The sequence below is a fragment of the Columba livia genome, chromosome 1 (assembly GCF_036013475.1).
Source record: "Columba livia isolate bColLiv1 breed racing homer chromosome 1, bColLiv1.pat.W.v2, whole genome shotgun sequence".
NCBI lineage: Eukaryota > Metazoa > Chordata > Aves > Columbiformes > Columbidae > Columba > Columba livia.
The window spans coordinates 64,943,785-65,398,767 of NC_088602.1; the positions used below are offsets into that span (position 1 = coordinate 64,943,785).

The 454,983-nt window shown below is 42.4% G+C and overlaps 4 protein-coding genes and 4 long non-coding RNA genes across 17 annotated transcripts; 4 read left to right on the plus strand and 4 right to left on the minus strand.

The window, feature by feature from the left end:
- Window positions 1–24,575: 24,575 nt before the first annotated feature.
- Window positions 24,576–25,714, minus strand: SOWAHC (sosondowah ankyrin repeat domain family member C). The gene is made up of 2 exons (XM_065047741.1): window positions 25,578–25,714; window positions 24,576–25,485 (listed from the first exon to the last, which is right to left on the minus strand). The coding sequence occupies exons 1-2, from the start codon at window positions 25,712–25,714 to the stop codon at window positions 24,576–24,578; spliced, it is 1,047 nt and encodes a 348-aa protein (XP_064903813.1).
- A 75-nt stretch (window positions 25,715–25,789) lies between these two features.
- On the plus strand, window positions 25,790–59,055 carry SEPTIN10 (septin 10). 6 transcript variants are annotated; one of them, XM_065059713.1, is made up of 11 exons: window positions 25,790–26,513; window positions 35,550–35,667; window positions 36,626–36,821; window positions 38,691–38,877; window positions 43,364–43,525; window positions 44,999–45,095; window positions 45,657–45,825; window positions 50,582–50,647; window positions 53,410–53,542; window positions 56,367–56,557; window positions 58,194–59,055. In XM_065059713.1, exons 1-11 carry the CDS (start codon window positions 25,989–25,991, stop codon window positions 58,207–58,209), a joined length of 1,860 nt encoding a protein of 619 aa, XP_064915785.1. In that variant the 5' UTR covers window positions 25,790–25,988; the 3' UTR covers window positions 58,210–59,055. The 6 variants fall into 6 exon arrangements, with proteins under 6 accessions (XP_064915785.1, XP_064915792.1, XP_064915802.1 ...); XM_065059720.1 differs by lacking the exon at window positions 56,367–56,557; XM_065059730.1 differs by lacking the exons at window positions 56,367–56,557; window positions 58,194–59,055 and adding an exon at window positions 55,155–56,355.
- Window positions 59,056–80,462: 21,407 nt separating this feature from the next.
- Window positions 80,463–337,979, minus strand: SH3RF3 (SH3 domain containing ring finger 3). 2 transcript variants are annotated; one of them, XM_065059761.1, is made up of 10 exons: window positions 336,727–337,979; window positions 176,282–176,557; window positions 169,051–169,146; window positions 144,836–145,198; window positions 127,748–127,848; window positions 123,964–124,134; window positions 120,433–120,683; window positions 116,288–116,592; window positions 93,581–93,918; window positions 80,463–83,733 (listed from the first exon to the last, which is right to left on the minus strand). In XM_065059761.1, exons 1-10 carry the CDS (start codon window positions 337,120–337,122, stop codon window positions 83,565–83,567), a joined length of 2,466 nt encoding a protein of 821 aa, XP_064915833.1. In that variant the 5' UTR covers window positions 337,123–337,979; the 3' UTR covers window positions 80,463–83,564. The 2 variants fall into 2 exon arrangements, with proteins under 2 accessions (XP_064915833.1, XP_064915841.1); XM_065059769.1 differs by having other exon boundaries at window positions 312,004–336,857.
- Window positions 102,283–125,052, plus strand: LOC135579206 (uncharacterized). Its single transcript, XR_010471886.1, has 4 exons — window positions 102,283–102,420; window positions 122,138–122,262; window positions 123,896–124,358; window positions 124,799–125,052. It is a non-coding gene; the product is annotated as an uncharacterized LOC135579206 (long non-coding RNA).
- LOC135579207 (uncharacterized) lies at window positions 129,142–137,993 on the plus strand. The gene is made up of 3 exons (XR_010471891.1): window positions 129,142–129,247; window positions 136,204–136,280; window positions 137,801–137,993. It is a non-coding gene; the product is annotated as an uncharacterized LOC135579207 (long non-coding RNA).
- A 35,690-nt stretch (window positions 337,980–373,669) lies between the features above and the next one.
- EDAR (ectodysplasin A receptor) lies at window positions 373,670–451,987 on the plus strand. Of its 4 annotated transcripts, none has more exons than XM_005498424.3 (12): window positions 373,670–373,972; window positions 424,082–424,150; window positions 424,851–424,973; window positions 426,047–426,228; window positions 431,071–431,156; window positions 442,027–442,113; window positions 443,343–443,471; window positions 443,560–443,634; window positions 443,944–444,016; window positions 444,775–444,934; window positions 447,952–448,012; window positions 449,415–451,987. In XM_005498424.3, exons 2-12 carry the CDS (start codon window positions 424,100–424,102, stop codon window positions 449,732–449,734), a joined length of 1,347 nt encoding a protein of 448 aa, XP_005498481.1. In that variant the 5' UTR covers window positions 373,670–373,972; window positions 424,082–424,099; the 3' UTR covers window positions 449,735–451,987. The 4 variants fall into 4 exon arrangements, with proteins under 4 accessions (XP_005498481.1, XP_005498482.1, XP_064915994.1 ...); XM_005498425.3 differs by having other exon boundaries at window positions 443,346–443,471; XM_065059922.1 differs by lacking the exon at window positions 373,670–373,972 and adding an exon at window positions 382,980–383,124 and having other exon boundaries at window positions 443,346–443,471.
- Window positions 375,720–383,438, minus strand: LOC135579238 (uncharacterized). Its single transcript, XR_010471956.1, has 3 exons — window positions 383,151–383,438; window positions 379,228–380,866; window positions 375,720–377,806 (listed from the first exon to the last, which is right to left on the minus strand). It is a non-coding gene; the product is annotated as an uncharacterized LOC135579238 (long non-coding RNA).
- On the minus strand, window positions 405,941–418,443 carry LOC135579240 (uncharacterized). The gene is made up of 3 exons (XR_010471964.1): window positions 418,115–418,443; window positions 415,667–415,695; window positions 405,941–407,020 (listed from the first exon to the last, which is right to left on the minus strand). It is a non-coding gene; the product is annotated as an uncharacterized LOC135579240 (long non-coding RNA).
- Window positions 451,988–454,983: the final 2,996 nt, after the last annotated feature.

Sequence of the window (454,983 nt, forward strand, 5' to 3'; positions counted from 1 at the left end):
CTATGTGAGCAAACAATAAAAAGAAGTAGCAGTAAGAGGCAAACCTTCAGACTTTGGCCCCTTTTTTTGTGGTTGTAAATGCAAATCATTGTGGCACCGCTGTACAAATGATCTTCTGTGATTCTTTTCCTAAAAATGTTGAGGAACACTGGAAAGAACACCTCTCGGTTTCTGTCATTTTTTTTCTGTGCAAAGTGTAATTAAACAGTGTTTCATAAGGCATGTGTGTCTCTTCTGCCTTGCAAATGTGACCCTCTGCAGCAGCAAGTGTGATAAACAAGGCAGGGTGGTTGTAGTCCCTGTCTGAGTGGTCCTGCTCATGAAGAGGAACACTGAGACTTCTCCCCTTTCACTGAGAAATCCATTCCCTGCAGGCATTATCAAAGTGGACTCCTGATCCTCCTTACAACCACTCCTCAAAATCACCCTTTGTCATGCCACCTAGCCTCATGTGTACCCACCAGCTGGCACAGTGGGACAATGATGCTATTGCAAATTGCACTAACTAGATTTGTCTCAGTGCTTCATCACTGTCTATCATCTGTTGTACTGCAATCCAACTGCAAAGGTCTGGGGCAGTGACTATCACAGTATCACACATATCACAGTATGTTTGGGATTGGAAGGGACCTCAAAAGATCATCCAGTCCAATCCCCCTGCTGGAGCAGGAATGCCCAGGTGAGGTAGCACAGGAACATGTCCAGGCGGGTTTTGAATGTCTCCAGAGAAGGAGACTCCACAACCTCCCTGGGCAGCCTGTTCCAGTGCTCTGTCACCCTCACTGAGAAGAAGTTTCTTCTCAAATTTAAGCGGAACCTCTTGTGTTCCAGCTTGATCCCATTACCCCTTGTCCTATCGTTGTTTGCCACCGAGAAGAGCCTGGCTCCATCCTCATGGCACTCACCCTTTATATATTTATAAACATTGATAAGGTCCCCCCTTAGTCTCCTCTTCTCCAAACTAAAGAGACCCAGTTCCCTCAGCCTTTCCTCATAAGGGAGGTGCTCCACTCCCTTAATCATCTTCGTTGCCCTACGCTGGACCCTCTCCAGCAGTTCCCTGTCCTTCTTGAACTGAGGGGCCCAGAACTGGACACAATATTCCAGATGTGGTCTCACCAGGGCAGAGTAGAGGGGAAGGAGGACCTCTCTCGATCTACTAACCACCACCCTTCTAATACACCCCAGGATGCCATTGGCCTTCCTGGTCACAAGGGCACAGTGCTGGCTCATGGTCATCCTGTTGTCCACCAGGACCCCCAGGTCCCTTTCCCCTACACTGCTCTCTAATATGTAATTTCCCAACCTATACTGGAACCTGGGGTTGTTCCTGCCCAGATGCAGGACTCTACACTTTCCCTTGTTAAATTTCATTAGGTTATTCCCCGCCCAACTCTCCAGCCTGTCCAGGTCCCGCTGGATGGCAGCACAGCCTTCTGGCGTGTCAGCCACCCCTCCCAGCTTAGTGTCATCAGCAAACTTGCTGATAGTACACTCTATTCCCGTGTCTAAATCGTTAATGAATATATTGAATAATATTGGCCCCAGTACTGACCCCTGAGGCACTCCACTAGATACTGGCCTCCAACTAGACTCCGCACCATTGACTACCACTCTCTGGCTTCTCTCCTTAAGCCAGTTTGCAACCCACCTCACTAGTCTATTGTCTAGACCACACCTCCTCAACTTAGCTGTGAGGATGCTGTGGGAGACTGTGTCAAAGGCTTTAATGAAGTCAAGGTAGACCACATCCACTGCTCTGACATCACATCCATCCATCTTGTTACATTCTCACAAAAGGCTATGAGGTTGGTCAAGCATGACTTACCCTTGGTGAAGCCATGCTGACTGTCCCTAATATCCCTCTTATCCTTGATATGCCTTGAGATGGCACCAAGGATTAGCTGTTCCATTACTTTCCCAGGGACAGAGGTGAGGCTGACCGGTCTATAATTACCCAGGTCCTCCTTCTTGCCCTTTTTGAAGACTGGAGTGACATTTGCTTTCCTCCAATCCTCGGGCACCTCCCCCGTTTCCCAAGACTTGGCAAAGATGATGGAGAGCAGTCCAGCAATGACTTCAGCCAGCTCCCTCAGCACCCGCGGATGCATCCCATCTGGACCCATGGATTTATGGATGTCCAGACTATTTAATTGCTCCCTAACCCAGTCCTCATCGACTAAAGCAAACTCCTCCATTGACCTGGCTTCATCCGGGGTCTCAGGGGTACAGGGCTCCCCAGGACAGCCTCCGGCAGAGTAGACAGAGACAAAGAAGGCATTCAGTAACTATCTCCTCCTTTTCTGTGTATCACTTAACCCAACAGGGTCTAGCTCATGATGAGAATATCAAGGATCTAAAGCTAAAAGAAGTAAAAAAAAATATTGCAAAGAATTGAAATAAGAAAGTTAAACAAAGGAAATAATAACTACCCATATTTAGCATGTTATACATATTTTTAAACAGTTAGTAATGGAAAAGAGCGCCATCGGAATAATAATTGTTACTATTTTTGCCTTGCGTAGATCTTTTCATCTATGAATCTCTGAGCATGCTAATTAAAGACTTAGCACATATCAAAGTACAAATAATACCCATCTGGAAGGGATGGAATGCTGATGGAGAAGCAATCTAATGCCAACAATATCCTCATCTGACATTATCACTGCAGATCTGGGGTTAAGCTTCCATTTTTAATGACCTAGCAATCTTAATATGACACAATTGGATGAAGTAGGTCTTCATCTACCATTTGATAGATGGGTAAGCAGTCACCATCAGATCATGGATGTTTGCGATGGGCATGTACCAACAAATCTGTGACTTCTGAAGAGACTCAGTCATTGGCCAGGAATGCCTGCATGCCAGTCTGCTTAGCACTAGCAGTAAAGCTGGAATTCAGCTTCAGAGCTGAAGATGGCAACTTCCTTCTCGTTCTACCACTCATCATGTGTGGTAAAATATTTCCTTCCTCCAGTTTCCTATTGACAGCATAAAGATTTCAGCTTTCCCTTTGTGGGATGGCAACCGCCTCTTCTCTGCAGTAAACAGCAGAGCAATCAGTGTCAGTACCAACCACACACCTTTTCCTTGGAGTCAGGCAGCCACAGCAGTAGAAGACAGTCTTCTTGGTGGAAAGCAGCAAGCTTTTAAACTTTCACCATACGTTGTCTTACTAAAACTTCTACATGTGCTTAGATGACTTTTCACTTTGCCATGCGCCCACAGAGTCACAGGATGTTAGGGATTGGAAGTGACCTCAAAAGATCATCTAGTCCAGGGAGGGATAAAGGCAGTAATTTCACCCCCCTGCTCCCCACCCCATTTGACAGCAAGGTGAGTGGTTCCCATCTCTGTTTCAGAGGCCAGCTACCCATTTGCCAAATTCCCAGGGTCCAGCTGCTCTTCTCTTTTCACCAATTAACAAACTCCCAGTATTTCTTGGAGCAGCTCTGAGTCAAGTTTGGGTTTGTGCCATGGACCCGTCACAAGGAGCCAGGCAGCCAAGTAGGTGAAAGGTGCCACAGTCACATTGAGCTGTATCCTTCAGTAGCTGTTTCTGTTGTAATTCCCTTTTTGTTCAGCCCGGAGCAGATGGTGGCTCAGAGCATCTTTGGGAGGGGGGAAAAGCTTCCAGCAGTGAAGTCTGGAGCACTGAACCCAGCTCCTCACACATTCTTCCCCCTGCCTAGCTGTGCTGGCCCAGGGGGCTGTCTGCTCAAATGGCTACAGATGGAGTAGAAGGTCGAGGAGGAAAAGTGGCAGATGGTAGCTAAAGCTGGATCAAAACAGGAGACCTCACCTTTGTGATACAAGCACTAACAGGAGCTGGTTTTTTTCTGGCTGTGTTTTGGCTGTCTGTATTTAAAAAGTGTCCCTGTGCAGAGGACTTTGTGGTTTTTTTTTTTTATTATTTAAAAAATCCACAATTTTGTGCAATGGTTTTCCCGTCTTACCTTGGTTGTGGATGTAAAGGGTCAAAACCAGACCATACGTTAAAATATTTGTGAATGTGAAGCTCAGGCCCCTTGATGCTGTTCTGTTGAACAGCTCTAATGCTTCAGCTGTGATGAATTCTTCCAAGAGGTGATCTGTCTTTCTTGCCACGTTTGCTGGGTGAACATGTCTGTGCAAGATGCTTAGTAAAAGCAATACAGCCTTTTCTGTGTCCCTCCTGCATTGACAGAAAGCTGGCAAAGCTGTGTGTAGCCCTTCCCACGTTCACTTTTTGTGGCAATGCCAAGATGTTTTGCAAACACTGAATTGGCCAAGATAGCTGCTTTCATGTGCACTAAAATTCGCCCGTATAAAGTGCTGGGAGTGGATGAGCAAAAGAGTAGCAAGCAGGCCTGTGGGAACTGGTATATGCTCATGCAACACCATTCTTTATGCAGCTCAGGATACAACAATCCTCTTGTGCAAATCTGGTGGGATTTAGCAGAGGTGCTTGGTACCTGTTGCCAGCTGTTACTCTTTGTTTCTGCTTCTCCTGCTTTGACAAAAAAGAGATCTATTGGGCTAGAAGGCTCATGTCAAGTTATTGGATAAGACAATAAAATATCAGACTTTTATAATTCAATTTTGCAGGCTTAGGATGGGGAAAAGCTAAATATGAGACCAATACATGACAGTAAAGCTTGCTAGCAGGACAAGAAAATGTGTCAGAGGTATCAAGCCTAGTTCTAAGACTTACACCTTCCCTACTCAAATTGATTAGGCAGCTCTGTTGAGATCCATAAGCCCCTGTTTACTACTCTACCAGATGTGCCAGTGTCTACATTCTTGGCACAGGACTGAAGTGTCCTATCTGCTCTGCAACAAGATCCCTGAAGAAAAGGAGATCTAGCTATGAAGTTTGCCAGGTGGGGGGAACTGAAACCCAAGCTGATCCAAGTCAAACTTCTACTTAATAGTTAATAGTTGACAGGGGACAATCTGTTTCTCCTGGCTTGCATCCTGATGATTAGGACCACTTCAAACATTTTCTATCTTTTCAATCTATTTTTATCTGGAGGAGGCTTCTCAGAGCATGCAGTATCTTGAGGAGTAATTTGGACTGTATGTCTTGCTCCAAGTAGGAAGTGGTTTTGATAAGCTTTTCTAGCTCTATTTTGACAGCTGAGCTAGGAGCCACCTTTTTATGTGGCCTAGGAGAACTTGTGTTGGGGAAGGTCCCAGGCCCATTGGCAGAAGGCTTGGAGCAGGTAGACTCTACTGGTATACTGTGTCCTGCAGTGCCACATGTCTGGGTGAATGGTTATCTTCTGGGGCTCATATCATAGTAGAAATAAAAGAAACCTGGATGAGACGTTGCGATCTTAAACCATTAGCAAGGTTTTCTGAGGTTGTCTAGAGGAGTATGTAGCCAACATAGGGGATGGGGGTGTCTTTCCTTTGGGTTGGGACTCTGTCCCATTGTCACCTGTAGACAGAAGGAGCTACAGGGAGCCCCCAAGACCTGCCCAGTTGCACAGGGTATGGCTTGCTTCACTGAAGGTAACTCTGCACTGGGGTAGGCACCCTCTGGAATCAGGTCAAGGAGGAGTGCTTTTGTCTTTTATAATGTTTGCACTAATTGCTTTTGTCATTTCATGGCTGGGAGGTGCACGTTCACCAGGTGCCAGCAACTGTAGGGCATTGGCATGCTTGTAACCAAAGAGGAAAACACTTGGGTATCTCAAAGCAGTTTTGTAGGAAAGAAAGCAGTGATCCACCAAAATTTTGCTAAAATGGCAGCAAAATATTAACTCTCAGAGGAAAGTTTAGGGGAGCTACTTCCCCAACAGCATTTTTGAGTGAAAACCAGGGAGAAAGGCCCGGGAGGGGGAACCCTCTTCCATTCACAGTGAGCCCTGCAGATTGGCAGGGGGTCAGCCTGTGGCACCCAGCCCTTGGTGGTGGTGGGGTGCCAGGGAAGGAGCCCACAGGCCCCATGGACAGCTGAAACCTGGCCCAGCCTGCCATGGTGATCCTGGAGGCCCTGCTCACCCCCCAACCAGGACCAGCCCCTGTGTTAAAACTGAAGGGCCTTTAAAGAGGCATAAAACTCTGTGGAAGTGCCCTTGAAAAACTTGGCGGTGCCATTAGGGTTTATTGTAGTTTAGATGGGCAGTTGTGTTATTTTCCACTGCCAGATTCTCCAGCTCATTTGTGGAAACTGAAGAGCCAGAAACAACCTGTCTGAAATCAGCTGTCTCCCAGCATGTGGCTATAGATCTACAGTATGAGATCTTGCATCGCCATGGAAATTCAGAAATCTCTGACAGCTTAAATCTCACTGAGAAGGAAATGAAGTAGTGAAGAGTCACAAGACGGCAGGACGAAATTTATCTCTTCTGGATTTCCAGTGAAACAGACAGCTTCAGGCCAGGGTTAGACAGAGCAATACGGACTGTAAGGGGCTCCTATCAGAGGGCCCTGATGGCAGGGAGAGGTAATGTGTTGAGCAGTTACAGTGCATTGAAAATGTCTATCCTGCCCCTTGGAAAAACATGCCAGTTAAACATTAACACGGTTCCTTTGGCAGTAGCACAGGTCCCAGGATGGGGACAAGCACAGACAGATGATCAAAAACTTGTGTTTCTCTCACCTTTTACAGATCCAGAGTTACGTCCTGGCTCAAGATTTCTTAGTCTGTACTTACCTCATAGTGTGAGAGCCCCTTACTATTTCTAGGAAATAGTATTGCTGGTGGAGCACAGTGAAAGTGTGGTTAGACAGCACAGGCTCAATCTGTTGAGGAAGATGCTGCTGCGCCAGTCCGTTCTTACCCAGCCTGTCAAGTATTTGCTACATGCCCTTCTCTCAGATGACTTATTTCGTTAAGACAGCAGAAAAATAACTCTACAACGAAAAAGTGAATCACTGCTGGGTCTGTGGCGGGGAACTGGGTCCATGCACTGAAGGGTCAGGCAACGATGAGATTGTATGTTGGGGAAGAGCAGGCAAAAGGCAGGTCTCTCTCCTTTGGAAACAAGGAGCTGTTGGATCAGGTAGGCTGTCTTGTCCAGCTGCGCCCTTATTGCTCATAGCTTGCGTACAGCTGCCAAGCCCTGGCAGCACGGCAGGGCTCAGCCACAGCTCCATCCTTCAGGGAGGCAGGGCAGCGTAGCCAGGACAAGTTGCAGAAGCCATTGCAAGGTGGGTTTCACTGGGCTTCTGACTTGGGTGAAGTTATGTGGCAATATAGGACAGCAGAAATATTAAAATAAAGCCAAGGGGAGGGGAAATGAAGAGGGAGGCTTTCCCCGACTCCAGTAACAGTAGCCCCGCATCCTGCTTTGTTTACCGCATTCCCTCCCCAGTGCTGCTGGGATGAAGTGGTTTGCTTCAAAACCTCCTGGGGAAATGAAAATGAAAACCAGAACAGCAAGTTTGTTGCTGAAAGGCACCCAGTCTTGAGCTATACACATGCAGCGGAAAACGTGGTGTGCTAAGCTGGTGTTGAACATACTAGGCCAAAGACACGGTCCCAGCCTCATGGGGTCAGGAAGAGGGTGACATAGGATTTGTGCTGCCTCCAGGCTGCCTGTAGGAGATGACAGATGACGCAGCTTAAAGCTCCAGTGGCACGAACAGATGATACTGGATCTTCTATTAAAAAACCTAAAAACAAAACAAAAAAAAAAACCCAAAGCCAAGGAAAAGCAAACAAACAACACCTACTCCCCTCAAAAGAGACAACCCATTCCCCCAAAAAAAACAACAAAACCAAAAAAACAACCCTGCCAGTACAGCAAATTAGCTGTGAAAACTTGACTTGGCAGCAAAAGTTCACTGTAAGTGAGCACTTTACATTGTGTGGCTGCAGCAATTTTGACACAGGAGCCCTAATGCTGGATTTACTGCACTGTCAAATCATGGGCACAGGAAGGGGAATGCAAATGACCAAGCGAGGCACTTCAAGAACAGTGGCTGATAGAACTAAGTGTGCAGAAAAATACAAGTTCTGCTAGGTCTGGCAGTGCTCAGAGCTCCCAGCTCTATTGTAAGCACTCATCAGAGGAGATTAACAGCTTGTCAAGTCCAGTATCTACATTAAAAGCTGTGAAGAGGGAATATGAGAAATCATCTTTCTATATTCTGATTACATCTGATTTGGTGACTGACCATCTGTCTACTATTTTTAGCTTCTTTTTGAAGTCTGTGGCATACATACTAGCTTTAAAAATCACTTCCAGATGTAAAATTCTTTCAGATAACAATTCCTTTTTTCTTCTTTCATATTAGATATTTAGGTGTAACAGGTATTAGCAAAATATGGGTTTTTTTCAAGTGTGCTGCATTCCATAATAAGAGTGCTGCGTCAGTCCTCTTGAGTCACGAGACCCAGTGCCTACAGTGTACACACTGACATCCAAAGTTTATATTATGTTCCACACACTCCTCTGCACAAAATAATGGCCCCTTAAAAGAGCAGAAAACACAGCCAGCTCCTGGGGTAGTGTGCCCGTGGTGGGGTGTATAGGAATGAACTTTGTAAGAGAGAGGAACTGTGTGAGAAAGATGCTGGTGGTGTTCCTGATTACCAGGTTTTTCTAAATAGCCAGAGTGGTTTGTCCTGGAGTGTCAGACTTGCACAGTGACAAGAACTGAGTTCATGGAAAAATTTGAATAAGCAAACCACTAACTTCACCTGGAATAACATGAGTTTGAATGTCTAAAATTAATCTCCTGAGGATTTCTGGACAGCAAATTCCCACTTCTCTTTAAGTGACAGCAAAAATGCTTTGAAGCTAGCTCTGAAATGAATGCATTCCTAAAGACACCTCATCTCCTCTCACGTCCTTTTACTTTTTGGCTCAACTTTAGATAACATGCTGGAACCATCCTTTCTATAAAACATATCATAAGCAGTATCTGCCTGCTGACATTCAGCTGTTATTGACATGAAGGATCTAAAATATTTCATTTTCTTTTATCAGAAAATGAAATTTCTGCTAAAATGAAATTTCTGCTAATTTTATGCAGAGATTCTTCATTTTCTTTTATCAGAAAATGAAGAATCTCTGCATAAAATTAGCAGAAATGACAAAATCTTATCTGAAAGCAGGTCCTGGTTATTCGTTACCTGGAAGTAGAATAGCAAAGATAATGGATATTTTGAATCACAGATAGTTCAGAAAAAGATGAAAGGAAAAAATAAGTTTAAGCTGCATCAAAGCAGAAACCTTTCAGAAATTACTGGTGAAATCCAAAGGTTTGAGAAAAAGAATTTCAGAATAAGTGAAATACTTGGTTTGACCTAAAATACGTGATTACTTCTGCTTTGAGCAGTGTCATTCATATTTAATTTACTAGAAAGTAAATTTCAAGGAAATACCAAAACAGAAAGCTGAAAAGAAATGCATTTAATTTTGAAAAAAAAGCAGAAGTGAAACAAATTTTCTTCAAAGAGATTTTTTTTTTTCCTGAATAGACAATTAAAACTCAGCACCGATTCACAAAATGTCATATCATCACTGAAGCTCCTCTGAGAATGAATTCCTGCATTTGTGCATGTAAGTTGCTTTGCAGGTGAGCGGGGAGCAGGTGGGGGATGCAAACAGCTGTAAGGAGACAGCACTTGGAGGCCCTGCTGCCCATCTCCTCTGGTGATGGTCCCCAGGGGCTCCAGCCCTGGTTTGCTGGCAGGACTCTTAGAGAAAATGAGTCTGGCTGGGGCTGCCAGCCTACACTGTACACAGATGGAGGTGTCTTGAGCCAGTGGAAGAAAATCAAAACCTCTTGTTCCAAAACAATTTTAATCTTGTGAGGGTGAGACCTCCAGATGGATGTTAAAGCAAGCAGAAATTCATACTGACAGTGTAACCTATTGAGATTTCCTGTATCTATGGATTTAAGGAACCGCTATTAGAACACTGATTTTTTTGTGACCCCCGCCCTATTTGTGAGTGGCATCTGAGATGTGGCCCTGACTCAGGGGAAACTCCAGGGAGCAGGAGCCTCCCTCCTTTTGCGTCACTCCTTGAAGCACCAGCCTCTCTCCACTAAGAGCAGAGGAACTGAGAGTCTCAAGTCCATGCCCAGAGCGATTCTGCTAGGAAAAACACGACTGCTGCCTTGGTATTGCAGCCTGGGTGCAGCTCTGATGCTCACTGTGCAATTTCACCCCCCATTTTCAGACCTCTTTGTGTTTGACTTTGGATCCATGCTTCAGCTTGCTTCTCCTTCTTGATCTTTCTGGAATGCATATTCACTGTCTTTGCAAGACCATTATAAAACAGCTAATACAGAGGAGGGAATAAAAACATTTCTGCCCAAAATATATGAAACATTCCAGCTCTTAAGGGCAGAATATCTGAGCTCTAAAACCTTATATGCACATGAACTGTACTGTCTTGTAATGGGTTAACCATCTTGATGCGGAGATGCTTATTTCTGGAAAGAAGAATCCATCTGCAGAGCCACCTTTGCACTAAAGTGATGGAAGGTGTGACCATAAGGTGTGTGTGGTGGTAAATGGAACAGTAAGGATAAAGCCTCATCTTTATGTATAAGTCAGTGGAATCTTTCCAATCAGAGTGTTTTGGTAGCATGTCATTATTTGAAAGGGTATATTACTGCAATGTGGTGTTTGCTTGCTTTCTGGATATATCATGTACTCTGTGGATTAACAAAAAAAGAAAAAAAAGGAGTTTTGGCATAGGACAAAGCAAAGAAACAATAACTTCAAAACAAATCACAGAAATCCTTCTGGTGGCAATCACTCCACACAGTAGGAGGCTGATATTCAGCTAAAATAGTTTTCTGGTACAGCAGGTTCTGGCTAGCAAGGCTCCATTGTCATTTACAAGCAAGCATACTTAAGCGGTTAGGATGTCTTCATTCCATCTTGTTCTAATTTGGCTGATCTCCTTGTGCTTTTTACTCTCTGAGCATGGTTAAGTGACCAACTGCTTCATTTACATGTTCAGTTACACAATCATTTTTTTTTATCAGGTCACTATTTCATTAGTTGCTATTTGCCAAGTACTGTATTGGAAGCATTTGCTGGTCTCAGGAGAGGCGACGCTTCACTTGTCTTGGGAAGCAGAAGACAGAAGCCCTCACAGGCAGGAAAAGCTGGGCTAGATGGAAAATGCATTAGCATAAAGAAGACACAAATTTAAGGCACACAAATTATACTTGCAAAATACATCTGTGTGAATTCTGGCATTAAGAGAACTCTGGAAACCACAAAGAAAACAACGGCCACGAGCCTGGGAATGACAGTAAAAAAGGTTTAAACTGATCTATACTACATGGTGTTTAAGATGCGCCAAGAGCACGTGTAAGCACTGGGGTACACCTGCACAGTACATCTGAGGAGTACTACCAGTTTGCCACTGCCAGCAGGGACAGTCCAGCCGCTCTCCATCAGCCCCAACACAGTCCCTCCAGCCCTGCTTGCAGCCACATAGCTTTGGCCCTTCTCTTGAACCACCTCTATCTCTTAGACTAGAATTGGTGAGACAATTCTCACCTGGCAGAAAATGCTCACCTGTTTTTTTTTTGGTCAGCACAGCAATTTCAATTGGTGCTTCATCCCATCAGAATAACACTGGAACCAGAGCTCAGAAGAGGTTGAGGGCTTTCACCTGGTGCGAGGGGGCTGGCAAAGGACTGGTACATCGGTGGCAAGGAGCACGTGGGCTGGCAGAGCTCTGTCATGTTGCAGTACCTGGGAGCTAATGTATGTTAGCTGGGCTTTAGAGTTGTGTAACTCAAAGGAGTCTGTTCCTTGGCTGTAAGAGTCTGTAATTCTTCTGCAGGATTCATAATGCTGCATTGTCTTTTTCTCGGTGGAGAGCTTCTGAGTACAGAGGAAAAAACAGTTTAGGGGCCCAGAGTATGTACCCGTTACAGTAAGAACCACAGGGCTTGAGTAGTTGGCAGGAACACTCTAGACAGTGTTAGAGAAAGCTATGCCTTTGGACTGAGAGTTATTCAGAGTTTGCCTTTTTTTGTCTCCCCTCCCAGTTCCTGTGAATTTACAGTACCACCATTTCTCATCATGTCAACAAACCAGCTTCAAACACCCAGGGGTTTGTCCCTTCCGCGAAAGCTCAGAAAGATAAACGATACAAAGACAGTTAAAAGTCTTGCTCAGGTGCCATCACATCAGTGTGGGCTACTGCTGGCATAATGCATTTCTTTCTGCATAAGTGTTGCTCCTTTTGGGTTGGTATCAGCACACAGCCTATTCCTTAGAACACCACAACACCAGCTGCAGTTACTGCCTTGTGTGCTGCTGCTGTTGCAGCTTGACACTCACTGCTGGTAAACTGCAGTGTAACCGAAACGCTGGGGTATTTGCATAGGAAGGGACTTTCTGGAATCTCAGCAAAGCTTGTAAAGAGGACAGCTTAAAATGGCAAATGTATGTGGGAGATCTAGATTCTGTAGAAAAGATCAACTTGAGACTTTCAAAACAGTGAAGGAGATTTAGCCGTGTATCTTTCATTAAATAGCATGAGGAAATCCCCATGTCCAGCTTGGAAAATTTTGATATAAACTGTTTAATTGCAGATGGCAGAGTCTTCTTGAGCAGCACGTGCTCCAGCTCTGACCCTTTTTAAATACTGAATTCATTAGAAAAGAACGAAAGAAAACAAATACAGAAAAACTCTTACACATAAAAAAGTGCTGAAGAATGGAATGCTTTCCATGGTGATTTAAAAAAACAAAACCAACAACAACAATAAACCAAGTTCTTAAATTCAAACCAGCATTTAGGGGCTCTGACTGAAGGTTATCGTTATTGTTCATACTCTGGTAAAGCAGAAGCCAGTTGTACTAGAGTTTATACACATAATTTAAAAGGGAGCTTTTATACACCTTTACTAAGTTCTTTTATTGTTGTCTTAAACGTTTGACTACTTCTGGATTGGTTTGTTTGTTTTGGGTTTGTTTGTTTTGTTGAAGCAACAAAAATTTGGTAAGGAGGACTTAGTTCAACTTAAATTTTCACTGCTTGCTTTCTGACTAGTTTCTTTTAAATCTTTTATGAGCAGAGGTTAGCTTGATGGGTTCTGAGCTTTGTTTCCCATTCTTTGACAATCTGAGCTCGGGAGAAGCTCAATATAACTCTTGGAGTAAAAACTAGGGAGGTGTTAGTTTTCTGCTTAATCATCTGGTTTTTGATCAATGTTCCTTTTCTTTCCCATTAATGACTGCTGAATAGCTTGCAAAGAATGTTGCAGGCGACCAGTCATCTAAGCTGCCAAGTGTTAATATTCCTCTGCAAACTGCCCAGTGTGAACATCAATATCTATTTGTGTAGAGTGCCTAACAGGTTATGCTGCTACATGAAGTGAGGAAACAAAGCTGTAGAATTCCTAGGAGAAGACGAAAAAGGAATAGATTTGAAAAGAGATCCGATGAGAATGACTGCGGAATTTGAAACAAATTTACTTTAGCTTAACTAGTACAAGATCCATTGCCCTGTTACCCCTCCTCAAAGAACAGACTCCATATCCCCATGTGTGATCTTCCCAATACCTTTGGAGAAAACAAGAGCCAAGTCCCTTTGTGGCTTTTGCTTCTTAAATACTTCCTACTGTCCAAGTGCTTTTATAAAATCCCTGATTGGCTGCCCTTGACCCTGAGGTGGAATTAAACTCCTCAGGCACCAAAGTCCTCAGCTGGACCACAATTCATAGAATCATAGAATCATTTTGGTTGGAAGAGACCCTTAAGATCACCAAGTCCAACCATAACTGCACTCTGACACTAAACCATGTCCTTAAGAGCCTCATCCACATGTCTTTTAAACCCCTCAAGGGATGGTGACTCCACCACTTCCCTGGGCAGCCTGTTCCAAATGCCTGACAACCCTTTCTGCAAAGAAATTTTTCCTAATGCCCAGTGTCACCTCACAGGCTGTGGCAGCTTGGCTTTCAGTTGGGTTAGTGGGCTGAAGGGCCTCACCTGGTCGGTCCTGTGTAAGAGGCTGTGGGTGCAGATATTTGGGAGTAGGATGGGGAAGGAACAGAGGGAATCGGTGTCTTTCCTCTGGAAGCCTGGTTTAGCCTGTATAGGTGTGACATCAAATGTGGTGTCAAGAATCGTGCATAAAGCCGCCTCCAGGTGCTGGTTTGCTACTTTAGGGCTTTGCTGACGGCCAGGATCCCAAAATATCAAACTTTCTTCTTGAGTGTTTTAGCGTTTCCAAATCAAGGAAGGTACTTTTTGTCCTGGATTAAGAGCTCTTTAAGTGTTGAGGCATGGAGTACTTGGTGGCAGCTCACGGAGAGGCAGCTGGTTATTGTCACAGAGGTACAGGACTTGTACATTAATATGGCTCTTTTGAAGCTATGTCTGTCTCAGTTTGCAATTATCAGAATATAATGAAAGAAATAAAAGTTGGTTTGAGTACTTTCTTGAAGTGATTCTGTAATCTGTGCACTAACGACTGGTCTGCTCTGCCATAGTTTGCTGTGACATGGTTTGTGGTGTGCCAATGATGGAGAACTCTGGCTCTCTATTGAGTAATTACCATAAAAATTTATGTTGGCTTAAAAGTACTTATGTTCAGAAAGCCCTTGTTGCTTCCTTTGACTAGAAAAAGACTGAAAGGAGTAACTGATAGTGTCATTTAACTTCTTGATGAATGTATTAATCCTGTAGATCCTGCGCAATGAAGATGCTAATACTGCTGCTGATAAAATATGAGTTGGCAAATGCACACCAGCACCAAATGTATTCCTGCTCTTGACATGAAGAACGTGTGGCTAAGGTTAATCATAAGGAAGTTCTAGTTAATCACAGCTCTGGAGTACAGTAGAAGCAATGTACATAAATTAGTGTAATACAGAGCAATTTTCAGGAAAAAAAAACCCTAAAATTTTATTATTAGCTGCCTGTGAGACTGCAATTTGTAATTTGCACTGTAATTCCATCAGCTGTCTTTTTCGCTTCTCTGCACAATCAGATACAGCGTCACTGTGTCATTAAAGAAACAATTATTCTAACAACAGAACTAATAAATGCCTTCTGTTAGATGCAGGATTGAGCCAGCAAACACAAATAGACCTTTAATGTCACCCACTCATTCATGAATTGCCACATTGTCATTGTAAGCCATGGGGTGGAGAAAAAAAAAAAACGAGACAGCTAGCAAATGCGAAGTTATCCTTCATGGGAGTGAAAAAACTGCTGCTATTTAAAGACATTAGTCAAAACCTCTAAAATTAGCAAATATTTGAATCCCACATAAATTCCATATTTAAGATTGTAGGATGGAATATTTAATGAGGATTTGCTTGAATCTTTTAAAATGTTCGTTAAAATGTACATTATATTTCCTACTGATTCACAGTTTTCCTGTGTTAACGTGGACAACTCATACAGCATTTATGTAACTCTTATTTCCTCAGGCTTATGCATTTTGGGTATATTTTTCAGCAGTATTTCCCATTCTTATATGGGAATTGGAAGCAATTTGGTAAGCAACTGTAGGGAATCTAGAGATGCTCTGTATGGGTAGGGGTAACACTGCTGTTATGACGAAACATAGGAACCTAAGTATCTTATAAAAACTATTGCCTTTTTTTTTTCTTCACATTTCCCAAATCAAAAAGCAGATTATAAGGAGCAACAAGCTTAGTGAAATTTTTAACTAGTCCATAGTTAAAATTACACTGAAAAATAAGACTAAATTTCAAATGTATTTTTTTTAACAGAGATTTTTTTCTGCAATTGTTTTGTAAATGTTAGTGTAGGAACACATAAAGTAGAAGCTTTTCTGTAGAACTCATCATTATGGTAGCTAGGTGTCAAACCCAGGATCTAAATGCAAGTTGGCAGCTAAAGCCTTGTGGTCAGCCTTGCAGTACACACTGATGTTCACATATATTCATTGATTAGGTTGGGTTTAAGATCCTTCCTAGGAATGTTAGATCAGATTAGCCTGGATTAAATTGTGTTGTTTAAACAAGGTTTTAAGAATGTAGGTTTGAAGATTTAGGCTAAGAATAGCCCTTTAATGCTATTTGAAATTTCATGAATGCCAAATGTTCTAGAAAATTTTTATATTAGCTGACCGGCTCCTAGGAGAGTCATAGTGAGTTATGAGGGAAAAGTAGGAAAATATCTGGCCAAAAGTGGCATCCCTTTTATTTTTTTGTATGCGTATACATATATTTGACCTATTTTAAATATATGATCCCTGCCTGGCTGCCACTATTTGAGTAGGCTACAAAGAGTGTAGGGACGGTAGGTAAGGAGCTACATCCTTTCTTATTTGGACACTACCTGATATTATGGGATACCGACTGTGATTTAGCAATACCAAGCTACAGCCAGTAGTAGTAGCAATGTTGTCAGCAGAAGTTTTGAGAGCCTAATACGTTTCCTCCACTCCCAATTAATCAAACTCCACTTCCTTGTCGTTTTGTTCAACCTCAAGTCAAAACAGCAGGTGAAACCTTCATGAGGCCATAAAAGACCATAGAAAGTCATCCTGGCAACAACAGCTCCATAGCGTATGGTAATAATTCCTTTCTAAAAAGAAAGGCAATTATTGCTAGGGAAGAAAAGCAATATTCTCCAAGTAGTAATTCTTAATCACCAACTCACTAAAGTAAAATGCGTTTGCTATAGAGGTCAGCGGGATGTAAACCAGGCATTGGAAAAGGACCTCTGAAGAGCACTCATGTGGAAGAGGGAACACTAAAATAATTCAGTGATAAAAAAAAAAGGAGCTGTTTCCATGTACTACTTAGTCATTGTGTGTGCTGGCATGTTTGAGGTGGGTTACTTACTTTTTCCCTTCTCTTTACATCAGACATTCAATTTGAAGGGTGTGTAGGGAAGTGAACTTTCAAAATGATGAGTCATCTGTAAAGTTACAATCTTCTAGTTCTAATAGGATGTGAGGCAAAGTTTTCCAGAATTTGGATTCATCTGCATGGGGATCAAATGGGACTCATCCACAAAAGAGGATGAGGTGAGCATTCAGGTTAGCCAGAACTCCCATTCAGGACCCCTTGTAAAAGGTACTCGTTTTGACACTGATAATGGAATAATCCATGGAATTCCTGTCAACTATGCTTAGCATTTCTTACACAAACTGGTCTGTTATTCACAGCATTGCCTTTAAGATACACATTCCTAAAATAATTCAGGAGAAAGTGTGGTCTTTTTCTACATTTGCCTACCAAATCTAAGTGCTCTTGTCTATGTTATAATTAGAATGCTGTATGTAGAGACCTTTATCATCAACGCAATGTTTGTTCTTCCACTCTTGAAGTTTAAAGTGGAAGAGGAAAGCTTACGCTTAGTTTCTCTATTTAATTCTTAATAAAGAGATCTCTTCACTTGAAGAGTGATGTATAGATCACTCTGAGATGTATAGATCTATTAATCAATATTTGTGCAATTCAAGCTATTGAAAAACAGGAAAAGGAAAAAAAATAGAGGGGAGTGAAGTAGCCAGAAAAGAAGGGGATGGGTGCAGAAGAGGTGAATGAAGATGCACAGCACCACACTTCTGAGATCTCTGTGCTTTGCCAAGCACCATCAGCAAGACATTTTCATAGCAGGTCTTTGCTACCTAGTGGAAAACCAGTTGCTCTCTTTTCGGCCAGGGTGTTCTGGTCTAGAATGAATCCTATTTTAATTTAGAATTCTTCAAGTTTTTATTTGTTCTGAGAGGTTAAATCTTAAACTTTGCTACAATGCAAAAAATAATTACTGTCATTCTGTACAACTGGTAGATCACAGATTAAAAAGCACAGTCTCTCAGTGTGGGTAGCAGAAGCCTCTATTTATCTGCACTAGCCCATTTTCAGACATGACTTCAGACAAATATACTCCAGATCAGGGAAAAGATATGGGTTTTCTCCTCTTGTTTAAGCCCCACAAATATAAACAGTGGAGAAAGTCTACTACCACCTTTCTCTTGCATACACACACACCTTTGAGAGCTGCCCAGCACTTTACAGATGTGGGCACTGTGGAGCGATGCCATTGCTGAAGGTGTACATCTTCCAGGTCAAACACAGATTACCTGTTTATTTGCTGTTTTGCATTTTTGTGATGAATTTAAGGAAGGGATTTGTTTTAAAATATGGAAGACTTTGGACCTTTGTGGACAAGAGTATCTGTGTTTTCAGTTGGACTCTTTTTTTTCTTTTAGTGGTCTCTTCTGAGGATCACTTTGCTTATCCCAGAAACAAAAAATTTGCTAAGAGGAAGTTGAGATTGCTGCAGGAACTTGAAACAAACTTTAGAAGGTGAAAAAATTTCAGGTTAAAACGCAAAAGCCTAATACTTCCATCACTCTGACAGCTATCAGTGACATACTATACAGCCCTAAAAATATATACTTTTTGGGATATAGTATGGTGAGCTATTACCCATTTTGCAATGAAAAAACATCCCTAACAAATGATACATCCTAAGAACAGATAGAATAATTTTGCAGCAACCCCTCTGCAGTAGTTTGCTGCAGCAGCTGTTCAGTGTTGATCCAACTGATTTCTATCAGTGGCTGAAGATTAATAACATACTCTAATTAGCCACATCTGCTATACGAGGTATTTGGCACCACTTAAATGGAAAAGTCTCCTAAGCACTCCAGTTTCATCCATAGCTCAGCTCATGCTGTTTATTCACACATGAAAGTATAACCTGTATAAACACCACAGGCAGATGAAATGATGTAGCATCTCTGCGACATCCCCACGCTGAGGGAAGAACTGCCAGCAGCTTCAAAAGGCTGCGGATTTACCAGTGCTACAGCCCCCACTGTGCAGCTGCAGACTGAACAGGGTGGCAGCTACAGCACCTGCCGTCTGTTCCCCCACAGCCCATCTGCGACTGATGGGGAAGTTTCGAGAGGCAGAAGAGAGAGGTTGGTAGTGAACAGTCCTACTGTGGGAGGCAGCTGAACCAGCAGGAGCTTCCTGCATCCCTTTGATTATAGTCTCTCAAACTGCCACAGAGTTACTTTTGTAAGATATACCCATAGTAAGATAATATGCGATAGGTATCGAGGAAAAGAAATAGCAAATATAAATGCCATTATATATCCAGGTGTTACAAATATATTTCTGGTACTTCGAGGCTTTATGTCATGCAGGTTTATGTCCAGTGAACAGAGAACATCTTCATTGCCCGCATAGTTAATTTTTTCTCTATTTAAACTAGTAACAAGGACAGCATCTCCTTAGTATGAACTGTCCCAAAGGACTTCTGTGCCCCAACAAATGCTGCAGACAACCTTTATCTCTTTAAAAGCAAAACCCACCAGACTCAGCTTCAGAAAGAGGTATCCATTATTTATGTCCACTCTGCCACCAGTTTCTCAGGCCCTCTAAGGAACTGCCAAGTGAAATATCTCACAGAGCTCAACAGCCAGCTTGCAAAAGTGAAAGGCCTCAAGCTTCAGGGGAAAAATGCTGGGGAAATGCCCACTGCTTCAGCTAAAGCTAGCTCTAGATACAGCCCTAGCAACCAAATTATTCTGGAGATTAGAAACATTTAACTTTCCAAAATGTCTCTTAATGGATAAGGACTGATGCAAGGATGCATTCTATAGGCTGGCTGCTTTAGACTGGCAGCAATAAGCTTCAGCAACTTACCTGCATTGATGCACAGACACGTGTGGACACAGATCTGCTGACTTACATCATCACCTCTTGATAGTCCTACCATTGGTTTGCAAAATGCCTTTTAATGAAATAAGGGCATGTTAAAATAGATTAATACAACTTGTTGGCTTCATGTCATGCTTCCAAGTAATCTAGGGGAGGAGCCAGTTCACAGCTATCTGTACTACAATGGTTCATTTGGCATGACTAATCTAGCTGAAAGAACACAAAATGCATTTGCACCTTGACTCAAGTATTACCTGCTTTTAAGGTAACTCTTCCACATGCCACTACCAGCTTAACTCCTTGAGAAAACCCCAGAAGATGGTTTCTTGAGGTTTTACCACAGGAGATGAAATACCTCACCTGTAACAGTTTTATTAAAAACAAACAAAGCTTGGTAGCTTGGCTCATTTTTTCCAATAACGTATGTATATTAGGAATTAGGAATTTTTCCAATAACGTATGTATATTACTTTTTTTTTTTCTTCAACTCCAACAAGGAAACAAAATGCATGACTAAACTACATTTTTTCTGGATGAAGTCTCCACAGTTTAATCCAATGTCTTCAGGTCCATATGCATGCCATACAACTCCAGGCATACTAAGTTAGGATTGTAGTCCCCTTACCCCTGCTTTCTAGCTAATGGAAAAACACATTAGCAACGCAATGCTGAAGGGCTTCTCCCCCAGTGAGAAGCCTAAAGTTAAGTGGGACCAATCTGATACACCAGGACCCTCCTGCAACAGCTGTAGCTACACTCAACACAAGAGTTGTTTATGCTTTTGCAAACAGTACTAGCTACATTAAGAAATGTTGGTAAGAGGACTAACTAAGATACTTAACATCAGACACTGATTTATATTTGAGCCCTCGGCAAGCCATCTCTATAACTGTTGTTCTGTAGGAGAAGGGATATATGTTTAGATACAGTTTTCTAAACAACTAGGCAAGCCACTGCATGACCAGCAAGGCTCATGGAGATCGCTGTCTCCCCCATGACCTCAGCTGCCTCCCCCATGTCCCCACTCTCCCCCAAGCTTCCAGGAACACTTCCCCCTCACTCCTCCTCTCACCCGTGTCCCCAAACTACTGATTTGGGGTTGCCTGGGTTGGAGATGCATGCATCCTGATCCACCAGCACAGTAAAAGCCAAGCCTTTTTTCAGCATAAGCACAGATCTGGATGTCTCTCAGACGAGTTACTGGCAGCATGAGGTTTACCAGTTTTAACACATATTTTGGTAAGGCAACAGCTTCAAAGAACGTTTAGATAGACCAAATCCCACAGCCTGGTAATGAAATGAAACTTGCCTTTAGAGAAGCTGCCAGCTGTAGTTAAGACACATTACAAAAAGCCTTAATCCTAAACCTTTTTTAATTAGGTATTGACCTCTACATAGTGAACAAAACTAGTATTAGTCTTCCCAGAGTCAGAGATATTTAGCTGCACAGAAATAAGGTCAGGATGCTATTTTAAGTTAAGCAATGCCACTCTCCCAGGCCCTTATTTAGACATACTTTTCTACAAAAAGAAAAAAAAAAAGGATGCATCTTCATTTACTTTGACATGAGCTATTAGAGAGTAACTGCCAAAGAAAAATGTTACTGCCTTGCAAACAACTCAACTGTATTTTTTCCGTGTCTCAGAGTGTTACACGATACCAGACATCTTAAAGATTAAAAGAAAAAAAAAAAAGACAAAATGGTGCATAGTTTTAACAGACCATATGCAAGTAGCACCTAAGTATGTAGCATACAGAAGTAAATCCAAGCATAAACAATTCATGGGCTCTTTTTATTTCAGTAAAACTAAAGCTTACAGATGCTTAACTCATAACCATTCAGAAAGACACCCATAGAAAGTTGTATTAATAAAAACTGACAGGCTTACAGGCCTCTAAAATATTTAAAACATAAGATACAATATATCAAATGTTTACATTACAGCCTTGCTGCCTTACATACCATCATAAAAACCAAACACATTCAATAACTTCAAGCGTACCATTAAAAAGACACCAGTAAGTGCTCCAGTTTTCTGTACCATACAACTTTATTTCAAATTCACATCTCTCTAGGCAATGTATCCAAAATATTTGACTCAAGAGTACCTTTAGACTGTAAATAATGTGAAACAGGGCATCGAGCCTTTCCTATCTCCAAACAAAACTCAAGTTTTTGCTCATGTTATAAAAAGTAACCATGTGGAATGTGACAAGTCATAATGTGAAATCAAAGTGCTTTAGTCCCATAGCGCAGACACTAGTGGTTATCTAGCTATTCGTCAGTGTATCTCAAACACTAGAGATGTTTGCTCTGTTGCACATCACCTTGCAAAGACCTTTGGACCATTACAGTGAAATTTCATTAACTGACAGCTAAACAGTATGAGCGGAACAACAGTTTCACTTCGATACTTCAAATAAGGAGTTATAAATGAGGCATCTTTTTACCATTTTTCAAGTTCTCTTAGTAATTACACAAGTTCTACTGCATTATGCAAGATAAAACTATGTTCCAGTTACTCTTTTAAAATCCAAAGTGTGCTATATTCCAAATCCCAAAGCATCGAAACCCTCACGTTATTTACCCAGGCCCCAAGAGCGATCTAAGACTCAGTGTTCTTGTGCAATTCTTTGCTGTTTGCATGTGAAGAGCTAAACGCTTTACCCAACAGTTCATATGAAACAACTATAAACTCCCAAAGCAGAAAGTCACTTTAATAAGGTTTGGACATAGGTAGTTGCATGGAACACATGCTCAACTCAGATGTACCATGCTGAAGAGGGCTCATGTTGCAAGTGTTCAGCCAGAAAACTTCCTTTCTACAGATGCCTAAAAAGCTATTTATCTTCCAGAATGAAGGCAGTTTAAGACTTAAGTATTTAATTATCTTCTCTGTTACAAAATAATTAGCTCTACAGTATAATGTGTATGATTCCCCCCACTCCTTTCAGAAACCCCTTTGTGGTACAAGTTTACATCTTAAACGGGGAGGGCTGAGGGAAAATTTCTGGTCCTGTCCCAGAGATATAAAGACAAGGTGCTTTGCAAGACTGATTTTATCCATCACATTTGTGGCAACCAACCCCAAATGAAGGCACATGAAATCTATAATAATACAGCTTATAAATTATAAACTAAAGCTGAACCTCTGTATAATTTCTAGTCTTTTTGCACAAAAGGAATGACCAGCACCTATGCAGAGATTCAACTTTTTTTCATGTAATGTTTCTCAGAAATAGTTAAACGTTGCTTGCATGTCTATGCAAATACTGTCATTTATTAGGTTTTGACACAAAGAGCAGAAATTGGTAGTTTATCTGCATGGGAAGTCCAAAAGCAATAAATGGCTAGCACTCCCTTCCTCTGTTGCTACATAAACCGTAAGCCGTCAGCAACAGCTACAGACAGCTGTTGCCTTGAAAGTGCGCAACTCCCAGCAGCAGTTTCCCTGTGAGGTGTTCTAGAGCTTGCGGCATGCATTTAATCAGTGTCTCAACTGCGGATTTTAACATGTCAAAGCCTATCTACTTTTGGTTAGTTACTGGCCAGACATGCACACGCATTCTGAGGAAGCCAACTCAAAACATGCTTTGGCAAAAGTTGCACTGAAATTGGTTGTACCTGAACTAAGCACAGATGAGCTTCTACCTTGAGCAGCATTCAGGATCCAGGGGCAGCTCAATACCTCATTCCTAAGGAAAGCCGAGTCTGGATACAAATCTGACTCCTAGATTTCACTGGAATCACTACCTTTAAAGCAGAGAAACAAGATTCAAGGTTTCCGAAAGCTTTAGCAGGCGGATAGGCTCATCAATCAGATTAAGACTTACTTTGTCGTTAAACAACAGTTCAAACGCTTGTTATCACTCCTCTAGAAAAACAAGTTTAAAAGAACTCAAACACCATTGAACACAGACATGTGTCTATTACATTACATTACAGGACCATATTAGAGTTTCATGAAGATTTCATGCAATGGTGTCTGTGCTCTTTTCTAAAGGAGAATGACTTTCACAGGTAACACAGACAACACAATTTTCTTATTATAAATGCAGTGAGTAACACAAACAACATTAACAAGAATTGACCAGACTTAATAACTGGAACTGCACTAGGTCTGGCACTTGAGAATTCACAGTGATTAAAATAAAATTGCTTTGCCTAAGACAAAATATCAGATACCAAATATATAAAAAGACTCTTTGCTTCCATTACCTTGTATTAGTATTCTAACAGCAACACGCAAGCTCTGTAGTACCTCAGACAGCAGAGACTTCTGCGCATGATTCACTTTATTCATTGTTTGCAGTGCAATCGAGTTGTTTTTTTTTTAATGTACATATTCACTATGTCAAATCAGGCAATTTTCAGAGAATAAAGTCAACATAGGCTGAAGTCTTTGCTGGATTGAAACTTGGATTCTAACAGGAAACCGTTATCTACAACATCCCATTTTGGGTACCCAACTCCACACTGTGCCAGGTGGTATTGCTGTTAAAGAGAAACTTAAAAGTATATTTGCATATTACTGAGGAATTATTCTTACACAGCAAGTTGTTTGTAAGTGATTTATAGTACCAGTTGATAACATAAGAGTAGAACATTTGCACTTTTCTTTCCCCCCCTCAACTCGCTAATCCTAGTAGATTCACTAACACGGGTTTCTGATCCCGCAGCCTGCCTTTAGAGAGAAAGGAGCACAGCTTTCAAACACCCCAGCGTTTCTCAACGCACCCGCTGCCTCTCATTTCAGCACCCAGGGCCCAGCTGAAGCAGCTGCTCTTGCGAGCTGTAAGCCTCCAGAGCCCCGTTGACGCACTAGGCTCACTGACCCCACTCAGCTGAGTTAAAGCAACATGCTCAGGACATATCTCCCTGGAGTGCATGAGTCTAGATGAGCATCCACTTGTACCTGCCTCACCTTGCACGCTACACCCTAGGGCACTTTGGTCCGTGCGCCCACCTCCCAAACCTCCCACTCTCTGGCCTTATCCAAAGACATTGGACTTCGGCCTGAGCCTGAATGATGCTTTCAGAGATTTCTCCTCATGCTCTTCTTCCTCAGTGTCACCGCGAAAGGAGGGTGTGTTGTGGATGATCTGAGTCCTGAAGCGGATCTTATTAAGCCGAGGCTTCATCCGCCCACTGCTGGAGGCTTTTCTGGTAATCTCCTTGCCCTTGCCTGGCACCGCTGCCCCCTCGGTACCCTCAGCTTCCTCCCCAGTGCTGTGATGATGATGGTGGAGTCGGTAGCTCATGAGGTTGGAGGGCAACACCTTGGAGAGCCTCCAGCGCCCGCTCCCATTGCCGGCAGCCCCTTCCTCCTCCTCCTCTTCCTCCAGGGCCCCCACCAGGCTCCGCATGTCCCCTGATGTGCCCTGGTGCAGGTACTGTGCAGCCTTGCGCCCGCTGTAGTCGCGGATGTCCACGTCGGCGTCGTAGGCGCCCACCAGCAGCTTCACCACTTCGGCGTGGCCGTGCATGGCTGCGATGTGCAGGGCGGTGTGCCCGCCGCTGGTGCGGGCGTTGATGTCCACGGGCAGCTGGTGCCGCTGGGCAAAGTTGACCAGCGTGGCCAGCAGCTCCTGCCGCCCGTGCTTGGCGGCCCAGTGCAGCACCGTGAAGCCGGTGATGAAGTCCCGCTTGCAGAGCAGCGCCGGCTCACAGCTTAGCAGCCCTTCCAGGCTCTCCCACCGCCCGTCCGAGGCCGATAGCATCCAGGCGTGCTCCAGGGGGTCCAGAGCCACGGCACCGGTGGTGCTCCCCTCCTCCTCGGCGGAGGACGAGGCCACCGAGGCGCTGTCCGAGTCGCCGCCGCCGCCACGGCCGCGGGTTCCCCCCGGGAGGGCTCCGCGCTTCAGCTGGGGCGAGCCGCCCCGCGCCGCCTCCCGCAGGCTCCTGCGGCCGCCGCCCTGCGCCGCGGCCCCGGGGGCGCCCTCCGCCGCCCCCGGCTCCTCCGACGGCGGAGGCCGCCCCGGGCCCGCCGCTACCGCAGCCTCCTCGCCGGCTCCGCCGCGCCCAGGCGGCGGCCCCCGCCGGGAGCCTCTCCGCTGGCCTCCGCCCGCCGCCGGGCTCGGCCGGGGCGGCTCACGCCGGCGCTCCACGAGCTGAGGGCGGCTGCCGGCATCCTCGCCCGGCGGCGGCTCCTCCGCGCTCGCCCGCGGGGAGGGCGGCGGGCTCGGCCGTTCCGCGCTGTCCCCCACCGCCCCCGCCTCCTCTTCGCCGGGGGTCAGGGCGGCGGCAGGGGTCTCCGGGGCGCAGTAACGGCGGCGGAGGTGCACGTACTTGACGCCGGTGCCGGGCTCCTGGCGCACGGTGGCCACGGCGTTGACCACCTCCTTGAAGCGCTGGCGGGCGGCGGTACGGCGATCAGGGTCTGAGGGGTTCAGCCAGTCCCGGAAATGCTCCAGCAACTCCGCGTTGCGCGCCCGCCCGCCCCGCTCCGCCAGGAACCGCACCACCGACTCCTGCTGCAGCTCCGCCATCACCGCCCCTACCCCATCGCGTCGCGCCGCCGCTCCTCCCGCTGCTGCTGCTGCTGCTGCGGGCGCGGCGGAGCCGCTGCCTGCCCGAGCCCCTCCTCCCGGCGGCGGCATGCCCGGCAATCACTGCCGCCCCGGCAATCACTGCCGCGCCGCCGGCCCCGCCGCGCCACCCTCCGGCCGGGAGGGGCCCGCGCGGCCGCCTCGCGCCACGCGCTGCTGTCTCAGCGGCGGCAGCGGGCCGGCCGCCGCACCCCCGCCCCGCTCCTCCCCGCCCCCGTGGGGCCGCCGCGGCCCCGCCCGGCAGTGGCGCCGCCTGTGCCCGGCGGCCGGCAGCGCCCCGTCACGGCCGCGGGTGGGTGCGCGCCCTCTCCCCTCAGCGGCAGCGCCCTCCCCGCCTCGCCAGGCGGGGCTATGGCCGCTTCCCATAGCGGTTGGCAGCCGGTGAGTCCCCTCCGCGGTGCGGGAGCGGGGAACTCCGCCGGCCGTTAGCCGTTAACCGCTGCTGTGCTGGGGGCACCTGGTGGCAGGTGTCACCCCGGCGCGGCGCAGGTGACGATTCCGGCAGCACCTGCACCAGAAGGAGAACGCCGCGGGCGGTTACACCGTGCGGAGAGGTGGCGGTGCCGCTTGTGCCAAGCTGCCTCCGCTAAGGGCGGCCGGGGGTTGTCCCGGGGTCCCTGCGGGAGCGGCCGGCAGGGTGGCGTGGGGGAACGGGGGTGCGGGGCTGCGGCCAGCGGGAGAAGTAAAGTCTCCGCCTGCCATTTAGTTCCTGGAGTTGCCACGCTTTAAAAAAAAAACTTACTGAAAGATTTTGTTTTCAGGCATTGCCCTTCTTAGAGCTCCCATAGTGTATCGTGTTTTGAAGTTGTAAGTTGAATCTTGGCTATTAGGACTACGAAGTTGGTGAAGGGTTTGGAGAGGAAGCCATATGAGGAGCGGCTAAAGTCACTTGGTTTGTTCAGCCTGGAGGAGACTGAGGGGAGACCTCGTGGTGGCTACAGCTTCCTCACAAGGGGAGGAAGAGGGGCAGGTGCTGATCTCTTCTCTTTAGTGACCAATGACAGGACCCAAGGTAATGGCAGGACGATGTGCCAGAGGAGGTTTAGGTTGGACATTAGGAAAAGGTTCTTCCCCCAGAGGGTGGTGGAGCACTGGAACAGGCTCCCCAGGGAGGTGTCACGGCCCCAAGCCTGACAGTGTTCAAGAAGAGACTGGACACCACCCTCAGACACATGGTGTGAACTGTGGGGTTGTCCTGTGCAGGGACAGGAGTTGGACTCGATGATCCTTGTGGGTCCCTTCCAACTGAGCGCATTCTATGACTCTGTGATTCTACTGAAGAAATTCTTATGCATAGCGGCAAAGCTGTCAGCTTTATGCTTTTGAAGACATTGAACCCATCCACATGTTAGTGCTGGAACATTAGTTCCCCTTTTGTACACAAAATAAATCGATTCATTTGTGACTTGAGTTTTCTTCCGTGTTTTACATCTCAGTGATGCAAAGCACAGATGGGTTCTAGAAATAACATGGAGGGAGAGGAATTTTTAGAAAAGTCTTCCACCCTAGCTGTGTAGTTAGCTGCTTTTGCAGGAAGGTAAAGTACGTGTATCTGGTGATTCTTGGCTCATTCCTGCCACCATGCTGTTACTCCTCAGTTATGCTGGTGGAGCTGTGTGTGAAGCTGTCCTGTGAACTGAAAAAATGGAAGATGACTGTTGGTCTTGTGAATTTTCCCTTCCTTGGAGTGATGGTCATCCAGGGCAATGTTTTGCTCTGGTTCTCAATGGGACACCTGAGGGAGCGCATGGGAGTGGGAGCAGAAGCAGGAGGGGCTGCTTTGAGGTTGTGTCTTGAAAGAGTTATCTGTTGGACCATTGCTAGAACCATCACAGGCCAAACTCAGGCCGAGACTGAAAGAACTTCATTTATTGCTTGTATCCACTTGCATATATTGCTTTTCCCCACTTGCTTATGTCTTGACTGCTGAGGACACCTTGATTTCTTCTCGGGGCTTCCACTCAGAGACCTCCGTTTTCACACATACTCTCTTTAAGGCCTGTATGAATCCTTTGCAACTGCAGTATAAGGTAGCGCAATGCATTAACTTTATACCAGCTTTCTCTTTTCATACATGTTTATATGTATGTAGTGAGGTGGAGCGTCAATACTTCACAGGCTGGGTCTTGTGGGAAGCTGGAAAAATGTCAAGAGAAAAAAACTCAAGAGCCAAAGTGTGAGAAACAATACAAAATGATTTTGCTGGTTAATGTTCGTGTGAAGAGTGTGGAAGGATGCAGTAAATCTGCAAAAGTGAGTGAAAGTGGGATTGAGAGTCCACTAAGCAGATAGATATGGTAAGGGAAGAAAGGGAAAGACGTACATGGAAAACTTCACAGAGAATACCATAAAAACAGACGTATAACATAGTTCTGTGATTTTGTATTAGGCTTATATATGTAAAAGGTGAAAATGATGTGAATGTAATGGTGTAAAGTATATTTATAATTACATCAAATAATATTTCCTAGTTTAACACATGCTGTATAGTGTTTCTTACTACGTTCTAAGAAGGAATGTAGTTGTTCAGTTGTTTTGCAAAAGAGATGTAAAATCACTCTCAGAATGCAGTCTGTCCTGTAAATCTGTTTACAATTAGACTGCAGGAAGTCCGAGATGCAAGTACTTCTGCTTTTTGAAAATACAACTTCTGGGGAAGTTCTGGCAGCCATTGCCCCTATACAACAGCTCACAGTGCTCGTAACTGATTAATTAAAAAGGAGGAAAAAAAATTCCTTATTGCAGTGAAAGAGGCCTTGTGATAGCAACCACCATGCTCACATTCAAGACCAAGCATCGCTTTCTCATTTGGACAAGGAACATCAGCAACAAGGGGCTGATGTGGTCAAGGGTGAAGAATGACTTGCTGCTCTTCAGGAAACACAGTGCTAAAGCTGCAACAAGCACAGCTGAGCAAGCAGAGCCAGAGAGGTACAAATCCTCCAAAAGAGACTACGATTGTCGTATCAGTACTGATAACAGTATTTTTCTTTGTCAAGGTCATCTCAGAGCGCTGCACCAGAATTCCATTTCTTTGTTTTTTTCTTCCTTCAAAACACGCAGGTCAAGAGAGGCCTAACGCTTTCTTCTGTGTAGCAGTAGCTGATCAGTCTCATCTGAACCAGTGCTGTTGTCATCCCTTGCCTGGCACGTGGAGTACTGACTGTGAGGAACTGGTTTCTTCTCTGTCATCAAGTCTTGATTGCCCACCTTCTGCCTCTTGCCACATTAATCCATAGGCAGTAATGGAGGAAAAGCACTACATGTGCTAGATTTTCAAGTTACTTAAATGCCTTTTAGTGGAGAGGCCTTAGTGGCATTTACAAATGAATAGGCTGCTGTCTTTGAAATCACCTCATCACAACTGGAGATGTAGCAGTCTCTTGCTTGTGTTTTTGTTCCTAAATACCTCAAAATACAGGAAAAAATGTAACTTTTTATTTTTTTTTTAACTTTCAAGGTGTCTCCATATATATATGTACGAAAGGAATCTTGTGGTGACCTATAGTTTGAGGCAACTTCAGCTGTCTTGTGTGTTGAAGTGGGCTAGAAAAGGAAAATAGTTGGTGCAGCAGAATGCCATGTCATTTGAAAGAGATGAGGGAAGAAACCTGGGCTTCAGCTGTTTGGACCAATCCTGAAAACTTGTCTACTGTTTCTGTCTGAATAAATTACCTGATGACTGTGAGTGAAATTGTCACATAAATTTTCATTGAATTGTCTTTTGGCCAAAACTTTTTCTTTTCTACACACCTTTTGGGCCAAATGTTTTGTTCCATACTTGACTCTTGTGTGTTGCTTTTTATTTTACAGAATAAACGAATGTATTAATTCCATGTAATTTTTGAAAGATTTCCTTTCTTACTCTGCATCTTCATGGACTTATCATTCTTTGTGTTTTTTTCTGCCTCATCCTCCCATATTTTCTGTTCCCTTCTGTGTTATTTTGCTTAAGTTTCCTTTCTCTTCCCTCTACTTATCCCATCTGTTCTCTGTCTCTCACACATATACCAACATCAAGAGGTGTCAATGGTATGCATGCCTACACCACACATCTACATTTTACATTTTGACTACCCAAAAACTGAAAGTGTTTTTCTAGTATCTTCCAAAATCCGTTTAGTTTCCTACTTACCCTGTGTGTGAGGGGGAAATAGCAACATTGATATTTACAGGATTAAGTGTAACTTTGCTTAGTAGGAAAGACCATAAGAGAGTAATGCACTTTGTTATTGTAAGATTAATATAGATTTTCTGGTTTAATGAATGTCCACACCAGTTGGTGACAGTGGATAACTCGAGGCTCTGAAAGAGTCACATTTGGAGCACCCATGGGCACATTAACCTGTTGTTGTCTGTCCTCGTGGCTGACACCTAGGCATCCTCCTGAGGGCCTCTGCGCAGCCACCTGGGCCTAGCAGGACCCTCACCCCCTGCCCTAGCACAGGAGCATCGATTGTTTTTGTTCTTCAGGTTTTGGAGGGAAAATTTCAGTCCTCTCTACAAGCCGAGTGGTGAGCTAGTTATTTGCCTGGACTACAAGTCTGGTTCTGCAGGAGGCTTGTGTAGAGAGATGCATGTAGTCTGACACCCAGCTTTGCTGTGGAAAGGCCACTGTTGTTGTGCGGTTGTAGTCTGCAATAGGTGGCAAATTGAAAAGATAACTGACTTTTTGTTTCTGCAAGAAAAAAACTATTTTTAAATATTACTTCTGTCTCAGGGATGGTTTTTCTTTGCACGCTGTTTTTAATGGGCAAGAGGACTTTATATAAACTAATATTACTGATTAACTGAATTTTCAGGAATCCAGATGCAGTTCTGTGAAAGCTACTCTACCAACCCTTTAAAAAAGTGGGGAGGGAAGTAATGAGATGTGATTTAGACCATCTCAAGCTATCTAAATGTTGTGCTATTTTGATAAAACTATGAGTTCTGAGAAGGCAGTGTGGAACTGGAAGTATTTACAGGAATATTACAGTTCTCGTAGCATTTAGATTATGAGCTTTGAATTATTAACTGAATAAGTTTGGATGAGATGCTGTCTTCAAGAATAGTTTAGCTGCTCCATCTAACGGATACTAATCTGAAAAGACTGTCTAGGGTGGTGACTTAATTGGTTTCAGTATGGTTTATGTTTCTTAATTTTTGAGTTGTCACTATTTTTCTAAACTGGCGATGCAATAGTAACTTGTTTTTCTACTGGATGCTGTATTATTTCTTTGAAAAGTACTAAGAATGCGGGCATCCCGTGGTCAGTTTTGGGGATTTAATTTCTCTGTATTTGATAGACCACAACAGAATGAAGCTGTATGAGGTGCTGGCACTGAGGGAGAGGCACATGATGCCCTTGGAAAAATTCAGAAGGAAAAACACAGGCTATTGCCTTTTCTATTAAGAGAATGTGCCAACTGATGTCAGATGGAACAGGTTCACGAAGTAATTCTTCCGTAAGAAGGTGGAGGGAGACAAGTCTCCAAATGAGAACAAGTAGCTCTGAGTCGCGTAGCATTTGTTGCACGGAGAACAGAAGTATAAACGTGCAAGAATTTTGACTTCTAAATTAGTGAGACTGAAGCTGCCTCACGTTGAGCTGCACGATATTTCTTTAAAGTTTTGTAGTTTAAATTAAGAGCTTTTATTGCAGCATTTTTGGTGAAGCTGATTCCTGAAGACTCCGTTGTGTCTTAGGACAACTGTCTGAACAATTCAATAGCGGTTAAAATCCTTAGACAAAGTATATATGTGTTTTAAATAGAAATAGATTCTGCATTTTTTCTTCCAGAAATCTCATATTTACTGTGATCAAGCCAACTCTGTCCATTTTCTTGAAATATATGGGCTATGTTTCTGTACTGTTTCTCTGTAAAAATATTTTCCGACACTCTGAATTATCCCTATCCTTCCATTTGCCCATCTTCTCTTTAAAACCAGAACTTTAGGACAAGACATTAAAACATGTTCTCATGAATCATATTAATAAATATTATTTCTGCTTGAAATTCTTGTTCTCCCCTATCCTGTGTGTTCTCCTGCTGACATTCTCATTGTTGGGTCACACTCAGCCATGTGAGTTTTTGAGGTTTTGAGGGGTGGTGATTAGTTTTTTTGGTTTACTGTGTTATTACCTCTGACAGAAAGAGTGATCTTGTGGTTAAGGTGACATGTGGGGTCAGTGAGATTCATGTTCCTGCTCTCTTAGTCTTTCCATTTGTTGTCTCAACTAATACCTTTGTGTCATCTCTGCATGCACAAAGTGAAGATGATATATTTCTTCCCTCCCTCAGGACAGCGCTGATGAAAGCTGTGCACAAAACACCATTTCTCTATTTGAGAAGTTCTTCTAAGTACCAAGTTCTGTAATCTGTTTTTACAATTCACCAGGACTTTCCTGTCTTGTGTCAATTTTTTGGCTTGTGTCTGAAATGACTTAGAACTTGCCATGTACTTTTATATGAAAAAATGTTTTAATTTTTACTCATAACTGTGTAGTGTAATTAAATTATTTAATGAAGAAAAATGAAATATGCTGTCTTAAGATAGCAGCAAATTTGAGATGTATCAGAATATCTTGGTGATTGCATAAATATTTAATGCAGAAATTGTCACTCTCTTTCCTGACTGCAGTACATATCCATAAGAAGCATCTTTGGGAGAAACTTAGAAATAAATTAACTGTCTTGGACATCTGATACAATTTTTTAAGTAGTGATACAGCCATATGTCTGTTGAGTTACAAGCATAACCTTAGCTTTCTAAGCAAAGCACAGAGAAGGCATCATGTTTTGCATGGTTATTACTTCTCATTGTCCTCTATTTCACACAGAAATTTGGGCAAATTTTCAGTGATAAACAACTAATATAACAGTGGAAGAACTAATCATTGTTGATTTTAATTTTTAGAAACTGTAAACTCTTGAGTTTAATTGCTGAATAGTAATTAATCTCTTCATTTAGAAAATGAATTAGTGGTATTCGTGTCTCTGAGGGCTGGAGTCGCCTGTGCCTGCCCTTCGTTTTGTACAGCAAATACAGCTGGAATACCAGTTTCCTCAGCTAAATGATTTTTAATCCTAACACAGTTTCTTGTGGGTGACGTGATGGTTAGTCTGATGACCTCTGGAAATGGTCAGTATGGTTGTGGGTATTGGTGGTTTCTCCACTGAAATCCAAGTGGACTGGAAGGAAATAAAGTTGTTTTTGCTACTTTTTTTTTCTTGTAGAGTAACATGGCTGTGCAGGGTAGCCCAGCACAGTTTGGATTGAGGCTGGTGACACAAAGATGAAAAGTCTCCTTTGTGCAGTTATGGTGAGGCTCTTGTGCTGGCTTTTGGTGTGGAGGCTTAATGTTTTGTTTTAGAACTGTCTTACACTGGTGGTGTGAATATCAGACTGTGTAAGTATAGTTGTTAGATGTGCTGCCGCTCTGTCTCAGATACACCTGTCTATAAATGGACAGGATACTGACAGTTTTCAGTGTTATTTAGTGCTTTTTATTAGTAATTTCCATGTGGTATAATAGCTTGAGAAATTTCTTTTTCAGACATGCTTTGAATGAACAATTATTTTTTTATAACCCTAAGATGTCGTATCTTCTCTTTAAACTGTTCACTTTGTTGATGCATTTTGCCGTATTATATTAGTGTAAAATGGAGTTATCTGTTAATAATAGTCTAAAACGAGAGTACAGTTGGTAGTCCAACACAAGAAATACTAATCAAAACAAGAAGAGGATGAGTATTTATTGTCAGGAATGTCCACATCCTTTTAGCTACAAGAATTCCTAAATTGGCCATGCATATCTGTTATAGAAGTTAGCACTTTTATGGGCTTGTAAGTGTTAAATAAAAAATTCCCTGCTGTTTGCTGTATACATGTTCCCGAGAACCAGTAGTGGTTTCCAGTTCCATGTGGATTGGAAACATAAGAAAAAGAGTAGCATGGACCTGTCACTGTTTATAGTTTTGATATTGAATATTTGTTTAAAAATACAGTTCATTTGTATGAACCAACATACTTCCTTTTACGCATTTTTAATGTGCCCATTGTCTCGATGTCACAATGCTAGATTGCTAGCTGACATTTGAAAAGGAATGTGCTCCTCTAGATGTTTCTAATATTATCTCTTAGAGTTCTGGTATGTAGGTAATGTATTATTTTACATAAATGACTTGGATGAGGGGCTAGAGTGCACTGTCAGCAAGTTTGCTGATGACACCAAGCTGGGAGGAGTGGCTGACACTCCAGAAGGCTGTGCTGCCATCCAGCGAGACCTGGACAGGCTGGAGAGTTGGGCGGGGAAAAATGTAATGAAATATGACAAGGGCAAGTGTAGAATCTTGCATCTGGACAGGAGCAACCTCAGGTTCCAGCATAAGTTGGGGAATGACCTATTAGAGAGCAGCGTAGGGGAAAGGGACCTGGGGGTCCTGGTGGACAGCAGGATGACCATGAGGCAGCACTGTGCTATTGTGGCCAGGAAGGCCAATGGCATCCTGGGGTGTATTACAAGGGGGGTGGTTAGTAGGTCGAGAGAGGTTCTCCTTCCCCTCTACTCTGCCCTGGTGAGACCACATCTGGAATATTGTGTCCAGTTCTGGGCTCCTCAGTTCAAGAAGGACAGGGAACTGCTGGAGAGAGTCCAGTGTAGGGCAACAAAGATGATCAAGGGAGGGGAGCACCTCCCTTATGAGGAAAGGCTGAGGGAGCTGGGTCTCTTTAGCTTGGAGAAGAGAAGACTGAGGGGTGACCTCATTAATGTTTATAAATATGTAAAGGGTGAGTGTCACGAGAATGGAGCCAGGCTCTCTCACAACCAGTGGTAAGACAAGGGGCAATGGGTGCAAACTGGAACACATGAGGTTTCACTTAAATTTGAGAAGAAACTTCTTCTCAGTGAGGGTACCAGAGCACTGGAACAGGCTGCCCAGGGGGTTTGTGGAGTCTCCTTCTCTGGAGACATTCAAAACCTGCCTGGACGCATTCCTGTGTAACCCCACCTAGGTCTTCCTGCTCTGGCAGGGGGATTGGACTGGATGATCTTTTGAGGTCCCTTCCAATCCCTAACATTCTGTGATTCTGTGATTTCTAAGAGTAAACGAACTGTGATCTTTTCTGTCTACAGTTTTTGGTTTGCATTTTCAGTGGGACTTATCTGCTTTATTTTGTTGATATTTCATTTGTGTTTGTATTTTTTTTTTCCAAAACATGGACTTCACTTTGATCCTGTAAATAGTCCTGTAAATTTGTATGTTTTCTCAAATAATGGAATAAAGTTGACAGATCTTTATTCAGACTTTTCTTGGTTCAATGTAAATCATAAGGAATGAGTTCTAGCTTACTAGTACAGTTCCTTTGTTACCTTTACTAAATGCTTTGCCACTCACTTCACTAACTTATTTTTAAATAATTTTTCTGTAGCAATATGATGGCTATCGAACTTTATCCTTGTCCGGGCATGTTGGTTTTGCTAGTTTGCCTGATCAACTGGTTAAAAAATCCATCAAGCAGGGCTTCTGCTTCAACATCCTTTGCATTGGTAAGTAGTATCTGGGCTATTTAAGGCTTTAGTAGTATACCTGTCCTTAGGAAGTGACTGAAATTTAAATCTAGTTGCATTATTAAACTCTTTCTTTAATGTTAAGCATGAACTATAATTCTGCCCCTTCCCCCAACTTTACTTATTTGTATCCATTGTTTGTTTTTATATTTACTATTTTCATAAACAATATGAAGACAAAAAATGTTGAAAATGGATGCCATGCATTTATTAATGGCCTCAAGTTGTGCCAGGGGAGGCTTAGATTGGATATTAGGAAAAAATTCTTCTTGGAAAGTGTTGTCAGGTATTGGAACAGGCTGCCCAGGGAAGTGGTGGAGTCACCAGTCCTGGAGGTGTTTAAAAGATGCTTAAACAAGATACTCAGGGACATGGTTTAGTGCTAGAGTTACGTTAGGTTATGGTTGGACTTGATGATCCTGATGGTCTCTTCCAACTGAAACGATTCTATGGTTCTATGATTCTGTTGATTTATGGACAGCTTTCTGGATTCTTTTGAGTAAACTGGGCTACACTCTTGTTTTTACTGCAACAAAGAGCTTCAGATGAAAAATTCCTAAAATTCCAAGGTGGTGTTAATGAAGTATTTCTGTACTTACAAATGTTTGCTCAAGTATTTTACTGTTATTCATGAAGTGCCTGTGTTGGGCCCCATGATTTCACAGCTAGTTGCTTAGCTTTTCAAAATCTGTAGGAAATTAATTCACATCTTTAAAGAAACCAAAGTGTCAAGAGACTGTTTTGCTTATTACTCATTAGTAGGTAACTCTTTCTTATCTGTAGGATGAAAAAATTCACTAAAAGATATTTAGTGCTCTGAGAAATCAGTTGACAAGTTTTTGTGTAAATTCGTTGAGTTGTGATAACACATTCTGTGTTTAGTAGGTATTTATTTGATGTGCAAAATGTCTTCCCCAACCCTTCTGTTTAACTTTAGGGGAAACTGGGAGTGGGAAATCAACCTTGATAAGCAGTTTGTTTAACACCGATTTTGATGACCCTGTGTCAACGCATTTTCTGCCAAGTGTACGACTTAGAGCCCAGACTTACGAACTCCAGGAAAATAATGTTCATTTGAAGCTGACCATTGTAAATACAGTGGGATTTGGTGACCAGATGAACAAAGAAGATAAGTAAGTGTCCTTTTGTTGCCCTGGTATGCAGAAGTTTTGATCACCAATTGCAAGTTGATTTTTCTTTGGGCCTTGTAGTAAATATTTGACTTATATATGCTCCAAAAATTTGTTTAACTGTTTTCTCTGTATGCTGTAGTAAACATGATTTTCTTGGGCAGTGGTGCCCAGCAGTAGGATGAGGGGCAATGGGCACAGACAAACAGAGGAGGTTCCATCTGGATATGAGGAGAAACTTCTTTACTTTGAGGGTGCCAGAGCACTGGAACAGGCTGCCCAGAGAGGTTGTGGAGTCTCCTGTGGAGACATTCAAAACCCACCTGGACACATTTCTGTGATCTGCTCTGGGTGAACCTGCTTTAGCAGGTGGGTTGGACTAGATGATCTCCAGAGGTCCCTTCCAATCCCAACCATTCTGTGATCCCTGAGCAGGGGCAAGCAGCAAAAAGATCCCCAGTGTCCCCAGGGAGGTCTCAGGATGGCATGCTGCCAGGTGATTCTGAGATTCTGTGATTCTTCTCATATAGGAAATGATTTGAAAAATCAGATTAACTCTGCCCCTTTCTTAATAATATAATCTTTTATAAATGTATGTCAATGGAATGTGCAATAGTGACTAGAGTTTCTTTTGGGGCGGAGGAAGGCAGAGAGAAGGGTAATGAAACAACCAAACAGGTTATAAGGTACTGTAGATTATATAGGTTAGATCTATAGAATTTTAAACAATATTATTGGAACATATTTAAGATGTTAAACTGGAAGGCGCAGCATGTGGATTACTGAAAAGCTTTGCTTTTTATGTTGGACAGCTTAATCAGAAGTTGTAGAGGTACCACACTATTGTCTTTCAGAATGTTTTTTGAGTCTTTGCTTTTATGAATTGAAGGTTTTAAAATATTGAACTGCCTCAGCAGATTTTGTATATTTCACCTTAATTGTAAAGAATTTTAGCAATCTTTTGTGCTACATGAGTGGTAATTACAATAATGGTAGTAATTACAAACGAAGGTTAGAGAGTCACATTAAGATTATCATGACAGCTATGCCTTATGACATGACTGGGAAATAGCTACAGCTAGTGACTTGGATGAATGAGATGCAAGTAGATATTAGTATAGATAGCAGAGGATTTGATGTATGGGATAGAATCTGCCTTTTAGTCCCTCTTTTAATTTTGTGCATAGCAATTACTTCTGAATTTTGATAGCATTTGGTCTGGTTTGTAAACTTTGTGTAGCAGCAGAAATATAAGGGCATGCTGCTTGTACATGTGGCAACGCTTTGTGTCAGAAAGCAGATTATAATCTGGTTTTAAGAAGGATAAAGTATACTTAAACAGTATTTGCTGCAAATCAGATTTACTTTATTCTCTAATATTCCTCCTTTTCAATTTTTGTCTATTGTTTAAGAGCTCTCTCATGTACAGTACCGCATCTTCAGAAGATAAAAGAGGTCCTATTTCTTGGTACTGGTAATTGCATGTTCTTTCTTTGCTTGTATTGTCCCTAAGAGTTTCTTGTATCTTCCTTGTATCTAAGAGTTCTGCTGTAACACAGCTTGATTACCAAAATTTATAAAACGTCACTTAGGAGAATCTGTTGTAATCATAACTAACTTTATGTAGCTTTTTTCACTACTAGTAGCTAGGACATATTTTATCTGTATCAGGTGCACAATTAGTTTTTGCGTAGCCTTTCACAAATTAAGATTACTTTGTACATTTAAGTTTCTGCTGTACTGGCTAGACACTTGGGCAGCCTTTTGACATGTAAAGCAAAAATCCACAAACAATACAAGAGGAATTCCTTTTTTACTTTGGCTCTATTTAGGAGTAGCTAATCTCTGGTTGTTAAATTTTATTTCTTACAGCTATCGGCCAATAGTGGATTATATAGATACACAATTTGAAGCCTACCTCCAGGAAGAACTGGAAGTTAAACGTTCTTTATTTTGCTACCATGATACTCGTATCCATGTCTGCCTCTATTTCATTTCACCTACAGGCCATTCCCTAAAAAGCCTAGATTTGTTAACCATGAAAAGACTAGACAGCAAGGTAAGACTTCAGAACAGAGTTCTAAGAATTTGTCTTTAGTTTCTGAAGCATCTTGCAGCTTGTAGATCCTCCACGTCCTTTCAGTTCTATATCAGGTGGTTGGTTTTTGGGGTGTTTTTTTGGTACCGGTGTACTTAAGTTCAGAATAAACTGTTTCCACAAGTAGCTTGCAGTTCATCACCTGTTTATTTACAAATCAAAATGAGAGAGACATCTATCGAGCGGTGCAAAAAGAAGGACAACGAGGTTTCAAAAAAATTAGAACCACACCAAATTTACTTTACTAAACTACTAACATCTTATTGTGATTGGATAGGGTACCTTTCATGAGTGCGGTAATATTTATAATAAAACTTGTTTCTAGTTCATTATCGAGTCTTGGGACTGCTGGAAATTTGGCAAAGAAAGAGCTTCGCAGCAATGTGAAGATTTTGTTACAGATAACGGAAGAGGCAAGGACCACAAAGGGAACACCCTGCCAGCATGGCTTTTTCGAAGATAGGCTGCATTAGTGTTTTGAACTTCACATCTTGATTTGTTTTGAAAGCTTAAAAATAGCAATTTCTTGTGTGATTACTTTCACTTTCTAAATTCTTACATTTCTTCCTGTGTGAACTGGATGAAGCTAAATGTTTAACCCATTTTACGAAACCTTACATCGTTTTGGTTCAATTCATTGCAATTTTGAGAAATTGGAAAACTGAAATGTGTTTGCCGTTCCTGTAGCCCTTTCCTTTGTGCTTTACTAGAGCCTCTCCTGCTAAATTTTCTTTCTGCATTTACTTGTTTGTGAGATGTTTCTTCAAGACAATGAGGATCAAATCAGCTGTCTATTCCACATTTGCGATGGCTGAGTACATTTGGCATTTTTGTAATTTTGTTTGTGAATGTATTTTGAGTTTTCTCAATAGCACAGAGCAAGTGAGGGGGAGGTATGATGGGACAAAGACAGGGGAGAACAGGGTCACTTCTTTCTGCTAGGCTTTTGCTTTATGCCAGATTAAAATGTTAGTGAAATGACTCTGTAATACATACTGATAGCTAAAAGATACCTGATAGCAGAAAACGGGACAGTTTCATGCAGCATATTGTTTCATTCAGAGTTTCAAGCTGGAGATGTTGTGCCCTCTCTTTACTGAACTCCTTTTAAAACACTGTTTCTCCCAAAAGAAAATGAAATGGGAGTCCCAGCATCCTGAGAAAATATTTTTCCATCCAGATGAAAGGAAAGTAATTCTGCTTTGGGGAATTTTAGCTTCTAGCCACCTACTCTAAGTACTTTTGGTTCTGCTTTGGCTCAGAGAGAACATGAATGGCAGGTAACTTTGTTATTTTATCCTTTGCAGTGGCCTCTACTTTCAGATCTTACTACAGAAATACGCATACTCACATACACACACACACACAAAATATACTTAAACTGTAGTTTTATTTCCATCTCATTGTGGAACGTGTTTGTGATGCTTTTAGTACTGAATTCTCCTGGTGGCAGTTCAGAACTTGGGATTTCTCAGGATGTAGGTCTCCCTGGGCATGTTCACTGAGTACATGATTCCATAAAGAAAAGGTGGTAAAGCAATATGCCTACATCTAGTGTGTAAGTTTCTGTCAAAAGTTGTCTTCAGTTTCTTCCTGTATCCACCAGAGTTTACACTGTTATCCTTTTGTTATGGTCTGCTTGGTATACAACAAGAGCAGGTTACACAGCTCAGAGACAAAGAGGATTCTTGGAATAGAATAGGGTCATCCTATGTTGTCTTTTCATTTATGGTAGAAAAAAGCAAGCATATCTGAGGACAATTAATTTTTCTCTACGGCTTATAAATTGGATGACTAGCTAAGAATTTGGCATCTGTCTTTTAGACATTGGAAAATCCTGTGGTTTTGCTTAGGACTGAATCACTACAGACCAGGTTTCTTTCAGAGATTAAGGGAATCTTCTGTATGATTTCTTGCTGGGAACTACTGATTATTCAACTAATGCAACTGCATTTTTAAGTCATTCTTGTTGAATTATATACAGATTACTGTTAAGTCAGGAAATGACATGTACCTTTTGGGGTTTGAGTGGTTTTTTTTTCTTTCTTCAAAAAGAATTTTTGGAAATTTTGGTACTGATTCGTAGAGATACACATTAAATGAGCCTCCAAGATATCAACCAATAATAATTTCAAGTATACGTATTTTTTTCCTTTTTTATAGCATAAAGGGGCAACAGATGTTTTCATGGTGCTATAAGGTGTTACATGAAAATCTTAATTTAGAGTAATGGCGTATTTTCTAATGGGAGGAGAAGTGACACTGCATTTCAGGGAGAAAGCTGATCAAAGGCCTGAATTTGGTGCTGGCAAACATAGAAGTGATGTGGATGGATAAAGATTATCCTGGTGCCTTTGTATGGTCAGTCTGCATTGTTATTGAATGAGACAGTCTCAGCTGCTTCTTCCCATTGTGCATGCTTAAGTGTTTTGGGCAGCCAGTTCCCTGGATGAGGGAGCTGATTTAAACTGAAAGCTGAAGATATTTGCTTGGTTAGGGAACTGATCAAGCTGAAAAGTGATGTGTCTCCTTGGACAGCTGCACAGATTTTAGTTCTACCCAGCAATGAGCAGCTGCAGGCAAGGGGAAGGGCAGGACCGTTGGCTTTATAGCAGGTATAGACATTTACATGGGATTAAATCAATTCTGTATTAATGGCCGATAGCTTTGTAGCAAAAGTCGTTTTTGGAATCGGTGGGAGTTGTAGCTGGGGAAGAGATTGGGAAGGAGTTGGTTTCTGAGGGAGTAGTAGGCAAAGCGGGGAGCAGTGGGACTTGGGGCACATCTGCATGTGATCCAAATCAGCACAATTTAAGTCTCTTGTTAGTACAAATCTGTGATTTCAATTAATGTTATTCTTGGATGAAAGTACTGACATATTAATTTTCAAGTAATCCTTAGGTGCTGCAAGCAGAAACTAATTTTGTTGAAAAGATTAAGCAAAGGGAACTTTATTTTTGGTGGCTTGTATAAAGCCAAAGTAGTATTGCTTTTAAATTTTAATACAATGGTTGTGATTTAACATTAATTTTGATATCTGTAATCACAGTTTCTGGTGATTTTCCTTTTCTTTTGTTACTGGTCTCCTCAGTAGTCTTTCTCTGCTATTCGTTAACTAAGAAATTCTCTCCTGATTAACAAGTGCTTGAAAAACTTTGATGTTGAAAAGACAAAGTAAGGGTTAATGTAATTCTAAGGACTCTGTGTTCCATCCATTTTTAAAGCTGTATGATAGAAAACCTAGATCGATGTCCCTCAGCTGATTTGATTGAAACTGTGTATTACTCCTAGCTGTAATAGATTGTTTATATAATCTTCAATTAACTCAGTTACAAAAAAATTCTAGCATTTTATTTGATTTTAGATATTTTACCCCATATGTGCTTAGATTGTGCATGCTACACAATTAATGACTATCACAAGGTAATCTTAGAAGACGTACTTTGGAGCTGGCATGCTTGTTTTTTCATTTGGAGATTTTGCTTAAGAGAGAAGACTTATTTAACAAAGTAAGTTTTGAATCCATTCTAGAAATTCCATGTGTAGGCATTTCCACTCAGACAGAATATTCAGAAAAATAAGAAGAATGTGTGTGGGTTTTCCCCCTCCCACCCCTTCCTTTTTGCATCTATGATCAAGGAACTGTAAAATCCTTGTCTTCTGAAATTTGGAAGAATTATTTGTATTGTACTTTCAAAATATTTGGACGTTGGCATTAATTCTTTGTATCTAGTTCTGGAAAATGGGAGTGGTGATAGTATTTTTAAGAAAAAATTGGCATCTACTACCTTCCTAAGTTACCGTTGTAACTATTTTAGGAAATATGGCAGTTTACCTTAGTAGAACTAAATTTTGAGTTCTGAATAATTAGTGTGAAGACTGGTAAGCAAGATGTTTCAGTCTTTGTTAGTCCTCTGCTTGCAGCAGATACCTGAGAAACTCTTTGCTGCAGTGCTAAGGTGAACAAAATGTTGTAGCTGAAAGGAACCCAAGGAAGAGGCTTGGGGTAGGTGGGGTTTAGTAGCCAGCTTCCTTTTCTTTGTTTATTTAAACTGACAGCTTTCATTTAACACCTGAACAATGTCTCCCAGTGCTGTAAATTAAAACAATTATTTTTTTAGCAGAGAGGTAAATACTGAATGTAATTTAGTTATAAGTAGGCGTTGCTGTTCTTTTGAGTACTTCACTGCATGAGACCACCTTCCTTGTTCTTTTCTCAGAATCAATTAATTTTAAGGGAGTATATTAAATAATCTGTTCTTATTTTGTTAAGTGATGCCAGTGAATGTATTTTTCATGTTTTGTGAAGCTTGGTTATCAATTGATGGAAAAATTTGGATGGCAGGGGGGAGTTTTAAAGAGCTTATCACCAAACAATATAATTTCTAAAATATGTCAACTCCAAGTTGAAGTCCTACACCTTTCATACAATTTGTATCATTAATAGGTGAACATTATACCAATTATAGGAAAAGCAGACAGCATTTCTAAAACTGAACTACAGAAATTCAAGAACAAAATAATGAATGAATTAATTAATAATGACATCCAGATATACCAGTTTCCAACTGATGATGAAACCGTTTCTGAAATTAATACCATCATGAATGTAAGTAAATGACCAAACCATTGCTATTTCAGTACTAAAGCATCACCCTCTAGTGCTGGTTCATGCCTGTTTATTTTTGTTTATTTATTTTTCTTTTTCCTTAAAAAGCTTTTTTGTTTGTTTTTCCCCTACTCCAAGTCTTCCTGTCCCTCTGTTGTTGGCACCACTTGTTTTAGGAGGCTTTTTCTTTCCTGGCTCAGCAGCAGAATAGAGGTCCTCCCTCATAAATACTTCTTTTAATTTCTGGATGATTAATATATAATTACTAACATAGATGGACAGATTGGCTTTGCTCTTTTCCTCAGCAAACACTACCTTACATCTGTTAAGGAAGACATTCAAGTGCTTGTTTCCCCAGTTTTCTCTGGTCTTTATGACAGCAAGTCTTCCATCTGCTTTTTCCTTTTATTCAATACATTCATTTGAAATGAGGACAATTTTTTCTGGGGACTAAGAGGTCAGATAAAATTCTGGCTTTTTTACTGTTGTCCTTTCATATCCTCCCAGGAGCATCTGCCAGCTTCAACTAAGCTTGTGAAGCTACACATCGTTGCTTTGAGTGCTCTGTCTGTATTTGCTGTTCATGTGTATATATGTTTGTAAATGTACATGAACATATGTTTGCCTGTACTGGGGTGCACCAGAGTGTATGGCTCTGCCCTCCCCACCTCTGTCCCTTGTGCCAGGGAGTGAGGTGCTGCCATTCTGTAACAGGTCCTTCTGCTGGGGGGAAAGGTGCTGGGCTCTTACCTTTTTTGTGCTCTGCTGGTGATTTATTTTCCAGTTAATGATGTATTTTTTTTATTCAATAGTGGGTCAGCACGCAGTCAGTACCAAGGTGGTGTTTCTGGCCATTTGGCCAAGCCCACAGCAATAACCATACCTCAGGTTCAAACCTGTGATTGCCTCATGGCTCTTACTGGGGATATGAACTGGCTGAATGCCCATCAGAGGGATGTGTTTCGGAGCAGCTTTTGATTTACTGCTGATACTCCTCCTAATGCAGCTCGGGATGTAGTCAGCTTCCTTTGCCACTGTGGCAAACCTGCTGAATCAGGCCCAACCTGTTGTCTGCCAGGAACCCCACGTCTTTTTCTGTAAAGTGACTTTCCGGGCAGTTGTCCCCCAGCATGTACTGGACCATGGGGTTATTCCTCCTGTCATGCAGCACGTGACATTGTTCTTGTTTGAACTTCATGAGATTCCTGTTGGCCTGTTTCTATAGCCTGTTGAGGTTCCTCTGAATTGGCAGGTCTATCAGCCACTCCTCCCAGTTTTGCTCTTGTAGCTTGATGTTTTTATCAGTAGTTAGACTAGCTACTGAACTTTTCAAAGTAATTTTTTGTTTGAAACTGCCTGTTGGCTTTTCCTGAAATGGTGTTATTTTCCTGTAATTTGTTTCTGAAGTGTTTGCTTTTCAGTTCTGGCATAAGAACGCTGAGACAGAAGACCGTGTTGGTGTGACTCTTACAGGGGCATTTGCCGTTTGCTGTAGTAGGAAGTATGGAAGAGGTGAAAATTGGAAACAAAATGGTGAGAGCTCGTCAGTATCCTTGGGGCATTGTACAAGGTAAATGAATTCTCGAAGGTATTTTTACAAGATTTTTCTTTTACTATTGAAATATAAAATTCACCAGTACTAAAAGGGGCTGGTATTATCCACTGATGCCATATTGATTGTATTTTGGATCAACAGTTTAAGGAGTATAGCGATTGATACTTGAAGTGTGCACTAACTGGTAGTTTCATCAGCACTGATGCATCTTTGGAATCGAGGAGTATGTAGTTTTTGAGTAGGTAAGTATAATGTCAGTGTCTCCACCAGTGCCAAATTTCAAAGTTTTATGACCGTCAGTAAAGAAGAGGGGAAAAAGAGAGAAATTTATAATTGTTCAACTCGAATGGGCAATCAGGATGTGTTGGAACATGTTCCCCAGTACTTAGAGTTAGTGCTTCAATGTGTATACTAGAAATTATAAGCAAGTATAAAAAGTGTAAGAAACAATGAGATACCTTTTCCTGGAAGTATAATTAGTAGACAAAATAAATAAATCTCGATGCTGTTTAAAATACAATTTGACAATTTTGCTACTTGCACATAATAATAAAATCTTCTCTTTTCATGGATTAGTGGAAAATGAGAACCACTGTGACTTTGTGAAGCTTCGCAAGATGCTTATTTGTACAAATATGGAAGACTTAAGAGAGCAGACTCATGTACGCCATTATGAGTTGTACAGGCGCTGCAGACTGGAGGAGATGGGCTTCAGAGACATTGACACTGAGAACAGAACAGTCAGGTAAAGGACTTTATGTGCAGCACTTGCTTTCAGCATCCATTCACTTCACATTTGACCCAATATAGAGCTGGGTTCATACATAGAATAGGTTTTCTAAGAGGGAAAGATTTTATTTTTTTTTTAATCAGAGTAAGTATGTAGCTGTTCATTCAGTTATCTTCATGGAGAAGTATATGGGATTATATGAGCTTTGCTTTTAAAGGCATACAAGCTAGTTGTATTTCTGAAATGTTTCTCTTTTAGAGTAAACCTGGGGATTTTAATTTTTGTCATGGAGAATGTCAGTTTTCTTTAGGTACATATACTATTATGCTTTTAAAATTATTTTCCTTATTTATGAGTATGCTGGTTTACTTTCTCTCTTAGCAATGTCTGTTTCTGAACAATGGTTTGGTTGGACTCGAAGTTCGCATTGGTTCAACTGTTGGCTTCCCACATTACCTGTCATAATAACAACTGTCTAGCCTTTTCAGGTCAAGAAATCTCTTCCTAGACTGTAGGCAGTTGATAGAAGATTCCAAAGGAAAGTCAAGCAAAGAGTTAGAGACACTTAGTTGTTTCATGTAGTAAACCTGCTTTTTGCAGGAGGTATTTACAATTTCTGTATCCAGTTCATTTAATCTTTTATTTCCAATTCTGTCTTCCTCTTCCAGCTTCCTTTGGTCATGTTATGCGTGGGACTGTATTTTTTTGTAAGTGGTTAGAATCCCAGTGGGGAAGAACTGATGCTTCAGGAGTTGTTCAAGCCTTCATGGTTTAGCCAAGTGCTATTATTGCATAGACATGGTGGGAAATACTGACTTAAACAAGACATGAAAACAAAATATGACTTTGCATTAAAAACAGCTTCTAGTGCTTTGAACTCACTGGTTTGTCTCCTTCTTGTTTTACTTAATGATCAGATTGTCTTTTTATGATGTTTTATGGTGTTTTATGATACCATAAAAAGGGAAGAATATTTAGAGGATCAGTATGTAGTGTAATTAGCAGACTAATATAGCCATATCCATAAGGCATGGGTGTCAAACTTGTTTTCACTGGGTAACTACTCCTACATTTATACAGTCCTAAAATTAAATTGGGCTCTTTGAAAGCAACTGCGAGGCTGATGTGGGCCCCCAGTGAAAATGAGTTTGACACCCCTGACATAAGGTGTTTTATGAACCCACTGAGAAAACAATAAAAAGTGACATCCTTAGTAGTGTAATAGAAAACATCTGTTTCCATAGAGGAAGGTCAGTGCTTCCCATTTTGCAGACTTGTAAAGTTAAATATCTTTCATAATATGGACTCTCCTTTTCTTCTAGGCAAAAATGTGTTACTAAATTGTGATCCTCTTTGTCTGTAAACATCTTTACAATACATACACTTGTGTTGCTTTCCATGCGAGAGACGGAACCTGACACACCAATATGATGTTCACAGAGTTCACTTTATTGTCCAACTGGGCTAGCTTTATACCAAAGCTGCCCTGTCCACGCGCCTTGCAACGATGTGATTGGTTACAACACGTGCTATACAATAACGTGATAGGCTGCATGCACTGTCCACATGCTCTGCACGCGCGTGTCGGCGATTGCTCATTGGTTGTTACTTTTTTATAGGGTTCCTTTTGTTTCTTTTGTCTCTGGCTTTACCTCTCAGCCAGGCTGGTGACAACCCCATCCCCCCAGACGGGGGGCTCTGCCACTACACACTTGGATTCTAAGATCTGTAGTTTTAAAGTACAGTTGATATTGCATAGCAGTATATGACTGATGATTAAAATGTCATGCTACTTGTGTAAATAATGATCAAAGTGCATGTTGAGAAGTCATATTTTGTGCCTGTGATGTAGCTGTCTACATACTAAATTGGGTAATCGGAATTGGGTTATTTTATGTAAATTTAGAAAATTTCTGCTAGACTTGAATAATTGAACATTGACACTAGAGTAGCTAACACACCCTGCCTTTTGGCATGTCGTAAAAAAGCTGCCTGTGAAGTTCCTGTACCACTCTTCTGGATTTAAAAGTACAACAGTAGTTTTTTCATCCAAAATTTTATGCAACTGTAAGGCAAAACCAGTAATTCTTGGATTTTCAGATATCTTGTGAGATAGGTCATGGGCAGACCTAAAGGCTTTTCACTAAAGGCTTTTCAGAACTAAAGGCGTTCACTCTTACATGTGAAAGAACCTTTTGTCAAGCTTTGTTTTTTATGGGAGACTGGAAAGATGTGGGTTCAGCACATAGCAAAAATACATTTTCATCTTTATTATTAGTTGCGAGGATGGAAAATAAAGATAGTAGTAGTCTGAAGTGACTGTCTTATGTACACTTTAAAAAATCCCTATTCCCTAATCCTATATTTTTTGTGACTTTGTGTCATAATAACTTTTTCATTTGTTTACTTGCAATCACATTCTAAAAAATAACTTTTTCATTAACCAGATTTCCAGGGAAAATGAAGTTTACATAATCAATCTGTTAGTCTCTCTCTAATAACTTAGGAACAAACTCTCCATTTTCAAACTGCAGTAAAGGTTTGGATGCTTCCAGGGGTGGGTTTACATGGTTAGTGTTCTCACTGCAGGAAAAGCAGAAGACCACTGCTCCTACCAGTTGTTGGGCAGCCAGTGTGCATTTGTTGTCAGTAAATCGTTACCTCTGGATGAAGTACTGTCTTTTGAAACTCCTGGGAGCTTGGCAGTGCTGCAGTAGGATGAGAAGGTCATGGCTGATTTGGAAGTAGCTAAGGCATCAGTGTACCATGCAAGTACTCACAATAAGTAAATAATATTTAGAAAGTATTAGGGACCCTAACTATATAGTTAAAAAGGTGTAAAAATGCTAGCAGGGCTTTGGGTATTACAGTCATTGAGATAATAGAACATAAAATCATCCATCGGAATTTGGGTTATTCTGCTGCTTTCAGGAGACCTGGTTTATATTGGCATTTTATCAAACCATTATTTATGTAAATTGGATAGCAACAATTAGCATAACATAAATTAATAGGTAATTGGGAACTTAATAATCTCATTCATATACCTTGCAAAAGCAATATACAAAACTTTTTAATGAAGAAATCAGTTTCATAGTGGGATGTCATACCAAAAGGTCATGAGAATTATAGTCATGTATATACCATTTCAGATTAAAACTCAACATGTGGTAAACCACTTTAAAAATGAAGAATCCACCATATAGTGCTTCAGGGAATACGTGGATTACCATCTAAGACCAAACTTAGTCATATGGGTATAATTTGGTTTCCAAGCCATGAAAAGCAGCCTGTCAGGAATGGGCTTGGAAAGTCTGCTATGGCAACATTTGTATAGCAGAGTATTTGAGGGGTAGTTTATGCATTTTATGCAGTATCTGTTGGATGTAAATCCAGGAAGGGCTTTTATTATCATTTTTTTAATACTTCAAATTAGGTTCTGCATTTCTTTGTTGTTGAAAAGATAGACCTTTTTTGTGTGGATTATATAGTCCTGTGCCCATTAGGAACATGAGTTCCTAGTTCCAGGTCTGTCTCAGCAAGAGATAATTGATGGGATGTCCTGAATGGAAGAACTGAGGATTGTTGAAAACAGAAATCTAGGCATGAAGAGTGCTTCCAGCCAAACAGACATATATCTATATCTATATCTATATCTATATCTATATCTATATCTATATCTATATCTATATCTATATCTATATCTATATCTATATCTATATCTATATCTATATCTATATCTATATCTATATCTATATCTATATCTAGTAAGCTTAGATGTTTGCAAGAGAGGAGAGGATTACTACTGTTTTGAAGTTGGACATTTTGTAGATCCATTTTCCAGTCTAAGCTATGTTGTTGCTTAAGGGGACATTATTGTTTTGAAAGAAGAAAACTAATAGGCAAGACTGATATTCAGGCTGTATGCTTGCGTATTTGGATTCTCTGACGTTAATCATTCGCTTGTTTAGTTGTTTTTCTGTGATCGTGTTTACAATTTGTTCTTCATCATAATTGCAGTTAAACATAATTGTAACATAAACATCTCAGTTTCTCAGTATGTGGGCAGTCACATATTCTATGCTTTATTCTTCCCAGAAACGGCTGTTCAGACCTTGCACTTCTTGAGCAAAAACATGTTTATTTTTCAGTCTGTTTTGAGGATGATGACAACAAAACAGGAAGGATTCAATAATGTGAAGAAGTTTACATGTAGAGGCAGGTTGATATGACTGTGGTTGTCTTTACTAAGAAAGGAAACCTGGTATCTGAAAAGCTATATAGGGTTCTTCCTCAAGAAGTCACTTGGGAATGGAGTTTATCTGACTGACTGCAGACCTTTGTATTTGAGCTAAATATTTTAACCTCCTAATAGTAAGACTGACCCACATCCAGAACACCTGTTTTTCATGACTTCACTGGGAAAATGGTAATTATTTAGATCTCCCACATCCTGAATGTTGCATAATATCAATGTAGGTAGTTCACTGAGGCAAGGGACCATGCTAAAAATACCTGCCACTAGTTAACTTTTAAATTCTTTCGGTTTTGTGATATACCTTCATTGATAGTGGAATGTTATGCAAAAAGTTACAAGTGGAGTTTTCAAGTTTGAAAGGCTTTTTAAATTTAAATGAACAAACTGTAAAATATTGAGTAAACATCTGTGTTCAAAGTGCACAAACATTGTGTTCCATTGGCAGTTTAATCCACTTCAGTCAGAATCTTTATTTATGAATATAACATGTTTGATTTGCATCTTTATATTTAGGCTTCCATGTTCTGAGTCTTATGCAGATGGAGAAACTGTATGTCACAGCTGTGCTTCTGAGGAAAGGTAGGTGATAGTGCTGTTATGAAGAATGTAATGAATTAGTAAGATGTAGACTTTCTTCACAATCCTTTCCCTTCCACCAAAACCTCAACAAGAATACATGATTGAAATAATTATCTTTAACATAGCAAGTTTACAAGTGGTTTTGTACAGAGTATAAAATTCTAAAGGTCCAACCCAGGGGAATGAGAGAACCTGTGAGTTTGATTTTCATAATATGCTATATGAGAAGCAGTGAAACCAGTCTTCAGGTAAAAAAAGTGTTTTACTGTGAGCAATGGATGCAGTAATGTTGAAAGGATTTGCTTAAGATCTGTTGAACTATTTTCCCCTCCTCCTCCTCAAACCTCCTAAAGCCAAAGACTGTTTGGATCATTATGTTACTGATATGGCAAATATAGGAGACTTTGTTTCAGTTTTGTCTTTGTGATTTCCAGACCAATTCAGTCTAGGGTGTAGGGGGAATTTAAAAACCATGCTTTTATGCTCTTCCTTATACATGTAATTTGATTACTTGGTAAATCAGTGTCTGCAAAGCTGGTCTTTTACTCGTTTCAAGACAAAATTGCTTTTACCTGATAAACTAGCTTAGGTTGTGTCTAAAGGTGTCCACATAATGAAATGAAGGCACTATTGCCCATGTTAGCTTAGTCTAGCACTTGCTCTAGCGTCTTTTTTTTGCACTCAAAGGCAGCATGTCAGCAAGCAGAACTGACACAGGGCCCGGAGTGGGTGTAGTGAGGTTGCTAGCACTTGAAAAACCTGTGCTGTAGCTTTACTGGTATTACATATGCTGTCTATACTTAAAGATAGTGTGAATTAATATACCTATGTGAAAACCATGCCCTCACGTAAGATAGATAAAATTGTAGGATGATCTAACTTACTTAATAGATGATAAAAAACCACCCCCGCAAAAAACAAACAAACAAACAAAACCAAAACAACAAACAAACAAAACTCACCAAAAGGTGGTTGTTCTGAATTTCTTGCAATGTATTGCTCAAGTAAGAGTGGGAAATGTGCTCTGACCTTGAGATCTTACAAACATTAAGTTTGTATGTGCCATTTCAAGGTAATTCTCACTCTTTAGATTATATTTTCAATACAAATAAGAAATTTTAGTATTGGGAAACTGCGAATTTAAATACAGAAGAGAGGTTTTAAATCTTACTGTTGCTCTAAATAATTTTTAGATATCTTTTTTTCATAAGTCTTTCCATTTATAAACTGTTGAAATAGAATCAGTAAAAGATGAGACGTAGAAACTGGTACAAAACTGTTTATGTGCATTAAAAATATAAAGCAAATTTAAATATTTTATATATTTATTTTACATCGGAGTAGAAGGCATGAGATACCTGCCAAAGGACAGTAACTCATGATAGCTGAGAAGGGCTGACTAGTCAGCCCTTGGGAAGTGTTAGAAGAGATGAATGGTGTAAGAGAATAGTCCCAGAATAAAGAGCTAGATACATTATCCATGTTTTGATCTGCTCATAAGACATGTCCTACAAGATACTGGACAGATACTTTTGTTTCTGTAATAACCATTAGCACAGCTCTGATCCAGCAGTTTTGCCTCTCTGGAATCTTGTGACTTAGGGAATTTGTGTTAAGTGTTTTGTTGGAAGAACTCGTGTTGTTATGCAGGAATGCTTTTCAAAGGTAGAGTGTACTTTGGTGTATGAGATAAATCTGTGTACAAGCTCTGTGCCTTTTTCCCTCAAAAGCAGAACTTCTCCTGCTAGCACTGAGTGATAGCAGTAGTAGTATAAACCCCGAAAATGTCAAACCTCTAGTACTATGTGAAAAAATTACCAGCGTATCTTAATTTGCTATGATATGCTTTGATAAGAAGGAAATTTCTGAATTTCAAGTAGCTCTTGTTTGGAGGGAAAAAATTGCCTTATGTACTGAAATGTCTAGTAGAGTAACCTTTAAAAATCTTTCTAAGCAAGGCATAGATTTAAAAGTAATGTTTTAATTACTTGCTGTTCTGTTTTGTTGCCAGATGTTTGGTCAATGATCTGAACTAATTTACACTTCCAATATAATTTCAAATCTGAGTGTTGTATGTATGCGGTATAGTAGCTTCTGGGGGAGAGGTTTCTGGAAAAAACAAGCAGTATTGAGGTTTTGGCTGATGCATGTTGGAAAGTAACCTTATCTTTTGAATACTGAATTACTTAAGAAATTGTATTTAGTCTGTATTAATGTAACTCTGCCGTATTTAAATTTTGACATTATATAAAGAGAGTGCTATATATTTTGAAAGTTCTGTTGCTTTCCTTTTCACATAGGAATGATCAGTTAGTTTGTTAATGCTCCAGATGCATTGTTTTTGTAATGTCCTATTTTAAGACTGGAGTTTCACAATGCGTAGATTTTAGGGAATTTTTCTAGCAATTTCAGTGTCTTATTAATAAGTAAGTTGAAGAAAAGGGTTATGCATGTTGGAGACAGAAAGTTATAACTCAAGTCTTTCAGTACATGATATTCCTAAAATGCTGTATTTACTTTGAAATGTAAATTGCTCAGGTCCTATTAGCATAAATAATTATACTCAGGGTTGTTTACTTCAATAAAAATTCAGAAAGGTATGATCTTTCTTCTGTTTATGTTTGTGTTTGTTTTTTTTTTTTAATGGGGGGGGGGGGGGGGGTAGAAATTAATATTTCAGATGAGTTAAAGTTCCAGATTCTTGGTTTTCCACGTTGAATAAAGCAGCATTCTGGAGACTTGCTTACATTTTTGGACTTCAGTCTACAGGAAGCCATTGAAGCACAGAGGCATGAGTTCCACCTTGAACTGCAAAGGAAGGAGGAGGAGATAAGACAAGAGCTTGCGCGGAGATTGAAGGAGAAAGACGCAATATTGAAAGAAGCAAAGCAACAGGTAAGCATGCCTGTCTGTCTTGAGTTTGTTTGCTGCCATTTGGAACAGTTAAGTTCTTAGCAAAATCACAGCTAGTTGATATTCATAATTTACTAATATTTTGAGGGCAGTGATGCTTAAAATCAAAAGCAGATTGATTACACAGATTGATTGGATTAGCAGATTCATTAGACACAAGCAAATGAGAACAAGTCTGATGAGGAGCGGCTGAGGGAACTGGAGCTGTTTAGCCTGGAGAAAAGGAGGCTGAAGGGAGACCTTATCCCTCTCTGCAACTACCTGAAAGGAGGTTGTGACATGGAGGGCCTTGGTCTCCCAAGTAACAGGACTAGAGGAAATGGCTTCAACTTGTGCCAGGGTAGGTTTAGGTTGGATATTAGGAAAAAATTATTCACAGAAAAGGTTGTCAGGCATTGGAACAGGCTGCCCAGGGAAGTGGTGGAGTCACCATCTGTGGAGGTGTTTAAAAGACTTCAGGTTGTGACATGGTTTAGTGGTGGACTGAGGAGTGTTAGGGCTATGGTTGCACTCAATGATCTTAAAGGTCTTTTCCAACTAAATGATTCTATAAATGGCAGCCTTTTTTTCTTTTTTTTTTTTTTTTCTTCTTTTGGAAGGAGGGAGCTTGTGGTCTAAAGCAGGGGTGTCAAACTCATTCTCATGGGGGGCCACATCAACCTCATGGTCCTTCAAAGTGCCGAATGTAATTTTAGGACTGTGTAAATGTAGGAGTAGTTACAGTTACAACCGCAAGGCTGATGTGGCCCCCAGTGAAAATAAGTTTGACACCCCTGGTCTAAAGGCTTTTGTGGATAGTTGGGACAAGTCAATAGAGTACGAGGGGATATGGTGAAGTAAGAAAGTGATTAATATAATGGTTGCATGTTTCTTTGTCTTCTCTAGCTGTATGCTGAGAAGCATAGGTATGCCCCAGCAGCACCATAGGTGTTTTTCATGTGTAGGTTCCTCTGTAAAAAACAAGATTTCACGAAAAAAATCCCCTAGGTTGTTTTTCAGCCTAAGAGACTGGGGCATGTGTCTTTGTTTGACCTCCAGGTTCAGTTATTAAATATAAGTTTAGCCTTCATGTTGAGAGGTTTGAAAGTGGGAAGGTGGGATGCTGTTTTTATTTTGTTTTTAAAGTCTCATCTATTTCCAGCTGCCTTAAGAATATTTGGAAATGTGGAACATTTCTTGAATTTGTTATTGAAGATTTAGTCCTATCAAGCTGTACTGGCAAAACAGGTTATTCTCATCTACTTTCTGCACAACTCTATCATGATCATGCGTATTTATTTTCAAACACTGGTCTAATTGAAATTGGAAACCTGTGTATATTTATTAATATTCTCCTCTGTACCTTAGTCTCCCAGCAAAGATGTAGCAGTTTTTTTGCCAGAAGTTCAGGTGCATGTTTTAAATAAGAAGGCACCTTAAGACTTTGTTTTCTAAATCTGTTAAGTCCTCCATGTGAATTAAAAAAAATCAGGTTCAGTCCTTCTCAGTGTGAGGTTATCCAACTGGAAGAATGCTTGGCCTTGTTCAAAGTAGATTCAGCAAGGCCTTACATATTATCTGTGGTACTCCTTGATGTTTTTCTTCTGTGATTTAGATGCGGTTGTTTGTGAGCTCTGCATATTGCAATTGAATTACGGATATTGGTTTTCCCAGTTCCTAATGTGGGAAAGTGATCACGCAGTCACTCCTAAAGAACATTTGTCACATACTATTGCAGCTCGTTCTCTGAGAAGTGTGTGTATCTGGAAACTAAAGACAAACAGGATTTTCTGTTGTACTGAAGATTGCTTTCACATCCTTCATTTAGAAGAAGCTCGCGGGTGCAATGTGCAGCATTATTACTCCCGAGACTTATGGTTGCTTAGGACCTGCCTCTTTCTACCCTGTATGGTTTTATTGACATACCTGGTCTTGCAATGGATCTGGTTCACTGCTGCAATGAAATAAATAAATTGTATACCACATATACAAAACCTGAAGCTTTACTGTGCAGAACAGGCATACTGTTACATTTATAATTGTTGTTATTTCTTAGTTCCTTCTTTGCAAAAGGTGGAAATAAATCTCTCTGATTTCGATACCAGTATAGCTGCACTCAGATTGAGTTACACCAGAACAGATGAATATAGAGGCAGGATTTGAGGAGAGTTTGTGTGTGGGGAGATGGGAGGTGAGGAGAGGTGGAGGGAAGTACCTTTTGGTTATCATGTGCGATTTCACAGTAGGTTTAAACTGGTCAAAATGCATCTGGAGAGTAAAATCCATTAATATGGAAAAAGAACAATCAAATAATAGTTACTGCAGAAAAGCAGTTAACTTTCTGCAGCCCACAAGTAACTCCTCCAACCAGACTTCTTGCGTGTATACATATTAATATGTAAATGCAAAACATGTAACTGTGGTATGTACAATTCCTTGCTCCCTTGGTTTTAGGGAAGTAGATTCTCCTTGGCAGATCCTGATTTAATCTTTCTGTTGGCAAGTGTTTCCTTTCTAAAGGCCTCCTTATTTTTGATCTAATAAAGATCAGTGAAATCTAATATTGTTTTAGTGCCTTCCATGGTTTCCACCTGTACTTTCTGTGTAGTAGCCTGGCTTCTATGAGAACAATCTGATATGAATGATTATTTTACTGGATTGCTGTGTTTTAGTCCTATCTGTTTGGGGAAATAACTGCAATTTCTTATGACTTCTAACACAAGTCGAGGTAGGTTTTGCTGTTCAATTGCAGAGGGTATTTGAATTGTAATACCACCATCTGGTGTTACTAGTTGGAAATACTATTTTTTTATGCCTTTTTAAATAGTTACAGACTGAATTTGAACATCGTATGCTAATGCTTAAAGAAGCAAGACTGAACTTGGAGGAAATGGAAAAAGGCTTAGAAGATGAAATAGCTATGTTTATTCATAAGAAAGCTAATGCTGAATTACTCCAATCACAAGCGACTTTCTCTACCCCTACTCTTAGTTTGAAGAGAGACAAGGACTGCAAAAAGTAAGTGCTGATGCTAGTCGTCAGAGGCAACAATGAAGAAATTCTTTACATATCACTTTTATAATGCGAATTTCAGTAATCTTTTCTAAAAGATACGAACTTGCTTCTATTCTGTTACATGATAAGAAGACAGGAATGTGTAAAATACCCTTAAAATACCCTCTTGCTTGGGTTTACTTTCAGAGTAATTGCAGTATGTTCTATGAGCATTCTTCCTTTTTTTTTTTTTTCGTTTGTTTTTTCCCTGACGGAACCAAGGTTTTCGATTTGGAATCCTGTGCTATGATGTCAGAGATGAAGAAATTGCGAATGTTCACGAACTGAGCGAAAGGGAGAGGGAGAAGTTAGAGAGGGAGAAAAATTCACTCAGAGAATTCCAGCAATAGTATTTGATTGCAGCACTCAGGTTTTGAATGTAGGATATGTTAGTTTTTTGAAGCAGTCTGCTGCTGCCCCATAATACTACATGTGTTTTCCTAGAACAGATTTTTGTGATGAGAGATCGAAAAAATTGTCTGTAAAATTACCCTGAGTGCAGAATATGACCTGATAAACAAACATTTCACTTTCTTCCCTCCCACCCACTTCTTTCTTTCTCCAATCCCAAAATAAAAGCTCGAATAAATTGTGAAATTTCAGAAATGTATTGAAAACTAGTCTCCAGAACAGCATGCCCAACTTCTTTGAATATAAGCATTGAATTAAATGTTCATCTATATACATTAAATTAAATTGAATTAAATTTTTTTCTCCTCCAAAACCAGAAGTCAATTCATTTATTAATTTTATTTCCTGATTGGTTACAGCTTTACTGCAGATAACATTTTGTTGATTGATATCTTAACAGAATCACAGAATGTTGGGGACTGGAAGGGGGCTCGAAAGATCATCCAGTCCAATCCCTCTGCTGGAGCAGGAACACCCAGATGAGGTTACACAGGAATGTGTCCAGGCGGGGTTTGAATGTCTCCAGAGAAGGAGACTCCACAACCCCCCTGGGCAGCCTGTTCCAGTGCTCTGGCACCTTCACTGAGAAGAAGTTTCTTCTCATATTTAAGTGGAACCTCCTGTGTTCCAGTTTGCACCCATTACCCCTTGTTCTATCATTGGTTGTCACCGAGAAGAGCCTGGCTCCATCCTCATGACACTCACCCTTTACATATTTATAAACATTAATAAGGTCACCCCTCAGTCTCCTCCAAACTAAAGAGATCCAGCTCCCTCAGTCTACTGATACAGCACTGTATTGTATCTTACTGCAGTTGAAAGCAGATTTTTGGTACAGAAATGATGCATAATTGCTAGATAATGAAAAACTGTACAATTTGCATGAGTGCATGTATTTCAACAAATATCATCAAGACAGCCTTGACATTTTGGGAATGTATGCTAGCAACATCCTTGTGTTCCCAAAATTCATTGCATTTCTAGTAATGTTACCGAGTTCTTTTTCCTAGACTCCCATTTTTCTGGATTTACGTATGAAAGTGGAATTCTTGGTAGTAGAATTATTGTAATCATCTGCACTACTATGAGTAACTCTAAACTTCAGAAAATGTTTAGACTTGTTTTCTCTTTTTTAGCTTTATTTCTTCAGAGTATGTTAACAGTTTATATGCTTGCTTTTGCTTTTCAGTTTGAACTTTGCATGATGACAGAAGAAACAATACTGATAATTTCTCTTGAGGAAGCAATAATTCACAGTGTGCTTTTGGAGGCATAGGAGTTGCAGTTTCTTATTAAAGCATTTGGAAAATGACACTTGTTGCTGCATGATGCAAAAGGAATTTTGAAGTATGGTCTGTACACATACACTGCGGTGATTACTGCCATTGCCATCACAGACTTTGTGTTATGAGTCTGCTTTAATACACTCTTGCCTTACATACGTGTGGCCAACGTGCCTTTGTTGTAAGTGCATTGTCCCAAAGAAAATGTCCTTGCCACAAACAGCTGCATTCATAAGATGAATGCTGTAGTACGAAAGTATTCAGTGAATATATCCACTATAACCTTTCAAAAGAGTTTTCTTCGTATGGTATGGTATATTAGTCTACTAAATATTATTTAATATAACTGTTGACATAATTCAACTGCTTACTCGTTTTGCTGACAGATTTAGTTTTTGGTTTCTATGTACAAGCACTGTCTCAAATTTCAGAGATGGTCTTTCTAATCAAAATGTCTTGAGATACTGTGGCACTGCTGCACTGTTGGATGATAGTTTATCTGACATTGCTAACTTAATATGGAAAGTACCTATAAGTTTTTGATGCTTGTGACTATGGTGTTTAGTTACAGCAGAGGCTGACCTTTTCAAAAACTATTAACTAAAAGAGCTTCAGATTAAAACAGGATTTAAATGCTATTTGTATTTCAAATAGCCATGATAACTAACAAGAAAATATATGAGATGCAGTTCTCTGAAGCTGTTTTGTGCGACTCTTTAAAAATGAAATATGAAGTTGACAGAAATAAAATACATTGGTTTTGCTTAAGTGTTTCTGTTGTTCTTCCTCTCTCTCCCGTGTTATTAAAAACAAGGAGTAAGATTTCACATTTATCTGAAAAATATGAATGTTTTGCATCCATTTTAAATGTCTTAAGTAATTTATTGATGGGAAAAAATAGGTTATTTATGCATACTGTGCCAGAAAGGCAATACGACTTGCGATATACTTGTCATATATGACTGTACTTATCGTGGAATCAAGTTGGAAGGATCCATGGAGACGAGTCCAACTCCCTGCTCCTTGCAGGACTACCTAAAACTAAACCGTATGACCAAGAGCATCTTCCAGGCACTCCTTAAACTCTGACAGGCTGGTGCTGTAACCACTGCCCTCAGGAACCTGTTCCAGTGACCAACCTCACCTCCTATTTTACTCATCCGGTGATGCATATCATAGAAGATTGTTTTCCACCAATTCTGCAGCAATGGGAAGGAATAGATGTTAAGACATATAAGCCCTTCATTGACCAGGAAAGGGTTGAACTGCTAATTCCATCAGCTCTGCAGGCACAGAGGCTGTTGTAACATGGGAGGGAAGGGTCAAGAGGAGGCACTCATTTAGCCCACAGGCTCAGCCAGCATGTAACTGACTGAGAGAAGGAAATGTGCCAGGGCCAGGGCCCGTGTTTGCTGTCTGATTGCTCCTTCCTGAGCAAAACGTAGCTTGATGGAGGACTGTGGTTTTGGTTTGTACCCTTGATGGGGCTATTTGCATCTTTTTGATCAAAAACAAGGGACATACCCTCCTTGAAGGAAGTAACAACCAAATGAAAAAACAAACACCATTTTTTAAAATTGGCTGATAGATTTGGAAGTGTTACCAAGTGATGATCTTGAGCAGAATGTAACTACAGTTGAGTGATGTGTACTGTCAGCACCCAGTTATCCCTGTCGGGGTTATCCCAGCTGCTGATGTTGGTTAGCACAAGTACAGCTCTTCACGAGCATTACAAAACTGCATCAAAAGACAGATTTAGCTGTCTGTAGTGTGACTGCTTTGCTGAGGACAAATCCTGAGGAGGTTAAGTACTGTGTGACCTACATAGCTCTGTGCCTGGCCAGTCCTAGAGGATGTGCTGTGTTTTGACAGCTGGGAATCATGAATAGTACCGTACAGATAGCACATGTCCTGGTCAGAATGGGTTTATGTTCATTTGCACGTGTTGGCCTTGCAGGACCCAGCAGCAAAACGAAACTGGTGCAGGCGCTGTTGCAGGTCTTTGCAACAGGGGTAACGATCAAAGGGAGTTTGTTCAGTTGTAGCACGAAAAGGGAGAGGAGGTGTGTTTGTTTGTTTGTGTTTGTTTGTTTTCCCTGATATTTATTAAAGCAGTGCAGAGTCATCTGCAAGTATGGGAAATTCCATAGTTATTCTGTTCACCTAAAGATGAGATCTCAGATAAGCACACAAGTGCACATCATAGCCTGACAGTCAAATGGAGTTCAAAGAATTATAAAGGAACAACTAACAATATCTCCTGAAAGCAGAAAATTAATAACAGCAGTAAATAAAAATGTGTATGCCTCACTGTAGCTTTATCTTACCTATGTGCTTTTTAGCTGAACACTTCTGAGAGGTTTATCCTGCAGATGAAATGGTTTCAGTACCATTTATTAAGGTCTCTTTATTCTTATGGTACCTTTTACAGGTGACTACTGCGAGATTATTTATGGTCTTTGTGAGTCTGAAGCCTTTACCCTTTTAGATCCTTTCCTTAGGATACTTTCCACATATTTTTTCTATATTTATTCTTAACTATGTCTTTAAAATTACTTTTCCATGAAAAGACACAGCTAGGATGCATGAGTGGTTTTATCTTAAATCTCCTACTACTAACAGTATAGCATTGCCTACATATTTGGTGTCTGAAACATATTTAGATTTGCATTGTGAAATTAGGTAGAGAATATACTGGACTTCGAAAATTAAGAATGTGTGGACATTGGAAGCATGGACAGGCAACATGGGAGGACTACAGAGATGCTCTTCACCACTGAAAGAAAAGAAAATTCACATGTCCAAAGCTCGATTAGAATTCAGGCTGGCCAGCACTGTGAAGGACAACAAAAAGGGCTTTTAAAAGTATGTTAGCAGCAAATGCAGGCTCAGAGATAACATTGGTCCATTGCTTGATGAGGTTGGTCATCTCACAAAACAGAATTGTATACAAAGCAGAGATGTTTAATGCCTTCTTTGCCCCTGTCTTCTACAGCAGTGATGACCCCCAGAGCCCTGTGTTGACAAACAGTGACTGGGGGGATGATAAACTCCCAGCTGACCCCGAACTTGTTCAAGACTTGCTACTACAACTAGATGTGCGCAAAACTATGGGACCTGATGGGATTCATCCCAGGGTACTGAAAGAGCTGGTTGATGTAATCACAGGACTTCTCTCCATTATTTTTCAACTGTCTTGGGAGTCTGGAGAGGTCCTACTCATCTGGAAGTTGGCAAATGTTATCCCAGTTTTCAAGAAGGGTAAGAAGAAAGACCCTGGTAATTACAGGCCTGTCAGTCTCACTTCAGTGCCTGGTAAAATTGCAGAGTTATTCTGGGAGTTACTGAAAAACACTTGAGAGACAACACAGTCATTGGTCATAGCCAGCACAGGTTCATGAGGGGAAAGTCCTGCTTAACTAACTTAATTTTCTTTTATGACAACATCCCCCATCCAGTTGACAAAGGGAAGCTAGTAGATGCATTTATTTATTAATCTTATCTATCTATCTATCTATTTATTTTTAGCAAAGCCTTTAGTACTGTCTTTCACAGTATCCTTCTGGACACCATGTCCAGCACACAGCTAGACAAGTCCACGATACGTTGGGTGAACAACTGGCTGACAGGTTGGGCTCAAAGAGTTATAGTAAATGGGGTTACATGAGTCTGGCAGACAGTCACCAGTGGGGTTCTCCAGGGCTCAGTTTTAGGGCCAGTTCTCTTCAAGGTTTTTGTAAATGATCTGGAAGCAGGAATTGAATGTACATTAATTAAGTTTGCTGATGATACTAAGTTAGGAGGAGCTGTGGACTCACTCCCTCTAGGGTAGAGAGGCCTTACGGAGAAATCTGGATACTCTAGAGAGCGGGGCAGTCACCAATTATATGACATTTAACAAGACCAAATGCCAGATTCTTCACCAGGGATGGAGTAATCCTGGTTATATGTACAAATTAGGGGATGAGAGTTGGAAAGAGATCTGGGGGGTTAGGGTTGATGACCAGTTGAATATGAGTCAAAAGGGCATCAAGCACAACATCACCAGCCGGGCGAGGGAGGTGATTGTCCCTCTCTCTACACTGCCGTGGTGCGGCCCCACCTGGAGCACTGTGTGCAGTTTTGGGCACCACAGTATAAAAAGGACCTCAAACTATTAGAGTGTGTCCAGAGGAGGGTGACCAAAATGGTGAAAGGCCTCGCAGGACAGACTTATGACGAGTGACTCAGGTCACTTGGCTTATTCAGCTTGGAAAAGAAAAGGCTGAGGAGTCTCCTCATCACAGTCTACAGCTTCCTTACAGGGGGAAGTGAAGAGGGGGTGCTGATCTCCTCTCTGGTGACCAGCGATGGGACTTGAGGAAATGGAGTGAATCTGCCATCAGAGAAAGTTCAGATTAAACATGAGGAAAAGGTTCTTCACTGAGAGGGTGGTTGGTCACTGGAACAGGCTCCCCAGGGCAGTGGTCATGGCACCAACCTGTCAGAGTTCAAGGAATGTCTGGACAATGCTCCTAGTCATATGGTTTAGTTTTAGGTATTTCTGTGAGGAGCAATGAGTTGGACTTGATGTTCTCTATGGGTCCCTTCTAGCTAGAGGTATTCTTTGATTCTATGATTTTAACTCACAGGAACATGAGCCTCTTCTGTAACAGCAACAACATTATCTCTACATAGAAAATACTCAAAAGAAAAATGACTGATTTTTCAACACCTTTGTGAAGATTTGTGTAATCCGCATTCAGTATATCGCTGCAAAAAGTAATTTAGAGTAATTCATGGACAGGTAAATTACCTAACTGTATTTTTATAAAGTACAGCGTCATCTACCTCTCCTTGTTTTCTTTGCTAAGTATATTTTTTAAAATCGAGACCCTAGCATCAAGCCAGCAAAGCACTGATGTAATAGCTGGGTAGATATACTGAAGGGCTTTAAACAAGAAAAAATACTTCATCGGAGTTTCCACTAGAGTGCGCTCGAAGAACACGGCTTTCGCTTTTGGGGACAGGACCGTGGCACGGAGCAGCTGTGACACTGGCCCTAAACAGCCCTCTCCAGCTGAACCTGCTTTTATCAGCGGGTTGGAGGAGGTGGTCTCCAGAAGCCCCTTCCAAAGTCAGCTATTCAATAATTCTGTAGCTCATTTACTGTGAGCATTATTTAAAAAAAAAAATAGAATAGAATATTAACCTATTTTCTGTAGAAGCAAAGCTGTAAGCACAGGAGGCAGTACAAAACTAAGTGCAGTGAGAGCTCCGAGCTCATGTGGTTGGTTGAATCTGCTAATGCATTAAACTGCTGAAACCACTCTTTATAATTTGGAAACTTAAGAATACAAACAAATCTAATTCTGATAAAAAAAGTTTTAAATACTTCCCAGAAATGTCTATGAAAATAACATATTTTTGTTATTGGGAAGTACTAGCAAGATGTGTCAGGGTGGTTTCTGGGTAATGATCCTGTAAACTTCCAGCTTTCTGAAAGAGTATTATGGAGCTGCACAAATGTCTTTTGGAATCAGATCTTTGAGTATCTCTTTATTCTTGGGGTACCTGTACTTGCAGTCCGTAAGTAATCATCTCTCTCAGCCCTTTTATGTATCACTGTTTACAAGCGTAATTTTGACAAACAAGGAACCCGCCAAACTAATGGTTTCAGAATTAAATTCTGTCTTCCAGCAGAAATTTGCCTTTCTCTAATTTTGATATCTAAGTGTGTAGGATTTGGATATATTCCTATTTTTATATATACAAATCTGTATTTTTTTTAACTATATACACAGAGAGATATAAGTCACTGTTACTTGTCTAGATATGTATATATGGATATATAGATCACTTACAAGAAGTGCCACAGTTACCTGGGAGTGGTCCTTAGGCCGTGCAATCCCTGATCAATTCAAGACAGTATTTTAGTGCTTAACACTTGGTCTTGATGCCTGCTGGCAGGTCATGCATTCCCTTAAGATGGGAGTAGGAAATCTTTACTACCCCATCAGCCTGCACCCTTTTGGAGGGGATGATCCTTCCCACTGAGGAGAACCTGCAAGGCAGAGCTCTCAGCACCCGTGAGATTTTACTCCTCTGTCCCCACAGGGTGCAAACATGGAGCTAGTCCTTCCTCCTCAGGAGGATGTTAACTCCTCACCCAAAGCTTAGAATCACAGAATGTTAGGGATTGGAAGGGTCCTCGAAAGATCATCCAGTCCAATCCCCCTGCCAGAGCAGGAACGCCCACATGAGGTTACACAGGAATGTGTCCAGGCGGTTTTGAATGTCTCCAGAGAAGGAAACTCCACAACCCCCCTGGGCAGCCTGTTCCAGTGCTCTGTTACTCTCACTGAGAAGAAGTTTCTTCTCATATTTAAGCGGAACCTCTTGTGTTCCAGTTTGCACCCATTGCCCCTTGTCCTATCACTGGTTGTCACTGAGAAGAGCCTGGCTCCATCCTCCTGACACTCAACCTTTACATATTTATAAACATTAATAAGGTCACCCCTCAGTCTCCTCTTCTCCAAGCTAAAGAGACCCAGCTCCCTCAGCCTTTCCTCATAAGTGAGGTGCTCCACTCCCTTTATCATCTTCATTGCCCTGCGCTGGATTCTCTCCAGCAGTTCCCTGTCCTGCTTGAAATGAGGGGCCCAGAACTGGACACAATATTCCAGCTGTGGTCTCACCAGGGCAGAGTAGAGGGAAAGGAGAACCTCTCTGGACCTACTAACCACCCCCCTTCTAATGCATCCCAGGATGCCATTGGCCTTCCTGGCCACAAGGGCACAGTGCTGGCTCATGGTCATCCTGCTGTCCACCAGGACCCCCAGGTTCCTTTCCCCTACGCTGCTCTCTAATAGGTCATTCCCCAACTTACACTGGAACCTGGGGTTGTTCCTACCCAGATGCAAGACTCTACACTTGCCCTTGTCATATTTCATTAAATTTTTCCCCGCCCAACTCTCCAGCCTGTCCAGGTCTCGCTGGATGGCAGCACAGCCTTCTGGAGTGTCAGCCACTCCTCCCAGCTTGGTGTCATCAGCAAACTTGCTGACAGTGCACTCTAGTCCCTCACCCAAGTCACTGATGAGTATATTGAATAGTACTGGTCCCAGCACCGACCCTTGAGGCACTCCACTAGGTACAGGCCTCCAACTTGACTCTGCCCCATTGACCACAACTCTCTGGCTTCTTTCCTTCAGCCAGTTCACAGTCCACCTCACTAACCAATCGCCCAGACCACACTTCCTCAGTTCAGCAGCGAGGATGCTGTGAAAAAAGTAGAGACTCTGGCAGCCATCACCCCTTTGGAGGGAAAGAGAAGTGGCATGTTCCAAAGGTGGTTAAGGGGTAGATGAGAGGGTGCTGATATTTGCTTAGATTTGACTAGTTTTTTCATGGCTTCTGCTTACAGGAGATTTCTTGAGATAATGGTTATTTGGTTAGTTTTGGGAATGCCAGAAATGGAGCTGCATTCTCCATCTCACTCTTAGAATCATTGAATCGTAGAATCGTAGAATCATAGAATCATGGAATCAGACAATGTCCTGACCTGGAAGGGACCCACAAGGATCATCGAGTCCAACTCCTGTCCCTGCACAGGACAACCCCACAGTTCACACCATGTGTCTGAGGGTGTTATCCAGTCTCTTCTTGAACACTGTCAGGCTTGGGGCCATGACACCTCCCTGGGGAGCCTGTTCCAGTGCTCCACCACCCTCTGGGGGAAGAACCTTTTCCTAATACGTGTGGTAAGCATGGAGCGTGGCTCAGCAATGCCAAATCATGGGTTGGGGAAGGAGGGGGCTTACAGTCTCACAACATTTATAACATTTATTGTGATTTTTTTTTAAGAAGTCTAAGTTCTGCACCTCTGTGGCTGCAAGAGTTTCAACTTGTGGTGGTGCTGTGAGAGGGAATTCTAAATCTCATCAGATAAAACCTTGGCAAGCTGTCAGAAGGCTACCCACATAGCTCAGGAACAGGTATGGAGTTTAAAATAGTGACATTAAGGCAGTCTTCTGCTCTTAAGAAATCAGATACGCAATCTTTGGGCTTGGCAGTGTAAAAATACTTGGTCCTTTTATCCATCTGGGGAAACACGACAATCCCGGTGCATTTTGGTAGAACCATCTGAGCTGTCTGATGAAGTGTGTGAGCAGCCAGAGAGATGAGACGTGCAGAACTCTGTCACAACCTTTCCTCTAAGGTTTGTTAGCCTCCCGTCACGCTGTTAAAGACTCATTTTACTTGCAAGCTCCAGTGAAGCATTCTTACTAGGTGCCATCTAAAAACACAGCAAGCAGTGCTGATGAGCTGTGCTGAGGAATACAAAAATACCAGCGCTGTTTTATGACTGTGTTCACAGTAGATGAATGACATCCAAGCTTTGCCCCAAGGTCAAATCATTCTATAACCTAATAATTTAAAACGTGCAAGTGCACAATGCAAATGCCTGTATGTGAGAAATAATTTCATTGTCTGTCTTGACGGAGTTTCAGATTGGAGCGTGTGTTTTGTCTTTTCCTCATGTTTCTCAAGGGAAAAAAATCTCTCAGGCAAGTCAGAATATCTTCTGACTGCTTCTCAATCTTCAATGTATTTATTCTCACAAAATGCATTAAGAAGTGGAAGATACTGCTTGCATTTACGGTTGGAAAATGAGACCCACAGCGGGTAGTGCTCCAATTTTGAAGCACAATTAGATTTTTCCTGTTTGCACCCACTCAGTGAAAATGAGCCGTGGAAGTAAATCCATCATATCTTTTAATATGTGGTTATGGTCACACAGGAAACCTGTGATGGACTAGGTCCTTGGGCTGACATCCTTCCCTGGTACCATGCACTAGCATGTGCTCCCGAAATTATACATGGTTCTCAAACCTGCTGTTGTTTTGGCTGATTAATGAAACAGGAGATTTTGTGAAGAGTGGTCTATGGAAGGAGGAAGATGATGCAATCTGAATACTGACTACTTTGAATTAGATTTACATTAGACCTTTGTCTCCCTAAACCTATAATTTAAATGCCGTATGATATTGCTTCTGTATTACCCAGCCAATTGGGTTTGTACTCATGTACGTGTTTAATGTCTCCAAAACCGTACTGGGTTTCCTGAAACAACATGGTCCAATGCATGGACCTGAAGTACCTGTGAGTGTATCCTCATCAGAGGAGAGACTTCCCTTGAGTTGTCAGTCCATCTTGCAGACATTTTTCAGCTTTATTTAGATATAAAAATTTGCATTGATCCTGAAAGAAAAAAATTAGCAAGTTCATGTCAAATTTTACTTACTGCTTCAGTATGGATGCCGTTGTTTGTACTAAAATAAACTATTTCAACAGGAGATGAGGAAGTCCTATCTCAGAGAGTCCCTAGCCTGGTGGACTAGATAATTGCTTGAAAGGTGAGAAAGCTCATTTCAAATCCCTTCTCCAAGTCAGGCAGAGCAAGAAGCTGGGTTTAAAACTTCTCACACTCTGGAATGATTTATGAATGTATTTCCTGTAGTTTCTTATGAGGCAGGATGCTGAGAGATGATGCTCTTTGGGAGGGCAGGTGTTTACATGTGATGGTCGGGAGGGGAAAAAGAAGAAGAAAACCCAACCCTCCAACAAACTCCATCCCACACTTCCCTTTCCAGGTAGGTGGCACACTGGCCTTGGGAGCTGGCGCTTGCCAGGGAGCCCTTTGCAGCCTCCTGCTTTAATCCAACCTCAGGCTCATCCCTGACCCCACTGGTCTGGCTTTGGCAGAGGCTGAGCCAGTTTCTAACCAAATGGGCAGGATCTAGGCAGAAACTCCTTTCCGCTTGAGCATGCAGACAAAGACTGAGTGCGTATTTAGGTGGCTGAAGAAAAGGAGACAACCAAGCCATCTGACTGACAGAATCCTGCAACAGAGCGGTGTGGCTTCCCCAGGGCACCGCGGGCAGGTGGGGCGGGAGGAAAGGCTCAAAACCCGTTCATCTCCCTCATAAATCTGTGCTGGGAAGATCTGTGTCTAGCCTGGATTCTCTGCCTGAAAAAATATTTAGGGCAAATGTGAGACGTATCACTTTGGGACACTGCAGTTCAGTAAGCCAAGGTTTAAAGATTACCAGCAACACTGGTACTCCCTTTCAGTGATTTTTGAAGAAAAGAGGAAGATCCTGATTAAACGTTGCATGCCATTTATCTTGGCATCCAAGGAAGTACTAATCCTAATATTCTAGTGGGGCTGGAAGCGGCTTAGTTTATTAATCCAGTTGTTGAAAATACAGTAACAGAAACTACAGATCATAATAACCCGAGGGCACTGTGAAATGTGATTATGGTAGATGGAGAAGCAGATTTTCCCAATAAGGTCTTGCATGCCAATAATATGTTTTGAATACATGGTACTTTGCCTGTGAGGTCAGGAGTGATCCTCAGGAGTTTTACTGAATGATAGAATGGAGTTTGTATATTGCCTGAGTTTATTGGATCGATAAGTAGAGATCCTGCATTGCAAACTGTATATTAACTGTTGCTGCAAACAGCTGGCTGAGGTTGCTGTCACTGTAAGTAGGCAAATAAAGGAATTACAGCCTAGTATGCTCATTGCTAAAGGCCATGTTTCAAAATTTGCCTGGGTAGGGTGTATAAAAAACCCCATACAATCCCATGTGCTTTTAAAAAATGATTTACAGCTTTAAAGTGATTGTAAAATGCACTAAGATAAACGTCACGTCTCCAGACGTAACACCTGAAGCAGTAAATTCCCTGCCTTCTAACAGAAAGACAAAACCTCCATGCAGAAGTATTAACTTCAGTTTCTGGGACCTGCCTTGCACGGCCTGGGGAGGCTGTGGGTGCGCTGGGGAGTTTGAGTGGTTGGGAATAAAAATATTTCCTGTTTGTTCTGAAATGAAGTTAAAAAGTACTAAAAATGGCAAGCAGCCCATCTTCTGTAGAGGAATTTACAGATGTGTGTGCTTTCCAATAAATTCATTTTGCCCTGGCCAGTATTCAGTCAAGTTTTAAACAGAAAGACTATGAAATTATCCCTTATCTCATGGCAATACCAAATGTAAGAGGAACACGGTCAAAGTGTCCTCTGAGTGCATGATTATGGTGTTATCCTTAATTTGCTCAGCTTCAATAGCTGAAACCCACTTATGACTTAAATTTACAAAAAATGTTCTTTAAATAAAATGTTTTGCTGTAGATGCATAGAAAAAAAATATGATGTGAGGCCAGGGACTTAGGTTTTATGAAACACCAGCTCTTTTTGCAGGAAAGAATGTTGCCATTTTCTGGCAAATTTAATTTATTGGAAATTAGGAAGGAAAGGTATATTGTGGTTGCTGTGAATCTGGCTTTCTCTGGATCTTCTCTTTGCTACTTTTTGTTTGGTGTATTTCTTCTCTTTGTATTTTAGAGCCTATTTTAGTCTAGTTTATGGAGGCTGCCAGCGAGAGGTGCTAAATAACCATCTCAGAGTGGCTGCAACTCCTGGAGTTGTGTTCTGCTGCAAGCGAAAAATTACGTTTAAGCACAAAAACAAACACCCAGGCAAAGAAAAGTTGTGAAAGCCTCACTTTATAAAGCCAAAATTAAAGGAGCATCAGGATTTTGCTCCTCAGAAGCGATTGGGCCCGTAAATCCTGGGGCAGCTGGAACCCCGTGCGAGTGCATTTGCAGGAAGGATCGATCCATCAGTGTGAGATGTGAAAGGTCCCCTCGGCTGGTGGGGACGAGGGCTGTGGCGTGAGTAACCCAGGGGACAGACAGCAGAACTGCTGGCATGGAAGCAGTGAAAATCTTGACCTTCCACAAATGGGGAGTTTCATATGTTGTACTTGAAAGTTCAGATGTTGAAAAGGGAAGCTCTGGAGATTTTTCTGTCTTGCCTTAGTTGTCAAATATGTGAGAGGTCTTTTTGATTTAGACCAGTTTAACGGTATGTTTTCTCACTGTGCACATTTTATTTTCTTTTAATTCTAGACATAACAGCATATCCTTCCTCTTTCATGTTAGCCACTTGCTCACTAAATCTTCTGGTGAAGGTTTTCAGCCTCAAAGCTGAAAATGTGCATTACCTAAGTCCAAAAGAATGCTCTTCAGTAATATACTAGGTGGTTTACGTCCCCAAAACACCCTTCAAAGTAAAAACTGCACAGCTGATGTCCCTGCCCTGGTGTGTTGATACTGGAGCTGGACGGCCCGTTGGCTCTACCAGGCATGGTGCAGATGCTTGCTGCTTCCTCGTGTGATGCTCTGTAGCGGTGTCTCAAGATGGGTTTGGAATGAGTTTGAAGTAGAGATTGAAGCTGCAGATATAACCAGGTAAAAGCTGAAAAAGGTGAAAGCTCGCTCTCTTTCACACATGCACATTCATTCTTCCTCTCTCACTTGCAGACTTATTTTAGCTCTTGCTTTCTGAGTATCTCCCTCATGAAGTATCTGTGGGTTCGGTTCTTTTCCCCAGGTACGTTGGCTTGCACCTTCTGCAGGTTAAACTTCATGGTTATTCTTTGTACAGGATTTGTAAACTGTTGTATTATTTTTCTGTCCTCACTTGAGATTGCAGCACTTCCCAGCTCCTTCTTGGCTCCAAAAGCAACATGATATTTTCTATAAAGACTAAGAAGAAGAAATCAGCCTGACATCAACTTGGTTACCTGCCAGGACATGTGCTCCTGACCAGACCACGCTTCTGCTGTACACCCTGAAGCACTGAAGCAGTGACATGTTGGTGGTGTGCCTTGCCTCACAGCCAAGGGTGTGAGGTCATGCCTTGTGCTCCTGTCAATGAGGACAGCACAACTGGCTCAGCTGTGAGCAGATGGGTGGTCATTCAGGCTGGGGCCATCTGCGTGTCACTGGTGTTAAAATCTGGATTAGCCCTGCTGCACCTGCAAAGGACCATGGGGACCCACGACCCTTCCTGACTGAGCCTGAAAGCCTGATGCAATGGGGAGACAGCTCTACTGGAGCTGCTGGTGTCAGAGAGACCTTTTAGTCTTTCAGTGGTGCTTAGAGGTTTTGTACTAGCAGTATGACATTTATTTAGTGGCGTGGCGGTGACCTGGTCAGGGACACTTATCAGGAAGCCGCCATGGTTAAAATGTGAAAAAGTAAGGAGCTGTAGCTTGGGAGGAGAGGGGAGACCCAGTGGTCCTGAACTTTGGACTTGAAACTTCTTCCTTACTCTTCCCTGGCATTCACTCAGGCCCAGAGGTCTCTGCCTGTCCACATTCAGCTCTGAAACAAGGGTGGTATTTCCCTGTGGCCAAGAGTGCTGGAAAATAATCTTTCTGAGCATAATATGAGCAGCTATCGAAGACTCAAATTTTGTCATTGTGTAAGACACAGGATAAGCATGGTAATTACTGTCAGGACTAGCGCTCACTTTAGGCTTGCACAAAAATTGAGTAGGAGATAAGAGCCAGGACTGTGTGCATTTGCATGGCTGAGTCTCTGCATATACATTTGTGCTGAGGCTCTTCATTTCAGAAGTAAAGCACATCTTGCTAGATGCATAAAGTACACTAATTCCCCAAACGGCAGATTAGAGCAGGAAGAGCACTCATTTAGTGTTATTCTACCCTTGTATTTTCACAAGGGCTGTGTAAATGTATTAGCAGCCAGGAGCTCTTTTGCACTTGTTGCTGTCAGACGTGCTTGTCCTCTTTGTGTCTGTACAGCTTTGCAGGTCCTGTGGTGTTAGAAGGATGGACAGCAGATATTTAGCTTCAGGTGCCACAAGGGATGGAGGACAGCAGTGGGCTGGGGTTGGCTGGGAGCTCTCCCAGGAAGGCGAAGAGCTAAGCAGCAAACATCTGCATTACACCTCTGCTCCCCTGGGTGTTAGTGCTGGGGGGATTTCACTGCCAGAGCAGTCGGGCAGCCGTATTGATGACTGCCCCAAGGGAGGGATGGAGAAGTCTCACCACATACCACTGAGGCCACCCATTTCCACTTGCCTTGTCTGGGATTTTTGCTTGCTCTGCCATTTACTTTTCCTTCCTCTTTCCTGCTGCCCCCTCTTACGGCTTTACTGGAGCCTCTCTGTGCTGGCTGGGGTTGTCTCAAGAGATTTAAGGAAGGAATCAGACCAGCTTGGCCAAGAGCAGCTACAGCGAAAGGAGATGAAATAACCCCCAAGTCTTGGTGTCTCAAGAGTGCCCGCAAGGATTGTTGGGTCCAAGCTTGCTTTGTGAAGGACCCCAGCCCCAAGATGCTGCAGTGATGGGGGAAAGCAGAAATGCTCCTGGAGACTGCCCTCCCAGCATTGGTTTGGTTCTCTGGTTATGCAGGTGAGGGGGGATAAATGGTCTGGACGCAGGTGGTGTCAGCCCTTGTTGCAGACTGCAGAAAGCCACACTCACGGCCACAACAAAGGTCTTCCTCACAAGAAAAACTGACCTATCCAGAACTAGGTTGCCTATTGTACTAGGCTAAAAATATGAGAAATACTTTCATAAATGAAAGTCAGTACTGTAGCAGATAACTTCTGAAAACCTGAGGTAAAAAAATGAGTTACACTTATTAGGATGAGATGGAGATTTAAGTGAGACATTAAAGAAGTGTGTTCTGAGTAATATATTGGACTTAATATAATTTTATGAAGTCAGAGGCAGGCCTGGCACCATGCTTTCCTTTACTTTGCTACTACGTCATGTGAACATTTGATATTATCAGTAGAGGGAAAAGAGCGGTCACCAAGGCTCCTTTTTAAAATTCATATTATCACAGTTTGGCCCAAGGAAAGGTGATGGCTTAAAGGGGCCAACATTGAGCCTGAAACCCATCTAAATAGAAAATAGACAGATTTTACATCCACAGACATATTACTGGCACTGCTATCCAGCACCCTAGAAACAGAGTAATGTGTAAATTACAGCACTCTGCTCAGTGAAGATGGTAGTTTTAGTCTCGCTACAAAGGTATTCTGTGTTACACTCCTCTTAAAGACATTATTTTAGGGTCTCCTCAGTTAAGCGTTACCTACTATACAATGACAGAGGGACGCGGTGTGAAAACAAAGAAAAACTCTAATCTGCTTCGAGCCGTAATGAAACTAAATTTTGCCTTAACTGCATTCGGTTCTTCTGCCATCTCCATCTCATGCCAGAGGCCTTTTTTCCTAATTGAAAATGATAGCTCCCTGGGTGCCGTGGAGTCATGTGGCAGCCTTTTATTGCCGGGCGGATTATGTGCCCGCTATATTTCACACACCGCCTGGAGAAATGCGGCAGATTTTGTTGATATGAGGGACAGTCCCTCATCGGGTTTTGTTCTCAGTGCAGCTCATTTTCAACTTTATTAACATCTGGGATGTGGTAGGAAGGCTTCGGTACAAAAATTAGTAGAGAGCTCAGGAAGAAAATTCCCTGTTGCTTGGATTACAGGGATGTGCATGTGTGTGCTTCTACTATTTTAGTAAAGGAAAATCTGGGAGCAAAAAAGGATCCCCTGAATTTGTTTTACGATGAAGAAGTTCAAGAAAGAAAATTCATCTGTCTTCAAAAAGGTTATTTTAGTCTATCAACCCAAGGAGATTAATGAAAGAACAAAAACTAATAGACTTTTGAAACTAAGTCGACTTTAGAAAGCAAGACATGGCTAATGACAAAATAAATCTCTTTGTAAGCATTTACCAAGAGTGGCTTATGACTAATGAGGTAGTGGATGGGTGTCACTTTCTGAGCTGTGGCCGTGCCTGAGCGAGGGTGGGCCAGCAGCTCCCTTGTGCCCTGGTCACCCATCGAGATTGCACCCTGCCATCCCAGCAGGGCTGCACTGAGCACGGGGGATGCAGTGCCAAGCAGGGGGGATAAAGTGCTGAGCAGGGGCAATAAAGTGCTGAGCACCATGGGCAGCAGGGTTGCAGGACAAAGCTGTGCTGTTGCAAGCCTCACTGGCACTGCATTCAGCAGGATGCTGCACTGGGGGGGTTCCAGAGTGCAATTTGCTTTGCCCACTGCTGAAAAGAGTGGTCTTTTCTGCATAATAGAAGTTGCTCTGCATCTGTGTGAATCTCAAGTAATTGGTGAGAAAATAAGGTGAGCTGGGTAGCTCCTCCCTCAAGCTACAGCCACTCTGAGGATGGCTGTCACCTGCATCTCACCCCCTGGCCCAGGGGCGCTTGGACACCGACATTTAGCTGTCCTAATTTTGGACTGAGCTGCCCCTCAGGATCACCTGGATTAGTACCAGCAAGTCTGCAGCAAAAGCTAAGTGTCTGCTCCAAGGCTGCCCAGGGGGGTCTCAAACCCTGACTGCATTGTACCCTGCTGCTGCCCAGGTGGACATGGAGAGGGAAGAGGCCACATATTTAATAGATGAGGCCCATCTAAGTGCTCCTGGGCATGGATTGAAGTACTACAGGCTGCTCCAGCCCTTCCTTCTGGTGCTGACCCTCCGGCATTGCCTGCCAGCGCTGCCGGGGTGGTGGGAGCTGCTGCCCCACCAGCCGCTCAAGTGTCCAGCAATGTCTAATAATTTCAGGCACCAGCCAACATTGAGGTGGTGGTAAGATTCTCCACATCATTGGGATAAACTCCTGGGCTGCTGGCCCCGCTCCTAGCACAGTGGCCGACCCCGGGACCGGGGATGTGGAGCCTGGGAGGTGCCCCAGACACCTGTCGTCTCTGCTTCGTATAAATAACCAAACACTCGCTGGAGCTGCAACTGGCGACCTGATCCTCCCTGCCCCAGTTACCCTCCCTCGCTTTCTCGTGCTCTCTTTCTCTCAGCTAATTAATATTTATTTAGACAAAGTGAAGCAGTGCTTTTAACAAATTGTCTTGGGCAAAATTTAGCATTAATTGGTTATGTGTTTCCAGTGCACTTTGCTGTCCTCTGCTTAGGGTAAATGGATGGAGGTGCAATATTTGCAATGGCTCTTTATATTAAGCTGTGGGAAATGCTCAGGAATACATTCTTCTGCCTTCAAATCTGAATGAACACTGCCCTATTTAATGAGAGCCTCTTCTATGAGGACTGGAGAGTTGAAGGAAGGAGGACTTCATTTTTTGCTTCTTTTGCCTTTTGAAGTGCCTGTTGCGGAGTCCTCTGACATTAATAGGAAGCCTGGGCATTGGATCGTTTCTTAAATGAACCCTAGTGCTGCATCTCCAGACTGGTGGGAGGTCACCAGAGGAAATCTGAGGCTGCCAGAGGACCATGCCCTTCAGACATGGGAGTCATTTGCAGCTCACAGCTCAGGGCGGCTTCCTTAAAGTTCCCAGTGTTGATGTACAGGTGATGTCTGAAACTCTTGCAACGCAACCCCCTCTATCGCAAGCACAGGTAGCCCTGGACCAGCTTAAATAGCATCAAGCAAAATGGCATGCAGTACTGTGGCACGGAAAGGGCTCAGCAAGAATGCCTGGCTACTAAAGTAGTGATAGTGATATGTAAAAATAGATATGTATATACATATATATATATCTGTGTGTTTTATGTGTATATAAAGATATATTTATCACATTAGTGAAGGTGACATCCATCATGTGCAACTTGTGCAGCCACCTGCACTGACGGCTGCCGCTCGCCACTGGTGAAAGCAGTAACCACTGGCTTTCCTCAGCTTACCTCACCAGAGCTCCAGGTTAGCAACCATGTCATCAAAGATCTTTAAAAATCACCTGCTGTATTTTCTAATGACAGTAAATTAAACAGGAGTTCGTTAATGGGCTGAATTTGCAAAATTGTCCTTAGTCCTTCTTCTCCCATGGTGCAGGGGATGCCCTGGCTGGTCACCAAAGGTCTCAGTCACAGCAAGAGAGCTGGTAGGTGAAACCAAAATCCCAGCTGTCCCCTGAACAGCAGGCAGAGCCCTCCTAGTTTGGGCTATAATCTCCAATGGTTGACTTTCCTTCCTAATAGTCTGGATTACCATGGCTGTCCCTGGTGTAATTCACTTACCTTCAAATGTCCTTTTAATCATAGATTTGGATGAGTTATTTGGCCATTCTACACCAAATGGTCTGAGGGCCCTACAATTTATACATACACAGCTTGTGTCGCTTTTACAGATCTGTTGCTTTTTTCCTGCCTGGTAGAGCTTCACTTGCGTTTTTCTGCATGAGACATATTTAAAATGGAATATAAAAATAACACATTAATCCTTTCCTTCCTCTGCCTCCCTGATGAGCAAAGCTGTTGGAGTAAACTCAAACCCATTCCTTAATTTATAGAGAAATGCAGAAGCCTAAATCAAGCTTGGAGAAGATTAGATTACAAACGTCCAGTGGAAAAGCTTCGGGGACACCAATTCTGCGAACTGCTGAAAGCTTTGAGTTGTCGAACCCCCCCTGAGCTGCCGCAGACACCTCTTCCCTCCAGCAAAAGACTCAAGAAAACTATTGCTTGCCCTGTGGGAAGTGCCAGGTGGTACAAACACAAGCGCAGATCTCATGCCCGCATGGGCAGCTGCTGCCGCCACCAACCCCAGTGTGCTGCCCCCACTGCGCAGTGCCCTGGTACCCACCCCAGAACTCGGCACCGCACTGTGGAGCAATGTGCCAGAGCAACGTGCCGAGCAGCTTTGAAGGCTTTGCGCTTTTGCTGTAGCTTTTTTTATAACCAACCAACCAACCAAGTGGCACAAAAGCTTCTCTACATCCAAGCTCAGGCAACCCCCAGCATGTGGTGGCCTCTCGGGAAGCCCCTGGTGTTGGTATTTCATTTTTCAGCTGTGTCCTGTAAATGCTCCCGTGTAAGAGCGTTGGAGACACCTGGGCTGTGCTGCTGTGTGTAAACCTGCTAATCTAACAAGAGAAATAGGCCGGGAGAGCAACAAATGTTTTTCTGCCTCTCCAAGGCACTGCGATGTGTTTCATCAGAGGAGAACAAGCTGGGAGCAATAGACATAACAGGATTAAAATGGTGGCTGCTGCTCTGTCATTTTCCACGCTAGCCCAGGTGCCTGAGAATCGCTGAAATATGGCTGAAATGCTGCTGTGCTACATCTTGTTTAAAAAAGTGATTTGTTAAAAGAAAACCCACGCTGAATAAGTGAGTCTGGCCCATTAAAATAATATGTAAACACTGGCCCCACAGTTTAAGCATCACACATTTTGATAGCCTTTAGGAACTGAAAGGCAATTCTCACCCTTCTCTGCATTATCATATAACCTCATCAGAAGATAAACAGCCTCCTTACCCCCAAACATTTTGCAATTTGCATTTAGATTGTTCGGTGCCAATGTTCAGGATGAGATACTTCCCAGCTCTGTCAAACAAAACCTGACTGTCATTTAGCAGAATGGCAGTCAATTTATGTTTCCATTAATGCAGAATCCCCGGCAATTATCTGGGGAGGGGAGGGGGGAAACTTTAACAAATTGCCCCCTTGTCTGCTAGGCTGATTCTCCAGTGGGCAGCTGGAGGGCAAATTTGACATATCCATGAGGAAGAGCAAGTGAATGCCTTTCTGCTATTGCTGGGGAGAAAGGAGAGGCGTGGGGGGCAGCTCACAGACCCCTGGCTGTGCAGCATCACACAGGGGAGTGGGGGCAGCGGTGAAGTGGGGCAGGTTCCCTACAGCTGGGTCAGGGATGGCGATGGGGCCGTGTCAGACTTAAACTCTCAGCCTGAGAGCCAGAACCCCAGAGGGTTTCCTCAGGGCTGGTATGGTGTGTGTCCCATCAGCACGTGGAGATGCGCTGTCCCTGTGGTCCCCTGGGCCGTGCCTGTGCCCTCTTTGGGGACTCTGTCCCAAGTGCTCATTGTGGTCTTGCTTGGCCAGGTGGGTCGGCAGAGGACATGCCCTCCTGGCAACACGACTGCCTTCCGCTGCTGCCATGCACACCCCAAAACTTCACTCCTGGGAGCTTGCTGGGGGCTTGCAAGCACTGACATGACTGGCATCAGATTTAACAAGTTCTTGTGCAGATGGGAAATGCAAATTTAATAAATTTTCCTTCTCTGACAGTAAGGTGAAGACACTCCTCCTTTCCCTCTTGTCTTAATGGCCTCATTTCTCCTCTGCCTCATCACTTAGTGGTGCTCCCCATCACTGCTGAGCTACCCATAGGGAGCCCATGAGCAGCAGTATCCTTGCCACTGAAGGCAGCTCCCCCATCTCTCACCCCAATCTTGCACTGGGGCACTCCAGTGCTTCCCCCAGCTGCACAGTGCTGACAATACCAGCCAACTCCGAGGTTTCCCCAGCATGGCATTTCCACAAGGATACTCAATCCTAATTAAAAATCCCACCCCCGCTTTCCAATGCCCTCACTGAGAGGGGTGCGCAGGTACCAACAGTGCGGCCCTCAGCTGCCCTCCTTGCTTGTGGGTTTTTCCACACACACACGTACACACACACAGAGGAGGTTGCAAAACCTGTAATCCTGCATGCAAGACTGTTTCTTTTGCCTTTGCAAAAATACCACGTCATGTCTTGACTGGTGCAAAAGAGCCGTTTGTGTTGGAAACATCTTTCAGGGTCTTCCTTGCCAAATCGGCGGGATGCCAACTTTCCCTGGAGCTGCAGGGGTCTCCGTGGGGTGGGAGTAAAGAAGAGAGGCAAGTGGGCATGGGCTCACCTACAACTGAGCTGTACCTATAAACACAGGGGGGATGCTCAGTGTGCTGCTGGGAAGGGTGGAGGGCCAAGAGGACCCCCGCAGTGCAAGCCCCTTGGTGTCCTGGATTGTGGTTCCTCGGCAGCAGCACAGGGCAGGTGGTGCTGCTCGGTGGCTGAGCAAAATCGAGTTGTTTCCTGAAGGGAGGGGAGACACCCGCACCCACCCCAGTAATTGGAAATACATCTGTGACTGCTTGGAAAGTTATTTTTGCCACATGAAAGGCTGGGACGCGAGGACAGGGCCTTCTCCAGACTGTATCACCTCTTGGCTTCTCTGCTCATACAGATCATTTATTTGGTTTGGCACTGACTAGCCAAGCTGTGTAGCTGCCAGGTCCACCATGTTATACGGAGCTGCTGATGTCAGGAAGAGCTTTTGGCCGCAGGAAAGCCCTGCAGATGTTGGCCAGGTGGTTCTGCTCTCCACGAGCATTTAGGAATAGTGAAGCCATGTAACAGTTTTAGGATGATTATTTTGCTTTTGAAACATGACTGAGATTCCTGTCAGGCGCTGGAGCAGGAGCAAAGCGCAGTGTGCGGTGCGAAGGCTGGGCGAGGTGTGCGGTATGTGCTGGCGGCACAGGCTGGAGAGGTGCCAGAGGAGCAGGACCTAATGAATCATGGAGAGGACCAGCACTCCAGACCAGTTTGGAAATACCCGGCAGGCTCCTCTGTGCAGCGTTTTGCACCATGCTACTTGTTCGGCAGGTTAACCAGTGAGGTTGAGCAAAGGGAGAGCTGTTGCATGCCCACGTTCAAACTCTTGTGGTTTCCATATTTCAGAATTTTGACTCAAGATCCAGCTGAGGCAAAGAGGCACTCACATCACCTCGCTGGAGCGGTGGCTGCCTGCAGCAAGCCCATGATGAAGATGCTCTGGTTCCTCCCTGCTCTATGCACTCCCAGGTGGGGCAATGAATCTCCCCCTGCAGGTGCCTCTTCCTCAAAGGCATCTCCGAGCTGGATCAAGACAAACCCATCCAAACCCAGAGCAAACTCCCCCTCCAGATGCTCTGCACAGTGCTGCTGAATGGGAAGCTCAGGCCACATGCAAAAATGGGCGTATGCCCCTCAGGTGGGTTCAGGGGGTGTTTGCACAGGGTGCAACCTGCTCCTTCTTTCATAGTACATAGGAGGGATTCCTCTGCCCAAAAACCTGCTCAACCCACCAGGTGACCTCAGAGCACGCCTGAAGCCTGCTGGCAGGATTAGAGGCTGCTGTTTTCCTTGCAAACGCTTCTGCTGCCCCATCCCCTCTCAGCCTCTCTGCCACAGCCTTCATCTCACCACCTTAGTCCCTTTCCCTGGCCTGTCCTCACCCTCCTTCTCTGGACTCACACACCTTTTCTCCACAGGTAATCTGTTAACTTCTCAAGATTTTGATGAATCCCAGATCTGCCAAAAGAATAACCAGAAAGAGATTCTGACTTCTGCTCAGGCATCTCTTACCTTTAACTGATCTTTATTTATGGGGGAATCACTACTGAATGCAAAGATGTAGCGTCTGCTCAAAAAAAGCAGAGTTTGCAGAGTTGTCCTCACTGTTTTCTTTGTGAACCTCAGAGCTATTTACATTGCTTTTTCGCTTTGCCGTCTAATAGAGAGAGAAACCTCGGTCAAGTTGTCTTAATGTTTATTTTATTTAAAGAATCAGAAACACAGTCATTGTAGTTCATTTGTACTCATATCTGCCAACATTTCCTAAATCACGTTAACATTCATGTATAACAAAAACATTTTCTGAGCTGTGCAAAGTTCAAAGGAATTGTTCAATTACTTGAACTCATTTCTAAAAGAGCAAACCTGCCATTTTACAAACTGAGGCCACCAGAAGGAGTCTTTTCTTTCCCCATCCCCATTACAGGAAATGCAGATGCCCCCTCCTCCCCCTTTCCCTGGTATGACAGATACAAATGAGACCACAGTACGAGTCGAACCTCTCTCAGTCCAGGACCTTCCGAATGGCACTGGGTCACGTTTTCGTGTCACTGAGCTGTATTAAGTTCTGCACTTGTGCTCCTGGCGTGGAAGTGAGTTGTCCAAGAAGATTTACTCCGTAACCCAAACTGTGATGATAAGCAATAAACAGGGGCCAGAAACAGCTGTTATCAAAACAGAAACACACTCTCCCCCAAATATTTTTTCTTGCAGGAGGTATGACTGGAAGCATTGTCATCCATTAAAAAACCCCACCATTCTCCCTGCAATATGTATTTTAAAGCACTGATTTCATAACACGACATCTGCCTGTTTTCCTTGATTTTTCACACACCAATTTTTGTCCTGTTAGAGTTAAGCATGAAAAGGTGGAAATCTGGAACCATTTTAGATCTGGCTAAACACAATAGGCAGCAAGCAAGCCGTCATCCTGTTTCATTTTTCTGAGTGTAGTAAATACACCCAGGGAACAGAATTTTAAGAGAGTTTTAACCACTGTGAGTTGTCAGAAGAAAATCTCCTCATCTCTGACAGATCTAACCCATAATTTTTATTGGGATCGATAACATGCATTGTGGCCTTGCTGACTCGCTAACTGTGCAGTTTACTGTTTGAGGTGCAGTAACACCAGTTCTGATCTGGACCAAATAAGTGGACAGATGTGGCTCTAGTCTCAAGCAAGTCTTTCCAGAAGATGTTTCTTCAGTCTCTTATTGGTTATGAAAAGGCAATTTCCTCTCAACAGTAACTAAACTTTTAGTGGCTGGCTCATTACAATCTGGAATACGAACAAATGCGGCAACGTTAAGTATAAAAAGAAACACCCTGAAAATGATGCTTCCCTGTTTGAAGGTGCTATACTTGGCCACGGACTGTGTTTCTGGAATCGCTTTGTTACATGTGACAGCACGAGAAAACTTATTTTACAGAGAACAAAGTCACGGAGCTGAACTTAAAATGGGAACGCTCACTCACATGGGTTTTGATGTGTACTAGCATACAGGGCTTGAATGAAAACAAAACTTACACCTTCGCCGATGAAATACCGGTAACGCAGTAATGATGTTCACCCACTGGGCCTCTTCCTTTTAATAAGATCATCTCCAGGTTACAGTGCCTCCGACACGCTTTTAAACGACCACCACATGTGGGCTCTGGCAAACAGCCAGCCGCTGGCAAAGGCAAGGTACGGATACAGCTACGAAAAACCTTTCATCACGTTTCATTCCTCAGGAGCCGATGTCTTTTTAAATACTCTCACAATTGCATTGTGGATTTTTTTTTTCTCCTCATTCTGCTTCATATGAATAACTGGCTAAACTCCCTTTACATTTATTGCACCTTTAAGTCCCTGGTAGATGGAAGCTTATATTGCCTGATACGGTTTGTATTGTAGCTTGACCACGTTAAGAAATCAAACAGTCTCCAGAACTATACATTTCTACAGTAAGAAATCACATTTCGATAATGCTAATTACAGCTGTCGCAGATCAGCTCTCGTCTCCGCGATGCAACGGCAGAGGAAAACTCCACGGTCCCTGCACGTGCTAGAACCTGCAGTGTTCTTCTTATTGCCATGAAAAAGTCAATTAAAACGACTCCTCTGGGAATTGCTTCCAATTCTGGAGTAATTATCACTCTCCAGACAGAACGGCGCGCTTCAGCGTGGATCTTCAGCCCCTCTAAATACGCAGGAGAGAGCGAGCACGTGTATGTTGCACAGACACGCTCCTCCAGGTATATTTATCACTGACCAGGCGGCTTTTTCTCTTTTCCTCTATGAAGCACGAACAGGCAGTCTGATCTTGATCTTCAGGTAAGTTTCTAATTTTGTATGTTGAATGCAAATCTTGTTGCAGCCTCTCTGTTTAACCAAACCAAATCTTTACCAATTCAAAAAAATAGCACCAGATGTATGAAAAAGAGGAAATGTCTGATCTAGTAGGAATATATATATAAAGTAGAGCAATTCTTACAGTAAAAAGGTACGTCATACAAAAAAGCAATGGAAAGTGACACTGAAGGACAAAAATCCATGCTGCATATAGTAAGGGCAGAAGACAGGCAAAAGGGATTCTGCTCAAATAACCACAGTTTAATGGTGGAGCTGTACTCCCTCCAGGACCTCCCCGACAGCAGCGCCGGGACACCAGATGGTTTGGGACTCTGAGTACTAACACGCTCACTGACAAACTTGTGCAGCATATCTTTGAGGTATATAGAAAGCATGACATTAACATTTTGGACTCCTCATTCTTTCTTGCATGACGATGCACCAATCTTCAGCTGGGGTTTTCTCTACCCTCCCCTCCCTATTTTTCCCTTGGGAAAAACGAAATCCCAGTTTAAGAGCTTCCTAGCACACCTCCTTGAAATCTCAAATCCATCTTGCATAGGCCAGTAATAAGAACACTGCAGCTCTGACAAATAAGTTACAGCAATATAACAACTTTCCTCTTTTTTTTTTTTAAAGATATCTTCTCTATAATTTACACAAAGGGTTAACAGCCGGAGTTTAGGTTACGTACAGTCCAGACGGGCGTCCTTTCAGTCTGTGATTCCAGGTGGAAGGCACTACTTCAACATACCATGGTATGCACCACACGCAGTCTCAGGAGCACAACGGGGCACTGCGTCCCCAGAGCTGTAGACTGAAGGGCCTGGGGGGAGTCTTTGGAAAATAAAAATGGCAGTGGTTATCGGTCCAGTTTCCCTTTGCTGTCTCTCCTTGTGCTATGCAGTTTCCCCTGAAAGCTCCTCCAGTTGAGAGAGCGGCGAGCCGTCCTCAGAAGCTCTCGACAAAGCTCCCGGGGAACAGGCCCGTCCTGCCGTTCCTCTGCAACGTCCCTTTGTACCAGCCGTCCTCCCGTTTCTTGTGCACAAACACAATGTCACCCTCCTTCAGTTCAATCTCGGCCTCGCTCTGCGGTGGGTATGGGACCACGACGCGGTACCTTTGGAGACAAAAATGCAAAGACCAGGTCAGACAGTGGTTGAGCCTGTGCTGGATGGGAGCAGCCAGGCACCGTGTGTCAAGCAGACTCTACTGGGCAAGACATTCAGCTGGTTTTACATTGTCCTGAGCCCACACCTTCGGGGAAGGGCTGTGTAAGTAGACAGGATGGCTGTCAGGAAGGGAATCACCCCCCCAAAATCCCCTGGAGGGCACCTCAATGGTTCCCCTGCAAGCTGCCATTGACTGCTGAGGTCCTTTCCCTATTTCTGGTGCTGACCTGTAGAGCCAGACCCAGAAGCTGGTGCTGCTTTCAGGCTCCTTTCCCTCGGAGTGCTAATGATGTGTCAGCGCTGGCAGCAGCCTGGAACCCCACATAACATCAGCCTGCTCCGGGAAAGAAAAGGGAGGCAGGTTTCCTCCTCCCTTCCTGCTCCCAGTGCTTGGGCGAGTTCCTCAGGAGTGGCCTCTGAGGCTCCTGCAAGCTCACAGCCTGTACAGGACAAACTTCAGGACATGGGAAACTTTTGTTTATTAAAAAAACTGGCTGGGTGTTGACTCACAAACAATCATCTCATCTCACCTCTCCCTCCCTGCCTTCCTGTGAATCAGAAATCTTGAGGAAAAATACCTCTGGAAACACCAATAAGTGACATTACAAAATGGTTGTATCTGATGCACCTATGTTTTCTACTAAAACTCAGTATGACTGAGACATCTCTGGCCAGCTTGACTGGAGCCTCCGTGGGGACGCACTCTGGAACCAGCCCATGAAAGGTATCGTCAGATACTGGGTCTACTCAAGGTGGTCCCTGCTCCTGGTTGCTTGTTGAGCCAGGGACTCAGCTCCTTTCTCCTGGTGCTTCATCTGCTTCTGCAGTAACATGTTACATTCAGCACTCTACCTGCTGAAAATGAGGTTTGTAATGGTCTCACCAACTGTGATATCTGCAGAGGTCAGCTAAAGCCATTCACATTTTTCTTCTTATTACACACCTTCGGAACACACTTTAGGTCCCTCAAATGTGGGAAAGGGAAGCTAAGCCACAGGGGTTTCAAATGGCTTGGGAAGCACTCTCCACACAAAGAGGGAGCCCTTGTCCTTAACCATTCACAAGGCTCTCCAGGAACTTAGTTTTCGAGTGTCACTTCACTTTAATGAAGTAATGACAGATCTGATCCTGATAGAGCTATTCTGTGCTCAGGCTTATCAGCAGGCATACTCCTGAGAGCACAGACAGGGCCCTTTTACATTGGTGCACTTCTGTCCAGAGCAGGGAATATGTTTCTGCTGCACTGTTGTTTTTCTTCAGCACATGTACTTTCGCAGTCATCTGGCATTTGGTTGACAATCAATAACTGTCTTGCTAATTGCAAAGTAATGAATATATTAAGATAGTTAAAAGATGCCAATTGATTACCTAAAGGCCCTTCTCCTGAGGATTAATATTTCCACAACCACTACATGGCCACTGATGCCTCAGTCATGTTTTTTAAAGGGTAAGTATTTACTTAAAATAATATCCTGTCCTCAAGGACTAAGTTCAATGTTCCCTGAGGCTCTGGAGCACTCCCTGGGGCCATTTCCAGTGAGATGGTACCGAAGCAATGGACCCTCCAGTGACAGTCACTAATTTTCTTTGCAGATGTTGCTCAGCTACCTAGTGACTGCAGTTCTGGAACTAGGGACTTCACCTGGACATGACAGTGAAAATTCTAGCTTTGGCTCCATGTTTGGAAATCTATACAGCCAAACTCCCCGTTACTTGGAAAAGCATTTAACTCCATTTGGAGTGAGATTCTGCTCTAAAACGTGACTACAGCCTTTTTGTCTTGCCACAGCAACACTGTCATTTGGAAAAAATATGTGCTGGTCTTCTTTGTCCATTGGTCAGTAAATCTAGTTGTCTCTTCCTCTGTGGAAAAACAAATAACAGAGGTTGAAATGTGTGCTGCTGGCTGGTTGCAGGAATATGGTCTATCACACTATAATCTGTGCAACTGCTACACTTATATTATGAAGCTTTGCCAATTACAGCCATTATGCAAATGAATGCACACATTATTTCAAACACTTTGCTGCAGTGTTGATTAATTAAATTATCAGAGTGGAACAATTGTAGCTAAGATGATGCCAAGTTTCAGATCTTGTAACGCTATGCACAATCAGAAAGCACTGGAGCTCTACACCAGCATCTCAGGAGGCTTTGAGAAAGATGAGGATCAGACCTCAACAGCAGCCAGGTGGTGCAGAGCTACTCACGGGCCCTTTTGGTAGATCAGGAGACAGAAACAAAGAAAAAAGTGGTGTCTGGGCAGGGTTGCCCCAAAGACCCATCTGGGACTGCCAACACCTCATCCTTTTAAAGTCAGACTACATCCTAAGAGTGAGGAGCTGCTAGTCCCTAAATGGTTCACATGAAGAGAGAGGTGACCACACTCAACAGGAATGTGCCCATCATCATAAAAGGGGTTCAACACAGCATCTCCTTAGAGATTTAGAAAAATAAATCTCAGTCGCTGCATAACTAAATGAAGTACTTTTTTCCCATTTAAGGAAAACCCCAATGCAATGGCTTAAATTTAATTAACTATGGTACCTCATAGGATAGCACCAAAGTGTTTTTGATACAATAATGAAATCTAAGATAAGAAAGACCTTGCAAATTGGTTAAGAAATCTTTCGTGAGAGACAGAAAAAGATGGTCTGCTTTTTCCCTTGAGAGGCTTTTGAAGCAGGGCCTGGGAGAGGCAGCCCGCTTCCAAAACCTCTCCGGGGAAAGCAGAGCATCTTTTTCCATCAGCCGTGCCACCCCTCCAGACCTCCAGGTGGCATCTCAGCCTAGTTTATCCTCTGGAAATGAATTGCAAATACTTATATTAGTCATATTTTTTGGCAGAAAAGATCTCTTCTTTTCCCTCATCCCTCACTCCCAAAAAGGCAGTGCCGTATAGTTCTATTTATATCCCCCCTTTTCATTTCCCCTTTTGTCCATCCCCTCTTTGAGAAGCTACTACGAAACTGCAGATTTTCTTACACCAAACTGCTTCCTGGCATTTTAAATGGATCTCAGAGTGATTTCAATTTTGTCCGTGTCATATAACACCTCTAAATTACCAGCTTCTAAAAATGCTAATCAGCTGGGCAACAATTGTGATGACAAGTGTGGCAACCACCCCTGCCTATTTTTAACAATGTTTGGTATTTTTTGTTGTAAATCCTACTTCTGCATAGTTGTAATTCTGCCAAATGTTAACCATTTTGGCCCAAACTCTCCACAGCGGTTGACTGTGTCAGGCTGAGGGTTCCACATTCAGCCCAAATGGTCTCATCACCTCCAGGAATAATGTGAGGGTTTTTGCAGAAGCAGCAGGATCCAGGTGAGGAGCTTCCACAAACTGTTTTTGGGAGCAAAGACCTGTTCTGTGGCCCCACTGGTCTGTCAAGGATGGTGTTCCTTCAGAAAATGACCCCTTCTCAGCCAGGTGAAAAGCATTCAAACCAGCCCAAAATGGCACATGCTTAGTAGAACCTTATATGAGCACTGAAGGTAAAATTTCTGCTGATTCATGCTCCAAGGTGTCCTAGCTCTGCAGGACCTCAGAGGTTGCATTTTAATTCCTTTCCTAGCAATGGGCTCCTCTCATGTTTTTCTCTCAGGGCACAAACTTGATGTTGGACCTCCCCAGTGCTGGCTGCTGTGGCATCCTTCGGTTGGGCACTTCATCCCTGGAGGGGACCGTCCAGGATGGGCTGTGGCCTGGGGAAGATCCTCGGCCCCCAAGAGAAAATACATGAGGAGAGGCTGTGGGTAGTCTCAGCAAGGACAGGGGACGGCGTTTGCCTGGGCCAGGGAGTTGGAGAGCGGCGTAAGATGAGGGAGAGGCTGGAGGGGGAGGGAGGCTGATGGGAGAAAAACTGGGAGCTGAGGGAGAAATGGGACCCTGATGAAAACTGGAAGCCCTGAGAGAAGGTGTGGGTATGGTAGCTGAGGGGAGCAGCTGTGCTGAGCTGAGTCTGCAAGAATGAAGAGCCTTGGTTGGAGGGAGCCTGGGGCTGGGCCATGACATCCCACAGGGCAGGAGACTGCACAGGTAGAGGCTGGCACTAGGGCTAAGGGTGGGACATGGACCCTGGCAGCAATTCACTCACTGAGAGCTGAGAATGGGCCCACCATCCCTGTCCCTCTGCTGTCAGCAAAGACCTGAGAATCCCACTGTCTTCACAATACTTGTCCTTGAAGTCAAAAGAAACTCCTCTCCCACCCAAGTCTTCCTTTGTTACCACTGCTGAACATCTGCAAGGTGCAGCTGAGACTCCTAACCCCAAACAGATGTTATATGATGGAAGTTCTGTTTTTTTTTTTTTCTCCTTTAAAAAAAAGCACCCTGACTGAAAATGTCATGTATGTAGATACATAAAGAAATCCACTACCTTAATAGAACAGGAATGTTTCACACCCATGAATATGAGATGAAGAAACAGGCAACTAAAACTGCCCATGATTTCACTTTTTCTTGTGTGCAATACAATCTTTCATTACATGATTGCACTATATTTTTCCCATAGGATGCCTGCCTCAGTGCACAAGTTGTCCCACTCTGGATGTGAGTCAAGGCTCTGACGTGGAGGAGATACGTGGCTGCCAAAGCCACCTCATCTTTCACAGAAGCTGGAGGATGTCTAGTGGGTGACCACAGTGAAACTCACTGAGTAGCGCAGGTGTGGGGAAAGTGGCTTCTCTGACTCCTCCAGCTGCAAAGCCTCGTGCCACACTTTCCACAGAGTGAGACTCATCTCACGCAACCCACCTGCGTAAGAGTCAGTTGTCTGGTCTACGTTACTCATGCAAAGCTCTCTGTCAGTGTGCACAGTTTTGATCAGAAATGATCAGTAATTAAGGGCTGGGCTCAGTCCTGGACACAGGAAAGAAAAATCCAATGAAATACTGAATATCTGCTTAATGAGCAAATACATGCACCCAGGACACTGGTGGAGCTACAGAAACTTGAGAAAACAGATGTTACAGGTGTAACCTCCAATACGGTCCTATTTAGAGTGCTTGAGTTTGGATACTTAATGCAGGTTTCGGTTTGTCAAAGTATCACGCGCTCAGCACAGGTTTCAGAAGTCCAGTCCTGTGACTCTAGCAGGTCCCTTGTGTGTTAGCAATAAGCAGTTAGTTCTTTTTGGGGATAGATAATTGGTGACAATGAAGCATTAGCCCAGTTAACCACTGCTCTTGCTTACCAGTGGAGCTTTAGTTCTCCATCCTTTTTCTGGCAGACTGCAGAGACTTGCACAGCACCTCTGCACACTACAAGCCAGGACCTGCTTCATCATGTTCCAGTGTCTGAACCAGCAGCCTTAGAAGGACAAATCTCTGTCAGATCTTTTACCCTCCTGCTGGAAATATTGTGGGAGTCAATTTCTGAAATGGTTAATTTTGCCTTCTTGGTCCTAAGGCAGGTATTCCTAGTCAGAGGAGCACTTAACCATGTGCGTACATGTCACTGTTCAGTCAGAACTTACTCCTGGGTTCATTTTTCTGGTATCACGTTCCAGGAAAGAAAAAAACCCCTTCCTCCGCTTTCCCTCCTGGCAAAGAAGAGATACGTGCACAGCAAAATTGAAGTCAATGGGCATTACGCACATGCTTGAATGCTTCCTTGAATTGGGAGCTCAGTTTCTAATGTGGCAGTGATTTGTAGAAAGGATACATGGAAACACAAAGGGGTCTATTTTAAAGGTCAAACTCGCTGCTCCCTTCTTATTCTGCAGCACGGTTGTGGTTACAGCTTGCTTGAGGGCTCCATGAAAACCACAGAAACATGGCACAGATACACTAGTCGTGACAGTACGTCTGGATACGACCGCTTTATCAGAATATAACATGGCAGAATTAGTGCCGGTTACTATAAAAGACTCAACAACGCGTGACATGTTTTACTCAGGTTTGCATCTGGGAACAGTGCCAGGCAGTGGGGGGAATGTGACTCACACACACACACACACATGCACGCTCAGCTCTCCTGTTTTGCTTCATGTACAGTCATATTTTCTGGAAGCGGGTGGCAAGGGAAGTATTTTGCTTTGGCACAGCTAGGCAGACAGCACACCCCTCTCCCACGTGAACCAACAGCATTGGTGGGATGTGGGCAAGTCTCTGGCCCAGGGCCTGCCTCACGACAGCACATCCCTGAGCTGGTCCTGTTTCTTGCACCAGCAGAAACTGGACAGAGCAGGAGGTGTAAAAGAGTGTGTGGGGCACATGCAGCCTGGTGGGATATTCACTTGACGGTCAATCACTGCAACACGAAGTGACAAGGACACCACCTGGGAAATTTCTCCGCTCTGCTGCTCAGACTGCTGGATGCTTTATGGCAGAGAGCAGCTGAAGAGAGGTGGTTTTATAAACGGATAGTGGGAAACTACACCCAGAAGGCAGAGATGGGTACTAACTATCCCAGAAAGCTGGTTAAATGTCAAGGCTAAATGACAGGATTGCTAGGAAAAATTTCCTTTCCAATCCAGCCATCCACAACTACATTTTGGAAATATCAAGCAGCATAAGAGAAAATAACTGTTTTCCTCACTCTCCACACGTACAAAAAATGAATGAGAGCATAAGCATTAGCAGCATCTCTGAGAGGGCGAACCTCACTTCACCTTCCCATCTGACTGGCTGCAACTCCCATGAAGGGCTGCGCTGCCAGGCAGCGGAACAGGCAATTCTCCCCTTAAATCCTGAGCGTCAAGCTGCCAGCAACCAGAGCCTTTTAATGCACCCCTGATGTGGCTAGTGGCACGACTGCTGGGGTTTGATCAGTAGCCTGGATGTGGCTAGTGCTGGAGCTGCAAGCCAACCTCTGTGGGAGAAGGAACGGTGCTCTGCTGCCTGCGTGAGCCTCATTTCCAATGCCGTAAATATTAAGGAATGTGCTACTTCTTCCAACCTTTCAGTGCTCTGTCTCTGTGCGCGCACAGATGGGCGTTGGGAGACAGAAAGCCAAGTACAGCTAAGTGCACTGAAATGCTTTGCAGCTTTTTAAAATTTCATCCAGCATCTGAATCTGTTTATCTAACCTTTTTTTTTCTTTTCTTTTTTTTCTTTCTCCCCCCCCCCCCGCCTTCTCCTCCCCTTTCTTTCTCAGAGAATTGCTCCTACTGTGGGGATGAAATGCACTAAAATGCAAGCAAGCAAAATATGGAGCTGAGTGATGCTGAATGCAAGTTTCTCCATTGCCAGATGTGAAAAGAACAAGTGGCTTGAAAAACATGATTTGTTCTTTAAAAAAATATAATTTGGGACTTCTGAGCAATTTGGTGATTTAATGAGCACAGATGGAGGTGGGATGAATTTCTAGGAGACAAGTGTTTAATGTATCTGCTCAGATTATTCCAGGACTAAACATTATCCTGCCTAGTGCACGAAGGTAATTAATATTTCCCATTATGGGCATGAAATAACCCATATGATCAGTTAAGGAATGCAGATACACCAGTGATATGAAAGTTAATTCATAAATCAATTAGAGAATTTTGCCTGCTGTGTATAATTAGGGTTACTTCAATTATAGCTTGTTTTCGGATTTAAGACTCAGGAATCAAAATGCTTAAAATCACAGTAAGTTCCTTACCACCATGTACTACAATTGGAAGTACTTACTCAGTTTTTGCAGTCTAAATCTGTTTACTCCTGATTCCAGCACAGCTGAGCAGACACAGCTAACTCATGTCCCTCTGGTTCTATTCTGCCACTTAAAATTGTCACTATTTGGCATATTAAATAATGTGTCTGGACTACTCTACAGTAAAGCTTCGAGAGCATCACCGCAACAGCCAGCTCTGGAGATGTCAGGGGATGTTCTTCCCGGCTTCTTTTCATGGCTACATTTAACTAAAGGTGAAGCATTCTACTGATTTAGTTACACTGGTGCTAAATCTGGTTTATATTGATTTAGCTTTTCTTATAGCATTAATCTAAACCGATGTAGACCAAATTAAGTGTGCCTAAATAGGGATTGGTTTTTCACTCCTTTTACTAAATTGCTTTTTCATGGATTTTAAGGACAAGAGACTACTGTGACAGTCTGCTCTCGCTGCCTTCATTACAATGCTGAAGGACTTGCCTGTATTTATTTCTGCTCCAAGTCTAATAGCTGTGCTTGAACAACAGCATCTCTTTCAGACAAAATGCTTGATCTAGAGTAAAAATATTCCCATGTCTATCCCATCTGCAGCCTCTTACAGACGGTTACCAAGCCTTTTCTAAGCCTGCTATTTAGCAGGTGTACCAGAGCTCCTTGTATCACTCACTACAATTATATTGTTTTAAATCTTTCATTGTCTCTATGACGTGTCTCTGAGGCCATTCCACTTTGCCTCAGATTTGGCTCTTCTGAAATACACTGTTACTCTGTGTTCTCCTTACCAATGTGCTGAATTAGCTCTGTACAAACAGGTCTGCCCTCCTCATGACCTGCCTCCCACTTCAGTCCTCAGTTCTGCAACAGCAAAGACTTCATGTTGCACAGTGCAAGTCCAAGACCCAAATAATCTTCTAGTGATTTCTGATATGCAGTTAGAGTTGATGCTGGTGAATCAGTTTTCAATCCACTTAGGATCTGCTGTGTCACTGTGTGAAGTTTACTCAGCAAGAGATTTTATGGTAACAAACCAGATACCTTAGAGTAGTTTAAATATGTTACAGTGTCATTGTTACCTTCCCAACCAAATTTCAACCCGCATTCAGTAAAACACAGTGTAAGGTATGAACTTTCCTGTAGTACCCCTTATTGTGCGTGCATCATCTGCTCCATGACCCCACCTGTATTCAGGGTCCAGAGGCTTCCCTTCAGCCTCTTTCATACACTCAGACAAAAATAGTTTCTTTCAAATTTCTGGACCTTTACTATTGTCCCAAAATTATTTTAAATACCAACTCCAGAGAGTTCCCTAGACTGTATTTTGAAAACCCTTTGATGCTTTTGTAAAAAGCATGTTCTCCTCAATCACTTTTTGAGTGGCAAGCATTTCAATAGCATCATATCAGTGCATTATCTGTTCCCTTCCCAGTCCTCAAACTGCAGTCTTGTAGAAAATATTTACCTGAAGCCAATATGATTCTGCACATGGAGACCTAGCTCTTTTCTGTACCTGTTTCCAGGCAGTTATCTCTCTCTCCATCTACTTTTGTATTTTGCTGTTCCTACTCTACTCTTTTCGGGTTTGCAATGTCAGTTGCTGTAAAGTACCAAGGTGTGGAGCAGGCTGCTGAAATGAACTCCAGAATCACTGGTACATTCTTCTATAGAAATGAGACACACTTTTGGCAATGGACCACTGAAGATGGCACTACCTGTAAATATCCTAAATTAGGAGAATTTGAAACTGTCTTTTGTATTGCAGAACAGGCCAACAAGGGCCTTGGTGAGCAAATACATCACTCCTGTTGCCCTGAAGCAGGAAGCACCAGATGACAACTCCGTAAGTTTATTAAAACATAGGAATCCCACTTAAAAAGTGGCCTTTGCCAACAGCATTTACACCCTCTGGGCTGAGAAAGTACTACTGTCCTCCATATTTAGAGCAGGGCTGTACAGTGTCATGGACAGATGCTGCTCATCGCTTTTTTTAATCAATGAACATTAAACCTGCACTGTGTGTCAAATGATTTTCAATGGGCAGATGCATGTAAGCCCTGTCTTCCTAAAAGACAGTTGATCCACCTACAGTCAATCCACAGAGCAGCAAAACTGCAACAACCTATGAGTAAGTTAAACTCGCAGCCCTCCTCCAAATGCTCCCTGAGGACGCAGGTGACCTGGGCAGACACACAGCTTACCTTTCCCGGGGCAAAGGCTTGGGCTCTGGCCGAATAGCTGCCATGGAAGAGAGGGGCTGCCTGGCAGGAGAAGGGATGGAAAAATTCAAATCCAAGGAGCCAGTTTTCCTGTGCAGAGGTTCCAGCCCCATGGCTCCCTGCATTTCACTCTCGATAGGGCACGAGCCGGCTCTGCCATGGCTGGAGAGGGAGGAAAGCTCGGGTCCCACAGCCCCTTGCAGGACTCCTTCGATGGCTGCCTGGGGGTCATGGGTCGGGGACACAGACGGTGGGGATCGCGACTTCTTTTTTGTTGATGCACCTGCCAGAAGTTTCAGCAGCCCGCTTTTCTTCTCTTTCTGCAAAGGAACCAAATGAAATATGGGTGGTGAGCAGACATACCAACTCCCTTTGTTTTTCTTTGTGTGGCAAAACTGCCATGACTAGAGGCAGAGCCAAGTAGAGCTTGAGCTTTTGGTAATAAAGATCCTACAAAAATCCCTCCCCATCCAACAGGGTTTCAACTCGTTCAGCAGAGTAAGGACTTAACATACTACAAAGATTATCTCAGTTTTCAAGTCCATCCAGGCAGTGATCATGTGCCTTTTAAAAGAAATAGTGCAGTTACAGTGGGACAGCAAAGGTACAAACTTCTCATGCAGAGAAAGCAGCAACTGAGTGCTGCCCTCTCTCTTCCAGGAGAATCCTGTCCCCCAATAGAGAAACTCCTCAAAAGTAACAAGTCAGGCCCTATGGCTAAAAACCTCTTCTGGGAAGCACAAGGGTCTGAGGAGAGATGTCAGATCCCAGGCTATATCAAGAGAAGCCCTCGTCATCCCTGCGTTGTTTACCACCTGATGCAGATTTACGGTAGGGAGAATGGGCACAGGACATGGGTACAATGGTTTAATATTCCTTTCCATAACATGCTGCCCATCATATCCTGCATCACACACCTGTACCTATTCACATCTCCCTCCCAGAAGTGGGTCGCTTCTCCTTGTGTGTTAAGGTAGAGGTATCACTTTGATGTTTGAAGACAGACCACAAAATCCACAATTGGCAATTGCAGTGGCAGGGCATGGGAGATTTCAAAGTTCTACAAGGGTTTCTGATACAGAGGAATGAAAACAAGAAAACAACATCCTTTCAATTAATGTGAAAAAAAAAGAAAACAGTTCAGCCTGCAATACTGAAGAAACACATCTGACCTTGTGGGTTTTATAGCAGTGTGAGAAATCCTGCTGCACGCTGACCTCAAGTATACACAAATATCGAATATTAGGTCCTTCAGCTATGAAGTTTTTTGGGTAGCAGGATTGTGTGCAGAAACCGGCCATCCTCCCGTGCACGCTGCACAGCACTAAGCTAGAGCTGCAAACAGCAATTTCCTTTTTTTTTCCAATGACACAAGAAGTTTTGCAAAAGGTCTGTTAGATTTCTTCCTCTTCTGTCAGAAGTGTAAGCCATTACCCGAGACTTTCTTCAGAGACTCAGGGCTGTGAAGTTTAGCTATGTTTGATAATTTGTTCTATAATACCATCCCACGGGATTAAAACTAACCCAGCAACTGCAAAATGTAAGGAACAGAGACTATCTCTCTGTCTTTAAGCAGGAATACTCTTTGGAAATACAAGCCAGTAATTTATTTATACTCTGTAGACAAAATGTCCCATGCAAGGTTTAAAATGATGCTCTTTTATGTGCTGACTGCTGAAGCAACTTCTCAAAGCAGCTTTAAAGAATAAAAGGGCTACAATAAAATAAATATAACCTTTTAGAAGATGCTTGGATTTACTACAGTAAATGTACTTGGAGTATCTGATATCTCTGCTCCAAAAATTCTTGTTTGCACTCTTTAGCTGTCACAGAGTGGTAAGAAAACAGAAATACCTTAGATGTTAAGACATGGAAGAGCTAAGATGAAGCATAGTTGTTATTACAAAGTCCATTAACTTTTGAGGAGTAGAGTCTGAACTACTCTTCAAGATCCCAGTATCCTGCATACCATGGGTTCCAACTATATCCTCTGTTTAAAAGGGCATTTGTCACTTACAGGATGAAAGGATCCATCCTGCCAAGATGTTCATTTGGGCAGAATCCATGGAAGCTAAGGGAGGCTGGCCATATGGCACCATCAGGTCAAAAATACTCAATAAATTCCCCTGGAAACAATAAAAAAGCAGACCCAATGCCCCTGATAAATGTCTTCTTTCCCTGATGGGAAAGGACGGTTGTGGGAAGTGTGGCCGGTGTGCATGGTGGAATTCACCTGAAGCATCAGAAAAATAATTCAGTGTTTTCCTCATTCACTAATTAAGAAATATCTCTGTTGTCACCATTATACCAAATTTTAAAGCTCTTCATAAAATCACAAAACTCTTCTTTCCCTGTGGTGCACTGAAACAATAGCTCTAATGATCCCAATATGCGTACTATGTCAATATGCATTTGAAGGTGCCTAAAGGTCAGTGACAGAACACAATGGCCATTGTGGGGCTCTGGAGAAACGGCTATTGTGCAGCAGTGAGCACTTTGAGCCTCTTTAATTGGCGGCTTTGCACATGCAAAGTAACTATGTGAACTAAAGCCCTGTATAATGAACAATTAATATTCCTATGTGGTAGCAGGTTTTCTAATTTTTGCTTCTAATTTAAATACCTTGGCAAATTTTCACTAGAAAAACCTTGTGTGACTTAGACCATTTAAGGCACAGAAGCAAAAATCTTTGGAAGGGAGGAGATGCACATATTCGCACTCATCTGCACATTAAAAACCAGATGAGTCTGACAGTCGTTCCATTTTGTTTACAGGGACGGCTTCCATTCTACATGGTTAGCCCTGGCATAAATTTCTACACTCTAGCTACTACCCCTCAGACCACAGAGAGCTACAATGAACTTGCTGATGTACGCTTTGTTCTACTCTAACAAAGGAAAAACAAAGAATTGATTTTTAACCCTTCTTAGTCTATTGAGCATTTCACTAAACTTTTGAGACTACGATCTGTGTTCTCTAGAGAGAAAAGATGACTTACTCCCATTGTTAAGCCTAGTCCTGCTAGTCAAAGCCCGAGGAGTTCCATCCTCCCCATCATGGCCTTGGGCAAGATGTTTAGAGGTGAACTGATCCTAAACCACTTTGGGTGCCTGGAGATCAGACATTACATCCAGCTCTTGCTCCCTTTGAATCTGGCAAACCTTCTCAGCCTTCTGGTATCACATTGCCAGATCCTCTGCCGACGCTGCTCAGAGCCCTTCCAGCAAAACAAGGACTGTCAGGAGCTGATAATTTACTGTGATGTCTCTCGTGAGAAACAGATTGGGTTTGAACCTCCTATGATCAGCAGTTCAACCTAAACCCCTTCATGCTCCCTCCCCCGATTTGTAAAATGGGAGTAAGTTAAAACTCCTCCTTGTGCCATGGGAATTCATTAATGACTCCAGTGTTACAAAGCTGTACATTTCTTTGAGAGCAACTGGTCCTTTTCCATGGCTTTAACATTAAAACAAAACAACAAAAGATTTGGAATGGGATGTTAGTATGCAGTCCCAGTAGTGATTTATTGCAAATGTCCAAGTATTATGAATTCATTTAATATTTAGTATAATAGCAGCCATCCTTCAGAAGAAATTAATTTAATATTTATATGGCTGTCCAAGACAGTCCTTTCTTCAGCAGTTTCACTGTAAATCAATGGAGCATTGCTGGGTATAAATGCTGTCGAGAAATCCATACCGACTGGTTACAGACTCTGTGGTTTTGAAAAGAGATAAGACGTTTATGGAGGACATATCTGATGACTTTCAGGAATGAAGTTTTTGAATTGAAAAAAAAAGATGGTTTACTTTTTCCATTCACAGATGGCTGTTTTATTGTTTTCTAGGAAATCTGTAATCTACTGAAACAGCTGTGTAATTATTGAGTTTTCTTTGTCTAGCAGCTACATTTCCAATTGAGTGCAAACGGAGTTTGACGTCCCTGCCTCCTGAACCTGCCAAGGTCAGACCTTCCCATCTGTGTTGATGGATGGATTCACAGTATGGACAGCACTTCTCCCACCTCCTGGTTACTGCCCACATGTTTAACTGAATTTAAATCATCAGGAAGTTCAGAGTCAATACTTCCAAACCATAAATTTCACAAGGATAAACACTTTGTTAAAAAAAACCAAACAACAAAAACAAAAACAAAAGTCTGAAATTAGCTCTTTTAAATAAACTCCAAGCTCTTTCTAGTTAAGAAAAAAAGGACTGTAAATACAGACAGTATAGGCAGGTCAGAATTTCTTGCTTCTCTAGCAAAGACTATGCTTGAGACTTCCCTACAGTGCAGCACAAAGGAATCTCAGTGGAAAACAGTCTCTGGCAGCCCAAGGATGGGATGGGCAGTATCCCTGTGACCCTGAAGCAGACACCTGGGGAAGCCAGCACTTGGGCAGGTGTGAGTTTCCCTCAGTATGTCACTGTGGGAACATTTGGAACGGTGAATACAGTCTGATCTTAAGAACTCACAAAGGACTTGATCAAAATTGAAGTCTCAGATATGTAAATGTTGAAATATTTTGCTTCACAGTAATTGGGGATGATTTTTCCCCTCATTAATAACCCCACTTGAAGATAATAACTAGCTCTTCTTTCAGCTTCAGAGATGAGATGAGCACAGAATGAAGCTACTTCATTGATGACTGAGTGATAACGGAGTCCCCTGTCTGCAAAGTAATAATCATGCTATAATCCAAATATCAATTATGGGTACTGGCTATAGTAATACAGTTTTGTTTTTTTTTTTTTTTTTTTTAACCATCCTCATCAACAGAAAATTCTGGTTTAGTTTTCTTCATCTGCAGCTCCTAATGCTTAATTTCCTACCTATCCAGGCTCATTAAACAAATGAGGAAACCTTACTGCAGCTGACAGAAAAACTGGCTCCAGCCATTGAAATGAGGTAATTTCTCATGCGACACCAGTTACATCAACAGATAAGAGATCCAGAGGGAGAAAAAAGGTTTCATTTAAAAATGAAGAAAAGAGCAACAAAACTGATTAAATGCTGCCCTGAGCCCTAGAGAACAAACGAGGAACTCATCCATCAGTCAGTACCCCCAAACCACCACTTTTATTGCTTGTTTAACTTGGTTAGTACTTGTTTCAGTAAACTGAGGTTAGTGTCTGCAGAATAGTGCCTTTTTATTCTAATGCCAACTTGGCTACTGGTGAGTGATGCTCGCATTGAAAGAGTAGGTGGCATTTTGGATTATGTCTTTCATGAAAAAAGCTATTTGGGTTTTTAAAATCTGTACAGTTATTTGACTTGATATTTTGATAATTATTTTAAAAGCACAAGAAACAAACCAGCATGATCTCAGAGGAAAGCTTCAGGTCTGGGGCATCTTTGGAAATGTATTTATCATTTGTAGTTTGCCGCTATTTCTCATGAGGCATAGATGACATAATGAACAAGACAACAGTAATTACTCACTATACATTTACTTCTGATTTTGGGGAAAGACTGGTTTTGTATCACATCTTGTGTGGAAATCCTTGCCAAAGATTTAGTTTTTAGTGGAGACAACTGATTCTGGCCAGAAGTTCATTATTATAATCTCAGTATACAAGTTACATGCCAAGGAACAAAAAGGATTTTAGGATCACAACATCATTAGCTTTAAAATCCTGGTGATAGTAACATGCACACATCCATGAACGAACATATTAGACATACAGTCACTAATTTGAAGATAACTAGTATTAAAGCTGGGAGAATATAAGTAAAATGTTTTGCAGTTAGACCTGACTGGGAATTTCAAATGTTTTGAATACAAAACTGAGAAGAGGAAATTAGTGTTCAAGTCCCAGTACAGCAAAGCACACAGGCACCTCATCATGTGCTTTTGTTGAACTGGGGCGGATGCAAGGCTCTCGAGATTGCTAAAAGAGATAAAGAGGGAATCTAAAGATATATTTGAATATTCAATTTAGATAGAACATTAGATCTTTCAAACACTGGAACAAAGTTAAAGGCTAGCTGGAAGGGCAAAAGAAGTGGAAGAGGAAGCAGAGAGTCTCAGATATCAGGGAGCTTCCTAGAGGCAGCTGAGGTCATAACAGGCAGAAGGTAAAAGGAACCCTAACACGATTAATGGTAAATGAGGGACACCCTGCCCTTACCAGTATCTGCTGCTGGCTGAGACACCTGTTCTACTTGTCAGGTTTTGTGAATTCCATTTTCTAGGCACTGAATTCTAACCCCACATTATATGAGAATGATGAATTCCAGTACAAAGCCAGAGGCTTAGAGATAATAAACCTCCATACTCAGAAAAAGTTACTGCCCACGATAGTGGCCTACAAAATCCCTGCCTGCACAGAGAACATAATTTGGGAACAGATAGGTTATTTCCCACAATATAAGAACTAGGGAGAACCTAGTGAGGTTATCAAGCAAATGGTCAAAACTAAAAAATAAGAAGCACTTTTTCACACAACACATAATTAAACGGAGACTTGCTGCGCACAGTATTGTGGAAGCCAAAAGTATGAACAGGTTCAAAGGGGATTAGACAAGTTAATGGAGAACAGATCTAGCGAGGGCTATTAAAATAGTGGTATGAATCCAACCTCTGCTTCGGGAAGTCCCAACAGGTAAATGAAACAGCACTTACAGCATACACAGGGAGACTCCACCTTGCTACAAAGAGATAATAAAAACATTGAGAATGATTGCTGTGACAAAAAATAAAAAGGCAGCTATCTGGGCAAGAGCATAGGAAACAGGAGAAAGCCAGGAATGAGCCCTCCCATGTGCCCTCCCAGCTTTGGGAAATCAGCTGTTCAGAGACTTCCTCAGCTGCAGGGGTCTGAGAGAGGGCAAAAGGCCGGATGCAGTGTCAGCCAAGTAAGAGACACAAAAGGTTGGGAACTGTAACCCCAGAGCACTTTCACAGCCCTGCAACTGCTATTTGGATTCCTCATCTCCATCTCTGCTGTGCAAAACATTGTGGATCAAGGGCTGCAGCACTCGCCCTGCAACAAGGAGCCACAAAAGTGCTGGTGATGGGGCTGACAAGGCCCTATTGCTTCCCGGAGCCCAGCTTGCTTCCTAACCTGGTGTTGCACTGCCTTGGTACATACCAAGGGCTTCCTCGGAGCTACCATGAGGGTCTCCTACATAATGTTACACCATATCTCGAAGAGCCACCCTAAACTGAAGCCCACCAAATGTTAAGCCTTTATTTTAATACAAATCAAATATGACTAGGTGATTTAGGCAACTGTGATAGATTAAATATACTTTGCCGACAATTAAATTGAAACACCTGGACAGAGAATAAGCAGTCTTCTGAGACTTTAAATTAATTTATTCAAACTAGAGGAGAACCTATCACAGCTTTACTGACAGCACAGGATTCTGAAATGAGAAGAGCTTATATAAATACATTTACTGTTAGACAAACTGCTTAGAATTAGTGTTTTTAAATGAGATGATTTAGACTGACTGCTTAACTTGCTGCACCTTGTTTCTCATAAGGAAGTGAAAAGGATTTATTGGTCCTGGGGAGCACTGGGACCAACACTCACATTCTGCAGAAAGCCAGAGCAAGCTCAGTCATTGAACACCTGAATGAAAAAGAATCAATGACAGAAGTCAGGATGTGCTTTGATACACTCTGTTCTTAGGTGTAGTTAGTTCTGGCTCTCCCCATTCACAAGGGATGGATTTAATTTCAGAAGCAAACATTGGATGGTCTTGCTTTGTAATCTTATTAAATGACAGGCAAATGAGACTTGTATTTTTATGGAAAGCAGGAACATGTAGGTAAAGTTTTGGATTAGTGGACGTCATCTTGTCCCTTGTTGCTGATGTATCTATTCCCACTTGGCTGATATTGTTGCAGCTGCTGTGCCACCTCAGGCTGTAATTTCAGCACTTCCAACAAACTAAATGGCATTGGGCTGGGCTGTGCTCAGAGGGAAGATTACTTGTAAAAATTCAGGCATCATAGGAGGTATATTCTCCTCTCAAAATCAATTTCCCATAGAAGAAAAAAAGAGCTGTCTGTGGACAATGAAAAATTGCCAGGATTTGCGCGTACTAGGCACATTACAGTGAAATCATTCCTACAAACAACTCATCAGTTCATAAAAGATGCTTTTAGCTAGAGACTGAGGAGTCAGTTGAGACTGACAGAACGTAACATACCCTTTTGGACTGTGGCCTAGAGGTGAAAAAAGCAGAAGCTCAGGGAACATATTTCTGAAAATTAGCTGGGCTGTGAGCTGCTGCTGCGGTAGCCTGGACTGATGAGGGGTAGGAATGAGCAGGGCCTTGATGGTTCTCAGATGGTCTGACATTGCAGATGCAGGTCCTTGATACCATCAAAGCCATGGGCGTGAAAACTTCTCTCTCTCTGAAGGCTGCCCTGCAGTTTTGGCAGCTCCCACAGCATCAAATCTGGGCATGCAAAAAATTATTCCTAATATATTTCATGCATTAAAAAAAAATCAGGTCTTGCCCCTGCTCCCCCCTGCCCTCATGAGAGCGTGTCTCAAACAAGGCAAGCCATGCTTTATTAGCAACAAGAAAAGAAATACCAACATGCTCAAGCCATTGGCTTCTTTTCTGGGTGGAAGGGGAGGTTCAGCCTCTCAACATCCATGGAGGTGCAGGGAGTCCCAGGTTCTTTGTGTCCCAGGTGCTCTGTATCCATGGGCAATGCAGGTCTGGCTGCACCCAGCAGCACCTCACTGGGACAGAGCTGTTGCTCAGCGCACTGAGGTGCCATTGATTATTAAGGTCTATAAGCTTTGCAGATAAAGCAGCCGAGGTTTCTACAACATCATCTGTCATCTGTGCTACAGGTATTTTCAGTCCTACTATGTTTCCAAGCGATGCCTTGTTAATTACTTCTGGGGCACACTGTGGTGGCTGAAGTCCTTTCCTCTTATATGGGCCAATTGGTCATGTATGCTCTTTAAAAAATGAAGAGAGAATCCCAGAATGATTTTAAAAGATTGTACAGTAAGTGGCTGTCAGTGTCAGAGGAATGCCCAGGCACGTAAAAGACAATTTCTTTGATAAAATGACCAAGGCACTGTGGCTTTCCAAATGTCACGACACTTGGACTGTAATTACTAGTAAGCTTTTCAATAGCTAAAGGTTTGCTAGAAGCTACTTAAGCCCTGGCAGCATTTGTAACAAAAGCATCCTCTCTTTAGCAAAAATCACATTTCATCTCCTTTCCTTGTTTCATCTTTTTGTTACTTAAAAATTAAAAATGGTTCTATCAAAGACCATTTGCTAAAAAAACCTCCCAATATCCTCAGGTCTTTAGGAGTATAAAATTCCCCCTTCTTAAATTAAAGAGCTGAATAAGAAGGATTGTCAATGAAAAACAGAGCTAACCAAAGGGAACAACCAGGGTATAAAAAGGGAGGGGGAGTCAATAGTACTATGGCTTTTTTTCCTTTTGCACTAAGCCTGGTTTTACATTGCAATCCTATCCCTCTATTCCATCTTCCCTTCCTTTTTCTGTTTTACCCTCTTTTTTTTCCCTGACACATGACCTGCTGGTATGACCATATAATTAAATGCAATTGAGTTGCACTGATTTAACTAATTACCACCTGTCACGTGTGCCACCTAAGCCAATGTTCTCCATTTCCTCATCCTACCCCAACCATGAGACAAAACACGTTACCTCGAAAGTCAGGCTTAAGTTGACTTGGGTAACCCAAGATGTCCAAGGGCAAGCTTTACACCAAAGCTGGTAGTACGATAATTTCAGTGGTGTGACCAGCGAGCACCATCTCATGCGCATTACACACATAGTCACATCTGTAACCTCAAGAGCTCTCCGGACATGAATTTTTTGCTTCTCTGGAGCATGCTAGCAATGAGGCAGTGACATCTGGTCAGTGTTTTCACATGTGACTACTGCAGAAACAATTAGCAATGACAACACACACACAGCATATTCCTCTTTGCCAGCCAGTTGACTGATGCAGAAGAGGCCAGTGTGACCCGAAAGAAGAGGTGAATCCTGCCAACTAACAGCAAGAAATGCTCAGTTTTAACACAGAAGCTCAAAATACCTCTGTGAAGAAGTTGGTCACATACACCTCACATCTAAATATGATGGAAACTATATAAAGATAAAATCACTTCTGCACTGGAGCAGAAATGACATTTTTGTCAAAACAGTCCATCTCTGAGCCCAACTACCATAGACAAATATGAAAAACCAGATATCAGTGCAAGAAGATTTCCCCTTGACCACATTGATTGATTGACTGATGGTCTGTACACACTGATAGTCTTACTTATTTTCATTTTAGAAAAACAGTGTGGGTAAACATGAACTTAGAATTGTCTCATCTTCAATTTGATCATGGTTGATTGGAATGTCTCTGCCTATAAAGATAACAGAATTTTATTCCATTAGTTAAGCAATCATGACTTCTATACAAGCTCATGTGCTATGATTACTCTGCTGTATCTGAAAATCTCCCCACAGTAGAACTTGCAATATCATTAATTTCTTGCCCAAGTTTGTTCTTTCAGCTTCTTCCTGCTAGGATAGCAATGTGTGTGTTTGAGGGGTCCCTTGCAGCCTTGCACTCTCTCTCTTTTTAACCTAGCAGCCTACCTGTAAGAACTCAAACTGCAGATAACCAGATGCTGCCAGTTGCTTTGCAATGTTTTCCAGTTAATGATGTTCTGTCAAACCAAGAGGATGTTTCAAGTAGGTACCAACTGGGCTTGTCTCATTCCCAGTGCTAGTCCATCTTTTCATTAATTCCTTGGTAGGTGAACTAGAGAGGGCACTTCTAAAACCAGCAGTGGGCAGTGGAAGGTGTACTGGTTTTAGCTAGGACACAGTTAATTTTCTTTGTAGTAGCTCATGTGGTGCTATGTTTTGGATTTGTGACAACATAAGGGTAATAACACACCTTGTTTTAGGTATTGCTGAGCAAGGCTTGCACAGCATCAAGGGCTTTTCTGTTTCTCATGCTGCTCCACCAGTGAGTAGCCTGGGGGTGTAGGAGAAGCTGGGAGGGGACACAGCTGGGACAGCTGAGTCCAACTGACCAAAGGGATGTTCCAGACCATATAATGTCATGCTCAGCAATAAAAGGTGGGGGGAAGAAGAAGGAATGGGGGACATTAGGAGTGATGGAGTTTGTCTTCCTAAGTAACCATTACATGTGATGGAGCCTGGCTTTCCTGGAGGTGGCTGAACACCTCCCTGCCCATGGGCAGTAGTGAGTGAATCCCTTGTTTTGCCTTGCTTGCATGCGCAGCTTTTGCTTTACCTGTTAAACTGTCTTTATCCCAGCCTATGAGTTTCCTTACTTTTACCCTTCCTATTCTCTCCCCCTTCCCACTGTGGCAGGGAGCAAGCAAGTGGCTGCATGAGGATAAGCTGCCTGCCAGGGCTAACCCACAACAGAAGGATAAACAGTGTAAGAATTCAGAATAATTTTCCTAAAATGGAGAAATGATCCCAAATCACCATGGTGAAATCTGCAAAGACAAGCATGACATGCTGCTGTTAGGAAGGAGAAATCAAATGCACAGATGCAAAACAAGGAGTGGCTGGCCAGCCAGCAGCTCTACAAAAGGGACGATGAGGGTAACACCGGATCACAAACAGGGCGTGAGTCAAGATGCTGCTGTGAAAAAGGCAAACTTCACCTGGAAACATATTAACAAACATCTTTTATGTAAGCCATGGAAAGTCCTTATTCCATCCTGATTGGCACTAACAATGTCTCAGCAAAACTCTACCCTGGAGTATTGCTCTTTAAGACCCCAGCAAGCTGAAAGCTGGAAGTATAATCAGAGGCCTAGAAAGCATTACCTGTGAAGAAAGACTAGGAATTGGGCTCAGAGAGGCTGAGAGAATTCTTGAGGACTGAACACATTATTAGTTCTCTAATACATGGAAGGCTGTCAGGAGAAAACTGATCAGTTGTTCATCTGGAGCAGGACACGAAGAAGCAAGATTCATTTGTAACCATGAAAGATTCAGGAGGGATAATAAGGAATTTTCTGGCGCTAGCAATATGAATAGATTGCTTAGAGAAGTTGTGGAATGATCTTAACTGAATGATTTTAAGAAAAGCTAGACAGACATCTGTGGCAGGTAGTCGATATATAACTGACTTTCTCACGGCTGATGAAAGGAAACCCATCCCAGGCCTGAGTGGCCACCATCCTTCCTACATTCTCTGTGCCACTTTCTCTGCTGGCCAGCTGTATCTCTCAGCCAGGTTGCATCTAAGCCTGCCAACTAGGAGTATCTGGCTTAGATATAAAATCTGTCCAGAAATATTTTAAAAAGTTGGAAAATCAGTTCTCTCTTTTATGTCCTGATCAAAGCCTGGCTTATGCATTTCCCTTGCCGCAGCAGGCACTGCTGTGTTGATAGGATCTGCCTGCCCGACCTCTCCCCTTTTCTATCTCAAAACTTAAGATATGAAGAATAACATGATGCTGAACAGGAGGGAATAGAAATCTCTGAAGTCATCAAAAAAGCCAGCTAGTTCCATTTTAAAATACACCAGCTCTGAACTGATCGTGAATTGGGATTAAAAACTACAGTACAGGAAATCTACTTTACTGCAAAATAAGTTGGCCATGGACTCACATTAAATTACTTTTCTCCCTGGGGCATCTGGTGATGAAGCCCAATGCCAGTCTGCTGCTAGTGTGGTGAATACAGTGAGCTGTGAGGGAAGGTTAATATTTCAGCTTCTGTAGTCTTAACTTACAGAAACATAACAGTGAATAACAAGCAAACAAAATACATGCAAAAAAGCAAAGCAACAGGTTGAGTTCCACCTTTATAATGAATTGTTTTTTGAAAGGTTGACTGCTTGACACCCTCTATTAATTGATTACAGGCAGCCTGCAGACATAGCGTCTGAAAAGCAACTTTTGCATGGTGTACTTTCTGAATACCTGAGACTGATCTTTTCTCCAGAGGGCATAATCAGAACATTTTTTTTAAGTCCTTCAGAGACCAGTACTGACTCCATGTCTTGACTTGATCTGAAGGGAATTGCTAGATGCTTGAGACATTCAGTGAAAAGAATAACAACCCAGACTGACTTCAAGGTGGCTTAACCATTTGGCAAAAGAAAAGCTGAGGGTTTGTGAATCTTTCTGCTGCTACTGTAAAAGGAAAAATAAACAGAAATGTACAAAATAAAATAAATGTCCCTTTGCTATAAGCTGGTTATGCCGTCGAGTTACATGATAAAACCAGAAACGCCGCAGATATCTGTTGTCTGTTATAATCGTGCTGTTCCTATAGTACCGACGTTTGTCAGAAACTGCAATTTCATTTAGTTTATATAATTCTTCTAACAGAGCTTAGTGAAGTACTTCTACATTGACACTAGGTATTTTAACCCACCTATTATGCTTAAAAATAGAGAAAAGCATGGAAAAATACCGGTACCTGTGTGAACAAAAAAATAACATGGGCACTGAAAGGGTATAGCCAGTTTTCACAGGAGAGTTCAAACTTTGTCTACACAAAACAACTGCATTGGCACTTGAGATACTTGTATCTTGGTGGTTTAAGACTTAATGGCTTGTGAATTCATAGTTGGAAAACCCCTGAGGAAAAAAATTTAGTCCCGGACATGTGGGAAGCCAAGATGCCACCAACTCTGACATATTGCAAGTTGTTTAATCATTTTCAATGCATCCAGTGTCTTCCTGTGTTTTTCTTCTGGAATGGTTTCATTCTGCATGTCTTCCCTCCTGGGAGTGCTGGGGCAGTGGCAGCTCTATGCCAGCTTTGTGTGTTACTGCTCCAAGGCAGAAAGTGGAGGACAGGGACACGCACAGCATTTGCATTCTGATTTTTTTTTCTTTTAACCTTTGCATGGGAATTGGGAGCTCGATGTTATGAGGGATCAAACCACATTCTTCAGGATCAGGGCAGGGAGAGGGCAGAAGCTGTGATGGGATGCTCAGCTGCAGAGTTCTGCTCTCTGGGGGGGGGAATTGGCCCCTACGATCCCTCAACAGCCGGAATGTGTCAATGTCTCCCATCGATACCACAAGGGCGCTTACATTTCACCCGCCTAATCCAAGGAGATGCTTACCATCCCCTCCCACAGCCTGGCCCCATCCAGCCATCTGGTCCTACGTGATTCCTTCTGCAGGGAGGGGAATGCCATGGGAACGCCAGTGCCGGGATGCTCACACGCAGACACGCACACGCGTTCGCGCACACACACGCCTCCAGCCTTCTGCTTCCAGCGCTCCCTTGCATGCTCTTTCTGTTGGCAGTTCCACTGTCTTCCCCAGGCAGCGCTAAGGATTTAGTAAAAGCCCGTGGGTCTCCTGTGTTACAAAATTAGGTCTCTACAGGTGCCAGAAGAATGCTGTGCCTTGGCATCCAAACAGCTTCATCTCTGGTTAGTAGATAAACTGAATTTCCTCTTGAAGCTAAAGCACTCTTCAGCTTCTCTTCCCCTGGATCTGCTTCCCCTTATGGCTGCAGAATACAACACAGAACCACTCGAAACGCTGTTAGAGAAATCCACTGCGGACACTTGAGAAATCCTGTGACAGGCCTATGAGGCAGATAAGCAGAGGCGGGGGGAGAGGAAAGGGAAGAGGAATAGCTTTCGGAGATTGCTTGGCAGCAAAGTCAATGCTTGAAATATCTGTGGGGAGTTTGAAAGCATTTCCTAACATCAAAAATGCGAAGAAGAAAAAGAAATTTTGATCAATGGCTTATTGCCCTTGATCTAAGCAAAAGAATCCTAGCCAGTCAGAAATAACAGAAATCTGTTTTATTGTAAAGCTGAAGTTTTCTATGTTTTGACAGCTGGGGCTCATGCTTTTGGCTGGGTTATTTGCCAGCCTTAAAATATACATCAGCTAGTTGCCAGGTCTTTGTCCTTTCAAATTGAACTCTAATGATGAAGGAGAAGGTGCTGGAGAGATTTTAAGCATGAGTTCTCTGCCTTAAAACACAACTTTGTGGCCTGAATTCACATGACCAGAAAAAGAGATTTCTACTCCGTGGCCAAGTTTCTGGTGAATCACTTGCTGGTCACAGAGCCAAGATTCGCTTTCTGGAGCATGGGAAGCAGTGGATCATTTGTGATGAAGACAGCCCCTTTGCCTTTGTTGAGAGGAAATGGATTAACGGCATGCATTCTGTGCACAAGTCTTGAGTGAACTGTACTAAAGTATTCCAGATTAAAGCATTTATACTGAGGAACAAACTGTAACACATGTTCAGCTGAAAAATCAAATCTGACTCCAAAAAGGATCAGTGAAATATTGGTGTTGGTGGTCCCAGTATCGACACAGATATCTTAGAGAGTACCCAAGCAAATTAGCGTTATCTTTTTCACAGAGTTACAGAATGGTTGGGGTTGGAAGGGACCTCTGGAGACTATCTAGTCCAACCCACCTCCTAAAGCAGGTTCACCTAGAGCAGATTGCACTGGAATGTGTCCAGGGGGGTTTTGAATGTCTCCAAAGAAGGAGACTCCACAGCCTCTCTGGGCAGCCTGTTCCAGTGCTATCAACTTCAAAGTAAGGAAGTTTCTCTTCATATTCAGACAGAAGTTCCTGTGTTTCAGTTTGTGCCCACTGCCCCTTATCCTGTCTGGCCCCATCACCTTGACACTCGCCTCTAAGGTATTTATAAGAAAAAATAAGATTCCCCTCTCAGCCTTCTCCAGGCTAAACAGACCCAGCTGTCTCTGTCTTTCATCGTAAGAAAGATGCCTCTGTCCCTTAATCATCTTTGTAGGCTCCACTGGACTCTCTCCAGTAATTCCTTGTCCTTCTTGAACTGGGGAGCCCAGAAGTGGACACAGTACTCCAGATGTGGCCTCACCAGGGCAGAGTGAAGGGGGACAATAATGTCCCTTGACATAGCCAATCTTCCTAACACCCCAGGATACCACTAGCCTTCTTGGCTGCAAGGACACAGTGCTGGTTCATGATTAACTTGTTGTCCACCAGGACTTCCAGGTCCTTCTCTGCGGGGCTGCTTTTGAGCAGGTCAATCCCCAACCTGTAGTGGTACATGGGGTTATTCCTCCTTAGGTGCAGGACCCTACACTTGCTTTTGTTGAACTTCACTGGGTTCCTCTCCACTCAACTCTCCAACCTGTCCAGGTCTTGCTGAATGGCAGCACAGCTTTCTGGTATATCAGCCACTCCTCCCTGTTTTCTATCATCAGCAAACCTGCTGGGGGTACACTCTGTCACTTCATCCAGGTCACCGATGGACAGGTTGAACAAGACTAGACCCAGTACTGACCCCTGGGAAACACCACCAGCTATAGGCCTCCAACTAGACTCTGCGGCACTGGTCACAACCTTTTGAGCTCAGGTGTTCAGCCAGTTCTCCATTCATCTAACTGTTCACGACTCGAACCCGCACTTCGTGAGGTTATGTATGAGGATGTTATGCGAGACAGTGTCAAAAGCTGTGCTGAAGTCAAGGTAGACAACATCCACTGCTTTCCCCTCATCTACCCGGACAGTCATCATAGAAGGGTATCAGATTGGTCAAGCATGATTTCCCCTTGTTGAATCCACGTTGACTACTCTTGATAATCTTCCTCCACATGCTTAGAGATGACATCCAGAATGAGTTGTTCCATCACCTTTCCAGGGATGAAGGTGAGGCTAACTGACAAGCCTTTCAATTACTATTGCAATGCTGCTTCCTCTTAATGTTTCTAACGCTTTGATACACTTATTATAAGAATTCAAACCAGGCTTCTCTGCTCTTGTGCAATTTGTTTATTCCGATGTCTTGCACTGGTTTCATTTAGTCAGTTGTTACCGTTCAATTTCATATCTGTACAACTTAGGGGCTTCCTTAGGTGAACTAGTTACAAAGTGAAAAATATTAAATCATTTAATATCTGGTAGGAAGACTGAATTCTTTTTCCAAAAATTCAGGATCAGTCACATTGACTTTGTATCTGAAAATTCTACTGTCATCAACTCTGTCCTTAGCTTCCTTTACTTGTCCCAGGGTGGCCACTATTTTTGTCATGTCATTTTCAAAGTCCTTGCAAGCGCTCAACACTTCAGTTTTGAGACTGTTCTTCCATTTTCTGGATAAGGAATTGAACTCCTCTAGTGGATATAAAGTGATAACAAACCCTTTTCACTCAGGGGCAAGTTAATATGAGTAGAAATTGCAACAGAGAGACTAACATTTAGTAAGTGAAAACTGAAGGTGTGCTACTGTGTAGGATTAGGTCCCTCAGGCAGGTCCAGTTCTACCAAGTGACAGCTTAAACAGACAGCTGTAATGTGAACTGAAGACAAAGAGCAACTCAGAGTTTACAAAGCCAAATTTTCAAAGGGCCTTTGAATTAGTCTCCAACCCAATGTAAAGTGAGGGTGGGCGACTAAGCATGCAGGTGGCAGGTCTGCACTGATGGACACTGCCTGGTGGGATCAGGCAGCGGGCTGCAAATTAGGGGAAGGCAGAGGAAGGCACTGGCAGAAAGGAGGAATGGTGGAGAAGGAGGTCTCTTTGGTCATGTCTATACTGGCACACAAAATGAGGCCAGGATTAAGCATCAAACCCTGGTCCACATCCACTAACCATTGTGGGTTTGGCTTATATCAACTAGCAGTCTCCTAGGGCAACATACGGGCACAATTAGGTTCTCAATGAGCAGTCTGGATGCATTCACCCTATTTTGGGTGGAGAAGAAAACTTAGAAGTGTGGATGCAAGTCATGCAGGGTCACTTGCAGGGCCATAAAACAGGCCTTGGCTTGTTCTGTTTTGTAATGTAGTTCTTACACCAGGAGCATGCCAAACATACTATATCATTTGAAGGATGCGGCTATTTTAAGCAGAAGAACTGATATTTGAGAAAGTGAGTGACACTGGTGAGAGACAGATGTTTACTGATTCAGTCTTCACATGCAAAACTGTTGGTGCACTTTCAAAATAATTTTCTGAAGATGCGTCTCTTGTTATCCTAACATCAGTAAACAGCGGCCCAGTGTGTTTTCCCATTTGTTGTGACTTGCTTATTCAGATCCTCTATATATTCCAGGGACATAGTTACTAAATTTAAAGCTGCACACACATTTGCTCTCTCAGCGCACTTGTAAGAAACATTGAATTTTACATTGCCAGCTTTCAAATATTTCTATATAGTGTGGCTAGGTAAAACAGTAAGGAATTGGTGTAGCTCTGTGATGAATTAATGGCTTGCTCACTAGTGCAATCTCCTGTTCTCCTCTTTAGCAGATATTGGGCCAGACATTTTGGAAGAGTTTAATCAAAATCCTCATCAAAAGCCGAATGAGTGAATTTTAAAGAAAGCTTAATTACAGTGGTCAAACCACCCAGCATGATTTTCTTGATTTGATTAACGTAATGAGGAGCACATTTAATGAGAAATGCATTAATTCATTCAAACAAGTGGTTTTATCAGAGGTATTAAGCACAGTCTCAGATTATATACAGCAGAAACTATTATAGCGAAAATTGACTGAGGTCAAAGCAGTAGTCATGCCATAATTACAAGCTCTCAGCTGTAATCTAACAGTTGAACTTGGGCAGTGCTCAGCATGACTGAAAAAGCACAGTTCCCATTTAAAAAAGCCCCCAAAACACGGGGTTTTCTGCCATTCCACAGCTGGGATCTCCATCCCTCTCTTTCAGATGTTCAGAAGATTCAGGAACCGGGATTGAATTCTCTGGGTTTCAGCTGGTTACACATGCAGTCATTATTATCAAATGATGAAGTGAGAGCTCAAAGGACCCCTGATACCACCCTCCACTCCTGAAGGAAACAGAGTGTTGTCCATTTGATCTGTTTTACCTCCCTTCTTTCACTGTGATATCTTTGGGACACTTCCGTGGAACAGAGTGACTTTGGGGAACAATTATTATTTTCCTTCTGTGGATGGAAACTTCCTTCTTGGAAAAGAAGAAAAAATTGCCTCAAGCAGGAAATATTTCAGAAAAAAAAAAAAAAAAGAGAGAGTCTCCTTTTCATCTTGCTCTCTTCAGCTGCCTTCCTTAGATAAATTTCAGTCTGTACTTTCATTTTTATCTGTTTCAGGACCCCTCCCCATAAGTTTTACGCAGCACCCTTCACCTCCACCCTCCCCACTGGCACCCCTTCTGTGGTGTACTCTGCCGTATCTCCTTCCAGCTGCTAATGCTCTTCTCTCTCCTGTACCGCCCTGACCACCGTTACCTCTTTGACTCTGCCATGCTCCTTTGCCTTTATTCAGTTCCCAGCTTGTTATTCCTGTAGTGTCTGCGCTACCTCTGTGTGAGCCACCTTTCCTGCTGCTTTGTGCTGAGTCTCTATAGCACCAAAACAGCTTTGATTTTCAAGCGCTCTGCTCCTTAGCCTGCTCGTCTGCCTGAGCACTTTTCCAGCACAGTTGCATGGTGGACTTAAGCACTATCTATTGCTCAGTCTTTCATCAGCTGCCACGAGCAGCTGGGAAAGGAGAACAGCTTTGAAACTGTTCCCTAAGTGGACAGGAGGCTGGTCAAGGAGCTGAGAATTGGAGCACGAGCCCAGTTGCAGATAGGATCATCTGGGGGCAAACACATGCCAACAACTAAAAACACATGTAAAAAAAAAATTTCTTCACAGAAAGTGTTGTCAGGCATTTGGAACAGGCTGCCCAGGGAAGTGGTGGAGTCAGTATCCCTGGAGGGGTTTAAAAGACATACTGATGAGGTTCTTAGAGACATGGTTTAGTGGCAGTGTTAGGTTGGACTTCATGATCTCGAGGATCTCTTCCAACCAAAATGATTCTATGATTCTGGTATAACTGAAGGCTGGTGTGGTGGTCATATTTTACCTCCTGAGTAAGTCAGCAGGAGTATGAGAGTAAGACACTAGTATTAGGGTGCCTAAATGAATATAGGTGCCAATGTTCACCTTCAGGTTTGGAAGTCTGGATCAAGACCTTCAAGAAATAAGCTGAAGTAGAGAACTAGACATGTCAAAAAATAGACCTAAGGATGTACTTGCTATTTTAATACAAGATGAGCAAGAGAAACATTCCTGCTGAGCTAAAAACCATAATACTTAGGATTATTTCTGTCAATTGCCTTTAAACCAGAAGGAAATAAGAGTAAAGATTGTAATCAGAGTTCCTTGATTTTAGAGGAATCTTGGGATGCGCCTATATCTGACTGCTGCACACCAGCAGGTACCCATGATATTGGCATAAAAAGATTTGCATAGAGGAAAGCATCAACAGTGACAATCTCACTGGTAAACTCAGTAAGGCTGTTCCCAAGGTAAAGACAATTCCACCTTGGAACAAGCAACCCAAATATTAACAGCATATATAGACCCACTACAGCAGCTGCCCCTTGATGTCACATTTGGTATCCTTGAGAGGAATCTAGGTGGGAAATCATAAAACATAAGCTGGTAGAAGATCATATCTGAAAATACTCTTTCCTACTATCTCTCAGCCTAGCCTTCAAGCAGTCAACCAACCTTGCTAAACTTATCATCTGAAGAAAATTTCCTGAGGACCAATATATCTGACTACACCAGTGATAAATGCAAAAATTGCAGTTTATCTCCATGGCCCCAAAAGAAACATGTTCTACAACAGGACTGTGAAAACCAATGGATCCTCAGCACGTCCATCCCCAAATGCAAATTACTTCTTCCTAGATACCATGTGCCCTCTGTACCACAGTGAACTCACACTGACAATCAGTGTGTGAGAGAAAAACTTGATTAATAATGAGAGAATGTTTCTCTAAACAGCCATTCTCCCTCTGATCATTCAGCCTCCATCTTCAAGGGAATTCTGCAAAAGAACCTGGAAAGACTAAAATGGGATTAAAATTAATAATCTGATGGGATACCAAATTGTTGATTCCAACAATAATCTTAATTTTATGGCACATTACAATTTACCTCAGATATGACTTGCTAATCTTAGATTCTCAGGAGATAATTACCTGTGCATTTCTTCCATCCTGTGTTCAGTAGAGCTGAAGATATTATTACTGCTCCTCTTACTAACATCCTCTATGGTCCTTTCATCTCAAAGTACCTGTCTGATTAATATAATGAGACCGATCTCAGATAAATAAGTCCCGATATTTGCTTATCTGCCAGTTTCTACCTATGTCCCTGCTTCTGTATTTTGCCCCTCGGTCTGGTATCTGTACTGATAATAGATATTGTCTCTCTCCACACACACTCTTTCTGAGTGTTATACCTGTTCCCCATTTAGGAAAAAGCCCAACCAACGAGCCTCTGCTTTGGAAATATAACAAATGGTTCCAGATATGGCTCCAGTTCTGACTCACAGATTCCTTTTTGAATAGTTATATGACTTTTAGTCTGGCATTATCCCCGGTCTCAACTGCTCAAGGAAATATTTGGGTTTATGCAAAGACTAGGAGCACAACTTAACTGGCCAAACATTAGTCACTACGTCTAAAAGGAAAGGAAGCATCATTAACTGAGCTCTATCAAAAATGAAAGCAAAATATGACATTGAAAAGATTCAGAAATATATTGTTCAACACAGGGCAGTTGTGCACCACTCAGTCCTGTCAGAGATGAAAATTTTTATTGCCACTTCTCTCTGATACTTCCCAGCTACTGAATTGGTCTTTGGCAATGCTCATTGCAATGATGAAGTAAAATTTATTATTTGCTTCTCCCTTTCAACCCTGGAGCTCAACCCCCCTGTAACTACTTCTGTGCATCCCAATTCAGTAACTTAAAGCTGTAAGAGCTTGGGAAAGGTTAACCAGTATCATAGGAAGGGTCTTGACATAATTTTGCCTAGGAAATGTCATTATGCGGTCCCACATGAATTAAAATATATGGACCTATAGAATTGCATGATATGTTTTAGGAAGTGTTAAATAAGCCACTACACAAAGCTCTGAGGTAATGCGCAGATTTGCCTCCTTCTGTCAAATAACATATACAGTACGGAGATAACCCTCAGCACTGATAAATGGGAACTGCTAGCACAATGTAAACACCTGGTGAAAGCAAAATACCTGCCAAGAACCAAAAAAAGGCTGTGTGCTTAAAGCAGCTCTCCACACTGGCTTTCCTGAGCAAGGTGCCCAAGGGAGGGGCACTCAGCTACTGATCGCACTGCTGGCTCCTAAGAGATCAAACCTACAGCACATCATACCTACATCCCAGCGAGCCATATTTAACTCCCTTCTCCCAGTTTGGCTGTGCCACTGCAACAAAAGTTTCTGCAAGAAAGTGAGATGTTTCTGCAATGGTAAAAGAGCTTCTGCTGCTCATCAGCCAGTGTTTTACTGTGCCTGTGGCACCTGCCCCCAGGGCTGGCACAACCATCAGCTTCTTCCACACAGCAAGGCACAGGGCTTCTGACATGGCCATCTAATTTTGATGGCCAAGAGGTCACTATAATATCTTTCTTCACCACTGCTAATTTGCAAGTCTAGGCCCCGATCACTGGAAGAAACACACAAATTCAGCCCATTAGCCGTTCGGTTTCATCTCCCACATGCAAGCAGGTAACAAGAGAGCAGCATTGGGGATGGTGAGGAAGGAAGGATGAAAAGTGAAAATAATGTGGGATGAGGATGCCCAAGCCGGCAGCTGATGGAAACCAGATTCTGTCCTCCTGTGTGGCCACAGGGTGCCTCATCAACAGCTCCATGGGATGGGGAGCATGGGGCATGGTGGGGATGCAATACCCTTACCTTTTCATTCTTCCTCTCCTCAGCCTTGCCGGCGGGGCCAGGGGTGACAGGGCCACCCAGGGGCCCGCCGCCCGCCTCGCCGTTGAGGTGGGCTGCGCTGACGTTGGGCGGGGTGATGGCGGCGGCGGCGGAAGTGAGGGGAATGAGGGGCCGGGCCCCTGGGGTGGGCGGCTGGTGGCCGTGCTGCGGGGAGATGGCGGGGTGAGGCCGGATGGCTGCTGCTGGCAGGCGGGAGGGTGAGCTGGGAGTCCGCAGGGGCGAGACCGTGGCGGTGGGTCGCTCCGGGGCTGGCACTGGAGGGTGAGCTGTGGAGGGAGGACAAAGCGTGGTTAAGCCCCTCATGCACTGCCAGACCTGGCCCTTCAGTGGCCATCGCTGCCACGAGGTGCCAGGGCGTGACAGAAAACTCAAGTCTTAGCCTTAACCCAGGATATCTCAGCCTGCAAGTGTTTTTTGGTTAAATCCTAGAAATGGCTCTCCAGGCTGTGAAACACCTGTCTGCAGTCACCGAAATGGATGGTCCTCTCTAGTGATGTGACTGGGGAACCTCCTCACCATCCCTGCCCATGCCTGGCAATAAATAAAATGCCTGTTGTGTTTTTAAAACACCATATCTTGTTTCAGCTGAGATGTTTTCTGAATCTCCAGCACGCTCTCCTAACCTGATAGGTTTTGGAGCAATGAAACATGGGACCTAAAGGGTTAGCCCAGATGACCCATGCCAACCTCACAGGCAGCAATTACAAAGGAAGGTCTCTTATTTCAGCCCTAACAAAATGATCAACAGTACATCACTGTGCTGCACAAGATAAATTAAGCAGAAATCCACCGGAGGATTTCTGAGCTCAGCCTTGCCTCTGCCAGCAAAGTCCCTGAGGGGCTATGCAGTACCTTTTAGCCTTGCTGCCCTTGCTGAGCAAACCCTGCTGACAAGCGCTAGGAACCAGGAATTAGTGCTTGTCTATTTAATGGTGACCACGACACACTGCAGGGGTCACATCTCCAGTGATTCGGAAGCCTGTTGCCTGGCCTCATGTTGCAAAAAGTGTGACAAAACTCCAGGTCCATTTCCATAATGATGTTGCCCCTGACTTCCACGCTAGTTGATTGCTTAGCTGTAACCTACCTACAGCTCCCCTTCAAGTACATATAGACCTGAAGCCAAGTCCACACTCAGACATTCCCTCACTTAAATGATTTAATACTAGGACTGCCTGGAAAATGCCCATTTCACAAATGATCTCAAGATTTCATAATCTGGTTTAGTTCTGCCTCTGTGCAAAATCTGAAGCTTTGAACATTTTTCTCAGCACAACCTACTCACCCATCCCACAACAGCCTATGTTCTGGTCAGAGCATTCACCTGGTATGTGAAAACATAGGATCCCATCACTGCACTGTTGTCCTCTATGGAGAACAGCTCTGGGCAGATGCCTGTTTCCTTTGCAACCTGAGCCAGGACAGCTTCATGGCTGAAGTCTGGTTGAATTACATCCAGTCCTCATAAAAGAGCTTTGAGTCCAACAAATCAGCTTTTCTTTGACCAAGAAGCATTTTTCTGGAAAATTTCTGACCCACTCTGATCTGGGGTTTTCTTACAAATTCCTCTGAATGATAGATACGAGCTGGAGTTCATTCAATCTATAACTAAATAACAATCTAGAACAACACAAACAATTTTTTTCTGTTTATGTGGTTAACAGCAGCACCCATTACCAGGGATTGAAATGATGAATGCCATTAATCATACTCACTACCCCAGCTGAGCACTCCTGCCAGGAGAGAATTTCTTCCCCCAGTCTTATGCCCTATTATCCAAAGCATACATTATGGGCCAGTGATCATCAGATTAGCACCTCCAAAGTTTACGTGATTCTCCCTCATGGTAACTCCTTGACTCTATAACAGCTCTTTTTATCAATGTTGCTTATAGCAAATCAATCAAACTATCATTAACTAGTCTTGAACTTGATGTGTTTTTACCACGTAGCATGAGGAAGGGCCTAAAAGTTGTTACAGATGCCTCCAAGACTATATTTGCTGTTAGTTATGATTCCCCCCTCTCTGGATTACCGAGAACATATATTGGAAAGTGCAATTCCTTTCCAGAGAGCCAGACAAGGCACCACTGGTTATCTTGAAGTGATTATCTCTGTCTGATTTCTCCACTTGGAACCGGTGTGATGAGCAACCGCTGCTGCCAGAAATCTCATTTTCTGACATGGTTAAGCTTGTAGGGTCAAATTTTTGAACTATTGGTTGTAGGAAGCAATGTCTTTTCTAAATTTAGAGGAGAAGCACAATAATGGAATTTCACTGCAGGTACCTGGATGTTGAAGACTGATTTGATAATCATATGAGGTACATTACTTCTTTCATATAGGACTTAGTGTTTCCAGACACGAAGGAAACAGAAAACACGAGAAACAGTAAAATAAATAGCCTGAGAAAAATCAACTCTGAGCAGAGCTCTCACTTTATATTCTGTAATTTAATCTGCTTACTGTTACAACGTATGCTTTTGCTCTGAGATCTCTGGATCTGGACTGTGCTTCATCAAACATGCTATTAATTAGCAATGCTCACTGAAGGCTATTTTTGTTCTACACCACTCATATTTCATTTTGGGTGTACTCCTACATTAGTGGCCTTGTGCAAAAATGATTTGTTACTTGTGCATATTGCAAGCCAACAGAAACGTGACTTGAATAGTGTGCCAGCTTGCCTCTCCTGGAAAGCTTTCCCAAAAGTCAGTGTGCCTTGCCCTGTCCTGCAGGACTAAAAAGGCCTTTTGAAGACTCTGGTCCACAGAATACTACTGAGGACATCTATTATGGAGAAAAATACTGACAATCATGAAAAATTTCCTTTATTTATCCTGGTAAAAGCTTACTTAATTAAAACAACAATCTCATGAACCTTCTGGAAGGGCTGGAGAACTCCCCGCTTAGGATGTTTTGGAGCAGCTCTGTGGTTCCTGGATTACCCTGCCTGCCAGCTCCTTGTTACTTTAAGATATCAGAGAGATCTGGAGGAGCAACCTTAAATCAGAGTAGCTGCTGGAGGTGTAGCTCTGCAGTTTTGTGGAAGGAAGGTGTGGGGCACCTTCTGAACTAGACAAAAGGAGGATAAATCCATTATTCCGTGGTGTGACATGGATGCTGTGTGAAGTCCTACCACTGTTTGTTGAGCAGAAGAGCCTGCACTGTTTGAGATTCAGATTCACACGTATTTGATTACAGATTCGCATGTATTTGATTACGTTTTCTTCCCTTGGGTCTGGACTGCATAGGGGGTGAGATTAGACCATCACAATGGTGCCTTCTGGCTTCAAAACATGTAAATCCGTGACTTACACTGAAGTGTATTTCTCATGTGTGCCTGCTCTGTTTGGTATCTAAGACCTCAGTTTTCAGCAGTCACAGTCCTTACTGATCTCCCTTTGTAAACACAATGGCTCATATCCCTCTAAAATATCAGAAACAAAATGTTTTAAATTTTGCTATAAAGTTCCACCACAGGATTTACTTTTACTTTATTCAATATCAGAGCTGTTTAACACCAGGGAAAGGGCAATAAATTGTACTCTAGAAAACTGTGCTGTACATCAGAAAGGGAACCTAGAAAGAACAGAGCCCCCCTGATGTGAGAAGCTCTTATTCTTATTTCAAAAAGGTGGCAGTATTTTTCAGATCTTTTGCTTTATCACTAACACTGGGTCCTGTTCTGCCTAATAAATACCTTTCATCCCTGAAGCCCAATGAAATGCTTCTTAATTTTGAGTCGTGTATTACTCGCCCTGCGATAAGAGCAGTATTTTTCCATCAGCAAGCCAACCGGACTCAGAACCGTTAATCTCCTCAGTATGCAGGGTGCTTGCTTTCACTCAGATAAATTGTATAAATATTTGTAAACACTATAATCTATTTCAGCTGTAGCAACAGAACAATCTGATAACCACAACGTGGTTCCCAGAGATCAATAGAAGTCCATAAATATTACAAGCAAATAAAATATACTCTATTCCACGTTGACTGAGCTGTGACTAAAACGAGAAAGAAAGCTGCGAGGACGGGCAGATTTGAGAGGCTTGTGCTAGAGGGATAGGACATCAATCCTGTTGGCACAGGGCGAGAGGCACCTACCCATCTGCATGGCGTTGCGGGTCTGGCTGCCTGGCTGCTGGGCTGAGTACCTCAAGCAGTTATTCAGCTGCGGAGAGGCCGCCTGTAGCTGGGGATGCGTCTGAGGAGCAGTGATGGGAACAACGGGTCTGACGGCCGTGGTGGCATTGGTGTGACCAGCCCCAATGGGGTGGATGGATCCCGGGGCTCCTTTCATTGCTGGAGCTCCCCCAGCTCCGCTGTTCCTGGGCTGCCCGGCTCCCACTGGCACCCTGCATGGAGACAAGGGACAGCGTGAGTGTGCGGCAGAGACCCCGACACCCCGACACCATGCTGATAAGCACCCCCAGTTACTCAGGGGGTTCAACATGATACCTTCTCAGGTCTTACAGTTAAACCAAGAATATATATTTATCTTTATAGGACACAGACATAGGTATGCTGGATGACATTTTCATCCCTTTAGCCTATGGGAAGAATTACAGGGTAAAAATGGAAAAGAGAGTTTTTCTCATAATTTTTTTGTTTCTTAAGCTACATTTGTGTTTGAATAATTTCTAGCAAAATCACAAGTCTAAATTCAGAAGAAATTAATATCTTCCAAATGCCATTTTGTGTGCCAGAGGCTATTTTACAGGCACTAACGGAGTGATAATTAAAACAGATTCTGAGATATTTTCTCAGGACCAAACCTGCACACAGACCCACAGGGAGAAAAAAAGATGGATAACACTGGATCCATGTGTGGCTGTTGAAGGGGACTGCAAAGGAGCAGACTTGGCAGGGCTTGGCTTGGCTGAGCACTTACCCTACTGATGTAACCAAGCTTAGGCTTGCTAAGGAAATGCAAAGGGAAAGGGAATGCAGCTGACCTTACCGAAAAGGTAAACCAAAAAATAATCAGCCCTTCTTTCACTGCTCAAACTGTGTGCACAGTTTGAATTTCGTCTGAGTGGCTGAGGAGACCTCAGAGAGAAGGAACAAGGTTCTTTCTCCTATGCAAGGACTTCAGCCTAGGGCAGGTCTTGGTCCTTTTACCACAGAGCTAGAAATTCTCTGACCAGGGCACGAGGGCAGTAGGACACCAATGGACAAACTCAGCTGCTGCTCAGCAGCTCTTTCTCTGAGTTTCTTACTCAAGTCCCTGACTAATTTCCTACCCCAGCAGTAGATGCCATGGAACAGAGGGACAATTTTGTGCTGTTCTCTCCTGGGCTGCTCCATGTGCCAAGGTCCTCCTTCAGGAAAGTACATCACAGAGGATATGATGTAGAATAAAGTATGATGGAGGAAATGGAAATCAGGCAGTGCAGGGGGTTAGCAAGCAAGGAGAGGGTGACAGAAAGGGTACAAGACCAACCTGTGGGGGGTGGGATTGGCAGAACTTCAGGGGCTCTAAAATTATTGTGTGGGAACACAAAGAGCAGAAAGAAGGAATATGTTCAACAATGTGACCTGATTCAGAGGACAAGAAAGACAGAAGAACCACCCCTAAGAAAAGAGTGCAAAGGGGAAGAGCCAAAAGAGTGGCATTCTGATAGAACAAAACATAGGCTGGAAGATATGGTCCAAAAGTACCAAAGATAGCTGTCACCTCTGCCCAGTCCTCCCTGCCCCTAAAATCACGGGAGGAAAAACAACACTGTGGTGACATTGATATGATTTGTCACACAAGGTTTGCATGCATTACATTTTGCTAAATGATTTGATTTTTTTTTTCCATCAGCCTCCAGGTAGCAAAAAGCTGGGAATCCCACCAGATGGAATTTTTGACTGTCTGTCATCTGCTGTGAAGAGCTGGCAGAGTAGCAGCAAATTTCAGCTGGAGCTGGCTTGGCCATCTGCACTAGAGTGAGTCTGCCAGAAAAGCACTTCTAATAGTCTACTGAAAGCTGAGTTCAGGCAAACATGCACACTGACAGGTACAGAAACTATCTGTGGCTCCCACAGAGCTGGATAGATGCTGGATGTGGCAAATTTTCTCTGCTGCCATGTGTCTGTCTCTCCATCTAAAAGGTCTTGTTCTTTTTCCACTGTGCTTTGCTCACACATGTGATTTGGCAGCTTATAAATCTATTTCAGTGCTATTAAATTCATGGACAACTTCTCTTTCTTGGGTTTTGTAGGGAGTGGCAGAAAAACATGCATTAATCTAATCCCCTGCTTTGCTGTCAAAAGGGAACAAAGTAAGTTGAAAGTGCAGCAAATAGGAGATTTTGTTGCTATCACATTTTTCTTGCTGTTCTCACTGAGGGTGATTTACACAGGAACTTATTAGCTCACAGGATCGTAAATATAATCATAAAGCTGCTTTTGGGCTTTGTGGAAAGCACTTTTGCCCTTTAGCACTTCTCTCTGTCTTGTTCGAGCTGTGACATGCTGCATGTAATAAAGTCTTGCTGATTCAGATCACCAACACTTCAGCACAAATTTCTTTACTAATTAAGAGCTGAAGAGGCAAGAAGTGAAGGCAGCCAAGGGGCTCTATAAAATCAGGTAAATACATTTAGGTTGATGAACAGTGAAGACCCCAAGAATTAACATGGGAGTTTTTTTTACTGAAATGCAATATTAGGACTGTCAGCAGGCTTAGTTATTGTCTTCTAATCTGCTCTCAACTTTTGGTCTTGCTCAGACCTCATATTACAAAATTGACACAAACTGAAGATGGAACAAACCTGCATCAATTTTTCCAGATCAACACTTTCTGAGTTGCGAGGTGCCCTTCTCTGGGGAGGAGTGAAAGATGGTGGAGACTGTGTGCATGTGGGAGGAGAGACTGAGTGCACATGAGGAGGAGTGAGTTCCATTTGCAAACCCACGGTTGCTTTAAAGGAGTTATGGGTGTACACACGACAACATTCACCTGCAAGGGGCACATAGGGCTAAACAGTCTGGGACACACTGATGAACTTTCTCCTCAGCTTGCAGACTACTTCAGAGTGGGCTATAGATCAGAAACATCCTTTGTCCAATAACAAACTCAGAGAAATGGCATTCCTTCCCCAAAATGCTATTCTTTCCTCTTCTGCTCTTTTGTAACTGAGACAGAGGTAGCTAAAATCCAGCCACTTACTGAACTCTCCTACCGCTTCTGAATTTTAATGGTTCAAACATTGGTTCTGATCCAAATGATCCAAGTCCTTTGATTTAAGAAAAACAAAATCTACAAGATGAGCTACTGAAAAGCAAGACAAGAGAATTCTTTATTTTGTTTATCCCCATTACATGTCCAGTAGTTTTATAACAATAAATAAATAATTAGGCAATAGGTTTTTAATGATTGTAAAACTTTTACAATCGTAAAACCCATCAAACTTTTACAATCGTAAAACCCATCAGACTTTTTAAAGTCAGAGGTTTGTAAGTGCCATCTTCTAACACGGCTAGTGAGGTCTTCTGAGAACATGGATAACTCCAATGCCACAACCATCAAATTTCATTACTCACGTCTGCAATGCCAACAGAAAATTTCTGTTTTTAGCATCCTCCAGGTTCAGAATCCCTCCCAGTCCCAGCTCAGGCATATCCACCTTGGCCAGTGGTCCTCACCTGGAAACAGGAGTCACGTAGTTGCCTGGGAAGACGCCGGACATTCCGCTCCTCAGAGACGTCCCCTTGAACCAGCCGTCCTGGCACTTCTCAATGACCCGGTACATCTCACCTTTGCGGAGCTCCAGCTCGTCATTCTTCTGAGGCTTGTAGGCGTACAGGGCTAGGTAGCTGCAGGAGGAGGTCACACCAGAAGAAAACACACAGCTGAGGTCAACTACTGTCTGTCCCACCTTGACTCCAACCCCGCAGAGCAGAAAGCGAGCAGAAACACTGCTCAGAAATGGTGGTTAAAAAAGGACATCATCACAGCACACCAAACACAGAGCAACAGAGACAAGGTCAACTGGACGCTAAGAAAATACAGGAATAACTAACCAGATTAAAGTCAGGAGGTAATTTAGAAATTATTACGACACCCTTCTTGCCAGGGCATAACCAAAGCAAAACACTGCCACAAAGCAGGACTGACTCTAAGAATTTAGCAGCAGTTTCACAAGGACAAGGCAATTACTGAGCCAGAGTAACCAGGATGTGAATGGGAAGGCTTTTCATAGAGAGATCCTTGTTGAAAAATTAAGAATGATTGCTTGCACTTTGGGCAATAATGGAAACTTGGGATAGGATAGCAAAAATGCACACACAGAACACCACTTTCTTTGTGAATTTTTTTTTGTACTGTCACCTTTCTACAAATGCAAAGAAGGGATCTCTGGTAATTCTAGATCAAGGTTGTACCTTTTTTTTTTTTTGGTGTGTGTGTGTGTGTGTGTGTTTATTTTGTTATTGTTTGTTTGTTTTAAAAATACGTTTATTTTTTATTTGTGCTTTACAGGCAGTGAAAGGATATTAGAACAAATGGCGAAACACTTACAGAAAGCGCATTTACACTACAAAGTGCAGCAGAATGCTCTTTGGCTCAAGGATAGATGAGAAGAGGCTTGCTGCCCACCTTAGAGCAGTGAACTAGAGAAATAATGAAAACTATAACCATTGTGATTGTAGGCTTGTAGCCAATAAAAATGATAGATCGCTTTTTACTTGTGCTCTTCAGGAAATAAAACTGAGGAATAAATCCTGTTAGTTTTTCTGATTCTACTCTTTTATGGTACCAGTAGATTTCTTTATTTTTATTCTGAAGGCAGTAAATAAACAGCAGTAATGAGCAGAATATGAAATATTCGGTAACACGTCCTTGGGGCATGCTTAGGCTGATGTGCACGACCACATTTACCATGTGCATAGGGTACAAAGACCTAATCAGAAACAGTATTTCATAAGTCAACAGATGGGAGAAACCATCCTGCACATCCTTTGCTTAGCTTATATAATCAGGTGATCCTGTGCAGGTCTGTAGCTGTTCTCCTGGTGGGAAACATAAGGCTACTTATGAACTGAATAACATTAAAATGCATCACCCTGACATGAAATAAGGTTGCATGCTTCAGTGCTGATTCTTCAGGACAGTGCTCTGCTAAGCCATAACAAAAAGTGCCAAAATTGTATCACTTGAGGAATCAGAAAGTGTGGCTCTGACTACTTTTTAAGTTACTGCTTACACAGGGCTGATATTCAGAAGCTATATGTAAAGAAGGGAGTCAAGGACAGAGCATTTTAGATAGACTTACTTAGCTCTTTCCCCAAGGGACTACAGGTAATAATGCACTGGAGACACTGGAAGAAGGTGCAAAGAAAATTACCCTGAGTGGATCTTTCCCTTACAGCTATCTCCAGTTCTCCTGCTAGTTTCTTTCTGTTCCCTCCTGCAAATTCCCCCAACTCAGCCTCCAGTATGCCTGAATAAACAATATCACAGAGGCCAGAGCACCTTCCAGAGAGAGTATCAAAACCCTTGAGAAGACTAAACAAAGGTGTACAACAGCCCATCCTGGATTCCATGATAAAACTGAGCGATCTCTTTATTGTTAAACTGATGCAAACTTGTATGTGAGAAACACACAGTGTGACCCTGGGACGATGGAGGTGATCAGTGCTTTCTTCATGGACCGGTGACCTCACCACCAACGTGGGGCAGTGAGGATGCCCGCAGCTGGGGTTTCCTCTATCAGCCTGCAAAGAGACAGGGCTTCTCCAAACCCAGCGACAGGCCCAGCCTGGGCCTGCTGCCTGGCCATGGCTGGCATGCCCACCCCCTGGGGACAGGCGTACGCCCCACGTGCTGGCAGAGATGGGGCTGTAGGAGAGCTGGCAGGATGCCTGCTGTCACATATGGCTGAAAACAATGTGAGTGCAGGCAGCTTCCCTCCTAGAAAGAGTTTCTGGGCTTTTCCTCTGGCAAGAGATCTGGGCTAGTGGTCCCAGTTGCTGAGGATGATTTTGCCTTAAGCCAAAGCCTTCGGTCTCAGACACGTTTCACCATTCTCTAGATTTTCAGCAAACTCTCTACAACTGGGAAGAAAGTGTTAAATCAACAATCTGAAATATTGCAAAATGTAACAGCAAGTTATTCTGGGCTATGTGAAACAGTGAGGCTAAGGGTTAGGGAACAGGACCTAGAAGAAGCCAAAATGTTTATAAAAAGTTCCCTAAAAAAGGCCTAAGGGAGAAGGTAGCTCGTGTTCTTGGCCTTGGGGAGCTGCCTCTCTCTCTACTTATAATGCAGAAGCCCCAGGGCTCTGTCTAGTGTTGTACATGCACAGTTCTGCTACAACTTTCAGATAATGCTTCCTCTTTGACTGGAACTTGGCTCACAAATGCAAAATGACAGGCTGGATTACGAGGCTGCTTCACCGGGGAGACGACAGGCGAAGCATGGGAGGGAGAAGGGGAGGCTTGCTGAGGCATGGAGGCAGAGACATTGCCAGAGAACTGGAAAATGTCCTGATTCAGCAACTAAATATTGGAAATACTGCCAGTTACTTCTTCCTAGCCTGGGCAACGCTTGAAGTAAATTTGTAGCCTGCCATGTGCCACACAGGCTGCACAGGGTGATCACAGGGTGATGATCAGACCTCTCTGTGGGGCAGTGATGTGTGGTACCCCTCAGCTATGAAGATCTCACCTTAGTAGCCAAGAACAAATTTGTTTTGTTTCTGTTCCAACTCCTCTATTTTCCTTAAAGCAGGTTTGCTATGTTATTTTAGGATTTTGTTTGTGTATTCAGATCTTGTTTTACCCATATCACAAACCCCTAAAATAATGGTGTGCATATGTGTGTGTGTCTATACAGTTCTGCTGCTTTCACAAGGTATAGGTGATGAGAGTAAAGGGTTCAGTAGTTTAACTAGACAGGTACCAGATCAACCAACCAGGCTAGAAGAGATTTCTTTTGATGAAGTCTACTCTTTTTCTTCTATATCTAGTCAACCTTCTGTTATTCTACATTCTATTTAATAAGCCCATATGCCCATGATATGAAGTTCATTCATTGCATTTTTATGGCACTGAAAAAATGCAATTGAGTTATTTTTTCTGGTTAATGATGAATGTATCAGATGTTTCATCGCAAGGGACTACACCTTTTTAAGAGCTTTAAATGAAGGAAGAAGATTTTATCTAGCTGAGAGGCATTCTTTTTGTTCCACAGTGATGCGTACAGATGTAATAAATATACCTGGAGTCTAAAAGGGTTCACAGAGAAAGGGGGAAGTCTTGCCTTTCTTTATTCATTTTTCAATTTCAGCAGAGGCTGGGTCATGTATGAAATGGCGATCTCCCTCAGAATGTTCCTGAGGTGAGATTCAGGCTTCCAGATTTCAAACACACACACACACACACACAATTGGAAAGAAAGGGTATGGAGTGACTGAGACGAGCTGCTTACATATTGAGGGGGAGCTGCACCTTCGGTGGTGTTCCCTGATCTCCAATTATTGCACTTGTCCTGGGACCAGCTACTGTGGCTGCTCCAATTGAAGAGGAATCCTGAAAATACACGAAGAAGAACATACAAAGATTAACATGAAGCCTACCGTTTCCTAAAGTGCTATGAGGTGAAGGCACAGAAGAAAAAAATCACATCTTTATTCAATTCCCAGACTTTCTAACTTCACGGTACTGCATTAAAAAAGACATATTTTAGCTTTCCACATTCCAAAAATACATTTCTGATGTAAGGGATATTAGGTTATTAACAGCATTTCCATGTACCTGTCAGAGAAATTCAGTTGTACCTTGCATGCAGATCTTAAAAGCTTTAGAATGCAAAACTACTTGACTGCTTTGTAAAATCAGCTCAACATGTACATCTCCGCAATCGTACTTGCTTTTTTAAAGGTAACCCTTTGCCTTCAAAAGCTTGTTTTAAAATTTTTATTCTTTTGGTTAATGGTTACCAATCTGTGTACAAGATACTATTAAATTCCCAAAATGTAGTCTCATCTCTGTATACTGTTTTTATACTGAATATTCTCCTCCTTAAGAAAAAGGTGACAACACAACCCGAAACAGAGTACCTTTGATTGGAGAAAGTAGGAGTCCACTTCACCCTGACCACAGCAAATAAATCCTTGCTCTCATACAGAGAACAGGGCAGATCTTTTTCAGCTATTAATGTTGAAAGGCCATTCTAAACGTAAGTGTTCGTTTTTCAAAGCCTAGTGCTCAGCAGAAGTATGCAGGGCAAAATCTTTTAAGCTGTCTCACCAAAGTCCCCATTTATCTATGTCAAAAAGGAATCCTGACTGGAAACTTCTCCTGAAGTAATGTGAAGGTCTGTAGCAACAGATTTTGCTGCAAAGACAGGGCAGAGCTGGGCTCATGAGACTTGTAATGGTTGTGCTGGTTTGACTGAAAGAGAGTTAATTTTCTTCATGCAGTTAGAAACATTTCTTTTTCACAGCTAGCACGGTCATTGTTTGGATTTAGTTTGAGAACAAGAAGATAACACCCCGGGAAAAAGTTAAACTTTTAAACTGTTGTCTGGGAGCCAAGGACATTCTTAGTAGTCTGCCCACAGGTGTGAGGCAGCTGGAAATTGGGGCATGGATGGGGCAGAACTTGGCTGACATCCAGACTGAACAATAAGAATATCCCATGCCATTAGCATCATGTTTCATATTTAAGGAGAGTCAGGATCTTCCAGCTACTTGGGAGTTGGGACAGACAGGGATGGAGACCTGTCCTGATTCTGCTCCGTTTCAGTGGAGTCCTGTTTGGGAGTTTCTTTAGTTCGGCCTTTTGCGATCCTGCTGTTTTGCAGAAGCCTCTGGGCCATTCTGCTGTTTTTCACTCTTCTCTCTCTGGGTTCTGCTGTTTGGGACCAGGTACTGCTGCCTGGGACTGGCTGCTCGGTGTGGACGGAGCTCGTGAGGAATTGCACTGAGTATCTTTTATTTTATATTCTATTTCCATTTTATGCATATTACTATCAGTGGCAGTATATTAGTTTTATATTGTTATTTTATTAAAATGTGTTTATTTCAGTCCACAAGTTTATCCCTTCCCTTTTGATTCTCTCCCCTATTTGGGGCTGGGAGCGGGGGAGTGAGTGAGTGGGTATTGTGGTTATATTGCTAGCTCAGGTTAAACCACAACAATGGTTCACTTGAGAAAAAGACTTTATTAGTAAGTCTAACCAAATGCTGTATGCACGTCCATATGCAGAATAGCTCTACAAAGTAGGATCCAAAGTTTATGCAGAACTTGCAGGTTCAGACAGAGCCTGTTACATACAACAAAGATTTTGAGCAGTTCACAGACCTCCAGTGCAGCTTTTCTGTTTCCAAATGCTATCTTAACAAATAGTAAATATTGATTTATTTTGGGAACAGAAACACAGGGACAATTTTTGCACTTACAAATGACACTAAATTAAACCAAGACACATATTGCAACTTAATTAATGGATTTCAAGGTCATCTCATTCCGAAGAAGCCCACATAATTATTACAGTGTCATGTCTTGATATTGCACTGCTAATCTATATTGCTTTGCGGTGTATTAACACAATATCACTGGGAAATCATGCAGCAAAGTATGAAGACACTGCTCTGTGATTCCATCCATAGATTTTGGCAACAAGCAGCAAGCTGCCTCCTCTCTCACCGACATCTACGCTCAATCATGAAGTTGTAGTGACAAGTACATCTCCTTTTTCTCATTATTTCCTCTCACTTTTTGGCTGCTTGCTCAAACAAGGAAGGTTCCCGGCAGCTCTTAGTTCTATGTGTAAAAGTAAGCATTCTCTCCAGTTCTGTGACTAAGGCTTAATTAATCCTGCCTGTCACATCAGCGAGATAATATCAACTTACAGAAAAAAAACACCAGCCCACGCAAAAATGTAGGGATAGTTGGGGAATGCTCCTTCGTTTGTTATTTTGAGCTGGTTAATGGCATTAGGGATTGTAGAAGATGCTGGGCAGGGAGACCTGGCAGCTGCCTCATGCAAAAGGTAAGCGAGAAATCGTCTACTTCAAACTTTTTCATGTTGGGCCACCAGTATATGCCTGCTCTGAGCTAAAGAAAGAGTCTCCAACAAAACAGATTGGTCCCCACCCTTTTCTTGTAGCACAAAACACTTTGTTTTTTACCTCATGAAAAAACAGAGCTGAGTGAACAGCCTCAGGGTTCAACTGTAAAGGCAGGGAAGATGATCACAGTGTAAGACCAGTGCTATCCTTCCTTGGCTCCTACGATCCTCTCTTGGCACACCTGGGTGAAGGCAGAGTTCGCAAGAGGTGCTGCTACCCCAGCCAGGACTGCCCACCGCTGGTACCCTGGGCTAAGCCAGCCCAACTCTGCAGAGAGATGAGCTCAAGCCTGGAAAGCTGCGCAGCTGTATGAGCATCATCTGTTTGTCTGTTTGCTCTGACAGTGGTGGCTTCAGCATCTTCTGTATTACTGGAATCATGAGCCCAAGTACTTTCTATGTCATGTTATGTTTGTGCTAACATAACAGTCCTAGGGATTAAGATGTTATGAAATTGTCATTCAGTGTTGCTGGATGACAATGTTGCTTTCTTCCCTTGAATAATCCCAAAGAAATCTCCATAGTCCAGTATGGTCTCAATCCCCCTGACATTCAGCTTCTTGCCTGCAGCCTGTTACTTTAATATTGCTGCATCTGCTGCCAGCTTGGACCCTACAGACCATTAATTTTTGCCACATTGCACAGCCTGGTATCATATGCATCTGAACTCTAAATCAGTGCCTGCTTCCTGATTGCACTCCAGTTTTTCTTTAGCTGCTCTCCCATGCAGGCTTTAACACGATGGTGTACTTGGCAGTCTGCCCTACTTTTCATCAACAGGTTTTACTCCACAGGACCCACCAGCCTTCCACAGCATTGAATTCAGCTCCTCCGTTCACATCTTGGCATTTACTTTCACACAAGTATTCTGCTCTGCAGCTTCATTCACCTCTGTGCTGCTTGACGAATTCTCTCGGTGGCTGCCTGATTGCTGCTATGCATCTGAATGTTCACCAGCTTTGCATTTAAAGTACAGTCACTGACAGAGTCAATGAAGGCTTTGTAAGCCTTCTCTTTCAAGATTCTGTTCTCTCTCTTATGTATCACTAATTAGCTTACATTATAAGATACAATATTGCTAGATTATTTTGCAAGATAATATTTGCAATAACTTTTTGAAGTGACTGAAATTTTGGGAAAGAATAATATTCTATTTCTTCCTACTTCTGATTACCTTTGTTGGAAGTTTACCTTTCCACTTGTCATTCCTACTATTTTATGTGGGCCTCCCCAGCTACTGGTAATGCTAATAATCCTCCCAGAGAACACAGCAGGCCTTTCTCCATCACAGCTGCTAGCAGGGCTTAGTTTGTTTTCCTACTTTATTTAGCCCTGGAGACAGGTTGTACTTTTGCTATTGTGATCTAAGGAACAAGGTGCTAAACATGTCCTCCTTTCCTCTTCATCTGCTCAAGGGAATGGGAATCGGAGAATCCGAGTTTTTTGTTCTCTGCTTTGATACTGTTCGGGAGGCCTGTGTGTCACTTCTCTCCTTTCTGATGGCATGTCCCTGCGGGATCCACCTTTCTGTGGCACGCAAATACAGCCACACACAGGCGTTACACAGGGAGAGCCCAAATGCTGCAGCATTTGCATCTTAATCCTTCTTCCACCTCTGCTACTCACCATTGCTAAGCCTTACTGAGGAGGGGATGTCTTTGACAGCCAGGTTTTCATGAAGCATGTGGGCACCTAGTAATAAAAACAGGCACCTTGCAGAGTTTTCTCAGGGAGGCCTTGAGAAGTACTTCACAGTCTGACCCCCATAGATTTCTTGCAATCTAAGTAATAAGAGTCACTTCTGAAAATGCCATTTGGTGCCCCTCTGTATCCTTATGAGTTTATAATGCCTTTAAACATTTGGCCATTGAGTTTTCAAATGTGACCTGCTGGGTAATTACACTGTAGCACATCTCCTGACTAGGAGGTCATTTACTCTAATGGTGGTGTGCAGTTTTCTGAACTAGACACTGCCAACTCTCATCCCATTTACTTAGGCCACTAAACAGCCAAATGCGACTTCTTCATGCTCCCACTCCAATCTGGCATCCTCCAAGCACCACTTATCACTGCCGATGTTTTCAGCTCAGCAGCAACAGCTCTTCTTTTCCAAGGAACAATACAGTCCCAGCTGCCAGCCAGCAGGGACAAGCAGCTGCACAAAGGCTTGCTGAAGATCACCTCTGGACACCTCTGCACTAATTCCTGCTTCTTCATGCCCATTAGTAACACAGCAACATCACCTGTACTGTGGAAGGCTAAATCTTGAGTAAAACTCCTGGTCTATACACATGGGCACAACGATGCTGTGTGACAGATCTCTTGCTCGCAGCTCATGTTGTGTTGCTTGTTTTTACGGCCAGCTGTTCTGTAGAAGTAGGTGAGTATGTACCCATGGGCTGGATAATAATATGAAAGGACTGTGTGTCTTTAAACACAACAGCCTCCTTATGACCATTGAAATATAACCTCCCCCTCAGCTCAAGCTAATGTCTTATAGAAACTCATGCCTTGAGTCCTCCTCAGAAATTGTTCTTCTCCCAGTCTCCATGCTGGCTGTTACAAGAAGGCTTTATACAAGGGTCAAGAATGAAGAAAGACTCCGCACAAAGGTGTCATGGCGCTTGGCTAAACTTGCTGTAGTCCTAAAAGCAGTGTGGACTCCTCTGCAGAAAAACAGCAGTGGAGCACAGGGTCTCTGCTCTCAGTCCCCACAGAGCATTTCCAACACTGTTTTTAGATGCTTAAGTAAGTCACAGCACCAGGTACCATTCCAGTGTAATGCAAAACTAGGAAAGCCAAAGCAAGCTAACAAAAATGAACCTTGCAGACAACTGTCCAGCCTGAGAGTCAGCGTCTCCTGGTGAGAACAAACAATCTGATGTCCTCAGAAGTCACCACAACATGTCTAAGCTTAAATGAATCTCATTCCTCCCACAATTGATAAATATTGTTTGCAAGAGAACTCCAGGAGCATCAAAACAAATTGCAGTTCAATGTATACGTAATGTTATATTTCTATTACAGTTTATAGCATGTACTCTTGGGTAAGTAATTCACTGCTGAGATGTTGCTGCCTCTTGTGTCAGCTCTAACATATATTTAAAAGCAACCAGCCTGGCAAAACATTACTGACAAGCCCCCAGAGACCAGGAAATTAAAGGTGATAACTACTCATCTGGGCTGAAACTTCATCTCAAATTCATTCCCTTTCCCTCTTCCCATCTATGCCTCTATGAAAACATAAGAACTGGTAGTCTGAACTTCCAGCATAAACTTTTTCTCTCCCTTTCAGATTTACTTTAGATTTCCAGCAGTACTTTAAGGCTTTGTTTGTGGTTTAATTTGAGAAGGCACGGTGCCTGTAGGGATTAGCGAAGTGCCTTGCAAAAGCACAGGATTCAGTCTTGGAGGGCAATAGAAGTCACAAAGACAGTGATAAAACTAGGAACAGAGTACAGTGATATTGCAGGTTGCAGCAGCCTTCACAGAAAAACACTTGCTGCTGCTATCAGACAAATGTTCTTATCATCTAGAAAATCACCAACCAGAAATCTCTATTTTGACTTCAAAGCAAATCCAGCACTGTCTCACCACAGGGCACTTATCACATTCATTAATTCAGAGGAAAATTTCTTTTAATGTCTTGAATGCATATTTACAGCTTACTTTAAATTTCTCTTTAATATTACTTTAAAATAAGGAAAAAAAAAAACACTCAGACATTCAACTCACATAGTTGATGTATCGTTCTCTGGAAACATCACAAAAAATAGACTAATGGCCTTTAAGATTCCCGTGACTCTTTTCTCTAATTTGCTAACTCCATAAAACAATGACTGTGGCAATCACTCCAGGCCTTAATGTTCCTAGAAATAATGTATTAGCACTTAATGCATGGTAGTGCCACCAAGTATTGATGAGAAGTGTTACACGCAAGATCAAATAGCCTCATCAAATGCTAATTACCAAAGCGGGAGATGAAACGAACTTACCAATTCTAAAGTAAGACTCTTTCTTCCATAATGGTATGTGTGTAAAAACCAAACAAATGCGCATGATAACAGCTGCAGCTGCATAAATAGCTGCATAAGTACTCAGTTCCTTCCTGCAAAAAGTGGAGCTAAATTTATATGATTTAGCATTTACTGAGGGGTTCTTATAATCTGTAAATATCTGCAGCCGTAGATGAAAGTGAGGTAGAATATTATGCCAGAGTGTTCTAACACCATGTTGGCCCTGATTATTTTTTGGCTTATAGGAGACCAAAAACTCCAGACAATGCCTTCTGTGGATAGTTCATGGAGCTATGCAGAGAGCTGGAGAAGTCATGTGAATGCATTTCCTGAGCTTCCGTCTCTACTCTCCTGCAATCTAAGGACGGCCGCAAGTTGGAAGAAAAAGCAAACAAATATTTTTTGCCCTCTTCTTCCAAATGTTCAGCTAACATTATCATCCATAAAGCGCTGTTTATTCTGGTTTGCAGCTTCTCACTTCCCTTAAATGAGGACTAATTAAGCATCATGTGGATGGGCATCATGAGAATTATATTTTATTCAGCCTTGTTTCTCTCTCAGCACTGAGCACCAGTGTCTAGCTCTCCACCATGAGGTTTTAAATGATTTTATAGTAAACAGTTTCTTCAAATTCTGCGATCAAAGAACATGGAAAATCAAACGCAGAGAGACAGGAAAGTTTAAAGTGAAAGCTTGACCTCTACAAGAGGTTAATTTAATCCTATGTTGATAATTACCTTTTTGATAACTGCACAACAAACTCATTGGGATCCTGTGCAATGCCTCCTGTAAGAAGCCCCTCTCCAGTGAGATAAGAGTGGTAAACAAATAAACAACAACAGCAACAACAAACCAGAAAAAAACACTAAAACAACAACAACAACCACCCCCCCAACGAAACAAACAAAAAAGGGGAAAAAAACCTGCAGTGCTTTCTATTCTAATGTCATGCATGTACACACAGCGTGTGTCAGATGGGAAGGATTTTGTGGTATAGTGCAAATATCAAGAGAGTGCCTTGCTTGTTCTTGAGGCTTCCAAATCAGCAGCTGACTGGCAGGTAGTGTAAAGCCTCAGGATTAGCCCTGTGCAAAAATGATTTCAGTGGCAAAATGTTTTCAAGTTGCTACCCTGAGGAGTATCTGGAAAAAAATATTTTGCTTTCATTTTACAGGCTACGGGATTTCACGTAGAGTTGAATAAACCACAACCTTCTCTTCCTAGATCCTATAAAAAATTAGGCTTTTTCTTTCTTGAAAAATTTTTAAAAATGTTTTTATGATGAGGTAGATCATAGGATAAAGAGAAGACACTGTTGCTAAACTGGTAGTTTCTGAAAGGTGATTTTGCTTTGACCTGGATTCTCAGTAGTTTATGTAACCGGTCAGCAGATTGAGTCAGTTCATATGTCTCATTTGCAACAATTTTGGCAAATAATGTAATATATTCCAATTTGCAGAGTATATTCAAAGACCTATTGACAAAAGAAAACCAAAAACCACACAAGCTTACGTGCCTGCCCCAAACTCTCTGCTTAATAAAACTTAACTCCTGCCTGCAAAACCCTCAACAAGCATTCTTTATACAGTTATTTAAAATAGAGATGCAACAAAGAGGCAATGTTTGGAACCAGGTCTAAATAATTTAGAGTAGAACTGGGAATGCACAAATACCATAGAGTAGTTTAGGTTAGACTTCAGTAAAGTCTCTTATGCTGTTTTCATGAAATATTTTGATCTAAATTACAGAAACACAGGTCAGACTAATATTACTTCTCTTTTCCTCCTGAGCTAGCTGCCCCAGGTTTCAGCTGTCCCATCCGCATTGATGGATGTCCAGTCAGATGTCATTCACAGCCAGCAGCAGAGCAGGTTGGATACAATTTGGACTTCAGGCCAAAGCTGAAAAATACCTGAATGTATATTATTTTCTCAGAGCCCGTTTTGCACTTGAAAATTCAAGGTTCATTTTTAGTCTCTGGATTTTATGTATAATCTGCATGCTTCTCATGGTCAGCACATTTAGGTTATCGGCCAAGGCTCAACCAGAGTTCTGCTATTACATTTTCTCAGCGAAAATTCAGCACTTCTAAATAACTGATAAAGAGTCACACTTCCAAGTGATTTATATAGCGAGGCACTTCAAGGAACATTTTTCATTTCAAATACTGTCACCGTTTGGGACTGGGAGCGTGCAAGACATTGTTCTCAGCTTTTCCTGAACATGTGGCCTCTGGTCAGGAGCCTGTACTAACACACGCAAATACAAATGGACTTCTTGTGCATGGTGATGAGTTGTCCAAAACACACATAGACGTTCCTTGTGTGGGGAGCATCCTTTCTTCCTCACCCAGCTGTTATCCTGGTGTGCACAAAGCCAGACTTCATTATTCATGAGATGCATTTTCTGTCAAAAACCGGGGGATTTGGAGCAGTACTGACCTATGACCTTTTTAAATAGCAGGGAAGAATAATTCATAAGGAGTGAAAATGGAAGCAAGATGAGCCATCTGAGGCCTAGGCACGATTACTGTCCAGGGGGATCTCCCCGGCTCCCCAGGGAGTCTCAGTTACAAACTGCTTCTCTGCACCCATATCCTAATTCAGCTTCAGCTCCATCACAGACCTGCAGCACTACTTACATCCTCAATAAAAATCCATTTTGCCAGCATGATAGGACATTCTACATGATGGACAGACACTGTTACCTTTTAGATGGAGGTCTTATGTCTATTGAGTGATAGTCAGCCAGCAACAAAAAGCATACAAGAAGTAAATCTGGCTGCAAGCAAAATGACGATCCCAGCATTGCACCTTTTAAAATAAATGCTTTGTATCCTGGCTGTTGTGGTCTTCCAGTCACTATTTTATTCAGCTGAGGTGTCTTGAAATTGATTCTTCCACCTTTGGACACCCCTAGGCTTGCAGTCAATGAAGATATATTTTAGGCCGTCACTTATTTCAAATGCATCTTGGATTTTGAGAAACACCTGAGTTGGTTCTGCTTAAAGAACAACAAATGTATAATAGCAGGCCTGTAGTCTTCAATTATTAAATTACTAATATGCAGAAGTGCTTTAAAAACATGTGATTTCATAACCTGGTCTGCATGTCAGTGATCAATATGCATAAATCTGTGCCCTCCCGGAGAAGTGGGAGGCTTATAATAGTCTAACAACTCAGAAACCCCAAAAACATGTCAGCTCAGCATGGAAGTCTGGTTTCAATTTGCAAAAATTGACAAAAGCCACAGGAATATATAGTACCATGCATAAAATCAGTTCTAATGGGTGGAATATTTTCCACATTTACTGAAACATCTAAAACTCGCACCTAGATTTTAAGTTCCTACAGTAAGATGCCCTCAATGTCTTTGTTTCTTCTCATGTCAGCAGCGAGAAAACAGGTGTCCCAGATGTAGATGCCCAAAGACCACAAGGAAAATGGATGCTTGCTTTAAGAAGACTATTTGCTGGGCACCAGCTGGTTGCCTGAGGTGGGGGACTGGCTGCCATTCAAGAACTCGTGTAATTGAATTCTGCTTGTTCAAAGGACAGGCTACATGAAAATTGTGTCCAACTTTTTAAAAACATGGAACCTCCCCGCAAGCCAAATACCAATCCTGATATGCACCAGAGGAGCTCATACCTACTAAACCGAACAAAATTCCTTTATTTCTTTGTATGAGGAGATCTGTTAAATAAACAATATCAAAGTGCCTGGAAATTTGAAGGATGTGATACAAAGACACAATAAGCCAAATTTAGATTCTAACGTTGAAACGAAAGGCACGCATTTGCTAAACAGTCAGCGCTGAAACTGTAAATTTGTTGTTTCCCCTATAAGAAATATGCTTTGGCTGAACTTGCTGTTGCAAACTAGCAGGAGCCTGAGATAGTTGCAGAGAGAACCATTCAAGGGTGGTGATGATGATTTGCAGGGCAGAGAGGCTCCTTTTCAAGTGAGGAAGGAAAAGCGGAGACATCTTCCTGCAGCAGAGCCCAGGGGTGAGTTTGGCAGCTACATGCACAGCCTTCCCACCAACCTGCCCGTGCTCTCAGCAAAACCCCTTGAGCGCTTCTGAAGCAGCAGTAAAGTCAGTTTGCAAGACTGTCAAGATATCAAACACTGAACAAGACGTACAAGAGACTTACCGTAAAAATGCCAAACACATTCTAGAACAAAAGAGTCCAAAAGCAAGATTCTTGCTATCCCAAACGCCTTGGTGTAAGAGCTCAGAGGCCCATTGTTGATGCTACTTTGGCTGGCTTTCAGCCACGTGAATGAAAGAAAAATGCTGAACTGATTTTCTGGCTAAGGCTGCAGCATCATTAATTGTTTTAAAGCCGTGTCAGGTCAGACAACTGAATTTCTGACATTTTTTTTTTAAATGTGACCCTTATTATTATGGGATAAATAGTTAAAAATATAGCTGCAAAATTTGGTAAGAGGCAAATTCTGGACTCTTTGTAGACCTAATTAAGAAAACCAAAAGCAGGTGAATTCATGTTGGTAGCTCCTGTGATTTTATTGCTAGCCTTACAACATGAGGCATTTTTCAGAAGGCTACTCCTACAGTCAGAAGAATATAGTGAGAACTTCGGCTCCACTTTAATTTTTTTTCCCCAACAGCAAAATTTGTAAAGGAAAATGTTTAAATCCCTCTAACTAGAAAGCAAACAGTAAGGCTCCCAAAAGCAGAGATGTGTATTCATACATGTAAATGCCACATTTGAGGTGACTGGGTCCTCGAGGCTGCAATAACACTTTTTGACAGAGGAAAACCTCTTTTCACTGAGGCTGATCTGAACCACCAAGACTCTTTCCTCTCCCTGGATTTTGGCCAAGACGGTTTTGGTCAGCAGTGATGCAAGCATATATTCAGATGCCTTGTCTGCAAACAGGCTCTATGCCCTGAGGCAGAACTACTCCCTGAACCCGTTCCCACCATGGGCACACCAGAGTAGCTTCATTATACCCCAGCCCTAGCTGTGCTTCTGACCATGACACCAATTACTTGTCTTCCCATCTGCTGCAAAGGGCACCACCAGCCTTCCCGTGGGCTGGATTTCAATAATCATAACATGTCACAGGGAATATGGGGCCCTTCTGGTCCCCTACCACTTGTACCCAAATACCACAATGGTTTGTGAAATGAGTAGGGTTTTGCATACTAGTTGTTCTGCTAAAGTGGGCAAGAACAGTTAAGGCACTTCCTGCTTAACGGTCTATTTTTTGTGGTTTACTAGCTTAGAATGAGTCTTCACACGACTCGGTGTGCATGGTGTTTCCCTTGACTAGCACAAGAACAGAAAAGCCACAGTCTGTCACATCTCTGTAAAGTCCAAATGTGTCACTCTGAGTGCCAAAAACCTGGGTGTCATTGACTTGACAAGCTTGGGACCCTCACTCACGTCTAGTGCTTGTGCTGCTCCACAGATGTCACAGTGCATCTTGGCACATGCGCTACTTTGTGCGGGGGCTGTATCCTCACCTTCACCCTTCTGCTGAGGGGTGAAAGGAGGGGAAAGACCTTACAGCACAGACACCCTGCCTGGAAAAGGGGTGTGGAAGAAAATGAGCTAAATTACAGCTGGTCTGAGCCTCCTCTCTGGCTCCTACATGTGGATGGGCAGCAGATGGAGGTGAGCAGCTGAAGCAGGACCAGAGGGTGCTGCTCTGCTGTGGCACTGTCCCCTTGGCATGCCATTTTGGCCAGCTCTGTGGCACGCATTAGCATGCACACAGGCACTCTGCCTTTCCCCATGTCCTTGCAAACCTGCCCTGCAGGGACCTGGGGGCCCATGTAATGGGTGGCAGCATGACACAACTGCTGAGAGTGACCCCATGGTCTGGGGCACCACACCAGCCACACAGGGGAGACCCACCAGCAGTGAAAAGGGCATAACCAGCCTTTCCTGCTCAAGGGAGTTCCTGCAGTTTGCTGCTTGTCCCCCTTTCCATGCTGCCCTCTCCCAGCCATTTACTTACATACCAGCATGGACGATGGCTGTAACTTGGATCACTTCTTGCCCTGGGCCACCACAGGGATGGGAAGTGATCCACCATTGTCCCTGTATAGGGATGCAGGTAGTGAGGGGCAGGAAGGCACGTCCAGGGAGCAGAAAAGGGCAAGGGCAGATTTTTTCAGCAGAGAAATGATGGGTGGGAAGATGCTGCCATGCTTAGGTTATCTCAGTACTAGCAAGCTCCACAGGCCAGGAGAAGCTGGTCTGCAGGGGGAACCTGTGGCTGCTCATCTGCACACCAAGTGTGTAGATGACTGAGCAGGGAGGCTGAGGCAGAAGAGGTCAGGACTATTTTTACTCTATTCTCTTCTACACTTTCAAGCTGCAAATTACCATTTGGAGCCACAGAAACAGTGGTCGTTTGCAAGGGATTTCATAGAATCATAGAATAGTTTGGCTTGGAAGGCACCTTCAAAGGTCATCTAGTCCAACCCCCAGTGCATCCTTGGTGAGTTTGGCTCCTGTTTCTGCCAGATCCCCAGAAGCAGCCTCTCAGAAGCTCCTTTTTGGAACCTGTGGGGTTGTCCAGGAGGCTACACGTCCGAACCCTCTTTTGACAGGGGTAGGACAGGGGGCTGCACCCTGAGCACCCTCAGACTACTATCCCCTGTTAGTAGTTCAAGCTGGCAGCGAGGACATCAACAGAAGTAGTACCAAGATAATTAAAAAAGACTTTAAAGCACTGGGTCAGTCAGTTCATGGGACGGGAGCACAAGTGTTATTTGCCTCAGTTCCTGTGCTATCTGGGATGGATGAGGAGCTAAATAAAGAGAGGAGTAGAAAAGCCCATCTCATCAACAGGTGGCTTAAGGATTGGTGTCACCGTCAAAACTTTGGGGTTTTTGACCATGGGCCAAGCTCTGTGGTACCTAGTCTCCTCAAATCAGATGGGCTTCATTCTTCTAGGGAGAGCAAGAGGACTATAGCCCATAAGTTGGCAGGGCTGATCAGGAGGGCTTTAAACTAGGTTTGAAGGGGGAAGGGATTGAAACTGGGCTCTCCAAAGATCAGCCTAAGGATGGAAAGCCTGAATTAAGAATGAAATCAGCAGCCCACTTGAAGTGCATGTACACTAATGCACGCAGTATGGGCAACAAACAAGAGGAGCTGGAAGCCATTGTGCAGCAGGAAAGCTATGACATAGTTGCCATCACAGAAACATGGTGGGATGCCTCATATGACTGGAGTGCTGCTATGTGTGGCTACAAGCTCTTCAGAAAAGATAGGCAGGGTAGGAGCGGTGGAGGGGTGGCTTTATATGTTAGAGAGTCACTCGACTCTGTTAAACTTGAGGTCAGCAGTGACAAGGTTGAGTGCCTGTGGACCAGAATCAGAGGGAAGTTCAACAAGGCTGACATCCTCGTGGGTGTCTGTTACAGACCGCCCAACCAGGACGATGAAGGAGATGAATTATTCTACAAGCAGCTGGCAGATGTCTCAAAATCGACGGCCCTTGTTCTTGTGGGTGAATTTAACCTGCCAGATATCTGCTGGGAGCTCAATACTGCACAGAAGAGGCAGTCTAGGAAGTTCCTAGAGTGTATAGAGGACAATTTCCTTCATCAGCTGGTAAATGAGCCTACCAGGGGCAAGACCCCGCTAGACCTACTGTTTACAAACAGAGAAGGGCTGGTGGGAGATGTAGTGGTTGGAGGCCGCCTGGGGCATAGCGATCATGAAATAATAGAATTTTCAATACTCAGAGATGCAGGGAGAACCATTAACAAAACCTCTACGCTGGACTTCCTGAGGGCAGATTTTTGCCTATTCAGAAGTCTAGTTCAGAGCATACCCGGGGAAACAATGCTTAAAAACAAGGGGGCCCAGGAGGGTTGGACATGCTTCAAGCAGGTGGTTTTGAGTGCACAGGAACAGGCGATACCAGTGTGCCGAAAGGCTAGCCGGCGGGGAAGACAACCGGCTTGGCTAAACAGGGAGATTCTGAATGAAATCAGAAATAAAAAGAGACTTTACCAACTGTGGAAAAAAGGGCTGGCTACTTATGAAGAATTTATGGAAATAGCTAGATCATGCAGAAAAAAAATCAGGGAAACAAAAGTGCAATTTGAAGTTAATTTGGCCAATTCTGCCAGGGATAATAAAAAGTCCTTCTTCAAATATGTTAATAACAAAAGGAGGGGCAAGGAAAACCTCCATTCTCTGTTGGACTCTGAGGGAAATATAGTTAACAAAGATGAGGAGAAAGCTGAGGTACTTAATACCTACTTTGCCTCAGTTTTTACCAGTAAGACAGGTGGCCCTCAGGACAACTCATCTCTGGAGGTGGTTACAGAGATAGGAAGCCAAATAGGCCCCTTGTATTCCAGGAGGAAATAGTTGGTGATTTACTGAGCCATCTGGATCCTCACAAGTCTATGGGACCAGATGGGATCCATCCTAGGCTGATGAGGGAGCTAGCAGAAGAACTTGCCAAGCCGCTCTCCATCATCTTCCAACAGTCCTGGCTCACTGGGGAGGTCCCATATGATTGGAAATTGGCCAATGTTACCCCAGTCCACAAAAAAGGCTGCAGATCTGACCCTGGCAACTACAGGCCTGTCAGCCTGACCTCGGTGCCTGGCAGGGTTATGGAGCAGATCATCCTGAATGGAATCACACAGCACCTTCAGGATGGACAAGGGATCAGACCCAGCCAGCATGGGTTTAGGAGGGGCAGGTCCTGTCTGACCAACCTGATCTCCTTTTATGATCAGGTGACTCACCTGGTGGATGAGGGGAAAGCCGTGGATGTGGTCTATCTGGACTTCAGCAAGGCCTTTGACACTGTCTCCCATAATATACTCTTGCAAAAGCTGGTAGCCCATGGCTTGGACAAGTGTACTCTACGCTGGCTTAAGAACTGGCTGGAGGGCCGGGCCCAGAGAGTGCTGGTGAATGGGGCTGCATCCAGCTGGCGGCCAGTCACTAGTGGTGTTCCCCAGGGGTCAGTGTTGGGTCCAGGCCTGTTTAAACATCTTTATTGACGATTTAGATGAGGGGATTGAGACCATCATCAGCAAATTTGCTGATGACACCAAGTTGGGAGGGAGTGTCGACCTGCTGGAAGGCAGGAGGGCTCTGCAGAGGGATCTGGATAGACTGGAAAAATGGGCTGATTCCAATGGGATGAAGTTCAATAAGGCCAAGTGCTGGGTGCTGCACTTTGGTCACAACAACCCCCTGCAGCGCTACAGGCTGGGCGCAGAGTGGCTGGAGAGCAGTCAGACAAAAAGGGACCTGGGGGTACTAATTGACAGGAAGCTCAACATGAGCCATCAGTGTGCCCAGGTGGCCAAGAAGGCCAACGGTATCCTGTCCTGTATCAAAAATAGCATGGTCAGCAGGACAAGGGAAGTGATCCTTCCCCTGTACTCTGCATTGGTGAGGCCACACCTGGAGTATTGTGTTCAGTTCTGGGCCCCTCAGTTCAGGAAAGACATTGAAGTGCTGGAGCGGGTCCAGAGAAGAGCAACAAGACTGATAAAGGTATTTGAACACAAGACCTATGGGGAGAGGCTGAGGGAGCTGGGGTTGTTTAGTCTGGAGAAGAGGAGGCTTAGAGGTGACCTCATCACTCTCTATAACTACCTGAAGGGAAGTTATAGCCAGGTGGGGATTGGTCTCTTCTCCCAGGCAGTTAGCAATAGGACAAGGGGGCATGGGCTTAAACTCTGCCAGGGGAAATTTAGGCTGGATATTAGAAAGAAATTCTTTACAGAGAGAGTGGTCAGGCATTGGAATGGCCTGCCCAGGGAGCTGGTGGACTCGCCGTCCCTGGAGGTTTTTAAACTGAGATTGGACTTAGTGCCATGATCTAGTAAACGGACTAGAGTTGGACCAAGGCTTGGACTCGATGATCTCTGAGGTCTTTTCCAACCCAGTCGATTCTGTGATTCTGTGATTCTGTGAAAACCTCCTTGGGTGTTTCTGAAGAGCAGCTACTTCCACTTGTCAAAGTACTTCACATTTGCTTATCTTCTGGTGACTTGTAGGGAAATAATTACTCCAAAAATCCTTTTTAATCCCAATGTATGAATTTCAATCTGATATTGCTACCCTGCAGGGTAACAGAAACATTCAGGGTAACAGAATCACTCAAAATTATTCCTTTCTGCATCAGAAAATGATGCAATGTAAGCTGCATTACTTCAAAAAAATTGTAGGATTACTGCTTTTTTTTAATGCGTCTCATTATTGTGATTTAAATTTGGCCTTATCCTCCCGCTCCTCATGAGTGCCCACTAAATTAATGCAAGGGTGGGAATTACAGATGCCAAGCACCGTCACATCAGAATGACAGCAGCATGCTTTGTGCAAGGCTCAGCTATTTTGGAAGAGGTGAGGCAATGAAGCGTCACCCACCAAAGGTGCCCAAAACCCACCTCCAACCCACCTCACCTGGGCCGGGGCGCTGGAGGAGAGATGGGTCAGGTCCCCGATCCTGGCAGCTGCCCGCGGGTCGCTGGAGCTGATGAGGACAGGAGCACTGATCTCCATGGAGTGCCGGTTGCTGGCGGCCTGGGAGGACTTGTGCGTCATGCTGAGGGCGGTGAAGGAATGGCGTTTCTTGGCGTTCTTCTTGCCCTCTGCCTGCCGCTGGGCCGCCCCGGCTGCCCCGGCACCGGCCAGCGTGGAGCACGGAGCCAAGCCCACCGCCGCCGCCACTGCTGCTGTCTCTGTTGGCAGTGTCACATCGCAGCCGGAGGCGGCAGCTGAGCACGTCTTGTCCATCTCAATGAGCTGCTTGGCAGATTCGTTGAGCTGTGTGTGGAGGAAAATGGAAAATAAAAAAAGGATTAAAAAAAGAAAATAAGTGGGTGTCATCAATGGCCCATCACAGCTTGCTGATGGTGCCTGCTGGACCTGCCTGGGCTTTTGTCCTTGAAGCACCACACTCCTTTCCTGGTGGCCTACCCTGGCAAGGGGATGCTGCTGAGTACCAAATGGTGGTGGTTGCCTGCCTGGGGTAGACGACACACAGCAGCACAGCTGCAGGGCTCACCACAGGGAGATTCTGCCCTGGCAAACAGAGCCCCAAACCTAGCCTGGTTTTATCATCTGTCCAACATCTCTCAGCTGGCCAGGAAGATCCCCTGGAAGATTCCCCAGGAAGATTAAAAGTAGGCAGAATAAGCATCCAGAAGAGTTAGGCTAGAACCAGGCACTGCAAATTGGTGCACATCATTGAAACAACATATAAAAAACAGTGATCCCCAAAACAGCTTGCCCCAGGCTGCAGAGGCAGAGTCAGGGGAAGAAGGCAAGAGCCTCTCCATCAGCGACTCACTATTTCCTGGTTCATCAAAGGCCTACGCTTGACATTTGACACATAGGGTTTCAGTCCAGGGGTGCAGCTTCAAAATCCTTCCTATTTTATCTTCCTGCCTCCCTCCCAATGCAGGTTATTGACATGCAGATGCAAACCCATGGCACTTTTTCCAGCTGTATCACTTCAGCTGGGTAGGAGCTTGATGGCCACTGGAAGACTTGCTCAGGGTCCAATTTGAAAACTTGGTCTCACCTGTCCTTCCAAGAGGTTTAAAACTTGCCTACAGTCCACAGAGACAGAAGACAATCTGCACATTCCGTCTTGTGTTCCTCATTCAATCCACATTCACGGATAAGCTCATGCCTATAAATGCCAAAGGCAAACTTGGTGGGACAACCCTGTCATTGATGCTTCTAACCTCTTAGCCACCGCAACTTATACAGGAAAGCTACGCCTTACACAGATAGAGAGATTTTGGGTGCAGAGGGGTGCGACAGTCACTGATGATACATGAAGTGCACTCTGAAGTCAGGAGCACTTTCTGCACAGCGTTCATTGCCAATAGATCTTCCCTTGAGGGGTGCTAACAGCTGAGGGAAAATGCCACAATTTGCCAACAGACCTTCATATTAAACTAGGATGTGCTGCAATATGTTCGCATTTAATGAATAAAAACAACATATGAAAAAGAGAGCCATGGCTGACATGTACATGCTTTTGTGTACACTGCTATTTTGAGACCCACATGAACCAGAGGTGCATGTAATACTGTTCTGGACCAAAACCAGGCTATTTTTGTTTCTATAACCACTGTATGAATTACAGCAGCATCCAAGAAACTCCATTGAGGACAACGTCTTCTCAGGCTCTAAATAAAAAAAAAAAGAATAGTTGCTGCTCTAAGCCAAGCTTATTTAGAAACCAAATATAAGTGAAAATAAAAGAGAAAAAGAGGAGAATGGGAAAGATAACCATAGAAGTGTGCAGTTAAACAAATGTGTAATTGAGTAGCTTTCATGATTCCCAACCAGTGTCCCATTCTCTAAATATAAACAAGAAATAGATATTGCCAGCCTTATGCCAGTCCTCCTAAGTTTGAAAGCACTTCTGAGCACTTTGAATGAGGACTCATTCTGAGTAACAGGCAACAGACCCACTAACACTTCGAAAGTAAACATCAGCTTGCAGGATCTGTCATTCTGTGACAGCTTACACCAAGTCAACCAAGAGCCTCCAATTAACGATGCTCCACTACTGTCAGAGCTGCTGGGAGTCCTGCAACCATTCAATTAGCAGGCCATTTTCCCAGCTGCACTCTCTGACTTAAGACCATGCTTACAGCCGGCATAGTGCACTGCACCTGTCATTTTTGCCAATAACAGCTGATCCCGTTTCAGATTCTTCAAGAATTCCATTATTTCCCACTTCATCATGCTCTAAATTGGTACAACCTCATATTTGCCAGCAGGCTCCAAGTTGCAAGGAAACCAGATGGTTCCCCTGCCTTAAGTAGGTGTTACAGCTCCACTTACCCAATTGATGGAGATAGTCTAGCTGAATTATTTGAAATATTAAGGAGAAAAGGAGAAAGACATCAAATATGTATGATTCTTTTCTGCAGCAGACTGTGAGGAAATACTTTGCTAGTCAACAACAAGCAGGAAAAGAGTGTAATTTAACTCTGACATAAGATAATAGAGTATTAAAAAAAAAGAATTTAGAGCTTCCTGGTTATAAAACAATGCTCCATATGTACAATGAAGTCATCCAGCTCTTAATATCAAAACTCTAATTCCTCTTGTAAGAATTAGATTATAAATCCCACTGGCTGGAATCCAATTTAACACTGAAGCTGTTCTTTATAAAACAACAGAAACCCTTACTTTTTTGTTCAAAGAAAAACCTATCTAAAAAGGTCAATGAGAAAGCTAGCATCTAAACATGGAGTGATAAAAAATAGCCCTGCATTGATATAAACAAAGTAATTCTCAATATCAGTAGAAGATTAAAGGCAAAAATAAAACCTCTCCCTAAAACAGTCAAGCTAATGAACTTTTGGGAATGTCAGAGTCTTCCTGAAATACTGGGGAAAAATGTTTTGGTCTGCCAAGATAAAAAATGCTTTAGAGCTTTAGAACTTTGTTTCTGTAGAGAACTGTTTTTAAACAGCTTTGCCCACAGATGCTGGAAATACTTCCCAAATAGGCTATGAATGCCATAGAAAAGGTTCTGCTTACCACTTTGTAAAAGCAAATAGTGCTGTGTCTTCACAAAGAACTTTTAGAAACCCCTTTTTACACATAAACATGACTGCAAATTTCTTATTTTAAACTGAGTGTGTAAACAAGCATTGCTTTCTGGTGTCTGTCATTGGATCTTCAGGCAGATCTGCTTCCAGAGGAGAAGCTTAATGGAAAGTTCTGACCCACAGTCAGGCTCAGGAATTTGACATTTCTGGAAGGCTGTAGCTCCTACGACAACCCCTAATACTAGAACTCAGCTTTATTGCCCATTTTTTATTCCTCCTCTAGAAAGAACCTACTTTTGAAATTCTGGTCTTGCTAAACGCAAATAGTAAAATGCACTTAAGATCGCAGCAGGACTGATTTTAACCCCAATCCATTCCGCAACAAGGGGATGTCCTAGAAAACTTGACGTATGATTTAGAGAGATAAGGCTTAGATGTGAATGCCAACCAGCCAAACATTCCCAGCTGCCCTGCAATTCTTGATCTGGGAATGCAAAACCTTGGGAGGGCAAGCCTCATAATAGCTGAGGGACTCCACCATGCAAGAGATGTGATGAAACAGTGCAGAAAAACTCTTCACAGGTCCCAGCAACTATGCACTGTGGGTGCTGTGTGCTCAGATAAGGATGCACCGGCCTCAATTCATAGAGCTCCTGTGCCTGTTTCTCAGGAGGGCATTCCCCAGTGGTGAGGAACTGCACTGAAGAAAGCTCCAGTTCATCTGCTTTTGAGAGCAAAGGAGGGCACGTGTAGAATACCTCTGTGCACGGAGCCTTGTTCACCTCCAAACAACCTTCTCCCACAAAGGGAGCCGTAATCAAGCTCCGTTCATTAAAAATTTGCTGACCTTGGTCAGGGAGCCACGCTGCTCTCCCCGCCACAATGCAAGCTGTCATGACTTTGGCCTCCAGCCAGCCAGCCCATGCAATATGAACTAAGGGAGAGATTTTCTTCCCTTCTTCTGGCTTTTAGATATGACTATTTTAGCTATTCTACTTGCAACTTTACCATATGGGCAAGAAAGATACAAATATTAACCTGCCTCAGTTGGGACTTCTCCACTGCCAAAATTATTATTTTATTAGTCTCTAGATAAACCCGATTTTTTTCTGCAGAATGCGTTATGGTGACTTTCTCCCCATGTTGCACATGCTTGCACACACTCACACACACGGACACACACACCCCAGCTCACCCTAGTTCCTGATACCGTGTTTAAAAGGGACTACGTGTAAATTGTTTGAACATATTCCTCTGTTAAGGATGAGGGGATACAGGAGAGAACATGTCATCTGCACTGACTATCGCCATATGGGACTAAATATGCCCTGTGTATCCTAGTGTGATTTAATGAACTATATTTTCAACGGGCAGAGTTATACACCTACTTACACACCCCAGCTAGGATGAAAAGCGAGGTAAAAGCTACTTCTTGTCCAGTGTGGGTCATAATTAATTCTAGTTTTAGTCCAAATAACAAAATATCACTATGGAACTTGTTATTATGGAACAAGATAGAAGCATGAGAAATTTAGGTCACATTTAAATAATTAACCTTCACTGCATCTCGCCTGACAAATAGGCCAGTGCATTTACTGATCCATGGTAGTGGCAAAGTTGTCCTAGCCCTGTTCAGAACTCCAAGAGACACCTTAAGTGGTCACCACAGCAGCTCCTGGGTTGCTGCTGTGATGTGATTGATGGTGATGTCTTCTGTAAGTCTTATTCTGCTATTGAATACTCTTACCTTTCTCCTCATTTAGGTCGGGGTAATGGGTTCATTTCTGACTGATATCTGACATATCAAAGACAGCACCTTGCTCCGTTTCTGGTTTAGCAACATACTTAAGCACATACTTGATACTATGCAGAGATGGAAGTGTCACTAATGGGACTAAACTGCTATTCTTTCCTGAATAAGGAAGGATTGCTTCAATTCTCAGTTTTATACACGTGCCTAAGTATTTTGTTAAACTGGAGCCAGTTTGAACTAGAAAGTACAGTTTATTAACACTTTCAGGAAAATAATACTTCATTTGCTATGTAAGCTTTTTTTCTGTCTTTATGGAAAGTATTAGCTAAAGGATGATGCTGTTCAAATACAGGTATAAGATCGGAAATATGTTAGTTCAGGCCCCTTTTGAAAGTGAAAAGTTGCAAAGCCCCACAAATCAATGCGTACCTAGTGAAAAAGAACAAACTGTTAAGGAAAAATATTATGCTCAAGATTTTGGAAAGGAACCACTGAGCAGAGCAGAAAGGAAAATTAAAATTATTAGTAAGACTGCTTCACAATGTTCCCCTGAAAGACCAAAAACATTTTCACCTAGGGACTGCTAATTCTTTTACTTTACAGTTCATAAATATTGAGAAGATCATGAAACATCCGTATTTCATGCCTTGCAGAAACTTTGGTAACTTGGAGTTCCATAGCTGATTTTGTGATTAGAACAAACAGTCTGAATTTATTACTGTGTTTTCGCTTCAGAGTAGTTACTTTCAGGAAATATTAAGTTCTTATGCCCTCATTAAATTAGTTTCGCTAGTATTATGATTTATGTTCTGAAGCACAGCGAAGTTATTAAGTAAGGGCATAACTATATAAGAGTCTCTTGTCTCTGCTAGGTTCCCTGAGAGGATGGCATCTGTGAAAGCATTTTCATCCCCCAAAAGCAGCATTTCAGAATGCTAAGGCAGCTCTTCTTTACTGTTATATTTACTGGTAAATGCAGGATACAACCTTTCTGCTGCTGTAGCCAAGTAGCAAAATGATCCTTTGACTCAAATGGGCGTTAGGAGAAAGTACATAATACTCTACCTGATACTTTATGTGTTCATTAGGGAAGTTAGTACATTGGATGCACAGCAGTTCCAAGGACTTACTAATGGGATATTAACAGACAAAATTGTTCCAAAGGCTATTCAACCAAGTCATGTTGAATGCATCTATAGATTTAATCTTTCACATGTTTTGTAAATTCAGATTTTGAAATGCTTAAAGAAAGTCTCCCAAGTGCTCCATGGACAGTTTAAATTAATAGGACAGAAGCTACAAAATCCTATCTCAATTATTCATTTAGGCACCATCTTCTAATGAAGAATCATTAATAAAGCACAGTTCAAGAGAAAGTATTATAGCTGAACCAAAACATTATTTAAAGTTTTTGTGTTAATCTCTAACAATCCACTGTTGCCTTTTCTAATTTATTGCCAGAGAGGGACAAGCAAATGTGGAACAGATTTTCTGCAAGTGGTTTATCCATCATGGAAGATAGATTTCTGACAACCCACATTGTGATTGAGAGCAGAGTAAGAAGTGCAGTACATGCACTGGCTCTAACACATTCACACGGCACGATAGCTGCAGAAATAGTTTGTTAGGACACATCTCAAACTTCAAGTGTTCTGTTCCTCCCATCACAGGCTGAGGAATATGTCTCGTTGTCTTTTCCAAAAGCCCACTAAATATGTTTGCATGTTCTCATGGAATGAAGTCCCTAAAACCATACAGCAGACCCCTTCTTAATAAGGGTCATACATGTACACAGTTATGTATAGTCCGGAAAAAGCAAGCCAGTCATTTTGGTCTACAACATGGTTCTTTGAAAGGCAGCAGTACTTAGCACTCAATTTCCCTGTCTTACAAGATCTTTCTCATTTAGCAGCGATGTCACTTACAACACGCTGAGAGGCCAAAGGAATGTAGCATATTAGAACAGCATGTGCTTGGACGAGCATGTCATCATGATCTTGCAGAATGAAAATAAATGATGCGTGCAGCAGAAGTAAACACTAAGCCTTGGGTGGTGATCTGGGAATTTTTTCTTTCCCTTTTTTTCCAAACAGTTTTAAGACGGAAAATGGTTCTCAGTGATGGAGAACAAACACATGGCTTAGTGAATCCCAGGAAAATGTGCAGTCTGCTGCAAAATCTGCTCAGGAACCAAAGTGCAGCAAGTAGCCGTATGGAAACCAATGTTCAAATTGCTGAGAAGAAAGAAAACTAAATGCAATGGCATTAAAAATAGATTAAGTCACAAAAAAAGAAGCATGTTTTTTGCACCCCTCTTCATTTCCTGAAACAATTCTTGCTGTCTAGCCTCCAGCTCCAAGTATGAGGACTATATTATTCTGTTCTGTCGTCTCTGAACCTCAGATCTGCTGTGTGTCTTCAGTGTGCCTGAGGATTTCCTTCTCTTTTCTTCCTATATGTCCTCTGTGGACATCCCTTGTCATAATGATATGCTCATGACTATGCCAAAGCTCCTTTGAAAGCAAGAAATGTAACCAAATACAGCTTTATTCAACATCATAAAGAGTGGGAGAATTCAGCCTATTTTTACTTATAAATTATTCAGAAAGCTAAATAAAAAAGTGCAGTCATGAATTCATGGGCTTGATCCTAATTCCTTTGAAGTCAGTGGCAAAACTCCAGCTGCCTTCAACAGTGGAAGGACTGGTGCCCATCTGGCACCAGTTTCAGTACCAGAAAAGTCCCTGTTGGAACGTGCAAGGAGTTTACTGAAAAACTATTTTTTCGTTAAAAAATTAAACTCATTGGAACTGAAGTACTTCCCAGGAACATGCTGGTTTTGACAAGACATCTGTCAGGAAACTGTTTCTCAGATGATGATTCTCAGATAAGAAACATAGAAATGACCTAGGGTGCAGGGGTTTGGGAGCTCACCTGGGTACCCGGGCTCCTGGCTCAAAGTCCATGCATTGAGAAACAGCCATGGGGGACCCAAAACAACACTGCTCCTTTCCTTGTAGAAAGCCATCAGCTTTCTGGCTACGCTGAGTCTCCGTCACTCTTGTTCTTGTTAAATGGAAAATGTTTGTGACTCTGTCTCTGAGTTCAGGTGCTCACTTGCACAACAGAAGATGCTGGTGCTGACAGGAGAAGTCTAAGCAGCCTTACGCTGGGCAGCTGGACAGGAGACCAAGGTAGACTCAGGAGGCTTTCAAAAGCAGTTCAGATGTTGTCCTCATTCCTCACTGACACCTGGCAGCTGTACGAGCCCTTTACTGCTGCTACCAGTTACTGCAAGGAAGAGAACTTCTTTGAAGCAGCTTTGTTCTGGAATCTAGAAACCCCTTCACTTGCAGAAACTTTTGCTTTGAGCCAGTTGTAGCTCAAAAATTCAGCATGGGTTAGAAAACATAATGCAGTTCCTGGAGCAGAGCTGTGTGGATCACAAGTGATCACTAAGCAAAACCTGCAGAGAATATGTGCCTTAAAAAGAGCCAAGCCTTGTGTTTTCAGAGTTTTCTGGTAACCTTCTACCTCCTTCCTTAATGTTCCACAAGGCTTCCAGTGCTACTGTTTACATGAGTATACCTATAACATTTTGAATTAACTGAAAATTGATAGTCAAATACCACCAACTAAGGCAGAGGATCTCTTCGGAGTCAATGCACACATCACGCCTGGGAGTCTCAAAGCAAACAGCTTCCAAACTACAGTGTGTGACCCCAAGTCATTATAAACGGGATTGTGAACCAGACAATATCATGGTCATGTTCTTGCGCAGATCATTGTCTTTTTGATTATGCCACTGTGCACACATGCTACCAGACATGACTCATGACCTTTTGCTTGTTATCTGAGTTTTGTTCCTGGAGATGTTCTCAAAAATACTGTTTTTGTAATGTCCAGGGTTTTGTGAAGGAAGCAACAATACTTCATCTTTCTTTTCAGGAAAGCACTTGCTTCCAGCTTAATGTGATAAAGGAAAAGGATGAAAGAAACAAAAAAATTATATTTGCTAAAGCCCCTGCTGAATTTGATAACAAAAGTGTTCTGGTGGACAATGAGAAAAAGGCCTACAAACACCTCACATCATCAATGTTATCTGCAGAAAGCGTGAAGTTGGATAAATCTGTGAAGCTCTTTGGAAACTCTTGGCATCACAAAGAGCACATGGGAAAGCCCAAGTCATTTTTCAAGCACTGCAAGGCTTTGCCTACACTGAGCAAGCAAAGAGTCTTTGTTGAAGTGATTTACAACCTTATGTGGAATAAGAAATCTCATGCAATTGGGGAAAATTAAGTTTTATGTGCTGCAACTGAAGTTTACCTGTGGGGAATTGCACACAAATAAATGTACTGCTGTCTCTATCTCTGATAAAGCAGTGAAATGAAGAATGAAAGCAAATGCCAAGAAAATGTTTTGGTTCAATTGCTTGTAAAAGGAATGAAGGTATACACATTTCAAGCAGACATTAGTGCTAAAGGGTTCTGATAAACAGCCTTTGCCCTTTGTGTGCTATATATAGGAGACATTTTTGACTACGTATTCTTCTGGCTGCTGCTTCCCAGATATGAGACAGAGAAGGATTGCTGGATGTGGTGCAGGGAATTTGCAACAGAGTAATGTCCCATAGGGCTGTATAGTTAGATATTGTGTGCTTGGAGCTCCTGCTACAGCTGGTGTCAAAGCAGGGTTGCTGGTTGCGGTGCAGAGTTGCAGCACCAGCTCCAGGGTCAAACTGTGTCATTCACTGGGAGCAGCCAACATAGAAGGATATCAGTCATGGAACCATGAAAGCTGCTGTGTCACTGGAGAGCCATGTCCAGGCTTTGGGTTCACTATATGCCAGTTGGGGTTAAAATATGGGTCAGGACATGATGTGCTGTTGTTTCACCCAAGTGCTGAATGGCTCCCCAGAGGGACAGTTCTGAGATGTTTCTCTGAAATGGGAGATGAACTACATGTGTTTGAGACAGGCAGCTGCACACCAGGACACATGGATTGTCCTTGTGACAAGGAGACAGGCTGCCTCATCTATGCACATGGATGAAAAAAGAAGAGTTGTTCTGAGAAAGACATAACTTGCCAGCCCAAGTTTGTGTCTTGTAGCTGCCCTATCCTGTGGCTACTACAGTGTAAACTCTGCTTTACATGCACATTTAAAGTGCCTCCTTCCCACATGGATGTGCTCATGCGTGATAGAACAGTACAGCTCCTTTCACTCAGTTGGAGCACAACTTTGCATCCTACTTCCCTCTATGCAGTCACCAATTATTTTTAAACAATTTTCACATGAAGGTGTCTTACCTTGGAGACCCTTCCACTTCTGTCATATCTGGTAAAAGGTGGATAACAGATTGGATGGCATTAGGAAGCAGTGGCTGTTGCACACGTCATAATCACACACATCTTATTTGGGTAGGAAGCCTGACCAGTAACTAAAGGCTCTGAAAGCCGGTCTGTTAAGACACAAAAAATGCGTTTTCTGTGGTATATGATGATGTAATTGGGTTCACAACCCTCCCTTCTCGTCTCGTGGAATAAAAATCTGACAAGACTGAACTGTGACGAATTCCCTTGACTCCACAAATTCTTGACTGAAAATGGCAGCATTCAGCCTCGCACTCACGGCGTGACTGAGTGCCCCTCGCCTGAAGGAACCATTTGCAGCCTTGTTTGGAGAATCTGAGATGTTAAAATATGATTGGGTACAAGGCCAAGGTCAGCGTCAGTTGTCTCTCCACTGACTTGCCAACAGCTGCAGCCAAGGGGTTCGTTGAACTTTCTGGCTATCAAACTAGAAAATGCTATTTGTTCAACTTCCTGGGTTTGATTTCTGGTTTAGGGTAAAGGACACGTACCCAACGCTGTTGATTCATCCAGTGAAGCAGCTCGTACTCTTCCCACTTGTATGCTCATCTAAAGCTGGATTCATGATCTGGTTGCTGTCAAAGCCTGCTCTGCCGCGGGTGTCTCTGCTAGATAAGAGGTGTGCCACTTCTTCAGCGCCAATGAGCAGATCTCTTAGGATGCTCAGGCACATGTGTCACATTACTGCAATAAAGTGTGATGATTGCTGGCATTAGTCACTTTTATGACATCCATATGCAAATGCTGTTTATGTTAGTATGCTACAACTGGAAGGAATTTGGAAAACCACTGCTCTAGGCCATGCTGTTTGAGTTCTGAGATGGCAAAATTAATGGGCTAGCAAAAAATCTGCACAGTAGGAAATCTTTCTGAAAGTGCAGAACACAGTTGTTTAGTTTTTGTTTGTTTTTGTTTTTCATTTGTGGAATTACTCAAGCTCAAATATTTTCCTAACACATTGTTTTCTGAAAATGGACTACCCTCAGTTGCACCTACATTCGCCAGGCAGAGAAACAAGTTGTCCCAAGGAAACTGAATTTTTGCAAACTGCGCCTGCACCACACGATGCAGTCATGTGGAGACATTAGTTAATACTTTTATTATTTTTGCCATTAAATGCTGAAGAACTCCCACCATGAACCAGAACTCTATTGTCAGAAGTATTACATAAACGCAGAGCAACAAGACAGCTCTTGGCCCAAAGAAAGTACAATTTAAGATGAGGACAAGAGACAATATATGGATATAAATATATAGTCTTATCAGCAAGATGGACAAAGGATTTTGCAAGCCATAAATCTTTTGCAGGCATCAGAGTCAGAAACAATTTTAGAGAGGGGTCTGAAGGAGCAATGCTAATGCAGCTGTCCAGATGTTTTTGAAGCATTGGTCACAACAGGGAAGAACAGAGCAATATGGAATAAAATTAAAGTTTGAAAAAACTGAAATAGTGATTGGCAGTGTTGTCTGATCAAAAAACAGAGGTTGATCTTTCAACAGTAAATAAAAGATGATAGGTAGAGAGAGAAATGAGTAATCACAGTTTTACAGGTAAAGGCAAGTTTTATGTTCTCTACAGGATAGAAAAGAGCTTCAGAGAAAAAGAAAGAAGTGGCAGCTGATGAGCACTCTGGATGGTTATGAACGAGGCAGGTCTGCATTTGTTAAGGATATGAGATGATGAGAGTTTGATTTTTGTGAATACTCAGCAACCAAGTTGGTCTAGGACTGACAGCCACATGTATCAATGGAACCAGGATGTAACTCCCATCGACAGTATCTTCACTACTTGCCATGCACACTGATCCCTCTTTAACCAAGGTCCAAATGGAAACAGTGACACACACACAGCTCCGACTGTGTGCTGCACCAAAACCTCAGGTTTGTGTTGAGTTAGCGTTGCTCTATGCAAAAGCAGACAGATGTGTTGCTGGGGTGGTGTGGAGCTGCCTTTGCTATGGCCTTGAACTCAGCCCTCAGGAGTGCTCTTGTGCAATCAAGGACCTCAATACAACTAAACCCAGGTTGTAACACCTCTAGGTGGTGCATCTCTATAACCCTCCTTCCACCCCAATAATTCACATATTGAGTGAGAGGAAAAACAGGCCAACAAATCAATACAACTACACTTTTCTCTCCTGAGCAATGCACCTATGGAAGGAAAAGGCTTTGGCTGGGAATGAACAACTATTAGACCTGCATCAGGCAGAGAAGATGTCGGGGCCATTATTTTGGCCCTCAGAGGGAAGCCACACAGTCCTTCCTCCTGTGCTAAGAAAAGAAAAAGGACAAAAGAGGAAAACATGCCTCTAAATTCCTTATGCTGGTGCTGATGTAAAAGCAGATCAGAGAAAAGGAATCAAGGAGATCGCCATCAAGAAACATGCCACTGAGCTTTACTTTCCCCCCACCATGAACAGACGCAGGGCTTGAACCAGGAGCACTCTCTCTTCTTCTGCAGTGTTGTTTTCTTCTTGAGAAACAATAACACAAGGCTCAGTGCTGTCCCCTTAGCCACAGAGTAAGAGGACAATATATCCAGCATGAATCCACCACTGGCGCCTCTCCTGCTTTGTCCCAAGGTTTCCAGAAAAATTCTGTTATGGAAAAATTCTATTATGGAAACCTCTCTCATGAAATTTCCTGTCAATTTTATTCAATTGTGTCTAAACAGATCAGAAGACTTCAAAGTCAGATTTAGAGCAGGATACTCCCTCCAGCCTTACTTAAACTGAGGCTAATATTATTAACCTCATTTATGAAGTACCTAGTGCTGCTTTGTCATAACATTATAACTTAATAAAATAATTGGATAAATTGAGGGACAACCAGGAGGTAGAGGAGGTTGCTTGCACAAAAACCAGTGTTCCTCGCCTCACCAATTTGATGTGATGGCTTAGAGCACAGTTCAATGACAGCCTCACATGGAGAGCATCTGTGGGTGAGGGAGGCTGCCCTGGTCATGTTTTCCTGCAGTGAGTGTGAGATGCCACATGTTCTCCTGTCCCATCTTCCCACTTTCTGCCCTGTATCAGCATGGATGTTCACATGGCTATGCAGTAAATGGTGTGATGGAACAGATATGACTGCAAGGTGAAAGAGCAATGACAAATTAGTATCCTTCAACAGGGTGAGTTCCTTGATCCATCTCAGCATGCAGCCACATGTCTGGTAGTCCTGGAACAGGGAAGGCAGGAGGAAAGTGTTACCACAGATGGGGCAGAAGCAGGACAATCCCTTTGGCATCAGTCCTTGTTCTTGTCAGAATCACACCCGAAAATGGCACAGCAGAACAAAAAATAAACAATGGTTGATCTACTTTGAAAAGAAAGTAAGCAAAATGAGGAACTTGTATTTATTTTCTTCTACAAGGTAGACTAAACACAAAGAAGTGAGTTTCTAAGAATCCTGTGTATTCTAGAGAAAATCTGGAAAAGATAGAGATCCCCAAATTAATTTTAACTATCCCCCTCTGTTTCTGATTTTTGTTTTTAATTTGCTTGTACTGATTCCTCCTCTAGTCTTTTGAACTTGGTTTTCTCAATGTTCAACTCCAACACCTAACTAAATGCTAGGGAATTGGACACTTAAGTCAAACATCTGGTTTGGCATAGCTAATGACATTTTTAGACTAAAAATCAACTTCACATGTTATTTTTTGTTGTTTGAAACATGCATTCAGCACATGCATGCACTCCAGGGTCTCTTTGTGCCTAGAATAAAGACAGTTTGACCCTTCCAGAAGCTGTCACAATAAGTAGAAAAGAGGTAAAACCATTTCATAGCTTCATCCTTTCAGGAAGCTATTATTCTTGAAACTACTACTCTTTGAAAGCTTAAAGGATCAAACTTAACCCCATTTTGTGACTCTTCACCATGGCAGAATAATATTTATGTCACATGCTGTCTTCTGAAAACAGAGACCAGAGGGGGATATAACAGCCAACCCCTTGCAAGCCATTTACAGTGTCACTGATATCAACTACGCGTCCTGTCCCTCTGATGGAAGTCATCCCACCCACCACAGGCACAGCAAAGGGTAATGTGCACTTCCACCTCCTGCAGGTCCTTTCGCAGGCTGGGATTTTAATACCGGACTCACTTTTCTTTGGCACTCCCAGCACCAGTGCCATGGCTGGCAGATGAAAAGATTTTGCCCTCTGCTTGGAGCCTGTGGCCAACAACAAAGGTGCAGAGAAGACAACCAGTTTGGCAGAGGTATCTCCCAAAATTCTTACACCCTCCCTCTGTGCTGTATTGGGATTGAATATCTCCACTCTGAGAGTTTTATGGCACCAGGAAACCTCTCCAGGAAGGAACATAATTAAGACGTGCAACATACACTAAGTAGGAAAAAAAAAGGAAGAATGCCTGTGTGAGAAGTAATGAAATTCTCTAGGATTTTATTTTTAATTAACTGCTAGAAAAATCATGTAACTGTTGACATATACCTTCTTAATATATATTCATGCATTAGCTCTAGGTAAGTGAGACTGAAAGCTACTTTCTTTTCAAAAGGAAAAAGATCCCAGGAATTCAGCACTGCTGAAGCAATCTTTAGAAGCTGTCAGAGGTGATCAATGGCTGGAAAAGACAAAAGCCCTGTTCTTGTGCCTCCTCTAGAGAGAGCCGATTACTGATGATGTGCTCTAGAGCCTCCCCAGGGCCCCAGGATAGCAGGTATGTTCAATGGGGAATGCTAATTTCTAGTCCCTGGAAACCTGTGCTGTTGCTGAGACGTTTCACTGCAATGGTTGTGTGTTATGAGGATGCTGAGCATCGCTGGGAAGTTCAAAACATTTGCTGCCAATTGCAGAGCTAAATGGTAGCCCTAAGTAATGTGCTAACTATTTAGTTGGTCCTTCTGAATAGATACAAGGCCAAATGGAGTGATGCTTTGCCTGAGGTATGTTTCCACTTGAAACATTGCAAGGCTGCATGAACATCTACCTTTTTTGTGTGTGGAAGAGATATCCTTAACACCCGTGGCAGACCTCAGCTATCCCAGGAGCAGAATAAGGAAGCAATAGATAGTGAAGGCTAAACCTACACCTCCCCAAGATTTGCTGTCCATGTGTCTCAGCGCTGTCAAAAGCTTATTAATTCAGGGCACCTTGTTGCTTCTGAAAGACGCAGAAGTTTAAAGATTCCCTAGTAAAAGCAGAACAAACAGTGATAGGTATATGACAGACAGGTACTTTTGGAAATTGATAATTATTGCTTATAGGATCAAGGAACTGACTTCAATGTAAATACTCTTTGCTGGCAAAATGGCAGGTGTTACGAGCAACGAGCACTGTGGGCTCACCCTTTGACAGCATGCAGAGCACAGACTCACAGCCTGAGCAACCACAGAAGAAGAGGAGCAGTTCCCCCTCCCACTGGAGGGGCAGCCCTGCCTTCCCCTCCTAACTGATGGAGAGAAACAAGCTCTTCTATAAGTAGGCTCATCTGAGATGTCTCCATTAAGCAGCAATGCCTATTTCTCTCCCTGTGAACACCTGTTTTTCTCTGTCAACTGTAAAGGGGAATCCAGACAATTAGCTCAGATGTAGAGATCTGCCTGCTCTTGGTCAGATGAACCGTTCCCAGAGACCCATATGGTTTCACAAAGGATTTGGAAGAGTATCTCCCAGTTTAAAAATGCTACTGGAGGCAAAAGTGCTGTTCTGTTGCTGGTCCTGCTTCTTGGTGTGACTCGCCAATATGACTGCACTTCAGCAGACGTCTCACCATCCAACATAAAATTTAGAAGTGTAAAAGAGGGAGTGGAAAAATGGATGAAAGGACAGTAAAGAGAAAGAAAACACTAAAATGAAGGAAAACGTCGAGTAGGACACAACAGTTTGTCAAGAAGTTTTGTTCTCTCTGTTCAGGGAAGTTGGGAGTCATCCCTAGTGCTTGTTTTATAACAAAAAACAACACTGGAGCCATAACAGAAGAACATCAAATTTGAGGCAGAAATGAAAACAGCGCAGAAATAACAGGAAAGAGACAGAATTCTACCCAGGACCAGAAAACACGTACTCAAGCACAAGCATAACTCAGGAGAGCTGGAGGCAAAGGGAAGGGCTGGTGGCAGCACTGGGTGCCAATAGCACAGGGCAGAGCAGCACACACAAAACGCAGCAGGCGAGACCCTGGACAGTTTGCACTGGGAAGGATGACAAGTGGGATTTTGCAGAGGAAGTGCTGGAAGTCCTTGAGTGAACTGTGGCTAGAGATCAAAGCCTTCTTAACAGGCCAAGAGCAAAAGTCAGTCCGTCTTACCTATGTACCTAACTTGTACTTCAATCTTTTGGCACCCAGGAGGCAGTGCTTCAAAAATGTCCCATGCATATATGAAAATAATCAATATGTTTTTGAAAGACTCATGAAATGGTCTCATTTGCCAAGGTTGTGTGCTTAAGTTGGCTGAGCTGGAAACCTTCTATAAATACCCTCAGAGAGTTATTTTTACAAAATAAAATCTAGGAAATTCAGATGTTACTCATCATGGGGGTGGGTGGAGAAAGTATTCCTGAATGTGACAGCTGGCCAATTTCTCGTTTAACAGTCCCTGAAAGAGTAAGAGGTGATAACAATTTGAATGTGGTTTTGATTAATAGAAAGATCGGTCATAACACATAAACCCAAATAACTTAATTATGAGTTCATTCCTGTTAAAGCAGGCAGGAGGGCAAGCAAGAGAAGACCTGTAACTAAAACTGTCAGTTCCCAAAAGGCAAATTTTCACAACTTACAGTTATGTCTAAATTTATGTGCTGGGTCTCACTGCGGCTCACCACAGGTCTCATGACTGTCTGGGCTGGAGGATGACTCAAATGTGACAGCACTCCCACCTATCTCTCTATGTAGGCTTCCCCTCTGTGGCACCCACCCGAGATGAACTTTGGAGGAACGTGTTTTCCGATGCAGAAACCAGAAAGCAATCGTGCAATGACTTGTCCAGACATAGCCCGAGGGGTGTGAGTGGTTAAAAAAGGTCTACCGAGTTGAGGAGCTCTGCTAATCTAATGTGGGGGGAAACCCGGCATCAAAGTCAAAAGGTGACAATGCAGCTCGATTTTGTATCCTGAAGATGGAGGAAAGTCTTATAGACTCTGCATGAGTGAAAGCCTCATGAAGGATGCTAGAAATTAACAGAAAACTTAAAAGAAATTACTCAAAAATTTTTAACAGAAGATTTTTACCTAAAGTCATGCTAATTTACATTTTACATAGGAAACTGAATCAGAGCAAAAGGTTCTTTATTTATATAAGCAAAAGGGAAAATAAGAAATTGAGCTGTTATTCAGAAAAGATGGGTCTCAGTTGAAAAAGAATGAGTATATATGTAATTTACACATATAATTCTATATTATATTATTCTATATTATTCTACACTGTATATTCAATCTTCTTTTCTTTTCTGATTGCTAATACTCTTAGTTTTCCTGACTCACATCATAGTTATTTGAAGTCCTTTAAATTATTTTACTTTGTATGTGTGTAACAGCACTTTAAATCAATAAGTTTTACTCATGGATTGATGTGAAAGTAGAAGTAGGTGTTCTTACTGAGGTCCCTCTTGCAGCCTGCAACGCTAATTCTGCATATTTTAGTTTGAATGTGAAACATGGGAACTGCATTTTGTACTCCATTCACGTAGAAATCTGATCCCAAAAAGTATCTTGGAATGTTCTACCATATTCTATGCAAGAGAAAAATGAGTAGGATCAACTTTTTAGAAACTATGAAGGTTCAGGAATGAAAGTCTTAAAACAATGTAATTACAAAGTTGGAAAATGCATATCAATAAAGCTTTTCAACAGAAATTAGCTAAGCACCTCGTAACCTCGTAGAACTTAGATTATTGTCAGCTTTACAAGGTTCTTATTCCATTTTTATCTGACACACAAAAGGAGAGAGAACAGAAAAAAATCAATTCTGATGTTAATGGGTATAATTCTTAACTCATTAGTGTTACACCTACTTACTACTGGGATGAATTCACTCCTCTGAGATTTAGTAAGTCAGCTTTTCTAAAATCATCTGCATTCATTTCCTTCTACCCACCTTTCAAAAGCCTCCTTTTTGATTAGCATTAAATGATTCTGGCACAGCTAAAACGAACCATTTTGACAGTCCGTAAAAACAGAGATCGTATGTGCTTTTTGGAAAGGGCACCAAACAAACGTTACTATCTTATTATTGTCTAACGCTCCTTTTTTTTTGGAAGGATTTCATAAAGGCTACTCTGAAAGGTGCAGAGTGTGCTGCTGCAAAGACCACACATACATAAATGATGGGTCAGATATTAAGGTTGAATTATGAGAGTCCCATAGAAGTCCATCCGTCCTGCAGCTCAAGGGAGGTACCAAACAGATTGAGAAGTGAGAAAACACAGCTAAGAAGTGGATAGGGCAACAATTATTTGTTGTTGTTATTGAAAATGGTCAAAATGTCTATTAGAGCTATGAATGCACAGATGCACACATCCGAGTTTTCAAGAATATGTCTGTGATGGCTGCCTCTGGGGACACCAGGATATTCAGAAACAGCTAAGCTGGTAGCCTGTAGATAGAGAAAAAACAAAACCAAAAACCAAAACACCAACCCAACACAAAAACAATAAAACCAAGCCAACCAAACAAAAAACCCACAGTAAATGAAAGCAAGAAAGCAAGTAAGCAAGCGAGCAAGTAAGAAAGAAAGAAAGAAAGAAAGAGGAAGAAAGAAAATAAGATATCCCCCCAACAACCAACCAAACCCTAAACAAAAGAAAACCAAACCAAACAAACCAAAAAATCACAACCAACCAACCGGAAAAAAACAACCCAACCCAACCCAACCCAAATCTGCTATCCAGACTGAATACCAGACTGGTGGCCACACTGCCCGGAAGAATCCCAAAGCCAAGCAGGTCTATAGGCTGGGCTATGGGAAAGACTGCTCTCTTCACAGCAGTTCCCTGCATCCCCTATTGGAAACCTCCAAGTCTTCAGATTAACTGAACACACAGACACACACATACACCGAACTCTCAGCCATTTTCATGCATCTGCAGGTTAACCGAAGGTTACACTCAGTAAAATACACGGTTGCACAGTTAAGGGCAAATTCTGCTGGGAAGATGGGTCTCTGACACACCATTCAATGACCACAGCTGGGATCCTGGCAAATGTGCTCAGATTGCTCTGTATGGGTTAAGCTGTTTTAGGATGACTGGTGGGTAGATCCAGTGGTGCAGCACAAAATCATTAAATGTGGTGTTTTGCTCTGCAAAGCTAATTCTGGAATGAAAAATCATGGTTTTCTTTAATAAGTGCACTTGGCTTTGGAATTTTGTTTTGTTTTGGATGAACTCCTTTCAAACACTGAGTTGCAAGAATTCTTTTTTTTCCCCTGGCGTCTCCAGGGAGTCTTGTGGTTCTATGCTGCGGAGCGCTGAAACCATCAGCTCTGCCCATTCTCCTCCCTTTTTCTGCTAGATCTTCTTTCCATCTTTTTCTTTTTTTATTTTTTTTTTTTTGACTGCGAAGAACAGGAGAAGATCCCCATTACCTTGCTTCACTGCTCTGTAGAAAGAATTTTAGAAGTCCTAATATCACTTAATCACAGCTTTCAGTGCTCCTGCTGCCATAAAACATTATAACAATGGGCTGGCACTTCACCAATTGTAATTTGCTGATATTACAGTCACAGTAGTGCTCAACATAATTGTCTTGCTCTACCACTGAGTCGTAAGGCTTCTTGATCTCAGTCAATACTTCTTTGCACTGGGGTCTGTTGTCAGAAATTTTGGTCTAACAGCTCAGCTTTTTTGAATTTCCAGTTCCTGCCTATCTGAGCAGGATGCAACCTTCCAAATACTTGGCACACCATTGCCCCCAAATTCATTCCCAGATGCTTAAATCTATTGGGACACACTTTATTCTTCATTCTTCTCTATTTTACAGATAACAGCACACTTACAACTCCCAAACAGAGATAATAACAGCAGTTATTAAGAATGAAGGAGCGAGCTTGAAGACAGTAAAATAAATTTAGTTAGGACTTTGAATTCCCTGTAGGTCCAAAACTCCTCCCAGCAAGAATACAACTTCAAACCATACGGATTATTAACAAGATGTTTATTTCAGGAGAGAAGGCACCTTGAGAATCAGTTTGATTATGTTGTGTTTTTCTGTAGACAAATTAAAACATAAATTATCAGCCAAAATGACTTCTACTGGAGACGAAGGGCAGCAACAAAATAAGAAAAAAACAAACAAACAAAAAGTGCGACCGCTCCCTGACAGAACATATTGTGTGTGACTCATTCTGTAAAAGTCACCATTGTGAGCTGCAAATATTTATTCCTTATAAGATTGTTGCTTCTCTGAGGTTGGGAGAGAGATGACACTACAGAGGCAGCAAAAAGCCTCTCTGCAGAGAGCTGTCAGACACAGCAGGCATACAAGCACCCTCACTGGACACTTGTAGGGAATAAAGCATAAAATCCAGGCCACGTCACACTTATATGGCTCTACAGACAACCACACGTAATGCTGAGATACAGACATTCTAGAACACTGCAGGGAGCAGATATATATTGATGTCTTCGGAGAGCTTTTTGTGCCACTGCCACTAAACCATGTCTAAAAACCCGTCTAAATGCCTTTTAAACACCTCCAGGGATGGTGACTCCAATGCCTGACAACCCTTTCTGGGAAAAAATTTTTCCTAATATCCAATCTAAACCTTCCCTAGCATAACTTGAGGCCATTTCCTCTCATCCTGTCACCTGTTACTTGGGAGAAGAGACCAACCCCCTTCATGCTACAACCTCCTTTCAGGTGGTTGCAGAGAGCGATAAGGTCTCCCCTCAGCCTCCTTTTCTCCAGGCTAAACAGCCCCAGTTCCCTCAGCTGCTCCTCATCAGACTTGTGCTCCAGACCCCTCACCAGCTTCGTTGCCCTTCTCTGAACTCGCTCCAGCACCTCAGTGTGTTTCTTATGATGAGGAGCCAAAAACTGAACACAGGATTCAAGGTGCAGCCTCACCAGTGCTGAATACAGTGGCACAATCACTTATTTAGTCCTGCTGGCCACACTATTCCTGATACAAGCCAGGATGCTGTTGGTCTTTTCTGGCCACCCGGGCACACTGCTGGCTCATGTTCAACTGGCTGTCAATCAACACCCCCAGATCCCTCTCTGACAGGCAGCTTTCCAGCCGCTCTTCCCCAAGCCTGTAGCACTGCCTGGGGAGCCCAGAAAGATGCCTCAGGCTTTTACATGGGCCAGATGAGCCAAAGTGCTGGGAGGCCAGTGGGGTTCCTGATGAGGAATTCACTGGTGGCCTCAACAGAGTTGTGGTACACCCCTCTTTCCCACCCTCCGGTGGAATATATGTGAAAGCGCTTTGTAACAGAGCACTTACAAAAGCCTTTCTTACAAGCATCTGTGGGAAAGGTGTGGTAGTATATTGCCAGGATGAAGTCTCACAAAAGTGGGGCCACAACAAGGATTATATCCCCTGCTGTAGCTCTGGCATGATCAGCTCTAAGATCCTTGAGGTGACCAGCTTGTTTTCTAATACTCCGGCTGCTGTTAGTGAGGGTAAGAGCTCTTGTCTGGGCTGTGGGAGCAGCTAAGGACACTAGAATATGCCATTAGAGAGGGGTTCCGGGCTGGAATTTGCTCTATCTGGAGTGCAGGCCTTTGGATGCCATGCAAAATCCCACACACTTCAATTGATCAGCTCACACAAGTGCAAGGCTACTTTGAGAGTTAAGCTTTGCTTATTCTGCACATTTTGCCAAGATTCTGAAAACCACTTAATGGACTTGGACACACTGAAGGAGAGTTTTTAGATCCAAGTGCTACTTGTTTAATGGATTTATTTTATAAACATTGGCATTTAGATTTTCAAAACTTCTTTGGGATTTGGCCTGGTGATTCCTTTTAATTTTTAATGTAAAGTAACATCTGAAGCTGACAACAGCAGTATGATTGTATAACTCCAATAGTTGCATAAGCTCATCTCATATTCAGAACAAGGTCTCCATCCACTAGGACATGGATGAAATAGATGGCTGATGTTTCTGTCTGGAGGATCATTTCCCTTTGGCTTTACAAACCATGGCACAAATATGATGCCTGTGCGACCCAAGTATCTCATTTGAAAAGGCCTTTCAAGCCTCCAGATTTCAAATTTAGACAGATAAAAGATATGCATGTGTGTATATATGCAAATATATGCATAAGTGTATATAGTTGTATTTATTTTATATATGCATGTGTCTATGTATGTGCACACACACATTTCTCCATACGTTCTTATCCCCTGGTGCTGGCTAGCTGGCTGTTTGCATCTCTTTAGAAACTTCCAGCACTGCTGTTCTGACTCTGCACAGTGCTATCTCCTGCGCCTCTACGGCCACCCTGGACGTGCTAGTGCCTGGAGAACTTCAGTGAGACATCATTGCACATGTTCCCAACGGGATGTTCCCCTGAGGCTTCGAGCCCCTCACCCTGTGAGAGCAGTAATTAAGGAGAACAGATACCTAGGGGCTGGAGAGGGATGAGGGTGCTGTATAGTGTGCAGGCAGTGCAAGCACTTACAGCATGCAGGTGAAACTAGAGCTGGGGAAAGGTGGTGGGTTGCAACAGCGGCTGGCTGCGCAGAGTTCCCCAGTTCGCTCTTTCTGCAGCAAAGTTCAGGACAGTAACACCTCACTCCCCCGCAACAAGAAAGAGAAAGGACAAAGGATGAAATCTGGAAGAAACCCAGCTTTCTTATTTAAGCACAACAAACTGAAAATGTCTTACGTGTTCAGAATAGAAGAAAACTAGTCATTAACTTATTTGAGGCAGCTGTTTTCCCAATAATGGCTCCTACACATTCTGGTTTTAATATTATTGTTCTTGTCAACTGTGGGAACGCAATATATATTAATGATGGTTTATTCCAAATTGGTCATTGTCGGAGTTAATAATTAGGTAGTCAGGCACTAATTAGCTCTATTTTGTCTCAAATCATTAACTAAGAAATCTGGAGAAGTAATTTGGAAGGCAGGCATCAGAGCCACACACAATAGGGTGGGCTACACTGTGGGCACGAGAGACGCTTCACTCCAGAGAGCGGCACCAGTCTACGCCTGGGAGCACAGTCAGGGTGATACCGCTTTGAGTACGAGATGCAGAGTGGCAGCACCTTGAAAAAATACTTATGCATGTGATGCCTGTTGGTTCTTTGCACCTCTAGTTCACCCACAAAGGAGGAAAGCTCCTTGAAGGCACCACCTGGCATCTGGACAACAGAGTTTTTCCAGTGGGGCCACCATGGGCCACCACTGCTGGCTGCTGCTCTTCTCCTGAGTGGCATCCAGCTGGACTGACACCAGCAAGAAGGCAGGCAGCAGTGGGAAGAGGTGGCACAACTGGTCTTCTTGGAGGATGTGGAGACTCCGCATTCACTCTGAAATAAACCTTCCACAGAACTGACTGCAGGAAAGTCCTCAGGGCAAGGGTGGGTGCAGTGCACAGCGGATGAGGGACCCTGGGCACATGGGTGGAACTGCCCAAGCTCCTGCTGGGGCGGGAGCCCCCCTCCGAAGGTCTGTGCTTTCCGGGCATGGCTGAGCCTGCACCACTGCTCCCCACCTGACAGCAGCACCCACCTCTCCTCAGGTGCATGCAAGATGCCCCACCTGGAAATCATCCTCCCCTATTTTCCCTACATATCGTGGAGATTACACCAGAAATGCTACATGGAAAGCCTTCAACTGTACTTCAGGGCATATATTTTGCTGGCCACTTTAAACTGAATTGAATGTATCCTCACAGTGCCTTAGGGGTCTGCAACCAAAAAAAATTCCATTTTCAGTTATTCTTGTATTATTTGTTCTCACTTAATAACTCTAAAGGCTATCCTGCCTTTGTGGGCACAAAAAACACCTGCAAGATATCCAGAACAACAACCACCACCACCTGTTATGAACTTACCTCAACATAGAGGATAGGAAAAATGCCAATCTTGTCACCCAGCATTCCTTCTGCCCAGTTGTCATCTACCCTCCTGATGACCGTCAAAATTTCATCCTAAAATCAGAGATACACAAAATGCAAAATCAGATTTTTGTCAGTAGAACAATGACAGTTTTTAGTTATCCACATGACAGCTCAGGGAGAGCACACAGAGGAGGCCATAAGCCAGGTAAAAATGTTCCGAGTCCTGGTGCAGCAGCATCCTTGGCCCAGCAGCCCATCCCAGGCATCCCATCCAGAGTGCACTGAAGAACTTTGCAGACCTATGCAGCTGATGCTGGCTGCCAGCAGCTCCAAGGGTCTGGTCACAGCAGGTAAGAATAAGTAACCCCTGGCTTCATTGCAGGGACAGGGGGAATGTTTGACCCAGGAGGCCACCTCTAACCCAAAGGTGAAAACCTTCTAGCACAGAGCTGCCCCTGTCCATCTGAGAGGCCATTATGGTGTTTGGCTGCTCCAGAAGACAATTCAAAGGGAAGCACCAGTAGAGCACAGGTAGTTCTCAAAACACTTCCAACAAGAAGCATAAGGTATAGCAGGAGGTGCTCAGCAACCATCCTGCACTGCTGATGCACTGAATGTCAGTTTTCCTTTTTAAAAAAAAAAAAAAATTAGGAGGGAAAAGTGCAAAGCAGGTAAAAATACAATGATAACATAATAAAAAAGTTGCACCCAACTGCTAGATCAGCTTCAGTATAGATACAAGTTTGTGTTCTAAAACCAATGGCATTTTAATATTATATTTAATCTAAAGGATCTTAGATTTCAGCTGATGATGAACTTTTTTTGTGATTTTAAACCAGGAGATTAAGAAAAGTGCAGCTAATATCCATATTGCTCAAAGTTGCTCTTGATAAAGTTAAAACCTAGAACATAACAGTCACCACAAAAGCTCGAGTGAGTAGAACCAAGCCCTGAGTTTTCCCAGTATGAGATGCCCAACTTGTCATTGCATTTCTGCCACCACTTCCATCTGCTGGGGCTGTCACACCAAACCCAGCCTTGAGCCAGCAGAGCTACAAAGGCTGCAGAAGGCACCTCTCTCTGCGGGGCACCGCCTGGATGCCCAGATCTCCTATGGCCTGAGGACAGGAACGGGCTGAGAGAAGCTGTGAAGGGAAGTTTGCTGACAACATCCATTCCCTCATGGCGCCCAGTCTTTGTCCGTTCCTCTGCACAGATGTATAACAAAGAAGAAAACATCATCCTCCAGAAAACTGAGACTGGAGGCATTCAAGATCTGCCTGGACGCCTTCCTGTATAACCTCATCTAGGTGTTCCTTTCGAGGTCCCTTCCAATCCCTAACATTCTGTGATTCTGTGTGATTCAGTGAGTTCCCAGCCATTCTCACTTTATTTCCACCACTCACTCTAGGAAAATAAGACCTACATATGGTCTATCACCCTCCAAGTAACAAGCTATCCACGTTAACTGATCAGGCAAGGGAAGCTGTTTTTTTGCAGATACTTCTCATATAGAAAAAACCCCACAAATTCCTGACCCAGGATGTTCTGACCATGGATTTACGTTGATAGAAAATGACCAGAACAGGGATGTGATATGAGGTACTTTGCAGTTTTTGTACATGTGCATTTTGAACATGTGCTCTTGGAAATAGTTTAAATGTTTCATCTGAATTATTCATCTGAATGATCCATTAGGGGAAAGCTCAGAGAAACAGCCACAGACTGAGACCTTCAGCTATTTATTACAGCTGGAAGGATGCAAAAAGAATTTGTGCATTTAATTTCCTGAAGAAACAGATAGCATTCCCTTCCAAAGCCCTGTCTGCACGGACCATTTTTGATCTGTGTAAAGAGCTGACAGCAATACAACTCTGCAAAGTTTCCATATGCTCTTACAAAAGACTGATTATCATAAATTTAGAATCTAGGTAAAGGGGGTAAGTGAGGAAAATAAAAGATTGCGTTGCTTCAAGAAACTGCTACGAGTGTTCCTATTTTCTATATTTGTTCAGCTATTTTCTTAAAAGACTTCTTAAAAACCCGGAGTGGGATGGGTCTACACTTTCACCATATTTTTATGTATGCATATACAATCTTATGTATGTGCATACATGTGTGTATGCATGTATAAGTGTAGGTGTGTATATATAAGTGTATGTGTGTATATATACATATATTTGCATATATATGCACATGAACAATAAGAAATGAAGAGAAATTTTTAAGCTGTAAAACCCCAGAAGCACTTGCCAAGATTTTCTTAGAGGCACCATGCAATCTCCAACTGCAGAGCACGCTGGACAGGCACCTGGCAAGAAAGGTTTATCCTTACTCGATCCTGCCCAAGGATGGGGCAGGGAACAAGTGACATTTGAAGATCCATTCTAACTTTACTTTCTACAGACCTATGGAATCTGGAAGCACTTCCATAGACTGACCTCAGTTTGGGTCTGCCAAGTCTGGCTGCTGAATGTGGTCGTATATGAGAAAATCAGACAGCTGCACAGTCTGAGATATGCTGACATTAAAAATGTGTATCTTTCTGGGAGAGCAAAGTGCAAATCCTTGAGAATGCTTTCCATTACAGAATTAGTTTTCAGAAGCATGTTGAAAATCTCCAGGAATTAAAGCAAATCCTGAAACATCTCTTGAAATTCTTTATTAATAGAAAGTTTTTTTGAATTTGCAGCCCACAACATCATTCTATGCACTGGACTGGTGAAAGCTTCAGCATGAACTATTTTAGTACCTTAAATTAGTTGGATAGCTGTGCTACTTATAAATTCCTAGAAAGGTTCCCAAAAGGATCATGAATAGTAAAGAGCCACAGATCTCTTGGCACACCACTTCAACTTTCTGAACTTCACTGTTTCACATGTACTAAATTGATTTCCAGGCAGCATAAAGGAATCCAAACCTCAAATCTCATTTCAAAAGCCGATGGTATCCACTGTAGTTCAACAAAGATACCTTGTGCTCTTTGTGTGTCTATTGCTAAAGTCACTAATTATTTGCTCTTTCCTACTTGCGGAAGTCTCTCTCTGTTCTTCAGAACCGGGCAGCCTTGCAACAGGCACGTGGGAGATGCGGTTCCAGTTTATAACCATTATCAGAAAGAAAGTCAAAGATAAATCACTTACAAAGCAATCTGATTGACGTAGAAATGAACCCTTTTGCTGAGAAAACAGCACAATAACAGTCATGATTTACAGCCTGATTTTTACTGTTGTTATTAATGGCCATTAACGCAGCAATACAAAGCAGATGCACCTGCAATTCTGCTGAGATAACAACCCCATCTAGAGCACTGGGGAGATCTCTGCCATGGCAGGATGGCATTGTGCAGTGCTTGGTGCACCCACCGATGACACTTGCCAGCTGCTGTGAGCATCCCAACCTCTGGCAGCCACCGAGATGGTCCCTCTGTGCACAGAAACTGCTGCTGGAATGGAGTGCTAAGAGGCTGGAATGTTGCGCTGCAGCCAGGAACCAGTACTGGATGTGGTGTCTCCAAGACTGGCACAACACTTGTTAAAGACTGCTGCGGGCTGGGAATGAAAGTGTTGGAAAATGAAGGAAATAGCTGATGCTATTAAAAACGTGATGAGTAATAAAGCATGGAGAACAGTTGATGCTACCTTGGCAGGTTTGAGACTCAGCCTTCAAGGGCCACATGAACTCAGGCATGCAAAGGGTGGTCCAACACCGAAAAACAAAATTGTAGGTCAAATTTGGACTCAGTCTAGGGCTGGAGAAACTACACAAACAGATAATAATGCAATTACTCCAGATTTGCACTGCTATATCTAAGAGCAGAGCCCTCTTGTGCATGGCTTATACCGGAGAGCATGTAGCCCAAGGGAGGATGGGCTATTTTTTAAAACAGAGACAGCACAGCAATCATACCGGGATATCACATAAGGAGACACTAGAACACCAAGTTAAATGAGTATATCCCAAGGGCACACAATGAAACTCTGTAGGCCACATACTGATTGCAGCCACACTAGTGAACATCAGGAGTAGCACTTCTGAAGCTCCTGAAGTTACACTGGTGCAGTGCTGATTCAAGCCTGGAAACCATTGTTATAGAGAGCAAAACAACTGCTAACCGGCTGATTTGGCTGATCACTGTGAAACACTGACGAAAAATATGTTAAGTTAATGTTTCATCTTGTAGTCACTGCAGAGGAGGGAACAGTGGTGGGACCCTGTGCCTTCCCATAGGGGTGCTTTGGGAGGAGGAGTTAGAGGGAGCAGTCCACATGGTGTAACAGAATGACAGGTTGGAGCTCGCTTTGTTGCACTGGATACCCAAGACAGAAGTTTCTCTGTCCCTTTCAGTTTTATACTTACACATACAAAATTATTATATTTATTTTATCTTTGGCCTTTTATCTGCAGAGCATTGTTTGTACAGGAGGTGCAAATGGGTAAATGGAAGAAGCCCTGTGCAGCACCGCTCATTGATCTTAGCATAAGCCAGATTTTATTTCCTTGCAATCCACCTCTGGAACAAGGGGACATTTTAATTTTGAAAAAAACAAACCAAACCAAACCAAAACAACAAACAAAAACTAGTGAGAGGAAACCTCAAATATCCTTGCTTTGTTTTCTTTCACTGCACTGACAGATATTCTGACTGCATTGTAACAAAGGGGAGGGGGAAAAACAAAGTCTAGCAAAAGAGCAACAAAATATCACAGTGCAGACGATCCCTGTGTTTGAGTTCTCGTAGTTTCTCTTCAGAGGAAAACTCTTCTTTATTATATAAGTACAGTCCAATTATGAGTGTCTGATAGCATTAAATGAGTTGCAGGACACAAATAGGTTATACTAATTTGTATAAACTGTATGCCAGTTCAACCCCTCTACCTCAGAAGAATAAACAGCATAAAAGAAATTGAGATCGGATCCAGCATCTTCAGATGCAAAGAGACATTCAAATGATGAATACTGCTCTGAGTGACAAATCACATCTACAGCAACACAGTGCTCATGACTCTGTTGCAGAGGAATTTACTGCATCAGCAGATGATCTAAAATCTGGGCTAAACAGGAACCTTCATCAGCACAGGTGACAGCTAAAATTAGTGCCGAGAAAACCGATGAAAACATGACAGTAAAGTCCCGAGATGAAAAATAGATTATTCACTGTCAGGGAGAACAATAGGCAAGACATAAAAACAGTTACAAGGTGACAGTGCATGTAGTGGAAGGAGCTTAAGAAGAAAATAGCGGTAGAAGAGAAACCAAACCCCCTTGAGGAAAACACAGTCATCAGGGATAAAAGAATGCAGACAGTAACACGAGGGGTGAAAAAAAAAGGAAAATTGAGGGATTGAGAGTAAAGCTGTACAGCAGAAAGAAATGCTCCACGTGAGAATGACATTGGACAGCCAAGAAAATGAGAAATATCAGTACACAAAGACAGTTGTTGTACGGGAGGTATACTAATATATGGCAGTGAATATATCAAATACAAAAGTGCCTAGGAAAGGATGTGCTCTAACAAAAAAGACCACAACTGACTGCCATACCTATTAAGCTTCTGAGATCAAGCAAGCAATGAATAAGCAGGCAAGGAAGCTTCCTTCTCAGAGAAGTCACCTTTGTAACTCTGGGCAAGCAGCGAGGAAAACAACGCACCAGCAAAATATATATTTACTGATAGGATCTCAAAGGTAACTTCTGGCTAGCTTTCTGTCAGTGCATAGCTGCTGCTTCTCACTAAGCAGCCCACTTTCTTGCAGAGATTCACAGCTCCAGGGAGGCTGGAGACTCGCAGGGTTTGCACTGTGTGCAATCAAACACTTTGCTTGCTATGGAGCAAAAGCGCTTACAAATCTTTCGTTAAATAAATATGAGAAAGTATACATTCTAGGAAATTGCGTTCTGCTGAGAAACATTGTACGAGTGAAAAAGATGTCACATTCAGCAAGAAAATTATATGCTGCAAATAATTCATTCAGCTATAATAAGTAGCCTCAAAAGAGGAGGTCAGTAAAATCCTAGTGAAGGATATTTTTGTCATCTACTTCATATTCATTTCCAGCATAACTGTTATTACTTTATGCGATACTATAACAAACACAGACAGCTGAAATAAAACAGAAAATGACAATGAACAGGTTCTCCATGGCATTCAGTGCCATAAATTAACATTAGGGGATATGCTTTATTTTACTGTGAGTTTCTTGATATCTGTGAAGCCCATCTAAGGTCAACAAAAATTGCTAGGGCGGGGGAGACAGAAAGCAGGTGGGGAGGTGGGGGAGAAGAAGAAAACATGACATTTTAAATCCAAAGGAAATTACAATATCTCAGTTTTCTCTCATTCCAAATGGAATTTATGAAACATTTTGGTTTTAAGAAAACAAAGATTTTTTTTAAATGTCTGCTTTTTAATGTCTTTATGTTCTTAAAATAGGAAATACTGTGATATATAATGATAGTGTATTTCAACTGCTAATTGGTATATGGTATGTTGCAACATATATTTTGAAGCTGAATGGCATTTTAAAATGCTGGAACATCTGATTCAATGAGGAACGTTAAAAGACACATTTCCATTAGATTTTTTTCTGAAATTGAGTCGTCCTTGCAGAACATTTCAATGCAGATGAAATGTGTGCTTTTTAGACAGAAAAATTTTCTCAGAAAGTGCGTAGCCAGTTGTACTTGTTGAGTTTCACTGGCTTTACACCAACCTTGCTGTTCATGGCAGGACCTATCTCACTGGCTTCTCCTTTAGACAAAAGAGGAGCAATTTCCCAATGATGCTAACACAGGACTTGCCCCCAGGGGAAGCTTTATGTCCACCCCATCCTGCAGCATGGCTGGTCCAGAGGACATCACAGGGCCACCGAGAAGGCTCTGCCTCTGCAGGGAGGAGGATGTACAAGTTGGGAGAAGTCAATGTTTTTCAGCACGTTACGTGAGGGGACATCCCACTTAATAAAGTAAACTCAGCCCTGTCAGCCTGTCCCCACTAGGCTGCCTGAGCTCAAGTGCTTCAATTTTCTCACACAAGAAACCAGTTGAAAGAAATAAATGGAGTGCAGGGGGTTCCTGGGCAGAGCTGACTGGGGAGGCCAGGCAGATGTCCCACCGGTCCCAGCACCACTGTACTCCAGGCTCAGCTGCCAGCACCTCACACACCCCATCACTCCCTACCGGAACAGCTTTCCAAACTTTCAAAGAGAAAAACCTCTTCCCCTACCTTGGTGAAGGTCAGGCAGTCCTTGTCTTGATCCTTATCCTTTATTTCAAAGTCATAAAGTGCTTTGCCCTGAGGTGGAGCTTGCGGGAGGGGCTTGATACACTGGATGTAGCTGGCGGGGAAGAAGCCGTGGTTCCCATTGAGCTCCCCGTGGTACCAGTTCTCGTCCACCTTCCGCCGCAGTATGATGATGTCCCCCTTGTTAAACTTGAGGTCACCGGGCTCTTTTCCCTCATACGTGTAGAGAGCTTTGCCATAGGGAAGCTGAGAAACACTCTGGGAAAACAAAATACGCAACACCTTTAAGTAAACTCCAGACAGAACTGATGTCATTTTAAAAGCCACTTGCAGCTAGAAGTAAATGGGTCATCTATGACCAAATTACCCCAATGGCTGCAATGGCTGCTATGTAATACTATACCCTGGGTCTCAGTGGAAAATTAAGGTGCGTGTGATGGGAAGACGGAGAAGGTGTGCTATGTCAGAGGAAGCACTGCAGTTCTCTAGAAGCCCAGTTGAAACCCGCAGAACCTCATACACTATGACGTAGTATCTGTTAATTTGCAAAATGCCCTATGTAAGCAGCACTTTGTGTTTAAAAAGTAAAACCTGACAAGTCTAAAGGTAAAAAATTAGACATTTTGACCTTCAGGGTTGCTTTGGTTTCTGACGCTCAGAAGATAAACAAAACAAAACAAGCTTGGTTGGCAAGTTGAAAATTTTTCATTGTGTTTGTTTGAGCAACTCCAAATATTTTTGAGTTTGGAACTTTTAGTTTAGCTTTTGATTTTGTAATCAAATACTCTCGCTTCTTTCAAAATCCCCAAGTCTCACGCTGCTCACTGAGGGCTACTGTAAACAGTTATAATATTCTTTGTTGCTTATGAATTAATGTCCCTGTGGAAAAGCAGAACAGGCAGAATGCCTCAAATCTTTATTTTAGAAGTAAAAAAGAGATCTGAGGCTTTCACTCTCATTAAAAGAAAGAAACAAACTTTAGAAAAAAAATCACAGCACAAGAGAAAAAAAGGCCTAAAAAATTAATAGTTTGGTGTGATAGAAAAGAGAAACGTGTTTGATGGAAACTACCTGACTGTGAAGAATTCTTCCCAGAGTTTACTTTGGTCTGGTGCAAGATTATCTCACCGAGGCTGCAACTGCACAGGCTATTTTTTGGTGGAATCAATTTATACAGCCCTTGCCTTCCTTGGGTACTTGCTCCCCTTCTTGCTGAATCCCACAGAGCAGGGAGAAACTGTGTTGGACATAACTGTCTGCAGCTTTGGCCCCATAATAGCTCTTTAACCTATACTGGGGGAGAAACAGGGCATTGCTGTATTGTCGTATGCCATTTTTAATTTTATTAAGCTTGAGCTATGAGTCAGCTTGCAAGCCTCAGCACAAATATGTAGTAGCACATACCACAGAGAATGTTAAAGGGGTCCTGTAAAGTCAGCCTTTCATAAGACTCTTTTTTTCAGAGATGTATTTATAAAAATGACATGGTTTTCTGTTGCATATATATGTTTATGAGTAGTCTCTTCCCCACTCTGTACACTGACTGTCAATGGGGTGTCCTACAAGGATGATGAAAAAGTAAATGTTTAATATAAGACCCTGGTATTCTCCTGGGTGTTCCTTACGTCTGTACTTCAGGATGACATTCCTGTGCATATGAACAGCACTTGGATGCTTTCTGCAAGGAAAATGGTGGGGTGGCCCAGCAGAAACCCTCCATTTCCCCACCCCAGCCAGAAAAGGAGATGCTGGGATGACTTTTTATGGTATTTGTTAAAGCAACAAGCAGAGGTATTTTTTCATCCCGATGGGTGCATTAAATGGACCTGCTCTGGTCTGGCATGTTTTATGCTCTTACACCTGCATCTTTCGGCAGGACAAGGAGAAGCACCAGCCCATTGTCTGTGCTGCCTCCACGGGCAGCGTCCCCTGCCTGCTCCTGAGTACCAGATGGTCGCTGCAGCAGGCAAATACCTTGCTGTGCAAAAAGTAAGTTTCTTGAGCGCACCTTCACACTCTAACTCATTTTGTTAGGAAAGGCTTTAGTAGCTGTGCAGGTCTTAGAAAGCCCGTGCAACAGATCTTCTTGCCTACAGCACACAAGGAAGGAGGCAGTCAAGCAGGCACAGCTCTACAGAGCACTGTCTGGGCTGTCTGGACAGGGATTTAATTTCATTCAGATGTGTCCTGAGCTCTCGGTTTTCTCACCAATTTACAGTTCCTCTCTTTTTTTCTCCATATTCTTTGGATTTTGCTGCATCTGAACGAAGGTACCCAATTAAAGACTGGTATTTTGGAAGCACCTCCATATGTAACAAAGAAAAAAAACATGAAAACAGAAAAGCAACAGCCAGCTAACAAAGCATGCATCAGTCTCTGCCAAATCAGTGGCAGCGCCCTACTGATCTCCTTCTCTCTGCCAGGATGATTATTTGCCTTGGCACTAAAGCTTTGCCCCCCCTCCCCAGGATTTGAAAGATTCAGCATATGATGCTATCAAACTACTATTGCATTACGTATGTGAAACTAGAAAAAAAAAAATATTAAGCTGAAAGACTTGTAAGCCTTGTAGTAATTTAGAAACAAAAGATTCATTACTTTAACTCATGCTGGGAGAAGACAATTTATCAAACACCGAGTAAGACTTCTGCCAGGTGTGCACTGAACCACTGCTGATTCAGGCACACGCCTGGCAAGCACGCTCTGTATCGCTTGCCCTGGACGGGGCCCTACTATTCCCAAGATCTCTGTAGCAATTCAAGGTCAGATCACTTTCTTTACGTTTTAACCACTTTCTCTTCCCAAGCCTCATTTTACTGGGTAAAATGTCGACAAACCCCAGAGCTACAGAAAAAGAAACTGGATTTTATTCAGTCTCACACATCATCAATAAAATTCTTATGCAACACATGTTGGGCTTTTATTGCTAATTAATAGAACTGGCTAGAAGATGATTCAGGTGCCTGTTTATACCTTCAGCCGATAAAAGTGCAGACTTCCAGGCAAAACAAACAAAGTGCAAGGCAAAAATTTTAACCTGAAGTCTGGCACGGTTTTATTTGGAGACCAAGATGTGGCACCCCAGAGAATTTGCAGTTTGGGTGCTTGTATTCCTATTCTCTTTCGAAGACTTTTAGTTATGGACCATGTTAACTGGGGAGTGTCCTACACAGAGATCTGTGCATAAGGTATTTAAACTACAACTGTCAGTGGGAAGGTGCTTCCAAAATAAAATGTGTCAATTATCAGCTACAGCTTTCGTCATTCTGAGCAACAGCTTTTCAACTAAAAAATATGTAGAGGCATTTTTAAAAACCGAACACGTTGTTTAGTGGAAAAGACACCCTGCTACTGAAAAATTTCTGCAATTGAGGCACGTTCCAGCCTTTCTGTAAGGCCAGAAGTACCCATTTTGATTTAAACATCCCAGCTAAAGCTTGCATTTACTTTGGCTCAGGCAGAGGTAAAGAAATGACAGGGTCCTCTAACTCTTTTCAAATAAATCTGCTTTTCCCGTTCTAAAGCTCTAAGTGTCTGCTCCAAACGACCAAAGAGAGAAATTCAATATTACAGTTACCTCAAAAATCCAAAATAAACCCTTTAACTTTCTTTCTGATATCTTCTGACCAAAAGGTCCAGCTTTCAGTGGACTTTCAGTGGTCAGATTATATTAATAAATCCTGGCCCCTAAGAAGCATATTTTGGGAAGTTTCCCATTATTGATCCTACTTTTGCTTAATCCATAAGCAGGAAGCAAATCAGATTCAGAAAGCTCCTCTTATCTACACCCAAAAGGAGTGAGCATTAAACATATTTCAGAAATAAATAGAAGAAAAATTGATCACTGCTGCTCTTTACTAGCTGTAATGCCACTCCTCATCAACAGTTAGGTGATTCTTAGAAATCTTCCTGTGATCCTACGATTATCTCCTTCTTTGCCAAATCTTTATGGAGTGCAATTCTGGCCTAATCACCCTGCTTTTCTTCACTTGTCTCCTTCAATTCGAAGGGGAAGGTAGTGTCCAGGACTGACCTCAGGCTCAAGAGCAAACCCCCTGAGCCCTCCTGATTTTCTGTTTAAAATCTCTGCCCCATGCCCTGTGCTATTTCCCCTCAGCTTTTTCTTCCATGCAACCGCATTTCAGTCAGACATCATCATCTTCATTGTATCACACAGTATCACAGTATGTTTGGGATTGGAAGGGACCTCAAAAGATCATCTAGTCCAATCCCCCTGCTGGAGCAGGAACGCCTAGGTGAGGTCGCACAGGAACATGTCCAGGCGGGTTTTGAATGTCTCCAAAGAAGGAGACTCCACAACCTCCCTGGGCAGCCTGTTCCAGTGCTCTGGCACCCTCACTGAGAAGAAGTTTTTTCTCAAATTTAAGCGGAACCTCTTGTGTTCCAGCTTGACCCCATTACCCCTTGTCCTATCATTGTTGGCCACCGAGAAGAGCCTGGCTCCATCCTCATGGCCCTCACCCTTTATATTATTTATAAACATTAATGAGGTCCCCCCTTAGTCTCCTCTTCTCCAAACTAAAGAGCCCCAGCTCCCTCAGCCTTTCTTCATAAGGGAGGTGCTCCACTCACTTAATCATCTTGGTTGCCCTACGCTGGACTCTCTCCAGCAGTTCCCTGTCCTTCTGGAACTGAGGGGCCCAGAACTGGACACAATATTCCAGATGTGGTCTCACAGGTAAATTACCAGGTGGTTCTTCTTACAAAATCTTCTAACCTAAAACAGGCTGCGAAGTGTCATCTAAGGGATCAGACTAAAGAAAAGCAGAGGCAGGCTACAGTTTTGGTGGAGGGCAGTGATAAGCACATAGAGATATCCCTCCAGCAACTACAGGAGTGCTTACACCTCCCTCTTGGTCCCTGTTTCAGCTGAGTTATCCCTTCTTCACCCCTCTTCTGCTGCTCCTGCACCTGGGCAACACTGCAGCACCAGACAGTGGACACCACAGAGCCACGGTGCTCCCCTTCACCAGACTCTTCTTGCCCTGCTCTTTAGCCAAAGCACCTTCTCAGCTGTGTTCCCATGTTGGGGTCTTCTGCAACACCACATCCCAGGAGGGAAAATCTCCTTCCCAGCCTGGTGCCAGCAGTATCGTGCTGCTCCTCTCCCCACAGTGCCTGGCTTTGCTGCGGCCTCCCCCATATTTGGGGATGGACATGAGAGCAGCCTGAATGCCCTGTGAGGAGCACAACAGAGACCACCACCCCACTATCTCCCTCCAAGGCAGGTCTTGACCTGTGTTCCTGCTCTGAGGGACACCCCCCATTCTCATCTGTGATGAGATCCAGTCAGGCATAACGCAGGCGGCTGCAAAATTAAATGGCTTCTGCATCTGACTGTATCAAGAAATTGATTTGCACTGTTGATTTATTGTTAGGTTAACTGGAATTCAGCTATGATGTGTATTAAATTTCAGAGCTCTGTGTGGGTGTGTATAGAAATAAAGAATGTAAGAAAGAAAGGAAGGAAGGAAGGAATGAAGTCACAGTCAATGGCAATGGCCAGTTTCTTTTTCCTGCCAGTAAATCCACGTTGGCACGATGCTGAATGCTGCCAAAGGTTTCTTTTCTATTTCAGCAATCAATACTGACGTAAAAGCCTGAAGTGTTAATATGCTGAAAACCCCCCTTACAGAAGACTTAATGATATGTTGGCAACTCAATCATTCTGCATTTGTGTTTCAGCAACGTCAAATGGCAGCAGTTAAGCAGAAACCTGCTGGCAAATTGACAAACAGCAGCCATGAAGCAATTAAATGGAAACACTGGAGAATTTTTTGTTACGTATCCTGAAGAACAAAAGGAAGAGAAAAAACCCTGAACTTGCTTGTTTCCAATAAATTCTCCCAGTAGAAAGCTTTGCAGAATGTAAGCTGCACAGATAGAGCTGGTCTAAAGTTTTCAAAAGTTGCAGAAAATGGACAGCAATGCAAGCTCCAACATGGGTCAAAGCCCACCAGCTTCCATGTGTGATACTTGATGAAGAAGATCACTATTTAGAAAAAGGCCTGACTCTTGCCCGAAGTACAGTGTAGATGACTACAAAACATAGTTTTCATACTTCACACTATTTGGGAAGGGAAAAGAAATTATTCCCTGTGAAATCAGTTTTTCCTGAGAAAGCAAACAGAGCCTGGATGTCTACAGTATATGTGTGTCTTCAGTCTCTGTGTCTACGCTCAACTAGGGAGGGTGTATGCTGAAAACAACATTGAAACCCCATATGCAAAATCATCAGAGAGGCTGGCCAGATTTGCTGGCTAGGAAACACACAGGAGGCAAGTCCAAGACCATTCCTTGATACTAGTACATTGCATTATATAAGAACTCAAAATAAACAGGGGCAAGGCCTCCAACTACTAAACCCAGACAGAAATACTATGACCCAACCCTTCACCCAAATCAATTTTGTGTTCATATTCCTGAAATACAAGAAACCTCTTGAGGCTCCAGCTACAGCTGCTCTCTACAACATCAGAGCAGAGTTCTGCTGTGTGAAAGCCATGTTAATGCTGAAGAGGAACTTCCCTCAGCCAAACTCGCACCTTGTGCAGCTCAAGCTGTGCAAAGAAGGGAAAACCTCAGCCCCTTTGCTGCAAGGGCTTCCCCTGCATATGGGGATCTGCCGCAAGAGGCAGCTGTGACACTGCCCAGCCCATGGGGCAGCACCCTCACCTGATCTCTGTTTCTGGGGGACGCAGGAATGAAAGAATCAGGGAAATGCAAAAGGTGGAGGAGCATTTAACTCCTCCTTCTTCCTGCTTCATGGGTCTTGTTCCTAGCCATAGCTAGAGGTGAAGCAGGCGTGGATGAAGCCACACAACTTCAGAACATGTTGCTGGAACAGCCTGATAAGAGCACTACTATGGACAGTCATTTTAGCAAAACACACTGGCATGTTGCTTATTGCAGTTCTTCAAATTTCTCCAACGTCTCCATGTCCCACATTCTCCAAATACATATCTGAAAAGTCTCCTACTCCAAATGAATGAATACACATTTATCTCCTTCATGAAGTACCACCAAGTGTAAACATCCAAGGCAAATCGAAAGATGATCAAGAAGAAAAGACACAGAAAGAAAAAAGTAATGAAAAGTAGACACATCTCAGTGGTAAACTATAATTAAATACAAAACATTACTATAGAGCATAATTAATAATTAAAACACACATTGTCAATTTTTTGCCTCATTACTTTAAAGCATCACACAAATCTCCCAGTCTGCGCAAGCAAAGATTCAATGACAACGCATGGGACTGCATTTACGCCTTCCAACTCGTAGGAAGCTCGCCAGGAGCAGGCTGGGTGACACTTCAGCATATGGTTTCCTGCCATCCGTAACAGCTTTGCAGAAATCACAGCAGCTGTGATGGAGAGGACAGGGCTTGCACGATGGAGCATCCATCAGCAGGACTGCTGAGGAGTAGGTGGGGTGCTCCTCATTACTAGCACCCAGATCTTGGCATTTAAAGCATCCATTCAAATCAGCTGAGAGAGACTTAAATCACGAGTGTGAAATGCCTGCTCAGATCCCCTTTGGGATGGAAAAATGGAAGGCAGTCTGGCATTCAGAGTAGCCAGCAGTAAGGACAACAAACAACTCGTTCACCGTGACAATGACAGAAACGTCTGCTGGGCTTGGTGAGGGTCACGGCTTGAAGGCCAACAGGAGCCGTGCACTGCCGCTTTGCTCCCCTCCATCCAACCTGCCACAGTCACTCTTGGTTTAACATCTTGCAAGAGCAACATATTTCACTTAAATCAATAGTGGTGCTTAAAACGTCCCTTCTTAGTCAGCCCGAGGAGGCAAGAGAAGAGCACTTGTATATACAATGAGCTGAAGAAGCAGGGAGCTTGGGCAAGCTTTAACTGGTGCAGTTATAACAAATGTATACCACCGTAAGATCTGTGACCTGCAGAGTTTTTAGAGGCTTGTATCCTCAAGAGAAACTTCAGGATGACAGTTCATAAATCATCATTATATCTCACAGCAAAAACTCTTAAAAAGTGGTTTGTCTTCTGTGTAAGATGGTTTCTCTCACATACAGACATTCAGAAAAACTATTGCCCCCAGGTCACCTGGCTTGACAGATTGCGACTGTGACACTGCAGCATTTGCTTTCACAGAAAGCTAATAATAGGAAAATTAATCAAAGAGAATCTAATTTTGCACAAAGCAGCAAAGACAAAAAACAGCAATGTGCTATCAGTCATCTCTGTGTGAACCATCAGTAAGAGCCTGAAAATCACAGTTGCAGCTACAACCTTTTTTAAAAGCAACTTTGAGAACAAAAGTAGTTAAGCCGACAATAGAAACGGCACCATGAAGAATGAAAACTAAGTGCAACCATTTATATACCTTGCAAAGTGTCATGCTTCTTTATAGTGCCATATAAGCAGTAATTAATCACAACAACAACAAGAAAAAACCCTTCTTAACTAAATCTTTACTGCTTTATTTAACTAAGAACTTGCACATAATGGTTAGGTCCTGATCCTGGCTGACGGTGGTGTGGAGGGCTGCAGTCCTTCTGACGCCTGAGGAAATGTGCAGACAATATGCACAGCTACTACCTAGACCAGGATGTTAAATGCTTCTACAAAACTGTTTTGAGGTGCTAGGAGGTGTTGTGAACACTATTAGGGGCTCCCAAGAGGTGGTCTTTTCACATGGAGAAGAAGTGCCCAGAGAGCTTAGGGGTCTATCTGCCATTTCCAGAAGTGACTTTTGCAATTAGCATGAAATTACCATAGGAAATTCACAGCAGAGTGAGACAAAACAAAGGTAAGCAGGTACAACACTAGTCTAGCATATCAGTGCTGCTCCCCAAAGAACAGGGAACAACAGGGTTCATCACCTCAGAAGAGCAAAGGATGCTGTTAATCTTCTTCAGCACGGGCAAATGGAGAACAAACTGCTCTTCAAAGGGAACAGTGTCTCCCAAGGTTATTTTGTAGCAAACAGGTCCAGCTGGCATTTTACCTTATAAGGTCCATCTTTGTACATAAAAAGATTAAAAAATATTTCAAACTTTTCCTTGGCAAATGCAATTGATGCCTGCAGCACAACTGAGAAATAAACAGCAGGCTTTCTGCTGCACAGCTTGTCACGTACCTAAAAGGGACCCACAAGGAAGCTGGAGGGACTTTTTACAAGTGCATGTAGCGATAGGACAATGGGTGATGGCTTTACACCGAAAGAGGGGAGATTTAGATGAGATATAAGGAAGAAATTCTTCCCCATGAGGGTGCTGAGGCCCTGGCACAAGCTGCCCAGAGCAGCTGTGGATGCTTCATCCCTGGAAGTGTCCACGGTCAGGCTGGACGGGGCTTTGAGCAAACTGGTCTGGTGGGAGGTATCCCTGCCCATGGCAGGTGGTTGGAACTAGATCATCTTTAAGGTCCCTTCCAACCCAAACCATTCTATGATTGGTATGTTTGGGATCCTTTGTTTTACCAAAGAGCTAAGTTTTACAGGGCAACATCATTTCTCTCAGGGAGCCTAAAAACTTGTATGCAAGACCATTGCATGCTGAGCTCATCTGATCTTGTAATTTCAGCTAAAATAGTTTCACATCTTCTTCACATCTCATGCTGCTTCAGCCCGTCACTCAGTATCTGTCAATATTTACACATTCAAAGACTTCTTCTTCCAAGTGACACCTTGTTTAAAGTAAAATATTCTCAAACTATGTGTACTCCTGTTAAACAACATGTGATTTGCAGGGTCAGGCTGGATTTCTAGCAGTGAGTTTGCAGCTATTGCTGCCCAGAGAATTGGTGGGTAACATCAGCCAGCTGTTTAACCGTGTCAGCACAAAGTCCCTCACGTTCTGCAGAACCCGAAACCTTCCAGACCCCATGCTCTTTAATATGTGGTACTGTCAACACACTGCTGGCATTGTAGGTCAAATTCTGGTTTCAGTTAAACCGCTTTAATCCAGTTAATCTTGATGAAGCAGTGTGGAAGTATAGAAAATTTCTGCACAATATAGAGCTTTATCTTACAAGTAATCTCCTCTGAAACAAAGCTGAATGGCTGGCAACTTCTACCAAGGAAAATATTTAGTGATCTCTCATGTGCTGGCCATAGCCTTTACAAAGTCTAGGAGTGCTCTAATAATTGTATGTACCTCACCTTTCAGACAGGAAATAGCCATTGGATACTAAGGGCCAAATTTTACCCTTATAATTCTGTGCAGGTGTCCCACTGAAAGGACCGGCTGCTGCACACAGGTTTCAGAGCAGAAGATGGTCTACAAAAAGTCCTGAATAGCTAAGAGGGCTTCTAACCCAAGTATGCGATGTGGCTTCATGAGAAACCACCAGGTAAAATACGCCTTGGCTGGCTGCCTCACCAAGGCAAGAGCCACCAAGCACATCCTGAGTGAGGGCTTTGGGAACTGGTGGTGGGTCAACACACAAGAAAAAAAAAAAAGAAAACAAACAAACCAACCCATCTTCTGCTGCAACTTAAACGGGCGATCTCACTGCAATGTGCTACTTGAGCAGTTCAAGGAGGAAAGACGGCAAAGTTGGCTACATTTAGCCTGACAGAGCTATGAATAGAGACATGCCATAAACCAAACAGGAGCTCCCTGGAGGCTATGGAGAAACACAAACCAAACCCTTATATTCAAGGGACTATGGCAGTTATATATTTAAGGTTGCCTTGTGTTCTTCATTCCAAGTGTGTCTTAAATCCTCTGAATAAACATGAAATCTCTCACTGATTACTCCCCAGACAACATTGCTTCGGTGGGGACCATGACCTGGTTTTCCCAGCTGTCTGCCAGAACCCAGACTGGTCAATTTTTTTGTAAAAGACATGAGTTAGAAATTAGCCCACTGTGTAATTTTGATAGCCTCATGCTTTTTCAGGCTCCTTCACCTCCACAACAGCAGCATTTACAGCCCTGGAATTTTACACAATTCTTTACACTGTAGGTCACGGCAAGAAAAAAGAACATTTTTGGGAAAATATTAAAAAATATTGCATAAAAGCCCATAACATGAATCTCTGCTGTAACTGCTTCATTTGATCTTTCCTGGTGGAAGCTGACAAAGCACGGGACATCTTACATTTCCCAGCGGTGCCTTGTAACTGCTACCCACCCTAATACCTTTGGTTTTCTTTCCAGCCTTTCCATATCTCTCTTCTTGGCTCCTTGCCTTGTGACTCAAGCATTTCCTTAGCATCAACCCTCTCCTACCTCTTCCCCAGAAAGGACTTTTTGATCTGGTCCTGCTACAACTCCTCAGAGCTGGGCTTCCTCCTGGCAAACACCATGCAGGTCACAGCTCGGAGGTCCCACACCTAGACACTGCTTTGCCAGGACTTTTCCATTACATTTTTTTCTCTCTCAGGTTGGCCGCAGGAAGGGTAAGGAAGGTCTTGGAGAAGAATCTGCCCCCAAAATGAAACAGACAGCTATATTTACCATCTGGCAAAGCTCCCAGAGCTCAACAGAGGGAGCCCCACTCCGGCAAATCTTGCCCGGATTGCAACTTGTGAAGACACTTTTTTTTTTTTTTAACATAAATAAAGGCACACTACAAAAATTTTTCTCCTCTCTTTCTCCCTCTCTTGACACAAATGTTAGCTTAAAGGTTGTGCAAAAGCTTCTGCCATCACTTCAGTTGTGGAGAATCAAGAAAATCAGAGGCTGAAACAACAAAAGCCACTTTGGCAGCCTCAGCTCACAGGCTCCAGCACCCAAACAAACCAACCCAGAAAAACTTTAAAATGAAGGAATTTTCAAATTTATCTTTCTGAGGTGACAGAGTTCCTCAAGGACCATGTTGGAATCAATCCACCATACAAAAACCTGCATTTCCTGAGGAGCTGAAGAGTCTCTGAGGGTGTCAGAGTACTGCAAGCTTTGAAGCGTGAAACAGGGGTGTGATCAGGGCCGCTGCCAGGATTTCCAGAAAGTATGGGAGAAGCAGTAGAAGACAAATGACCATGAAGACCCTCTGACTGGGTAGAGGATGAAAAAGTGCCCCCCCAAAGACCCTGCGTGTCTAACTGTGACAGAAGGAGGGTGGCTGGTAAACTGAGAATGGGTGAATGGGTGAAGGATCAGAAGCCAATCTTAATTCTTATTTCTTATGAAGGGAAGGATCCAAAATTCTTATTTAAACACTAACACTTCTGCAAAAATACCATTCCATTTGTTTACACTGCTTTTAATGTATGTTTTATGATAAATAAGCGTGGTGCCCAGGAAGCATCTCTGTGTGTCTGAGTGCCTTCCTCACTGCATGTGACCACAGAGCAGAGCCTTGCACTATAAAACTGAAAATATATCCTCTGCTTTCCCCTTGTCCAAAGTTTTCATAAGGCAGCTTTAAAAACCATACTCTATGAAAACTTTCTGAGGTGGTATTAGCAGTTTCATAAATACTATATTACTTGAACTGTGCGGTCCCTGAACTGACAGGACATTTGATAAAATGCACCGTGGGCTGCATACACAGTGGAGCTAAAGAACATGTTTCCTCGGTAGCTCAGTTGTAAACTTCAATAGGTGGATAAATTCCCATGTCACTAGAGAATATTTACAACTGAACCTTATTTATCAGCAGCGTGCCCTTACCAACAGCCCACACAAATCCTGTTACACAAAAACGGCTATGGCTCTTTTCTCATCGTTACAAGGAAATTGCAGGGGTTTCTTTTGCACTGGGACAGGCTTTATAGCCAGTGAGATGAAACTGCATTAGGAGATGCTAACATTGAAATATTCTTGGATCAAAATGTCAGAGTGAGAGGAGTTAGCTCATCCACATCTGCACTGTGTGAACAGCCTCTCCATCCCTTTGCTGCCGGGGGCTTTCTCAAGTGAGAGCAAATTGGGGGTCTCCATGCTCATGTCATCTGAAGAAATGAACGTGCTGACCTACTTGCCAGGAATTTAGAGATATTATTTCCCTCCTGTTTGCTGCAATTACTAATATTAAAATATCTGGTATCCATTAAAAATGAAAAATCTATGCTTTTTAAATCACAGTGTTTCAGCTCTGTTTATCAAAAGTGCCCCCGTGGTTGTTAATTTCCCCAGAAGAGGACATTATTTTTCAGGACACCTGCCCTCTCCTGGACAGAACTGCCCTCTCCCTGGCTCTGCTTTGTCCTCCCATCCATGTCCCTCACCCCAAAATGACTCATTAGCTACAATTTACTGACACGCGTTCTCTTCACAAAGACGATTAGGAATCGCTTTCAAGCCTCTAGTCCTGCTGACAGGACAGACTGGCACCTTCCTGTGCGTTCACCAGCTGACTGCCAGAAGAGCTTTAATCAGCCCCAGCTTTGAGGAGTGACAGGCGGTGGGAGGAGAGGCCTGCCCCACGCTTCCCCTGGCCTTGCGTACCAGAGAGGTCAAAAAGCATCTTGTACACCAGTGTCGTCAGTCCTCATCTCCTCCATGATGGGAAAGATCCCCCCCACTGCTGTGCCGGGCTCCCATTAGGAGCAGTTCAGCTTCTCCCCCAGCTGGAGCAAACCTCGGCGTGTTTTGATGTTAGGAAGGAACAGTAGTTGGAGCAGACAAGGAAAACATCAAGGAAGATGCAAGGCTTCATAATGCAAATCACGCTTTTATGTCATCCTCCCGATTCCCCTTTGGGAAGACTAAAGTTGATTATCTACAGAATATGGGTCAAAATTATGCCTTAAGGATCTTTCAGCGCTTTGGCTGCTTGCTGACATACTATGGGGCTCCTTTGTGCCTTTTCAGGTTAATGCTTTCAAAAGTGCTGTCCCTGTGCATCACCATCAGCATCATCATAACACTACTACTAAAAAAATTCATTTCCTGCACCCACTCCCAGGAGTTTCTCCTATGCTGAATTTAATTGATGGTTCCTCCTGCACGCTGAGGAATGATTAAAATGAATGCTACACATGTTTGGAAGCACCTCAGATTTCGAACTCTGCATGGTTTCTAATTAAAGGGACACACACAGTATGCTTGTGTTACATTTCACTCCTCTCTATGGCTATTATGATGACATACATTTCAGCAGTAGTCAAAAGAATCTTCTCTACCTCACATAATGGGATCCTGATTTAGACTGGATAATCACTAGTCATTGATCTGGGAGAAAAATGCCTTTAGGAAAGGAAAAAAAGAGAGGCTTGAGATGTAACTAGCCCTGTGGCACAGACACTGATATTCATGACCTAAGTGTTTGAATTTCTCGCTAACTTGGAGTACGTAGTAGTGAATGTTAAGCACTGGTGCTAGTGAAATACAAGGAAAAAAATGAAAAACCAAAAAGCTAGAAATAAACCAGCATAATCTGCAAGGATGTATGTGAGTGACAATGCAGCAGCCCTGCTATCTGGGTGTCAGGGTCTCTGCCGCTAGAGCCAGCTCACTTGTTTTAAGGATTGACTCTTTTCCAAGGTGAAGAACATCAAAGGACTTGTTAAGCTTTCAATCATATTCAGACATATTATTGGCAATTTTGACATATTCCTTTATCATCTGTGGATGTGTTTCCACAGAACATGGTCAAAGTCACAGACATGCTCAGCTCCAGAGGTTTTGGGAGCTGCAGCCCTGCAGGTGCTGTGCTGCAGGACATGGCTTCGGTGCTCAGCAACCTGTCAGCATGGGTCAGACAGGGCATGTGGGAGCAGCTTGGTGTGGTCAGTGCCACTTACACAATTTCCCTTCCCCTTGTGAACCAGGCATAGCCAGACATGGCTTCATCTGGGGGCAGCTGATGGTCAGAGATATTCCCCATCCCTGGAAACATTCAACCCACGCCTGGAAACATACAAGGCCAGGCTGGACGGGGCGCTGAGCAACCTGATCTAGTTGCAGGTGTCCCTGCTCATTGCAGGGGGTTTGGACTATATGGCCTTCGAAGGTCCCTTCCAACCCAAACCATTCCACGATTCTATGATTCTGTGGAAAGGGTAGGGGTGAGTAGGCCTCAGCACTACTCCTACCCTTCCCTACCCACTGCCTCCCTCCCAGCTATCTGGTCTCTGTGTGTCTTGGTTCTAAGTATTTGATTCCTGAGCAAAACCACCTGATTTCAGGTACAGTTTTTGAGATGTTGCTCAGTTTTACTTTCAGCAGTCTCAGGACTCAAATGGCTGGGGGAAGCAACCAGCACTGAAGCCTTGCCCCAGCTGGTTACATATCTGCACCATTGGCAGCTGCATCTGACATTAACAAAGCTGCATAATAAAGCTAAACCCCTTGTTTTTCTGTAAAAAAAATATGGGTCCACAAGCCACAAAAGGGAAAATATTTCACATATATTTGCTATCAATACAAAGCCAGCTCATAAACCCTATCTTGCAAAGCTGTACAGTAATTTTGAAAACTGCAGCTATACCTCACTAGATGCAGTGACCTTAACATTTTCCAAGGCCTGCTTCTGACTTTGCTTACATGAATGTAAATAAATCAAGAGCTCCCCCACTGACCATAATGACAGTATTACTGATTGTCACTGTTGGGGTAGCACAGTCAAGTTACATGGCAAGTGACACTGGGGGAAATGCTATAACAGCAATCCTATACTGCCTTGCATGCATCTTTTACCACCTAGTAATATTTAAAATATGGGATGCATTTGCTTTTCGAATGTCTTGTAAAATGCTACAGGCTATAAATAATTCAAACCAATAATAATGGGATGCCTGGGCATTTATTTTTTAGTTTAAGAAGGTAGCTGTCTAACTTGGTGAAATAAACTCTTTTTACTGAAATAGTTTTCACTGTTGATAAAGATATGTCTTACAATTAGATGCACTGCATATTAGCAATAGAAAATGACTTAACAACCAAGGAAAATAGTGCTGGTGTATACATTTTTATTAGTTACTAATCTTCTGTATGGTTTCAAATTCCTTCAGAATAGAATTGAGCTCCTGTCCCTCTACCCTAGGTTAGTGCTATAATCACTGGGACATCATATAAAATAAGAGTACTGGCTTCTCCTCTGGCTACACTATAAAACTAAAGAGCATTTTGTGTTTCAAAGACAGATTTCAGACACTTAACTTGAGGAAAGAATTAGGGCCTATCTCTCAAAAGGAAGGAGAAACTTTGGTCTCTGAGGGGGCAGAAGTAAGACATGGTCTCATCCTTGACACATCCCTAACAGCTAATTCAGCACGCTGCCTTCACCTCTCCCCTCTTTCAGCAGGCTCACACTTCAGGATCCCAGCCTGCCCTCTTCTCACTTGGTGATAAGCTCAGGTAACCATTTCAGAACAGTGGATTTTGGTATGGGAGCAAGATACCTGGAAAACAGGCACGACAACATTGAGCTTCTGGGGTGAAGTATGGAGTCAATCATTGCCTGGAAAAAATATAAACTTGCCCTGGAAAATACTACATGCTGTATTTCTATGAGATTAAAACCAATTAAGCTCTGTTTCCCTGCTTGTTATGCTTAATTATTTCATCATACTGCCCCCCAAAAGCTATTCATAGTTACGTGTCATGTGACCTCAGCATCTCTCTGAAGACTAAAGGTTTTCAAGTACATTTTGTGAAATAGCAGAAAGCAATTAGGACAATGTGCTCAAGTGGGCTCTCTGAGACATTGCCCCTTTGTGGAGCTGCTGGAGAAAACTGCAACCCCCTTGGCTCTCTCAGCAATGGGACTGAAAGAGCTTGATAGAGAACTGTCTAAGGGTGCAGTTTTATTATATGGGTGAGCCCATCTTCAGACAATCTTTGCTGGTTAACATGTCTGTGGGTTTAGCTCCCCGAGCTGACTCCTCAGGCTGCAAGATGAGCACAGCGAGCTGCACAAGGAAGGCAGCGGGACTGCACACCCGATGGGAAGGCTCAGATGGGAACCAGAACGTCCCTTTTCAGCAGCAGTCCCCAGAGGGGCTCTATAGACTCAGCCCTACCCTCAAACCACAGCTTCAGTATGACAGTAAGTGATAGCTCCAAGTCTGAGAACGAGCGCTGGATCCCTCACTTGAGCAGATGGGAATCACTATGCTGAATTTCAAAGGGGAGGGAATTAATTTCCATGTGATGCCAGTGCTTTCTTTTCACCATCTCATCCCTCTGCCTGCCAGAACCTCAAGTAAGGAATTGTACACATCCTAGTTTGAATGTTTCTATGGACCCAGAACTTGAAAGAATACATCTGTGCTCAGAAATTATGCATAAGCCCATTAAAGCACAACAATAACTGAACTGTAATTGCCTAGCGGTACGGGCTGGAACAAACCAAGTATGAGCAAATCCAGAATCTAGGCAAGTATGAGAAAAGTCAATAAATGATGGACAGAGACTTCTTTGAGACCACTGGACTCTCATATGACTGCTGAGTCTGGTCCTGCACAATCTACAAGAAATGTCGCAATAGATTTTATTTATCAGGTTCTCAGACATTTTTCTGAGATGCTCCAGTTCACCACTGGCAAAAAAATCACCTCCCAAAACCCTCTCATGAACTTAACACCAACCAGGAGTGACCAGAAGGAGTAACTTTCATCCTGCAAATGACAGCAGGAGACAGCAGAAGCCCTGTCAATGTCCAGCTCCTGATGATGGAACGGAGGCACAGCAAAGCTTAATAAGAGGGCTTGCTCACCACATCAGGTGATACATACCAAGAAAAATTCAAAAACACATTGCCAAAGTAATTTGCAACCTGAGTGGATGAGAAAACTTCTTTCTGACCACAGATCTAAAGACTGATGCAAGCCAGACACACCAATCAGACACTTAGCACAAATTGGAGCCCCAATGCACCCTGACCTGTGGCCTGGCTCTAGATGTGGCCAATGCCCACATCCTTGCAAGAACGCCAGCCCCAGATTGAAGCTTTTTCACGCTACCTGCAAAAGTCCTGTGGCATGAGATGTAGGCAAAGTAAGCATGATGCAGTGTGACAGTAGCTTTAAAAACCCTTTGGGTCTGTCAGTGTAGCAAACACTTAATGATTCATACTTTCAGAGCACTAAACATGCTGTTACCCCTGTGAGATAACTGTAAAAATACCCAGACAGATAGGAGGACTGTTCAGTTAGTGAGATCCTGTAGCTACTAGATCAATGCATTCTCACACAGGTAGGAAATGAGAAATTATGTGTTCAATAGCTGCAGAATACAAATTTCTCAATAGAACAAAAAGGGGGAAAAATCAAACCCAATTCCAAAACATCACACAGAGAAGATGACATTCCCTCAGTCTGATCTCCATTATAACAGTTGTTGGCTATTATAACATGAAAACTGCAAGAAAATTTGCAAACTTGCTTTCAGACAAGGTAATTTCAGTAGAAGTCCGAAAGTGCTAATGACAGTGGAAGATCCTGTAGCCTGAACTCTAGAAAACAATTAATCTGTATTAATGATGTCCAAAGGAACTGACAGCAAATGATGTTTAAGGGAGATTAGGCCCATTTTACCCTTGAGCAGATATTACATAAAAGGGCAACAGCAGCATAAGGTGTTCCCTTCCATGTTTGCCAGTATTGACCTTGTTCAGGCAAATTATCAACCTCTGCATCTCTTCCGAACTCCTATCATTACTAGTGCATACACGCCCTCAATGTCTGATATGTATACATTATCTACATGAATTAAACCAACTTGCATTTGTACACTGAGCAGCTGGTCTGAAATTTACTCCAGAATAAAAAAAAAAAAAAAAAGTCCAAAAACCATATATGCAGCTGGGATTGCTTATGAGTGAAAAATGTGGTATCTTTATAGCCAACAGCATATGTATTCAGTGCACAGATCTACAAATATTGGCTTCACTGCCAAAATCATTGTTAAGCAAGCTGGCTGATTCTCTGCATTTTCCTGATGAACCAGAAGGAACCTGCTGAAGAGAGGGGGACAAAGTAGAGTACTTTGCAAACATTTCCAATCACGGGTTTATGGTGTGCTCGATGCGGTGCCATCTAGCTGGTCCCAGAGGAGCTGGTAAGTCCCTGCAGCACAGAATGTTTCTGACTGGGATACAAGCTCAGATGTTGGGGAGGTGTCAGCATCATTGGGATGAGCCCCACTCATGTGCCTATATTGTGACAACCAGCCTGTCTGGAGCAAGTTCAGGTTCCTCTGCAGAGAGCTGTGTTGACTGTTGGAGACCCACGTAACAGCATCTACCAGTGACACTGGAACGAGATCCTGTTTTCAAAGGGATTTAGTGGCCTCCAGAAGTACAGAAGATGACACACGCAACAGCCTCCTCCTCTGTAACACTGAACCAGAATAACTACATTGCTTAGTTTGCAAGATAAAAAATAAATAATAATAAAAAAAAAATCAGTCCGCATGTTTCTCTTTAAAACATTAACACATGCTAAATTCACCCCTGCTTATTTCAGATAATGGAATCTATGTAATGAGAATAATTTTTAATAGAGCTTCTCTGTGTTTTTACTGAGGGCATATTTTTACCCACTGCATGGAGCTGACTTTGCACATATTCATTCTGCTATTTTAGCAGTAGGAGACTAGGTTAACACACCAGTCATTCACTCCTGGATATTTGGATTCAGTTCCTGGCCTACATGACAAGTGATAATGAGTTTGGTTATTGAATCTCCAGGGGATATTTGTTCACATTACTAAGCAACCGCATAATTTGGCAAGATGTGTTAAGTATGTGCTCAGGATAAGACCAGGGGCCAATTGCTCAAATGACTGACACAATACAGCCTCCCTCGCATCACTACACCAAAATCCTCCTTTGTGCAATCCTGCTGGAGATCCGAACTGTGCGGGTTTTTCAGCATGTCTGTTTTAGTGTCTGTACTGACACAGGCCACTTCACAGCAGTGCAGGTACGATTTGGATCTACAGATACATAAAAGAAACAGGACCTATATCTCTACTATTAAACTTTGCACTTAATTCAAGGTTACTTTAATCAGCTATGCATCCTTTTTTCAGCACTTGCTGCACCCAAGCAATGATAAAACACAATGCAAGCTGGAAAAAAAAATATAAAAAATAATTACAAAATAGTTATTTTTGTTTGCCTCTTCACGGTTTTCATCTTAAGGCTTTTCTCTGCAAACAGAATGTTTGCAAAGTTTCATTTAAATAAAATGAGAACTGAAACTCTTGCTTGATCACAAAACTCCATAAAATAGTATGTTGGTCATTGCAAGTATCAGTAATGCTGCTAAGCATTCCAGGCTTGAGTTTCCTTAAAATGGGCAGATAGTTTCTGCAACCTGTGCGGCAGAAGTAGTCACCCTAAGGCTACTTCCAGGTGATCTTCTTTTGACCCCAGTCTATCTGACTGTGCCCCAGATTCAGCAGGAGGTGTGTGCAAGCTTTTATACATGTCCTCTAGACTGGTGGCACAACCACTGGGAGAGCAGATTGGGTCATGCAAGGATGACACCTATGCCTGTATAATTGTAATGCTCTTTTTAGAAAGGCTGGCAACCTCCTTCCTCTGCGCCCCTATATAATAGATCTGTGAGCTATGAACACATCTACGCAGTGGGCCCATCCCAGGATTTGGGAAGAAAAAGGCAGACTTTGCCTTGTCTCAGCATTACAGTGGGACATGTATGGGTGCAATGTACCCAGAGCCCATGTCAGCAGGCTTATCTGTGTGCTACTGCACCTATGGTCCTTAGAACCTTTGGGGCCAAACACTGAGGAGATTTGTATACTTAAAGAACAAAGGTATTCTTCATCACTTTCAAGACAATGGTGTCTACATCACTTAGGGAGAGGAAAGAAAGCATTCTGGATCCTTTCCTTGTTATACTGGAATAGAAGTAAACCTTATTCATGGGCCACAGCCATCTGCTACAGATTAAAGTTCAAAAGGGGCTAACACTTCCACCATGCAGGAGATCCAGATGTCACGTCATCGCTCAGTCATGTGACAAAAGTCAGAATTCATTGATAGCTTCTGCAGGAATTAAGGTTCAGCACCTGGCAGGCTTAAAACCATAGCAGAGAAGAAAAAAAACCAACCCCCGAGTAAGCCTGCTCGCATTCCAACAGGAGAGATGCTCATCGTGGGGGTGGCTGGTAGCTGAGTAAATCTGGAACGGCTGCAGATCAGGAAATGACTTGTCAGCCAACTTCGAGTCTTTTTTTGGCACACAAGCCTCTTGGGGAGGATAGTGGCAGGAATGAGGCATTTATGTCTGATCATTTGGGAATTGTATGAATAAAAAGATAAAGTTCACTTGCTGTGAATCACAGAAAACCAGAAAACTCTCCCTGCCATGACCAAGAAAGTGTATGAATAAAACTTCATTGAAGAGAATCCATGGTAGAGCATGACGTTACTCATAAACAAACACCAGTAAGCTTATGTTCACCGTGAGCTGGGACATGCAGCCAACAATTAGAGAGCTCCCATTTACATTGGAAATAATGTTATGGCACCATTCCAGTTTTCACTGAAGATCTGGACAGTGACAACATCTGAGCCATCAAGGGAAGGTGGACATGAGCATGGTGTTTCACCTCACACAGCAAGCTCACAGCAGCTGGGCACAACATGGGGCTCCGCTCTTCCGCATGCCGCCCTCGCCTTTTGGCAGTGCTACGCCTCTGAAGCCGTGCTCGCAGCAACCTCGCGTACAGCACCGTGGGTGAGAAAGACGGTTACAGCCCACTCGATTTGCCAGCCCATCTACGGAAACATTGAGTCGTGTCAGAAATGACAGAGAAAACATTTGCTTTGATTTAGAGTGCCTGCCTTCTATTTAGGGGATGCCAGAGACTCCGGGAGTGTGAACAAGCATAAAGGCAAGGAAGGCATCTAATCTAGCACTTGAATTTATTCTACATCTATTTTTCTCTCTTCTCTCATAACACTCTGCCTTCCCTAGATTATCTTTAAATCAAGTTCTGCCCCAGTCTGATGCAGTTCTTTGGAGTTGTATAAACCTGTCTGCTCAAATACTCCACCCGCAGAAAAGCTGTGCCAGCTTTAACTTCATCAAACCATAAATCCTAGATATGCCAGAAAATGCTGCTGAAATGCCAAAGCAAGACACGTTTTCCAGGTCTCTTGCAGGGACAATGAGCCCTGAACCCCAGATGAAGAACTGTAAAAATGAAGCAAAACTATAACTGCTTTTTGCTAATTGGAAGACTGTTAATATAAACACCACTTTCCTCATGCACGAAGCTGTCCTTCCTCCTGCCAGATTTGAAGGGTGCTATCTTCATTTATTAAAGGCATTAAGTTGCATTCACCTCCTGCTGAAAATCCCAACAAAACAATGACAGGAGAAATATGAATATGCATCTGAGATGTCAGGCTAGGAGGCCACCCCAGGCCGGTGTCTTCTCCTGGGAACTGGCAGTAAGGTACTGCAGAAAGCATCCTACAGCCATGCCAGAACCTCAGACAAATGTCCCCAAAGAAAAGTACATTACTCAACACAGTGTCCAGCAGTCAGTAGATGCTTGACCAACAGGAGAGCTGGCAACTGTCTGCAAAAGTAACAATGGTCTGAAATCCCCAGGCAGATGGCCCTCATTATCCACTGACAGTGGTGTAAATCAAGCCTAAGCTGCTGGTGAAAAGGCAGCCCAGAGGAAATGAGAGTCAAGAGCCATTGTACTTTTGGCACATCAGACACTGAGATATTCAGGAATATGCTAAGAAAAGGCCTCTTGACTCAAAAATCTGCCTCTGTGTCATGCGAAACATGAGCCGTGGCGAATTAAAAAAATTACTGGCCTGATCCTACTTACGGCACGAATTGGCATAATGTTGATGGTGTCAGTAGAGCTGAGGCAACTCACGCCAGCTAAGAAAATGGCTCTATACATTGAATATACCATGCCTGGACATCTCTGATGCTTGGAAACTGCTGAGACAGCATCTGCTGCAGGTCAGCTTTCAGCTGAAGGGATTAAGCAGCTCAGGAGGTTGGTAACAGGATACAGGCACTTCCATCCCCGTTCCTGGCTGCGGTTCAGCCCAGGTTTACACTAACCTTTGTGAATGAATGGCTGTGCCGAGAGAGGAACCTGGCCAATGTGTTCTCCTTGTACTCTCAGCAGATGTGCTTCTGCACCATGGAAGTAAAGCACAGTTATCTCACTAGGGAGAAAATGATGGGAATGCAGTTTAACAGTCTCATCTGTCCCTCAGGCTGAGGTAAAGGCATGCTGGTGGGACAGGGATGGGGTCCTTCTACCTAGGTGAGGTTGTAGAGATTAATTATGAATATTATTAATTCAATGTATTCTATCAAAATGAAAGCTGGCATTTTCAAGCAACTCCTGGGAGACAGAAATCTTCAGAAACATTATTTTCAGACACCAAGGCAAAATTCATTTTGTTGAAACAACTGCTTCTGCTAGACTATAGAGTTCAAAGGCAAAGAACTCATTTATAGTCTCTCTGAATGTCAAAAACACCCTAGCTAAAACAGAAAAGGGAACCTCCTAACTTTCCCATCAAAACCAGCAAAAATTTAGCAGGAAAAAAAACCCCAAACATTAGAGATCAGCAGACTGCTGTGGGTAGGACCTGGCCAGCACGGTGATGCTATGGAAGAGCAGGCAGGTTGCTTCCTTGCATCCACAGTGTCAGCTTCATGGGTCCAGGTCCCTCTGCACCCTCCAAAGGGCAAGGACCAGCCATGCACCTATGGCACGTGGCTTCTCTTCCCTCTGGGACTTTCAGAGATGCTGAAGAGCGGCCACAGCCCTGCTGCCACCTCCATGATCCTGGCTTTGGTGTGAGAGGGAACAACCTCTAGTTGAAGATATCCCTGGTCATTGCATGGGTTTGGACTAGATGACTTTTGAAGGTTCCTTCCAACCCAAACTATTCTATGATTCTATGTTTCTGTGAACCTGTGGTGCTGGCAATGGGAACATGCTACTGGGGAGGGCAGCTGGACCCTCCCCGGGCAGCTGGCAGGGACCCTCTGCAGCTGCAGAAGCAGGATGTGCCCCAGCAGGGTGAGGCAATGACACAGTTGGGGTCTGTGGAGTTTTGTAGCTGGAACAGGAATTCCTCTGGAATCGTTTTCTGCTTATAAATGTAAAAAAAAAAAGAAGTAAAAAAAAAAAGTAGTGTGCTTATACAATGCTGAGACTGAAGACTTGAGCTGTGGGACAGATAATATAATACTCCTTCTGTGGCAGTGTCATTAAATAGAACTTTGCATAGAAGCCAAAGCACAGTGCTGCAAATCTCTTCTCCCTGGCAAAATCCTTGCTGCCTGCATTTTTCTGTATTACTCATTACCACCAGGAGAATGATTTATTTTGAAACAGGAGGGAGAAGAGACACTTGGCACTGTGGCTTTGAAGAGTTCCAGTCTTCTGTTCTGTGAAAAGTATTCCAGCAAAAATACCATTGAAAAAAAAAAAAGGATTGCACATTAAAAGGAAGAAGAATAAAAGATTTTGTACAGTGTGACTTCCAAAATGATTCACATCCTGTTTCCCCTCCCTCAACATACATCCTTATGGTAGCATGACATCTCCTGCAAAGAGTCTTTCCTTGAAGGGAGAATTCACTGAGGAAGGTCAGTACAAGGTTTATGCAAAATGAAAGCTGTCCCTAGCCTGGTGTTATTAATGCTAATGGGAATGACTGGTTAAAATGAGGCAGCAAATAACAATTGCATATCACCCAGCTAAAGGGTGGAGGCAGTCAATGAGGTGGCAAATGTTGACATAAATTCTGTGTATCTGACACACATGACATCTGCAGAGAGGAAGGCATAGAACAGCTGGATAGTCTGTGGTTTGAGAAATTAGAAACTATGCTTAATTAAGCTGTACTGACCCCTTGGCAAGACAGAAAAACCTCTACCTTCCTCCAATATCTTGTCTTGATTTTAATGCAGTCCCCTGAGGGGACTTTAAGCACATGAGGGACCTAGAGTTTCTCAGTCTCTTTTCATAATGGTCTTAAAGAAATATAATTATTTGGCTGGCCCAACACAACAGCAATTTTCACTCCTGAAAAAATAAATACATAATGATCTTAACACTCTCTTCCTGCATTTAGTTTTAATTTATTATCTAGTCATATGCCAAAAGGATCGTTGACACCAAACCTTAGAGGTGCTCCCCAAACACGCAGTAACTCTGGGTAACGTGCTGCAGATTTGTTATGCCTATCAATTTATTCCCAGCCTCTATAGTTACAGCTTCACCTTCCCTCTTTTTCAAACATCTGAAGAAACCAAGCCTTTAAGCTGATCAAAAAAGCACGTTGGACATGCCGAAGATGAGGAGTTTTTTGTCCTCCTTCACGATGTGGCCACCACAGCTCAGTTATGCAGGAGGTTTTGCTGTTTCTTGGACTACCTGACTGACCCCTCATCTTGGCTTCAGGCTTTTGCCTCTCTCACCCTGCTAGCATTTCACTAGCCACGCAGGTTTTAATTGCATTTTTCCCATCATTATCTGCTTGATGGGCAGTTGACAGTTTGCTGCTAACCCTTCTCTGGCTAAGCAGCCCTGGGAGGCAACTGAGTTGGATAGGTCTGATAGCGGGACGATGCTGACTGATTTGTCAGGAATCAATCTCAAGCTGCTCAGTTCAATGTTTATTAAAAGGATGCCATCATTTGATCATGTACATGTAGGATGGCCAGTTAAATCAGCCTGACAACCCGTTGCCAGTTCAGTACAAGGGAAAATACCAGGGCTGACAACATGACAGCTTTCCAGCGAGGCACCTGTGGGAACAGGACGGTGTGATGGTGAACAGGCTATTAGAGCATGCCATGCCGCAATCCCAGAAAATCCCACTGCAGAGCAGTTTAACTCCTACAGACACGTTGTGTACTTGTCTTCTTTCATTAGATCTTGCCTAATCTCGTTAAGCTGACAACCTAACAAATGGCAATAAACCACTCGCTCAACAAACACTGTGTAGCTCTAATTGGCATTAATAGGAGATACCCGCTGGCCCCTCTGTGCATTAGAAAGGTGCAGCCCCCCAGCCCTGGCAGCCCCCCAGCCCTGGCTGCCCTGCGGCAGACATCGGCAGTGCTGCCCACACCTGCTGCCTCCAAGGCTGGGCAGCTCCCGCTCCTCTGGCAGCCAAGTCAGAGGGACATGCACTTGTGCAAACAGCAGCTCTTCCACCGGGTTGGAAAACGGAATAGGTATGATTTTCCTACTACCCTGCCAAAGCTAAGAGCCAGCAAGGTTCTCCAGCAGCATGGTGTAGGCCTTTGCATGCCCTGGAAGACTATGCCTTGGACTAAAAGCTACTGGTGCTATCAAGGATGCTCCCAAAACTGGGAAAGCACTAAGCCTGAAAGTAAACAAAATTGCAACAGGCTACCCAGGGAAGTGGTGGAGTCACCATCTTTGGAGGTGTTTAAAAGAGGTATAGATGAGGTTCTTAGGGACATGGTTTAGTGGCAGTGTTAGGTTAACTGTTGGACTTCATGATCTTGAGGGTGTCTTCAAACCAAAATGATTCTGTGACTCTATGATTCTAGGATTCTACACTCTTCCAGTCTGTGCCAGTAACGTCTTTCGCTGCCAGTGAGGCACTGGCCCTCTTGTGCAGAGTTTTTACATTTGTTAAATATTGCACAAGATTATATTTCCACATCCAAGAATGATAAAAATTGGCAACACACAGCAGATTTACTTACTCAGATTTATTCTTGTACCAGCAGCAGTGAAAATCTGCCTCCATGTTTTACTATATGAAGCACCATTTGTGGAATTATTCATTATCACTTCATTTACAAATAAGGCTTTTAAAAAATTATTGGCAGGACATCCCTCTTTCAAATTCCATACTTTAATAAAAATAGATTTCCTTTTCAGAATTCTGTGTATATAATATGTAGCAATAATTTTTTTTAATAATGTTTGTAAAATTTGGCCATAAATCTTTACTGCTAGCTTTCGTTTATGAACTGTGGGTGTGCTGTTGAGCCCAGGTTTTATTTAAAAGAAGACATGCACGTAGGATAACTCCTTTTGAGCCTCCCCATCATTTCCCTAAATTGCCATCCCAAAGGAAGAGGACTATTTTGCTTCATCTTTTGTAACTGGCTGGCCACCAAAGTGACTGCTTCAGACAATTTGCTGCTCTCGGTTCCTCGGGGCATGGCCACAAGGCTGGATGTGGCTAGAGTCTGGTGTTAAAAATCTAATGGGGGTTGGTGGTGTTAAATCCACTGAGACTCTCCAGGTTTTCAACCTTTCCCCACTCCTGGAGGCCAACAAAACCTCCTGGTCCTGCTCTGGTGAAGAGGAACATCCATTGGAGGCCTTGATGCTGCCACGTCCATCAGCCATTTCCTCCCAAACAGGGACAAGCAGAAGCTGGTGGTGAACTCCCCCTTTATTCACGTCTGGTGTTGCAAATGTATTGTTTTAAAATAAGAATGTATTTTTACAAATCAGGATGGTTTTAAGTCACAGCTTCAGGGATGCAAGTACATAAAGCTTGTCTACGTAAAACTTCAATGGTGAAACATCACCAGATGATTTTGCTATCTAAAAAAGAGAAGGCTGACTTTGCTGAAAAAAAACCCAAAATTAATCTTGCAGTGCATGCATTCATTGTACAAATTTATTCATTTAACAGAAATACTTAAAAACCCCCAGCTACTCATGTGATGCTCTAATCAAGAAATCATAATTGTCTGGGAGATAACTATTGCTGTTTTCTATTTGTAACTGTTAATAAGCCTCATCCTATGAAGTAAATAATTTTAATTTCCAGTCCAAAAGATTCTCTTTAGTGAAAGAAAAAGGAAAATCTGGTTTTTCAAAACATACCAAAACTGGACAGAATTAGAAAGGCAAGTATCTAGTTAAGGAATTTCCTTCTCACATGCTAATCCCCATCACTTCTAACCATATATGACACTTCTGAATATTTCAATTTACATGGCACATTTGCTCCAACAATTCATTAAATTAAATGGCAAAAGAAGGTGGGGGAGAGAGAGAGGCCTTAGGTGGGAAGAGAGGTTTAGAATAGAAGCAAAAAAAGCACATTGCAGGACAAAGGATTATCATAACTGGGGCACTTCTGTAATCTATTTTTGAAGTAACATGAATTTAAATTTTAGACATACCCTTTGATCTAACTTCTTTTTTTTTTTAAAAAAAAAAAGGAACATACACAGTGCAACAGCTGCAAGCAAAAACTGTGATTCATTTCTGGTGGATGGAAGGAGTACTTCATACCAGCATTTGCAGGGCTTCATCACTTCACAGAGGGGACACTGAGGGCAAGATTTGTAGTTTACAGATCAACACCTCCTATCAGTGGTGCTTTTCAAGCGAGCATCGCCAGCCTCTCTGTGCTATACAAATGGCCTAAAATGGTCAAGCTTGGCTCTGAGTTTCCTTGAAAGCAAAAGGATTTTTTCTAGCCAGTGAAGAAATGTTATCCGGTTTTTCCTTCCAAGTACTAAGTGCCCTGTTTTACTATTCATCAGCAGTTGTTTTACCACCAAAAAGGTGAAATGAAAAAATGTCCAAATTCAAAAAATCTGTCTGTACATGGAATGCAGCCATGTACCTATTATATTACAGGCTCTATCATCTGTCGTGATAACAAGATGCAAGTCAAAAAACCCAGAAAGGCTGCAGACAGCAGAGAGGAGTGCCCTGTGCATGCAATTTGATCAGGTTATTGTTTGAGACCCGTTTTAGGGGATGAAAATACTTCTCTGGCAATGCTGCAAAAGTAAAACCAGCTCAAATTCTCTGCTATGTAAGCACCATTCACATGAATGAAATATGCCCAGGGACTATGAATCTTGTGACAGACCTTACCTAGCTGTATTATCCATAGCCTGCTTTACATTTTTAGATAGGAAACACCTTTCTTTGCTCCTTTGAGTTTGTTTACTTTGGTCTTCTGCTTTCTACTTCACATTACTCATATCTGTTAGGTAGTTGGGTCTGTTGGAATGATAAAAGTGGCAATTTCAGAGCCACATTTCCTTGTGCTGAGGAGAAAGCAACTTGCCTGTACCGCTCACAAGAAATTCAAGCATGAAGGCTCACTCATGAGCATGGTCAAATAGCCTTCTGAGAGGTGCTATGGACTTGTGTTATGACTTTCTGGTTGGAAATGTCCCTCGCAAGGGCCCTTGAAAGACTCCACATGAGAGAAGTTAACATGTCCAGGAGGGAGATCCAGAGATGCCACACAGGGCATGGAGAAGCTGTGGCTCTTTTTAATGACACTGGCTACAACACTGGGTTAGCCATAGTGCAGATCACCACTTCTTCCTAAACAAAACTCCAGCAGCAGGGACAAAAAGGAAGAGCTATGAGATACAAGCAAGAAAAAATTAAGAAGTCAGACAGAGTGGAAAACATCATGAAACTCAAATAACCACTTTATAAATCCCAAATTGTGTAGGATTGTCTGAAAAATAGTTAAGATGACTACATCAAACAATCTCCTCACCAGCATCTCTTTAAACTCCCAATTTGTCCAGTCTCTTTTTCTCTTGTAAAACTAATGTTAGCATTTAACCTGATGTACTGAAGGCATTTATAAACAAAAGAGGCATCAATCAGTATTACTCGTTGCTACTTCCCTGTGGAGATTTGGGTTGGTGGGTCACATCCCTCATGTCCTTTGCCATCACTACACACAAGCTGAAAGGGCAGGATGGGGCCAAGGACAACGATGGGGGATCCCCCACTTCCCCGTCCTGCCTGTCCTGCGCTGCTGCAGGCACAGCACATTCCATGAGAAGCAGCAAGGAAAAATCACAGATACACGAAGGCAGCAGAATAAAACACAAGTAATAAGTGTGCAAAGGAGTGCTCTGCAGACAAGGGAAAAAAATCAAAGTCCTTGTTCCCTTCCTGGAAAAATTGTTTGTACCAGTCTAAGATGATAGTAAAGAAGAGCCATTTTCCCAGGGAATAAAATTATCTTGTTTTTCTGAAGATAACATTACAGGTCTAAAACAAAAAGAGTATGGACTTATTGCATCCACTCCAAAATTTAATCTACCGAATACACTTGTGCATAAAATCAGCACACTGACACGAAATCAACTTCTCCTCTTTATCTATCTGACTTGTTCTCATGAGTCATATTAAAAGAAAAGCAAATGGTTTAGGACACAAAATCACAAATATTTCAAGATATCTAGAAATAGGAGCTTTTGACTGTTTCAAAACCACATAACATTCTAAATCATCCATACTTCCTTTTATTCCAATTTAACATCAAATTCCAGCCTCTCCTGGCAGATCCTACTAGGAGGATCTTTGCCCTGTTAAGTCTCATTCCTGCTAATTGTCTGCTGAAAGCTAAATAAATACGCTTTCAGGGTAGTCAATGTGCTTTGAGGGTTTTGGCTGTCTGCTGATACGAAGGATCCAAATTTTCCTCGTTCCTGGATTTTTTAGTTGTTGCTGTGGTTTTGAGAAGTATTATGTTAATATTTTGAAAGCAATCCAAGCCTTCTTTTTACTTGTGTAATTATTTCCACATCATTCAGTGCTTCCAGCTTTGGTAATGTTTTCTGGATTCGTCCTGGTGGTCATCCACCCCATAACATAAAAGTGGGTAAGCATGCCACATTTGTTTTGCAGTAACTGGAAGGTATATAGCTAGCTGTGGAATAAAATTACTCCAAAGCCAGCCTTGGCTCTGTTTCAGTTTCAAAGTTATTTCTTCCACATAGCATTAATTTTGGGATACAGCAAGCATATTTGTCCTAATTTTGAAATCTGACTCAAGGTTTTTAAATTTTGTTTTCATTCACACTGCAATAGATCTCTGTACTTTAAGGAAACATTTACTACATATTTTCAACCAATTTGATGTTTAACCTCATAAAAATCTCCTTAAGGTGATGGCCTTCACACTGATCCATTTCCATCCCAGCTGAATTTAAAATACCTATTTAAGAGGGCACTCCACTTAATTTTCCTATTGAATGAGAGTTGGCCTAGAAAACCAGTGTTTTGTATGGGATGAATTTCCAATGTACATTTTGAACAATATCACAGAGTTAGAGAGAAATAGGGAAGATCAAAGCAGACTGCTGGGCACCTTCAGACTGCCAGGCACCCCCTGCAAAGAGGAAGAGCTGGCAGCTCACTCATCACAACAGCATTGACTTGGCTGTCCTCATTCATCCAAGTAGGCCAATGCATTTTAAGTGAGATTTACTGAGAATTGAGGTGCAGCTCAGTGTAAGTATGACAGGAATTAGCTCATCAGCTAGCCAAAAAAGATAATCTTTCTTGCTCAGTCCTCTCTTAAAAGTTGTGCCTTAAGCCATACAACCACATTAGTTTTTTGGGTTATTTTTTCCACTTGGAAGTCAGAAGAGCCTCACTCCAACTTCTGAAAGACAGAGCAAGCCAGGGATCTGCGATGTTTTAATTGGTTCACTTGGGAGCCACCCAGATTTGAATTCCTGATTTATGTTAATCATGGGCTGAAAATTCTCTTTATGCCGGAGAAGTCCTTCTTATTCCACCCTCACTTCATGTCATAGTGTGGAAATATACATGAATGCAATTACCATTTATGTTCTTGACTTGACTTGGACAGAAAAAAAGACCTCTGACAGCTAGTGTAAAATTTACCACTTCTATTTTTATTTTAAGAAGAATTAAGTAACTCAGGCTTTTGAAAAGGAACAGACAAAGGCTATGTACCCATCAGTTCTACTTTGTAGTCTCAGATGCTACATGCATATATTTGGGGGATAAAAAAAATTGGTAAAAAACCCAAAGGGTTTTTAAAAATGCAGATCGACTTCCCCATTCCTGGGTTTATCATCCACTGACGTTCCAAGAAGCTGGAAGGAACTAACTTTCATCCTGAAGAAAAAGCAAGACTTGGCCAACTCTACCACATGCTCCCAAAGTCCACCGTGACACTTTGGCAGAGAAAGGCTCTGCCTTTGGCAGCATGTAGCGTGGAGCCATAGAAGAGGATTGGCAGAGTGGAAGAGTTGGTGCTGAGGACCTAAGGACCACGCTGTAGGTGCTTTGTGATTTTTACCTCAGACAAGGCTCCAGTCGGTAGCCATGAACTTAATGCCCATTATCACTGCAGTGCACAAGGTGTGTTGGATTTCCTGCTCAGTTGCCCCTGAAAATGATTAAATTTGTATGTTCCGAGACCACACCGTGACAAAGTGACACTTTAGTAGGATGCTCAGATGAAATATTTCAAACACCCACTCCTGTTCCAAACTTTAATACACATGTAGACAGATGCACAGTGACCAGACAAAGATGTGTTGTATTTACTTCTGCCCAGGAAACCTCACAGAACAAAGTGCCACCTCTCTCCAATGCAACTGCAACCTCCTGTCCTTGTGCAGCTGAAGGAGGCTGCTGCAACCCCTCCTTCCCTGAAGTTTGTGCTGCTATGCTTGCAGCAGTCAGCTTAAAAACAGGCAGTATTATAAGCTAGTACTTGTCATTTGCAAAACTCATACTCTTTAAAGTGTGTTAACTTGTATTGGACATAGTTGAGACAGTAAATTTAGACCAATATGGAAGAGGTGCATGTGAGCCTCCAGCCCAAGGGGCAGCGGTGCCCCATCAATGAGAGAGACCCTCCTGAGTCAGCTGCGGTCACCCTGCAGTGAGTCCAGACTTTTCCCAGGCAGCACTCACTCTGCCACCCTGACACCCCACATAACACGTGCAGCAGTTCAGCACTCCTTCCTCGCTATTTATGCTGCCCCGTGAAAAGCCATAATTACTCTGGTGCCCTATGGGGATGGGTGGGAGCAGCAGAACCAGAGCAGGTCAAAAAAGTGCTAATCTGGTTGCGTTTGATTAATGGAGATGAGGAACCTGAGTCTTTTTGGAGATCCATGGGAATTGGGTCACTTCAGGGGGAGGCACAAGCGAATACGATTTTTTCCTGCAGTGGGAGGCAGAGCTATTGCAAGGTAGGGAGGACAGCTATTTCTCCAGCACCTCCCACCTAGGCAACAGGAAATGTGTTGTAATAAAGTCTGCTTAGTCCAGACTTCACATCCCACTTCCCTGTTCTTCTCTATTCCCTTCTGCATAGTAGCCTCCCTGCTCAAAAACCCCAAATGAATGCAAGGACAGTCCTCTTCCTTGCTTGTCCTTCAGCTGCTTGAGAGCATCACATCCTCCTGTTAACTCCAGTCCACTCAAATCAGTGCTTTGTTATCACTCCTTCCTCCTCATGTCCTGTTTCTCCCCTAACGAGGCTGTTGCACTTCATTTAGATCTTATGTCTTCCAGTTCTACCAGTATGTATCTCAGTTTTATCTACATCCTTTATACAACCTACATTTATCTGCCTCTTGTGTCCAAAGGCATTAAAAGAGGGCACCTGAGCTTTAAAAACTCAGCAACTGTTTTAAAAAAAACCCCTGGTTTGTTTCATTCATTCCAACACGCTGAAGACCAATTTTCCCTTAATAGGATCTCAGGAACCTGGAGAACCTGGACAGGACAGATGAAGTGAAATTGCTTCATTTCTAATAACCCACACATAGTGCAAAACGCTCTGAGAGTCTTTCATTCAGCACTTATTTATTGCTCATAATTCACCTTCTTCTGACAGAGAAGGGCATGATAGAGCTAATTTAATATTTCCGTGGTCAGATTCCATTCATATTTGAGTGAAATATCAGTAAATAAAACTGAAGCACAATTTATTAAGCTTCTGAAATAGTCACAGGTTAGGTTATCAAACACATTGTGTGCCGACAGCATGAAAATTAATTCACAGTCCTGGTCACCAGGCAGTGGCTAAGGAATCATTCAATCCAGGTGACCAGTACTTTTGAAAAACCCGGCATCCTTCAAAAAATATGGCCTGATTAAAAAGTCCAGCTGAGATAAATGAGAATTAAGTGAAAATGGCAATTTATACAGAATTGTTTAGTGGGGCTAAATAAAGCTGATTGGTTGGGGTGAAGAGGAAAGAAAGTGCATTTGGTGTATGGGAAACATGGAATGGATTTGTGTCAGATGGCTCCAGGCCACAAAAGGTGAAATCCATCTCATCCCCAAAAGGAAAATGTTCCATCTCAGCATTTACTAACTGAAGCAGAGGGTTGTGGCGAGGTTTCTTGTTTGTTTGTTTGTTTGTTTGTTTGTTTTGTTTTGTTTTTCCACAGACACTTGTCTATTTCAATCAGCATCTAACAACTGGCTGTTGCTGAGTCCTGGCTCTGCTCGAAGAAGCCTGGAGATGTCAAGAACCTTGGCCTGGATTGATGTTTGCAAGTCCTGCAGTCCTGGCTTTCAGCAAGTTCACTAGGATTTACTGAGAGCCAGAAACCTGAAAGGTCTTAATAGGGGCACTTCAAAAGGTTAGGAAAAATAAAGACTTCTTCAGCCACTTCTAGATTCAAGGTAGATCTGAACTCATGCTGAGTTTCAGAAATATTGGAAGGAGGATTTCCTTCACCTTTCCCCCAGGGCATACATTGTTTTAGCTTGCTTCAAGATGAAGAAGGGGAATTATAGAAATTGCATAAAAGAAAGCTTGATCTCATAATATTTCCAGCTGACTTTGGCAGCTTTAAGAATATTGCGTATGTTGCTGAACTACTAGATGTACATCCAGCCTGACCCTTTGAAGTGCACACATCTTAATTTCAAAGTGAGTCAGAGTTTAATAAAGTGTTTTACTTAAATTGCCCACATTTTGAATTCTCAAGGGCCAAACACCCTATTTAATGTGAATGCCACCAATGAATGGCAAGATACTGAAAGCCTGGAAGACACCAGAAATCTCCAAGGCTGAAAGTGAGGACTTACGTAAACCAAGAATGACTAGATAAACATTTCCTACTTATAACTCATTACAAAATAAAAGGAGCTTACAGGCAAGATAATTGAAGTAAAGTAAATGTAAGAAAGATAGAAAATACCAGAGCTAGTCAACTAGGTGTTTTAGCTGAACTCATGCTTTTGGGCTTTGATTTATTCTATGGGATGTGCCATTCATTGGATTGTCGTAGTCCATTCACAGCCAGTGCTATTTACCAAATCAAGTCATGCAAAGACCAGGCAGGGAAGGATCACTCACTGTAATACAGTACATCAATCAAAAGGGTTATTTTCATGGACTTGGTCTCTAATCAAGCAGCAAATCATTCTCCAGTTTTGCTATCAAGGACCATTACTTTTAGGAAGTGCTCAATCTGAAAAAAAATGCATCTATTTGAAGCTACAGGGTGTCTGGCAAGATATACTGAAGACAGAGGAAATGAAATATGTGCCACACAATTTACCCTCTCTGTAGTATTTTATGAATAGCTTATTTGTGGAGAGAGAGGCAAGTTGCTGGCAAGAAAAGAGTTTTAGCTTTCTATTTGTCTATTTTTTGAGTTATTACAAAGGTCACTCCTGCACTTCAATTATCTTGAGTGCCACTTTTTATGGGGGAATTTTCAAATTATATCCAAGGTGCCTCAAATATTTGCAAAAGGCTTCAGGGTACATGTGCCTTTTTAATTTAAGTGCCTGGATAAAATTACTGTTACGTCTGTGTGTTAAAGCATTTTCCCATCAAAGGCAGGGGTAAAAGCCTACCAAGCCTCAGTGTGGCACCATCCAAATGTGGCTGTTCCTCCTACAGAGGAAAGATCCCTACTGGGGCATGATGCTGTGCCACCTGAACGTGCTGGCTGGTTCACTGCTAATGTGATAGAGCCATTGATTGCATCCCTCTGGCCTGCCAACCATCATTTGGGAAATCCCAACCCAAGGGACCATATACACATACAACACAGGGAAACAAGCAGCACTAACAAGGTTGACTTTGGGTTACCCCCAAAACAAGCTTCTCACACTTTAACATAACACAATTAGCATCTTGTGGACCTAATAATCCAAATAGCTACATTGTGCTGAGAGTGGGGTATAGGAGCCCATACCAGCTATCAGCAACCAGCAGTGACTAAGGCACAGGGTTTGCACCATCTGAAAAATGACTGTTCTTGTCTCCTGTGAGTTTTGCTTTCAAGGACAGGTTTTCCAGTGGTCAAAACAGGGCAATATGCCCTAATACACACAACAGGTCAGCTTCCTGACGCCTTCTGTGGTAGGAAAACAGGATGGAGTGTGAACATAACAGATCTGACAAAACTTCATGCTGGGACCTCTCTATTCCTGTTTTCAACTGGCGGGTGTTGTTCACTGTAACACTTCACTCCAGGAGTGATCACACCAAAATTCATGGGTTCTCTGCAAAAGCAGACTTTTTATTTTGAGCTGGGAAAAACTGAGAGGAAAACATGCATGCAATAGATGTAACCAACATTTTTCCTCCTTGTACAGATGTTCTCTTCCTCTTCCCTTCAGATTTCTTCCACATTTTTAGAAGAAATGTTTTATTAAATAGTGTTCTTAACCTCTTTCACAAAGGAAGAAATTTAGTTGCTACTTAATGAATCCCATCAGTAACCATTCTTTGTTATACGTGGGGAACAGACCATACAGAATTACTTTGTAATGGCCATTCAAAATGTGATTGAGATGATGAAACATGTTAGGTGAACGTGTCTTAAAGCGTCCTCTCTGCTGCCAGCCACTCGCTCTGCCTGTGCCTTCTAATTCCTAACAGAACCAGGAAACACCTCTACTAAGCTGCCATCAGCTGAGCGCTTATGTACAGAAAAACCCAGATGAAACCAGGTTTTGGATATAGCTCTGAGTACAGATAATCAACAAAGCGTATTTCTCTTTCTCACACATTTGTTTCAATTAGAGCTTATTGAATCATCTTTGCAGCCCCAGAGAAGACTCAAGCAATCATCGGCACTGCTCAGGAGGTAATTCAGGATGCCGTCTGGAATATTTGTCCTTTTTAATCATCTGCTACGCGCTGTTCTTTTAGGATGTTGTCACTCAGAGACCAAAGAATAAAAAGGAATATTAATGTGAAAGGGTGTCTGTTTGAATGCGGCAATTCCCTGCATAAAAATGAGTCCCATTAATAGGAAAGCCCAACCTATCTCCAGGCAATATTTCAAGTCCTTGTCTGTCTGTAACCTCAGAGGAATTTAATTCCTTTATATTATTTAAATTATACACTAGAGGGAGAAATTATGAGGTACTGGTCACTTAAAATGCTTTCCTTAAAATATATAATTAAAAGAGCAAGCAGCCCTCCTAGCAGCAATTTTATCATGGCAGTTTAAAAAAAATTCTGAATCTATTGGCATTTAGAAAGTGTCATTTTGTCCTATAGCCTTTGGTCAGTAAACCAAAGTTTAAACAACTGCCCTCACAGTCTCATTCACTAATAGCCAAACATGTAAAAACTGTAAGTGAAATGACAGCAGAACAAAACAGGCAAAGGAGTCCTGAAAGAAGATACATAGTGCTATACACTCCTCAGTTCAAAACTTTAACTATATTCAATGTCTTCCCGCTTCTCAGGGCAGTTCAGTGAGTCGTTACTATCTGATTTGGAAAGTCCTGGGGAACTGAGCCTTTGGCCCAGGCTTTTATCTCAGTTACCTGCCTGTAAATCCAAAGCATCTAGCTGATCTCAATGTATTATTTAAGTTTATAGCTTAGGACTAGTTCTACCAGAGCAATGCACACTTGGAAAAACCCTTTTCTCAGTTCAACAGTGGTCCAAACAAGCTAAATGAAAATTGACCGTATTGTTAGAAATGTCGCACAAAAAGAAGAACCACAGCTGATAACATACATGCCTAGTAACTACGTATTTGCTGCAACACTATGTTAATTTTATTTTTTTTAACATTCCTATGAAAAACACCTCTAAAATCCATGGCAGGTTCAGCAAGGTATTAAACATACACTGTTATAAAACTAGAATGCCATTAATCCTCACATCTAAAAATTTCTTTCTTTCCAAAAGAGCAGGAAAAAATGTGACCCGATGCGGTATAAAATATGTGTGTAAGAACTTGGTCCAAAAGGATTTTAAAAGGAAGAAAACCCACGATAATCAAAGAGCTAAGACCTTTTGGCTTGCCCACATATATGTGCATAAAAAATATGAAAGTGAGGCTGTGGAGAATTTCCAGCAAGTACATGTACCCTTTTAGCACCAAATATGCAGTTCAATTTTATTTGGGGCATTCTTAAGCAAAAGGCCATGTTCAGAAGGGGATCTGGTCATTGCTTACAGAATGAAAAGAGCCAGAGAGTTAAATCTCTCTGGAGCAGAACATGCATTCGAGAAGCAGATGACCCAAGTTTACGTCTCTTCTGTCTCTGGATATCTGTGTAACACACACAGAGTGGATGCTATTATTTATTTGCTTATTTATTGGAACAGTTCCACTTTCTATAAAGCACATGGTCACTGGAGCAGGAATCCACATTGCTCCTTTCCCAGCTCTACTACAGGCATGACGAACACTCTTTTTCCTGCTCTGGTGAGTGTATTTAGCTCTTCATAACAAAACACCTCCAGGAAATCATGATGGTGCTTAAGAGATGGCTCAGAGAAATCATGATGGTGCTTAAGGCACAGTCCTGCAAGAGCTGCAGGGGTGAGCATCTGCCTTGAATTGAGCAGGACAAGGACACTGACCTCCTCCTCTTCCTGCTGTCATAGGCTCCTCTGCCTGGTTCGCAAATAGTGCCTGAGTCCCCCTAAGCATCCACCCTTTGGAAGAAAAATCCAGACACGAACCATTCCCAGTACTTCTGGACTGTTTTATTCAGTTTTTAGCCTGGTTTTCTAAGGATTATGTGATGCTACAGTGTGCCTGCCTCTCCAGCTGCCCTAGGGACTTTTAGCTTGCTGGGCAGTTTCAGCCAAACCTGAGACAGCAGAGTAGAGAGCTCAAACGCATCATGATGGTCACAAGGAGGAGACAGTGGCAAGCCCACACCAGTGATGTGAGCTAGGAAGGGGGAGAAAAAGTGAAAAGTGAGAAACAGTCTTTTTGAGTTCTTGGACAGAAGAAAAGCTTCAGTGGAAACGTGTGTTACTAAACAACAGAGCATCCTCACAGGAGAAAAGCTTTGTCTGAGAAGTGGATTCTCTGATGCCTATGAAAGGCTGAACACACATCGCAGCTGCACCGTAATTCAGTTAAAAGTCAATCAGCCAAGAGACAGGCATCCATTGGAAAGCAGGCGTTGTTAGTTTGGCTGCTCATGGAGCTATTTGCTTATTCATGGAGACAGCACCTCTCTCCACGATATGCTGAGGAAGCAATTCATCCAACATGGAAAAGAAGATGGGTACACCTGGGTTTAGTAGGAAAGCACAACCCGAGAAGCAACTACAATGAGTAGAAGACAAGAAATGTAGTCTGTCCTCTCCACAATTAGAACTGAAATGAGAGAATAGTGGAAACAGTTGGCTTCACAATGCTGAAAATTGAATTAGTCTAGTTCACTATGTCAGTAAAAATAAATATAAGGCCTCTGCAACTCCCTTTTCAATGTAGAAAGGTATTTTGTCCATTTTGAATGGTTCTAAATCCATCTGATTTCTGAAAAAAAAAAAAACACCATTATTTGAAGCTTAATTTCATTTATCAGTTTTTAAATTTTGTGGTTTTGTCTGCCAATACTTTATAATATAGCATTAAAGCCTCTTTAGTAATTTTAAAAATAGTAACAAAGCTTTTTGTGTTCTGCTTCTAATACTGATGCACAGGCAATTTATTTATTGCAGCAACTATGTGAAGTGAACTGGATTTTAGTTGCTCACTTTAGAGATCTCAGCATGTTGTTTTATGTTTAAAATACAGTTTTTTACCCAAGGGAAGTCTATACTTCAACAGCTCATTTCCTCTAACCATTCTGTGTTCTAAGGTTCACAGACCGACCATGCTCGTATTTATGTCGGTTAATGAAGTTGTCTCAAGTCCTTTATGTTTTCCAGCTTCCTAGCACAAGCAAAGGCCTTTCGAAATCTGAAAGGAATAGGGATCTGACCCTTTCAGAATAAAAAGAAAAAGGAAGCATTCTCTACACAAGTATGCATGCAAGTAGATATTTTAGGAAGGTAAAACCTACCCCCAAAATAAATGTGGGAGATGACTTAAAGCAATAGATAAAGAAATTAGCACAACTGTGAGAAATACGGAGGATCTGTTTCCAGAAATGAAGCACAACCATATTAAAGTCTTAAAACATCAATAAATGTTATAAGAGAACCCAAATATCCAGAGCAACATTTCCTGTGTAGGTAATACAACAGTCCTTCATAACTCTGCTACTTCGTGCAACCATAAACAAGCCTCTTTCTTTCCCCAGCTTTGTTCTCTAATCGTGCAGCAAAAGCTCATGATAAAGAAATGCTGTTTTCCCTGGAGCACACTGTACACCCAACAGTCTCTACTCCTCCAGCTCTCCAAGATTTCTAATTTATAAATTACAGAGGCTTAGCCTGAGAAACTCAGCTATATGGTGTTGAGGGAAATTTCCCTTCCTCTTGGCAAAATATGACTTGTGCACATATATGCACGTAGCTCAAGCTGAACTCCTCATACTTCAGGAATTTGGAATCAGTGGGACTGAGTTGCACTTTGGGCTGTGATGGAGAAGGTCATGCAGAAGCCCATGACTAGCTAAGGCTTTTGTCTGGTTTTCATATTGCTAAACTTAAAAAACAGATCAAAACAAACAAAAATAGTAAAATAAAATAAAACAAAATACCAAAAGGCAAAACCATTTTGGGATGGAAAAAACTAAAAGCAAGCTGAAAAAAGTGCCCTTTTTTCTTCCCAGCACTAGAAATCCCAGCTGATCAAGCTGGAATGACTCTGAGGCAAAGTCCCACATTCTCACGGTTATGAATGGGTAAGTTTCGAGTACTGCCTTGGGCTCTACTTGGATGGAGCAGCAAAAGAGTAAATGTTTATTTAAGCCTATGTCAAACACTTTGAATTTTTTTCAGTATACAAAGATGAGCTAGAATGTCACGAGTAAGTGAATACTGGGACATTCTGGTATTTCGTCCTCTGCTGAAAAGGCATTTCATTTTAGAAATGCTATTTTGCTTCTGATTAAACTTGGACACAAATTCAGACCAATGCTTTATTGATTAATATGGATACTTCTACTCCATGAAGTTAACTCCTGGACCTTTAAAAAAAAATACAGTTCCTCCAAGCCAGGACTGCCACCAATGCCAGCTGCTCGTGAAGGTGAGGAAACCTGCCTTTGAGCAAGTTGTTTACTCTGCCTGGTAGGAACTGCTTCTGAAAGCTGAAGAGGCTCTCGAAACCTCGCCGAGCAAGCGAGACGCCCGGGACGGCTGGGTGATGTCTGAGAGGCAAAAGGGACGTCAGAAAAGGGCCATTGCGAAACAACCAGCTCTGGTGGCTGGAGAGGAGCCAGCAAGTACACAGGAGCTGCTGCTTGCCCCCTCTGTTCCTGCCCACTAATGACTGCAGATTGTTATTCCACAGCTGTGCTCTAATTCAGCAGGTGCCTTGTCTTCTTTTATGTGCCAATACAACCTAGTAATGCATCAGGTTGATCATCCTCCATCCTACATACCCTGCGCGAATGTTTTCCATTCCCAAGAAAAATGCTTTAAAACCAAGGGAAGACTTATGCTCAGAATTTCTTCTACTTTAACTTTGATTGCCCGAATGACAATCTTTCAGTAATTAGGACGTCATAAATAATTATTTTCCAAATTTCAGTGACTACAGAGAAAAAATGCTGAATGTTATAGCATTTCTTCTTCATGAATTAAGATAATGTCAACCCTGCAGTGTTCCTACAAAGACAGAAAACCCCCCTCTGTATTCCGTAAAGCAGTATCTTTCATCAAAATTACAAATTTTATCATTTCCCAAATAAAGAGACGAAAGTTTTCCTCAGTTAACATTCTGTTAATTAGGGATTCATGCAGGAACAGTACTCTGAGTAATGCACATGACAAATAAAACATTTTAAAGTCCTACCATGACTGTGCCTGTAACAAGTGTGTATCCACTGCACACCTCATCAGCTTCAGGAAGGAGTTCAACTTCCCCTCTATCCAAGAGCCAAGAAGAATAAATGAAGGATCAAATTTCCTTCGCAGAAAGAAAATACCACACAACACAACACAACACAACACAACACAACACAACACAACACAACACAACACAACACAACACAATCTTCTCTATAAAGTTGTTCGGAGGGATGCTCCAATTTCTGCTCAAATAGTATATTTATTTGTAAGTTTCTATAAGCTGACAAACTGCCACCCTCAGGAACAGACCCTTGCTCTTTGGATGGGCTGAGCAGTGCAACAGGGTTATCAACAGCCTCCACCTCTGGCCACATCCACATGCTTTAGGTCTTCCTCTCTCATGTTGCACCACGGTGAATTCCTATCACATCATCAGTGTTTTGTTAACAGCATATTAGTGCTCTTGGCATTAGGTTGTATGTTCCTCAGGGTAGAGGTTTCTCTAATTTACCTATGAAGTAGCTGCTATTTGTCTCTAACAAAAGAAGGGAAAAGGATGTGTAATAAATCATGCATTGAGGCCATCTGAAAGGTGTTGGTTGAAGCACGAGTCTATCCATGTGTATCAATAACGCTGTAGTGATACCCAGGTTTGCTGATCAAGTTAAAATAATCAGCAAGGACATTTGGCTTTTATGGCTCCCTGATTAAAGAGTGATAAATTTATGAGCTGCCCAATGCCAAAACTATCACTACTGAGCTGCCTAAGTGCAAAACTCCCTGGGGAAAATAGACACTGAATCAACAGAAGTCACACAGGTAGATACCTGACCTACAAACCCTCAAGGAACAAGCAACGACGGCACCCACCTTCCTGATTGTTTGGGTGCAGATGAGGTGACCTAATGTCTCACTGTCATGGCCAGACACAGTCCTCTTCCTCCTCCTCTGCTCTACTTCTTCTTTAACCCTCACTCTCCATGTACCCATCTTAGTACTGAACTGATTCAAACTCCCAAACCAGTGGAAAACTATTGACTTTGTGTTGGGTGAATTTTCCAGATGAGTGCACTGGCTCAGCTGTGTCACATAACTGTAACCCAAAAGTGGGTAGCAAAGCCAGCCTGGTGTCAGCACAGCCAAAGGCTCAGCTGGAGGGCTGTGGTGCTCTTGCTGATGGCTCTCCATGCCAATGGTGTTGCATAGCTCCATGCCCTGCCTCAGAGCAGGTTGAGATTGTTCCCAAAAAGCAGGAGATCTTCAACAGGAAATGCTCAGAGATGATCCAGAAGAAAGGTGATAAGAAGGATGAACACCAAGTTCAGTTTCTTGCTCTCACAGGGAAAGCTGCCAACCTGGACAACAGGACTGAACAGATGGCTAAATGACAGAGGGCAAGCAATGAGCATTCAGTGTGAGAAAGCCTGAGTCCAGGAGGGGCAAATAAAGGTCTGCCAGTCAACTAAAACACCAAGTAAAATCCCAGAGTCTTGTTCAAAAACACCTAAAGGGTAAAGAGAGGCAGATGACCACAAAAAACGGTAAGACCAGGACAAGTCTGGGCATCATCATCTCCCACTCATCCTCTCTGTTGAGTCCTTTTTGTTTATCATGTAGGACAGAGGCTGATTGTCTCCACTCTCCAAACCCCTCACAAGCTATTTTTCATTCAGTTTTAAGTAGGACTGGCAGTGCTGAGCTCCCAGTGTACTCGCAGTGACGGCAATGAAACACTCCAGCAGAAATTAACACTGGGGGGGTGGGGAGGACAGACAATGGGTGTTTGAAAGAGCTACAAAGAGAAGCGCAATGTGCCATCTGTGTCAGCTTAAAGTGCACTTGCTGGGTATGACCTCTCGATTATATTAAATGGACGAGATGTTTTTAGTTTACACATTTCCACTTTTTGTGATGGTTCAGAAAATCCCCCACAGCCTTATGAAAGTTATTTTTGCTGTAGTGCAATTTAACGGCAATCCATTGAGCTTTCTACAAATCACAAACAATAACATTGCCATTTGCCAGTCAGAATAATTTTCTTTATGTCCTTGGTAAGTCCACAGTAAGTTCATTGATGTATTTAAAGACATAGTTTGGAGGCAAAAATGCCATATCTCAATCTTTGCATGCACAAGTGTGTCACTTTTACAGTATCACCATCTGTTTTTCCACATGCAGGCATTACAACTTCCAGAAGCCCACTAAAACACTAAGCCATTAAACTTCCTCATAGCATTGGGCCATCTGCTTCTTCATCCCAAAGGTTTTCCTCCCCACCTTCTACATTTTTTTCCCTAGCCAAGTATTAGAAGGAAAAAAAAATCCTTCAGGGTAAGGACTGCGCATCTTCCAGCACACACAGGTTCATGGGTACAGTTACAACAGCCTGAAAAAAAAAAAAGATCTTGGACAAACTGTGATCAAATTCCACGTTTTCACAACTACACATAAGGGTAATGTGACATGTGATGCTTCTGGGAACACACGCAAAGGCTCAAAACAGCATTATAGTGGATTCCCAGGGAATTTATCAACAAAGACTTTTTCTCTTGTTCATTCCTTTAGCAACAATCTATCTTAAAGGATAGAATAAGAATGTGTAGACCCCATGGCGCCTTAGAGAGAAACCAGACCTTTTTTTGTATACTTCCTAATATAATTTAGATCCCTGGTGATAAATATCTTATGGATTATCTTTTTTTATGCCTGAGTTCACTGAACTTTCCCACTGAGAAAATAATCTGTCAATCAGTGTAGGTCCCTCTTTCTCTTTGTCGTATGCCAGTTTTCTTCCACAGTGCCAAATCTAGAACTAACAACTTACAGCAGGGAGAACAGATGGGTACACAACTGCCCTGAGCTATGGAGATGCTATGAACTATTTTTAACAAATAAAAAGAAAAATACATGAATGGTTTACAAGGAGGTTTTCTGGGTTTGCCTCATATAAAAGGTGAAGCTGTCAGCACAACCTCTTCCAGCGGTACTATCTATACCTGCAGTTAGGATGATGCCTTCAGAGACAGTTTAGTTTAACCTATATTTAAATACAAGAGTAGAGCTGGTTATCAGTGCCCTGATGAGTCCTCAGAAGTGCTGCACCTAAAAATACTCACAGGATCTTGGGGCTCCCGCTGTGTCCATCAGCTGAAGAGCCGCACCACCAGCAGTGCAGCACCCAGCAACACCACAGTGCCCGTCCAGCCTTTCTGGCTACAGCCAGGCTTGGGCTTCTGCAAGTCCCATGCTAAATCCCAGTAATCTGTCTGGAGGGAGCACAAACCCCAAGAACATGTGGGTAGCCCAAGTCTTTCTCAACTACAAGCCAGTTTGTTCCAGCAGACATTTGCCTGGAATAAAATGACCCAAATGTTGGCTCTGTGCACATACTGCTATAGTTTTCAAGATAAACTGGTATAGTTTTCTAGGCATACTGGTATAGTTTTCAAGTTATGAACGCTGCATGCATGAGTAGGTATGAAATGCATTTTTATTTCCAGTACTTGTTTTTTAACACCATCTTATCCCCCTGAAGCTGCAGCAGTTTCATCACATATAAACTGTGTTAATGTCAGATTTATATCCAAAGAATCTGAAAATAAGAATAATTTGCTACCACCAACACACAAATCGAACAGTTGGGGAAAAAAGAAAAAAGAAATAAAAAATGTATGAAGTATATTACCGAGAATAAAAACCAAGCAACCAATGGTATAAATGAGATGATAGCAAGAATACATCTCATGACTCTTTGGGAAGCAAAATTTTCTGTGTACCACATGAAGATATTTATATAAAATACTGCCTGTGTAAATCAGTCTAGAGAAAATGGTGCCTCTGTGTCTATCCAGTCAGTACATTAAGGATTAGATGCAACTTGGTAAAACTCAAAAGCTTCTCCAAATGCATTCTGTTAAATATCTCATCAGTATTGCACAGAGGTAGTTAAAACTGGTGAAAGTTCTTGTATATGCATATTGGCTTCCAGCTTCCCAATATTTTTTTGTGCTTTCTATTGCTAGGCCATTTCTTTCTCTTGTGCCAGAGATACATCAACTCCTTTAAAAAAGAAAGGCTAAAAAGGGCAATACAATCCCCCAGACATGTCGTTTAACACATGCTTTGCTTAACTGATTGGAAAACCCAAGTAATTTCTTGACTTAGACAGTATAACTTCTCTAATGCCTCTACTGTTTATTATAAATAAAGCGAGACAGAACACGGGAGAGGTGCCATTGCAGAAGGCACTGCCTTTGGGGCAGTTCTGGATGCAGAAGCTCACTCTGCTGACCCCCAACCACTGCTCCCCACTCTCACCACCATTTGCTGCCCCTCTGGGTTGTGCGGTGCTGCCAAGCTGCATCGATCACCTGAGCAATCTGACTTGAATACAGCCATCTCAAAATACAGCACAAAAATGGCAGCTGCAGAAGATGCAGCATCCCCTGGTACACCAGCTCCCTCCTGGGGACAGGCCCATGCACTGAGTAGGGGACCAGAACCAGAGGCTGACTACACACACCTGTGAAGGTTCACAGCTGCTGAAAGCCCATCTACATCTGTGGTGTCACCAAAGGAGATGGTCTGTCTTCCCTACCAGGCCCCCTTTCCATTTTACATCCTCTTCTCTCTTGAACCCACAAGTGCAATCAGTCCATTCAAGGATTTAATTGGACTGAAACCATTCGTTTCTCCTTTTGGTTTTGTTTTGTTCCACTGGTTTTCAACTGGACTATCATGATTGGGAGGTTTGTTATGAGCCTCAGTACCTCACAGAGGTGTAATAACCAACTTATCAGGTGCTCACTCTTATTCTAAGTAGCATGAGCAAACAAATGCAAAATATTATTCACTACTGCAAACATCAAACTGTTTCATCTAGCCACATCAGACTAGGAAAAGGATTTCCATCTACAAATGTCTTAACCAACTTGTTTTAACATCTGTGATTTTAAGCCTGACCTAACATTAGTGCGGACAAGCTGCAGGCTTCCCCAGTGGTCTAGGCAGAAACAACCTACATTTTTTTACATAACCTTGCTCTCTCTTGTATCTTACATTCCTAGAGATTTCGTGATTTGCACATACAAATTTAACTGATGGACTGAGTGTACAAATCCACTGTTCATGCAAGGAGGAAGCAAACAGGATTTCCTGGCGTGTAGGCATCCTCTGAGACAGTTTGGCTGGTGGGCTCAGGATGCAGAGCATGGCTGCTGTGGGTGGCATTGTACCGTAGGGGAACAAACCCTGCAACACCTCAACAGAGACTAAATTCAACACATTTAGGTCAAATATCACCTTCCAAATGGTGTGGAAATCTAATAGGGACCTAACTATATGCACCCATAGAAAGGTGTCTAGTGGGAGGTCCTCAGATACTTTGTGGATACTACACCACATGTCTCACAGAGAGGAGAGGCATAAGTAGATGGGGATCATGACAGAAATTTTCAAACCTCTGGAACTAGATGTGAAAAACTAGAAGAAACATATGTCTCAGTCCTGTTCCTCATTCTTTTGGTGTGTCCTGTCTTCCTGTTTTGTCCCGCCTATGCAGCATCACTTCTTGAGGAGATAGAGCACGAGCTGAATTCCTGGGAGTTGTGTTCATGCCCCCACGTTGAACACGGCTTCCTCAATATTTTTCAGGAGCTCAAGCAGCTGCAGCATTCTGTCAGAGTCCTCACTTAGAGGCAGATCTTGCCTCAAACCCTCTTGCAATATCATCTCTTTTCTCCCAAGAGAATTAAAGACTTCATCGCAGTATGTCAGCTGCTGAGCAAAGGCCAGATTTTATCCCATTTTTGCCACACACTATTTTCTAAAGAAGGTAAAAATTGGTGAGCTTTTTCCTTTACCGTGTCACCCTTCAGAAGCTATTTCATTAGCCACTGGAGTTCCTCCAGCTCTCTGGGGCACCCTAATGACCCCACTGACAGTCGGGCACACTTTCCTATCAGTTTTGAGAGCCAAGGTTTGAGCACTGGGGCTAAGCCTTGGACCCCTTTGCTGTCTCAGCCCCTTTGAGTGCCACCCCAAACTTTCTTGTCATGCTGACACATGAGAGTTGATACTCTGGGGTCAGTTAGTGAGGTGTCCCCGAAGCCAAGGAAGAAGAGGTCACATCATACAGGGCTGGGACCTCAAGTTGTTGCAGTTTTTACACTATTGCTGCAGCAAGCATCTCTCTGGTAGTAAAAAAAAAGGCAAGAAAGGCTAAAAATCAGGATTCTGCACTCCTGTGGTAGACAGCTCTGCTCAGGGAACTTGCATTAGGCAGTATATCCCTAGCTCCTGTTTCCTCAGCATCAGCTGGAAATCCCAACCTAATTTCGGCAGAAGCGAGACCTGGGTTCATTGCTTTGGGCAGGCAGCAGACACGAAGGTCTGACACCAAAGAATAAGGAGACATGCCTTCTAATCTACAGACTTTAAACGGGTTTGTCTTCTTTGCAACAGACAGATGTTGCCTGACAAATCTAGTAATGAAACTTTCATAAATTCTAACGTGTTCTTCTGTAAAGCACAGCTCTGAGAGGCTGAACAGAAAGGCTAAATGAGCTCCAGTCCCCATTCATGCTGCACGAAAACATTCTCTGACTGTGAATAAAACATGTCTTTATCACCCTTCTCCTCCATTAAAATGAAAACCTATGACCTGCCACCCCAGCTGATGATAGCTTTACGTTTCTGAGGGAAAAAGAAAAAGCAAGCCACCAAAATGAAACCTTGAAGACTACCAGCTGCATGTGCTTTAGTTCCAATTACAAGGAGAGCATTTGTATGCCTGTCTTGTAGAGACGCGATATGGATCCCAAAGACTGTTTAATACAGCTATTAACAGTTTATTTTTGCCACGCTCACACAAGACTCAATTTGCACTCAGCAGCAAGGTGTGAGACGGGAAAGGCTGTTGTTTGCATCCACATTTGAGAGGTCTCATCAGTCTATAGGAGGACCGAGAAGCGTGCCAGGTCCCAAGGGCTTTGCTCCATGGATTTGCTTTCCATGCTCTTCTGTCGCTGCCCCCACCCTGAGCCTCTCCAGTGGCGAGGAGTTGCTTCTGTGCCCTGCTTTTATCTCACTGCAATTATGGGATGAGTGAAATCTGACTGCATTTTCATGCCACCTGTTGTAAAGCCGAAGAACAATATGCATTGAGACTCGCAGCTGTTTCCTATATTGTGCTCATTTTTAATATTGTGAAGCCAGAATTCCCAGAGTATTAAAACAGCCTAAATTTAAAACAAAAAACCAAAGCTGCGGCTGCAACGCAATTTAACAGAAACCACAGAAGCACGTGCTTTGCACTGAGGTTTACTCCTCGCTATACAGAAACAACCTGATGGACATGTACAAAGGGATCCATTCAAATAAAGGCGAGCAGGATTACACTTATGAAGAACATGTTGGATTAGGCACAGATCCCCTCCTTGTGTAATCATTTTAGCAATGAGAAAAGGCACTCCAATTACTTCAATGCTGTCTTGGACTTTCTGTAGATTCTACTTCTTTAATTGTGTTTGGTATTAAATCTGCCCTCCACCCACAACCTAAAGTTTCCACATAATTAAGTACTTCACCTACACTACGAACAAATAATCTCTCCTTTTTCTGTATGCGAGTACACATGCACAAACAAAGCCAGCATGCATTATGTTAACAGTGCCTCTCCTCCCTCCCTCCTGAAAACATCCATTGCTGTTTATAAATTTTGGATGTGTCTAAGTTCTCCTCATCATTTTCTGAAAATGCTTCACAAAAAAATGTTGGAGCCTATCAGCAAAAAGAAACGTGAGAAGGATCCCAAATGAAAAAGCGACAGCAGCAAGGGCATCCTGCATTTGCTCTTGCCATCCCTTAGAGCCCCTTTCACATTTGCTGTGACATTGAACACAGTGCCATCCCTCCCAACCGCAGCACAAAGATGGGTTCAAAGGTTAGGTCATCCCATTTAGCTCCCACACAAAGGCCCCAACATAAAACCCTGTCCCTGATTATTTATAGCATAAATCAAGGCACTGTCCAGAAAGACCAAAGCATCCTCAAGCCTGACTCAACTGGCCTTATCAATAGCTTGTTGTCTTGCCTTATGCCAGGCCTATCTTCACTGCGATAATCATGCAAATCAACAGCAAGTCATGCATATATATTTGTAATTTATGTGCTCAGGGTTAAACCAGCACCTTTGGTGAAACCGTGGAAGAACTCCTCCAGCAAAGCAGAACCGAATCCAAGGACATCCATAGTGAAACACTTCAGAAAATGCTCTAATGAATTGCTCTCAGAAGCAGATTTTTAAAATACTCAGTTATCAGTAAATGGATTAAGTTTGATGTCATGCATCCCATCATTTATACTATTTTTATCGGCCATTTTTGTAATTTAAGTCTTTTTTACAAGGAGTTCAGATATCTTACTCTACATTTTAACAGAAATTCTATATTTTTATGAAGAAAGATACACATTTATCATTTTTCTTAGTGTGTGTCACAGACTCTCTTTACATTTGAGAATATCTAAGAGAGAAGTGTTGTTAAAGGGCTAGCTGGACAGCATGTTACAATGCTTCAGCTGGGCATAGTTTTGAACTGTAAGCCATTTGTCAGAATAAAATGAAGACTCAGCATCACATAAATATTTCATGAATTTGTATCAAATTTGCTGAATTGTTAGTTTCAGACAAAAGAAATCAGTGAAAAATGGAAAGGCTTCATTTTGACATTTTGAAAATGAAAGGTTTTGATTTTCTCATTTGAAGTTACTTCTGTATACAAATTTCCCTTATTTCTTAGAATATTTGAATTGGTTTGAAACTAAAATAAAGCCTTTCATTTCATGTCAAACAAAATGTTTCACTCAACCCAAAGCATTTTTGAGGCTGTGGGGTGCCGTGGTTATTAGCCCTCAATTCACCAAAAATTTCATCTAATTCACTCTCGCTCTGACGTAAAGCCATCCTTTTTTTTTTTTCTTTCATCAGAGACACTGGTAAACAGACATGTCTGTTGTTCTCCATCCTCTCCTCAGTAGGTATTTTTCATATCCAGCATCTGATATTCGATGAAATGGTTTTAATACAGTCAAGGTCTACTCAGCACTTTAAATATTTTTTACTGATAAAAAAACCCACAAAACAAACAAACCAACGTAAAAGCAGAAAACATAAATACCCAGAAGTTGGTTAATTATGTTTTCTCCCAATTTATAACAACTACCTTAGAAATCTCTACCCTAAGGTCTAGAACTCAGGCTTTAGGAGTTATTTCAAGAGTGACAATGGGATTCAATAAACCCTTAAAATCACCCAACTTCACAGCTGCAACAGCTGCGGCAGCATCTTGCAAGGTGACCTTTCAGCATCATTCAGACTCCGAAGAGCAGACACATCTCATTCACCCCTGAAAAGCAGGCATCTGGCTTTTATGACAATGCAGGGGCTGCCTCTCAAGGCAATGGAGAGAAACAGGCAATTCAACAACGTAATTAATCTTATTTTGGGAGAGGTGTCTCAAACAAGGAGAACGGACCTTTGGATTTGTCTACCACTAGTGAATGACTACAGGGAGCGTTTGCCCACTGTGTCTCAGGGTGAATGTCCAATTTCAAAATGAATATGATGCTGGTGACCAGCACAGACCCAAACCTCTCATAGCCCTTAACTGGGAAGCACTGGCCATATCTCCGGTGTACTCTGCCAGCTCTGTGCAGTGTCCCCGAGTCCTCACAGAGAGGCAGTTCCCATTTCATGGTCAAGTGAGCATCACCATGGAAATGCTGATCTCTTGCAGCTCCTGTCCCTGGCTCCATCAGGAACACCAGAAGCACTCAGACAAGGAAAACTGCATTTATTTTTGTGTATCTGAGTCCAGCTGCCTTAGTTCCAGCAGTAGTTCTCTCCTGAAGCTCAGCACAAGGAGCAATTATCAAGGTGGCAGTGCTTCACTTCCAGTTTCCACCCAAGGAGCAGGTGTTCGTACAGCTATTGCTCATTTTTCTTAGTCACCTTTTGCAGAGCATTTAAAAACTGTTCAATGAACCCCGGTAGTCCTCAAATGACACTTCACCTGCCCCGCACCCTCCACGTTCCCAACACGTGTCTGCTGACCAACCATCTTTCATCCCAAAACATGATCAAGAAATCTTAACAAAATTCCTCACTGCTGATGACTTAATAGGGAAACAGAGCAGAAGCGGCAAGAGAAATGATAGTTGTGCTTGCCTGCAGACACATGTTCTCCCAGGGGTGCCAGCCACCACTGCTGCCTGCATGGTGCCCTGCAAGCCTGCCTGCTCGCTGCCCTGCCTGCATCCACCAAAATGCACCCCTGTGCCCATGCAGTGGCGGCCAACCTCAGTGTCTGCCAATGCTCAGCATCTCTGCCAGGGGAGAAGAAATGCCACCAAACAATCCAGAAACAGGCAAGCAGGTTCCATACTCACACATATTGGCATTTTTTCCATTATCCCCCCAAAGGACAGTTTTGTTAATAAGTTATGATCACTGCTTTCCTCCCCCCCCCCCCCCCCCCCCCCGTTGGATTCTTTTTAGAGGTTCCTGTGATTTAAACCTTGGAGCAAGGCAGAATAGTATCACCCAGCTCAACTGAAGTATACGTTAGTCAAAAAAATGCATATATTGCCCAGTACTTTATCACTGAGAGTGTGTCTGTGTACATTTTCTTTTGCTAAAAGAAAAATAAATAAAATTATTATCCTAGAGTCAAAGACAAGAAACAAATACATTCTTCTGTAAATAAAAATCTTCCTAATACATCACTTAGAGAGGAGTTTTAGTTTGTGGAAAACCCAAATAAAAACACCATTACTACACAATAAAATACATTTTACTATTTTTCTCTATTTTCAGTACCATTATTGTGGATTATTTGCATCTAATTGTTATTTCTTTTACTGTGTTGGTACTTTAGCACAGAGCATACTCAGAATTCTGCGCTAGTATTGCATAGGATCAGGTGCTCTGCAAGAAAATTGTGCTGTCACCCAGGCACTACAATGACTTCCCTGTAAGATGAAGCAAGAAAAATAACTGAAATGTAGGCATGGGGAAAGATCTCATCTAAGTGCTGCCTTCTACTAGTAAACATACATCCTGTGTCATGTAAACATGGCATATTCTAAAAGTTTTTTATGATGTTCAAATTTCCTTTCAGGAAATTTTAAAATGCAGGTTTTTGTTTTATTAAACAGATGTATAATTTGCTGAAAAAAGCCAAATCATTCTATGTTCTGCGCTAAACACACATTATGGGTAGTCTGTCAAAAAGGATGAGCTGCAGAAATCAGAATTATCTCTTTCAAGAGTAATTGGCAGGTATGAGAATTCCAATCATTATTACAGAACCTATTCTCCTTACTCATGCGTCTAAGTAAGAATCAGATTTAAAATGCTAGTTCCTAATTTAGTCTGAATTCCTCTTCTGTCTCTGCTGGTGATAGGGGTGATTTACCAGTTTTAAGATACATTTGCCAGATAATTAATGCACGGGCAGAGCTTTAGTGCCTTTCTTGAGCTCAGTTAATTTTCCACATGTTCATATTCCAGCCATAAAATCACCTTTTAGCGGAGTTCACAATATAATATGAAAGAAAGGAAAAACACCCCCAAAGATTTCTAATTCGTGCCTAACTGTAATTGCACGGGCATGAAATTAGCAGGAGCACAAGCAGAGTCATTCTGACTTGTCAGTCGTCAGGTAATGCTTGTCATATTGCAGATCACAGATATTATTAGCTCTATGTCCATTTTCTCTGCAGGTGCCGCACATTTGCACGGGTAGATGGTGCAAAGGAACGGCACGTCCCTGCCCCCGTCTCCTAAGAGTCACCCGCAGCTGTGACACTGACATTTCACGGCTGCCCTTATTATTACCACCAGGTGAAGCACAAATGAGAGAGCTCTGTAGGAAACTAACCATTTCTGAGACCTTGAGACTCATCAAGAAATACCCACTTTGAAGGGAAGTAAAGTGCTTTGAAAATACACAAAGAGAACTCACGTATGGAGAGAAATTACTGAAATAACATGCCAATATGTGAAATAATCTTCCAGCCCACTAATTTGTACAGTTTGAAAGTCGATTGTCAAGGCATAAAAGGTGGCAACTCTTTAGGTAATTACTTTAGCAATGCACATGTGAATGGCATTACCATTGAATCTTCCTCAGAAAAAACTTCAGTGTATCGACAGACAATGGATCTATGTAAGAAGTGACCACAAAAAGAAGAACATGAAATAATAAAAAAGAAGCCAAGTTAAGAAAAAAAAACAAACAACAATTCAATATATTTGTATTTATAATGAGGGCTTTTAGGTTAATGAGAGCTACCTGAAGGAACCACTTTAAATGTCTACTTTAAATGTAATAAACGGTCATTATGAATAAAGTCTTACATAAATTAATTTCTAGAAGCTGTCACTGAATGGCAGAGCTCCAAAACATGAAATAATTGTACCCCAATGACTCCAAGCCAGAAGACAATTTAAAAAAATCAAATTGCAAGACTTTAAAACAAGTCTTTCCATGATGGTGTCTTGACTCAACAGTTCAAGAGTCAATCTGAGTTCAAAATGGTGTGTTAGCAACAGTGCAAGCCCCAAGAGGCAGATGTGCAGTATACAACATCCTTCTGAAATAAGGCACTGATGGGTTCAGAAGAGAAAGCCACAAGGTCTTGGTGTCTACAAAACTGTATCAGAGAGAAGGAGCTGAGCAGCTAATGCTGGCCCTGCATGATTTGCTGCAGGCTACTAAAAGACCCAGCTAATGACCAATTTTCTTCTCACAAAATAATTCTTCTAACAGGAAAGCCCCGGGAGGGACGTAAACTGTAAATATTTCTAGCTGTTAAGTTACCTCAGCCACTAACAGGTTTTTATTTTTGTCCTGACATCATTTAATACAAAACATAACAAATGCTGCTGAGGTTTTTCTGCCACTTTCACAACCAGGAGAGATAATTTCCTTCTGTGCTATGGTATCAATAGCACTGTGGTGAAGTACAGATGATTAGCAGAAAATTGGAGGGATCTACCACTGAAAAGGGATTATTGCCAGTAGTTTTCATCTCTGTTACCACTGCTTCAGCTCCCTAAGAGTTTTCAATACAAGAGTATTGGTACTGAGCGGCTTTCTGGAAGGATTATGACATATATTCACTGTTGAAATGGCTGTTCCTATGACAACTAAATTGGAACAAAGAAGACAAAATCTGAGCACTTCTGAAAATTTCATCTCAAAGCTTTATGCCATCTCATTCTTCACACAACATCTTGGTGTAATCTGATCCCTTAATTAAAGTAATGTGGCCATACATACCTGTCCCATAACTGGGCTAAAGTCCATTTCCAGCGACTCAACCAAGGTAAGGCTCTCAGTGGTTGTGTGTCTCAAGTCTGGTCCTCACCCACATCATGTCCACTTCCCACTGCTCTTGAAATGCAATTTTTAATGCCTCCTAATGAACAAGCCTGTTTAGCAAGTCATACAAATTGCTCTGCAAGTCTGCCCTAACCTAGTAGATATAGAATGTTCTCTTTTGTCACCAATCATCTTGTAAGTATTTTATCATTATCACTTGATTCATGCATATAACCTTGCTTTTTTCCCTGAAAAAATACAGAACAGAAACATTTATTGATGATTTCTCTTTTCTGCACCATTAATAATTTTGCCATCTCCATCAAGTAATACCTTATACTGTTGCTAGGATATATTTTCTTTCTAACATACTTAAGTAATCTTTACTGTCCCCAGCTCTGGTAACCATTGATTTTTCCCTGATGTCTTTAGCTTCCCTCATCAATTTTCTACACTTCGTAACTTCTAACTTACATTGATTACTATTTCCTACTCTTTTTTCATTTTGTTGTAACATTGCTTCTTCATTTCTAATTACCACCTTCCTCATAATCCTGAAACAGGATGGGCTTTTAGCTGATGGTGTCCCACTCCATAAGAGAATCTATGTTTGCACATCCAATAAAATCCACTTTAAAAATGCTTCTTTGCATTTTTATAGCAAAATACTTTCTCACAGTTAATTTTACTACTAGTTTTCCTTAGCTTTGTGTATGGACTCCTCTGGGGAACAAAGCATATATATTACTTGTTCTTTTAAGCCACAAAGCTGTATGCACACACCGAATGTAACCAGGCTGTCATTGGAGGTTGTCCACCAGCCACAAGGGTAGAGCATCTTTATCATTAGAAGATTCTAGAAGGCAGTTACTTCCTGAGGTAAGATATTCCCATCCATCTTTTATATAAACTTTAATAAGTATAAGAAGGACAAGGAATTACTGGAGGGAGTCCAGCGGCGGGCTACAAAGACGATTAGGGGCCTGGAACGCCTTTCTGATGAGGAGAGACTGAGTGAGCTGGGTCTGTTCAGCCTGGGGAAGGGAAGGCTGAGAGGGAATCTTATCAATGCTTATAAATATCTGAAGCGTGGATGTCAAGAGGATGGGACCAGACTCCATTCAGTGGTGCCCAACAATAGGATGAGGGGCAACGGGCACACGGAGGTTCCACCTAAACATGAGGAGAAGCTTCTTTACTTCGAGGGTGCCAGGGCACTGGAACAGGCTGCCCAGAGAGGTTGTGGAGTCTCCTTCTCTGGAGACATTCAAAACCTGCCTGGACACATTCCTGTGTGATCTGCTCTAGATGAAGCTGCTTTAGCAGGTGGGTTGGAAAGATTATCTCCAGAAATCCCTTCCAACCACAACTATTCTGTGATTCTGTGATTCTGTGTTAGCATTATCTTCACAAGGCAGCATGTCTCCCACTGTGATGCCCTGCCTCACTGCCCTACCTCACTTCTACCTACTACAAACAGAAATGTAAGCTTCACCTAACAGATTTTGCTCTCTGGTTTCATGTGCTGAGCAATTTGAGGGCCACCACCACCACACTTCTTACCAAGATTCTGCTGATTAATATTGATCCATGTAATTTCAACATCCCAAAGTTCTGAGTTATCCATATTCACATAAAATGCAGCACTGGCTTCATGCAGGCTATGTAGACTCTCCCCACTCCCTTTCTACTATTATTGCCCTCTCTGTCTTTCATAAGCAAAATAAAAATAAATTATCTTAATATTTCAGTATTAAGAACCAATCTATTGTTTTTAGAAATGGCATTTATACCGTAATTGCATCTTTTCATCAGGGATAATGTTGCATTCCTATGGCTTGCCTGAGCTGTTAAGAGTTTTCAAGCACTAAGATTATCACTGTATCTGACATTCTATACCACATTGTCTCAATAAATTTGAAAAAAAAAATAATCAAAGTTTGAACCATTTACTACTCCCTGTTTTAGTTTTGTATCTCCCTTGGTACATTATTTGGATTCCAAGAGGGAAAACCAGCTCCTTTTCCTCCCACTTCATATATACAGAACTCTGTGATCTGGGTTGGAAGTGACACATAATTTTCTATAGAATATGAACTTCCAGTTTCACCTCAGAAACACAGCCAACTATCCAAACCCTCGGTCTCCTGTCTTCTGTATCTTTTCACTCATTTTCATGAAACGATATCTAAGAAAATCATGCTGGCTTTTCTCCACGTCCTTGCCTGAAGTTTTCTATAATCTGCATAATTCTACATTTGCCCAAATAATTTCCTCTATTGTTGATAACCACTCATGGAAACTTGCCAACTTTACAGTGTCATTTCATGTTTTTATGCTAGGGAGACAGCTGACAGATTTCTTGCTGAATTCTCTATTCATTCACCTAAACATAGCATTGCTGGTGATAGTTGAATTATAGGATGACTGAAGAACCTCATAGCAGTAAACTGATTCCTCACTCCACAAGCTGTAACCCTTCAAATATCTCTCCAGTCGCTCTATCTTCTGCTCTGCAATGGGAAGTTTCTCCCGTAATTTTTCAATGGGTATCTGAAAAATGGTTGACACTTCTAGCTAGGTTGCATGTCTTCTGGTTTGCTCTTCTCAGCTGATCATATTTCTTTAGCTTCTAGTTTTTCCTTTTCACACATTCCTCCCCTTAGGACCTCAACAGCACCTGACTGTCCAAGTCTGCTTCTCTCAAATGCTGCAGAGTGGCGGCATCCAAGCCTCTAAGATGATCTATATTTTCCTTCGCTATGATGATTTGCTTGCGTTCACATACTGGAAATCTCATGTCTTATCAAGAAAAGTCACTTCAAAGTAGCTCCAAACTCTGGGTTTGGCCAACGAGCCACTGGTCCCTCTCTGCACAAACATACAGATGTTTTCAGGAGGCTCACAAGTTTCTCGCCTTGCCAGTCACATGGAGAACAGCGAGCCCCGTCCCATAGAGACAACTGAAGAATAAGAAAAAGGCACAAATAGAGATGCTGCAGCAAAACTCCAGACAGGTCTTTCCGCCTCTTTGCCCAGAAAGCAGCCTGCAATTCCAGCCTTGCTCAGGTGAGCTCTCCTCAGCACAACCACTGCCACATCCCTGTCTATGTTTTAGATAGTATTTAACTATTCTCATTTTATAAAATGTGTTCCCCTGGGAGACTACGAGTAGTTAATTTAGAATTGCCAGAGAATAAATAACACTTCAGTTAGGTTATTATCTGAAGATTTATACAGATTAGCATAGATGTGTCATTGTAATATATGTCTGGATTCGTGTAACTTCAGCAGTCAAAAGGGAAAAAGCTATAAGAGGTCTAGGTATGGTTACGCATACAGGTTTAGATTCAGCCCTCCTGACTTCAGAAACCTACCTGAGGGCCCCAAATTAGAAGCACAGCCGCCCCTGCCTCCATATTTAGGCAACAGAGAGTGATGGACGGATTGAGTTTCTCTCGAAAAGAGCTTGAAATCAAACCGCCTTCTGGAAAATGCTTACCCCTCTCCCCTGACTGTACGGAGGGGCCTCTGCAGCATGAGTTAGGTGGGCTGGTCCCTCACAAAGGTCAGCAGCTAGCAAATACCAGACAAAATACTCAGTCTCCTTTGAATTACAGTATTTTCCCAAAATAGACTGGTCAGCTTCCTCCCGAAGAGCTATTCTAGTTGCGTATTTTTCTCACAGGCAGCTCTTGTGATCCTGTTCAGACACAACCAGTGATTTGGAATGTTAATAACACCTCAGTACTAAGGTAACCTAAGAATATAAAATATTGAGGATGTGTGGTGTTCCAGTCTTAATGTGCTTTTCCTAAGGAGCTCTGCAACGAGGCCAGTTGTTAAGTGTTCTTATGACACACTCCTGGGCTTTTACTTTGACTTCTTTTCACATCTTGTCGAGTCTTCCAGTGTCTGAAAAGGCCATTTCAATGTGCTGAGGTCATATGTTAAAAAGCTGAAAGCAGGGGCCCTCACTAATGGTGCTCTGAAAGCAATTGTTTGGCAGAAGTTCATTGCATAAATCGCTCTATACTTTTTTAGGATCGTAAAAGGAAAAATTATACTGTCCTCTAAGGAGGTGATGCAAAGATGATGTTCAAGAGCCATTGTTCAGCCACCAAGAGCTGGAATGGGGACTGGAATAAGCGGGTGGGGAGAGAAAAGGCCACTAGCATCAGCTGAGCAGCCAGAAGAGCACTGGCAAGAGAGAGGAAGAGAGAAGGGAGTCAAGGAAGTTGTAAATAACAACCAGGAGAAATAAGAATATTCCTAAATACAAGTATAGTGACAGGCAAGTCCCTCATCTACAAAGCTGACATCAGACTTTTGTTACACGGTCAAGTTATAACATTTAAATTTAATACAGATTTTCATAACTTTCATTTAAAATTTGTGCTAATTCCTGTTTGGAAATGCATATTTTGGCTTAAGGACAGTTTATTTCAGTTTAAGTGGAATGCAGTGCTCAGCAGTTTTAACCAAGCAAAGTAATGTTAATTAAAACCAATGAAGGAGACTTCCCACAGTCCACTGTACTACTTGAGGCACTCTGCCTTATGGACATGCTAAAAGTAGACAGATCAGTTTTCTTTTTTACCTTTCTGATTTGTCTCAAAAAGGTTTTCTTCAAATGCTCAGATGTTGGGAACAACATTTAAGATCAGTGGCATTGGTTGATTGCAGTAAGGGGCAGCTTCAGTCAGTAAAAAAAGAAACCATATGGCTACACAAGGTTCCCACTTCAATCCCTTTTCTCCCCAGACAGAAAACAATAGCACCTGGTGAAACAGCCCACAGGAATTTCTTCCCTGTAGGCAGAGCCAACACGCCATGAGTTCTCCCAGGAGCAATACTCCTTGGGACTTGGGGGGGGTGTGACAAGGGGATTTGCAGCCTCTGAATCAGACCATCACACCCATGCAACAGCCTTTGGCTCTGCTACCAGGACTTGTCCCACCAAAATGGGCTGGACAGCTCAAGGGACAAGACTCATGGGTGGGACATAATAGACTGGGATCTGAACCAGGCATTGCTATTTGATCATAATAATAATTACAGTACTATTGAAGAGTAGTCCTTCTTCAATACTCAGTTACATACAATTGCAGTTATGTATAGCAACAGGCTGTACAAATACTGGCCAGCAAGGCTTGGGGAAAAAATAAGAAGGGCTAAGTAAAAAGAGTCTGTGCTTCACAAGATCAGACATGGTTGCAACGACAAAGGGAACCATGAAGAAAGTTGCACCAACATTTAGAGGAAAAGCAGAAAAGCACAAAGAGTTCAATTTGTTTGTTTTTACAGCCATCATAGGGGAAAAAAAAAAAAAAAGCAAGCTAGCAGCAGTAGGAGAAAACAAAGAGGATATTTGGGAAGCGGGGCCATTTCACTTGTGTTCTGTTTTGTTTCCAGTCTTCCATCTCTATTTCATCTGCTTGCATTGCAGACCCAGGCTTGCAGAAAGCCTAGGAAAGATAGTCTGAGGTTTTTAATATATGTGAGCCTGATTTTGTAAAGACATATTTACCATTGTCCACTCAAGTGGTGCCACTGGCAGCAGAACCAGTTGTGAAGGCAATGGGAAGCACCAAGAAGTTTTTCCAGGACCAGCAACTTGACAAGCAAGGTCTCTGCCAGTTCACGACCTGTGACACTTGGTGACTACTGTATTCTACCCTTAACTGAATATGAGTGCCCCTAAATTATGGTACAAACTGTTTTCATACACATGGCTATACATACTGTACATCAATTGCAAAATATTTTAATGCCCTGAAGATGACATCAGACCTTCTGAAATGTATACTAAACCTCCGGATGGCAATTCAAAGCATATGTTCCGCCTGGTCTGCTGAGGACATAATGGTACAAAACTAGGATGCCTTTAATGAATAAAACACTAGTCACTGATACCATGTGCATTATACATACTTTCCACTTCACAGGCGAAGCAGTTACAGCTTTCACTGCCTGAAGCCATACTACATCAGCCCATGACTGTATCACATCTGAGAACATGAGCACATTGAGGTGGTGCAGTCTTTGAACAGGAAACATTGAAATGAAGCCCAAAGTGCTGTTGCTGGTGATCCCAGACCTGGCACCTCTGCCTCTGAGTCAGCAGCAAACCCACATCGCAGCCTGTTCCTGGGGTCACTGTGCAGTCCTGCCTGAAGAACCAAACCACACATTGACCATCGCCCCTGCTCAAAAGAGATGCCACTCAAGTTCTGGTTGCCTGGCCAGAGTTCGGCTTAAACAGTCATACCCTGCCTACCTCTATTTCCCCAGCAGTTCCAACAGCATATTATAACCTCATTATTTTTCTGCTCTAAACTATAATTTTATGTCCCTCCACGCTGCTAAAATAGCTACCGTAATCTGTGCCAAAAGTGCATTCCAGCAATACTCAAAAACACATTAAGGCTTTCTCCTAAGTTTACATTCAGCAGGGTGAATTTAAAGTACCTCACCACAAGCTGCACAAGATGAGTCCCAGCACCTGTTAGGAGCAGGAGTGGGATTTACCTGGCAATGAGTGTCCCTTTGCTAATTCAGAAATTCTAAGGAAAGACAAGCGGAAAATACATGAGAAATTGGCCCAAATCCTGTCAATTATAAGAGAATAATGCTTCATCAATAACTGCATTGATTTAACCATAGTTACTCCAAATTGTTTTCAGGGCAAATTTAATGAAATTTCAAAGCAGCTTATTTTGGTGCAGTATCATCAGGGAGAGTGGTGGCTTTGTGATAGCGGGGGTTTTTTGTTTTTCAGCATCAAGCTATCCAGCTAAAGCGAAACAAACTGCTCCTCCAGTAAAATATGAATGTATCATAGACCTATGATGATCTAGATAAATCAGTATCTTAGCCTGATGTACAGGTCTCAGCTTCCTTAATTCATGATGTCAAGACCTTTGTGCTGACATGTCTCTATGTGTCTGACACAAGGGACCACATTAATGGGTATTTGCTCTGCCACATGAGCCAAGGGATGCTGGGGTCCACAAGCGATGGGACTCCAAGGGCAGCTCACACCCCACCAGTGGGTCGCTCTCTTCCTGGGAGCTCCGTGCAAGGTGCACCCCACCAGCAGATCACATCTCAAACCAGTCAGCAATAGCTGGACACCACAGAAGCAGATGGGAGCTGCAGACATGTGAGATATAGGTCCACTTTCTGTGATGTCTGATTCTCATACTCCATTCAAAAATAGCACATAAGCCGTGTGCTGGGTTTAGTATGAATTCACTGAGCTTTCCTCAGTTCCACACACTTTTATTCCAAACTAGGAACACCCCTAAACAACTTTTGCACAAAGGTAAGTCAATTAGTTTTGCTTTCTTGCTACTTTCGTATAAGAGTACTTGAAGTTTATGCCAATTTGTATATTGATCAATATAACAGCCACTCTTGCATCCTTCCTGGTTCCATTGGTGCATGTTTAAGACAGAATGTGAGTAGTTCTGCTCTCCATTGCATCTGTGTACATCAGACATGACTTCGTTAAGTCAATGTACTTGCACTGACCAAAACGAAAGTTTGAGCACCTTTTTTTAAATTATTTTGATATAATACAGTTCATGCAATTAGATTTAACCTCATGAAAATATCAACATTTAGAGAAAAAAAAGAGTATGCTGATTTTCAGTTAAACATGTCTCTTTCTCATCACATCTTTTCAGCAGAGCAAATTTTTTTTGATTAGGCCTGGTAACCAGTGTTTCCTAAGAGAATTATGATGAAGACTAATTCCAAACTATGCAGCTTTCCTTTTCCTGATTCTGACATTTCATTTACTTTAGGGTAAACCTAGGGGGTCAGGTTTTTTTCCAGAGTCCTCACAATCCAGGCCCTTTTTCCTGGACATAACGCATTCTACTTTACTTAATTCATAAGGTAGAACTTGTAAAAATTCAAAGCTGATTGCTTTTTCCTGTCCCGTTCTCCAGCCTATTCTTAATTATCCATACAAGTCTCAATACCTCCAGAAAAGCCTTTTGCTTTTTGGCTTTGGGAAGTGGGAATTATTTCTGAAGAAATTTATAAATATTTGCTCCAAATGCCTGATCAAATAAATTATTTCCCACGACTTGCCTCTTGATACCTTAAATCTCTTAGCATTTTGGCATCAGATCCTCCGTTCCCTCAGTGTCTCAGATCACAGTGTGAATTGATGGCTTCTGAAAAAAAGGACAAAGTAATCTCTGGAAAGACTGAGAACCAAGAATAAATAATTAAATAAAAATAGAAAGGAAAACATCTTAGGCTCATCTGGAAACAGAGGCTGGGCTGAAGAAACATTAGCAGTTTCTGGTGGCTCTACAATTCTGGTGGTTTTACTGTTGTCCTTCCCACATCTCTAAAGGGCAAGTTTAGAAAGGCTTCATGTCAGTGGGTCCCTCTCGGCTCTTGGGCTGCTGATTGGGATTTTCAAGAGCCTCTCTGCAGAGACTTCAAAACACACCCAATGGAAGAATAAATAATTTGGTGCATTAATGGCCACTTCTCCACTCTCCAGACAGAGTTTTGCTCCAGCTTCACTCCCTTTGCTCTGACAAGATGCAGGGTCAGCTTGTACCCATTAGCCAGCACTTCTTCCAGCTAGGTGTGAAAAACACATTTATTGGACACTGAAAATTTGCAGGAGGTGCATTTACTGTGTGTAAGAGCCAGAAGGATGTCTGCTACACAGTGCTGCAGGCAGCGAGCGGCCAGTGGAGAAGTTGAATGTATTCTCCTCTGATACTGGGACCAAGTTCCCCTTCAAAACCAGATCCACAGTTCCCAGTAATTCAAGGAAAACTCTGACTGTGAACAGCAGGAGCTGGACACAGCTCAGACAACAGAAATGCTTGTCAATCCCAATTCCTGCAAGTGCTACTCTGAAGCAACCCAACACTTGCCCAGCACAAGATCATTTAAAGAGAGAAGAAATATATCTACATCAGCTAGTTTAAGTCTTTCCTAAAATGATTGCACTCCAGAAGCACTAACAAAGACACAGATGTAAGATTTTCTGTGACTTATCTCTGAGGCAGTTATTTATAAATCTCCTCGATTCATTATGTGCCAAGCCTACATTAATCCTCTGGTTTAACAACAGAAATGTATATGTAGCCTTGCACATTGCAATCAATAGTGCATGCTAGGCATTTAGTTTCATAGACTGTTTTTGATAGCATGAAGCAATTTTGCCACTTTTCAAATAATTTTCTCAAAGAAAAGTCCCTAGCTAGGGACAATTCCTGCTGTGAGATCTTGTATCTAGCTGCGTCTGAAGGCTTCTGAGAGGTCAGGGAAAGCTGGCACCATATGTGGTTGAGAAGCGTACAGAAAAAGCACACAGCCAGATGCACATGTGCACACACACACACAATATATATGCATGTGCTCACACACAAACTTATGTAGAAAACTGCAAAGTATGTCCTTCTCCTCTCTCCACGTTCCCATAATAAAACAAAATTAAATGGCACGAGTCCCTAAAGATGAACATTCCTTAGGCTTAGCTATTTTACTTATCCAAAAGAAATTTTACTCTTGGTTGCCAGAGACAATGCAAATGGAGAAAGTCAGGGCAGCTGGTGTGTTATGCCATAGTTTTGCCTGTGCTGTAATCTCTGCTGCATCAGCTACAGATTTGAAGCAGCGGTGATGCTGCTGTTTACGGCCTGGATGTCACAACTTCTTGCTCAAAGCAGTGAAAAGTTCATGTTCGGAGGCTGATATTTTTTTCCTCCTCCCAAACACTAATTGATGTTGCTTTTTTAAAAAAGTCAGCAAAGTAGAGGATCTTAATTTAAGCTGTCAGTCAAAAGTAATGGAATAGCTAGAAGGCCTGACATTGCTTCTTTTCTGTGTGCTGAGTAAAGCTATGTTAGGGGGTATGTTTCAATAGGAATGAGGAAGGAAGGACCAGGGCCAGAATAATTAGCAACCAGGCTTTATCTAGGACAAATATTAGGAAGGAATAAAGCCATTAAAATGTGCTGCTTATTTGCTGATTCTAGAGCTGATGTGGCTTATTTTCATGGGAATTAAAAAATAATCAAGGCAATAGAAAATGTGTTTTATGTTGTTACAGTACCTGGTAGAAATTCTGCTCTTGCCAAGGGCAGGAAAGTCAAACACAAAACAGGAGGTATTAAATAGATGTCCACAATTGTACACAGCATGGTGCTGGCCATAGCTGGGAGCCTGACCAACTGAACCAGGCAATGTGAAGCTGTGGGTGCTCCTAACCTGGAGACCAAGCTGGTAGGTCATTCACATGTCTACATGGAGGTTGTCACCCACAGAACGAGTTCTTGGGGGCAGCAAGGACTGGTCCCTTTGGGTTCCCCAGGGGTCCCACACTCCACCACTGCAATGGAGCAGATGGGCCAAATTAAGCAAGGTGGGTCCATCACCATCTCCCCAGGGCATCCACCAATGGAGGGAGAAGGAGGTTCTGGCTGCCCTTCCCTCCTGCCCCATGGCATGGGGTGGCAGGTCCAGGGGCTGGGACTGTCCCCAGCTGCAGGGACCCTAATGTAGGGGGGTTCATGTACGCAGGAAAGGGAGAGGAGGCTGTCTCATGCCTCTTCTATTCCCCATTATGCTATTTTTGGAGGTTCTTTCAGGCTATTATCTTCTATGTAGTGCTTCCCACTTTTGCTCCCACCTGTCCCTCCTTTCATGATTTCAAGAGGAAGTGGTGTCTGCTTTTATTGCCTGCTTTGACATTCATTTCCTACATGGCATAGGAGGATGACATCTATATGAAGCTATACATCTGTCTATCTATCTATCTATCTATCTATCTATCTATCTATCTCATAGATGGAGAAATAACTCAGCCTTAAAAGAGACACAGTGCAACTCCTGATTAAATTGCCACATTAGTTATGTTTGACATGTTATAACCTTGAATACTGAGAAACTGAAAAAAACCACAAACAATGCTATATGCAAATAGGAAGGATTATATTTATGTACCAAGTGGCATCAGGTTTCAATCATTTTCGCTGAAATGTTCAGTTTAACTTCTTCAGTTACTTTGTCAATGGGTCACGAGTCCAACTTGCTTTTTACTTCCAGAGTTCTGGGACTCGTTATTTGCCATTCATGGTGTTATTAATTCTGTCTGCCTGAACATTTTCATTGTCAGAGGGAAACGAGGAAACCAAAGATAACTTATCGGGCATTGTTCCCATTTAGGTGCTCCTCTGAGATTTCCTTTTGACTGGAATGTATTTCATTAATTCGGAGGACATTCTGGCATGGATGTCTAATTAGATCTGCTTAATGGATTTCATGTCACAGAAGCATGTAAATCTTACCATGAAAGACAAGGTTTGCATTGAGAGATAATATCTTTTATTAGACCTCCAGATAGAATTGAAAGGAATGGACACAATTTTCAGTTTCTCTAAGAAAACCTGTAATACTTTGCTACAAACTTTTCCTTTCTTACCTCTTCAGACACTCAGAGCTACAAAGACCTGACCACTGCTGTCTCTTCATGGCTTTTGTGTATTAGCAATCACTTGTTTCTCACTAAGAGCTTTTGCCACATCTGTAGTTTTTTTACTTCATCTAGAATTTCAGTCTTTTGACATTCACTTGCTTTTTACAACCTACTGCATATTACATCTGGTTAGTGTTTATATTTGATTTTACTTGTTCAGAGGTGTTTACTTATTCAGAGGATCCCAGATGGGGTTTCCTTCCAGGTTTTCTAGGCCCAAACATCACCAGCTCACAGAGATTACAAAATGCTCCAGCAGTCACTGTGATTTTTGTGTTATTGCCTACTTGACTTGAACACGAATTCAGCAATTGCATACACTTGTCATTTTGTATACCAAATAACACCCTTAAAACATCCATTCTTCCATCTTAAAATCTTTAGTAGAGACCTAAAATCTTCAGAGAGGGAGGAGTTGCTGTGCCTGGCTTGGTAGCTCACCTATTCTTACAAGAACAGCACAGAACATGCACCCACAGGCCAGTTTCATTCTTTAGCTTAAGCTTTATTTTTCTGATGCTGGAGGTATTTAAAGTAACTGACAAAGCAGATTTCACCTAATGTATTAGACACTGCATGGGAATGTGTAGCTAATTTATAGGGGGTTTTATGCCCTGTAGTAGCATATTCTGCAAAACATGCAAAATACATTAGTACAATTCGTGAAACTTCAGTTCTTGTAATAACTGGTTTGCTGTTATATCCCGTGAGGTCTTAGGATGCTTATAGTTCAACAGGAACCGCAGATCTTCTGCTTTGGCAGAAGTTACAGAAATTCTGGATCGATCTTGCAAGCTTTCTCATAAACTTCCAACCCCACTTTTAGTGTTGCTAAATAAACAGCTTCAGCTCCATCCCATGGCAAGTTGCATGGGTTTATTCTTGGTGACACCAAACCCCATTTCATAACTTACTTGCGTACAATCCTACCTTCACAAAGACCCGTGTGAGTGTTTGTAAATCATAAAAATCACCTCTTCTATAGGCAAAAAGCTTTCTTAGCTGTAGAGACTAGAAATTAATTCTCACATATAGTTTTGTTTTGCAAAGAACAGGGAAAGAGATAAATTTATACCTGCTCTCTCCAAAGATAACTTCATTTTTTTTAACATATTCGGTCATGTGTCAAAACTAGATTTAAAAGATCTCAGTTTTAGGATATCTAAATACTGATTTTCAAAGTTTAGGTAATAAGAAACCTCTAAAAATCAGAATTTTTGAATTGGAATTTGGCACCTGAAAACAGAAACTGTAGAAGTAGTTTTCATTAGGAACAAATTAATCTGAGTTTTGATTAGTTCATACTTACTAAAACCTGAAATTAAGCACATCTGATACTCAATACAGTCGTACCTTAAAAGAATACTACCTTTTTATTTTTTGCAAAATTACATCTTCAAGTCCAAACAAGGAAATAAACTTCCCTAGTGCATATCATTTTATGTCCTTTGCAATTTTGATGGTAGTTACTCAGAATGCTATCTTTTCATGGCTCTTTGTAGAGACATAAACGAAAGTGAGTTTTGGTACACAGAAGCTCAACCGAGTAGATTTGCAAAAAGCAAGCACATGCTGATATAGCAAAATCTTTAAATTGGGTAAGCTGGAAACTGGTTGCCATGCTTATCCATTATCCCCAGACATAAAGCCCATAAAGGGTTCAACTCCAGCCCACATCAGTAATGATTAAAAGCCATTAGCGTACGTAATGGCTGCTCGCTTGCCTATAGGAAATGAATGGATGGTCTCAGTTCAATTCACGCAGGACAGGTGGTCACATCACAGAAACCACTGAGCATCACATGGGGAGGGAGACAGAACTGCCCTCTCCTCCCCAGAAGCCCCTTCCTCCCAAGTGGGTCCAGGCTGTAACCAGCAAGCGGACAAACAGACATTTTCCACTATCAATTAGCCACTGCTCTCAAACACGTAGCTCACTTTTAGGAAGGAGGAAGAAAAAAGTCTGGAGCCTCACGATAAGCCTGAGGGATTAATAAAGGCAATTTGGTTTACAGGATAAAGCAGAGCCTTTATCACCTGCAGTTCAATCTACCAACTTAAAAATACATGAAATCACAGGACTGGCTTCAACACCACTTGAAATAAAAAGCTAAAATAAAGTCTGTATTTGGGGAAGTATTTCTAAAAGATAAAGAAAGAGGGATACCCAAGATTGAAGGTCACGCTAGGCATTTCTCCTACCCTGTAGAGCTTAAAGTATTGAGCATAGTGTAGTAACAGAGAGAATAATAGTTGTCAAAGATTTTCTTTAAGAACATAGACGAGGGACAGGAATAGGTCCAGGAGAGAATCTCAGCTTCACAGAAGTGGAAGGGGTTATAAGCTTTCAAATTATCTTCTGTTTGCCTGCTGCTTTGGACACTTTAATTTTTCCCTAAAATTTAAAGCCTCCTTCTAAGCTTCTGGTTTCTTCAGGGTGCAATTTATCACAATCTTATTTTATTTTGAAATGCACTAAGGCATCAAAGCAAAAAGGGAAGATGAACTCCATTTAATCCCTCTGTTGCACTGCAGTAAGAGCAAGCAAGCAAGGAGGTGTAAGTTAACGAGGAAGGCAGGAGAAGAAACAGGAACAGGGTAATCTCATTGCAACTGCGTTTGGAGATCCTGAAAAGGCAATAATAAGCTTCCAGAGCACAGCTGCCTGGTCGCAGAGCAGAAAAGCACTTCCAACCTCAACTTGACATAATTCAGCATCTCCTTAACTGGTAGGGAGAAGAACACGCTGTTATTTTACACGGCTATGAAGTGCATGCCACAAGAGGTTTTAGCTGTAGTGAGGGCCAAGTACAGACTTCAAAGGCTAACATTTGGATGCAAAGAAGTGAGAAACGCGCTTTATTTCTCCTAATGAGAAATGCGACTTACGCTTTATCAAGCCCTAACTTCTATTAGGAGTTACATAACTAAAAGCTCCACTCCTCTCTGCTGACTGCCAAACAGCCATCAAATATTAAAGAGATGAGCAAGAGCTCTGGAAAGGGTTTGTATGGTTGCTTTAATGTGCACGTGTGCGAATGTGTGCCACTGTGTACATAAGACTCTTCACAGCAGGGTGGATCCTGAAGGCCAGTGAATAAACCTGTAAAGCTTCCCACTCTATGTTGCACTCCACCATTCCCAGTTGCCCCAGAAAAATGGTGTCCCAGAGAGGCTGGGCATGAAGGGAAAGAATTGGGTCGGGTGCTGATTGCAGGCTCCCTGCCAACAAAGTCGATGGGTTGCCAGTGACGGGCTGTCAATAAACTCAGGTCCCTATGTCCCACAAGTAATTTGTACTGTTATAGACAGCAGCACTACCAATCCTCCCAATAGTTTGGACTTTTTGAAATCCAGTGGTGAAATAACATTAAAATCTTAGCTACTTTCTAAAACGCTAGCTGGTTCCTGGCCCCTGTGATGAAAGTAAATCATGCAGGTTTTCCTAGAGAGGAGGAAGGGCAAAGGAGGTTGTCTCTTTGGTTCTACAGAGGGAAGTGGACCAGCTGGATTGTTGAGCTGAGGCCAAGTACCGGGTCCTGCACTTGGGTCACAACAAACCCAGGCAGCACTACAGGCTCAGGGAAGAGTGGCTGGAAAGGTGCCTGTCAGAGAGGGATCTGGGGGTGTTGATTGACAGCCAGTTGAATATGAGTCAGCAGTGTGTCCAGGTGGCCCAGAAGGCCAAGAGTATCCTGGCTTGTATCAGGAACAGTGTGGCCAGCAGGACTAGAGAAGTGATTGAGCCACTGTACTCAGTGCTGGTGAGGCTGCATCTCAAATCCTGTGTTCAGTTTTGGGACTCTCACTACAAAAATGACATTTGAGGTGCTGGAGCGAGTTCAGAGATGGGCAAAGAAGCTGGTGAGAGTCTGGAGCACAAGTCTGACGAGGAGTGGCTGAGGGAACTGGGGCTGTTCAGCCTGGAGAAAAGGAGGCTGAGGGGAGACCTTATCACTCTCTGCAACCACCTGAAAGGAGGTTGTAGTATGGAGGGGGCTGGTCTCTTCTCCCAAGTCACCGTCCCTGAAGTTGTTTAAAAGATGCATAGATGAGACTTTTAGGGACATGGTTTAGTGCCAGATTTAGGTTATGGTTGGACTCCATGATCTTAAGGGTCTTTTCCAACCAAAATGATTCTATGATTCTCAATACTTGGAGTTGGCAACAGTGATGTCATGCCTAAAACACCGAAATCAAGCATTGCGAGAAAGACAAAACATGGGGGTGAGAGGGGTACTCTGTTGGGCATGTTCAAGACCAACCTTCAGTTTAAATATACTTTCTTGTAGTGCTGAGTTAGCAGAGAGGTAAGCCCTCCTGATAGTGGATGAAGCTTTTCAAGTGGATCAAAGACCTGGAAGGCAAAGAGGAGTGGGATGTTTCCACTGACTTCCAGGTGGTTTTGTAATAAGATGAAGTATAATTTGATTCCTTTATACTCTCTGCTGACACAACCATTTTCACAGAGGGAATAAAAACAACTTCAGGACTTGTGGGGAGCATGACAGAAATGCTGACTGCTTGATTTCAAGTAGTTCACCAATCAGTATAGCCTAGTCAAAAAGCACACTGGGCAGGTATATAAAGAAATGCACTACAATCAATTATACTTTTGATTTTTTTTTTTAATCCTGTATAGAAAAAAGAAGAAATAAGGGGAAAAAAAGTGAAACTCAGGAGTATAAAAAATGTTACTCCAATACGAACAATGTATAAAATCATTTTTAGAGAGTGCCCCAAACAATAAAAATTAAATTCAGATTTGAACTTGAACAATGTCTTTCGAGGTCCCTTCCAATCCTTAACATTCTGTGATTCTGTGATTCTGTGAATGTCACTGTTGGGTTGAGATCTGAGAGTGGGATGTTACTCTAGGCTCTATCTCGAAGGCACTTGTTCGAGAATTCAGGACACCTGAGGTTATCGTACTCTGGGTGGAACTGAGAAAACCAGAGAGGATTTATCATAAAACTTATATTTAAATTGTACCTGCTTTGAAGAAATATAGACACATATTTAATAACCCAGCATTTGGTACATGCAAATGTTGGAATTTCTGTTTACTAAAGACTGATAATATTATTGTGGAAGAACCTTGTTTTGTTTATATATTGTGGAGTACCACGTTTGTGTGAAGTTTCTTAATTTATCCAGATGCCTTTGCAAGAAGCAGAGTTACTACTGAATTTCTGAAACTCTGCCTATTAAAAATATCTTCAGTTGCTAACAAAAAAAAGATATTTAGCTGTTAGTGGTTAATGTCACCAACAATTTGGTGGGGAGCACTTCATGAACAACAAAAATAAGGTACTCCTGTATTCACATTTTAAAGATAATTAAAAATCAGATCTAAACCAGTTGTTTACATGACTCTCAAGAATCACAACAGAAGAAAAAGAAAAAAGCCAGTGCGAAAAACTATGCTAATGTATCTTCCTCTGGAAGGTAATTAATGAATAAACAAAAAACAGACAACTGAAGGTAGCAATGTTTTTGTTAAAAGGTGAAATTATCCCATGAGATCCCATGAGATCCCCTGACCTGCTTAGCAATGCTTTGTACAGGTTTTTACCATTCAGATGAAGCTGGTCTTTAACTGGCCACTTTTGTCATATTGTCAAAAAACCCAAAGGCAAGCATTGAACACTCCCCATCTCATAGTCTCCTTTTGAGTCAGCTGTGTACCCAGAATACAGTCTTCTTACATAAAAATGAGTTTTCTTTCCATTTCTTTCTTTTGCCTCACCTGCACAATATGATCTACCAAGAGGGACCTCAGCCAAGACTGCTGGGATGAGGGGACCGGGCTCCACAGAGGTCATAGCCCTACAGGATAGGGAGCAGCACAACCCATGGCCAAGGCCACGCTGGGCGTGATGGCTCCCACTTCCACAGCCTCCTCCTTCCACATCCACACCTGATCTCAGCCGATGCCCAGCACCCACATTGGAGCAAACCACATAGTTTGTGGAGCAGCACATTTTTTCTTAAGCTCACCTCTTCACTGTTCAACTTCTACTAAACTAATACATGGGAAAAGTATGTTCAAGGATTAATGCCATATTTATGCAAACAGTGACAAGTTTTTTGCAATAAATGAAAGCCCACCAACCTACAGCTAGGTTTAATTTGGCAGTGCCTGCCATGAATAAATGCACTTTGATGCTAACTGCTGGCATCACAGCTATGCTCACTTGGCTTTATAATTCAGACACTGTTAGTCCTTTCATCAAGCAGTTCAGTATATTAAAGCTTCCTCCCCTGCCCACCCCCCCCCCCCAAAAAAAAAAAATATCCTGTGCCTTTGGGATTTGTCTGGGTTGGTTTTCGATAGAAATAAGCCATGCTATGAATGGGGTATTAAAGGACAGACTGGTGACAGAGTGAACTCTCCCTTGTAGGCTTATGGTCAACAGGCACCAATAAAAAGAGTACAAAGAAAAGTGTTTCTTTTAACTACCACTTAAAAGTGCCAGCTATTCCCTAAAGCTCAGGTACTAGACATAAATGAGCTAAATAAAAAGAAAACTCAAATGATAACAGTGCAGTGATTAACAGCAGGCAACTCCACATCAGGCAACATACCAGGGTTCTGATTTTCTGCAAAGGGCCACAGAGGATTCCCACATTGCTTTGCCCTTCATGTGTTTGAGGGTGCCCTGCTCAAGAGCAAGAGGTACTATTGCTGTGGTTTCTTATGCCCTCCTGGAATATGATCAAAGACCCAACAAGTAATTTTTGTAGTCCCACACAATCACAGTCTGAATATCAACTTTTCTTTCAAGTGTAACTATTTGTAGTTGGTATTTTTCAACAGTGCATTAAAAGCTAGCTGGAGCAGCAAAGAAATATAGTGCAGAGGATATACATATTTTTTACTTCAGACATGTTAGACCCACAGCCATATTATGCCTAGCACTTCAGAGACATTAAGTAAATCTTTGTTGAACATCTATCTTAAAAACTGTCAGTTGTGCTTCATTTGTACTGTCCCTCTTTAGTTCCATGTGGTAAGGCATATCTTTTCCTGTAATAATGTTGCAAAAAATTAACAGATCCCCTAATTACTCAGCATGGCTACAGGGCACAGAGCACAGGTCAGGCCACGGCACCAACAGTCACCATCCAGTTGCTCCCCTGCCATCAGTGCTTTGACTCAAATTGTCCCTGATCCCTCCCTCTCTTTTTCGTTTTCTCTTTCTCTAGAATATTTTTTTCCTAACTCATTGCTTCTCCTTTACCCACACACAGCTATTGTATGAGCTTGGGCTGATATCTGGGTTTAATTAACCATACTTGTATAACATAGCAAGACAATTTCGATATGACTGCTGTGGTAAGAATAGTGAAGTAATATAATGGTCTACTGAAGCGTAGCATTGTCTGTTAAATTGAAGGTGCAACATCTCCTAAAACGCAGCAAGCAAAGCCACCCACATACTTCATGTACTACTAAAACACCCTTATTCAATTTCACTCTCAAATAGTCTTTTGAAAAGAAAAATTATATCTTGTAAAAACATAGGTGGCCTGAAACTAAATGCATATTCGTTTATGATGAAAAAATGCCCTTCTGTCACCAGCTGGAAACATTATCCACTCAGCATAGAAAATGTATTGAGAAAGGACTCCAGCATGGAAACCCATGTCATGAGACTGGCGTGAGAAATGTTGCAGCTCATGTACATGGTCACTCTTTGCTTGATAACTCTGGTTGGCTTCTCATTTTGTTTGTTTTCATGATCTCTAATGTGCTGTGCACACAAACACACACACACAATGGGAAAAAAACTGCAGATGTCTCAAATACTCTGTGTTGGTCAACACGTTTCTAAACATTTTGCCATCTAGTTATACAGGTAGTATTTTTGCTGTCATAGCCAAAAGAAAAGTCACACCACTAAAGCCGCATGTACGGATTAAGTCAGGTTGACAAAGGAGAGATTATTTTTAGGCAAATTTTGTTTAGACATAGTTAGGGATTGTTTAAAATCTTCAGGGATCTGAGTGCTGGAGCCAACCTGGAAACAAATGTTTCTGCCCTTGCCTGTGTTAAGATCAGTGCAGTGCAGTGCTGTTAGGGATACTGTGCCTCTCTACAAAAGCAAGCAGAATATGCCTTTTCCCCCATCATGCTCTAAAGCAAAACCAGGGAGGGTTTGTGTTTTCCACAGCAGCTCAGTAGTTAGGGTGTTAAGTCAGAACAGGAAGAGCCAGGCATAGCTGTCTGCTCTGGTCAGTTCAACCTGGGCATGTGAGCAAAGGTCTCTTGGGTCTGAGGGAAGGCTCCTAAACATAATCTCCTAACAGCAATTTTCCAAAATGGTTCTGCCCAAACCATTCACTTGTCTATGAAACATGATATTGGCTGTGCCAAGGTGAGTCCAGCATTGTAGTGTGGGGGCAGAACCCACACAATAGCCCGGGAGACCAAGGCTTATGGTCCAGGCCAGGAGAATACAACATCCCATGGAAAGATTTGGGAGAGCTGCAGCAGGAGGCACCAAAAGACACCCAAAGACGAACAGCATGTTGACCAAGAAGAGTGGGTGACAGAGTCTGAATCAACACGGATTTCCTGATCATGATAATCCTACATGGTCTTCCAATCCCCTTAATTATTTTCTCAGAATAGCCAAATACATTGTCACCTTTAACCATGTTATTACATCAGTGGTGGGTCTCAGGACCTGCCTGGCTGTATCAGCCAGCAATGGTCATTTTAAGCAGGCATGTCACATGAACCAACATAGACAGAGACCTTCAGTACTCCACACCACACATTCCCCAAGGGTTTTAATACCCAGCAGTGCACAGACTGGGGTGCCAGCTGAAGGACATCTGGAGAGACAGATTAGATTAAGGAATGAAGACCTTAAAAAGAGGGTAAAAACTCAGGCCTTTCCAATCTCATCCATCAGACTATGGCATGCTTTTTCCACCTTCTAACAGGTGGTCCTAGACACAGTTGGCTTTCTCCGTGACAGCTCCCTTAGCATAATTTCTGTGAAGCTCCCTCTCCATTTGCAGTAAATTATTTCAGTGACTGGCAACACTCTTCCAGCTACAGGGTTTCAAACTGGGAAAACCAAAGACTCCCCTGGCCATTCCAGACATGGTCAGGATGAACAACAGGGCCTCCCTGTACTCGCCTCTCTATTTTATTCAGGAGCAGAACATGCCACTCTGGCTGCAAGGCAATCCTAAAAAAAGTTTGATGCAACACTTGGTGGAGTGGGGGGGAAATGTTTTGCTTTCCCCTTGCTGATCTGTATAATAGTAATGATGAGATATACAACATTTAGGCCAGTTTGGTCAGATATTCGTATGGATTACAGAATATGCCAGAGAGCACCTGGATGGCATGGGTCTGTGTGCTGTGACATGGATCATGAAGCACTTTTTAAAGGACTTAACAAGGAGCAGGGCTATGGTGCAGCTGGGCTGACGCTTGCCTTTCAAACACTGAGTAATCTGTAAATGCCCTTTGATTTTGCATCCAAAATATTTAAATCCAGGGATGTCTGGGCTTGCCACTGTTATATTTTATGGCCCACCAGCAGGTGTGCCACAGACCTCTGTACGATACTGCCCGTGAGAAAGGGGCAAGGCTGGCTGGTGACACATCCTTCCTTTGTAAAGCTGGAATTTCTTCCAGTGTCAGGGTGACGTATACGCGATGGCACAGTATGGACAAGGCAGAAGTAACCACCAAGTATAGTCAACCAAAAAGCACATAATTAAGCCTAAGAGCCATCTAAATCCAGCTTGCTGCAGTTTGCCACTTTAAAATCAACATTAAAAGGCAAAACTCTCTAATCACAGGACTCTCCATGTTGCAGGTGAACCTCCAATTAGTTTCATTAAGGCAGCTGGCGGCCAGAATGGCACTTGCCAAGCCACAAACCCTGTAGTTGGCAATGCAACATTATCTGTTTAGGAAATAGGCCTCTTTGCTCTGAGACTTTACCAGAATATGATGGAAGAGCAAAATGCAGTGTTGAAGTGCATGTGGACTTTTCCTGTCTTTGGAGAACTGTGTCTGCAAAACAGTCTCCCTTTTTTTGCTCAGCACAGGTGCTGGGAAGGTTTTGGAAAGACATGAGCAAAGCCTTTTGTCAGTGTTATGTTTTTCTAATTTGAGGTTTTGTACATCAAGCAAAATCCTTGCTATTAAGAATCTGTGTTCCTCTGTTCTACTTCTCCACAAGCTATTACATAAAAGCCTTTATTATAGGTAAGAAGTCAGACTATGACTAGAGTTGAACCGGTTTAAGTACAGAGTGGATTAATTCTGCTCCAGCAAATGAAGTTTGCCTGGATTTACAGTGATGCAGGAGAAGACTCTCACCTGCTTCTGCTCTTCCACTGACGGATTTACATAGGCAAGCATGACCGTTAGGTGCCAGAGGAAAAAATATATGTTAGAACCCTATTCAGAAACAGTCATCATCATTGCAATATGGCTCAATAAAAGAGTAATTTAGGGAACATAAGACATTCCGTTTTGTATTTTGTGGACAATAACACCCAGTTTTCACTTTCTGATTTATGGGTTTGCTTCAAGGCATTCAGTGCTAGCTCTACAGCCCAGTTAAACATGATTTGTACTATCCTTGAAGCCAAGAAAGGATTCAAAATAGACAACCGAGGATTCTTTTCACACCAGGAAATTCTCGTTTGGCACAGGACCAACATGGCCAGCTGTACACAGTGTATGGGACCTGTCAGGGATACTGCTGAGCAAAAAAGATGTGATCAGACTGCAAATTACAGCAACCAAGTTGTTTTTAAGGGTCCTGCCTCCATCTTGGGTATCTCTGGGTCTTGCACTGGACAATGATGGTGATGACTAGTACAGCTGCCTTGGAAGGCGGTGTGGGAAAGGAGGTAACCACAGACCACAATTTGATGTGACAAATTATTGTAAAACATGCTCTCTGTAGTGGCGGGTAGAAAGATGGGTGCAGAAGGTGCTGCTTTACCAAACTAATGAGTTTCTCCCTGGGATGTGGTCAGCACCAAGGCCAATCTGCCCTTGTGCCAGACGAGCTTCCTCCAACAGCAGGTTTGGCAGCATAGCCGTGCCTGTGCCTGGAGCTCTGGCTGGCAAAGCCCTGCCAGCCACAAATCGTACCTTATCATGGCTCAGCTCAACAAACTTATGCTGGCAAGAAGTCCCAGGGTAGACTGGAGCCAAGTCTCGTTAGAGAGCTGTGCTATTAGGCCGTACATCTCGGGTGATTAACATCATTAAAACTTGTGAACTGACTAGACCTGGCAGACTGAGAGCACTGAAATACACCTCATGCTATCATCTGATACTGAAACTTAGCTTAACCTTAAAAGTAACATAGTCCTGCACAACGTGGCAAAGAGTTGTGCTACCTTTCAGGACACACAGCCCCACTGGGAAGACAGCTCACCAAGGGGGTGAGGAAGTGAAGCACCCAAACTACCACTGCTCTGTGGCAGCACAGGACAGGTTTGGAGTCATAGGCTCCAATTTTCAGGTGGTTCTCTCTTCTTTTTCTTGTGAAAGCAGATGCTTTTCACATAAACGTTTTGGCCAAAATCCCAATGTTTTCACAAAAGTTGCCTTGAAGGAAATTTTTCAGCCTTTTTCATTAAGCACAGGCATTCAACTTGCAACACAAGACTGTAAAGTGATGCCAACCATGTGCTTCCTTAGAGACCATTTTGACCAGAGATAGAAGTAAAAGAACTAACCTGGTTAGGTCAGCAATTTTTACATGACATGTGGATAAAAGAAACCTAAGTTAATTTAATCCCCTACACATTTAATCCAACCTTTCCACTACCTGAACACAGATGTCAAATGTCCTCTCTTCCTTGCACTCTTCCACTGTTCTCTTTGCAGTGAGCACATCTTCTGTACATTTGCTTTGCTGTGACTCAGCATCACTTGGCTATACTTTTAAGTAAAAGCAGGGCAGGGAGTGAGGCCAAGTGCTGCCTCCTGATGGCTCACCCTACTTTGCTCTTCGCCCACTGCCTGCTCTGTTTCAGCCTCTTCAAGACAGTCTCTGGATGCGGTCCTGGGATATGTTGTTGCATCCCCTACGGTTGCTGTGGTGAAGACTGCCCTAGATTTGTCTGTGTCCTCCTTACAGCATTCCCCCTCTAACATTGTATCAGCATGTAATCGTGAGTGTCCTCAAACACTACATGTGCTCTCTTCCCATGGGCCCAAAGCACTGAAAACAGGTCCTCCATTTCACGTTACCAAAACACCACTCTGGTGCTCCCAGAAGCCTGGAACTAAAAAGATGCACAAAACTAATAATAATCATGTCTTAGGACCACTGAAGGCCATGTGGGGCTCGGAGGAGATTTGAGTCTGAGGGCTATGTGGTGTGGATGTGGCCAGTCTGCTCCCAAAGGGTCCCTCAGGCCTGGGGGCCGAGGAGGTGGGGAGCACTGTCTAAAATGGTGGCATTTGCCTTATACAGATGTTGCTGCTGGTTCACAGAGCTGAGCATCCCCAAGTCACTGCCTGAGCACCTCCTCACCTGGCTGAACACTTGCGTATGGGCAGACGTCTGGCAGTATTTATGTGAAGGGAGATGGCTCTCCTGCCAGCACAAAGATGTCACTGACTGAGAACACACCTCGGTTTGTGCGTACATGCTTCCCAAAACCTCCTCCTTCATAGCTACACTTGCTTTTCCAAGCATGGGGTCCTAAAAATATAAAAGACTACCTTACAGTTAAAAAGCATGCATGAAAGGCAGAATGTGGTATCAAGAGCGAAGAGTTATATGTCCTAGAACTTTAATCAGCTTTAATTGAAAAAAGGTTCTGTAGATAATCGTGTACGTTCAATGAAAGTAATAACATCATATACAAATGACATTCTGAGAAACAAGACTGCATTAAGTAACTTAAGAAGAGCTGCTCTCCAGCAAATATAGTTAGAGCCTGCTATCTCCTAATTTTATTTTCAAAACAACCTTCTTTTTTTTTTAACAAACATGTTTGATTTTAATCTTTTGTTGTTGTTGTTAGTGTTGTCTGCTATTCCCATAGCAATACAAAACAATTGTAACCAGTGCATGTGTGTGTGTGTTAAAAATAACGAACTATTCAGCAAGTTATTCTTGTTTCAGTTTTTTTTAAATGTCTGCATTAATGTCCATTAAGACACCAACTAGCTCAAACCGATTTTCATGGTCAAGAAATGTCCTTAAAATTAAGTTTCCTATTGATCTCCAGTTTAATTTTAAAAAGCTATATATTAATGAGTGACAGCTTAAAAGACTATTTATTGATAATACCCATATTTCTGTAATTCTTGTGGATGACTGAGGAATGGAAGAGACAACAAAGACTCAATATTTTTCTCTTCAAAAATAAAAATAATCTCCATTAGATAATCTTAACATGTTGTCAAATGAAGAGATTCAACTATTCAAAACAAACAGTTCAGCTAAAGAGCTGTCAAAATACAGTTTTTTGGATGCAGATATTTTTTAGGTTGTTACTTTCTTAAAAGATTTGATAGGTGGGGGTTCAAAAACTTTAGGCAGTCAAATTAGCGCACTCCCTATTTGAAAAGCCCATCTATGGCAAACAAGCTTCATCATGGACACTGGGACACACACAACTTTTTGAAGACTTGCAGAAAACTTATCATATTTTCAGCACATCCAACTTCATACTTTATTAGTGTGACCTCAGTTTCCATAAACTGTGAAAATGGACCTCCAATGTGAAATCTATTTGGCATTTCAGCCTTTCAGCTGCAATGCTACTACTGAATAAAGAATGTAAATTGCTGCCCCACTTTCATTCTCCTAATGATGAGTGTGCAGCTGAAGTACTTCTAGCATATTATTAACACCCATTTGAACAAATGTTTTTAACTCTGCATAAATACTAGAATGTATTACTATTTTTTTCCCCATCATGCATCGGCAGGTTGAAGTCATCTGTTGAAACTTGGATTGAAAATACGTCCAAGGAGGAGACCATGCCTGAAGGAGACACCAGTGTGGGTGAAAGTTACTCCTGTGGGCTCTCACCTTCCACCGACACTTACACCTCTATGGAAGAAGTTACATAGAATGGCACGAGAAGAAGAACAGCGGAGGTCAACAGCAGTGCTGTTGGGAACCAAGAGCCAAAACCTGTTTGGAGATGAGACCAGCAGCCATGGAGGTTTGTGCTGTAGAGGAGGCTGTAAGGAGGGAAGGATCTGGGCTCCTGCAGCATGGCCCAAAGACCTTCACTGACTTCAGAGGGCTGCAAGCCAGCTCCTCATGAGGAAGCGGGGAGGACTGTCAAGGCAGTGTTAAAAGAAAGCACAACCTGTTATTACAAAGGGCAGTTGTTGCTGAAAAAGGGTCACATTCAGCAAGCGAAGCTGCGCTACAGCATCACGTGAAGCACACTGCACTGTCCTCTCCATCCTGGCAAAGAAAGTGTCCACCAAAGCGGGTTTCAAGCACAAAGTCCTCCCAGAAAATAGTTTTAATTGTGTGCATTCAGATAAGCAATTACACTTAAGGCTCTTATGCCAGTTACCCAGAAACAATATAAATAGTCATCTCGCTGACAGATAAAACACACGGTGCCAAACTTCTTATAACAGGACAGGCTATTAATTCCATTCAGTTTTGATGATATAATGCCACGGAATCTATTTCTGTCCACTTTACTGACAATTAATGCAGCCTGCACACTGAAAGGGAAAGCTTTGTGTTCAAAGGGAGTAAAATTTCCATGTAAATATGGGACAAAGGCTCCGAATAGATGGCAAGCCTGAAAAGGAATGATTTACTACTCGGCATGCATTTTGCCAAAGAGATTTTTTTTTTTAAATAGTAGTAATAGCAGAGAAATGTCCTGCCTGTTAACTAACTGGATTTGTACAATTCAGATACCCTAATTTATACTGAAATGGTTTGCCTGCCTTCCCTCTTTTCAGCCTGGCAGATGGACTCAGCAAAAATGTGAAATTCATGCAGTCATTGCTACTTGTAGCCTATTTAATTCACAGGCCTTTGTCAAAACTTATTTAGTCAAGATTAAAAGAGAGGCTACCATATCTATCATAACCATCTGGACTGAAATTTGCCAATCTGGACTGACTGGACAGAAGCCTAAGCTGTACTAAAGAGCAAAACCCTGTTTGGGGAATTCCTTCCAGTGGAAAGAATTTAAGCACAATGGAGATGAGGTGCTCCAGAAAGTGGACATGTTGAACCCTGCTCTCCATTCTTTGGCTCCTCTGCCATTTGTGCAACTAGAGACCGACAAGTGAAAAATCCTAATCAAGATGTCTGATTTTTTTAATTTTTTTTTTGGGGGAGCGGGGGGCACAACTGACAATATTTATACAAAGTGGGAAGGAATTAAGAACATAGCCTGCACATTTTAGTTTTAAAAATGAGAAATCGATCAGATGATGTACTGTCAAGGCATCATGCTTTCAGCTAAGAAAATTCCTTCCTATGAAAACATACAGCTGGTTGCTGAGCACTGTTAGTGTATTGACTATGTATTTACCATTCATTAAATCTCCAATGCTCTGAACTGCCTCTAGCACAGGGTAGAGGAGCCAGTCTGGAGAGATGAGGGGCAAGAGACCAGCCTGAGTTGGCCAGTGGGCAAGTTTATCTCTCATTTCATCTGCTGATAAGCAAGAGACTCCACAGATCCCAAGACTCGTCCTGAAAACGAGCAGCAACCATTCAGAGGGTATTTATTAACATCAGTATTTGCAAAAAGCAGCTAAGGTTGTGGGTTTGGTTGGTTGGTTGTTGTTGTTGTGTATTATTTTTAATCTACACGTAAATCCCTGTGGCTATCCCCAGCTTTTTAACCTCCAGAGTGAACTGTCATGGCAATCTTTACACAGAGCAGCACTCACAAGCCTTCTGTGAATAGTAGCAGGGAGTGTACCAGGTCTGTACTCATCTCTACACTGTGCAGATGCTCCTCCCTTGACTTTGCCACTCTGTGACTCTACAGATGAAGTGATTGTCCTGAGCACTAGAGCTGGTTGACAAATACAATGTGGTATTTTCAGTCATGGGCTATAGATTTTACTTTCCAGCTTGGCTTCCCCCAAAGAGAGAAGGGATGAGTCAATTTTGGATTATACTCTAAATTTAACAGCTTTCCCAAGCTTTTCCTGAAGGTTTTGGTGTGAGATGGAGGGTGGGTAAGTTGAAGACTACAGTGAGAACTGTCTGTTTTAAATAAAACATGTATAGTTTTTTTTAATTATACAAAACAAGTTTGGATTTTAGGTGGGCAAAAATAGAACACATATAAATAAATAATAAGGTTCCTAGGGGTAAAATAGCTGTGACAATTTTTCCTTTGTCACTCTTTGCTGAAAAGAAAAAGTGTATCAAGGTCAGACACCTGATTGGAAAAGTGAGGGCAAGCAAAGCTGCCGGGGGAGCACACTTCCCTTGCAGATGCTCTGTTTTCACTTGACCAGTGCTACGCTGTTGGCAGCATACCAGGTGGTAACACATCTACAGAGGCCCTTTCCCATGAAGAAGATGGCTCGTGGGAACCCAGCTGAGCCATAAAGCTTCCCTTCCCATCCACACACAGCTTGCAGGAAAGCTGCACCAACATGGCTGTAAATAGCTTTATTACCAAGTTTTTTCAGCCATGTTCCTCTTCCACCTCACACCAATTTTAAATCCTGTTGCAATTCAAAAGACAGAGAGAGAGAGACGAAAGAAATAATTTAAGCATCATTAAAAAGGCCACCTCTTCTCTCACAGGCACATTCATTTGCCCAGAGCTGTGTGAATAAGCAGCATGTAGCTTTCCATTCCGGTAAATCTACACCAAGGCATCTTAATTTTCAAGGCTGGTGGACAGGGATGAGTTCTGTGGAACACAATTTATTTGCTGACTACAAGCAAACACTCGCCAGCTCTCTGGCTTTGCTGAAGCCCTGACCCCCTCCATGGATGCCAGTGCCCCATCAAACATGGGGTCTGACATCCATGGACATATCCGTGCAATGATGCCCTGGTGTAGGGTCCTCATTAGATGGGACAGAAAATGTCTCTTCCCATTAGGTGTGAGCTGTGCACACCCCTGGCACAGCAGTGTCCCCCAGCACCCAGGCTCCCAGCAGAAGGCATCACCGAAGGGGTCCAGTCAGAAAATGGCTCATTACCAAAATGCAAGATCAGACAGCACTGAATGGCAAACGGCATTGGCAAGCGACCACAAAACTCTTAAATCATTTACTTCTGGAATGTTTTTAAAGAGTGTCCCACCTGCAGGCGAGACAAGAGGAAGGCAGTAGGGCTTACCTCATTTCTTAGTGAGCAAAATTCCTTCAGGTACAACAGGTCCAGGTTAGTCTCAGTGCCACCCTTCACTGCCAATCTAAATACTGAGTGTAAAGGCCTTCTGCTGTGTAAGAGCCAGGCTTTGAGAAGTGACTAGCATGGTGGTGAAGCAGCACAGCAGTAGTTATAACTTCTTTGAAAGTTGTATTTATAAAAATCCACTCTTACAGTAAATAAATTTTAGTATAAAATGTAACTTGCACTGTGCACATCTAACATACATTCCTGTGAAAATTTGGGCTGCATATCTTATCAGATATTCAGGGTCAAATCTGTAGGTGGCTCCATTGACTTGAATAAATTGACTTCAAGTTTCTGAAGATCTTAAGTCTGATTTTGATCTACTTTACTTTAAATGGCGATGTCTGAAAGCAGTCTGACTGTTAAACTAAGATTTTTTTTTATTGGCTGAACAGAACCGGTAATTACTTATTTTATGAACTCATGCACTTAGTTTTCACTCATCTGACTTGATTCTCTTATCAAACATCTTTTAAAGACATCATTGTGTACAGTTTGGATTGCAGTAAATTAAATTTTTACATTTGTACCAAGTCTTTGTTTCTACGAGTTTCAAAGGAATAGAAGGAAAAAGTTCTATATTTAATCAATATTTGGGTTTTTTCCCCCCTAAAATTACTTTGCAACAGTAATTTTTTTTTTTTTTTTTAATATTACTAAGATAGTGATGACAAATCAGAGGACAAAACACCTCTATGGATAGATAAAACTATTACCATAAGAAACAGAAACATTCTCATAATATTTACATGTAAATACTTCATTTTGGCTTACTTATACAAGCTAAAATGCTTCTGAATTTTGTATATATTTCCACTTTATCTGTAAATGAGATCAGCAACCATTGTTTTTTCCAGAAAGATTACAAATTGCATATAAACAAAAAGCTAAGAAATAACTCCATGTTTTAAATTCCCATACAAGAACACATATTACAAAATATTTTTACTGGCATAACAACTGAAACTCCAAAAGAAGGGATCGAGTTCCTTTTAGCTACAGAATCGGGGAAAGAAGCAAGATTAAAACTTGTCAAGAAAACTGAGGGGCAAATGGTGATGAGGATAATGGCATGATGGAGTGAGGTACCTGCATAGAATTGTGGTGTCGGGAGCTAGAAGTTACCGCTTGTCCAGAAAGAGAAGCCAGCAGTAATGATTTGCAAGGCTCACACCCATAAAAGACTTACAAGGTAGCAAGATGGTCTTTCACAAGTGGTTTGTTTTTTTTTTCCCCCCAAGTAAAAGATACTGTATAGATGGAAGGGGTTAGTTTATTTATGGAGAAAGCAGTTATTAAGAGAGGTGCAAAGATAAGGTTAGACTTGGATGATATAATGTGCTGATAAAGCTGAGGGAGATGTCTCCTACCCAGAGTGTTTTAAAGCCCTTGATCACTGTTGCAATACTAATGAGTTAATTAGAGTTGGGACACATGTAGCAATTTACTGGGAAATGAACTTTCAAGGTGCCTTAAAGGAAAATGATGAAAAAAACCCCGGGTTTTTGTAGCACTGTATCCAGAATGCTTTGATGTCCAGGTACATTTAATAAAAACAAAGAAAGCAAAGCTATAGATTCCTGAAATGCTGTGGGGAAAGGGCAGAGAAGGAAATTCACTTTCTGTACAAGAGCTGGGTCTCTCAGCCACAATGCCCAACTTTGTGCCCCTGAGTGGGTACTCGGTTGGTACCTGCCATCCCCCAGCTGAAGACCACACAGCCAGGCAGCACCAGCCTGAGCAGGAATCCAACTTCAGCCCCCTCCATTTGCTGAGCTTGTTGCAGACAACCGTGATGTACCTGCCCCTCTTGTCAGGATGCCAGATGAATATACAGCTACCGCTCTTACAGCATCCTTGCATGGTAATAATGCGGTCGTGCATGATGGATGACAAACTATCTTGAAGGAAACAGAGAATCACAGAATGTCCTGAGTTGGAAGGGACCCACAAGCATCATTGAGTCCAACTCCTGTCCCTGCACAGGACAACCCCACAGTTCACACCATGTGTCTGAGGGCATTGTCCAGTCTCTTCTTGAACACTGTCAGGCTTGGGGCCGTGATACCTCCCTGAGGAGCCTGTTCCAGTGCTTCATCACCCTCTGGGGGAAGAACCTTCTCCTAATGTCCAGCCTAAACCACTCCTGGCACATCTTCCTGATATTCCCTCAGGTTCTGTCACTGGTCACCAGAGAGAAGAGATCAGCACCTGTCCCTCTTCCTCCCCTTGTGAGGAAGCTGTAGACCATGATGAGATCTCCCTTCAGTCTCCTCTTCTCCAGGCTGAACAAACCAAGTGACTTTAGCCACTAATCAAGTGACTTTAGCTGCTGAGAAGTCTGTGGGCACAGGGAACTGCATCACCTCCACTCCCCAAAGCAGAACAAGTCAGGGTGTGGGTGATAAAGCCCCCTGTCCAATATTTGTGACTGTTTATTGGGCTGATTAGCCAAGGACCACAGCTCCCTGGGTACTGATCTGTATCCAGCTCTGCTGCACAGAGCTCACTTTTTTCATCACTTAACGAATATTTAAGTAAGCTGTGCAAAGTGGGAACACCATTGGCAAAGCCAAAAGGGTATTCTGGGATCAGCCGCTCCCTTTCACGTTTGTAGGAACTGTTCCTGGAAATGGGTTCAAGTCCCCCCAGGCAGTAAAGGGAATTGAGCCTCTTGGGTTAGTGGTATAATTATCTGCAAATGAGTAAAAAGGCAATGGGTTCACCCTTCATCTTTGGTTTTCTAACCCAGGCTTTTATCTCATTTGCTTTTATTGCAGAGCTTGAAGATGAAATGTGACACAGAGAAAAAGAAAACACTGGAACAAGATGCATGAGGGTTGTTTCTTTCTTTTTAGGCAAGAAAGAATTGCTTTTTGTTGATTTAAACCATTTTTTCGCCAATTGCTTGCTCTTGGTCAGACAACTAAAGAATGAATAAATGCACTATTAATTGCAGTTTGAGATTTTATATCAAGCTCTCCTCATTTTTTCTACAAAACAAGCAGCAAACAACAAAGCTTTTACAAAAAAAAAAAAAACCACAAAATAATTAGACTCTATTAAAAGCACAGATTAAAGAAACTCCCCATATCTTCTTTTTAATGTCACTCTTTTTAAAGAAGAAACCACATCTCCAGCTATCTATATACCCACATAGGACAGTGCAAATGTTATCTAAGGATATTACATTTCTTTTGGGGAACAAATAAACAGTTGTAGATGACCTTAAGTTGTTTTTGAACTTTGCTAAGTTAAAGCATAAAGGGAAAAAGAATCCCTAAGAAAGAAACTTCTCCTTGAGCACCTTCTTCTCTCGCAAAGTAGAATTTGGCAAATGTCACTAAAGAGAGTCAATATGGCCTTATCTGTCTCAGTAAGACCTGGCAAACTTCACTAGCAGAAAGCTGAAAGCACTGCTAATTTGTCTTTGTATTACAGTCACACTGCTGGTCTTGGCTAGTTACACCAGGCTATTAAAATAAAGTAGCAGATAGGAAAGCGAAGAACAAAAAAGAAGGAGGAGGAGGAAACTGAGGAGGACGGGGTCAGGTGCAGCAGCCCCCTGACAGGCAGAAAGGGAGGAGAGAGGCTGCACGTCCCCACAACTGCCTGCAGAAGCAAAACCATCCTTCACCCTCCAGGAAATCTTCCCCTGAGCAAAAAGGGACTGAAACGAATGGCAGACAAAAAAATTGGAAGCTGACAACATTTTTACTATTTGGCTGTTTGAACATGGAAATGGTTTGATGATGGTTGATGAGCAGCCCTCTGGTGTATTCGACCCAGATTAACAGTCTCCATTTAGCCAGCACTGATGTGAAGGTGAAACAGTGGTAAAACTGGAAAAGCAACCTCAAGGGAAAGGTTTCTACAGACAGAACTTCAGATAGCTGGGAAGGAACAAGGTACCCAGCACATACAGCAAGTCTGCCCACACGCATAATAGTAATTTCAAAGTCTGAAACTGCCAATTGTCACTACCTCTCCTGTAATCAATGCAGGAACAAGAGATTTTCATCAAGGTCTAAAACAGATCTGCCTCCCTAACTCCTTCACTCTGGGGACCGACAACAATAGTGTGCAAAAACATTGGCTGGAAAGCACTTCCGCCTTGATTAGTAATAGCCATATCTTGGCTTATCCTTACTGGTCCTCCAAAACATATAAATTCCCCAAACTTCCCATGCTGTTAATTGTCTCTAACAGAGGACAATGAATTTTTACTTGAGAGGTCAGGCTAACTGTCACTGTTCCTGTAAAAGAACTGTTTCCACATAGCTTGGGATATCTGGCTGGGATAACACAGGATGGACAATATGCACCACAGTACTTTGCACTGTGTGGACTGTGACTTCCTTGCCTACTTCAGTGTTATTTCCCAAAGCGTATGGCTGTAATATCTTCAAAACCACCATACAGGCACGGCTTGGAGTTATTAACTTTTAAAAACAGTGGTCATTTTGCGGAGTGTCTATAACCTGAGAACTTAAAGGTTGTGGACCACAAATGTCACAACATGTCTGCCAAGCAAACATTTAATGTGCTTTGCAGAGGGGTAAATTTTGGACCAGATGTCCCCACATCAGATTAAATCATTGTCAAAAAAATTTCTTGATCCTACTGTACTAGCAGTTAACCAGAAAGGCAAGGTACTGATGCTGTGGTGCGTTTTCGATGGTTCAAATGTTTCCTCCCAACTCTTTCCACAAATGCCCCAAACAACATTCTAAACTAAAATGTTTAAGTGACAGAGAAGCTCAATCAGGAGACTCAGCAAGATATCTCGAAAGAGACTTTTTTGTGTTATCATACAGCACTAGCACTGAACTCTGTGTTGTCATGGAAATCCCCTCTTTACCCAAGATGTTTAAAGTAAACAGCCAACCCTCTGCCTTTCCTCAGTTTTCATGAATGACAGCTTAACTACCACGGCCACCGCTTATCTGCAGGTGGTTTTGGCAGTTTAGGGGGGTATTTCTCACATTTTTTCACTTAAGTCTGGAATAGAGGTCAAGGCATTCCTCTCTAATTCCTGACCTTCCTTCCCCTCAATTTTGTTTCTATGTCAGCTGCTAGAAAAAAAAAAATGCAGTGCTACCCATTCATTGATATCCGCAGATGAAAAGGTATCAGTTTGAAATCTCCCACTTTTTAAAACCACTTCAAAGTTTGCATTTAAAACTCTCCCAGGTGCTACTTTATACTCATCTCCTTCTGGTGAAGGGAAGGGGAGGAGAATGATCTCTTCGTAAATGGGTAATATCAGCCTCTTCCTTCAGCAAAGTTGGTATTAACAGCATAGCTGTATTTGCAGACAACATGAAAAACACTGAACTCACTTAGAAAAACACCTTGTTAGTAAGTGGGAACAACCATCCTTAACACAGAAAATTATCTTCTCTCCAGGGTGTCCACTAAGACAAACAGCAATGCAGATGACACTGCCAGTCGTTTCTTCTTTAGGCTCACCTCCATCAGTATCGTCCAAGATAAAATACCTTGAAATTCTGCCTGGAATGGACTAGTTACTTGATTTTAAGGGGAATTATATATTTTTTTCTGTGCTCTTAATGTTTTAAAAATGAAATTTGCTCAAGAGGATTTTTTGTTGACACAAATCTACCTCATGTTCTCTTTACTTTAGAATGAGAGGAAATAAGCTACACAGACGAGTGCCACCATAGTAGCTGTTTCCCTCTTTTGCAGTAGCGAAGAAGAAGCTGGACAAGTAAACTAGTCAGCACAGCATGCTCAGAGAAAATCCTTCCCACCTTAATTGCTATCTGCTAATTACCACCACGTTCAAAACCAAGGGTGTCCCTAAGGTACTGCAAAATGTTTCCAGCAAGCATCCCTGGGGAGGATGTTTCTGCAGGGAGAAAGGGCATGCAGCCACATGGGTAGCAGAAGAAAACTGTAGAGCTCAGCAGGGTAAGGCGTAGAGTTGGCAAAAGTACTTCTGTACTCATGCCAGAGCTCTATTTCTCACATCACAGGTCTCTTCCCTCTGTTTCTGGGTCACATTAAAGAACAAGAGAGACAACAAAACTGAGTGTCAGCAGCACTGCCTGTAGGAAAATACTGGTGCCTCACTGTCGCTTACCTTCATCAGTCCTGGCACAAGCCATGCTGCCCAAATACATCCTCCCCAATCCCCCATCTTATGCCAGAAGCTTTGAAGGAAACTCACTTATTGCCCTCTCTAGCACCCAAAAAATGAGCTTTAAGGTTGTTTTGTACCCCCAAGCGACCTTCCCAAAAGCCAGGCTTCATCCCAGGCACAACGCAACACATTGCCATTAGGCTCACAGTTCCATTGCATGGCTCTCAGAGGACTAAATCACAGCATTCACATCCCCGTCTGATGAAGGCTTTTCTACTCTAAGTTCAACAAAAACGTGCATCTATTGAATTGCTTCATTATTCCCGTTCTTTACTGTCACCTGAATTTGAACTGTTAGAGTCCTTTCTGCTCAGTTATCACTGACTGCCCCTCTCAGCTTCTGCCTGCACAGTCCATTTCCCAAAACAGCTCAGGCAACATGGGAAGAGAATTGCAGCCACCATCTTAATGCACCCACAGCTTTATTTGTCTGTTATTCAAACTCTGGGAATACAAACACTTCAAACACAAAATAGTTATTTTTACCACATTTTACTGTCAGCTCAACTCACAAAACCACACCATACAACAACTAAAACACCACTTCAGCCTGCAGCAATGTCCTCAATCCATTTTGGCTCAGGGAGTTACTCCTTCAAGTTGAAATACATGGCAGTGGGCTTGATAACATCACAGAAATTATGACTGTTTAAATACTTCCTGCACCAGAAAAAGAAAATGCATAACCTTACATGAGAATGATGCAAGTTGTCTACTGACAAAGAAGTCCCATTATTGCCAACTCCCTGATGCACTCTTTACCCACCCTCTAATCTTCAGCAGATGCTGACAATAACACATGTAGGTTGCTTCATGTGTGAATCCCAAATCGTTGGGCATGAGTAAGGAGCAGCCTCAGGTTTGATCTAACAGCTAGATTATGTAGCTTTTTAATACGCAAGGCTCCCAGTGAGATCAGTGGGCCACGTATGACAACTTCTTGATGAGACTGGAACCTTCAGAAACCTTGGACCTGCTAGCTGGTGATGGTTTCACTTCTTCAGCTCTTCTCCTATGCACATGAATCAAAGACTTTCTGTAGCTCTCTGGCTAGGTCACAAACTTGGACAGTAAGGTAATGAACCACTTTGCTGCTGAGTCCCATACCCATCCTCTCTGTGGCTGACTTTTGCCTTTGCCAGGACCAGAATAACGATGCCTCCTCCATCCACAGGGAATGTCAAGAAAGTACTTCCAGATCAATGGAGGGCAAATACCACAGAAATGCACTTTATTAGTCTATTAAACAGAACATGTCATTGGTAACCAAGTCACTTGACAAAGAAATGGATCAATAAAATAAGTTTGTGTAATTCATGGGTTAGAATAGAATAGAGTAGAATAGAATAGAATAGAATAGAATAGAATAGAATAGAATAGTTTCAGTTGAAGGAGACCTACAACCATCACATAGTCCAACCACCTAACCAACTCAGGGCTGACCAAAAAGTTAAAGCATGTTGTTAAGGATATTGTCCAAATGCCTCTTAAACATTGACAGGCTTGGGGCATCGACCACCTCTCTAGGAAACCTGTTCCAGTGTTTGACCACTCTCTCAGTAAAGAAATGTTTCCTAAATAAATTAGTATGGAGCAGTATCAAACACAGAGCTGCTTCTCATCACCACTGAAAATTTTGTTTTCATTTAAGCTTTAATACAGCATAAGCAAGGTAACAAAAATGAAAATTGTCAGGAATGGAATGACATCCTCAATTGTTTATGAATTATAATGCTAAAAGAAAAAAAAGTGTGTTGGAAAACAACCGTTGAGTACATTACACATCAAAACTAATTTTACTTCTGGGTTTTCAGAATGGAGTGTTTCAATTTTCACACTCTAAAACAAACCATATGAGAGCTTTAGATGCTTCAAATGGGACGCCTTTCGTTAAAGCTTTTGAAATCAGCACTATAGTTGCATTTAATGGATGAATTTTGGTTGGTGTTATTGCAATCAGTAATGCTAAAACAGTCTGTCAAGCTCTCTAGTAGACAAAAGACAGAAGAGAGAACTAAGGGGAAAAAACACACACAAACACCCTTTTAAAATCCATAATACATCATGTGATCTTTTTTTTTTTAGGACATGAATTGAGAAACAAAGAAAAGGCAGACCCTCAGAAACGGCTTGGCCAGTAAGTCACAGCTCATAATTCTACAAACTCCTGAATTTGTAGATGAAAGCTTGTGGGAAACAAATAATATTTCCTACATGTTATAAACTGGACTCATCCTAAGTATTACTTAAAACAAATAGATTTCCTTTAATTACTAAAAACCGCAGTACAAGTTACATTCTTAATGAAAAGATGACAGCCTAATTAATTCTAATCAACATGGTTTTACAGAAAATAGGTCTGATCAAGCAAATTTGTTGCTGTTTTCTGATGGAACTATGAGCTTGATGGGATAAAGACACCTACAGTCCCGGGACAGACCTCCGTACAGCACACAGACACACGCAGCTCACAGCCCTGACTTTTTGAAAGCTCTTACACAAAATCAATGCAGCCAATGCTAAATCAATTACAAAGCACACGACAGAGAGCTCACACATATGAATGAAACCCCTCTGATCATAAATGGGATTCATCAGCTGACAGTAGCTTTTTTAATGGGGCCTACAGGGATCTGGTTTCTGACATAAAATTGCTCCGTATCTTCATAAATGATCTGAAAGAAAAAACCAATCAATTTTTGGTAACAGTTGGAAAAGGGTGAAAATTGGAGGGAGGGGGATAAACACAACTATGGATGTGTCAACTATATAACTCATCTTGAGCCGCCTGATAAGGAGGGCTTTTCTGGATTACATTAAACCCACGCAGCCATCTGAAAAATCTCAGGCGTATGGGCAAAGCCTAAGGAAAAAAGGATGAGGATCTACAGCAGAGGTGAAGCTGCTGTGGAAGCACCATGCCCCATCCCTGTGGCTGCCTGTTCATCAGGGGACAATACTGACAGATTGGAGCAGGACTGGATTCAAGAAAACGCTACAAAATTTATCTGAGATTGAGGAACTGAAACAATTCCAAAGGACTTTCTTATTTACCCAAGAGACCTCAGAGGTGACTCATTAGCAACATTCACGTAGTTACAGAAGAAAGAGGTTCCTAGAGATAAAGCATGCTTTGACCTAGTGGGAAAAGACACAAGTGTCTAATGGAAAATCTAAATTCAGACTAAATAGTAGAATTCAACACTAAAAAGCTGTATTTAACATATAAAGACCTTTTTCTAGGTAAAAGAGTTTCTTGTTTGCTTTAATCTTTTGAACAAAAATGAGGGGCTGTACCAATGCAGGGGCCACACATCTGTTAGATGTGAAAGCAACTGACTTTAAAATCAGAAAACGAACAAACAACCCCTTCCATTTTATAGGCAAACAAACTTCTTCAAGGTTTCACTGAAGAGGTGCTGCTGACTGAACAATCACGCTGAAAGATCAACTTCCTAAGAAAAAGCAAGCTACATACAGTAAGGCCTTTAAGGGGTACAGCAGAGATAAAGAAGGGTTAGAGGAGGACTCGCTGGCTGCTCCCTCAGCTCTTAGACACCCCCCCAGCCCTCTGTTGCTGCTGGTAAGCTGTGGAGCAGAGTAGGGTGTTAACCAGAGGAACGATGCTGAAAGAGGAGGTGGTGGTGGGGAAAGAGTGAGGGATGCTGGGGAATGGTCCTCGCTGGCCTTGGTGTGGCCTCCCCGTGCTCCACACCTGCCCCTGCAACCGTGGCACCAGCTCCCTCTGCCCTTCACACGTACCAAGGTAGTTGCAGAGCTCTCTGCAAAACTAGTGCTGTGCAGCTGCTTGAGTGAGTAGCTGCATTTAATTCATCGGCTCTGCAAGATTAGCAGAAGCGGCATACTACAGCAAAGACCAACAGAGCCAAATAAACGTGGAGTGTTCAGGCCAAGACACAGAGTTATGACAAGCCAAAAATATTTTGTAAATGAGGAAAGCATTCAGTAAGTACTTCTCATTCTTCAGACCTTTGCAAAACCCTTTCTATGATTTGCTTCAAACAAGGCTGCTCCTAGAGAAAGGACCAACACAAAACTTCAGGAAAACTTTTTGTTTTAGTGACATTATTTTTAAGTACTTAAAAAAGTGGATTCATAGCAAAAGGTCATCTGAAAGTCCCCTATGAAAAAGAGCAGCATAATCTCAAACACATCACAGCAGAGTTGCCAGGCCTAGTGAAAAACTGTCAAGGTGGATGCGGGTGGAAAGGACATTCTCCAGGAAAACTTGGGGAGAGCAAGGCCATTTCTGCTGCCTCTGACACCAGGCACCCTGGTCAGCTGAACGGGCCCTGTGTGCATGGGGGACTGCATGCATCCGAAAATGCCATTCCAGTGAGCACTTGCGAGCCAACAACCTCTTTACATCTGTTAATATTAAGGTCACTGCAAGCATTTGCAGTTATACTGTAAGTCCAAACAAACATAGTCCTGTGTTAATGACTTCAGGCTCACTTAATTTGACTGCCAAGCATCAAGCAGGTCGGCAGCCTTCTGCGGTTCTATGCATGCACTTTGCATTAATGTACTGCCGCCCGAGGAAATAATAAGTTAGAGAGCTTCCGTGAAGCTAGTCTGGCTTTAAGATATGTGTGTACACAAACCCATAAGGAGATATCACACACACAGATTGTAGGAGGACTTACACAGAGATACTGTCCATTTAAAGCAATGGGAGGTGGCCAGCAGGTGTCTTGCCCTTGGGGACCCTCTTCCCCTCCAACTCTGTTCACCAAGTCGCTTCACAAACTCATCAGAGGTCCCTGCCCCACCAGCTACCAGGTAAACCCATTCCTGATTCAGTGGGACAGTGGGATCGCAGAGAGCCCTCTGCTGTCCCTGCTGTGCCCCAGGGAGCTCATTCATCAGCCCCCCAGGCCAGCACCGACTCAAAACCGAAGAGAGCTTTGTGGGGGACCCTGCATCTCAGAGCACTGGCTCCAGGCATGCACTTCAGGCACACCACCTCTGCACATAGCATCCCTGATGCTGAAACAAAGACCCTGCAACGTTGACAGGAATTAGAATAGTAAGCAAATCCCAATAACTCAATATTACTATTGTTCGTTAAGAAACTCCCCCATGGTCTGTGTTTTCCAAGCAATAGCATCTACATATTATTTATCTAGAAAAATGACGTTGCTGTTACATATCCAATATATGTTAGCATAAGCTTTCCATGAACTTTGTATGAATGCATTCCTATACTTGAGCTTAGACATTAAGATGACAATACTTCCTTCAAATAAAAAGGCAGATGTATGGAGGCTGATAGCAAGCTCATCTTTTAAATACTCAAAAAGTCCCCAGGGAACTATAAAACTCAAGAACTACTGTGCGTTATTTCACAAAAATCTAAGAAGAAGTAGAATTTCTTATAAAAGGTGACACATAGGAAAATGTAATTCACACAGTAGAGGAACATAAAAGTAGGAATAATAACCTAGTATTAAGTATACATAGAAGCTATTATTAGGGGAAATCACAGATTTTCTTTTTATTACGCATTTGGAGAATTCCAAAAAGAATTTGAAAAGTGACAGGGCTTTATTCAGAGAAGTTTCTCCCAAGTGGAGCTTCTTTTAGAAGTCCTTGAGAATAAAAGTTTTTCTACACCTGCTCCAAAAGATTTCAGAAGAAAGTCTCTGCTAGGTGACCTTGGGCAATGCTTGGCAGGGTGACCTAGGGTGGCACCAGCCTTCTGTAGGCAGCTGCAACATCTGTGGCAAAGCTGTGCAGATAAACTGGGCTTCCCCACTTCTCAGTGCAGTGCCTTAATGACAAACCCACCTCCCCCAGTAGCTTGATCTAATGTGCTGTGGGATGGAGGTGCATAAAGCTGGTGTAAACCAGCGTCACTGCTGAAGGGGATGCTCTGGCCCTCCTTGTCACCTGCAGCTGTTCTCTCCCGTCTCCTCCTGCCAGCATAAATATTTGGATGCTGTGCAGAGGGAACCAACCCAGCTGAAAATGAACCCAACTCGAAATATAATTAATTTATTTCTGGTTTTGCTCCATCATGCAGCTGGGCAAACCCCAGCAGTGGCAGGAGGGAGAAAGAAAAGGGACAAAAACCAGTGACAGGCAACACACTGGGGGCCCGGTAGGGGGTGTGATCTGGATCCCCTGCCTAGCAGTAGTCTGGCAGGATGAGCTTAAAAATGTTTAAGTCTCTGAGGCAGAACAAGCTTTAGGTCCTATGCATCTAAACCTTAGATGGAAAAAGTTTGTGTGGCAAGTTTATATTCTGTATCACTGCCCCAAAACCAGTGAAAGCAAACTTCAGAGAGGTTACAGGAGGGGAGGAAGAAGGCTGGCGGTGAGTGGGATCCGACCAGCCATACTGGTGGATCTGACTAACGCCCACTGGCACAGAGGGCACAGCAATACACCACCACAGCCCGGAGGACAGCCAGCAGCACGTGTCAGCACTCAGAGGGACCCCAGAAGTTCAGCTGTGGTTCTTCATCCCAAACTCTCAGCCCACACCTGCTCCACCTCACTTGGGTGTTACTGAATTCATTGCAAGACAACCTATCCTGTAAGGAGCACCATCAAAACCTGAATGTTAGCCCTGGATGAAGTACCCCAGCACACTGCACATCAAGCTTCTTATCTCTTCCTTGCTTTTCAGTCACTTCCCACCATGTACCTTTTCCAACCATCTCCCTTAGGTGACAACACGATGTTTTGGTTTGTCAGCTTTTAGGTGTCAAAGTATATTGACACTTTGGCAAAAAAGACACTCCTGCAAGCTGACAAGCATGACTTCCCTGCAGAAATTACAACACTACACCCTCTGCCACTTATGGCTGACACATGATTCTGAAAGCAAACTTTACAGCAAGCCTTGAAAAGTGAATGCTCCCTTTTATGCTACTTCTTTAAATAACTGGAGACCATCCACTAGCTTTTTGGAATACTCATACTAAGAACCACATCCATCCCTTTCTCTCCTTGATTGCTCAGAATTATTATTCCCTGCTTATTAAAACCTCTGCATAAAAATCTCTCTCTCTTTTTTTTTTTTTTTGTTAAACATTACCCCTAAAGAATAGACAGTAATAAAGCACTGATACACTAGAACTAGAGAAGGTGGATTTTCATAGCTGATTTCCATATAGCAGAGAATACAGATCCCTGCCTTTGTGTTTGCCACTGAGATCCACAAGCTGCTGTCAGGTGTGTAGACTGATGAGGGTTACAGTATTGGAGCAGAGGCTCATTGTAAACATACTAATTAGCATCATAAAGGTGGCAAATGCAACACTTTAGACAATGTGGAGTGCTAGGTTGCAAAAGTCAGAAAGCTGCTACTTTAGAGTTTATAATTAATAAAATTGTTTACGATGGCCAAACCAGTGAAGTAGAAAAAAGATTAAATTTTTTCACTGGATCACTGAACACTTGCCAGAAAGATCACACTAAAATCCAGGCAGTTAAATTTCTAATTCACAGCCACGAAGTTTGACCACAGTTCGTAAACCAATACAATATAATATAGCAGTATTATGTCAAACAGGCTATTTCATATTCAAAAAGCCCTTTCACTAATAGAAGTGTCTTCCCCAAACTCGCTAACTCCTTTTCCCCTTTCCCAAAGTGATTCAGAGTCACTCTAAAGGGAGAAAGTGATGATTCAAACCCAGAAAAATCTGCATCTTAAAAACTGCCTACAAACCAGTGAATATCTACATTAATCCAGAAACATTTTTTAATGTCTCTAGAACGCAAAGAAGCCTTTTGTGCATTTGTTTTTCCTAAAGACGACAGCAGAAAGGAAGAAAGGGAAGAGCTGGACTTTAGAGGGTTGAATTTTGTATGAGGTACTAAACAGTCTCTCAGTTTGGAGACCATAAAATTGCGCAAAAAAAACAGTTTTTGTGAAATTTTTAAGCTGCTGTATTTACATAAAATAATTGAAAAACACATCAATACCAAAACAAAAAATAAGATTATGTGTTCAGTTTGATATCAGATCTAAAAAGCAAGAAAATCACCCTAACCTTCTTTCAGTCTAGTCTACAATATAATGCAGATAAAGAATGTTAAGATTATATGCAGAGACGCCCATGCAAATAGGGAGCCAAAACTAAATCTGAACCTAAACTGAAATTCAGAGAACTGAGAATATCTTCTTCACCTACAATTAGCTCTTCTACCTTTACAATGATGACTGTAGAGAATTTGCTCTATATTTTCTAAGATAGATTTGTGCTGTTAATAAAATGTATGCATTTTTAGATTTCATTCAATCTCTTTGACCAGCCCAATAGTTTTGAGTTAAAATTCTATAGAGGAACTACCCCCCTGCCCATATCAATGAAAAGTCCTCAGGGAACGACAAAGCATTAACTTGTCCAGTAACTACATTAACCTTTCCCCAGAGGACTTTTTTCTCTGAAACTGTGAAAACCTGCCAAGGTGTCAGAATATTAGGATGCATCTTCCACCATACTGCCTCATGCCCTTCTGTTGTAAAAGGGCAGTATTCTCCGTAAAACAACATTTTAAGGCGGAGACCTCAGTACTGCTGATTTAATCAGGGAATTTCCTCATAGTCTCTTGCAGTAAAAAATACTTACAAACATTGCTACCCAGAGTCTCTTCAACATCAGTAATAACAAATATTAATTATCTTCCATGGACTACCTTCATGGCTGCCTCTGTAACCTGACATTCAGGAACCTTGAGGATTAATTACAGGTAATGAACTCAGTTCTGCGTCGCACAGTTAAACACAGCTCCCTGCAAATGAGTTTGACCTTTCCTGCACCGTGTGCTCTGGAACTTCTCACCCAGAAGGGGATTCCCTGCAGTCAGCACCTTCACATAAGAGCCAGCCCCACATATGAGCCATGCTAAGAATCTGGCTAAATATTCAGGCTTTAAAAAGGAAATAGATATTTGACAGGAAGCCCTGTTTCAGTAGAAGACACCACGTGAGCCACTGACAATTAAACAGGCTTCCTGTGGAAAATGCTTGACAACTCTGGTGCAGTCTTGTGAATACCTATGGGGGTATATTTGCAAGCACGCAGCTCAGTCTAGAGAGACATGGGCTGTGAAGCTTGAAGCTGCCCCAAAATCCAAGTGTCACAAGGTCAAGATTAGCATGAGACTGAGCTAAGGAGCTGAAATGTTACTGACAAACTATTCGGGCCTAGTAGCACACTGAGAAACACTCCCATGCTCTCAACTGATGCCATTAAATAGGTAATAGGATGGAATTTTATCATACATTCCATGTTGAGATTTTTTGGAAAAGAAACAAGAGGATAGGATTATATACCAACGTATTGAAAATGAAAATTTGTATTTGACATAATTGTTAGTTCCTTTGGACGGGTGGGATTTCTATTAATCAATCAGGTCAAAACACACGTTCTGCACGTCTGCTTAAATCTCAGATGAAGGAACCAGGAGTTATGGAAACAGAGAAGACAAAACGAAAGTGTGCATCTAAATATTTCACTGGCTTCAAACACATAATTTTTTGTCATTGTTAGAAAAAAAAATAGTAGTGGTATGGAAGAAAACTAGAAAAAGCACATGCTCCAAAGTTTCTCCACAGACGTTCAGATTCAGTAATTCATGTCTTAAAAGTCACATTTAACATCAGAATTTAATGACCCTGAGGGACTTGATCTTCACAAGCCTGCTGTGTCCTTGCCCTGGAGAAAGTGGAGAACCTCCTCCTTTCGTGTGCTTGCCTCTAAGGCTGGGAACTGCCTGGCTGCTGACAAGTGTTTACAGGTCAGTTTGCATTTTCATAGACTTTAGTTGCTGCCATTCAGTCGTCACTCCCAGTAGAGAAGAAACAGTTTTGAAATGCCAGAAAACTGACAATCTCCATTCTTGCAGAGGAAAGCCACTAAATCTAACATCACTTCTCATCACCTACTCTTTATAGGTCAGACGTGTCCAACTGCAAGTTAAGATTAAAAACGGCTTGCGACTAATCTTAGCACAAACATTAGTGCCGCTCTAATACACCGCACCGTGCAGCAGGGCAGGAGATGAAATAATCAGCTCTCTGGCTGGCCTCTGACCTTGGCTTTGAAGTACCTGGGTGGGAAGAGGCAACGTTTAAAATGCATTTAATGACCTCTGCCTGTCTGGGTCAAGTTTAGTAATAATTATAACAATAAAAACAAGTAGTGTCACTTTAAGATTCTTCAGAGGATACTCACAATAACTTTGACTTGTGTCATTCTCAGTCAAATAAACACCATTTAGACGGTACCTCTGAAAACTACAGGGCCTCCTGCTTTGCCTTGCAGCTGTTAGCATGATTTGGGATTCGATGCTCACAGCAGCTTTAACAATTTTTAATGAATAATTACACCCGCCAATTTTCCATATGACTTTAAATTCATCAATATGATTATCTTTGGAGATATGCATGTAAAGATCCCACTGGACCATTTCAAGCAAGGTCAAGGATAACATGTTCGGATCTATAAATTCTTCAACATGCAACTTTTTCCGGTGCTTTCCCTAAGGACTTGTTCCCTGGATGTTTTTTTCAAACACAAACATAACTCCATCACAAATAAAGGAGAGAGATCAAATTGTCTTTTTCCTTCAGTGCATCTAAATGAATCTAGATGTCTGCAAATTATTAAGATTTCTTGGAAAATCAGCGACCGTAACCAGAAACTTCTGTGCCCCTCAATGAACAAAAAAGCATCACTGAGTCACAAACCAAATTTACAGAGCAGAAATACTTGTCAACTTCATTTGGGGAAAAATGTCTGAAGTGTAAGAAAAGCCTGAAGATAACAATTTACATTGTACGGAACCTTTCAGCCCCATTCTCTTTTAATTACTTTCATCACTACAGAGACAATGGGCTTTTTGTTTTGTTCTTTCAAGTTCTCAGAGTGAGTACTGTTACCCTATTAACCACAGTACTGCAAATAACAGTGAAGGGATAACTAGCCTTATAAAGAATAAGCTCATTTCATAATTTCTCTGCACAAAGTACCAAATCCTGACTGTCCTGCTAAGCCACCTGGTGATAATAAACATGGAATGCCATTTTAGTGGTAAAATAAAAAGGTCTGACAAGTTACCACCATCCCAAACAACCACAGCAGAGCTATGAGTTGGTCCTTGCTGCTGCTGCAAGGTGAAATGCTGCTACAGCTACAGATCGGCTGCTGCTGCTTCTTCTACTTCTTCTTCTTCTTAAAATGCACAGATAGTGTAAGGACAGATGCAATCAGAAAAGCCTGCACAGATGGTTTTTGCCAGAGAGCCTTCAATAAGTTATATTTACATTCACTTAAGCTTGAAGTAAAACAGGAACATTATCGTTAAAATTAATGAATCCATGCTTTGGTTTACTGTAATAGCTATTTTGTTGTACATTGTCTTACCTTCTTCTGTATGATGTAGCCGACAACAGAAGGTAAATTTTCACCATCCAGAGTATTCTTTCTTATGTAAAATTATTCACCAAACAGGAATGTTTATTACCATAAAGCAGCTATGGTTAAAATAAAAGAAACGCAGGTTTCCTCGAGGAATGATGGCCAACGTTTGAAGTGCAAGCGGAGCTATAATCTTAATAATGCCATGTGTGGTTCAAAGCAGCGTCTTTAACCTCCACATGAACAAAACAGGCTAATCCCATGCTTGATGCCAATGCAGGCCTGGTACTGTAAATAATTTAGATATTCACCTTCAGGTAACCTAGAGCTTAGTTTGGCATGGAAAACGTGACTAGATCCTGCCTGAAGTCATTCAGCTGAAAAAAAAATAAGCAGCACCAAAGGCATCAGACTTGGCCACGTGTCATTAGTTTCCCACCTCCCAGAGGTGGCAGGTGACAAAGATGGCAACATGGCCCAAAGAGACTTTTACTGTCCCCCAGCCCTGGCTGGCTGGGAACATCACCTTGGGCCCAGCAGCAACTCCTGTAAGCTGCGGAATCTCAGCTTGGAAAGCGTCATGGACCACTTTCCCTTCCTCTGTTAAATCATGCTGACAGTTTACCAGAGAGGCCAAGGGAGGGCTCATACCCCCCAGCCTTACGTTTGGACTATATCCATCCCTGAACATATAACCTTTATGTAGCTAGGTTATCCAGGGATTTTTCCTTGAATATTTCTTGAATAGTTTATATTCCTTGAACACTGTTCATAGTAATTGAATAATTCAATAATTCTCAGCAGCCACATGCAGCTTAGTCTCTTTCTAATTTGAGCATGATGATGCCTCATAAAATGAATTGGGGCAAGCCAAAAAGTAAAAGCGTTTCAGGCAGTAATGAAATCTAAAATGCTTGCCTGCATCAATTTATTAATGTCACCGCAGAGAAAAAAAGCAATACAGAATCAAAATGAAACACACTGCCTCTGCGGCTCGCCTATTGCCTATCACTTACACACACATGCACATAGTGTTAATTAAAGAGTGAGGCTGTAGTACAGGTTCCTCTTTATCAAGCCTTTCTGCATTATTTCATGTATAACCCAGACTAAGATGCTGTGATAAAAGCTCAGCAGAAAAACGTCCGAGCAGCCTGCCAAGAAACACACAGACTTGGCCTGTGGACAAAACACAAATCCAGAACTGTGGAAAGAAAACAAAAATGAGGACAGAAAACCAGCTTCTCTTTCATTTTGGGATATGGAAAATAGAAGCATGTTTTTCAGCAGCTGATTGCCTACATGAAATATTTAAAACTTGTTCTCTGCAGCACAGCCAGTTGTTGTTCAGAACCAGAACCACGCTGGAGGTCGCGGGGCTCCTGTCTGCCAGCATCGCTTGAGCAAAGTAAGGGATTACAAGAACCTCTGAATTTGCCCCAGTGTAACCGTTCACCTTTGGGATGCAAAACCTTTCCTAGAAGAAACCCTCAGAGAGAACGTCGCACACTTACGCTACACCTGTTTGAGCTCCTATTACAAAAAAGAGGGAAGTTATTTTGAAACTGAGCCAAATGTTTGAGAAAAATGCATGTAAAGTACCTCTCTGCAGAGCAAACTACCCTATCTCTGTATCTGAGGGTCAGCTATTTGATTTTTTTTTCCTGATAATATATTGTGCAGACAGCTGTGTCTTGAGTCTAACACCATGCCCCTACTCTAGTTTGCACAGTCCAGAAGAATTTTTATGGCACTTTACAGAACTCCACTGTTACAGTACAGTGTTTTCCAGGAATTCACATACATTTACTTAAAGCTAGATTTATATGAGATCATTTCATGTTGATCAACTGACAGTACCATGCACAAGCAACAGGACGTCCCAATTTTGACATTAGTGTGACTTGAGAAACGTCATTTCAACCAAGAGAGAAAACTTGGAAGACACACAAAAAGAATGAGATCATGAGCCCTTCCCTTAAAAACACTAAATTGCAAGAGCGGCATTAGGCTGATGTATGTAGGTACTAGATATTCATATACATTTGTGTGTCCAGGTAGACATATTACCCAGCCTTCTCCTGAAAGACTAGAATACATTGGGAAACTGTTAAAAAACAGCTAAACAGAGCTTTACTGACTTATTCTCCCTTTTTTTAAAAAAGGAAAAGGAAAAGGAAAAGGAAAAGGAAAAGGAAAAGGAAAAGGAAAAGGAAAAGGAAAAGGAAAAGGAAAAGGAAAAGGAAAAGGAAAATAAAAAAGAAAAAGAAAAAGAAAAAGAAAAAGAAAAAGAAAAAGAAAAAGAAAAAGAAAAAGAAAAAGAAAAAGAAAAAGAAAAAGAAAAAGAAAAAGAAAAAGAAAAAGAAAAAGAAAAAGAAAAAGAAAAAGAAAAAGAAGAAAAAAGAAAAAAACCCAACCCTGATTCAATTTACTTTTTCTTTCTTTCTGCCTTTTGTATTATTGAGCTTATGTCAACGTAAACAGTTTTGAAAACTCTGAGCCAGCTGATCAGGAGCTCTGTTTTGCCTTCAGCTGCAGCTTTCGGTAAATAATGGACCAAACCAATTTACTCCGTTTTATGACTAAATTGCTGGAGGGTCATTGCAAGCTGGACGCATTTGAAAAATTCCCCAGGGCATAAAGTCTAGTGAAGCCTCTTTCCTGGGGTTCATCTCTCCTGTTTCCTGAAATGTCTTTTTTTGCCAACCCTTTTCTCCCTGGCTTCCCAAGGCACACACCAGCCTAAGGAACTCTAATTCCTTCTGTTCACATACGTAATCCAACTTCTTTTGTATCCTATATGAAGGTACAAAATCCATCTTGTAACAGGACAGAAAAATAACACCCTACCTTACTGCATACAGGGTTCATGCGCCTTGTATCATGATGACCCAAAAAGCATTTATCCTGTCATAGAGGTTCATTAAAATACACCAACTAAACCAGGAATGAATAGCAAAAAAGCCGACAAGTTGAAATTAAATTGCACTAATTAGGCAACTTTTCTATTTCTTATCGTTGTAATGCCTGACACTGCCTACTGCAAAACAAGAGCCAGAAACCTCACACAAGGAACCACAAGAAAATTTGACCTTTTGTTATTCACGATAAAACCAAACTAAACAAACAAACCAAAACAAAACAACAACAAAACCCCACAAACAAAACCACACACAGAAAAGTTATTCTGTAATATGAGGACAGCCAGGATGAATCACACAACTATTCACATAATTAGTACGTACGCTACTCATAGATCCTCTTTTTGTCCTAAAATGGAATTATGAAGGTGGCAGGCCACCTGCTAAGTGTCCAAAGCTCTCAGAAAAGGGTCAGTTGGGAGGGTAGAAACCATTCAAGCAAGATACATAAAGCAGAATAATAATAATAATAATGCTGTTAAACCTTGAAAATCACTGTCAGCCCAAAAGGTATCCTTGAGCACGTGTTAAATAAAACAACAAGCATAAAGCATGTGTCCTGAAATTCAATTATCTGGAGTCCAAAGTTCAGAAGGGCAGAACAAAGCACACGGCTTGTTCATAACTGTACAACACATGGGATGCAAGGACTGGAGCGCTGAGTGTTTTGACTTTAACAAAAGGTCCCAACTGGAAGCTCAAAATTAATGACTTTGTTTAAAGGCAAAAATGTATACAAACTGTCAGTGCCATTCCGGTTACAAAGAGGTACTGCCTAAAATACAAGGTCTGCACCTCCCTTTTTGCCACTAACAGAACTTAAATAGCAAGTACAGAAAATACCTTACAGCCAGAACAGGCTACCAGTTATTTCACTGATGCTTGATGCAAATGTTGTGCCTCTCATGCCAAACATCCCTCCCTGTGCGACAAGGACAGGTCTGGATCTCCAGCTCCACGTACACCAGCCCTCTAGAGGCGCAGGAGAGAGGAAGCATTTTGCAGCTTTCAAATGGAAAATCACAAGGCCATCTAATTCTTCCAGCCACTCTCATTTCCCCTATCTTCCCTCACTTTTTTTCCTTCTTATTATTTCCATAATATGAGTTGCCCCTATGTTTGCCAGGCCCCATCCCACTTTTCTATATTCTGACAAAAATTAGGTTTCTTCTTTGTACAGTTTTGCACCACTACTTGTGTATTTGTGATTACCCCATTCAGTGCCTTCTTGCAGAATCAGGATGTGTGCTCTACTTTCAGATTGGCTCTGTGTCTTATACCAAAACATGCCAAATATCAAACCTTGCTGTAATCTCAGACACCTCTCTTACAGCCCATATGCTGCCAGTTCTATTCACCGTTTTTGATGTTTCAGTAAATTTCCTGCCCGTGTAATAATGGTCACATCCATCCCATGGAAATATCTTTTCATGCGAGATTCCAGGAAACATTATGTTAAATGTCCAGCCACTTAACCGTCTGAAGATCTGTTATTTGTAAAGGGCCATTCACTAATAGAATGAAAAAGAACCTCCAGCAATATAAATATATATGCAAAATGACCAGTCATTTTTAATGCAACAGCTGCTGAGGAAACACAGGATTTCCTTGACTTAAAATAACTGAAATGTTTCCATCAGGTGGAAAACAGTTTCTGAAAAAGCTCTGTATTTTGCTCTGTTTCACTGCATTAACCCCAAGGTGGTGAACTGAACCAGGAACTTTTTTCTTTTTTTTTAATTTTTTGCATGCTACAAATACAAACCCAACCCATTCCTTGTGGTCACACAGCCATTTCATTCACCATAATTCTCCGTTTCCATCAAAACAGCATCAGGGCTCTGGCATGCCTTAAGAAAACAGAGCTTCAGCAGCAGCTGCCGTCACTCTTGTGAGTCTTGCCAGGCTCAGACAAACCCAGGGAGCCGCTGAGGCCAGACACCCGCACCCCACTGCTCACAAATCACCTCGGGGCTCTGCCAGCACCCCTGCCTTCCGCGAGAGCAAAAATCAGCACAGCTGAAAGTACCGTAAATTCAGCACGCCAGGTGGTTTGCAAAATGCGGTCCACAGGCTGTTGGCTGCTTGTAAAGCACAAGTTTTCCTCTTCCTTTCCACATATTAAGATGAAAGAAGGAAAAAAAAATAAACCAACACTTTTTTTCTTCCAGTACCACTTTCCTGTGTAAGTGGGGCATCCCTCAGGGCAGCCCCACTATTAACATGAAATTGGAAGAAATAACGCCTGAAATTGTCACTTCTTGCTCCCAGTGACATCCTGTGATCACACATAGAGTCCCAGTAAAAATACTCCACAGTATGTTCCTTCCCCAGTCGTGCTGTGAGCCACCAAGAGTGCACCCATGTCTGTAAATAGCAAATCTCAAAACTGCCAGGATCAAACACAATGGTCTGGTGCAGCTGAGGTTCACCTTGCAGAGACTTCTTCCAGATACATTCTGAAGAAGGGAAAAGAAATTTGCACTGTTTCATCCTAGTGTATTTTATCCCTGAGCTGGTCTGATTACCCACTCAGTCTGACACAGGAGGCTGGAGGTTGTGGGCCGCTGTACATGCCCATTTCCATTCTCAGACCATCCTGGCTGCTCACTCAAGGCTCAAGGCTCATGAGTGTTTCAGGGAGTCCCCTAACCACAGTACAACTTTTGCCTGCCTAGAATGGCTAGAGTGCAGATTTTGCTTTTTATTTTCTTTCTGATTATCACTACAAAGCAAAACCAACTCTGAATGGTTTGTTGAGTCTGCAAGGACACAGGGATCTCCTCCTGGCTGTCTGTGTGGTCACAGCTCAGCTTTCCTGTTATTGTTTACTAGTGGTGTAATCTCTTTCACACAGAGATGATACAATAACAACAACAGCTCAAAGATACATGGTGAGAACATCTTAAATGAAGCAAACAACACATCTGAGGTGGAGAAACAGTCAACACATACTAAGTTATCCATTGGCGTTTTATATCCATTGGCTTGCTATGATCGTCACATTTTTGTAGTGTACTGGCCACACAAAAGATATTGAGGAAATGTTTCAGCAACTATATTTGAAGCATTACTTATTATCTTTCTTTTAACTCTTAACTCACTGTTTCAAACTGCATATACATGGATAAACAAGCTTTCTCTGACTTTACTTAAAAAAATGCAACCTAAGGGTCATGCAATTCAAATAATTGCATGATTGTGTTAATTTCTGTGTGGTGACTCAGAGTTTACTGAGCTGCCAAGTAACTACAGGGCAAGGTGGAACAAAAGAAGGGCTAAGAAGGAGAAGCAGGGGTTTGGAGAGCCTTCTGTGTGAGAAGACACAGAACAGGCTCAGCCTGAGCAGGGTAAAGAAAGAGAAGGCGAAGGGGCTGAGTAAAATCATGGTTTGTAATGACAAGTTGATTATTTAGTGACTATTCACGGTTGCTTCTCACCCAAGAACTAGGGTCCATTTGGTGAAAAGTTATCAGTCAACAGGCCTGAAATCAATCAATTATCTTTTCACAGAAAACATAACTGTGAATCTGAATTTTATAGGATGTGGTAGTGTCCAAAAATGTATGTGGGTTCAAAAAGAGATGATAAAAAGTTTCTCGGAGTGAAATCCATTACTGATCACCAAACTACATACGACACCCAGCTCAGGAAACTCCCAGGCTGCTGGCTGCCAGCAGCAAGCAGAACATACCACAGGAAGGATTGCTTTAAAATCATCCTCCATTTTAGACTTGTTCCCTGAGCACCCCACACAGGTCACTGTTAGAAACAAGCTACTCAGTGAAATGTGTTTTGGTAAGAAAACCCCTCCTGGTTTTGCATTACACTCAGAAGCTCAACTACTCTCAAGGCAATGATGCCAACAGAAAAGCAACAGCAGTGTCTGGTGTATGCATCTATAACACATTTGCATTTTAAAAGTGGTATGTTTGCAACATCTCAAGTATTCTTATTTCCCTCGAGTAATTCAGAATTGCCTTTGAAAAAGGTGGCAGACAAAGAGGTGGAAGAAGAAAAACCCAAACAGACTTAACATGTGGATATCTTGGCAAGGTCTAGCTGGCAGAGCCTTCCTCCCTACACCCTCCCAACGATGAAGAATCAGCTCTTTCCCATCTTTTTCAGGATGCTGGCCAGACTTTGCACTCCCTCCAGCTCCTAACCAATGTGCTGAGCATCTCATAGACTGCCTGGAGGGGAGAGGGGAGAGCCTCTGGGCACTCCACTCCTCCTCCAAAAAAACAGGCTGTCCCACCCAACCTCCCCTCCATGCCCGTGACTGATATGCCAGTTCTGGTACCCTCCAGGAAGGATAACATTTCCACAGCGGAAAACACATCTAGTTTTGTTTTCTTATCTGATGGAGAAGAGCTACACCTGCTTTCCCCCAGCCTGGGAAGAGCCACAGCCAGAGCATCCTGCCCAAGGGCAGGTCTGCGGCTGCTACTGGCACCTTTAGTTGTTATAAAATGCCAGCTCCGAGCAGGGAAACACCAACTTCTTTCCTGACAGGGACTGCGTAGGTGTCCGTGCCAAATCCACAAGTTAATTAAAAACTGTATTTTCTATGGGAAAACAACACGGCCAGCATAATAGAGCTATAATTATATCCAGGTTTCCACCGGCAACTTGTTAATTGAATCTTATTCTGTTTCTTAAAGGAGAGCAGGGCTGCTGTCACGCCCTCCTTCCTTCTCACTGCCGCAATTTCTTCAGCAATATTCCCACTAAAATGTCAATATGTTTGTGTCCCTGCCCTAAAAGGGGCTCAGCATAATGTTCTGTGACGTGCGCCATCCTGAAAAGAAGCCGCTCTGCTGCACGGCAAATCACTACATGTGTAATTACCTACATCATTTTATATAGAGCATCAAAAATGAAAATATGGTAAGTCTCATCTCTCCTCAGCCCTGCTCTGTTACCATGGCAACTGGACACTTTCTCTCCCCCCCATCCGTTTTCCCAAGGGACAAAGAAAACCACTGGAGACTTCACAAATCGGCATAGATTAAGCACAAATAGTTTGCCAAGTGCGTTTGTTCACTGCCATCTCTTATTTCAGTAATTGCGTGCATTGTGCTCTCTAAAAGTGAGTTGCTGTAAACACGGCTGCTTGCTTTCTGCCTGACACCATCCCTGCACAGCAACCCCCACGTCCCCTCCTTCGCCTCCGCCTCTCCCCACACATCCACGCAAACTCCCTCAAGCCAAGTTGTTGGCGTTTTGTTCTGTTTAGCTATTATTTTCCTGTTTACCTGCACATGGATAGATGGATGGGAGCTCAGTTTGACTCCACCCATGCAGCCGAGTCCTAAATTACTCTGGCGAGCAACAGGTTGGAGCAAATACCTACGTCCTTCAGATAGCCCTCTCACATGTGGTATGCTAAAAAGAAGAGGTGAGGTCTCAGTTTTGTGACCCAGGTAAGTGGAAACTTTCACAGCAGTGCTACATTTCTTGTGAGAACCACCTCAGCTGCAGGAGGTGCACAGATTTGGGCTGGCACAAGCCCCACCCTGAGGAGAGATGGGGTGTTGCCTCCCACCCACTTCCAGTCATTCATAACTTTGCCAGAATTGAACTGAGGGGGCTTCAGTGCCTCATGCCAGGTGTTTGGCTTACACTGGTGGAGTGGTGTGGTTTGCTTTTGTTGGAAGTGCTTGCTAAAATGATTCTTCTACCCCTGAAAACAAGGCTGAGGAAATTACAGCCTTCGTGGGTACTGAAAACAAAATCTTTCTAATTTTTGTATGTTCCAGAGTTGAAAAAAGGAGGAAAGGGCACACGGGTTTCTGCTCCTGTGAAATTTCCATGGAGTTTGAGTACTTGAATTCCCCCAAGTCCCTCCATCTGCACCTGCTGAAGAGCGATACCCATATTGGTGGAAGCTCCCACCTCCGCCATGGCTGTGATGCTGGGAGGAAGCCCCAGGAAAAGGTCCTGCCAACTGGCTGCACCCACCCCTTCCACCACCAGGAGCTACACGGCCCCATGCCCACACCTCCCCGTTGCAGCCAGCCATGGAGCTGCTGGCCATAAGCACAGAAAACGGGAAAACAAGACCCTCATCCCACAGGGAGTGTGTGGGTGACATAACCAACCATCCATGAAAAAGCCAGATGAATGAGGCTTCTCGCTACTTTCCATGCAAATGAAGACAAAGAGCAGCAAAGGCGATGATGATGATGACCTCTTATGCCAGCTGTCAGGAGGCCATGTGGAACGTGACACAGAGGATGAAGAGTTACTGGCAACCGGCACCAGCGATGACCACTTGCCCCAGCAGTCACTAGACATTGTTCTCGCAAATGTACCAGGCACTCTCCCATTTTGGGTCATAATCAGCTGCAGATGTGACGGGTGTTTCAGATTCTGAGTCTGCAGCAATGAAACCCTCTACATAGATGCTTCTGCCTCATATTTACTTGCTAATCTTTAATAATGAAAATTTAACTTCATTGTGCGCTTCATATACTGTATCAGCCAATTCAGAAATCGTCCTAAAGGGCTCTGATTGCTTAACAAATCTTGCAAATAGCTTTCCAGAATTTTTTATAAAGCATGTATTCTAAAATTTCAGTGTCACTTCAATAGCTCTCTAGAGGGAAGTAATAAATAATTAGGAGGCACCATACTTTGGAGATACAGAGTGCTTCAATTAGAAGTATCCCCATCTCACTTTTAAAGAACTTCAAAATCAGCATAATAAAAAAAAGCTGGGGTTATACAGAATATATTTATACACATCAAAGAATAAGTCACAGGCGAAAGCTTAATTAAACTGAAATTTGGGTTGATCATTCATACATTTCAGAAGGGAAAAATACCTTATATAACTCCAAGAAACTACAGGGTGTTTCAAAAAGATGGACCTAATTTCAAAGGGATAGTGATTTCAAATTTGGTCCATCTTTATGAAACACGCTGTATGATAAATGTTGGAAAGCCTAGACTTTCCAAAACAAAGCTAAAATCAAATCCCTCCAAAGTTTCAGGTTTTACTCTAACAAAAACCTTCACACTTTTCCTGTAGCCCTTTCCTGTGGTGATGTAATTACTTCAAATTTTTTGGTTGCTTTTGGCACAGAGCTGAAGTTATTTACATTATCCTGTGGTACCAGCTCCTACTGTGGTTAAGAGCATAGTGAGTGCTGTATTTAGGAAAAAACTAGAGCTCCCAACAGAGCCAGGGCTCCTCCATATCAAACTCCAGAGCTGACTCTAAAAGCTGCTTTCCAGTGCCGTTTATTTAACATTAACCATGAATATATATACAGTCTTAAATGCTCCTCATTTCAGGGAGGGGCTGCAATAATACAAGCTTCACAGATGCCTGCAACACATAAAGCAAGATTCTTGTGAGTTGTGTCTGGATATCATTGCCGCTCAGCATTCATGAAGGCAGATGTATTTTCCAAAGCATATGTTGAAATGTTGTAGAGGAACATATTTTGTTTTACAGAACCAAGAATTTATATGAAATGACACTGAATTCTACCTTATTCTGCTCTAAATAGCTTGCAACCAAACTTAGTTTTAGCTGTTTACTTGTTACAGTAATAAAACTGAGGAAAGGTTTGCAGTAACGTGCTCCACTTAATGAAGGTAAGCTCTTTAACAGATATGCATATTGTATTCACAAAGGGAACATGTACACATTTATTTTGGATGCAATTTTGGATGCAATTTCACATATTCGTGGCTTAAACACGTATCAATTGCATGCATGTTCTGCAAGCACATGGAAATTACTTATGCCCACTTAGGAATATCTGGAGGAGGGACTTTTGGATTTCTTACATGCATCTGTGTTTAACATCCATATAAAAATTTACACAAATGTTTCTGAAAAACAAAATCTTTTCAACTTCTTTAATTATGTCTTCCCATTCTACATGATGCACTCACTCATTAAAGAAAAAAATTAATTCTGTATTATGAAAAGTTATGGTGTGCAAAGTCTCATGTTAATTAGTTCATTTTGGTGCCTTTAAGCAGAGAGAAGAGTAGAGAACAATAAAACACGCTCAATGCAGAAAATGAGTTTCAACATCAAATTTGGAAGGACAAGCATTCCTCTGTAAGGCAGATAATCGCAGCACATTTCCAGGAGTAAGTAAAACAAACCAAAACCAAAGGGAGGAAGAGAGGAAAGCTTAAAATCTAGGTCAGAGGAAGAAACCAGAAAAGTACAAAGCATCCTTTCTTGTGAACCTCACTACTGATTCAGTGAAGGTCTCATCTCCTATCACACTTGTGCATATGTGATACTGACTGCCCCTGCACCACAAAGGAATGACAAGAAGGTTATCATAGAAATATAGAATGTCCTGACTTGGAAGGGACCCACAAGGGACCAACTCCTGTCCCTGCATATGACAACCCCACAGTTCATACCATGTGTCTCAGAGTGTTGTCCAGTCTCTTCTTGAACACTGTCAGGCCTGGGACCGTGACAGCTTGGGGCTGTTCCAGTGCTCCACCAACCTCTCAGGGAAGAACCTTTTCCTAATGTCCAACCTAAACCTCCCCTGGCACATCCCTGACATTCACTAGGGTCCTATCTTTAGTTAAACAAGGGTTATCATAGGTTAAACAAAGGGGTCTCAGGTGGCACCTTTGGTGGAGCACGAGAGATCATATCAGGGTAATAACATCCCTGGATCTAGTACAGAGAGCTCACTTCAGAGAGAATTCACTCATGGCACAGCCTGCAAAATATTTACTTTTCTCAAATAAAATAAAGGCCAAGGAGCAAAGGAGGATTCCCTGCAATACTGTGCTCAAGGTAAAGCCTACAAATACAGAAAGCATTTACTGCATTTTTTCATAAACAGACGAGATGTACAAGTGGTTCTTACACCCTAAATCTTTATGAACCTCTATTTGCAATCTTCATTCTGCTGCTCAGCCACCTGGTTTTACATTTACAGATGGCTTTGAGATCACAGTTTGTTATCTTATTTAAACATAATTAACAAACACATTCCATTCTCTTACATCCACAGAGATCTGACTCTGTGATAGAGTAACAAAAATGGAAAACTTCAGCAGACATAGCTGGTTATTGCTTTCTGCCACTCTCTTAGAGAGGTCTTCAATACCTCCTTTTATTCTTGCTGTCTTCAGAATAAGTCCTTTCCTATTGTACAAGGGACACAACTCCTACATAAAGTGACTATTATTTTTCTTGTCTTTGAATGGAAAAGCAAATTAACTGATGAATGCATCTGTTATTTCCTTATCTTTTGTGTTCAATTAACCACTATCATTCTGAGTGACAAAAACTGTCTCTTACCATCTGCCCACTAGAAATCTGCTTTAAGAATGTTTATCATCATTTATTAATCCCCATAAATCAACTTGTAAAAAATATTTTTAAGGTAGTGTTTTTGCTTTCCTTCTGGATTTTGCTTTTCTGCTGGCTCTACCATGAAGCTCACAGCACCCTATGCGAAGAGAATAACACGGAAGGAAATTATTGGACATTGTACGTTTGCATTGCATTGCACCGAAAGAAAACCAGAGCAAGTATAAATTTGAGAGTTGCATAGAAATGCAGGCCAAGGCTGAGACTGGGCAACAGAAGCATGTGTTGGGGCTATGGGCTGACCCGTGCACCCACTTGCTGCCTGCCTAAGGTGCACATGCCCACATGAGTTTTGGGAGGTCTCAGGCTGGGAGCTGTAATAAGCCCTGGGGTGATGGCAGCCCTGCTCTTCCCCTGCAAAACTAGCTGGGGCTCCACTCTGAGACTCGAGGCAGGGACTGGCATGGAACTGGCGTGGGAGTGTGGTCACTACTAGTTCATATCAGATGCTTCCAGCCCAGCACTGAGCGATCCCAAGTTGCTCTGATGAGGAACACTTCTTTCCCCCTTCTGTGAATACAAAAGCAAATTAGCTGATGAATGCATCTGTTCTTCCCTCATCGTGTACGTTCAACTAATTACTGTCTATTGCCCCTTTTTCTGGCTACACCTAGAGTGAAGTCAGTGATGAAAGTCTTTATCATCCACAGTGCTTAATATTTGCTCTGTCTGGCTCTGGCTTGGTTCACTCAGCCAGCTCTCGCTAAGCCAGCACCTTGGCACCCTTCAGTGGATAACTCACTCCGGGGAGCACTCCCCCCAAAGCAGAGAAGACAACAGGTATGGAGAAGACAACAGGTATGGAGAAGACAACAGGTATGGCTGCCTTTGCCCCATACAGCTTTATAACATTATCCCAATGGGTTTTATATGTTCAATTTGTGTTTTACAACCTCATGCCATACCCCAGATCATGTAACATGCATCTTCAGCTTCATGACATAAAATGACCCTTCCTGTGGACAGTGAAAAACTCTGATTAGAAAAGAAAAACATTTAAAAAAAAATAATTCTACCTTACGGCTACTGGAGCACCATGTGAGGCCCAGAAGAGATTCAGGGTTAAATACTACGTGGGGTGGATGCACCTACTCTGCTCTGGAGGGGCCTCACTAGCAGTAACCTGAGTGCAAACCAAGCCATGACACTTGGCCTCAGGGCTAACAGTTAGTCCCTGGCTCTCTTTTAAGCTAGTCTGGTGGGTCCCAGAGATAAAAGACTCCTTTATTTAGTCTGCCAATGAGACAGACCTATTTCAAAGTACATTTTCTAGCTAGTAACTCCCAGAATCCTTTTTCATACTTTTCTGGTAAGCATTGTTCCTCACTGATTATCAGGAATCCCACAACAACTCCGGACTGAATCGCTTTTCTTATCTGACCTCTTCTGGTACTCCTTCGTCACTCACACTGAACGTTCAACAATACTGACTCCTACAAAGAAACTGTAAAATCCCTTTCTCCACAGAGGATGCACTGGTTAGCACAGCAGGCCGGCTTTTGGGTATTGCAAAAGCCTGTCTGTGCCTCAGTTCCCGAATTGTGAAAATAAAACAAAAAATAAAATTAAAAAAAAAAAAAACACAAACAAACAAACCCAAGCAAAACAAACCCACAAAAACTAACAAAAAACCCTACTATTCTCTTACTATTACTTCCTTACTTGGAAAGATTTTGAGGGTGAAAACATCTACATCTCTTCCATTTTAATATATTACAATGAAAACCAATTTGTCGCTCATATCGAAATACGACACAACTTTATGAGCCTGACTTCACACATTCCCAGTTCCATCACCATGTAATCCAATGTCAACACATCTCTGGCCTTCGGTCCTTCCAACTGCAAAGTGGATACGTCCACAACTGTGTGAGAAGAATTAAGGCTGGTAAAATAGCTCAGTAGCCCTGAATGAGAATGAGAAGTTTGTACCAGAAGGGTGAGGAACCATTAAAAACTGCAGCTATATTACTTTCTCTAATGATGTCTCCACTATTCTCTGCAGGATTTTTGTTCAAATTATGCAAGAAAACAGTACTGTTTTATCTCTACAGAAAATAAATCTCCTTGCATTTTTTTCTCAGTTATTTTTTCAATCAGTACCAGATTAAAAATGTTCGATGTCCAGGATTTGTCTGGTTTTTGTTGCTGTTGTTTTCAAATAAGCTTTTCTTATCTGTGAAGATACTTTGTCATCTATTTTCTCAAACTGTAAAAGATTCACACTAGCTAGGGATTACAGCAAGGTTGGGTGCTTCTTAATTTCTTTGTATCAACCTCTGGTGTTTTTTCCAGAATCCTTAAATCTTGCCTGTTATTATTGACTGTTATTTTTGTTATTCTTTTTCCTGATTTATTTGTCCCATGTAAACTGTTTTTTTTTTCATCCCTTTTATAAAAATCTATAAAAGGACGCAATATGTGGAGGAGAGATAACTATGTAATGTATTCCAGAGAAGATTTATCTATAATTTAGTAAGTTCATTTCAAAATCACAGCATTTGGATCAGTTCTGTTTCCATCTTGTATAGCAGCCACCATCAAAATATTACTTCCTGCTTGCAAAAGAAAGCTGTTACCATGGTATTCCCATTATTCCTAACAAAGACTGGGGGAAAAATTGTTAAACTCCCCAGAAAATTCTCTTACTTCCAATGCAAAGGTTTGCAGGGGTAGTTACAGCAGGACTTGTACCTGCTTTGCAGCTTGAGGGCAAAGGGAGACAGGTCAGTGCCTGGCAGCAGTTTCTCCAGCTGGAGAGGCTCCTGCACTCAATACAGTTCCCATCTGTTTCCCTGAATTACGATCGTGTTTGGGTGAGCACCACAAAAATTTCACTGTGGTGTGGCATGAGAAAAGCTTGCCCATATCATGTCTGCCCGCATTTGAATTTTAAATGCTCCGTTTAAAATGATCGGCAGGCCCTATTACTCAAAAATGGAAATTTTTTGAGTGAGAACAGCTACATTTTCCAACTCTTTCCTGTGCAGTGGCCTGGCTGAAGCCTATTGTGGAAAAGCATGGAGAAGCATCTGCAGAAAGAATGACATTAGTGAAAGATGATAGGCTTCTAAAAACATGATTAATGGGCATGATCACATCTAGAGAGAGATCCTGCTCCCCAGGAAAGGCAGAAGTGCCCAGGGACAGGGCTTGGGCTACAATATCATACAGGAAAAAAAAGCTACAAAACGCCGGATGGCACTGTCAGATACAGCTCCCAGCTGCCAAAGCTGGCTCTGGGGAGAGAAGGGTGCTTCTAAGTTAGGGCTTCTCCTAAGGGCACCTTTAGTGGTGGAATCTCTTCAAACCATCTCCTCTTGAGCACTGGGGTCACATCCCCACTTACAGAGGTCTGTGTTCAGCAGCTGAACTCAATCAGGGACCAAGGATGGGTGTCCTCCACTTACAGTAATTTACTTGGAGGTTTGATGAAAAGCTGTTCCTCAGTTTAAAATGTTGTCTGCCCCTTCTTGTATTGAATCAAATGGAAGTTTGGAACAACATTTTCAAAATTAGAAGGTAACATGTTTTTGTTATAAGAATGCCAAAAGGAAATGTTTCAAATGATGCAAAATCATCACTTTTTTTTTTTTTATGTTTAACCAAAATGATTCAGCAACCAGATTCAGATGCCCTAATACTATTACTGGAATAAAACAACCCAGTAAGATAGTAAATTTTTGCACAGCTCTAGCCTGGCTTTGGTTTCCTGCAGACTTAACCTGAATTATCTGCACTTACGCCCCCCTCTCAAACAGGGCTGCCACAGTGTGCAATGGCAGCATGCACACACTGGGATTAGTGAATGGGATGATTTTATTAGCAGTGCAAACATACTACAGCAACAACAAGATGGTCAAGTGAATTTTTTTAATTGAATGTTTAATTGACAAATAGGCAGTTTCAGAATCATTAGAAGGATTCACAACTTTTGCTTGAATTTAGAAAATAATCTCATAAATATTTGGTATGTGTTAGATTGCAAAATATTTCAGAGAACTCCAAGTGCTTTGTTTTGCCACCTTTAAAAAAAAAAGTTTCTCATCTTTCATTTTGGTTCACTCTTCAAGAATGGCACTTAGCTTTTGCCAAATGCCTAGAAAGGTCATTCTGCATCAATATGGACAGCATCACTGTCCATCGCTTGTTCCATGTGAGACGTGAACAAGTCTCAGCGCCAGAGACTGTTATCTGGGGCTGCCACAAATGTTCCTTCCTCCTTCCCTCTCCACCCATTGCCTCACCCACTCAGAAGCCAAACATGTTCCTAGAGAACAGCTGAGAAGGGAGACAAGTGTGCTACTGGGAAATGCGGTCATTTTGAAGAAAAACCTGAAAATATTTCTGTCAGGAAGAGATGGCTGAGCTGCTGGCCTGTGGGGAGGCAGCAAGAAGGAGAGGAAGCTCCAAGGGATAGTTCATCTGCTGCTGCTGGTCCCCAAGAGCCTCCCCAGGCTGCCACAGGCTGCAGGACCCACCACCGCAGAGCCACGGACAACCAGCTGTAAATTCCTCTGCAATGCCTATTGTAAATCACATCTCAGTGAATCACCATTGCAATCCTCTTCTGTGTTACATATTCAACAATTGCTCCAAAATAACGTTAAAAATGAGTTGTTTACTTCCAGCAGCCAGATGGCTCAATTTTTCTGTATCCCATAAAGTTTAGGCTTGCATCTTTGTATATAAACTCTGTATATATACTCCAGGTTCCAGTATAAGATGGGGAATGACCTATTAGAGAGCAATGTAGGGGAAAGGGACCTGGGGGTCCTGGTGGACAGCAGGATGACCATGACCCGGCACTGTGCCCTTGTGGCCAGAAGGCCAATGGCATCCTGGGGTGTATTAGAAGGGGAGTGGTTAGTAGGTCCAGAGAGGTTCTCCTTCCCCTCTACTCTGCCCTGGTGAGACCACACCTGGAATATTGTGTCAAGTTCTGGGCCCTTCAGTTCAAGAAGGACAGGGAACTGCTGGAGAGAGTCCAGCATAGGGCAACGAAGATGATTAAGGGAGTGAAGCATCTCCTTTGTGAGGAAAGGCTGAGGGAGCTGTGTCTCTTTAGTTTGGAGAAGAGAAGACTGAGGGGTGAGCTTATTAATGTTTACAAATATATAGAGGGTGAGTGTCACAAGGATGGAGCCAGGCTCTTCTCAGTGACAACCAATGGTAGGACAAGGGTTAATGGGTTCAAACTGGAACACAAGAGGTTCCACTTAAATATGAGAAGAAACTTCTTCTCAGTGAGAGTATCAGAACACTGGAACAGGCTGCCCAGGGGGGTTGTAGAGTCTCCTTCTCTGGAGACATTCAAAACCGCCTGTGTAGCCTCATCTGGGTGTTCCTGCTCTGGCAGGGGGATTTGACCAGATGATCTTTTGAGGTCCGTTCCAATCCCTAACATTCTGTGATTCTGTGATAATAAGATATGAGAAGTACTTGAAAATACAGCAGTTAAAAAGATGCTGTAATTAAATATACCCTCTGAAAAAAAGCTCAAAGTTTCAGGAGTCAGAGCTGCCTGGATGCTGCATCCCATCCTCCCAAATCCAAGTCCTGCGTAGGTGATTCTGAAATTGCCATAATGTCTATTTTCCCCATTGCATCTACCAGGAAAAGCAGCGAGGCTCAGCCTGGAGCTGGGCGCAGGGCAGGCTTGGGGAGCCGCAGGGAGGAGAGGTGATGGCACAGCAGGGGCAGGAGGCAGCCAGAACCCTGTGTTCAGCTGCCAGTGGGCAGCAGACTCAGGGGTTGACTGTCCCCAAGCCATGCTTAGCTTTCTTCTCAGAGGGAGCCAGCTGGGTCACTCAGAAAGGCAGTTTGGAAGGAGAATAGTACATACGGGGCAGCAACTAGCTGTCTGAGGACAGGACCCAGGAGAAAACTAGGGAGATAAGCTATGAAACAGTGCAGGTTCACCCATTTGCTCTATGGAGCTAATAAACTGGTTTTCTCTTGTAGGAAAAAACAAACCAAACAAACCAACCCCACAACCTCATCTTATTTATATATGATCCTGTGTCTACAAGGCGAGATTTTCAACTATCTTCAGGCATTAACTGGTATCATGAAATCCCTGAGAACAACCCAGCTTGGACAGACTGGGATGGATATTTGCTTTCAGAGTTTCTAAACACTTGCTAAGGAAAGAAGCAGGTAAATGCCTGGTCTACAGCAGGATCCTGAATTAAGGACTACCATCCCATCATCTGGCTAGCTGGTCTGGACACCAGACTGCTGCTTGCCCAATTGGCTCCATACTCAGTCTTTTGCACAGGACTTTCACCATCAAAATAGAAACAAGAAGGTCCTTGAAGTGGGAAAGTCTGCTTATAAAGCTGATGACATGATATTGCCCTCTGTCTTTGCTCCAGCATTAAGGACACCTAGACCTTTAAGCCATGTGCAAGGCAAGCATGCCTGCCCTCAGCCCCTTGCAGGCTGAGAAACTAACAGTGAGCTTAGATATATCATCCTAAGTGACAATTAATTGACCTGAAAGTTGCAGCAACTCCAGAGGCATCATTGCTGGCTCTATTGCTTTTTAATGTGTCATTTGGAGAAGGTCAGGAGATTCCTATAGGAGACATAGGAAGGACTTGCTGAAGCAGACTGCCAGCTCAAGAGAGGATTAAATTATGATTCTTCAGACTCCAGCTTTATCTTACAGCAGGTGATTTGTGTGCAGGGCACAAAAGATAGGAACAGACATCTCAACATTTCTCAAAAGCTTTTTGTTTTCAAGGGACCTACAACAGACATCATAAGCTGTTTGTAATATGATAGCAGCAGATACAAAGGTAGTGTCTCACCCTTGCCAGATAGCTTTGTTAGGCCCTGTTGATGTATTAATGCCACTGAAAAATCAGCTGTAAATCAGAAATGTGGGTCTCGTAGGGTAGCAAAACACTATTAAAGAGGTGCTGAGTTTGGAAATGGGAAGTCCTACACTAATAAAAAATTAAAATAACAGCTCTGAAAACAGAGGTAAAAAGCAAGGAGATGCCCTTCCCCAATATCCGAGTGTTCAAACTCACTTCCAGAGTGCCTGAAGAAAACAAACCATTTGTTTTGCCTCACAGCATTAAAAGCTTCATCCTCCCAAATATCAAAGGCCCACATTTCCTTTCCCTGTCAGCAACTATTACATTTCAACTATATTGTTTAAAAACAGCAGCCAAATGTCCACACTGCACTGAAACTCGAAAACAACAGTCTGTCTACAAGATGTAAAAACCAAAGCATGCCCCACTGAGGTTCCTTCAACAGCTTCTCCTGCACCACCTGCAACTGGACGCTCTTTAAGCATGCTGTGAAGAACAACAGGTCCTCACCTGTAGTGCACTAAGCTGATGCCCTATTGTGGTTTGTTTGTGTTGATGGTGACTACATCATTGGAAGAGCACATCTTCAAACAAAAAGTAGCAAGAGTGTGTAGGAGTAGTAACGTAGGCAGCACTCAAGGTTGAAATCATGACAAGGTGAGGGATGGGATGACTGTGCTTCAAGAGGAATGAAACAGCATCCTGAATGAGGATAAAAGACTTCTCGCTTTAAGAAATGCTCTATTCATCTAAAGTAAAGAGCAACAAATTTGAAATGGTGTTTTAAATTATTACAGCATACAGTTAGGCTAAATTTTCAGGAAGAAGAGTTTGTGTCAATTTTGGCAAATAGTTTTGGCCTTTTTTTCCAGTCAAAACTAAATTTTTAATAATAATAATAGTGATTTTTGCTGCTACATTTAATTTTGGGGTGGTTTTTTTTGTTGTGTTTTTTGGTTTTGGTTTCTTTTTTTTTTGTTTTGGTTTGGTTTGGTTTGGTTTGGTTTTCTTATTCTCTTACAAAAAGCTGCAGATAAACCTGTAAATATTATGAAGGACCATCCTTCTGCCATAATTTGAAAAACATGAAATCTTCCATAACTGATCTTTACAAAATATTTGTAAGGAATTTACAGTGACAGAAATGCATTTACACTCTTAACCACATGCATATATCTACTGGATCCCTGCCTGTGATTTTTTTTTTGTTTCTCCTAGGCATTTTAGCAGTCTGGAAACCCAAACCTGCAACCCCCTCAGCTACCTGGGATGACAGTGTGCAGGGAGGATCTGGGGTAGGGGTTTATGCCAGCATGTAGCATTGGTCACCTCTCCGGCTAGACATGAGGAAGAGAAGTTTTATAATGAGGGTGGTGAAACACTGGCCCAGGTTGCCCAGAATGGTGGTAGATGCCCCATCCCTGGAGACATTCCAGGCCAGGCTAGACGGGGCTCTGAGCAACCTGATCTAGTTGCAGATGTCCCTGCTCATTGCAGGGGGTTGGACTAGATGGCCTTTGAAGGTCCCTTCCAACCCATGATTCTATGATCTTTGACTCCAGTGCCCCTGACACCACCACTATCCCTTAAGACAGGTGCTGGTGGGAATTGGAAGGGCCATCACCTCCTGACACCATTGATTGCTCTGGTTACTTTCTTCGGACATTTTGCCATCTGCTTTCATTATTTTTAAGCACTACCTTCTTAGTCCATTTATGACAGTGGCGGAAACTTTGGGATCCCGTTCCCCTCCCACAGTTTTCCCTGAGGTCTCTTCTTTCAGGCTTTAACAGCTTCTTTTAACAGTGTAAGTACATATATGCTTCCCTCTGCATGCATGGTACATCTGTAAATGTGAGGCTGAAAGCTGTACAAGGTTAGAAAAGGTGTTCCAAGAAATGCAATGTCAGAAGAAGAAAAGAGTAATTTCAGTGAACTGGAGGATGCTACATAGTTTGATGCAGAAGAAACAGGACCTGAAATTTTAGTCTTTGATTTCTGTTTATGTTTTTGTGTGGCTGTGGGCATAACTCCCAGTTGTCGTTATTCACGTGTTTCACAACACGCTGGTCTAGGCTGGTGAAAGTACAACATTGGTGACTATCCAGTCAAGAAAAATGGGATTTTTTAATCTCACTTAACAAAACAGAAATCCTGAGTGACCTCCATAAAAGTTGAAAATACCTTTATTCAACTGCTATTATGTTAAGGTGGAAATTATTAAACATATTTTTCTTTGGTTATGCAGGCTTCCTCAAAAGGCTACTATCAGCTTTTTAAATGGGAACATAAAGGGAGCATTTCAGAGAACAGTAACTTAGAATTATCATGAAAGTGCTCATACATAGGCAGGTGGATGGGATTTTTGCACTCACACCTGTTTCTGAGAAAGGACAAGCCTTTTTAGGACACTTTGGGAAACATGAAGAATCACAGGAAAATTCCTCATGCTTTCAAAGAACAAGGTGGTAATTACAGAGCATTTGTAAAACTAAAGAGTGGAGCTGGAAACTGAAGAACAAGCACTGACATGACAAAAATAAAACCCATTGACTGACTGTGGCCCTTTATTAGGGCTTAGCTATTGCACACATTATACACATGAGGTTCAAATGTGCGTAAGAAACGCAGTTAAACAAGGTGACACTGAAACCTCCCGGTCAGGAAGATGGATGGGGCCTTACAGGGCCTCCACCACTCCTTTATACAGCCCTGCTCCTTTTTATTTCCATGGGCTCAGGCCAGCTGGGGGGCAATCCCTACCTCTGGGGCAGCACTGAGGGGGACCTGCTGAGCTGATGGGCAGGGGGGTCCCTCACTTGCCCAGCACAGTCTGATCCAAGCCAGCCTCCCTGCTGCTTCTGGCACAAATGTATCTTAGGAAAGCAATGTAATGTTCTATACTTGGGCACAAAAAGCAAAATAAGACATGCAGCAAAAGGGCTGACCCTTAAATTGGCTAGTTTGATTAATATGTCGAAGGGGGAAACTATTTCAGAATTACAAAACCTTATTATAAAACAATGAAGAAACCATGTTTACTACATCTGATTAAACAAAAAATCTTGGAGAGTACACAAGACCCTGGTTTATTTTGGTTTATTAATAAATCATGATAATTGTGTTCCATTGTTTTGCTAGTAAAAAGTTAGCATCAATATTGTATTTGTTTCTATTAAAAGAGTGATTTATAGAGTACTCTTTACATTAAAATCATTACAGAAACATCAATTCATCAGTAAACTTTAATGGACAAATAAACTGGAGACAACATGTTCACTTCAAATAAGATTTAGCCTAATATTGGGTTTCAGACTGAGGACACAGAAAATTGAACCTCTGTATATTAAACAATATTGTAAACAAATGCAGTTTACTGCTTTGTTTGTTAGCTAGATTTCCATAAGCAAGGACGGATACAGCAATGAGATGCGACAGGGCTGTTTTTGTACCATTTCCATCTCACCCGCAGGAAAGGGAAATCTAGCAGCACCCTGCAATGAATCAACAAAAAAGGTTTCTCGAAGTTTGACCCCATCAGGAGAGCTGCCCAGGCACCCCTGAGGCTGCAGGCAGGACAGCCCATGCCCAGTGGCCGGCTCCAGGGTGGGTATTACCATTTTGTGAATGTAAGCCAAAGCAAGCGCTGGCCTTCCTGGGATGGACTCTTTGCGGTGATGCTGGGAAGGATGTGGGGACAACAGGAGGTCCAGTCCCAGGTGAAGAGTCATCCCAGTCCATCATACAGAAGAGCAGAGCCAGTCACGTTCCTGCAGCCGTGGCCTCTCAGAAAGGCGCACAGACACCCAGCTCACTTCAGTAGATAGGAAAAGGAATTTCCTCTCAAATCCTTTGTGAACTGACAAGTGGGGCTCAGTGTGTCAGAAACCACCAGAGAGCAACCACGCAGCAAACCTGCTCTGCAGTGAGGGGGCTTGGCCATTGGCAGCAAGGTGCAACCGTGCAGCTCCTCAGCACTCTGCTCCTTTTCCCCTAGCAATATCCAGCATTAACTCCAGGAAGTATCTGTATGAACTTGATATAAATTTTATCAGCCTTTAAATGCATCTATTCTCCTTTTCTCTAAATGTTTTTAAGGGCAAACAGCAGCTCCTGTTAACTTCTTGGCTTACCTTTGTATTATTTTTGAAGACACCACAGATATATTTGTGGTGAACTAATTTACTAATTTGGTCTGAGATATTTTTACATGCCTGTTATAGAATAGCTGATGAAAAACTGCACCATAAAGATGCAGATACAGTATCCGGCTAGACAAGAGGCTTTACTTGCCACAGAAAATACTCTGTGTTTTCCCATATGCTAATATATGATTAGCACACTAAGAACAATGACACATCACTGGAGTAACTCACGAAGTGTTTTGTCACATAAAAGAAGCACCTGCATTGTTATTTAAAAAAGCCACATTTGCGAATAGCAATTAAGTCAAGGCCTTTGCCATATGGTAGTTCTCAGGAAACTTAAAATAGGTGAGAGAGTCTTAAACCAGAGCAGCATAACAAGGCCAAGGATGTGTGACTTGACCACCTCACCTGAAAAGTGTTTAATCAGTTAGCCACGCAATGTCTATTTCTGCAATAAAATTATTGATTATTAAAGAACACATTACTAACACCAATGTTTGTAAAAATTCTCTTACCCTCATTGCAATGGAAATTAAAGAAATCTGCTCTTTTGCTGCTCACTTCTAAAGGGTCTAAACAGGACACTGGAAATAATGAACCGATTTCCATCCAAGAATTTGAAAAGCAATTGAGACATCTGCCGTGGCCCTGGGGCTCGGCACTTGCATTCTGCCTGGGACGTGCTCCACCACTGACCATGTTGCATGTCCAAATGAACGCTCCCTCAAGCCAGGCATAACGCTGATCACCACAGCTGACTACTGAGAGACATGATGGCTAAGCAAAATCTGGACAACCACAGAAATTCTTTTTTAAACTAAAATAGCTCCCCTCCCAAAAAAAAAAAGAAAAATGTAGTGAGTTATTTGGTAACTCTGCAAACACACTCTAAGGAAAAGGGTGATTAAGAAACATTTAACTGCAGTGTAGGCTTTTATGGCTGCTTTAGATATGAATCATTACATGTGCACAAGAAAAATCTATCCCAGAGAGAGAGAGGAAGATTTAGGTGATAGTTGGTCTGTGTCCTACCATAAATTCAAAACCACAGCTATGGATCTGGGATGCTGCGTACCTGACCCACAAATGTGCATTAGTTCTGTCACGCACCGCGCATGTCAGATTGACCACGCAGGTCAGGAGCAGTTCACCCTGCAGATGCAGTGAGCATGATGAGACCAGAGCCCACCGGACTGGCAGCGGCTGTTTGCTCTGGGCTGCTGGATTTCTATCCATCCAGTCCAAGCTACTGTTCACCTCACTTCCTGAGCATCTAGAAATGTGGCAGATAACTGAAAGAAAAGGACGGCAGTAATCTACCAAGACTACAAGAATCAGTAGAGCTGGCAGACGTGCCTGTTTTGCCTACATCTTTTTACTAGGCAGGTGCAACTGTGAAATGAAAGATGTCAGAAAGAAAGAAAGAAGAAAACTGGTCAAATTCTATTAACATGAGTGCAAATTAAATGCCTAGCTGTGGTATGTGCCTTTGAAAATCTCTGACCTAAATTGAGATAAAAATTTCCTTTGCAGAACACACAGAATGCCAAATACAGATTTTGGATTCATCTATGAAAATAAAACAGATTATGTTACTATCAGAGAGAGTATGGTGAAACATCAACCCTCCCATAAACCCAGTTGCATACAGACATATATAAATAAATCCCTGACCTGCCAAATTTCCTTAGCTGATGTAAACTGTTTTAAGATATTTCTATTACATGAGTAAACATTATTTCCTATATTTTTTGTTGACTGAATATAAAGATTTAAAGAAGACAAATCAAGTTTATTTTAGATTCCCTAAGGAAAAACAAGCCCATCTGTCCTTACTCCTTCCCTGCTGTTTTACAGTGTTCACTATTAGTTATTTCCATAACACACCTACATTTATCCTTATCTGCAGGACGAACATTTATCTCACAAATATTCCTGTCAAATGGTGCTCAAATGCCAGCAGATAAAACGACCAAAAAAAAGTTGATCCTCATACAAATGAAATATGTATCATAGCAAAGGAGTCAAGATGAGCTCTAACCTGGTGAGCCTAAAGCTGATCCCGTGATACCTCTCATGCAATGTGACACAACCTGCGTGGGAATAGAGAGAAGAAGTTGAGAAACTAGTATAATGGGCTAAAGAAAAGTGTGACGGTTGTTTTACTACATAATGTTGGGCTTGTTATCATAATGGCACTTCTTTAATAGCTCTCTGGGTGAAGATGTCTCAGCTTTTTGCTCTTTTCCCCCTCACGGGTGGTGCATGTAAAAGCTGAAGACCAACACTACCTGTAACAGAGGTGCAGTCCCAGCGAGGGAAGTCCCTGGCACAGGAAGCTTTCACGTTATTGTCCCTGGCACAGCAGTGACTTTCACAGGCTGGTGCTCACAGTCCCACAGCCCAGAGGAGGCTGTCAGCCAAACTCCTTCGGATATTGGTTTTACAGGCACCCTCTCCCAGCAACTTTGTAAATCACAGCAAAGTAAACCCATCTAGAGACCAGCAGCATTAAACATTGAAGGGAGCATCTCAATGTGGACAGCAGTTTAAAAGTGGCCACCACAGAATCACAAGCTGTGTTCCTTTTTGCAAGAAAATGCTCCACTAAATTTGAAGAAGTCTTATAAAAAATAGTTACATCAAATCACAAGGCAGTAGAGTTGATGGGAAGTCATGTTCACTGAGCCTCAAAATACACCTGTAGAGAATGCTTCTCTGGAGAGTTTTATGGTGATGTGATCTTAGCTTTCTACAACCATTATACAGGGCAATATGTGTAGATGTATGTATGGGAAGCATTTCCAAGCCCCTTCCTATGTAACCATGGACTCAACCCAACATTTACAAATGATCCTCTATCGTGAATTTTCACTGACAAAATAAAATAATGCACTGTCATAATGATGGCTTTACATATTTATTCGCAGGACAGCAGTAGTTTACAACAAGATTTCTGTTGAGCTTTTGCCTTACATTGTGGGACTTCAGATTTACTCCACCTCATTTCCACTGACAATGCTGCTGTCCACACCACATGCAGATGGCTGAGGTGTGACCATGGGGTATTACCATCCCAATAAGAGAGTTAGGAGAGCAGCAGTGGAGTTGGCAATTTTATTTCTTGAAAGCTGCTTATTGCATGTCTCACCTCCGTGGCACGCAAGCCTCCCAGGCACGTCTCTCTTAACACGTGCTTCCACATCAGTGGATTTCGTGAATATCTCAAGACAGTTTTGTTTAACGTAGCACTGAGCTGTGCTGTTTCATTAGTCTCAATGACAACATCTCAACTTACCTGAGCTGCAGGTTTACATTTCTCTGCACTGACAGTTTGAACACAATTTAGCTTGTGCTCAGTATAATCACAAATCCCATCTGTTTTTGCCTGAAGAAAGACAAGAGCCCTTCTGAGGAGGATCCCGTGGTGTTTTGTCTGCTAAAACTCAGTCTTATGGTACCAATTCAAGGTAGACGAGACAGGAGGAGGCAGCTGAGCCAGGCATGGAGCCCCACACTACACACACAGCACCCACCATGTTCCCACCGGTGCCCTCCCATGGAGCAGCAACACGGATGAGAGACAAAGTTGGCATCGGGCCCCCTTCCACAGCTGCTCACGCCCAGCGGTGTAGACACAACCACTGACCTCAAGCTGTTCCCCATGTCTTTCCAGTAAATAAACTGTCTGGTCGAGGCAGCTTGAGCATGACATAGCTGAGAGGTTGTCAGTGAAGATCCCTACCAGAACGGTGTCGATGTGCTGGCACGGCATGTGCTGGGGAGAGAAACCCTGGGCGCACAAGCCAAGGGCAGTGAGGAGAAGAAATGCATCCCATCATAAGGCGTATCAAGAAATAAAGACTATGTAGGAAAAGCTAAGGCTTTTTCAATAGTCTCGAGAAGACTAGGCTGTTTATAAGAACTATTCTCATTGGTTCTAACAGCGCACCTACAAGAGTTGTTGGACAGATGAGGTGCATTTAGACTCTGCTCCCGCAATTATTTTTTTTTTAATTCTATCTGAAGAAAAAGTATTTCCTTGAGCCTTGAATGTATCATAGATTTCATTATAAGTACTTCTTCTGTTATAATGCCTACTCTAGTTGGAAAAGATAAATAAGTTTAACTAAACTTGAACAGACATTTGGCTTTACTCTGAAATCACAGTAGTCTTCGTAATATCAATTCTGAACACAAAGGTATATAAATTGCTTACTTGATTCTTCCTTTTGTTTGCTTTGATTTATTTAAAAACAAAAGCATGCAACATCCTTAACATTCTCACCATAAGCAAACACAGACAAACAGTTTGCCTCAAACTTGACTCAAGTCCTACTTAAAGCACCCCACAAGGGTAATTTCTAGTACTGGCAGCACAGTGATACTGATAACCACATTATGCTATTGAGCCCAACTACGGCTTCCAGAGAAAATAAAAGAGATGAGGAAAAATGCCTCTACTCTGAACAGAAGTATTCATACTATTCCTCAGGCGTATTTAATGAGCATCCCAGTACATGTGTTTGCAGATGTACACGTTGTCATTGACATTATCCTCTCTATAAGCATGCCTCAACAAAATCTTTACTTCTGAAAATCAATGCTATGATACTTCACCTTGCACTAAAAATGTCTTCTGCATTCAACACACACAAATTATATCAAATTTCATTTGCTTTACTTCATTCTTCCATACTTCTTGCAGCCTGTAAGACCACAGGACAATTCCATCAGACCCTCAAAGGATTTTCCACCATCATGTAACATTACAAGGTAATGAGTAACCTTTGACTAAGCTTCTACAATTTAACCCAGTCTGCAGTGCACAAAAGCCTGGCCAACCTGCTCTGTAAGTCAGCAATGCAAGTTTCCAGGACCAAGATAACACCTTGTCCATGTCTGTCCTGCTAACACAGCCATCCCTCAGCCACTCCATTCCTAGTCCGTAATTGCTGAAGTGGTTTGAATGTACCTTTCATTAAGGATCCAATATCTTACTCTTTCAAGTTCCAGAAACACAGTTTGAAATAGAGGGTACCTCAATGTAGGCTAAATTAAACCTTCGCAAAGCTCTAGGCCCACAGCAGCAGCTGACCAGATGGCTGACAAAATAAAATACAACCTGCCAACAGCAGAGAGTTACTTTCACATATGGTAGCACAGTGGCTACAAATCTCCACTGACAACTTGAAGAAAACCCTCCTGCACCTTTGACCCGGAATTAAAACCAGGGCTTCATTAACCTTGATCAGTAAAAAGAGTGGTCACACACATCTCTTTGCTGATACACCTCCTCCAGGTTTAAAACGTCTGTTGAAACTAATGACATAGATGCCTTTTTGTTGAACCTGCACCTCAGGATTAACTAAGGCCATGACACAGGACAAAACTGTACCACAGTCCTTTCAGATCTGTCAGGACAGCAAACAGAAACCAAGGTTTTTAACATCACAAAGTGATCAAAAGTAGTGGTTTCTGGTACATGGCTCAAGCGCTGTTTTCACTGCCTGGGCAGGAGGGGACAGACATTGGTGCTGAGGAACACGGAGCCAGATCTCAGGGACCCGAAGCCCCTTTCCTGAGTGTTTCTGGTCGCATCATACCCAGCTCCCACCATGGGAGGTCACAGGAATGACAGAGCCGAGTGGTGGTGTGCAATGGTCGGATAGCACCCCCAAACGCTTCCGCACACCAGCACCCAACACCGCACCCATTTGCAGTGACACACACAGAAACCTGCTGTTTCTGACCAAGGTCTGGTTAACATGCTGAGCATTGGCCTCCCCTGTACAGCTGATTTAAGCACTCCAGGCTCTTTGAGTGTTAGCAACATTATGTGCTTTCCCAGGGCAACAAGAGGATTTAGCTCCAGGAAGATAACTGCAGCGTACCCACAAGTCCCCAAAGGGCACTGTTCCCTTCACTAAGTTGGGAAAAGCAGGTAATAAGAGCTACAAACATGGTGGATGAGTTTGTGTAACATAAGGGAAATGCTGAAGGTAATACCCCTGCAGTCACCTGTCACAGTGCCAAATATTTTAGTACATTTAAATCATAGAAAACTGCCCCATCTTTTGCTTTTCAGTAAATACTGATACATACTAAGGGTTTAATAATTTCTCACCTCCATCTTTGTCATTTACACATTGCAGTGAACTCTAACTGCAGTGGTGAGCATTTACAGCAAACAGTAAAAAAGTGTTGTTCACCTTTCAAGCTCTAATTCAAGCTCCACCAGTTTCCAGATCCAAGGGGACCAGAAATTAAGGGCTTTCTTAAAGTATCAGAGAAACTAAAGAGGGCTACAGAGCAAGCTGCAAAAACAAGTGTAGGACTTTGTAGTATTCAGTACAGTTCCACTTCTTGCATCCTTTTTAAGACCATGGGAACTCAACAATATGTCATGACTGGAAGAACACAATCTCACATTACAAACCTAAGAAATAGCATTTGAAAAATCATGTTGTCTATCTACTGATGTAATCCTGTTGATGCGTCCTTGCAAAATGCCTTATTCCTTAACCCCAGGCACACCTGCAGCATGTGTTGCATTCGTACAATGGCAATTCCATTAGCCTTACCCAAAGTGTCACCAATTTGCTGCAAAACTCCGTCTGCTGAAATGCACTGCAAACAGAGCAGACAGGTCTTCTCCCTTGAGACTGTATGTACGGCCTTATGCTTATTTTCAGCAATATACCTAACTTCACACCTGAATTTGTAATTCTTCCCAGGGAACCCAGCAGCCTGTAGACTATACACATGGCAACAGAGGGGAAGATCTGAAGTCCTCACTGCTTCAAAAACACCCTATGACAGATTTCTGGAAAGCAGTGGTTGCATAAATAGAAGAAAAAACATTCTCCTTGTGTCTGCTGATCCCCTATGTTTTGAGCCTATTTCCAAAAGGCAATTTTACCTAGAGAAAAAGAATACAGTAATTAAAAATTACTATTGCAGAGAAAGCTAATTTTGAACAATATGCTTACCTTTTTTTTTTTTTTAGTTTTCCCTGTACTTCATTTCTCAATAGACCAATCTACAAGTAGCAAGACCATAGAAAAGTGTTCTGCTGAAAGCTGCAAACATGAAGGAATCTTCAGAGAATCTCTTCTTGAGAAGCAAGTAAAGTAGCATTAACTTCACAGCCAGAGGAACAGAGATAAGGGGAAGTCGAGTGAGTGACCTGGCACAGCTGGAAAATGGCTCAGCTTCAGCACTGCACTGCAGTTGGTCATTGTTACTAGCAATACTTTTTTACAGAGTAGCCTACTAAAAGGGGACTTTGCAGGTAAAATCAGGATCTTGGCTTTCAGGACTTTACAGTTGAAGTTACATGAAAAAAATGGCAGTGGTAATGTCCATACGTATGCTGTAAACACTGGAAAGCAGGTGAGCAGGGCCTGCAGTACAGCCAGCAGAAGACAAACTGTTGTGGCTCTGGAGAACCATCATGAGGTAAATTTCTTAATCATTCCAGTGGGCCAGTTTCAACCTTTTCTCAGAAATATACTTCACATAATTGAAATGCTCTTAATTTGGTTTTGGTTTTGTTTTTGTTTGAGAGAGAGCCCAAATGAGGCAGCTTAAGCCAACTTTTAGAAACAGTACAGAAAACAGCACTATTTTAAGTGAGGATGCATTTTCCTTACTACTGCCTGAAGATCTTCCAGAACAAACAGACGCTATTATAGGAATAGGAAACTATCAGTAATAAACATTCATGTGGGGTCCTTGAAGCTGAAGCAAGGCTATTGATGTCTTTTTCCCAGACGAAGCAGAAGTCGGAGAAGGGAAACAGCAGAAGGCAGCGGCATCAAGAGGCTTTGGGTTCCCTGCTCCCCCAGGTCTCTTCTCACTCCTCCCTTCCCCTTGGACAAACTGTTCCCTTCCCACACCAAATTCTGTCTCTGTTTGAAGCTGAAGGCCTCAATTTTCAACTCCCACCCTTAGGAGTGGGGAAGCAAACAGAGCTGGTTGGAGTCCCAGGAACACCAGTCCAGAATCATAGAATCACATAACTGTTTGGGTTGGAAGGGACCTTCAAAGGTCAACTAGTCCAACTCCCCTGCAATGAGCAGGGACATCTTCAACTAGATCAGGTTGCTCAGAGCCCCATCCAGCCTGGCATTGAATGTCTCCAGGGATGGGGCATCTACCACCTCTCTGGGCAACCTGGGCCAGTGTTTTACCACACTTATTGTAAAAACACATATGCCAGCAGCCCTGTGTGATGGACGGCGTGATCCTAGCCCAAATCCTACCCACCCACTGAGATTGCCCACCCTGAAGCAATGATGAGAGACAGTCACTTGCCACACAACTTCCTGAGATTTCTTTTGCCTGTTGGGTACAGGTAGTATTTATGTGTAATTAAATCCTACGTGCACGTGTGAAAGAAATAGCTCATGCCTTTATAAAAGAATGCTTATTAAAAAGCAATATATTATTTGAGTCAAATGACCACTCTGGCTTTATAGGGTGAAATTATTAGGAAGCTAACTAAATGTGTTTTGTAAACATCACAAGCAGATTAGTGTCAGCATATTTTGTTTAACTTTTGTTAATCAACCTTAAGCACTCCTGCTTTATACCCACATACATGAAGGGTGAAACTCTCTTTTTAAAAACAGCCATTGTCAAGGTACGTGTATTTAAAAAAATAATAAAAAAAATCAGTCAGTGCTTCTTTTGGACCCTCAGGCTAGCAAGACCTGGCAGAGCATTAGTTAAGTATATATATACAAAAAAATCTGTTAAGAGACTTTAACCTTCACTTAATTCTCCAGATTTGGGGTCTACTATGAATCTAATGGAAATTCCCTACCACAAAAATATTACCTTTTTATTTAGCATTTAGAAAATGCTTCTCAAGTGTTGATAACTGTTTTTAGTCAAACAGAAATGTGTACAGAAACGGTTTATGCAGTATCATTTCCAATGGAGTTCTATGGTTTCTAGCCATCCTGCTAATGTGAACAGTATGACAAACAAGAATGCATTTCTTTTCTAAAACTTAATATAATGGCCATCAGATTTTCGATGTTCGCTTATTCACCATTCTTCCTCCTTTACTGAATTAAGAGCACATTCTGAACTGAATTAAATCCAGAGCTTTTATGGAAATTAATTTGAAACCCAAGAATGGAATTGGCTTTCGGCATCCATTAGCATGCTTCTGTAACACGTGAAAAATACTCTTCAAATTTCCATTAAGGAACTTGAGAATTTATTCCTCTGTGTGGAGGCTGAAATGTAGTGCACCTATAACTGAGGACAAGTGGAAGCCCATTACCGGTTTCTTTTATCATCCATGAGATGAGCTGTGGGGAGATCACAAGAGAGCAGGGAGAAAAGCCACACAAAGGAGAAAAATATAATCGTTTGTAAAATATTCCCTTTCATGTCATGCTATGCCCACTAAATAATTAATTACAAATACATCAGCCGCTGTTAAAAGAAAAAAAAAAAAGAATGGGTTGAGGGAGGGAAATCAATGAAAAGCTCACAAATGTAGTTAATAAAAAAAGTACAAGAACTGCTGTTCAAAACTGCCCAGGTTAAATGCTGAAGAAAGCACTGCCAGCAGCAATCGCCTGCAGGCATCCCATGAATGATTAGTGACTTGGTGCCACAGAAACCCTGATGTTGAAGAAACCCCCATGACCTGAAGATCTTGACACCAGGAGCTAATTGCAAACTGTGTAATCGCCCCTTCCAGATGGCTCTGCAGCATAAAGCCACATTGCCTGTGCCCAGTTTTCCCCAGCAATAGCACCATACAGGTCAGAAAGAGTCTGCATTAATTACTCCCTGTTGTCAGCATCACCTAAAATTCCTCATGGTTTTTGGATTCTCTCTGTAAATAAAAAATTCCATTAAAATGCCTTGGAGGAAACACCTTTCACCTAGTTAAAGATGTGAATTACAGATGAATACCTTGCCTGTTAACGTGATTTTATGTGAATACAAAATGAGGTTTTCAAAAACTACTGCACATAAAATAGAATGTCTTTATTCTGGGTGAAAAAAAATCATTGCTGTAGAAGAGTCACTCTCCTTTACCCCCTCCCCGGCTATAGCAAAGACAGGCAACACGTGTTTTCGAGATTTCACATTGCCACAGATTGATCTCTTTCACATTACGTGCGAGACAGCTGGTAACTTGCTACCTGAAAGGCAACTGTACGGGTAGAAAACCACCCGAAAAAGGGAAATGGCTCAGACAAGAGAGTTCACAGTGGTTAACCTCCTGGAACACATTAGCTACACCAACTCCCAGTTGCCCAGACTAAACAACCCTGAAAACCTCTTGATTTTATTCACTAACAGGAAATGATTCAGATAGAGTTCTGCAAAGGCAGTCAACAAGAAGAGGTAAATTACGCACACTTGCTGTACTACATTCTACTATGAAACAATCGAGTATAAAATTTATTCAGCTCTGGTGTGATTTTTTTCTTCCTTCTTTTTAGTGTTTTGCCCTCAGTTGGCACATCTAAAATATAAATTGTGATGCTTTTATCTTAAAGCTCAATACACATTACTTAATTTTTGTAAAACACACATATCCTACAGACTCCCAACAGAGCAAAACATTGCCAGGTGCGAGAGAGACAGAAACCGGGATGTCTTACAGAGCATGGTGCCTGCATATAAATAATAATGAGAGCCAAAGTGCTGTCAGGTCTGGGACTATGAGCAGAGAGACTTGCTTTTTCCTTTAAAGCTTGCTTTTCATAAGAGAGATTTACTTACCAACATAAACGTCACACACACATCACTGAACCAGCATGTAAAAGGATCAAAATCTTTTCTGGCTCCACAACTCATCCCAACTGCTCTTCGAAGCACAGCTATAGTTACAAAACCAAAAATCACGCATGCCTTCTCAAACTACATAGCACCAGCAGCAGCAGAGCAGTCCTGTCATCTGAAAATGAAGTCAGCCTCTTTCCTCCTGCACCTCTCCGTTAAAAGGAAGCAGCCAGCCTTCAGGTAGCACTTTCATGATAAGACAGAGAGTTCACACGCTTCGCAAAACTTTAACTGTACTGCCCATATATCTATAAATACATATACTTACAGGCCCAGAGAGCAGGCAGAGGAATGGTATTCGGCATAAGCCACCAGCATTCTCTCACATTTTGCTGGTCAAACAACACCTAGTATGTTGACTTCTCTATTATCAGACACCTGGAGCACTGCTGTGATCAAAGACAAACTATAGACCCAACAGCCTGCCTCTCTCATCAGCTCCAGACTTTTTTGATGCAGACTGCTGGCAATTATTTCCCATTGTCCTTATTATTAAAAAAATAAGTCCCAAGGGGCCTAGTAAAACCTCCTTGTGGCCCATCACCATTCAGATTTTACTTTAGAGCTGCAACCAAGTGTTTACACCCCATGCAACCAGGCAGAACCTGTGTTCAGGATAGCTTTTCTTCTGAGGCAACTTCTGGAGCTTTTCATGCTAGTTAAGAGCTACCTTTTCAAGGCAGCACCTCTTACGGGTACCTTTTAGGGGGGCAAGGGGGTCTAGCTGAGCAATTTGATCTCAACCCCAACCTCATGGGCTGCAAAAGGGTAAGAAAGCAGCAATTTGCCTAGGCACGTACTGAGGTTTGCTGGGAACCGATCATGCTTCAAAGTCAAGGAAGAAGGCACCTCACAAAATGCCAGCTAGTGCCAGTTTTAAAATATGGGTTTTGTAATGTCTGGATTCCTGCAGCTCGAAGGAGGGTGCTGGGCAAGGTGCAGCACAGCACACCCAGATGCTGAAACCCCTGGCATGTTGGGCTGGCATACTTTGTTGTCATGCTCATGTCAAATGGATTCCCAGCCAGGAGAGATGTTTTCCTGTATATCTGGATATACTTTATTTCCTAGGATATTCCAGGAATTTTACAAACATTTTTCTGTGCTGTTCTAGGGACCCATAAACACCAGCAGGGCCCTTCCTGTTCCTTCTGTTATCTTCAAGTTTAAGTCTTAAATTTATTTTTAAAATACTGGTAAACGACTTGTAGCCTCTGCTGAGTTGAGTCATGGGGAGGCAGGTGGTTCATGGATCTTTCCAGAATGATTTTTTTTTTTTTTTGCACAGTTGTCTACCATAAGAAGAGGTTGAAGGCGATGAGCACATGGTCCTACTTATCTACAGTGTTGGGGACCAGAGGCCAAGAGGGGTCTACTGCCTTACCCAGCTTTTAAGAGCAAGGAGAGGATCACGTGAATTAGCAGGAGGCACCAGAAGTGACCAGGGCCCTGATGGGTTGCAGTGCCAGTGTCCCTGCTGAGGAAGGAGCGGTCTGTGAGACTGTCCAACACACCATGTGTACCAAGGCACTTGCTGGCAAGACAGCAGCAAGAACCAGGTAGGATTATTATGCACTGGGCATCCTGCAGGCCAATTTCTAAGTCAGCTGGTTAAAGCGAGCCTTAAGTTTGAGGCCTTTTCCTAAAAAAGACCATGACTTGGCTGAAAACGCCACATGAGGAGGCCAAGAGGCACATATATCCGCAGCTAAATGTGTCTGTGAATAATGGCACCCGCAGTGAACACTGTAACTGGGCAGAGTGGGAGGATGCACAGTTTTGCCATTCTCAGTGGGAGATATTTTAGCAACCTGCAGACAGGGCAGCAGCAGGTCAGGCAAACACTGGCACTTCCAAATGGCTTGTACCATGGATGGGTTGTTCCCTGTTTGCACAGGAGACAAGAAACAAAATCCAGTGAAAGGCGCTTCCCAGAGAGGAGGGGACTAGGACAATGCTGCAGATGTTTGGTTTGCTGAGATAACACCACCCTCCCTTTTCACCGTCCCCATGTGACAGAAGCATGGTAAGGGACTGGGACCAGGACACAGGCTGAGCCGGTGACAGCCTCAAGTGCGCAAAAATGAATGATGACTGCCCTTGGGGGCTGACTGCTGGGCAGCACCTAAACGAGTGATGTAATTAAAACACCAGACCCTTTAAGTCCCACCACCTGCATCTTGCCTTTCCTCTGCACATCCAGAACAGTCCTCCTCTGCATCATCCTCCACTTGTTGCCAGCTGTTAAAGTTTAGTGTTCCTGTTTCTAACACAATCCTAGTGTAAGCGCAGACAGTAAAAAACAAGGTGCTAAAACCAGTTCCCCTATTTTTACCTTTGTTTCAGACCAGAATTCACATAATTTTCTAACTATATGCTTTATGGGACTTACCAGTCCTGCAGGGCTCACAGGGCTCATCAAACCTAAAGCTGAAGAGTGTATTTGCTTCTGAATTCTGCAACACTTATGTTGTCCTACAAATCACTGCCTCCATTCCCTGACTGCTCATAAGGAGCCAGGATTTTTTCATACCTGCAGCACTTAGGACTTCAAGACACACCTAAAGCAATCGTTACTGTGGGATGGTTTACCAAAGAAAAGGCAATGCATAGGTGTATGGACAGCTTTGACCTTTTGTTTTCTGTAAACACAGCAATACAATAATTTTGCCAGATGGGGAACCTGGTAGGGGAAATCACCTTGTTGATATTTAAGAATAACCTTTATACCTTCCAACCAGAACTTTCACTTCATATCTCCATTTCTTATGAATATTTCAGGAAGTAGGCCATATATAATTAAAGATACCTGTGACAATTGTAATGCTCATCCTCCCTGCAATGGCTGACAAGAAGCGGTAATCCTGAAATTAAATTTTACAGCCCCGTTTCTTCCTAACTCCTTCAGATCCTCTCATGAAATGGTCAAGTGGAAGGCTTCAGCCATGTTCTTAAACAATCCCAGATAGGAGGACACAAGTCACCACAGCCCATGTTGCCTTGTGCTAAATAGATGCAGACAGGTACAGCTCAAACAGAATTCAGTAGCTACCCAGAGAAAATTATCCCTAACCTCAAATCAGCCCTTTATGTCTGCAGAGGACACATCAGACACATGTTCAATTGAGAACACACTGCTATAGTTAACCACAGGCAAAACTGCTGTAACGGAGATTAACACGAGTATGCATTTAAAGCCTGTGCTGAACTGGGGCCTTAAGTGAGTACCTCACTTGGGAACATGGAATTATCATCAGAATACCTGCATCTGTAATAGGCCGCTGGGAACTGCTTTCAAAATTGCTTCTGAAATACTCTATTTTCAACATCCAATTATCAACTCTACTTGAGAAGCAATGGATTTAATTTAGAGAAACAGTTCAGCAAAACAGATGGGCTGCGTGTCATTTCTGGGCTCCTTCAAGACTTGTTTCCTTCCTGCATTTTGAGAAAACTCACTAATACCAAAGGGAACAATAGTTATGAAGCCCATATGCTTTGAATACATAAACCACCTATATTCAAGTCCTAAAGCTGTTTGGCAAGCCCTTCTGTTTCTGAGGGAAACTAGGCTGTAAGACTTTGTGACCTCTTTGTTTATCATATTCATCCATTCAATACTACTGACAAAGTAACTGCTTTCTTTGATGGCTTGTGATGAGCCTTGCCAAGTTAAATAAAGGGCTCCCTGCTATTAATCTGCTCTGCTAAGGTCTCTTATTTGGCTGAACCTGTTTGTTGAACAACTATAATAGCTACAAATACTTCAGATTAACTCACAGTAGCCCCAAAGCAAAGACAAGCTATAAATTTTCAGGACAGGTGACAATTTCCAAAGTCTGAAGGAAAAAAAGACTTTCACAGATAAATGACTGGAGCGATGGTTGCACTTTCCAGCTCTGCTTTCAATTGCCGACAGCACATTTATGAACATTAAAAAGCACACCCAATCAAGAAATGAGCCAAAAACATCCCTTAAATATTAACAAAGAGTGATGCAACTTCTAACAATGCAGGAACAATTGGTCTGCAGTTTTAAGGGTTGTTCACTTGTGAAGCCACTCTCTTCATCGCCATGACCTGACACAGCCTCTGTTGTACTGATGTGTTATTCAGTATCTCTGTTCACGTTCCTGAGCAACTGGTGGCCTTGCTGGAGCAGGGGGGTTGGACCAGACAACCTCCAGAGGTACCTGCCAATCTCACCCAGGCTGTGATTCTGTGATCTACCAGTAATGCATGGGGACACACTCTCTGTATTCAGACCCAGATCCTCCTAGTGTGCCTGGAAGGTAGGTTAGCTATTTTCCTGGTACTTTTTTTCAGTAATTCCTCCCAGGTCCCTGTTAAGGACCCTTTTGTCTGTTTCCATCCTAACAGGAGTGCTTGTTCCTCAATGCACCCGGGAGTTCTGGTCCCCCTGTACGTACACAGCATGGTTGGACTGAAAACCCAAGGCACATCACATCCTCTTTCTGATCCTTCATACAAATACACCTGATAAGTAATATTGAATCTGTGCAAACCTATCATTTTTTCTTAACTCATTTAGAAGCTTTAGGGCATTAAATAAAGCAATAGTAGAAGATAATTTTAGAAATTTTAATAATATACATTGCAGCTTAGCAAAGCTATGCATTGAAGTTAGAGTCTGTGTGTGCCCAGCTCAGCTTTAATCACTTCAGTAAGAAATGAGACAATCAAAATATGATTCAGAAGAAAGAAATGAGCCAGGGCCTTTCCACTGGCAAATATTAGAAAGCCAGAGTGATCTCAAACAGCCAAGAGAGAGATTTGCATGCCTTGTACAGAAGGAGCACTAGAATGATCATATTAGCTAGATAAATTTGTCTTAGCAGACAAACAGTTTCCTATCAGTAATGCTGGTTATTTTTAAGGGTAAAATAGCAATGTTTGATATTGAAATAAAATAGCACAATGAAGGTTTCACTCCGAGGCAGTGAGCTGAAGTGAGAGCAACATTTCCTTCCTTATAGACTGACCACTTGCTATCAGTCTTCAAAGAAAAACACAGCTCCTGAATCAAAACATTTATATTCTTCCTCATTTGCTTTCTTCCTTGTTACAGGAGCTCTTTTGCCATACGGTGGTTAACAGATGAGCAGTTTCCAATTATGTGGCTCCTTTGGACATGCAATGCTGATTCACATGATATTTAAGGGCTACTGGTCCAGCACAGAACTTCTGGGTGGCAAATACCAATCCTTTCAGAGGAACAGGTGACAACCCCACCAAGTGCACCACCAAAGGAAACCTGAGAAATCTGCAGCAGCATAAGGATTTATTCCCTCCTGACATTTCCAGGAGGATTTCATCAGGAAAGGGCAGCGCAGGCAAAAGCGATTGTCTCCCAAGAAATAATTACAGCATCCTTAATAATAGGTTTCAAAGAGAGAAACTACCTTGGTGTCCCTTCTTCTGGGTTCTCTGAAGGACAGCTTACTCCATGGGTGGAGATTACTTTAGACAAGTAGTGATTTACAGCAAAGTTATGTTTTTACTAAAACTGTCCTATAAAAACAACATCTGTTAAAGAAAACAAATGGATTTTTTTTTTTGAAGATTTTTCCCTTTCCATTCGAAGTCATAGAAACAAGTTTTCAGAGAAACTTGTAGGAGCCTACAGGAAATAGGTGGAACTTAGACACCAACTCTTATCTTACCTTTTTTTCCTCCCCAGTTTATTTATCAGTTCTCTAACACTGGCAGTAATCTTATATAGCATGGATAAATGAAATGTACCAAATGGTTACTATTTTGCAAACTTACTAAACATGTCTTATTTTCCCACAGCAGATGTATCTAAGAGCATTGGTTTCACATATTGGACAAACATAAGGAGAACTCCCCCATATTTTACATGCTGCAGTGGGCACCATAAAGCAGGATTGCATTTCAAGTCCTCAGATCTTCCTCAGAAAAACAGACTGGTTTCTTTTTCAAGCCTTCCATGAGGGCCAGGGTACAAATGTTTAAAAAAATATATATTAAGGTCAGCAGAGGCAGTACCATGATTTCCATGTTTTCCATATTCTACAGTTATGGAAGGATTTCTTCTAACAATACAGAACCAAGTATTATTTAACAAGAGAAGTAAACTGAGGCTGTACTTCATCTTTTTCCTTTGCCAACACAATGGAGCTATCAGTAACATAACCTTGAATGTGTTCGTTTTCACACATTAACCCTTTCAGTCCCATACATATTAGCAGTCTTTTTGTCTCATGGGCAGAGGAAGTGCATTTTAAACTCCTGAAACAATGAAGAACAGAAATTTTAATTAAAGTTTGCCTTGTACACATGCATGGATAACCCTCCCTTTAGCAAAGAAAGGCCCTTTTTAAAGCTAAAGTTATCATGCTGAAATTATTAACACAACTCCTGGGAAAAATGCATAATCTTTGTATATCAAATGCCAAAATGACTAAGTGAACTATGTTTAATAAATATTATGTTTCCCTTTGAGTTCACACACTCGGTTAATCATGCACTGATAGGAGAAAAATATTTTTAAAGCTCTAAGTATTGCAGTTTAAGCATTTTAAATTTGACCTGCGTCCTGGTCTTTGTGGGTCCCTGAACGTCTCAAATCTTCCCTCCTTGGGACACAAGCCAGCAGGAATAACTTGGAAAAGACCAGGACTCTCAAATCAACAGCACTTTTTCCACATCTGCCAAGTTTTGTGCCATCTTGCTGCTCTCAGGTGAATTGCTGAGCACATTCATCTACACTGCTGAGGGGCAAGCACGTCTGAGCTGCTGCCTGCAGCTCTCTGGTACCAAATTTTGTTCTGTTTTGGGGCAGGAGAGGCATTTTTGGTGGGTGCCTAGGCTGGCTGCATGTTCACATTGTGTCATTCCTACTGTATTAGCACCCATTTGTCATTGGTTTTGACCCCAGAGCTTGGCACAGGGCTGCTTCCTTACATCAGAGTATCAGTATTTTAGTGTGGAGGGGAGAGAATTTACAAGAGGAAATGCAGAAAATAATAGGCCCTATCCCTGTATTTTTGAGGCACACCCTTTCAAGTCTTACTGTTTATCAGGCTTGCTTAAAATAAAATCATACAATCATGGAATACAGGATCATAGAATATCCTGAGTTGGAAGGGACCCACAAGGATCATCGAGTCCAACTCCTGTCCCTGCATAAGACAATCCCAAAATTCACACCATGTGTCTGAGGGTGCTGTCCAGTCTCTTCTTGAACACTGTCAGGCTTGGGGCCGTGACACCTCCCAGGGGAGCCTGTTCCAGTGCTCCACCACCCTCTGGGGGAAGAACCTTTTCCTAATGTCCAATCTAATCTTCCCCTGGCACATCTTCCTGACATTTCCTATCCAGAAAGGGTACATCAAAAATTGTTATTATTATTTTTGTTATAGCAAGAAGATTTAAATGTCACTTCAAAAGAAAAGCTGGGAGCAGTCTTGACCACAAAATTACCATGGGTGTATGATTCTGCATAGGTGAAAGGAAGACCCAAAAGTAAGAGTGACTGGATTTCTTTCAGTCTCCGATATTTATCACCACTCCTCCACCCTGGAATCAGCTACATCCAGCCCTTGGTTGACAACATACATAACCACAGTCAAAGGATGCAAAGTCCTTCAGTCCAATCAGGAGATGTGTTGATCTGTGACATCCAACTGTCCCTATCCTCTCCTCCCAAAATTCAAGGTGCACTTGCATCCAAGCTCCAGTGGTCCTCGACCATAACTAAAGTTCCTCTACAAGGTCTTTTCCCTTGGGAGACTGGTCCTGGTCAAGCCAGTCACTTTCATAGATGCCTGTCATCTTTAAAAAGAAAAAAAAAATAAAAAAAAAGCAAGTTATGTACACAATTGTACCATTTAGCATCTAAGTATATAGTAGTTGCCTTTAAAAGTAGCCACAACCATCCAGTGAAAGCAAATTAATTATTTAGATATATTTATAGGATTTATAGGGCAACTGAAGCTAAAGCTAGTTAATTGAAATCCTGATAACAGATTGAAGCCTGTAATAGATCCTATACTGTGAAACGCAAAATCTTTATTAAATAAAGCCGTTAAGGAGGATGATAATCCCTGTGGCCTTAAATATTAATAAGGTGCAATGTAAATAATAAAAGGCAAAAATCCAATTTTCATGCAGTGAACTTTCAAATACTCTGCTGTTTCCTTTAAATTACCTTTTATTCAACATATTGTAACGGCACTGAGGGCACATCAGGCTTCCTTGTAATACAATTATTGTTCAGCATAAAAACTGGTTTTGAACTTGAAACAGGAATGTGAAATATTTTTTCTTGCTTCTCTCATATGTCAAATGACATGAAAATTGAGAACAAAAGCTTCATAGATGCAATAAAAGAGAAAATAAGCAAAGGAAAAATAAACACATGCAAACAAAAAGGCCCAGGATGAAAAGACAAAAAAAAAGAAACAGGGTACATAATAGTAGTTTTCCAGTTAATTTTACAGCAATTTAATACTAGGAAATAGAACAGGAAAACAATTTCAGTAACTAAAGTAAGTAAACTTGGATATAGGTCAAATGTAGCTGTAGCACATGGTAAAGGAGGTGAAATTCATCAAAGCTCTTTAACCAGAACAAAATCTGGTATGAAATGTCTATCACACTCTTTCCATGCACGAGGACGATGACAAGAGCTTGAGCACTTTAAGTGTCACAACAGCACAGTGCTTGATTCTGGGGGTGTGCAATTGCTCCCCGGCTCTGCCCTGCTGGTGGCGGGTCGCTTTGGATGTGCTTCAACTTCTTATTTACAAAGGGAGGACAGATATTTACAGTTTTCTATAAAGCATTCTGTGGAGTTAAGAAACACTGACTAAAGACACACTATTTATTAAGAAACTGGAAACTGTAACATAAGGTCAAGAATTTACTATTATTGTTCAGGAATAGAATATCTCTATTGGGAAATTTAAACAACCCATTAAAGATGAGACTATGCTTGCTATAGATGTCTAACAATTTTTCCACTATAAACCTTTCTGCAAATCAAAAGAATTCCTCCAGCAAAGCTGAGATGAAATAAAGAGAAGAAAATGACTCCATATTCAATTCTGTATTCAATTTGGAAGCATTATACCCAAAGAAACCCTTCAGCACAAAACCACAGTTTACCTTATAGCATCTTCACTGCATCAAGATGTTTAAGGAATCAACAGTAGAGATCTGAACTACTGTAACCTCCCAAAACATATAAACATGTATTTTACAATATTTACTTTTCACTGTCTGTAGCTGTGTCTGCCACATTCTATTTTCTGTGCCCATTCTCTGGTTGTAGAGTCACAAAATCACAAAATGGTTTGGGTTGGAAGGGACCTTAAAGATCATCTAGTCAAACCCCCCTGCCATGGGCAGGGACACCTTCCACTAGACCAGGTTGCTCAAAGCCCCATCCAGCCTGACCTTGAACACTTCCAGAGATGGGGCATTCACAGACTCTTGGGACAGCCTGTTCCACTGTCTCACTACCTTCATGGTGAAGAATCTAATCTAAATATATGCTATTTTAGTTTAAAACTGTTACCCATCATCCTATCACTATAGGCCCCAGTAAAAAATCTCTATCTTATAAGCCACTTTAAGTAATGAAAGGCTGCAACAAGGTCTCCTCACAAGCTTCTCTTCTCCAGGTTAAACAACCACAACTCCCTCAGCCTGTCTTCACAGAAGAGATGTTCCAGCCCTCTGACCATTTTGTGGCCTCCTCTGAATCCACTCTATCATGTTCACATCTGTCTTGTATGGGGAACCCTAAAGCTGGATGTAGTACTCCAGGTGGGGTCTCACCAGAGCAGAGACACAGAATCACCTCCTTCAACCTGCTGGCCACACTCCTGTTGATGCAGCCAAAGATACAATTTGCCTTCCGGGCTGCAAGCACACATTGCTGGTTCGTGTCCAATTTTTCCTCCACCAGTATCGCCAAATCCTTCTCCACAAGGCTGTTCTCAGTCCATTTGAAACCCAGTCTGTACCGATACTAGTGGTTGCCCCAAGTGCAGGACCTTGCACTTGGCCTAGTTGAACCTCATGAGGTCCACATGGGCCCACTTCTCAAGCCTGTCATGGTCCCTCTGGATGGCATCTCATCCCTCAAGTGTATCAACAACATCACTCTTAGGTGTCATCTGCAAACTTGCTGAGAGTGCACTCAATCCCAATGTCTATGTCATTAATAAAGATATTGAGTGGTACCAGTCCCAATATAGACCACTGAGGAACACAACATGTTACTGATCTCCATTTAGACATTGGTCATTAATTTGGTCCATCTCTGCTCCAATGCTGCTCACATGCAAAAGGGGTAGGGAGCACCTGGGGTTGCTCAGAACCTGCTCTGTGCCATGGGCAGTCTGCCACCCCATGCAGAAGGTCTCCTGGGGCCAAGGGGTGATGGCGATGGGACAAAGAGACAATATCAAGGGATCACAGGAGTAAGGGCAATGGGGCTGGCTGACCTGCTGCTGCCCAGGTGGCTGTGAGTGGTGAAGGACACTGGTGGCATGGGACCTCACAGGTGCACAGAGTGGGCCATGGGGATCTCCTGAGTAAGATTTTCCTGGGGATTTTCCATGCAAGACATGTATTACTGGCAAAACTGGGTTTTTTTCTTTGCTTCTTGTGTATGCAAAGAAAGTAAATACATGAAATAAGAGGGAAAAAGAAAATCTATTCATGGCTTGCAGAGCAGAAAATAGTAACACCTGGCAGACCATTATCCTGAATAATATTTGAACTAGGTCAACAAAGCTATTAAAATGAAGTTCCTTGAGTTTTTCTTCCTAGGAAGGAGACTATTCCCTTTCAGCAACATTCTCAAAAACAGCTCTGCTGAGGTGCTACGATATTGCTACTTACTATGATAGTGATTTCTCACACCTCCCACCAAAAACTGAGTCACAGTCCTAAAGAGGCCTCGCGAGGCTCTCACAGGCCCCTGGGAACAGCTTGGGCATCACAGCTCTTTCACTCTTAGCTTCGAAATATGCTGTCTCTTGGAGCTACACAGCTTGAAGGGGAAGAGGAGAGGGTAGCAAAGAAAAAAGGAAATTAATTCATCCTTTCAACTACAGAGAGAGACTTTTGCTCCCTTACCACGTGCCTAGTGGCACTGCCAAGCAGCAGCTTACTCACTTTCCTTCATTAATTACTGAAAAAAAGCTAAAAAAACGAAACAGTGTTTATTTGAAGTTCATTCAGCAAAGCTACTAAACAATTAGGATACTGAACACTATGATGGTCAGGGACTCCCTGGATGATTAATTTCTTGGGTCTGCAATCACATGACTTCAAAAAGCAAAATACTGCTATAGAGGCATCTTTTAATGCGCTTAATCAGCCAAGGAAGCTCTTCAGGGGAAAAACAAGCAAACAAACAACAAAAACCCCAAAGTAACCTTTGCCTGAGATTCATTATGGGCATCTTGGTGTACAGGGGAGAGAATTTACAAGAGGAAATGCAGAAAATAGTAGGCCACATCCCTGTATATTTGAGGCACATCTTTTCAAATCTCATTGTTTATCAGGCTCGCTTAAAATCAAATCATACAATCATGGAATCATAGAATGACCTAGGTTGGAAGGGACCCACAAGGATCAAGTCTAACTCCTGTCCCTTCATATGACAACCTCACAGTTCACACCATGTGTCTGAGGGTGTTGTCCAGTCTCTTCTTGAACACTGTCAGGCTTGGGGCCGTGACACCTCCCTGGGGAGCCTGTTCCAGTGCTCCACCACCCTCTGGGGGAAGAACCTTTTCCTAATGTCCAACCTAAACCTCCCCTGGCACGTCGTCCTGCCATTCTCTCGGGTTCTGACATTGGTCACCAGAGAGAAGAGATCAGCGCCTGCCCCTCCTCCTCCCCTTGTGAGCAAGCTGTAGCCGCCATGAGGTGTTCCGTCAGTTGTTCCCTCAGTCTCCTCCAGGCTGAACAAACCAAGTCACTTTAGCTGCTCCTCACACAGCTTCCTCTCCAAGCCCTTCACCAACTCCGTAGCCCTCTTCTGGACACTCTCCAGTAGCTTTATATCCTTTTTATCCTGTGGCGCCCAGAACTGCACACAGTGCTCCAGGTGAGGCCGCACCAGTGCAGAGCAGAGTGGGACAATCACCTCCCTCACCTGGCTGGCAATGCTGTGCTTGATGCACCCCAGGACACAGGTGGACCTCTTGGCTGCCAGGGCACACTGGTGGCTTATGTTCAACCTGCTGTTGACCAGAACCCCCAGATCCCTCTCCATGGAGCTGCTTTCCAGCATCTCATCCCCCAGTCTGTATGTACAGCCAGGGTTGCTGTGTCCCAGGTGCAAAATCCAGCACTTGCCCTTTGTTGAACCTCCTGCAGTTGGTGATTGCCCAGTTCTCCAATTGTCTAGTTCTCTAATTTGTCTCTAATTCATTCTCAAGTGACCAAATTAAATAGGAAAAGGCCCCTCTGACAGAGCAGTGCACCGGTGCTATCATGAAGGGAATTTAAACTTCTGGTTTGTATAAAATCTAACTAAATTAACAAAAAGACAAATCACATTACAGAGGCTGGAATAACTGGAATAACTCCTGGAATTTTTAAACCTTGTTTGATTAAAAAAAAAAAAAAAAAAAAAAAAAGGAACTATAAGGAGTTGAAAAACATCATCCATTGGGAATGCGTGTCCCCCCATGCCGTGGACTGTGCCCTTTTTATTGTCACCTCAGTGTACCCTGAATCCTCCTCCCATGCTCATGGGCAGGAGACAGCTGCCACTGCTGCTGTTTTCTAAGCAGGTGGTGGTCAAAGCAAGACGAGTCTAGTGAGTTTTAATTTGATAACAAATACACCATGACACAAAGCCACCGACTCTGTTTCAGCTGTCACAAAAAGGAAGATGCTCATCAGCCATGGTCGGCCATGCCCCTGGTGCAGCAGATACACCTGAACTCAGAAGGTGTGGAAACAGATTAAAAAAAGAGAGTTCACTGTGCTCTCCAAATCTTATTAGTCTTATTATTGACTACGCTGAAATGCCAGCCTACAATGCTGTCAGGGTAAATTCTCCCTAAACACTGCCTTCATATTTTTAAGATTAAGCTATTGCACAAGCTCTACTCCCACAGGAAACCAAACATCCAAAAATTATTCTCTCCCATCTTCTGTATGGCCCTGTGCTGCCTTTCAGTCTGACTAAACACTGTACAGTCATCCCATCATTAGCTACTGCCAAGCACACCCTTCTCCCAGGATCCCTGACCACTAGCATCACTGGTGACTCATGATGCATTTTGTCATCCATGTGGAAGGAGCTCATCTTCTGGGTCCCTCTCTGGAAGCAGCACATCTTCTGGGTGCCTCTCTGTGCCCACTGCACAGAGAAGAGTGATGATGTCCAGCCTGAAAGCCAGGCTCTGCAATGTAGGCTAGAAAGGATTAAAATGTATTAATTTGTGGGGTTAAAAATTCAGTGACTACTCATGCCCATTCCTCTGTTCCTGACACTGGCAGGTGCCCTGGCCCACTGGAGAGTGAGGTTGCACATGTAGAGGGAAGGAGGACAGGAGAGCCATAGCCCATCCCCTGGACAGGCTGTTCCTGCCTGTTCCTGCCTGCTGGGCGTCTTCTATCAGCGGCAGAACACTGCAGGAAGGGGACAATGACACAGATCCTTTCCTGCATTTTCTGTTATTGCTACTAACACAGCAGTTTGCTTCTGGGGTTCCTATTTTTAGTAACTTTTTAAAGGTGGGTAAAACATTTGGGAGAGGAGATGCACTGAAGAGCATCACAAACTCCCTTGTGTCGCCCAGAGGACCATGGTGACTCGATGCACCAAACCCATTTCCCACTCTCATCCAGGGGCATCACTACACACAGCAGAGGGCAGATAATTAAATGATTTATTTTATATTAAAAAAAAATAGAATAGGCAAACCAGTTCTTAGATTTTGATGGTCTAAGATCCTTACAAAACAAACATTAGAAGCAGAGAAACTGGAAAGCAGAAGTCCTGTGGCTCTCTTACACCTCTGCATCTCTTGCAGTGTGCTGCTGGCCAGACAAAGGGAGGAAGGCACCGATTTTCCCCCTAGTTACTTGCTTCCTTGTTTTCAAGGCCTGGGATGAGTGGGAGACGGCTATTCAACCCTGGCTATTGAGGTTTTGTTTGTTAATAAGCACAAAATGACCTCTCCCTGGCAGAACAATATTATTACAGATGCTGAACCTTACACAGTCCCTTCTTTAAAGTGTGCTAAATTATTTTTAACAGTAATGACTACAGTGATAGCCCCACCATGGAAATATATACTGAGATAAAAGCGAGACTGACCGTATATAAAAGGAAGTCCTGTGTTTATCAAAAGAACAGATAAAAGTCAAGCTAGGAAAAAATAAAGTTTCCTTTCTGCAATATAGACCAAAAGTACCACACATTCCTTTTAGAAAATAATTTACTGACTTTTTCATTATTAAAAAGGTATGATTGGTTTGGATTTTACATTGCTGCGTGACTGTGAAATATAAACAATCAGATGTTTTCCACTATGATTTAATACCATGATTACCTACACAGCAGAAGAGAATAAGTTAAAAAAAAAAAATAAAAAATCATCTCATGGTTGTCAACTATTATTTTACTGTATTTTATGACGTGTATGTATGACTCTATTCTCCAAGGGCTCTTTTATGATTTGTTTTAGAAAGGAAGTATATGAGGGAACGAGGCTCTTCACACGAAAACTCTTGGCTGAAATGCAAGATGCTCTGGGCTGAGAGCGAAGCCGTCTGCGCCTGCCTGTTCTGCAGCGCTGTGCCCTCCCCGCACAGAGCTGGAGCGGAGCAGCAGCCCCAGCGCTGATGACTCCTACCCACTCGATGTGCGGCAGCTCACACCTCTGCCAGGGAAGTCTGTGCTATTTCTGTCTCTTATCTCGTGACATTTTAGCACAAAATCACAAGGAGGCTCGGCAGCGAGGACAAGAAGAGCCTCAGCATCCTCAAGGGACAGGTGCCTCACAGCGAACTGGTACCCATTCCCATTCCTCCCCTCCAGCTGAATCCTGCTCCCCTTGCTGGGCATCCACCCCTCCTCCTTCACATGACAAGCACAAACCTGTATTTTTGGGGTTCCAGAGGAGGCTGCGTATGTGCACACCCATCATCCTGGAGCAGGCACTCTCTATCACCTAGGGGTGACAGCAGGCACATGTCCAGACATGCGGCAGGACCAGCCACTGTGCCATGACACATGACACGCATGCACATCACATGGTGACAATACTACACGATTTATTGAATTGGATATGGACTCAAGAAGAATGCATGGAATGGGCTTTTCTGTCAACAAACTATATATTCAGGGAGATATAGATATTAAACACACACACACATACATATACTTGTGTGTTTTATTTACAGATAAATAAATGTTAACTGATGTCAGTCAAAATACAATCAAAACAAAATCTTCATTCTACTTTACTGAGTTAAAATAATTACAAATTCATAAATTATTACTGTCATTGGAAATGAAAATGTATTGATTTGCTTATAGGGATGACAACATAGCAAACCTGATACAAGCTGCAATAAAAGCATTTCAAAACACATAAGGAGGCAGCCAATAAAAAGGCAGCCTGTTAAAAGCTGTTTCAAAATGAAATTAGAAATTCAAAAGTAAATTCATAAAATCATGTCTTTTTATAGTAACTCACAGAGGAGTTTTTGATTGGAATTAGCCTGAAATTAATCTGCAAATAAACATGTTCAATAATATTTACTGAAATGATCATTTAGTAAAGTAAATATGATAGTGCCTGTAATTTGCTGACTTCTTGGCTGTCACTCAGAATGCAATCAGGCGGCATCACACCAAACACAGCAGTGTCCCTTTCTTTTTGGTTAAGACCATAATGTCTTTACCCACAGTCCATCCACAACTGCACAATCAAAATTTAAGATCTCTCACTCCACCTATCTTGCACCCAAACCTACTTTAATGATACATCGACTGCAGCAATTAATGAACTTTTGTCCAGAAGGGGAAAGACTTCAACAGCTTAATGAGACAGTAATACATATTAAAATCAATATTATTCAGATGATGTGTCTATTCTGGTTCTCCCTCTGAAAATAACTGAGACTGTAGGAGAAATTATCATTAACATTTTGATAACAATCTTGCCAGCCTTCTGTTAAAATATTTTCTCTTTAAACTGTGACTGGGATTTGTTATCTCATGCAAGCAGACCATTCTAAAATTAGTAATGGCCGATCCAGATTGGTTTGGATCAGATCTTTTAAAAACTTGGAAAAAAAAATTATGCTAACTTGCTTGAATAATCAGACTCTCATGCCTGTTGCTGTAGCAGCAAAGACACTCTAAGCATCGACCACGCAGCAACTTCTTCTCATAAACACCATTTTTGTGCACAGAACGGCACTCCTTAACCATATACAGCATTAGTTTCAGTTGTCTGATAAATCATATTCCAGCTGACAGCCAACACAAGGGAAAAATTCCTCACTACCACAAATCCTTAAGGTATCTTCAAAATGAAATGTGGCTGAATGCCACAGAGCAGGAAAGCGCTTTGCACCTTCGTCCCATCTTCTTCCAGAGCAGAGGAAAATTTCTCAGCATCCCCAAGTCAAGTTATGTTATGTGATCACCATGGTGAAAGAAAACAGTCCCATCACTCTCTTTTTTTAATCAGCGAATCTCACAGCCTTCTCTCCTCTGGCACCCAGTGCTGCAAGCCAGGCTGCTCAGCCTTCCAGCTTCCAAAATGGGACAAGATAGAGACCTGCTGCAGAAACAGCTTCACAGCATTAATGAGGGCACGTGTCCTTCAGAAACCCCCGCCCTTGAGTCAACCACACGCAAACAGAACAGTTGCACCAAAAATCCCAATCCCAACCATTCTGACAACAGGATGAGAAGCCAAATTTCGGCAGGGGCCAGCCCCTGGTTTGAAAGTGCCAGAAACCAGTTCTGAGACAAACTCTACCATGGCTTTCGCTATTTAACCCCTTGATAGCTGGCCTACAAACACAGAGGAGTGAGCCTGGTGCCAAACACCAGCCCTTCCCAGTGACTCCCAGCAGAGATGGGGTGCAGCCCCACCAGCTCCTTAGGGTAGATGTTAGGCTGTTCATGGTCTGAGTTCACAGGTGACCCCACCTAACAGCAACCGGTGCGCAGCAAGTTCTGTGGAGCTGATGGAAGTTACGCTTAAAAGACTGGGCAGAAAGTGCTCTTAATTCCAGATGTTTTACATTTTTCTCTCTACTTTTGAAAACAAAATGTCTTTTTAATACCAAAAGTAATATTCCTTCCTTCTGTCCTTCCCCTGAACTGAGAGGCATCTCATGTACATGTACTGTTAAATTAATGTTTGTTCTTTTTAACTAAATAAAAACGCTCACATTACATGCAAGGACAATTAGATTACATTATTGGGCACACACTGTGGGGTTTTTTTAAGTTATTAAAATAATTTTAAGGGTTTTCAGCAACATAAGTAAAACTTCCCGCAAAGACGAGGTAACAAGTTTAACATTGTTGCTGAGGAAGACAGTAATGGAGCCAAGCAAGTAAAAGCAGCACATCAGCAACCCCCCCAGCACCTCAAACTGTCAGGAAAAGGCACATCTCAAGCTGCCAGAGGAATCCGAACTCGTTGAAGAAAGAGAAACTGGGGCTGGTAAATGGGGAGAACCAGGCTCACCTGCATGAGGCACTAGGAATAATTTTTTCTAGCTTTTTCACACCTTTTGTTTGTTTACTTGTTTGTGGTTTTGGTTGGTTGGTTGGTTTGGGTTTTGTGGGTTTTTTTTAATTAGTTTGTTTTTCTTTCTTTTGCATAATTGTCAGGCCAGTAACTTTCAAGCCAAAGTACCAGTCTGCTCCATGCAAGAGGCTCCTGTAATCAGAAGCAGTTTGTTTTGATGCAAGACTAGGGATAAATAGGTAGCTTTCTGCTGGCACTGTATTTCTCCATTGCTCCCTCCCCAGCTGCAGAAGCACAGCTGCTGTGGGAGCTGGGGCAAGGCCAAGGTCATGCAGCCTTCTCAAATCCCATAGTTTATCTTTGTCCAGGCTCTCATGTCCTATTAGAACTAATCTTGGGTTCTTCCCATGACAGCTTACCCCAGATTGGGAAAACCTGTTGCAAAATATCAGATTTTAACAAGACCACATTGAAAATGTTTGCAAAAATTCATCTCAGTATGTGATGAGTGAGAACTGGAAAGCTGAAACCGTGTGCATCCCAGACAGTTTTAGTCCGCAGAAGTCACCAAGTCCCTGAAAAGTGAATGAAATTAGTGGACTAGAGGTCAGCAATTACAATGTTGCAATGCTTAAAGACATTAATCACAATGAAATATTAGTTGTAACTGACCTTTTGCAGTTTAAGGAAAGGCTTTTAAGGAAGCACAGACTTCAAAAGCAGCATTCCATAGTTACAGATATTACAGGTGGATTACTGAAGTGCAAGAAGGAATTATGGTTTTTAACTGAAATTTAAGCAGTACTTCTTAACAGAGACAGCATTAAATGTTGAACAAAATAGTGAAATTAGAGGGAAAATTCTAAATACAACAGCGCAAAACTCAAGAAGTACCCAGACACACTTTTCAAGTTGAAACAGTAATGGGATTATTAACCTAAAATTATGAGACAGCAAACAAAAATAACTCTAGACTATAAGAAAAGACCTTCCCAGAGCATAAAATCTTATACGACATACATAAAATATTGTTGTAGCATTTTATGTGGCAGCTTATTTACTGTATGGACACAGCTTTGTCTAGAAAGAGCAGTATGGCATTTGCAGCCTCCCTCCGACCTGCAAGAAGAGGCACACAGTATTAGCAGCCAGCGACTTCAGCCGGTCTGACCTGCTGGGCACTTGGCCAGCACCAGGAGTCTGCCTGAACATGAACTGATAAGATTAGAAACAGGGAATACAGTGTAATGTTACAGCACGTACACCGTGCTCGTTGCTGCATCCCTGCACCGATGTTCCCTGCAAACAAACGTGCAGCATCTCTGCCAAACCCCATTCAACAGCAGAAAATAACTGTCGTAGCTCCAGTGTACTCAATCGGCGCTTTTTAATCTCCCAGGATCCCAGCCTCTCTAGTAACAACTCTGTGTTTGTAGGGCAGCTTCTCTCTGAATATCGTGAAGCACATGGGGGTGAGTGAGTGCTACTGGGGCAGGTTTTCGGCTGGGAAATGTGAAGATCTGTAAGTTCATACAGCTCCACAGAGGTAAAAATGGCCACATCCTGCACAGGACCATGCTCTCCATGCCTTTTCAGCCTTAAAAACACAATGGTGTTGTCTCCCCAAACAGCAGAGGTTTAGGGGAGGTGGGCAAAAATTGACAGAATTAAAATGCACACAGGATCTCAGGTCTAAGAGTCTTGAAAGTCTCTCCATTTTCTCTTAATCAGCTATCAAATACCAAACACTGTCACACACTCAGCATTACTAACGTTTGTCATGAATCGTTCAGAGGGATGACACATTTGACAGCAAGAAGAGTCCCACAGAGGCACACCACACTGCCACAAACCCATAGGGAGGATCAGGAGCCAGTGGCCCAAAGTCTTCTCCACGGCCCCATGAATGTTCTGGGTGTGACTGAGTCACTGCTGTCCATCCCAGTCCAGAAGGAAAAGCCCAGTGTCAACACTGGCACCCGTTGGTCACGTCAGGCTCATCATGCATTTTTCTAGCACGCAAGTAGAAATTAACAGCAGCATCCAAAGATGGGTGAAAATACTCTGTTTTTGGAAAACATAATGGACATGAAGATGACAGTGCAAATGGCGGGTTTTCTGAAATGTGTAAGAGCTCGGCGAATCCTCTCTCCTGTGCTCGCTCACTCCTGTGAGAACAGCTTTAATTGCTAGGCTTTTATATTCTCCTGGCTATATTTTTTGCAATACCCTTTAGCATGATTGTTCATCTCCTGCTTTGAAACACATTTTTAGGCACCTGCCAGAAGAAAAAGAATCCTCAAGATCAGAGACTTTGTCATGTAGAATATCAGTCCTATTTGGATGGCTTTATGACAAAGTTCAGGAACTGGCCAGCCAAACTACAGCAAATAATTCAGAGAGAAGGAACAAAAGTAAGGTAAGTCCATGGGTCTACGCATACTCTGCACTGCTGACAAAAGGCACTCCTATCTGTGAAAACCTGGTCATTAAAAAGCCAAGTTGAAGAGTCCCCTCTGCCCAAGAAAATGTGTGTCCCACACACAACCCACTGCTGCTTACAACGGATATAAACGCATGTAAACAGCAGACTCCATCCGCTTCCTCTTATGTAACCCAGGGTGGAATCTTCACCTGGTAGACAATGTATCCAACAAAGAAACGCAGCTGTGGAAAATTACTGCAATGTCTCCTCCACATCGAATCCACTGTAACCTCAAAAACTTACAGATAGTGCAGGATGAGGCTGCATTCTCATAAAAAATAATGATTCAATGTGTCTTTTGGAGAATTTCTACAAACAGAGCAACTGAAAAACCCAGCTAGCAAACTGGCACTGCTCACTCTGGTTGCAGAACTCCTGTGAAGCCAAGGGCAGCAACCTCTCCCCTGGGCTACCAAATTGCAGCCTTCCACCTGAAACAGTGAAATAGCTCTGCAAGGCTGATACGTGGGAGAAGCACCCAGTGCAACACAGGGGAGTGCAGCCCATCTGTCACTTCACTCAGGCATGGTGACACATCATTTTCCCCACGCGCACATCTTACCCTCTGCCATTACCTATACCCCCGTCTGGTAAAGCACCTATCCATCACTTGGGCTGTAGTGTCTCTTCCAGGAAAACTAAGAGACACGTTTTGTTTTTCTAGGTTGTTTCTTTTTCATGCAAATGTTGTTGTTCTCAGTTTGTATTGAAAGCAAGGAAGCAATAAACCCTGCACCTGGAGTGGGAGATGCCTGGTTTAGGAGGAAATTACTAAAGACTTGCATACATTTAACTGGCTATTTGATCTTGAGAACTCCTGAAAAAAATTGTAAGTGATAAACTGCAATAATCGTTTAAAAAAACTTAAATAAATAAATCAAAAATCCCCACCACTCAGTAAAGAAGGCAGATTTACCATAATGCCTCAACAATCTAAGGGAGCCATTTACTTTGACAGAACCTGAATTCCCCAAGTGGCTCGACAGTGGTAATGGAAACAGAGAAGCCAATAAATTATAACCTTGTGTGTAATGCACCTACCATTATAAACCACTCTTAGGCTCCTGCTTTACCCCTCGGGGGGGCCACTCTAACAGTTGCTGGATTTCTTTCCTTCATTCTTCCAGTGTGCTCTTTCGGCTGCCAGACCCTTCCGTATTGTCTAATAGCATACTATGCATTTACATAGCATCTTTAATGTGAACATCCCAAATATGCTTCGCCAAACAGACTGCTGAGTTTTTTTAGAGGCTGAAATAGAAGCATTGGGAGACAAGCTGGCTTACCAAAGGTCAAGTACCACTATATCAATAGCATCCCAAACATTTTTCAAGCATATATTAGTAGGTGAACACCACTTCCAGATTTCTCATGCTGCATATCTATACCACGTACTTTAAAACACCTACAGTATTTTGGAAGTGCTTCTGAAGAATGGTCTTAGACAGCTTTCGGAATGGCCCCAGTGACAGTCTGTCCCCAGCCCCTCCCACACTGGGTTTCAGCACTCTGGATAGACCAGGTCTGCAATAAATTATGGCCAAAAAAGGACCGAAGACCAGATAAAGAAATACAAACCCCTCAGAGTTTTGCCCTAGTGATAAACAACATCCATTGATTTTAGAAAATAACTTCTATGCAAAGCAGACTTCCTCCAAGTATAAGGTATAAAAGCAAAACACAGGCCTAATAGGAACATGGAAGCTAGCCCTGCTCTGTCTTCTAAGGTTAATTGAAATTCTCAGAGAAACAGATCCCTGGTGTGATTCTAACATATCGGTCCGAGGATCTGGGCAAGGCTGAAGTCTGATAGAAGTGACCTTGGCTGCCTGCCATTACGTTTCACCATCAGCAGTTTCCTTCCTAACCAAAAAAGCCCAAAATGGTATGTCCCATTTTACATACTGCACTACCTAAAATGAAAGGTATTAATTAGTAAAATAGCGTAATTTGCATTTAAGCCCCAGGCAGCAAATCTACAGCAATTTCTGAAATAAAATTTTTAAAAAATATAAAAATAAAGAATCACTTCTGCTCTCTCCAAAGGAACTAAACTGTCAAAGACCAATGTAAAATTGAAAAATATTATAACAATTCTGCTCTTCACTATCTGCCTCAAAAAGCCTAATTCTAGGGTGGTTTGTATCATCTATTGTTTAGTACTGAGAGAGGTGCTGTACCCTTTTCTCCAGGATGGCTCAGCAATCAGCTGTATCAGCAGCTCCAAGGAGGATTATTCTCCCCTGCTGCTTTTTTTTTAAAGCAGATTAGTTCAGACTTTCTTTCACTGTAATGAACCTTGTAAGGATCAAGCACATTGCATTGATTTCCAGGATAAAATCATGTGGTCAGTCAAAAGGCCAAGCAAACAGTTTCACAGACCCTCTCTGCCCCAGGAGACCCACAGCCCCAGAAATCACCCATTAGCAAAACAAAATGCAGTTGTTAACCATAAAAGCCAAAATGTGATTCTCAGGTCATGTGTAACTTTGCTTTCTATCAAATACACATGGGTAACAACCCACACAAAAACAGGCAACAGAACTGAAGATGCTCACCAAGGTGCTTTTCAATCAAAGCCAGAAAATGATGGAATGCAATGTGGTTTTATTTTCCATATGATAGCTGCAATAACGGCTAGGGAAGTAACTTCTTAAAAAGCTGTAAATCCATGGAAAAATAATGAAAAAACAACTTCTCCAAAAATTTGCAATAACATACACATTTACTCTCAAGTAACTTTCGCCATTAAGAATTTCGTTACATGCACACCCCCCTGTAACATCCAAACTTGACTAGGATTTAAAGATATGAAAACCAGAGACTGTCTTCTTGCTGGATGGTCACAAAAGGTTGGTCAGAGTGCCAGAGCCTCCCTCTGCAACACGAACCCTGCAGGTGTAACAAGCCTTCCATGCAGACCCTACCTCCCATAAGAGAAGACCAACTGGGACACCAAACCAGACCGTGAGGATACAATGTTTTAAACAACCTAATGAATGCAAACTTCTTCTTTTTGTAATGCTGAAACTCAAGATGACAGGAGCCGTCTAGCTATCACAAAGCTGCAACCCGAAGTTTAGTTGAAAAACAAATAAGCAAAAAAGCAGAGGGCAATATCCTGTTCCCTTTTTTTCTTCTTTAAATTTGACTAATCGTTATTAAATACCTGAAGATCACTGTGGTCTACAACTTAGTAATAAAAGATCTACCTTCCAGAAATATTGCTAAGCATATTTCACTTCAGACTCCAAAATTGAATTTTATGGAACAATGTATGGTATTTGCCATCATTTCCTGTAGGCAAAACTTCAAAACGCCAGTACAGGTCTACTCATTTTTCTCAGGGGAAAAAAAAAAGGCAATGAATTAATTGAAACATTTACTATAGCAGTACAACTTCACAGGGAATCTCTGCATTGACCTTTCCAAATCAAAAGCCTTTACACTAAACTACAGCTCAAGCAGATTTCAGGAATGATCAAAGACAATTAAATATATCTGTTATATATATCACGTGAGAAATAGGATGAAATTCACAGTCTTCAGAGTGTCTTCATTCCAAAGTTTCCTAAAGAGTTCCTATAGCAAATTTTATCGTATCAACTCTACAATTATACAGAACACTGGGAGGAACTGTTCTTGTCCCGAGTTAATGAAACCCTCGACATTGATTTTAAAGGGAGCAAGATCGGGTACTCGTTTGCAGTTTTAAAATTCATAAATGCACATGTTGCAGTACTCTCCTTCAATGAATCGCACACCTTATACATAAAAACAAAATTACGCTCCTTTGGGAAGTCGGCTTCAGCTTCAAACCCCACTCAACCCTGGCTGTCAGCAGGACTCTGCGTGGCTGTAACCGCACAGGCAGCGTCCCGGGAGCGGAAAACTCGGCGCTGAGATGAAAGCGCCGGGTACCGGACCGGCCGAGTATTTCTAGGGACGTATCCTCGCAGGCAGCAAGAGAGCGGGAGCCAGCTCCTGCCTGCACCTGACAGACACCTGGCAGAGGCCAGCACGCCGGATAAAAGCGCTTTCGAGGCACTTTCTGTTTCTTAAACTCCGGGAGCCACGTCCAGCTCTGCTACACCGGGGGCTGTCCCGGGCCCCGTCGGGGCAGGAGCCGCCGGACAGTCGGTACCAACCACCGCGGGGGTTCCCGGAGCGGCCCCGGTCCCTCGGGGCACCCGGAATAGTTTTAGGACATCCCGGCCGAGCCTCCCCAAGCCTCCCATCTTTACATCAGGGGGGCAACCGCAACCTCCGGCCTCAAGAGCGCGGAGAGGCCGACGCCTTGATGCCCCGCCGGGGAACAGCCTCCACCGCCCTGCGGGACGTCCCGCCGGCAAACCGGGACCGTCCGGCGCCCTGCGGTGACACGCACACGCCCGCCCGCGCTCCCCCGCCAGCCCCCGGCCCGGCACCCACCTTTCCCAGCAGGGCGCTGCGGCTGGCGGCCGCCAGCTCCCGTAGGCTGGCGGCGGCCGAAGCGGCGGCGGCGGCGACGGCGCTGGGGGCGGCGGTGGGATGGGGGTACGCGGGGGCCGCGGCGCTGGGGCTGCCGCTGGCGCCCCCGGCGGCGCGGGGCCGCTGTCGGATGCCGTCCAGGAGGCGGACGAGGAGGATGTTGGCGGGCAGCTCGTCCACGCCGCAGCCCACCAGGATGCGGCACTCGGGGCAGCGCAGCTCGTGGCGGGAGCTGACGATGCTCTCCAAGCAGCGGCGGCAGAAGGTGTGCTGGCACGGCAGCACCTTGGCCGTGGTGTCCAGCCGCTCCAGGCACACGGAGCACTCCAGCAGGTCCAGCAACGACGACTCGTCCATCGCCGCCGCCGCCGGCTCCCGCTCCGCTGCCGCTCCGCCGCCGCTCCGCCGCCCCCTCGCCTCCGCCTCCGCCTCCGCCCCGCCGCCGCCTCCGCCTCCCTTCCGCGGGGCAGCGCAGGGCTCCGACGCCCCTAGGGCCGCCAAGGCCGGCGGCAGGGGGGGGGCGACGGCGGGGCGGCGGGGACCATCAGGGCGGCGGGGCTGCGCGGGGAGGCGGCGGCGGGCCTGTCCCCGGTGGCGGGCCGCGGTGACCTCGGGGGCTGCCTGGGCGGTGCTGCCCACCGCCGTGCGGTTCAGTGGCGATGCCAGCGGCGCGGAGCGGAGCGGTGCCGGAGGAGGACACCTGCCTGCCCGCGCCTCCCTCCACCGCCCGGCACGGCTTGGCAAGGCGCGGCTCAGCAGCTGCGGCGGGGCCCGGCGCGGCCCGGGGAGCTGCCCGCCGCGCCTCCGCGCGGGGCGGGGAGCGACGGGGAGCCCCGGGGGGGCGCCCGCGGCACGGCGGCCGCCCCGCGGGCGGTCCCCGCCCGCCCCGCCGCTGCTCCATGGCTCCCTGTAACCCGACCCAGCAGGGCTCGCCGCCTGCCTTCCTCCGCCGCGCTCCCTTCTCCTCCTCCTCCTGGCGGAGGCTGCCGGACGGGCCGTGCGGCTGCACGCAGCCGGGAGCAGGCGGAGGAGACCCCCCTCGGGAAAGCCGAGGACACCCGGCTGGGGGCGTGGGGGAGCCCCTGCAGCCCAGGCCTGACCGGGCGTCCCAAGGGGAGCGGGGTCACGGTGGCGGACGGCTGGGAAGGACTCCCAGGGCACAACCTGCCCCTAGAGGAGCAGCGCCTGCCCCGCGGGTCGGGAGCGGGGCTGGGGTTCGCGCAGCCACCCGGCCCCACCATCCCTGGCGGCGCGGCGCCCCCTGGCGGTCGCGACGAGGCGCAGCGCAGGTCCCCATCCATCACCCGCCCCCGTCGGGTGCTTCAGCGCGTCCTCAAATAATCGTGCTTCAGTCGTTATTGTATCGTACCCAAGCTCTGCGGGGACTGGAAAGGTGAAAATAAGAGCGAGCCTCTTCTCCCTGCTGGGTGCCCTGTGCCGGGTGCCGTCCGTCTCCACCCGGTACCCGCGTCTGGATGCAGCAGCTGGACTGTGTCCGAGATCCCATGTGAGTCGGTGTTGAGGCACAGCTGGAAGCGGGGATGCTGTGGCATTTTGGAGTTACGGATCCAGGGTGTATACTAGTCACGGGAGATTTTAAAAAATAAGATGCAGCCACTTGCACATATGGAATATGAACAGAACTTCCCCTAAGAGAAACTGCAGGAGAAGCCCCGTTCTTCAGATTTATATTTCTTTTGGAAAATTCCCTTTTTGGCTAACTTTTGACTATTAGTATAATGAAAGAGCCTACTTAAGGCAGAAGCTACAATTCAAATACATCATAATTTGCCAAAGAGAATTTCCATTTGTGGTCCAGTCCCTAATCCAAGCTTTCTTCTGTACCTGTGCCTGTGGTGTAACAGAGGACTTTTGGATTTTGGGATTGCAATCCAAGCACTTGCAGAAGCCTTCCTTTTCTTTTCTCAAGTCACACTTTTTAAGTTGACTTTTTGTGAGAGTTGTGTCAGGAAGGCTGCACAAAATATTTTTGTCAGCTTTATGAGTCTCCAGTCAACTTCTGATATGTACAGCGAGATGACCCTGTTGTGATAAGGGTAGTCTAGACACTGTATAGTAAAATTTACTAAATTTCAGTGTGCTAAACGCCATGAATGTCTTTCTGTTCTTGTGTTACTCCAGAAGAGAAGGAGTAAGCACAAAGGTAAAGAAAAGCTCCTGATGCAGAGCTTCATTGTTGCTGAGTAATGTCCCGTAATCTAACCTGTGTCCTTGCAGAAAGAAATTCCAAACTCGACAAAATAATACTGATGCCTGGAGAAATGCAAAATACAGTATCAAGGACTTGGGCTTTCTCTGGAGTAAAACTGTTAATTTAAGTAAAAGGAGTAGTGCAGAACCTTTGAGGATAAAAGGCATTGCTTCAGCAGGGGAAGGAAACACTGGAAAACCTGAAATGAAATTAATAATAATTTCAGCACTTCAGGTTGCTTCCCTCAAATGTAAAAAATTAAATATCACTGTTAAAACATTAAAGCCAAAAGTGCTCTGTTACACACCAGTGTAAATCCAGAGTACCTCCAGTGACTAGAACAGTGCTTTTCAACCATCCTTCCTTCTGATTGCTCCAGGCCTTGCAGCCAAATCAACCTGTCACCACGGCTCCCAGAGCTGCCCAGTTATATAGCCCTAAACCAGCAAAAACACTGGAAAAACAGCATCTGAAGATGATGCAAGGGACCCTTGACACTGGGACAGTTTAAAAAGACACAAATCTGCAAACCAATCGAAGAAATTGCTGACATGCTTAAAATTAGAGTCTTGCTGTAATTCACCTCTAAAGCATCCTCTTGAACATGAGCTGGACATCATCATGGAGAAGGAGAAGCTAAAACTGAAGCACAGCTACAGCAGACCCCTGTGAAGGGCAGGAGGTGAGGGAGCTGTCAAACCACCCCAGAGGTCATGTGGGAGGATGGAGGAAATGGGAAACATGAGAAGGACAGGGAGAAGGGAAAACGAGAACAAAAAAGAGGTGAGGAAAAAGGGAGGCAAAGATTGAAAGAGGGAAAGCTTTATACAGAAATTACACAAGGGACTAGAGACAAGTAAAAGCACACTTCTATGAAAAGAAGGGAGAGACTTGTGAGTTGGGCTCCAACTAGAAGAAACACCTCCTTAGTGTCTGAATAGCCTTTGATGTCAAAAGAAACATTTTCATGCTTAAAAGTTTAGTGTATGTTTGTCTTCTTCCATGTGCATGGACCTAAGTGAGAGCCAGGCCAGGCCTGAAGGAAATTAAAGAAAAAGAAATTCATCACACATGCTTTCTCTTTTTGCCAGAGAGACCATGGGAAATATTACATTAAATATTAAGAAATTAAATACTGAGCCTTTTAAGTTTAGAAATAGGAAAAAGATGAAATGCTCAGAAGCCTGAGATAAAACACATAGAAAGGAATGGAAAGAGATACAGAAGATGCAACAGGTTTCAGTTTACTTTGAAGAAATGTGGATTTTATTAATTTCCCTGTCTCAGCTGCCAAATCATCTAGCTTCAGATTATAAGTGCAAAGTGATTATTTGTGAACTAATTAAGTAATGTGATTAACACGGTTCTTAAGCAGAGGTGCATTTTTACACATAGGGATGGAGCAGCACATTTTGCCTCATGTCCCTTGTGTGTTTGAAGAGACAGCTGATAAGCGACTCCTGTTCCAGGCTGTGGAAATGACTTCACTCCCATGGTGGATGAAACAAATCCTTCTTGATGCATTAACTTTGAAGAGTACCTGGAGACAAAAAGAGACTCAAAACCGCAAAATACTGTTGCAGGAGAGTGGAGTGAAATTGAAACATTCCAAGACTTAATTTGTAGTTGTCCTTAAATTATAATAAGGTACTAGGTATTGCTTAGTGTCTCAAATAAATAGATAGGTAGATAGATAGATAGATAGATAGATACATAGATAGATAGATAGATAGATAGATCGATAGATAGATAGATAGATAGATGGATAAAACCCAAACACAAACCTGTTCTGCTTTCCTGGTTCTTTTCCTTGCATCATCTTTCTTCCTGTTAAATTTGGAACAGGACAGACTGACAGTTTTTACTGACTGTGGCTGTATCTGTGTTGGCTTAGAAGGCATTTTCTGGGGACAGTATCTGGACATTGCACCTTCAGCTTTGCCTTTGTATATTTGCATGCTGCTCTTGAAAATGGCAAACTCCTTTCCAGTCTTCTACCAAATGGGATGTGATTATATAGAAATTATTCACAATCCTTGCTTGTATTCTTGCTCTGCTTGTAAGTGTCTGCAGCACAATAGCTATTTAGTTTGCACAGCTAGGGAACGTTTGCCTACTACATAACAACGAGCAGTTTTTATTTGTATGATTCCTCCCAAACCTGGAAAGCATTATAAGAATGGTAGGCATTATTATTTTAGAATGAACCAATGTAATTAAACTTATGGTGGAATGCACAGCAGTCCATTTTTACTCTTGCATTTTCTCTGTATGTTAAAATGATCATTCAGTTATGCTTACATTACTTGCTTTATTTACATTTAGATTCAAAAAATTAAGGCACTCTTGAGCTTCTGAAGTGAATGATATTAATATTAAGCAGAGGGAAGGATGGGGGCCTGTCAGCTCTGTTTTGTTTGTTTGTTTCTTTTGTTGGACCTAAACAATGTGATAGATCTAGAAAAAAAATGCCCAACTGATTACTGATTATGGTAATACTTCTGCAAAATGGACAAGTTTGATGATGGGATCTTCAGTTTTCTTCTTTGACTGGGGGTGAGATTTTTTGATTGAGATTATCTATCTATCTATCTACACACACATCCTCCTCCTTTGAAGGGACAAGTATCTCCTTACATGCATGCTGGTCTTGTTGGCCACGGGTCAGGAAGATATCTCTAACAAGGTGGTGGAATGGCAGCAGATGTTCAGGTAGGATCTGCAGCTGCCCTGCCTTATCTTCTCCAATAGCCCTGGCCAGCTGTTCTGCCCCCTGCCTTGCACCTGGACTGCATAATAGGTGTGTCTTTGTGAAAGTCATCCCTCAAAAAAAAGGGGGGGCAAATAATTTTGACTATAAAAATGAAAAATAAATGTTAAAACTCTATAAATGAAGAAGATGACTCTGTTATATTGTGGTTTGGTTTCAATAAACTTGCAAATTGAAAGGGCACTTCTTCTGAGAATACATGGTGTCCATTGCCCATGTCATTATCCTTGTCTATCAAACAACTGCAGTTTTTTGACAAGTTTTATCACATTCCATAGAGTTTGGGTTTTTTTTGAAGATGCGGACAAAGGCAAGGCAGGTGTTGCCTGTTGTGCAGCTCTCACTACGCATCTACCCCCCTGGCAAGGCACTGCCATTCCAGTGTGATTATCCACCATTCCTTTGACATGGCTTTCAAGATGCAACTTTTACTATAACCTTTTTTTGAAAGGGCTTAAAAATAGCTTCAGACATCTATGGGATTACCTTCTTTGCAGTAAATTCAGCATAAATGATGCAAGGAGCTTTTATTCTGGGTGGAAATGAGCTTGATGGCATCAAAGGCTGAAGAGGAATATTATTCTAGTCCTGAGGAACTTTGTCAGGTCCTGACTATAGTGACATTTGTTAGTTCCTTGCCATCTCTAGGAGTCAGTTACAGTTCCATAAGATGATAAAAAATACATTCATTTTCTTCCCCCTTCCCCTCCCCCTTCCCCTCCCCCTTCCCCTTCCCCTTCCCCTTTCCCCTTCCCCTTTCCCTTCCCCTCTTTTATTTTCTAGTCATGATTAAACTGTCTTCACTCGGCCACACAGATTTTTTCTTAAAAATTGAATGGTACTTCCATTAGTGATGAACTCATTTACCACATTTATCAAAATATTTTTTCCAGTTTGTTGATATCTTCCCACTAATTCACATGTAAATTTAATAGCAACTTTGAGGATAACTGATAAAGACCCTTCTTGCGGGACTTCACTAAGACAAGACTGTGTATACACCACAGCAGTAGGGAGAACACAGTTTAGTTGGCAAAGCTGGACTTCATCCTGTCACAGCAAAGTCACCTTGCTAGTAGACCCAGGTATGGCATTGTAGGTGTTCCTCCTTCATTATTTTCTTGTCACAACCCTGAGAAGGCAAACTATTTCATCACTGTCCTACCACTAAAGAAATGCCCATCCAGTTGTTTTAAAGAAATGTGTTGCAGGGAAGAAGATACTTCCATGATTAATACATATGTTTCTAATTGAAAGTTTTTTAAGAGTTTAAAATTAGCTGTTTAATCTCCTTGTGTTGCAGTTGTTTTTAAAGGCCCAGTTGTCAGTAAACTTACACTTAACATCTGGATTTCTCATATTTATGGGCTTTCATAGAGACTGGACTGTGTTCAGTTGGGGATGCTTAATATTTCCAATTTTAGTCAGGGTTACCTGATTACTCAGAGCAGTCAGCCAAGAAAACTGATTTGTCTGGAACCATGTTTTTTTCTGGAGGTCCATCTTGTGCATATCTTCCCAGTGCTGTATGGGCACAGGAATTGTGTTTGTGCCCCCGAGGCAGCAGCGATGGCTGGTTCTCACCTCTGCAAGGGAAATTTCCAGGTGTCTTCTTCCCCACAGGGCTGAGCACTGCCATTCTGAACCATCATGTTATCAGTGTTTCCCTCAAACTTTAACCAGCACACACAGCCAGCAGAAACTGTTGTTGTACCCTAAATTAATTAATGCATGATCAAGTTAACAAGCCATCTGCAGCTAAAACTTGAAAAAATACTATACACTGTAAAGTTATTAATTTCTGCGTCATGCTTTTGACTTAATAAATGTTTTTAAAAGGAGAATTAACTTCTCTTTTTTTGCATGTGGTTCAGAAATAACTTTGACTTTTATTTGTAAAAGTTTGGGAGAATGAGGATTAATTACCATATGTAAGAGAGAGCACGTGTTCTTTCAATCAGCATTGACTTCTTTAAATCAAGGAGGGAAAACAGCAACCAACAATGATGCCAAAATAAATGTTTAATGGAGTGCAAGGTTGTAATTTTCTCTATAATGAAGCATACCATCTCTAGGAACAAAATAAGTACCATCTCTGCAGACAGGCGTGTACTTAGAAACAGAAAGACACAATATGCAGATAAATCTTCACAGTTTCAAGCCACAGACAATAGAGGCAGTCAATAGACTTTATTAATATTCAAACAAGCAGCTGTCAACACTTCATCCCAGAACAAACTGAAGCTCCTTACATAGCTTTTACTACTGTAATAGTTGGGTTCATTGGCAATAGATTGGAAAACATGCAATACTAATGAACCCTCCCTGCTTCTCCTGGCCCACCATTTAATCCTTCCTAAAGTGAAAAACATTTACTACATATGCAATACCATGCTCCCAAGAGGCTTCAGGTTCAAAAGAGACATTTCAATTTCGTTTCTTAGCAACATGCATCCAATAAAAGTGAAACACTATTCAAACTGTAATATGTTTGTGTTGTTTTAATCTATAATGTAGTACTTTGCAAGTGCTAAGGAAGTATACTGCTACAGGATTTTTACAACGTCTCTCATAATTAGATATATGCGTTTTTTTGTTTTCCCATGCTAGATTACCTGCTACAGAATATATTTCTGAAGACATTGTAATGTTTTCATGAATAATAAATGAAGAGGTAACTTCTGCTCTAATAAGGGCACACTTACTGGGATTATAGTGTGGTTTGTTACACAGGAAGAGATCTTTTGATGTTTCATTCATAAGCAACATTTGGATGTCTTGCGAGGACTTGATTTCTATAATAGCATGAGTATCAGCCAGCCTCTATCTGAGGCTGAAAGGATTTGTACAGCGCTTATTTCTTGGAAGGACAGTAGGCATGGGGTAATATTTTCTCCTCACTGCTCCAATGGCAGACTTGATGTGACCGAAACCATTCCTGTGGTTTCTTGAGTTCAGTGTCAAGTTGAGGAAAAGCAGGAGCCAGTCAGGTCTCCAAAGGCACATAGAGAAATATGCCCTACAGAGGAGCTTTCAAAATTTCACTCACCACAGCTATAGCTCTTCCCCTCCGTCATTTAGCACAATTGCTTCCCCAAATGCCTGCAAAGAGGAATAGGAAACATGGTGTTTAGCTTCTTCCTATCCTTTTTCTCCTTCTCCTCTCTATATTTATCTTTAAAATTCAGAAATGACTCATCTCTAGAAAAACTGTAATACTTGTATTTTGTATGTGCCTGGTAATAACAGTTCCAGCACGTGAACACTATGTTTTCAACAAGCATGTATTAGAAAGGTGGAAATGAGAAAATTCACTGGATAAAGAAGTGCTGTCTTGTTATTTAATGCAGCATGCAAGATAAAAGAAAATAGCATAAATGGTGTCTTGTCTTCCATCAGCTTGGAAATACCCTATTCAAGAAAGGCTGCAGCTTTTCCAGTTGCCATCATGATTCACCTTCCCAAGGTACCTCCTGCCCCAACTTCTTCATATTGGTCTTACATGTCTCGTTCCTTACATTAGGCACTTCCACAGACTAACTCATATTTTCTAGCAGTGTGAGCTGAAAAAAATCAGTCTGAAATATCCAGAGAAAGCTGTTTTGATGAGAGGCCCATAAGTATTTACCACTATAGATATAACTTAGTAATTATTTAACACTGAAGGCAGCTAAGGAAAACAATACCATTCAGAAACACCAGGTGGAACTAGGAGGAGAGGAAAGAAGGAAAGAAAGAAAGAAACACCTCTTTATAGTTTGCCAAGCTTGCTGAAGAAATACTTTTTCTAAAGGCAGTCTTGGTAGAAAAAGTTTTATTTACTTATATTTCACTAAATATCAGCTTATCTGGATGCATACAAAATTTAACAGGCTGATTGGATCTTTAAAGAAGAGAAGTAAACAATCTACTCAGAAATAATGAATATGATAACTCAGCCTAATATGATAACCCAGCTTGACACCTTCCTTTGCATGCAGGATTTGGTGGCAAGACATAAACCTTCCTCAGACTGTGCTCTAATTACCTGATTTATTTTTTTCCTTAGAAAAAGCTGAACGCTTAGCAGCTTTTGCTGAGGTCAACTGGAAGTCATGGTAATGTAAATGAGGTTATAAAAGTCAACAAGCTCTGTCAAAATAGCAGAGGAAACAAATGACATCGTGAAAGGGCACAGTGTCTCTCAACTAAATAGTTAATCCAGCTGACTTGAACCATCTCAATGACATGAAAGAAGGAGAGGGTTTTTCACCCTAGTAGAGACCAATGCATTAGGAGTTCCTGTGGATTAAAAGCTACCCCCTAATTTGCACTTAAGCCCAGAATAGGAAACCACCCACAGCTGTAGTGAAATGCTGGCTACAGATTTTGCAGAAGGCAAGGAGCCAACTGCGCTGAAGTTTAGGAGCAGCCTCCACTTCTTGCCTCATGGAGAGCTGTCAATGGAGGAGGTGCTTTATGGTGGCAGCTCTAAATTAGCTCTGTCTTCAGTAAACAGCTGGATTGCACATCCATCTCTATACAGAGAAATTATACTAGGAAGTACTTCAGGTTCTGTATCTTTAGTTTATTTCTTCTACAGAAAGCACAGTTGCAAGATCCTGAGGTTTGTAGGATTTAGCAAAATGGATGGTAAAATCTTCTACTGCTGTTCATATGCCATGTGCCTATTTTTATAACTTTACATTAGTTTTGATACACATTTAGATGCCACTGTTAAGATTCAAGTGACTCCCTAAGTTGAAATGGTTTTTTTAACATTGAACAGCCCAGGATACATTTGCAGGGGAGGTTTTATATGACAGTACATTACGCTCACAAAGGCACTGATAGCAAAACTTTAAAAATTTTATTTCTGTTTCATCAGAAATATTTACTGGAGAAATTATGTAAAAATGTATTGCCTGTAGTACAGTAATTAATCAAGCATTCAGTGCTCAGTATTCAAGGTGATATTCTTACATGTGATGTTTACATGGAGGCATTCATATTTTCCAGGTAGAGAAGAGTGATCATTCATACTGGGTTTCTTGTGCAAGTATCTCTTCACAAATTGGCATTCACTCTTCATACATTTCTCTGGGATTTACCTTCCTCATGATCATTACAATCAGAGCACTTATTTGCTAGATCACTTATGGAAAGAAAACACAAAAAGGTCTTGAATATAATCAAAGCACATTTTCTTTCATTTGCAGAAATGCTCACTATGTACCAGCTTTGTATTTAGAAAAAAAAAACAAAAAAACAAAAAAAAGTGTTTCTTTCTAGTGTATTAATCTTCTCATTTTTATTTCCCATATGAGAACCCAAATTATAACTTATAACTGGAAGGCCATTTCTTACTGTCTTACCCCTTCTGTAATAATTCACCCACCTGCAATGATAATGTGGCCCAGCAGAACAGCATTTATACCTCATTTGTAGAGCATAAATTATATAGTCCAGGGTATTGTACATTAGGTTTTCCACCCCATAATTTAAAACTGAACATAATCAATAAAATTACAGAGTCTACAACTCTGTCCTTCCAGACCATATTTGCATATTGTCAGTGCTACTGTGTGTTGTAAAAATCTGCACACAGAGAAAATGCTGGTGCAAGAAGACAATAAATTTGAGAGAAGTTCTTCTTAAACCCAGCAAAATAATGTCATAAACTGTTTTCTCAAAAAAATTTGAGTTGGAACTCCTCTTTACTGGGCTAATGCAGAATGTAGTAGAGATGTTTATAACCAATTATACATTTTGGTCAAAAGTCAGGTTGCTATTCAGGAGCAACACCATCACAAGCTTTTTTAGGAAGTCACGCAATGAAAAAGTGGTAAGGCCATGTAATGTGACGTCTGTGACAGTGGGGCTGAGACAGATTTAATCACTTCATGCTGCCTGTTTATGCAAATGAATCAGCCAGTCCCTGTAATATTAACACTGTGGGCCAAACTACTATAAATATTTCTGACAAAACGAGCTGGGAAAAGAGATAAAGCTTTACTGCTTCCTGCTTTTACTTTGACTTCAATATGCTAATAAATGTTAATAATATGCTAAAATGCAGAGCTTGGAATAAAAAGGTGTCCCCTCAGCTCTCTAACAGACAGGAGAAGGACAGTTTCCCATCAAAGACTGTGACTCTTCAAGATGTGCTGCTCAGATATGTGTATATTAAGATGCTGATGATCTCCAGGCATGTGAGGGAAGATGCAAAGGGGCAACCACATCCTTCACCACTGCAGAGTCTGGAGGCTGTAGGCAGTGGCTAAAACAGATCTCAGGAGCTTCTGTCACAAACCTTTAGAAACACTGATGAAAAGGAGACATTTCAAGCATGCAGCTATTCCAGCCTTGTTTATGCTCATGCAGAAATCAGTACACATCGCTGAAGTGTTGACTGGGCACACTAGTGAGGCATTTTACCTGAAGCAACCACCAGAACATGAAGCCTTAGCTGCAGCAAAGTGTTAAATAACCATCAATACTTCACAAGTGTTTGAAATACAAACCTGTGCTGCCAAGTCCTGTCACTTTTGGTTGATTCTGGCAAAGGAGCTTCCACCTGTCTTGGGAAAAGTGGTCTAAATATCTGAATTTCTTCCTGCAAGGGAAGAACAAGGTCTAGCGCCTACAGGGAGGACTTTGTATGCCAAGTGGGGCTCGGTTTGGGTCTTTCTGTTACCTATTTTCGTTTCAGATGTCTGGCAGCTTTAGATCTGAAGGAAGCATCAGTCTCTGCTTCCACAAAAACATAGATTTGTGGTGGGTATTTTAACTATCTTGTGTGGCAAAAATGTAATGGAGAAAAGGTATTAAGAAGAATCAAGTGCCAAGAAAAATAAAAAAGAACAAAGGCCAGCAGCAGTCCAATCTGCTTTTGCTAAATCAACAGCTTAAGCAACATTGCCTGCCACTCCTTTGGAGGCTTACCCCTGCAAAAAACACTATAAACAGCATACAACCTGTTCCCACAATGGTGAAAAAGAGGATATTTTGCAACATGTTCTCAGTAACTTGAATAAATGCGAAGGATATGGTCCATCATTCAGTGTGCTTGTGTACCCCTGCGAGCAGCTGGTACCCTGCCTGGTATTGGCAGAAGCAGATGCCTGGCTCCAGAACAGACTTTTCCCACAACACACACACAAACACACAGACATTTATGCCTGCTGTTAGTTATTTCTCCATTGTCCTCTTAACTGCGCCCTTAACCCTTCAGGCTACTTGCACATCTTCATGGACCTTTTGGAGAGGGTCCAGATGAGGCCACAAAAATGCTCAGAGGGATGAAAACACCTCTTCTATGAGGACAGGCTGAGTTGGGGTTGTGCAGCCTGGAGATGTCTCTGGAGAGACCTTATTGTGGCCTTTCAGTACTTAAAAGGGGTCTAAAAGAAAGATGGAGACAGACATTTTAGCAGGGCTTGTTGTGATAAGACAAGGGGTAGTGGTTTTAAATTAAAGGAGGGAAGATTCAGGCTAGACACGAGGAAGAAACTTTTTACAATGAGGGTAAGAAAGCACTGGAACAAGTTGCCCAGAGAGCTGGGAGATGCCCCATCCCTGGAGACATTCCACGCCAGGCTGGACAGGGCTCTGAGCAACCTGATCTAGTTGCAGATGTCCCTGCTCGTTGCAGGGGGCTTGGACTAGATGACTTTTGAAGGTCCCTTCCAACCCAAACTATTCTATGATCTACCATTGCCCTCATCTACCACTGCACCACAAGAGCGTGCTCCAAAAATAACTCACCATAGCTGTCCCGTGGTAACATCTGCTTTATAAGCACCAACCCACAGGCTGATCTGTAGATACGATTCACAAGGAGGTACTGATAGTACAGCACACATTGGCCCTTCCACCTAGGTAGTGCTACAGAGCCGTGTGAAGAGGTTGGTGTACTAATGGTTGAGAGAAAAGCAGATTTTCAATGCTTTTTTCTATGTTTTCATAGCATCTAATGAAGTGAATGTGAAGATAATAATGCAATAGACCTTCTGAAAAAGACATTATGTATTCACCCAATATACTTTTTAACAGAATGAGCTGCATTCTGCCTCAGAAAATAAGTAGGAGGATTTTGCAGTGATTTGTAGGAGACTTGTAAGAGCTGTCTGTCACTTGCTCAAAGGAGCTCTCAGAGATCAGTAACATTTTAGGGTACACCACACTGTACAAAAAGAGAAGTGAGTCTTTTTTAAAACTTTGCATAAAAAGGAACTACCATCACAGCGAGAGACTGAAACAGCTTTATTATTTGACTCCTTAAAGCAAAATTTGCCAAGATTTTTAAATGGCAGACAAAAGGAGGGGAGCATCTGCCAGGGAGAAGAGCACAGCACAGCGCAGGTGGGATCTCTTCCCACAGCCCCAGTAAAACAGGCAGACATGTGGTTAGAGAGATTGCTTTGTCAAAAGCAATTTTTCAGGAGTAAGCCTCAGTACAAAGAATGGGGAAAATGGGGATGTACAAGCTCAGATGCATCGTATCCCAGGAAAACACATGACACAACCACCAGTGCAAAAATCAGCAGGTGACAGAACTGTCATTACTTAGGTGTTGTGGGTACACCTGAGTTTCAGGGTCTGGTTGTTCTCAGGAAGGGGAAATGGGTGCATTTGTCAGCACACCATGGGGCTATACGCAGGCAGGGTGATATCCCTCGTAGCAATCCCCCATGTGGTGAGGACTAAGTTTCCTGGTAAGCTAAAAGTTTTCTTTAAGAACCAGTTAGGCAAATACCTGTTGGGAATGACATAAATACAGGCCATCCTGTCTCAGGCACAGTGATGGACTAGAGCACTTCCCAAGGCCCAGTCTGGTCTTATTTTCTGTGGTTTCTGTGTTAGTACCCAGCTGAAAAATGAAGTGGTAGAATTTGGAAAGTTTATAATATCTACAGCTCTATGGAGAATACAAGGGAAATAGATAGAGGCATAACAAAGGAATAATTCCCAGAGAAAAATGAAGAAAACAAGTGTGGTTTTGCACTATTAGAGAAAAAGACAAGTAAAAATAAAAAGACGATGTTCTGCCATTGTACTGCCTTTAAGAGATCTGTTTACCATGAGGAACTCAATGGTGCAAAAATACTCCTGTGCTGCCAGAGCCATAACAAAGTGGCTGGAAATGGCCCTTTCTCAGTTTCCTGAGCTGCAAGACTGGTTTGCACAGAGAGACTGAGCCTACAAGTCTGGATATGTCCCAGTCCAGGTGATGCTAGAGCCAGAGCCAGTGAGTGAGGCTGCATGTGGGGATGGGCTGGGTGGAATGGGTGGCTTCAGAGCCAGCCAGGTAGCTCCAGGGATGCTCAAAGCAAGGGTGGGTACTGCTGGGGGCTCAAGGGGACATCCCATAGCTGTTTGGCACCTTCATAGCTGGAAGTGGTTTGAGCAACCTCTGTAATGTACTGTAATTTCTATCCTCCAAAGGGATACAAAAAGTATGTTTTTGTGAATTAGAGCATTTTCTCAGCTAACTACAGAAGATCTGAGAAAGTTTCTAGCTGCATTATGTTGTCACTTAATCATCAATGTGTTTTGTCCTGTTGTGTAAGAATACAACAGCGCTTTGATGGGGAAGGAAGAGAGAAATGAAGTAATTCCAGTTGGTGGGGACAGGACTCTGTGCATCGTGAAAAGCCATTTCATAACAGCAGCAAATGCTACTTGCTTTGGGCATCATTTTGAGTCAGGGAAGTTAAATCACAGAAGTATCTTTTCTGGGGGAAAAGAAATTTAAAAAAAAAAAAAATATTTTTCTGATAGATCATCTGGTGCTGGTGAAAATAGTGAGGCTGAAGACAGGCATTTTCCCTTGGGTATCAACCCAGCAGCACTGAAGGACTGAGTCAGAGTGACATTTTTTACACATTTTCAGACAAAATCCATGGAAATTGCTCCAGAAATTGCAGAACTCCAAGCTTGTCAATGCCCAGAGCACTTGGGAGATGGACACAGCCCATGGCTGAAGACCAGCTTCCTTACAGTGGCAGCAAATCAGTGTTTTATGTCGGTAGTGTTTGCTTTCTAAGGTAACCGACCACCATAAAATCAAGCTTGTGAAAAAGGGTACTGAATGAACTGGGAGCCTACCACTTTGCATTGACTTTACATATTGCTCTATGCCCCTGACTCTGGGGCTGTTTTTGTCTCTCCTCTCTGACATTTGTACAGGTGGAGGAGCACAGGGCTGGAGGGGATCTGCTGGGTTGCTGAAACCAGTCCCCATTGACTGTGACAGAGGCTTTGATTGAAGGGCCATTTCCCATGCCCTCCACACACAAATGTCCTGCCACAAGCTTGAGAACTGCAGAAAAAGACCAACCGTGATACCTTTAATGCAGCAGTGGAAAAATTAGGAGAAACTGAGAACATTTCCAGTTCCTGCAGTCACAGGATATCTGATGGATACTTCAAGATAGATCGTACCCTGTACTGTGAATGAGGAACACAGTCTGGCCCTCCCTGTCAAACTGTCCAGCAGGATAACACCTTTCTGACCCCAGACCACAAACTGCCTTAACTCTTGGTATGTGAACTGGACACACTATGTCTGCCTCAGCAAATAACAAACTCAATAAATGTGGGTTTGTAGAGTAACACCATTGATGCTGAGGACCTATCACTGACAAGACATAATTCAGGGGGTAAAAGTGCTAGTCTGATCCCCAGGACTACATGGGGGCACATTAGGTGTGCAGCTGAGACGCATCAGGTTTAATGTCCTTTGGGGAACTTCATTTACACACCCTGAGGCTTTACCATGATGTAACCCACACTGCAGTGAGTGGGGACCACCAGGACCACCACTACAAAACTACATTCCTGGTCTGGGCTAAAATGCTGATGTAGATGAACCTGTTAACAACTGACCTGGGAGTGTTATGCCATCAAGAGCACCCATCTGTGCTCTCTCTCCCACGCCCTCAGAGAAAAGTGTGTGTGCAGGAAACAGCTGGTGGGAAATTATGCCTTTACATGGTAGAAAGGAGTTTCTCTTTTGCCTTACAGGTCATCAGAAAGGAATAATATAAGGCAAAAGGATGCCACAAAGAAGCAGCAGAATAGCATCAGCTCCTTTTGCAGGTATCAGCACATCAGAGACCTCTTCTGTTTCCAGCAATTCTCCCTTTCTTTTTGCAGCCCTTGCCATGAAAAGTGGCTAGGAGGGACAAGGAGCTCTTTGATGAGGAACAAAACTGAAAGCTCAGAGCAGTTCAAAAAATCTCTCACTACTCATAAGAGCTGAGTCTTGACAAGCCCTTCTTCCTTCAGACTCAGAAGACTTCATCAGACACCAAACTTCAGGGAAATGAGCTTGTATAGGTCTCCTTCATTTTATTTTTAGAGAAGAGAAATAGGCCACACATCTTTTAGAGATGTGCTTAGTGTCTGTCACTTACTGAGACCACAGTCTTGCAAAAGGAACATGCTTTAGACTGAGGTAAGCCACACTCAGCCATTGTGGACTGGAGCCTGGAAACTGTGATGCCCTCTCCAGCCCTGGCTTTTAGAAGGAAAGAAATTCCTGACACACTTATAATAGAAATATTATAATAATAGAAAGAATAGAATATTGTAATAATTTTTAATAGATAATAATAAAAATAAAACAAATAATATAAAATAGCTGACTGTTCCGTCTCCTCTTAAGTAGGAGTCAGTGCTCATATTATTCCTTATTTATATAAATACACCATGTGGCAGGATTACACAGTGTCTAAAAGTGCAGACGCAGAGTATGCTGCTGATGAAAAGAGTGACTGAGTTTGTATGAGAGAACTGTGTTTGTCAGGAGACTTCAAACTGACTTGAGTTCAAGGAACTAACATTAAAGAAAGAAAAAGGAGACCATTTTTTCTGCCAAACTCAAAAGGAACATATATGTACAGTTTTTAGTGCTGTTCTTACATCCAGTACTAGAAACCTTCTTTTATTCATTCATTAAACCAGCGCCTATTTATCACCACAACTGATTGAAATGATCCCAATGATAAATGGCTTGTTATACAAAAAGCGATTGTGGGAGAACTAGTGACATTAAGAACATTTCGAAATTTAAATTATAATAAGTCTTCTTTCCTGTAAAGTTATTTCTTTCAGTAATCCCTTCTGATTTCAGTATCCCCTGAACTAGAATTATTGACATTAATACATTTTTTACTATTCAAATTATGGTCCACATTTTTTTATAGCTGGGTACTTAATTTAGTAAAGGAGACTAAATTAACATCCATACAAGATGATTTTCGAATTTAACAAGAAATCTTTCCGTGGTTGGATGAGGCAATAAAAAAAGCTTAATTATTGAAAGTTACCGATTGAAACAACAATAACAACAAATAAACAACAACAACAAACACAACACAAAACAAAATGAAAAACACAAGCACACTAAAACATGCCTTTTATGAGAATCTGGACATATCTGTACTTTTCAATTCAAAAGCCTGCCACTCTTCTTTTCATACCTACTGGTTATTCTAAAAATCCTAGATTTCATCAAGAAGAGAAGAATCATAACATTATCTGAAGAATGTTGAATTTGTACATCTAGTTTCCTCTTTTATCATTCACAGGCTCACATAGGCAAAATTAATAAACTCATTGATGTCTTTTTAAAAAACTAATGGCTTCAGAAGACTTGGATCTATTAGATTTATGGGAGACAATGAAGGTTTATTTAAGTGAACTAATTACACCTTATTATCTGTAATGAGGGCCTTCCCAATTAATATTTTAAGTGCAGAAATTGCAAGGTAAAAAAATTTAAGCACAGAAGGAACGTGGTTCTGAGTGGCAGCCCTAGTCCATGGCTGCTGCTGAGCAGGTAGAGAGGGCCAGACCCAGCAAGTCCTTACTGAGACTACCCTTCGCAAATGATATTGCTGTCTATCTCTCCATATCTGATATGTAATGCTAGCTTTATGGGAAATGTAATGAGACTCGTAGTGGACTTCACCTGCCTTTTAATAACACCGTGCTCAGGAAAAAATCATTATGAAAGGCAAACCCATTATTATGATGGGTTTTACATAGGCAGGTGCTGAAAGGCAGTAATCTAGGTAATACAGCTATTTATTAAAATTAAAAAAAAAAACGATAACCTGGAGGAAATGTACTCTCATGGCCTAATCCTAGAGATTTTTTCATCCTCCACAGAATCTACTAAAGTCAAGCTACCCATGATATTCAGAAATAGGTCATTTGGTAATGTTTTAGTCAAGCATCACAAAAACAAATGCAATGAAAGAACACGACTTGCGTGCTTCCACACCCACCCCTTACACTAAATTTTTTTAAATGGCAATTAACCCATTTCCTTCTCAACAGAGATGCTGAGAAAGGATCACAAGCAGCTACCAAGCCTGTGGTATGGGCCCAAACCTTACGCTCCATCATGGCCCAGAAATATGGTATGTCCCAGGCAGTCCATGTGAACTTTGGAATAGCAGCTCTGTATTCCCTCCTTTGGGCCATGGGAAAGGTTTAGATGGGCCACCAAGCTACTTTGCACCTTATTATTGAAGGATGTAACACAATACCACTGCCTTCTCCAAGTATATCTCTTTTCTTCATTTTATTTGGTTAATAATGAGATGACCTGAATTATGAGTTTGAGAGCTAGACCAAGTTTCAGTTTTTGGCAGAGCAGTTTCAAACCATCTCTGCACTGATAGAACCAGTTTTTATAAAAATGTAGTGCTTGAAAAACACAATATTGCTGGACTGTAGCAGTATGGTGTGTTCTGGTAAAAGAAAATGGCTGAAAGGCCACCAGAAATGTCCTACATAGTGAGGGGGAAAGCTGCATCTGAACACCAGCCACAATTCACCTTCCTGTATCACCTTTTGTGCATGGAAGCGTCTTGGCAACATCAGGGGAGACACAGCTCATGTTGTGCTGGAGAGCGTCACTGGTTTGACCCTCACACACAGGACAATTTCTCAGGTGACAAGGTTTGGAGGATGGCACAGCATCCACGGCATGTATCCACACCATTCCTTCCTATAACTCCAAAATCATCTAGCTCAGGGTTTTGGACAGTTGGTTCAACCAAAAAGTCTTCCCTTACTCTTGCCCCACATCTCTGCCCATTCTGCAGGTGCCATGCAAGACGTGTGAGGGAGATCTAGCAGAGGTCTCTGGTGCAAGTGCCATGGAATTTGTCACTAGTTAACATAACACAATGCATGACACATACCAAACACCGCAGTCCCATTTCTTTGTGTTAATGCAAACCTTACGCCACATGAGCACATTATTCTCTGTTTTTTAATTTCTAAACCCACTACATTTTCAGGTCTATATCTTAACAAAACACATATTTGAAGTGCACAAAATGCATATTTTATACCTTCAGAATCCTCAGCCTCTGTAAACTATCAACAGACCAATTAAAACCAAACAAACCAAAATGAAAAGTCAGACTACTCAAGTCCGGTATCTAACACTTCTTTCGATTTCTCTTGGTTAAAAGGCCAAGAAAATAAAAATATATTGTAGAGCTATATTTACGCCTTTATTCGTGATACAACAGTAGAATGAACCAGTTTACAAATAGTTATTTAATTTGATTTTTAGTTTTCAGATTGCTTATGCAACCTTCATCAACGATTTATTTATCTGAAGTTCTTTATCAGTCATTTTAGCACCAGAGACGAAGCCAGTTCTCCTTTGGGCAAACTTCAGTGTAAGATTCACTGAAGTATTTATGGGATGAGATATTTACTTCATTTCTGGAATATGCAAAAATATGCCTCCCTTGGTATGGAAAATTGGCAGATACTCCAAGTGCCTGACTTGATCAAATGCACTGAACATTTATTTAAACCACACAGGTTGGCATAGTATCTATGGTTATAGTCACAATAGCTGCATCTGTAGCATGCTTACAGATGTCGCAAACTATTCAGGATGAGAATGAAGTAGAAACATTTCTTCAAAAAATTTTGTAATTATAATGACATACCTTGTGCATTTTTGGCCTGTGTTTACTGCTTTTCCTATAAACTCAACATGTATTTTCTGGTTTTCTTTGCTAGCTGCCTCTTCCCTCTCTGGCCTAGACATGAGTGGTTTGCTCAGCTGCAGAAACAGCTTGTGTTCTCAGGTTTCTAGGATCTTTTCCCTCAAACACGGAGGTGACAAATGCACCTAATCTTTGCATTTTAACAACAAAAAAGGGAAGAGGAGGCCTGAGGCAAAAGTAATCTACAGAAGATCAGAAGTGCCCAAAAGGGGGCAAAGATGGGAGTTATTTTTTCAATTGACAAATCCTTTTTTTCCCCCAACATTTTCATTATGGCTCTTTATCAAGTCAAAAAGTTGCGTAAAGTGATGGATTTCAGTATTATTATTTGTCTTGACAGTTCCAGAAGAAAGCAAAAACTCTGAGAGGCAGTGAGGGGAGGACTCTCTAGTTTCACCTAAGCATTATTGAAAATTATTTTAACCAGATCCAGTTTTAAAGGTGTTATTGCACAGGTCTGTCACTCTTCATGAGAAAGGAGAGATAAAGGAGCAGGCTGACTTGCAGCCAGACAGCTCCTGATCACCTTATGGGAATTCATGGAGCCATCAGACATTGATTTGACATGGGTAGGTACAAAGCAGACTCTGTGAAACTACTGTGTCAGGACACAACAGTGCAAGTCAAGGCCCAATACCCTACCTTGTGCTTTACTCAATATAGATCTGTTGCATTTGATACCAGAAATAAATGGATTTTAGTGGAAAGACATGAAAATAAATAGCAGGCACTCTGTTGGGAAATGCCACATGCCTGGCAGTGGCCCTTAAGGAGGATTTCACACAGAGGCAGAAAGGGAGAGGTTGTACCTTCAAAAGCTACATAGAAGAGTACTGATGAGTAACATACATTTTCTCCATATTCTACTGAGACAATTTCTTCCTATTAGGAAAAGACATTTTATAAATACATTTAGGCTTTTTCTTCTAAATACAGATGTAAAGATAAATCCAGCATAGCTGGAGACATGAGGAACAACGGGATCTCCTGGCAGCATCCAGAGAAAGCTATCCAACTTGATGTTCCAGCAGGGAAAACGCTGTGTACTTAACGCACATTCCCTCACTTGCTGTTATTGAAAGCCATTATTAGCTTTGAGAAAGAAAGTGGTTTGGCTGCATATTTCACAGTACAGTGACTCCAGTCAATTGGATTCTTGAAGCAGGCTTTCTAAAAAGTATCATTACTTCCTCTTGATTTTTTTTTTTGTGTCTGTACTCATTAACAAAATATATGAATAAGTACCCTGGGATGAAGAGAGGGGGAGCTGCAACAACAACAATTTGCAGAACACCACCAGGTTCAAACATCACTGCTACCTTTTTCAAAATCAGTAGAGACACGCCTTTGGAAAGAGGTCAAAACTGAAGGTATATAACAGGCCTTCCCAAAGCCTTTGGTATATTCCAAGTGCAGTAGGTATGTCTCAAGTTCACACATACAGGTGCACCTGGATTAAACCATGCCAGGAGAGAGTTGCCCTCACTGTGTAAATCAGATCCATCTTCTTATGAGCCCACCCCACTCATCTGGCCATTTCGCAAGCAGGGTGACCATCAATGTCCCCTTGCTGCAATGAGGTACATAAGGCACAGTGAGGTCCAACTGGAGACAGGCAATTGGATACCATATAGCAGTGGTAGGGCTTGAGTGTTGAAATGAAGGGTGTGGTGGTGTCAGTCTCTTGCCTGTCATATGTAAAATAGAAAACTTCTGGAGCCCATCCTGCACAACATGTAGCAACCACTTGGTCTGATTGGAAAATGTTAGCATAAGCAAAGGGCTGTAGGCCAAGGAAGACTGATAATACTTCTCCATAGTCTCTCCACCTTCATAATTAAAAGGGGAAATGAAAAAAGGATTTAGATTGTATTGAAAGAAAAGGCACTGGGGAGCAGATTCAATTTTTGAGTCATCACAGAAATTCTCTAAAATTCAATTACGGTGATGTAGATGTGACATCGGATGTATTATTATAGCACCCCAGAGAAGGTCAATAAAGTATATTGTAAGGTCTCCATGAAATTTCATCATGATTATAATATAGGTGAGTCTCATTATTTCATGTGTTTTGCAGCTGCTCTAACTGAATTTTCAGGGGTACCATCATATAATTATCAAAGATGATTACATTTTATGCCCCCAGATCTTGCAGGTTATGTCTACAGGGAAAGAGTTCAAACCTATTATATAATAGCAAAGATATAATTAGACTCTGGAGAGTGAATAAATAAATCACACCAAGCAAAAAAAGGGCAACATATCTACCAACAGACCAGCACATTTATGGCTGAAGTTAATGTCATATGATGAAAAGACCAATTTAAAGTACTGCAAATTTACAGGTATTTCACAGAACCTTGACTCTTAACCACTTGCCAGTAAAATATCTCTATTCCTTTAGATACAAAATCTGTCTGGACTGACTGATGTTTTCATTTTCTTTACAAATACAGATGGGCCATGGCGACTTAATATTTCATGTGTGGGCTAGATTTTACCCCCAGCACTTACTGTGGATTTGCAAGTGTACAAAATGTATTTATGTTTAAATTCACAGTAAGTTCACAATGAAAAAAAATGAGAGAGACCAGTGGTAGGATTACTTTGTCTAACCACAGGTGCTTACTGCCATCTGACATGCCCTAAGTGTCTAGGGCACCTGAATGGGGCTGTCAGATAAGACACAAGACTTGAGAGAGGTCTGCTCCCTTGTGAAACAACAACTCCAGGGTGTGTGGGAAGCATGGTGAGATCTAAAATGGCTCTAGATGTCATGATGTTTTAGCACATTAATTTTTTCCTGAGATGTTATTTAGCTGTGGAGTTTGAGCCAGTGCCTGCCAAAGGACCCAGGTGTTTTGGCCACTGGGACAGGTCCAGAGAAAATTTTAAACATCAGCCTCTGTGGGTCAGGGATTTTACCTGAGACTGTCCATTTATCCGTTCGTAGCTTTTGTGTGGTAAGGGAATAAATTTAGTATTGTTGATTGCGGTAATCTTGTCTTGAGAAGACATGGTGGGAAAAGGAGGGACAAGGAGGAACATGCAGAGACTGGAAAGACCTACCCATCAGTGAGCAAAGAGAAATGTGGGTGATGCTAGCTGTCCCTTCTGATGGCTGGAAGATAAGGGGCCAGTCAATATCAGTTTGTGGTGTTAGGCAAGGGAAGGCTGTTTAGAGTTTCTGTAGGGAATTCAGGGAACCTTATAGAAAATGCATCTTTTGTATGAAGCGTAGATTTCTTTGTGAGTTTAACGGGAGTACAGCTGGTGCTGCTTGGATGAGGCATTTCTGAGAAAAGTACTAATTAATCATTGCTAGTTACATCCAGACTGTTTACATTTCAGCTTATACTACAGAATAACTCTGTTAAAGTAGAGATGTTAAGGGCAGTTCAAACCATTTGCATTATAAGCTTGAACTACTGGGGTTTTTATGTCTCAGAACACCACTTTCGCTCTGGTACTATTAATATGTGGATAAAACCTACACAGAAAAACCCATTCTTTTGTGAAGTGTGTAGTGATGCTGGGCCAACATCAAGGTTTCCGGTGCCACCTCTCTACTCCCTCTTTTGGCACTGGTTGTGGTCATTATTGGAATTATGTATTTTACTTCACCACTCTGCAGAGCCGCCTGTGCTGCTTCCCAAGCCCATGCACTGCCCCAGTCCCCCACCTTTCAGTCACCTCTCACCACAATGAGACTTACGACACAGTGCATCTTATGACCCCATGTCCTCTCCACTAAAATCTCATTCAGTCTCCATTTTTCTTCCCATTCCTAGTCTTGCTGCCCAGCTCTCAGTCCCAGTTTTCCTGTTTCTCCTCAGTCTCCAATGTTTCCTCACCAGGTTATTCTCCTAATCTCCTTTGCATGTCCACCCCTTGCCCACTCTGAATTCAAATCATCCTTTTTCTAGACTTTCTGAGCACTGGCAAAGTTGTTGAAACTGTTGATTGTGGTCTTCTTGTGCCAGAGCACTATTATTCTTATTGCCTACCTAGAGAACAGAACTTGAAGTGTGGTGCACCAGAGAGGATGGAAATGCCTACTTTAGCCTAAAACAAGAGGTAGAAAAACAATCAGGAAGACCCAAAAGCACAATAGCAAAGAATGTTTCTCAGTTTTTTAGGAAATGAACAGGCTGGAAGTGATTTGTAACTCTGAAAGAGGAATAATACTCCTAGTATTCCTAGAATGGCTTTCCATCAAGAATTTCAAAATATGCCAGTCGTTAACTAAATTTAACAGGGCTGCTGCAAGGAAAACATAGGCTTCACCAAGCCAGCAGATCACAAGTTGCAGAACCCAGAGTTCTTGTTTCATGGGGTACTCTAAAGGACTAGCTCAGAGAAATTACAGTGCAATATCTAGCATTTTTATTCATGTCAAAGAAGCATAGAAAATTGCCTGTAATGTTTACCTGGGTATCATATTACATGTTCCCTTAGTGTGAAAATAATGTGTGTATGTGTTTAAATTAAATGATATATTTGTGCATGCAAATCAGGTTTCTTATACGTAGGCAGAAGTCTGCTCAGATGTTGTATGTGCAATTTAAGAAGAGCTTTGAACATTTTGCCCTGTATTTGCCTGAAGGAATGAAATCCAGTACATTAAGATTACATTCCTCTGTGCCCAGCCTTAGCAGTGCATAGAGCATGTTGGGTCACTGACTCTGTAAAGCATTTAAATTAACTTTTCTTAACAATTACAGTAATTAAGTCTCTCCTAAATTACAAATTAAGATCATCTGGATGCATTATAGAAGCAAAGGTGGTGTTAGCAGGGGGGAGGGAACAAGTTTAACAACTCTTCAATTATTCATAATTTTACAGACAAGTTCGTGTTTCTGAGGACTAGGCTGTACTGTTGCAGTGGGTGTGTAGGCATCTCTGCAGTACGTTCTGACCTTTGACTCTGCTCCTGCTGCTCTCCCTGCTTGTTGTGTAGGCTCTTCTGCTGTCTGTCGGTCTTTGTTAGGTACACCAAAGTGCTGATGTGAGTTTGCCGTGGCTTAAGCTTCTTGTATCTATACCGTTTGTTGATGGCCTCTACCTTGCTGCCTCTCTGGGTGCTTGGCTGACTGATGAGCAGCTGGATTGCTCCAGATGCGAGTCATGACATGGACCAGTATATAAAGCATTACTGTAAGGAGGGAATTTGGCCTTAAATACAAGCTTGAGCCTCAGATATAGATACAGCCATTAGGAAAATAATTTTTGTGTGTCCAGCATAAACCATAAATACAGTCCAGATATTCTGTGAACTTCTTGACTAAACCTGCATAGTATTTGGCCAGCAAAGAATTGATTCGACCTGTTGGGTTTTGTGGTTAACAGAGTAGACCATCTGAGTAGTATTGCAATAGGAAGGACAAGGACATGGGAACATTGCAAAGGGTGTGGGGAAAAGAGAGAAAATGGTATATTGCAGACAGAGAATTACATTTCAGATCATTAACAGCAAAAAACAGCTTTCTGCCTTTGAAGGATATAAAAAACAAGGGAGGAATTTCAGACCCTGCATAAACTGTAGAAAGAAAATGTCCGAAGGAGACCCATGGAAGAATTTAGCCAGTATTTACATTGTGAGAAGTCAGTAAGAAGTTAAATCAGCCAGCATGGGCACTGCATGAGGGGCACAAGTGACATCTGTCAGTCCAGCCTATATTACTGTGCTCCAGGCAGGACCTCATGACTCTCAATCTCCCTTCCCAGGTATAACATTTTGTGAACGTGTTTTCAAAGTAAATTCAAGATACAAGCAGAGGGACAGACTGGCTCGTATATCTTCAGGCACAAGATCTTAAGACATCTGTGCAGGCTGCCAGCACAGAGTTGTTTTCTGCTGTCATTGAACAGTAGCCACTTCAACAGTAGCTCATTGACTTCATGGATACTATTTACATGCTCACTAACGGTACTGAGGAGTCTTGCCCAGAGCAATCAAGACCATGGGCCAGAGAAAGCATACAAAAATGCATTGGTTTAAAACAAAATATTTGTCTGCTGCCAACACCTCAATGCAGTTTTCTCTGTCTCCACCCATTAGTTTAAATGAATAAAAATAAAGAAGATAAAAGCCTTTAGCTAGCAAACAGTGAAAATGCTTGGAAGAGGCTACAGTGTAAGCCCCCTGTTTAACTCAGGCCCTATATACCAAGGGAATACTTTAATACTGTTTTGTTGGCTGTGCTGGAAAGGGAAATAAACATAGATGCTTCTCACACACCTACATACACCTTCTATCCTGAGGGCATTTTTCCAGGAATTAGCTTTAAAAATAATCCTGTAAAAAGCTTTGGATTCTTTTTGGGAAAGGATCCCAAGCAGCTCAGTTGGTATGTTGTAAGAACTAAATGCAAAGGTAGGTTCTTGTAGGTTCTCATGGTTCTAAGAGAGGTAACAAACTGCTTCAGGACAAACAGAACTGGGACACTTCCTCTGAGTAAGCACTTGGTCTTACAGTTCACCTTTAAAATGGAAAGAAGAAAGGTATTCAGAGAGCAGCCTCTCAGTGGGTAATAAATGGTGCAGGTGGTGGAGTCAGCTTGGACTCCAGACTACCCGCTAACCTTGAATCATCAGCACTCATACAGAAGTATTATCACAAGACTGGGTTTGGTCTTTTTAACCAGCTGTCATTTAGAATTTATTATGTATGTTGAAGGTTAGTAATATACCACAGTCATACATTGCAGGTGATACAATAGCATATTAAAATATTAATCAAGTCTGCAAACCATCTACATTCGTGAGGCAAGTAATCTGCCAAAGAAGAGGTTATAAACAAAATGAAAATTCATTGCAATATCTTTGAAAAATATCCTGTGAGCCAAAATATACTGTACTTGGAAAAGTATCCTAAATATTTCCTCTTAATACAAGCTTCCTAAATTAAAGATGTATTACATAAATTAAGAGTAATGAAGGTGCAATTGATTTTAAGGGATGTGAATTTAAACTCTCCTGTCACTCTGAGAAAGAGCATGGACACCAGCTGGGTAATGAATGGAATATGATATTCTGCTAGACCTAGAAATTTGTTTTGACCAAACTTATGAGCTAAGCCTCTTTGATTTTTTCCACCATATAAATGAAAATTTGTGACATCATTTTGGTCAGTTTTACCCCTAAATTTATGATCCAAATTTCAATTAGACTTTGAGTTTGAACCAATGGCTCAAATCACCACCAATTTAGAAACCTAATTTTACAAGGCACATATAATGTCAGAGCTGTTCATGCCCTGTTTATAGTTTTTTATTAAATTGAAGTGATTATTGCATATCAGAAAACTCTATTAGCATCCAAATGATAATAAATGCTTAAAATAAAGCTCTGGTTACCCTTTCTAGTTACCTTTCTAAGCGGTTTCTACAAGTCAGATGACTCCAGTGTTTTATTCAACACATACACACAACAATCACACTCCAAGATGAGACCCTCCAAGTTTATGTCAAAAGCAAGGCATTTACTGGCTCAGGACATGCTTGAAATATCTGTCAATAAGTCTCAGAACTTAATTCATTTTCTGAGGGGCTAAATGACCATAATATCCTACAGCTGTTTGAAGAGGACAAATATTAAATAAAGAATTCCCTTCACATAGCTTCCCATAATTGTAACAGTGAATACATGCTTTAGTATGGTGGTGACTCCTGCTCTTGCCAGGTGCCAGGGCTTGCTGTGGCCAGTTTAAGTTCCAGACAAATCCTGAGATAAAGCCTGATCCATCAAAGGTGGAGGCTGCCAGATAAGATGGCCCATCATTCAGGCAGCTCCAATGCCTACTGCTTCTTGGCTTTCCATTCAGATCTTGTAAATTTTAGTGGTATAACAAATGCACTCTTTGTGCTGCTTAAAAACACTGGATAAGTGCTCCTTGGCAATAAGTGTGAAGCTTTTGGATTCCTGGGTGTCCTGCAGGGTTTTGGTTACCTGTTTGGACAGGACATTTTATGACTCATGCTGAGGTTAATCAGGAATAAAGTGGTTTTGAGTAGTTTTGGTCTTATATCCTTATCAGTGTATTTTCATGTGCAAACTGAGTATAGAAAGTCACCAGATGAGTATGACAGTTCTGGAGACTGATAGGAATTACTGACTCCTACTGACTGGTAGGAGTTACAGAAGATAAGGCAAAACTGGGCATCTGGGGCTGAATGTAATGAGTTACTCAAATTACTTTGCCAGCAAAAACCACAGTATACTGTTTAATTATATGCTAATGTACTGTGCTTTTTACTAGATTTGGCTTCATTTGCCATAATCCCTGAACAAGTGAAGCTCCTAATCACAGGAGTTGTCAAAGGTGGAGGCAAAGAGAGGCAGGAGGAGAAGGAGAATTTTCACACTTCAGGCAGCTGAATACTGTCTTGGAAACACTGCCTCTGACACAACCTTGTCCCAAGGGTCCCTGCTTTCTTATCCTGCTTCCCATGAGATGCACAATACAGACCTGACAGATCGATAAGCTCTTGCGCTGGCTGCCACTGAAGTGACTGCAAGACATTCTGGAATGCATCAAGTGCTGTATGCAGTGATGTAGCCTGAAAAATCAGTCCTGAGGCATTTGAAATCAAACATCTGAAATTATCGAGCATATTTGGTCATCGTTTCTTCTCTGTTTCCCTTCTTTTTCTGTTAAATCAGGCTAACACCAGCCATTTTAGAGAGAAATTGAAGATACAATCAATATTGCTTGTAAAGCTCTGGAATATTGAATGTTTTACAAGAAACATCCATAATATCTCGCCAACATCCGTAAGAAAGTTAATACAGGTGTAGCAGGGCTTGATGTTGTGTCATTAATAATGTTCGTGCTTACACATTGCATAAGGAAGAAAAAAAGGAACTGGTAAAAGTGCTACCTGTTCAATGTATGTTGGCTAAGGTGTGTAAATATCCAGCATGTGAGGACAGAAGTTGCACAACCTTCAGTGGAGCAATTCCCTGAATTCTGGCTTTGCAACTTTAGTGTTGGTCTCGTACTGTGTCCCCTCTTCCCTTCACAGGGATGCATGTGGGTACCTAGATGTCCAGCCGTGGATATACATATGGACCTAAGAAACCTGCAAATTTTAATTTCAGATAACAAAAAACCAAACCTAACCAAACCAAACAAGCAAACAAACAAAAAAAACCCCAACCAACTAACCAAAAACAACAACAACAACAACAACAACAACAAAAACAAACAAACAAACAAAAAAAACCCACAAAAGTATCCAACTGTCATTTAAAATGATACTACCCTTCATGTCCTTTGGTCATTCCCAGTTTTATCTCTCCCTCTCTCCTTCTGAAAGTTTTGCCTCATCTTGCTCTTCTTTCCAATTCTCATTGCCTTCTTCTTCTTTTGATAGAATCATAGACCAGTAGTTTGGGTTGGAAGGGACCTTCAAAGGTCATCTGGTCCAACCCCCTGCAATGAGCAGGGACGTCTGCAACTAGATAAGGTTGCTCAGAACCCCAGCCAGCCTGGTCTGGAATGTCTCCAGGGATGGCTGAGTCTTGTTTTGAAACAAAGGATGGGGACAGATCCCCATGTCCACAGACAGCCCAGGGAGAAAATCCAGATGTCAGGAAGTCAATGGCCTTGTTGACTGCAGCAAGTTAAAGTCCAAGACATTTTAGCATATGCAGAACAGCAAAGTTCACTTGTAAGTTTAGATTATTTCCTGGTGGAGCAAGAAGTGCAGGAGACATATTTATTCATTAGCATCTACTGAAATAGAAGATGCTAGTTCAATCCCAGCTTACCTTGAGTGTCCTGCCTCAATTCGGTAGCGATTTCATATTTTCCTAGGAGAATCAGCAAATTGCTTAAGCCTCCCATGTATCACAAAGTCCATCTTTCCATGGCATTTTCTCAGTGAAGTAGGAGACAAAAAGCAAGATATAAAAGTACTGATGAATTTTATCAGGTCAGCCAGTCAACTTTCAGGATCACATACACAAAACACCTACTTATACTTGTGAAAATGAATTGGGAATTCTAATATGCTAGTTAAAGCTCAGTTATACAACCATCATCACTTTATATATTCTTTCTATGCTTTCAAACACTTTTTACACCTTCAAACAAATTCAAAACATGCAAGGCATGAGCAGAGCATCAAAGTGAAAGGTGTTAGTTAGTTGGACTGAAAGTTAGTTTACCTAGAAGTGGTTTTTTGTTTGGTTGGTTTGGTTTGGGGTTATGCTGTTCCATCCTTTTAGCCTGTCATTGTCCTTTCCTTTGTTCCCTCCAACCTAACCATTGACCTATGCCTTCCTCTCTCTCTTTCCTTCTTTCCTCTGCTCCCTCCACTCACATTCACATTCATGGCTCTTGTATTCTTCCTGTGCACCAGAGATGTGCCATTAAAAACACAGGAGGAAGATTTCTATTCCTTTCAAATCAGCACTACAGTGCGAATAACATTTACAAGAAATAATTACAGGGAAATAATTTTGTCCATTTTCCACACCACTGGAGCATATTTAAAACAGGAAGAATGTTTGGAAAATTGAATAACTTACTTTTCATTGTGGAAATGCAAACAACAGTTTTCAGAGACTTGTACTTCTCTCAGATTGGGATGAATAGTAGCAAAACGCAAACTACAATTTTTCCTTTCTCCAAATTTAAATACTTAAGTCAAAATCTGGGTTATGTTAAGGTTTCCTAATGAAAGACTTTGCTAAATATTAGCATAGGCAAAATTGATCCCTTTCTTCTGTTAGTAAGGAACTTTGACTTTTCCGAACTGTTATTGTCTCTGACAATCTGATACCAAAGATAGATGCACTGATTGAGTTGGTCTGTTTTGAAAAGATAGAAAAAAACACAAGGTCAGCTCAGGGTGTCATCTTAATTTCAGACAGAACGTCAGCATGTGCGTATGTATGTACAATTTATATTTAGTATATGCACATCCTAAGGGCTTCCTTAAAAGTTAGGATAATAAAGAAACTGTCTGACATGGGCATCTTCTGTGCTGGATGATTTCAGCAGACAAATACTGAAATTAAATAAGAAAGGCAAGAACATCAAAGATGAAGATGGAACAAATCTCTCATAGCATTGAAAAAGTTTGGAACTACAAAAAACAGATCCAGAAGCATCAGAGATTAATGTTCTTTAATACCCACAGTTCTCCCTTCTCCCCAAATAATATAACCTCATGAAATTTGACAAAGTTTTAGAAATATGAGTATGACAAGGAAAAGAAAGAAACTGTTTGAGAAATTACTTGTCTAGAGAATATGCATCAAGGAACAGAACAAAACAAAACTATATGGAAAGACTTTGGTAAAGGAAATAATTTTACTATGGTAAGTACAAAAAAAAAGTAAATGCATAGAAAAGGACAACATATATGAAAAAGTGAAAAATTACAATGCAAAACAACACCTGCAAATGAAGATACTGTGGAGAAAGAAGCTACAAATCCAGATAGAAATGTAGTGCAACACATCAAATATCTACTCATCCTTGGTTTAAAACTTTATATCCAAAGTCTAGCTCAAAAGGGCTTGAACTGCTGACTGTCCTGGCATCCAATCTTTTTATTAAATCAATATCAATACTTCAACGGGTGTTTGTAATGCAGGAAAAGGACTCTTAAGAGTACTCTTAATACATGCTCCTACAGCAATGTATCACAAGTGTCCTGCACTCCAGCTGCTCTTGGCCCTTCAGCTTAACTCTTTCCTAGCATCTCCTCTTCTCTTGGCTTTTTGGACATTTGAGAAAGGATTGTACTTGGATCCATCCTTCTGTGTTCTTCAAAGCCTCTCTCAGTTTTTGAAAGACCATGAAGAATGTCTCCTGTAGCATATAAAGTGTTCTTTCTCAGTAACAAGACAAAGGGTAGTTTAATTTGGTTATAGTTTAACTATTTCTACAGTAGTTGGTATGAAATCTTCCTTCTAGGAAAGGAGTCATGATTAATACATTTGGTAATTACATATGTTCTAGAAGGCACAGAAATGTGTTTTTAATTATTTCAAATATTTATTACAAACACAAGAGCATGGTTACTGTTGGTGTTCAATCTAAGCTAACTGCTTCGTAATTTTCAGACTCTTGCTGCCTTCCTTGTAGAAAGACATAATTCTGAAAAATTAGAAAAATATTTAAACAAACTAGCCTGGAATAGTGTGCCTAATGATTTGGAAGAAGGTCTCCAAATGCTACATAGGATTTTGTGACTATTGGTAATCAGCTTCAGTTCCCAGATACCTCTGAGGATGGGGACTTGTAATGACTCAACTGGAGAGGTGGGCCAGGAGAATCGGAAGAATCTCTGAGAGATACTTTCTGGAATCAAACAAACTTTTCTGGCTGGAGGAAGCCTTTTTCTAACTACTTTCTACACAAACCAGCACCCACATGTGTTTTCTCTGTCCTAATGAAAAACAAAACAAAACAAAACAAAACAAAACCAAAACCCAAAACCAAAACAAAAAGCAAAACCCAAAACAAACCCCAAACAAACAAACAAACAAACAACCCAACAACTAAAAAGGAACGTAGTGCTTCACAAACAGAGGAGGCAACCTGTTAAGAACAGAACCTATATGCCAACCACACGGGAGCAGAAAGTGTTGGGAGAGAAGGGCTGGGGGTGGTGGTAGGTGCTGCAACAAACCTGACTGAGGAGAACGAGTGGATTAAGAAGGCAAGGGAGAGAGTTAAAGGCCCTGAATGAGCACACTCACAGGTAGTCATCAGTTTAACATCAGTAAGTCCAGCCTTTTGAGCAAATGGGTTAGTAATGGAAGATGGAAGACCTTTGCAGGTATGTGCTTGCGATTTTGTGTTTTAGGAAATAAATATAAGCTCTTGGAAAGGAGCTCTTTGTCAAACACATCCTCAGAAGTGCTGTCTTTTCATTCCTAGGATGTCCTGTTCAATTATTTTACTTTTCCTTTTTACACTTCTTGCTCTCTGAGTCCTTAACTTTGAAACAAGATGAATATCACAACTTCGGGGAGACAAAAGGGGTCTCTAGACTACTTCGTTTTAGATATAAAGCAGATGATTTTCTGCCACAAAAGGAGAAAGGATCTCCAAGGACCACAGTGTCCAACAATCCTCTCTCCTTTTCCTCCTCATATCACCATTTCTGGATGCAAGTGTTCTGTAGCACGGCTGGACAGGAGAATTCCAGACCCTGCAGTAAAGGGAGAGGATGCAAGATGCAAAAGGGAGAATCCCGTCAGCCTTTCTTAGTTGATGGCAGCAATAAGAATGCACACAAGGCAAACCCCCTGTCTTTTTTAGACACATAATCCAGGCAGTTTTCATGCTGCCCTACCTCTCCCATGACTTGGGGGAAGACAGAGGCCCTCTGGATGAACCTAAAAGGTACTACTGACATGACTGAAGGTAGGGTGGAAGGATGATTATGTGACAAAAGGTATTCATGTGCCACAGAGCCCTCCATCCTGATAGAAAAGGTAAGCAGTAAGAAGCCTCGTAAGTCAAGATGGCTGAGTTCATAGGTTATCACAGTCCACCCTTCCTTTCCTTCCTTGTGGCCGCATACACTTATTTTGGCATTGATGCTTGCAAGTCCCCTCATTCCAGCTAGGTGCTCAGGGCAGAAATTTCAGATGTGTCAGAGAGGGTAGGTGGACACATGTGAATATCATAGGGTTTGAAAGCGGAAGTTAATCCTTTCAGCCTGATACTTGATGCCAGGCTTCAATGTGACAACAAAAAATTCTCATTTTGGAGGCCCTTTGACAAATGTAGCTCTTATTTTTCATTCATACTTACTTTTCCACTGTTATTGAGTCACTTAAGGATGAGCTTCTCTTTTTTTCCACACATCCCTTCACCACTACAAAGGGCACATACTCAGCATCCCTGCTGAGCAGTTCCAATGGGTCAGCTGTCAGTCCTGGTAGGATGTGGACTACCAGACCAAACCACAGAGAGCCCACTCAGAGGCAAGACCTTAGACACCTGTGCTACACTGTGATTGTACCCTACATATGTCCTGGGTGACCTGAGACCAGCAGGGCTGCTAAACAGCTGAGAACACATTCTTGTTGTTGCTTTTGATTGCTCTCTGCTTAGAAGACTGGGAGAAATGGAAGAATGAAGAATAACCTAATTTTGGCTAAAAACATAAACCATAAAATCCTGCGGTACCTCTCTGATCCATGATGAAAAACCATCCTCAGAAAAACATCTTGCTTCAGAAGTACTAGAACTAATGAATCCTAATTTCCTACAGATTTGTGTCCTGTGGGTTGACTGACTTGTGTGGTCTAAGAAGATGCACGCTTTTTGGGTGGCTGGAGAACATGTGAGGTCTCCCTCTGTGTGGATTTGTTGCTTTCTCAAAAGGTGTGTTCACATTGTGTTTTCCTCAAATCTGGGCAACAAATTAGGAATGACTGTTTTTACCCAGCTGTTAACTGTTAGAGACTTCTGAGGATGTATCTTTGTTGGCCAGTAGATTCAAAAGTTGTTGGGAAGGAACACAAACATCACATGAGCCTTGTTTCCACAGGAAATGGGGCTAAAAACCTATTGTTCTACTTCTTTCTACTCCACACTTTCTTCTGTCTTTCATGGCCCTACTACCTTTTTCTGGGAACACTAAGTAAGTACTGGAATACCATGTAAGTTTACCAAAGACACTCAGTTGGGAGGTGCTGTTGACCCTCTCAAGGGCAGAGAGGCCCTGCAGAGGTACCTGGACAAATTGGAGAACTGGGCGATCACCAACCACATGAAGTTCAACAAGGGCAAGTGTCGGATTTTGCACCTGGGACACAGCAACCCTGGCTGTACATACAGACTGGGGGATGAGATGCTGGAAAGCAGCTCCATAGAGAGGGATCTGAGGGTTCTGGTTGACAGCAAGTTGAACATGAGATACCAGTGTACCCTGGCAGCCAAGAGGGCCGGTGTCCTGGGTCCATCAAGTACAGCATTGCCAGCCAGGCAAGGGAGGTGATTGTCCCGCTCTGCTCTGCAGTGGTGTGACCTCACCTGGAGCACGGTGTGCAGTTCTGGGCAACACACAATAAAAAGGATATAAAGCTACTGGAGAGGGTCCAGAAGAGGGCTATGAAGTTGGTGAAGGGTTTGGAGGGGAAGCTGTATGAGGAGCTGCTGAAGTCACTTGGTTTGTTCAGCCTGGAAGAAACTGAGGGGAGACCTCATTGTGGTCTACAGCTTCCTCACAATGGGAGGAGAAGGGACAGACACCAAACTCTTCTCTTTAGTGACCAATGACAGAACCCAAGAGAATGTCAGGAATGCCGGGGGAGGTTTAGGTTGGACATTAGGAAAAGGTTCTTCACCCAGAGGGTGGTGGAGCACTGGTACAGGCTCTGCAGGGAGGTGTCACGACCCCAAGCCTGACAGTGTTCAAGAAGAGACTGGACACCACCCTCAGACACATGGTGTGAACTGTGGGGTTGTCATATGCAGGGACAGGAGTTGGACTCGATGATCCTTGTGGGTTCCTTACAACTCAAAACATTCTATGATTCTATGGTCTCTTCTCAGGAACAGATGCACCCTGTAGGCTGTAGGGAAATAATCTCATTCACAGCTTATTCCATCATTTCACTTGTCATTTATTCCTACCTTCGTCCTTGTCTTTCATATAACCTAATCTCAGCAAGGAACTAAATTAAAGAACAATTCACTTGCTGTAAGACAAGCAGCCCCTTTGGAAGGTCAGATACCGTCATGTCTGTCATGATACCAACCATAACCTTTTCTTCTCTGCAGGTATGAAGGAAGCAACTTGCAATGTAGCTCCAGGGTCAGTCTTTGACAACTGGAACTATTGAATTTAATATCTTAGTAAAATGAAATTATGCCCAATTATGATATAATGCTCATTCATAACATGGATTTTGGTATGTGTTGATAAGAACAAATGCACCCCTGTTTCCAATGCACACATTTGCCAAACGGCATAGTGATAGTCAGGTCAGCTGTGGACTTACAAGAATACAGATTTTATGAATCTTGTATCGTAACAAGGCTGAAAGGTCTCATTTGAGAATTATTTTCCACTGATCTACCAAGCACCATCAACTTTTCATGGTACATGTTGGATGCTCACAAAAATAGACGTAATGTTGATATCCTTCTCCTTTGTGGCCTCTGAGTTAACTAATGTTAGTTGCACTCAGGCCATTTTCAGGTGTGCTGATTTTTTCACAATTTGTTTATTTTTGCTTCACTCTTAAATAATGCTATCTGAATAGGTTATTTCACATTTTCCAATTTTATGGAACACTGTCTTTGCAGAAATAGTGGTGTTTCCTTCAAGAACAGCTAGTTGGCAGCCAGAATTTGGAACCTTAAAAATTTCAACACTATAAGAATATTTGTGCATTGCTTTGAAAGAAAAGGATCAGTACTTCAGAAAGGTAGCTATGGTATTTTCCATTTGAAACACATTGAAGTTATTCCTTTAGAATTTGCCTGGCCTGCCCACAGGTCCTTGAGACTCAATGATTCTTGGGGTCTCTCATGTGGTCCTTCCCTGATGGAGTCCTGCGAGAGGTCTGGGGGTTCCCCAAACCTGATTTGGAGGGGTAGGAAAATGAGGCAGGCTTCAGAGGCAAATGTATGGGGATTCACCTCAAATTCCCTTAAAACCTAGGTATATGTGAAAAAACCCGTTTGATTTGTCATCTTCCCCCTTGTCTCGTCTACTCCCAGGAGCTTCCCTGAAGTGTTTCCCTGCTCCCCAGTGCAGGGTCTGGCTCCCCTCCTCCGTGCCAAACCTGCAAAAACCTTCTTTTTTTCCAGTTCACCAGCAAAATCCGAATTCAGCAGGAGCGGGGAAGGGATGAGGGGCTCCTCCTCATCCTGTGGTGCACCTCTAGGTGGGGTAGGCGAGTTTCAGCAGCGAGCGGAGCCCGCTCCGGGGCTTGATGAAACTTCCCCGGCAGAGAGCGGGCGGGAAGAAGTTGTTGGAAGCCTCTCCGAGCCTGCGAAGGGAGCCGGCAGCTCGGGGCTTTGGTGTGTTTGGGTTCTCTGGGACTGAGTTTGGGACATTCATGACAAGCTCTGAGAGAACAGGAGACGCACGCTGGCTGTGCCTGAGTCTCGGCACCTGTGAGAGTACGACCAAGGGGTTATCCTGAGCCCTGTACCCAGGGGTGGACCTCTTCTTCAGGCTTCAGTGGCGGGGAGCCCATCTGAGCAAGGTAGGCTGGTGTCAAGCGTCTTTGCTGCCTCTATCCAAAGCCGGCATGGCACTGGTGTGGGAGCCTCTCCGTCCTGGGGACATCACTGAGGGCTGTGGTTGGAAATCATGTCGGGTTTAGGTTTCGTTTGAACAAGATCTACCATTCAGTGAGTTTCTCTGCTCCCGGTATCAGACTAATAATCGCTTTTTAAAATGTGAATATGAGAAAGCAGCTACAGTTCCTGGTAGCATCTGTGATTAAAAGCTCACACTGAATGTGCTTCAGACTTACTATTAAAAGTACTGATGTTCTGATCAGTTCGCAAGCTCTAGAGGAGCCAGCAGGATTTTTTTATTTGAGTGGATGTACATAATTCTCCAGAGGATAGTGAGGCTGCTTGTCTGGGGTCTGCGTTAACATTGCAAACTAATTTGCCTGTACATTTGGGACTGTTACTATATTTTTGAAATTACTACTAATGCTGTGAGATATCGCAGCGTTGGTAGTGTTGAGGCTGACTGCATGTACGTGTGAATATGTTTGTAGTGTGCCGATTTTTATTTCTCGTTTCCACTATCTCACCGAAAAAGGGTGCTGGGGGACTGAGGTGTGGAGTGGAAAGCAAGCTGCTGCCCACACTGGGGAGCACCTGGGCAGCAGTGGCATCGTATACCTGCTCGAAGCACAGTGCGCTGCAGCTGTACGTAGTGTCGGACTAGCTCTGAAATGCCGAGCTCAGCTACGTCTGAGGGAACAGAGAGCTCAGCCAGGGCTGTAAAACCTACTCCAACAGTAAAGTGTCCTGCATGAGCCTTGTACAACTGTGAAAGATGGTCACTGATGCTCAGCTGGGTGTTTTTAGCTGCTGCTGCCATGGCTACAGAACTGATACAGTGGATTAGAAAAAAAGTGCAGCTAGACACTTGTATGCCTAAGAGAAAAAGTGTTCTCATTTTTGCAACCTGTGGAGCTTTAGGTAGTACATGAAGGGGCTCTGGATAGCACTCAGATCTGTCCCACATGGGATAAGGGGTGAGATCCTCATCTTGTACAATGATGCCAAGGAGCTTAGTGATCAACACTTCCCTGGAGTACCACCCAAAACCTCTTTATATGCCTCAAGCTACAAGGAAAACTTTCGCACCTGCGGCTGCTGGAATAGACGAGGCACATGGCTGCTGCTCTCACTTCTCTACAGTAGAGGAATGTAATCTTGCACATTGCAATTTCAAATGATAGCTCTTGAAATGTTTTGGACAAATAGTGGAAATCTCTGTCAGGTCCATAAAAAAAAATATGGGAGATCCCAGATTTTAAAAGGATTGTACAAAATGTAATTATAGAAAATGGAGTCAAACAGCATGACTATGATCAGGATTACTCAGTTCTTTGTTTTTCTCAGTCAGAAATGTCTGAGACATAGAAAGTGAAAAAAATACAAAAGGAACGTCAGGCAACACAGTTAAGAAATTAATTTTGAAATTAAATGAAACAAGGACAATCAAATGAAGGAAATAAATTACATTCATCAGCAGCCAGTTTGGCTCTGCACCACTCAGTGGGAACAATTTCACTTTCAGGTAAGCTACTGTGAACACAATTTCACTAGAGATGTCTGACAAGGGTGAAACTGTTACTAAAGCTTGACCCAGCTCTTTTGGTTGGCAGGGTGCAGCACAGTTGTGTTGCTGTTTGCAGTAATATAGTCTGACCGCAACAAAGATCTCAGATGAGAACGTGTCCAGAAAAAGCCAGCACGCCTTTTTTTTTTTTTTTTTTTTTTTTGTATCGATAGCATTTACAGAAAAGGGCTGCCATAAATAGGTGGTTTATTTTTTCACATCAGATTGTTAGATGGTCTTTTTCAAGGGATTGTACTGAATTGTATGCAGTAGAAGTCACCTCACTGAAAATGTTGAACTAAATGCATGACTGTATCGCAAAGGTGTTTGGAATTCCTCTGAAAATGGCTTCATGCAAACTGTGTCAACTTTACATGTAAGGGTGACATTTCTTGGAGGGCTGGAATATTTTGACAGAGTCTACAATTTCTAATTGAACCAACATAGCTGTGCTAGATAAATAGTCTAAGTTTCAGTTTTCAAAAAATAGCAGCATAATCTTTTGAAGATAAGATTAATATTAAGATAATGTTTTTCTCATGTTGTCATCAGTGGAGGAATTCCCCTCTAATATCCTCAACAGAGTTGTTTCCTTTGACCATGCTAGGATGGAACTGGGTTTCAGATTGTATCTACGCTGCTGCTCTTCTCAGCTTAAAGGGTAGATGAATTGCAACGTGAGCTCCTGCCTATAGCAGAATAACTTGAGGGTTCCAGCATGACCACACCCTGCATGAGTCATTCACGAGGAGCTGGGGATAGATCAGCCTTTCCATTCACACCTGTTAAAGGCATCCCATTTCTTCCTCTGGTTATTCTCCAGACCAGGCCTTTGCTGTCTTCTGGTGCCCTCCTGACCCTGAAGACCTACAGTATTCTTTATGATGCATCCAGAAGATAACAGGTGCCCCTTTTTATGCAACAGCTCCTGGAGCAGCAGCTCTTGTTGGCGGAAAAACCTTCCTCCCAAATATGTAGAAATGTTCTGGTCAGTGCATTGTTAGGACAAGAACTTGTTTGCAAAACCAGAGACACTTTCTTGCCATGTATTTTCCAAGAAGGTAAGTCCCTGTAAAGGATTAGATATCAGTGAACAAAGACAGAATTGTGACATTTTTGACTGGCCACCTTGGCAAGTACTATTAACCTGTACTGGTGGACTGTGCTTGGCCATACTTTTTCCAGAAAACTAAAACCTGGCTTCATACAGCAAAAGACTAGGACATCCAAATACTATGTGGAGGCCAAGTAACTTGTTGTTCTTTTGTTTGATTTGTTACTCTTCCAATTCTATAACAAACGAACTGAGATTCCTAGGCCCACTCAGTCCATGGCAGAGCTCCCACAAGGGTGATGTGCCCAGCTCTTGCTGGCTTCGTGGCAACATTTAGTGATCAAACACAGCCTCCTGAACCGTGTTAGCTTTGCACACATTTCTTCTGACTTGACGTAGCTTGGATCTTTTGGTTTCTTCCCAGTAGGGAAATCATAACAAAAGTAGAGAGGAAGTTATTTTCAAATTCAGAATGAGACCATTAGAAGCAAAAGAATAAAAGATAAACAAACACTGTTTTGAAGCATTATCTGCTGTTGTTTTTTGAAGAAGTTAAAGCTTTGCCAGTGGATTTTCAAATCTCTGTGCAGATGGAGTTAGGGCCACATCTTCCTGATCTGACACTATCGAGTGCTGGTTTTGAACTATCAGAAGCAGCATCCTATAAAGTTAATCCACAATGCTTTAGCTGAATCACCTGCCATGAATCTAGCAACAGGTTTTACATTACCACATTACCATATTGTCTGACCATCTGCAGTGCAGAATGAATAGCGAAGTCCCTAGTGGATTTCATAGAGTTTATGGCATTTATTCTTTTTCAGACTTAGTTCTACAGACCTGAGCCTCTTTTTTGATTCAGTGCCTTAAATTCTGCTTGTTTCCTTTTTGGGAGGGGAGAGCTGGTAAGATTTGATGTGGCAGAAGTGGCTGCCAGAGCTCTGTCAGTTTTATAGCAGAAAGGCTTTTTCAAGAAGTTAATGTTGCCCCATTCCCTGCCCCATAAGAAACCTCTCCAGCAGTTTGTGGTATTTCAACTGCCTCTTGCCTGACTTGCTGTGCCCACGAGGCTTGGAGGGTCTTGATGAACTGACAATCCAGGGGCTTGCTCTGACAATAAACATGCGAGGGTTAAACTATGTTTTGGGAAGATTGCTTAGGTATGCTCAATGGTCACTGTGGAGGAAAAACAAGAGTTAATAATGCTTAGCTTGACTATGCTTGTGGCATCCTGAAATGTTGATGGACCTGAGACCCTTTTGATCTTAAAGGCCAAGATCAGCCTAGCTGCAAACTTCCAGCATCCAACCCTTCCCAACCAACCTTCTGCGAGATGTTTGCTTCCCTACTGGAGCCTGGCATAGAAAGCTATTTGAGCTCTGGTTAATCAGATTCTGATTCATTAGGCTTTATGGTCAGTACATGGTGCTGCGAAACTTGGCTGAATCCAAGTCCAAGCCCACTCTTTGGTAAAAAGGAACCCCGGAAAGATTTGCTTTTTTTCCCACTTCCCCCCAAGGTTGTGTTGTATATGAAACTCCGTTATACCAGCGATTATCCTCTGTTCAGCACTGTAGCAGGCTGGGGACCAAAGCAGAAACATATGGCCAAGTACTGAGAGAGCTTTTAATTCTGACAGAGCATCCATCTCTTCCTTTGAATGTATCAGAAAGAAAAGCTACTGAAGTGCCAGTTAAGCAGCATGCAATTATTTGCAGATTGAGTGTCAGGATTTTTCTTTTCATTTTAAGCAAGAACCATTTTAATAGTTCAGGATTAGATATTTACAATTATCTGGACTAAAAGTATGCATTCCTGTGACATGCTCCATTTTTGTCTCACAACTGTATACACACTCCACGGCTTGAGAGATGGACCGAGGAAGGAAGCAGATCTGTATACTAAGAGCTGATCAACTGAGGCTTTATAGAAGTTGGCTTCTGTCACTAAAAAGAAGGAAACAAAAAGGCCCTGTGCATTCAGATCACGCATCTTGGAAGAGAAAAACTGGGACCGCAAAAATATGAGGAACAGACAAGATCAAAGCCTAAAAATGGAATAATCTGTTAAAATACCTGGTGCTGGTTTATAGCCTGCTGTAGTTAGGAACTATGAAACAGACGGCATCCTCAAACATGGGACTTAAATTTACCACTTATAACAAAAAGGAGTTTGAAATTACCATCCTAAAGTAAAACTTGTCTTCCTATCAAAGCCACCAAAAAAGATTTGTGCTAGACCTCAAAAGAGCAGAGTTTAATCAGTGCTGAGCACAGTTTAATTCTGTCCCTGAAGGGCAGCTGCAAAAGAAAAAAAAACAACAACAACAACAAAAAAGGCTGGGGAGATGTTCTCTTTTTGTCACTTGATATTTTGCCATTTCTTTCCTTGGTGGGTAGCTGACGACAGTGGGTCCCCTGAGTCAGATGTACTTGTATTTCCTAAAATAGCTGAGAATGATCTGTGGGCTGCTGCCCACCCCGTGGCCTGTGACGGGGGGCCAAGCGAAGCAGCACCACTTTCAGCTGGGCACCCCCTTTCTTTCTGATCCTTTCCCACCTGCACAGTAGGTACTGCTCAACGCCTCACAGACTCACCTCCAAGCCACAGGAGTTTACGGGCCAGTGAATCCACATGAGCCATGGCCGGCGTGAAGTCTGGCAGTCTGAAACCAGATTCATGAAGCGTTGAGTTGTGCCAGCTGCAGGAGGGCAGTAATTTCCAAAAGGGCAGGATGCACAGCTGAGGGCAGTAACTATCTCAGCTGTCACTGTTTAATCCATCACCAAGTCTGAGTGTCAGCACCCTCCAAGAGAGACAAAAGCAGAGCCAAGTATCCAAGCATTATGGGGCACAGATTTATTTCATTACATTAAAATACTTCCCCATGATGATCTTTGTCTCTTTAAATTTTCCATACAGAAAAAGCATGTGCTAACTTATTGCTAATTTGAGGGCTATGTTTTCATGTGCTTGTGTAGATCCTATTGGTTTCCTTAGGATGTAAAATACAAAGGAAAAAAACATTGTTCTTTCCTTGCTCTCAATTTTCAAAAATTACCAGTTCCCATAAGCAGACCAAAACAGATAACAGATGAGATTGGCTAGAAACAAGGAAACCTAGATGCGAATACAATACGATATATGAAGAACGTCTCTGATGTGGCAGGGTTATGTTTTCTATCATGGTTTCTAGCTGGTTGTGAGAAAGAAATCCAGAACTAGCAGCTTGTGTCATTTAATTGCATGAGAAAGGTGCAAATAATCCAGCTGGTGACCAAATGACAAAATTGGTAATAAATAAATATATAAGTAAACGAACCTACAGGGGCTTGGTCCACATCCCCATGAAGCTACCAGGAGACTCTCCAGTAATGTCAGCAGCTATTTGAATGGGACCTGCATGCCCCGTTCTGATTTTCATCCAAGGTCCAGATGTACACATGTGGCGCTACAAAAGAGAAATAAAAGGCGCTTGTCTGTGAATGCTCTCCTGGCCCAGGCAAGGGACCACTGGTTTTCATAGATCTCAAAGTTGGCCAATGTGCAAGGTCACTCAGAGAAGGCAGCAGGTTCAGCACATCGGCCATACAGGTCCCAAGTAGCCCCTGCACCCCTGTTCCCCCCAGCCTGAAGACCTTTTCAATGAACCAGGAGCCACAGCTGGGTTGAACTACAGGGATTTGTTCATAGCTGTTCAGTACAGGTCTCCCAGAGCTTGTAGAAGGTTGTTTTTAATTTACCTTAGGTGGAAGCCAGACTAAACAAACAAACGGTTATCTCTGGAGTGAGTTATCTCTGCATGGGGAAACACCAGGAGCCCTTTGAGGAGGCAGTGAAGGGTGCCCTCGGGGGTACAGCATATGGGTGAGGCAAGTCCACATGTAGATGAGACATTTGGTTGCAGTTTGACAACTGTACACATTTTCCACTCTCTCCTGCCCACAATGTGACCTGTGCCTCAGCTTTTAAATTCCAGCCTCCAGAGCAGGGAAAGATAACACAGGTTAAAAGAAACTAAAATCCCACCAGCTTGTCTTTCCACCAAGAGTGAACTTCTTCTTGTAGCAGATGGATTTTCAGGTCCATGCCCAGGAATGAACAACAGAAGTCTGAGCAGCTGGGAAGCTGAGGTCTGATGTCTTGGTCGAGTGAGACTACAATTGCATGGTTTCTTCCTCCAGAAATGGGTGCTCGCCAAATCTCTTGTGTCATACAGAACACTTGCTTTTTGATCTGCAGAGCCCAAAGATATCAGGCCTTCAATGTAAGGCAACAGACAGACAAATGCACTCAAAATAACAGAGAGATTTCTAATATTTACTCTCTTTGCATCTACCCTCAGTGCTTGTATGGGCAGATCCATGGCATTGAACACAGCCTTACCTTGTTGGCAGAAGGATGTGGTTAAAAGCTCACTGTTTTTTCTAGAAAATGAGTATGTTGATGGGGTGCCAGCCAAATACTAGCAGAAATTTGAGAGTCTGTGCAGCTCACTTGTTTGTTGATACTCCACTTTTAAGCCATGTGCCTGTCCATGTCTTTTCTCTAGCCTTTCTCCCATACAACACTGAATCTGTGCCTATAGAGAGCATCAACAGTTTGCCACATTATATGAGAAATGTATAAAATTTCATTTTTCTTTGAAGTACTTCTTAACACTCTTCTGTGTTCAAGTAAAGCTGTCACTGAGTTCACTGAGATTTGCCCACGCAAGGAGCAAAGGCTCTGTCCCCTAGGGAGTACGCAAGCCATTTTCTAGTAATTTGTCTGCTAAGATGACAGATTTCCTTATTATAGCACTGAAAACAGGAACTTCACTGTCTTCTAACAGAAATGACTTTACATGTTTTATGAAGCTGAGCCAAAGGCACTGCTCTTGTTAGCAGGAGTTGGTGGCTGTTTGGTTGGTCTGGACATGAGAATTATCTACTTCCCCTTCCTCTTTTTTTGTTTTTGTTAATGAAGGCTTTCTACCTGACTAAAATACGTAGCTGTATTTTTACCTTCAGGTCATGTTATCGGAAGCTTTGAGTCGGGGGTGGGAGTGAAAAAGTTCACTTACTAAGTAAGATTAAAGCAATTAAAGGCTAAGGCTCATATTTAATTTTCCCTCGTAGATGCAATTTTTCATACAGTGACAGCATCAAAACCTTTTCAAGTTTTATAGCTATTTCACATTTGGCAGAAACAACAGGAAACCATCTGTAGCAAAGCAGGATTGTTGTAAGCATAATATTCAGTAATGAAAAAAAGATTAAAAGAAAACACTGTTATCTTTACGTGATAGCTTTGAAGGCACAAGGAGCAGGATGCTTGCATTTGCCCATCTATCTACTAGCATCATAAAAATGTTCTAGATGAGGAAACTATGGAGAAAGTTGATTATTTCAGCAGAAGGAAGAAATCCAATAGGAAATTTGACTTTTGGTTTCTTGTTGAGATTTCCATGATCGATGTAAAGATGCCTGTGCAGAGGAGGCTGTATATGACTTCTTTTTTAAAATATTGTGACTGACATGCCAGAGCCTAGATGCACATACAGAACTTCAAACAGGGTAGTTTTCCTAGAGAGGGCGAGTAAGCTATTCATGTTCTTAAACTTTAACTACATGCTTGAAAGTCTTTTCTGGACCACAGAAATAAAAATAAGTTGTGAGAATTCAGATATCTCATATTAATGTGTGTTACCTTATGGAAAAGTGTATTTATTCTTGCTTTGCTGTGTTTTATGGGCTGGAAAGGAAACAGCCAGACTGAGAGTGCAAAGTCATCAGTTGTGGATGAAAAATACCTTTTGCTGGAACTTAGTTTGTTAATTGGAGTGTCACATCCTGAGGCTGCAGTTTTACGGGTGTTCATGGTAGCCACTGCATACCTCTGAAGACCATGGTCAGTCCTGTAAAGTTGTTACAGTACTATAAGTATGCTAAAATTTCTGGTAATGCCAAAATATTTGTCAGTATGTTTGTTTGACAAAGGGAAATAACCATTTTATGAGGCGCACTCTAAAATTTTACCTGGGCTCTTTACTCAAAATATATTGAAATTTTGACTAGTGAATGAGAAACAAATCAACCCGACTGTAATTTTTTTGTCACTGACAGTGTTTCACGTATTAATAATCACACCTAGTTTTAAGATCGCATTTCGCTGTGCAGAAGTCAAAATATGTCAGGGAACTGCAATATCTTCTTGTTATTAATGTCTTAAATTATAGCTAGACACCCTGTTTTTCCAGTTTTCAAGGCAAGTTATGAAGGCTTTTTTTTTTTTTCAAGTGCTGAGCTGATGAGACATTAAAGGTTTCTTTTTCAAATAGTTTGGCTGTTGGGTTGTTCCTTTCACTCACACCTGCCCCTTGACTTAGAAATCGTCTCCGCCTCTTCAGCATCAAACACTGAATTTACATAGGCACAAAGAAAGTGTGGAAGGCCAACAGCTCACACGCAGTCATTAAGATGGGAATGCAAGAAGAACAAAGCAGCACAACGGTAAGAGAAATATCACAATACCCTACCTTTCTGCGAGGGGCTGACTAACCAGGGCTTTCTCACAGGAGGGAAGGGTGCTGAGGATACCACAGGATTAGCAGATGCATGTAGGGCTGCTGGCAATGACTAAGCTGGCAACAGAGAGCGAGGCAAAGTTCTAGACATGAGTCAGGTTTGGGACTTGTTGCGGTTTGTAGAGGCTCAAAAAGGCTTTGTACGACATCACTGCACAAGGCTGCCACTGCGAAGTAGCTGGTAGAGCCACTGTCTGCTTTGGAAGAGAATACTTGCTTTCAGCAAAATGTTGTAGTCGAGCTCAGCTCCACATGTTGCTCACCCACAGCACAGCCTTGGGTGTGCCTCCTACTTACATTATTTTAATGCCTTTGCAAAGTACTCTGGCTTATTAATTCAGTAAGTTCTTCTTAATCATCCAGGCATCCCTGAAGAAGTTCAGAGGTGCACATAAGAAATGTGGCAAAGTTATTTCTTAAAATTATGTGAGAAAAAAAAGAAAAAAAAAACCAACCAACCAAGAGTTGAATGATGTATGTGGTTACCACCTAAAGGAAGTAATTTTTTGTTTGTGCTTGTGGCTTTTTCTTCTGGAATTCTAAAACACAGAAGCAAAGAAAACGAGAGGGCGGCATGGTGTCTGGATTTGTTTTGTTCCTTCAGAACTTTCTGTTCATCCTTTTTAAAAGAAGTTTGGTGGAAAGACTTAGGTGGAAAGATTTGAGATGCTCCCTCAGTCCTGATGTCATGTTTTTGCTGTGTCTTTTAACAAACTGCAGATGTGCTTTTATTTGCTATTGCCCATGCCTATGACTGAACTGGACAAAAATTTAAAGAAAAGGTACAATTGCTGCATAAGCTGCCAAAACTGTATTAGTTTAATCAAAATGAAGGAAAGAGAAAAGCATCTGCTTTCCTCCTTGCAAAGCCAAGTGCAAAAAGTGGTGCTAGCAGCTCAAGTTCTCCAGAAATACATACGGAAGCAAACCTGATATCTGTGGTATTTCCTCTATCATCACCAATTCTAGCTGGATTAATTTAACAAGTGTTGCAGACAGACCTTTTCTTAGCTTCATAAACATGACCATTTTGCAGAACAGGTGAAAGTTCATAAACAGTCGTGTTTAGCTTTGCAATATTTTTCTTCTAGAGTTTTCACCCATTTTCATGTATACAGATGAAACATTTCTCCTTAATCACAGAAAAGCAATTAGCAATGGGTGTGTGAAAAGTGCGTGGAACAGCAGGCACTCTTCGAATCTTTGATTTGGGAGCACTCTGAGGTGGGAAACAGCCACTTTCTATTACATCATCTTCAGGAACTTAATCTGATGGAGGAACTTTGGTGTCTAGTGGATGTGTCACTTCACATGCTAAGTCTAAAATGTATATCTTAAGAAAATTGCTCCCCTGCCCCTTCACCCCAGAGGTGCCTACATTCCTTAACACCCACGTTTCCATCCACTGAGTTCCTTGCATGTCTGAACGTGTGCTTCTGGACATGCTTTACCTGGCCTGGCCTGTGCTGGATGAACAGACCCACATACCACATCTAAGTCTTGCTGATGAGAATGGTTGCACTTTTACATTTTGCCCATGCTTAGGGAGCTCGGTTGGGACATCTGGACTTGATGTGCTCCTCTGCCTGGGGAGACCTGCTGTTTCTCCCACAATGGTGCCTCCAACCCTGGTTCTTGTGTGTTCTGGAAGAGGTATCTGTCCATCCCTCTTTTTTTTTTTGTTTTTTTAACTGTTACATTTTCCTAGGCATTAGCAACTACTTGGAGAGCAAAAACAAAATAATACTGCTGCCTGGTGGCTAGGGTACTTGGCAGGATGTGTGGAGAAGTGGGTTCTGGGGAATACTCAATATAAGATATTCAAATTTTTGTCAGAGTAAGAACTGGAGCTCAGTTTCCAAACCCTATCCCAGGTGGTGCCCCAGTTGCTAGGTTTGGGAGTCATGTGTCTGAGTGAAAAAGAGAAAAATACTGTCTCATGCAAAGCAGAAATGCATCAACAGGAGGTAGCTGGACAGCCTTGTGAGGAACCCCATGCAGCTGCCTGGCTGGGGGCTTGGGGCTGTCCCCTCTCCTGGGAATCCACCCAGCGGGTCCTCAGCCTCTGAAGGGAAAGACTTCCAAACTGATGTTCAAACAAAGGAGGATGCTTTCTGCAGGCAGGCAGAGGTGTTGGCTTTGCATCACCTCATGGATAACCAGATTGTTAAGGACAATGAGATGAAGCACCACTAGTGCTGTATTTTGTGACAGAGAAGTGGCCAGAAGGAGACATTCTGTAGGCTGGATATTGTGGGGAGCTTTGAGGACTGGATGGAAAAGCCCTGCCAGGTTCCTATGCCTCACCAGTGTCATGGCCAAGGCATATCTACTGGCTTCTGAGGATCTCTGTTTTGAGGTATCTCGCTCTCCCCAGGCCCCAGCTGTAGCAAGGATGCTGCCACCTCCCGTGGCTTCCACAGAGCACTGAGTCCATCATGGCACTGCTCCTGTTGTGAACCTGGCCTGATCCGTGCTGAAGCACAGGGCTTTCTTAGCCAAAAATGTGCTAGAGATTAGCACAGGCTGGTTTAAATCAGGGATGGCTAAGAGGCAAGTAGCTTCACAAGCACCAGCATGGATGAAGGTTTATTTCTGATGGATCAGTGTTTTGTGGCTCATTGCCAGCTTCACCTGCAGTTCTCCCCATTGGGACATTTGCAAAGACTTTGCTGCCATGGGCATTTGTTGGTGGCTCACAGGGCATCCTCCTCCCACGCTGAAATGCACCAGGCAGCCCGGCCCAGCCACCTGCATCATGAAACCTCCGGGGAGTGGGTTCCTCCCTGCCCCATCCTGGTAGTCAAGACTGCTGGGACAGGGGCTGGGGCTGCACAAGTATGCCAGGGAGAGTGGGTGGGAAATTGCGTCATAGCCACACAAGCACCATTTGCTTTGGAATCCAGCTAAAATTGGGTGAAACAATTTAAATGAAGTAAAAAAAAAAAAAAAATAGCACCATCCTGCAAATATCCAATAACCCTGTGGTTTTGGCACTCTCTTGAGAGACAGGAGTTCGAAGTTCAGCTCCCTGTTCCAAATTAAACAGAGGGAGTATTTGATGTTGTCCCATTTTACACAGTGTGTCGTACTACTCCACTAATAAGTTTATTTGTGGAAACCTCTGAAATGTGCTAACCATACCTTATATGCAACCCTTTAGTGCTTATTGAAAGAGTAGCAATGCTTTTTAATCTGTTCAAGAATAGCTATTCAGAGTGCAAGTACAGAGCACTGCAGTGATTCAGGAATAAGATGTCGCAGGGGCAAATTTCAGTGAAGGGGTAATAGGTGATATGAATGTGGTCATCTCAGGTTTTCATTTCCAGGCTTTTGACTGGCTTTGAAATAAAAATGGCCTACAGCAACTATAATATTTTCTGAAGACTGAAGGCAGACTTCAAAAAAATGCTTTTATTTTAGAGTATTTGTTTTTTATTTAGGAGATCTGCCTAACTGTGCTAATACACTTTTCTCTTAGTAAGCCCACTGATTTCAGCTGCTTGTGCTGCTCCACTAGCAGGGGCAGCACGATCTGGTCTTTATGATTTGAAGACTAAAGATATTCCCTTTTAGAGAAGTTTTTTTTATGAGGCACATAAAGTAGGGAGAGCCATTTTGTAGCTCTGTATCCAGCTTTGGCTTCTTCCTACAAGAAGAATGAATGTGTGGGAGATAAACAGGATCTCAAGGATTCAGATGAGGAGCTTTATATGCGCAACAGTCTGAGCAAGGAAAATGTACAGAACTGACACCATGTGCACGGTCAAACTCAGTCATTGTTTCCTTAACGCTTTAGACTTACATCACCATGAGGTGCCAAGAGACACGGCAGTCTTATGGCTCTTTTTTTTTTAACAGATCAGTATGGCTTGTATGTCATGATATAACACCAAAAAAGAAATTGGTTTGACATACAATGTATGAGGATTTGGGTCACTTTTCACTACATATCAATAGTGCAGAAGAAAAGTAACGAACACAGCTTATTAGTATCAAACAAAAATGCTACCCTTTCCCTTGCACACTGGTGGGTCGAGCTTCGATGTAATTAAGCATAATGTAAAAATAATTCATCTGTCAATACCATCATTTATCATGGACAAATTCTCTGTAATGTATGGTTTTAATTAACTGTCACTTGCTCTTGAAGTTGAGATGCACTATAGACATTTGGCACTTAGGCACACACATAAGTTTTTGGAGATGCAGAGCCAAGACAGACAAAAACCAACCCTGAAAGCAACCTGAGTGCACATGTGAACACAAGCACTTGTTATTCATTGAAAGCTTTGTCTTTTAAACAAATTTCCTGCTTGCATCCTTTTTGGGAGAAGAATTAGCTTTCGCTTCACCATTTAAAGCACATCACTAAAACACGCCCCCAGGTCTCTGCACAGTGTGACATTTTAGACGAGCTGTAAAGAAATGTAGTTCCTCAGTTGTTGTTGTACACTAGATAGTTGTATCTTCCAGAAATTCTATAACCCTTTACTTATGTCAAGCAAACAGTCATGGAAGTAAATAATTTTCTGTTCTAGAGTTTTACTATAGAATACGTTGCTACAGCTGTAAGTGTAGGGTTTTTTGCTGCTTGCACAGGGCAATACATTTAGTCAGGCTAAGCCATCTTATAAGAGCTACCCCAGACCAGGGCCTGGGGGACTCCAGGGGCCTGCCTGGAACAGGCAAGCTGTCCTCAACTCTTGGAGAGTAGCGGCTGTGCCAGGTGGCAGGAAGGAGCTCTACTCACAGCCCTCCCAAGTCACAGACATAATTGTGTTGTTACCTTTCACTTTGCAAGATAATCTTGTCATTACCCACCCCTTCATGGGCAGAGGCAGATGACACATGATGCCACGTTGTCCTGGTGGCAGTGGACCACAAGCAGGTGAGAGTGAGTTGCCTGGGATTTCACTCCAGGTGGGATCATTCCAATGGAGAGGCAGCATGTGCCCAGCATGCCTTTGTTGCCTTAAGTTCATGGGGGAGTTGAATGGCTACAGAAAATGGCTGCATGATGGAGGCAGGTAGATTAGAGGATCAGGATGCAGCCCACATGAGGCTTGAGTGACAGATGCTCAAATCTTGTTTGGGCTCCCGGATGAGTGAAGAGCAGTGGGGACATGAGTGGTGGCTGCAGGAACAACATAGGGTGTGGGCAGGGGAAAGGGGTACCAGATGCTTTCCACCAAGGTGCTGTTCCAGCTGGAGCAGAGTGAGGAAAGGCAGTGAGAGGGGTAATGTGGAGCTAAGGTAGAGTCATTGGCACCACAAAGCACACAGGTAGAAGCTGAATGAATATGAAGCAAAGGACTGAATGGGCACAAAGAAAGTAAATGTTACAAGAAGGAGGAGAAATGTATCATCTCTCTGGGGGTTTGAGAAGGAATTGCTGGGCAATCCAGGGCATTTGCTGCCTAATTCATTGCTGGTACTCTCATTAGGCCAGGGGGCCCTGATAGTGCCTGTCACTGCTTCTTGAAAATTGCAAGTTATTTTTAAGAGTCACACAGAAATGGAACAGCTGTCTAAAGCCACATATTTCTGTTTCCCTTTCTTGACTCCCTGTGAGATAGGCCAAGCTGGACTGGCCTTGCTTACATTTCTTTTTTTTTCAAAGCTGTGCTCTGTTCATTGCATTTGACTTGGGGTTCAAGCAGCATTCTGTAGCAGGCTGTCAAGAGCTGAAATGTCAGAATGAAATACTGAATGCTATTTCCTCAGATGCTTGGTGTCAGAAATTATGGAGGCTTCAGGCTAAGTGTCCGCAACAGATTCCCATGGTTGCTGCCATGGAGCCATGCTTCATTTTTCAATACATTGGTCATGGGTTGATGAAACAGATTTCTTTGAGAACCTCCTGCTGGCACCAGACAGAGGACATGATCCCCAAGGGAAAAAAAAAACAAAAAACCAACTAAACACAAAAAAAAAAAAAAAAAAACCCACAACACATCAAGAAACAACAAAACATCCCAGAGAAAAAAAGTATAAATGGTAAATCTTTCAAACAGAACAGGATATTTGTGGCCAAACTCAGGTTGATGCTGCAGCTTCACAGGCAGTTGTGTCAGTTCAGCTCAGGTGTAGATGTTTCTCCTCCCATTCTAGTGAGTAGATGTTGAACATGTTGTATGGGCTCTCTTCCCACCCTCCATTTCGCCCTATTTTAAATCTGCTGCAAACTTAACCTGCTTTATTCAGATTTTAATGGCATGAGGTTTATGTGCTAGCTGGGACATGCAAGTACCTGGAGTCCTAGAAATGCTTATAATTTGCATTCTTAATAAAACATCATTTAAAATCCTAAATATAGAAGGTGCTCTATAGCTGAAATGAATTAAACCAGTTTTTTTTTCCCAGATCTCAACATCCCAAACATCCATGTGAACCCATAAATTTTGGAAGAAGTCCCCTAAAGGCCTGGCCCTGAGCTGCTTGAAAAAAGGAGAATCAGAAAACCAAATCTAGAACTTTCTATTGGGTTAAATCCAGAACATGCTGATGGGTCCTCCCCAGTGGCAGAGCCAATCTGTGATGCTCAAACAGCCCTTAAGGATCCTTAGTCTTGTTGTTAATCCCATATTGCTTTCTGTTCCTGTGATCAAAGATAGGGATTATGAAATGCCTGAGAAGGGCAAATTTTATATTAGCCACCTTCTTTTCTCTATCAGTCTGATTTCAGAACATCTCTTCACATATGTTTTTGAGTGCCATGAATTACTACAACATTATTCCAAATACCATGGTAATTCTTCACCCTGGAAAGTGCTCCTTAACTTATTCTGCTCCATGAATGGATGGCCAAATTTATTTGTCCTTTGAATGATTCAACAAAACAAACAATAAATATCTTTGCAAATTGCTGGGCGTTATTCTCTCTTTATGACAGACGTTTTCTTCTTGTGTCACTTCAAAGCCTTTGGTAATTAGCAAAACACTTGCTAATGCTAAAGTTTCAGCAGCCTGAGGTCTGGGACACACAGTTGTGTTTCTCTGTCCTGACACCATCCTGAGCACTCTCTTCTTTCCCTCCTGTTGTTCACTTTGTATATCTCAGTGCTCTATGGCTTTGCCTCTCGTCAGACAGGTTCAGTGTCAAATTAAGTCTTTACTACCAAGGATTTTCTTCCAGAGGAATTTAAGAGGCTAAATGAAAGTGTCTAACCACAGCTGGCTTAGAGAGAGGATGGATACACCTAAAATGAGGAAACCAGGCTTGTCTCAGAAACCACAGGCACAACATGAGCTGATGCCACAGTCCTTCTCGCCACCTCCCACCAAGTCAAAAACACCTCCTTTCAGTCCTCCACAAGCAGCCAGCACGCTCCCGCTTCCCCAGCAGCGGTGGCGGTGCCAGCACCTATCCCTGTGCCTGCTCCTGCAGCCTGGCTGCCGCAGGCAAGGGGAGGCTGTGAAGAAAACACAGGTGCCCGCACAGGCGGCCAAACCCATTTCACACTTGCACCTCATGCTGCAGACTGTCGGCCATCCCCAGCTCCCTCCCTGGGCACGCCCCCACACACGTCTTTGTGCCCCCCTGTTTTTCCCATAAAGTGTCTGATTTTTTTTTTTCTTTTCTTTTTTTTTTTTTTTTTTTTCACCTCAAAGTGATAGCAATTCCTGGTGCATTTATCTTAGATGATGTGGTCTTTGTAAGATGAAGTACCTGCAGCAGCCAGTCTGCGGTTGATTTGAACGCAGGCGAGTCTCAACAATGAGCTTAAAGGAGGGTGTCAGGTATAAATCTTGTCTTCAAACAGCCAGGGTGCATTCCAGACTTCAGAGACACCTCTTTGTGTGGAAAGGTTGTTTTTTTTTTATCCCTCCTTTTTCTTTTCCTTGGACCTGGAAGAGGATGAAAGTGGCAGGGTGTGTGCATTCGTTTAGGCTGATAATGAGAGTGGGGCTCACGGGCATGGTAATTTGGCAGCCTCTTCACTTCCTGTAACAGTTTTAAAAAAATCATCCAAGGGCTGCTTAAAGACAAACATTTTTTGTTTAACTACTGGGGGTTCATTTTCTGAACAGCCATGCGATTAATCTTATTTGTGTTAAAGAGGCACGCTGCTTTTTGTAAGCGTTTCTGAGCTATAATTAATGAAGATCAAAAATGTTACAGAGACATAATATTTAACTTTTCCTAGGTGCAACTACACAACATCTGCAGCAATTAGAGAAGCGAAAGAAAAAGGCATTGTGTTGGGTTTTTTTCCCTTCAAAGTGTCTTTGTTAAGCCTCTTTCCTGTGCACAACTCTTTAGTGCTCTGGCTGCAAACATAATTTTTGTTGAGGAGACTAATCAATACTAAAACTAGAGCTTTTTTCTCTTTTTTTAATTGCACTGAGAGATAAACACATTGTTCAAAAATGTTATCAGCCAGGTTAGACTTGTGAGGGCTGAGTCCACAAAGTTAAGTGCAGAACTACTTGTGTTGTCCTTTGAAGGACAAGACACAAACAAGAGTGTTTATTGCTTGCGTAGCAGTTTTCAAGCAAATTCCTGTGCTTGTTAAAACTTCAAATGCATCATAGCAGTTTAATGATTTTACATGTAAAAAATCCTGAATGTCTTTACAAGTAGGAATTCTGTAGCACAGATTATCTTTTAGCTATGCTGCTTAAAAAAACAATTAGTTTTTAATAAGTAGTAGTTTTTTTATCTCTGGCTGATTAAATGAAGAACAACTCTGGAATGTATCACTTGAAGACATATGACAAGAAAGGTTCATCGTTTTACCTTGGCACCAGCTGCCTGCTGCTCCATCGATCTTTCAGGTACTGTAGCAAAAGGAAAATCTGTTTTTCACTGTCCTGAATTTAAAACACAAGTCACTCTAAGCGTGTCACTCAGATTTGTGAAACAATGGCGTGCTTTGCCTTTACGTACAAACAACAGGTGCATGACTTCATTACACTCAAGATCACTCATTTCAAATGCATGTGGCATTTTACTAACACTTTGCAAAGAGAAGCTGCAGCTACATCATTCCTATTGGTATCAGAACTGCTCTGGCATTGCTAAGGCAAAGCCAGATCTGTCATCTATGTGATCTGGGATAAGTCTGATCTCAAATATTGTTTGACAAACAAGCAATCCTGATGTGATCCCAAAATCAACAGAGGCACCATCTGATGTGTACTAAACCATGTTAAGAATTAAAGAGGAATTAAACTTTGTCCTTTGTTTTGGGATGCAAGTGTCACCTGGAAGGTGACCTACAAAGAAGAAGTTACAACCTGGGGACCTCCACCACACCATATCTGTACACTAGAAAAGTTTGTGCTACCTGATGCCAGGTGCCTCTGTCTCCGGTAACAATAAACTCTACTTCTAGGAACTTGGAGGCAAAAATAAGCAAGAGGTGCAAGGCAGCACTGAGTAACCAGCTGCTGTTTCCCACCAGTCTCCTTCCCAGTTACTTCTTCCCAGGGAAAGAGCAGACCGCTGCCCTTGTGACCAAGGGGTCCTTGTGTTTAACCCATGATTGATGTCTGAAGGTAGATACGTTCAGTTTGGAGAAATGTTTGCAAAACTGAATCATGGAAAGTTTCACATGCTGATTACATCATATTTATTTCTGTTTACTTTCTGACTCATATCTTTCCTAAGTATGTGCAAGCAAAAAAAGTCTAACAATTTATAACATTTAAATGAACAGTCTTCCGCCATATACTAGAGACATCTAGTCTCTAAAGCTCTCCCCCTAATCTGTCTCAAGGTTAAAAGCCAACAAGTTGTTTGTGGGAAGAGATGTCAGGATGCTGATATGAGAGTGTTTCCATGAGAGCAGGACCACTGGTTTGAGTGAGAACATTTGGCTTTTTGCAGGGACCAGCTGCAGCAGAGTAACACAATGCCTGGCTTGGGGTGTCACGAGAATTAGCAGCAATGCTAAAAAACAGCCACAAGGAAATGTCAACAGCTTCACCTTCTTTTCTTAGTTGCAAAACTATTATAGATGAAAAAATACACAATTTCAATACCAAAATCCATATGTTCTTTGAGTGACTTCCAGGTTTTTACGTTTTAACTGAGGTGAACCCCTCCCACAGTCCTCTCGGTTACTCATCTTCCCAAGCACTCTTTCATCTTCTTATCTTTCAGACTGTAAGATCTTTGAGAAAGAGACAGTCTTTGTGTACTGTACAACACCCAGCATATTTAACACTAAACTCAAATGTTTGCCTACACTGTAAAACAGTTGCCAAAAAACGTGGTTTAAGAGGGTGTCAAGGGTGTTCATTTCTAACTATTAAGAAGGGAGTGAGAAATTGTGTGGACATAAGGTAGTTTTTGTTCAAAACGAAATGGCAGAATGTAGAGCCATCTGAAGATTTCATTCGGAGAGCCCTAAGCACAGCATTGGTCAGCACATGACTGAGGTTGCCAGTGCAATCAGTTTTGCTCCTCAGTTTTTTTCTGCCTGATGCAACTTGTACATTAATTGCAACAACCATCATGAAAAAGTTTTGATAAGGACATTTTCAGGAAGAGTTAGAAAGGTCTAAAAAGTTATGGTCACTGTGCTCACACTTAATAGGCTCTGCTTGCTCAGGCAAATGAGGCATTTTGGGGTTTGTCTTTGCCTTTCCAGCCTGTCCTCTTTTGCCCAACAGATCTTCTGTGTGAGGCCCCAGATTTTTTATCCTGCTCTCAAGATGCAGGCCTGCTTTAAAGTCGGAGAAGCAGTGTCTTTGATGACTTTTATTTATTGTACCATATAAGCCCTACACATATGTTCAGTTTATAGGTAAGAACACAGCTAGTTTGAATCTGTATGACACTTTCTCACATGACGTGATTGTTTTCTCTGGTGACCTGCAAGAGTACAAAGTCAGAGAAATGGCATTTTCACTCTCAGTTCATGTAGGAATAAGTAATTGTGTGGGCACCATCCACTGGAAGTTTATGTCTGTTTTCTTTCCCTGACTACTATCATAACCTGAAATCAGAAAAATCAATCTGCATCTTGCTTTTATGTGATCTTACAGATGAGATCCTTCAGTGCTGCTTCTTTTTCTGCCTGTGATTTTAAACAAGTTAAAGATCCTTCTGAAGGGCTGCGTTCATTCGCCTGCCTATGTGTGGCTACTGCTATTTAAGATGTGTCATGTAAGTTGTCGATGTCTAACACAGAACCCAGAGGGGATCTAAAGTGGTTTGGAGTCAGACAGGGTGTCATAGGACATAGAATCACAGAATGTCCTGAGTTGGAAGGGACCCACAAGGATCATCGAGTCCAACTCCTGTCCCTGCACAGGACAACCCCACAGTTCACACCATGTGTCTGAGGGTGTCATCCAGTCTCTTCTTGAACACTGTCAGACTTGAAGCCGTGACACTTCCCTGGGGAGCCTGTTCCAGTGCTCCACCACCCTCTGGGGGAAGAACCTTTTCCTAACGTCCAACCTAATTCTCCCCTGGCACATCTTCCTGCCATTCCCTCAGGTTTTGTCATTGTTCTCCAGAGAGAAGAGATCAGTGCCTGCCCCTCCTCCTCCCCTTGGGAGGAAGCTGTAACCACAATGAGGTCTCCCCTCAGTCTCTTCTTCATGATGAACAAACCAAGTGACTTTAGCTGCTCATCTCAGATGGCAGCAGGCACTTGTGCATGGCAGCTGTGTTGGGCCCTTGTTGAATTCAGCAACCAGAAGAATTGCTTAGCTGGAAGCTCCAGAAAATTCCTTATCATCTCCCTGATCACCAGATTACTTCTTTCTCCCTAAATGCATCAAGCATTTCTTCTTTCTTGCTCCCATGGTGGCCCTCGGACCTCCAAGTAACCACAACTTTTATACTTATTACTGCATATAATGGATTCCTAGCTTGAATATAGATATGATCACTTTACAATGTCCTAGTAAGGTTTCAAAATTATGTTGATAGTTTAATATCACAAATATGAACTGGTTATTAACTACTAACAAACTTCTAAGAAAATCACAGCGAGAACAGAACACCAAAAAATTGGTTGAGGGACAAGATCAAAGCGAGAGTTTTTTTGAGTTCTAGTTCCAAAAACATTGAACATCCAAAAAGTGAGCTCACTCTACTTCTTAAAAATTATTACTATAAATTTCCTATGCCTTGTGCAGCTCAGCCTTGTGTTTCCAAAAAAGCCTGGAACAAGATCAGGCCTGTGACATTACTGAACAAGTAATATGAGATTTACTTCAACACATACTACAACTGCTAGATAAAGAAAGTGCACCTAACTGGGAATGTAAAATACTTTTTCTCAAGCCTGATCTATTGCAGTGTCTAGAGATCTAATCTAAAACTTTTTCCTAACCTTCAATTCGGTTTTATCATGGAGAGGAAGATCATCAGGAATCTCAGAAAAACTTGACCTCTCCTTTTAGTCAAAACTTGCTTCTCTCTGTATCCATTTCTTTATTGAAGACACATGACAAAGTGAAGTTAAGGTATATCTGTGTCTAGGGCAGGTCACAGATTTGTCTCTTACGGTGGTAGTAAGCTGGTGAGGATCAACATACAATATTGCTTGTGAGGAATAATCACACTTAAAGGTCTGCAGAGAATTACACCTCCTGCATGCCTTCATGCCCTTAACCCCAAATTCCCAATACTTTATAGAAACCCTCTTTGTCCCTATTATATTGAATTTGGGAAAAGCAAATTTGAGTGTGTGGTGACTGTAGTAATGAAGTGTTTGTAAAAAACCTTGTTTACTTTACCTTGCACTCGAAGCTAGAGGGTGTAACACGAGAGCTGTCTTGAAACAATATTCCTGATGCCACTGAGCCTTGGAGATCCCATGTTCATAAGTCAGAGCCATCAGATGTCAGAGCAGAGCTGTCACATCAGGGTTTCGATGTTTTTTTCTAAATATAAGTTTAGGCTGGATGGGAGTTCAGAGTAAGTTGTATAAGGGATGAAGTCACACCTGAGGGCTGTCTGTACACTGATCTCAGCGCCTTGAGTGTGTCAAGATGAGTATTGGTCACATTAGCCCTGTGTCTACGACCACAGAGTTCTCCAGGCCACTTTTGCGGAGAACTTCACATTAATGTTAATAAAGGTTACACATAGAAAGGGTCAGTCTTTTCAGCCGGTAGTTTGTTCACATAAATGCGCAAACCCTGCCAATGCTGTTTCTAAGCAACTGAAACCGTTTATAAATTCAATTCTAATTTGTAAAAGAGTTTTAGACAATAAAACTGGGAAAAAGCTTTGGAAAATACAAACTGATTCAAATGTAGAGTTCGCTATGTGAAACAGTTTATATGCTTATGGTACTTTACCTGAGAAAATTGCTTATTTATTTTAATGAAAGTTAAAATCTTTCCCAAAACCATGGGGAAACACCTTTAGCCAGGCCTTCTTCTTATGTGTTTTACCCCCTCTGAACCCAGTCTTGGATTTGCCCAGGACAGGTCCCTGGAAGTGTCCCCTCTGGTCATGCCAGGAAAGCTTTAGCTGTCCCAGAGGCAGTGACTGCCAGACCTGGAGCAGCAGCAAGGAGCCATCCCTATCGCCAAAGCTTGATCCAAACACTGAGGAAATTTTCCCCTCCCAGAGGAGATGATTGCTTGGCTTAGTGGCTTCCACATCTTTCCTAAATGGAAAGGTATTTTCTTTTCTCACCCCAAAGCAAAAAGAAAGGAGAAAAGCAGACCAAAACACACCACTGTAGCCTTAGAGCTCAGAGTGTTGCAAGCCCTATGCTCAGTGTGACACACAGTATGAGACACGTGACAGCAGCGAGGTGCCCCCAGGGGTGTCCCTGCTTCAGAGCTCTGTGAGGTGCCCTGGGGAGCGTCTCTGATCCCTTGAGCTGCATGGGTTGAGCAGGAGGGGGAAACGTAGAGCATTGCCTGCCTGCTCACTGACACGTTTGGGATATGGTGCTCAGGGGGAAATATGGGCTTCATCAGGATTATTGCTCAATGCCATAATGGATGGCTAATTATAGGTCTTGCAGTGAAAGAAGCAGCCCGACAGAGATCTTAAGCTACCAGAATTTGAGTAGAGATGTTATTTCTGGGGTATTAGTCCCAGAGGCCAAAGTACAATTACAGTGGTGTTTTATGTTTCCTCACCAAAAAAAAAAAAAAAAGAGCAAAGTGTATGGTTTTAAATTAATCCTCTTATCAAGGAGTTACTTAGACACACTACTTCCTCTGTTGCTTTCTCCTTGTAACACCATTGATATCTTTGCACAGCTGAAGGTAAAGGCTGTGGGCAGACGCAGCCTGGCAAGCTTGATCATGTAAGCTTGGGTACGTTCTTTGAAATCACCAGAAAACTTGATCTTGTATACCAAACAAACATGCCCTTTGCTATCCAGTACTTCTCCAAAACAGCCAAGGGAAAATAGTGTTACTCCCTCTATGTACAGGAGAAAAAGTTCTTGAAACAAGTCAGAGGTCTCCTTTGTTCCTAATGGGAGCCTAGAAATATGGTTAGCTAGACCTAACCACTTCAGGTGAGCTATTGCAACACAGCTCTTCCATGTATCCTAATAATGACCAAGAAAAAGGTTTCCACAATTGTCTGTACTTGATCTCTCCCCAAAAGGTAAACTGTATGAAGAAAAGATTGGGAAAATGAGCTCTCAGATTTCCAAGTAGGTGAGAAGCTATTTTGCCCTCTCTAAACTATTACTTCCTTGCGCAAAGTGACAGAAAGATGGATGAAGTTTGAAAGCTTGGAGTTGGCATGGAAACAGTCTTTGCTGGGAGTGTGCACTTTCCTGACTTGAAAGTAAAATTGGGCAGAGTATGACAAGGTTAGAAACATTTGCAATCTGTGCCTTGGGAATAGGCAGTGGAAGATAAGAAGAATTAAGCCATCAGAACCAAGGACCATGCCTTTACTTGCTTTCTGATGTGTCTGCCTGGGATATTTTCGTAGTCAGAGTACTGTCTAGAGCGTTCTAGGAGTTTACTCAGGATGTCACTGAAGTACAGAAGTACAAAATTTGTACAGGTCCAACACACCATGTTGTACTACTGAGAAACAACATGCAGTTGGATGATGAGAGGTTATTGAAATGGGGGAAAGGCAATACATAGGACTGTCTTTCCAGTCTTTTTCATATAATAAGTTCAATCCCAAAACACCTGGAAAGATTTTACAGAAGGATATACAAATTGTACATGAGAGTCAGCCTGTTCATACCAGCATGCTACTGGTTTCATGAAGCAGGGTGGAAAACACAGCACAGCAACACTTTCCATGTCCATTTGGAGCGTATGAGTTTGAAGCATGTGAATGGAAAGGTGGTGGTTTAGGTGTTACAGGAAAAGGACAGCTGGTGAAATGTACTTACAAAAATGGGCTCTGGGTTGTGCAACATGGAGGTGGCTCAGGTATCAAATCTAGAAAGAGTAGCAGGACTTTGGTTGTATGGCTGCTCTGCAGAAAGTGAGTTGGTCCTTTGCGGTCCTGTGCTCCACAAATTCTAGCTGGTTTCAGCCTTTTTCCCAAGCACCAAGGATCCTTCCATAACCATGGTTTAAATAGGATGCCTGTTTACTGATCTTAAATAGCACTGTCAGCAGCTTGACACTTCAAAGATCTTGTTGGGTTGCTGGTTGGGTACCAGCACCCTGAGGGAAGGGTGCCCACACCACTTGGCACGGCAACCAATGTTCCTCTTTGTCTCACCTCCAGTCACCAGTGTCAAACCTGCCCCTTTAGTGAAGCCCAGGATCTCTCCTAAAGCTGTGCCTGATGACCACACACCACACGTACAATAAATAGCCTTTGTAAACACAATTAATCTGCTCTGAGATCTGCAACAGCTCGGGAGTAGCTCCATCTTTAGCAGAGAAAACCTGTTTCCTGAGATGCAGGTATATGTGAACAAAGAATGGATGTGGGCACTTCAATTACCAAGCCAGGCAGACTGTTGCAGAGCTATCCCAACCCCCTGTTCTCTAAACACATTTAAAGGATGAAAGTGAGTGATTCATGAGCAAAAGAGGCATCTAGTCATAACCTAATATCCCAGTCCTTGAGTAAGCTGAGTATTGTTCTTAAGGCCTGTTGGCTTTCCAAAGATTTCAATTTGTGTGACAGGATGCTAGATGTACTGCCCAAATAGTCTGTCAAATCTATCACAGTGACAAGGAAATATTGTGCTCTCCTCCTTCCCTCTGAAATTCCTTGAATACCTGGTGCCAGCAGTTCAGCTGATAATGCAAAGAAGGATGAAAACAGACTGCCTTGTCTAGAAGCAGTGACTTTTCAAATGGGCTGTGACAGGCTCCCTTCATCTTTCTGTAACATGTCATTCTGATGCAAGCAACAGACTACAAATAAGCCCGTTGGTACAGAAAAGGCTACAGCACTTTTCATATTTTCACTAATTGTGAACTTGTTAATGTGCTAGTTACTATTCCATTGCTCAGAATATAGAGAATGTTGCATTTCAGGCTCTGAGATAAGATTTGGCTATTTTCAAGAGAATTTTAAGGTTTCTGATCAGCCTTCAAAGTACGGGTTTATGTTAGGGTAAGTCTGTCGTGCTTGTAGTGGTATTGTTTTCACAAAGTGATTATATGACTACTTCCTTTGAGTGCAGTGAACACACCGTTTTTATCTACATGATCCTCTTTTATTAATTCTGTCAACTACTATACTCAGTGTGCTCTCTGTGCATCGTGGCTCAAATCCAGATGCCACCAGGATCACTCAGAATTTCACCGCAGACTTCAGTGGGAATTCACCTGCGCAGCTGTGCCTGATGCTCCACCTCAGGGAGGGAGCAGTCTTGTTCTTCCCTGAACTCCACGTTCTTCCTTTGAACCAGGGCTGTTTAGACAACGTGTGTACTTTTGAGTGTCTCAGCCCCTCCTAGTCTAGGAACTGTGGTCTCTACCCCCACAGGTCTGGATGCAGGGACCTCCGTGACTACCACCCTACCCTACCAGACTGAAGCAGATGCCATCATGCAGGGTGTGTGGGACTGTATGCAGAGATGCAGCCGTGACCCTCTGCCTCTGATGCAGATGGCAGGTTTTAGATCTCTAATACAACAGAAAAACTCTAAAGGGCACGGAAAAAAATCTTCCTAGAAAACCAGGGCTGACAGAATTGCTTTTACTTACAGCAGACAAGCACCCTGCAAGGCGTGACCAGGAGTTACCGCATGCACACCATGGAGTTAGCACAGCAGAAGAAATATATCTGTGTGGCAAGGCTGGTCTCAGCACACAGGCTGATGTATGCTTTGTGCTTTGCGTCTCCTGACTTAGCCCCAGTATTAAAGTAGCCTGAGGGCTACTTTAACTTGTATCCAACTGTAAGAACTCCAGTGAACCACTGAAGTGCACAGGCAGGGTATAAGAATGGTTACAGGTTTTCTAAATAATTTGAAGCACCTATGGCAACTTGTCAGGCTGATCCATAAGAAGATAACTAAGGTCTACTCAGCTGCACATGAGCTCACTCTTCTGAGACAGGTCCAAGGCCTTAAAAAAATAATCACGTTTACCTAAGAGATCAAATGCTTCCCATATTTGCTGCTTCCAAACTGATCTACCGCAGTCAGTCTATCATAGGAATTATTCTTCTGTGTTTCAGCCGCTCACTTTAAAGCATGACAAACAAAATTCTCCTAGACCACTTACCTGTGCAGATCAAGCTCCGTGCTTTCAGGATAACCTCCATTCCCTCCAAAATGGCTTAATGGATAACTTTCAGTAATGTGAGGCTGAGAACAGCAGCAGCAGCAGCACTGTGCAATAGGGTTGGCATGCTGTGTTTGAGCTACCTAAGAATACACATTCGAGGTCTGCCTCTGCCTCATACAAGTTAGAAAATTAGTATTTATCCTTTCTGACACAGTAGTGTCTAATATACCCATGGAGAAATGTTGTCTTTCCCAATGAAGGGGGACTCCTGTTTTCCAGCTGTAGCAGACAGCAAGTTTTGTATTCACACATCTCAGATAAAGATACAAGCATTGCCAACATGCGGAACTTATGCACAGGACGTCAGCGGCAACTATGTGTAGCATGAGAGAACAACTACGTTTGCTGCCCTCAGACTGCTTGTTTAGCTGCTCAGTGATTTAACTCTTAGACCATTCCAGGTTTTTCCTTGCTGTATGTTAAGTTAGTTAAGTAAGCACACTGAGAACGCTGCAGCAGCCGTGTTCAGAAAAAGTCTTCCAGGTTTAATGTGCTTAGCTTCATGGATTTAGTTCATTCCCCCACTCCAGTTCCTTTCCCAGACTCCCTCTGTGTTTACAAGCCTTTAGTGTTATTTTAGCTTCTCGCTCTTGCATTCATCATAATCTGTGAAAATCAGAGTTGACATGATGACAAAAGTTGTCACATTGAATACATTGTTTACTTGGCTCAAACAGTTATTTTTATAGTCTCTCCAGAGAAAGTTTTGTATTCAAATTTGCTAGAGATACTCAACAACTTTAACTAGAAACTTAGCATTTCCTCTTTCAAAAATTCTTTGAATGATATTCTCCAGCAACAGACTAATTGACAACATCTTGCTTTACAGAGGCACACATCCTTTGGCATTAGATTTTCTCAATACATTCAGACTTGGAGTTTGAGGATTGGCAGTTCAGCACAGCATCACGCAGCCGGTAAATGGCTCACCTAGGAGACATGCTGATTAGCCCCCAAAATTCAGTTTTTTGCAAATGAGGGATAAAAATCCTGTAAATTCATGATGAGTGATTCTTCACATCCAGACTGAGATTTCTCCGGCGTTCTGTGCTGTATATTTCACATACTGAATCTCTTGTCTATTTAATTTTCCCCAAGGCTTTCATATTGTTCTAAGTGAAACAACAGCTAAGATCTTTTCCAAACCAGTGGAACAAGACATTGTGTTTGACAGGAAAGATCTAAAATTTATGTTTTGCTTGCTTCATGCTTAGACTTGAATTTACCAAAACAACTTCTCCAAGAGGAGCTAGTACCTTGTTATTTATATCTACTGAACACCGCAGTCACCTGTGTGATCTAGGACTGTCTGTCTGGGTTATTTCTGTATCGATACCTGCAGATATTTTAACCTGGAGGATGATGGGTAGACTACTTTAAATTTTGTTTGTGACCAATAAGGAATATTCACCCCCCTGAAATTTTCTGCTTAGAATTATACCTTCCCAAAATTTGGGCTAGGTATAACAGATTCACTAACACCTTAAAGTACTTTACGATATATGCCTTTGGCCTCCAGATAACCACGCAACAGTTTGCAAGATCTTTGAAGCAATCATTATTAGATGCTTATAGGACTGCAAAATAGTATTTCCAGGTATAACCAATTGGCAAAAATAAGTGTGATTTGCCATCTACAGTGTAGTTAAGGTAGAAGACATGGTAATCCATGGGCAGTAGCCATGATTTCAGGGCAGTCAAGAGATCTTGCCATGAAAAAGGACCTGAGTTCTGCACCCTAGAAACATATTTATTTGTATTAAGAAAAATTCAAGGTGAGATTGTCACTAACGTCTGACCCAGGCCTAGGGCAAGCAAAAGAAATGGCTAGAGAAGGTTAGTGGCTGGCTGTCCTGCTAGCCACCAGGAAGCAAAGAAAGATGTTTATAAAAGAAAAATCAAACTCTGTCATTCTGCTACGTTTCATCTATTCTGTTTCTAATTTGTATAACATTTTAGGCTTTAAGGAGTAAACGAAGTTTTTCTGCTTCTGGCTCTTTGAACAGTTATTCCATTTACCTTCCTCAGCTCTAAGACTGTGGGTTTACTGCCTGTCCTGCCTTGCTTCCTGCCTCCTCCCAGTACTTGGATGCTGAGCTGTGCAGGCAGCAGCACCAGCTCCTCCTGAGCCTGTACGATGCCTGGGAGCAGAGGACATCCAGCATTAGTGTTGTGTCCCATTTGGGCTGTTTATCTTGCTAAGCCACCCATGCCCTACCTGCACCACCCTTCTCCCGTTCCTGCTGTTGTAAGTCACACCTTTGTAGATCGCACCCCAGATGTGGAGGTATTGCTTTGCTGGACATAAGGGTTTTCTTCAACTTGCCCTGCAGAAGCAACACACACGTATTTAACACAAAATTTAACTGATTAAAATATATCAAGCTGATTTGGGAGGTGGATCTCACAATCTGTCCTGCTCAGGAAGGGAGGTTATCCTATTAACTCTAAATAACACCTCAGGGTCCTCCAGAAAGTATTCAAGGAGGTGTTGCCAGTATAAAGTAGTCCTGCGTGAGCTGATCCAGTAAAAGAGTAGGCTTCCTCCCTTTCAGATTAATCCATCGGACTAGACCAAGCTTTGATGTACATGCTAGCTTTCTATTCAGGATAAACTCAAAACTACATGGTCCCATCCCAACAGCTAGAACTGAGAATAGTTGACAGACAGATCAGGCATACAATCTTTTCCCCTTACTGTATTTCTCAAAGAGCATTCAGCTAACACCGGCTAACTCATGTGATAGTGTAAGTAGAGCTTTGACCTGTTTGTTAGACTCCTTTCAAAGCAGATACTTGACTCCAGCAATTGCTTTCTCTGGGTGCAAACTTGAACAAGCAATAATACACCTAAAACCACTCCAATCCATTTTTAACACACTGTCGTCTGAAGCGACTGAAAAAAAGGTAAAAAGCTAAATCCAGATAATTTCATCATCAGGGTCATTTCTCTTTGGGGCTTGATAACCCTGCAATCTGTAAAATGGGGTCCTTTAAACTTCTCTACCGCAGCAATGTGGAAATTTCCTTCTCTGAATGCCTTAATTTTCCATTTAGTAGGAATTACATAGTGTTAACAATGGGAAAATTTGAGTGTTTGTATGAAACTGAGGCTTCCTTTGTCTCTTCTAAGTTGTTGGTCTTAAAAATACAGAGGAGTTTTCTCCGCAGCAGCAGTCATTGCTTTATACAAACCAAATCTTCTGAGAAGTTCACTGTCTCCATCTGAAAGCCATCCTTCAGTCTTTCACACAGAAAAAAGTACATGCAATGCTAAGCCGTTGCATGTGTACCCCAAAGAGATAAGACATAAGCTTCCCTGTGACATCTTCTAGACCCTACACATTACCTATAACTCTGCTTTGCTTTTCTGCTTCTGAACAGCAGTTAAATGCACAAGGAGCGAGTCCAGTTTTTCTACAGGCCACTCAAGGAATTAACTTAACTTTAACAAGGTTGACCAAAGAGCAATTGAATATCTGAAATATGTATTTGCTGGGGTCAATAGTTTTGTGCTGTTTTATTGAAGTAGAGATCATCTATTAAGGCATCCTCCAGTAGTTTGAGCTCAGGGTTTGCCATCAAGAGACATACAAGATTTTCAGAGAGGTTAATAGACAAGGGGAGCAATTTCTTTGCTCTGTTTAAAGCGGAACTGTTCTTGCCAGCCCTCACAACTGGATTCCCTTCTGACCACACAAGTGTGTTTGTCCATCATACATTCAGTCCTCAAAAAGAGACATTAGAATTTGAGGATGAAAGCAGATTTTTGTAGTGGAAATATTGCAAAGATGTTCTGCCAGAAAAATCTTTTTTTACCAACTTCAGCATCCAACTCAAAATAGCATCTCATGATGCTGGAGTCATTGCTTTCATCCAGCATCACAGTGAAGAGATTTGAGCTGGCATGGCTCAGCAGTCTGCAGGAGATACGATGACAGCTTTCTGAGGGTGCAGATTGCTTTTGTTCTCCAGATGAAAACACTCTTACCATGGCAGTCTCAACATGCCCTCCATCAACCTGGCAAAGCAAGGAGCATGGAGAATGGGAAAGTGTTGCTATGGCATTGCTGGCAAAACAAGAAATTTGGTGGAGTTTGCTCCAGCAGAATGAAAAACCCAGGGCAGTCATTAGGCACAAAAGAAATGTAGTTGCTGGCATATAAGTAGCAACTCTGCAAAATTGATATATGTCTTACGAATGTAAGATATTTTTTTCACATCTTGGTGGAAATGACAACATAGATTACAAGGAAGGAAACAGAAGAACAAGTCAAAAACCTCATCAGCTTCAAACATGTAGTAGCTCAAAAGATGAGATTTTATGGTCTCCAGTAAACCCCTTGCTGACTGCAGGACCTTTATCACTGGATCACAGAATCACAGAATGCTAGGGATTGGAAGGGACCTTGAAAGATCACCTAGTCCAATCCCCCTGCCAGGGCAGGAACACCCAGATGAAGTTACACAGGAAGGCGTCCAGATGGGTTTTGAATGTCTCCAGAGCAGGCAACTCCACAACCTCCCTGGGCAGCCTATTCCAGTGCTCTGTCACCCCAACTTCATCCTCGGGTGTGTGAAAAAGAGACCAGTGAAATACAAGATTGGATGAGTTAGCACAGTTTTGCATAAAATATGACCAAGCTGAGGAATCAGATCAGACTCAAATACTATAGAGCTGGAGGGAATAACCTGTTCTTCACATCTGTGTTGGATAAGACAAATGGCAGCAGCTTCAAGTGAATGGAGATGTAGATTAGACATTAAGAGAAACTGCCTAACGCCAAGAATGGCAGAGTACTGGAATAAATAGATGAGGGAAAAATTGTGTAATCTCTGTCACTGGAGGTTCCCAAGACTCAGTTAGATAAACGTTTGCTGGTGGTGGAAAATGATTTTGTCTTAGTGCGAAACAGAGGGGTAGATTAGATAACTTCTTAAGATGCCATTCGGTCCTTTTTTTAATGATTGAGTTATTTGATAACTGATAATCACATAATAAGCACAGATCTCAGAATCACCACTTTTTCTTCTGACAGGATGCATTTTACTGCACTGATAGATTGATTTGGCAAGGGTCTATATAATTCTCTGTAAAATCTAATGGCTTTATGGTCTGGTGGTTTTGGCACTCAATGTGTCTCGGAGATACATAGACTTTTAAAGAAAGTATAGCTGAGAAGATGCAAGAATCTTATTTTAATTAGGCTAAATTAATGTAGCTCTGAGATTTGTTTCAGTATAAGCTTTACTTTATTACAATTACTTCATCATCAAAATCACTCCTTCAAAAATAGGGAGATGAAATATAGGAAAAACATCCATGCTAGCCTTGCAAAAGGAATTTTTGTGTCAAAAAACTTGCCCACAAATGTTGCACACACAGACACAAACTAGAAAGCTGTCAGAGGTGATAGAAATTAAATATAGGGAGAATTATTTTTTTCCATGTTTAGTAATAAACTTCATGAAGGCCATCAGATGGAAATGCGATATCCAAACTAGTAGGCATCTATGATCCAAGTTTTCAAATATAGGTCCATGTGATCTGGAGAAGTGTTTGCAGTATCCTCTGAATTGCAGGCAAGTTTAATCCAAGAAGAGCCTTCAGCATTTCATTGCTGCAATTACGGTGAGTACTTAAATGCTTAGAAAGTAAAAATGTACTTGAATTTACAGCTGTAAGCTATTCTTCTTTCTTATAATCCTGATAAACATGAATTATCCATTAATTACCAAAAATTATTTTTAATCTTCTTAGAATTATCTTAGTTTTAGCCAGCTCTGCTTTCTGCTTTGCACTTCTCTTCTGCCCACAAGCTGAGTGGAATGACATACCCTCAACTAGACATGTAGCGTTTCTCCTCTGTCAGGAACCTACTGCACTGCTTCTCAACAGCCCACCTCCCCTATCCAGAGCCAAACATATCCAACTTCACCCTTCATCCTCCCATGGCCATAATATAGTTTATCATCTGCGTGGGATCTAGTAAGGCCACTTATTTGAGTGCCTCCTCTGCCTCCTCCTCCTCATGCTTCAGAAGTCTTTTCCTTACAAAGCCCAGATGTGTTCCACCAACCTGTGGAACAAGGTAAATCTGTGTTCTTGGCCGCAAGGCTCTCGGACAAAGCCATCCATGGCATGTTCAGCCCTGAAAAACAAATCAAAACAAAGCAAAGTAAAACAAAACCAAACCAAACCCACAAAGCACAGTGAGAACCTCCTCCACAAGCTCTCAAATCCGGGGACTGATGAGTCAGCATGAACTTCCAGCAAGTTCTGCCTCTTCCTAGCCTAGAGGTATCCTAAATAGCTGTACCACTTCTGCCCAGCTCTGCTCCAGAACCTGTATTAATGTACCCAAACAGGGACAAGAGCAATGATCTGGACTAGCTCAAATCATCAGACATGGGTACAGTCCTGGTGCAGGTATCTAATATGTACCTCACTTTCCCTACAGCTTGACACAAGACACAGAGTGATAGCTGTATCATCTATAAGGGTACAGCTATGCAACTACAGAAACACTGTGAGGGCCCCAGAGAGAGCAAACTAAGGCCCTGCTGAGAGGCAGTGCTCCCTCCACAGCACATGTCCCTGTCAGGTTAGTCACAGAGTCATCAAATCATAGAATCATTTTGGTTTGAAAAGACCTTTAAGATCATCAAGTCCAACGGTTAACTTAACATTGCCAAGTCTACCTCTAGACCATGTCCCTAAGAACCTCATCTACACATCTTTTAAATACCTTCAGGGATGGTGACTCCATCACTTCCCTGGGCAGCCCGTTCCAACGCCTGACAGCTCTTTCCGTGAAGAAATTTTTCCCCAATATCCAATTTAAATCTCCTCTGGTGCAACTTGGGGCCATTTCCTCTCAACCTATTGTTTGCTGCTTGGGAGAAGAGACCAACTCTTTCCATGCTACAACCTCCTTTCAGGTAGTTGTAAATAGTGATAAGGTCTCTCCTCAGCCTCTTTTCCTCCAGGGTAAACAACCCCAGTTCTCTCAACCACTCCTCATAGGATTGGTTCTCCAGACCTTTCACCAGCTTTGTTGTCCTTCTCTAAATTCGCTCCAGCACCTCAATGTCTTTCTTGCAGTGAGGGGCCCAAAACTGAACACAGAATTTGAGGTGGGGGCCTCATCAGCGTCAAGTACAGGGGAACAATCCCTAGTCCTGCTGGCCACACTATTTCTGATACAAGCCAGGATGCTGTTGGGCTTCTTGGCCACCTGGGCACACTGCTGGCTCATGTTCAGCCAGCTGTCGATCAACACCCCCAGATCCTTTTCTACCAGGCAGCTTTCCAGCCACTCTTCCCCAAGCCTGTGTCACTGCCTGGGGTTGTTGTGACTCAAGCATAGGACCCGGAACTTGGCCTTGTTGAACTTCGTATAGTTGGCCAAAGCCCATCAATCAAGCCAGTCCCTCTGTAATGCCTATCTTCCAACAGATCAACATGGGCACCCAGCTTGGTGTCATCTGCAAACTTACTGAGGGCGCACTTGATGCTCTCATCCAGATCATTGATAAAGAGATTAAACAGAACTGCCCCCAATACTGAGCCCTGGGGAACACCACTGGTGACTGCAAACTGGATTTGACTCCATTCACCATAACTCTTTGGGCCCGGCCATCCGACAGTTTTTTATCTAGTGAAGAGTACACCCATCCAAGCCATGAGCTGCTAGTTTCTTCAGGAGAATGCTGTGGGATATGGTGTCACAGGCTTCATCAAAGTCCAGGCAGACAACATCCATAGCCTTTCCTTGATCCACTAAGTGGGTTACCTTTTCACAGAAGGAGATCAGGTTGGTCACGCAGGACCTGCCTTTCATAAACCCATGCTGACTGGGCCTGATCACTTGGTCATCCTGTATGTGCCTTGTGATGACACTCAGGATGATCTACTTCATAACAGAATCACACAGAATCATAGAATCGACTGGGTTGGAAAAGACCTCAGAGATCATCGAGTCCAACCCTTGGTCCAACTCTAGTCCGTTTACTAGATCATGGCACTAAGTGCCATGTCCAATCTCAGTTTAAAAACCTCTAGGGACGGCGAGTCCACTACCTCCCTGGGCAGGCCATTCCAATGCCTGACCACTCTCTCTGTAAAGAATTTCTTTCTAATATCCAGCCTAAATTTCCCCTGGCAGAGTTTAAGCCCATTCCCCCTTGTCCTACTGCTGACTGCCTGGGAAAAGAGACCAGTCCCCACCTGGCTATAACTTCCCTTCAGGTAGTTATAGAGAGTGATGAGGTCACCTCTAAGCCTCCTCTTCTCTAGACTAAACAACCCCAGCTCCCTCAGCCTTTCCCCATAGGTCTTATGTTCAAGTCCCTTCACCAGTCGTGTTGCTCTTCTCTGGACCCGCTCCAGCACTTCAATGTCTTTCCTGAACTGAGGGGCCCAGAACTGAACACAATACTCCAGGTGTGGCCTCACCAATGCAGAGTACAGGGGAAGGATCACTTCCCTTGTCCTGCTGACCATGCTATTTTTGATACAGGACAGGATACCGTTGGCCTTCTTGGCCACCTGGGCACACTGTTGGCTCATGTTGAGCTTCCTGTCAATTAGTACCCCCAGGTCCCTTTCTGTCTGACTGCTCTCCAGCCACTCTGCGCCCAGCCTGTAGCGCTGCAGGGGGTTGTTGTGACCAAAGTGCAGCACCCGGCATTTGGCCTTATTGAACTTCATCCCATTGGAATCAGCCCATTTTTCCAGTCTATCCAGATCCCTCTGCAGAGCCCTCCTGCCTTCCAGCAGGTCGACACTCCCTCCCAACTTGGTGTCATCAGCAAATTTGCTGATGATGGTCTCAATCCCCTCATCTAAATCATCAATAAAGATGTTAAACAGGACTGGACCCAACACTGACCCCTGGGGAACACCACTAGTGACTGGCCGCCAGCTGGATGCAGCCCCATTCACCAGCACTCTCTGGGCCCGGCCCTCCAGCCAGTTCTTAACCCAGCGTAGAGTACACTTGTCCAAGCCATGGGCTACCAGCTTTTGCAAGAGTATATTATGGGAGACAGTGTCAAAGGCCTTGCTGAAGTCCAGATAGACCACATCCATGGCTTTCCCCTCATCCACCAGGTGAGTCACCTGATCATAAAAGAAGATCAGGTTGGTCAGACAGTCCATCCTGAAGGTGCTGTGTGATTCCATTCAGGATGATCTGCTCCACAACCCTGCCAGGCACCGAGGTCAGGCTGACAGGCCTGTAGTTGCCAGGCTCAGCTCTGCAGCCCTTTTTGTGGACTGGGGTAACATTGGCCAATTTCCAATCATATGGGACCTCCCCAGTGAGCCAGGACTGTTGGAAGATGATGGAGAGCAGCTTGGCAAGTTCTTCTGCTAGCTCCCTCATCACCCTAGGATGGATCTCATCTGGTCCCATAGACTTGTGAGGATCCAGATGGCTCAGTAAATCCCCAACTATTTCCTCCTGGAATACAAGGGGCCTATTTGGCTTCCTATCTCTGTCAACCACCTCCAGAGATGAGTTATCCTGAGGGCCACCTGTCTTACTGGTGAAAACTGAGGCAAAGTAGGTATTGAGTACCTCAGCTTTCTCCTCATCTTTGTTAACTATATTTCCCTCAGAGTCCAACAGAGAATGGAGGTTTTCCTTGCCCCTCCTTTTGTTATTAACATATTTGAAGAAGGACTTTTTATTATCCCTGACAGAATTGGCCAAATTAACTTCAAATTGCACTTTTGTTTCCCTGATTTTTTTTCTGCATGATCTAGCTATTTCCATAAATTCTTCATAAGTAGCCAGCCCTTTTTTCCACAGTCGGTAAAGTCTCTTTTTATTTCTGATTTCATTCAGAATCTCCAATTTAGCCAAGCTGGTTGTCTTCCCTGCCGGCTAGCCTTTCGGCACACTGCTATAGCCTGTTCCTGTGCACTCAAAACCACCTGCTTGAAGCATGCCTTCCCTGGCACTATCAGACTGACAGGTCTGTAATTCACTATATCTGCCTTCCAGCCCTTCTTGTAGATAGGCATCACATGGCTGATCTCCAGTCAACAGGTACCTGCCCGCTTAGCCAGGACTTTCCATAAATGGTGGAAAATGTCTTGGTGAGTAGCTCCACCACCTCCCTCAGAAGCCTCAGGTGGCAGTCCTGCCAACACAGGCTTCTCGCTGTTAAGCAGTTCCCCCACTTGCACTACTCAGGCCAAGGGCTGTGCTTGGAAAGGCACAACACCCGCACAAAACTTGCCCAAGTGCTTTCTCTGCTGTGGTGCAATTCCACTGTTTCACCTATGGTAGCTGTTCTATGTGTATGTATCCCTCAGCTATCCGGTTCCTGGGTTCAGGCCAAAATAATTATGTGTCTCCTTCCATGGTGGTGTGTAACCAAGGTTTTTTCCTACCAACTAATTCTTCACTCTAATTCTTGTCACCATCCCAAAATGCTTGGCATGGCACAGCAGAGCGTTGCTGTGGGAAGTGCAAGCAGCTCTCTGCACTGCCATGGGGCAGACATCCTTGCTCTCCAATGCTGTTTTCTCCCATGCCTTCAAGTAGCAGCTTGAACCTCATCACAAGAGTACTTTAAGGCTCATCCTCTTACCCATCCCACCACTCTGCACAGGGTGGATCTAGTTCTGCATCCTGAAGCTTTGCCAACCCATACCATTCCCTTGTATTGTAATGGCTTCCAACCCTGTAGGCACCATGCATTGTGATTGCCTTTAACCCTGGAGGGCCCATGACATTTTGTGGAGTCATGTTACATAGACCCCACCATACAACTGTCCTTAGAGCTTGCTGTGGAACGAGCAGATGGTGCCACCCCACCAAAGGTCAACCACAGCCTGTGCTTGCCTCTGCTGCCTTCCATTTATGTCATGTTTCCACTTCTGTTCTCACCCTTGGTGCAATTTCTCCAGCCCAGGACTCCTGATCTGGACACCAGCCTCCATGCTGCTTCCAGCTCCATGCCTAGACTTCTGCCCCGGTTCGTGCTTCCACCCAGCTTCATCCTGCCTCCCCAGCTGCCCTCTGGTCTTCATTTTTCTTCTAACCAGAGAACTGGGAGCCCTGTCCCACCCAAACCCTGGTATATAGGTGTGGTAGCACCTTGTGGGGTTTAAAGCTTAGGTGGTGCTTGGAATAATTAAGGGGCCAAATGGATTCCTCCTACAGCTTGGCTGCCTCAAGAGAGCAGGGATGTGCATATATTACCCCTACAATCCTGCACAAGGCATTTTGACACCACACGGCTCCTGTTTTCATGTCATTCCAAGCAGCCTTTGACGGATACAGGTCTGCAGCATGCAGACAGGACCTTTGCCATGTTGAAATGCCTCCAAGCAACAACCACCCATGTTGGCAGGCTATTAAGTTTCTACAGAATTTTGACAAGACTCCAGATGAACATCAAACCATCACAAATTTCCTGAGGGGCTAAGAATTAAAGAAAAAAAAAACAAAAAACAAAAAACTGACTTCACATGTCATTATTCCCTGCAGCTTTGTAGCTAATTTAGAATCTGTTGATCCTGGTGCCAATAAATAGTTTATCTTTAAACTGCCTCTGTACTCAGGCTTGGTTTCATTCTCAGGTTAGTGTTAGACCTTTAGCTAGCAAATCAGTAATCTAACAGCATGTATAAGAGAGATATTCACAGTAGATATTTGCCTGACCGTATTTGCTTCATTAAGCAGAACCTCGCATGATAAGTAAATATTTATCTGGGAAAACTTGCTTTCTCAGGAGAAGGTGAGTACAGAATTGATATGCGTGCTAATGCACTGCCCCCCAGTGGAGTCAGGGTCTGGTTTAGGAGACCCAACTTTTCAGGCCTTTTCTTGTAAGGTGTGTAAAGAAAACACTCACAGGACATACATTAAATCAAAACATTAAATTGACCATCCGTGGGGCATTATTAAATCTATTCAAAGGTGTTTTATGGAGAGGATAATTCACATCTGATTTTAAATTTGCAGTACAAAGTAGTGTTATCCCAGAATACCTCCTTTCTCAGCAAGTACTGCAGTCAGAAGGAGTAGAAGGTCTTCAGCTGCTTGTGGATGACACTTTACATTCCAGAGCTGCTAAAGGGAGCTATAGGAAGTTCTCCTTTTTAAAGAATAGCCAAATCCAAAGTTTCTCAAGGCTGACAAACAACTTCACAAACAACTATTAAAACAGCTGGAAGGAGCTGCATTTATTCGCTACAACATCCCTTATCATCCACTAGGAAAATGTGTCACCTTCTGGTTTGTAACAGAAAAGATTATATTTATTTGATCATATTAAATGTTTCTAGAGATAACTTTAAATCCTCTCACTGGCTTCTTGTCTTCCAGACTTCTTAGGACTGTTATTGCTTCCCAGAGGTCCCTTTCCTATCATTATTTAGTTTTCCCTACAGCAAAACAGAATATTATAAAACCTTAGATCTGGTTCACAGTTATAGTAAGACTTTTGACATGTCCAAAGGCTCTTTTATCAAAAAGCAGCTTTAAACAAACACGCATTTTAAAAATTCATGCAACTAAATGTCTAGATGCTAGAAACCAAGACCAAAAGACCATGATGTTCACCATGATTTCAACTATTTTCTGGTGTTATCCCTTTCATTTTTCCCACAGTGCTCTGTTACATTTCCACCACATCACCTCTATGTTAGGACAGGGTAATGCTTCTGAAACTGCATCTTGATGTTTTCTTGTGCTTCTGTCACTGGAATGGGATGATGCAATAGATGTGCATTGGGATAACAAAAATATCCATTTCTGCTCACAGCATAGTCAGGTTGTAGCACCATAAAAAGCATGTGAATTGGCTAAAAGAGCAGTTAAGTGGTGGAGGGGAGGTAATATAAAGCCAATTTGAAATACAGTACATTAGAAGAGGACATGTAGTCTGGGGTTAGTGGTACTCGGGTCAGAAGCAGGCAGCAGCCCTCCCATGGTGACTCAGGGAGACAGTCATGAACACCCTTGTAGCACACATGGGAAAAGCAGTGTGGCATAGCACAAGCAGAAAGAGTATAGCTTCCTTTCTATATAGATATTTTCCAAACACCCTATACCTGGCTTTCCAAACACCCTATGCACCCAAACACTTGGCTTGCCTTCCAGGGCATTAGTTTGCCTGCCTGAACTCCTCCATTTGCCCATGCCTTCTGCAGTTTTTGCTGTCAGGTCAGCATGTGGCAAAACCTGACCCTCAGATATTATAGGGGGGACAGTAGTTTGTGCAATGGTTTCCAGTTACTCCAGTTCCCAGGCATCAGGCATCTAGGCTGAGACACCAGCAGAGCCCACAGGAGACAGCCCCACACCTGCCCTAGGGTGGCCATGCAGGCAGGAATCTCCCTGAGCTACCTGCAGTGAGCAACCCCTGGACCCTGCTGGCCCCTGTTTCCCCAAAAATAAGACAGGGTTGGTATTAATTTTTGCTCCAAAAGATGCTTACTTTTTTACACGTATAGCTGCCTGGAGACTATTTAAATTACCTGTTTTTATGAACTGTAACTAGGGCTTATTTTTGCAGTAGGGTTTATATTTTGAGCACCCTCAAAAATCCTGAAAAACCACGCTAGGGCTTATTTTCAGGGTAGGGCTTATTTTCAGGGAAACAGGGTAGCAACCTGCTCCTGCTCCCACTCACCTCAGCAAGCTCTTCTCCCCGTTGCACACCCCTTGTAGCTAGGAAGGATTTGGGATGGTTGTACCCACAGTTATTCATCCTTCTCGTGCCCTGCCTTGCTGCTTGCCTCATGTGGTTTCAGCAGTCCACTGTGGTGCTTCCAGGGTCGAGGGAGTTGGTTTTTGTAAAACTTTTGGCTGATAGTTCCCTAATCCTGAAAATATTCTCTCCTCCCCATCTACATTTGGGGTCAATAGCTCCAGCTGTTTTATTAGTGGTTTTTGCACAAGAAATGCGCTTACGTTTGCTGTAGATCATGGAAGAAACAGAGACTTCCTTTAGATGTGTGATACCAGGCTCCTAATTTATCCTTGACAGGAAGATTTTCTTTCTAATACCATGGGCTGTCTGGACTTCAATAAAACATTTGTGGAGTCTCCTTCTCTGGAGACATTCAAAAACCGCCTGGACTTGTTCCTGTGCGACCTCACCTAGGCGTTCCTGCTCCAGCAGGGGGATTGGACTAGATGATCTTTTGAGGTCCCTCCCAATCCCAAACATACTGTGATACTGTGATTTGACACTGATATGCATAAGGAATATGGGATAGGTCCAACAGGTAAAACATGAGCAAGCAGAGAGCTCTGGATGGATCATGTCAAAAGATCAATTACTTAATTGAAGGCTCCTGCCTGGTCTCTCAAAACCAGTCTGATTTAAGTGTTCTGGGCTGCAAGTTGCAATCAGAACTAGCTGAGCCCACCAAGCTGCAAGGCAATACCCCTGCTGAAATGGCCAGGTTGCAGTTGCAAGGTTGCTGTTTCGTGGGAAGGAAGCTGAGTGGTTACACAAGCTTACATCCTGCATGGCACTGATGGTGGTGTTGTCTCAAAGTTCTCATGATGTGCATGACAGTGCTGGTGGTGGGAGAATAGACATGGTGAGAGAAATTATGTATTTTATTAGACCAGCCAATAGATCTAGAGAAAAGAAACATCTCAGGTCTAGACCCTTCAGCAGATCCAAAAAGCAGCAGTAAAAGCTGTACTAACTGTAAGGCAGAGGTACTCACTCTTGGATCAATCTCACTATGCTAATCAATCCCACCACATGAGAGAAAAAAGGTGGTTAACACCTGTGGAGTTGGGGGGAGGGGGTGTTACCTGGAAGCGAAGTGACAGGCTTTAAGGTCCTACAGAAGGAAAAAAAAGGAGGTGGGAAAGAAAGAAAAAAAAATAGGATCATTAGCACCTGTGTTATGTTTTAAATACATTGTTACATTTCTGGTATTTTGTAATTAACCCAAGTTAATTGCAAGCTCTTGGCTTGTGCATTTCCAGCCCAGGGGATAACTCAGCTTGACATAGCCTTGTAACAGGTTTATCAGATAAGGTACCACTAGGCTTAATGCACTCCTTAATTAGGAATGTAAACACCTTCATTAAAAAAAAGAAAAAATGAGGGCCTCAGAGAAATTATGAAGAGATTTTATGATTATTGACTCAAAAGAGAAAGTATTCCAACAGAGAAAGACATTTCTTCCTCCTTCCCTAGGAATGGAGGCAATCTACTTCCTAATTGTAACCCTACACAGCACGTTAAGCGCAGAGATCCCCCTCCAGGGGGACATTGTCTGATATTGGGCAGATCCAGGCTGAAGAGAGATCTGAGGGACAGTCAGTCTCTCTGAGTGGATGTAGGTATGAATAGATGTGTTTGAATCCACCTGTGTGCCTGTAAACACATAATTTCTATGGGTATGTCCATATAGTGGGCTGTGACTTCAGCTGCTATTAGCAAAAGTGGTGGTTGTTTCTCCTCTCACTTCTATGCGTGGTGGTTGGCATAAATAGCAGCGTCAGCAGGTCGTAGCTCGCAACTACCCACAGATACGGAGGGTTTGGTTGTTGTGGCATGTTCTTCTGCCTGGCCTTGAACCAGGAGCTGCATTTTGGCCTCTACGCCCCATCCTCTCTCTATTCCCCCTGGGGGACCCACACCCACGAGGTGGGTGGGTGGGTGGATGGGGCACATGGGGGAACTGCTCCCATGTACCACCCTGCATCTCCCTGCTCAGACTACAGGGGCCCACAAGCCCTGACTGGTGCTGCAGGGGTCCCGTGCTGTGACCCCCAGCAACCTCTCCCCTCGGGCACTCCCTGGCACGGCGCCCACTTGCTGTGTGGCCCCTGTTCCCTGCAGAGAGCTTCCCCTCCCTGTGCTCCTCCTCCCTGCTCTTCCCAACAATGGTGGCCTGGGCAGCTTGGGATGTAGTTTTTTAATTTAAATGCAGCCAGCCTTTAGTTTACAAAAATAATAAATCCCCTTCAAACAGAGTTGTGTAAAAAGTAGAATAATAAAAAAACCCTAATGTTTGTTGGCAGCATATGTATCCTTTTGTCTGCAAGACAGAGGCCTGTTGACAAACAAGAGGCTTTTCTGGGACTCGAAAATCAAGTACCAAAGTATAAATGGCCACCACCTAATACTGACTTCATTACATTTGCCAAACACAATGTAATTGCTGCACTGTTGCTTCAGGCACTTGTAGAGGGAAAGAAAGTTTGTGGCTGGAACCCTCCCAATGACATCCTCCTCCATGCAGCGACCTGCTCAGGGGAGGTTCACCCTCCGAAGGGACCCCCATGCTCTGCTGCAGCCCCTTCCCACAGCACCCCAGCTGCTATTCACTGTGCCTGCAAGATGCAGTAATTCTGATGTTTTCATGTAAACCATGGAAAAAAGCAGAACTGCGTGTTAGCTTCTCTAACAATTTTCTGGCTTAGAGCTAAGAGCAGGTATTATTTATTGATGGTCACCATGTTATTTCTATTCTATTTACAGTTTCTGTAAATCCTGTTGTTGGTCACTGTAGGATTTCACCTCAATTTCTTCATGTAAAGTATTTCTAAATTTCTCTACTTCTGTCCTGCCCATCAACCATTACTGTATAAAAAAGATGCCAGTCTCTGCACAATATGAAAAATCCTGCCCTTCCCAAATACTGTGAGATCTGAAGGTATTCAGCAGCTCACAGAATCAGACCCCGAGAAATGGAAGCAAAGTGTGCGCTCAAATGCTTATCAATCTTAATAACACAAGCCAAGACTTAGACTGTTCTTATTAGCTTATCTGTCATCTAGAAAGCATTAAGCCCAGTAAAAAAGGAAAATATGTTAGAAAAACATCATCATTGCTTCAGTGGTTTGCATTTTCCTAATAAGCTTTTAATTTTCTGCTCCAAATAGAAAGTAATACTTGTCTTAGGAGTTAGGGAGAGCTACTGAATCTAAAATGAGTTGTTTTCAAATCAGCAATTTTACCTTGCTCCCAGAAGCAAATGCCAAAAACAAGCTTCCTCTCAGATGAGGAAACTTCTTAGGAAGCGGTGATGGAGAAAGCACAGAGCTGATGCAGCCCTGGGACAGCCCCTTAGACAGTGAAGGACTATACTGTTGCTCATTAATTCTCACCTTAGAATTATTAGGCTTGGGAGTCTAATGTGCTCATTTGCAGCCTTTTGTGATGATGTAAGATCCTTCTTGCAACTATTTCCATGGAAAACTCGGGTGCCCTCCAGCAGTTGTGAGCTGGCAGCAGGGCGAGCTTACCTGGGCTGGGGAGCAGGAGCTCTCTGAGGGAAAACGGAGTGCAGCTCTGGTGTGCCTCCAGCACACTGTTCCCACCGCTGCCATTGCCAACGTTTCTGAAAAGAAAAGCCTAAGCACTTCTGAAAGAAACTAGTAAGCAAACAAGCAAGGGAACCAGGAGTAATTGTGTCAATTGTATTACTTCCTGGCAGACATTAGGAGGAGCTGAAAATAACTGGGAAGTCTTCATGTAAATCACCTTAGAAAAATTTTAGTTTTGGAGACATGGAAAGCAAGCCTCTCCCACTGAGGAAAATCCTCATGGGGACTGGCCAAAAAAGTCAATATTTGTTTCCCCATTACAAATATGTTTCAGATTTTTTTTAAAATTGTGCATCAGAACAAATCCTAGAGATTTTTTTTTTTTTTTTTAATTATCGAAAACAAAAGAGATCGTGTGACTCAGCCTAAGGGTCAGGGCAGCCTTTTGACTGGAGGACCTACAAGTCCCTGCTCATGTTTTTCCCTAATGAGTATTTGCTTCTTTGTATAAAGCAGCACCAACAAGAGAGCTACCTCAGCAGCCTCCGTGGCAGAAGGTCGTGAGTGCCTTTTTCCTACACTATCACTTCCCCACCAAAATATCAGCCTTTCTAGTGGAAACATCACTGAAGCCGATGTGTTGCAGTGGCAAGTTGCAGGATCAACAAATTACCATTTTCCTGCCCAAAAAGCCATCACATGCTCACTCCCTGCTGACCTCCCCAAGCACCTCAGGCTGCTGGGGCAGCAGGGATTGGGGTTTGCCAGTGAGCCACCTGCCCTGGGAGGACTTAGGAGTGGGGATGGAGACCACCATGTTCCTTGGGTAGCCCTGGTTTGGTGGGGTTGGGTTTTTGAGGGATGCTGCTGGCAGATGAGGCCAACGTCACAGAATCATAGAATACTTCAGGTTGGAAGTGACCTCCAAAGGTCATATAGACCAACCTCCCTTCATCTTCAGGTTGCTCAAAGCCCCATCCAGCCTGGCCTTGAATATCTCCATCAATCTGGAGGAGGACGAATCAGGGCCATGCCAGTAATAAGGGGGCCAGAGGGCAGCTGGCTCAGTGCCAAGCAGCTGTGGGTGCCCTGGGGCCAGGCAGGGTGACCCCAGGGTCCCCTCAGACCCCATACCTCATTAGTGCCCTTGTTTCTTCAGGAACATATAGCAGCCATGCAAAGTTCATTGAAAAGAGTCTTTCCTTCTTTCTTGCCTTTTTCCTACTTTGTGATATCTTTTTTTTTATTTTCCTGAAAATCTTTTTAGAAAGCTGGTGGCCCATCTACATGAGAGCCAACACGTGCCTGTATGTAAGGTGAGAAATCAGGCTTGAATACAGACATCCAGATGAATCTTCCAGATAAGTGAGTCTGTAAGACACAGATAACTCTCATTAGACTTGATTGACCCCACGTCCTCAGCACACAGTGCCCCCAAATTAAAGAGTCTTTTATGTCCCCTCTCGTCAACACAGCTCCCACTGGAAAAATCTTGTTTCTGTGTCTGAACAATGAATTATTTTTGTGACAGAGTTGACAGATCACAGAGTCAATTAAAGTTTAATGTGTAGCTTGAGCTGTGCTCACTTACTTTTGATGTTTCAGGTAAAAGGAAGAGAGTTATATCATTTTAACACTTTTTACATCTCTCTCTGAGGTAATTTTTAAGGCGTATTTCTGAGGTCAAAGCACTAAAAAATAGATGTGAGGAACAGTGTGTTTTGTGTTGTCCTACAAATGCAATATTATTCTTCGTAATATTTTTTCTCAACAATACAAACTGTAACCAAGGCTACAGATAGTTTTCTTCATCATCCCTATGTTTCCATTTGCTATTACTTCTCTAATTTTTCCCTCTCATTGTTGTTTGGTGGTGGGCTCAGGGAACCCTCTTTCCTCCTGAAACAAAAACTCAGATCCCATCTTTTCACGTTATGCTGGAGTCATACTAAACTCTGCTGCTGAACTCTGAAGCCCGTGAGGCCCTGCAGTGAGGATTATATGCTTATCACAGCTAAAAAGGATTTAGCAGCATCAGGAACATGCAGAGATTATCTACTGAGCCCACACACAAAAACTGTAATAATCTGTGGAAAAGGCCAGTTGCGAGGTTCCTCTCATAAACCTAAAGGTTTTTTTGGTGGCACCTGTGAATTACATACAACCTGCCCATATTTATTTATATGAAGCCTTTTTGTCTCGCATTCTGCTGTCCATTGCTGTTGTTGCTAGTTGTGGAGATCTTGGATATGGATTTGTGATTGATACCAATTTGCCAGCTATTCAGGAATTACATTCGCAATCACAGACCTGCTAACCAAACTGCTTCTTAGAAAATGCCAGAATAGAAATGCATACAGAAATATCAAAGCAGTGAAGTTATCTGAGAGAGCAGTTGTGCTTTTCCCTCTTCCAAAGTAGTCTTGTATCCTTGGAGTATATCTGCATCAGTGATGAAACTAAAGAAGTGCAGAGACACCCCAAAACCCCTCCTCTCTACAATATTAAGAAACGCATTTTTCTGTATTTCAGTCCATGAGTTTGCTTTCCTCCTGTTTTCAACCATATTTTTAAAAATAAAAAGGTCTATGGTAGGAAATTAGCTTTTGCACTGTGTTAATTATTGAATCCACAGAATTAAAATAACAGCTAAGATCATCGAAAGCTGTAAGCTTTAGCTTAGACCACCAGCTGTGATAACCTCACGATTTGCACTTTCGCTATATTTACTCCGTTTACTCATAGATACTGTAAACATTGTGGCAGTGCTACCTAAGCATCTAAGTAAACTATCAAATTCAAAAGCTGACTACTGCGAAAGACGTTTATTCTCCTTTGGATAGCATGAACTAGGCATTTTCTCTTTGGGGATTTTTTAATTCATTTGTTTGTATCAGCTACAAAGATGATATAAAAGGGCCTTCCACCTGGGAGGGGAAATATTTGAGCAACTGGGTTTCAGGCGTCTCTTTCCCTATTCCCCTGGGCCAAATTTGTGCCTTGCAGTCTACAGGGGAGAAGCTGAGACAAGGAGTCTCTAGCATTTCTTGCTGTGGTTGCCACTGGGAAAATAGTCTTCCTTTTCCTGTCAGCTTATGTGTATATTCTTAACAGCTATTAACGAATATGCCCCGAAAGGCAAATATGGCTGTAATTAGCAACCCCCTCTAGTCATGACGAGGCTTGTTGCGTATTGCACACCTGATCCACGAAGACACAAGTCTGTGTTTTACACCTCCTCCCTGGAGACACCCATACAGCCTGAAAACAAAAAACACCGATCAGGGTCTGCAGAGGGCTCAGCAGATGAGCTGCCGGAGACCCCAAATCGCTGAGGAGCGATCGTGTGGTCGCAGTGAAAACACAACTTCAGCCCCCTCCTGCTCATCTTTGCCTGCCATCCCACCAGAGAGAGACATTTGCTTTAGTCAGAGCACAGCAGAATGTGACGGAACAGCGCAGCATCTGTTGACTCATTAAGAGCTAATGACTTTCATTGATTAGGCACCATAACAACTGGTCACTCTTTTTCCTGCTTCTTGGCAGATGCAGGCTCGTCCAAGCTTTGTGTGTCTTCACGGACAAAAGCAACCTTAGCACTAGAAGATTCCTTGTTGTGTGGATGGGATTAACGAGTAACAGATAATATGGTATAGGTGTAAGTTAATATGCCTGAAAATTGGCAGCAAGCACAAGAGCAGCCTGACATGTCACGGTAGATACCATCAGATATCATTCCAGCTGAGGAGCTACCTATGGCCCTACTACCAGCAACCTTATGCATCTTTATAAAAATAAAGTAAGCATTTGGGTTTTTAGCTCCAAAGGAGGGGGAAAAAAATACTCCCCAAACCAGAAAATAACACTTCCAGTTTAGAGCAGTGTACTAGAATAGGGGGGAAGAATAATTAAAATTAAATTTAGCTTTTTGGTATTCCAGTTTGTGGCTAAAGTCCCCCCTAGAGTTCTAATCTGGCTGTATTCAGCGCTTTGAACTGGCTTTTTCCAGTTAAAGAAGTATTTTCCATATGCTTGACATATTGCTATGTATAATGATGGAATGCAGGGGAAAAAAAAAACATGTTTACATACAAAACATAGCCCCACATGCATATTTATACTGAGAGACAGAAAAATACTCTACGTATGTTGAGATTTTCAACGTTTTATGTAAATAAATGCTAAATGGATGGATAATATTGTGCTGTACATTAATGGGCTACACTTCTTCATTTCCATTTTTTAAATCTGGCTATGATTGCATATAAGTACCTCAAACAGCAAACATCTGGGTGGCTTGAAAGCAACTGAAACATGTTTTTACTGTAAGACATATTGTTACTGTAAAGCTACAGATTCAGACTTCACCAGAGAAATTTTTGTTCCTGAGCAGCCTCAGACTCAATTTGTAATAAATGCAATCATTTTTCTGTATCAGTAGGGACACAGCCTTAATACTATTCATATTTAAAATCTAACAAGCTCCCTTATAATTAGCGTTCAGTTTAACAGACATATACAGTAAGACTTTACATCCTCGGAACTTTTCCAAGTAACTGTACTGTCATAGCCAAAGCCTTTGTCCAACTTAAATGTTTGACAGTTTATACAATTGCATGACTATTTTCCATTTCTTACCTCCAGATTTAGGACAATTTATCTCTGATTCTCTTTTGTTTCTAGGTTTCAAAGCTCAATTTCCTGCAGAAACGAATATACTCATAATTCAGGTTGTCCACCCACCCACCTAAGTTGCCTGTCTCAGCTAGCCCAGTTGCTGGAAGGAACATATAAAGCAAGTTCACAGCTTGATGCTCGAGTGATATAATCTCTGCTTAATCTACTCAGTGTTTAAAAATGTAAATGTTAGTGGCTATCTCAAATACTAGAGTGCTGCTCTCATGTAGGTTTTATGCTCGAATGTGGCACAAAGCAGTAATTGTATTCTTCTAGGATACTAAAAGTCTTGCAATGTCTGAGATCTGGAAAATTTAAAGAGTAGTTTACATCTGCTAGGACCAATGTGTTGCAACTGTATCTCAAACATTTGTAATTTGAAGCTGTAAAATCCCTAGGGCAGCTTATGTGCTGTAACAATACCATGAAATATGTTGTATCATGCTAATGAAACAATTTGTGCCTCCTTTTCCTGCCTCTTATTTCCCCTTAGAAAGAAATACAGTACATGAATATGTAACATTAGCTCTTATTCACTTGAAAAAATGAAATAAATTAGCACGCATGTTTATAATAGAGATTGCAGCTTTTATTTTCCCCAACTATTGTAATAGCACTTCAAATATAAAGTTTGGCTTCTTCCTTGAGTTCTTAAATCTAAAGTTTGCTTATCAAGAACAAAAAGCAGCCCACGCTTCTGACCAAAGGCAGCTCAGGGCTTTCTTGGTGGATCTGCATGAGCCTGTGAGGAAAGTGCAGCCCCAAAAAGCCAGCTGCCCATGCTGCTTGCTGCTGGTTCGCTCCCTGGCTCTGCTTTTGGCTGCTCCATCTAGATCTTTCCTAGACAAATGCAATCGAGCAGGGTCTAGCACTCAGCGGTGGGGACACAAGCCAGCCTACTGATCCCCATTCCTCTTTTGCTCACAGTCAAGACCTAGCCCTCGGTTCCTCAGCTGGAGGATTTCTCAGCGAGCCAAGAAGTGCTGGGGCTCAGACTTGGTTCCTCATCTTTCACAGATTTTTATAAAGGTTGCAAGACTGGTCTCCCTTATGCCGTCAGTCTTCCCAAAGAGAGGAAAGAGGTGTGCAGTGAGGGTGTGTAGCAGGTGTGTGAGCACACTTGCACGTCTCCCCTTCTCTCTGTTTAGACCTCCAGGCATCGCTCCCTTGTAACCTTTGTTCTGCTTATGAGCCCTTCTGTTCTTATTTTGGCAACACACACAAATATTTACTCATGTTCATAAACAATCTCCAATTCTGTCTTTTCAGGTAAAATATCAAGAGAGCATGGCTCACCTGGGTGAATGTAAATGGACTCATGTCTTCCCTTTTCTGGTGGTAGGTATTCATGTACGTACAGGTCTCTCCAGCATGCAAAGATAACTGGGTTCTGCTTGGGTCTTTGCAAACATCTGTGAATTGTCATGCTACAGCTATGGATGAGTTAAGGATTGAAGACCAATACAGTTATCCATTTCCATTCAATAAAACACCCAGGCATGTGTTGCTTGGACTGAGGCCTCCAGGCAGGAGTGGGAGGGAGAAGGACCCAGGGAGGAGGAGCGACAGAAGCCACTGGAAGAGCAAATTAGCCTGGGTGTCACATGAAACTACAGCTTTATCATGGTTGATGCCCGAGGCAGCTCATTATCTCAGGTTGTTATAATTGTCCCTTGCAGTCACATTTATGAAGTCTCGTTAGAGCTGGAAGGGCTGGAGGTGCAAACTCAGGCATTTACTGCACAAGAAAGAGTGAGAATTAATAGGTCAGGAATTACACAGTCAGTATTTTGAGGAGCAGCTGTGCCAACAAGCATGAACATCAGTGCTCTGAGAAACTCTTAGCAGAACCAGGTTGCTGAAAACCATATGCACCTCCATCCCATGTAGTGGCACCACTTCTCTTTCTGAGCTTTACGGGCATTTCATGCTGCAATGCTGGCCCTGCCACCTTCTGAGCCGGGAAAAAGGAGGAGATGAGGCATGGGGGACAAAGGCAGTGGAAGTGACAGTGCTCTGGGATGCTCTCTGGTGACAGGTCTCCCTGGTGTACTCCGCCAGTGCCGAATACTCCAACTGCGGCGAAAACGAATACTACAACCAGACCACCGGCATGTGCCATGACTGCCCCAAGTGCGAGCCGGGAGAAGAGCCTTACATGGTAATTTCAGCTTCCTCTGCTGGCAGGGGGACACACATCAAGCACCAAACACACACACACACACACACACACACAAAATAAAGCTTTGTTACGTGGCAGTAATATATGGATAGGAGAGAAAATGGGGAAGGACAGAGATGCTTAATCAGGAGGGTGCTGTGGTAGCGAGGCACCACGCGTGTGCACACCGGTGTACCATATCCCAAGAGCAGCCTGTTAGAAGTGATAATGTAAAAGCTGTAATGTAGAAGTTTCACACACAGCCTCTGCTCATCTCAATAGTTATTTAATATCTGACGTTCTTGTTCTGGTGTGGTGTGATAAATCAGTTAGTCTGGCATGCTCGCTGGCCCCCCACACCAAGAATTTAATTTTGCGTTCTCACTAAGATATTTTGGCACTAGAGAAACTTGGATGTTTCTTCAACATTTTAAATTATGGTTCCTAAGTAACCATTTGATTTACAGCAGATAATTGTTGCTTATTAAAAAATAAATTACTGAAATCCTGTTTGGTTTTAATGACATAAACATCGTATTGCAAGAATTTCACACAGTTGGTAGTCCTGAACAAGTTTGTTTGAATAATAACCAGTTTGGTTTAGTTTTATTTAATCTAAATGTAATGTTCCACTGGGACATGTGGGTTCAGGAGTTACGAAATCTCACACAAACATTGCTTTTTGTGATGTTACCTCTGGCCTCTCCTAGCATGAAAGCAAGATTGCTGATGTCCCTGCTGCAGCCATATTTCTCCTATAATCTTCTTTTCAGTGTTCAGTTCACTTTCTGTGTGAGCAGCAGCTGGAATTCACTTCCATGACTTGCTGGAATAAGATATAAATAGCTATGGGGGGCCACTTTCAAGGAGTCTGATGCTCTGGTTCCCATTTTCCCTCCTTATAGCCCTCCATGGCCTTTTTAGGACAGCCACTAAGCGACCAAACAACAAATTGTTTTCCTGTGGTATGACATTGTGCTACAAAGCCAACGGGACACACTATGAATACTCCCTTTAGCTAGAAGCCGGGGTGCAGGGTGAGCCTGTTTTTCAGTGACTTATTGTTCTTGCAGACATGCGGATATGGCACCAAAGATGAGGACTATGGCTGCATTCCCTGCCCTTCAGAGAAGTTTTCCAGAGGAGGTTACCAGATATGCAGGCGGCACAAAGACTGTGAGGGTTTTTTTCGAGCCACAGTCATGACACCTGGTGATCAGGAAAATGATGCAGAGTGTGGGCCATGTCTTCCAGGGTAAGGATTTAACCTCAGACCCAAGGAACTGCAAAATCATTTTTTAATGTGAAAATCTCTGACAATCTCTCTTCAGGTCCTAGCTGACTGTAGGAACAGTGCTGGTGAATTACGTTTTTCAGTCTCTGCTAAATCAATACATTTAAATGTTTCAAAAGTATAAGTGAATTTAGTAAATCAGAAATTGTTAATCTTACTGATATCTCACTGAAGAAGCAACTGTTGGGAACACCAGAAAAAAACGTGAATTCTTCTTTTATTAGAAGTGGATAGGGAACAGCTCATGTCCCCAAGCACGAGTCTACAGGGACATTTTAGATGCTGTAAGAAATCCCGCTTGGCCTCCAGCTGCAGCTTCAGAAGACCACCTTGTCAGTCTTGCGTCATATGAATGAGCTCCATGAAGATGCCTTGGACACCCTGTAGGGTCCATGCTCCCACTACAGCATATCTAGGAACACATAATGTCTCCTCTCCAGATGTGACCAGCTGGCAAATTTTTCAGCAGTTGACAGCATTAGCTAACATAGCTGTTAGGTGAGATTTGCCAAGGCGTTTTAGTCCCTCAGGGTCCTTTCTATCCTACAAAAAGGGGTCTAAGGAGCTGCTAATGTGTTGTGTGTGCTGTTATTCAGAGTCAAAATAATTTCCAGAACCAGCTGAAGGGGCTAAATAGATGCTGTTTATTAAGTCCATCTTTTTAATGGTCTCTTACACTCAGTATAATTCTGAGAGTAATAGTGAGAAAGCAGTTTCTACATTGACTACGTTAACAATATATTCTCGACTATATTGCCTTTTAAAGTCTGGAAACCCAAAAATACACTTGCTTTCTCAACATTTTCTTTGTAGGGTGGGTAAACACTCTGAAACACAACCTCACCTTACATACCTTTTCAGTTTCTGCTAGTGTGCCTCTTTGGTTTAGAAACCTAATTCCTGCTGACATTTGGCTTTTGTGCAGTTTGCAGATGCAATATAACCCGCACTACTTACAGTGCAGGAAACCCTGTTAAAGAGGCCCCACAAGCTTCCAGGTTTATTCTATCAGTTAGTCTGTGTGAAATTTTCACAGTTTACAAATAAAAGGAAGGACTTGTCTAGCTGCCAGCCAAGCAAACTGATGACATGATTTGAAAGGAGCTCCCTCTTGACTTTCCCTCATGCATCATAAAGAGCAAGAAAGTTAAATAGTGGCCACAGTTACTGTTTTGCAATTTTTTGTCAGGACTAATGAGGTCACCCAGGTGGGAGCAGAGTGCTAGGTGAAAATAATCAGCTTGCACAGCTGGTGCTTGGGGAGTAATCTCAAAACACTGTGTTTGCACAGGTGTAACCTGTAGCAGAAACTGGCCTGCTGGAGTCTGGCTGTGAGCTGCTCCATGTGTGACTCTCACGTCCTGGGATAGTTTGGCAAGGTCAGCAGATGTGGGAAAACACCCTCTTACTCCAAGCTTGAAGAAACGAAATTTTTAAGATAAATTAAATACGGGCTAAAACAAGCTCTGAGGCTAACTTGGTGACTCATGCAACCTAGAGACCCCAGAGGTTGCTCCTGTGTGATGGTGGGGAAATGCAGAGCCTTTGTGTCAGAGGAGAGAGCTGGTGAGCAGTGCTAACCAACCAGCCACCCTTCCACTTGGCCCTGGTGGCACAGAGACAGCCAGGTATGGGTGAGTGGCCTCAATGGGAGTGAAAAATTAAAGTCTGCATTTTCAGAGGACTGTTCTTCTGTAATGCACTGCAGACCTTCCCAAAGCAACAGCCCCCACACTGCCATCTATATTTAGGGGCATCTCATCCCTTACATCCCTGACCAGCTCAGTAAAGCATCCTGAGGAAAAGATGAGTGTGTGGCACATCCTGACCAAAAGATTTTAGAGAAAACACCACTGAACTGGCAGCCTTTTCCCAGGCACTACAACTGCCTTAAAAAATGTGCTGGATAATTATATGTTTTTCCTTTTTTTTTTTTTTCGTTATTATTGATGATTTGTCTTAGGGAAGAATTAGACTTTTTGTACAAGAGCATGGGTCACCCACTGTTTCTCTGTGTCCAAGTTCTCTTTCATATAAATAGGAATAACACTATCTGTCAAGCTCTCAAAAAGGTTGCAAGACTGTCACCATGGGGGAGTTTAAAGTCTTAGCTCTGAAACTGTGATCCTCAAAACCAAAGTTCAGCTGCCAGTGGACTTTGGAGATACTTAGACATAATGTTCTGGGACATTGCAGGCTTCATCCTCTGCTCCTGCTCAGAAGCTCTTCCATCACAGTAAACAGGACAGATCAAGAACGTGGAAAGTAGGTGCAACTCAGAGTATTTCCCTCAATTTCCACTAGGTGTTTATGGAGTGTGACTCAGATCACAACCAACTAGGAACAGCCACAGAGGGTCAGAGCAAGAGTCCCTCTAGCCTGTCTTCAGTAGCAGCCCTAAGTGGAAACCCACAGAGGAGTAAGAACAGGCCCAGTGTATATGATACATATCCCTCATGCTGACCCAGCACCCACTTTCAGCTCTGAGTAAGTCCCTGGTCACCTCACAAGATAGAATTGCAAAGAGTTCCTTTTTTTCTAAAATGTAGCCAGAGATGGCTCCACTACTAGTGCTTCCCCTTTTCAAGTGTTCATCCATGGTTACAGCAAATGCAGATCCTCTCCTCTCCTCTCCTCTCCTCTCCTCTCCTCTCCTCTCCTCTCCTCTCCTCTCCTCTCCTCTCCTCTCCTCTCCTCTCCTGTTTTGAGAAAAGGAATGAGCTCTTTCCTCTGTTTTCTGAATGAAAAGGTGTAGCCAGTTAATTTCTAACAAAATAATGTACCCCCTGCAGTTCTGGATAAGGCAGAGGATGCCTCCACCTCTGTGCTCATCACCTCCCTGTTGTGTCTCTGCAGACTTCCCAGCTGAGAACAGAGCAGCCCCTGGTCCCAGGTGCCCTGGTCTCTGCAGCAGGGTAGATTTAAACCTGGGGCCAAGTCCCCGAGTGTGTCATGACACCACCAAGGTTAGCCCAAGATAAACCACCATGGTGTTAAGCAGGAAAGCACATTCATTTTTCAGTCTAGCCTCTACTCTTGGATTTTGCCTATAACACTTCAAAATCTGAGCCTGGAAGGTGCTAAGGAAAGAGAAATAATGAGTCTTATAGTGGAAGAGTAACACCATGAAAATTCATTACTTTATTACTGGGTCACTTCTCTATAGTTAGCGATATAAAGGGATCAGATATTTCCAGCACAGCCTGTAATATTTGGTGCATTGCAAAGCAGCCAGAAACATAAATCTGTTGCTGGAACTTCATAAGGGTGAATCATTAATGTTTGCAGCTACAGAGCTTCCTACTCACTTGGGTGAACGGTTGCTTGTCATGGGTATCCTCTTCAGTTTTCTTTACGCATTCTTCACCATTCTGCATTGTGGCAAAACCCAATAAATATTCCGCCAGCTTGATTTAATTAACTGTCAGAAGGGCTGTTTGTGTTTCCTAACCACTGTGGCTATTAGACTGGGTCCTAACTGTCCTGTGTTTTGCTTTATAGATGTTTATGTATCTCTGGCCTGCCACCCTCTCTTCTTTTTTCTTTTTTTTAAGGTTTGGCATTCATTTCCTGCTTATTTATTAACTGCTTCATAAGCTAAAGTAACACAGGCCCCCATAAGAGAGAAAACATGAAGTTTTGCTCCTGAGCGAAGGATAGAGTGTCAGAGGGCCACAAGAGACATTCAAAGGGAAGAGTGATGGTTAATTTTTTAAAACCATTAAGAAAGGAGGAACCATGTTTAGCTTACGTGCTCTCTGAGGTACCTCAGATCCCTGTACCCAACTTGCACCTCTGCACACTCAATTTCCTGGACCTATAACCCTTATTTGTAGGCTGGGTCATTCATTAATGACCAACTGATTTTGATAGGCAGCTCCAGGAGTAATTTCCTAACAATGCATACATTTTACAGAAAAAGCTTACTGTACATGCATAGACAAGTACATAAGAGCAGAAAACAGATTCCCCGTTGCATCAAGTGTTTGTTATGATAAGTACCTGTCTACACAGAATGGATTATAAATTCTTTAGTTTCTTCATTAAAATTTGTAGTGATTTACAAGTGATTTGTAAAGACACATCCATATCACCAACTGTGTATGATTTTGGTGTAATTTACTGATTAGGTTACCTGTGGATCCAGTTCTTGCATAACCAATTATCTTATTTCAACACTAACGTTATTAGCAGCCCAGAAGTTCAAATCATGAAAACCTTGCCTTCGTGCTGTAATTCCGCTGTCAAGGACTAATTTATAAACTATGCAGCAAGGAAGTAAAAAAACCCCAGCCCTGTAAAACCTCATCTGCCTTTCTCTGTAAGGATGGCGTTTACCTATGCTTTTTATTCCGATTTGGCTCAGATTTAACTCTAATGTTAAGGAGGTTATTCTTATGGCACTAGTGAAGAAAATCAACCAATCATATCCAACTGGTGGTCTTGTCTGAAAGATTACTGCTTCAAAAAATAACATTCCCTTATTTTGAAAAATATTGCTTCTGGGCATGCTGTAAACTGCAGCTTGAACTCAGCAGGGAGAATAATGTTGTTTTAGGCAATGATACTACTTCTTGTCATGTAGGCTTGATGGTTGATTAATTAACTTTTAGGGGGAAAGGAAGAAGAGTAACACTGCCTCTATTCAGACTGTTTGGAAAAAAAATATAATAATCTTTGCATCAAATTGCTTATAAAAGTTGTTTTTTAAAATGATTTTATCTCAGCATAATTGGTTGCTGCTGATCCATGCTCAGTTGTAGGATATTAATTTACACTGTTTTGCCTCATCTTGCCCTTCAGTTACTACATGCTGGAAAACAGACCTCGAAACATATATGGGATGGTTTGCTACTCCTGCTTGTTGGCGCCTCCTAACACCAAGGAATGTAAGTGTTCTGCAATTTCTATGCATTTCATCTGGTTTTGACTTGGAATCATCTGGAAGCTCCATATGAAGTCTTTCAGTTATGATTATTGCATTCAAACAATAAGTCTGTCTCCAGTGAAACAATTTTTTGTTCCAACTCGCCTTGCCAGCAAAGGGAGAAAATGCTGAACATTTGGGGATGGATCAGAAACCCTGATTTTAGGACCTGCTGTTGTTCAGTTGTGCTCCAGTTTTAATCTGTTAAGTCATCCCGTACAGGACTTATTATGGTTACTTCATCAGAAGGTACAGGAAGTCACAAATCTTCATATTATTTTTTAAATTCAGTTTCAGTTCAGCTATGGAGAAAACAGGGAACACTTTGTAGATCCTAGTAAAACTGTATCACACCTTTTTATATCCTTTGGTTTCAAAGTGATAAAAGGGTTGACACTGGTATGTCGTAGTCAACATTGTTAAGAAAACTAATTCTGAAGGTTTCATTGATGAAATAATCTGTAGTTTGCTAATTGAAAAAAAAAAAGTACATGTATGTGTGATACCCTGACAGTACCTGATTGTTTGCATGCCGCATGTGTGCAATGGCTACCCATCCTCATGCTATGGAGAGGGTGGACAGACATGAACCAGCACTGTAGTGCAGAAGTAACTCCCAGAAGACTGCTTTTTTCCTCTGGGGGATAAAGAAAGAGAGAAAAAGGAAAAATTAGATTGACTCTGAATGAACAAATTACTTTTACACTGCCTCAGAGAATCTGATACAGATCAGGGAAAAAAAAAAAAAAATCTTAAATAAATAAATAAAATGAGCAGTCCCTGAGAGAAACTTGATGCATCTAAACCCAAAATCCTGCCCTGTTCTGTTCTTTTAAAAGTCTTTATCATGAAGAAGAATTGCAATATTTTGCCTGCTTGATTTGAAAGCAGAGGTTGACGCAAAGGTCTCTGAGCATTTATTTGTGTACGTAAATAGCAATTACTGAGTTCAGATGCTGCTGCACTGTGTATCATTGATGCTCAGCAAGCCACTTCGAAGGAGGATAGGTCATTAACAGCCACCACCCTTCCTAAAGTGCAAGAGCTCAGATGAGCCAGGCTATAATTACCATCTCACAAAGCTCCTGGTGAGTGATAACAACCTGGATTGGGGCATCTCCCTGACCTGTCTGCATGCAAAGTGGCTGGTCCCTTGTAAAGCTGCTCACCCTGCTCAGCTGCAGAAACCCACCTGGTCCTGAGCCATCCCCTTCTGCCTGCGAAAGTGGGAGTGAGGACAGGGGGAGTGTGATTCTGGTGTGATAAGGTCTGCATTAGGAGATAAGGGGGTTAGGGAGGACCCCAATGTGAGACATGGGAAGAAGGTGGAGAGAGAACTGAAAACATGAGGTTAGGAGTCTTGGTTGGAGATCACAGAATTATTGGGGTTGGAGGGACTTCTGGAGATCATTTAGTCCAACCCACCTGCTAACGCAGGTTCACCCAGAGCAGATTGCATAGGAATGTGTCCAGGGGTTTTTTTAATGACGGAGACTCCACAGCCTCTCTGGGCAGCCTGTTCCAGTGCTCTGGCACCCTCAAAGTAAAGAAGTTTCTCCTCACATTCAGATGGAACCTCCATTGCTTCAGTCTGTGTCTGTTGCCCCTCATCCTACCATTGGGCACCACCAAAAAGAGTTTGACCCCATCCCGCCAGATGAGGGTATCTGGTAAGACGAAAGGATGTGGAGACACCTTCTCCTGCATGCACATGCAGACTGGATGCCCTGTTGATGGGAACACAACCATACCTGCTGCTGATAGCCAGAAATGAATTACTGCCTCAGCTCCGAGGGTCTGTCTCCAACACATGCTGAAATGGGTTTCTAGTGGCATCAAACATATGGCAGATTACTGATTTGACAAGGAACTACTAGAAGATCTTGCAGCTTCTGGTACTCAATTCAAAAAACACATCTTGGCTTTTATTGGAAATCTGGCACATAATGGGTTTATTTCTGTGAGGAAAGTATGAATTGCACAACTGATTAAGTACATGCAATTTTTAACTTGACAAACACAAGTATATATTATCTTTGCAATGTATTTAGGCAGGTGCATAAACCAACAAATTGACTGGGTACTAATGTAGGAGAAAACATTAGTCCTAGAAAGAGTAAACATTACCATTTTAATCAAGTCTGTGAAACCAATCATTTGATTACAAGTATTCAAAAAATGGGAAAGCTTCTTAAACTCCAAATCCCTCAAATCACTAAGCTTGGATAATTTCGTTTATGATGTCTAAACCTCTGGAACCTGTTTGGAATGGCAACTCCCTAATTCATAGACAATAATTTGTACTCCAGATAGAAAATCAGCCTTTCTTCAGGAACCTCTTGAAAGTCTCATTGTTGTTGTGGCAAGCAGCATAAATTCTGGTATTAGCAAATGATCTTTATCACATGCTTCACTGTCATCAGATTATGCCTGTCAGAGCAAAGGTGACATGTCAGTGCTGCACAACTGCATAATTTTTTGAGGTTCATAAATTCTGAACTCATCTAAATGCTGTGCCCTGAGCACATAACCTTATTGTGAGCATGCAGTGTCTGTCATATGAAGGATAATATGAGCTCTTTGATAGGAGTGGTTCCTCTATACAGAACAAACTTCATTTATTGACCTGCTGTTATGGAAGAGGACCCAGAATGAGAACTCCTTATAGTCCCAGGAGTCTTCTGTTCCTTTCATGAGACTCCAAAAATAGCACTGAACAGCATTCAGAAGCCTAAACCACACACTAAAGGGACGCTTCTCCCCTAGGGATCCATTTCTTCAAATACTCCTGTGTACAGCACACAGATGGAAAAAGGTGACTCAGTGGGTTGCAAGGAAACAAGGGCGCCAAAGTACTTAAAACCAGGAAACTGGGGGCAGATAAATGCCTTTTCAGTCCATCATTAGGTTTGAGACAGGGTTGGAGGACAGTGGTGCTCTCCTTAGTGGCCAAAATACCTTGCTGGGGAAGGGCCTGGCTTGGCTGTTTCAGAGGGCCAGAAGGAGAGCGAAGTCTGGTGTGTGAGCTGCTGCATGGAAACCTGCTCAAAGAATTTGCCTGACAATACATTTTATCTGGCAGAAAAGTATTAGGTTTTGATCAAAGGGTAAACAAATAGCTTTCAACTCCAAGAACCTGCTGTGCAACTTTCATCTCCTGTGCAGCCAATAAACCTTGAAATGGCTGAGGAAACAAGATGAACACCCTGTGTCCCAGCGTCTGGAAATACTAGCGTAAAAAGGTCTGGAACTGAGAAAGAATTCCCTGATGGCCATGTATCACCTTTACTTGAGACAGAAATAGCACAAAATAACACAGAAAACAGGGTGGAGAGGGAGGCGTTTCACAGAGGTTAGAGATTTAATTGAGGCAAACATATCACCAGGTTGTGGTGTTGAAACTCTCTCTTTGGACTGAAGAATGGAAGAACTAGTGTTCTGCAGTCTGGGAGGGATATCAGGCTTCAGCAGCAGCTGGTGGGCAGTGGGCACATGGGGGAAGGCGCTGTGTAGATGTGAGCATAAGGGTGTGTGTTGTCCACTAGGAAAGATTTCTCTTATTGGGGAAAGGTAAATGTAACCCAAAAGACTGCAGGTTTTCATATCTCGTGCACTGTGGAACACCTCTGTCAGACTTCTGGGCTCTCAGTATGCAGCCTCCTCATGTCTACTGTGTAGGAGCCTCAGGGCTGTTCTGCTAAGCACAGAGGAGCACAGTGCCAAAACGTCAAAGATGTGAGACCTTCAGCTGTGCATGAAGCAGACCATGAGCCACCAGTGCACCTTGCTGACCCTAAACTGGGCTATGGTACCTCTGTGATAAAAAGCAGCACAGGTTTTCTATGCAAATCAAAGAATGAAAGTAATGAACACCAAACCACTTTAAGATGTGGTTTCCCATAGTTAATGGTGCTGGATTTTCTGTCAGCACCTCTGGAATTGGAGTCACTGGAGGCCTCTGACTACACAGGGTGTTTTTGTTGTGTTCTGTTTTCTTTTATCCAATTTAAAAGTATATGTGAAAGACAGAAGGTTTTAACATACATGGAGTTTCTCTGGCAGAGAGGTACAGTTACTGCTGGAACAGATTTTGTCTTTTAGCAGCTGCAATTCTCTATCAGTTTTTATGTATGAACTCCACCCTTCGTGCTTTGATATTTGCCATTCCAGTTCAAAAATAATGGAGGACAACAAAATCAAATCCCACTACAAAAACTCAAAGAACACTTACCCTGAAGTTTTACTTACATAATTATATCAAATACGCAAATCCTTTTGCACTCACAAATTATTGATCTAGAGAACTTTGGCAACTGATTGAGGGTTTTCTTTTTAATCTACTGTATCTATTCATAAGTGTGCATGGGCACAAAATACTGTTATTTCCTTTCACTTTTTTTGCTGGTCGTATATATGAAACAGATGCAATAATCAACCTGATGTAAGGTTTTAAGTCTAATACCTATCAATGATGGTTTAACAAAATAAAAGAGAGAAAGAAAAACAACAAAGGAAAACAAATGTAGTCAAGTTATTTTTTAATTACCACAAAGTGAATGGCATCTAGAAAAATAAAAGATCGCTTTTATTGTTGTAACATTAAAATTTGAAAAACAGCTAAACAGAGGAGATGGAACAAATGACTAACAGCCTGACGGCTTCGTGTGACGAACTGTAATCAGGGGGTCACTTCCATACTGATGTACTGAAGGCTGAGCACTCAGCCTTCTTAACTGAAATGCTTAACACAAACAAGCCTAATGCCAAACCCACTTGTTCTAGTGAAAAGTAATTTTTTCAGATATTTTTATTTTAACTGTCCATTCTTTGTTATATCACTAATTTTCTCTCTCTGCCAGTTTTGTCCTTTTGTAATATGATCAACATCAGGACTTTTTTTTGCCCTTCTGTTTCAAATTATGCTTGCAAATGAATAGGCTTGTTAGCTGGAGCTAACAAACTTTTCTTTTTTGGGGGGGCGAGGGGGGCATGGTGTTTGATCTCTGAACACCCCATTCCCCTTCACATGTGGAACGGAAGAAATGCTGAAGGCAGTGCTTTATTGTTCACTGGTGGTATGGCCTAATTCTCATTCCCTTAGGGATGGAAAGGAACTTAATCTTAGGACAGAATTGGCCAGCCTCAGCCATAAACCTTCAAGGGGAGGGGTCTGAGAAGCAAATATGGGATTTGCTGTTTTTGCCGGCTGAGAAAGCTGGGCCCACGTACCACTGAAGAGGGCAGCTGGTCTCAGTGCAGCTCTCCTGAAAGAAAACTCCAATGGCTTGGGTGCTCCCATGGTGAGCATCACCTGCCCATGGGAAAGGTTGCAGGTTTCTGCAGCATCGCTCTGCCCGGGTGCAGGAACTGCAAACCCTGCAGAGCTTCAAATTTCCATTGCCTGTACAGCCTGGCCACTACGGCACAGAGGAGATGGGAGAGCAGCTCCTTGCAGGTCCAATCTCTTTTTTCCAATGCTCTGAAGTCACTGTAGCAGGGTTTAAACAGCGATTATCCCCCCACTTCATGTTGCACAGAGAAAGAGGTGATAACACTGAATTCCTGGGGACAGGCTGAACTCATGAAGCGTGTGCCTCTGACCTTCCAGTACTGTGCAATGATCAGAGCTCCCAGTGAATCCTAAACAAAACTTTAACAGATGCAAATAAACTGCATCTGTTGCAATTTAGTGCCACACAGCCTATAATCATCACTACTTCCCTGCCCTGGCAAAATAAGAGAGAAAGAGAACAGTCAAAGATATTAACATATGCACAATAGCACAAAATATTTCATTTCATGTGTCTGAACAGTAGTGGTTACTTACAGTGAGAATGACCAGATCTAAAATAAAAGTCTGGGACAACTTTGCTATCAACATTTTTTTAGAAGTTTCCATCTCAGGAATCCATTTACTTCACACTCTTCCTGCTTTAATAACTACCTACACTAACTGAAGTATCTACATGTGGCTCCAGGGAATAAAGTAACCTGTCTTACAGTATTCTGTATGTCTCCTGAAAAGGCAGAAAAATAAAAAAGCAGCCAGGCAATCCTCCATTGTCTAAGATAATCTCTTTTGTTAGATATATTTATGCAATTAATATGCAGTATTTTCAGAGCTGGTTAATGTTTGATTGCTGAAGTCATACATAGACATCTCAGAGAGTGGTTTGGGTTTGACTGCTGCTTCAGCTTCCATGACTTTCTGAGTATACAGGGTTTCCATATGAACTGTTGTTTCCTCAAATTTGAAACCAAACCTTTCATATAAGTACCTGAATGCAGATTTACATTAATCTGAAAATTCTGACCTGTGCTTTCTAAATATCTAGGTCATTATTTACGACTGGGTTTAGTTGTAATCCAGTTTTCAATTACTTTGTCAGCTATAAACTGTCAACCTTTATTGAATTTCAACTCAAAATGATTTATTTTTCATCTCATATTCCAGGCTGCTAGCTATATATTTGCATGTGTGCTTGATCTTACTTTGCTCCCATAAAACACTCTCAATGATAGCACTGGCAGCTCGGCTGGCAGTAACGAGTGTGAATTGCCATTCCGAAAAGGACCATGGTTATGAGAAGGGGGATGCATCAGGAGGGAGCAAGATGCACTCGATGGCAAGAAATAGATACATACATACACAAAGGCATCTTTAAAAGGCTTCTTATATCAGGATCACTTTGATAGTCTGCTATATACAAACTTCGGTTATTTTTATAAGAAGTTATTAAGTATTAAATAAACTTTAAAAAAAGCTGCTGCTAGCTGTGGGCAACAGTGCTTTGCATGGAGCAGTAAGATGACACCCACAGCAACGTATGTCGGGAGTGCATATGGTCTCCTATTGCACCAGATTTTATTCACTCACAAACACTTGCCAGGGGGCATGTTGCTAAAACATGACTTGGTGATGATTTTGGAGGGGAAGTCGTATGAGGAGACGCTAAAGTCACTTGTTTGTTCAGCCTGGAGAAGAGGCCTCATGGTGGCTGCAGCTTCCTCACAGGGCGAGGAGGAAGGACAGGAACTGATCTCTTCTTTCTGGTGACCAATGACAGAACCCGAGGGAATGTCAGGAAGATGTGCCAGGGGAAGTTCAGGTTGGACATTAGGAAAAGGTTCTTCCCCCAGAGGGTGGTGGAGCACTGGAACAGGCTCCCCAGGGAGGTGTCACAGCCCCAAGCCTGACAGTGTTCAAGAATAGACTGGACAGCACCCTCAGACACATGGTGTGAACTGTGGGGTTGTCCTGTGCAGGGACAGGAGTTGGACTTGATCCTTGTGGGTCCCTTCCAACTGAGAACATTCTATGATTCTATGAATACCGCCCCTCCTGTCACAAACCTAGGGGTTTAGTTCATAATTTCTTTTTGTAAATCTGTCTTAAGACATGTAAACAACTGTAATCATCCTGTTGCATAAAGCAGAAAGTTTCTTTTAAACAAAGAAAAAATTATTTTATTGCCCAGCATTTGTTCACTATGGGGACAAAAGGCTGACTGCACGGCAATTTAAGTTAGAGCTATCTTTTGAGTAAAAAGCCCCAGACATTCAAATGTGACTGCAAGTTCAATTGTTCTTTTAAACAATAAGTATGTGTTTTAAATGAATTCCAAGAAAGTTAGAACTAAATTACAATGTTTGAATAAAAACATTTATAATGCAACAGCTGACCAAACTTCAGTAATAAACTTCTTTCCTAATGTCTTCATGACATTCCTACAATATTACTTACAGGTGTGTAGGAATATAAGCCACTCTTTTGCACAGCTATATTACAGCCATCAGTCTTTTTTTGGCCTTAAAATAAAGTTGTTTCCATATGTTGTACTGTAGCACTTCAGGATGTCTCTGCCTGAACTAAATCTTCATAGATTGTCTAAAAGTGTCATGTATATTGGAACCACAATTAATAACGTGATCAGGATGCAGAAGTGAATGTGCACAGGAACAACTGGCATGGCAGTCAGGGTGTACTGCTGGACTGGGAAAAAGCAGCACCTACGAGTTCTGTTTCTTTTTCCTCACACAAGAATGATGTGAACTGAACTTCTGCAGAAGCTGGCATTTTTGGTTCCTCTTGTAGTGCAGGTGCATTAATTGGCACTTTCTTCTAAGCCACATCTAAAGAAAAATCTTGGCTCACAATGAATGTGCCAAATTATGAAATTTGATAATAGGCTTAAAATATGCATAACAACTAACTCCCACCTAGGCATATGTAAAAGACCATCACGTTCTATCACCAGCCTCGATTTTGCCACAACAGGCACTACAGAACAAACGAGGTGGCCCCGTTCCCATGCAAAGAAAATTCTGCACGTAGGCTCTGGAGCTGAAGGTGCTCACTCTTGTGCATGGGAGAGGCTCATACGTGTGTGTGTGTCTGTGTGTGTGTGCATGGTGTGGGCAACACACCTTATCTTGATGTGGGGTAGAGCTGGGTGAAGCTTGATGATGATGCTGAATGAAGAACGGATGACCTTCCTCCTTACTGTTCCTTGTGCTATGTGCTGCTGCGTGACTTCCCACCTTGGAAGGCTCTGCTTCCCTTCACAGACACGTGAAAAACATGAGCTTAACAAAAGAAAATGACTGATTGATTGATTAGGCAGAAATACTTCAATGACTTCATACTTCAGATGAAGGAAAAGACAGAGAGAGGAGAGTTTGATAAAACTTGCTTACGGAGTAGATGAGCTGAAGCTTGTTAGATAAGCTCCAAGCAGACCAAGGAGCAGAGCTTGTCGGTGTTCACAGAGAGGCAGGGTAAGAAAAGCTGTTGTTGGCTTGTCGTAGCTTGCAAGAACTGCACAGAGCTACAATCGGCTGTAATGGGATTTGCCAGGGGGGCTGCAACAAGAGGCATAAGCCCGGTAGCTGTGAACTTGAAGGAAAGTATCAGGCTGCAGATGCCATTTACTAAACCTCCTCTGTTGTCCAGCCATAATGAGTAAATACATAAGTCAAGACCAAGGGTGATTCATTTCAGTGAATTGCTAAAAATGTTAAAAAATTACCTGTCTTTAATCTCCTCTACACACAGATGGCACCTTCATCTACTGATACTTAGGTGCTCTACTGCTATATTGCAGCTCCTGGAATTCATAACTAATTCTTAGACGGAAGTTTGTCACAGAGAAGGGACCAGGGGCAAGACTTATGTAATCTGCCTGTCATTTTCATAATACGAAAAGCATCTGAATGAACAAATTGGTATATTTAAAACTGTATGAAAACACTTCTTCAGTTTGAAAAAAACACAATTATAATAAATGAACCTGCTTCCTTCTAACAAATGAGGTTTGAAAGAAGTTTTACTATTGTTAAAGAAAATTTATTTTGAAGACATCTGCAACTCATACTTTGTGGCCACTTTAAGAGTCTACATTTCTCATTCACTACATGCAGCCACATTTTATGTCAGGTAATACATTGGTTTTTTTTTCTTGTTAGAAAACATTTCTCTTAATTTGAAGAGCATGTATATTACTTTGTTCTCAACCATGGAATATTTCTCAGACCATTCCAGACCACCTAATTTCCTGTCAAGTTTACCTGGTGGATTTCATTTCTTGTAATATTTACTAGGCCAAAAGAATGGCACAGTTAGTTCTCAGCTACTCTAGCTGCCAAACCAGCTTGTGGAGCCATGTGCCATATGTACCTTGCCAGATGACGAGGACAGTCTTTTGCCTTTAGGTCTGCTGAATTTAATGATCACTGGACTTTTTCCATAGGCAGCTACTGCAAAGCAGGAGGGTTTTCATACACCGTCCAAGCCAGAAGATGTTTTTCTGTGTCTGTTGATAGTAGCTGTTTGTGCAACCTGCCTACCAATTATACTAAAGTTTATTTGAGAATGAATAGAATGTTTTCTCCCAACTCTAATGTTTTTATTTTGTTTTGGAATGCTATGCCAACACCATCCTGTAGGAAAGCATTCCCATCAAGAGCCTTATTCCCAATAATATCCAGTATTGTCTGGTATTGTCAAATTATATTAATTTATGACTTTGTTTACTGCTTTGAAAACTTGGTGTATGACACCATCTGAAAGAATAGCATTCACTTTTAAACTTAACTGCAGAATTTAAACATGGAAACCCCTATTGGACAATCTCACCCCCCTGCCAGTATTAAATATTCCTTTCAGTTCTTAATTTCACTGTTTTTGTGGATTTCCCCCCTCCGTAGAATATAGGTGTGGACTGACAGGGGGAATCAGAAGAAACATACCACCCAAATAGAGTGCAGGAAATTCTAATATTATTATTATTATTATTCTAATATTATGATAGTACAACTCCATGGAAAAGAAAAGCATGCAACAGTAGTATTTGTGACTTTTCCTAGGTTTTCTTGTGGCGTCATGAAGGTTTGTATGCCATCAGTTTCACAGTGATCCTGCTAGTGAAGGATGCTTGTGAGAAGTACTAATTTGATTAATCTACCAGCTGGGACTTGGGGTCTGCAGTTGCAAATAATGGAGGGGGCATTGTAAATGGTTTGATACATCAACTGGATCCTGGAAAACTTTCTGCTACCCAAGACAGACTTGTAATGCAGGAATCTGTACATAACAGGTGGCCCTGCCTGTGTCTGAAGATGCTGGGCTTTCTTCTAAGCTCATAACCATTCAGGAACTTTGACTTCTTCCACTCCCTCTAGATGCTGCGCAAAATATGTGGTCTGTAATGCAATTTTCAACATGATAGAAATGCAATCAAGCTAAGTAAAGGCTCTTTTTACTTGCACCAAGCTATTGCTTTGGCTGGACAAAGTACCCGTGGAAGTTCATGGCATTTCTCTTTATGTTGCAGGTGTAGGGGCTGCTTCTGGCATTTCGGCCATTTTCCCGAGTACCTCTGGCACAAGCACTTTCTCACCCTACCAGCATGCTCACAAAGGTAAGAACGCGTTCACGGATTTAATTTAGCGGCTGCTGGTTTTGAAAATAGCATGCAAAAACTGCAACTCAACTGAAAATATCTATTGTGAATTTAATTGCTAAAACTGCCATTTAAAATAATTCCAAATTGATTTTTATTTCTTGGTTAATCAACACCACTGGTTTAGTCGGACTTAAATTAGATTGGAACTGTGCTCAGTAATGCTAGCAATGAATTTAACTCATTATTTGTAGCCATACATAAATGGCACTATGCCTCAGCAAAGCTTAGCTTAGACAGATGAAAATAATTTAATGTACAAATATAGCCGGTCTCTTATTGAGCTACAATAAATAGTTCTCCATCATTATTATTAGGTTTTAAAAATATGCAAACCTGAGAAGATACAACAGGAAAGATGAAGTTACTGAGGTACCGACAATACTCATCTTCCCAGTATTATCTGGAAACACGATGATGAGGATCATGTTTCCAGAAAAATCAACGTTTTCATGCATTTTAGCACAGCTGTCATTTTCTGCATATTTTTTTGGCTTTTCAATTCCAGTTTGTTGCATTCAAATTCTGCTTCAGAATATCTTTTCATATACTTTATTTTAAATTCGTTTTCTAGCCATACTGGTTTGTCTCTATTAGAAAAATATCAGTGCTTCCACATGTGTATTGTGTGCTCTTTTTTACTGCAAAGTTTTTGAGGCAGCCATAGTTATCAACAATCATTTTATCACTAATCATAGTTGTGTGTTGCTTTTGTTTGTTTGGTTTTATTTGGTTTGGGGGCGGGGGGAGGTGTTTTGGCTGGTTGGTTGGTTGGGTTTGTTTGTGGGATTTTTCTTCCCTGTGCTATTTCTCAGAATACAGCATTAGGAAAGCTGGTCTTCTTGCCTACCAGTAATATTAGCAGATATAACATAATAGCTTCCAGTAATATTAGCAGATATAACACAATTTTCTACGTCTTTGTATCTGATGGATCATGTCATCAAATATTTTTTATGAATACTGCTAACTGGTTATTGTGGCATAAATGTCACCATTTTGAAAAACTGTTGATTAGTTTGCCTTTGAGATTCAACACTAAGTTTTTCAATGCTTAACAAGTAACCAAAATTCAGATCAAGTAAATGAGTATGTAAATGTAAGTGCAGAGCAGACTGCGAACTGTTAACTATTCTCTCATCCTAAAAGACACTCCTTTATGAAAATTTTTTTGTTGTTTCTTCCAGCAGATCTTTCAGGACAAGGACATCTGGCTACAGCTCTTATAATTGCAATGTCTACGATCTTCATAATGGCTATTGCCATTGTCCTTATCATCATGTTTTACATTGTGAAAACAAAACCTTCTGCTCAAGGTAATTATTTAGCTCATAAAATTTTGGCTGCAGATGTTATTTTTAGATAGATTCTGAGAATAATTAGTGTCATATTTTTATATTCTAGCCTGTTGCAAGAGCCACTCAGTGAAAAATGTTGAAGCCCAGGCTAACACACAAGAAGAGAAGAAAGAAGTGCAAGGTATACGTTACTTTAGTTTTGTTTGGTTTTTTTCCATCCAAGACAACATTGGGCTTATATAGTCTAAATGCATTTCTCTTAATTACAAGTTCTCCTTTGAATTGTATAAAAATCACATCAGTTTACTAAAGAATTGTGTATTATAGGTTTTGTGCTTCCAGAGTGTCACTTAATCCTCTGATAGCAATTTAAAAGGTAGCACAGAGATTTATATTTGCAGTAAGGTCACCAGCAGAAGCAGCTCCTGAGACAAAACACTGGTTTGGAAACACATTGCCAATTTAAATTTCTCTGTCTGTTGGTCTGCAGATAATGTTGTAATATTCTCTGAGAAGGAGGAGTTTGAAAAACTTACAGCAACTCCAGCTAAAGCTGTTAAAAGGTGGGTAAAAAATAATCATACTTCCAGTTTGACTGAAGTGGGGAAGGGACATAATCACTGTTCATCCTGGTGCAGAGGAACACGTGAAGAACAAATTAGATGGGTGTGCAGGCAGTTTGCTGCAGCAGGGAGAAGACATGATGCCTTAGTCAGGTTTTCCCTCTCTGATTTCTAAGAGAGGTTGACAGATGTGATACTGTGATACTGTGATGTCACCAAAGAGAAACCTGTGTCCTCCACACTCCCTCCATGACCACTTCCTCAGCTCTTGGGGTTCCATCTCCTCTTTTGAGATGTCTATTTTTGGGACCTCAGTGCCGCTGTCACATACATATCATTAGTAAGGTTCCCCTTCATTTTAGGCAGCAAGAGTAAAAATAGCCGCTCCAGGCCTCAAGGAAACTCCTTGTCTGTAGCACCATCTGTGTGGCACAGTGTGATAGTTTTTCTCACCTTACATCTGCCTGGCTGCCAAACCTGGCTGGGTAACATGATTAAGGTGGGCTACACACTGTCCTCACTTGGAAAATCCCTCTATAAAAGGATTCTTGCAAGCTATGCACGGCTGTGTGACTTGGTGGTCATTGTACTTATACCCTGGGTAGGGGAATGCAGTTACATTGGCAGGATTTTGGAGGAAAGGCATTTTAAAAAATGGAAGGCAATTTTATTCCATTACTCGAAGATTGCAAAAGGCAGATGATCAGAGTCAACTCATGAGAGGCTTCACTAAGATAATTGTATCCTTCATTTTACAGTGAAAATGATGCATCTTCTGAGAATGAAAGACTTTTAAGTCGTAGTATGGATAGTGATGAAGAAGCTGCAGTTGACAAGCAAGGGACTCCAGAGAGATGCTTGTTATCTTTAGTGCATTTGGCCAGAGATAAATCTTCTACAAGCAATAAATCAACTGGGGTAAGGCTATTTTGAGATTTAAAAATGAAGAGCATTTTTCTGTGGTGTTTTTTTTTGTGTGTGTTTTTGTTGTTGGTTGGTTGGGTTGGGTTTTTTGGTTTTGGTTTTATTTTTTTTAAGAGAACAATATACAAACGATCACCTCCCAAAACGCATAATAGTGGAAAACAGATTAATTTACAAGAGCTTCTCCAGACAAACTTATTACAGAATCTCTTTTGCATAGTGACATATACGTAGATATATATACTGTTCAGGACTGAAAAACGAGACTTTCTACAACAGTAATAACTTTGCTTTTTTTGGGTATTATATTTTATATTCTACAGAACTTTGCTTTTTGAGCATTATGTTTATAGTCTAAAGAAAGAAATAACAAATAAGAGCAAACTCTCAATATAGCTAATGCTAATATGACTAACCCAAATGCTACATTTACCACAGAAAATCCAAGACAGTAAAATAATATGACATCATAACATCAGAGCACCTTGACCCAGTAGCATCGGTATTTCCATGGCACAGACTTTTCAATAATATCCGGTGTTGTTCTTGGTTTTCGTGTATAATTTTGCAAAAACCACACATGCTTTGAAGGTCATTCCTGTGTTCTGAAGGACACCGTAAATCCACTGCTTGTTTTGCTGTGGGAGGCCTTCAGCCTTTGCTTCTTCCTGCTGAGTATGTACTGCTCAGGGTGTTTTATCTCACTTGTAGTATTCCAAGGTATAGTTAAGGACACAAATCACTCACACAGCTCTTTAGTTTATTTTAACATGAAACTATCCTTAAAAGGAAAGTGTCTGCTCAGGCATTTTTAATGGGTTTAGTGCTTCAAAAATAATTTTAAAATGGCAATAGCTAGGACAAATTCACATCGTTTATATCAAACACCATATTTCTTTTAAGAAACTTTTCAAGTTTTAAATTGTCGAGATGTTTCAGATCAAACTTTCTAAAATAGCTCATTTTTCAGCTGAGACCAGACACAAAAAGTCTCAACAGCAGATAAACGTTTTTCTAATTGTAGGCAGTTATGACAATCTGAAAAGAACTGACCAATGCTCACATTTTAAAATTTCTTTTTCTAAGGTCTCTCTAAATACCCAGTGTTACTATCTTCTGTATACATTTGGTTGAAACTGGGAAATACAAGTTGGGTAGGCATGAAATCAGAACATTTAATGAGAAGTGGGTTACCTTCTGAAGACCATATAGATACGTTCTCCGGCGTCTTTTAGCTAGATAGCTCATAAGCACATCTGAAGCATGAACTATTTCTTCCAGACTTTCTGTTCTAACACATTCCTCATGGGCTGAAGCCTGCTGACAAGGTTGAAGACAAAGTTTCCAAAGAAAGTGCAGACTTCATCAAGATCATCTACCCAAATACCGAAGATTTCACAATTAAGGCAGTTGTCAGAAGTTAGAAAAGAAGTAACTTTCTTCAGGCTAGAGATTAAGTAACATTTAAACTACACAAAATAGTATTATGTAGCTGTTGGACAAGGGTAAAGAAAATTGATCTTATCCAAGTCTGTTCCTTCCTAGTTAAAATAAAAACCATTAGGCAATGAGCTACCACACAAAGGATCGTTGGGGTCAACTTTACCTGTTTGCTCTCAGCATAGGTGTTACAAATCCCTCATCTTCTGGCTTTGGTAAAAAGAGCATCCTACATAATTCTTCATGGGCATGGAAGTATTTAACCTCCCTCCTTGCCCTAAAAATGAGAGGAGACTGAAAAGAAGTGTCCAATAGTTTGCTTAGGAGGAGTTTTAATAAAGTTCATTAAAAGAAAATTTCCTGTTTACAAGGTTCTGAAACAGCTAATCCAACACTACAATAGCAACACAACTGATTAAGCATAAGTAAATTATACCAAGAATATGTAAATGACAATCAGTGTTTGCACTGCATTGCGATACAACACACTTGCACAGCATCTGCACCTGTGAGATGGGCTTCGTTCAGAAGCAGCAGCCACTCTGTGGTCTCCAGCTACAAGTCTGTTAATCCAAGCAACAGATGTGCCTTGCCCTTTAGAGCCCAAATAAAGTGAGGAAAATCCTTCCACAAAACAAAGTGGTGAAAGTGGAGCTTTTTTTTCTAGCCTGGTTAGCAGTGAAAACTCACAAATTTGTAGAGATAATGCAAGGATCCTATCAAAAAGACAGCTTTTCAGAAAGCTCAGCCCTAATGAGAGCTGGCAGAGGGATGACAATTTCAGTCCCTGAGAACTCATGACATTTTGACATTTGTTTTCACTTCACATTGAATCCAAACCCAAATCTTGAGAATATTTTTGCTAAATGAAGCAATATCAAAATGTTCATGTTCGGCTTGGAAAATGTCAGGTTCTCAGTCCAAGTTTCTTTCTTGTCAAAAATGACTAGAGCACCCTGGACCTCAGATTTGCCCTGTCCAAAGCATCATTGATATTTTTGTTGTAATCTATCTGTAAAATGTTTCAGATTCAACCAGGCAAAATATCACAGAAGAACTTGCAGTTAATTAATAACACACTAAGCAGTTCTATGTCAAATGACAGAAAAGAAGATCCCCCTCCTCTACAGTCCACCTAGATTACTGGAAGAAAGCAATGCCAGTCTTAATTTAGTTTCCTGTGGTAAATTCTGCTCTGCTTTACCTGGACATCCCTGCATTAATTGCCTGCATGTGCGGTATTGAATTCGACCTCATTGTTGGGAGTTTGCTTCAGTCTAAAAGAGAAATAAAATATACAAACCCTTGGAGAAGAATAGTAATTGATCTTAAAAAAGGCTAGAAGATGGAAAGAAAGATTTCTAGCAGTGGAAGGTGAAATGAGAAATAGGTTTATGCTTCACATGAATGCTGTGTCCTTTTCTTTGGGTCTTCCAAGGGACCCTTGAGGACATTATGTGATAACCTCTAGCACCATGAAATGAGGAACTCCCACAGGTTTTCCACTGCTGTCTGCTAATTGCTTACTCGTGCGACTGAAAAATTAATGAAACAAAAATCTTCTCATTTAGATTCAAAGTCGAAGGAAAAAGATACTCGACGTGTATGCTAACGTATGCGACGTTGCAGAAGGTGAGTATACAAAACTTGCACCTATAATAACAGCACAAAATTAGGTCGCCAAGTCTTTTCTATAAAATAAGAAAGGCCTCTGCCTTCCTGTGGAAAGCAGGAAGTCCCAATCCAGAAAAGACCCTCTGAAGGCAGATTTGAGGCAGCCAAGTCCAGGCTGGGCTTGGGCTGGATCACATTATGGCTTCTCTCCAGGAGCATCATTGGGCTTCCTTCTGCCGCAGAGCAAGGAGTGTGGTGCTGGGTCATGCTGGAACATGCGCAAAGACCAAGTTTTGGAGGGGCTCTCACATGCTCCATCTAGAAGAAACCTGTTTGGTGCATTTGTCTAGTCCCTTGGACAACAGAGAGAAACTAGTTCGAAACATGAAAGTGTCATTTGGGGAGGGTCAGGACTGCATTTCAGATGAAAGTCTTGACCTACTCTGCTTCTCTAAATGCTGTCCCACTTGTTATGACAAAAAGAGTGGAGTTTCCAAGTAAGACAGTGTTTTAAGTGTTCTAAGCCTCTTTAGCACTTGACTACCTGGACTGTTTTGGCAGAAGAGACGAATTAATTTCCCTGCACAAGACACAACTGCATTTATGTCCCTCCACACACACACACACATACTTGGTGTGCCCATGTGTGCATGTACATATGAGCTTTCTGTGGCTCATGGAGCTCTATCTCCCATCAAATTACTGCTGTTGAGGCTGAAGCAGGGAAACTACAGAAACAGAAGTCTGTTTTTGGAAAAATGCTGTAGCTGATTCTCTCCTCTATTCTGTAACCATGAATACATAGGAAAAGAATGTCCAGGAAAAAAATAGCTTTCTCCCCACAGGATGAATGTTAAATCCTCTCTAGAGATTCAGTGATAGTAATGACAATTGAAGCACTTGCAGGGACTTCATGCTCGCAAGCATCTGGCATCATTGCTTCACCTCCCTCCTCACATTCCTACAAGGGCAACTTTCAATTACAGAGAAGTTGCAGCAGCTGCTGGTGACAGACTCAGAGAAGGGTCAAAGCTGTCTCACGAGCTCACACACTGTGCCTGACGAGCAGAGGTGTATTAATGGAGCTGCTCACTAGGGATATGGTTGCAATATACTTTTCCTAACAGCTAGTAAATTGTTGAAGGAAGTGGCAATGCCAGGGGAATTCGTACAACCCATCTAATACTTCTTTCTTTGACAACTTTTTACTCTAATTATTGTAACCTACTGTCACTAGGAAGAATTAATTTGGTAATATAAAGTAATAACTTTAGAGCCAGACATACTTATCATGGACTATCGCTTAAAGGTTTTGGCTGTACTTATTGCTAACAGTGTATACTGTAGTACTTTAATAAATGTCTTGAATAGCCAAGATGTGTGCACAGAGCTATCTGATAATAAGCACCTCGCTTTGCAGGTCTGAGCCCTACGGAGCTGCCATTTGATTGCTTGGAGAAGACCAGCCGAATGCTCAGCTCAACCTACAACACAGAAAAAGCCATAGTGAAAACGTGGCGCCACCTTGCTGAGAGCTTTGGACTGAAGAGAGATGAGATAGGTGGTATGACAGACGGCATGCAGCTCTTTGATCGCATCAGCACGGCAGGCTACAGCATCCCAGAACTGCTAACCAAACTGGTGCAAATCGAGCGGTTGGATGCTGTCGAATCCTTGTGTGCGGATATTCTGGAGTGGGCGCAAGCGATGCCGGCTCCTGAACCAGCAGCGACATCCTGACTCTCCTGCCTGGGACCTGTGCTTCCACATCATCCCCAAGAACCGTGAGTCCAGCAAGCACCATGTCAAAGACTTTGGACAAAAGACCATTGATGTTTCTTCTACGTAATCGCTCCTGATGACTAACAGGAAGCTCTTCTCTTTGACTTGCAAAAAAATTGAAGTTACACATCTATCAAAACAAGGGCAGAAGTCTCCCAAGAAGCTTGGTATGAACCATGTCATTAGCAAAATGATCGTGTGAAACAGTTACTGATAATCTGTGGACACACAAACACCCATTTTGTGGTCTGTGTATGAGCATATGTGCAGATAACCCTGCAGATACCCTTCCTGCCTGGCCTGCAAGAAATCCATTGAATTGCTCTCTGACAATATTGCTGCCTCTTAGGGCTTTGCTCAATGGTTTAATAGTCAGTCAAAAGCAGTACCACTGCTACAGTGCCAGTCAATACACATTAGACACGTACATTCCTTTTGGCTCTAACACATTTAATTTCATTTTCTATACTTAACATGGGTTTGTTGAATCTAGAAGTGTGTGCATAGGTGTATATACAGAGTCCTCAGGTTAACTAACTATATTGTGTGAAAAAAGAGTCAACATGATTTACAGATTGAAGTGCTTCAAAATGCTGTACATAATGCACATAAATGCACTCTTGGTCAACATGGACATTTCAGAAATTGTAAATTCAACCTGCCGACTTGCTGAGGACAAACTGGTTAGCAAGTGTGCAGTAGAAGTTGGCAGTCACTCCTTGTAAGTTGAGAGCAAGAAGTTCTTCCCTTCTGCGCTGATACCAAAAAAAAAGCAATTAAAACATCTTGTCCACTACCATGAAAAATTGATTTTTCCAGTAGTGACACCTATATATCAAATTCTATTACAAGCCTTATATTACAAGCAGAGGAATTTCAGCAGACGACAGTTGTACACGAAGAGCAAAAAGAGTACATTTATCTAGAGATACTTTAAATGCAGAAGAATAAGTGTTTTTTTAAAATGCTCTACTCTTGTAAATGTAGACTGTGAGCACAGAGTTCACAGGTGAAAATCAGCTCCCATGGAAGATAAATATTTTGAGCTTGTGTGCAACAAAAATTGACCTTGTTTTTTCTTTTCCCCTTTTAACTAATCTATGATTTTCCTAGTTAAGTGCTCTCTAAAATTTGTACAGACCACAAACCAGTAGCTGTTACAAAACCTATTTGTTTAATTTGTAGCTAAAATGTGTGATGGCAGATTTCAAGAAGTGCAACCACTAAATTAAGAGATATGACAGTTACAAAGTAATACTTTTCAAATTCCAAAATGCATGACTGAACAAAATGCTATAAAAATATTAACTATAACCCCAAAGTTAACAATCAGTATTCCATCAGTTAGTCACTGTATCTTACCTATGGTAGTATCATAATTGTGCGGAACATTGAGTATCACCCTTTAACGTCTATATTTTCTATCTTTTCAGCACTTGATTTGTATAGCAGAGGAAGTACAGACTGCAACATAAAACCTATCCTTCTCCTTATTGTCTTCCACCATTTATTTCATATCATAACACACTCTTCATTAATTTACATATGCCCAATCTGATGAGAATTTTGACTTTTCTTTAAAGGAATCGGGAAGCTGCATTTATTTGAACATTTAACTAGCTGATTAGTGTTTAACTGAGGGGTGAAATGCTTGCTGTCTTGAAAGCAATGGCAAATCAATTGCCATTCAACAGGCTTCAATAAGATTCCTAGATTTCCTGATGACTCAGCAATCTTCAACAAAATTTTCAAGACCCTGAATTTACAGTTTAGGACTATTGCTACTAAAAAAAAATGAACCAAACCAAAGCAACCAACCATCCAAAAATGGGAAGATTCTATTATTTCTTGTGCCAGTGTGTAACTACAGTGTTATTTAGTGGACTGCCTCCTAAATTTAATCTTTCATTTAATAGTACACACCATTTATTTGTTTAAAAGAAGATACAGGAATCCTCTTTTTTATGTTTATTTGGCCTTGAAAAATTAGGGTCTTGAAATCAATGGTGCCAATGTGAATACAAACTATTTAACATTATTTTATTTAGTATACAGTATTTTTATTGTTACACAAAAGATTTACAGGAATGAAAATTTTTCCTGTAGGTCTTGCCAAAGCTTACTTCTAATAATTTTGTTTAATGCTGTATATATAACTTATTATATTGTAAAATATGAACATAAGATATGCTAATAAAAGAAAGAAGTCAAGGACAGTTGTATTAGCCATTTATTTGATTAAATCACATATTCCCTTCTAAATCTGTAATGAAATGAGTTAGCCAGGGGCTAGCAGGCACATTCCTGTGGTATGGGAGTGTCTAGGTAACATACATGAAGGAATCTTTGTGTTCTTGTAGGATACTGCTTCTCTGTACTTTGGGAACTTTCAAAGCAGAAACCATTCTTCCTTAGTCAATATAGTTTTGGATCAATAATTCACCTTGCAGGTACTATGAAAACTCCAAACTGAGCAACTTCTTGCAGAAACTGTCGGTAAGTTGTTATGTATGTACTGAGAGCTGGTACAGACGGTGAGACTGGTGAGTAATCTCACAGTAGCAATACTCCCTCGTTAATGTGTGTTCCTAAATTAGCAGTACTATGCCACATTATCGACAATCTCAACTGGAAGCTTTCACTGCATGACAGGATAATGATGTTCATCCAGTCTCAGGCTGCACTGGTGAGACTGCCAGCAGAACCACCAGCTTCTACAAAAAACAGAGCATCAACTTGCATTTCCCTCTCACCCTGGTGATTAAACTATGACTTTCCAAGTATTTCATACAGATGAAACATATTCTAAATGTAAGAAAAACTCTCCTACTTTGGGACAGTTTGGGACTTTGTTTATTCAGATTCATTTGTCGGTTTCAGCACGATGAATATGTTCTTGTTCCATCAACAATTAAAGGACAGAAAGGCCCAGAAACTGCAAGAAAAGCTTTGAGTTTGCTGGCTAGTTGGGAGGAGCTGATGTTCTGAGTTTCACTTTACTGTCTTCTAACTCCCTGCACTATTTGTGCAGGAGTTAACATGGAGTGAAGCTCACTCCAACAGGCATTGCTGCATCTAAACACATCGCTGTCAAAAAGACTTCAGCATTCTCTGCTTCAATGTGCTTATGGACAACCAGCCAAAGAAGAAACTTTGGTTTCTGGGGTTTAACTTGACAGAGCACAGATCTGTGTAAAATATCCATGTCCTTCATTGTGTAAAATAATGAAGCAAAACATAACAAAGCACCTGAGAGGCACTGTGAGATGTTGTCTTCGTTTCAGTTTTTCCTTCTGGAGTGACAAGCTTTGATGTAAACACATATTCTACAGAGGTCCATGGTTAGATGAGTTGAATCTTACCAAGTAACCAACTTATCACAGGTGTGTGGCTGTATTTCAGCTCAGTAACATCTCTGAAATACCTGCAGCCAGCAAGTATAGATGCAGATGAACCACGGAACTGTCATGAATTATGTTAATTAGTGTGCTGTTGTAGGGAATAATTGGAATAAATGAATGATCAAGGTGTACTTAAGTTAATTTCTCTGGCATTGTGTACTAATGTACAGCAAATTGGCTCATATAAGATTAAAGATATGATTGACTATTAAATCCTAAATATGATAAGGAATTTGCAACAAGAAGTTAAACAGAAGTTTCTAAATTTTCACATCATAAGAGCATTAAAGATTTTAATCCGTTGCAGTGACTTTACTTCCAATATAAACACATTTCTTACCACACAGTCTTAAACAAACCTCACTTCAATGATCCAGATTCTGAAGAAAACACGACCTGCCTTGCTTAGAAGTGGCTCCTCACTGCTCTGGCAAGCAGTTGATCAACTACAGACTGTCTTCTTCAGAGCAAAATAGCAATCCTGCTTTTGGTGCGGAGAAGCCAATTTGTATGTTTGCTTTTAGAAAAGACTTCTTCTTTTCAGCTCCTGACAGCATTTCTTTAGCAAACACTCATTATCTTGGTCTCAGCTTTTTAACATATTGCAGACTGAACAGAGCAAGGGGCGGGGGGGGGGGGTAGTTACATCAGTGTAAATGCTCAGATAGTGATTTCACCTTGACTAACCCATAAAATGTCTTTACGCAGCTACAGATCTACTTTGATCATCCCTGAAAGTCTGTTGTCTTATCACAACAAGTGCTACACAATCTAGGGGTGTCCTAGTGATTAAAAAAAATATAAATTGTTGCAGTAGAATATTCTATTCCTTTAAAAGGCTGCCTTTTCACAGTAGAGTGGAAAGGCTACTGTTTTACCTTGTCCTGATTGCCACAATCTCAGGATTTTTCTCCCGACAGAGGGAAAATGGTGCCTTCTTTCAGAGCAAAGGAACTCGCCAGCAGCAAGAGGGTCTTCCAGAAGGCAAGGTGGGAAAGGCTGGGGGGAAAAGTGAGAAAGCAGAGGTCCTGCAGCACAGCACGGAATGGGAGGCCACTGGTATGCATGGGGGCAGGTACAGGGCAAGGCCTCAAATAGTTGTGTAAAGAATGTTTCTGGGAGTTAGGGGAGATGCACAGAATTTTCACAAACAGAAAGTTTTTAGAGTTGGACAGTAAGACCCAACCCCTAAGGAAATGAGTGGGTCAAGGGGAAAATTATTTACAAGACCTTTTGCTTCCTTTTTGATGTGCATTTTTTTTTCCTGAAAAAGTAATTGTTCTTCTTTATACTCTGATAAAACCAAACTTTCAAGTTGAAAAGACCCTTTAAGGTCCTTGGAAATGCTTACTTAAAATAAAAGACTGAAGAGCTTCACACAAAGCTCCAGTCAACTCAGGGTTTTGCCACAAGAACTCTTATAGCCTGTGCCATGGACACTGTAAAAATGGCATTAGGGCTTTTTTCTTTTGTTATACATCAGCAGGCCCTGCTAGAGAGAGCATTTAGCTCTGTGTCTACAGATAAACCTATTCCAAACTCCATCACCAGCCTTTTGGGTGCCCTTGTGGAAAGTCCCTCCCAGGCAAGATTAGTACCTACTACCTTGCAAGGCCTTTCCCTCTTAACCCCAGCTTCCTAGCCTGGCCAGTATCATCCCAGTTCTAACTTAAAGAAACTTGCCTGACTTTGCAAACTCTCTCTAATCTTAGGTTGCAGTCAGGAACTGCCCTCTACATGGTGTTTGATTTCTGATGGTCCTGCTCTGATGGCACCAACAAAAAGAAACAACAGAGGTAAGGTGGG

Coding starts and splice junctions, on each gene's coding strand:
- SOWAHC (XM_065047741.1), bottom strand. CDS start 25,714: ATGCCGGCAGCCGCCCTCAGCTCGTGGAGCGCCGGCGTGAGCCGCCCC. Junction 25,486..25,577: donor GAGCCGGCGAGGAGGCTGCG/GTAGCGGCGGGC, acceptor CGGCGGCCGCAG/GAGCCTGCGGGAGGCGGCGC.
- SEPTIN10 (XM_065059713.1), top strand. CDS start 25,989: ATGCTCCAGCAACTCCGCGTTGCGCGCCCGCCCGCCCCGCTCCGCCAG. Junction 38,878..43,363: donor TGAAAAGACTAGACAGCAAG/GTAAGACTTCAG, acceptor TATCATTAATAG/GTGAACATTATACCAATTAT. Junction 43,526..44,998: donor AAATTAATACCATCATGAAT/GTAAGTAAATGA, acceptor TGACTCTTACAG/GGGCATTTGCCGTTTGCTGT.
- SH3RF3 (XM_065059761.1), bottom strand. CDS start 337,122: ATGGACGAGTCGTCGTTGCTGGACCTGCTGGAGTGCTCCGTGTGCCTG. Junction 169,147..176,281: donor ACTGCCTGACCTTCACCAAG/GTAGGGGAAGAG, acceptor CTCTGATTTTAG/GATGAAATTTTGACGGTCAT. Junction 116,593..120,432: donor CCGCAACGCCATGCAGATGG/GTAGGTGCCTCT, acceptor CTCCCTCCACAG/CTCACCCTCCAGTGCCAGCC.
- EDAR (XM_065059920.1), top strand. CDS start 383,092: ATGGGAATGCAAGAAGAACAAAGCAGCACAACG. Junction 443,472..443,559: donor AACAAAACCTTCTGCTCAAG/GTAATTATTTAG, acceptor TTTATATTCTAG/CCTGTTGCAAGAGCCACTCA. Junction 448,013..449,414: donor CGTATGCGACGTTGCAGAAG/GTGAGTATACAA, acceptor CTCGCTTTGCAG/GTCTGAGCCCTACGGAGCTG.